This window comes from Vicugna pacos, chromosome 11 (genome assembly GCF_048564905.1).
Source record: "Vicugna pacos chromosome 11, VicPac4, whole genome shotgun sequence".
NCBI classification, from domain to species: Eukaryota; Metazoa; Chordata; class Mammalia; order Artiodactyla; family Camelidae; genus Vicugna; species Vicugna pacos.
The window spans coordinates 95,212,596-95,669,809 of NC_132997.1; the positions used below are offsets into that span (position 1 = coordinate 95,212,596).

The 457,214-nt window shown below is 49.5% G+C and overlaps 6 protein-coding genes and 6 long non-coding RNA genes across 16 annotated transcripts in view; 4 read left to right on the top strand and 8 right to left on the bottom strand.

The window, feature by feature from the left end:
* The window catches only part of LOC140699457 (uncharacterized), a 19,578-nt gene extending 2,411 nt beyond the window's left edge, over positions 1–17,167 (bottom strand). The window contains exons 1-4 of one of the 2 annotated variants that reach the window (XR_012077642.1): positions 16,182–17,167; positions 13,404–13,640; positions 878–1,047; positions 541–716 (exon numbers count right to left, since the gene is read on the bottom strand). This is a non-coding gene — a long non-coding RNA (uncharacterized lncRNA). Of the gene's footprint in view, positions 1–540; positions 717–877; positions 1,048–13,403; positions 13,641–16,181 lie in introns of those variants that run through there. The other variant, XR_012077641.1, reaches the window with a different exon arrangement.
* A 31,804-nt stretch (positions 17,168–48,971) lies between these two features.
* On the bottom strand, positions 48,972–63,233 carry LOC140699458 (uncharacterized). 2 transcript variants are annotated; one of them, XR_012077643.1, is made up of 5 exons: positions 63,140–63,229; positions 53,538–53,764; positions 52,596–52,688; positions 49,526–49,601; positions 48,972–49,207 (listed from the first exon to the last, which is right to left on the bottom strand). It is a non-coding gene; the product is annotated as an uncharacterized lncRNA (long non-coding RNA). The 2 variants fall into 2 exon arrangements; XR_012077644.1 differs by lacking the exons at positions 52,596–52,688; positions 53,538–53,764 and having other exon boundaries at positions 63,140–63,233.
* A 5,830-nt stretch (positions 63,234–69,063) lies between these two features.
* Positions 69,064–86,156, bottom strand: OAT (ornithine aminotransferase). The gene is made up of 12 exons (XM_072972077.1): positions 86,061–86,156; positions 84,915–84,976; positions 81,586–81,657; positions 79,791–80,018; positions 76,856–77,080; positions 76,656–76,751; positions 74,501–74,628; positions 73,713–73,835; positions 72,938–73,066; positions 71,924–72,037; positions 71,005–71,149; positions 69,064–69,887 (listed from the first exon to the last, which is right to left on the bottom strand). Exons 4-12 carry the CDS (start codon positions 79,987–79,989, stop codon positions 69,727–69,729), a joined length of 1,320 nt encoding a protein of 439 aa, XP_072828178.1. The 5' UTR covers positions 79,990–80,018; positions 81,586–81,657; positions 84,915–84,976; positions 86,061–86,156; the 3' UTR covers positions 69,064–69,726.
* Positions 86,157–86,245: 89 nt separating this feature from the next.
* LHPP (phospholysine phosphohistidine inorganic pyrophosphate phosphatase) lies at positions 86,246–245,245 on the top strand. Of its 2 annotated transcripts, XM_072972080.1 has the most exons (8): positions 86,246–86,703; positions 119,428–119,507; positions 137,166–137,353; positions 140,827–140,980; positions 147,697–147,760; positions 148,670–148,762; positions 161,642–161,733; positions 244,386–245,245. In XM_072972080.1, exons 1-8 carry the CDS (start codon positions 86,686–86,688, stop codon positions 244,480–244,482), a joined length of 786 nt encoding a protein of 261 aa, XP_072828181.1. In that variant the 5' UTR covers positions 86,246–86,685; the 3' UTR covers positions 244,483–245,245. The 2 variants fall into 2 exon arrangements, with proteins under 2 accessions (XP_072828181.1, XP_072828180.1); XM_072972079.1 differs by lacking the exons at positions 86,246–86,703; positions 119,428–119,507 and adding an exon at positions 119,749–119,936.
* Positions 99,976–103,036, top strand: LOC140699461 (uncharacterized). The gene is made up of 2 exons (XR_012077646.1): positions 99,976–100,131; positions 102,889–103,036. It is a non-coding gene; the product is annotated as an uncharacterized lncRNA (long non-coding RNA).
* LOC140699460 (uncharacterized) lies at positions 101,859–103,950 on the bottom strand. Its single transcript, XR_012077645.1, has 2 exons — positions 103,103–103,950; positions 101,859–102,345 (listed from the first exon to the last, which is right to left on the bottom strand). It is a non-coding gene; the product is annotated as an uncharacterized lncRNA (long non-coding RNA).
* Positions 103,958–106,703, bottom strand: NKX1-2 (NK1 homeobox 2). The gene is made up of 2 exons (XM_072972078.1): positions 106,490–106,703; positions 103,958–104,833 (listed from the first exon to the last, which is right to left on the bottom strand). The coding sequence occupies exons 1-2, from the start codon at positions 106,701–106,703 to the stop codon at positions 104,100–104,102; spliced, it is 948 nt and encodes a 315-aa protein (XP_072828179.1). The 3' UTR covers positions 103,958–104,099.
* A 4,336-nt stretch (positions 245,246–249,581) lies between the features above and the next one.
* Positions 249,582–325,244, bottom strand: FAM53B (family with sequence similarity 53 member B). The gene is made up of 4 exons (XM_072972081.1): positions 325,105–325,244; positions 316,181–316,235; positions 302,296–303,074; positions 249,582–253,290 (listed from the first exon to the last, which is right to left on the bottom strand). Exons 1-4 carry the CDS (start codon positions 325,180–325,182, stop codon positions 252,928–252,930), a joined length of 1,275 nt encoding a protein of 424 aa, XP_072828182.1. The 5' UTR covers positions 325,183–325,244; the 3' UTR covers positions 249,582–252,927.
* Positions 325,245–369,731: 44,487 nt separating this feature from the next.
* EEF1AKMT2 (EEF1A lysine methyltransferase 2) lies at positions 369,732–388,083 on the bottom strand. 2 transcript variants are annotated; one of them, XM_006207453.4, is made up of 6 exons: positions 387,935–388,083; positions 386,787–386,852; positions 386,176–386,290; positions 379,462–379,569; positions 377,048–377,264; positions 369,732–373,132 (listed from the first exon to the last, which is right to left on the bottom strand). In XM_006207453.4, exons 1-6 carry the CDS (start codon positions 388,042–388,044, stop codon positions 373,038–373,040), a joined length of 711 nt encoding a protein of 236 aa, XP_006207515.1. In that variant the 5' UTR covers positions 388,045–388,083; the 3' UTR covers positions 369,732–373,037. The 2 variants fall into 2 exon arrangements, with proteins under 2 accessions (XP_006207515.1, XP_031529896.1); XM_031674036.2 differs by having other exon boundaries at positions 372,997–373,132; positions 386,172–386,290; positions 387,935–388,005.
* LOC140699462 (uncharacterized) lies at positions 387,967–389,231 on the top strand. The gene is made up of 2 exons (XR_012077647.1): positions 387,967–388,363; positions 389,009–389,231. It is a non-coding gene; the product is annotated as an uncharacterized lncRNA (long non-coding RNA).
* Positions 389,232–391,737: 2,506 nt separating this feature from the next.
* On the top strand, positions 391,738–415,029 carry ABRAXAS2 (abraxas 2, BRISC complex subunit). The gene is made up of 9 exons (XM_006207427.4): positions 391,738–391,846; positions 395,559–395,649; positions 399,465–399,501; positions 401,869–401,935; positions 407,502–407,692; positions 408,517–408,636; positions 409,168–409,252; positions 410,853–410,967; positions 412,872–415,029. Exons 1-9 carry the CDS (start codon positions 391,748–391,750, stop codon positions 413,339–413,341), a joined length of 1,275 nt encoding a protein of 424 aa, XP_006207489.3. The 5' UTR covers positions 391,738–391,747; the 3' UTR covers positions 413,342–415,029.
* A 15,947-nt stretch (positions 415,030–430,976) lies between these two features.
* On the bottom strand, positions 430,977–435,095 carry LOC140699463 (uncharacterized). Its single transcript, XR_012077648.1, has 4 exons — positions 435,017–435,095; positions 433,927–433,994; positions 432,716–432,923; positions 430,977–431,579 (listed from the first exon to the last, which is right to left on the bottom strand). It is a non-coding gene; the product is annotated as an uncharacterized lncRNA (long non-coding RNA).
* Between the last annotated feature and the right edge of the window lie 22,119 nt (positions 435,096–457,214).

Consider the following 457,214-nt stretch of genomic DNA (forward strand, 5'->3'; position numbering starts at 1 on the left):
CAGTGATGTCAATCACCATCCTCCTCCTCCTCACCGCCATCACCGCCATCACCGCCATCATCGCCATCATCCCTACGGACCCGGCAACCAGATTCCATCAGAGACCAGCCTCTGCTCCTGGCTCAGCCCCGAAGCACTCTGGGATCATGATGGGCCTCCCGTGCTCTCAGTCCCTTCCCTTGTCCCAGGGCTGTCTTCATAATTGTGGGGCCCCTCGTTCAAACAGCAGGGGAACAGTGCCATTAATGTTACTAAAATTCGAAGTTTTCTCCTGTCTTCCTTGTGTGTCTTTCTCTCTGTGTCTCTCGACTTGTCATGGTGTCTTTTTATTCACTATTTAATGTTGTTCTAAGTACAGAATAATTAAAATTTGTAATTACAACATGAATTTTACCATTTACCATTCATCATTGTACCGTGCGATGCCAGTTCTAAATGCAAATATAAGAGCATTAGCTCGTATTTGGAATCACTGAAATTACACACTTTTGTGCTTTATGCACACAAATGTGGCTTTGTCCTTACAGGAACAGTAGCAACTCTGCACAAAACTCGGCGGCTTTTATTTCACTCCTTCACATTCTCCCCACACTCTGCGCCTCGGCCTTACTGCTGAATAAGGAGTAAAAGAAAAGGGCCTGTGGTTGTCCTGTCTCTCCGTTTCCCTCCATGTCATCATTTTCAGTGTCAGCAGCTGATTAACACATGGATGTAACCTGAGCAAGAAAGGATAAGACAGGGTTGCTTGGCCATTCGTGTTCCTACGTTCAAAGCAAGTTCTGGTTTGAACGGAAAGTGTGGCCTCGCGGGGATGTCAGTGCCCTTGCCCACCCAGTCGTGTTACCCCGTTGATGTAACACACGTGTCTTGTACTCACTTGAAGTCACAATGAACCCCCGTGCCTCAGGGTCCCCTGGAGTTCTGTGCTCTCAGGGCTTCAAGAACTCTCTCTGCAAGTGGGGATGGAGGAACCACGACATTATCCTGCATGGATCTGCTCCATTCATGTGCATGCTCCATGGTTCCATCAGATTTCACTTACAAAACCTAAATTCAAAGATAAAATTATTAAAATTTCAAAAGGGCAGCAGAAGAGCATCAACCTTCTGAGCCCGTTTCTGCTGTAAAATGGACAGACCGTGCTTGGGCTTGCCGGCCTCAAGGGGTGGGGAGGCCACGTGCAAGCCAGGTGGCAGAAATGTTCTGTAACAGGGACCCCCGAGTCCACGTGGGGCCGTCACACCCCCCAGAGAGAGGCAGGCGGGCGCCCTGAGCACGGCCAGCGTCGGCACGGAGCTGCAGGAGCAGCTGTCACCAGCTGGGAGTGGACAGCGGGGAGCTGAGTTTGATCCTGGATGAGCTTGAATGCCACAAGATCCATTTCCTGCCAGAGTCCGAACTGTGTTTAGTCACCCAGCAAGCTCAGCATCACGTGTTCCTCCCAGTGGCCGTTGGGCTATAAAACAAACATCTCTCCCTGCAGCCTGGCTGCATGTGCTCGGAGGTCAAAATCACTCTCACAGCCTCCTGTCGACAGAAGGTGGGTTTGGCTGGACGTGCTGGGACCACAGCCAACCTCATCTGCAGATCTTGGAACCAGCATCCAACAGTGGATGTCTTTGGTGACAGCTCTCCTGCACAGCTCTTCTGGCCTTGGTCACCCAGTTCTTCTGAAGGAGCCCCTCCCCCCCATCAGAGCCCAGCCGAGGAGTGAGAACACATCAGAGAGCCTTTGCCTGTGTCTGTTCCCACCTGGGAAGGCGATTTCACACTCTCCTCTCTTCTCTCCAGGAAGCAGACCGGCCCTGCGGGCACAGGAGCTGGGACTCAGAACAGCATAAGGAGGGAGTCTGGGCTGTGCCAGGACACATCCAGCTCAACTGGCAGGACAGAAGGGGCAACGCACCGAGATCCACCCACAGCCACGGAACCCAGATCCATCAGTGAGGCAGAGGCTGCATTTTCTCAACTGCAGACTGAACGCAACAACAACCACGTGGACACTGCACAAATCCTCACAGCTTCACAGCCCCCGGGGGAGGTGGGTGTCCTGATCCTATTTCACGTGGATGCACCTGAGGCTTAGAAAAGTGAAGTGATGAACATGTTATTGTCTCAGCTTTGCGCATGCGAAAATTGAAGCTTGGAGAGGTTAAGCAAGCGGAGGCCACACCCACATCTGGGTAACATCTAAGTCCTCGCTCCAACTTGGATGTAAGTGCCCGCAACATATGAGCTCACCCGTGTGACGGGGCATCGTAACCTTTACTGTGGGACAACAAGGTGGGCAGCTGCCACTCACTTTAGACAAAGAGGGCGTCTCATGGGCCATGGTTATGGAAAAAGAGGTAGCTTTGGGTGAGGAAGTCCAACCTGTCCACCTGCAGTGCCCCTCGGTGCCCAGCCAGACTGAGACAGCGGAGACATTAAGTCAGTGTGATGGATGAAGGAAGGAAGGAAGGAGCAGATGCTCCCCACCCCGTGCTCACCCTCTTTCTCTCGCAGCCCCAGAGTGGGCAGTGCTCAGACCCTTCTCCTCCCTCTACCCTCCCAGGAGGTTGGTTGTCCCCTCTGCCCCTGCCCTTACCCTCCCTGGCTGTGATGATGGTACCGAGGCCTGCACTCCTGCCCTCCAGCTAGAAAGTGCCCCACGGTCACATCTCACCTCACCCTCCCCACATCTGGGAGGCAGTCTCCACTCTGATCTGCCCAGCTCTCACCCTCCCCACCACACAGACACACACACACGTCTCTATTTCTATGTTGGCCCCTCTGCCAGTTTTATGCCTTCTTTTCCCGTCAGCCCACAGGTTTTGCCCATCCTTCCATCCCAGGCTCCCTCAAGCCTCATAACCTCCTCTCTCACAAAGTCAGAATTTACTAGGAATTCTAGGGGGGAAAATTAATAAAATGGATTAAATGTATAAATTCTGTGAGGAATACAGTAATATTCCCAAGTGCCAAAGGAATGTATAAATCTTCAGGTGGATGGAGCCCGTTGTCCGAGCAGAAATCCAAGCAGAATGACTCTGCCCCGGAGGCAAAGAAACCCTCACCACCTGCAGACATTCACACCCTGGTTCTCCTTTCATACACACGGACAGCCCAACAAGGCGTCGGAGAAGACCCACAGCACAGAAGGCGAGAAGCAGCAAACAGACAAAATCAGAGAATGGAAGGAACTTCTAAAAGACCTTAGAGGACTTCTGAAAGTCCTTAGAGAAATTCAATAAGATAATATATCTCTAAAAAGAGAACAAGTGGTACTTAAAATGATTGGAGATCAAGAAAGAGTTCTTAGAAATGACATTGCTAGAACAAGAAAAATCCATAGAAATAAAGTTCAGGAAATCTCTCAGAATGCATGTCAAGAAGACAGAGGAAAATATGACTGAAAATATGCAAGACATATAAGATCAATATAAGGAACCCTGTATCCATTCACTAAGAATTCTGGAAAATATAAAAGGTAGAAAATATCTAAATGATGTAAATGATAGAATAATAACCCCAAGCACCAAGGGAACAGATACATCTTCAGGTCAATAGAACCGACCAGGTACCAAGAAGAAGGAATGAAAAAAGACCCACTTCCAGACACATCTGAGAGGAAGGAGAAGATTCTAAAATCTTCCAGACAGATTCTATGCAAAGGAATTACAATCACATTGACTGACGTGTGACTTCTCAACAGCAACAATGGAAACCAGAAGACAATAGACCAATACCCCAGAGTTCTTATTAAAGAGATAAAATTCTAAATTTACAATTCTATTTTTCCTCTTAAAAACTACTTAATTAGTATACAGACAAAATGAATCTTTTGGGTATAAAAATACTTAGAAAATTTACATCCCAAATATTCTTTTTGGGAAACATCCTCTCAGGGTATTCACTAGCAAATAAAAAAGTAATCCATACAGGAATTTTTAAGACGGGAATTCTAAAAAAGGGAAGACTTAACCCAGGAATCCAAGGGGAAAAGCCTGGTGTCGCAGCTGAGTAGCAGAACTGGAAACAGCCTGTCCAAGTCGTAACCGGAGATCAGAGAACTCTGAGAAGAAAGTAAATATTCAAGAAGAAAACATTTTCTCTAACAAAGAGCACAGTTGAGTGACCAGGCCTCAATATATAGTGGAGGTATATAGTTCTTTGTTAAAAAAGTAAAAACAAGGCCATTGAAATGCCAGGAAAGAAAGAAGAAAAGAAAAAAAGAAAAAGTCCTGGTCTAATTATAAAGAAACTAAAATTTGGCAAAGTTTGAGCAATCGATGGAATATAACAAAAGAAAATCCTCAGAATTGGACAGTATTTAGAGTTAGGGCCTTTAAAGAGGAAATTAAGTTAAAATGAGATTATTACAGTGGGCCATAAGCCAATATAACTGATCTAATAAGAAGAGGAAATTCAGACACAGACACGTACAAAGGGCAGATCACGTGAAGACACAGGAAAGGAGGGAACCCTCAGAAGAAACCAGCCCTCCTAATACCTTGGTCTTCTAGCCTCCAGGACTGAGAGGTAGTAAATGTCTGCTGTTTCAGCCACTGTCTGTGGTACTCTTACAACAGCCCTAGCAGACTATTCCACAAAGGACGTCAGAAAGACTTTCTGGACGTCATAGATCAAGGGCCAACAATAGGGTGACCATATGTCCCGGTAACTAACATCTCCCTTTCAAAGATACTACGTAATGCCCTTGCTGATAAAACAAAGTCCACAGGAACATGAGCAGCTAGGGATAACCTGCTAATCTCAGGTCAGGGGTAGAAGTCTTTAAACCTGCTGCTCTTGCTGGCAACTTAGTATACCATCCAAGTGTGCTGTGACCTGTGCCACAGCCTGTGGGAGGCACAAAGCTGCCAGGCAGGCCACCACTCGGTGAGGTCAGTGGGTTATGTGAGAGATACTAAGTGCAGTATATATAAAATATGTACACCAAGTAACATAGCTTCTAAAAGTCTGTTCTTTTTCCTCTCTATTGACTATCCTTGAGTTCACTAATCCTTTATTCTGTTCAGTGTAGTAAATTAAGCTCAAACAATTAATTCTTTATTTCACATTCTGCATTTTTTCCCAATTCTAAAATTTCCATTTGGTTTTATTTTAGAGTTTCCACTTCTCTACTAAAATTCTCCATCTGTTCGATCACATTATCCATTTTTCCTCTAATTTTTGAAACATTTATATTAGATATTTCAGAGGTCATGTCTGTTAACTCCAACATCTGAATCATTTGTAGATCTGCTTCTATTTACTATTTCTTCTCTTAACTATGAGTCTCGTTTTCCTACTTCTTTACATATCCTATATTTTAAATTAAGTTGTAGACATTGCATATTAAAGAAAATTAGAGATAAGGGTGGATAACTCATATCCTTTCCTCTGTCAAGCATCTAAGCTAAAGAGTTGATTACTTTCACCCAATCAGGAACTGAGCGTGGTTGGAGCTGGGTTGCAATTTTAATTAGTTTTAATCTACCTGTGATTTCAAAATGTTTGTGGTTGAAATCAGGCCGTACCTCCCAGCACAGCTTTGGAACCAGGCATCATGAGACCATGAGATCTCTCTGCTTTCCAGCCACACACTCAACCTTAGCTTACTCAGTTTATTAGCAGGCAAAGAAGATCAGTTTTGCATTTGGGGCTTTTCAAAATTCCAATCCCTCATGCCAGCCTACATAGTACTTAAAAGTTAAGCTTATTTTATTCCTGCAAAATATCTTTATCAATGGCAAACTCACTCCTCTGCCCACCCATATGCTATCTAGTTAACGTCTCCCAGATTTAAAATCAGTCACCAATCTTTGCTCATCTAGAAAGGATTGGCTCTCTCCCTGGAATATAGACTTCTTTGCATCCACAGGTCTCCAATAGCTTTTTAAGAATATATAAATTTTCTATCCAATGATTTCTTAACATTTCCTCAGAAGAGACAGTCTTTTACCATTTTCTACTTCCTAATAAAAGTGAGACTCAAATTGCACTCATTTTCAATCCCAAACGGTCCCTTCATTTACAAAAAGTGAAACTATCAGTGTTTACACGTTGGCTTCATTAGGAGAGCTACATAAATAGTAAAATAATGCGAGTTTTCTTTAAGTGTAATTAGTTTCCTCAAATAGAAGAATCAGTTCGTCTCAATAATGTTCCTGTTTTTTTCATCCAAGTTATGGACTCAGAATAAAGCTTTTGGAAGCTTTCTTTATTAATTGTGCATCATCTGAGATTACTATGAATACTATTGTGCAATTGACATTGACACTAAATAGTGCTTGTTTTTGCAATGATACTACACATACAGTTTTTGGTGGAGCACAGTGTCATGGTAAAAACATTCTTACTAAATTAAGAAACATATGTATGTCAGACAAAAAGCTTCTATGCAACAAAAGAAACAATCAAGAAAATGAAAAGACAACCTGTGGAATGGTAGAAAATATTTGCAAAACAAATATTTGATAAGGGATTAATACCCAAAATACATAAAGAACCCCTGCAACTCAATAACAAAAACCAAAACCAAAAAAAAAAAAATCTAGTTAAAAAATGAGCAAAGGACCTGAATAATATTTTCCAACAGAGAATGGCCAACAGGTACATGAGAAGATGCTCGTCATCACTAACCACCAGGAAATGCAAATCAAAACCACACTCTATACCTTAAACTTAAACAATGTTATGTCAGTTACACATCAATAAAACTGGGGGAACGAAAAAGAAATAAACATATGAAGCAGAAATTTACTTGAAATTGGTGCACATATAATTCATATCAAGTAAGCTGATGTTCTACCAATTTAAGTAAAACTGTATATGCCAGTATTTTGTGACAACATGGATAAAAAATTTGAAAACAAAAATAAAAACATGTTTCTCATGGCTCAATGTGCTTTCTCGCTGCCACCTGCCATTTATCAGATTTTAGAAGAGTTGGAGCTTTTGAAGCCAATCTAAGTGCCCTACAATAATATGGAACATTTTTGTAAATGAGCCCTCTAAATTTTGGATGCATGTTGTTCAAAAAATTAGAGAACCAAGATTATTCAATACCTGGATTTTTAGCTTCTAAAGCTCTGAAAGAACTGCATTAATTGAAAACAGAACTTTCAAATAAAGAGCCAGTGGAATTTATCCCTAAAAAATAAAAGAGAGAGGGAACACATTAATTGAGAGCTCAACATTGAAATTCTATAAGGGTACTTCAGAATATTCATCTTGACTTATAAGAAGAGTCTTTTGATGGAGCTTCTATTTTAATTAGAAGAAATTACATTCTGTCCCAGAAGGGCAGGAGATGGAAAAAGCCTACAATTTTGCAGCATCTAAATTTAATGAAGCATTCAAAAGAATCATAAAGACAATTTGTTTGATGAGTTTTATCTTGTAAAAATATTTGTTGAAGAAAGGTATTCATTCCAAAAGGAGGCAAAAAGACAGTATCTGGTAAAGTATTTAGGCTGAAGGATTTTCACATTTGAATACCAAAAAGTAGCATTGGGAACATTCTTCATTTATCCTGAGCCAAACAGATGTGCCAACACCTGTAAAGAGAGTATTTCCCAACTGAAAACAATGTAATCTACAATGATGAGTAAATTGAAGGTGTCAAAAAATTCACATTTATTAACCACAAAATATTTCTTTAAAGAAGAATTATGGGAAATTTCATGGAAAAAAATAATTTAAATGATGAGCCCATATTGGGAAAAAAATGTAACACCACTGACATTGGTCAGAGATAGACATGGCTTAAGAAACTGGTTAAAGTACACTATTCTGCTTTTTTATTTTTTATATTCAGTTAATCACTATAGAGAAATGTTTTCTTAATTTTACTCTATTGTACATGAATCCAGACACGACTCAGCGGGATGTCTCTGGGTCAGGGTCTCCCGTGAGGCAGCAGTAAGGCTGTGGGCCAGGCCTGCAGTTAAATCTCAAGGCTTGACTGGGGCTGGGAAGTCCGCTTCCAAGCCCACTCGTGTGGCTGTCACAGGCCTCAAGGATGTGCCTTCAGGCTCGCTGATGTGATTATGGGCATGCATTAGTCAGCGCCAGCTGCCATATCAAGTACCACTGACTGGCGGCTTACACAAAGATTCCAGGGGCCTCATTTTAACCTAATTGCCTTGTGAAAGCCTCTTATGTCTGCGTACAGTCACATTCTGAGGTGCTGGGAGTTAGGACTCCAAGGCATGGATTTTGTGGGGACACAGTTCAGCCCCATAGCGGGGCCTCTCCACTGGGGTGTTCTCACAGCGTGGAAGCCTGTCATTCACGATCGGTAAGAGAGAAAGGAGAGATGCAAGGCACCAAGACAGAAGTACAGGCTTTCTCTCATTTAATCTCAGAAGTCATATCCCATCCTTCCTGCAGGATTCTACTGTTAGGAGGGAATCAGTAAGTCCAGAGGGGGAGGGGGTCACACACGAGCGCGAGGAGCAGAAGGCGGCCACGCTGGAGGCTGCCTTCCACACTCTGTAACCTTCTTGCTCCACACCCACTTGGGGGACCTGGCTTCGGAAGGGCAGTTTATCCTCCCTCTTCCCCAAGGAGACAGTGGTAAGGCTGGAGAACACGCCAGCCTCCCAGGCTGCCCAGCGTGACTGAAAGATCAAGGTCCCCCCCAACAACAGGCGTGTGCACATGGCTCTGGGGACGGATGGGCACGAGGGGACGGATGGGCGGCTCCTCACCAAGTTCTGAGGTGGACGCTGTCCCGTCCCCTGATTCAGCTCCAGGCGGCGAGCTTGAGGCTTTTCTCCCTCAATTGCTTGTAGTCTCACGTGTAAAGCCATAACCAGGAGCCTGACCGAGGTCCCCAGATCTGCAGACCACCCCCGAGCGGAGGCCAGCCTCTCCGTGGGGCGTTCCCACGCATCTTCCCGGTACTCGGGACCCCGACTCAGCCGAGAGCTCTCACATATTCTCCAGGTTAGTTCTCCCCCCACTACCTCAGCCTCTGATGTTTGCTTAACAATTTTGGGACACACACTTCTCTGTCGTCTCAGACACTGACCTACGACCCGCTTCCCCTTCATGATGGTCACACAACCCCCCACGCTCACAGCAACCGGCTGCCTCCCAGGTGGAATCATCCCAGAGTCGCTGCAAAATGACGGGGGTAGAAAACATGGGGCCTGCGAGGATTTCAGGGTTGTCCCCCCACAGACAGGGGGGCTGAGATGCAGGAACAGAGGGGAAGCTGTTCCAGGCAAAGGGCCCAGCAAAGCAAAGACTTCCTAGATGGGGAGTTGGGAACACCAAGCAATCCAGGGTGGCAGGAGTTCAGGGCAGTGGAGGAGGGGAGGGGAGGGAGGTCCAGGGGGCGCTGGATAACAAAGGAACAGGGTGCTCCGCACACGTCGCGCATTCTCTCCCGGCCAGGCCAAGCGGGCTCCTGGGGGCAGGACGCCTCTGCACGCCCTCCTCCCCCACCACACCACACACACAGACACCCCACATGCCCACACACCACACACACACATACACACATGCACCAAGCAGAGTCACACAGACACAATCCACATATAGTTATAATCTCATACACGTGCACTTGTATCCACACACACACATGAACACACGCCACACATACACATATCCACACACGTACACCATTGCCCACATGCAAGGACACACAATATACAAACCACATATACTTGCACACACAGTCATACACACACATTCACAGCACACACTCACACATCGCTGCACAGGCATGTGCTCACACACACACACACACCACGCAGCCCCACCGGCACCCTCCCAGTCCTGGCAATGACTGGTGCTTGGTCAGGGCTGACCACATTGATGAAACATTAAGTCAGTGGAAATTGCATTTGGGCACCCTTTTTTCCCATTAACCTTTCCAGTTGTTTAACATCAGCCCCTGGGGAATTCACCGCGTGTGTGCAGAGCCCTAAACTCATGCTTCTCAGAGTTAGAGAAAGATCATTTCTCTTTCCTGCAATTGCATCTGAACTGACCGTGCTTTGGAGGGGTTTTAATAAAATATGACTTTTTAGGTTGGGCCACATCTAAGTCTTATACTTTACTCAAGCACTCGGGTGAGGAGGAAGCATAAAAGATTTTCCAGGCAAACTACCTCTCCACATTTTGAGGGTCCCTTTAAGGAAAAGGGAAAGTGTTGGAAAAAGAGTCCACGGCTCAGCATCCACCAGCCTATGGGCTCCAGCTTCCAAACCCCCCTCCCAAAACGGAGCACTGGGAGTAGCGCACCCAGGGAAGAAGGCATGGCTGATCTGTTGAACTCTGTTTTCTAAAGAATAGCCCCAAAATGTGCCTTATTTTGTAACAAGTCAAAGGCTTTTTCTTAGAAGAGGAAGGAAACAATCCTGTCGACACAATGTAAGCAAAGAATTTAACAGCATGCCTGGCAAGAAGAAAGATCCCCACAAATGTTTTTTTGGTTGTTTAGTTGTAAAGAATGCACTGGGCAGGGCAGGAGCCGGGTTTCCAAGTCAGCATCCTTGGTAAATTTCTGACCCTCCCTGAATCCCCTCAGAATGCTGCTGTGAGACCAGTTTTGTAGGTGGAAGTCTCTAGTCTCAAGAGCAACCACGATCCCAGCTGAAGAGGGAGGCTTTCCACATTCCCTGCTCGTAAACCACAGCCTCGGGACACGAGGGCTTCCGATGCAAATGCAGCAGCGTCAGAAACACTCCTTAGTATCTGCCTCCCAACAACACCCCCAGGCGTGTTCCCTTTATGACAGGATCCCACCAAGCCTGTTGTTTCCTATTAGTGTTACTGTCTTTTGATTTCAGAATCAGTCTTCATGTGTCTCCTTGTACCTTGAGCCGCTTTCTACCCACTCCCTGAAATCCTGGCGCCCAAAGCAGCTCTCAGAACTAAATTAATTATAAAAGCACATCAATGTCATCTGTATAGCAATGAAATTAAGTTATTCAATAGACCCAAGAGGAAGTCATCAATTACGACCGATGGCTGTAGCACTTTGTGTGACAGCGTTTACAATTCTTACAAATTTTAATATTTCCTCCTGCAAGAATAGCCATAAATATCACGTGCTATGCAGCCTTGATTTATGAATTAGGTGCACCTTTCAGATGCCACTGGTGTTCAAATAGTAATCATTTTATTCTTACCAAGTGTGTGTTCTGGAGGGGTTTATCCTTCTAGGAAAAATAAGGATCTCCATTCTCTTAAGGGTGACCTCTTCCGTCCCAATGTGGAAATATGTAATAAAGTTAACCTGGGATATATACAAATTTCCTAAAGTGCTTTTAAACTTCCCAGGTTAAATTTTCCACGACTACATTATAAACTCAATACAATGGAAATTTATCTGCACTTTCATGCCAAGATCTGAACATATCCAAGGGCCCCAAGTGGCCCCGTCTCAGAAGGAGTAAGGCATTCACAGAAACACAGTGTGGTCTTCGCGTCTGCTTCTCGAAGGCCGTTTGGGGAGATCCAACTCACTGACCACAGGAATTCTCATCAAACTCCTCCTCCCTCCCAGTTCTTCTAAGTCCCCCGCAAGACCCATGGCTGACCTCTCTCGGCTGTTCCCTAAGATGCCCCGAGAGAAGATAGTCGACATATATCTGACAAATGACTTGGATCCCGGCTATGTAAGAAATGCCTACAGAGCAGTAAGGGAAAGGCAGGCGACGCAGCAAAACGCAGAGCAACACGGTGGAAGAGGCAATTCGCAAAGAAGGAGGCCCGAATGGCCACTGGGCACGTGAGAAGGTGCCCGGCTCCAGGAGTCCTCAGGGATGTGCAAATTAAAGCCACAAGGAAATTAAGCCCGAACACACCCACCAGAATGACTGCAATGAAAAAAGCAGAAAAGGCCCAGGACTGGCGAGGATACAGAGCAACTGGAAATTTCACACACTGCTGGTTGGAATGTAAATTGGTACCATTTGGAAGGCCTTTCAGCAGTGTGTACCAAGCTGAACATATGCATTCCCCATGTCCCAGAAATTCCCCTCCTGGGTAAACAACCAGAAGAAATGAGTCCATATGTTCACCAAAAGTCAGGTACCAGAATCCTCAGAGCAGCTCTCCTCATGAGAACCCCAGACGGAAAACTACGAAATGTCCATTAACAGGGGAATGGAACAAGGCTGCCAGATAAAATACAGGACACCAGTGAAATTTGAATTTCAGATAAATGAGATCTTAGCATAAGTATGTCCCATACAGTAATATTACCCAAAATGCACCGCTGCTTTATCTGTCTTTGTAGAAGAAGGGAGGGTAACGGTCAGTCAAGCATGTGACTTACGTCCCATCCCTCCCCCTTCCCCGTAATAACAGACCCCTGGCCTCTGGATGAGGATTAGGGAAACGGCAGGGGCCCCCAACAGGGTCGAGAGGGACACTGAGAAGTACAGCGGCTACTTAGATGGTCCCCTTTCAAGTGCGGACAAAACATGAAGCTGAGAGGGGAGGGAAAAGTCAACTGAGATGCTAGATCCAGCACCGAAAGGCAGCCCAGGACAGGCAGTGGAGGGCAATGGTTAGACTCAGCTCCAACATCCCTGACAGTGTGCCCTTGAGCACATCACCAACCATCTGAGCCTCGGTTTTCCCATCTGAAAAGAGGGGAGATGATAGTAGCTACCTCATTGGCTTGTTGTAGGAACTGGGTAAGACGATGGGTGGCAGATTATATTTTCCCAAAGTGACCACAGTGGATTTCCTGCTCCATGCACTTGTCTAGAACCTGCCTCTCCCCATCAAGGTGGAGTCTAATTCCCTTCCCGTGAATCTGGGGGAAACAGAGAGTTTGTGACTGGCCTGTGACCAACAGAAGGTAGCAGAAGTGATGCTGAGTAACTTCTGAGACAAGGAACTAAAGGCAGTTCCCCTCCCGCTTGTTAGCTGGCACACGCGCCTTTGGAGCCCTGGGCTTCCATGAAAGCCCAGTTACCTGGAAGCCACCATGCAGTGGGGAAGCTCAGGCCACACGGAGAGGCCACATGTAGCTGCCCCAGTGGACGGCCCCTGCTGGGATGCCAGCTAACAGACAGCATCTACTACCAGAAGTGAGTGAAGATACCTCCAGATGACCCCAGCCCCCAAGTTTTCAATATTCTGTGTCATCCCTTGAGCTCCCAACCGAGACTCCAGACATCACAGAGCAGAGACGTGTCATTCCTGCCACACCCTGTCCGAATCCCTGACTCACACCCATAAACGTGGTAAAGCAGTTGTTTTAGGCAATTAGATTTGAGGTGGTTTGTTATACAGCAAAAGTAACTAAAACACAATGTCTTCTGTGAGCTTTTGCTAAGTAACAAACCACCCCAAAATGTAGTGGTTTAAAACAACACACATTTATTTAGCTCACAATTCTGTGGGTCAGCTGGGCAGTTCTGGTGCTCTGGGCGGGCTCAACTGACCTCTCCTGGGCTCGCTCATGTGTCTGTTCTCAGCAGGTGGTTGGCTGGTGACTGATGATCTACGATGCCTCGCTCATCTGTCTAGCAGTTGGCAGACTGTCCACCAGGCAGCAGATTGAAATGGGCTGTGGGTCTCTCATCATCCAGGAGGATGGCACAAGCTTCTTCACAAGGAGGCAGTGTGTCAGGAGCAGCAAGAGAGGACCAGCCCAGTGTGCAGTCTTCTCACGTTTCTACCTGCAAGACATTTGTGAACGTTACACTGGCCAAAGCAAGTTCACGGCCAAGTCTAGAGTAAGAATGAAAGGGCTCTCAAAGTAACATGGCAAGGAGGTGTGACTCTGGGGAGGGGAAGACTTCATGGCCATTTCTGCAGCCTAGCACACTGTGGCCCAGAATGAGCCTCCAGCACATGTTGGTTGTCTGTATGACGTAAGGGACCCAGTTTGAGTTCTCTGCACTTCCTAGACGTAAGCTTGATGTATCTACAACACAGGGTGTCAGAGAGCAGAGGCTGGGGATGAGCGGGGAGAGACAGGCAGGGGACTGGGTACAAAAGGCATTCATCCCTGACTACTCAGGGTCCAACAAGGTAGCAGAAGGGGAGGAGTCTGGGAGTAAGATATGCCCAGATTTAATTCCAGCTCTGCCACCAGTCCCTGTGAGGCCTCTTGTGACCCTTAAGGTCCCCATCTTTCATAAGGGACAAGAGCATCTACATCTCAGTGCTGCAGGGAGGGTGAGATGAGGCCAGGTGCCTGGCAGGGAACAGTCCCAGCGGAAGGGCTGCAGCGTGGCTCTGAGCCGGCCCCAGGAAGCTGGCTGAGGTCTCTCCTGTGCCTGCTGAGTGACAGAGGCTGGCAAAGACAGAGCCAGCTGAAAAAGCTCCCAAGCCAAAGCCTTCACAGACGCTTGCTCGCGAACTCCTTGTTATTACACTACAAAAGGCTGGACAGCTGCTTACCAAGAAATAATTGGTGCCGTGCTTGTCTGAGGGTCGACCTGTGCAAACTGCAATCGCCCAGATTCCTGCACCTGCCAGCCCAGCAGGTCCAGAAAGCTGTGCTTATGAGTGCATTCCTCAAAAGCTCGTGCTGGGCGGTGCCGCTGGCGTGATCAGACGCCCTGAGGTGGGCCAGGGCACGGGCCCAGCGTGCAGGTTAGACGTCCAAGGAGGAACGGTGCACTTCCTAGGGGCTGCAGCCCAGAACAGGTGCAGGAGGAAGTTCTCCTGCCACAGGACACTCCCAGGCGCCTTCCACAGGCTCATGCAGGGATCCCGGCTCCATCCACCCTTAGAGTCCTCCCTATAGAGACAGCACATCTGGTTTGGGGGGTTTGTTTTTACTGTGGTAAGAAATATAATTTTTTTAGCAGCACAAATGTACCATCTTAAGCATTTCCAAGTGTCCAGGAGGGCAATCTTGTGTAACAGATCTCTAGAACTCCTTCACCGTGCAAACTAACACCATCCATTGAACAACTCCCTTGCCTGCTCCCAGCACACCCGTTGTTTAACCATGTTAGCTAATGACATGTGTTACTTCCACACACATTCTGTTCACAAGATCTCACTACGTGGCCACACCCTGGGGGGTTGGGTAATGCAGCCACTGGGTGGGGAACCTCTTCCCATAACAGGGCTGCCCTGCGGAGGGGACCCCAGCTGTGCGCACAGGTGAGGCCTTGACAGGTGTGTACTGTCTAAGTGTATCCAGAGGGTAGAGTAGGGAGGGAGGAGAAGGGTTCATGCTAGCATTCTGGATACCTACTGTGTGCAAAGTGCAGAGCCAAGGGCGGTCACACACAGGAGAGCCACACAGTGCTGCGGAAAAAGCCAGACGGTCTCAGCTCAGAAGCCTGGTCTCTGGGCTTGGGGAGTGAATAAACTTGACGAGCACGTGAGATGAGAGTGCAAAGGGCCTGGCGCACAGGAGGCACTGTTATTATTTCCCTTGTGTAATCCCGCAATAGGGAAACCCACTCCCAAGTTGCCTGGGCCACTTGCTCAGTTTGTAAGTGGCGGGGCCAGATCTGCACTTGCACCAAGATGCATACAACTCCCTGGGGCATCCCTGAGATGCCCCAGACCTCCCTGCTCCGGCCTGATGGAGGTGAGAGAGCCGGTGCCCCACTTGGACCTCATGACCTCCCTCCCTGACTGACCTCTTGCCTGCGGTATCTGCCAGATGCCTCCAGCTCCGCCTGGGCCGAGATCTGCTCTTTGTCTCTTCGCCCAGCCCTCTTTGTGCCCGACAAGTAAGTCTCCGCCTTTCGCTGCTGACCCTGTCCAAAATTTATCGCCAGTGGGCCCCTTCACATGTGCTATCTCCCAGTGCCTAACCTGCAGACACATCCCTGTCACCTCGCCTGTCAAATCCACCCTCTTTGGGCAGGTGCAGCAGAAGAGTCACAGACGAGCATTCACAAGCGTCATAGCAAAAGAAAGCAAATCTGAGCTCACGTCCCCAAAGCACAGCCGCCCGCCGGGCCACGGAGGGCCCTGGGGAGATGGGCGGGCTGCACGGCTGACAGGAGCAGGACCCTCAGAGCCAACCCAGCATCAAGCCCAGGATCAGCGAGCATCACCAGGTCCCAGTCCTTCCTGCCGGCAGCTCCCTAAATGCCGCGGATGATCAAATAGACATTTACGCCTCCTCTGCTCTGCCTGGCACGCAGTGGGTCTTAAGCTTCAGAGAGATGCAGAGGAGGGCAAAAATGGGAAAAACCACTCCTCCCTGCTTGGAAAAGGACCTGCGTTCATCAGAACATCCTTACCTCACTGGCATGAGGCAGCTTATCACAGAGAAGTATTGATTCGTGGCCAGTCTCTGGCACTCCCGGAGCTCGCTTTCATGTCTTGGGGGGGCCGTGTGCATGGGGCAGGCCCCTGCCCACCACTCTGCTTTCCAGGCTGCATCTGTGCTGTTTGATTCTCAGCCAGCAAGGCTGCAAGGCTGGCAGGAGTCGTGGGCAGGACGACGGCAGTCTGCGCACCCACTTCTAGGCCGTGCAGCTTGTTAACGGTTGATGCGTCAACGTCTTTCATCTACGCCGAGGTGCTCAAGCAGAGTGGAGGCAGGGCGAATCATCAGCGCCCCAGCCGAGCGTCAGGAGGAGAGTAAACCCCATCTCTCCTCCTCTGCATCGGAAGCCGCTGGCAGGAGGGGTGGGCCGTTAAGAGGCCCCCACCCCCACCGGAACCCACATGCATGCCCTGCTGGCATCTCCCTGTCTCCTTCCACTGTCCTGGAATTAGGCAGGACATCTGTCATCTCTGGGTTCTTAAATGGATATCCCAGAAATCTGTCGTGATTTCCAGCTGCCTTCATCCTTCTAGGCGTGCGGTGTATTTTCCAGGCTCAGCAAAACCAGACCCTGTCCGGAGGCCACAGATGCTCTAGACGAGGCGGCCTCCAGGACATACCAGGGATTTCAATCCCAGAGTCAGGGCCACCCTGGTTCCCTGCTTCTGATGCCCCAGGCCCGAGGCCGACGGCACCAGGAGAGAGAATGTCAGCAGTCATGAGGAGAGGAGGGTCCACCACCTGAGCGGGGGAGGGCCAGGACCCAAAGCACAGCATCACACGGGGCTCCTCACTGCTCTCTGAGATCCTCACCTACTCTCTCCTGCGTCCAGGTCTGGCATAAGCTGTTCCCTCTACCTCAGACACCCCTCCCCTCCCACTTCAGACTGCTCAGTCCCACTGGCTTTCAGATCTCAGCCTGGGTATCACTTCTTCCAGGCAGCCCTCTCTGACTACCACCAGACAGGGACAGAAGCCCCTCCTCTCTCTCTCACAGCCCCCTGCCCTCCCCACCCCCTAAGCTGCCCCTGTTACTCTGGGAGGGAAGAGTCTGTCGGTTTTTCTGTCCCCCTCTCCAGGATATGAACTCCACAGAGCCAGTCAGGGACCTGGTCAGCTCACCATGGTCCTGGACATGGCACCTACATAAATATCTGTTGCCTGGATGAAAAGATGAAAAAAACTTCCAGTGAATGAATGAGTGAATATGGGGCTTGTCAGTCCTTCCCAAGGTCCTGGGTCACCCAAACCCCAGCTCATATTGCCCTCAGCAGCCCTGTGGCATGAACAAGCTTCTCTCCTGCCCCAGTGGCCCTGGCAGTGGGTGGGGCACCACCTCAGCCAGACTCCAGGGCTTCCAGACCTTGCGGGCTGGTGCCCCACAGAACTGGAGCCTTCCACAGCCCTGGCCCCAGCCAAGGCTGGCCCTGGCTCGGGCTCGGCCTCTCCTCCAATGGGACTCGGCTGTGTGCCTGGGGCCCTGGCAGGCCGGCCCCGCTGCTCCCCAGGCCAGATTCTTTTATTCCTACATTCACTCATTCACATACCATTTAAGCCAGTTTGAGCTGGGTTTGTTGGTACTTGAAAAGTCTTAACTGATTCAGCCTGAATCAGCCTTCAGAGGAGTCAGCCGTCACTCTTTGTGCAGATTCCCAGCTCTAGGCTCACTCCCATGTTGGTTTGGATCGCAAACAGAAGCCCCAGCGGGCGCCCAGTTTCTGCTCCCAGATGAGGCTTAGATGATGCCAGAGTGACCACAGCATCACACGCTGGTGGGGGGCAGGTCTGCAGCCTTCAAGGCTTCAGTTAGACGGGGCCCCTGTCCTTCCCTTCTCGTCACTCACAGCTGGATTCACCTCTCAAAGAGCAGTGAGGCCCTCTCCCCTGCACATCACACGTCCTTTCACCGCTGACCCCTCCTGTCCGCCCACAGAAGGCACATTCCCACTTGCAGATAAAACACATCATTTTTATGCACTCTCCCACGCCCAAAGACAGCAGCCCAGACCTGCCGGCCAGACGGCCTCCACAGAGCCCAGCGCCCCTTGGTGGGCTCTCTGGCTCTGCCCAGATGGAATCCCCAGATTCTAAAACTACTAAGTCGAATCTGCTAACAGACTCCTGGAAAAGGTTCAGTGGGAGATGAAACAGTAGCCAGCCTTCCGCGGTTACCATGGGCACTGTTTTCTTCAATCCATATACACAGAGCCAGGCTGCGCAGCCAGGAGAGACACAGGCAGAGCCTTGCCAGGGAGGAAGCGGCCCCTCACTCACAGTCAGGCCCAGGAAGGCAGGGCGCCGCTTCCGCCCATGATTTAGACTGGAAACCCTCGAGCGGGACTGCGCTGCAGCGTCAGATGTCCGGGCCCCTGCTTGCAGGCGCTGGAGGGTCAGAGCAGAGATGTGCAAACCTTTCTGTGGAAGAGCACATGACAACCCCAGAAGGATGAGTTAAAGCAGCATTTTCTCCTGCAAACCAGTGAGCCCACATGAGGAACGGTGGGCAGGTGTGCCTCACCATTGGAAAACCCATGGGGACAGACAGACTCTACCCATTTGGGGCCATCGAGAGCAAGCTGTTAGAGTCATGTGGCCAAGAATTTGCCAGAACACGGCACTTCATGCTCTCAGTGTGGAATCAGCATCGGCAAACGTTGCCTTGGGTTAATTAGACTTATTAAAAAGATGTGATGGAAGGAGTGCCAGTTTCCCACCATGGTTTAGATATTCCCTAGGGAACGGAGAGAGAGGGGCGCTCTGCCAGCCCACAGCAACGTTCCATAAAACAGATCACTCTGGGAATTCACAAAGTAAGTATCTGACTCAAGGGTAGAATTTGAGCTCCCTGAGGACAAGGACCAAATCCCACTCATCTGATGTTCCCAGTGCCTTATAGCTCCAGGCTCACAGTCCATCCAGCACAAAGATCTCCCACCAGCACTCTTTGCAGATTGAGTGTAGGTTCCCTCTGCTGTGCCCTGGATGTTTGGAAGGAAGGATCATATCCACAAAAGGCGTCTTATTAGACCATTCAGTACGCACAGCAGCATAAATACAATCAAACAAGGATAGAATCTGTATGCTAGAAACTATAAAAGCTGATGTAAGAAACCAAAGAAGCCCTAAATAAATCAAGAGACACACCATGGTCGTGACTTGGAAGACTCACAAAGTTAAGACCTCAATTCTCCCTGCATAGTTCTGTAGATTTAACACAATTCTAGTCAAAATCCCAGTGATCCTTTTTATAGAGATAGACTAACTGACTCTAAAATTCTAATAGAAAGGCCAAGAAACTGACAAAGCCAAAATTTTGAAAAATAAAATAAAATCAGAGGAATCACACTACCTGATTTTAAGATTTTCTAAAAAGCTACTTTCATCAAGACAGCATGACACTGGTGAAAGGACAGACACATATATCAATGGAACAAAATGGAGCATCAAAAAATAGACTCTCACAAATATGGCCAATAGATTTTGACCGAGGTGCAAAGGCCATTCAATGGATAAAGTGTAGTCCATTCAGCAAGTGGTGTGGAACAACTAGACATCATGGGCAAAAAATAATTTTTTAAGCTGGTCTAAACATACACCTTACACAAAACAAACAAAATGGTCTATAAATGTAAATGTAAAACACAAAACTTTTTAAAGAAAATATGGAAGAAAATCTTCATCACCTGGATGAGGCAAAGAGTTCTTAGACAAAATGCAAGATACATAAAAGACAATAATGACAAACTCGGCTTCTTCAAAATTTGAAACTTCTGCTCTTCAACGTGGATTGGTAAGAGACTAAAAACACAAGCTCCAGATTAGGAGAAATATACAAATCTCATATCCAGAAAGAACTTCTACCCAGAATATAACAAAACCTTGAGCAGGTACTTCACCAAAGAAGATACACAGAAGGCAAATATTCAGATGAAAAGATACTCAACATCGTGAGCTATTAGTGAAACGCAAACTAAAACCATGATGAGATACTATGACACATCAGATGGCTAAAGTGAAAAATCTTGACCACACCAAGTGCTGGCGAGAGAGCAGCAGCCAGAAGTCTTGTGCATTTCTGGTAGGAATACAAAATGGTACAGACACTTTGAAAATAATTTTGGCAGTTTTGGTTAAAGTTAAACATCCACTACGCATATGAGCCAGCAATCTTACTCTTAGATATAAATCTTAAAGAAATGAAACCATATGTTCACACAAAAACCTGTACATGAATGTTCATAGCATCTTTATTTGTAATAGCCAAAAACTGGAAACAATCCAAATGTTCTTCAGCAGGTGAATGGATAAACTCTAGTGCATCCATATAATGGAATAGTACTTAACAGTACAAAAAAACAAACTACTGATAATATGCAATAATTTGGATGAATTATAAAGGTATTACACTGAGTGAAAGAAGTTAATATTAAAAGTTTACATTCTCTATGATTCTACTTATACGACATTTTCAAAAAGACAAAATTCTCAAAAAAGACTGTTACAAAATTAGTGACAGGGTACAGTTAAGTGGTCTCCAGGGGTTTGAGGCAGCAGTGGGGAATCACCACAAACAGGTGACATGAAGAAGCATTTTGGGGGTGATTGAACTGTTTTGTATTCGATTGTGGTGAGAGTTACACAAATCCACACATGTCTTAATGTCATAGAAATATATAACCCCCCAAAAGCTCATTTTACTATGCATTAATTATAAAATAAGATTTTAAAAAAACTATTATAAATATACTCTATATACTCAAGTATATAGAGGAAAGTAAGAACATGATAAAAAGAGAAATGGAAGATATAAAAAAGAAACAAACTTCCTGAGACAAAAAAATATAAGTGACAAATAAATTGAATGAGCGTGACATTCCTACAGATAAAACACTGCAAGAAAAAAAAAAAACAGACCAGGAACCTTAAAGACATAATGATAGACATTATCTAAAGTGAAGCACAGAGAAAGGACTGTGAAGTAACAGCAAGTGATCTAACATGTGTGTAATTGGGGTCCCAGCTAGAGGGAAGAAAAAACTATCTGAAGAAATAATGGCTGAATTTTTTCCAAATTTGATGAAAATTATAAACTCACAGACCCAAGAAGCTCAACTAACTCCAAACAGGATAAATATAAAGAAAACCACACCAAGGGAAAACATAATCAAATTCCTGAGAACCAGCAAGAAAAAAATCTTAAAAAGCAGTCAGAGAAAAAGACACATGGTGTACCAAGGAACACAAATTTAAATGGCAGCAGACAATGGAACTATATATTTATATATATAGTTCCATTATATATATATATATACATATATATATATATATATATATATTATTATATCTTTAAATGCTAGGGGCAGCAGGGGGTAGGGGGTCAACCTAGAATTCTATATCCAGTGAAATATTTTTCAAAATGAAGGCAAAATAAAGACATGCAAATTTCAGACATGCAAAGCCCCAGGTAGTTCATTATCAGCAGATCTGCGCTACAAGAAATGTTAAAGGAAATTCTTCATGCAGAAACAAAAATGAGAGGGTAACAGCAACGAAAATAAGAGAATAAGGGGGTCTGAAAACCTCTCCTCCATACAGGCAATGAGAACCCTGGCAGAAATTGTCAGAATCACACTGTTCGGAACTCTGGAAATTAACCAAAGGCTACCAGCAATCTGGGGTGCTTTTATTCAAAAAATGGGTGAATATTGGTAACAACAATGTGAATTGTTATATTTTAACTTATCCTATTCTCATATTCCCCTCGCCAGCTCTTTTGCATGTCTAACTATCTCATAGTAAAATAAAATTTTTAAAAACTAATTATTTGCCTGTTCTTTGTTATTTCTCCCAAGTCCCTGTTTGGCTGACAGGAAGGCAGCTTTCTCCCAGATTCACAGTTCCCACCATGTGTTCAGGGGTCTTTCCTGATTGGCCCCATCCATGTGCTCCCCCCACCACATCCATCCAGCACCTTGGGATTCCTGGATCCTTTGTCCCAGTTGTTCCAACCATCACAGCACTCCTCTGCCATGCCCCAGGGCACCCCTCACCAAGATCTCTGCCCAATCTGGCCTTGACTGAGGACTTCCTGCTTGTGGACGCAGTCACCAAGAACCCCTTTCAGGCTAGTCTGACACCTGGCCGGAGGCGCAGGCCAGCATCTGCTGAAGGGCACTGCCCTCTGGCCCTCCGAGAGGTGAGGAAGGATGACGTCTCAGACTCCACAGACAGAGCAACACTACCTGCCATCAGTGCCAGGGCAGAAGGCCATTGTCTCAGTCAGCTCAGGCTACTGTAACAAAATACCAGAGAGCAGCTGGTTTAAACAACAGAAGTTTATTCCTTATAGGACTGGAGGCTGGAAGTCCAGGGTCAAGGGTCTGGTGTGGTCAGTGTCTGGTGAGAGCCCTCTTCCTGGCTAGCAGATGGCCACCTTCACACTGTGACCTCACATGGTCGAGAGAGATCATCTCTCTTGTGTCACTAATCCTATTCATGACGGCTCCATCCTCATGCCCTAAAAGATATCCAAAGTTACCTCCAAATATGTTGGAGGTTAGGGGCTTAACATATGAATTTGGAGGGAACACAATGCAGTCCCCAGCAGTCACTGTGACAGTGCCACCCTTTGGCCAGGAGCCACTGTGCCTCCCCTTCCCATATCAAACAAGAGCCAGAAGCCCCAGCCTTTGGGCGTAGTTGAATTCTCCAGCTGGGCTGGCCTGGGCAGGCAACCTGCTTATTTTAATTCAGACACGTTCACACATCCCTTTCTTGTTAAAGAGGGTCAGCACTCCCTGAGTCTCACAGCCATGGGAGGCGAGCAGAAAGTGGGGAGCTGGCAAAACTGTGAGCCAATACCTTCTGTCCTGAGCTAAAAACAAGCCTGCTGGAGTCATGGGAGCAGGCTGAAGACAGAGAGGATTTGACATCCCAAGGCTTGATTTACACATGTGGGGTGGCTGGGCACTCATTACTGCATGTGTTCATTTCTCCAGCAAACAGTTCTTAAGCACTTATCCCGGTACTGGGCGGGCTGCTGCGGGCCAAAAGAGGAGAGTCAGAAGGACCCCTTCCTGCCTCCAGGACCTTCTGGACCTCCCTCAGATGCCATCCTGTGCATCAAGACTTGCCAGCACAAGGCTTAGGGTGGCCTCGCAGTGAAACGATGCACCCGAGGTCCCTCTGCCCCATGTATCACCTCTGGAAGCCACATGGCACTGATCTCATGACAGCTGTGAGCAATGACAGTGACAGCAACATTCAGGGGCCTTTGGGGCTGACACTATGTACACACTTCACATGCAACCTCACTTCTAGCCTTGGGCCACCCCTAGGAGGTACAATTAACAGCCCATTCTTCAGATTGGGAAACTGAGGCTCAGAGACGGGCTGTAACTTGTCCTGTGGGGGCTGGGTTGGGATCTGACCTCAGGTCCGAGTCCAGACTCTAAGGAGCTTCTTTTTTTCTGCTCCACCCTTGGCCTCTGAAGCTGTCCAATCCCAGGGCCTGGGGACTGCATGAAACGCATCCTCTGCCCACGTCACTTCCCATTTTTCCAGCATGAATCTTTGTTCCTCTGTGACCGCACACAGGATAATTTCATGGGAGCTCGGGGTCAAAGCCGGGTCTGTAGAGCCGCGTTTCCATCTCGCCCCGCCCTTGTGCAGTTGCCAAGCACGAACGATTTTGTGCTGTGACCTGCCACTTTCCCACGTCTTGACCAAGTGAGCTTTCTGCATCGAATTGTTTACTTTCCAAACATTTATGTTTCTCTAGGCACACTAGTGCAAATACCCTGCTGAGGCTGCCAGGCTTCCAGCAAGACGCACGCTACAGGCCACAGCTACTCTCCTGAGCATCCACGCCTCGGGGCACACCTGCTGGAAGCTGAGGTCACAGCAGCCAGCCCAGGGCAGTGACACCAGCAGCGCTGCCAGGCAGCTGGAAACACTCATGAGGGTATGTATCTATGCAGGTCCCACTGTGATCATGCTGGCTGTGGTCTGAGGCCAACCAAGAATGACCCCCCCTGACCCCTACCTCCGTCCCCAGTGTGGGTGGTCCAGCCCCCTCTGCTGAGGCCACAGTGGCCAAGTGGCCTTCAATGAATGGATCCAGAGCAGCAGGAAGGAGAGCGCCCCCATACGCCATGGGCTTTGAGACATAGCCAAGCCCAGGGGAGAGGCTGTCCCGCACTCCAGACACAAGCCCTCCCAAGGAGGCAGTGTGGACAGGCTGCAGGGAGCACGTGCTGAGAATCCTCAGCGAGTCACGCGGTCCCTAAAGCTCCATGTCCTCACCAGCAAACTTAGGACAGTACTCACCGGACGCCCCTCACAGCGCTGCCGTGAGGGTCAAAGCGGTAATGAGGACAGCACACTTTGCACGGTGCATGGCAAATGGTCGGTGCCCCTTAAAAGCTAGCTCTGGTCGCCACTAAGGTTAGGAACGTGTGGGCTGAGCAGGGCTCACCGACCCCTGCACCAACCGCTGAATTAATATACCTGAATATTACTTGACGTTTATTAAGCATCTCTGCATCCAGCTGGAATGGAGCAGGAATATCCCACGCTCTGTGTGAGAGCTGTACCCAGAGAAAGCGCTCACTAAGCCACAGGGGACACCCACACCCCTCCCCATCTGAGCTTCCGTGGCGTCAAACTGATCTCAGATTACAGGAACATGATTACAGTGCATTAGCCTGAACTTGGGGTGAGGACACCACGCTGGCCGCTGCCGGGATCAGCGCTTCCCCCACACTGAGTGCTCTTTGTCGCATTTCACCTGCAGGGGGCACTAAGGGTGGGCAAGCCCAATATGGGGATGGAGAAACTGAGGCAGCCTTTGGGCAGCCTTTGGGGGATATCAGAGACCCCCAGGGTATGGCCCAAGGGAGCTGAGGAAGTTTGCCCTGGACCAGAGATGATGTAGGAGACAAAATGCTCATCAGCGTCAAAGCCTGGACTCAGAAGTCGGGAGCTCGGAGCAGGGCCCCACCTATGAGCATGTGCTGGAGGTCCCTTGCCAGGGCGCTGGGGCCAAGGGGCTGCACGGCGTCCGCCCCCACACCTTCCTTCATCTACTGCACCCCACAACCAGCCTCCCCCCAAAGGGCAAGTCAGAGAACAAAAACACAGGGGGCTCATGAAAGCAACACATCCGTGTGATGCCATGAGAAGTGGCCATTTATCAGCAGGAGAACGGTCTGCTTTCTGCACAGTCACCCTGAGGAATCAGGAGAAAGAAGCCAAGACAGGACTTAGCACTGCCTCCCACCAGCACCTGGTGGTCCAAGGCATTAAGAAGGCTGCCTCAGATGACAAGGAATGCCAGGTGCCCACCGAGGTGAGCGTACCTGGCCAGGTTGGCAACTGATGGGGAACAAGACAAAAAGCAAGACTGACTTCCTTCTGGATGGAACCCACAGGACTGCCACACCTGGCAGGTCTCGTTTAGGGGAGTCACAACCTCAGGGGTCACAGTGTCACCACATCACAGCATCACCAAGTCACAACCCCTACCATTGGCGCCTCTTGAGAGTTTTCTGCATCCAGGTGACGGCAGCAGAGAAAATATTACCAGCAAAGCCGTACACACCCAGTGACCCACCAGAATCCCTGCCGCCCGCACAAGCATCTCCAGCCCCGGGAGGCGGGCGCGTACTTTGCCAGCTGCAGACCCCTGCAGGCTGTCCGCGTGAAAGGTTTATGTGACTCCCTTGGGACTTCAGCTTTAAATGGTGCCCAGAAATCTTTACAGATCTATTTTTAGAGTCAACTCTGAAAGTTCCTCACCAAGAGCCAAGTGGGCACTGCCAGGTCCAGGAGCACAACGACCTGGAGAGCCTCCCGCCCCGCCGCCTTCCTGGGACCGAACCGCTGGGCAGGACACGTGCTTCCCCGCTCACGACCCTGCTCCCAGGGATCATTTCCTCTCAAACAAGACAGCCCACGAGACCTGGCCTTTGCCCCCAACGAGGCCTTCAGAGCCAACTCCTTTGCATAAGCCCCAAATACTCCCACCCACCAGTAGGCTTCCGGCAGAAACGCCAACCTGAGAGTGAGCAGTGCGTACTTCAAAATGCCAACACCTCCTGCTCTACGGCTCCCAAGGCCGGAAGCAGTGTCTCTGTCTGGGCTTCCAGGTGCGCTGGGGGTCGGGAAGCGCAAGGATGGCTCTTCATGTTAGGCCTGTGTTGCAGTCTTGCCTCCGCATCTGGCTCTGTGCCCATGGGCAGGTTACTTACCCTCTCTGAGCCTCAGCTTCCTCAAAATGGGAGGGTAACACCAACCCTCCAGCAAGCTCAGCCCAGCCTCCAGAAGCTTAGAGACATGGTTTGGCCACACCGTGTCTTGGGCCAGGCTCAGCAGGCCTACCACAGAGGTAGGTTCCTCACCCCTCAGCACCTCAACTGAAGCCTTAAGGTCAGAGAACTGCTGGAGAACCGGCACCCATCTTAGCCTCGGGAACCCTCCTCACAGAAGCTCGGGCCCTGAAGGCCAGAATCTGACCGAATGGTGGCTGCACACAGAGGAAATCAAAGTGCCTGGGAAAGATCTGTCCCCGCAGGGCCCCCTCCCCAGACTGTGCCGAACACACAGAAGCCCCGTGTGTGCTCTTGGGTCTGCAGGAGGGGGGCCTCATAGGGCTACAGTCTTCTCGGAAAATCGGCAAAGCCCCCGAGCGCCTCCCTGCTCTGAGCTCAGAGAGCAGCGGCCCCCGGGATCCTCTGGGAAGATGCGTCCTGGGGCGAAAACGCTTGCTGCTGGGAGCAGAGGGAACGAGATGGGCTGTCCCGGAGACGAGGACAGTCCTAACGCAGCATTTCTGCGGGACCTCCAGGCAGTCGGCCACCTGAGGCCCAGGGCACGGCCTCCCCAGGCTCTTGCCAGACTCACTTACTCAACTAAGGTTCATTTTGTCCTGATGGACTCAACTGTGAAAGACAGCAAGACCCCTGCCCTCTGGAGCTTAGAGACAGACTGAAATCAAACCAACCACTAATTGAGCTACTTAGCAGCTGTGAAAAGTGCTCCGAAGGAAACAAAGAGGTGTGCTGAGAAAGAACATCACAGAGCATCCTCTGTCTGAGAAGACCTCCCTAAGAAGATGTTGGGCCAGGACGAAGGTGAGCGGCCAGCCTGGCTGGGGGCAGGGCCCCAGCTGTTCCAACCACAGGCTTCGGCACCAAGGCTCGAGGTGGGATCCCAGCTAAGACTGAGTGAGCTCTTACCTACACCGGTCCCAGGCTTCACAGGTGATATATTTCTCTCCGCAGCCCTATGAGGGAGCTACTGTATTTACACTTCACAGATGGGGAAACTGAGGCACACAGCAGTTAAGCGATTTGCCCAAGATCATGCAACTTTGAACCTGAGTGATGTGGCTCCCCTCCCCAGGCAGTGCCCGTGTCTAATCTCTGTGCCAGGCACTCTCAGCCCAGGAAGGGCTCTCCTGGTCCTTTTCCTCAGCTCTGAGGCCAACTCAGGCAGCTCAAAGCAGAGCCTGAGCTCTGGAATCTGAATACAAGAGTTCAACTACTCCTGAAGATTGCTCCTGAGATCAAGGCACCAAGTTGGGACAAAATCAGACCTGTACACTCGCTGGAGCACAGAGCGGCCATGTGGCTGGGGATGAGACCAAATCTCTCTTGGGCCGGCAGGACAGCTCCCAAACTCTCAAGTTCAATTCCTAGCCCAAACTCTCCCTGGCTGTGTGACCCAGGGTAAGTTACTTACCCTCTCTTTGCCTCAGTTCCCTCATCTGTAAAATGGGGATGTGGGTGATAAATGAAGATCAATTTAGCAATAACTATAGAATTGCCCTGTAAAGGGATGTTTTTCTCCAATATTGGTAATATGTGCTGACAAATTTTTGCTACATGCCCTTTGTCATTGGCAGGGAAAGGTAAACCCTGGCCTTTTCCAGGGACCCCAGGACATTTGTGCCACCTGGGTCCCCGTGCTACCTGTTACTGGCTGGGACAGATTTCACACATTTCTATCAGTGCACGCCAGAGGAATGGAGATGAGCCAGGCGCTGTCCAGGCACGGGGCTTTGTGGAGTGACCTTAGAAACTCACACGTCAGCTCTCTCAGTCCCCCTTCTGCAGGGGAGACACCTCCCCGTGACTCACAACCTGGCTGGGCCTACCTCCATCCCCCACACATGCACACACAGCCTCACGTTGGCTAAGGCAGCACCAGGGCCACCAGGCAGCCACAAGTAACCAGGCCTTGGTGGGCTGCCCCTCGACTTCAAAGCTCCTGAGAGCCAGGGTGGGGAGGAGGTCCCAGTCCCAGATAATGACAGGGATTACTCGCAAGGAAACTGCCAGCCTTGGCCAGGAAAGAGGCCAGACAGAGTGCACAGCTGGTTCCAGGTTCCTGGGCCTGTCAGCCTGTGGCCAGCACGGTGCTAAAACAGCTGTCAGCAGCGGTGGCCACACAGGCTGCATCCTGACAGCTCCCTCCCCACAGCTCCTCCTGCCCTGTCATTATCTGCCTCCAGGTGGGCGTGGTCCTCACCGCCACCCTGGTTCTGCCAGCCTCTGGGCCCTGAGATCAGCACCCCCCTCCCCTCCCCCTGACTTCAGTGTCCTCAGAAATGCCTAGAAAGCCTGGTGATCCAGGCTCCCAAGCCATGATGTATGTGCAGGACAAATGCATATTCATTGCCATGTCTGTCCTGATTCACCGGCAGGCAGCCTGCTCTGAGCCAGGTGGAACAGAAGACAAGGGAACACCTCTGCTGCTGCCACTTTAGGCCAAGAAAATCCCTCCTGAATCTCTCCAGGCCCGTCCTGCAGAGCCCAGGAGTGAGGACTGTGCTCACAGTCCCCAGCACTAGTGATCAGAGGAACTTCAACCCACTCACTGCCCAGGTTCTGGAAATGCCTCCTCCTGGGTTTGCAGGACTCCGCACCCTCCTACATCTCCCAGCCCTCCAGCTGCTCCCTCGCAAGGCACCAAGTGCCTGCCCCTTACATGTTGGGGTTTCTTCACAGTCCATCCCTCTTCAGAGCGTGCCCTCCCCCGGGCCTGCTTCACCCACTGTCTCTCCAGCCCTCTCTGGGCTGCAGATACAATTCGCCCCTCAGCTGCCAGCTCCACTCTGGACCTGGCTCTGGCAGTGGCTGTCCAGGCCTCCTCTGAAGGACTCAAGAACTGTGGACCTGCAGACCCTCACCAACACCCACAGAGATTTCTCCACCTGTGTCCTTGAACTCCATCCCCAAGGGCAGGCCAGAAATGGGGGCAGTGCCTTGCCGGACCCTCAGGCTTGGCAGCCAAGGAAGGCCTGAGAGCCCCACCCCCGAGGCCCTCACCCTCGCCGGGCCACCCACTGTCAGTGCCAGGGTGGCCTTGGAACCGTCCCCTAGTCCTCACCGGGAGCTGTCATTATGCAGAGGTAAATTCCCAGATCGACAGTCTTGTCCAAACACCCACCCACACACACCCAGGCCTGAGCCTCGGACTGTGTGAGCCCTGGGGGACTTCTGACCCCTGCTCCCCATCATGACAAGGCCTGGAGTTCTAGGTGGGGGACCAGTTCCCCACCCCTGTCCCCGGCTCCCAGGACAAACAGGGACAACCTCCTCTATCCTCACATCTCTCCCTCTCCACCATCCTCTTCACGGCTGCCAGACTCACCTTCTGAGGCCCCCACAATGTGAGCACCAGGTCCCGTCCCCTGCATACACCTCCCTCCAACCCTTTCTGGAATCAACTGATGCCTAAATAAATAAAATTTAAAATGTGACGACATTCGTCATGTAAATAAGATGACTCTTATTTACTCATCCACCGCCTCTGCCATTTACATGCAAAGATTCTATTTTTACACATCTATAGATCCACATACTTTATGTAGGAATGTTTGTAGCTATGTAGGCAGCTGGCTGGCTGGAGGGACAGATGGATCAATAGGTAGAAAGATCTAACTTAGCCCACGAGATGTGTTCTGCAAGTCATCAGTCGCATTTTTTTCTAAATCAAACCGCATTTTTAATTCTTCAGGAAAGCAAGACTCCTGGAAAGCGAGCACACGCACTCTAATTTAATGGCTGTTTACACCGTGGTTTCCCAATATCGGATGGGGTTGGGGCAGGACACACCCAGGAGCGGATTTCAGTTCCCCCATCTCCCCAGATGCCTTCATCTATCAGACTGACTGGCTTTCTTTTTTTTTTTTTTTTAACATTTTTTTTTATTGAGTTATAGTCATTTTACAATGTTGTGTCAAATTCCAGTGTAGAGTACAATTTTTCAGTTATACATGAACATACATACATTGTCACATTCTCTTTCGCTATGAGCCACCACAAGATCCTGTGTGTATTTCCCTGTGCTACACAGCACAATCTTGTTTATCTATTCCACATTTTGAAATCCCAGTTTGTCCCTTCCCACCCCTTCTAGACTGGCTTTCTTTAATTTTGCCACCCAAACTGAGGTTTAGACAAATTTCAAAGACTATCTCCTTGGGTGAAATTAGTTTTCCACAGGCTGTTTCTTCACACACACACCTCCGTCAGCTGCTTTGACCTTCACTCCACGCCCCCAACCTCCCCAGAATCTCAGACCATCCTCCACACCATGACTCAAGGCACTGGACCCGACAGCTCAGAACTTGTCTTCCCCCTCCGTGGGCAGGATCACCTCAAAGTTTATATTTTCAATGAGAAGTTCGTTAGGTCTAACTTTATAATGATGACAATACCTTCCTGCGTGTAGATTCCCAGAGCAAATGCTGTCATATTTGTTACTTCAGAGGATCCCAGCAACTTTCCTCCCAGAGACGTGCCTCTGTTTTGCAGATGAGAAAACAGACTCAGTAAGGGGAGGACACTTAGCCACGTTCAAGTGACAGGTAATCGTTGACCAGGGCTCTGGTCTGGATCTGGCCCTAAAGCCAAGACGTGGTCGGACACCCATACACCCACATTTCCCAGATAGCCCAAATCTCCTACCTTATGGCAAGGGACAAACCTTTAGCAGGGTCCAGCCCAGGCAAATCTCCTGGTCAGACAATGGGGACTTCAGTGTCCTTCGCTGGCAGTCACCTTCTCAGTAGCCCTCAACCAGGAAGTGTCCAGGGGACCCAGGACCCAGCTGGTAGGGGCTCCCTCTGGAACCTCAGAAGAGTCAGAGTGGACTGGCACAATGAGCTGCACTGGTCTCACACACACACACACACACACACACACACACACACACACACACACACTGTTCAAGGAGTGGCACCAACACACCAAGGAGGAAGCACCAGCTCTGCCATTTTCATGCCATGTGACCTTGAGCAATTTACTCAACCTTTCTGAGCCTCGGTGCCGGCATTTATAAAAACAGAGAAAAGAATACCAACTTCCTAAGGTTTTATGAGGATTAAGCAAGAATTCATGAGAAAGAATTCTGCAAATGACTGAAGTTCATGTAAATGAAGGGGAGTTACCATTAGCATTGTTATTACATGTTGATAATTTCAGAATTGTTAATATTACCATCATTATCATTAGGACACCAGAGAATCTTCCTCGGCCAAGTTAGGAAGACCAGGAGATTGTTAAGATACAGTTGAATGGCCAAGATGAATCATAGGTAAGTGTGACCAGGGGCAGGTCACCTGATCTAAGAGAAGACACAGCTGCCTTCCTGGTTTGACCCGAGGCTGGGGTTCCCCGTCCTGGACAAGGATCACTGACAGCAGGGATCTCCTCCCTCGGCCCAGCCATGCCAGAGATGCTCTTGGAAACAGCCAGCCCCTCGGTTCTCCCCCTCCTCTCACAAGGCTCCCTTGGAGGCTGGGAGCCCGTCTCCAGGGCAGCCTTAGTCCAGACAGGATGTCCTTAGGCGGCTCCCCTGCCAGATGCCCCCTCGAGGCCCTCTTTGCCCTCCATCAACCAGCTCCCCTTCCAGGTCAGGCACCTGCTGGGCCCTGGGGTCCGGAGAACCAGGAACTCAAGAGTCCCAGCACCACATCCAACACTGAGATGGCTGTGGACGGTCCTCTGAGTCCTGGGGTGTGCAGACAGCCCTGGCCAGCCAAGGCCACATGCAGTCTGGGTTGACCTCAGAGGTAGGTACAGCCCCAACCAAGGCCTGCAGCCTTCCCTGCACGGGCACCCTCTGACCACACACACGGGTTTAGAGGTACAGGAGGGAGGACTTCCCAACACCCCAACACCCCAGACCACAGGGTACAGTTCCTCTGGGCTCCAAACCATATGCCCGCCCCTAAAGCTCCCTGCGGCAGCCAGAGACCAGATGAGGCGGGGGGGGAGGAGGCAGAGGAGGCCTCGGGCTCACCCGGGACATCACAAGTGTCCCTGGAGCAGGAGTACCCATTTCCCCCAGCGCATCCACAGCATGTGGTCTGAGGTTCCCCTTAAGCTGGAGAAACCAGGTCAGCTGCAGGCCCACCCAGCTCTCCCCCACTGCTGCCAACACTCCAGCCCCAGGAAGAAAAACCCTTTTCCCTATGCTCCTGAGCTCTGCTGAGACAGACAAATTATCAAAGAATTGCTGAGGACAGTGGAAGGAAATCATCCCACAGCTTAGCAAGAAAGCAGGCCTCAGATTCCATGAGTCTCCTCCCACCTTGCTCCTGGGGTCCCCTGTTACTGTTCCAGATCTTTTTAAAAACTCTTTCTTAGCTTACTTTGCTAAGCCAAGCAAAGATGCAAAGATTGGAGCCAGCCCTGAGCCAGTAAAGGGGATGCCTAGATGCCCCCACGACACAGCAGCGAAGGCTGCTGAGATCTCCTGGGGTCGTGGGACCAGTTCTGGCCACAAGCACAACAAGCCCAGAGCACTCTGGGAACTGGGGGCCCCTGGGGGCAGAGCTCAGTGACCGACAGAGGTGGGCGTGGAAAGCCCTAGCAGCCTCACCCCTCAAGTGGGATCTCTCAGGCTGAGTCTCCCAGAGACTCTCCAGCAGCAACTTTCCTCCCAGCTCATGTCTCCACTCCTGTTGGTTTGGTCTGCGATGGCCTCCCTGATACACAAACTCCCTCCAGTCCTGGTCTCAGGCTCTGCTTTGTTTTGAAGGCAGGGCAAGAGGGGAGTGAAAGAGGTCTAACCAAGACAGAGGGCAAAGGCTCAGGTGTTGGAAGAGTATGGAGTCACTCAAAGAGAGAAAGAAGGGAGGCGGGAAAGAATTAGGGTCTCAGGGAATTTACATGTCATGCAATTCTCACTCTGGTCCTTTGGGGTAGCTGTTATTATGCCCATTTCTCAGATGCAGGAACTGAGTCTCAGACACGCCCCAGGTCCCCACACAGGGATAGGTGCAGCTGGGATTCAAACCTGGGTCCCTGGGACTAATATCACATTCACGTCCCTACCCCTGGACCACGGCGTTTCCAAGCAGAGGGGCAGAGCTACAGGAAACAGCGTGTTCCCCAGAAGTGCAGCATGAAGGTAACATGGTCCCATCGGATCCACAACATTGACGAGAAGGTGGTCAGCAGGCAGGAAGGTCGTGTTCTGTCCCCGCCAGCTCGTCCCCAGGACAGGCCCCCATGTGCCTCGTCAGCCCAGGAACACAGACAGCCCAGCCCGTTCCCCACTCTGAACAGCCTCTTTCCTCCCCTCATCTTAAACAGCCCAGCTCTCAGCTTTCTCTTTAAAAGCTCGGCTAATTAGAAGCATATTTTATTTTCTCAGGAGAGGCAGCTGTGGGATAAAAATCGGAAGTGTAAACTCTGGTGGAGGATGAATCATCGCATCACTTTTATTAATTTTTTTATGGTGAAGTTTTTATGGCTCTCCAAACACACACGGAAGAATAAGGCTCATCGCTCTCATTATTGGTGATGATGGGGGTAGAGTCCAAAAGGTTAAGGCACTGCTGAAACAATCTCTGGGGGTGGGGGTGTGGATTACCGAGCACCACATCCACTTCAGGGCCAAAGAAAGCATCCATCCAAAGTGAGAGGGGAAGGAGAGAGGTTGGCACCTTGGACCTTCAAGTTCTTCCATTTGCACGTGGTAAGTGTTCGATGAGTGTGTGCTGGATGAGTGAATGAATGAACTGACTCCACTAAAACCTTCTATTTGACCAAGGAAATTAAAACCACTGACCTAGCATGGCCCACTAATAAGGTGGAATACAACATAGCCATAAACTTAACGATTGGGAGCATAATTAACGGTAATGGGAAAGTATACCCTTCTATTATTAAGTGAAAAGCAAATGGTAAAACAGTGTTTAGAGTAGGATCCAAGCTTTATCTTCAAGATGTAGCACATACGTATATAAATATAAGGAAATACGTAAGGACAGGAACAAATGCTGATAGCAGTTATCTCTGACTAGTGGGTAATACAGTTTGTGATCTCTTTATCTTTCTCTGTATTTTCTAGTTTACAATCATGACCATGTGTTACTTCAGAAATCAGGGAGAAAAGAATTCTAGTAATAATAAGGCAAAATATCATAAAGTAATGGACAGCTGGACTTCTTTGCGTGAAACCCAGACATGACTTACTGGAGCCCTTCTGGGGATGGGGGGGAGGGATGGTCCTGAGATCCTCAAGGACCCCTGGGAGGAAAAGGGAGAGGAGATGTGGGCAGACAGGGCATCCCCCCCACATCCTGCTCTACCAGACAGCCCTGCTCTACCTGGGCTTAGCATGGATTTTACTCCACTGGCCAAGGTGCCAAAAATGGCACTTCATATTTTTCAAAAGTAAATTAAATCTGACACTATGCTCATGTCCCTCTGGGTTGATGGCAAATTCATTCTGCCATTATATTAGGGTCCTTTCTCAGACTAGATTGCTAGATTTAGGAAATGAAAATACAGGATGCCCAAAGAAATGACAAAGAAATTAGCATAAGTATATCCCACATGATACCTGAGATATACTCATCCTAAAATATTATTCATTCTGTAATCTGAAAGTCAGATTTATCTGGGTGTCCTATGCTTTTCCTGACAACCATATCTCTGTCTCCTAAAGGTTCTACAAAGGCCCCAGGGAGGGCATGTAGAGCAGAACAGGTGGGGAAGCCTCAGGTCTCCGAGCTCTGTGTTCAACTCGGCTCCCTCGGGGCAGAGAGCTCTCCCGTCCCCATACCAAATGGGCCGGGGGGTGGGGCATCTTTGTCAAGGCTAAGCACCAGGGATACTAGTTGGTCATGCCCCCCCACCCCCAAGTAAAGCCCTGCCACCTCTCAGGACACTGCCATCATGGGGCTTAGGTGCCCTCTGCTGTCAGGACCCCATGAGCCATCCCTGTATCAGTCAGGGACCACTGGCCCATCGAATTGAGTGATTTGGGTGAGGTTAAAAAAGAGACCATTTGCAAAGCCATGGACCAAGTATAGAAAAGCGAGCACGATACCCAGGGCTACTGAAGGAGTGAGGGGAGGGAGTACCTGCCAGCACCTGGGCACAGAGACTGAAGGGGGCTGCTGAACACATGCTGAGACCCCCAGAGACCCCAGAGGGAGACATCCCAGGAACAGCCACCCATCCCCCCTGTCCTCCCTCCCATATCTCCTTCCTACTGGCCAAACCAACTGGAAGCCACTGAGGCTGTTCCCCAGGGTCCCCTCCCAGGGGCCCAGAGCAGGAGGGAAGGATGGAGAGGGCAGATGGAGAGCACGCAGTACAGTGCCCCTCTGGAGAGGACTCTCCATCCCAGCCCCTCGTCTCGCATTCACCACTCCTCATCCTCAGCCTCCCTCTCAGAGAGGCCCCCACAGTCCCTTCAATGAGCTGAACAAAAGGCCAGGGACAGGCATGGTCTTCAGGCAACAAGTGGCTCCAAAGGAAGAGAACACAGCAGCCAGAGGCCCTCTCAGAACAGGGGAGGGGAAATATAAGAGCACAAAACACTGACATATCTCATCTGTCTTATCCCATCTACTTTGTTCTGGACTGCCACTTAAATCCTAGTTCAAAGTGGTTTTGCAGCTGAAAGGATAAAGAAGTGAAAACCAGGGCTATAAGCAAACCAAACACACAAATGCACCAACTCACCTACCCTGGAAACACACGTGTAACTAAAGCACTGATGACCATGTGTTTTTGGCATGAATGTTAATTTGCCAGGCAGAGACAGACCCCCTTCACAGAGGACACCCCTCTGGTCCTCTCCTGATCCAGGGGTGGGGCTTATTTTTGTAAACCAATCAGTAAAGTCTATTTTCCCTGGCCTCAATAATTGGTTCAGAAATGAGTACCCAAGCCAATCAAAATCAGTAAGACCTCTTCTTCCATAAGAAAGCAATTAGCAAAGACTCAATCTTTTCCTCTAGACACAGATAAAAAATGATGTAGCCCCAGGAGTTTGGGCACCCATTCTATGACTATGAGGAAAGAATCTGTCTGAAAATACAGTAACATCAATGAAGCAGAGCCAAGAAAGGAATAGAGAGAAACTACATCTTGGTTACATGATTGGAGCCCCGGATCAAATTATTTGTGACACAGTTGCATTATAGGCACCAATAAAATACTATGTTTTGCTGAAGCCAGTTCGGCTTAGGCTTTCTGACACAAGCTGGATTCCCAAACAGCACGCAGCATATTAAGAACCAGGAGCATCATTCCTGCTTCTTTCAAGGCCAGATAAGTAGAAAACAGTCAGTTTCCTCCATCCAGCTGAGAATCAAAGTGTTAGCCTCTGCTAAAGAGCAAGGAATAGATGTCCAGGAACCTGGACTCATCACAGAGGCAGCAGGGGAGCCTGCTGCTTTGCCAAAGGTGTCAGGTCCGCCCAGCCCCTTCTGGAGAGGAAGAGGTACAGCAGTTACGATCAGGGACCCAGGGCCAACCGCTCTGCCTCCCCAGCATGAATGCCAGATCGATTCCTGGCTGGCTGATCACCCTGGGCAACTTTCTTAACTGCTCTGGGCTTCAACCTCTGCACCTGAGGATAACAGCAGCGCCGACAATGTGGGCTGTGTGTAGACTAAACGGGGTAATATCTGTAAAGTCCTTCGGGCAGTGGTTGGCATAGAACTGGCCTCATTAAGAGATTTTTTTGCTGCTACCACTATTGTTATTATTATTAACACAAAAGCCTTCCTTGGATGAGTTTCACCATGGGGTCTGTCATCCTCCAGACTGCTGCTCCCATGCGGAAGAATCCTGTGGCCTGTCCTGCATTAGCGTCACTTCCCTTCCCCCTCCATGTATGCTCCACCCTGCCTGACCCTGACCCTGACCCAGGTGGGCTGCCCTGGGCTGTACCTGATGCTCCAGGCTCCAGCTCTCAGTATCTGCAGCCTCTCCCCAAGCCCAGACTGTGAAGTTTTTCGGTTGCAAGTGACAGAAAACCTTCCACAGACTGGGTAATGGGGGAGGTGACTCTGCTGTCAGGATCTGGGGCTCCTGAGATGCCGTCCGCACCCCTTCACGCCTCCTCTCCCAGCCTTGCTTACCTCTGGGTCATTCTGGTAGGTCATTTCCAAGTTAAAGATACCATTTTTTAAAGTCTCAAAGTTTTTTTTAATCACTTTAAAAATTAAGATTAACAAAGATCTGGGAAATAATAATCATTCAGAATACCGAATGGCTCGAGTTATCCACCCCCAAAAAAGGGATAACGGAATGATTCTTCCACAGCACATGGGAAAATCCATGGGTCATGGCTAATGTCATTCTTAGAGGAAAATTCAAACCCTTTAATATAGTAATTAAAAAACAAGAAAAAAATTTAAAAAGAGGACAGCTCAAAGGACTAGAAAAAAGAACACAAAAGTAATAAGAAAGACCTAAGTAAATAAATACGAGCAGAATTCAGTAAGATTGAGAACAAGACAGAAAAGAGCACAATCAAGATATAAATATATAAAATATAAAATGAAAATGGAGTAGCTCAGATATAACAAATAGTTTGATATTAAATATTTAAGGGATATTATTCACAACCACAAGCCAATGTTTTTAAATGGATTAAATGGATACATTTCTGAAAAAAACAAACATGAAGTGCTAAAACCAGCTCAGGAGAAAACAGAAAAGTTGACTAGATCAATAGCCACAGAAGAAAATAAAAACCCAAGAGAATCAACAGACAGACAATTAGAAGGAATAGGAGAGTTCAGTGTGGCTGCCAGATACATAATCAACACACAAAAAGCAACAGTGTTTCTCCGTTCCAGAAAAAACTAGCTGGAAAAATGTAGCCAAAAATATATTAGCATTTATCATAGCAAAAAGAAAAAAAAGAGAGAGCATCTAAGAATTAGCCTATTAGAGAATGCACAAGATCACTATGGGGAAAATTTGGAACCTAATAAAGGCACAAAAGAACATGTGAGAAAGTAGGATGCTGTGGCCCATTCATGGACGGCACAACTCCGCACTGCCAAGGTCAATTTGAGAGTCAAGCTCGTCTATAAATCAAAGACAATCCAAAGTCATGGCAACACATTTTCAGGAACTTTATGGATTGACTTGAAAATTCATTTGAAAAATAAAGATTCATGAAAGACAAAAAGATCAAAGAAGTGGTATTGGCAACAGAACAGGTAAGACAATCAAAGGAACGGAATAGAAATTCCAAGATCATACCAAAATGATGTCAGTGGCATGAAAACTCAGAGAGGAAAAGATGAATTATTTAGGAAACAATGCTGGAGATATTAACTTGCCATGTGAGGAAGGTCTGGGCTCCGACCACAGACAGACTAGACTCCACATGAAGCGAATTGGCCCAACATCCCTTCCACACCTTGACTCACGGGCAGCATTTACCACCTAAATATCATGTTGCGTATTTGACAATCATTAGTCTGGGTATCACAGTGTGCCTTAAAATTTCAACATACATTTGCTATATTTTTTTTTAATGTTTAATGCATCTTAAGCATTTGTGTAATCCAAAATCTCCTGCATGGAAGAGCGGCTGAAAGAAGCATTTCTAAAGGAAAAGCAGATTCTTGAAATCCTTACACTGAATTAAGCAAGCAAATAGTCAGGCTGCTTCAGAGAGAAGAATGCTACTGGAGCATCCGGCTTCTCACAGTGCAAGTGTAAATGGCCCAGGATGAACAGCTACCATCCAGTGTCAACACATTAGCCTCAGGGAAGTAAGAAAGGAAGGAAGTGTAAGAAAAGTGTTTGCCCTGGAGATTTACTTCCTTTAAAACTAGAGACATTTGAGATTCTCACTGCAGGTTACGAAGAAAGGAAATAAATGCTCAAGCTCTTCAGCTGCAACAATCAATAGTATTTGGAAAGTCTTCACATTGTGTATAAAGACAAGAATACAAAAATGAAGAATATTACATATATAATGTAGTGTCATATGATAATATAATACAATATAATATAATATGGACATACATACATATTCCAAATAGTTTAAGGACTAAAATATGAAAGTTAAATTACAAAGCTAATTTTTTAAAAAGAGAAAAAGCTTCATGGTCTCAAAGTTGGGAAGAGTTTCTTAAACAAGATGCCAAAAGAACAAACTATGAGAAGAAAAATGACAGATTCAACTTCATCAAAATTAAAGATTTATGTTCAATAAAAAAATACTACAAACTGAACAGATGAGTGACAGACTGGGAGAACTTTTGCTTCAAAGTCTGAAACTGATTTTTTTAATTATTATGCAAATTATACAAGTAACTCCTATAAATTAGCCAGTGAGAAAGAGTCAACCCCTCGGGAAAATGAGCTAAAGTATAATCAGACAGTTAACAAGGGGAGACAGCATCTGATGAGGAAATGAGGGGAACTCTACTTCTCTGCTCACCAGAGCCGCACGAACAAGACACCATCTCCGGCCACCTGAGTCACGGAAAATAGATTAAGTGGGAGCAAGGGCAGCTGTGAGCTTGCAGGAACGGGCTCCACCTGGGGGTGGGGAGGATTGCAGACTGCTAACTGCACCAACCCAGGACAGGCATGTGGCTCCTGCAGCTGTGTCCCAGAGACACGTCCACGGGGCCAGCAGCAGACACAGAGAAGGGCGCGCGGCACAGTGTTCTTCTCCCTACGGAGAGCGATCGGGAATGGGAAAGGGGTGGGTGTGTGTTTGTGTGTGTGTGTGTTGTCTCAGGCTGCTGAGGCTGCTGTAACAGAACACAGACTGGGCAGCTCATAAAAAGCAGACATTTCTCTCTCAGCCCTGGAGGCTGGGAGGTCCAAGACCAAGGTGCCAGCAGATTCAGTGTCTGGGGAGAGCCTGCTTCCCGCTGCCTTCTGGGTGTGATGTCACATGGCAGAAGGCACGAGGGAGCTCTCTGGGGTCCCTTTGACTAGGGCACTAATTCCATCCATGAGGGCTGCACCCTCATGACCTAGTTACCTCCCAAAGGCCCACATCCAAATACCATCACCTTGGGCACTGAAATTTCAATATGAGTTTTGGGGGCGGTGGGGAGCACAAACATGCAGCCTATAGCATAAATATATTCACAGAATGAAAATTCCAGCCAGCCATCCAATGTATTGAACCAGACTTACATATAGCAACAAGGACTGATCTCAAAAACTTAATATCTGGCAGAAAAAAAAACCAGTAAGAAAGACAATGAGATTTATGGGCCAATACTATTTATGCAGATTTTAAAACACATGCAAAATGGCACTCTATTTCAAGAAGTCATTTATATTTAAATAAATGTATGATGTATTGAAGGCATCCGGATTGTGAGGATGTAAATTAAATGCACTGAAGTGGGTACTATTGGGAGGAGGGAAATAGGAGTGAGAAGGGAGGATGAGGGGGAAGTAATAAATTAAATTAAACCAAGTGCAGCCTGGCCCAGGCCACCGGCGACGAGAGCAGAGACCCCAACTGGCTTCTGGGACGTGTCAGTACCACACACGTGCAGAAGGACAGTGCTAGGGACCGTTCTCCACAGGAACAGGGTCTGCAGAGGCACAGAGTAAGTCTGGATCTGACTCGCAGGACCTTCCCAGCCACCCCCAACCATGCTTCTCCCCTCCCCCAGCCCCAGGCCCGCACCCTCAGGCTTTCTTCCACAATTACAGCTCAGACTCCAGGGCTTTTGCTTCAGCCGAGAGCACCTGCATTCTCCGCCTGCCTCTGAGGCCTCTGCCGTCACTCCTCACCACTGCACTCCTCACCAGAGATGCCTTGAGGAGCCAGAGGCCGGAAGGTGAGCTAACTTCCCAGGGTTACGATGGCCATCCCTGGACTGGGGCTGGGTGTTCTATGCCCTGCTGTGCCACCTCTCAGGAAAGCCCCCAAGGACCCCAGCACATACGGAGAGTGGGCCCCGGGGGCCTCTGGGGCCATGGAGTCCAAGAAAGATGGCCCAGCTAACGCCCTGGCGACAGCCAGTCTCAGGGGCTGTCTGAATGCTGCTGAGTGTGATTGCTCGTTAATTAAATTTCAGCCCTGATAATGGTGGAGTTAGAGGATAGCGATGACCGTCCTCTACTTCAGGGACTCCCACAGGTGCCTGGATGGGGAGGGGTGGACCTCGACCCCCGGCAGCTGCAGCAGCAGCGAAATGCCAGAGCCTGTGGAAGGGGCACTGTCGGGGGCTGGTATTGGTTTACCTTCTTTGCAACTATTAACTTTGTGAGGGTGACAGTCGGAGCAGTGAGGGCCTTAGGACAGGGCTGGAGCCCCTCCCACAGCACTGGTGCTGAGGAAGTGCCCATGAGGCTGTGGAAGGATGATGGGGTGGACGGATGGAAGGATAATAAACGGACGGAGGAAAGACAGATGGATGGAAGGAAGGAAGGCAGGACGAGTGATCACACAGGTGCACAAACAAACCCAGTGTCGCAGGCACACCCACTGAGCAAGGCCCTCTGACAACACAGTATGTCTCATGCACACGTGTGGTTATGAAATAAACCTGTTTCATCAAAACATGTAGCCAGCTGAGCAATCTTAGAATCCTCCAGGCAAATGAAACTTATCCTTTAAACACCAGCCTTTTTAATGTTTTTAGGGGGGCCAGGGGAGGTAATTAGGTTTATTTATTTATTTTTAATGAAGGTACTGGGGATTGGACCCAGGTGCATGCTAAGCACACACTCCACCACTGAGCTATACCTTCCCCCCAAATACCAGTCATTTCATTCTAGCCATTTAGGATAAAAACTCATTACAAAACATATTAATGGTCCCCACTTTAAATCACCCACAGATACCAAACATAATAATGATGTTTTCACAAAGGGGGCAACACTGGGGGCATTCGCGTCCTGCCTGTTGTAACGCCACGAGGACCTTGGGGCGGATGAGGCCTCAGTGTCCAGCCTGCCTGCCTGCCCAGCCCACCAGCCTCATCTCTGCCCACCTCACCCCCGTTCTTCTCCTTTTCTTCAGTCATAAAACCAATTATTTAATTGAAGCTAATAAAAAGAGGCAATACAACTGATAAATAGGAAAGAATATTTAGCATGTTTCAAAAGATCAAAATAGTAGGACACTTTACAAAAAGTTGTGTGGGAAATAAGATTCTTAAACTCTAAGTAGAAATGTAACATTAGACTATCTTATAAAATACCATGACAGAAACACACCCTGGCCTGAGATGGGCTGGGACGAGTGAGGATGCTGATGAGGACCTCAACTCAGAGAAAGACAGGACTGGATGTGGCCCAGGACCATCGACACTCTCAGCTGAACGCGTCTGTGTTCACAGGAGACAGCAGCAAGGGGAGTCATGTTAGAAAGATGGTCTCCAGTAAAGAGAGTAGGAGGGAGGGCTGGGTGCCTGGAGCCGGTCACTTTGCATGGAGAGGCCAGCACGTGCGTGTCCAGTGGTCTCCCCATTGCTCCCCTTTGCTGGTCCCTCCCCATCTCCCTGACTACTTAAAGATCCAGGTGCCTGGGGGCTTAGTCCTTGGTCCTCTTCTCTTCCCACTCCACCCTCAATCTTCTTTATCTAATCCAGTTTCAAGACATTAATGTCATCTGCACGTTGAAAATTCCCAAGTTGACACTTCCAGCCTGGATCTCTTTCCTGAACTTCAGGCTCATGTATCCAGCTGCCTACTCAACACATCTCCTCTTGGCTGTCTAGGAGCTATCTATGTCAGTTATAGATGGCTGCATAACAAACAGCCCCAAACTCAGTGGCCCAAAAGAACAATTTCTTGTTTCTCGTGATTCTTTTGGTCGGGAACTTGGGCAGGGCTCATCAGGGCAGTCCTGCTCCGTGAGATGTCTGCTAGAGTCACTCCCACGGCTACATCCCTCTGGGAACTCAGCTGGGGCTGGAACGTGGAAGAGGTCTTTCGCACAGGTCTGGAGGTTGGTGCTGCTTGTCGGCCCGTGGGCTTCTCCTCCAGGATCTCTCCCAGCTCCTTACAGCACAGCAGCTGGGTTCCCAGAGAGCAAAAGCAGAAGCTGCCGGCTTCTTCAAGGGGAGGCCAGAAACTGGCACAGCATCATTTCCCCACACTCTGCTGATCAAAGCAAGTTACAAAATCGGCCCTAATTCAAGGACGGGAGAGGGAGAAGGAAATCATGGCCAAGGGGCAGGAGCTGCAGAAGGGAAGGAGTCGGTGGCGGCTCTCTTTGGAGACTTTCAACCTGGACATCTCACACATCAAACTCCTGATCTTCCCCTAGACGTGCCCCGCCCCCGCCCCGCCTCTCCCAGCCCCATGACGATGACGCCATCCTTCCAGCCCTCCAGCCGGAGCCCCTGGATGACGTCTGCTCCATCACAAGTCCCGTCAGCTCTGCCCTTAGAATATATCCCGGCTCTCACCGCTCCCCTCTACCACCACTGCTCCCAGCCCAGTCTGAGCCACCAGCATCTTTATCCCGTTTCCTTGCAGCCTCCTGAGTGGCCTCCCTGGCTGTACCCCTGCAGTCTCTTCTCAAAACAACAGCCAAGTTGGTCTTTCTATGCTTTAGGTCGGATAATGTCACTCTTCTGCTCAAACCTTCCTGTACCTTCCTATTTCTCTCAGAGGGGAGCCAAAGCTCTCACGATGGTCCCCAGAGCCCCACGCTGTCTGCGCCTCCCTGTGCACACTCAGCATCACTGCTCAGACTTGGTCCCCGAGTACCGCTCGCTCCCCTGCGGCCAGCCTGGAGAGCGCCCTGCGTCCACAAAGCATCCTCTTCGCCAGGAGCAGCTACATCACCTGCAGGGCAAAATGCAAGCACAGGCCCTTCTTCCGCATGACTAAGAATTTTAGGACAAATTATGGCAATAGGAGAGCATTAAACCAAGGACAAGGAAAGGGGGGAGAAGGTTTTAAACAATATAAATTAGATTCCCTGGTTCCCCAGCCCTAGGAGCCAGAAAGTCCTGCCAGGACTCAGGGCAGAGCCCAGCAGTGTTGGGCGAGGGGCAGCGGCACAGGGGCCCTAATTAGGGGCTTACACAAAACCTGTGAGCCGAGCCCCCGCAAGCCCCAACCCCGAGTCAAGACAGATTTAATGGCCTGGGCTGGAGTCACCACCAACATAAAGTATCTTGTTCCCAGCAATTTTTACAAGGCGTTTATGGCCCCGGGACAACCTCAGGCCAACATTCTACTTATGCGGCGGCTGCCCAGACAATGGGGGCAAAGAGGCGGGTCAGCACCGGGCCCTGTGATGACGGCTCAAGGGCCAGGGGAACTGAGGCCCATTCACCCTCCGTGCAGGATTGCCCCCCCCCCAGCCTCCCCGACTCAGCCCTGCAAGGGACCTTCACTTCCACAGACTGGGGGTGGGGCACACAGCATCATAATCAGATTCCTGGGGTCTGGGAAGCCCACCACTACCAGTGTTTAAACGTAGCCCCAGTAAACACAAAAACCATCAGTGGCAGGGCCTCTGAGTCACGGCCCCCAACAGCACCAAGGACCCTGGGAAGATCTTCAGTTCCCACGGGTCACCTCATCGTTTCAGTCAGCCCACGTGCTCCACGGCTATTGACTGGATGGTCCATTTTTGTTAATCAGAGATGGCATAATAAGGGTCCAATGAGCTAAGCCCTCAAACTGATGTGATTCCAGCCAAAAGCCGAGAGAACTGGTACCTGGGTTCCTCTGTCTCAAATAACTGAGATTTCCACGTTTTACTTGTGTGTAGCTACCATTTACTGAGAACTTCACTTGTGCAAGACTCAAGGGAAGGGCTTCATGAATGATCTCACTCAGGCCTCACGGCACCTTGGGAAGTGACTTGTCATCCTCAACCCCATGTCGCAGATAAGGAATCAGGTTCAGAACAGCCTGAGAACATACATACTGGTAAGTGATGGGCCTGGAATTCTAACCCGGATCTGCCGAGGGTAATTCTGGGCTTCTTCCGTCTCCCTGTCCGCATCCACTCCTCCTAAGAGGCAACCGTGGTGCCAACATAGGGGAGCAGCGGCCAACGCCACCTGGCACAACCAAAGAGGGCTTCCTGAAAGTGGCGATATCTAAGTTGGGCCTAGAATGAGGAACAGGGTTTGGCTGAGAGACAACAGCAAAGAGAAGAGGGAGCATGGCCCGAGCCAGGGGCATCCTAGCACTGCAGTGCACATCCTTGGCGGCTCTGAGATTTGAGGTTCTGCCCTATTGTTATTAGTAACGATACAGCTACTGCAGAGCCAAAACTTATTATGTGCTTTATAGAATTATATTTTATCCTCACAAATGTCCTATGAGATAAGAACTATTATTTTCCCCATAAGACAGAGATCCAAGGATGTTAAGAAACTCACGGACTGTGTGATCTCAGGTGAACGGTGGAGCCAGGTCTCCACTGTGGGTTTTGTTTGCAGTCAAACATCCACACACTCAGTCTCCACACAAGGAGCCTGTTGACAGGGGGCTCGTGGGAGCTGGCAGGAACACTGTTGGCACTGGAACAGGGAAACCCTGGTTTCACCCTCAGCGGTGACACTCACGTCTCAATCCCAGGTGCAAGTGACTTCACCTCTGGGCGTCTATATGAAATAGGGCCCCCAGGCCCCTTTCCTTCTAACACAGGGCAGCGGCAGAATTGTAGAGGCCAGGCTGCAAAAACACTTTTCTGGCTATAATAGGCTGAATAACAGCCCCAAGGATGTTCAGTCCTACTCCCCAGAACAGTGAATATTTCACTTTGAGGCGGGAAGCCCCATAAAAAGACCAGCAGGACCCCCAGGCAGGGCCACTAATCTCCTGCCAGCACCATCCAGTTTCCTGGCCCAGAGGCTCTATCTCACTTTTTGCCTCTGAAATGGCTTACTTACACCTAAAATTCTATTGGTTCCCTGAGCTCACTTCTGATTGGTTATTTCTTCACTCCTGATTGGTTATTTCTCTCACTCCTGATTGGTCCATTTCCCTAAATTCTGATCGATCCATTTGTAGTACTTCATTTGCATGGAGCTCATTCCTGATTGGTTATTTCTCTCATTCCTGATTGGTCCATTTCCCTCACTCCTGATTGATTATTTCTCTCTCTCCTGATTGGTCCACTTCTACAAAGCTTGTTCCTAATTAGTCAACTTTTGTTATACCTTATTTGCATATGATGTTGCAAAGTGTGAACTGGCAGCCTATAAAAGCCTGTGTAAAGCTACAGCTGTGGTCCAGAGCTTGGAGTGTTAACTCCTCTGGGCCTGCTGGCGTAATAAACCTGAGTTCTCCAACTTTCCAAGTGCTGCTTGGTCTATCGCCTGGATCCAGGTTGCTGTCACAACTGAGCTGTAACACTGACCTGTAACACGTTTTTTCTGCAACAACTTTACTTGGTAAAAGGGACTTTACAGATGCAATTAGTTAATAATCTGGAGATGGGAGATGATCCTGGATTATCCGATGAGTCCAATGAAATCACAAGGGTCCATATAAAAGGGACGCAGGAGGGTCGGAGTCAGAGTAGGAGTGATGGGAGCAGAGATCGGAGTGACAGGCTTTGAAAATGGAGGAAGGAGCCACAATCCAAGGAATGCACGCAGCCTGGAGAAACTGGACAGGGGAGGAATAGGATTCCCCGCTAGATCCTCCAGCAGGAAGCAGCTCAGCCCACAACTTGACTTTAGCCCTCCTTTGGAGTTTTGGCCTCCATGTGAATGAAAAATTGTTGCCTGCCATATCAGTAAGCAAAAGATGTTGCAGCCATCAAGCCACGATAACTGATAACCGTCCAGACAGTGACCCCTGAGAGAACTCAGGATGGAGACAAACAGGCTGCCCGCTGCCAAGCCCTCGGCCACTGCAGCCGCCCCCAGTGGTGCCCCCTGAGGGGACTCAGGATGGGAAAAAAACAGGACACTGGCCCTAGAGAGCTAAAGTGCAGATCAAAGAAATGATTTCAAAGAGCCCAGACTCTTGCATCTTCCCACACAGAGAAATGTGCTAAATTCCTGAACAGGAGATACCTGGTTTTCTTTAATTAACAAATCTTTTGATGTTCAGACTACCTGGTCTTTGTTGCCAAACTCCTATATATCCTGGCTCCTCCCTTACCTCTTCAGAGCAGTCCCTTAGAGCCATCTGAGAGGCTGTCTCTCAGGCTTGAAGTTTTCAGAAAGTCCACATAATAAAACATAATTCTCAACTTTTAGGTTGTGCACTTTCTTTCAGTTGACATCCAGCACTGCAAGATAACAAATTTGTATTGTGTTAAGCCACCAGGTTTGTGGTGATTGGTTACAGCAGCAAGAGGAAACTGATAGGCTGGCTCTCACACCCACTCAGGTGAGAGTGATTCCAGCTGGGACTCTGCGCCCTGGAAATTTTACACAAGTGTCTCCTTTGGCCAGAGCAAAATGATTCCAAACGTTCCTTGAGTTAGAAGACAATCTTCTGGTCGGGGGGAGGGTATAGCTCAAGTGATAGTGCACATACTTAGCATGCTTGAGGTCCTGGGTTCAATCCCCAGTACCTCTTCCAAAAAATAAATAAATAAATAAGTAAACCTAATTACCCCCCCAATAAACAAACAAAAACAAAAAGACGAGCTTCAGATAATTCCATTCTACTTTTTGTGAAGAGTTAAAAAAAATAAAAAGGAGTCCTGGGCACATATCCAGAAGGAACCCTAATTCAAAAAGACACCAGCAACCCAGTGTTCATAGCAGCACTATTTACAATAGCCAAGACATGGAAACAACCTAAATGTCCATCGACAGATGACTGGATAAAGAAGTTGTGGTATATTTACACAATGGAATACTATTCAGCCATAAAAATGACAACATAATGCCATTTGCAGCAACATGGATGTTCCTAGAGAGTGTCATTCTAAGTGAAGTAAGCCAAAAAGAGAAAGAAAAATACCATATGAGATTGCTCATATATGAACAGACTCACAGACATAGAATACAAACTTGTGGTTGCCAAGGAGAAGGGGGGTGGAGAGGGACAGACTGGGAGTTTGAGATTTGTAGATACTGACAGGTAGATATAGAATAGATAAACAAGTTTATACTGTATAGCATAGGGAAAAAGAACATGAAAATGAATATATGTATGTTCATGTATGACTGAAAAATTGTGCTGTACACCAGAAATTGACACAACATTGTAAACTGACTATAACTCAATAAAAAAAATGATTTAAAATTTTTTTTTAAATAAAAAGGAGCTGAAAATAGATAATTACACTAAACAGCATCAGTCTCTTCCTGCTGCCCTCCAGTGAAACATATTTTCTTCTCAAAGAGTGATTTTGAGGTGTTTTCTGACAAAACCAGATCTGTTTGGATGCTGGCCGCTGCCCGTAGGAGCCAGGCTGAAATAACAGTGCTGGGAAAAGGTGCGCTGCTGGCCAAGCAGGGGGCCTGGCAGGGCTGGGGATGGCGGCTTTGGGGAGGGAGATTTCAAGAGCTATGAATATAACAAATCGACTCTGTCGACAGGTGGGTGTGGCCATAATTTATTAATAAGCGTAATGAAAATGCATGGAATAGGGGGAGGCAGAGCCAAAGAGACACTGCCCAAATTGCCCATACAACAGAAAACGGTCAGCGGATGGTCCTGGACCAGGGTGGGCTTCGGTGCTTGGCCATGCAGTCTGCCCTCCTCTACCCTGGTGGGAGCAGAGACGGACTGGGTCAGCAGAGCCCAGACAGATCTGACCACCTCCTTCTGGCCACCACCTGGTCACAGCCTGCCAGGGAAGAGAGCCAAAACAGGATCAGAGATGGAACTTCCAGTCTCTGCTGGGAGCTAAGGCGAGTTGCTGTCCATCTCTGGGCCTCAGTTTCCCCAGCCAGAGCCAGAGCTGGCTGGACTAGAGGACACAGCCTGAAGGTCCCAGCACCCTAGTCCAGGTCCTCAAGCCCAAGTTCGGCTCCACCTTCAGCTCCTCTCTCTTCTCACCTTCCCAGATGTGGCCCAGCCCCAGACAGAGCATCTGCCAAGTTCTGACAAAGGAAGCTCCTTTCTGCTTGCTCCACCAACTCCCAGAAGTCTTCTTGAACCTTACCTCTTTTCTTGATCTGGGGGCCAATGGATGATTTATTCTTAACTCTCTCCTTCCTTGGGCCTTCTGTCCACCAGAACTGTAAGAGAATAAGGTCCTGTTGTCCCTCCCCTTTCTCTTTTCTTTTCGGATCCTTACTCTCCATCTTGACCCCAAAGACACCCCAGAGAGGACTTGAGTGCGGGTGGTTTATTTCTGAGGTGGTCCCCGGAAGCACAGGGAAGATATCGGGAAAACAGAACAGGGTGCTATGGGTTAAATTATGACTCTCCCAAAATGATGTGTTGTAGTCCTAACCCCTGGTATCTATAAATGTGACCTTATTTGGAAATGGGGCCTTTGCAATGAAGGGATAAGGTCTTTACGTGTCATTAAGTTGTAAGTTTAGGCTGTGAGAGTTGTAGGTTACTTTATTTGGGGCAAAATGAGGCCTATAGCCCAGGAGACAGCATCTCAGAGAGCTCTGAGGAACTGCTCCAAAAAGACAGGGGCGAACTCAGTATTAGATATATTTTAGTGAAGCAGGGACATGCAGTCAAGCACACACCTGGGCAGAGGCTGCTGCTAGTCTCGAGGAGCAAATGTCACCGTTAATTAAGCTTTTAGTGCCTCTCTAGATATAAAACCCAAGAATTTGGGCTTATAAAATCTTCTGAAAATCTTAATCTGAAAACCTGTTCTGCCAGTTTTCCCAGAGCACAGAGCGCCTCATTCCTGACCTCCATCCTGACTCCTTTCAGGCTGTGTTGGAGGTCAGCAGCTGTAGCGGCTCATGATTTAATCTTCATAGGGGCAGATGGAAAGTGCCGAGTTTTAGTTGGCAAGGTGAGGACATGTTGCAGTAAGGTGGGCCCTTAATCTGACATGACTGAAGTCCTTATAAGAAGAAGAGATGCAGAGACAGGCACACACAACAAGGACAATGTGAAGGCACAGACCACAGAGGGAAGGCAGCCAGGTGAAGACAGGCAGAGATTACAATGATGCAGTTGTAAGCCAAGAACGCCAAGCATTGCTGGCAGCCACCAGAAACCAGGAGAGAGAGCGTGGCTGACGCCTTGCCTTTGGTCTTCTGCCCACCAGAACTGTAAGAGAATAAGATTCTGTTGTCCTAAGCCACTCAGTTTGCAGTAGTTTGTTACAGCAGCCATAAGAGACCAAATATATGTTGATATGTCATCCAGCATTTTTTGGCCACCCAGCATCTCTGTGTGCCCCTTCCCTGCTTCATGTAGCTTGGAGGAAGGCAGGGACCCCATCTCATTACAGAGGCTGAAATGCCAGAGGCCTGCCTTCTCAGCCTCCCTTGCAGCCAGGGGACCAGGCATTTGAGAAGGATTCTGTTAGCTAGGTACACATGGGTGCCAGTGACAGAAAGACTCGGAGAATGTGTGGACAGCATGCTGGGGAGGTTGAGGGCACCAGAGACACCCACATGTTCTAGAGGCTTCTGGTTTGGGTTCAAGCAGCAATGGCCAGCTCATTCACTCTGGGGTCCCCAGCACACACGGAGGTGTCGGTTCCCACTGTAGCTCTCAGGTGTCTCCCCTCGGCAGCTCTGCCGAGTGATTTTGAACATTGTTCCCAGCAGCGCAGCCTCCAGACCTAGTTGTCTGACCCACACAGAGATCCTGTGAGTGCTCAGTCCCTTCTATACATTTCTGTTCTGCGTTAATGAGCAGAATTAGCTTCAGCTCCCTGCAGCCATGCTCCCTGATGGATGCAGTTTCATGAACACAGCTCTTTCGACCCCTCTGGCTCTGGGATTCTGGTGGGAGGCTTTGGGAATGGGCCAGAAATGATCTCTGTGGGCTAGGTGCTGTGGTAAGCATTCTATGCACTTGTCTTATTTATAACAACTCTATTGCATAGGTAAGATAATTGCTCGCTTTTAGAAATGAGGCTCAAAGAAGGTTTGCAACTTGCCAAAGGCAGCACAGCTTGAAAGGATGGAGGCAGGATGTGCTCTGGGTTTGTCTGACTCTAAACCCTCTGCTGTCCTTCAGCCATGAAACCCTCTGGGGAGGGAGGGGTCACTTCCTGCTGGGAGTACTACCTAAAAGTAATTTCCCTGGCTGGTGCCTGGACACTTCCTGTGTGACACCATGAGATATCCCACTAGAAGCACATTCTAAATTATTTTGGGCCCAGCGTCACACAGGTTACACCTTAAGAACATCAGGGTTGGCTGCTTTGAGGACACTTTCTAAGCAAAGCACAGTTGCATGTACCTATGAGGAAAGGTCCTATGTGGGACAAGAAGTCCCATGAATGGAGCATCTCCCTAGTCTAGGGTCTTGGAGATGCAAATTACCGCCTTGGTCAACACAGCAGCAGTGCTTGGGCACGGGGAGCTTCCAGTTCCCTCTGATGGCACTGCTGGGTCCCCTCCCAGGGCAAGGTCACAGTAAACAAGAAAAGACAGGTCAGGGTGACAAAGGGAAGACAAGTCAAGGTGACTAAGGGAAGGCAGGCGCTAAGCAGGCTGAGTTCATCAAGCTCCTGTCGGGACTGAGAGGGTGAAGAGCCTGCCTTTGGGGATTTCGGCAACTATGTCCAAAGAGGGTGGGGCTGGGGCTGGTGAGTACAGGAACTTCAGACCAGAGCAGTGGCTCCAAGGACCCAGGACAGTCCTAGAACTTTTGTTTTGGAGTTGGACTTGATCTTTCTGTTCCTGGAGCGCCCAGCATGAAATCCTTCAAAGAAGGCCTGTGGGAAATGGGGGCCTGTACCATGTGCTACAGCTGGCCTGGAGGAAGAGGGGCCCTGGAAGGGAGAAGGCCAGCACCTGAGATGCTAAAGGCATTGATGAAGAGGGAGAGCCCTGGGTGGGTGGAGGTACATGGAAGACTTGGGTCTGAAAAGTCGGGCGCCAAGGGGCAGAGTAGAACTTAGCAGCCTAAAGACCTGTGTATTCCCCAAGGGGGCAGCCCATTTCCTGGACCAGTTGAAGGCAGGCAGTTCTGAGGGGGAGAGCTCTGTGTAGAGCCGAGACAGCTGGCCTTTGCTCCTGCTCTGTCACTCACTAGCTGTGAGACCCGGAACATGTCTCAGGGCCCCACTGACTGGCTACCTTAGGATCTGATTACAGCTGACCGGGCACTCCCAATGCAGGGACTTCGGAGGGTCCAGCGGTGGCCTCACAGGCTTCGGTCCACAGCAGAGTCTGTAAGACACACCCCCCAACCCCGCCCCATCATCCTTAAGTCTTCTACCTGCCCAGACCTCCCAGCTGCATCCTTCGACCTGATCTCACAAACAGGCAACCCTGGACTTTGGCTTCATCTACCTACACCCAGCAATCTCTAGTGGGTCTCAGACCACACGTCACTTGCCCTCCTTTAGCTCTTCAACAATGCTGGGCCCTGTGCTCAATCACCAAACACCTGGACACGAGGACAGGCATGGTGGAGCCGGTGGTAGTGGATTCCATGGAGCCGAAATTGGTGTCTGGGATCTGGCAGAGATGGGAGCAAGGAGCTGAGTGCCACGCCCAGACCATCTTTAGCAAATGAGCAGCCACAGGTGCCCCCTCTGCCCCTACCTGGCCTCTAAGGCGCTTTCTCTTCCAGTCACCTGGGAGCCCCTCCACTCGAGTTTCTGTAGAGGTAAAGTGAATTCGTCCCAGTCCCCTTGGCTCACTTCCTGCCCTCTCCCAAAGGTGCTATAATAAAGATATCACACCCCTTTCAGGGAAGGCTGTGGCCCCACCGCTCTCTCTGGGAGGCTGTGGCCCTGCCCCTCTTTCTGGGTTGTTGCCTGGGCTCTACAGGGACAGGGAGAGGGGCTCCCTGCCAGGCTGTGTGCTTGTCTGAGAGGGCCTGGCACCTGGCACCAAGTAGCGCCCCCATGCTGTGCCCTCTTTGGGGGTGGAGACCACCCATGGAGTGGGTGCCTTTAGTCCTCAAGACCTCCCGTCCCAATGCCCTTTCCTTTCTGAGCTCTTTTCTCCCCATTCTTCCACCCCGGTGCCCACTCTCTTTCCTGAATCCGCTGAGTGTTCATGGCAACTGACCCCAGGCCCAGCTCTCACTCTGGGAACTTTCAGCTTAAGGAAATGGAGAAGAGGGAGTCGGTAAGAAGACAGTGGAGGGGAGCACACTCCCTCTCCTGCTTCTTCCCTGAAGAGGCTGGAGACTCCGGGCCAGAGGGGAAGAGCATCCTCGGTGGACTGTGGGCTCCTCGTGGCCAGTGCTGAGCAGGCATCTGGCAACGCATGACAGTGATCTGGTGGTTCTACATCTTTAAAACAGGAGCAAGAATTATATGATAAATACATATGTATGATTGATTATCATAAAATTACATTATTGTACAAATGTGTATGTATAAATAAATATATATATATGATTTATTATCAGGATTTGGTGTTGCCCAGCTTCTGATTAAACCGTCTCTGGGAAGCTGTCCCTTCTGTATCTGTTGCCACAGCCTGAGGCCGGCCATAGAGAAGGGAAGGTGGTTGTGAAGTGGGGGAGGTCAGGGACGAGCAGAGCCCCCAAGGATGGACTCGAACCAGCTTGGGTGATGGGGCCCTTCATCACGGGGCTAAACACACCCCCAGCCCAGGAGCTGCAGAGACTGAAGGAGGAGAGCTGCCAGGCTGCCTTGTGCCACACTCCAGTCTCCCAAGTGTAAAGGAACACGGCTGCCACTGTACTTCTGCCTTCAAAATCTAACGCAAAGCATCTCCTGTGACACACACTAACCTGGAACTATGTAGGGAAGGGAATTCTAGGAAACATCCACCCCACAGATGTCCACTACCCTGGGAGACCTCGGGACCTCTGGGACACTGCAGTCCTGCCCTGGTGGACAAGAGTGACCAGAGGTGGACCACAGGGACACTATGCCCCAGGGTGGAGCCCAGTTCTTCAGTCTAGGTGCCCCCTTTCCTCAAGATAGATTTTATTTAGAGACAATATGAGCCTACCCTAAGCCTAGAACCAGACCGAGGCCACATTGCACCTCTGCCCCCACTCCGGCAACACTTCTCCCTAACTTGCAATCCTGGGCATTTGGGATTGGGGACTTGGTGCCCAGCATCCTCTCAGAATTCCCTGGCTTCTCTCCAGGAGGCTCAAAATTCATGCCTTACCCCCAGCTGTGTGCCAGCCTGCTCTCCATCTGCATAACCAAGGGAGACCGCAGATGGGACCCTTCAGGTAAACACAGACGGCAGATTATTCTCTGCCCTTCCAGATGCTGTGTTACGCACAGTGTTGCAGCCTTGGAAGGAATAGTTATGCGAGGTGCTAACACATCGTCAGGAATTCTCTCTGAGAGAGGGGATTATGGATGATTCTTCTGCCCTCCTGGTTATTCTTTTTTCCTATATTGTGTGTTTTTAATGAACATATATTACTTTTACAATAAAAAAAAAAGAACAAATATAGTGGAGTCAGGTTTTCCCACCCTTCCTTGTCCACTCAGAGCAGATTCACTAACTTAACAGGTGACGCAGCAGGGGACAGCTCAGGGCAGAGCTGAGCCACACGCATGCTGCCTGCCTGGCATCGCAGAAACCTTCCGTAGCCGAGCAGGGCCACTTCTCAGCCTTTCAGACACCGAGGGCATATCTGAGGCACAGGATTACCAGGTTCAGTCATCAATCTCTGGTCTCCCTGACAGTTTGCAAATTGTCAGCGGAAATCACGAGGTAGGGAGCTGGCGGACAGGTGTCTCAGTGCAGGCGAGGTTTGCTAAAGGGAGAGGGGAGAGGGGCTTGCCCACTTTAAGTATCAAACCCACCAGGTGCTGTGTGTAATCACCTCCCTGGCCTATCCAACTTCTAGCCCAACACAAAGACTGTTTCAAAGGATGAAGGCTGACAAGAAAGTCTTGCAGAGGGTAACAGGCTTGCCCGAGGAGCCAGATACCAGCCAAGAATGTCACAGGTTTAATCCAGCTTCTCTTTCATTCCATTCCACTCCAAGTCATGACCTGGGAGAGCGGTGCTGGACCACCTCACTTCTCGGAGGCAGAGCGACATGTGGATGTGCACCCCTCGATTGGAAACCAAACTTGGTTTCCTATAGCTCAGGGCACGTGCCCAACTCTAAGGGCCAGAGAAGCAGCAAGTACCCAAGAAGGCTGATGATGTAGTATTTTCTAATTGATACTCTTGATACATGTGTTCACATTTACTTGCTGAGTTCAGGGAAGGAACCAATACTTCCTACACTGTGTACAAAATAGAGACGTCATTGTATGTGACTTTCCAACTCAAGCACCACCTCGGAGGCAGCTGAGAGGCTGCTCACCTCTCTCCAACTACCAAACCTAAGTTTACATTTTGCCAGTTAGGTTTATTCTCTGTGATGCTGTTGTGCCCTATAGACGGGTGGCCTGGACAATTGTCAGCTGGTGCATGCTTCAATCAGTTCTGTCTGCTCTGTGGCCAGGAGGAAGCACCCATATCCCACTACCAAGCCTCTGGACCTGAACTTTTCCTTTGCCAGTCACACTCCTGCCCAGGCTACAAAGCCCCATTTAAATGACACCTCCCCCAGGCACCTGCCCTGATGCCCCTGCTCTTCCATGCTTCTTCCCTGGCATCCCAGCTCCTCCCCTGATGCCTGAGCTCCTCCAGGCCCCTCCCCTGACACTCCAGCTCCTCGGCTCTCCTTCTCTGATGCCCCAGCCCCCTTCCGTCCTGACTTGCATGAGTTTTACTGTGTTGGTCTTTCCCCCACCTCACGACCCTGAGATGCCACCTGTCTTCTCTTAGCTCTTGCCCTCTGGCCCCTTGTACTATAAGCACCCTACAAACTCTGGTTGAAAGTGAAATTGCTGATCAATTTCCAAAATTAACCCAACTCAAGCTTTTCTTGGCAGTTGTCTATGAATTGATTCAAGACACCCAGCTCGGGTCGGGGCAGCTGTGCTGAGGAAAATAAAGGAACCCAGCCTCTCCCCTTCCTCTAGAAACCTCCCAGACTCTGAATCTTCTGTTTTCCCTTCACACGTGTACATACTCAGGGGAGCAGATTTCTGCGCCTGGATAAATATGCAGTTCCTTGTGAACATCAATGTTGTAAGCACAATACATCACCAGAAACAAGAGACACCCTCGTGGTGGAGGGCAGGAACTGCTTTCGAGAGCACTATCTGAAAGGTGACGCCAATAACGCCAACCACGCATCAGAGCCAACGGGGGAAATCAAAGCTTTTCCTATTGAGGATCCTGTTTAATCGATGCCCTGCATTCGTAGGAGTAGAGCTGTGATGAATGCAGACTGGAGAGACCTAGAGACACTGCGGGTCACATAGCCAGCGGTGTCAGAGCAGGACAGACACCCAAGGGTGATGAAGACAAGCCCCACCTGAGATCAGAACTGCAGGTGGTGGCATGTGTCCCACCCTCTCAGCAACCCCCACGCCTGTGGCTCTCTTCTTGTCCCCCAGAGCCGCAGCAGCCTAATCCACTTTCTACAGACCCCTGCTGGGCCCCTGTGAGCAGAACCAGAGATGATGCAAAGCTAAGGGGGGCATCCTGGTCTCTGCAGGTGCTCCCCGTGGTACCCGACTCGCTCTCAGTAGTTACTCAATAAAGATACTGAATTACGGATTCTAAACTCCCAACACTGGCAGCAATGAACATGTAATCACAACCACATGGTCTGATTCAGCCCCAGGAAAACAAATGTGTCAAGAGCTGTGTGGATGAAATCATTCATTACTCAGGGGGTGGACGATGTTCCTCCGCATCTCATCACTGACCAAGCCTTCTGGGTCTGATCATCGAAACTTTGTTCCAACGGCTCTTAATACAGCTGTACATCAGAGGCACCTGGAAGTCTATTACAAAGATGCAGGTGGACCCACCTAAACTGGGTGTGGGTGCTGTAAAGGCTCCTCCCACGTGTCTCGGGACGGGTCCAGAGACAGGACCACTGGGTTTGCAGGGGAGCAGGGGACACTGCCCCAGCTCTGCCGCTGAAATCCTCTAAAGCTGGTGCAGGGCACTTTATAGACTCTCTTTTCAGAATCTCAGCTTCCTCATCTATAAAACTGACGTAGTTAAAGCCCTGTACCCCTCTGACCACGCAGGTCCGCCAAGGCACAGGAACCCACTCTGCAGACCTTACAGAGCAGCTGCCTGCTAGAATATTATTTTACTTGTGTAACAAGCATGGCTTTGCTTCATGACACTCAGATTTGAGAAACAGCTCATTTGACAGTTTTTCTACATAAAATTAAATCTAGCTAAGGCCCCTGACAAACCCCACCGTGGCCACCTAGCCCACCCACCCCAGGGCAGACCTGGCTGACACAGGTGTGGTGGTGCCACAGCCCCAGCTCAGGCCTGTCCCAGGCACAGCTGAGTTAGCTGGACACCATAATGCCACCCGACTCCTTGCACACACAGCAAGTCATCTCCAGCCAGCCCGTTGTATTGCTGCCAGTAGTCTCTCTGAGACCCCAGGATCCTGATGAAGACGGACACAGCTCAAGGTCTTTGGGCTTTGGAAGACCTACCTTCTTTTTCTTCTCCTAAACCTTGCCCCCCAGCACCTGGCCTCTGGGCTAGACAGGACTCCCCCCTTGACAGTAAAACTTTGCCACTCAGCACTCAAACTTAGGGTGCTTAGGGTTTTCTTTCAACACCCCATCACCAGGGTTGACCAGACACCCAGAATTAGTAACTCTGGGCCCTCTCTCTGTTCCTCAAGGACTCAGCTATGCATGAACCCAGGGCCACAGCAGAGAGGCCCTGTCCTTGGTCAGCTGTGGACCGCTCACTCCCACTGCACCTGTGCTACGTCGACCATGAACTTGGCCACAGGGCCTCTAACTGCTGTTCCTGGTGTCACAGCCCCCGGTATCCAACCCTGTGGCCCCTCAACATCCATGCAGCCAGCCTCTCAGCGGGGGGACATCAGGGCACCAGTCTCTGCCAGTCTCAGAAACCAAACTCCAGCCCTTCCCTCAAAGCACAGAAGGCACCCTTCCCCAGTGCCACAGTTCCTCCCTTCCATAGACCCCAAGAACAGCTGTCATGGGAAGCGGGTGTTGCCTTTAGGGTAGCCCTGGAAATACAAGGAAACTGTTCATCTACCTCCTGGGCCAAGGAGGCCGACTTGGAACACAGAGCCTTGGCTGTTCTTCCAAGAAGAGGGGCCGACAGAGAAGAAATCATCTTTTTCATTATCTTCAGTCTCCCGTAGCAGCAAGTCCAGCTTCATATCTCAGCAAACCCACTGGCCGTATCAGCACCTGTGTTTCCCCAATAAGGCATGGTTGGCCTTAAGCACAGTCTAAGCTCAGGTGGGGGTGGGAGGTGGGGGTGAGGACACCCCGAGTCAAAGCACCTCATCACTCTCACCTGCCCTCATGCCTTTACTTTGTCCAGACTTCCACTGCCATGGTGGACAGGCCCCCCATGAGTCACACCTTTATCTAAACTCCCCCCGAGCACAGATAGAACCTGTAATTTGCTTCCAGCCAAGAGAATATGCCAAAGACATGGGCAAGTCACTCAGCTGATCCACTGGATTACATAACGTTATCTGAGACTCCGTTTTGGCAAAGGAGAGGGAGCCCCTTCACTGGCCCCGAGGAAGTAGCTGCCGGCTGTGTAAGAGAGCCTGCGAGGGGCCCACAGTCAGCAGCACAGCGAGGCTTCAGTCCATAACCAGAAGGAATAAATTCTGCCAACAATCCCGTAAGCCTGGAGAAGTCCCCAGCCCTTGAAAGGAACACAGCCTGGACGACACGTGACCTGCAGCCCGGGACACCCTGAGCAGAGGACCCAGCCAAGCCCACCAGACTCCTGCCCCCCAGAAACTGTGAGAGAATGAGTGCACGTGTTTTAACCTGCTGAATTTGTGGTCATCTGTTACATGGCAATAGAAAACGAATTCAATTTCTTTCATATTTCATCATGTTAAGTGGGATATGTCATGGAGCGCATGAGGGTCTGGGTGTAAAAGGGAACAGACCCAAACCAGGACCCTTTGCTCTGATTCCAACTCCAGAAAGAGCACAGGGTTAAAGGTCCAAAGACCTGGGCTCAAGTTCAGCTCCTGCTACTAACCTGTTGTGTGTCTTGAGCAGCTCTCAAGTGCCTGGTGCTCTGGAGAGTTCTCTAGATCTTAAATTCGGCGCATCTAGTTTCAAGAGTAAGATCTTAGGGTTAAGGAGGTCACATTTATTTCCAGATTCTCTCATCTTCAATTTTATCTGCCCACTGATCCTTCATTCAAAACCAGGGCAGAGAGTGGGGGGACAGACGCAGATGTCAGCTTCCCCAGAGTCCCGGACACCCTAGGGGCCTTCCTGGGCTCCATGCGACCTCCCAGCCCCCAGTCACGTTCCCTCTCCTGCCTCCAGCTGAAACGAAAAGCCTATTGGGCCTCAAGGGACAGCCTAAGAAAAGCAACCCACTTTTCAATCCAAAGTGAATTGCTTTGGGAACAATCTGCTAGCTAAGCAAATCTTTTCCATTTCTTTACCTGTCTGAGCACTTTCTTCAGAGCCTTGAGAGAGAACAGTGGGAATCACAGGTCTCCCTTTACTCCAGTCAAGGAATAATTCACACGGGAATTCACTGAGCCCTGGCTTCTGCGCAGGGGTCGGCCCAGGAGGGTGAGAAGCCTGTTGCAGGGCCATTCCCAAGCCTCCCTGGCTAACCGCGATCGGCAACAGGGAGGGGCCAAGCACCAAAGACAAGAGCTGCCCCGGGCTGCCCCGGCAACCCAAACCCCATCCATTGTCCATCCATCGCTACCCCGCACCTGGCCACTGAGACACCATGCCTCAGACCCGAGCGTACTGCAGGGAGTTGCCCAGGACCCCTGTTGCTCAGGACCGCTCAGCCCTGTTTGATCCACTCACATTCCACCTCTGGCGGGACCTCCAGGCCCTGCTTAGCCCCAGGCCTTATCTCCAGCAGCAGGCAGCTGGCCGCCCCACTCAGTCTGGCCCTTGGGATCCATTAACCACACTCCTAATAAGCCCTAAACGAGTTCCCTTGGCACAGAGGATGGTCACAAAGCAAAGTGACCTCAAATGACCCACCAGAGGCCCACCAAGAGTCATTCAGACCATTTTTAAGCAAAGCAGATGGTGCTGTCCTAGGAAGAGCAGCATCTGCACAAGTGTCTAGAAATGACTCTCAGCTGCCACCAGTGCCATGTGGGACCACAGAAGTGGGCATGAGTGTGTGGGTGGGCATCCCCACAGAGAAGTGGGTGCCTTTCCCAGGAAGCCCAGGGCCCTCCCTGGGCCTGTCTTCGCTGTCCATCAGCACTTTCAGGGAATTCTGCCTCACCTCCCTGACCCAGAGCACTGGCTGGCCCTGAAGTGTGTCCCACATGCAGTGAGGTCACATGGAGTGGCACCAAGAGGTTATCTGGACTGTGGCTCCCAACCAGGATGCACACTGAAATCAACATCATGTACCCAGGCTCCATCCATCCACAGAAGGCAGGATCGTGGGGAAAGGCCCAGCCCCAGCACCATGTGACCTTAGGCAAGTTGTTAACCTCGTGGAGCCTCAGTTTTCTCACCTGTAGGATGGGGATGATACAGCATATCCTGCTATGAGACGAAATGACAGAACCTGGTGCTTCCCAACCTCTCTCTGGACACAGCACACAGAGAACATGAAAATATTTGCACAGTCCACTGAGTAAAGAAACAAGGTTGCTTGTGGGATTCCTCCTGCCCCTGAACCTATCCAGCCGCCCACAAGCTGGAGGGGCCCCCATCTCACCGGCAGCAGGATGCTGAGGGGCAGTGTGCCAAAGGCCTAGTCCCCAACAAGCACCAGGCAGGGGTCTGTGCAACCCCCCAACCTCCAACAGTGCAGGGCCTTCTTGTCTCATCAGGGAGGTCTGGGACACGCCTGATGCATCTCCATTCTTTAAGCAGCTCCTTGCACAGCTCTGGAGCAGCAGGGCTGCAGGGCCAGGTTGGACTTTCAGTTCTAGCTGCTCAGGCCAGCAGGCTCTTCCCCGACAGGGTCACTAGCTCCCTCACCTACCCCCCCCTCCTGCAGCCCACCCACTACTAGGGTCCTCCTCACTTCATTAGCAGGCAAATCCCGTCCTGGGAGACTGAATGGGTCCCTTCTGCTCCCTGGGCATCCCTCACAGTGTCCCTTTGTAGCCGGCCAGCATCCTGACCAGGCCAAATGGGGTCCTCAGCTATTTACTCTCCGTGCAATTTGGACTTCACCTCCTGGCTCCCACCTTCAAAGGGGTGATGAGGCAGTGTGCGGGCTCCTGTGAGGCCGCGTTTTCCTCTGGAAAAGTGGCTGGCCACAGGCGGGGCCTGGTGCCGCAGACAGGCCGGGGGCTGGCTGTTGGCAGGGGTGTGTCGACCCAAACACGCTCTGGAGGTGAGAAGCGCAAACAGCCAAGGCCTGGCAAGAGGGGAGACCGAGATCTGCTGCCCTATGCCCCCCACACCCCATCTGCTCCCTAAAGAGGCAGAGCACCCCCCTCCTTGAGGTAGTACAGCTCAAAGAAAGCTCTACCGAGGCAGCATTCCTCCAGACAGGGGCACAGCCCCTCCCACCTCAGAAGGAAGCCCTATCTACACTAAAGGGCAAACTGGCAGGTCCTCTCCAGGGAGGGCCAGGACTGGTCTATGAACTACCAACTTTGCAGGGCTGCTCTGGGGATTAGTGAACTAAAGCATGAATCGGTCCATTGGGAAGGAAGGATACAATCATCATCACTACTCACTCATCAGATTAAGACCCATGGGGAGAGGCAAGCACCAGGCAAGTGAAGAATTCACACAAGTCAGAACGCAGGCCTTGAGCAAGTGAACGAGGATTAGGACCTGACCCCCAGGCTGTCCAAGCCCAGGGTGTCCTCACTGACTCAGAGCAATGAGACCTCCTAAGTGAAACATCAGCTCAGGGTCCTGTCCAACGTTCTCCACCAACCACTAAAATCCCTTACTCTGGACATAGCCTTGCAGGTTAACGAGTCTGGAGTGGGTACTGCCCCCACACCCACTACCCTGGCACCTCTTTGCTCAGTTCTAGGGTGGGGGTCCCAGGAGAGGTATTCCCACGGGGGGACACCCCACGCCATCCAGACTTACGCACCCACCTGACCGAGCAGAGCCCCAGGCATCTGCACATTTATCAAGTCCTTACAGGACCTCAGGCTGCAAATGCCTCCCACTGCAGCGGTCCAAGGAGCTTTCAGGAAGTCCCGAGCGGCCCTTCCCACAGGGTCAGCGCGCCCCCTGCCGCCTGCCGAGTGGACGCACAGGCGACCATCACTTGTCAGGCTGGCCCGCAAGGCTCTAAAAAAAATTCACCATCCCAGCGCCGTGGTTGAACAGAACGGGGCGCCAGAGGGGTGCAGCGGGCGGCGCCTGGGCTTTCAGAGGGTGCAAGCGATTCACAGAGACCCCAGAAAGCCGAGCGCTAGAGCCACGTGTAGGCGAGAGTGAACCCGGGCCCCCACGCAGCAGCGCCCGTCTCTGCGGTGAGCGGCCGTGGGAGATCTGTGTCTACATTTGCGATTTTCCTACCGGGAGCACATTTAATAATAATAATGTAAACAACATTTGCAAAAGTACGCTGCATTTTGCGCATGGTCGCGAGGCTTGGCTCCATGCCGCCCCTGGACCTCCTGCACTGCCCATTACCTGTCCTGCTCTGCAGCGCGGAGTCCCGGGAACGCCGGGCGCGGAAGGCACAGGCCACGCTCGCCCGGTCCCGCCCCACCTCGCCCAGGCCTCCGAGCCCCTGGCACATGCGCACGCGCGCCGCTCCGCTCTCAGGTCTGGCCCCCGGAGCAAAGCTTTGAGGACAGCGCCCCCTGCCGTCCGGAGGCGCGCTGCGCCTGTGGGCGGCTCTGGCCAAACCCGACTCCAGGCTATGCTGACTTGCTGGAGGGAAGGCGGTATGTGGTATGCAGAATCTTGGCGGCAAGCCCTGCTTTCCCTCTGCAGCCCGAAGCCACTTCTCCGCAGTCGAGGAACCAGCTTTGGGGGAAACTAAGTCACTAGAGGATCTTAAACCCGATAAGCAGAATGCACATAATGCAGTGGTTGTCTTTGGCCATCGTCGTTTGAAACCTTCCGCCTGGGATCCCAGACTGCAGTTCCACTATGGGTTCACAAGGCGTGCGGAGGGACTACCGGAACCGGGTGCTCACTGGCTGGGGGTTCAGGCCACCGGGGTCAGTCCCAGACCCCACCTCCAGAGATCATCTCAGCCGTGACCACTATTTAAGAAACATTGGCTTAATTCAACCCCCTCATTTCATAACGGACTGGCAGTGACTTGCCTAAGGTCACGCAGCTCCTCAGAGGGAAGTGCAAAACTGAAGTTCCAGCAACATAGCTACCACCCCCATCTCCATCCCACAGTTAGACAAACCAGGAGTTTTCAGTCCCAGCTCTGTCACCACTGCTGTGTGTCCCGTGGCAAGTCTCTTCCCCTCTCCAAGTCTCCCAGGTCTGTGTTCTGACATGAAATGATGGGCAGTGGACTCTCCATGCTTCTAGAATTCGTGGAGTAAATGCAGAGCCTCACCCAAGTTTGAGCTCCCAGGTCACTGTGTGAAGTCCTGCAGTTTTATGTGCTCTTTGCATATGTATTTAAAATATTCCCAGGAGTAATTACTTTCAGGTCATTAATATACATGGCTTGGCCCTCAGGAGCCACTAAATTAAAGTGCTTTGTGATTAAAAAAGAAAAGAAAAGAAAAGAAAGAGAAAAAGAAATTAGGTGTTGGTGGATCTTACGAGCATTGTTCACTTTCCATCTCACAGAGGAAGATGCACCCAGATGGCCTGAGGAGAAAGCCACTAAGATCAGAAGGCACCCAGGACCTACATAGGAGCCCATTTATTCAGGAGCCAGAGCCATCAACAGTCCTACTGAACAGGGTGCTTTGAGCCAGGTTCTGCTCCACTCCCATTTATCTTTAGCTACCATCTGCTCTGCACTTAAGTACTGTGATGCAAATTATAAAACCCTATTAGCTCAGATATTTCATTAATGATTTGAGGGACTGGACCAATGCATAAGGGGGGAAAAATCTCATTTCCAGGGTAATCAAGATAAAGGCTGGAGAGCTAATAAAACTCCTCTGAGCTATTATGCATGCACAGGATAGTAGAGTAAGTCCTGAAATATATTTGGAAGAGTTTTTCCTAAAAGGACTCAGCTGCTTTTGTGTATCTATTATTCATTTGAATGGCTCCTGCTAGTATTTTTAAGACTCCATCCCCCAAGTTAGAAACAAAATGAATTGCTTTTACCCGTACCTGGCGCCTCTCAGCCATGCTCCTGGGACAAGTGGGAGCACTGTCCACCATCTCCCTAGCTGTTAGGACTGCATCCTCCCTCCTTGCAGAAGCCTGGTCCAGCCCACGGTGGCCAGGGCTCCAGGGCTCCACCACTTACTGTTTCAATGACCCAAGGCAAGTTTGTCTCTCTAAGCCTTGGTTTCCCTGTCTGTAAAATAATGGAGATATTAGTGCTTGTGATGAAACCTGACATATTTGGAATAGCACCTGGCGCAGACTGTTGAATAAATCCTATTTCTTGGAACCACCGCCTTTCCTCTGGGGCTAGCCATATGGTACATGTTTTTCAAATAAACCCCTTGTAATAGGGAAGAATAAATCTGACTCCACACTGAATCTGTTTCTTTTACTTTAACCTTTGTATTCTATTGCTTTCGCTACAAGAATGTTGCCTATAACCTGAAATACACAGGCTAGCCCATTCTCAAGGCTCTGACCTTTGAAGGACAGCACTTTTCATTCACATAGAGATAAAAAGTCGCAGAGGCTGCAGAACAGAGAATAAGCATTTGTCTTGTTAGAGGTTTACAGGAACATCGTGACCTTCATCCACAGCTGAAAGAGCAAAGGATTCCAGCACCAAGAAGTTTGCCGTCGCCAACCACACCTCCTCCCCTTTTAGTGTAAAAGAAGCCTGAATTCAAATTCAGGTAAGATGGCTCTTTGGGATTCTAGTCCACTGTCTTCTCAGTCTGCTGGCTTTCCGAATAAAGTCACTATTCCTTGCTCCAACAATTCGTCTCTCAACTTACTGGCCTGTCGGGCAGCAAGCAGTACGAGGTTGCACTTGGCAACATACCAAGGAGCCCTATGAGCTCAAGGACCACATCCGTCTCTTTCACAATGGGTCCTCAGGGCAAGCCCAGGGCCTGGCCTCGTGGGCTGAGTGAATGACATCCTGCTTTACAGTCAATATCTGCTTGTGCATCCACATCCAATACCCACCCTGCAAAGGCTGCACACTAGGCTGCCCTAGGGGGCATTTAATACACAAATGCCTAGGCCTTCTCCCCAGAGATTCTGGTGGAATTGATTTGAGGTGGGGTCTGGACACTGATATTGACTTTTAAGTACTCCAGGTGACCCCGATAGGCAACCAGCATTGAGAAGCACGGCTCTAAATCTACAGATGGTCCCCACATTGTGCATCCCCTTCGTGATGGGAGGAAGCTGGGAACTTTAAATTCCTACTGCCTGAAACACAGCGTAATCTCGCCTCTGTAATTCTGCGTCATGTATTATCCTGGTATATCAGACATCTTGCCCCAACGCCAGGTCGCTTATGTGTGAAATGATTAACTTAGACGAGGTGTCCTAGACGGTCAGAATCCAAAGATCAGATCATTACTGGGGTTTGTTATGGGCTGAACTGTGTCTCTCTTCCACATTCATATGGTACTAACCCCTAAAACCTCAGAATGTGACTGCGTTTGGAGATCAGGTCTTTGAAGTGACAATTAAGCTAAAATGAGGTCATTAGGTGGGTCCTAAGCCAATAATCCAGTATGAGTGTTACCCTTTTAAGAGATTAAGACGCAGACACACAGATCCCTACGAAAGGCCACAGAAGAAACCAGCCTTCCAGACTCAGGATCTCAGACTTCTAGTCTCCCAAATCGTGAGGAAATAAACTTCCGTTGTTAAAGACATCCTGTGGTGCTTTATGGCAGCCCTAGCAGATTAACATGGGGCACAAAATAGCTCCTGGGTTATCTTTCTTTGGACGATTCTAACCAGGGCCAGTATCTGGGCATCCCATACCCTCTGTGGTTCTCTACTTTGGGCCACTCCTCCCCTTCGGAGCACACCCAGCCCCTTCTTTCCTCCTCTGGCTGTCACCCTCATCCAGAGGTCCCCCACCCACCCACCCAGTTGTGTGGGCCGGGGCCTCCTGACGGTGACCACATGCCACACGGGAGCATCTGCACCTAGGTGAGCATCTCATTCACTCATCTACAGGCTTTGCTACCATCTCCCCTCATCCTCAGACCTCTCCTGAAAGGGAGGTATTGTCCCAGTTCCTCAGATGAGAAAAGTGAGGCTCTAAGATGTGGCAATAGCTCTGACATTTCACACCAGTTCCATTCCAACGCCCGGCCTCCTTCCTGCCTCCCCACCACCCCGGCCCCCCCACTTCATCCCAGGGAGACTACAGAGAGCGAGGGCCTTCCTGCCTTGTTCTCCGCTGCCCACACACTCACAGCCCCAAACAGTAAGCATGTGCTGGGTGAACAGGTGCACAACATGCAACCTGGTGGGCTTTCCTAACCCATCTGGGCTCCTCCCATTTCTCCACTGCACTCCCTCCCCTCAGGGACCCCACTCTTACCAAATAGAGCCCCAGCTCCTTGTCCAGAATTCCAGACTCGCCAATACCATTGGCCATTACTGCATGCTAGGCTCTCCCTGCTCTCCACAGCCCCCTCTGCTTTCCTACAGGGACTTTTTCAAACCATTAGGACTTTCGAAGGATTTAGCAGGAAGCTTGTTGATTTGTTAAATTCACCTAGGCTTTAGAGCTTCTCTGATGGGTGAGAATTGCTGAATGCAAGTTAAACTGTCTTCTGATAATCTTACGCCTCAAGGCAGCATCAGACTCTGCATCTGCTGGGAGCTTATTGAAGATACAGAATCTCCCTCCGTGTCACCCACACACATGCTGAGTCAGAATCTGCATTTAGGTGAGACTCCTAGAACAGGTTCTCAGCTGACTGCACACCAGAGCCATCTGGGGAGCTTTCAGGTTCCTGATGCTTGGGTGCTACCCCAGGGATTCGGGTCTCGGGGAAGGCCTGGGAAACCCTGGGGAGTCCAATGTGCCGACACAGCGTGACCTGGGAGGATTCTGGGAGCAGCACCAGAAATAAGCCCTGTCCTGTATTCCCGATCAGGGGTGAGAATTGGCAGTTTCTGAACATTGTAGGAGGGACCTCACACTCCAGTTTGCCACGTGTCTTATATAGATTGAAGGTCTGCAGGGGCCGGGCAGGTCTAAAGTCAGAAGCCCCACCCAATCAATAAGCATTGCCTTTGGTATGAGCAGACCCTCCTGTAACCACTGGCTCACAGATCTGGTCATTAACTCCCCTGCTGCTGAGAGGTGACTCCCTAGAACCTGCGAGTGGGCAGGGAGCAATGTGGCACTACTGATTAAAAGTTCGTTTTCTTTGTCACAGCAACCCACTCCAGAAACACTCACACGGCTGTACAGATACAAACAGAAAGCAGCCACAAGGAGCTTTGTTTAAAGTGAAAAACTGTTCACAATATATGTAAATCAAACCATCACGCTGTATGCCTTAAACTTACACAGTGGTGTATGTCATTTCTCAGTAAAACTGGGGGGAAAGACAATGCTATTAGCATTAAGCTCCACTTCTAAAAGAAAGTGAAACTGGAAACAACTCAAATGTTCCCTGATGTGAAATTATATTCACTTACGATGAAATACTATACTCTAAATTAGAGTGTGAAATCAAATTCATATTTTATGGCAAGCCAAGAAAAATGTAAACATGAAAGTTTTCCTCTGCCTTTTGGTCTCCTCGCCCCTCTACTGTGTGTTGCTTATCTGCATTTTGCATCGACCAAACCTCCTCAAATTGGCAGAAATAACTGCTCAACCACAAACAGCAACATTTTCTAGCACCACCAAGACAACTTCTTACTCTTACAAGGGGCCCATGACCCACCACTTGCTAGAATGTGTAAACTGTCAATAATACGCCATCTAATGTACAGCCCTGTCTCAAAAAACTTGTATAACTGTGTTTTGACTTCTAACGTGTAGAATGGTTTTCAGAGCTTTCTGAGAGGCTGTCCCCGTGTTGTAATCCTCAATTTGGTTTGAATAAAATTTTCCATTTCTTTCTTAGATTGACTGATTAATTTTTCATCAATAAGAGAATGAGATAAACATATAATTACAGATATAGAAAAGCATCCAAACTATACTGTTTGGATGAAAAACACAAACAAACAAACAAAAAAACAAAACAGAAGGTTGCATAAAACCATGAATAAGGATACTTTAATAAAAATGGTAAATACCAGTATACACATGGGAAAAAAGCAGTTATTTTAATAGGGGAGAAAGCAGAGACTTTCTTTTTATAATTTCTGTTTTTCTAGAGATTACCAGATTCGCCCAAATGTTCTTAGGAAACACATGAAAAAAACCAAGAACATTCTCAAGAGAGCTTAAAAATATGAGGTAATTAACACTGAAGTAATCATGTACTGGTCCCAAGGTAGACTTTTTAAATATGAGCTTTATTTTAAATTTAAAGAAAGATTGGAAATAAGCACTCTTTACAAATGATACCAAACACTTAAAACATAATCTAGGAATGTTAAACATTAATTCTTAATTCAGAATAATGACATTCATAGAATTCACCCTGGTGTTGGTCAATATGGAGTCTCCTTAAATCCAATATTTCATATTAGCTTAACCACTAATACTTCCTAAAATTCAATGATTATGATCCAACTTTCTAAGGTTAGGTAATAAGTCTTCTATGCAATACCCTCATATAACTTTTTCAAATACAAACATTTATACCAGCAGGGAAATTATAAAAACATATATAAACTATGCTGAAAGGCTTGATTAGAAGGCCGTCTATATACAGAGAGATGCATCGCACCTCAGAAAGCACACGTGCACACAAAACCCTTAATCAGGCACAGATGCCAGGACACTCTCTGAGTTACATTACACAGCAAACGGCATGTTTATAAATGTCATTCTATTACATATGAACTGAATAATAATATATCTTTTTAAGAAGCCCTTGACCCGGGGAGTGGAGTATGTCTGTGCTAAGCATAGAAGCGCAGAGCTTTGCACAGGAGGTCAACGAACTGCCCGTCTCCAGCTGGCTCCCAGGCACCACTGAAAACTGTCCGCACCCTCAGAAAGACAGGATGGTCTTGTTAATGATTTCCACGGACTCCTGAATCTCATCCTCCCCGATCACGAGCGGAGGTGCAAGCCTGATGATGTCGCCGTGGGTTGGCTTGGCCAGAAGTCCATTATCTCGAAGTCGCAGACACACCTTCCAAGCATCATAATCTGAAGAAAAGACGTCAAACATAATATGCTGATCAAAGCCAGATGTTTAAACATTGTCTCGTAGCATGTGTGGGCAAGGGCAGCCTGGCAAGATAGAATTCCCAGTGCCTACTCAAGAAAGGTAGCGCCGAGCTGCAAGCTTGCTTCGTTCTTACTCTTCAAAATGAAGTTACTTTTCAGCAATGGTTCGAATGACACGATTTTTGTTATTTTTTCATAAGTGAAAAAGACCAAGTAAAAAAATTACATGCTAAGGCGGATGTCATTAATTACACGAGGAGTCAATACAAAAGAACTGGGGAATGATACAGATAAGTAACTGGCACAGAATAAGCCGTACCCAAAACCCAGTGAACCCTACACATTCCTAACCTGGATCTGCTTCCTGAGACTCTCTTCATTTCATTGTATGATTCTCAACCCCGGCTGCATCAGAATCACGAAAGGGCCATCGCCAGTGCCTGGGCCCCACTCCAGACCCATCAAATCAGCGTCTCTGCACCGAGGATAGGCTTGGATTAATTTGTTAAAAAGCTCCCCAGGTGATTCTAAATGCAGTCAAGGTTAAAAATCACTGCTTTAAAAGGAAGAGTTATGGCAAGAAAATCCAGCAAGGAACCCTTAAGGGCTACAAATGATGTGTTAAACACCAAACATTCAATGAAGTGGCAGCTGGGGTTATTTTTATTATCGACATCATCATCATCATCATCCCTCGTATTACTGCTGCTCCTACAGCCTCTGCCGATGTGCAAAGTATTCAGGTAAGGAGGGAAAAGGCTGGCAAAGAGCAAGCGGACTGGCAAGTGCTCTGCACAGACTCACGAACAGAAAATAAACTGAAATCTCCAAGCACTGCCTAACTAAACTGAGGCAGAGTAACAAATGACTTACGGGGATAAACAATAGGTGGATTAGTTAAATGTGCCTTAATGTATGAAAGAAATATAGTTTTAAACCCATTAATATAAATCAGGTAATACTCTGCCTGGAAGACTTGGTCAGTAGGAGGCCAGCCCAGAGTCACAAACAGAGGCCTCCAACGACCAGATAAAGTATCAAATGCGTTTTTAGCTCTTCCTATAAAAATAGTATCTGGTAAAACATCATCTCGTACCTTTGGTTTCTCTAATAACAACAGCATTTAATAATCCTTTTCCTCTTACAGTAGTTACAATGTCAGAAGGCAGCTTCATGAGTTCATTTCTCAAGATGGAACCCATTTTTTCTGCATTTTCAGCAAGGTTTTCTTCTTCCAAAACCTACGTTCAAAGAGAAATTACACAAACGTTAAGATTGCCTTTTTTTATGTTGTCCTTTGGAGAGGAATGTGAACTATGAGCAAAGGAAGAACATGATCAGATAAAGACCAGAGTAACTTAAATTTCATTTCTATTTTTCAAAGACTGTACCAGTTTGATTTCTAATCAAACATATACAAGCTCAGACAAAGAGCCTGGCTTTAGTCACAAGTCCATTGTCAATCTGATTCCGTGGCAAAAAGAGGATTAAAATTTGTTTAATGCAAATGATGTATTTTCTTATTAGCTGAATAAATGAATGGACTTAATATTAATTTTTGAACTGCAATAGAGTTTCCTTTGTTCTTTTTCCCTAAAAAGTTCATCCTCAGAGATTACACACTAATTTAATGCCTTTCAGAGGCACTTAAGGAATAAGTCTAAAAGCATTCAAGTCCCCACTTTAACAACAACGACAGAAAAAGCCACGTGTGCCAAGCCCGACAGGCCAGGCCTGGCCAGAGTGAGAGCTCTGTGAGGACCAGCCAGGGCCTTCGGGCCCGAAGCCCCTGGCTGGTCGCAAACTTGGGAAGCCCACAGAGGATTCCTGTCTCCTAGGCCAAGGTTAAATTACTTTTTGAGAATGTCTTGCCCCTAAAATCTTCCCTCTGTACTTTGAGTCCTGTAATACTTGGTGATCTTACTACATTTCTCATTTCACCAGTGGGCTCAAACTCAAGGCTCTTCAATGCCACCAAAAGGACTGGATACCCTACAGCTGCCAGCAGTTCTCACCTCCAGGGCTGCAATGGCCACTCGGCAGCCTAGGGGATTGCCACCATACGTTGAACCGTGCTCCCCTGGCTTAATGGTCAGCATTATTTCATCATCACACAACACCGCGGACACCTGAAAGACACAAAATTCAGTGCTGCCCGAGTTTTTTCTCAGATGAACTACCCTTTTTTATTCCTTTAAAAAAAAAATTTTTTTATTTATTTATTTTCAACTGAAGTCCCGTCAGTTACAACGTGTCAATCTCTGGTGCACAGCACAATCACATGAACTATTCTTATTCTCACCAGGAACACAAATATTTATGAAGCTGAAATTAACTGCGACAAAGTGTCAACCAACAAAAGCTACACATGTGCCACCTTAACTACCAGTGACAAACTGAGTTAACGCCCTGACACATTACAGCCATACCAGGCACACTTTGATGGCACAGAATAGCATTCTGTAACTAAAAGAAAGCTGTATCTGCAACGACATAATTAAGAATTCTTTCCACACTCAAAGTGCAATGCTCTGCCTAACTGCTTAGAAAACAATGTCCTGCACTGCACTTCAGGGCCCGCTGATCCGCACCAATTACTGGCTCTCAATAGCAAACCCAAAGAAAGAACTACAATTAAACATTAATGTTTTCCAACCTCTACATTAGTCCGTCGTGGTTTTGAACAATTAGTTTAAACAATGAGAAACACAATGCTATGTTCCTGAACAATGGGGGAAGAGCATAGGAGTCCACAGGAGTACTCTTGGGATAAAATGTTTCCATGCAAAACAAATGCCATGGAGCAAATCCCAAGGCACACTCAATTCTTCAGCTAAAATTAACTAAGTGGGTCACCCCACGGAACTCTGAAACGTTTTTATTATACATATTCCAGGTGACCTATATACATAGCACACTAAGTAAAACCAAACCATCAGAAAGACATTATCGTCACAATCAGCTAATATAAAAATATCTTAAGGATTCATGAGCAGGGAATAGAAAGAGAGGTTGAACATTCAACTTACAGGGTATAAACCACCAGAAAGTGCCTTTCCTAGAAGGACTAAATCAGGTCTGACATTTTCGTGATCAACAGCCAGCCATCTCCCAGTCCTGCCCAATCCTGTCTGTATTTCATCAGCAATAAACAGAACCTTTGGAAAATAACAAAACAGCATTAATTATTATTTTCATTTCCATAGGGAAGCAGTGATCTTTATTTCACTCTTCCCTGCACAAATCTGTCATTCTGACATTCCCCCAGATTTGTGAAAACATCTGAATCACCCACCCAACTTCAACAGCGTCCTATGAGAATCCTGTGGACACACTAATTACTGCCTGTGTCAGGCCACTGTCTCCCCAGAGGCCCATTCTGCACTGTCCTACACAGTGGAAAGGCATTTATGCAAAGTGACGGTTTTGTGGGGTTTGTTTTTTTTTTAATATAATTGCTCTCTAGGAATAAATTAATCCCCTTGCTTATTCCATTAATATTTATAAATATTTATTTCTTATTAAATACTTTTTAGGTTGGTGGGGAAAGGGGAAGAGAGCTTAAATTCTGGAGCAAAGGGTCACGACAAAGAGTTTGAGAAGGATCAGAGCACAGGCTGCTGGAGTGGAGGGGAGGCACCAGGGTCAGGGCCCAGTCGGTAAGCTGCTGATAGAGAGAGCGCCCTGGAAGGTTCTGAAGCTTTTCGATGGCATCTCCCTCTAGTGGAGAGAGGATGTAATCTCCGTGTTTTATCCCATCAGTGGAACCCTTAAGAGATGCTGGCAGGCGGGCAGGTGGGCGACCTGGTGCTGGGTGCAGAGCTCTCGCACGCCTATGAGGTAGCCTGGGTCCGGGACGACCACGCCTGCTTCACCCTGGATCGGTTCTACCATGAACGCAGCAACGTTGGGATCCTGAAGAGCACGCTACGAAAACAGCATGGATATGTTTTCAGTAACTTCCCTTCCAACCTACCTAGAAACCTGAAATCACATAATGCATGTATTTCCCCACAGAGGATCGGTGTACAATTTAGGTTTTTGCACTAACTTCTATTCTAACTTCAAAGTATAACTTTTCTGACTGACATTCGATTACCAAAAGCTCCAAACACTTCAGCTTTAAGCTACCGCATCTTATATTTTCTAATACATACTTACATGCACTATAAATAAAAACTAATGAAAATGGCCTTTTAAAGAGCCATTCAATAGACACATCAAAAGCGTTCTCTTTTGATTTTACAAGTCTTCCACTGCCTAATTTTTTGTTTGGTTTGTTTGTTTTCACTGCGTAATTTTAGAAAGCTAGCTGAAAACTAATTTTGTCAACTAAAGTAATTAACAGGTAATACCCAAATTAATACTTATGCAGGAGACAAATCTAGAAGCTGGTTGTCAGGAATAGACCACAGAACCTGGTTTCCCCATGTTGGAAACTGACCATTACAGAGAGCAAGTCTGAAGTCCTGGCCTAACTTAAATACAGCCGATTCTCAGTACAGCCACATCTCTGGTTTTTAATTCATACAGTCAACAAATTTAAGTCCTATTTACTATGGGCAAAAGGGCCATGGTGCTCGCTGAGGTACCTCAAGGGCAGGCAGGTCATTATATGGAATGATTTCAAAACCGGGCATAAATGGTCCAAAACCATCGTAACTGGTTGGGTCTGTGGAACTGGAGATAGCAGACAATGTTCTACCCCAAAAGTTTCCAGCTAGAAAGAAGAAATAAACACTGATTATTTCAAACAAACCAGCAAATTTAATAACCACTGTCCCCTAAAAATACCTTAGGAAGCTTGATTTTTAAAAAAGTAAAGGTTTGCTTTAGAGAGCCTCCAGGGAGCCCATTCGTTTAAACAAAATCTGACATTGAACACCCTGGTTCATATGATCACTACCGGCCGGCCTCGCAATGACTATTTTAGGCACTTCTCCATCAAGCCTCCCGACTTGATATATAGCCCCTGAGGGCCAACATTTGACTTTTCTTTCAGTAATCCCAAACCCTAACGACTGAGGCATTCAATGCATGTTTTTCTAGACACATTTACGACAGTGATATGAGAAAAAGACAACCCTTTGTAGAGAATTAGCAGTTTCCTTTTAGAAATCCAACACTACAGGCTAACGACAGTACAGAATGAGTTTTAAATTTCATTTGGATAAAACATCCTCAGGCAGTCCAAATACTTTCAATTTGCCTTCCTTGCTATTATAGCCTGTTATGTGCTAAAGGGCAGGCATCTGCCTTTGCTCAGGAACAATTTTTACCCATTAATTTATTTCACTCATCATTTGAGGACCTACCATATATTAGACACTGTTCTAGGCACTGGGGATAGATTGATGACTGGCAAGATAATTTCAATGTGGTTAAATTCAAGGAAGGAAAGAAAGCAGAATAAGAGAGGGCTGGAGGTTCACCCTTTTTTTTTTTAATATCTTCCCACCACCTCTGCCAGCAGCAACTCAACTAACCCAGTACCAAGTGATTCAAAGTTGGCTTCACAGCAGCTCTAAACATGACTCTTGCAAAGCTTCTCTTCAGCTGTGAGTAATCCCCATTTGACTTGTCCACAGCAAAAGCATACTGATTCTGCCCAGGCTTGTGTAACAGAAAATGCACCAACCAGACCATGAGCCTCTCTCCCCGCTCTCCTCCATGTGGCCTCAGGCGTCTCCTTTCTGCCACTTACCCTGCAGATTAAGGGACTTGCAGTGGGGACAGTCTCCACCCACTGACTCACCAGCTTCTTTCAACACCCAGCTGCAACACCTCTGCACCCTGTGCTAACGTGAGAGAGACTGGACCCGGTCCGTAAGGACGAAAATCACCAGGAAGGCCATTTTGTTTGCAAGAGACAGTGATGTTGTCCTACAACTAAGGCACAAGATTCCAAAGTGGCAGGTCACAGAGCTGCGCAGAGACTTTTTCTTCTTCAGAAACAGGAATCTGTCATCCCCTTAAATACCACCTATGGCTGGCTGTCAGTTGAACTCTGGATTCTATTATATTATGATGTTTACAATTTACCTGCATGTGTTCACAGGCAAAATATTTAATGATGTTGACAATCAGGTGAATGAATCTTGACCACATGCAGTGACAAATTTATCCATACTCTACATTTTTAAAAATGAAAATCAGTTTCTAAAAAGTCAGAACCTAGCCATTGAAAATTATTATAAGATCCCAAAAGTTAGACTGTATCATCTGAATTAACTGTTGGTCTCTCCACTCAGTATTCAAGCCACCCATCTCCACCACTCCCGGAAATATATCCAGGGCAACTCTGGCCCTCCTCTTCCAACAGCTTCTAACAACATGATACAATAATACATTAAACATTAAGATTCAAGCTTCATATCGTACCTAGGACATGGCCCTACCCCAAAATTACTCAACCCCAACAACGTCACGAAAATGCTCTACCAGTAAGACCACCTAATTAACCGGAAAACTGCTATGAAAAAAACCAGATAAGCAGATGAGAAACAAATCAAACAGTCACTCATTTTAAGGAGGGAGTAGCAGGGAGTTATTTAGGGGAAAAAAAAAATCCCATATATGAAGAAATGCTTGGGAATAAACCCAAGAAAGGAAATCCCTCAACTCTATGAAACATTCAGCAAATAACATATATGAGGCAAACATATTAGAAATATTTCATCAGTAAATTAAAATGATAAATGATATTCTATGTTTAAATCACAGCAGTTAATGCTGGCTTTCACCTACCTGCAAAAACAATCTTCGCTTTGTATTTCGGGATACCCTTAACGTCATATCCCCATCTACGAGCAAGTTTGCAAGCAGTCTCTCCAGCCTCCACTCCTACAGAAGAGAATATTTTTCACTTTTAAAAAATGTTTACAACTATCAGAAAATAATATTTTCTTGGCTACATAACCAAAATTAAAAAAAAGGAAGCATCTTACCTGTATTCATAGGAAGGACTTTGTGGTAGTTGAAGAGTTTAGTGACATGCTCTTCATATTCGCCAAGCACGTCATTGTAGAAAGCCCTAGATGTTAAGGTCAGTTTGTCTGCCTGACTTTTCAGAGCGTTCACAATCTTTGGATGGCAATGCCCTTGGTTGACAGCACTGTAAGCACTCAGGAAGTCAAAATATTTTCTGCCTTCTACATCCCATACATAAATACCTGAAATATGTAAGGAAAATAATTTTAGAAAAATCACTAAATTACACGAAGTTCAAAGATTAATAAGATGGCTAGCAAGCCCTCTGAATACCTACACATGAGCCCCTATTCAATGCAGAATTGTGGCTAAGGCCTATTTTAGCACAAGCATGATAAACTCTGGTTTATAAGGAATTCTCTTTACCCGTCCAGCTTCAAATTACACGTTTAGCAAAAATAGCAAAACATGAAAAGACTTTATAAATTCTAGAGTGAAATGTTTATTCCTGGAAAGAACAGAGTTTGGAATTTAAAGTTGGAATTTAAAGTAAGTTATGCATAACATAAAAGTCACAACTGGTTGATTGTAAAAACCAACAGAATGGGAAAAAAAAATTTCCAAATCATATATCTATCCAATAAGGATCTAATATCCAGAATTCTTAAAACTCAACAACAAAAAGACACACAACCCAATTAAAAAATGGGCAAAGAATCTGAATGGACATTTCTCCAAAAATATACAAATGACCAACAGGCACATGAAAAGATGCTCAGTATCATCAGTCATTAGAGAAAAGCACATCAAAACCACAAGAATAGCATTTTACACCCACTAGGATGGTGATCATTTTTTTAAAAAGGAAAACAAGTATTGGCAAGGATGTGGAGAAACTGGAACTCTCACATACCACTAGTGAGAATGCAAAATCGTGCAGCAGCTATTGAAAACAGTTTGGCAGTTCCTCAACAAGTTAAACAGAAAATTACCACATGACCCAGCAATCCTACTCCTAGGAAGAGGTGGAAGACAAAAGAAGTGGAAGACAACTGTTTAAACAAAAATCTGTACGCCGATGCTCACAGCAGCACTACACGAAATAGCCGAAAGGTGCAAACCACCCAAATGTCCATCAACTGATGAACGGACAGACATACGGTGTGTTCATAAAATGGAATGTAATTCAACCCTAGACAGCAGCAATGAAGTACTAACACGTGCTACAGCACAGATGGACCCTGAAAACACTGTTACGTGAAAGAAGCCAGACACAACAGGTCATGTATCATCTGATGCCACTTAGAGGAAATGTCCGGATAGGCAAATAAATTCCCAGAAACAGAAAGCAGATTAGTAGCTGCCAGGTTCTAGAAGGAAGAGAACGGGGAGGGACTGTTTCATAAGCATGGGGTTTCCTCTTGGGGTAACTTTTAAAAGTTCCAGAACTAGCTAGAGGTGACAGTTGTACAATGCTGCAAACGTTACTTAATGCCACTCAACTGCATGATTAAAGTGGTAAATATTATGTATATTTTACAACTTTTTTTTAGTTGACCGTAGATATTAAAATACATTGGGGGCTTAACATCTAATTTTTACCATGTACTTAACACACTGTGTTAGGCGCTTTTGGCGCTTATCCCATCAAAAACCCCCATGAGAGTGCCACCACCCCTACAGCAGAGAAAAGTAGTAACCAGCCCAAGCTGGCACACTTGGAACCACGACCTGCACCCAGGCAGTCAGATTCTAGAGTGCATGCTCCGCTACTATCAGAATATTTTTGCAAACCAAACTGCTTCCAAATTTGTAATGTACAAATCTAGATTTTCATTTGTTCAAAAGGGGATATATCTGTATTACAGTACTGGTTCCAAATAAAATACAGGCAAATGATACAAAATGTTGAATACTCTTATGCATCATCTTCTGACCCAAAGCTAAGTAATAAACTTTGGTTTTATTCAGTTATCGCTATTATTTCAAAAGGTGGATTAAATCACCACTTGGCAACAATCAGTCATCATTTATTCAGGCAAGAATCATTAACAGATGCTAAAAGTGGGAGTAAAAGTTTGATGAGTAACAGGATATTTGCAGCCTCAAACCATGTCTCTGTAAGATATTTAAAAGGGAAAAACAGCCACATTGCAGTGGAGAAACCTGGCAGACACCACCTTACCAGCCAACCTCAAACTGAGGTTCAGTCTAAAAATTATTGGCCCGTACTCTTCAAAAATTTCAAGGCCAAGACAAAGACTGACAAGTTGGTCTGGGTTAAAGCAGACTAAACAGACCTGAAAACTGACTACAACCCATCATCTGAGATTTTCTCTTGCTCCACTGGACACAAACAAAACTGGATCAGGCCTATAGGTTAGATAATGGTGCTGTGTCAATTTCCTGACCTTGATCATTACAATTTGTTATGTAAAAGAAAGTTCTTGTGTTTCAGGAAAGACACACCAAGTAGGGGTATAGAGGTATATAGGGGCAAAGAGGCATCATGTCTGCAACTTCCTCTCAAACGGTTCAAGAAAAAAATGTATTGTGTGTGTGTTTGCAGAGAAAAGATTAAGCAAATGTGGTAAAACGTTAGCACTTGAGAAATCGCAGTAAAAGAAAAATTTTTGTACTGTTGGAACTTTTAAGTCTAAAATTACACAAAATAAAAGTGAAAGGAAAAAAATAATAGCAATACAACAGAACTTTATTTGCACATCTTGCATTCCTTGCTGGCAAGGCCATCATGACAAAGACTGAAAAAGTTCACCTTTGTGTTTCCCACAGCACCTAACACAGCAAGCACTAGACACTCAATAAATGTTGAATTCATCACATTGGCAACATAGAAATTAAATGCATCTGGGAAAATGTATAGTGAGAAAATATAAAAGCAATTTTTACAAAAGCTTAAAGCAAATGAGGGGAGAAGCGTTTAGAACGTACCTTTCCCTCTCTCCAGGGCTACAGGTAAAGGATGGTAGTTGTGGGCACCATATTTAGATTCCCGTTCAAAAATGGAATCAGAAGATGGAGGGCCTTGGACCGTTTTTTTGGTTGCAACAGATGTAGCAGAAGCCACTGAAGAATGAACTCCACGACGAAGGACAGCAATGGTCTGCAAATGTGCTAGTTTGGAAAACATGATGTCCTTCAAGGAAGAATACCACTAACCTGTGAAAAGAAAAGGCAGTGAGGGTAAGGATCTTCCCAGAGCAGGTGTATGTCAACTTACTGTGTGCTGAGCATTTACCACAGTCTGACAACAAATCAGAAAAATAAGAGAACTAAAGACCTTCTGGGAAGCCTGAAGGCCAACAGGGGGAACAAGTATGTAAACATTCACAGTAAGCCTGACACGTGCTAGAGGAGGGTGTGAGCAAAGTGCTACATGCTAGGAGCCCGAGGGAATCTGCAAGGACGGCAAAGAGAGGCAGAACACCTTCTGTGCCACTTGACGGTTTTATAGTAAAGACACACACACGCTCTCGCTCTGGGGCAGTCAGGCAAGGCTGAACCGCGGAGGGACTGAAGAGGCGGTACCTAATCTTGGAGGCTGAGCAACCATTCTAAAGGTATTTATGCGGGGGTGTGAGACTCAGATGGATTACAGACTACAGCCCAGAGGCAGAGACCAAATCAGAAAAGCAGGCTGCCTACTCCAGCGATAGCAGCCACGGGGGAGGGGACAGAGGGACTGAGAACTACTCTGCACATGGACTTGGTCCTTACACCTGAAGAGTAAGGAAATTAAGGAAGAATTTGGTTCCTACAAAGATACCAGGGACCATCCTAAGGCAAAAGGACTAGGTGTGGCGAGGGAAAAGTGATTTACTGGGGGATGGGAGGAGCTTGGTTAAGTGTAACACCAAAGACAGAAACTACAGAAGGTACAATCTGCTATTTAGCCACAAATATCTAAAACTTTCACAGGTCAAAACTATCATAAACAAATGTGAAAGGTAAAAAGACAGGGAAAAAAAGGCTTTGTAATTTATAATAAATAGGCTTTGAAGACCTTTTACAATAAGTGGAACAGACCAAAACCAAAATAAAACAATATATATGAGATGAAAAGCTGCACCTCCCAAAAGAAACAGCCTACTCTGCTAGCATGATTGTTTCTATAACATTAATCCCCAAAAAAGTGCACCACAAAGGAGGGAAAAAGGCAATTAGAATTAGAGAACATCAAACTACAATAAGGTAAGAAGCTTAGTAATAAAACCTAAACATCACTGAGCACATCTATTTATATATTTCAGGGTCACGGCTTTTCTCACCCACTACCAGCAGTCCTAAAACCAGCCCCACCACCGTGCTTTGTATTCCAACTGTACCATTAATAGTCACCAGAAGCCAGGAAGTGTAGACTGAGCTATGGGAAAATCCAAGAATAAATAAGGAAATTGGGGAAAATACATAGGAATCACATCGGGAGCAAGGGGGTGTTTTTTTTTTAAGATGAATTCAAGATTAGTGGAAAGTTGCCAAACACTTAATATGTCTATACTTAATTTTTTAAAACTAGTTAACTAGCTAACTCATGTTTCAACAGAACTCTGTCGATGACAAGTCATGCCACGCATGATCTCCTGGCCCTCAATCTGAGCTGCCAAATAGCCGAACCTAATACTTGGAGCTTGGCTTGCTTCCCCCTTCAACTTGGCACTACCCAGTAAATCCAACGGAATGTGCCAACTGCTAAACAAACCCAGCACTCTGGTTTGCCAAGACTCACCAACTATCTTTTTTCTTCCCACAGTTCAGATAGAACAGACCCAGGGACAGTCTTCAGAGGGTCCACTAACTCCTGAAAGAAAAAGCAGAATTATATGCATAAGTGCAATTTTTCTAGGGAGAACGTCCCTAATTTCCACTAGATTTTATTTCAAAGAAGCATGTAGTAATAACAAAAACACTTACGTAAGAATCATTAAGACTGGAGACAGCCACTAGCAAAAGTGCAAAAATTCCGTTATACTAGACACAACTTCCCCAAAACACTACTGCTAAGTCAAAAACATCAATTTTAACCTTATTTCTTGAAGAATTAATGCCATTTGACCAACTACAAAATCAAAACAAATCAATTTTTGCCTCGGTCAAATTAGCAGTAAAACAGTGCTACTCAGATATTCTTTAAACACTTTCAGAAAAGAACTGTAACCACAATGAAAGCCTTAGATATGTTTGTGCTCTTAGACCATGAATTTCACTCTCAAGATTCTGTCCTAAAGAAATACTCAGGAATGTGAAGAAATAGTCATAAATATAAGGTATTCAGTAATATGAGAATGGTTCAACATAGTCACATACACAATATACTGTCATTTAAAATGATTATAGATTTTAACGACACGGAGAGATGTTTTAGGATATGTTTAGGTGAAGAAAATAAAATCCTATATATACAGAAAGGTCAACTCTACAAAAAAATACTATACACAAGAAAGCTCACTGTGGTTATCTTTCTACTGTTCTATACTTTCCATGTTTTCTAATGATTGAGAATTACATTTATAATCAGAAAAAGTTATTAAAAGTGAAACTGTCTGCCTAGGTTGTCACATTAGACAAAGAGAAAGCTTAGACAACAAAGAAAACCAAACTAAGACAAAAAGAGGATTTTGAGAAGCTCTGAGAACACAGATTGTGGTTAAAAGAAAAGCAGAAGTCACTACTTCTGGAAGCACAGCAATCAGGTCTTAAAAGTCATCTCTAAGGGATAGGGGCAAATTCTAAAATAAAAACGATTCTCTATGATGATTTTTCTATCAGAGTCTACAGCTCTGTGACTTCTCTAGAAGCTGGCAGAGAGGCTCTGAAAAAAATAAGGTATTAAGAAAAATACTATAAACTCTCTAAGTAGCATCTTTTAAGTTAATCAACAAGTTGATTCAATATTGTGAATGAAAGGAATCTTTGAAACTACCTAAATTCAACACTCTCCTTTCATACAAGACATTTGCTCAGCTCCTTCGCAACAGAAATGGGACAAAATATCCATTTACATGCAGAGTTCAGGCCGTTTTATTAAAAAATAATTACAACTTACTGACAAAACAGGAACATCCAAAACATTACTACTACTCATCTTGAAGGTTTTTAAAGATGAACTCCGAATATCTAAATTCAACTGGGGAAAGTCCTGTGGTTGGATGCATCAAATGTACTAGAATCCTGTAAGCACATTTCTATTAAAGAACCTTCTGTGTTCAAGTTACTGTGCTTGGCACTATATAAGAAATATTAGAACAGAAATGAGATAGGCTTAAAAATAGCCAACATCATCAATTTCCTCTTCCAAAAAGGCTTGGGAAACCCGGAGAGTAAAGCCCTCAGAGTTTGGAGACCAGGATTTCAATTTTAGCTCGGGCTCTTAAGAGTATCTTTGTTTGGATGATTTTGTCAATTTCTTTCAGCTTCAATGTCCCCATTTGTAAAATGAGGTTGAAGCCATCCAAGGCCATGGCTGAGGACTAAATGAGATGTTATGTTAGCACCAAACTTAGCACAAAATGGCCACTCAAATAGTTCTCTCTTCCCTTAAATTCATAAGGGAATTAGCCAATTTCTGCAACATAATAATCAACAGTGCTAGAGTTTTTTTCTCTAAAAAAATTTTTTCTATAGATAAAAAATTAGAAACACAAGAAAATTACTTGGAACTGCATAGTAATCATTAACTTTTTAATTTTTTCTACAAATATTATACATGTTAGTTTTATTTCACCCTTCCCTAAAGAATTTTACCACAATAAGACCTTTTGAAGATTCCCAGGAAACCTGCAGATTTTTGTCACAAGTCCTAACACTTCAGGACACTTCTTTTCATGCCTACTAGAATCCTTCTAGACTCCTTAAAAGGACAGTAACCATGTCTTAAAGTTCACTTTGCAACTCCAGAACCTAGCCCAGGTTTGGGCATTCCTTGTCTGCCAAAAGAACGAGGTCACTCCTAAAAAGACTTAGGACTTCTGAGGGAGTCAAGGGAGCAACAGACAGCAAGGCCGGCCCCAGATATGATTAAATCACCCACCACCCCCATGGAGCTGCATCTAAGAGGAGGCTAGCATGATATCACCAAGAATAATCTTTCCATCAAGAGTTCACCTCATTAGATTAGTTCACTCCAGGCTGTGCATTTAACACAGGCCCACGCTCAGGTCTTGGAGAAAAAGACAATTACTGACAGTAAAAACTTTAACACTGAATGTTTTCAGGAATCCACATAATTAACAAAGTCCTTCAAATTACTATTATTTCCTCCTGTTACATCCTATCTCCACTAGAACACACCTAAAACAGAATTCCATACAAGGTTGTATGGCAAAGAGTTAATTTAGCATACCTTATGAAATACTGTTTTTCTAAATCACTCTAAAAGAAAAAAACTGTAAATTCATCAAAAAGCCACTTAAAATATTCCACTTGAGGAATAAATTTGGTTTTACTACATCTGTCAAATATTTACTTCTCTTGAGGTAACCATTCACAAATACAGTCCTTTTTGAAAAGTTCTGCCAACAAAAGCTTTTTGGGTTTTTTTTTACGTAATCTGGCTAAAATTCAACTCAAGTGCGTCACTGGCAAACACCTTAAGCGTTACTACTGAAAAGGGACTGGCTCTATTAACTCACACCCTCCACACACCTCCAAAATCCATTCATCACTACTTTTAAATGTATGAGATTTCACCCATCCCCAAGAACTCAGTAAAGGGCATAAAATACGCACTCAAATCACTGTAATAAAAGCAGAGTATGGGTGGAAATACAAATAAGACAGCCTCTTCGAGGAAAAAAAAAACGCCTTTCCAAGAATTTTTACCATTATTCTTTTTGGGGAACAAATCCAAAACTAATCTTGAACACCATGAAAATCTGTAAATCCAAAACAATAAGCTTTATTATTTAAGTCCTGTTTTTATAAAAAGATTCTACTTTCCCACTTGGATCTTTTTTATACTCAGGAACCAGATTCTCTTAAAACAGAACCAGGATATTCCAATGAAAGAAGTCTATTGTTTCTTCCAAATGGGTACGACGAAGAATTTGGATTACATACCTAAAGAACAGCTCCAGGCTCAGGTCGAGAGAACTAGTTTATCTTCAGAAACTCTTACAAACCTGAAAAAGAGATTTAGAATTGAGAAACTGGAGTTTAGTAATTTCTTAAAGCCACTTCGTTCCAAAGTCACTCCTTTTCCCCCTTAATTTATCACCTTAACTTGTCAAAGAAGTAAAACTGAACACTAAGAAGGTGAGAGATACAGTGACAAAGGGAAGAGACTGTAGGTCACTGAGGACAAGTGTACCACCGAACTGAACCAGAATTTATTAACGCTCAGCACTGCTGCCAAAGAAACTCAAGGGATGAAGTCTTCGCGCTGAAGCCCTGTTGACCCCATCCCCTGACACCACGTAACTAACCTGCACTTTACTGTAAGGTAAGGCTCTACTTCCCTGATTTTTTATTTGGACAAACGCTGGAAGGGTCAAGGAGATAGGTTGGGGGAGGGGAGAGATGGGCAGGTTGGCGGCAGGTCCTGGGAGCTGACTGGGAGAACTCGGACCCCTTCTCAGTAGTCTCCATCGGGTCCCTGGCCCCATAACAAAAGCCACCGTTTACTGAGCAGTCCTGCCCGTATCCAGGATGCGCCCTCCTGGCCGACATCAGGAACCCGGGGTGCCTGCGGGGCCCGGAGCCCCCACCCCACGCGCCGGAGCCCTAAACACCTCCTCCCCGGAAATGCGGAGGCGCTCGAGAGGCTCGGTTCCGAGGTGCAGAGACCCCGGGGCTCCTGGGGCCGCGGCGCGGGCTCGGGGGCTGCAGGCCGGGAGGGCAGAGCGCCGGCTCCCCTGGGCCGCGCGCCAAAGGACCGGCCCGGCTCCGCCCGCTCTGGCAGGCGGAGGTGCCACATCCACAGCCTCTCTCTCCTGCCTCCCCCGTTCCCGGCCAGGATGCGCCGCGCCCCTGCCCGCCGGGACTCTGCGCGGACGGGCGGCTCTGCGGCCCCGCGGTGCCCACCGCCCGCCGCGTAAACCGGCTTCGGAGGCGGAGCCTGCAAGCCGGTCGGGGCCCAGCGTTCCCTCAGCCCTCTCCCCCTCGATTCCCGGACCGGAGCCGCCCGCGCCCGCCCGCCTCGCCCGCCGCAGTCCGGGGCGCCCAGGACTCTCCCGAGCCCCAGCACCACGGCACGGACGCGGATACCTGGGGGCGCCTCCGAAGCCGGCCGCGGACACGCGAAGTCAACTGAGCAGCAGAGACGACGGCAGCGCGTCACAGAGCTTAAGACGCTGCCTGTGCCCCGCCCAGGGACGCCCTCGCGGCCCATTGGCTGGCGGCGGAAGGCTAGGCCCCAGTCGCCGTGAGCCCGCCCTCCGCCCTGCCGCCGCGAGTCGCCGGCTCTGCCCGGGACCGCTGGTTCGAGCCCCGCTCTCGCGTCCGGGACCCGGCTGCTCTGGACTGCCGTCAGGTTCCTGCGCTCGGGCGCTCGCCCGGCCAGTGCCCTTTCCTCGGTCGCTCACTGCTTGTCCCTTGCTAGCAGGAAAACAAGGTCCGAAGGGTTGAAACGTCGATTGGGCCCCCGCCTCGCGGGGCTGGACGGCAGGCTGGACCTCCAGCCCTACGTCCCGTCCCCCGGCCTCGCTCGCAGGCCCTCGCCTCGCAGAGCCTTCCGAGCGGCGCCGGCCCAGCGCCGGCCCAGGCAAAGGGCGGCGCCCATGCCGCGGCCCTGGTGTGCGGCGGCGTTGTTGCGCCTCTGAACCCATCCCCAGAAGCATCACTGCCGCAGGAAACGGTGCCCACCGTCTCGTGGCTGCTGGTGGACACTGAAATGGCGCCAACACAATCTGTAAGTCTGTCCGCGCCACCCTCCACAACTCGTTAGAAAACGCAGAACTCAGAAAGTATAGGCCAGGAGAATCTCATGCTAGACTCAAGAGGGCCTAGGACAACGTTTAGCCTACACCATTTGGGGGAGACAGAGCTGGCAGGGAGGGAGCGACGTACCTGGGGTTACCCACAGGTGAGGGAGCCCTGTGAGCCGCCCCCTTCTCTGAGGGCAGTCGCGGACAGCTGAGGGGACAGAAGACTGCAAGTCAGCACCATGTTCCGTTAGAGCACCCTGATCCGTCAGGCTCCCAAACGCAAAGTGATGGCACACTCCAAAATGAAAATTGAGGTGTATTTGTTCACACTTATTATTAAGTGTGAACATGTAAACCACGAGGGGTAGAAAGTAACTTGGGGCTAATGCACCAGGGAGGGCCTTTGTCAACTATAGGCCTAAAGGGAGCTGTTTACGGAGCCCAAAGACAAAAAGAAAGGTGAGGCCACCTGCCTGGGCGGTAGTCATCAGTGACCTCCAAGGAAGGGAGCTGGGGTGATGAGCATCCTGACCTCTCAGCTCCAGCCAGGTTTCTCCATGGACTGAACCCTTTAGAAAGCCAGAGACCTAGGGAGCCCTACAAGGGCAGTCCCTGCAGGTCAGCCTCCTGGGCAGGGTGGGGAGGATGGGGTAGGAGGACAGATGGAACTCAGTTAACACACGTAACCAACTAAGACAAGCCTTAGCTGAGTATAAAGTCAAAGCTATACAGTAAAGGCTGGAAAATGGTGTGGGCACAGAGCAAGCTGTAAACAGCACAGTGCATGTCTGCAGATGTCCAGAGCAAGGCACCAAAAGGGATTCAGTCCTCCTTGGCTCCCACTGCCTTAGACCAAGTTCACGTACTCTGAGTGTTATGGCCATGCCCTCTACTAAGCACACTGAGAGTCGGACTTTGCCTTTTATTTTTTTCATGTCCCTCTGTAACCCTGAATAATACAGGGAGATTAATTTATTGGAAGTTAGATCGTTCTGCCCACAGGATCAGAGAGGAATTGTTTCTCCGTGGTCCTGCTTTGCAAACCTGGGCGGGTGTGGAAAGCCAAGCCCAACTCTTAGACTACTTACAGAGCCCAGAAACCCCTAGTTCTGCCTCGGCAAGTAGGAGCAGGTACTTCTGAGTTCATGAAAGGAACATGACACTCCAGATCTGAGTGTAACATCAGAAAGTGTTGCAATGCCTTAGAGATAAGCTGTTTTTTAATGAAAAAGTGTTCATATGCAAAAACCTGCTGAGAATGTCTGAGTTTTATCTCTTCTCTCTTATCACAAAAATGCAACAGGTACAGAGCATGAAATATTTTATGGCTTTTCTAGCTAGTTGAAAAATAACTAAGCAGTTGTTTTTCAGTTTAATGAGGCCTTGGAGACCTAGACTTGAAAGCAGCTTGTTTTCCTTTTTTTTAATTTGATAAATGTTTTTTTTTAATTGAAGTATAGTTAGTTTACAGTGTTGTATCAGTTTCTGGTGTACAGTACAATGTTTTAGTCATACATATATATACATTTAGTCCTTTTCGTATTTTTTCATTATGGGTTACTACAAAATATTGAATATAGTTCCCTATGCTATCCAGTAGAATTTTGTTGTTCATCTATTTTATATATAATAATTAGTATCAAAAGCAGCTTGTTTTCAACCAAGAAACAGAGCTGCTCTGTTTGTATGCATTTTATTTGTACAGTATGGAAACATGTGAGGACAGAGCATATATTATAAAGATGTTTAAGCCTCTAAAACTAGTCATAGATTCAAGTAATTAACTATATGGGAACTATGAAACTGGAAGATAAAAAGACTGACCCCGTCACAGTTATCCAGCACCTAAGTTAATTTCACTAGTTCATCCAACAAATGTCCCTTGAGTGCCTACGTGCCTGACCCTACAAGGGGTTTCACATCAGGCAAGAGCATGTGGGAGGAAGAAGTTCAGTAGGAGGAAGAAGTTCAGAAAGTGTCCCTTCAACGAGTGTGAACTGAACTCTTGCAGCTTTGACCAGCTGAAAAAGCCACAGCTTCACAAAAAAGGAAAGAATTATTCATTTTCTTATATAGGCAACTCTCAGTGACCAGAAAAATAGTTCCTGGATTATGCCAGCCTCTTGCTTTCCATTACTTCCTTTATGGGCCAGTTTGTTATTACTCATTATTAGTATAGCCTTCATATACATAGGTTTGAAATGATTAAAAAGGGAAATCCAAGCCGACAGCCAAGGAGAAAAGTCTCATGAGGAGTCTCAGAAAATGTTCGGTGAGTCTTTTATCCAGCAGGAGGAAAATTTTCCCCCAGGTTATATTCACCCTGAAAGATGTCTTTCAGCAGAAGACTGCAGACATACATAACTGATGCCGCCTTCTGCTACTGCACTGATCCGGGGCAGGCGTTTATATCTGGGGGAGAGTCAACCTCCTTACTTCCAGAATGGCAGGAATCTAGCGGGAGCTAGTCAGGCAAAACAGTGAGGAGATTTAGAGAAAGATATAGCTGATAAATGTTCCAAACTTAAATCTGAACTGGGGACCGGAAGTCGAGATTCAGAAATTGTGCAGTTAAAATATCGGTTCTAATTTGAGGCTATGCCTCCTCAGGGTCCTTGTTTTCTCTCCTCTGTAGCTGAACTCCACCTAAGAACTCCAGTCCTTCCCCGTGTGGTACCCTCCCTGACTCTGCAGGTCAAAAGGGTCCTCCCCTCCTTCAGCATTGCCTGTCCACTTGTCATAGCACTGCCTGTGGTCATTGGGTAACTGCTGCATATCTTTAGCTCTGTCTAACCTATGTCTTATCTTCCCAACCAGACTATAAGTGCTTGAAGGTAGAGCATGTCTTGCAGGATTTTTACAGCCTCCCAGAACCCATCTCTCCATGTTGCTTTTAATAGGAATTATTATTCTGCACTTGCTCCAACTCTTCTTTATCCCCGTAGGCAGGAATTAGAGGCAGAGTAAGTGGCCATTATTGGAGCACGATCCTGGGATTCTGAAAGCCTGGATGGCCCAAAGCCCTCCCCATTCCTAGAACAGTAACAGCCATTCAAAGCCCCAGAAACTTGGGTTGAAGGAAGGCTACTTCAAACCATTATTGTCCATTAACACCATGCTACTTGTCTGAGTGCTGAAGGAGTGTCACCTGGGCCTGATAAGTTTATAAAGTCATGTACTAGAGAAAAGGGGTTGGGCCAATTCTTAGCTTGGGGCATGAGATCTGGAACCAAGCTGGGTCCAGAAGGGGATGCTCTGAGAGAGCATCTTTGGGGTAGATTCCTGCAGGTGGAGGACACTGCATGCCTGCCAGCCTGAGTAGGGAAAGAGAACAGAAAATAGCAGAAGAGGGATGGAGGCGAACCAGGCCGACTGGGTGAAGATCATTCAGATCAGCTCAGCAGCAGATGTTTAAAAAGAGACTCAACTCACAGAGCTGAAAAATCAGCTATTTCTCAATATTGAAACGTACGTTATTTAAACATATGAATTAAGAGATATAAGTGAGTAATAGATTTTAGAGCTAAAGAGCCTTAAAGACCTAATCCAGCACTTTAAGGGCAGAGAAGTCCAATATTCCAAGGTAGAGGGCTCCAGCCAGCTTTACAAAATAGCCGAGAAGCCAGGTGCTCCATCGCATCGTGTTCCATGTTTGAGACACTTAATCAGAAGTAAGAATTTCAACTAAGAACTAAAAAAGTTAAAGTAAAAAAATTTTAATAAAATTTTTTGACAAAAATTTAGTGAATTAGTAGCAGCATTTATTTGGAAAGTATTTACATGGCTGATCAATTAAAAAATAAAATAACAGAAACCTCAAGTACTAAGTTAAATATTTACATTCTTATCTGTTCAGATACTAAGAAGTTCACTGTGTTTGCAATGATTTCTTTTTTATTGATTCCACAGAGGCCAACTGAGTGTGAAACTTGATAACTTTTATTACTTTTCTTCTGAGAATTTTAATTTTGACTTTTTAGTTGGACTACAGGAAAAAAAAAAAACCCTCCCTAAAAGAACTTGATTTATTAATTGAAAGTAATTCAAACTTTTCTCCTAACATTGTTGACCTAAATAAATGTCATTTTAAGATGTTTTAATCTCAAAGTTAAATGTTATTAAATATAGTATGATATATTATAAAATCATTTCATCTTTGTTGAAGACACTTAGTGTTTGTTTTGCTCTGAATTCTGCCAAGAGTTATTAACCATTTTGGAAAGTCACGTCACAGAGAGCAATGCAAGTCTGGTATTTGAGTCACCAGTATGTTCTGTGTTTGTGACTCTCACATCCTCAAAACTGGTTTATGGTCCTTCTCTTTTCTTTTGACTTGAATTCTCCTCTAAAAAGATTTTAATGGTAAAGATGAATTAAGTCTTTAAATTAAGGATGAGAAATTATATTCTGCTCTGACACTTCAGGTTTGACTTATTCAATGGATTGAACAAATTATGCTTGTTTTCTGATACCTATATTAAATTTAAATATAAATTAAAGCACCAGAAGATATCCACTACCATGGTGTCCTCATTTTCAAATCAGTTTTGAACTGTTTCTGCAGTGCCTCCTAATTCACAAAGCACTGTGCAGAGCTCTGAGAGAATCAAAGGATTGAAGAAATTGCAGCTCCTGCCCTCAGAGGTGTGAGTCTGACTGCGATTGTTGCTCTAATACACGTGTTAGCCGGGTGCTAGAGCATCTAGCATCCAGGCCAGGTAGTGGCAAAGATGCAGACTTTGGAATCAGACAATCCAGAACTCAGTCCGAACTCTACTGATCCTTACCTGGGTACTGTAAGATCCTATGGCTCACTTACCCATCTGTAATACGGGTTAGCTGGAGGATCAGTGATGGATGTGGTACTCTGAAACATCCAGCCACTCCTGAGCTAACCAGCATCTCAGTATCTGGTAGTGTTATTGTTCTTACTGGCAATGGTGAGTAAAGTTTCTTTTCCAAGTCTCATGATCATCATCTGCCTTGAATCTTCCCTCTTCTACAGATTCCTATTGAAATCTAAATAAATAATGTATATTACCCTTAGAAACACAGAAGTGTTGATTAAAAACACAAGAATATTTTATCACTGGGGTCTACAGAAGTACATTTTATGTAGAAAAGGCAATTTTTAAAATTAATATTACTTAACTTTAGTGTCACACAGATAGTTCAGGAACTGTTCCCACACTGGCCCTATGCCTCTCCTTGGAGCTGGGAAGCGCCATTGGGCCGGATTGTATGTTAGGAACTTCCCTCTGAACTGGCCTTCTTCTGGTCAGTGAACAAGCTTTGGTAACACCTTCCCACATGTGTTAATTTTCTAAAGGAAGCTTGAGATAAATCCAGGGAACTACTGGGCAGGTTGTTGAAAGATGATTTCCATTCTCCCCTTAATATCCAAAGGTTGATATTAGAAGGAACTTTGGAAACCTTCAGATTACATAAAGTATCTTTTCTTTTTTTCCTTTCTTTCTTTCCTTTTTTTTTTTTTAGATAACTCTCTGTAGAATTACTTTCCTCTCTATTTTCTCCCCCAAGCAACTTCTTTTTGTTTTGTAAGTAGTTAATGCATTTACTTTCCTTACAAATCAAAGCAAATTAAAAAGCACACACTGAGAAGTCTCCCTCCTGCCCCAGCCTCATCTAGCCCTTGTCCCCACCAAGGGCAGCCCTTTATATTAGCTTCTTGTTTATCCTTCCAATTGTTCTTCACGCAAATAGAAGTAAATACGAATACATATCATGATTTTCTCTACTTTATGACACCTGAGATAGCAGGTTATATGTGCTCTTTGTACCTTGCCTCTTAACATGCCCTGGAGCTCTCTCTGTGTCAACACAGAGAGCGCGCCCTCATTCATTCCTTGTTTGTAGCTGCATTAATAGCCCCATATTGCTGGACGCTTGGATTATTTCCAGTCTTTTGCTATTGCAAACAAAGTCACAATAGATAACCTCATCTCTGACAGCTCATGAGGGTATAAATGTAGGGTAAAGTCCTAGAAGTGGAATTGCTGGGTCAAAGGACTGGCCTGTATTTCCAGTTTCATGGTTAAGACGTCTAAATGCAGGGCTCGGAGGAGAGTGAAGCAGGCCACTCAGTCCATGCCCATGAACTGGTGCTGGTCTCTGCCATGAGATGTTGCAGAAGCTGAGAGTAGGGAGAAAACTTAGAGCAATTTTCCATTGCTGTTGATACAGGGAAATGGGGCATGAGAGGATGGCCATGTCCCAGGTCCCAGACGAGTCCCTGGGACGTGCCCCATCAAGTGAGGGTCCTTGGCTTCACGTAGGAAAGCATTCATGAGTGAGCCATAGTTGACTAGTAGAGTAAAAGTTTGTCCAGAAATGCACACGCCATAGACCAAGCTATGTAGGCCATCTCAGAAGGACAAGAGAGGCCATGACTCATGGCACATGGGAAGGTGGGGCATAAAGTAAAAGTAGATGCACACTCCATAGATAGAATTTTTTAATGGGCTTAGTTATTTCACATGCTAACAAATGGGAGGATTATGGATTATTCCAACTACTTTGGGGAAGGGGCAGGGATTCCCAGGAATTGAGCCACCACGCACTTTTTGACCTTTTATGGTCCGCCTTGGAATTGTCATGGAGCCTGTCGGAGTGTCATTTACCATGCTAATATATTACAATGAGCAAATAATGAAGCTGAAGGTCTACTGGAAGTCAAACCTCCCACCACCTTGGGCCTCAAGGTCTATTGGGAGTTGACTTGTCCAGGATCTTGGTGCTCATTGCTGTGTCATTCCTTTAATGGTTGTGCCCTGCCCCCTTCCTTCCTATCTCACTATGACATCCAAATGTATGATCATTTTTCTAAGTAGTTTATTTTTATCGATTTTATCTGTCTGTGATGACTGGAAAGAAAAAATGATTTCTATGGTTACGCAAAATCACAAACAACTTCTTTATTAAGGTGAGATTTCCTTTCAACTCATTTCAGGCGGGGGAGAGTATAGCTCAGTGGTAGAGTGCCTGCCTAGCATGCACAAGATCTTGGGTTCAATCTCCAGTACCTCGATTAAAAAAAAAAAATAAACCTAATTACGTCCCACCACGAAACAAAAAATAAAAATAAAATTTTAAAAAATTGAGTTGTCCTTTATAATCATTTCAAATGTAATGACGTTTGCTATCCAAACTTCTGAAGAGCTTGAAAAATAGAACTACTTCTAAACATTAAAGAGTAAAACAAAATTAGACTAACCAAAAAGGGAAAACATATTTCAGTCATTTAGCAGCAATGCTACCTCAAAACTGGATTCACCTCTTGATGGGTGTTGTTGAGCTAAAAGCCCTAAGCAAGCGAAAGATCAGGAGAAGAAAGGAATTATTACTTGAAGCAAGTAAGGAGAACACTGGGAATCTTTCACAAAGCAGCATATTCCTAAACGGCAAAATTGGGGAAGTTTTAAGCTAAGGGTACATGCATATTCACGAAGGGGACTGAGCAGAGGAGAATTCAGCATAGAATTGGGGCAAAGGTGGGTAGTGTCCAAACTTTAGTTGATTGAAGTCACACGGATCAGAAAAGGCCAAAGTCCTCATTATTTAACTTATGACCAGTCTGGGGTCTTGGCACGTAGTTAACCATCCTCCACCTGGGTGGGGGCCTTTGTTTCTACAGAACTCAAAGATATGTATCAGATTGTTATGTATATCCCTTGAAGAGGAACTAGAACTCTGTTGTATTGCTGAATTATTGTTTCTTGACTGCTTTTCCTCTGTTCCTATATTCCTTTGTTCTTTTAAGATCAATAATTACTCAGACCTGTTCAAGGACAAACATTGTGGCCAGGCTTAGATGACCAAATGGCTTCTCTTAAGTCAAAAAGCTATGTCTGGCTCTTTTCACTGGGGACCCCCTACCCCATCTGCCTACAGCAGTTGATTGAATACCAACACATTCTGGTGTAAGAAAATACAGAAGAATTGCCAGGGACAGGGCAGGGTAGGGGATCTCCCAGATGAAACAAGTAGACAATAACACAATAAAAAATGAGGTAGGTGCCAAGTGATGTGGTGAGGCCTCACCTTTTTACAGAAGGATCTGGCCACCCAAGCAAAAAAGCAATGTTTCAGCAATCATTGTGTCTGCCAGGACACCAATCTCCAAAAAGTGAGAAGGAGGTGTAAGATGAAATAAGGATATGCAGGAAGAAAATGTTAGAAATTTTATTTAATTTTATTATCTTAGCCTTTTAGACACACATTGTCTTATTCTTTTAAATCCTTTTATTTTGCAAAGTAAATAATCTGTTAGCACTGCAGGATGCATACTCAACTTAAACAGATAAGTATATTGGGCATGCAGGCTCACTGATTTTTATTATGAAAGGTGTGAGATCAAAAGAGCTGAAAGACTGCTGCACTAAATCTGTGCAAGGAGTGGAAGGAAGGGGTCTAGTGTGTCTTGGTCACAATTGCACCCCCAGGGACACTGCCTGACAGAGAGCAAGCAGAGAAGAATTATGTGAGCTCTGATACAGCCTTGGAGATCAGTACCTGCATCAAGGGCCCAGACGCTTCTGCAGGTGTGGTTGCTACATATTTAAACTTCCAAAGAGAGAGCGATAAAACAAAACATCCTGTATCTGTCCTACCGTGAAGTTGTTATTCAGACGTAGTATTGCCTTCTAGAGTTGAAAGAAAAATTAGGAATCAGCTGGCAGAAGGAGTTACATGGGTTTACACTCCATAAACAAATGGACTCTTGCTACCCGGTAGGCAGAGATTTCTCTAAACCACTGAAAGTCACGCTATGTCAACTTATTTTAGAAGAACATTGTGAGAGCTAACAACTTTATAAGGGGGAAAAGTTATGATTCATCTCAGGAAAACAAATAACTCTCGTCCTTTGAACTTATCTTGGTAATACCATCACCTTCTTTGTTAGTCATGTTTTGCCACACTTTGGGAGTTAAAAATCCCTGGAAAGACCTTCCTAAAACACAAAGCAGATCTATAACACAGCCGTGGCAAAGGTGAAATGTATTTGTTTCGAGCCTGAATTAATTCTAAACGACATCAGAGCTAAGAAGAGTGTTTCTTTGTACAGAAATAGCTGAAGAGAAGGCCATGGCATTTTTATACACTGTTGCACCAGCTGCACACCCACCTGTGACTTTCCCTCACCTGTGTCTCTCACCCATGTCCAAGTCAAGTTTTTCTGTTCCTTCCCAGAGTTTAGGGTACTGCCTGGCACACAGCTGGCTCCCAATATGTGTTTGTGCAAAGGAAGGGAGGAGGGTATCTTTGGACCATTTATTTACGGTAATGTACAAAAGAAATACGGGGGAAAGGATATAAGTGTTTTAATATAGAAAAAAATTCTTGAAATTCAACAACAAAAAAAGACAAATAACTCAATTTAAAAAGAGCAAAGGATTTGAATGGATATTTCTCCAAAGAAGATATACAAATGGGCAGCATGCACATAAGAAGATGCTCAACATCATCAATTACAAACCAACACCACAGTGAGATACCTACTAGGATGGTTTTAACTTGGAGAAGAAGAAGGAGAAGGAGAAGAGGAAGAGGAGGGAGAGGAGGAAGAGGAAGAAGAGGAAGAAGAAGAGGAAGAGGAAGAAGGAGAAGAAGAGCATTGATGAGGATGCAGAAAAATTGGAACCCTCCTACACTGTTGCAGGAAATGTAAAATGATACAGTTGAAAATAGTTTGGCAGCTCCTCAACAAATTAAATATGGAATTACCATATGACCCAGCAATTCCATTCCTAGTTATACATCCTAAAAAACTGAAGACAGGCGTTTAAACAAATACTAGTACATGAATGTCCATAGCAGTAGTATTCAAAATAGCTAAAAGGTAGAAACAACCCAAATGTCCATCAGCTGATGAACAGATAAACAAAATATTGTCTATCCATACAATTGGCTTATTACTCAGCCATTAAAAGCAATGACATACACAGGCTCAGATATGGATGAACCTTAGAAACATTATGCTCAGTGAAGACATGAAAAGCCATATGTTATATGCTCCCATTTGTATGAAATATACAGAAGAGGCAAATCCATAGAGAATGCAGATTAGTGGCTGTCAGGGGTTTGGGATGTGAGGAGGGCAGCAGCACAAATAGTAACTGCTCAGTGGGCACAGGGTTTCTGCTTGGAACTGGATAGAGGTGGTGCTTGCTGAACATTGTAAATCTGCTTAATGCCTCTAAATCAAACACTTATAAGTTAAACTGGTCAATGTTATGTATATTTTTTCCACAATTAAAAAAAAAACCTAGTATTTTGGGAGATTTAGAAGTGTGATTCAATATTAGGTTTTGTTTTTTGTTTTTGAGGAGCCAGTCCTTGCTTCTGTAGTTTGCTGGGTGCCAAAGGGCAGACCCCACGACGGCGGGGAGGGACTACCAAGATGAAGACCACACCGCCGCAGACCTCAGTGTAAGTTTTTGGGTTTTTTTTAATGTAGGTAAAATTTATTGTATGGTTGAAATGAATGGAATGTAAATTCCTTCTTCAAAATGCTATGATAATACCTTGTCAGAAATGGAACGATAACATCAAAATTGCATATAGAGGCCAAGCCTCACCCAGATCCAATTCACCCAAACGCCACACGAAGTTGAGAAGCACTTTGGAAAGACTGTGTGATGAGCTCATGTATTCTGTGCTGTGGATGGCCTGGGTGTGGTTAAAAGTGCCATTTTTTTAATTTTAATTTTTAATTTATTTATGTATTTATTTTACAATATCATATTTTTAAAATTAAAGTATAGTTGATGTACAATATTATATGTTACAAGCATACAGTATAGTAATTCACAAATTTTAAAGGTTATACTCCATTTATAGTTATTATAAAATACTGGCTACATTCCCCATGTTGTACAACACATCCTTGTAGCTTATTTTATACCTGATAGTTTGTACCTCTTAATCCTCCATCCCTATATTGCCCCTCCTGCTCCCCTGTCCCCACTGGTAACCACTAGTTCCTTCTCTACATCTGTGAGTCTGTTTCTTTTCTGTTATATGCACTAGTTTGTTGTATTTTTTTAGATGATTCCACATGTAAGTGATACCTTACAGTATTTGTGTTTCTCTGACTTATTTCACTTAGCATAATGCCCTCCAAGTCCATCCATGCTGTACACCAGAAACTAATACACCATTTTAAATCAGCTGTACTTCAATTAAAAACAACCAACCAACCAACCCATTTAAAATATGGGCAGAACTGAACAGACATTTTTCCAAAAGAGGAAGTGCAGGTGGCCAACAGGAACATGGAAAGTTGCTCAGCATCTCTAATATCAGGGAAATGCAAATCAAAATCACAATGAGATATCATCTCACACCTGTCAGAATGGCCATCATCAAAAAGGGAACCAATAATAAATGTTGGCAAGGATGTGGAGAAAAGGGAACCCTATAGCCAATTACAATTGCCAAGATTTGGAAGAATCCTGAGTGCACATCAATAGATGAGTGGAAGTGTAAGGTATTTTTAATAAGTCAGCTTATGAATTTATCACACAAGACATGTTGTCTTTTTGTTACTTCTAGAATAGTTGTTATTAGCTGCTCTTTACCAATTACTGAATTGGCTTATATGGAAGGAAGCTAACTTTAAATTGGAGATCAGCTTGAATTTTTTAATCTATCTATCTATTTATTTTTAATGTTGGTGCTGGGGATTGAACCCAGGACCTTGTGCATGCTAAATATGCAGCTCTACTGAGCTATTTCCCTCCCCCAACCTTTTTTTTTTTAACGTCTTTAAAAAACATTCCATCAAAATCTTGCTTGGATAACAAAGTCCTACTGTATAGCACAGGGAACTATATTCAATATCCTGTAGTAATCTTTAATGAAAAATAATATATATGTGTGTGTAACTGAATCCCCATGCTGTACACCAGAGACTAACACGATACGTGAATTGAATATATTTCAATTTGAAAAAAAAAATCCTTCTTGGAGATAATAGGAGCTTTTTACGATCGAAGTAGAGTTGGTTAGCTTTATTCTCCCTGTAGAGATGTGTAGGAGTTAAGTATCCTGAATTCCTGAGAACTTAAAGTGACTTAGTCAGCCACGATGATGTACCAAAAAAAGCCTCCTGTGCAAAACTAGACCCTCTTAGAAAAAAATACATCAGTGAGAGAATAGAACTTTCAAAAAGTGATGAAACTTTCCTTTTAACAATTATTTTAAAATTTCCTGCGTATTTGTGGCAATTTTAGACCTCATGAGTATGAACTTCTGAAAGTGGTGTCTAAGTTTCCCCCAGATCATCCAGCCCCTTCTACTTTCTATGATCTGCAGGTTATTTAGAAGCAAGGAGAACATTAGCCCCTTTTGTAAATGTATTACTACAGATAAAAGAAAATAGGTCCCAAGAAGGGAATTGATTTTTTAAAATAAGTAATTTTACAAGATAGCCCACTCAGCTTTTTTGTGCAGACTGACTCCTGCCCCTAGTATTCTTGGCCAGGGGAAGTCCTGCAGAGGAGGCCCCCTCCATGTGATCAGCTGCTTCCTGGGAGAGTAGTTTATTTAAAATGCAGTTTCCGCTTTGGGGCCCAGCTCCAAGCCCTGCAGTTACCTAAATACACTAGTTTATACATTGGCAGGAAGAACCTTAACATTTACTGAGCACATACTGTGTGCCTCTCCGAAGCTTAAAAAATTTAGGAAACCAACCCCAGACTGCAGAGTTAGTATGTGGTGGAGAGAGGAAATAAAGGGCCGTACTCTTTTCACTCCACAAACCACTGGAGTCGTAGGAGAGGAAAGGAATACTCAGACTGGAATTGTCCCTGTGCATGGGACATCATTTGCCTTAATAAATTCCCATCATCCAGAACAGCTGGTGGCACAAAATGGGTGCTCAGGACAGGGTGTGGCAGGAAGAAAGGAGGAGAGGGAGGAAGCAACAACAGATGCCCTTTCTTTCCAAGACTGACTCTTGACCTGTAATGACATAATGCCAAATAGCTCTCAGATCATTTAAAACAATTTTTTTTTACCAAACATTTTACATGATTGGCAGCCCCACGTACAATTTAAAACTCTGGGGTTATTAGGCTCAGGTTTCAGTCTCTGCTCTTTTCTTACCAGATGCGTGACCTTGGGCAAGTCTCCTCCTCTCTTAGACTCAGTTTATTTCACCAGTAAATGAAAGAGTTAACCAGTGGGCAGAAGGGCTGATTACATTTCACCAAAACAGATACCAAGTGGCCAATAATAGGCATATGAAGAGAGAGTAAACATCACTACCCATCAGGAAATGAACATTGGAATGCAAATGTGATACACTACGTGCTTTATAGAATCATTGGAATAAAAAAGGTGGTCAATCCCAGAAGGATGTGGAACACCAGGAACTCAATCCATTGCAGGTGAGAACATAAATTTCAACAACTGGAGAACTGATTGGCAGTATCTACTAAAGCTAGACTTATACATACCCAGTAACCCCACTCCGAGATGTATTCCCAAAGGAAACATGAAGATGTATTTGCCAGAAGATATGCATAAGACTGTTTAATCAAAATGGCAAAATGTATTTGATCACCCATCAACAGTAGAGTGGATAGATAAATTGTGGCAGGTGTTTACAGTAATATGCCAACAGTAATAGGAATAAATAGTCTACAACTATACACAACATGGACGAAACTCACAAATAATGCTGAACAAAGAAAGCCGGACACAAAAAAGAACAGACCGTAGGATTCAATTTTTATAATTAAAAGGAAAAAACAGGCATTAGCTACTATGCTGTTAGAAGTAGGATAGTGGTCACCCTTGGGGAGGGAGATATGGGAAGGTGGCACGGGGGCGGGGCTCGGGGTGCTCGCAATGTTCTATTCTTGATCTGGGTACTGTTTGTGGACACACACCAAGCTGTACACATCTGATATATTCAGTTCTGCATTTATTACACTGCCATAAAAGTTTTGTAAAGGAGGTGGTTGGGCTACGTTCAGCATCTTCAGTATCCTTTGCAGCTTCAGCTGGGATAATAACTACCTTATTGTGTCAGGCACTAAGCTAAGTGCCTCCCACACAAGCTCACGTTTAGTCCTCTCTTCAGTCCTCTGAGCCGTACACTATGGTAAGGAAACTGAGCCCGAGACACTGGGGAACTTGCCAAGTTCACATATCGACTGAGGGGTGGAGGTGGCTTTGAACCCAGCCACTCAGGGGACAGGGACCTTACCTGTAGTCCTTGAAAACCACAGCCCAGGGGAACCAGCAGGTGTTGGGTGCAGCAAATGCGACCCTTTTGGGTATCTCCCACTGAGTGTCTCCCCCTTTCTCTCCACAGCCTCGTTCCTTCTGCGTTTTCCCTCACGCTGGAGGGAAGAGGGGGCACTTTCTGTTTCTCTTTCCCTGTTTTTCTTTATCTGAATTTGTGTCTTCCCACTTCCTCGTAGACTCTTAGATGCTTCCTTTTAATTGACCTAAGATGGAATTACATTTTTAAATGTATTTATTATTTATTGAAGCACTTCTATGTTAGTCTACTCAAAACTTTAAAAGCTAGTTAAATAGGTTCCTAAGAGTTATTTCTAAAAAAACAAATACACTAAGTTGATATGTGCCCATAAAATGGATAGGGGTCTCTCAATGTAAGAAATACTTCTAGTCACTCCTTTAAATGAGGTTCCCTGGCTATATGGTTTCAAGTGGGAATCTAAAATGGTCATTTTTAACATCAAAAATTTATGACCAGTGGATGCCCCAAGTCTGAAAATTTATCTGCAAGAGCCTTTATGGGGTATTAAGAACGTGTAAAGTAAAGCTAGAAGTTAATGTCCTAGAAATCTGGTGTTGATTTAATTTGTAGCCCCTAATTAAAATTCTGTAAAGATGCTTTGCTTTTGCTATGAAAAATGGCCCTAAATGTGTTTGTGTATACTGCCTACAAATGGAACCACTGTGTGTGTTTCTAGCAAGGGTCTGAAAAGGATGACTTAAGAAAGTAGCGTTAGAGTAGAAATACCCTCAAGGCTAGCTGTGGGGGTCGGGGGGGGGGGTGAGGGGATACATGCATACAACCTCTGACTAGTATATAATTATTTAAAAGGTTCGCTAATGGAGGACAGGAAATAGCCAGAAATTATTACAAACAAAATTTATTAGACAAACACGTCAATAGACTGAGTGTCAGGATTTGGTTGGAAAGCCACTGAGCCTTTTAAAGCAGCAGAAGTCCAAAGTCACATACTTCGAGCATTACTCGTTAAAACGTGTAGAAACAAGAAAGGTCAGGAATTACAGAACTTCATGCTAGTCCACAGACAGATAAGCCTCCCACCTCCCTCCCTAGTTCCTCTCTTCAACTGGAGTCTTCTGGATTCTGGTATCTGAGAGGAATGGAATGTTTCCCATGTCTTACAGAAATTCGGCTTCTTTGTTACATATCTTGCCTCTGTGCACTTGAATTGCCTGTTCATGATAACGTGGAATGTTGCTTTTGAGAAACCAAGGAATAGTCACTGAGGGAGTGTTTATCAACATGCAAAGTGAATAATATTTTCTACTACATCTGGCATCCGTTGTCTTTTAGAAAATTATAATGCCTTGTTTGGGGACACTTTTCTTCTCTAGACTAGAGGGAAAAGAGTCTAATTAATAAATTATAATTAAATAATACATATTCTCAGATCTTATGAGAGTCACATGAATATGAAGTCTGCATTTAATTTGTAAGAAAGGGAGGGTATTTTCTCATCCTAATAATACAAGTAGCTATTTCAAGTTCATAATACCAAACAGTGTGCTTTTACTTTATAAGAAGCCATTGGTCATTAAATTTAACTATTAATGACATGGGATGCCAAGAAATAGCAAGGAATATGGTATCCATATAGATATTACCGGGCCTCAAGTCATCAAATAAAGGTGAGAGTGAAACATACGTCTGGGTTTCTGAGATATGGGCTGCAAATCATTTTACATAAAAAAACTAAAGGAATCGTATTCCAAACAAAGCTGGCAAGAGAATTTTATAGAACTAATTCTTCAGGGAGATAATACAATTAGCAGAATTCAAGTCCATATAGTAAGTTCTTGCAGTTGAATCAATTATGAAAATGCTTTTTACTTCCATGGTAGCTTGTTACATCCAATAATTATTTCTTTCACAGCCCCTTACAACCTTTTGCTTGTTCACCATACCATCATGGAGAGTCTGTGTGGAACAGAGTATCTTTCAAGTCAGAATCTTAGATGAAGCTCTAATAATGTTGAGTTTGTGCTTATATAAAAAAAAGAAATAAAAGTCCAATTCATGACTGCCATGTGTGCTGGAGAAGCTAACTCTCCCCCAGCTTTGATCACTGTTGAAAGCCTAGGACTTACCGGGACAGAGACATTAGCCAGGACTGAAGTTTTACAGGATCAAATACTGCAAATCAAGATGGGCAGTCTCATGCACAGACCTCAAGATTTTAGCTGAGCCATTGGTCCCTTTGTTAATCATTTTTATGCCTTTGGGGCCACTGCCGTGGTTTGTCAAAGCTGCTCTCAAAACTTGCAGTGGTGCTGAACTACTTCAGTAGCAGGCAAGTGTAGCTATATTGGTGTTGCATTTCCCAGCACGAATTTCTGGTCTTCTCAGAAAAATAAGGTACCCATTTTCTCAGGAATAGCCTGTGGAGACTGCTTGGAACAAGAATTGCGCTCAAGTCCGAATCTTAAATGAAGATCTAAAAATGTAGAGTTTTATGCATTTAAAAAATAGTCCATTTTACGGCGGCAGTGTGGTTCACAGACTCAGCTCTCTCCAACTTTGTTCAGTATTTGGGAGGAATCGCTGGGTTTGGGCCAATAATCAAATATGAAATGGGAAACAGTCAGCTTTGAGAAGGGAAAGCGCCTTACCCTCTGAGTGAGCCAAAATCTTTGAAAATTACATCCTAGGTTTGAGCAACTGGAGGGTAGGGCTTGGCTCCGGATGCCTCCATCCCCGCCGCTCTGTGAGCCCCGCGAGGAATACCCAGGCGCTCAAAAAGCCCTTGAACGGAATTAAGCCTGACCAAAAGTGAAGAACAAGGTCCATAAACGGGAAGATTTGAGTACAGCCTCAGTCTCTGGACACGTAAAGATGGCAGATCGTTGGCCCCCTTTCATGGACCGCGTGGATTCGGGGGTTCCGCGCGGCTGGGAGTCGGCGGGCGGCCTCTCCCGGCCCTCTGGCGGCGCCTCCTGGCAGTTTGGAATGGAAGGGCCGTGCAGACACCCGCGCACCGGGAGGGGGCGGTCCCTGCGCATCGGTGCCGCTCCGCGGGGTGGGGACCACAAGTCCACTCCAGTCACTCGTGAGTCCTGACGAAGTTGGGCCCGAGGGGCTCCGGGTTCACAGATGCGGGGCGTAGAAAGGGGTCAAGTAGGAGGGCCCGAGGAACGGCGCGAAGGAGCCCCCGGAGGCGGCGGCGGCCGTCAGTGGGAAGGAGGTGGCGGTGGGGAAGAGGACGCTTGCCGTGGAGAAGGAGGGGAAAGTCTGGAAAGGCAGCGCGCCCGGGCCGGGCGGACCCGGACTGCCCCCCGCGCCGCTGCCGCCCGCCCCAGCCGCAGCCCCGGGCGCTCCGGGTTGGGGCGCGCCACCTCCCACCTGCGCCGCGCCCTCGGCGCCGGGGTTTTGCTTCTTCCACTTGGTCCTGCGGTTCTGGAACCAAATTTTGACCTGCGTCTCAGTGAGGCTGAGCGACAGCGCGAGGTTCAGGCGCTCGCACACAGACAGGTAGCGCGTGGCCCGGAACTTGTTCTCCAAGGCCACAAGCTGCTCGTAGGTGAAGGCGGTGCGCGCGCGCCGCGGCTTGGCGCAGCTGGGCTCGGCCCGCCGGCGCCGGGGCCGTGGGGAGCCGGGCGAGCCTGGGGAGGCCGCGAGGCCGCACGTGCTGCGCTCCGCCGCCGCCAGTGCCTCGGCCCGCGCCTCGGGGGAGCGCGCGGGGCCCGCCTGCAGGCACGCGGCCCGCTGCGGCCGCCGCCTCCCGACGTCCTCCACGTCCTCCTCCTCCTCCTCCTCCTCCGCGTCCTCCGCCTCTGAGCCCTCCAGGGGGGACGCCGCGCCCGCGCCTCGGCCCGCAGCGTCTAGAGGAGAAGGGGACCGTGATCAGGAGCCCTGAACGACCCGGCCCGTCCGGGTCCACAGACCTTTCCTTATCCTCCTCAGAGCATGCAGCTCTCTCCCCAATCCAGACCTCAGCTTTGCCCTTCTCCCCGCTACCCGATACCACCCCCACCCCGATCCCCAGGACCGCATAGAGTTTCAAGTCCTTCCCAGGAGTTGGGGTTTAGGGGTGCAGTGTCCCTTTACTCATCTGCCACGTAGTAGACGTCTAAGAAGTGTATTTTGAATGAATGAATGAATGACACCCCGCATTAAGAAAAAATAACTACCATAAGGTTGGACAACCTTACAGTATCGTTGTACCTTAAGGCATCAAGATGTCAAGTGCGTTTAGGGCTGTATCTCCCAGCCCCTAGAAGCCTATTTTGGCCTGGAACTCCTAGCAATTAAAAATGAAGTTATTAAGCGCCCCCTCCTCTCTTTTAAAGTGAAATTCTCTCTTTCCCATCTTCTCTCTCCTGCCGTGTTAATAGAGTTTCAGATTTGTGCGGGGCCGGATCGATAGATGTCATCTATTAAAGGTAAGTTTTAATCGAACAATATTAGGATCAGACAGGGAAAGGGGGTTTGAAGTCGGCACCTGCAAGCTGCGGGCAGGAGATATGCAGGCGCCAGTAATAGAATATCGATCATGGGGGTGGGGGAAGGGGAGCTCAGCCCCTGCGAGGGGCGATCCGAACAATTACCAGGCGGACCATCCAGGCCCAAGCCCAGCCGCCAGAGGCGCCAAGAGCCCCAGACAATCAGCACAAAACTTGGGGAGGAGAAGTGAGCGGGGCGGGAGTCTGAGACATCAAGCCTCTCCCAGATCTGTGCCTCTGACCTTTGGCGTCCCTCCAGGGAACTTCGTGCCTTATCCAGCTTGAGTCCTGCTATCTTTTGTCCTTCCTTTCAGGCACAAACTTTCCTGGACCCCTCATCAGGTGTCCACCGAAGTTAGGAGTTAAGTCAAAAAGGGTTTCCAGGAGAAAGGACCAAAAGCATCCCATCACCCCACCCCACCTACCCCAACCCCAGCCTAGTCGAAGACAGGATCTGGGGCGAGTGAGCATGTAGGGCGGAGTCTCTACAACTGTATTTGGATGGTTGGAAGTGGTCACTGGGTTTCTAAAACGGACCTCACCGCCTACTAAGACCCTGGACACATGATTTAGCCTCAGCCCCCTGATCCGGAAAGTGGAGATGATGCTGTCTACCGCGCAGGTTCTGAAGTTTTTCATGACTTTCATCCCAGTCTCTAGCCCAGGTCCTGGAATGTGGCAGGCGCATTACATGCCCAATAAATGAATGAGCCTGGATAAGGTGGGCGCTGTGTAACTATTAGTTTCCACTCAGAGTAAATCAGAGCTGGACTGCTTACTCGCTTAGCAGGTGAGCAGGGACAGGCTTTGGTGGTAAATCCCTGACCCGTGATGCTAGGGGCCTTCTTTTTAACCTCAGCTTAATTACGAGACAGGGGCTGCACTTCACGACTCGTCCTATGCGCCTTCTCGCGTTGGGGAAGATGCCTCTAAGGGCTACTCACCGGTCCACAGCTGTCCCCCCAATCCCCCGCCTTACCATTGCATCATCTAGGCTGGGGCTTTTCAGGGCTGGGAGCCAATTCGCATCCTTACCAGGCATCTCTCGCTGCCCGGCCGGGTCCCCCTGGCTGGCGTCGTTCCCCGCTTCGGCCTCTGCCAAACTTTTCTTGGCTTCCAGGGGAGTAGGGCGCATGGCCGGGAGCGCAGCGCGGGTAAATTTCTGAGGATCCAGGATGTCCAGAACGGAGAAGGAGATCTTGTGGTGGGAAGGAGCCGCCTTGGCCCCGCCGTCCTGCCATGCCAGCATGCCCGCCGCCCGCAGGCCGGAGGCCGGCGGCGCGGGGTACGGGATGGCCGCGCTCAGGCTTGCCTTCGCCTGTGACTCGGCAGCAACTCTCAGCCGCTAGGAGGGTCGAGGCGGCTAAGTGAAGCTGGGGAGGGGGGCTTGGAGGCGGAGCGGGGAGAGAGCCACGGTGGTGCTGCGCGCGGATTGGCACTTGCACTACCCAGGTCCCCTCCACGTGCAAGGCGCTCCCACAGCAGCCCCAAGACTGCCCCGCGCCTTGCGGGGCCCTCTTGCCAAGGCGAGGGGGCGCCTTGCTGCGCCCGGTGCGCGCGCCCGTCCGGACAGCGCCGCCGGCTACGCGCGCCTCCTCCCAACCTGCCGGGAGTCAGGGTGCGCGAGGGAGGGACGTCCGAACGCCTTCATTGGGAGATTCCCCCAACACACGCACTCTGACTTGTGCTTGGATTTCTCGCCTCCCGCAGTGCACCCGCCTTTGACTGGGGATGCGACTGAGGCCAGCAGTGATTACTTCAAGGTAACGTTCAGAACTTATGCCCCGCCAGTGAATCACAGTAGTAGCCTCAGACCTGGTCACCTCGGATTTAAAAGCTCTCGTGTTCTCGCAGTTTACAAAGCTCATCGGTTTGCACGATCTCGTTTGACCCTCTAAGCATCCCTGTGAAGTGGGCGTGGCCTGACAGGACTATTGGCCCCGTTTTAAGAAGAGTAAACTAAGGTTCAAAGATAAGAAGTGAGATAAGTGCCATTGCCCAGGGTCACTGTTGGTTGGTGTCTTGTAAGAGTCAGGATTCGAACCCAGGTCTCCTTTCTCGGACCAATACTCTTTTTAGTACGTTCTGCTCCCTAGGAAATAGCGAAAGTCCTGCACTGCGTCAGAGGCTTTCCCTTCCATCCTGGAGCCTAGCTAGGTCAGGGAGCAGCAAGGGTTTTGGAGAGATGTCTGAGCCCCTGCCAAAATGCCTCACCGCTTTGGAAACCTTGGCAGGTTGGGGTCTCACAGCCAGGTGAGAAGCCCTGGTGAGGGCGGGTGAGCCAGCTGAGGGTGGCAGCCCCGGCCTGGGGAGACACCAAGCTCAATCCCAGGTGCCCTTCAGGCATTCTTCAGAGTCACAGATTTGATCATTTGCAACAAATATTGGGTCCCTGGGAATCTTGCATTTTGACACCCACCCTCCCACTTGACCTAAAAAGAAAAAAGGTTAAAAGGTGCTTATCTGGTTTGGATTTAAGGTCAGAGAACAGAGATGATTGAATCGGCTTCTACCTGCCCACCAAGTCTGGTGGGATAGTGCACATCAGTCCTTGGGGAAGCTTCCACCTGCCACGCCCTTCTTAACGTTTCTTTTTCCCTTTTGTCACTTGGGGAGCATTCTGTAAGCGCTAAGCATTTATCTCAGCGGCAAATTCTGAGGCTTCTCCCACCCCTCTGCCTAGAACCACCTCTAAGGCTGCTGTTCCTTTCTTCCCTGCCCCATGGGGTTTCCAAACAATGACTTGGCAATTAACATTGTCGAAGCAGGTAGGAGTAGGAAGGGGAGGAGAACCCTTCTCATTAAAGTGCAGGGGGCGGGGGGGGGGCGCGGCTAATCCCATCTGTTATAGATGAGAAGACCTCAAGGGCCAGCTCCTGGGAGCTTTTTTTATTCAAACCTTGGGACCTCTCCCAGAGGCAGCTACTGTATTCCCTGGGGACTTTAAAGCCCTGCCGAAATTCATGCCAGCTCCAGTCCTAAAGACGAGATGGATTGTGCTTTAAAAGGAAATCAAGAAAGGAAGTGCTCTGCCCAAGCCCCCGGACCACCTCCCACCAGAGGGAGTGCACAACTTGTCAAAACCAGAGAAAGTCGTGGTGGCTCTAAACAGTGATACCCACCCAGGAACCTGGATTGCAAATCACAGGACCTTCCAGATCACAGATAGGGTACTTTATTTTTTGTTTTGACAACTCTTTCTCACCCAGTTCTCACTTGACTTTTTTTTTTTTAATCTTTCTTTTCATTCTCTCTCCCTCCCTCCCCACTGATCCCAGCCCTCCTTTACTTTTCCCCACCACATTCATGTTTTCTCATTTAGATTCTTCAGGGTAGCTAGAAATAGACCTCTTTAAGGTAGCTCCAGGTGGACATTTCTGGCTTCCCATGGCCCCTCTCTTATCTGTTCTCCTGTAAGAAATATCAAGGCCACTTCCACGGGAAGGTGAGCTGGTATTCCCGGGGGCACCCCATACTCCCACCCAGGGGGACAGGGAAGGCACAGTCAAAGGGCAGCCCAAACCCGGGTCATTTTCATTTCACTTTATCAATTGTCTCCAAAAACTTTGTTTAATATGAATCATCTGTCCTTTGAGGTCCACAGGTATTAAATATAGGGGGAAAGGGAGCAGAAAGAGAAGCAAAAATTGGAAAGTCAAGACCACATAAGGCCCATGGCTTTAAGACTGTGAATCTTTAAGAGCTCCCTCTATTAATTATCTTTTTCCCCCATTGTCCTTTATTTTTCCTATATTTCTGATATGTGTGTTCAGTGCAGGACAAGCTCATGTGAACCCTTGCACTCAATACTTGGCTCCTGGAGACAGATGACACAGGAAACATCACAGTGTCTCCCATCAATACTGAAGGAATAGAAATGCATCCTCTTACTCACCCAACTTAAAGAGAAACACCCCACCCAAAGAACAGGCTAAATCCTTCAATTTGGTGAGAAGAGGGGCTGCCTTAGGGAATTGTTTTTCTGGCCACCTGCTTTGTAAATGACCAGAAGGCAGTGAGACTTCCTGTAGGAACAATTTGGTGGCGTGTTGACTCGATAATGTCCTCTCGGCTGTATTTATCCACAAGTGCTTCCTATATGATAAATATATCCATATCTACCATGTGTATTTATACACAAGGGGTTCCTATGTAGTAAGTGATCCACATCCATATCCAGCAAGCCACCTTCCCCCTGCATGGAGCTGATTTGTGTTTTCAGTGTGGGCATTAAAATTCCGCCTGAGTGCTGTCTTTAAATTGCTTTGATGCTAGGTGGGTTCCATCCCTGACCTGTCCTGATGGCAAGTGATGGCTGTAACAAGCTGGGGATCAATATTCATAGCGGGTGTCCTGGGCTGATAACACTATCCAAGACAATGTTCACTATCAGTGCAGACAGCTGAGATATTGCGCCATTAGGGATGTTGTGTTAAATAACCTGATCCATTTCTGGGGCTATTTAATGAATTTCACAGTTTAGATAGTATCTTAAAGGAGAAGGCAAAGGCTATTCCGGAGGCACTGATGCAAATCAATGGTGCCAAGCTTCCTGTGCTATTCCACAAACAAAGTGGCCTATAATTCCAGCACAGACTTGAGGAGATGCTGCCTGAGCCATGACCAGAGTTAACAATGGAAAGAATTTACAGTTTATGCAGAGGGAGAGCAGTATTATGAGCAGCGTTAAAGTACCCTAGATAAAATCTTATGTTCCTGAAATAAAATACAACTTAAATTCTCCAGGTAACACCCTGTAGTTTGGGCCAGCCCATGGGGTAGAACATAGATGCCAAAGAGACAGCTTCATAAGGCACAGCTTGGTGACAGAGGAGAGAAGTTAACCACGTGTAGCTGTGTGAGCATCTCCATTAGTCCTGACCTCAGCCAGCTCTCCCCAAGATGTACTTCTTCAACTCAAAAAATGGTCTGCAGAACGGGAGTGGGGAGGCACTGGCTTTTTAAAGGATACTACTTACTGATAGCAGCAGGATCAGTTGTTAAATGTTTGCTTGACTTTATACCCCTTGTTGCTGGAGAGTTCATTTACAATTAAAGGCTAGCATTTACCATTTCCCACCAGGGCTTTGAACTCTGGCTGCCAAGCAGAGCAAATATTCCTTTTAAAAACCTACTTCAGAGACTTTGATTTGTGAAAGCTCAAAGTGGAGACTTCCCACCCGTCCCCAGACTGCAACCAAAATTGAAATGCTTACGCAATACATTTTGCTTTAAGAAATCAGTACTCCTTTTTGGAAATCAACAGGTTAAAAAAATAATCAACTTCTTTATTTCAGAAATGTGGAGGAAGCATCAGAGAAGGTGATAAAGCAATGGGGGCAGTATTGATACGTAGAATACATGTCAGTTGATCCTGATAATGACAATTAGTAATAACAATCAGAGCTGTTCTTCCTTGGGCACTTGCTCTGGACCAGGCACTTGGCTAAGCCTTTTGCTTATTTGGTGTTACTTCATTTAACCCTCCTTATGACCCTACGAAGCAGGCACTATTATATCCCTAATTGACTGTCGTGAAAACCAAGCTCAGAGAGCTAAAGTAACTTGCCCACGATCCCAGAGCTAGGAAGTGATGAAGCTGAGACTTGAACCAGGAAGCGAGATCTCAGGGCCTGGTTCAGCAAGGTTCTTATCAAGGAAGTCACATTCCTGCCCCAAGGTGAAATCCAGTTGCAGATATTTATCAAATGGCTTTCCTTCAAAGTTACGTACATCCAGGATAAAGGAGAGGACGTCAGAGAAAATTACTGAGCCCAAGCACTGCCTGGGAGGATACTGTGGTGCTGGTTTTGGGATCCAGTTTTGGAAGCTCTTGTGTTCAGTGTTTCCTAACATTATAAGATACTCCCAGGAGGAGTCCAAGAGGAGGGAATTGCCAGGCAAGCCAAATTGCATCTGGAAAAGTAGAAACTTGCCACTGGGAGAAAGAGAATGGGGAAAAAAATGCCAAGTGACCAGCTGAGGCCATGTGAGGAGGGACTTGGTGAAGGACAAGGCCAAGAGGAGTCAGGACAGAATACAGGCTTTTTCTGGGCTCTTTCTGACCCTGAGCATTGCATGTCACATTCACGCTCTGTTCCAAAGAGAGGCACGTGCAGAATACAGACAAGAGAGCAAGGCAGGACTTGGCAAGTGTATGAACTACCTGCTTCCTGGTTGAATGAAGATCTATATGATCCATCATTCTTGGATGATCTCCTGCAAGGCAGGTGACAAAGTCCTCTGGTCCCCACATCTGTGCCCAGATTTCATGCCTTCAATCTTCTCTTCTCTGTTCTCCTTGCCTGGCTGCCTGCAGGCTTTTCACCTCACTTAGGTATGCAAACTCCAGCCCTTGGCCTCCATGAGCAGGCCAGCTGGCTGAGGGCCCTGGCAGGCTGAAGTGGCCTCATTCCACTCGAGGGGCTGCTTCTCTTCCACCCGGTGCACAGTGACCCTGCAGGAAGGCTGATCAGTCCTGCCAGATCTCTCTATTGCCCCAAAGAAATTGGAAATCTGAGTTCTTATGTGACATCGCCAAAGTTTTCAAGCTGGTAACTAATTCAAAATGTTGAAAAACAGGCTATCAGAAACAGGTCTGTGGGTCAGCAGTCTGCCATCCCCACTGTGCACCTGATTCACTGAGTGTTTCCATGGCTACTGTGGTTTGTGGGGTAAAGACTAAAGGTGTTAGCACTGAATGCAAGGCTCTTGACTATCTAACCAGCTGTCTATTCAGCCTTGGTCCCTGGACAGGCTGTGTTCTGGTTGAGATGTGTGTGGGTCCCCTGCCCATGCATGCTCCCTTCTCAGAGACCCTGGCCAACCCCTGGATGCTGGTGAGTGGGTAGTGGGCTGGGTGGAGGGTGTGGGAAGGATAGACACCTGACCCATGGGCTAGCCTATTCCTTGGGCTGCCTTATGCAGCCAGCTTAACCAGCTGAGCTGGACCAGTCAAATCCCTCTCCCAGGAGTTGGAATCAAGCCCTCGGAGCATATTTCCTGCCAGTGGTGGGTATTTGAGCTCAATGGACAAGGAAAATGGGTCAAAAGGATATAGAGATAGAGATGGAGATGGAACTGGAAATGGAGATGGATACAAAGGGATTATTTTTTAAAAAGGAATTGGCTCATGCAATTATGAAGACAGGCAAGTCCCAAGATCTGGGTGAGCTGGCAGGCTCAAAGCCCAGGAAGAGCCAGCCAATGTTCCAATTTGACTTGAAAAGCAGGGGGCAGGGGATGGGGGGGTCATTGTCCCAGTTTGAAGGCTGTCAGGCAAGAAGAACTCTCCTACTCAGAGGAAGGTTAGCCATTTTGGTCATTTCATGCCTTCAACTGATTGGATAAGGCCCACCCACATTAGGGAGGACAATCTGCTTTGCTCAGTCTGCCAGTTTAAATGTTAGTTACACCCAAAACACCCTCACAGATATATTCAGAATAACATTTGACCTATGGCCCAGCTGAGTTGATACATGAAACTAACCACCACACACCTCCGAGGGGCATTCTAATCCTGGCAGTTGGAAGAGCCCTGGGTAGAACTCACTCTCAGACCTGTGTACATGTCATTTCAGCAATGCTCTCTTTGTCCCATGCCCTTCTGGGAACCTCCTTTCATCTTCAAGACTCCTCTGTTCAAGTTCTGTTTCTTCTGTGAGGCCTTCCCTGACTGTCCAGGCTGAGCCGGGTGCTCCTTCCCACAGGCTTCCATCTGGCTTGGATGGACTTCTCTTGCTTTTGCTGGATCGGCATCCTCACCCCCTTTCCTGGGACTGGTAGTTTTACTTTGCTCAGATATCCCCCTTATGTGCAGTAGTGGTGGGACTGCCAGTCAAGGGCCTCGGGTGGGAGTGGCCTCCTGCAGGACCAATCAGGCCCCCCCCCTTAGCAAATCTGAAGCAGAGTGACTGACACTGGCCTGAGGCTGTTGGCTGCCTCATCTAGTAACAATGCCTGAAAGAAATCATCGGCCATTTCCCACTCCTGGAGCCCATGGTTCTGGTACTTTCTGAGGTCTGGTTGCTGAGCATTTCCTTTGATTCTGTAAATTGCCTTATGACCTTCCCAACTTTCCCCTTGCCTCCCTCCCCAGTTCTGAAATTCAGTTAGCTGGGGTCAAAGTTCCCTAACTGCCATAGCCTTTATCCCACTGTGTGGGATAGAAAATGCCTGGTCCTCAGACAGTCCTGAAGCCAGGGCTACACAGCATTTGTCTTTGAGCCTGTTAGCACCTGGTGCTTCGCATGTTGAAGAGTTGAAAGGAATAAACTGTGGCCCAACAGCATAAACCCAAGGCTCCCCAGTCTGATTAAGATAGACTGGAAACCCCCCACCTTAAGAGGTGGTGCAGGCTAAGTTGAAAATAAGAATAAGATCTAGAAATGTTTAGATGTAGGTATGGTTTTACAATGGCTCCAACTTCCTTAGGGAAAATCCCATGCATTTGTGGAACAACCTTATGCTCTTATACTGGGTGACCACGCTCTTTGCAAAAGAAAACTGCAGGGACAGAAGAGATGGGAGGAAAGTGGCTACTTACTTCCCTCCACCCAGCTACAGGTCAGCAGCCACGTTCCTATACCAGAAGCCACAGCTCTCATGCAGCTGTAGGTCTTACATGGTTGTAGTAAGAACTCAGGTAAAGGTTCTGCTGTTGCTAGCCTCCGAGTACAAGTTCTTTGCAGCTTTCCCTTACCCCTGCCCACATCTTTGTAAATAAAAAGTGTCTCATGGGAGTGTGCTGATGGTTTGAGGCCAGATCCTCCTAATTCAGCAAACCGATTGAAAGCTGCCAACTCCCCACTCTTTATATGAACAGGGAACAGCTGGCTCCATGGCCAAAGAAAGGCCGAAGGAAAATGGAAGTCCCAGGAAATCATCACTCGTATCCTTGCCCACAAACCTTTGCTCAGGTTACTCAGAAGCACTTGAGCAGAGATCCTGAGCCTCCCCGCATTGTCTGCTTGGAGACCGTGCTGCAGCCGCAGGAAGGAGGGAAGAAGCCAGCCGGGAGCAAAATTTAGAACCGGGACAATCAGCACCTCTATTAACAACATGCACATATGCCAGCAATATTGTGAACATGCTGTTCCCCTGCAAAGTGATCTCTTTTTAGGAAATAAAAAAATCACAGGGTCATAGACTATCAGAGCTGCCAGAGGCATGAGAGGTCATTCTGGAGTCTAGAATCTAGACTCTGGTTACTTAAAGGAAGGTCTGTGGACCAGCCCTAGCAGCCTACCTGAAGGCACGTTAGAAATGCAGAATCTCAGGTTTCACCCCAGACCTACTCAATCAGAATATGCATTTTAATAAAGTCTCCAGGTAATTCACATGCACCTTAAAATTCGAGAAACACTGGTCCTTATCCAGACAGCAACAGCATCAGTATTGCCTGGGAGCCTGTCAGAAACGCAGGTTCACCAGCCCATCCCAGGCCTCCTGAATCTAAACCTGTGTTTGTTTGTTGTTTCATGTTCTTTATTTTATTTTATTTTTTTTGAAGTGTAGTTGATCTATAATGTTAGTTTCAGGTGTAGCAAAGTAATTCAGTTCTATACACATATATATACATAAATACATGTATTTTTAGATTCTTTTCCATTGTAGCTTATGACAAGAAATTGAATACAGTTCCTGTGCTATACAGTAGGTCCTTGTTGTTTATCTATTTTATATATAGTAATGTGTATCTGTTAATCCCAAACTCCTAATATATCCCCTCCTTTCCCCTTTGGTAACCATGGTTTGTTTTCTATGTCTATGAGTCTATTTCTGGTTTGTAAATACAATTTGTATCTTTTTTTTTTACATTCCACCTATAAGCAACATCATATGATATTTACCTTTCTCTGACTTACTTTGCTTAATAAGCCCCGCAGGTGATTCTAATGCACACTAAAGCTGGAGAGGCACTTCTAGATCAAGGGATCTCTACTTTTTTTCACTATGACCCATCTCAGTAAAACAGAAGACCCCTTGGCCCACGTAGGCCTCACTTGGTCTTGTGTCACTTTCCAGGGAAGACAGACTTTGGTGAGAACAAAGAGTCCCTGTGGGTAGTAGGCACCAGCTAACTTTGCCTGCACAGTTTTACTTCCTTCTTTCTCTTTCTCTTTGTCTATTTGGGCTGCTGAAACAAAATACCATAGAATGAGTGGCTTATAAACAACAGAATTTATTGCTTATGGTTCTGGAGGCTGGAAGTCCCAGATCAGGGTGCCAGCATGTTCAGATTCTGAGGGGGGAGCCCTCTTCCAGATTGCAGACTGCTAACTTCTCACTGTGTTGTCACATGGTGGAAGGAACAAGCTAGCTCTCTGGGTTCTCTTATAAGGGCACTAATCCCATTTGTGAGGGCTCCACCCTCATGACCTAATCACCTCCCAAAGGCCCTACCTCCTACCACCATTGCCTTAAGGGTTACGATTTCAACACATGGATTCTATGGGAGCCCAAACTTTCAGACCATAATACTCTTGTTACGATGCCCTGCTTGTTGCTGGGGGCTTCTGCTCCCCCACTCCATGTGGTCATGGTGAGAATATACAAGTGTCCCTCTCTGGCACCTAAGCCAGGCTGGATCATCACAGACCACTTCCCTCTGAACACAGACATGAGGGCCAGTCAGAGTCCTTAATGGAACTATCAGATCAAGTTAAGGAAGAAGTTCTTTTCCATGTGGTTTACCTGGGACTCTGTGAGCCTGGAACTGCCACAGCTCTCTGTCCCAATTGCCTAGAGGGAGCTCAGCCACACTGAAAGAGAAGGAAGTCAACCCACAGAGTGGGGCAGAGCCAAGAAATGGTGAGTCAGAGAGCCCAGAATGCCACCATTGGAGCCTCAGAACCAGCCATGCCTGAAGCCATCAATTGCTGGACTGGTTACATGAGCCAATAAATTCCTTTTAAATTTAAGCCATTTATTTGAAATTGGGTTTCTGTCACTGGCAACCAGAGCCCCAGCTAATACAAGCAAATCTGGAAGGATTATACACACACCTACTATAGCAATAGAAGATTGGAAGGATTCATGTTTAAGCTGAAATTCAGACATGATTTGTAGACTTGTTATTGGAAATGCAAGAGGCCCAAGCTTTGTTGATGAAATATGCATCCCTGCACACCGGAGTGTTAATCTGCCACTTGACAAGCTCTGGCCCAAAAGATAAAACAAGAATCTATTGGGTCAGGATTCTGGGATAGCTTTTGTTTTTCCTGGTATAAAGGGCAAGACCCAGCTGTCACAGATCCTTTTCCATTTTCCTTCCCTTTTTCTTGCCTGAAATGCAGATGTAATGCCTGAGGGTGCAGCAGGCACCTTGAGAGCATGAGGGTGAAAGTCATATGCTAAGGATGGTGGAGCAGAAGATGGAAGTGGCCTATTTCTTGATGGTCCTTGGAGCTGTTGTGCCTGCCCAGGCTGTCTTCCTCTCGGCTTCTTGATATATGAGAAAAAGTTAACTCTGTCTGGGTGGGTGGGTTTCTGTTATGTGCAGCCAAATGCAACTCTAACTTACACAATGCTCCTCTCCTATTACAGCCAAAGAAAGGTCGTGGACTTTTGGGTCAGGTCTGAGCCCACACTTAGAGACTTGTTGTCTTGGACCAACATTGTCATTCTTCAGATGAGGGACCTGGGTCCCTGTATTCATTTCCTATTATTCTCTTACAGTTCTAGAGTCAAGGAGTCCGAAACTCAAGGTGTTAGCAGGGCTGCATTCCTTCTGGAGGCTACAAGGGGAGGATCTGTTTCTTTGCCTTTTCCATCTTCTAGAGGCCACCAGCATTTCTTGGCTTGTGACCCCTTCGTATTCAAGCCCAGCAGCATAGCATTTTCATATCTTTCTCTCACCTCTGCTTCTGTTGTCATGTCTCCTTCTCTAACTCTAACTTTCCTGCCTCCCTTTTCCCTTTATAAGGACTCGTGTGATTAGATTAAACCCATTTGGATCACCCAGGATAATCTCCCACTTCAAGATTTTTAGCTCAATCACACCTGCAAAGTCCCTTTTGCCATGTAAAATAACACATTCATAGGTTTTGGGGAGTAGGATGTGGACATCTTTGAGGGGCTATTATTCTGTCTACCATAATCTTAGATGTAGAAAGTGACTTGCCCAAGGTCATGCACAGCTAGTGGAGGAGGGAGAACTGTGCATGGAATCACCACCACAGGCAGAAATGCCCTTTCTCCTCCTTTTCCTTGGCATGAAGCTAAAGCCCAGTCATTCTTCAAGGTGCATTTCAGGCTGCCCCTCTGCTCAGAAACCATTGCTGCCCTCCACGGCCCACAGAGCCCATCCTCTTGGCTGTGTCTGTGACTCAATGGCACTCGGCCCACATATGGTCAGTCATCTTAAAAGTGTACCCACTTTTGGTCCAGTCTTGACTCAAAGGCAAAGATCGCACTTGAAACCTTTTTGGACCCCTAAGTCCTACTGGGCCTAGAAAGTAGAAGTTCAATGCATGGATGATGTATGGATCATGATGTTTGTGGTACATTATCCAGACTGACTCACTCAGCTCCTGTACCATAGAATCTGGAAGGCTAAAAATGGCATTTCCCAGACTCCCTTGCAGGTTGGATTAGGTTCCACCAAGCCAGACATCATAAAAGTGAGGTGGTGGCCACAGGTAGAGAGAATCTTCAGAAGGTACAGTGATAGATTTGGTTCTTTGGGGGCTGTACTATCACATCCCTGTTATCTTAGGAGCCAAGCGATGGGGCAGTTTATTTCCAATAGAGCAATACAATTGGGCATTTCTCACAGCTGCATGGCTCTTAGCTATGTGGTCCTTGAGCTTGGTTCTCCAGTCCTCCTGGAAGTCTGTGAGCTCCTTAATGCCCTGTGTAAACATACCCCTCTAGCTGGTGTGGTTTCTGTTGTCTGCAACTAAGAACCATGCTCAATTTAAGGTCTCATGTTTGTTTCTCCCCTAACCAGAATGTAAATCCCCCAAGGGCAGGAACTACATTTTATGTTTTTTATGATTATGTATAATCAACAGACTACACACAATTTCTCCAGTAAACTTACTAACATGACATGCACAATTTACTGAACTGGATTAAAGTTCTAATATGCTGATAAAGTCTTTGTCCTATCTGTGAGTCAAGAGCCTGAAACAAAGTGGCCATCTTAACATGGTCTTCTTTTGAAACCTTAAAGCTAAGTCAGGACAATAGAAGTCATTTTTTTTTCAAATTTCAACTTAAACACTTGAAAGGGTCAGAGGGGCAGCCAAGGATACTCTTCCCCTTTTCTACCCGTTTTTATAAAAGTGTTACAAAAATGTTGTAACTTTAAATAGAATGTAAAAATTCATCCAGAACCTCACTGAGCCAGCACACTGCAATATTCCCATTTTCTTCTCAGCCCTATTCCTGTGCATCTTTATTTTTGCAGACTGTGGTCTACATACAATTTTCTATTCTGCTTTTTCATACAATGTCATAACATGAGCATTTTCCATGTTGTAACCTGGTCTTCCTTTTTGGTGGCATAATATTTCTTTCAGTAGCCATCCTATAATTTCTTGAACAATTCCGGTCCTTGAACGCACTTTTTTTCCAGCTTGTTCTGGAATTATAGCTTACACTGCAGACATGTCTTTAGGTTCATTTTCTCTTTCTTTCTTTCTTTCTTTCTTTCTTTCTTTCTTTCTTTCTTTCTTTCTTTCTTTCTTCTTTCTTTCTTTCTTTCTTTCTTTCTTTCTTTCTTTCTTTCTTTCTTTCTTTCTTTCTTTCTTTCTTCTTCCTTCCTTCCTTCCTTTCTTCCTTCCTTCCTTCCTTCCTTCCTTCCTTCCTTCCTTCCTTCCTTCCTTCCTTCCTTTCCTTCCTTCCTTTCTTTCTTTCCTTTCTTTCTTTCCTTTCTTTCTTTCCTTTTTAGGTTCATTTTCTTATCATTGCTTCTCAGGCACGCAGGACTGTCCCGTCAATGGATCCAACTATCTCCTTGCTTTTAGGACTGTCACCGGACGGACCAGAGGCTGAGAACACCAGTGAAGGTCTTGACTCTTCTCTTCAATGTTTGCTACGTTAACAGGTAGGCGCCTCCTTGTCGTTCCATTTTGCCTCGCTCTGATTTTTTAGGGAGGTTGACTGTTTCCTAGTGGGTTGTTTTCTGTTTTCCCCGTTGTCTGTCCACTGATCTGCAGGGGAAAAGGGTCCCGTTTTGAGGCGCGTGACGCAGGAGTCGGGAGGCACAGCCCGCGGCTCCCCGCCGGCCCCGCCCCACCCGGTCGGGTCCCGCGGGACTACACTTCCCAGGTGCCCCTGCGCGGCGAGCGCGGCCGCGGTTTCCAGCTACGGGTTGGGACGCGGGGGCCCGAGGCGCACGGCGGGGCGCGATGGCGGCTTGGGGCGAGCGGCTGGCTGGCGTGCGCGGGGTGCTGCTCGACATCTCGGGCGTGCTGTACGACGGCGGTGAGGGCGGCGGCGAGCCGATCGCCGGCTCCGTGGAGGCGGTGGCCAGGTGAGTGGGCCGCGCTGCCACCTTGGGCGCCTGGTTCCGCGCTCAGCAGGTCGGTCCCCCGCCGGCCGCTGCCCGGCGAGCTGAGGCGTAGCCCCAGGGGAGGACCCCGCTGCAGCCCCCAGGTGCACCAGGGACCTGGCGCCCCTGGGCGAGCACAGGGCCTCTGCTGGTTAGAGTTGCGCCGCTGTCCAACAGGGCAGCCCCTTGCTGGTTGCTGCTGAGCTCTTGGAATGTGGCCAGGCTGAGTTAAGATGTGCTGTTAGTGTACAATCCACACCAGATTTTGAAGGTTTAAAGAGGAAAAGGTAAAGAGCGCATCGTATTGGTTTGTATTGGTTGCATATTGAAGTGATAATAATTTAAATATACTAGGTTAAATAAAACAAGTTAATTCCACCTGTTTCTTTTGACTTCTGTTAATGTGGTTACCAGAAAACTTTAAATTACACATGTACCTGGCATTATAATTCAGTTGGACTGAATTGATTGTTTTGATGGTAGGAGGGTATCTTGTCCACCAGGTCTTGTGCACAGACGACACTGTCAGAACCACCTTTGGATCCCCTGGACCCTGCGCTTTGTAATTGCTGTTGGCATCGCAGGCCAGTGCTGCCATGGTGTTGATGGGCTGTCAGGCAGGGTTAATTGCACAGGACTTGGCCTCCCAGGGTCACTAGCTGGGGGACCCTGGCTTGGTGGCCTGACTTTGCTGGGACTCAGTTTACCTACCTGTAGCTGGCAGTTAAGTGAGCCTCTTGGCCCTCTTCAGAGACCCCACACACCTGTCTGTATGGGAGCCAAACTGCCCTGCATAGCAGCACAGGGGATGTTCCACAGTTCCTGGGGGAGCCAGGAACTCAGGAAAGGGAGACAAGGCCTCGTCTCAAGTGTATAGAGGGCAGACCTAGGAGACTCCTGGCGGCCCTGGGGTCAAAGTCTGGGTTTAAATGCCTTCCTGGCCTCTGCCGTGGTCTTCATTTACCCCAGGGCTTAAGACCAGCTCTGTCACAGTCTAGAGCATTATGTGGGCAGTACCTGCGGGAATGGGGCAGAGGGCACTGGGCTGTGTTTTGGGGATGAAGTGGGCCCCGTGTAGGGGAGCAGGAGGCCAGAGTCTTAGGGCTGTGACTGGGGCAAACAAGGCCTCACAGAGCTCATGTCTGGAGGGGAGATGGACAGTAAACCTGGACACCAATGAGTAAACCAAGTCACCAGCTTGGCGTAAGTGATGTGAGGAAGGTGGGCACTGAGAGTGTGACAGGGGTGAGGCTGGCCTGTGCTGCAGAGGGTCCAGGGACAGCTGTGAGGAGGAGGTATGGGACTGAACCAGAGTAAGAAGGGCCATCCGAGTGATCTGATTTATGTTTTAAGGAAATTTAAATGTGAAAAGTGAAACCATGTAAGTAGCAAATGAAAACAGGAGAGATTCCCTTTGAAATCTGAAATTAGAAGACCTTTGCAGCTGTGCCTCAAAATCTAGAAATCGACCACAACAGAAGACTAACAGCCCAACAGAAAAATGCTCAAAGGATGTAAATAATTCATTCACAAGAAAAGAAAAATAAATAAAAGAACAAAGGAAAAGCATAGGAAGGGAACTCAGCCTTACTTAAATAAGAAAAGTGCAAATTCAAGCAATACTGAGATGCCTTTTCATCAATTTGAGAAAATTGGTGAGAATCCAAAACTTTGGGACCACTTCCTCCTGGTGAGAGTTTGCGGAAACAGACCCTGTCTTATATTGCTCATGGAAGGTACGTTGGCATTATCTGTTAGAAGTTCCACTTCTGGGAATTTGTCCTACCTCATCCATGAGAAATGACATGCGAGGTGAAATAGCAAGAGACTGGAGACAGCTCAGCTGTCCATCCATAGGGGAGTATTATGATCTCGCCATCTGTATTGTGGAGTACCATGCTGCGTGAAACAGGATGAGCACGCCTGCCGTGTAGACACACTGTCAGTGAAGACAGCAAGCACGGGGCAGGGTGTGCACTGGGCTGCCTCCTGAGTGGAAAAGGCAGACATGCAGGCATGTTTTCCTGTTGGTGTGTTTGCGTAAAGAACCTGGAGGGAAGAGCTTCACTCCCTTTATAAAGACTTGGGAGACAAGTGACTGGGGAGAACTGGGTGGCTGGGGGGAGGGGTGGGAACAAGACTCTTCACTGTGTAGCTTTGTATATAAACATTTTTAAAACTGTTTTGAACTATGTGAATGTATTTCCCATTCGAGATAATAAATTACAAATATTTTGTCAACTATATCTCAATAATGTTAGAAAAAATTCCACACCAAAAGTTTAAAAATATTTTTTAAACGAAGTATAGTCAGTTTACAATGCTGTGTTAATTTCTAGTGTACAGAATAGTGATTCATTTATACATACCCAAAAAATGTTTTAAGAAGATCTCTCTGGCTGCAGTGTGGGGAATGGCTGGCGGTGGGGCAGATGGCAGGGCTCCAGAGGAAACAGGGACAGGACAGCCAGTTCCCTGGGGATCATTGTGTGGTCCAGGGAGAAAAGATGGGGTTTGGACTAGGAGGGTGGCAATGGAGGTGAAGAGAAGGGGGTGAATTAAAGAAATGTTTTGGAACTAGAACCAATGGAACCTACCTATATGTTGGATGTTGTGGCGACCAGAGAGAAGATGAAATAAAGAATGACTCCGGTGAGGAGGGTATAGCTCAAAGTGGTGGAGCACGTGCTTAGTACGCACAAGGTCCTGGGTTCAATCCTCAGTACCTCCTCTTAAAAAAGTAAATAAATAAATAAACCTAATTGTCTCCCCCACCCCCCAAAAGAATAACTAAAAAAAAGAATTTAAAGCAAAAAAAACCCAAAAGACTCTCGTGTCAGACTGGAGCATCTGAGGGGATGGAGGGGGGCAGAGAGGGATGCAGGCAGGTGTCATGATGGATCATGACACGCGTCAGGTTCTTGGCCCAGTGCCTGGCACACAATAGACCGTATGAGTATGACATTTAAATCTCACGTCCTATGTTAATATAGAAATTCCTGCTATACATGCCTTGAATTCTTTTAAAATCAGGGCCACTTAAAAACAACTTTGTATTAAAATAATATACACATATATTCTACTATTGAGGGAGTGTGGTTTCCTGCTTCAGTTATTTTTGACTAGTGCTGCCATGAGGTTCTGGGACGTGTCTCTGTGAATGCATGGATGCGCTTCTGCTGGGCATAGACCTTGGGGTGGAATTGCTGGTCACAAGATCGGTGCACATTCAGCGCTAGAAGATGCTGCTGAATCGTTTTCCAAAGTGGTTTACGCGAGAGTCCCCGTTGCTCCATGTCTTCAACAATACGTGGGTTTGTCAGTCCTTTGCATTGAAGTAGGGTCACTTTTGTATATGAAACACCTGAAAAGTAAAGTAGGTCAAGGATGTGGACAGAGCCTCCGTCCCTCCGCATCCACTGTCTGCTGAGGAGCACAGAGTGGATTCAGCAGTGGCCTTGGAATAGGTAGGGCTGCTTGTAAGCCCTTGTTTTCCAGTCAGTCACATGGGTCTGATGTGCACCCCTCCTGGGCCGGTGAGGCTCCAGGTGTCTCCCAGCACCAGCAAAGCTGGGTGCTCTCCAAGAGCACGTCCTCTGTGCTGGGCATTCACGCCTATGTCATTTAGTCCCCTTAACAGCACAGGAGTGGGAGGGGCTGTTATCTCCCTTAATCAGCTGAGGCCAGTGCAGCTCAAGGCTTGCCAGGGTCTCAGCTGGGATGGCCCAGGGATCATGGGAACCTAGATCTGCCTGACTCCTACCCTCTGTGCAGGACCCGTATGTAGAGTCCTTTGAAAGAGAGGCAGGCATTTTAAAAAGTCAGGGGCTTCTCTCTAACAGCCTTTCCTGGGTAATGCTCCCCCTCCCTCACCCCAACACACTGTCCAGCCTGCACGTATTCCAGGGTGTGGCATGCATGAAGGAGAGTGGTCCCGGGTCCATTAACCTCTGTGGGTTCTGTGCTGGCATCTTCCAACGGATCCCTGCAAGTTTTAGTTTTGATTTGCTTTGACTCAGCTGGTTTATCTAGCTGGAGTGTCTCTGGTAGCAGCTACACTGAATAAATCTAACAGAGATGTAGTAACAGTCCTAAAATACATCCCAGCCAGTTTTGTAGCTGAGGGAGTGGAGAAGCATCTTCCCTGGAGTGTGTGGGGTTGTTTTCAGGGAGGGAACACAGTGCTCTTTATCTCAGGGGAGTTTATCATCGTGCTGCCCAGAAGCCTGGAGAATGATGGCCTGGTCCCTCTGAAACCCCCCTGGGCTGCATGCCACAGGACCCCGTCCCCATCCCTCCTCCCACTCCCCGGGGCCTTCTCAAGTGTGACCTTTGTGGCCCCTCCCCCTCCCCCCACCTCACCACCTTGCTCCCAGTTGCACAGACTCCTGGCTGGGATTTTCACTGACAGAGCCCTGAGCAGCCCCAGCACCCACAGAGCCTGGGCCCCTCACACTGCGGCGCCCTCTGGCTCTCACCCACTTTCCTTTTCTCTCTTTAGCTCTTGTGCCGGCTCTTGAAAGACTGGCCTCGCCTCCAGTGGCCAGCTGATCACACTCAGGCCTGAGGAAGCCCCACATGCCCTCCTCAAGCCTGGCGTCTAGACCCTCAATGAGCTTACGAACATCCCCCGGGAAAAGCCGCCAGCTTTTGGCGTTTCCGTGGTGATGTCAGACATGGGGATATGGCTCTTTCCCTGTCGTGGTGGCTAAGCCAAGAATAGACTCTCCCAGGAAGCTTGACGGAACAGGTCCCTGGGGCCAAGGTGAATAGCGCTGGGCAGTCACCCCCTGTTCTCTGTGCCTCCTTGATGTGCGAGCTGCCTTTGAAGTCTCGAGGGAGCTCAAAGGAAGCCCCTGGGGTGAGAGCAGCGCTTCAGAGGGACGGCCTGATAGGGGTCCCGGGATCGTGGGGAGCGTGTGCCTCCATGGTGGCTCCCAACACTGCGGGTTGCCACTCCTCTCCCTAGCCTTTCTGTGGTAGTAGGTGTCCTTGGGTTTTCTGAAAGGTTCCCACCTTCTTGGGGAGACAGAGCACTTGGGGAGTATCGACTCTGCTTTTTTTTTTTTTTCCCCCCGACTCTGCCTTTTAAAACAATAGTGGTCACCAGTGATGGAGAGAGGCCTTTAAGGTCCCAGTTAGGTGTTTGACCACAGAAGCTGCCTTTACAGCCAGCCCTTTTCTAAATGAGGACTGAGGCTCAGAGAGATTCGGAAACTGGCAGAAGTGGAGAAGGTGGCTGAGCCAGGGTCCCCCGCACCCCCAGCCCCCGGGTGCACCTGACTCCAAGCCCCAGTTTCCCCCACAGGACTGCCCTGCTTCTCATTAAAGATGCCCTCGTTCATCTGTTCATTCACTCACGCACCCTACAGATATTTACTGAGTGCTGCTTTTATACTGAAGACACTGCTGTAGGCCCCAGTGAGTGGGGCATATGGAAGTCCCTGCCCTCGTGAAGCTGATGGTTCAGTGTGGGAAGTCAGGGGAGATCAGCGTGGAGAGCTCGGGAAAGGTTAGTGTCAGGTGGGGAGATTTGGAGCCAGGGTTGGGGGGCTCGGCCTCGCAGACCCGGTGGTGTGTGAGCTGGGCTCTGACGCTGTCATCTGGGCCAGGAGCATCCCAGATGGGAGAACAGAAGGTCTGGGCCATGCTGATTCCTTCCTGGAGCTGCTGGGGCTGGTGCTGGCCAGGTGGGGCCCTCTTACTGCTCTGGAACTTGTGGGCGGGGGTGGTCATGGGACAGCTGTAACCGGCCTGGGTCCCCCCCAATAGGCCCTTTATTGGAGTCTATTCTTGAGCAGTTGGGCTCCCCCAGGGGAGCCATTCAGAGGCAGGGCTGGGCACAGCAGGGGCTGCAGGGGCCGGCCCAGGGGCTTGTCGGCACAAAGGGGAGCCCTGGAGGCATCTGCATGTGAAAGCGGGTGGGCATTTACTACATCCTGTCTCAGGACACTAAAGCACATCTGCTGGGCCCGCGCGGCCCAGCCTTTTAGCGGCCGGGCGGAAGGAAGCAGGCTCGGCCTCGGCCCGGGGCAGCCTCATAAAGCAATTCCCACCCAGGACTAACAGACCTGAGACCCATCCTTCCAAGTGTGCACCGGAAGCCCCCGACCTTGTTAAAGCTCAGGCCCCGCCCAGCAGGTCCTAGAACCTAGGAACAGGGCCAGGGAGCCTTGTCTGAAGTGCGGCTGTAGGACCGACCCCCTCCTTTAATGCTTGGCCACCCAGGCACTGATGGGCCCTGGGGATGCAGGTCCCAGGAATGGCAGCAGTAACAGTGGCTACCAGGACTACGGGAGAGCCAGGCACCTCACTGCGTTGCCTCATCCCATCCTCCACACGTGGCCCAGCACCTGGCAGACGGGGCCCTTAAGGATTTCAGAGGACTGGCTGCTTGTTTGAGTTTGTTTCGGCCAATGGGAGCTTTCCTAACTCAGCCTGGACCTTGGACAAGGGGTGTTTGTTGAGAATGCCCTGTCACTTGAGCTGCCATTTGCTCTCCGGGGGTGAGCAGGCCATCTTCAGAGCTGGGGAGGGGTCTGGGGTGGGTGGCAGGGCACAATGCTCTCCTCCCAGGCTGAGTTCTCGTTTCAGAACATCTGCAGTTCAAGCTTCGCAAGTCACAGGTGGCTTCCTTCTTGTAAGCAATCCAACTGTGCATGAATGTACTAAGTAGAAAGTCCAAATCCTTGTCACCTGCTCCATCCTGGTCATTCCCCCATTCCCCCAGGGTGGACCCTGTGCTTCCTTCCACTCCTTTCCCTCTGTTTTCCCAAAAGCACAGAGGATTTTAAAAAGCAGCCCCTCCCCTTCCTGGCTCTGGTCCAGCCTCATAGTCTTCCCATCACACCCCCACGGCCCCCACACTCCGGGGGCAGCCCTGATGCTCCAGGCCCCTGGAGGCTGGAGTTCCCCGCAGATCCCAAGCCAGGGGTTTCCAATTATGGAGCCTCAGAGCGTTTATCTCCTAAATGAAATCTGGGGCAGAACCCCCCAAATTTTAAAAAACAGATAAAAGAGCAGCATTTGAATAGTGTATATTTTTCTCTGTTCAAGTATGTAATGTTGATTACGAGGTCAGTGAACATGACAAAAGTGTCTTGATGAATAACAGTGCTGAAGTCTGGGGTAGTAGAGAGCTCAACAGTGTATATACGTGTGTATAATTTTGTATTTGTGGCTGAACAACCTGCCCATCTATCAGGAGGGGATGAGGGAACAAGTTATGGTTTATCCCGACTACAGAATATTCCACAGCTGTTACAAAGAACGCGGTAGCTCTGTTTGGAGTTGACATTAGTTGATGTGACATGAATGTTGTATATAGTCAATGAAAAGTTTATGGAATATTGTGTGTGAAATACCACTTTTGTTCAAAAAGATAAAGGTGACACACCCACCCTCGGGTACAGTAATGACAGAATTGTGATCCTGACTTGTGTGGAGGGAAACCGAGGGGCGTCGGGGGATGTGTGAGGCTGCATCATGGCCACACTGTCGTGACAAGAGCTGTTTCTGATCTCAGCCTCGGCGGGCAGGGGCCAGCCTATGGAAATCAAGGGCAGCCAGGCCTGGGATCTCGGAGCAGAGTTACTGGTTTATCCCGAGATGCTGCCTCTGGTAGGAAGGCCCTGGCCGCTTAGGGGGTGAGAATGGCGCGGATCACTCATAAAGTCCATGAATGGACTTGTGACCCCTGCCTAGCGCCCCAAGAATGTACAGAGAAGCCGTGTTGGTGCAGCCCTGCCCAGGCACTGCCTGTGTGGTTGTGCAGGGTGATTTTCTACCACTCTGGGGCTGGCAGGATGCTGCCCAGTTTGTAGAAAAGGAGCCTGAGGCTCTGAGAGGTGACAGGATTTGCCCAAAGCCACCTCATGAGGAAGGAGAGTGGGGGCCAGCGCCCTTCCCTAAAAAATGGTAGATGTCAGCTCTGGTGGGCGAGGGCCTGGGTTTCGAGTCTCAGCTCCGCCCTGTTGTTGTAATATGGTCTCAGGCAAGCGCCTCAGCCTTTTTGTGCCTCAGTTTCCCACCTGTAACACCTGTGTCATGGGGCATAAGAGTTGAGTCAGATATTTCCTTTTAAACCAACACTTTACTTGGTCCCCGTCTGGGAGCCAGAGGAGCATTTTGTTGCCTGAAGGGTCAGTTAATGGTGAAGAGATGGTTACTTTACGAATAAGAAGATAAGAAGAGTTTCAGTTGAAATTGGTGCAAATTCAAAACAAACTCACTCAGCTCTGCCCAGAGAATTGTATTTTTCTCATTTGTATATATTTTCACGAGGGCAGTATTAAAGGGTTCTTGTCCAAGATGTGCCCCGGGCAAGTCACTTGGCCCCTCCAAACCCCAGGTCCTCATCTGCAGATGGGAATATTGACCCGTTTCTCAGTCTGTCTCTAGGATTCATCATGAGCATGTGGGAGACATGGGGATCAGCGGGAGGCAGCCACTCACGGGGAGCTGCTGTAACTACTGTGGGGGGCTCCCTCTGTCCTGGGTGCCCCTGGGATGTCCGCCAGGACAGTTCAGCCCTGAGTTTTTACCCCAGGCTCCCTTTGCTGGATTGAACTTTGCCCTCTTCCTTAACAGTGCCCCTGGATGAGGCTCTCTGGCTTCATCTAGCAGATCTCCCTTACCTGCTGGCTCCTTCTGCTGTCCTGGGTTCCCTGGGCGTCTGGCTTCCTGTCCGACAACCTGCCTAGAGGGTCCCGATGTCCCCAGCACCCAGTACCTGGCTTACCAGAGGTGTGGTTGTCGTTGTCAGCACCATCGTCTTCACTGTCATTCCTTGAGTATTTGCAGTGTACCAGGTGCTTCACGATAGTCCTATCAAGTAGTGACTGCTAGTGCCCCATTTTACAGATGTGAAAACTAAGTTTGGAGAGGGTTAGGTAACAAGCCTTGGCCACACAGGAAGGAGGTGGCAGAGGTGCTGTGGGTGTGTCGTCTCCCACAGGGCAGGCTTCCAGCTTATCCTGAGAATGCCTGGCCTCTGTCCCCTGCAGCTCTTAACACTTGACCACCTGTGACTGCGCTCAGGGGAGGACTGGCTAGTGGCTGACCTCCCAAGGTTGAGGAGTGGTCCAAAGAACCCATAATGCCTGAAAACGTGTCCTTAGGCACTTTTTGTCGCTCTGGGCCTCAGTCTCCCCCTCTGTGAAATGAGTCACTGGGTTGGACAGTCTTGAAGTTCTCCTCTGGTTTCTAGATTCCCATGCACTTGATTCTTCCTTTTTTTCTTTTTTCTTTTTCTTGTTTAATTGAAGTAGAGTTGATTTACAATGTTGTGTCAGTTTCTGGTGTACAGCATAATGTTTCAGTTATACATATATGTACATATATTCCTTTTCACATTCTTTTTCATTATAGGTTACTATAAGATACTGAATATAGTTCCCTGTGCTATTCAGAAAAAATGTGTTGTTTATCTGTTTTATATATAGTAGTTAGTATCGGCAAATCTGGAACTCCCGGTTTATCCCTTCCTACTGTCTCCCCTGATAACCGTAAGTTTGTTCTCTTGTGAGTCTGTTTCTGTTTTGTAAATAAGTTCATTTGTGTCATGTTTTAAGATTCCACATATAAATGATATCATATGGTATTTTTCTTTCTCTTTATAACTTACTTCACTTAGAATGATTATCTCTAGGTCCATCCATATTGCTGCAAATGGCATTATTTTATTCTTTTTTACGGCTGAGTAGTATTCCATTATATATAATATGTGTATATATGTATATACACACATATACACACACGCACACCACAACTTCTTTATCCAGTCATCTGTCAATGGACATTTAGGTTGTTTCCATGTCTTGGCCATTGTAAATAGTGCTGCTATGAACACTGGGGAGCAGGTGTCTTTTTGATTTGCCTAGGAGTGGGATTGCTGGATCATATGGTTAGTCTATTTTTAGTTTTTTAAGGATTCTTCATACTGTTTTCCATAACTGCTGCACCAAACTACATTCCCACCAACAGTATAAGAGAGTTCCCTTTTCTCCACACTCTCTCTAGCATTTATCGTTTGTGGACTTTTTAATGATGGCCGTTCTGACCGGTGTGAGGTGATCCCTCATTGTAGTTTTGATTTGCATTTCTTTGATAATTAGCGATAGTATTTTTTCATGTGCTTATTGGCTATTTATATGTCTTCATTGGAGAATTGCTTGCTTAGTTCTGCCCATTTTTGGATTGGGTTCTTTGTTTTTTTGGTTATGAAGTTGTATGAGCTGTTTGTATATTCTAGGAATTAAGCCCTTGTCAGTCGCACCATTTGCAAATATATTCTCCCATTCCATAGGCTGTCCTTTTGTTTTGTTTATGGTTTTCCTTGCTGTCCATGTACTTGATTCTAAATTGTGTTTATTAATAAATAGTAAAGTGACGTTGTGGGCAATGCGTGTCCCTTTGATCTGAGCTCAGATCAGAGGCTCAGGCAAGTCAGAGAGAGAAGCTACTAGATAACAGCTCAGGCGGCCTGGGCATGGTGGGGTGTGCCGTGTGTTCCATAAGGGCCCTGGCTTTGGGGTCTGCCCCATGTGTATTTGACCTCATTGTTGTCCCCCAAGGTCACGGGCTGCCTGGCCTGGACTGAGAGGCTTAGCCAGGGCCAGACTACGTGCGTCATTGCCTCTCATGTTCTTTCTCTTCTCTCTGTCCTGACTTTGGACCCCGTTCCTTGTCTGGACTCTGACGACACACTGCCCAGCAGAGTATCAGATGGAGAGTGGGGCGGGACCTAAGGGACGTCACTGCTGGCCATCAGCCTAGCCAAAAGGTCTGCTCTGGTGGGGCCAGTGGAAAGAAGGGGGAGTCACAGTCAGAGCTCCTGGCAGAGGCCCTTCCCAGGCCCCTCAGTGTGCATGGTCTGGTGGGGATGCTAGCACGTGGCAGGGCTCATGGTGTGTCCTTTGTGCCCCACCCTGGAGAGCCAGAAGACTACATGGTACCGTTATCCCGTTTCATGAGCAGGACTCAAGACCCCCAGGAGTCTGGCCTGTGGATGTGCGGCCAAGGGCATGTGCCAGGTGCAAGTGCAGGACCCCAGCTGGGGAGCCAGACCTGTTCTCACAGGGGCAAAAGCCTTTCTATTGCTGCTCCAGCCACAGGCAGCTCCCTGACCCCAAGCTGATGCCCATCATCTGGGCACACAGGGAGCTGGACCAGGTCCCTCCCTGAATCAACATGGGAGCCCCTTGGTCTCTGTGAATGACTATTTTTCTACTGCAGAACCTTCCCTGCTCTGTTCATAGGCTCCTGTTTGATCTTCTAGTTTAAAAATTGGGTTCTTAGAACAAATATACAAGTTTCAGTTTTCCAAATATGTGTTTTCAGTCTCCATGGCTTTCTCAAAGGGAAGCAGCTGAAGATCTCAAAGGCAGGCAGCAGCTGGCGCTGCCTGGGAGCCCTGCTGCGTGACAAGATCTTGATACCGATGGACTGGGCAGCTGAGACGAATGTTCTCTGAGGATCTTGGTTGAGCGCTGCCGCCTGCGTTTCAGTTCATAACGACCCTCTGAAGTGTTGTGGATGTCCTTTCCCTCCTGGAGAAACCAAGGCATAAAGTTTCATTTATCTGCAGCTCTGGGCCTTTCAGTAGTAGCAGGGACCTTCCTCCCTACCAGGTAGCATCCTGAGTTGTGGCCACAGGGGCAGAACGGCTGTGGATCAGGGAGACAGGAATGAGGGGAAACACCCCTCCCCTCCCCCACACCCCCCTTCCTTTTTGGTGAGTTTCTCACCCAGGAGAGGGTTCCAGGTCACTGAAATAGAGGTGGCCCTGGCCTCGGTAGGAGACCAGAATTCCAGTCCAGAGCAGGGCCTGTGGGCCTCACACAGCTCTTTTGAAGACCAGCCCAGTGATGAGCAAATCAAAAAAGGTAAATCCAGCTTTCTCTGTGATGGCGAGAAAGTCACCCATCCCCTCTGGGCGCTAACCTCATTTGTCACTTCAAGTGTGACCTGCTAGTCCGTGGCCTTACCTTCCCACCCAGGAACCCACCCAACTTGAGGCCTTCTCCCCTCCACTGTCCTGTAGGGGTCTCCCGTTGAGGGGCGGGGGAGGCGTGGAATTTGGAGTCATGGTTAGTCTGGTCTCTCAGACCCTCCACACGTTCCCCCCTCAGGTGCTCCTTGGAAGCCCCGGTGGGTGCAAGGGAGGGGAGGTCCTGGCAACTGCAGGCCTCTCTGCTTTAGCTGCTTGGTAACAGGTGGCTGGGGTGAGGTGGGCGAGTGCCCCAACCTGCTCTGAGCAAATAGGGCAGGTAGAGTAGAGAAAGATGCCTAGCCACTGGCAAGTGTTCTCAGCTCACATTCAGTAGGCACCTCCCGTGGGCCAGGCCCGAGCAGGCATGTTGCAGGTCTCATGGGAGCCTCACGGGGTGAGATCGATGCTATTATCATCCCCATTTTCCAGATGAAGAAAGTGAGCCACCGAGAGAATAAATAGCTTGCTGGAGGTCCCACAGCCATTAAGTGGCAGAGCCGGGACCCAGCCCACAGTTGTCATACTCTGAAGCACCTGGTCACCACTTGGCCACCTGGCCCTCTGCTCAGTAGCGGAGTGCCTTTCTTACATATTTGTTCCTCAGCCTGCAGAAAGGAGTCCCTTGCTCTGGCATCGTGTGTATAGGCCCATCCTCTTGTCTGCCTGTCTGGGCTCATCCTGCTCCACTGTGCTTTCTCCTCTGGAATTCTCTAGAAACCTTGCACCAGAAAGGATTAGAGACAGACGCTAGAGCAGTGGTGAAGCAGTGTTGCCCATGGGCAGGACTGGCAGTGAGCATGGAGTTTCTTCCCGAGGTTCTCTGGGTACCAGAATAACTTGGTTCCATCACCAGGCAGGCCCATCACAGCTGGAATTTCGATCAGTTAGGTGCTTCTCACAGAAAAGCTTTGCTGTGCTTCAAGGGCTGTGACAGCCAAGCAGGAAGTGGATGGGTTCTGCCTGGGTAGGGAAAGGGGTCCGGGGGGCTTCCTGGAGGAGGGGACATATGAACCAGGCTTTGAAGGATGAGTAGGATTTGCCCATAGGGGAGGGTGAAGACAAAGACTCAAGGTGATCAGACGGCCCTCTAGGTCAGATGAAGGTGACAGATTCCCAAAGGCTGGAGTGGGGTGGGGAGACGGATGCAGCTAGGAGGGGCCTTATCTAGGGCATCCTCCTTGTCCCCTGCCCAGCTGCTGCTTGGCGAGCCTAGAGGGCAGCAGGCTGTGGAGCTGTGCCAAGGTCAGTCAGGATGTCCAGTAATCGTCCTAGCTCTCTACCTGCTACGGAACGATAATGAGAGGGTTTCCATTATTTTCGGGTGAGCGCCCCTGGCAGATGCCGACAACCAGCAGATGTGTGAGGTCTGAGGTGATTTGCAAGGGACCGGTTCATATGATGCACGGTAATTGCACCAGGCGACGTTGTCACTCAGAGCTTGTCCCAGCCTCCGGGATGAGGTAAAGGTCAGTTCAAAGATCTGGTGTGGCCAAGAGAAGTAGGGGCAAGTCCCCACCCTCTCGGGAGACCCAGGGAGGGTGCAGTGGACTGAGGCGGAGGCCGTAGTCTCAGAAGGGCCGTCTGACCCAAGCCTCACTGCCAGGGCCCTGCAGTGGGCCCCCTCTTCCGAGGGTTCTTGGGTGTTGGGGTTCAGGATGACATGGCCTGTCCCAGAGCTGGGCCCATCCCGATGCCAGAATCTCTGGACTTCGCTCCCCCTGGGGGGCCCTTTGCAGGCCGTGTCACAGCCCTGAAGCACACCTGGCTTGGGCTTTCCTGACATTGAATTTGTGTGTTCCAGGCCTCCCTAGGCTGAATCTGAAGTCTGGCAGCAGACGCCTCCAGGAGATGCCGAGGGCTTGGTTCCTGTTTCATCTGCTGCAACAGACTACTGCAGCCTGGGGGGCTTAACAACAAAAGTTCACCTCCCTGCAGCTCTGAAGCCCAGGCGTCCAGGATCGAGGTGCCGGCAGGGCTGCTTTTTGGCCAGAGTCCTCCTCCTGGCTTGAAGGGGGCCGCTGTCTTGCTCTGTCTTGACTTGGCCTCTTCTCTGTGCTGGCAGAGAGAGCTCTGGTGTCTCCTCCTGTAGGGACACTAATCCCATCATATCATGGCCCCACCCTTATGACCTCATCGAACATTCCTTACCTCCTTAGGGATTCAACATACGACTTTGTGGGAGGGCCACAATTCAGCTCATAGCACTGGCCATTCAGGGCCCCCGGTCAGTGCTGACCCATCTTTTCACACTTTCTGTCCTGCTGGCACACACAGCCTCCCCTCCTGTGGTGTCAGTTTCCCTTCCAGCGAGGAGGAGCTGGGCCTTACCTGGGCACGGTGCTTCCCGTACTGGGAAAGCACCAGCGCCTTGGCTCCCTGGCTCCCTCGCCCGCCGCCCGCCGCCCGCCGCCTCATCCTCAGTTGTGGCCTTGTGGGCTTCACTCCTGACAAGCTGCATGACCTTCTCAGGTCTCTGGTTCCCGGAGTCTCTGTTTCCTTGTCTCTGGAATGGGGATCATGGTTCTCACTCCCTCAGCACATGCTCAACACCCCCGGTGCTCCAGGCACCTGGCCCTGGGGGTGCTCGTAGGGTCACAGACCTTGAGGCTCTGCCCTCAGGGAGTGAGGATGAAATCAGATCACAGCATTGAGCCCAAGGCAAGGCTCAGGGTGATGTCGTATTCATGCTTTACTCCTTTAATAATCATAATGAACACTTGTTATTTTCGGTAATTAAGAAAAATGAAGAGAGGACCTGGAACTTGTCCCAAGTGGTCAGAAAATCAAAAGAGGCTGCGGCCAGGGGCACGAATGAACAGACCCACAGGGAGGGGCCTTCCCCAAGCTCTTCCCACCGGGTGTTCCAAGGATGGAGTCAATCCTAAAACTAGTTTGGTTTTAAAGCATGTGTTTTGGATGAACTCACGTTGGTGTTCCAGGGGAGAAGCAGTGGCTCAGGTGTCCTGAAGTGTGTTCCATTATTTACTTATTTTTTTATGGGCACGGAAGTTGTGTTTGGAATAGCAGATGTGAGGCACTGTCATCTCTCTGTCACACCGATTGCTCACTGTTCTGAGAAGGTCACATCGTAATCCATTAGCAATAATTAGTCCCCCGGCACCCCCTGCACTTCTTCTCTCAACTGCTCCATTAACTTGGATGCGAATCACACATCCCGGGTGCCAATCAGTGAAGATCTGTCCGTAATGTACAAGGTGGTGCTATTAGTTACAATATATTAACTGCCTAATTTAAAAATACAAAAGCTGTCTTTATGAAGGGCAATTAAGCACTAAACGTAATTGATAATTCATAACCCTCTGATTAGAAAAGACAAATACTAAGAAAGGACTGAATCACCTGGGCTATTGATTCCGACATTGTCAGCCTCTCTGTCTGTGTTCACCCCATTGTCAGTTGATCTATCAGTTTCTTCCCAAATCACACCTGCCGGCTCCAGTGCTCGGAGGGTCTGGAGGCTCGTGATAAGGTGGGAGTGCATGTTTTTACCACTGAATCCTGTCTGTTTCCATTGGGGCTTGTGAGGGGGCTGCAAGCCCGGAATACCCTCCAGGGGAGGCAGTAGATGTCCTAAGGAAGGAGCCATCTCACCAGCTGTCATCTGGATTTTCCATCACTCAGTTATTCAGCAAACGCTTTTTGGGGGCCTGTTGTGCACTAAGCCCTGTGTGAAGCACTGGGGATGCTGAGGAGCGTGGAATGGACCCCTTTCGTGACCTCATGGAGCACATGGGTCCAGGAGAGAGATGATGGACAAATGCATAAATGAGAAGATTGGAGATACTGGTTCTTCTTAGAAAGAAAAAGGTAGAGACAGAGCATGGGCAGCATCACACAGGATGGTCAGAGAAGGGGACATTGGACAGACCATCCACCTTTTCCCTAAGGTTTCCCCAGCCTCTGGACTTGCAGCCTGGTATCTTCCAAGAGCCCCCGCTGTGCTCTCTGCAGATGCAAGATATGACGGCTCCCTCACTGTGGCCGGGGTTTATCCAGGGAGAGCTGTGTGTTCTGGGCCAGGCCTGTGTGGCTGGCCCACCTCTTCCCACCTCTCCCGGCCTGCTGGTTGCCTTGCTTGGGGTCACGCCAGCCTCCTTTCCTGCGCAGCCAGGCGTGCAGCACTGACTGTTTCCGGGTCCCCTTTCCTTCTGCTGGTCGCTGTTCTTTTGCCTTCTTGCTTGCCTGGAGGTCTCAGCTCCTGGGCTGCCTCCCGGAGGAGGCCTCCCCGACCTTCCCACCCTCCCTGGCCACCCTGTCTCGTCTCCCATTTGATCCTTCCCAGCACCTCTCCTGTCTCCATCACCAATCCTCCTTCCTTTGTGCAGTTTCCCACTGAACCCACCTGCTGAGGGTCCCGGGGACAGAGAGCTTGCCCATGGGCACTGTTGCAATTCCGTGCACCCAGCCAGGCACTCAGTGAGTGCTCAATAGCTGCCTGTAGAAGATCCAGTGTTATTTCATGGAGGCCTCTTCAGATATCTGCTTTGTCAGCCTTGCGTTCAGAGAACCTGCCTGGGTGCAGCCAGGACGTGGAGCCTCCCGTGAGCCTGGATGGGAAGGATGTCGGTGCGGCCAGTGTTCTGCGACATCCCTGGCTCACGTCACGTTAACTCACCTGTGTGCCTGACAACTCTGTCTGCAAACTTTTCTTCAGTGACAGTGATGAGAAAACACACCTCAGCTTAGTCCCTTGGCCCTTGTACTTTTGGGAAATAGGGATACAGAGTTAAGGCGAGGCATACTGAGCTCAGATGCTAAGTGGAAATGCTCATTGTGGTGGGAGGTCCAGAGGGGCGGCCAGGACACTAGGAGGTGACCTCCAGCCAGGCTCAGCGGCATGGTGTGGCGCAGGAAGGTGTCGAGAGTGGGTCTTGGAAGGTGGGAGAATTGGCGGCGTGTCCCAGGTGGAGGGGTGGGGATGTGTCCCAGGTAGGCAGAGAGGCCTGGGCGGAGGTCAGGTGGGAACCTGGGGAGTCTCAGGTGTGCCAAGCTCAGTGAGGGTGAGAAGGCGGCTGTGGAGTCTGCTCCAGCTTAGAATCCCCAGCCTGAACATCCCGGGTCAGCCGAGGCCCAGCTCAGGGCCTGGTCTGCCCTGGACCGTGCCCATTACCCTTGGAAGAGTGCCCATCCAGCCCCCTCCCCAGGAGGCCACATACTCCGCGTACTGATAGCTCCCCCGCCTGTCTCGCCACTTCCAGACTGAAGCGGTCCCCGCTGAAGGTGAGATTCTGCACCAATGAGTCACAGAAGTCCCGGGGAGACCTGGTGGGGCTGCTTCGGCGGCTGGGCTTCGACATCTCCGAGGGCGAGGTGACGGCCCCGGCCCCAGCCACCTGCCTGATCCTGAAGGAGCGAGGCCTGCGGCCACACCTGCTTATCCATGACGGTAGGCTTGCGGTGCCCTGGTACCCCGTGGGGGTGAAGGCGCTTCCTTTCCAGGTGGGGGCTGGGCGGTGGGGGGGATCCTTGTCACCTGCGCCAAACCACTGGAGGGACATAGAGGTAACACCTGGCTCCTGGTGGCACCCATGGGTTTCGGGGTGGAAACCTGTGGGCTCCCTGCTGGGGACCTGGCCCCATTCATCCCCACCCCAACCTCATACCAGACGATGCTGAGAGGCAGGTTCCAGATGGAGCCTCGGAAGAAGGCCCTGAGTTTGCTGTCTGTGACCTGGAGTGAGATGAGTGCAGGGAATTGTCAAGGGGGCAAAATCTCAGCTTCTGGGTGGGTGTGTGTGTCAGAGAGAGAGAGACAGAGAGAGCGAGCAAGCGGATGAAGAGCTGGACTGAGGTCTGAAGGGTTCTGGGACCCATAGGCTGAACTGTATTTGTGAGGACCAGCCCCGCTCTCCGGCAGATGGCACATGTTTACTTCCTGATATTAGACTGAATGCAAGAAAAGAGCCCTTTGACCCTCAGAGGGGAGTTTTTCTGGAATGAAGAGGAAGGAACAATATTACCTGGTGCCTTCTGAATACTTAAAAAAGCAGAGCTGTAAGCAATGCTTCAGAATTCAGGGCACTTCCCTATCGTCTCACTGAGTCCCCCTCCTTCCTTCCCCTGCACTTGGTATTTTTACTTAGAAACCTCTGGCAGAGACAGGCATGCTTTTCTGCCTCCAGGCAGCGGGGTTGGGAGGGCAGTCCCAGAGATGGAGGGAGCCCCCTGGAGGTCCGGGCGTCAAGTGCACAGCTCTGGTGCCAGTCAAGGGCGACATGCCCAGCCTTTAGAAATCGTGTTTCTCAAAATGCTTCCTCTGGGATCTAGGATCCTTGCCAGTGTCTTTAGAACAGATCCTCAAAGAAAGAGAGAGACTTAAGATAGAAAATCCCCCCTCCCCAGGGCAGTGGGAGGGGCAAGGGTGGGACAACCAGAAATGAGAGGGAAACTCAGGGTTTGCCTTGAAGGTGACATTAATCAGTGAGTCCAATAGGCACATATTAGAGCTGGAGTCGCTCTAGGAGAAGCCGGATGCCCTTCACCTATAATTCTGTGTCTGTGTTTTCCATGGATGTACCTGTGTTTTCAGACTTTGAATCTTTTTTTTAAGTTTTATTGTTGATGAATTCCACCCCCTCACCATGTTTTATTATGAGAATTTCAAACATGTGGCAAAGCTGAAAGAATTTTACTTGGAATATTTGTATGCCCATCACCTTGATTTTACCAAAGGACATTTTGCTATTTTTCCTTCATGATGTGTCTACCCATCCCTCCCTCTGTCTGTCCATCTTTATCTTTTCGATGCATTTCAAAGTAAATTGCAGACATTGGTACCCTTCTCCTAAACACTTTGCATCATGATCTAGAGTTCCTCAGCTGTTTAGTTTTTTCTTTTGATGTAAAATTTACATTAATGAAATGCAAAAATCCCAAGCGTACTTTTGCTGAGTTTTGACCAATGCACACATCTGTGTAACTCAGACCCCTATCAAGACCCAGAGCATTATCATCGCCCCGAAAGTTCCCTCTTGCCTTTCCCTGTCAGTCTCCATCCCCAGCCCTTGTAGAAGCACCCGCTACTCGGATTTTTTCCATTATAAATAAATTTACCACGTCTTGAATTTCATATAATCATATCACATCTAGTTGTTGGGGTTCTCAAGACCACCTCAGGCTTGGTGATTTGCTTGAAGGACTCACAAGACTCAGAAAACTGGTCCTACTCATAGATATGGTTTATTTCAGTGAAAGACTACAGATAACATTCAGCAGAGGGAAGAGATGTGTGGGCAGAGACCAGGAGAATCCAGGCATGAGCATCCAGTGGCGTTGTGCTGGGATGCACTTGAGTCTCCCGGCAGCGATGTGTGACAGTACGTGTGCAGTGTTGTCACCCCGAGAAGCTCAGTGGAGCCTTGTGCCCAGGGCTTTATTAAGGGTCAGTCAGGACGGCATGCAGCCCCCGTGGGCCTGACCCTGGCTACTCAGTCTCCAGCCCCGCAGGTGACCAGCTGATACGGTGTGGCCCGGGGCCCCAGGCACACAGAAACACTCTTCCAGGCAAAATATTCCACGGGCTTGGAGGTGGTCTCCTGGGAGCTGACGGAGGGCCCACCCTGAAAACCGCCTTTCTCTGGCCGTGCAGGGCGTGAGCCGCCCAGGCCTGCCGAGTTGCCCCTTTCTTTGTGTGTAGGGCTTCCTTCCCCGGCATGCTGTTCATCTGCACGTACCGGCAGGTCTCTTCTGCCTGACGGCAGAGTGGTATTCCTTTGCGTGAACATCCCATGGTTTGTTTATCCGTTCCCCTGTTGCTAGACACCTGAGTTGTTTCTGGTTTAGGCCATTAGGAATCAATCTGCTGTGATCATTCCTGTGCAGTTCTTTTGGATAAACACTTAGGAGTGACCTTTCTGGGTCATAGGGTAAGTGTGTTCAGTTTTATGAGAAACTGCCAGCCCCTTTCCCGAAGGGCCCGTATCATTTTACATTCCTGCTGCTCCACACCCTCACCAGCACTTGGTGTTGTCAGCCTTTCTAACTCTCTCCATTCTGGTGGGTATGAAGTGGTATCTCATTGTGGTTACTTCAATTAAAAAAATTCTTTTTTTTTAATGGGGGAGGTAGTTAGATTTATTTCTTTATTTTTAGAGGAGGTACTGGGGATTGAACCCAGGACGTCATGCATGCTAAGCATGCTCTTTATCACTTGAGCTACACTCTCCCCCTACTTCAGTTTTTTTTTTTTTTTAATTCAGAAAGGTCAACATCTAATACCAGGATAGGTGAGAGCATGTTTCTTCCCAGGAACTAAGACATAAGGCCAGTGACTTGATTTATTCCTGCAGCTTTCCCTATTTTAATTCAAAATGGGGAGGATAGAGGAGGAGGAGACTCCTGAGGGGGCTGGTGCTGAGGCCGGCAGGGATGAGTTCATACATTTAGGACGCACATGTGTCCTGCTGTCCTGTCTCCAGTGGGGTTTGGCTGAAAGGTGTTAGTGGTTCTTACAGTTTGGAGCCAGCAGAACCAACTCTGGAAAGGTTGCAGGCAGCCTCATTTTGCCCTCCAGTTAGGAGTTTGTGCCTTCCAGGCAGATTTCCCCTCTTGGTTGCAAAGTAACAGATTTCCTGACTATAATACTGAATTAAGGGAGCTCCTGGGGTGATTCTGGTGTTGGGGTGGGGGCCCCAGGGGTAGGTCCGTCTTTCTCCTAACAAGCCCTCTAACTGTGGGGAGCCAAAATTCCTTCATCTGTAAAATGGGAGTAATGCCCCTTCCTTGCCCACCTCCCGTGGCAGCTGTGAGGATGGAAGAGAGCACCTGAGAAAGGGACAGGCCGACTGCGGGCACAGGTGTCGCTGGTGGGGGATGGGAGGGAGGCCACCCCTGGCTTCATCCTTCTTCCTCTCTTTCCAGGAGTCCGCTCAGAATTTGATCAAATAGACACGTCCAACCCAAACTGTGTCGTAATTGCAGATGCAGGAGAAAGCTTTTCTTATCAAAACATGAATAAAGCTTTCCAGGTGCTCATGGAGCTGGAAAATCCTGTGCTCCTCTCACTGGGAAAAGGGTAAGTCGGCTGCAGGGAGAGTCGTTTCTGGCTCTTTGGACGATGCTGCGTGCATCTCTGACTTAGAGAATCCTCAGAGAAGATGGGAGAAGTGGGCACGGAGTGACTTCCTTTCCCTTCCCTCCCTTTTTCTTGCTTTTCCCCCCCTTCATTTCTTCATTTCTCTCTTTTGATAATTTTTGAGACTATTAGAATGCCCCATCTTCAGGAGCTGGCCCATCAAGCTTCCACATGGCTCTGAGGCTGGGAGAGGCTCTGGGGCAGGGGAGGGTCGGGAGGGTCACTGCAGAGGGGACCCCTGGGTATCTCAGGGGGCACATGCTAACTGTCCCAAGTTTAGGTCCATTTCCACAGGATTCAGTACAAGGCATGGATGGATTGTGCCGAGGGGACACCTAATAGTGGAAAATAGGCTTAAGGGCTCATGGGATGCTCTCTTCCGGGCCCCACATCTGCACAGCACGGTCTCTGTAAGGTCGTGAGTTTGTGACCAACATTATTGTCTGAGTCTTTAGCCCAGACCTCACCATCTCTTTTAAAAAACCATGTTGACTATTTTCCTTAACCTCTTTTACCACCAAGACCGCACACGTTCATTGGAGAAAAATTAGAAAATACAGATGAACAAAAAGAAAAAAAACAAAAAGAATGTTCAGTCCCACCGCCCGAGAAAACAGCTGTCGTCGTTTTGGTGTATGTTCTCCGTGGCTCCCTGTGCAGGTGGATCATCACGGATGGGTGTGTTCGCAACAGCAGTGTCTTTGCCTGTTTTTAACTGTTCACCAAATAATATTTTGTAAATGTTTTTCTATACAATAAGTAGATATCTCTGCAGCAAGGTTATTCCTATAATTCTTTTTTAACAGTCTCTCCTGTAGCTTTTTAACTGATGCCTACTAATGGACACTTAGGTTGTTTCTGATTTTCTACCAAAGTGAGGCTGTGATCAGCATCTTCGTGCATTTCGGATAATGTGTATTATTGAGGTTCTGGACACATGTTGCCAAGTTGCTTTCCAGAAAGCTGAGCAGATTTATTCTGTTCTCAATGGAAGCAGTACTAGGATTTTAGAATCATAGGCTCTAAGGATGGTTGCAAGGATACTGGGGTCCCACCCCAGCTTCTGGTGCGGGGCAAGAATTCTGTGGTCATCTCTGAGGAAGCGTTTCCCGGCTTAGGTGCTCCTGGTGACTGGGAGCTTCCTACCTCTGTCTGCTGAACACGGTGGCTGTTCCACTAAACACGAGAGGGACTTTATCTGGCCACCAGCCATTGCTAAGCACTTTATGTAGTTCACGGTGTTTACTTCTGACCACAGCACCATGAGCTGTAGGCAGTATCACTGCCATTTTACAGATGGGGCATACTGAGGCATAGGGAGGTGAAGTAAACCGTGGTTCTGTCATCAGTAAATGCCAGCAGAGCCAGAGTGCCACCCAGAGCCTGTGCTGTGTCACCTCTAGGCAACATTCAAGAGCAGATATTTGGCCCACACAAGATCTTAAATTTTTTTTGAGCCTGTTTTAAAAATTGGGAGATTTTACATAAAGTAACAAAATTTCTGGATTCTTCTGAAAAATCAGAAGATCTGGCAGCACTGGCCCCACATTCCCGAGCACACCACAGCTTGGCTGGAGCCACAGCCTCCATTGGTCTTGGTTCACCACAGACCCCACCACCTCCTGTCACCCCTTCTCCAAGCTTCAGAGTCGATTGCCATTCGTCTTGTTTGTCTTTCTCACAGTAGAGGAATATTTTTTCATGGTTATGTCTGTTTCAAAATAGGCAAACGAGAGAGATTTCAAGAAAGGAAAGAGGAGAAATATTTCTTTTAGGAACTACAAACATTCTAGTGTGTTTGTCATGTAAATGAGAAGTGTCCTGTATTAGTCAGTGTTCTCCAGAGAAACAGAACCAGTAGGATGTGGAGGTACATATATGTACAGTCCCTGACTTAGTGATGGTTCAAGTTAGGATTTTTTGACTTTATGATAGTGTGAAAGCTATGCATGTGCAGTGAAAACCATACTTTGAATTTTGAATTTTGATCTTTTCCTGGATGCAGTAAATACCCTCTTGTGATACTGGGCAGTGGTGGAGAGCCCAGTCAGCCACGCGATCGTGAGGGTGAACAACTGATACACTTAAAATTGTTCTGTTCCCGTATTTAATAAATTACATGAGATCATGAATGTTTTATTCTAAAATAGATTTTGTGTTAGATGATTCTGCCTAATTGTAGGCGAATGTAAGTGATCACATTTAAGGTAGGCTGGGCTAAGCTGTGGTATTTGGTAGGTAAGGTTTATTAATTGCATTTTTTACTTATATTTTCAACTTACGATAGGTTTATCAGGATGTAACCCAATCATAAGTTGAGGAAGATCTGTATATAAAGAGAATTTGATTATGGAGGTTAAGTATATCCAAAATCTGCAGGGTAGGCTGGCACGCTGGAGACTTAGGGAAGAGTAGCAGTCTGAATCCCAAGGCTGTCTGCTGGCAGATTCCTTCTTGCTCGGAGAGGTTAGACTTTGTTCCAGTCTGGCCTTCAGCTGATTGGATGAGGCCCACCACATTATGGAGAGCAATCTGCTTTACTCAAAGTCCACTGATTTAAATGTTAATCTCATCTAAGAAACATCTTCACAGAAGCATCCAGAGTACTGTTAGACCAATATCTGGGTAGCTTGGCCCAGCCAAGTTGACATAAAATTAACTGTCACTGTCCCTTTCTAACCTAACAACCTTCTGCAGTTTATGTCCCTATCAACCAGAGAACCTGGCCTGCTTAACCCTTTTACGCTCCTGGCTATGCTCTATGTCCTGTTTGCATCCCTAAAGTTACCAGCCTGTCACTAGAGAACAACACATTTAAGAAGCTCTGCTATAATTCATTTCTGTTAAAACTTTTTTCTTAAAATTGTCTCTAATTATTAAAAGCTATAATTCCAGATTATGGATAGCAATCAAAATAGGTATGTTGAAAAAGAAAAAAATATGGAATCGGTTTCTTTTAGCTTTGTGATTCTGCAGTAAATTCAATAGTAAGGCAAGGGTTTGTTTTCCAAGTAAGCAACTAGTGGAGCGTCTAGCTGGTGGGGCTTCTGGCTTCGGCTATAGGTTGGGTGATCAAACAACAGAGAAAGGAACCAACAGCTTTCAGGCTTGGGTTATAGCTTCTTGGGACAGCCCAAGGATCCACGAAGAGTTGCTGTCACATCGGAGTGGGGGTTGCCAATGGTGAGGGGCTGTCCTCCACCACAGCAGGGCTGCGTGGTGCCCCCAAGGAGGCAGGATGGCGGAGGCGCTGGGGCAGAATGTCCTCCTCCTGGAAACGAAGTGATTTACATTTGGCATCTGTTTGGACCGAGAGTGGGAATTGCCTTTGTAATTTCTTCTGTCATGCCGCTGTCAGAAAATTAAGCTGTTTACGCGACAGACTATGGAAGGTTAATGGCTCTTGTGGGAAAGGTCAAGTGGTCATTTTTAAGGGAGGCTGTGCTGAATAATCGGAAGGGCAGAAGAATAACGCATAAAATCTATCTGACTGCTCCCCAGCTTTTCCCTGTCTTTCCAGAATCCACAGTTTCTTCTCTGTGGCTGGAACACTCCATTCTTGCCAGGCCTGCTGTTTCTTTTAGTACACCAGTAAAAAAAGATAAATATATCAAATCTCTTGTGTTCCAAGAGTAGCTTGGGTCTTTATATTTAAAAAAATTGATTAGGTACTTGTATTTACTGTATCTCTGAAAATGTTTACAGCTAACAGATGGCCTTCAAGATGACTTTTTGTTTTCCTGAATGAGTAAGAAATAAAGACAAATTCTGGGCACTATAAAAACAAGCCCAGATACAGTTAAAAAAGAAATATTGAGATTTCTAATTTTGATTTACGGAAGTCAATTTTTTCTTTAGGGTCAAAAAATTAGTGTAACAAAGACAAGGGTATTTTTGGGGGGGTGTATGTATATTTTTATTGAAGTATAGTCATTTTACAATGTTGTGTCCAAAGACAGGGTTTTGATTGGGTACTTTTAGCGGCCCGTTGAGTGTTTCCTTCCCATCAGGACTAAACTGAAACCTAAGAAAGTGCAGGTTTCTGACACTGTGGAAGGAAGACCTGGAGGAGGAGGAGATGGGCAGAAGCAGTGCCGTGGGGGTGTCCTCGGGAGGCCTTTCCTGGGGGAGGTGCACCAGCTCCTGCCTCCTCCAGCCGTCTCGGAGCTGAGGCCGCGCTGGGCCAGAGGCCCGTAGAATCCTCAGTTCCAAACAGAGCTGTGCGTGTTGCAACAGAGCGGCCTTGTTTTATAATTTTTTCTTTGGCGCCTGAGTAAGCCTCTGCTATGCCGGCCGCATTCTTTCCTCGCCTTGGTCCTCCGTGCCTGGCTCACATGCCCTGTCCTCAGAGAGGCCCTCCCCACACCCCCTCCCATTGCCCCCTTGTGAGGAGGGTGGCTCTCAGCACCTGGAGGAGCATCTGGTCCGAGGGTCCCCAGCAGGGTGCCGGTTCCGAGAGGCTCCCGGGCCTGGACTCTTCTATTCCTCCCCCTTTACCTTCCCTCTCAGCCTTGATGTTTCCTTCTCTAGGAGGCCTCCCTGCCTCCCCGTCCCCAGCATGTCCAGCCTCCTCAGTCAGAGTGCGCAGAGCACAGGGTCCCCCTTACCACTGCCCACATCCTGCCATTTTGTGTTTGTCTGTGGACTTGCCTGCTTCCCCACCAGACCAGGTGTCCCTGGGGAGCAGGCTGGGTCTGAGAGTGTCCCCTGCAAAGGGCTGTCGGACAGCTGTGTCCTGAATGTTTGAAGGACTGAGTTCACGGATGCTAGCTGCAGCACCGCGAGCACAGACCCCAGCACCCAGCATCTCCCTCTGCCTCTTGGCCAGATTTTGCTTTACTTGGCCTTTCCTTCTGACTCTGGACCTCGCTGAGGAAATATCATACCAAAGCAATTTATGGTAGAAATGAGAAAAATGAGAGGAAACACTTTTTTGAGGCTATATAAATGCAAAATAGATGTCTGAATTCCAGATTTAAGACAAATGCAGGTAGGGACCTCAAAGCCTGTGTTTTGGGATCACTTTTTAAAAAGGGGCACATTTGCAGGTCCTGGCTCAGTAAGCAGTGTTAGTTCTCGTGGCTTCCTGAAAGTGTGCGGTGTCCCAGCTGGGCCTCTGGGGTGCAGAGCCTCGGACCCTGCCCGAGAGGCCTGGGGTGCACTTGGAGACCGAGTCCTATCGTGATGGGAGATGCCCCCATGGCTTCAGCAAACGGGCTGTAATCCACCTGACACGGGTGAGTGGCAGGGGACCAGCCCTTGCCGAGGCCAGGGGTTTGGCTGAAGCCTTGCAGCCTAGCTGAAGCTACTGAGGCCGGCAGGGGAGAATGCAAGTCAGGAGAGCCCCTGTCCACCTGAGCGCCGGGTAAATGCCGCGGACGGTGAGGCTCCTGCATCCTGGAAGGCTTCAGCCGGGTGCAGAGAGGGACAGGCAGGGCTAGAGGAAGGGCACAGCCCTGGGGCAGCTTCCAGGAGCTCAGTTCTGCCATTTCCAGTAGGCACAGAACAGGTTTCAGCCCCCACAAATTGGAAAGACCCTGTTCGTTCTTTCTCCCCCGGCTCCTGTCTTACTGCTCGTCTCAGTCTGGGTGAACAGGTGTCTATAACAATTTTCCCTGACATTTTTGGAGCAGTTTCTGCATTCCAGGGATCACGTTAAGAACTTTGCCTGTATTAGTTTGCTCAAGCCTCACAACGTATGAGGTAGATACTGGAGTTTCTTTTTGCCCATTTTACAGAGTAGAAAACTGAGGCCCAGAGGGCTTAAGCAGCCCAGAGTCCCACAGTTAAAAAGAAGTGGAAAGTCAAAGTGCTTCACTTTGCTTCTCTTTGGTTCTCCACATACGTGTTGTTTAATGTCTCCCAAACTCGAAGGTCGTGCACCTGATGTGATGGGTCTCACAACATTTTAACAGTCCTGGGTTTCCCTTAACCCCTGTCTTCACAGCAGCACAGAGTAAACTACCTTCCCTCCACTTTGTAGTCAGATGGCTTTGCTCAGAGGGAACTGGGCTTGGTCCACCATGTGTCCTGAGAAGCCTGTGTGTGACCTGGGGTGGGCGAGGCAGTGGCAGCTGGACCTCAGCACAGCGCTCGCAAGAGTGAAGACGTGAAACCGTCTTCAGAAGGCAAGCTCCTGTGAGCCAAGCTCTCTTGGCCTCCAGTGAGGCAGGAAGAAATGGCTGTCTTCTCCTAGAAGCATCTGGGCCCTGACTCCTGGGTAACAGGAGATGCAGCAGGGGGCTGTGGAACTAATGGAGTTTTCTTCTCCAGGCAGCATGAGGGGTTAATTATTAGCAATTAGGGGTTCGCCACATGCTCTGTGGACCTGCTGTCCTTTCCCAGAACACAGATCACTTGTGTTTCTCTTTGTTAGCACCCAGCTGCCCCGTTAGTCAGTGCGGCGGGGTCCCCACGAAGCTGGCAGCAGGGGCCGTTCTGATTGCGAGCTGCTGGCCTCCGCCTCTCCCACCCGGGCACCGGGTGTGGTGATCACCGCTGGGCTCTGTCCTGCTGACCTCCGTCTGTCATTCTCAGCGTGGTGTTTCAACTGACCGTCACCCTCTCTTGAGCCGACAAAACCAGGACAGGGCAGTTTCTCTGGGCACTTCCTAGGCCTCTGGGCTCATTTCACCTTGTCCTCTTCTCTTTTCTAGACGCTACTACAAGGAGACCTCTGGCCTGTTGCTGGACGTTGGTCCCTACATGAAGGCGCTTGAGGTACCTGCCCTGGGTCTGTCCACACCCTCTTCAGATCTCAGGGCCGACTGGGATGTTTCTGGTCTTTCTGGAGAAGGGGGTGTGCTCAATGTTCAAACTGCCTTTTATGTTTTCAGAATAGACCCCCCTGTTTGAGGCTTCAAGCCTGGCACCCCCATCCTCTGGAGCTTGGCCCTCGGTCGCCCTGGTCATCACTCTGTTCCCCCTACTGCACCACCTGCTGCTGACCCCACTGGCCCTCCCCGCCCACTCTCTGCCACTCTCCTCTCGGATTCTTGGCTTTGTGTCTGTGCAAACCACCTGCCTCATTCCTGACCCTGCTTGTCTGCAGCACCTCGAGCTCAGTGTATCCCAACTGGACTCTTTCCCAACTCCCTTCTCCAGTTTCCAAGGCAAGGCTCAGATGGGGCTCCTGCTCTGACCTGTGCCCGGTCAGCTGCCCCAGCCCGGGCTCCTGCCCAGGTCAGCTCGTATCACCGCCCGTCCTCACTGCTACATTGGCTCCTGCCTATGTGCACTCAGGTGGGAGGGATGGACAGGCTGCAAATGGGGCCCTGGACTTTTTCCCTGGAGGACCTTTGACAGAGGTGGGAGTGGGCAGGGGGAGAAAGGAGGGGAGAAGCAGGAATGCAGGTGAGAGCATGGTCGGGGTGGCCCGCTGTGGACCGCCTCCTGGCGAGCTCAGGCACATGGCAGGGCGCCTGGTGGTGGGTGCTCTGAGCACCCTGGGCAGCCCGATGTAGAGTTGTGACACTTGCTTGCAAAGCGATCTCTCAGCCCCGTCTGTCTTGCCCTTTGGAGGCCTGTGGCCCATGGGTGCACACATGGGGCAGGATTTCCCTGCAGCTCAGGTGGTTCATTCACCTGTTAACTTGTTCCCAACCATCACGTCCTTTTCTCTTTTCGCAGTATGCCTGTGGTATCGAAGCGGAGGTGGTGGGGAAGCCTTCTCCCGAGTTTTTCAAGTCTGCCCTGCAAGAGATGGGAGTGGAGGCCCACCAGGTAGGATGACTCCCCACGAAGTGTGTGTGCAGAGGCAGCTGTCGGGGGAGACCCAGAGTGCTCACCCCGGGGCCGCTCCATGCCTGAGATGGGTTTGAGGTTGGCCGGGCAGCCCAGTTGGGACCTTCCCCCGCCACCCGCCATGAGATCTGATTAGACTGGAAAGGGGGAAAAAAGACAGCAAAGGAGGCCCACTGAATGGTTTCAACCTGTTAAATTAGCTTCAGGAGAAGAGTGAGAAACAGAAATACCCGTGGCTTTTCCTAAGTGACTTTTGCTGCTTCTCTGGAAGGATGATAGACAGGTTCCATCAGCACATTAAAAGTATTTCATTGGAAAGACAATATACAGCAAGATTTAAAGACTAGGCAAGAATAAAATCATGCATCTTGTCACCTTTGCATTAGAACTATTTTTTGAGACAGGTTGCTTTCCAAACATGTATCTTAAAAGGAAGGAAAAAGCAGTTACGATTTTAGTATCCACAGTGCCCACCCTCACACCTCCCCTTCCCAGGTAGTGTGAGTTGGTCCCTTCCAGCCGATGGGTTCTTGACAGTATTGTTGAAGAAACAATGGGCATATGTCTGCAGGCGGCCAGGGCTGCCCTGCTGTCTGGTTTGGACACATGCTGTGGCAAGGCTGGTACCCCCAGGATCACCGTGGTGCTCCTGTATTGTTGGACTCGAATTTCCCACATGTGTTCTGGTCTAGGGCATCGATTTCTCATGATGCTTAGAGAAAGACAGCCCACAGCCACAAAGTCTGGAACCTCTGGACCCAAACCTCCCCTGAGATTCACAGATGTCAGAAAATTTAGGTCTTGTGGCTCCCCAAGAAACCCCCGGGAAATGCCCTGTGAGGCTGGTAGAGAAGGAGAGGCTTATGTTTTGAATGAGTGAAGCCTGCAGGGATAGAAACCTGGTTTTCACGCCTGCATTTCATAGTGACAACATTTATAATTTGTTTTACTGTGACAAACTTCAAACATACACAAAAGCAGAGAGAAGGATACGGTGATTCTCCCCGTACATCTGTCACCCAGACTCAACAATGAAAAGACTTTGTCATATTCCCTTCTTCTGTCCCTTTTCTTTTTAAAAATTTACTTGTTTTTTTTTTTGCTGTTGTATTTTAAAGCAAACCTCGTACTTTAATGTTATCCTATCCTTTCAAATTATAGTATGCCTTTCAAAAAATGGTGGTTGTTTTTGACCTAATTACAATGCATTAAGACACCTGACAGTGGCCAACAAACACACAAAAAAGATGTTCAGCGTCATCAGTGCTTAGGGAAATACAAGTCAAAACCACAGTGAGGTCCCACCTCACACCCACTTGGATGGCCATAATTTTAAAAGGAAAATGAGAAACGTTGGCAAGGATGTGGAGAAATTGGAACCCTCGTATAGGAATACTGGCAGGAATGTACAGTGGAGCACCCACTATGAAAAACAGCCACTGTGGAAAACGGTTCCATGGTGGGTTAATAAATGAAACATAGAATTACCATCTGACCCAACAATTCCACTCTTAGGTGTCTATCCAAAAGGAGTGAAAGCAGGTGTTCAAACAAAAACTTATACATGAATATTCATAGCAGCACTGTTCACAATCACCAAAAGGTGGAAATAATGCAAATGTTCATCTGCAAATGAATGGATGAACAAAATGCGGTTTATTGTCACAAAAGAATATTTCAGCTATAAAAAGAATGCAATACTGATAAATGCTACAGTGTGGATGAACCTTGGAAACATTACGGTAAGTAAAAGGAACCAGTCACAAAAGGCCACATTTTAATATATTTAACATTTGTGCGAAATGTTCAGAAGAGGCCAATCCATAGAGACATAAAACGGATTGGTGGTTGCTGGGGGCTGGGAATGTGGGGGAGTGGGGAGTGCCTGCCGATGGGTGTGAGGTCTCCTTTTCAGGGGATGAAAATGGGAAGTAAACGGTGGTGACGGTTGCACAACATTGTGGACGTACTTCGTGCCACTGATTGTACACTTCAAAATGGTTATGTTGGTAAATTTTATCACATTGAAAAAACCCCACCTTACAAAATCAATGGTGATTCCTTAGTGTTATCTAATGTCAGTCCTTATTTAAATTTCCCTGGCTGTCTCAGAAATATTTTTTTACTCTGATTTTTCTTTTTTGAATCAGATCCAGAAAGGTTTATACCTTACATGCGGTGGTTTTGTCTCTTTAAACATTTCTTTTTAACTTTTTTTTTAAGGCAGTTCTGGGGATTGAACTCAGGATGTCGTGCCTGCTAATAAGCATGTGCTCTACCACTGAGCTACACCCTCCCTGCTTCTTTTTAACTTTTTATCGTGGAACGTTTCAAATACCTGAGCAAACTGAGAGAGTAACAGGTACCCACAACTGAGCTTCAGTAATCATCAGTCAGCCCTTTTAATAATCGTTTTTAACCGTTCACTCTAAAGCAATTTCATATGTACAAAGAGGTTGCAAAAACAGTACAGAGAATTCCCACGTGCCTTTACCCCCAGCCTCTTCAAATGCTAACATCTTATGTAACAATCGCAGAATAATTATAAAATCAGGACATTAGCCTTGAAACGGAGTTGACTAACCCAGGGACCCCCACGCTGGTTTAGTGTCCCGCCCCCTAGTGCCCTTTACTCTGAGCAGTTCCTCGGTCTGTCTTCGTCTTTTAGGACCATGGCATTTTTGAAGAGTCCCGGCTGGTTCTTTTGTAGAATGTCCCTCATGTTTCCTCATGATGTAATTTTAGGTTATGCATTTCTGGCACATTTAATCCTGCTTATGCATTTCCCAGACACAGTGCTGTGCCCTCCTGGTCCATCCCATCGGGAGGCACATGAGAGCGCTTTGCCCATGATGGGTGATGGTCACTTTGACCCTCTTCGGAGGTGCCTGTTCTCCACTGCAGAGTTACTGTTGTCCATTTGTGACTAACAAGCATTGTGTGTGTGTGTGGGGTGGGGGACGGGGGAGGTTGACACTATGTAAATATGCTCTTTCCTGCCATTCTTTCCCCTCCTACCTTGAGCATCTATTGACAGTTCTTACCTGAAACAGTTCGTTGCCATGTTTGCCAAAATGGCGATTCTGTTTCCTTCATTCCTTCTAATTTGTTGATTAGATTTACCATAAGGAAGAGCTTTCCTTTTTCTCTCATTTACTTTTTTATTCTTTCCAGCGTGGGCTCAAGGAAGTTTGTTTTATTCCATGAGTCACAGTCCTTTTCTATTGTTATTTTGTTGCTCAAATTGCCCCATATTTGGTCATCAGGACCTCTTTCTAGATGAATAACCACTTGTTTCATCTATACCTCCACCTACTCCTCTCCTCTAGATTATTTCGAATCATCTCCCAGAAATCATATCACTTCATCTGTAAATATTTCTAAAGTCTCTAAAAGATAGTTCTTTTTTAAAAATGTTGATAATGTCATGATCACATCTAAATAATACTAACAGTAATCCCTTAATTTCATCAAGTATCCAGTCATTAGTCACATTTCCCTAATGGTCTTATAATTGTTTATGTGCTTGCAGTTTGTTTGAATCAGGATCCAAGTGAGGTCCTTGCACTGTGCTTGGTGGGTGGGATTCTCCAGTGGTTTCTAATCTGTCCCTTCGCGCTACCCCCCCATCTCCTTTTTGTTTCCCTAGGTTTTGTGGATTGCACTCCAGTGCTGTCCTTCCTCGTGCTCCCGTCCTCCCTGCTTCCTGTGTGTGGGTGCTTAGATCTAGAGGCTCAGAGTCTGTGTCAGTTTTTTGACAACTGCTGTCTAGGTGGTGGTGTGACCCCCATCGGGAGGCACAGAGCGTCCAGTTGCCTGCTTCTGTGGTGTTAGCAGCTACTGATGGTCGGTGCATATCTCCATTCGTTCATTAAGGGCTGCAGAATGGGATGTCTGAATTCTCTCATCCCTTCTTCATTTTCTCTCTGGATTTCTTCCATATAGGAAATTCCTCACTATCTGTTCCCCTGAAGGACAGTTCATATCGGAAACTCCAGATAAACGCTTGTTTCTTTCCTATTATTTGTTTTCAAAATAATGAATTGATTCTCTAACACCTTCCAAGGTAACAAAGGAGATTTAAAACTACATATATCACTATAAATAAGTGGATAAAAGCACATTTGATGTGTTCCAATCCATTACCATTATAATTCATGCTCAAAGTATTGTATCTTTGATCAGTGGAAGCCTCTTCAAGCTGGTCAGAGTCCTGTTGACCTGACCCCAGAGGTCTCTGAGGTGTTATGAGCTGTTTGGACAGACTGAATCAAAGCCCCACATGCTTTGCACATCGCTGTGCTAGGCCTGGAATCTGCCATCCTTCCAAGGAGCCGTGCTTACCTTTAGTGGAAAACAGTATTTAGAAACCACAATCAGAACATTAATGGTTCTTACCGCTACCGAGTTGGGCATCATTTCCGAGCCTTATTAGTCCACAAGGGTCAAAAAAATACGTATCTTTAAACATGAAGTACATCACGAATTTATACTGAAACTTCTGATTCAGGCTTAGGCCTGTGGGTTTTCACTTGATCCCATCCATCAGATGTCTGTGTTTCCTTTCTTCATGTCAAAAATCCTGGCTCTCTAGAATACCAACATAATCATTTGTTTTAGCCCATAATACACGCAAGAGTCGTGAATCTCAAAAACACGATGCTGTGTGAAAGAAGCCAGACACAAAAGAGTGGGTGCCACCACCAGTCCTGGCAGTGCCACCAAAACTGGGATAGTGGTGTGACTGGCGTGGACTGGACTGCAAGACACGGCATCTCTGTGATGGCTGGTTAGTGAGTACAGTAAGGCTGATTACCGGTACTGTTTAAGATTTCTTTTTCTGACAGTTTTTGTTTTGTTTTGTTTTGTTTTTCTTGTTTGCTTAGAGCATATCCTTCTAGAGATTTTTTAGCCAAATACTGTTTTTTCAAGCTAAGGTTTTTCTTTTCCTTTCTGAGTGGCAGAGGGTGGTGTGTCACCAAAAGGACCCTCCTTAAATTCACTTTTCTTCCAATTTTTAAGGGACTGGTTTTTCAGTATTTGAACTTTTTTTTCATAGTTATGTAAAATTTCACGTGGGTCTGAAATCAAATCCACGAATCAAGATACATTCCAGGAAGCCTGGCTTCTGTCCTTTCCCTTCTGATGCCTCCCGGCACGTCTCTCCTTGTAGCCATTTTTATAAATACTATGGCTTATCTTTCCATTTCTTAAATATCAACAACTGTGTATATATTTGTATCCTACTCATAGGATGCATTTGAGAGAATGAATTCTGAAGATAATTTGTTATCGAGGGGAAGCAAGGTTAACTGTTGGAATCTGAATTTAAAAACCAATATTCAGGATTAGATAAGCACTGTGTTCACAACCATCTCAAACGACCCCCCAGTGCCCCGCCTCCCCCAACAAACAAAATAAAAACCTGTCACTGCCTAGAACATAAGACCAGAGGAACTGAAGAGTAAGACGTTATTTCTGGTTGTCTTTCTGTGGCTGACCTTGGTTAATCCCTCCGCCCCCAACTTTTGTTTGTTGGGTATTTTCCAGTTACTTTCACGGTTGGCATCTTTTACATTCTGAATGAGAAACTGCCCTCCCCATGCCCCAAAGAGGAGCCGAGGCCCTTTCGGGGGTCAAGTTGATCGGGCTTCTCATTTGGCGGGTGCCAGGGTGTCAGCGGTCAGGGCTGAGGGTTTTGGATTCCTGGCGGGTCTCTTGTCTGCTGGGTGGTCCCCGTGCTGTCCCGCATCACGAACATCTGTGGGAGCTGAGGAATTGTTTTCTCTGGTGGCTCTGAGCTCATGTGGCAAAGCTGAATCTTATTTAGCTCCCACACTATCATTCTCTCTTTTGCCCTCAGATGTCATCGCTGTCTCTCCTCTTGACAGACGGTTGAGTGGCAGTTGCGTGTTCTTAACACCCCAACCCCACCGTTTTTCTACAGTGTTCATTAATGGTATTTGAGCCTCAGGATGTATAGACATTTCAAAGCAGTATTTCAAAATAAGACCATTTTGAATGAACTGTGTCTTATGCACAACGTAATACTTCTCTGTTCCTGCTTCTCTATTTTTAATGAAAATGGCTGTGAGCAGCTGTCTTGCTGCTGAAGTGCCAGGCGGTGGCAAACCTTACATTTTTCAAGCTGCTTTAATCAATAAAGTTATCACCAGTCATTTCCCTTGGTAACTGCTTCTTCCCAGACCTAGGCTTGCTTCTTGCAGCCGAGGAGTTTCCAGCCTGCAGTCAGAATGGATATAACTCCCCAAATCCAATCTTCATTTTAACCTTTCCTCAATAGCCTAGAAATAATAGATTGCTGGTATTACTCTAATAGATTGGAAATTCAAACCTCCTAGAGGTGACCAGGCCCTTTATAGCTTCATACTAAAGCCCCAATGATGTGAAGGTTTTGGCAACTTTCCATAATCTAAGAAGTTCCGTCAGCTGCCAGTTGTGCAGGTTTAATGGAAATTGGGACTGTTTAGGCCAGAGTGCTTGGTCAGCACCAGAAGCCAACATGCAGCAGCTTGGAAGCTGGGCGCACCCATTTCACAGATGAGGAGCCCGAGGCTTGGAGAGGACAGGCCTTAAATACTTGGCACACCAAGTGTGCTGGGCACCCCGGGGATCTCCTACATATCCAGGTATTTCGTGAAATCCTTATTCCAATCCCCTGTCACAGGTACTTGCATTTCCATCTTAAGGTTAAGGCAGGATCTCTCAGCCCCGCACTATTGGCATTTTGGGGCCAGGTCATTATTTGTGGTGGGAGGTACCCATCTCCTCCCCAAGTTGTGAAACCACAGATGTCTCCAAGACATTACCAAATGTCCCAGGGGAACAAAAGGGCCCCCCTGTTGAGAACCAGGGCACTGGAGAAAAGTCACAGAAAAGCCAACTATTGAAGCCAGGGTTACTCTGCTGATGAGGCACGAGGACCCAGTCCCCTCCAGGTCTCTGCTGTGCCCAGTCCTCTAGGAGGGGCCAGCAACATACCAGAATGTTTAGGTTCAGTTGTACAATAGCATTTTCTCTTTTGAAAAATATTAAAATACATCTTTTTGGCCCAATATAGAAAATAAAGTTAGACAAGATTTTGGGTGGTGAGGGTGAGCACCTTCAGGACAGCCTGTCAAAAATGGAGGTGAAAAGAGGGCGAAGTTTGTAGGTTTATCCAGAGAGGGCGGGGCATAAAACAAGGACCTGCCCCATCATTTCGCTCGCAGGTTCTCAGGGTATTGATTCTAGCTACGGGGCCGTGGAGAGAGCCTGTGCCCTTGGTGGGGAGGCCTGTGGGTGAGGTGTGAATGTCCATGTGGGGCCACTTGGGGCCACTCATTTGTCTCATGGCCTCCTTCACCTCAGGTATGTGTCTGGAAAGCTTGTCTTCTCCTGTTTGTTGGCTGAATGCTGCCCTGGCCCATCCAACCCCCAAGCTGTGTGCATGGTCTTTGGTCTTTGGGCGTCTGTTCAGGGTTACTTGCTGTGAGCACTGGGAGAGAGAGGGCCAGGAGGAGTGACTTCTGCAGCCCCCTGCCTCCAGCCACGGGCAGAGTTCCAGGAACTGCCAGCTCTGAGGTTGCCTTTGTGCTCTGTCTTGGTCATAAGGCATCTTTAAAATCTCATGTCTTTATTTTCCTAAGACATTTCCTCCCCTAAAGCCTTTTTTTGAAAAGTTGATTTTACTTTCTCCTTAAAAATCTTTAAAAATTTGATTATGAAGTAACTCCTGTTTGTTGAAGGAGATGGATAAAACTCAGAAAGTACAAGGGAAAAAATTGTTCATCCTTCCACTAATCTGGAATAACAGAAATCATGCTCAAGCTTTCCAGTTTTTTTTGTGTCTGTATATACATTGTTAAGACAAAATTGGGATAATCCTGTACCTGCTATTTGAAACCTGATCCCCCCCTCCCCTTAATATTGTGTTGGGAACAGTTTCCTTCGTGGAAATGCAAGCACTTCCACAGAGTAATTTTTGCTGCATAGCATTCCGTCATATGGACGACCATAACCTTCTTAAGCACCAGGCTGTATTCCCATCCTTACTGCCGTAATGTACTTTACCCATCCCCTATTGTTGGACATTTAGATTACTTCCAGTTTCTGCCTTGTACATAACCCTTGTACATACATCCTTTTGTGCATTTCAAATTATTTTCTTAGAAATCCTAGTGGCGTAGTTGTCGGGCCATGGTGCACGTTGTTTATTTCTGTTTCAGAAACGTGGTGTCAGTTCAGCCTCCTTACCAGCTGTATATGCAATATATGCATGTACTCATTTCCCAGCATCTTCACCGGCACCATTGTTTCTTACTTTTTATAAAATAATTTCTTTGAGTTTTGCTGTGTTGATCTTACTTCTTATGAACATGTCAGACAGTGGGGGAAATTCTTTAGTGCTGAGCACCCCCAGGTGCCCGAGAAGGCCTGGTTGCTCTGAGCCTGCAGACGGAGGGTCTCGGGCTCTTCTCAGTGCTAGATGTCCTCTCGAGGCCTCTGCGACCGGGGGTGTGTCCCCGGGGCTGAAGTGCAGGCTGCACCCACTGCTCCTTCACCAGCCCTGCTGTGTGCTGCCCCGTGGGAGGGAGAAGTGCCCCTCCCGGCAGAGCCCCGGGATGGCTAGAAACTTCAGAAAGCATGGGCTTTCTTGGGAAAGCTCTTTGGCACTGGAAGTGTGTGTTCCAAACATCGCCCCCTGTGAGGACGGGTTCTTCCCCTGGCACCTGGGATGGTGAAGAGGAGACAAGGGCAGACAGACCAGTATTTAAGAAGGGCAAATAAATTTTTTTTAACCCAAACCCGAAAACCCGCCTAAAGGGGTCTGGTGGCGCCTCCGGCTCTCAGATCTCCGTCCCATCCGACCTCTTGGCGTGTGTCTCCGTCTTCCCTGAGCCATACTGCAGTCAGAAAGGAAGTGCAGCCCAGGCCTGACAGGTAGGGTTTCTTTATTTCCCCCGACAGCGCACCTCTTGACCTCTATCTTCTTGCCAATGATTTTTTAAATCCTAAATGATTTGGCAATAATTGCTCCTCCTTGTGTGATTATTGCCCTTCACCGACAGTAAATCTGTGAGATCCCCAGGGGCCCGAGGCGTTTAGGTATGCGGAGCCCACAAGCTGGCCAGACAGGCATCACCGCGCCGGGCGGCTGCACACCGTTGGCGCCCCCGGCCCCCGCCCCTCACACCGGGCTCTGGGTTCTGCCTCGGCCTGGGCAGCGGTTGTCATGCAGAACCGCTGCTGCCGCTGCTGCTCCTGCTCCGTATTCTTCCTCCAAGGGCCCAGATTGCTCTGGGTCCGTCTCCACTGGCCACATCGACAAATGTCCTCGCCCGGGTAGACCTGGGAGTCAATATTCTGTAGCGGGAGGGATTTCTGCTGCCTTGGGAATTTCTGCTACAAGCACATGTGTGCATGCACAAAATTTTATTTTACCCAGAGCTTGGAGGATGCCAGGCATGACATTTAATAAGTGGAAGACTCGTTTCATTTCCAAGGCACTCTCTAGCAATACAGCCCCCAGTAACAGACAGCTGGAACGCTGTGGATGTTCAGAGGCTGACCCAGCAGTGTCAAGACAACTCCTTGAGAAATGCAAAGTAGATCCCATCCTGGGGCTTGTGGCTGGCCTGGCTGCCTAAGCCAGGTGCTCCCCTGCCCCCGCCCTCTCTGGTGAGCAGTGTGGTCGCCCAGGTGACCCTGGCTTTGCAGGTACCCTTGGACTCACAGTGGTCTCTGTGGCTGCCCCCACTCCAGGGAAACGCGTTTCCACTGGCTGCTGCTGCTTGGGTGATTGGTAATTCCACACAGCTGTGTGAGGGCTCGTAGACACGAAACTAACCCCATTTGGGCTTGGCAGTGTTTTCCCCAGCATCGGTCATTATAGGGAAAAAGAAATTCCAAATTTACCATGTCTGGGTGCTCGTCCTTAGTGGCAGGATTTACTTAAAGTTGGTTTAAGTTGATTCACTTTATAAACTTCAATGTATTTTAAAAGGAACTTTTGATCACTGCTGTAAATGGAAAACCAGAACCACTCACCATAAATAGATTACTCTAAAAATAAATTCAAACAATTACATTAAAGATGCACGTCCTTATTCTACCTCAAACCAAATACTGTATGTATGCCCAGTACGCATAACATTCTTGGGGAAACGTGCATTAACGCAGAGGAAAGATCAGAGAAAATTAGTGAAAAGTATGAAGTTTAGAATATTCACTGGGAAGAAATGCAGTTTATTTCAGGTACATCTTACAGCGGGTGTGGCTCCTTGCCGCTGGCAGAATTCTCGGCACTGTGGGCATCAAGTGTTGCCCAAGATCTCCTGGGGGCCAGAGTCCCCCTGTAGCTTCTCTGATGGAGGCCCTGTGGCCTCTGCCTGTTTTTGTTTTTTGTTTTTTTTTTTTTGCTTTCTGTTTCTTTTGTTTTTTTTTTTTTTGGTTTCTTTAATGGAGGTACTGGGGACTGAACCCAGGACCTTGTGCACGTGGGCTCTACCACTGAACTATATCCCTCCCCTCTGGCCTCTGCTTGAGTGTCCTTAAGTGATGGGGGCCTGGTCCCTCTGAGGCATCCCCTGCTGACTGTTAGAAAAGCCTCCTATTTACCTGAAATTACCTCCCTGATGCGGCCCCAGCTCAGCCTTTGTCGTTTTCCACAAGCTCCTCATGATTCCTCTTTATTTGAAGGCCTGCTGGGGAGAAGTTTCCAAGGACATTCGCTTCAAGCTTATTGATCTGTGCTTTTGGGAATTTATTGTGTGGCCTGCCCTGGTGAACGGTGGCAGATGGGTCGTTGGTATAAATGTGATCTCCTGCCTGGGAGGCTCTGACCCCTTCCAGTAAACCCCCTAACCTGGTTGACTTCTCTTGCCCTTGAGATTGAAGCGCAAAATCTCACCTCCTCTAGGAAGCCTTCCCTGACCACCATCAACCCCATGAGGTCAAGCCTCACAGCCCCCTGCGCTTTTCCTCCCTGGCTATGTGTTTGTGCAGTTACCTGCCTTTGACTGTGAACTTCATGAGAGTGGGGACTATGTTTGTGACTCACCATGTTCCCACCACCACTGACTCACTCAACAAACTTGTGTCAATCATCAGCTGAGTGCCAGGATTAGCACAGAGCCTGCCCTCAAGGGGCTCACACCTCTTGGAGGAGTGAGATGAATGACCATTATAAAGCAGCAGGTGCACGCAATGCAAGGGGGTAATCACAGAGCACTTTGGGAGGGCCCCAGAACCCAGCCTCGGGGTTGAAAGGTGGTGGCCATCTGAGCTGAGGGATGAAAGGCTAGAAAGGTCACCATGTGCCCCTGGGCATCCTTTCCAGAGGTGTCCATTCTGTTATGTAGAGCCATATTTCTATTTAGTACCATTTTCCTTTTGCCTGAAGGACTTCCTTTTACATTTCTTGTGTGTGGATCTGTTGGTGACGAAGTCTTATAGCTTTAGATGTCTGGAAATGCCTTTATTTCACCTTTGCTTTTGAAAGATAATTTTGCTGCATATAGTGTATTAGGTAAGCACTCCCCCCACTTCCAGTACTTTTAAGACGGTGCTCCAGAAAGATGGTATTCCGCTGTTTTCTCATGTGCATTGTTTTCAATGAGAAGTCTCATGTCTTTGTTTCTCTGTACATGCCTTTTTTTTTCCTCTCCAGTTTTTAAGTTTTTTTTTTCTTGTCACTGATTTTGAGCAATTTGATTGTGTTGTGCCTTGATGTAGTTTTCTTTGTGTTTCTTGTTCTTGGTGTTGATTAGAATCTTGGAGCTGTGGATTTATCATTTTTGTTGAATTAGAAATTTTTTGAGCCATTATTTCTTCAAGTGTTGTGTCTGTCTCTTCCTCTCTCATTTTACTTTCAGGGCGTCCAGTTACACTAGGCCCTTTGAAGTGCTGTCATAGCTCACTGTTTCTCTGTTCATTTTTTAGAAATTAGTTTTTCTCCCTGTGTTTCATTTTGGATAGTTTCTGTTGCTGTGTCTTCAAGTTCACTAATGTTTTCTTCTGCATTGTCTAGTCTGGCTTTAATTCCATCAGTGTTTTTTGTTTGTTTGTTTGTTTTAAAGATTGTAGTTTTTATCTCTAGAACCTTGATTTGGATCTTTTCTTTTACCTTCTGTGTCTCTACTTTGGGAACATATGGATACAGTTACAATAACTGATTGAACGTCCTTGTCTGCTAATTCTCACAGCTGTGTCAGTTCCAGGTCAGTTTTGATTCATTTCCCTCTTCATTGTGTGTACTGTTTGTCTTTTTTTGCATGTCTGATCATTTTTCAACTGGGATGCCAGATGTTGTGAACTTTACCTTTCTATATGCCCATAAATATTTTTGTGCTTTTTTCTTTGTTAAAGCACTTGGAAACAGTTTGGTCCTTCCAGATCTTGCTTTTTATAGGTTGTATCTTCACTATTGAAAGCAAAACCGTCTAAACTTGGGCTACAAAGATTTGCCAGAAATTCACGTAGTTTTCACAGAACCAACAGTTGGGAGAATAACCTGGTTACACACTGTTTAGCTGAAGGTAAAATTCAGCCTGTGTTCAAGTAGCGGTGAGACAGTGTGAGCCTCCCCATGTGTCCCTGTGGCACCAGCTCACTTTGGTACCTACTGATTGATTTTAAATTGCCCAAATATGCACCGTTCAGAGCCTCGGCCCATGGCGGGCAGTGGGAGATATATTCAAGGTGGGTTGACTTTTAATCAATACAGTGACAGTGTTACCTTGTTTAATTTGTATGATGGTGGTTTCAAACATCAAATCAAGAGGTTTATGGTGTCAAAAAAATGAAGGAATAAAACTCTCCTGACATGACTTCTGAGTGCCTCTCCCTGCACGACAGGCCATCATGATCGGAGATGATATCGTGGGCGACGTCGGCGGTGCCCAGCGGTGCGGGATGAGGGCTCTGCAGGTGCGGACGGGGAAGTACAGGTGAGTGCCTCACCTGAGGCCGGCTTCATCTGCCTGCCTGCCTCCGTGGATTCCTGGGATGGCCAGGTTTTCATTTTCTTTTCTTCTCCAAAATAAAACGGGCTACACTTTCCAAATGGAAGAGCAGTATGTGGGCAGCCGATGATGTTTATGTAACTGTCCCCCAAGGATGGGCCTGGATGACTTTTTGTAGCAGAAAGTGGTAGATAAAGCAGCTTTTGATACAAGGTCTGAGTTTCTAAACTGAGATTTGAATCGAGCCTAGTGCGGAGATAACGGATTGAAGGCTCTGGCCGTGGAGCCCGCTGCCTGCAGAGAGCTGGGCTGAACTTAGCCGAGCTCCTTTCTGCAACGCAGCTGATGCTCCACTGTGCACAGAGGTTACAGCTCCTGGGCGCCCAGCCCCTCTGGTCACCGTCCCCCTCCTTTTCCTTCACCGTCTCCATTCAGTGAGAGACAGAGAACCTGGAGACAGCAGGTCCGTGGTCAGGGATGAGTCAGGGACACTTTGGAGCCAAACCTCCATCTCTGGAGGAGCTGTGTTTTCCTCACCTGATCAGAAATCAGGCTGGCGTCGGGCAGGTTGCACTGATGGGCGCCTGTTGGGGATGGGATGCTTGCAGCGCGTGGAAGTGCCCTGCGGTGTCCGGGTCTGGCCTGCTCACCCTTGAGAGTGTTTCAGACGTCAGGGTGTTGTCTTGCCTTATTCTAGATGGTTTTGATTGTGCCCACTCAGAAAAACTACAATTTTGTGGGTGCTGGAATGGCTTAGTTAAAACATGGTTACCCGGGGTTATTTGGATGTAGGGAGTGCGGATGGATTGTATCAGTCCCGAGAAACACAGGGTGCCTTTGGGTTTGGGGCGGGTAGATGGACACAGGTGAGTGAGGAAGTCTCAGTGCACCTGGAGTCAGGGGCTAGACAGTTCCCCCCAGCCCTCTTCTGGACCTCCTAGGGTGTCAGAGGCCACCTTGAAGCCACCTCAAATATGGACCTCCTTTCTTCCTCACACGAGAGTTTCCTGGGGTTCCTCTGCTACGTTTGGCCTGAGAGAGTGAGGGAGACCCCAGTCAAAATCTTGTAAACACTCTCTCCGAGAGGCCAGCCTGGAGCCCCAAGGTCCCCAACTCCCCTCCCCCGAAAGTTGCTGAGCAGTGGGACGGGGTGTCCTTTGGTTGATGCTCTGCCACATGGTGCTGCCCAGCCCCTGGTGCCATCTCATCAGGAGCCAGCGCAGCTCACTGAGCACCTTGGACTCACGAGCACCAGAGTGGTGCCTCCTTACTGGGAACACAGTGGAGTGGCTCAGAGCGAGGTGGAAGGCGAGAGCTATAAAGTGTTCTGCACTTGGCTGCTGCTTCTGGTGTCTTAGGGGGAAAAACAAGTCTGCTCCGATTCAGTGTAGCCTCAGTTGGGGTCTTTGGCCAGTCTCAGCCCTGCCCCTGTAAACTGAGAAGGCACTGACCTTGCCCCAGGCCCCCAATGTGTTCCTGGGCCACTGGGTCTCTGAGGAAGGGCCATCCACACACACAGGCGAGAAGCTCACGAATGGGCTGGGGGGCGTGCGCGTGGCTGTGTCCCACCTCACACCACTGGGGTTGGCGCTTTTCTGAGTCCCCCATCCCCCTGTCTCCCGGAGAGATAAATCCCATCAGTAGTTGGCAGAATCCTTCCGACTGCCTCTCTGTGAAGATAACATATGGCTAATGTGTTGAGGTTTTTTCTTTTTACAAAAACGGGATTATATTATGTTACAACCTGACATTTTCTTGAACAATATTTTGTGGCATCTTCCCATGGCCGTCCTTCCTAATTTTAAATTCCTAAGGTGATACTTCAGGTAAGTGCTGTTTCATGTGTGACCACCAGTTTGCCCTTGGCAAAAGAGAGGTGATGATGGTGCTGTTGGTGACGTCACCTTGCGACCAGGTACAGCCTCACCTGTATCTCAGCCACCTGAGTGGAGAGGCAGGGGCTTAGCAAGTCTTTTCTTGAAGGTACTTAAAAAGTCAGACCCTTTGATCTGTTTGTTATGAGGATGTACCTCTGCCTTTGTTAGCAAGCAGGGCGGAGAGAGAAGAGCCTCAGTACAGGTAAGGTGGCGAGTGAGCCGGGAGCAGGAGGCCGGGTTCTGTGCTCACCGAGGCAGGGGGAGGACCTTTGCTGCTGGCTGCTGTCCAGAGCCTTGCTGTCTGATGCGGAGGCCACGAGGTTCCGGGGGCTGAAGAGCACTTATGATGTGGCTGGTCCGACTCAAGATGTGTTAAAAGTGCAAACACACACCACATTTCAAAGAATGTGAAAAAGCTCACTCCTAATGTCTTGTACTGATTACTTGTTGCAATCCTGGTGTCTTTTGTTAACTTCACCTGCTCAGTTTTATTTTTGTTAATATGGCTACTAGAAAGTTCTAGCTTGCCTCTGTGCCTCTAATCAGGGCTTAGCGCATTTCTGTTGGACAGTGGGGGCCCCTGCACTGTCCCCTTCTCCCTGCAGATGGCACTCTCGGCGCACAGAGGCTGCCAAGGCACCTTGCATGGTGCTCTCTGCAGATGAGTGGCAGGCTTGGAGCCAATGAACAGCCTTGGCTCCTTGGCACCCTGTGGACTAGGCCTGCGTTCCTTCCCCCCAGCCTCCCGGGCAGCACTCGGCTCCTCCTTCTAGAGCTGCCCTGCCCGTGCCTGGAGCTCTCCACCCCTCTCGCTACCTCTGTGAACAGGCAATGCTAAGTTTGAAGGTCATCAGGGCCCATATCTGCGCCACACGTGAGCCAGGCAGTGGCAGGGTCTGTGTCCTTTCTGTGTGCTGGGCCTCTCCCCTGAGTGGCTGTGAGTGGCCTCTCAGGAGCCAAGGGCCAGTGGGTGGGTCAGCAGAGCATTGGAAGGCCTTGTGCACCTGGTCCTCTGTTGGTGGCCTTGGTCCAGCCTTGACTGAATTGGAGGAAGCAAGACAGGTGGAGGATGGCCTTGTCACTGGATACAGGTGGCAGAGAGCCAACAAGCGAGTAAGCTTGGCACTCACACCTGGCCACATGGCTTCTCCACTGGCTTGAGGCCAAAGGCAGGCTAGGGAGGCTGAACCAGGTGTGAATCCGGCAGGGCCTTGCCTGTCTGGCCATGGAAGGGGAGGGAGGCTGGAGGAGGCATCGTAGGGTCACTGGACAGCCCCGCTGCAGGATGCCCCCTCACGCCAATGCCTTCTAGTGTGCACATGTGTGTGCACACATGTGCTCTCTCTCTCACACACACACACACACACACACACGAGACTGTGTGTCAGAGGCGTTGCTAAGGGTGTGGGATTTGAACTTGCCCATGGCTGTGAGATCTCTCTATGACCGTCCATGTTTTCATTCCCCTGGCTTCTTTCTGCTTTTATCGCAAAATGAGAGAAGGGCGAAGTCTCAGAGATGGGAGAGATCACAGGGGAGGGGCCGGGCGCTGAGCTTAGGAAGAAGGGCTTCACAGGGCCTGCCCCACCGGGACTGCCAGGAAGGCTCAGGCTCACTGCAGGGAGGGGGCTGGGTCCCCTCCAGCAACCCCACCGTTTGGAGCCAGAGAGGCTCCCAGGGCAGACAGCTTGCAGATGCGCCCCCGCCCAGCAGGGCAGCCTGGGGCCCTAGGAGGAGCCACACAAAGCTTCCTTTTCATACCTGCTCTGCTTAGAAGTCCGGCCCAGCCAGGGTGCGGCCCTCACCTGGCTGGCAGGTGAAGGCCTTTTGGGCGTTCTCCCCACCTGCACCTTCCTGGCATGTCTGACGCACTGGGCCTGCTGGCAGAACCTGAGGCCAAGAGGCTGCTGCTCCTCCAGACTCCTGGAGATCCCCTCCCGACTCCGCGGGGGCCCTGTGCTCGTGGGGGGCAAGTCCTCATGGTCCCAAGGGAGTCCTGGAGACGAGGGCACTGGCTCCTTCACTGCCAGAGGCCTTTTCAGTTGAGATGGCTGAAGCCGTGCCCAAGGCCACCTGGTGAGGTCTGGCGGAGGCTGGGCTGGAGCCTGCTCCTACCCTCTTGGGCGCTTTGGCCACCATTGTCCTCCTGGGAATATCCAGCCCTTGGGGTCAGATTCTGGGGAGCCGGCAGTCAGAGTCCCAGCCTTGCTTTAGGGCACAGACAGGGCTCTGTGGCTGAATGATGGGGGCTCGGCTGGGAGGCCTGCTGCCCCCACCCCCAGGCCTTGTAGGCCCCCCTCTCTGCTAAGGACAGACCTCGTCTTCCATGAGGGCGGGGGCTAAGCCCTGTGTACCCCCATTCTGGCAAATTCAGGCAAGGGACGTTCTTCCCAGGAGCAAGACGCCCTGTCTGTCCCCATTGGAGGAGGAAGCTCTCAGCACATGTCACTGACCCTTCAGTCCTCTTTATATTGCCTCCCGACCCCTCCTCCTGGGGACACGTCAGAACTGGAGCAAGGACACCCTGAACGGTTCCCCCATCGCTGTCTTCCCCCTTCCCTGGTGTGCCAGCGCAGTGGCAGGTGTCACTGCCAGAAATCCACGCTGATCGTGCTGTGTAAATGAACCGGCCAGTGGAGCCTGCTTTGGGTGTTCCCTTATTTGTTATTTACTCATGGCTGGAAGGTGTTTTATGATCTCAGAATGTTCTTGACAAGCGGTTTGCCCTTTTGGACTCGAGAGGGAAAGTTCCCTGGGCCTGAGATTCAGGCTGTCCCTGGACTGCGGCTCCATCTGCACCAAAGTTCAGCTGGGGCTGGGGGGCCCTTGGGTGCTTTCCACCCAGCAGGGTGGCCGGAGGATCTGAGATTCCACCCACTCTGCATAAGGCTGGAGGATGTGGGATGCAGAGAATTTGATGGTGGAACCAGAGGCTGGAGTGGGACCACCCAGAGCCCGACTTGCCTGCCCTCTGAAACAGCCTCTGCTCAAGTGTGGTCCTTGACTGCCTCTCTCGTGACTTTGTAGCCACTGACTTCAAAGATTTTTCTTAAGAGGAGGCTCTTCTTTCTCTTTGGAGTGCAATAGATTTTTATTCTAGCGCCAGGTGGTACTTGAGGGAAGCGAGTGAACCTGGGTGTTAATTTTTCATCAGTCACAATTGTCACCTTGAGGCTGTTGGAGGCTGGCGTTGCAGGTTGTGGCCGGGTCAGCAGACCCAGGAGTCGGGTGCCCTCCGTCCCGGTGCCCCGTCATGAGGCATCACCACATGTGCACAGGCAGGACCTCCTGCCCGAGTGGATGAACACTCTCCGGGCCCCAGGAGGATGCTCCTGGCTGGGGAGGAGGCCCCAGGTAGCTTCAGATGGGGCTCAGGCCAGGCACAGACACTTGAGATGGCCAGCCTGCCTGGCTGCAGCCGGACCTGGCCCAACTGGGGAGAACAGGACCCTGGGGGCTCACCCCCGGGTCCCCCAGGCTCCAGTCCTGGCTGCTCCCTGCGGGAGGGCTCCGGGAACAAACCTTCAGGGAAATCAACTGTGGAACGTCAGTGAGCTGCCAGGCAGCCCGCCAGGCAGCCTCAGTCTTGCAGGTGGATGGAGGTTGTGGGTGGGCACTCCTGGGCTTTGAGAGCTCACTCAGCTCACCGGCGGTCACACAGTGAAGGGGGGCACACCTGGATTTGAACCTACATATCTTATTTTTTTGATAACTGCTTTATTGAGAAGTAATTCATATGCCATACGATTTAGTAGTGTTTCGAATATTCAGATTCATCACAGTCAGTTTTACAAAACTTCATCTTTCTGTACCATTTAGCCCTCGCTCCCGAACCCCCGTCATCCTTCCCAGCCCCGGGAAACCACTAATCTACCTTCTGTCGCACTTTTATTAAAAACATTTTCCAAAACTTTTTTATCACGGTAAAACATACGTAACGTAAAATTTGCCATTTGAAAACAAAATAAACTCTGAATATATACTTTGTACATGAATAATGAAGCAAACAGCCCAGCTCAAGACCTAGGACATGGTCAGCTCCCCGGAAGACCCCTGCCTTGCAGTGGGGACCACGGGCTGCCCTGGTCACAGCTACTTCCTGGTGTTCTTTGTGGTGCCCCAATGGGTCTGCTTCCCTCGACAGTGGAGCCCGGTCTTCCTGTGTTGCCCTTTATCTAACCGGATCAACGCACATGCTCTACCTGTGGCCTGTTCGTCCTGGGAGACTGAGGAGGGACCCCCAGGGGCCTTGGGTGGGAGGGCGTTGGGGCTGGGGAGAGATAGGCACATGGGGCAGGGGCAGGGGCAGGGCAGGGTGAGATTGGCAGGGCCAGACATTGCCGTCTCCCCATCCCTCCCACCTGCAGCCTTGCCTGGATTGAGTCAGCTTCCTCCACACCTGCCTGGTTTCCCTGCCCTCTGATTGGCTGCTGGCTGGGGGACAGAACTAGGAACAGTAGTGCTTGCTGGTACCTGACTCTCATTGTCCTCCTTGGCCCCTGACCACGGCTGCTTTGTGCCCAGGGCAAGAGGGAAAAGGTTTTCAAACTGTGTATAGCCCTGCTGGGCTCTGCGCCCACCTTGGAGAAACCCAGCCTGCCAAGGGCTGGTGGTCTCTGGGCTGAGAAAGGGCGTCCCAGGTGGAGGCTGGGAGGTGGCTGCAGAGTGAGGCCACGAGGCCCAGGGGTTGCCGCGATAGGACCCCCGTTGGCAGCCTCCTAGCCCAAGGAACTTGTCTCCTGGGAACCTGCAGGTAACTCGGAGAGTCCTGGGAGGCTCCAGAGCAGTGGCACGGCGCGGGGAGGAAGGGTCAGCAGGGCCCTCCTGTCTCACTGGGCCCGGCTGGTACATTCCAGGCGTCCCTCAACAGACGTCAGAAGGTGTGTGCTGTGGGGCTGCGCTCACATTCGCTCTTCTCACCCTCACGACAGCCCGTGAAGGGGGCCGGGGTCACGGCTCCCGCTCTGCTGAGCGATGTGGCAAGGAAGCTCAGGAACAGGGTGGCACCTCCCAGAGGGCGTGCCCCACACCGGAGCCTGTGCACTTGCTTACAGGCATCTTACTTCAGTTCATCTAAACCCCACAACCTCCGTGGAGGCTGCTCCTCTGGAGGCTGCTCCTCTTACCCCACTTTATAGATGTGGAAATGGAAGCTCAGAGAGGTAGAGTAGCTTGCCCAAGATCACATAGCCTGCTGGTGTGCCTATCAGTATTTGAACCCAGCTAGGCCTGACTCCAAGGCCTGTGCCCTGAGCACAATCATGCACTGCTGACCCCCATTAGCCAAGTCTCCCTGGAGCCCCAAGTCGGCACCGTGTCTCACCAAACAAGAGTGGGCACTCATGGGCCTCTCCTTGTCCCCCCCACAACACCCTGCACTCAGCCCCACGGGAGGAAAGGGGCCCCGTGAGGGTGAGCTGTGACTTGAGCAGGGCCTGGCTCTGAAGTTGGTCATCTTACCCCACCCCAGGGCCTGGCTGGGGGAGGTGACAGGTGGCAGCCCCAGAAGTCACATTTTTGCTGGCTTTGTGGTTAAAGCCAGCTCAAACTGAGCCTTCCCTTTGCCTCCTGTGGGGGGGTGGGGCAGAGGAGGGGGGTGCCAGTCTGGCCACCGCGGCAGGGTAAGGGGACACTGAGCTGAGGGTGCACCGGGACCTGTGGCCCGCCGCCTTGCACTGGGCTGGCCGCCTGCCCAGAGTGGCCTCTAACCCCGATACCAACCTTGGCCACTTGGGCTCCTCTGTCACAGCCTGCCTGCCGGGGGAGCACCTCTGAGGTCCAGGGACAGCCTCTCGCTGCGGTGTTTTGGCGAGGCCGCCTGGGACTTGGGGGCGTCCCAAGAGCTTTCACTATTCTGCTGTTTATCAACACACAAGGGAAGGGAAATTTTGACCCATTGACTGAGTCTCTGATTTCTGCATCTTCTCCTGAAAAATGAAGAGTGGCTAGTGGCCCCTGACACCAGCCCCCCCCCCCCCGGCAGACACATCTGGACGCAGTTCTCAGTTCTGACGACCATGGGGTACTTGGTTTTCTTTGTGTGGAGGTTCTTCTGAGTCATGGGCAGGCCCAGGCTGCGCCTGTGTGATCTCAGGCTGCTCCCCAGCCTTAGCGAGGTCTCCTGGTTGAGGGCAGCCAGGGGCAAAGCCCCACCCCTGCCTCCTCCCAAAGCCCCTGGCTGGATGCTGTGGCCTGTAAGTCGGACCCACCTGACCCGAGAGGCTCTCTCTGCCTTCACCACGCACGAGGCTGTGTGCTGAGGCCAGAGCAACAGGGAGTCCGGGAGGCTTGGCTCCTGCCTCCGAGACCGTCTGGTCCAGCTGACTAGAGTGGTCCAGAGGCAGTGAGAGCCGAGCCTCCAGGAGCTGGGTGTGAGTCCCAGTTGCTCCAACACTTGCCAACCGTGTGAACTTGGACGTGATGCTCACCCTCTTTGGGCCTCGATTTCCTCATGTGCCAAGTGTTGGGGAGGACATGCCAGCTGTGTGTGTGATGCACAGGAGAGGGTTAGGTGGACCCCCCTCCCCGGGGTGATGGCCTGAGGTCACCTTCCCTGGCCCTGCTTGGACCAGCTGGTGGGATGTACCCCACCCCCTGTTGTTCTGGACTTCCTGGGCCTCCCCACTGGGTTCACCACTACTGGGGTGTTCTCCACACCATAGGTACCCCAGCTAGGTGGTCATGGTGGTTTTCCAGAGCACATACCTAATCCTTCCCACTGCCTTTAAAACCTCCAGAGTCCCACTGCCGGTGGGAAGAGGCCCAAGTCTGTCCTGTGTGCTCCTCTCCTTCTCCCAGATGTTCACAGAGCACCTGCTCTGTGCTAGGCATGGGGTGGGGGACTGTGAAGGGGGCCCCCTGCCCTCCTGGGCTGTTCTTTCTAGTCGGGAGAGGGTAGCAGTAAACAAATGGATAAATCTATGAGCAAGATCCTTCCAGAGAGTGGAGGGCCCTTTCCTGGCACTGACTGGCCCGCCAGCCTCCTCTCCTGCCCACCTGCTCACCTGTCTCTGTGCAGCTGGTCCCTAAGCAGACAGCCTTTCAGATCTGCTCTCACTTACATCCTTCCTGGGGCCTGGACTGCCCCTGCCACCAAGTGTCTTCAGATTGTAGCTCCTCCTCAGGGCCTGACTCCCTTCTTAGGAAGCTCCTGTGAGAAACAGTCCCTCAAAAGGTCCCCGAGACTTGGGCTCAGACCATCTTCCCACCAGACTGGGACCCAGCCCTCCTCACTTCAGTGGCCCCTGCCTGGCAGTGGTCCCTGGGGCAGCTGAGCTGACCGCCTCACACACTGGTGGTGGTCGAGGGGACAGGTGGTGTGAGGCTGGGCCTAGTGGTCCCTTCTGTTCCTCGCCTGTGGACCTGGGTCTCCTCACCTCAGTGTCTGGCCCTCTCATTTAGCCCATTCATTCGCAGAGGGCTGATGTTGCCCCCAAAGGAGTCAGAATTCTTGGGGGTGACAGGCCCTAGCAGTTACATGGACAGGATGGGGCGGTGGCCCTTTTGCTTCACCTGCTCTCAGCATAGTCCCTGCCTTCCTTTGGGGTCCTCCTCCTCCACCCCAGCCTGCCACAAGGTCTCAGGACTGGGCACGAAACTCGGGCTTGGCCAGTCTGGAGCATACAGGGCTCCTGGCTGCCGTGATGGGCATGTGATCCGAGCTGGGTCAGTGACTTGGCCCAGGATTTTCCAGAACCCCTAGGAAAGCGTCCAGTGAAATACAAGCTGAGAAGTACCAGTGGCCATCTCTGTCCCCCCAGGGGAAAGCCTGCCTGAGGGTGAAGCAGGAAAACAGAGCCTAGAGATAGAAAAATTCCCAATTATGTCATTTGAGCACCTGGATCTAGCCCTGCTTGAAGCCAGTCCCATCTCTGGCCTTTTTAGTCAAGTGGGCCAGTAAATTAATGTTTTTGTTAGTGCCGCAGGAGCACTGTGGTGCCTCAGGGTTGGGGTAAACAGTCTCTGAGGTCTCCCCAGCTGGCTGGCCATGGGGGCTTCTTTCTGATGCGTGCCCACTGGGGAGCCTGCCCAGGGTTCTGCTTTCTTTACACCTGTGGGTGGTGTGGTGTGCCAGCCCCAGTCCCCATGCTGCCCTTTCTGAGGGGCAGATAGAGACCCCCACGGCCTTCAGTTCACACCACTGCTGACTGTCTCTGCCCTCTGGAAAGTGCTGGTAGGAACCTCATTTAACCTCAGAGGGAACTGCCCATGAAGGTATGTCGGAGCTGTCCCAAAATAGAACAGGCTGCCTGGAGAGGGGTGAGTCCTCATCCCTAGGGATGACCCGGGGAGGCTGGCGGACCTCCGGCTGGGAGGCTAAAGACGGGTCTGCAGGGGCCGGGGCTCAGTAAAGCCCCGCACCCACCCTGAGTCTGCTGGCATTTCACGGGCACCTGTGGGCACCGAGCTGTTCCTGCACCTCTGGTCCCTGGGAGGCCGGTCCTGTATCTCCACTGACAGACACTGAAATTTCAGTGTTGTCACCTCCTTTTTGCAGATGTGGAAACGGAGGCCCAGACAGGGCAGGGGCATGGCTACCTGGTTATTCTGGCTGGACCTGCCGTTCGAGCCTGATCCCACCAGTCTGGGACCTTCTTGTCCAGGTCATGGCCATTAGCATCCGAGCTGGAGCCCAGGAGTGAAAACCACAGATAGAGATACAGTGGAGATGCAGGCGTAGGGGTTTACAAGTAGCAGAGACAGGGAGGAAAGACATCTTCTTGTTTCAGATGATTTGGTTATATCTTTGCGTCCTTGGATGTCTTCTAAATATTTCATGATGCAAGTGTAACACTCTTTCCAGAACAAGGGTTATGTTTTAAAGTACCCTTGTGCCACCCACCCCCTCCCATAGGTTTGTGAATTTGGAAAATTCTTAAAAAGAAACATCACTCAAAAGTACAATTTCATTAGTTTAAAAACAGAAACCAACCCAAGTACCCTTTTGCCCCTGAGCCTCTGCACAGCTCTGACCTGACCCTCGAGGCTCTGTCAGGCTTCCTGCTCACACACAAGACTGTGAGTTGCTGGACACAGGCCGCCTTGTAATGGGAGCTCCATCCCTGCCCTGTGAGGGGGCACTCCAGCTCCTTCCGCCTCCCCTGCTGCGCAAAGACAGCCAGGGTAGCTGTGTGCACCCTCTGAGGTGTTTCATCCAGAAAGGATCGGGGTGGGGGCTCTGGTCCCTGAGACTGAAATCAGTGCCTTCTCTGGGCCACCACACGTACACAGCCTCTGTGATGTCCCCACAGCATCCCCACCGCCGGGTCCCACACCCTGACATGTGCGCGCGTGCACACACACACAAACTCTCTCTCTCTCTCAACCACACACACACACACACACACACACACACACACACACACACACACACACACACACACACACACACGGACCTGTGGAAGAGTAGCTGCCTGTGGGTGGGATCCCAGCTGCCACAGAACAGAATGGGTGCCTAGGGTCCGTGTCTCTGGACTTGGTAAGGGCCTGTCTGGGCAGAGGGGCCTGCGTCAGCCCTCACTGGAGAGGGGATCAGAAGATGGATTCAAGGCTTTCCTTGATGAAGGCCCAGGCCGGCCTGGATGTGCTCTGTGAGTACAGTCCAAGCCCACCTGCACCTGTCACCTGAAAGGACAGCTCTGATGCCAGAGGAAGGAGGGGCCTGGCGAAGACCCGAGAGGGTTGGGCAGAGGGTCAGCCACCAAGACTCGCCATGCCCTGAGGTGGACCCCAGGGGAGGACACACAGGGCCTTGTCCTCTCCTCCAGTTTCTCCCCTCTGTCTCCTTCCTCCTGTCCCCACTCCCCGTCCAGCATCCCTGCCCCGGCTCTGCTGCCTCTTTCCAGATCTTTTAGGGTCAGCTCTCATTTCCCTTCGTCTCATGCAGCTTTCAGCTGGGGCCGCTAGAGGGCACCTTGCTGCCAGGGACGGGGAGCACAGGGGCCAGGATGCTCACCGGTACCCATGCCTGGCCCACGCCTGCACAGGCAAGCACACTCACATGCAGGCCGCCTCATACACACGTGGGGCTGCTCACACATCCCCACACCCCCGCCCCCATGAGGCCCCCACGTACTGCAGGCCCGCCCCCTCTGCCCCGTGTTTCCTGACCCTGAGAGCCAGGCCTCCCCAGCCTGCCCTCCACCCTCCCTCAGCCCACACCCCGCCTCTGCCATCCCTCGAGGGAGCAGTCGATGAGGCGTGGAGAACATGGAGGTGCCAGGCCCAGGGGCTTCCTGCCAGCAAGACCCTCCTGGCAGCAGGATCCCAGGGCTCAAGATCCTGCTCAAGCAGGATCCCACTCCACCAAGGCTGGTGGAGTGGCCCCCATCAGCCTTGCCAGTGCCTTTTTCCTTTTCCAGCCACCACCCGCCCAGAGGAGGGTGGCCTGAGAGCTTCAAGCGTTCTTGACCAGGGGCCTCCCAGAATTTCCTGTGTGCGCTGGGGAGACCATGTCTCCATGGAGGAGGCAGCCCTCCCACGCCCACAGGCTCCGCTCCCGTCCTTGTCCCCACTCTCTCTTCTTAGTTTGTCTGAGTCTGCTGTCTTGAAGGCCTTCTCTGATGAAGGATTTCCCAGGGTCCTCCCACCTGGAAGAGCCGTAGGGGATCCCCAGCTCCATATGGGGAGCTGAGAGAGGCAGAGGGGCCATCTCAAGGTCAAGGGGACCCCGTGGCAAGCCGGGGCCTGCAGGGCTCCCACTCCAGGGCATTTCTGTTGTACCCCCAAACACACCTCGCTTCCAGGAGAATTATCCAGCACTCCCTTGAGTTCCCACAGCCTTCTTATTTCCAAACCATTTTTGAGATTTCCAGAAAAGACAAATTCTGTGTTCCCTCCTCCTAGAGCCAGGCCCCGTCCGGGTCTCGCCAGTCGGGGCCTCTCCAGTTAGTCCATGAACCCCTTTACAGAGAGGAAGATGCAGTCCGGGGCAGGCAGCACGAGGTCCTGTCTCTAGACTCCTTTGATCTGGGACACTCCCGAGGCCTTGCCTCTTAGACTAGCATGACATCGACTGTTTTGAAGATGACAAGGACAGGCATTTTGCCTGATGCTTCCAGGTGTGACCCAGGTTTCGCGTGTGGGGCCAGAATATCACAGAAGTGATGCGTCTCGGGGTGCAATGTCAGGAGGTGTGCAGTGTCAGTTTGCCCAAGTATTAGGGTGATGTTGACATGGTTTGATTTGGATGGTGGCTGCTGTAAAGTTATGTAAAGTTATGGGTAACTTTCTTCCCTTTGTGATTGATAACTTTGTGGGGAGATACTTTGAGACTGTGTAAAATCCCATTCCACACCCTGCATTCATCCATTAGTTTTAATGACTGTTGCTGCTTATTTTTTTTATGGAGGTACTGGGCAGTGAACCCAGGACCTCATGCAAGCTAAGCACGTGAGCTGTACCACTGAGTTATGCCCACTCCCCCCGCTGCTGCTTCTTGAGTTAATTATTTCTGCAACAGTTGCCAAGCAATTCCATCATTTGTTCTTACATTTGTTACTAGTGTTCTGGAAGAATGTTTTCTTCTCCCTACTTACTTATGCCAGTGTGAGCCCATGGATTCCTGTTTAATCCAATGGGTTGTAATCTGTTACTCTCATAATTTATTTTGATGCTCAAGTGGTCCCCGGTGTGGCCAGGGGCAGCCCCTTCCAGCTGGCTCTGTGTCCTTGGCATATCCCGCCTTCTTGAGCCCTTCCTTACTTCCTGACACAAAAGATGTCTCAGGCTCCTCATGTCCTGGAGCCAGCCGCTTCTCCAAGGAACCCCAGTTCCTTTGAGTGGGAAGGGATACTTAGAATTGAAGACCAGGGATTAGATGTTCTTGTATTGCCCCTGGGTGTCCCTGCTCTCAGATGCTCTCCATGGACAGAAGTAGCAAAACGGCGTATGCGTGCACACATGTAACTCACACATCCATCCGTTGTGTCTCTGCTCCTGTTCTTACCCACAGAAAACCATGAGTTCACACTGATACCTCTGATTCCAGCCCAGCACCACTGGCTTCACCGCATCCTGATGCCTTTGCACGTTTGTACCCTTGTCCTTCAACAGGGAGAAGCCTGCTTCCATTACTCTCTCTCTGTTACTTAACTGCGCAGCCCCCCCGTGTAGCCGATCTCTAACCTGGCTAGACCGTCATCCCACGCACAAGCCCAAAGCTCTGCTTATGTGGAGCCCTGTCCCCTCCCATGCCAGGACCCCGGGCTGCCTTCCCACAAGGAAGAAAGGGAGACCCCAGACCTTCCTGGCTCATCTGTCTCCCTGCTCTCTCCCTCCCGGCTCCTCGAGTGGAGGGGCTGGGGTTTTGCCACTTTCTTGTCCCCACAGTGCCCGCACGTGGTAGACACTCTGGTTTGTTAAACTGAGAGACAGCGGTCTTCCCCGTGGGGAGGGCCCTTTCAGCTCCCCAGACTGTTTTCACATTGTGGCTCTCATTCAAGGCTCATGGGCAGGCAGAGGAAGCCTTCTGTTTTCTGGGGAAGATGCTGATTCGCCCAGGGTCGCCTTGCTGGTGAGTGTGTTCCAGGGCAGCTGCCAGCATGTCTGTCCAGGTTGTCCCTTTGCCCCATGGAAGCCTCGCCACGTGGTGTAAGAGTGTCACCTGGGCTGGCGCTGCTGTGGAAGAACATGCTCTCATTATTTTTGGAGTCTCCTGTATGTGAAATTGTAAAGAGAGCCGATGGCAGGGAGGGGGCAGCACTGGCTCGTCCGAAGCTGCAGTGGCGTGGGCAGGAGGCCTGGGCGGGCAGCTCTCAGCCTGACCAGCCCTGGCCCATGGTGGGGGGGCTGGAGGATGGGCCTGGGTTTTGGGTCGAGGGCAGGGGATGACATCTCTGAGCCACCATCTAGCCAGCGTGTGACCTGCGTGGGCTACTGTACCTCCTTGTGCTCCGTTCCATCAGTAAAATATGGGTGCTGTGGCTGCGCTTGCAGGATGCTGTGAGGCACAGGTGAGCCAGGCAGGTGCAGGTGAGGCCACGTGGGGCATGCCCTCTCCCTCCCTAGTGCCTGTCTGAAGACCTTTTGTGGTTTCTCACACTCCTGGTAGCATGGCTCTGGCTTACACAGGGCTGGGCACTGCTCACTGAGCTGGCTGTATGAAGTGCACTTAGGACTTGCAAATAGCTCTATGTATAGACTTTAACAGGATCTGGATATTGTCTCACGTGCCCTGGTCCTTGGAGCTGCCCTGGTCCTTGGAGCCTAGTGGTTAAGCACACAGGCTCTGGGACCTGCTTTCTCCGTGTACTCAGCTCTGCGGCTGTGGGCCAGTTACTTAACCTCTCTGTGTCACTAATTGTGACAGTGACAGACACAGGACCTACTTCATCAGAGATTGTTCCAATAGCTCGTGTACCCTCAAAACAACCATATGGGACAATTAACTGATACTATTTCAGAGAGGTTGAGTAACTTTCCTAAGGTCACAGAGCTGGTGAGAGCCAGCCTTTGGACCCTGGGAGTCTGCTCCGTAGCTGGTGCTCTGAACTGCTCTGCTGTGTGCAGCGTTACTTGTGAGTACTGCCTCTCCGTTTGTTTCTGCACCGTTTCAGGTTAGTCCCGTGGATTTTTTAATCACATTAACCTCCAGGGATGTGTGCTGTGGAGTCCTGCTGGGTGGGGGGCCGGCGTTAAGAGGAGCTGCTCACAGCTGCCAGAGGAGCTCAGAGCCCAGGGGTAAGAAACAGCTGGCTCGGGGTCTGTCCTCAGGCTGAGGCCCAAGCCCCAGTTCTGCTCTGGTCCCCCAGGGAATTAGGGGGACCAAGGGAAGCTCCCTGACCCTGCCCTAATTCAGCAGCTCTCTAGTCTGTATCAGGGTTCCTTGCAAATTCCACTGGGCTGAGCTGGAAGTTCTACTTTGAAAGCATCTAAAAGCTTGAGGAGGGCTGCTGTCCAGACACCCCCACCCCTGCCCCTTTTTACAGGTGAGGCAGCTGAGGCCGGCTCTGACTTGGGGGCTGGCACTGGGTCTGGTTCCAGGGCCCTCGCCCCGGCCCATCTGCCCCAGCTCGTGCGAGCAGCCCCCCAAAGCCTGTCCCTTGGCTGCTTCCTGAGTGTTTCACCCTGAGGCCTTGTGGGTCTCACGGATGCCATGTGTGGGGCCTGGCAGGATTCAGATGACGTGTCCAAGTTATTCCTTGTTTTGTTCTGGCCAGAGTCAGCCAGGAGGAAGAAGAAGAGGTTAACTTTCTTTGGAACCCGCCAGTAAAGAGGAAGCATCAGTGTTTCCACGTGAAATGGTTTAAAATAAACTCCCAGGCTGCCCCAGACGGATCTTGTTGGGGCCGGATGGAGGCTCATGAGCGCCTCCTAGTGTCCCAGCTCCTCTCTGCAGGCCTGAGTGAGCCCTCCCGGCCTGTGGGTCCTGGGCAGGTCGCGGGCAGGACATGGGCAGGCCAACAGACAGACTGGGGCCTCCAAGGGACCGGCTGGTGTGTTCCAGAGCCTGCGTGGTAGAAGTCCCCCTGAGGTTCTGTGAGCCCAGGGCTGGTGAGGCCGAGGGAGAAGGGCAGGGAAAGCTCCTGTGCCAGTTTGGGAGTGACTCTCTGAAGGCAGGAAGCAGGCGAGGGCCCCATGTGGCTGAAGACCGTTGGGAACCTGAGTTATTTGAAAACAAGTCCTGGGCTGCAGCTCCGAGCCTGGGAGAATCCGATGGATCTGGAAAGGACTGGTTTGGACAGTGGCCCTTGTAGGGTCATGTTGGCTGTCAGCCCTCCTTTTGCTTTTGAGAGATGGGTGGACTGAGCTGTGAGGGTCTGAGTGCCTGGACTGGGGTCCTGGTTCTTCTTTGGGCCGCCAGGCGGTGGCTCAGGCCTCCTGACCTCTGCTAGGCTAATAGCCTCCTTTTTAGGATAACCCAGCTCTCGATGGAAGCAGGGCGAGTACTTTTCCTCTGCGCAGCAAGCCGGTAGGGTAAACGTAGTGTCTCTGGGTTTTGAGCATCAGAGACATTTAGTAACAAACAACCTGGTGGACCCGGTAGTCAAGCCAGGTGTGTCTGACCAGAGCCCTCCCAGCCCCCACTCAGCTTGCCCAGACTCAGTTTCCCCACCTGCCCTCTCCACCTCCCAGCTGCTGTGAGAGGTCCTGGAGACGGTGCTTGGGGATATCATGGGGCCTAGGGAGATGCTGGGGGTGTCAGAGCTCTACCTGTGTGGCAGGGCTCCTTGTTGTTGCCAGAAGTGGGCACCCAGGTGGGAGGCTCCAGGCGGCATGAATTGAGCTGCGGAGAGTGGGTGGCAGGCGTGCCCAGCCTGGAGCTGGTTGTGCAATCGGGCGAAGTGGGAAGGCCAGGACCTGTTGAAGGCTGTTGGCACTGGCAGAGCCTCTTCTGCCTCCCGGCCCAGCCCCAGGCCTGAAACAGACGCCAGGAGCCCAGAGGCTCCCCAGGCGCTTCCACAGGTGCATCAAAAGATTCATCCAAAGGCCGTGCCTATTAGAGATAATGGCAGGGCCTCATCTCACACATCACACGGCCCCCACTTCACAGATGAGGAAACCGAGGCCAGAGAACCAGGTGGCCAGCATGAGGGTCTGCCCCAAGAGCCAGGCTCTCCATTTCCTGCTCCTGTGGGCCCCGCTTCTGTGCCCACCACCCGGGGCACGTGATTACCCAAGACTTTGAGGGGTATCGGCCGGGTGTGAGTAATTCAGGCTGCATCGTAAACAAAGCTGCTGGGCTTATTCACCCTCCGATAAGTGTGTGTGGTTTGTGCCCCCACATTACCTAGGTTCTTCCCTCCCACCCCATCCTACAGAAAAGTGGCTGCTGACTTGCCAGATTACACAGCTATTTGGAAACTGACTCAAGCTTCCAAAGAAAGGGCGTGGGTCTGCACAGGCAGGCGTTGACTGCCTCTTAAGTCCTGCAGGGAGGCGCGGCAGAGGAAGGAAGCACTTCCTGAGAAATTTGTGCTACCTCCCGTGGTATTTCAAGGCACTTTATTTCTCAAAATATTGTAGGGATTGAATTATTTTTAGCCTGCCCATGGGATCAAGGGATACGCCTGCTGCAGCTTGGGGAGATGGACTTAAAGTGTAGGATGGTTACTGGGGTCCTCTTTCTAGGGGCAATTGGATGGTTGGAGGAAATGTGGGATGCCCCTGAGGTGTACTCGGGGCCCCGTGAGTATTCCCTGTGGTTCACTGGCCAGAATGCCCACCATTGGCCCCATTCGCTGAGTTCCTGAGGGTGCGGATGAGGGGCGCTTAAGGAAAGGCAGCAAAGCATCTCCAGCCAGAGCCACTTGCCTGAGTTCATGTCCTGCTCCAGTCATTTTAGGCCTCAGTTTCTTCATCTTCAAAATGGGAATAATGAGCGTACCGAACCCCCCACCTGCAGTGGAGGGCAAGCAGAATGGCATATTGTGCAGGAAGTACTCAGCACAGAGTGAGTGTTGGCAGAGACTAGCTATTGTTATTTGTACTGGTGTTTCCATCAGTGTGATTTTCTGGGGAAACAGGGCCCAGGATAACCATGGAGGAGGGGAAGGACTTTACATCCTAGGCCCTTGGGCCTGACTGTCCCTGCAGTGTCGCAGTAATTCTATGGCTGTGTGAGCCTCTGTGTCTGGAGAGGTGCTCCGGTGGGTGGGCAGTTGTGCCTGTGCTATCCCCAGAGGCCGGGGTCTCCCACCTGAGCAGGGAGTTGCATCCTGGGCATGTGGCCCCACCCCGGCCCCTCCACGCGGCCACCGGCCCGCACTGGGAAGGCCTTTCCCTGTGGCCTGGAGCGCTGCGCTCACTGACCTCTGGACTTGCTCGTGGAGTGTTCTGAGGGAAGTTGTCGACACAGAGCACAGTGCCTCGGAGACCTGGCTCTTTCCACCAGGCACCCCAGACCCCATCGACGTGGTCCCCCTTGTAGCCGGCTCTGTTTACTCCGTTCTGCCGTTGGCAGTTTGAGTGGATATTTCTCTAGGGGCCCAAGGGCAGGCATCTTCTCCAGCAGGCCCCGCTCCTGGCCTGAGGGTCCGCACAGGTACGGTACCAAGACCAGCGGGTCAGAGCGCTTGGTGGCTTATAGCAGACGCTCATCCCCTCTGCCAGCCCCTGGGCTAGGTTCTGGCTGCAGGCAGGGCTCCAGATCTTTCCAGGAATTGAAGCCAGGAGTTGGGAGTACCTGGGGCCCATGATACCTTACGAGACTTATGAGGGTGTTTTAATTTCTTTTAAAATAAGAAGGGAAAAATCCCCAAACTTTTGAGGTCAAAGAAAATGTTTTAATGTCTTTTCTTACATCAGAATATATGATATTTTTCAGGCTCATAGAAGTCTGTTGAATTTTTTAAAATTTTTAATGGAAACGGGAGCCCCTGAATTCATGGATCACCCAGGCAGGTCCGAGTGTGGAGCCTGATCTGCCCACCCCGCAAGGCTGAGTCCCGAGGGCCATGGGCTGGGAGCCACCCCAGGATGGAGATGTCCACTGTAAGATGCGAGCTTGGAACCCCCAGGGAGTGGGCAGCCCATGAGGCCCACGGGGCCTTAGGTCGTAGTTTAGGTCTGAGCTTAACTCCATCAAGTGACACAGATGACTTTTATCCAGAGTGGCTCTGCAGAGAGAGCCAGGGCGGGGCTCTCTGGCCTGCAGGAATGTTGCCTTTGATCCGAATGGCCACGTATGATGGAAATTCTGAACCCTGAGGTTCACAGAGGAGCCAGCCCCTGCTAGCCCTTGACCTGATGGGGAGGGGGGACCATGGCCACCCCGAAGAATTCCACCCAGCAGCTCCATCAATAGACCGATTCACCAGTCTCGTGTCTGTCAGCCTGATAGCAATGGAGATCTGGGACTGTGGTGGGGAGTCCCCCAAAGGCTGCTCTGACTCAGTTTGCCCTTCTGACCTTCTTGTGGTGCCTTGTGACTCTCAGTTAGATCTGATGGGCATCAGAGGCAGCTGGGGCCCTGAGCTGGTGTGGGGGCCAGCAGGGAGGTGTGGATGCCTTCTGTGGCCCAGGTGTGCCTGTGCCTTCCACAGCACAGACATGACCCTGCGTGAGGCTCAGCTGCAGGGTGACTTCCATTGATTTACTAGTGTGTTTACAAATATGGAACAACAGCCCGGAGTGAAAAGTACTAATATATCCCCATTTTACAGATGAGGAAATTGAGGCACAGAGGTTGGATTACCCCCTGAGGACACAGAGGAGCTAGTGGGATTTGAACCCTGGCATTCTGTTTCCTGTCTGTGTGCTCAGGCGGGTGGTGCCCAGGGGGACCTGGAATCTCCCAGGGGCCCCCACCCTCCTGGAAGTTCTCCTGCCTTTCCCTCTCTTGTGACCAGAGACTGGGGCAAGTCAGGTACCAGACTCAGGGAGCCTGTAGTTAGGGGAGCGGGTCTTCCCCTGGCCCCCACCCAGCCCCAGCCCCCTGGGGCTCAGCCATACTGGAGGCCTGTCTTTCCCAGAATCCTCCCTCCGTGCTGTTCCTCATGCTCTCTGCCCTACATGCTACTTTCCTGACGGCCTCCTTGCTTCTGCCCACACTCACGTTTGTGGGGTGCCTGCCTTCCACCACTGGGGTCCCCCTGTCTCCCTGGCTGACACAGGCCTCGGAAGGACCAGAATTCATGACCCACCTGAGGGAGACACTTGCTTGTCCTCCAGCCCGTGGGTGCCCCCTGCCCGCCCAGGTCAGCCGGAGGCCCCATCGCCCTGCCCCCATCTCGGAGTGTCATACCCCTGGGACAAGCAGGTGCCGGGTGACTGTCTGCAGAGATGCCCCAGCAAGGCGAGGTCTGGGGGCCCCACGAGGGCCGAGACTTGGGAGTCTGGGAACATGGAGTCTCTCTGGGCTCAGGGCTTTCTCTCGAGCTGGAGCGTCCTGGCTGCCAGGGCCTGTCACAGCGCAGACGTCAGCCGCAGGTCGCCAGCTTGCGCTGGGGCTGAGCCTGCGTTTCTCGGCAGCCCTGCGGTGGGCTTAGTTGGGCCTGTCTGGGCTCCAGCACAATAGCCCGTGGAAAAGCCATTGTTACCCTGAAGAACTTTGTTAATCCTCCTCATTTATGTTTTTTGACAATGCCTCCAATTTTCTTTTTCCTTTTGAAAAATTAGTGTAATTTTTCTAATTATGTAAGAAATGCATACCCTCTTTGGAAAATCCAGAAAAGCACAAAGAAGAAAATCTACAGCCCCACCTCCCAGAGGGGACCACTGTTAGCATTTTGTTCTGCTTGTTTTTGTTTTTGTTTTTGTTTTTGTTTTAAGTACTAAATGCAATTATTTATAAAGCATGGTTTGGGGTTTAAGATCAGACCCAAGAGTCACTTGCATCTGAGCGTGTTCCCATCTCGGGGACGTGGTTGTGCCCTCACAGAACTGCAGTTCCCGCGCCTCCCAGCCAAGCGCCCCAGGGCCCAGCCTAGCCCCCCAGGGTGGTGCTTGCTTTGGAGGCCACCAGCCCAGCAGAGCGGGAGGGCAGGCTGGAGGCACCCCTGCCCCGGCCCCGGCCCCAGGCTGACCTGAGAGACAGAGAAGGTCTGGGCCAGGCATGTCCCTCCCCTTCCTTCACCCCCCAGGAGGCCTCTCCTCCCCTGGGTGCCGAGTAAAGCTGGATGTCCCGTTGCGTCTCCTGGGAATGAGTGGAAACCCCTCCCCTTTCTGGAACCCTTGTGTAGGAGGAACTATGACCTCTTCCTGAATATTCCATGGCCCTGGGCAAGCCTGCCAGCCCTGGGTATCTGGGGGCCAGGACAGTGGAAACGGCATGTGACAGGTGGTGCCGGGCAGGGTGACCACGTACCTACATTGTTCAAGGAGGGTGTGTGTGTCGGGGGGTGGGTGTGGAGATCCTGGGGGAGGGTCTGCATGAGCTTTTCCTGGCTCCACCTGCCCCAGTGGACTTACTCCTGGGCTGGCCTGTGCCCGCACCCCCATGGGCACCAGTGGCAGAGGATGAAGAACTGGTCACCCCTGAGTTGTAGAGTCGGCTGGGCTAACGGGGTGGTGAGTGGCCTCCAGACACCCCTGGCTGCTCTGAGCGCCTGGGCTGGGGTTTCATTTACTGTGGTCAGGATTCTTTTTTTTTTTTTTAATTTATTATTGACACCTGACATATAGAAAAGTGTACAGATCTTAAGTATGTAGCTTAAGTTTTGATTACATGAACCCACCTGTATAAGCAGAATACCCCCAGCCTCCCAGAAGCCCCGCTAGGTTTTCTAGTCACTCTGTTCCCTGAGATAACCGCCACCCTGACCACTTCTAACAGCAGACGTTAGTTTGCCTCTTCTGGAACTTTCTAAAAATGGAATCATGCTGCAAATGCTCTTCTTTGAGGGGGTTCTGGGCAGTAGCTGGGTTGTGTGGCGTCATCCTGGCATCCGTGGTGGGCAGTGATGCCACTTCCAACTGCAAGGTTAGTAAGTCACTCTGCAAACACTCCATGAGTGTTGCTCCTACAGATGTTGGCTCGATGTGAGGGTTGCTGAGGCCTGGCTTTGCAGAAAACTCTTAGTCCATGAGGCAGGGACAGCTTCCCTTTCTGGGGATGGATGGCATGGGGGCTGAGCCCCCAGGATTCGGAGCTAGCCCAGAGGATGGTCGGGGTCTCCCTGAAAGAGGTGGTGCCTGAGTGAGGTTCTAAAGGATGAAGAAGAGTTTGCCAGAGGATGAGAGCTGGGAGAAAGGCAAGTGAGGAAGGCGGCAGAACATGAGCATTTGTTTTCTCAGTGGGGCCCTGGCTCATGCAGACCCAGCCACATCCCCTGCCCTCTCTGCTGAGACTGGGACCAGGAAACCACAGATCAAGTCAGGTCAGGGGCCGAAGTGGCATTCATTGCCCACCCAGCCCTTGGAGAGGAAGAAACTGCTGATCAAAAACATCTCCCCACCTCCTTTCTTCCACCTTGAGATTTAAGACAGATGCTTCTGGGAGGGGAGACAGCCTGGAGCAGGAAGGCAGGCAGGGGATGGGGTGCATGGTCCTGCTGTGACTGGAAGATGCAGGAATTGGCTAGAGAGGTCTCTGAGGTCCTTTCTGGCTCTGACCACTCCCTGATTAGATGTGTGGTGTGAACGACTGTCCATCACCCACAGCGAGCACTTGTGTCAGCGGGCAGTGTGCCTTATGAGGCCTTGGGTGCCTAAACGTGGGTGGCAGGGAGGGTGCACAGGCAGGAAAGCAGGAGGTGGGGCAGAGCTCTCACCCGGGACCATGGCTGGGCTTCAGGGACCTAGCGCAGAGTCAGTGTGAACGGGCCCTGCTCTGGGGTGAGGAGCTGTGGGAGGGGCTGTTGTGGGATTCGCTGTGTCTCTGGAATTACAGGCACTGCTCTGCGGGGCAGTGGGGCAGGAAGGGCCAGTGGCCCATCTGCACTTTCGACCTGGATGGGTGCTGACCTTGGCAGAGGCCAGGCACGTCCAAGAAGTGCCACCAAGTACGGTCAGGTTCGCACCCTGCAGGGGCCGCTGATCATGTCCTTGTCGGAGAGAGAAGCCCCCTCGTCATTCCACCTGCAGAGTCTCTGGGGAGCTGGGCGGGCCCAGCCTCCTCCCAGGACCACAGTTAGAACCATGCCTGGCCTGGGGGTGGGGTGGGGTCAAAGCTCCACAGGTGGTCACTGCTGCCTCCAAACAGCTTGTTATCTCAGCTCACCTGTTTGGGGCCAGCTTGCAGCCGCAGGTCAGCCTCCAGTTATTCTCCTCCCCGGGGGAGGGGGGTCAGGTGAGGAGCCTCTCAGCCTCCAGGTGGGGCCCTGTACCTCCTCTCTGTGGCTCACCACCGCTGACCCCGCAGCCCGCTGCCCACTCGGAAGCCGCTCACCTTTGCCCTTGGTGGCCCGGCCACGTGTTCAGTCCTGACGCTCTGATCTTTAGTTCACAGGCAGGGAGTCGCTGGGTCTTCGTGGACCCTGGAATCTCGTTAGTGTCAGGAATACTGGGGCTTTTTTTACTGAAATGTAAGCATCTGACAGCTGCTCCCAGGTAGCCAGGAGGAAGGGCTGGAATCTGCAGGCAGCGTGAAAGACCCAGCAGGGCATGTATATGCGAAGGAGTGTGTCTGTACGTGTGTGAGCATGTGTGTGCGCACATGAGTCTGTGTGTAAGTGCACTTGGAGAATAAAGAAAGATTTCTTTTATAAACATGTCTCCTGTGCTTTTCGATTTTCTTTTGTTTCCAAAAATCAATGTAAAATCTTCAGGTTTAATTCAGGCCTGTAAAAGCTGACGTCATCATTCTGCTGTGAGCGAGGCAGGAAGTTAAGTCAGGGAGAAATGCACCCGTCTTTGCTGACGTCAGGCGCTCATGAAGTCCAGCCATGGACAGTGATAGCCACAGCTCTGACTGAACTTCAGGAAGAGACAGGAGATGGGGGGCGGGCATCTCTGTTTCAGTTATGCTGCTGGAATCGGGGGACCGCCAGGCTGTCACAGGGGGCATCTCTGTAGGAGCAGCGGGAGGTGGGAGGGACACACTGCTGGACCGCCACCCTGTCCTGACCTTGGGTGGCTGCTAGCAGACAGGGTGGGAAGGGCCGCTTCATGCCAGCTGTGCCCAGAGCCACGCTGGGTGACGTACATGTCGTGCCCCAGGATGGCAGTCAGCCACTCACGTGTTACTATCAAAGGTCTGCTCTGTGTTAGGCCCCTGCCAAGCACTGGGATGTACTTGTCAAGTATTCGCTCATGTTATTGGCTGAATAATAAGGCAGTGAATGACTTTGTCGTACCTGTACCCAAAAAGTCACCGTGAGAAGTCCAGAGTCATCCTAAAGTCTTCCCTGTGTTCCTTGTGTCCTGCAGCTGATCCCTGTGGTCGCCTCCTGTACCGTCAGGACCACTTCGGCTGCAGCTGCCGGAACACTAGCTCACGATGGCTTCGACCATCGGGAGAGTTACTTACCTGGGAAAACAGTCAGCCATCCTGGCTCAGGGTTGGCACTGCGCTTCAGCAGGGGTTATCTTGTCTGTCTTTTTAATTCACCAGCCTTAATATCAAGGTAAATCCAAGACTTCCTGAGGCCTGAAGTTTAGGCAACTTGGAGGAGGGGGCCATTTTAAGAAAAAGAATACATTAGGTTTGATGAATATAAAATTAGGTTGGAAAGAACCAAAAACATATGTCCACACACAAACGTGTACACGAATGTTCAGAGCAGCATTATTCATAATATCCCCAAAGTGGAAACAACCCAGATGTCCATCGACTGATGAACGGATAGGCAGAATGTGGTACATCCAGGCAATGGAATGCTATTCAGCCATAAAAGGGAATGAGGTGCTGACACGTGCTAAGACATGGATGGACCTTGGAAACGTTACAGTGCTCGGTGAGAGAAGCCAGACACACAAAAGCCACATACTGTGTGGTCCCATTTATATGAAATTTCTAGAACAGGCAAATCTGTAGAGATAGAAGGTTAGGTAGTGGTTGCCAGAGGCTGCAGGGTAGCCAGGAATGATGAGGGACTGCTTAATGTGTATAGGGTTTTTCTTTGGGGTGATGCAATGTTCTGAAATTAAATAGCAGTGATGGTTGCATAACATTGTGAATGCCCTAAAAGCTACTGAAATGTACACTTTAAAATGGTAAATTTTGTGTTATGTGAATTTTACCTCAATTAAAAAATGACTATTTATGTGAATACACTTCTGGGGCCAGGGAAGGTGCCCATGTCATTGAGGAGCCTGAAGCTGAAGAGTCAGCAGCTTGTGGTAAATCCACCCCTGGGTGGCATGTTGTCACCTCATGGTCATAAGATGGCAGCCATGGCACCAGGCGTCATGGTCACCTCCAGGGCAGTGCCAGTAAGCTTTCCTCCTGTGAATGTCCCTTCTAAATGGATGCAAAAGCTCTCTCAGTGGTGCCCACCTTCCCTAACAGACTTCCAGTTGTATCTTTGGAGCTGGGTCACATGACCATGCCTGCCAAAGCAAAAGGCAGTGGAATTGTCACTGATGGCGTAGCCGGCCATAATTCTCTGCCTAAGAATGAGCCCACGGCTGCCACAAACAAAATTGGGGTTAGGGTAGCCAGAAAGCCAGCCTTTCTGCCTCCATGACACCCCCACTCCATCCTTCAAATAATAGCCAACTTTGCCTTCTAGTTGTTCAAATCTATGTGCCACTCCCCTGCCCAGGACTACTCCACGGCTCCTGCTGCCTTCCAAGCCAGGCCAAACTCATTTGCTCCACTGTCCACTAGACTTTTCTTAGCCAGAGTCTGCCAATCCAGTCTTAGCTCTCACCAGTCCCCTCTTGCACTTTGCACCCCAGAAACTCTGACCTTGGGATTCCCAGCAGCCTCCTCTTCTCCACCTGTGGGCCTTTGCAGGGATGCTGTTGACAAGGGTGATGGTGGCAGCAGCTGGTGTGCAAGGAGCACTTTCAGTGGGCAGGGCACTCTTCTGTATGTAGCTCATTTACAACTCATGATCAGGCGATGCTTTAAACCGTTTTATAGATGAGGTACCTGGGCACCGAGTGGTTGAGTAACTTGTCGGATCACGTGGCTGGCAGTGACAGAGGTGCCCGCTCCCGCGTGGGTGAAGATGATGACGATGATTGTCACAGCTCCAGTTTTGAGTGCTTGGCCGGGGCCAGGCACGGGGGCTGCGGGATCACCTACACTGTGTCACCCAGTCATGAAAACAACCCTGCGGGCTCCTTGCTTTTCTCTTTTGCAGGTTGAGGGGACTGCAGCTCTGACAGGCAGAGCGTGCTGCCCAGGGTCCCAGAGCCAAGCGGCAGTGGGGCGGGATTCAGAGCCACGCTCTCTGGCTGTGTTCTTCCCGAAAACCTGGTTGGAGGCTGGAGGCTGGAGTTTGCGGCAGGGAAGGGCCCTAGCCCATTTGGGGCTTGAAAGTGCCCACTCCCCATGACCCCAAGGCCTTCCGCAGACTCCTGCGCCCCATCCAGGATGGCACTTCCCTGACCTTCCACCCAGGGCCCCTCACACTAGCCGTGCCCGTCACTGAGCGGACGGTCCCTTCTGCCCGCCCCCTGGGCACTTTTGTTGGTGCCACTGCTCACCCGGACTGTGTCCTGCAGTGCCCTTCTTAGTCACCAAGTGCATCCCTCCTCTGCACTTCGACCCGTGCCCCGAGCTCAGTCACACCGACATTGGCAGTGGCTGCTGGCTGCTCCCCTGTCTCCATCCCGCCCCCACCCTTCAGTTCATCTTGCCTGGGAGCTGGAAGGAGCTAACGCTCGAACTGGATCAACCTTCTCCTGGTGTGAACACCCTGCAGGTTTCCCATGGCCCATGGAGAACACGGTCCTTATGAACCCCGCTTGGCCAACCTCGCCTCCACCATCGCCTTTTCCAAACATCCCTGCACCTGTCTCATTTCATTCCTGCTCTGTTTGCATATTTAGATCTCCTTTACATCAGCTTTTAGATACTTAGTTAGAATTTGGTGTCCAGCATTTTCACTTAACATTACACCGTGCATGTTGTTCCATTTTCCTGTGGTCTTTTAAGTTTTCCTCTGCCTACTCTCCCTCCTCTCTCTTACCCCCACCTCCATCCCAGAATCCTCTGTGTTAACAACCTGCTGTGCCTCGCTCTCTGCTCCATCGCGTACACACACACGCGCACACAGGAACACACAAGGGGCGGGGGGGCGTCTTATTTGTTTCTCAGTGGAATCACACTGCTCTCCTCACTTCACATCCTGGACACCTGTCGCGTCCACGGCGGGAGGGCTGACTCGTGCCCCTCACTTGCCACGCGCTGCGGTGGCTGCGCACGTGGGTGTGCCTGTTGACTCCTCCCACCCGTTGTTAATGGACATTTGGGCTATTTCCTTTTTTCCCCCACGATAAACAAAAAATATGCTTCCTTAAGCTTATTTTCATGGTTTAAAACTGTTTCCAGTTTCTCACTTAATGGTTTGGGCTTTAGATTCTATTAATTCTATTAATGTCAAGTCTGTGGAGGAAAGAAAATTTCCGGAAAAGTTCGAGGCTTGCCCACGCCGGCATCCGCCCTGGGGAGGTTTGAGTGCGCAGAGAGACCAGCCTCTGTCCCCAGTCAGAGGCGGGCTGGGGCTGAGGTGAGCCACACATCTTGTCCAGCAAAGCCTTGGCTGGAACCTGGGCCCTGGACAGCGAGGTCGCCTCTTGCCACTGTGGCCTTCTCAGAGGCCAAGATCAGAAAAGACTTGAAAAGAACAGAGAAGGGGGACATTTTGGAATAAACGAATGCCTCTTTGAATGCATGGCTTCTCTTAACTTTTAGGTAGCAGTGGTGATTATCGTGATTATAGGCCTGAACGGGAACTAATATTTCTAATATGAAAATCTAGCCTAATTAGATTTTTCCTACAAAATGACTTCCCAGCAAGGCCTCGTGGATCCAAAAGCCCCTTGATGAATGAGTATTATCTGCTAAACTCAGAAGTTTGAGGAGAAGGAAGGAACTCAGTTTCTAAGCCCTAGTTCTGCAAAAAGGCTTTCTTTTTTAGTCCTCGTCTTATTTGTAAAGCCTCAAAAACACATTGAAGAACCATTTGGTCCTCTTTTCCCTCAACTGGGGCACCGTGCACGGGTTCCTGCGGCGGCCAATATTGTGATTTGCAGGGATGGGCACTTCCATCCGTGGACCAGTGTGCTGCATCAGAGGGCGTGGTCTCTGGAATCAAGAGACTGGGGTTTGAATCCTGAGTCAGTCTCTGCCTGGTGGGCGCTTTGGGGCAAGTGACAAGTTGCTTTTCTTGTCTGTCGGTGGGGTGGTAAGGCCTACTTTGCCAGGTGTCAGGAGGATTCAGTCACCTCACGTTGTGTCTGGAAAGCGTCTGGGATGGTACCTGCTGGCCACGACGGCAGTGCTGTCCTCGCAGGGAGCGGGTGGCATGGATGTCCTGACCTTGGCCTGTCAGGCTGACGGCCCGGCTCCCAGCCCCTCAGAGCCCCAGGGGTTGGACGGCCTCCTCTCCTCTTCCTGCCCGCACCTGGGCGTGAACGCCCCCAGCGACGGGGGGTTCATTCCTGGCCAGGGGAGCCTGGCCTATTGTTAACACCGTCAGTTCTGTGCCCTCTCCCGACCTGTGCCTCGTGGCCTCTACTCGCAGGCAGCGGTGGGACAGGGGCTCGTGGGCGACCCCAGTCTTGGTCGTTGAGCCCTTGCTTGAGGATGATTGCCCCCTGCTCACACCTTCTTGTGCTGCGGAAGAGAGGACCCATCTCCACTGTCACTCTGGTGCTTGTGCTCAGATGGTGCAGCTGCTTTTGTGGGAGGAGGGGTGTGGTGGGTTTCACATGCAGAGGGTGGTTCGGCTGCCGTGGCTCAGACACAGCGTGTTTACGTGCCCAGGGCGCTTCCGTCCTGGTGTGGACACGTGTGCACGTGTCTGTGCCCAACCTTTCCCCACAAGGACTGGTCATGGAGAAGACCCACTTCCCCAGTCCAGGCCCCGAATCTGGGAAAGGGGCTCTGGGATGCCAGCTGGGGGTGAGGGAAGCCAGAGCAGCAGGGAGGGGCCCGCCAGCCCCCAGAGGCCTGAGACGGCAGAGTCCCCTGCCCCTGGCCCTGCCGGCCCGGGTGGGTGGGTCAGGAGGGGCAACAGGTTGCACTGATGAGCAGCTGGTCCTCTTCTCAGAGTTGTGGAGTCCCGCCCCCACGCTGCGTGTTTTGGATGGGGCTCCTCCCTCATCCTGACCACGGGGGCGTCAGGGCCAGGTGGTGGGACGCAACCTGGAGTGGGAGATTCAGAACCACAGGAGCCAAGGCAGGAAGGGGGCTGGAGCCCTGGGCCCGGAGCCACCTTGGCCAGGGTGGCAGTGTCACAGCTTCCTGGTTTCTGATGCTGGTGGTCCTTCCGAGCTGGGCTGGCAGCCACAGAAAGAAAGTCCTCAGCTTTGAGGGGCCCACAGCTGCTCCATCCCAGCATCGGGGCCCCTGCCAGCCTCCTTGGGGGCAGTGCAGCTTGGCCCAGACAGGGTTCCCTCCTCTGGCCCCCCCGGAGCCCGGGCTCACTGCTGGGGCACAAAAGTATGTCCAGAGAGCGTGCCGGGCCTCCTGGGCTGCGGTCTTGTGACAGCGGGGTTTGTGACAGACTCTGCGAGCAGGTCCATGTTCTGAGACCCTTGACACCCCTTCCACCAACCGCAGGCATTTCCTGTCCTCCCTCCTGCTCTGCTGGGCTGTCTTCCCAAGCCTTGCCTCGCAGTTCCCCTCGCCACCCTCTGTGTCCGCCAGGCAGGCAGTGTGGGTTCCCTGCACTCCATTGCCACTGTCAGAACAGGGGGCCCTGCCTTCTGCTCTCCACACCCCGCTGGCCCTGTGGCCTCCACTCCCCACCCTGGAAAGGGGGTTAATAATATTTGCCGCCCCTCTCCGGAGATAAGGAGAGAAAACTGTCTCCACCCGGAGGGGCTGAGAGTTGTAATTAATGGCTGATCAGTGTCCTGATCTCCTTGAGGGAAGAGGGGGCACCTGGGCTGTCCTCACGGAGGAGCAGCCAAGCCAGGCGCAGCTCTTAATCCTGTGGTCACTGCCTCGCAGGCTGGGGCCCTGCCATTCCCCAACCCGGCCACTGCGGTCATCTCTGCTTCAGGCCCAGACTGGACGTGGGGCCTTCAGCCTTCTAAGAGATAGGGAGACCATGTAGGCCACCCTCCCCTCTCCCTGCCTCCCAGCTCCCAAGTGCCCCTGAGCCTGTGAAGGGCCAGCCCCGTGTAAGGCCCTTAAAGTACCAGCATTTTAATAGCCTGACCCTGTGAATTAGGAGGACCCCCTCTGCTGATTTATATGCTCTACGCTTGGGATTTAATTGGAGCATAATTGTAATCCATATGCCTGTTAAGGTAATTACACTTATAAACCTAATATAATCCATAGATCAATGGGTTCAGAGCTAATTAAGACAGCCATAATTAACATTTACAAAAAACCTTGCAATTACTGGAATATCCTTTAAGCTGGCCTTCCCAGCTGATAATGAGGCCAGGCTCAGTGCTCTGCAGCCTCCTAGGGCTCTTTGATTCTGCACACCGGGCCTCGCGTACCAAGTGCCTGCGCCTTACCTCCCTGGGGTGTGGTCAGCATCCTCCGTTACCACCCCCGGGCTCTGTGACAGGCACCCGGCTGATGACGGTAGCAGCAGGGGAGCCAGATCCTTGTGACTCAGCCGTCCCCAGTGCTCAGCTTGTGTTCTGGCTTAATAGATTCAGCCCAACAAAGCAGAGTTTGGAGAAAGAGAATGAGAAATCCACGTGTCGAACTAGAGGCAAGGCCAGACTCGGGGGAACGTGGCTCCTCCTCCCCAGCCTCACAGGGTTCAGAGGTTCTGCTCCTGGGCTTCCTTCCTGCCGCATGTCCTGCACCTGCAGCTGGGCTGTGCCTGTGCTCCTCTCGCTGCCCTGGGGCTGGAGTGAGGTGGGGGCGAGACTGCCCTGAACGCTGGCCTGGCTGTGCCCGAATTCTGTCCCCACGGGCCCTCCCCAGGCATGTCCAACGAGGGAGAGTCGGGCCTGGTGGGCGTGGGGCTGCAGGTGGCAGGGGGAGAGCCCGTGCAAGGACCAGGGAGGCACAGTCGTGGTCTAGTGCTCAGGGGAGCCAGTCAGGAAACCCAGGTGCCCTTGGTCACCTGTGGCTTTTGCAGAGCCTCCAAATCTGTGTGTCCAGGAAAAAGGAACCCTCTCTAATACAGAATATTCCAGACCGCACCCCTCTCCTCTCGACACCCCTGTCTAACCCCAGGAAAAGTCCAACAGCTGCACACTAGGGCCCGATGGCTCCTGTTCCCGTATGTTGCCTGGTTCCTGGTCATACTGTGAGCTTGGTGAGCTGCACAGAGGCCCACCCGCCAGCCCCTCACCCCGTCCGGAGCAGGAGATAAGCAGCAGCCCAGCAGACAGTGTCCATGCGGGATTACCCCAGGCTAATCTATTTGGAATCTGTTCTTTTCCTGCGCAGGAAAGCCGTGGCGCTCCGGGAGGCACGGGATGTCCTGTTGTCCTTGCAGCCCTGTCCTCCAGGAACAGGGTGCTCCTTTAGACAGCACCATGTGCATCCTTTGGGAGGGATTCTGGCGTAGATAGAAGGGAGTGTGGCAGGGCCATTATTAGCCTAGGCTGCCTGGACTCAGATCTGCCTTTGCCACTTGGAGCTGATACGACCTTGGCCCGATAGGGGTTATATAACCTGGTTAAGTCTCATTTTATGTAACGGGAAGATGATGACTAAATTAAACAGTGTGTATAAAACACTTAGCATAGTGCCTGGTGCCCAGTGCTCAGCCCATGCTGCTGTTGTCAGTCATTCACAGGACGTGGAGGAGCAGGACACCAGGGCGGGTGGGGCCAGGTCGGCTGGGGCAGGGCTGGGGGGCTGTTGGGGGGCCGTGGCTCTGCCGTCCCCACCACGTGACCTGGGTCAGCTGTGCTGGTGGCCTCGGCACTGGCTCTTCTCCCTTCATTCCTCCACACCTTTCTGTCTTTGTCCAGAGACTCTGCAACTCTGGCAGACATTTCCAGATAGGACCAGGTTCTTTAATGGAGCAATGAGACAAATGGGTGGAGGGGAATCCTCCTTGGGAACCAGGTGGTTGTCAGGGGCGGCAACACATCGTTGGGGGGGGGGCAGGGGAACGAAACTTGTAATAACAGTCATCATTTAACAAGTACGCACTGTGTGCCAGACTGGGCTAAATGCCGCACAGGCCCCGTCACTGACTCCAGCAGCAGCTGGATGCAGCTGGCATTTTAGTCCTTTTCATGGACGAGGAAACTGAGGTTCAGAGAGGTTGAGTCATTGGCCTGAATACGTCCAGTAAGGGGGTGGTTGGGCCAGGGTTTGAACCCAGCCATGTTTACCACCACTGTGCTCTCTCCCTCCCACGGCGAGCTCTCCACCCACTCTCTCTCCTGAATGGGCAGTGGGGCTGGGAGATGGGGTGGGTTATGCAGAGAACAGGAAGGAGTGGGCAGGGCAGGGCGGCAGGGGGCCTGGGGCAAGGTGGGCGGCCTCTTGTTGGGCCAAGGGAGGAGCCTGCAGGATGCTGGGGGAGAGCCGCCCTCTCCAGAGGGATGAGAACTGCACCCTGGAGACCCTGCCTGCGGGGAAAGGAGGGGGGTCAACCAAACACCTCCTCCCTGGAGGACCCTGTGGGGATGGGGGCACTAGTGGAGAGGTGGGATCTCACCTGACCCTCCCGCAGCCTGGGCGGGCGGGGCCTTGGAGAGTGTGGGAGAGCCCCTTCCCCTGCACACACAGCTGGGGGACCGGCCGCGTTGCTTTCCCTCCTCTGGGACCACCACCCTGCACTGCCGGCACTGCCAGCTGTCCAGGGCCTGAATACTGCTGTTTCACATACTTTATCCCATTTTCTAGTTGCTTTAAGGGAGGAGAATCACTCTATCATGACCGTTAGCCTCTTTATTTTCCCAAAAATTCAATGTAATAATTCGTATTTTCTCTCGTTGATTGATAAAACCATGGGCATTCCTGAGCTCCTGTTCTGGGCCCAACTCTGCCCTGAGCTCCTCGCATGTGTTGCTTTACTGAACCCTCATGCTGAGCCCACAATGTGGGCGCTCTCATTATTCCCCTTGGAGATGAGGTCAGCCACTTGCTGGAGGTCACACAGCTGGGACGAACTGGGACCAGGCTGGATGCTGGCCGGCTGACCCCACCCCTTACATCCACTGGCTCCTTTTGTCCCAACCACCTCTGAAGGCCACAGCTACGAAGTGGCAGCAGCAGACTGCCAGCGCAGGCCATCCAGCTCTCTAACCCGTGCTCGTGTTCACTGCTGAAGATTTAAGAAAACCCGAAAAGTGAAAAAAGAAAGTAAACCTCGGACCAGCCCACTATCCAGAGGTGACTTTCGAGAACATCTTTGGGGTCCACCTTCCAGACCTTCTGTGCAGAGTACGTGGGCTGTGTGTTCCATCCAAAACTGAGGGCTGTGTGTTCCATCCAAAACAGAGTATGTGGGCTGTGTATTCCATCCAAGACTGAGGTTAGGGGCACGTGCTGTTTTTGAAAGTCTTCTCTTCAGCGATCAGCTTGAGAACGCCGGTCCACGTCAGTGGCATCCCCCCGTGTCACCGTTTTAATGGCTGCATCCTACTCCAGGCGGACACACTGTATTGCTAGATATTCCGTTGTTTCTAGCTCTTCCTTAGTGTAAACAGGGCTGCACTGAACGTTCTGGAAGCAGGGCCTTGCACTTACTTGTGGTTTTCTTGCATTAAGATAAATTCTTGAATATGGCGTTGCTGGGTCAAAGGATATGTAAAAATCGGTGGATTTTGTGACTTCTGCAGAATTCTGCGTCCCAATGTGAGTTGCCCTCCCATCTGCAGTATGGACAGTGCTCTGTCACCTCACAGTCTTTTCAACAAATAATACCAGTGAACGGTATCATCATTTTAAAAAATTGTCCCCATTGATAGAAAAAAAGTTAGCGTCTTTGATTGCTAAGGAGACTAAAGGTTTTTTTTCATCTTCCTTGGTCACTGATGTTTTTTACTTTCTGAAGTTGCATATTTATATCCTTTCTTATTCTTTATCATATATTTTTAAAACCAAGGCTTTTCTTTAATGAGAAGTCTGCACTGCATCAAAGATGGAACGCAGAGTCTGTGGCTCCTTTATTCTCTGGAGAAGATGCTGCTTTTTGTTCTAATCCAATCAGATACCAAGACTGAAAGATTTTGGCAAATTAATTTCCGGCATGTGAAACTGGCAGTCAGCGTGTATAAGGATCCTGGCCGTGAAGATGACATTTTAATCCCCGTTACTCAAACTTGTGAGGCCACTTAGGGTCATACTGACCAGGGTTCCGGTCCCCACTTGGCTCCTTACAGCACTGTGACCTGGGAATGCTTCTCAGGCATGCAGAACCTTTGCTCTCTGCGCTGTAGAATGCGGACCCCTGCGGCTGCCGTGCGTGATACAAGAAGTCTGGGTGGATGTGGATGGGCCTGGTACTGCGCCGGACACACGGGAAGGGAGAGGCTGTTTTTCAGCTGCTGGTGCCATGAGAGGTCAGGCAAAGGAGGGAAGGATGAAATGCTTAAATAACTTGTCTCAAACCAGCTGGGGCCCCAGCACTGCTGGGGCAGCAGTATGCTAATTAGATTGGGAGTGATTAAAAAAAAAGCCATTGGGAAGGCCCTGGATTCACCAAAGGTGTGGCAGGAAGAAAAACTAGAGAAATCCTGCCACTGAGTGATGGGCAGGATGGTTGTTCCAGTTTGCCACCAGTAGTGTCACCATGATCACTATTAGTTACGCACATTCAAGTAAATGCTGTCTTATCCCCGTTTTGCAGTTGAGGAAACTGAGGCACAGGGAGGAAATGACTTGCCCGAGAAAGTGCAGTTGGGGAGGAGTAGTCAGCCGAAGAGTACTGGGACTTCTGGGCCAGAGCGTCTTCCTTTTTCTGTCCTCTCGTCTGGACTGCACTCCAGACCCAGTTTTGAGCTGACGAATGAACGAATGAAGGCATGCTGGCGGATCTGGGCCTTGAGAGGGGCTGGTGCTCAGCAGTGCCTGGCAAACCCTTGCTGGGTGAGTGGTGCTGCCCAGGGGTCTGTGTTTGCCGCAGCCCCAGAAAGCGTGCATACCAGCCCCTGTGTTTGCTTTTGGAATTCGAGTCAACAGATGGCTTCATGTAGTTTACTTTGTACTCAGACCTTCATGTCCCTAGGAATTGGAGGGACAAGGTTGTGTAAATAAATGTTGTCTGTCTTGGAGTAAGTCACAGTCCATTTGTAAAATCCATTTCCTGGAGGAGGGTTAAGGGTACTGGCCTTGGGGTGGGGCTGGGGTCCGAAGCCTCGTGGGACTCTGTCATTACCCAGTTGGTGGGCTCACCCCTGGGTTGGCTGTCGTTGGGCCAGGCAGGCGACAGTAGGGAGGGGGCACAGAGCACACTGGGCTGGGGAAGCTACACAGGAGTGGACTGTGGGTGATCCAGGGGCAGGGGTCCCACGTAGCAGCCTGGGACTGAGTGGTGGAGCACGTTGATGGGACAAGTGAGACCTCGGGGAGTCTAGAAAGGGGACAGGGGTGGGCGAGAGGAAGCACAGAGGTAGCCGTGTGGTGTGGCCTCGGCCTCGTGCCATCGGCATGTCCTGAAACCTCAGATGCTCACGTGGAGCCTGTCCTCTTGCACCTGCTTCTCCCCTTGTCCTTCCTGTCCTGTTTCCCTGGCGCTTCGCGGACACAGGAGAGAGGGGCCCTGACAACTCTGGGTGATGGTCGAGGGCGCGTGAGCTGTGAGGGAGGAGCCACGTGGCCCTGTGTTCTCACGCTGCAACTGGACAGCTGCACCCACTGCCTCGGAGGCCGCCCTGCAGCTGCTGGGCCACCTGGCCCAGGGCATGGGCCCAGCAGCTTCCTGGGAGTGTTCTCAGAGCCTTTCTGGTGGGAGGGAGGCACGATGACCCTTCTGGAATCTGAGCCCCATGTTGGGGAGTGGCTGGAAGGCTTCCCATGTCCTCCCCGAGAGGACGTCCTCCCATGGCTGTTGGGCCTCCTCGTCCCCTGGGAGCTGCCACCGACCCCGCACTCACAGTGGCCTCCATGCAGCTAATGCCGTGTGCTGTCCATGTGTGTGCACCGTTACTCTGCGCGGCCCACTTTCCTGCTGAGGGAGAGAGGCGGGTGGGAGGTTTAAGCCGCTTGCTCAAGGTCCTACCAGCAGGAGGCAGCTGGGGTGCAGCCCTGGCAGGCTGACTCCAGAAGCTGTGTTCTGAGCCACTCGGTTTGCCTCCCTCTTGGTTGTGGGGACTCCCAGCCTCTCCTGTGGGTGGGTGCGCCTGGCCTGGGTTTGCCCAATTCAGACACAGAGCCTCCTGATTCTGTGGAAAACACTGGGGCAGTGCCTGAGCCGGGGTGGGGCCGGCGGGCAGCAGGCAGGGGGCGCTGACCTCACCGCCACGGCTCCCCACCACCCACCGAACACGTAACACAACAGTTCAGGACCCACTTTTATTTTGGTAGAGCTTCTAGTCCCCATTTACATGTTTTGTTTTTCCTTTGTAGTCCCAAGTGTCGAGCCTAGCAGAGCACAGATGTCTCACCAAACAAAAATAGATCCGCTCCAAGGAGGGCCCTGCGGCCACAGACAGTCTCATGCTCTCAGCAAAACCAAGTTCCCTTGCCAAGCGCTCTTTGGGAGGATGTTTGGAAAAAATGTCAAGGCGTTCATTTTTCTCTCGACCTTTTCGCTTGAAATTGTGGGGCCTTAACACTGGAAGTAAAAGAAGTTATAAATAAAGATGCAGCCAATGGCCAGGCCTGGCCCTGCTCTCCCAACCGGCCGTGATGGTTTCTCTGCAGATGTTACTGAGCGCAGGGTCCCACTGCGGCCCCGCCTCTGGGAGAGGAAGTTAACGATCGTTTCCAGAGAGCAGAGGGACAGAGGGAAAGGTTTCCACACCCTGTAATAGCAGAGAAAAGGGGAGGCCTAAAGAGACAGGGGCGGCTGAGAACACTGCCCGCGAGGCCCAAGGGCTGGACTTCCTGCAAGGCAGTGCCAACTGAAGATGTGTTTGAGCTCTTAGGATGTTTGCCGAGTCTGTCCTGGGGGTTGGAAGTGCTGGTTCTTTACTGCCCACTGGTTCTCTGGCAGCACTGACTATCTGCAGGAGGAATCTGGGTGGGTCCAAGGGCACCTGCCGGTGACGCACACCAGCTGGCCCTGACTGCACTCACTCTTCTGCACTTGCCTGGCTGTGGGTCCCAGGCTCCCAGCCAGGGTGCTGGCTGGCTTCCCCAGGGCCCACACCCTTCCAGGGAAGCCAGGACCCGAGTTGCCTGCTGAAATGAAGACCACCCACCAAGGCTACGGGGGTAGGGGGCTGGTGGCGGGCCAAGGATGTATCTGCTGGGGAAGATGGCACACATGGGCCCTGGTCTGCCTGGGCTGGAGGCCACCTTGCTGTGGAGTTATTTTATGCAGAATAACGAACGGTTCTTTTGTCTCCATCCTGGAGGACTTCCTCCAGCAAGTCTGGTGTAGACCATGTGCGGGGAGGTTGATTCTCGGCAGTGCTGTGTTTTACCACACTTTTGGTCCTTTGGTGGCATTGAGTGCCTGTTGCGGGGCCTGAGGGTGCCTGTGTGAGGTGCATACTGCTGGCTCTGGGTTCCTTAAGGTCCATCTTTGGTCAGAGCTGCAAAGCGACTCTTTGCAGTGGTGTTGCCACCTGAGGTGCCAGTCAAACCGGAAGCCTTGCGGCTGGCAAGACAGCAGCTTCAGGCACCCGGGGTAGAGGTGTAATTTCCACTTTCCAGGTCCTGGATCTGGTCTGCATCATCTGCAGCGGCACCAGAGTCCTGTCTTGCCCACAGTTAACAGTCTGAAGTTATAAGCCCAGGTCCAGAAGAGATAGTCAGCCTGTGATGGCTTCATATACTCACTAGCTAGATTTTTCGGGGGGAAGAGAATTTTTTTTGTTTGTTTAAAAATTTGTTTTTAATTTTATAAATGTAATATGTTCACATTGGAAGATTTGGAAGTTATAAACAATCTGAAAGAAGCAGCTAAAAAAAATCCTTTTGTAATCCACCAATAACATCAGTTAACATTATGGCATGTTTCCTTCCAGCTCCCTCCTTTTTTTTTTCCAGTATTTTTAAACATAATTGAGATTGTGTTTTATGTACAGTTTTACAGCATGTACTTGTCAGCTTTGAAATAGGCTCATCTGCCTTTTCAATATGGGCTGCAGAGAGAAGACCAGATTGCTGAGGTTCAGCTGAAGCTGTAGAAGAAGGAAGTCCAAAAATATCCTTCTCCTTGGCTTTGCACAAGGAACAGCCTGGCGTTACATTTTCCTTCTAGTAAAGTTAAGGTCGAATAGCGGCTAAGAGCGACCCTCCTGACAGGCGCTTGGTGGTTACGCATGCAGAGTGCATGCTGTGTTCTTGGTCAAGCCCGCAGACGAGGAAGGGGCTGTCACGGGAGGAGTGCAGGAGCCCAGCCCCCTCCTCAGGAGCCTCTTGAGAGCTCCCCAGGGTCTTCTGCAAAGCAAACACTTGACAGGGAGCTGAGGGATCTTCTGTCAGACACCCGCTGGTTCTTCACCCAAGACCTACCCTGGTTACAAGAGAAAAAAATCTGAACCGTGAAAAGCACTAGGAGAGACCTCTGCTTCTGACAAGATGGAGTAGAAGTGTCTCTCCCTCCTGCTAAGTGCAACTCACAACCCTGGACATCAGCTGTGAAACGAACATAAGACTCAAAAGTGGAGAGAAGAGGGCAGCCCGGCCAGGGACTACAGGACCTGGGGAGTGACACAGTGGTGAGTTCCCTGGGGTTTCTTTTTGCCTCATAGATCCCAGACTTGGAGCTGAAGAGGCCAGCAACCTGGAAACACCAATGGGCCCAGACGAAAAGCCCTCACAGAAGCCGGCTCCATCAGGCAGCCTAGCAAGACAAACTCGTAGACAATAACCGCTCTATACTAAGCCAAGTACCACAGTATAAACTGTGGTCTGTCCCAGTCCCTGCCAGCAAGGGCCTAGTGGGGAGACTAGACTTCCACCTTCTTGAGGCTATAATGAGCCCCTCACCACTGGGGTAGGCGGGTGCCAGAGAAGCAGGTAGGGAGCCAGGAGATGGGTGATAAAGAGGGCTTCTCAACTGGGTGTCAGTGGAGAGCACTGGAAAGCCTGTGCTTCTACCCACAGCGGGCAGCAGTAAGGCCCCCCACCCCCACCCCCGTGCACAGTCAGTGTGGGAAGCGATCGGGAGGTACTTCTGTTCCTCCCAGCCAGGTGGAACTCCCACCCTGGGCCAGCAGTAATAAGTGCCCTTCCCCCACCTCAGTGTCACCAGAGGCCAGGTGGGGAACCTGGACTTCTGCCCCATCTGGCAGTAACGAGGCAGCTCTACCTCCCGTTGGTCTGCTGGAGTTGTCCCGCAGAAATCCAGCTGAAAGAGAAAGTTGAAATAAGATCCAAAGTCTCATACCGTAATACCCCAAATGTCCACATTTCAATACAAAAATCACTCATCATACCAAGAACCAAGAAAATCTCAACTTGAATGAAAAAAGGCAATCAATAGACACCAGCACCAAGATGATACAGATGTTAGGACAAAGATTCTTAAAGCAACTCTTTCAAAAATTCTTCAACAAGCAATTGCAAATACGCTTGAAACAAATGACAAAGTAGAAAATCTTAACAAAGAAATAGAAAATCTCAGCAAAGAAATAGAAGATATAAAGAAGAACTAAATGAACATTTTCGAACTGAAAACTACAATACACAAAAAACTTAGAGGGGACAGAGGAAACAACCTGTGAACATGAAGATAGAAAAGTAGAGGCTACCCAGTGGGAAAAGAAAAAAATAGACTGAGAAAACGAACACACATTTCACTGAAGATAATACACAGATAGCAAATAAACACGGACAAAGATGTCCAACATTATTAGTCATTAGGGGAATGCAGAGGAACCACGATGAGCTATCACCGCGTGCCTGTTAGAAGGGATAAAATGAAAGACGACGACAACAGCAGGTGCTGAGGAGGATTCTGAGAATCTGGATCACTCACACGTCGCTGCTGAGAATGTCAAACAGTACGTACCACTTGGGAAATAGTTCGGCGTTTCTTAAAAATCTAAACGTGCAGCTATCATAGGACTTGGCAGTGGCACAGAGAAATGGAAACTTATATTCACACAAAAACCTGTACATGAATGTTCATAGCAGTTTTTCTCCAAGCCCCTGAACTGGAAACAACTCAGATGTTCATCAGTGAGTGGGTGAATAGTTTAAGTTTATATCCATTCCACAGAATACTACTCAGCAAGGAAAAGAAACTGTTGATACAGTGAACAAATCTCCGGTAAACAGAACCCTATTCCCAAAGATTATGTCCTGTCTGATCTCTTGTTATACCATTTTTAAAATGGTAAGTTTCAGTGATGGAAAACATTCTAGTGGTTGGCAGGGATTAAGAAGTGTGTTGGGGTAGGAGAGGACGGGGTGTGGCTGTAAGGAACTGCATGGGGGATCCTGGTAGTGATGAAAATCTCTATTTTGACTGTAAAAATGTCAGTATTTTGGTTTTGATATTGTTCTATAGTTTTGCAAGATGTTATCACTGGGGGAAACCACATGTGAATCAACAGTTATCTCGAAACAGTAAGTTTACTGAAAAAAACAATGAAATGGGGGGTGGGGCTCTTTGTATGTAGCAACCCAGAAAAATACCTGTGGTATAACCTGAAGTGACAGGAGCTGATGATAAACTTTCTTGTTTGAGTGATGATAATTCTGGAAGAAGCATGCTTATTGTGGGAGACTAGAAGACAACATACGCAGATGCTCAGGTTGAATCAGAGGGTTGAAATTGACCTGTTACTTATCTGTCTGTCTATCTGAACATCGGTCTCCTTTGGTCCTTCCTGGTTCCCCGGTGGGAGACAGGTGAGGAATGGAGCCGCTGGAGTGGAGGACGCTGAGTCTGGGATGGGGGTAGTGCGCTGTGCTGTGGCATTACGGATGATGTTTTCCTATGTCTAAGCTCCAAACATTTTATGGTTATAGTAATTTTTATGATGGAAGAAGTTATAATATTAAAAAGGGAGCAACATGAGCAAAGTAAAGTCCTTCTGTTAGCCACTCTCAAGGAGCTTGTAGCAGGGCTGTGTTACTAGACAGTCATCTGACAACAGCTCTGGGTTCTAGGGACTTGTAGGGGTGGGGTGGAATTTGCTCTGACCCCTTTGTGGCTGGGGCTTTCCCCTGCACTTACTGACACAAGGGCATCCCAGAATCAGATGGCTGGTGGTGGGCCTTGCAGGCCAGACACACCTGTTCTAGCATCCTGAGATGCTCCTTCTTTGGGCCAAATGCCCCTTCTGCAGCATCCCACAGCATCCCGCAGCATCCCGCAGCATCCCATAGCATCCCACAGCATCCCTCAGCATCCCACAGCATCCCACAGCATCCCACAGCATCCCGCAGTATCCCACAGCATTCCACAGCATCCTGCAGCAAGCAGAGAGGCAAGTGTGAGGAGGGCAAGGGCATTTTTCCTCCCTTGGAAGTGACTTTTGGTTGAGGGTAGAGGGTTTTCTGTCTGCGTGCTTGTTCTTGAACTGCATGCAGAAGTAAGGACTAGTCTTCCCCGCACCCTTAACTGGAAGGCGATAAAGAACACAGGTGTTGTGCAGATCTCGGTCCCCGAGAAGTCATGTACTGGCCTTTCTCCACTGATGTGCATTTATATTTAGGGTTACTGTTTCGTTTGGGGGGGTGGGACCATTGAGCTTGGGTTTCTGGGGTTTGCACCTATTTTTAGAAAGGGCACTATTTTTAAATCAATAGCTGCCAGCTGAGTCTCAGTCTGACCCCGTGTCCTTTGGAGCAGGCATTGGGAAGGGGCCGGCATTGGGAAGGGGCTCAGAAGCCTGACATGGAAGTGAGGCGGCCCCGTGCCCTGCTTTCCAGGTGGCCACCTTCATCCAAGAATTTCAAGGTCTTTCCCAGTATCCGTTCTTGGCACGTCCGGTTCTGTCAGGTGGGGAGGAAGCACAGCTCCCCCTGTCCCAGCGTGCGGCCGCAGACCTGGGGCATCTGGCCTTGCTCAAGGTCACCGGGCAGCAGCTGAAGAGGTTGGCAGGCAGAGCCTGGGATGTGGCTGCCAGCTCCCTGCTCCAGCCCAGGGATCGGGTTACAGCAGGTCCAGCTGGCTTGGAGGACCACTGCTGCCCCTCTGCGTTTGTGTGTGGTGGAGAAAATTGGACTTTACACCTTCAGAAACCTGATAAAAACAAAGGCACCAGGTGGAGAGTACCCTTCTGTCCTCAGAGGGCCCTTGGGGAGGTGGGCCCCTGGGTGGCTGCAGAGCCAGGCTTGGTCACTGTGCCCTATTTGTTGTGGGCAGTCACCATGCCACATTTGGCAGGCAAGGCCCAGGGACAGGTGCACTGAGCCCGGTGGTTCCTCAGTCCACCTGGTTGGAGGGTGGCACCTTCTCCAGTTTCTCTTAGGGGCCAGATTCTGGAGGCTGGACATGTCATCTTATCTTCTCTGCATGCCCGGGTGCCCTCCTGGTACCTGGAGCCTGGTTAGCATCATTGGCTCCCTAGGGGCACCCACTCTCAGAAGGGGTGTCCTTGCACACCCCCAGGGGTACACGGCTCACTTGTCCCCTGGGGGCACTAAGCTAGGAGACCTGAGGTGCCAGCTACCCCTTCAGGGCTTCTTCCCACTTTCTCCTGGTTTTCCCAACATGGACACTAAGCTGTTTGGCTCAGGTGATGTGTGAAACCGGTTTGACTGTAATCTAGGCCTTTGGAGTGTTGGAGACACCTGGGACCAGCTTGCAGGAGTCAGCAGTGCACATTCCTCCCAGCTCTGGTCAGCCGTATCACGTGGATAGCTTGAAGTCAGCCATGGTGGAGGTACTGGCATCCAGGGAGTTGGCACATGCTCGTGGGCAACCAGTGGCCCAGGTGGATTGAAATCCAGCTCAGCCACTTACTGCCCTCCATGTTCCTTTGGCTGCCCCCTCCCCGGCCTTGGTCTCCTTCACTCGTAACTGGGCACAAATCATAGAACAGAACACAAGTAAAGTTCTTTGCCTATTGCCTTGCACAGAGCAATACTTAATGTGTAGTAACTAGTATTGTTATTAATGAAAATGCCCTTTATGGTCTCCTTTGGGGTCTGTCTTGAGTCCTTTAATATCCCTAGATGACCACAAAGCAGCGCTCTGGCTTGATGAGGGACATTACTGTTGGTTGACATCCAGGGCAGCCTCAGGTGGCTACTTGTGTTAGCAGCCATGGCTTATGATCTCCTGTGGTTGAAGGAGCAGCATCTCCTGGGTTAGACGCCCATGTGCACACCCATGCACACACGTGCACACGTTCATGCATGACGTGGGTATATGCACCACACATGTGCACAAGTGAGTACTCATGCATGTGCGCACACTTGGGTACACATGTGCACATGCACGCAGCTGCTCTGACGCTTGGTTTCAGTAGCTGTATAATGTCCCATGTTCTCAACATTTCTTTAAATTAACTTTATTGAAAAAATGACTTAATAGAAGTGCACACATTGAAAGCACACAGCTTGATATATTTTCACAGAGTCAAGTGTATCCCTGTAACCAGCCCCAGGTCAAGAAACAGGATGTTCCCAGGCCCCCAGAAGCCCCCTCTGTCACCACCCCCATCCCCAGGGTGACCACGTTCCTGACTGACTCTGTGTCTTTATGAGATGGAACCGTGCAGTGAGCTCGCTCTCTTGTGTCCTGACTTCTGCTCAGCGCCGACTTTGTGCGATCCCCCCTGTGGCTGCATGTAGGCTACTCATTCCCGTGCAGTTTGTGCTGTTTCTCTGTTGCTGACGTGGGTGTTGGGGGCCATTAGGAACAGGGCCCTGGAACATTCCTACACATTCTGCGCACTCGTGGGACACATTTCTGCTGGACATGTGCTTGGCAGTGGGACCTCTGCGTCTGACGCCCTTCATCACAGGCTGGTGAGGGGGACACACCTGCTGGTGAGAGCCAGGTCTCCGAGGCAGGCAGGAATGTAGAGGGCAGGGCAGCCTGAGAACGCAGTTTATCTCCCGTGACTTGCTGGCTGACGAGTATCTGCTGGGTGGCCTGACGCGCTTGGTCTCCCTGCTGGGGGCATTGAGGTAGCCAAGACGGACGCAGACACTGCCCTCGTGGGCATCTCCCACCCAGAAGTCACAGATGCCACGAATGCAGTGAAGGGAAAGGCGGGGGCGGGGGCGGGGGAGGGGAGCAAGACCTTGCTGAATAAATGACTGTCGCCAGTAAGTTTTATCTATTCTTTTTTCCTTGATGTTTTTAGTATACAGCAAAGTGCATTCGTCTGAAGTGTGCACCTTGGTGAATTTTTACATACGTGTACGCCCGTGAACCACCCCTCAGATGAATACTTGGAACATTACAGTCCCAGAAGTTTCTCTCCTGCCCCTTCCAAGTCCCGGTGACTGCTGTTCTGACTTGCGGCACTTAGACTAGCTTTACCACTTCGATCTGCTACTCACAGCGGGCGAGGAGGGCCTTTTGCTTGGAAGAAACTTGGACTGTTAGGGTTAAGATTTTTTTCTAACAGGAGCATCTTGCCAAGTCGGGGGGGCTTGATCTTTGGTGGCTCCCAGGATTATTCTCAAGATTGTCTGAACTCCAGACCCAGCTCTGCCCTGAGCTAACCGGCCCTTGCCCTACAAATCTCAGGCTCAGCCGTCACTCACTCCCCAGTCTGCTCCCCAGGACAGGAAGAAGAGCCTGTCCAGTCCCCCCGGCACCACAGGGCAGCCCCAGCCCTCCTCCTGGCCCGTCACTGCTGCCCGCAGACTCACCGTCTCCCCACCACGTGGACGGCACCTGGTCGCCCGCCCGCCCGGCCCAGGGCACAGCGCGTTAGTTGCGGTGCTTCTGAGTGAGTTCCATGGGGCCAGCATTAGTTCCGAAATCAGAGATTTTACTCTATAGCAGCCAGGTTTAAACCATTGTTTTTTTTGGAGATATAATTCACAAACCATAAAATTCCCCTTCAAGTGTGCAATTCAGGGGTTTTAGGGTTTTTCAGAATATTCACAGAATTGCACAACTGCCTCCACTAGCTAATTCCAGAACGTTTCTGTCACCCTGCAGCAAAACCCTGTCCCCAGTAGTAGTTACTTCCCATCCCCGCGCCCCCCCCCCCCCCCGGCAACCTCCCATCTATGTCCAGCCTCTGGATTTGCCTGCTGGGTATGGGCGTTCCGTACACATGGAATCATACAGCATCTGTCCTTTTGTGACTGGGTTCTTTGATTTGTTTGGTGTCTTCAAGGTTCATCCATGTCGTAGCCTGTATGAGAACTTTATTCCTTTTTCTGGCTAAGTACTATTTCATCACATGAATAGACCACATTTTATTTATTCATTCATCAAATAATGGACACTCGGATTGTTTCCACTTTTTGGCTGTTGTGACAAAAGAAATTTCATGTACAGGTTTTTATAGACTTTTTTTTTTCGCTGAAGTAGAGTTGGTTTACAATGTTGTGTTAGTTTCTGGTGTACAACATAGTGATTCAGTTATACATATTTATATTTTTCATATTCTTTTTCATTATAGGTTATTACAAGCTACTGAATATAGTTCCCTGTGCTAAATAGTAGGACTTGGTTGTTTAACTACTTAACATATAGTAGTTTGTATCTGCTAATCCCACGCTCCTAATTTATTCCGTCTTGCCACTTTTCCCCTTTGGTAACCACAAGTGTGTTCTCTTTTTTTTTTTTTATTTTTTTAAGGCTAACTTTTTTTTTAAGTTGGTATTCTTTTTTCTTCTTCTTTTTTTTGGGGGGGTGGGTAATTAGATTTATTTATTAAAAAAATTTTTAATGGAGGTACTGAGGGTTGAACCCAGGACCTCAGGCATGCTAAGCACACAGTCTACCACTGAGCTATACCCTCTTTGCCCTAAATTAGTTTTCTACGAGTCAATCTGTTTCTGTTTTGTAAATAAGTTCATTTGTGTCCTTTTTTTAGATTCTACATATAAGTGATTTCATAGGATATTTGTTTTTCTCTCTCAGACTTACTTCACTTAGTATAATAATCTCTAGGTCCATCCATGTTGCTGCAAATGGCATTATTTAATTCTTTTTTATGGATGAGTAGTATTCTATTGTGCGTGTGTGTGTGTATGTGTGTGTACCACAACTTATTTATACAGTCATCTGTTTTTTTTAATTTAATAATGTTTTAATGATGAAAATAAATAACAACTGTAGATACATATGGAAAAATGTTAAAAACAATTCAAAACAATATTTTACATGCAATGAAAAATAATATGACTTTTATAAGACTAAACTCTAATAATTTATTTTTATTTCTTCAATATTTTCACTTTCTATCTACATATCAGTTAGATATTAGTTAAGATTAATATTATGAATATGGATAAAGTATATGTTTTTATTGAAATCCTTTGGTCATTAAAATTACTACTTTATTTGCAGATACTGACCACTCTATATAAAACAGATAACCAGCAGGGTCCTACTGTATAGCACAGGGAACTATATTCAACATATTGTAATAACCCGTAATGAAAAAGAACATGAAAAGAAATATATATGTGTATAACTGAATCACAGTGCTGTACACCAGTTAACACAACACTGTAAACCAACTATACTTCAATAAAAAAAGAAAAGCTAAAAAAAGATAAAATTACTATCTATTCATCTTTCTCTTATACAGTCATCTGTTGATGGACACTTGGGCTTCTTCCATGTCTTGGCCTTTGTAAATAGTGCTGCTGTGAACACTGGGGTGCATGTATTTTTTTGAATTAGAGTTTTCTCCAGGTGTATGTCCAGGAGCGGGATTGCTGGATCATATGGTAAGTCTATTTTTAGGTTTTTGAGGAATCTCCATACTGTTCTCCATAGTGGCTGCACCAAATTACATTCCAGCCAACAGTGTAGGAGGGTCTCCCTTCTCTCCACGTCCTCGCTAGCACCTGTTATCTCTTGTCTTTTGATAATAGCCATCCTAACACGTGTGAAGTGACATCTCATTGTGGTTTTGATTTGCATTTCTCTGATAATTAGCAATATTGAGCATCTTTTCATGTGCCTGTTGGCCATCTGCATGTCTTCATTGGAGAAATGTTTAAGTCTTCTGCTCATTTTTTGATTGGATTGTTTTGTTTTGATATTGAGTTTTATGAGCCGTTTGTATATTCTGGACATTAAGCTGTTGTTAGTCGCATCGTTTGCAAGTATTTTCTCCCAGTCCGTAGGTTGTCTTTTCATTTTGTTTATGGTGACATATATTTTCAGTTGTCTTGGTACATACCTAGTTGTGGAATTTCTGGGTCAATTGGTTTCTCCATGTTTAAATTTTGAGGAACAAGCAGCCGTTTTTAAAGACTGAATAAACATATGTCAGGAAAAGCCTAAATGTATTCACTTCCATTCAAGAAACTTCCTAGTTAACATGGTAAATGGGAACCTGTGGAGCCTCAGCCCAAACAGCCCTGAAGGTCTACGCGCATCACCTGGGAGCCATTTCCCTCCTCCCCCGACTTGCCTGGGAGGAAGACCTCAAGGTAGAGTTGCCCCATCTTTCAGGGTGGCCATCGTGGGAAGGTTAAGTAACGTGTGAGTGGTAACATGGTCCAGGTCATCAGTGCAATCAAAGAACTCATAGCTGGAAGAGTTTTTATGGCTTTTCTGTTGAGTCATTCACTCCTTTAACCAGTGCTCTAGGGGTGGCTGCTCTGTGTCCACACCGTACTGGGCATTCGGGAGCCATCAGCGTATTGGGGAGACCGAAGTCCCTGCCACGTGGACTCTCATGCTAGCGGAGAAAGGCAGATGACAGAGGGCAGATCACAGGTTATGCTCTATGTAAGAAGACAAGAGGGGCTGTAGACCATGCAGAGGGTGCAGAGGAGTTGGGTGCTGGGCGCTGTGGGTGCAGGTGCAGCTGTAGAGGAAGTGAGGGGGTCGGAGTTTCCACTTTTCTTCTGCCAGGGTGGCCCATTGTCAGGTTTGCATGGAGGACAGACGTGAGCTGATGTCAGGTTTCGAAGGGGTCCCTCTGGCTGCTGTGTTGAGAGATTACAGTGGGGGTGAGGGCAGGAGCCAAGAGACCAGTTACGAGGCTTCTGCAGTAATCCACCGAGAGGCGGTGGTCCTTATGCAAAGTAATAAAAGCACATTGTAAAGCAAATATTCTGTCCCAATAACATAGAAATACGTACACTAGAAAGTGGACCCACCTCATCATTGCACTCCTGGAGATAATCATCACTGTTCCAGTTTGACATAGGTGCCCCTGGACTCTTTTATGTGTATATAAACACATACTTTTTTACTTTAATGGGATTATCCCATAAGTACAGAGCTTAGCAACCTTGTCTTCCCCTTCATCTGCCCTAGGTGTCTGTGTCTTTGTACCTGGAGCTCCCGTCTTTTTTGCAGTTGGAAGGCATATATGACTCAGTTGTACTGTTATGAACTTAACAATTCCCAGACTCGTAGACATTGCTGTTTCTACTTTTTCACTATTTTAAACAGTATTGTAGTGAAAATTCCTGTATGGAATACTTTCATAGGCACAGAAAAGTCACCAAGGTAGCGCAGAGGGCTCCCCTCCACTCCTCTCCACGGTCCGCTTGTCAACTAAGAAACTGACATTGGTACCTAAATTGTTAACGAAGCTCCAGACTTGATCTGGATTTCACCACAAACCTGTATTTCTGTATACTTGTTTGATTATTTCTTTAAACTAAATTCCCAGAAGTGGAATTTCTGGGTCAGAGGGAGCATATAGTTTAAGTCCTGGTACCTGTTGCCTTATCGCCTCCAGGAAAGACGGTGCCATGTTAGCATCCTGTGGAGTAGAGGAGGGTCCTGTTGCCCCCAGCCTCACCAGCTGCTGAGAGTTGTCACCAGGGTGAGATCATGGAACTTTGGACTCTGGGTTACTTGTGCCAACTCAGTTATTTTGTAGATGAGGAAATCCGGGTCCAAAAAGGGAAGGTTCCTGTTCCCAGTTATGCAGAGAGTAATCTCAGAGTCCGGACAGAGCTGGGTACTACCCCCAGCCCGAAACACTGAATTTCTGCATTCCCAAATGGTGATTTCGTACCCCTGAGACTTTGACAGGTCCAGGTTTATGTCTGAGACCTGGGAAATGAAAAGCCACCCTCGCAGCCTGCAGGCACATGGGCCCAGGTACCTGCTGCAGCTGCACTGACCCTGGGGTCGTCACACTGAGCCCGTGAACACACCAGGCTCAGTCCACCACCCAGCCCTGGTGCCGTGGGAACTGTGTCTGTGGTCACGCCTCATTCGCCACAGGTGACTCAGAACCCCAGTGCTGAGTTCCATTTTCCATCAGACAATGTGTGTTGTCTGTGTGCACATGTGTGAAACCTGCAGAATGAGCAGATGAGACCCTCCTGCCAAAATATTTGTTGTTGAGCAGAAAAGAAAGTCGTTTTGACATATGGCTTTTCACACACAGCTACGCCAAACAAGCAGAGCGGTGCTGGTAGGTTTGCTGGAAACTGGGAGTCGGGAACGATCTCCCCGTGGGAAAGTGCCCTCGGGACTTGTCCCCCTGGAGCAGGGCCCTCCGGGGGGGACCTTGTCACAGTCGCCTTGGATCCCCAGAATGCCGCACACACACAGCCTGACCCAGAGGGCTACTGGGGGCTGATCTTTAACTTTAAACTTCATGAGGTATCCTGTGTGCAGAAGTGGCGGGTTTATCAGGACTGTGGAAAATCAGGCGTGGGGACCTGCTCCCGAGAATCCAGGTTCACAGGAAGTGATACCCAGCATCTGTGCTGTCCCAAGAACTCAACCAAAGTCCTGAGGAGTCTAGGCAAGGGAGAGGAGTGGTCACGTCCTGCTGGCACCTGGAGTGGTCCCGGAAGATGCAGCACCTGAGTTGGGCCCTGTAGGGTGAGAGGGAGGGTGTGTAGGGACCGGAGCAAGGAGGGGATGGAAGACTGGCAGGCCCAGCGGCGGGCCTGTCCTCTTTTTTTTTTCCTTTTTTTTAATGCTTTCTTCTTTGTTTTTAAATTGACATACAGTCAGTTTACAATGTTGTGTCAGTTTCTGGTGAACAGCATAATGTTTCAGTCATAAATATACATACATATATTCGTTTTTATATTTTTTCATTATAGATTACTATAAGATTGTGAATATAGTTCCCTGTGCTCTACAGTAGAAACTTGCTGTTTATCTATTTTTATATGTAGTAGTTAGTGTCTGTGAATCTCGAATTCCCAATTTATCCCATGTTACCCCCTTTCCCGACTGGTAACCATAAGTTTGTTTTCTATGTCTGTGAGTCTATTTCTGTTTTGTAAATAAGTTCATTTGTCTCTTTTTTTGTTTAGGTTCCACATATGAGTGATATATGGTATTTTTCTTTCTCTTTCTAGCTTACTTTACTTAGAATGATGATCTCCAGGTCCATCCATATTGCTGCAAATGGCATTATTTTATTCTTTTTATGGCTGAGTAGTATTCCGTGTGTGTGTGTGTGTGTACACACACATGTATATACCACAGCTGCTTTTTTTGTATATATATCTTTATTGAAGTACAGTCAGTTTACAATGTTGTGTCAATTTCTGGTGTACAGCATAATGTTTCAGTCATACATGAACATACATATATTCATTTTCATGTTCTTTTTCACCATAATATATACCACAGCTTCTTTATACAGTCATCTGTTGATGGACGTTTAGGTTGTTTCCATGTCTTGGCTGGGCCTGTCCTCTTGAAGAACTAAGGATGAATTCCAGTGTTCTGCCTGCCGAGGCCACGCATCTCCTCTTGGCGCTCCGTACAGGGTCGTTCCCAGGGCTCCTTCTCAGTCTCGTGGCTGGCCTCCTCCTTCCTGGTCTTCAGATGCCGTAGGCTTGGCCTAGACCCACCACTCCCCTCCATTCTCCCTCCAGGTAACCCACCCAGGCCATGGCCGTAAATGCAGCCAGGGGACGCTCCCCTGACCTCTGCCTGCAGCTGGCCCTCCTGAATTCTACATCAATAACCTTGTGACCTCTGTCCTTGCCAATCATGAGATGTCTCCAACCTGGCAGATTCAAAACAGAGGAAGTTTAAGCAGAAACAGAATATTTGCATAGCCTTAAACTATCCCCCCTCCAAATATTTACCAATTCTAAAAGGGAAAATGGGAAATTTACAGTGGAGGATCCTGGTAGACTCCACTTTAGCCAGGTGATCCAGGTGAATGTCACCTGCAGTAAGACCTCGCGTACTCTGGGTGCCGCACTGAAAGGGCACCTCGGCCCTGGGCGCCCTTCCCTGTAAACATGGGAAAACCTCAGACGCACCACGGTGGGGCAGGAGAAAGCAGGGAAATGAGCAGATCTTCGGGCACGAATGTTCCTAGCACCATTCTTCACAACAGCTGAAGGGCGGAAGCAACCCACATGTCCATCAGCCCATGAATGGATACATTAAATGTGGTCATTCCATGCGATGGACTATTGTTCAGCCATGAAAAGGAATGAATTTCTGACACATGATGCAACATGGACGAACCTTAAAGACATACTCAGCGAAATAAGCAGACACAAAAGGACAGATTGTATGATTCCACTTACATAAAATATCCAGAATAGGCAAATTCACAGAGAGAGAAAGTAGATCAGAGTTGTCAGGGGTTGGAGGGAGGGGGTAATGAGGAGTTATTGCTTAATGGGTACAGAGCTTCTGTTTGGGATGATAAAAGCCTTTTGGAAGATAGCAGTGATGACTGCACAACATTGTGAGTGTAATTAATGCCACTGGACTGTACAGTTAAAAGTAATTAAAATGGCAGGTTTTATGTTCTATATATTTTACCACAATTTAGGAAAATTAATAATTAATACCGAAAACCCCACTGATTTGGACACTTTGAATAGGCGGGCTGTATGCTTTGTGAGTTGTAGCTCATCTGTTAAAAACAAATTGAGGGACGTTCTGCAAGACGGTCACTGTGCTCCCAGGGAAGTGCCACATCTGCCCCCTCCCTTCACTCTGCTCAAATGCCGTGTGTTAGTCTGCCTGGGCCACCATAACAGAACATCACAGACAGGGCTTCAACAGCAGACATGTGTCTCCTAACAGTTCTGGAGGCTGGAAGTCCTAGATCAAGGTGTCGCATCTGTGGGAAGAATGATTAAGAAGGTGCTGGCTCCAGCAAAGGAAACCATAAACAAGACGAAAAGACAACCTGTGGACTGAGAGAAACTACTTGCAAATGGTGCAACTGACAAGTGCTTAATCTCCAGATTATACAAACAGCTCATACAACTCAATAACAAAACAAGAAACAACCCAGTACAAAAGTGGGCAGAAGACCTAAACAAGCAATTCTCCAATGAAGACAGACAGATGGCCAATAAGCGTGTGAAAAAATACTGTCACTAATCATCAGAGAAATGCAAATCAAAACTACAGTGAAGTATCAGCTCACACCAGTCAGAACGGCCATCATTCAAAAGTCCACAAGCGATAAATGCTGGAGAGGCTGTGGAGAAAAGGGAGCCTCCTACACTGCCAGTGGGAATGTCATTTGGTGCAGCTACTGTGGAGAACAGTATGGAGAGCCCATAAAAAACTAAAAATAGACTGACCGTATGATCCAGCAATCCCACTCCTGGGCGTATATCCAGAAAAGATGAAAACTCTCATTTGAAAAGATACATGGACCCCAGTGTTCATAGCAGCACTATTTACAATATGTAAGACACGGAAGCAAACTAAATGTCCATTAACAGATGATTGGATAAAGAAGCTGTGTTATATATAGACAATGGAATATTATTTAGCCATAAAAAGAATGAAATATTGTCATTTGCAGCAGCATGGATGGACCTAGAGATTACCGTACTAAGTAAGTCAAAGACAGATAGATGATGTCACTTGTGTGGAATCTAAAAAAAATGAAACAAATGAACTTATTTACAAAACAGAAATAGACTCACAGACATAGAAAACAAATTTATGGTTACCAAAGTGGGGAGGTTGGGAGGGATAAATTAGGAATATGGGAGTAGCAAATACACACCACTATACATAAGGATTTTCTATATAGCACAGGGAACCATATTCAACAGCTTGTAATAAACTATAGTGAAAAAAAGGATACAAAAAAGAGTATATGTATGTATGACTGAATCACTATGCTGTACATCTGAAACTAATGCAATATTGTAAATCAACTATAGTTCAATTTTTTTTAAAAGGTGCCAGGTCTTGTGTCCATCTTTCCGCTGTGTCACTGGCCCCCTCTGTCCACTCTTCCCCCAGCACCAAATTCCCCAGACCCACTGTCACCTGCGTCATCTGCTCCAGGGGGCCGGGGGCTGTGTCTTCTTCCTCCACACTCTGGCCTCCGCAGCCGACACGTGTGTAGATGAGTGAGTAAAATTCTCCCCAAAAGAGTAAGTGTTCCATCCCGTCGGTGCGGTGGGTGTGTGAGCAGGAGTGGTGACGTGCCTGGACATCAGGGCCAGGGGCCGGGCAAGGACTCTGGGCGGCCTGTGGGCTCACTGAGAGGCTCACACTTGGGCGTCTGTTGTGATGTTCAGCTGTCAGTGGTTTGTGAAACTGCGGCTGGAGCTGCAGGGCCATGTGGACCCCAGCTGCACATCGTCCGGAGCACTCGGGCCTGGTTTTCTTAATCACTTTGTTCTCTGAACACCCAGGGTTTGATTATTAGCTGCTGAGGGTGACTTCATGTGGAGATTTTACTGCCTAGTGGCGTGCACACACATTTAAAAGAAAAAAAATACTGGCAGGACAAGAGTAAAAATACAGCCTTCCCAGAAATATATTTAAAAAACCGCTAAGAACCCAGCAGAACATAAAGCGCTAGTGTGAAGTGTGAGGCAGCAAGGGGGTGTGGGGGGCCTGCTTGGGCCCGGGTGGTGGGCCAGACCCCCCTCCACAGCCTGTCCCAGGCCTGCCAGGATCCTGGGTGCAGGGGTCTCCTGGAGCCCCTGCACACACGCACACAAGCTTCCTTCCTCCCTGACCAAAGCCTGGCTGGAGGACCGGGGAGAGCTTCTCCAGGGTGGGGTGCCAGGGTGGGCAGGGCCTCTCCCAGACGGGCGCCCACGGTGAGTGTCTGTGCTGCCTGGGGAGAGCCCTGCCATCCCCCTCTCTCCTTCCGCAGCCTATGACCCCCTGAGCTCCGCCTCCACCCCACCCCATCTGGCCTGTGCCTGAGATGGGCAGCTGAATGCCAGACCAAGGTCAGGCCTCCATCTGTCAGTGTCAAGGTGACCAGGCCGTTTATCATCCTGAGCTCTCGGGTGCACGTCCGGCCCCCAGCAACCTCTACAGGAGGCAAAGCAGGTGCTATTGTTTGCATTCTAAGGATAGGGAAATTTAATAATAATAATAATAACAACAACAACAACAACAACGCCCATTGAGTGCTCGCTGTCGTTAGGCCTGGTGCCGGCTCTCTTAATCGCTCCTAGGAAGCAGGTGCCATTGTCGACAATCCCCACTTGAGAGCTGGGAGAGTGAGGCCCAGAGAGGTGCCAGCCCTCCTGGTTTGTGTTTGACCAGGAGGTGAACCAGCTGGCTGCTCCTGGGCCTCTGGGTGGGCACCTGAGGCCCAAGGCCAGGGTGCCTCGCCCAGGCTCCAGCCAGCCAGGGACGGGCTGGCCCTGGCCCCCCTACCCCAGCCTCCTGGGCACTGGGGGGCACTCCCAGCCACAGCCCAGCCACACAGCCTGTCCTCCGTCTAACCTTTCCTTTACAGAGAGACATCCCCTGGAATGAGCCCACCCTGAAATTTTATTGATCCACAGAAAAAACTTAATTAGGTTCATAAACTGTCACTCTTGACACTCACCAGAGGGCTGCCTCTGGTTTCCAGGGCCCTGGGGAGCCGAGGCCCTGAGGCAGGCTTGCCTGTGTCTGACTTTCGTCCCTCCCTTTTCAGATGACGCCAGGTGGCCTTCGAAACGTGGCCTGGCCCTGCCTTCCCCACCTCGAAACATGGCGCTGCGGTCGCCTCTCTCTCTCCGCCTGCCTCCCTCGTCATAACGCCGTGACGGGCTCCTCCCCACCTCACACATTTCATGTGCACATGCTGCCACACATGGACACACACACACACGGACACACACGCATGCACGCGCGCGCACACACACACCTCCACCCACACGCACAGGCCTTCACTCCTCATACTCTTCTCAGCAGCTGACACTTCCTCCCCCGTAGCCCCTTTCATGCTGTGATGAGCTGCTCTAGCTCCTGTGACATCCTTTCATGCATGTCTCCTCCCTGTCCCCAGATATGAGTCCCCAGGCCAGGCCAAGCTATTGGGGCCACCTTGGTCCCCAGCACCAGCCCAGCTGGGGCAGCTGGCTGAGGGAGTGACGGTGGACCAGGATTCGGCGAGTCAGGTGGCTAGTCTCTGCCCCAGAGCACTTTCTGGAGGCCGGACCAGGCCCTTTCTCGGTGCCTGCTTGGTGGCCAGCTGAGGGGCCTGGAGGCCTTACCACAGCGGCCCACCCGGCACCCAGCCCCCAGGCCTCGGGGCAGGAGCCGATGCACACGTCAGGCTGCTCTTCCCCTTCCGTGCCTCCCCCAACCCAGGAATCCCTCACAGACCCCTCCCCACCAGCCCTTCCCTGGTTCCTGGGACATAACTTCACTGGGGGCTGCCGGCTGTGTGCTGAGCAGGGGCAAGGGCCTCACCCACATCTGCCAGACCCTGCCCTGACAGGTGAGCTGCAGGGCACAGGCATGGCCCGGGGTCCCACGGGACTGAGGACTTGGCAGTGTGGTGTCAGACCCCACCTTGGCAGGGGTGAGGAGGGGAAGTGGTCAGGAAGGACATTCCTGTGTCCTACCTGTGAACTGTGCTCAGTGCCTAGGGGTTGCAGACCCCAGGGGACCCAGACGCAGCCACTGGCCACGAGGAGCTCATGCTTTGCTGTGTGTCTGAAGCTGGTGGGGTCTGAGCAAAGCCTGTGAGCGCCTGGAGGGCAGGGCCTCTGCCCTCTGTGCTGGTGCCCCCACCACCCGTGCAGCCTGGCTTCCGGACACTCACTCCTGGCTCACACAATTAGGTTTGGGCCTTTGGGAAAAGAGTTCTTTGCGTCACTTATTTGGGGCCCCACCCATGTCTGGCTGCTCAGAGTCCCCATCCAGGGCCAGAGGGGTTTCTAGGGAAATGGATCACGTGGAAAGGGTTCAGCAGGCAAGTAATCTGGGGAAAGCTGGGCCGCTTTAGGCTGACATGCCATTGGCCCCAGCCTGTCTCCCGAAGATGTCCAGACGCTGTCATTGGGTCTGAGTCTCTGTAAGGTGGGTCTCACCAGGGCCTGCAGGAGGCAGGCCTTGTAACTGGCTGAGACGGGCAGAGCAGCCCGCATCCCCAGACAGCTGTGACTGCAGAACCCTTCTTTCCAGGAGCATCTCACGCCCCAGGGTTTGTCGTGCCCTCCGCGAGAAGCCCTCTTGCTCTAGGCAGCCGCCGCCACCGTGGAACTTGCAAGTGTAAACCACTCCCGCCTCTTGATGGAAAGACTCAGCTACTGGAAAGGTAGAAGAGTCCCGGCTCTGAATGCCTTCCAGTTTCCCTCGACTATATTCATGCCGCGCGGCACCACCGGGGAAGAGCATACATAGCACCTATTTGTTTAGAGGCCTGGCCAGCCCCTGGAAGTGAGCATTTCGGTGTCGGCCAGGAAGCAGGCCAGAGTTACGTGGTAGCATTTCAGTGTATGGCTGCCCCACAATTTGTGTTCCAGTTTCCTGTTGATGGACGTGTAGCTGGTTTCCAGTTTTTTCACGATTATAAATCATGCTGCGGCGAACGGTGCTGGCATGCCTCCTGTGAAAATGTGCTAGATTTTCTTTAGGACAATTTTCCCCACACTTGCTGGGGAATAAGCATCACCGTGGAGAGCTTGTTAAATACACACATTACCAGCTCTGTCCCCGGCAGGTCCGAGACTTAGACTCAGGGATCTTTTCTTTCTTGCAACAGTGCTTCAGTGATTCCTGTTATCGGGAAGTTTAGCCAAACCCTGATTCGGAAGCAGGAGAGCTGGCTCAGAGCACGGCTCACAGTTTACTAATTAGATGTGCTGATCACTCCAGAGTGAATGCGCCCGATTCTATCCCCTCCAGCAGTGGAAAAGAATCCCATTTTCCCACATCCTTGCCAATTCTTGGTACTGTGAGGTTTAAAAAAAATTTTTTTTTTCCAAATCTGAAGAGTGTGTAATATCTTGTTTTAACATAATCTGCCTTCTTTACACTTCTGGTGTGGTTGAGCACGTTTTCAGTGTTTAATGACCATTCACGTTTCCTCTTTGTGAATTCTCTGTTCATATCCATCGTCCGCTTTACTATGGGATGCTTGTCTTTTTCAAAATATTTCTTTACAATTCTTTACACATTCTGCTCCTGCGCCTTGGCCAGTTGTCTGTGTTGCAAGCATTTATTCCCAGACTGTGGTTTGTCTTTTCTCTTTGTTTGTGGTGTCTCATTGAACAAAAGTTTTAAATTGAATATGATTAGATTTATTAACCTAACCAATTTTCATTTTCATTTTTGTTGTGATTTGTGAATTTTGTATCTTGTTTAAGGCCTTCTCCCCTCCCCATAGTTAGAAATTCTCCTCCAGAAGTTTTAAAGTTTTGCTCCTTTGCACGTTCAGATTCTTAAAGTATTTAAATTTGATGTGCGTGCATGGTGTGAGGCAGGGATTTAATTGTATTTTCTTTGTGGATAACCAGCTGTTTCAATACCATATTTTAATAGCCCCCCCTTTCCCCTACTGACTGGTAATGCCACCTCTGTCATATGTCAGCCTTCCATATTTTATCACTCCCCTTAAATGTGTGCCTTAAAACGTTTTGAAAACAGCTTTATTGAGATGTCATCCATAATTATACAGTTCCCCCAAAGTGTGGAATTTAGTGGTTTTTAGTACATTCACATACCATCGCCTCCAAAAAAGACCCTGCGCCACTCTCACCATTTAGTCACCTCCCCCATATCCCAGCCCTAAGCAGCCACTTCCGGCTTTCTCTCCGTGTAGCTCTCCCTATATTGGGCACATACGAGTGGACTATATAATATGTGCTGTGTTCCAGCACTGTTTGTTGAAAAGGCTGTTCTTTCCCCTTTGAACGGTCTTGGCACCCTTGTTGAAAATCAGTTCATCTTCACATGAAGTTTTACTCCTGGACTCTCAGTTCTGTTCCACTGAGCTTCAAGTTCATCCTCGTACCACACCAACTCGATTACTGTTGCACTGTGGTTAAGTTTGGAGAAAGGGAAGTGGGAATCCTACTTTGTTCTCTTTTTCAAAATTGTTTTGGCTATTGCAGGTCCTTTGCAATTTCCTATGAATTTTAGAATCAACTCAGCAGTTTTTACAAAGAAGTCAGCTAGGATCTGATAGGGATTGTGTTAAATCTGTAGCTCAGTTTGACAAGTTTGCCGTCTTAATAATGTTAAGTCTTTTAGTCCATGAACATGGGATGTTTTTCCATTTACTTAGATCTTTAATTTCTTTTAGGAACATTTTGTGGTTTTCAGAGCATAAGTTTTGCATTTCTGTTGTTATATTTATTCCTAAGTATTTTATTCTTTTTGATGCTATTATAATTGGAATTGCATTTTAATTAAAAAGCATTTTAGAATTAGGTTTTCTTAAGCTCAAGGCTAACATGCTGAAGGACCCGGGTAGTGAAGCAGATAAGTCCTGAAAGACCTTGCCCCTCCCCCTCCTAGCCCAGCAGCTGTTCCAGATGTTGTGGATGTGTCTCTGCCTCGTTTCCTTTCTGTCTAGATGAGAGGCAGGGAGGAGGAGGGAAGATCAATGAGGTTGATTAGTCCTCCCTCTAGAGGTGGGGCTGGTGGAAAGGCCTGAAATGTTCCCTTGATATTGCTCTCTCCTGGCAGCAGAGCAGAAGGCCAGGGGAAGTCACCCTCACCCCCAAAACCTAAATCAGTGTGGACTGTTGGTCTATTACCCATATGAGAGAGACACTAACTCAACACAGAATAGCAAGGCTAAGTCCGGGACCTCACTATGCCAAAGACTGAGTTTGCCTAGTGAAGAGCACAGCCAGCAACGTCTGTGAAAGTCCAGAAAGGCTCCATGGAAGAGGTGACATTTGACCTGATTCTTGAAGAACAGACAAGTTCTCTGTTAGGCAGAGAGAGTGTTTGTCCAGCGGAGGAAATGATCTACATGGAGGCCCACAGGTGAGAACGAGGCCACAGCTCTCCTATGGCCCTCTGCCCTGCTAATAGTAATTTTAGTGACTCAAAAAATTTTGTAAACTAAAGATTTTCTCATTTAAAAAGACCTTCCCTGGATTAATAGTAATTAAGGCTTATTGGCATTATCTTGGAAATTGCCCTACGAAGTATCTGTGAACCCCAGCCTATGTATATGTAAGTGTATGAATCATGTGTCATGGAATTGTTTTTCACTACGAGGAACTTGGAGGATTAACAAGATCAGGTGGTGTACTTTAAATGTAACAACAAGCTCTTTGGCCCGGGGGGAACCCTGATTGGTGGTAGTGCTTGCCACTTTCCATGGTATAAATACTCCCATCATGGCTGATTTTGAGCCACCAGCGTGATGTCACCCAATGAGCTGTTGGGAAGACAGGTGCCCGGTCAGAACAGACCAGGGCAGCACGCGGCTGTGTGCGACCCACTTAATGTATGTTCCCATGAAGAAAATGTGGTCCCACGACTCCTTCTGGGGTGAAACTGGTGTCAGCAATGTAGGAGTCAGCTGACTTCCTCCCCAGGGCGCGGTCATGGTTGTGTTGACGTCGCCCAGGGAGAGAGGAGGGATGGATGCGGGTTACACAGAGAGGAGACTGTGTCCTCTAATCTCTGCAGTGCACGGCGCAGCCAGCAGTGAAGGGGGCAGAGGAGTTCTGGGAGAGTTGCAGAGAAGGGAAGAGGAAGAGGTGGAAAGATCTAAGATTTCCCAATCCTGTAAGGATGCCGCCCAGCAGGAGCATTTGCTGGACTCTGCCCCGGCACCATCCACATCTGATACTCTGGTTACACCCAGGGAGAGAAGCCAGGTATCTGGAGAACAGCCACACACCTTCCCTCTTGACCCCTGGACCCTGGTCCCAGCCAGCAGTGCCCCTAGGACTTAGCTGCTTCCAGAGCCCACATTGTAGCCAGTGTGCAGAGTGCCCGTTCCTGCCGTCTCTCCTAGAACCTGGGAGTGGAGGGTCCTGGAGCTGCCCTTGTCAGTGCCTTGGCAGCTTTATGAGGGCTCCCAGGCAGCCCTTGTCCTTCCTGCGTGCTGGACACTCAAGACTCCATGTGCCATGGGAGCCCAGGCTGGGGCGTGGGCCTCTGGGAGGCAGGAGAGGGGCCCCCACAGAAGAGTGAGGCTCCCCTGACCCAGCATGACCTGGCAGGGGGAGATGTTCCTGTCATTTTGGCCAAAGCCATCTTTCTCTCACACTGGCCTCCGTAACTTTACCTTCTCCTCCTCAATTCTGTCTGAATGTCTGTTTCTCACCTTCAGCGCCTTCTTCTCCATCCTCTCCTTCAAACCTGATGCAGGTGACCCTGGCTGGCCCGGCTTCCTCTGCCCTCACCACCGTCCCCCGACTCTGCCTCCAAGGCCTGTGCTCTAGCTTTTTATTCTCAAGTGGCCAGAACCCACCCTGAGTGAAGAAAAGAAAAGCCCAGAAACATTTGCTGAGACGTTTCTGAGTCCGGCACTGACCTCGCACAGTCGAAGCCCTGGCTGAGTGTGGATACAGGCTGGGGACAGGGCTGCCAGGCTCTGAATGATGGGCGTCCCAGACCCACAGGCCTCGCACCAGCAATGCCGCCCCCTGCCTGCCAGCCTCGAGGGGGTGTCCTGCCGCCCTCCGCCCACAGCAAACCACACCCACAAGCGCTCTGTGTGTGGAGAACCAAAGGCTGGGAAAATACGGCCCCCTGGACGGCCCTGCGCTGGGCTTCGGGGGCTCCATGCATTCCCAGCCCAGAGGAGCCAGGGGCTTAGTAAGTGTTAGCCAGAGCCTGGCCTCCAAGGTGACCACGGGTCCAGCTGACCTGAAGTATTGCCCGCAGAGCAGCAAGCTATGCTTTTTAATTGGGAAAAAAAAAGAAGTTTTTACAAATGTCTGCACAGAAATATCCGTATCGGTGGGTCCTTGTGCCTGGGGACCTGTCGTGACAAATCTTAGAGGGGATAAGTCTGCCTTCCGAGGGGGACACATCGAGGCCAGCCGGGAGGGGGATCAGGGGGCACCCTCCACCCACGGGTCGGCCGCCATGTTGCATTGTGCTCTGGGAGCCGAGGATGGAGGAGAAAAGGTTGGGGAACCAGAGCCTCGCTTTCTGGACCAGCTGTGTTGCCAGCAAAGTGGTTATTTATGAGCGAGGTTGGGTGTAAATCAGGGCTCCCCCAGCAGCACAGCTAATGGGGACTCTGAAATGATCTCATGGTGTCCCCTCCGCTGAACCGTCCAAGGGAAAACAGGGCACCGCCTGCAAGGACCTAGGCTTCTCCTGAGCCTCATTCAGGCTCTGGCAAATCCTTGTTCCTGTGCTGCATGGTTTCCATCCAGCCTCCAGGACAGTGTGTGCAGGACTGTCTGTCTGGTGTGAACCTGGGCTGCTCCAAGCAGGCAGACGGATGATGGGCTGGTGGTAGGTTGTGTGAGCACGCATCGCAGGTCTTAATTTTTAATCTGTTCCAAAAGCTGCCAACTGCTGGATCAAGCTGGGCCCACTATTCTGGCTCCTAAGCCACCTCCGAAGACAAGGTCCCATCAGCAAAAATTAAAATTCAACTTCAAAATGGTGACGTGGCTCACCTACAGAGTCGCAATCCTGTGGGCCCAGGATTACATGCGAACAAGAGAAGGTGTGGGCAGTGGCTGCATCAGCTCAGCACTGACTCCTTTGCCCAGAGTCAGATGAGCAGGAGGAGCTGGGCCCCTAACGCACATGAGCGCCCCCTCCAGGGAAGGCCACGGGGCTGGAGGGCTCGCCCCTCAAACTTTAATTGCCTGTTAGGGATCAGCCCCTGTAATTTTCATCCACTGACGCTTCTTTCCTGTGTTAATACCACAGAACGATGCCTTTTCCTGCCCATCCCGACAGACCCATCAGCTCTCCTGCATCTGTGGGGACAGATCTATGGGGTTCCCCACTGGGCAGCTTTGGCAGAGCTGAGGTCAAACTCTTGGTTCAGACCCCAGGGGTCCCTGGTGCCACAGCCCCTCTGATCTGCAGGCCCCCTGCATGCACTGACTCTCCAACCCCTGGGCTCGGCTTTGAATGAGTTCATTATTCCAACCCTGCTGCGGCGTCCTGGACCGCCAGTTTCTCCAGGCTGGCGGTGTTCGGAAGCTGGCCACTGCCAAATCCAGTTGTTTGACTTAATGTTTCAAGGCCAAGTCCTTTCAGGAAAGTTCTCTCCATCCCCACCCCACCTCCTCTTAGAAAAATAGATGTGCAATTGACTAGCTTTGCAGGTTTTTAAGCCATCATTCTTTCCAAAGAATAGTGTGAACCGCTCACTTGTTGATACACATAATATTCTCTCTCTGTCTCTGTCTCTCTGTCTCTCTGTCTCTCCTTCCAAATGCACATGGAATGGAACTGGGAGAGTACAGAGCATGAGCATTTCGGGGATGGGGGTGCAGAACAAGCCCTGGCTGTGGTTCCTGCAAAGGAAAGAGCCCAGCTGCCAGGGAATGGAGGTGCCCATGGGTGGCCACAGAGAAGTGCTGGAACCTTCCACGAGGGGTGTGCTGCAGCTGGATGTCCCTGTTGGCATTCCTCTTTATGCCTGTGCTGTTTAAAAAGCTCTGGCCTAATTAATAATCCACCTATATATTTATATGCCTGCTTCTTCCCCATGGTGGGAGGGGCGGCGCCGTGCAGGCTCTGGACTTGGCCTTGCCTTTCCTGGTGGTGAGGTATGAAGGATGCACACAGCCAGGAGGACTTTCTCATGCTCTGAATGCACCATCAGAGCCAAGAGAACTTTTCCTGGCCCAGAATTCTGAGTCAAGGTGTGATGAGGGCCTTGGCGATGGTGAGCATCTCCAGGCCTTCCCTGAGACAGCCACTCTGTGACGGGTTAGGGGACCCCCCCCCACCTTGCCACTGTGCTGGTACTGGAACTTTGCCCCAGGCTAGGGCAGGGTAGCATCCATTTCATCTGCCCAGGTCTCCCCCACATCTGCATGCGGGGGCCTGTCCCAAGGGATGCACCCAGTGACTCAGCTGGAAAGGGGAACGCCCTGGACCAGGAGATAGAGTAGGTCCAAGGCCCAGTATTGTCATTTATCTGGTTGGGGACCAAGGGGTTCACAGCCCCTTTCTGAGCCTACTTCCTGGACCATAGAACAGAAGCCAGATCATAATCCTACACAAATTGAGGGGCAGAACGTTCTTGCGGCATTGGCTGTGCCCTGTAATGTCCAAGAAGGCACTGGAGTTCTTAGCAAACACCGTCCCCCACCTCTTTGCAGAAAACGGGATCCCTCCCCCAGATAGAAAAGGTCTCAACTGTCCTGAGACCCAAGATCACTGTTCTTTGTGAAGCTTGCACCTGACCTGAGCATGAACATTCCTGTCTCCGTGGCTCTGTGTGGGGAACTCACAGCCTCCCAAGGGAAAATACGGGCCAAAGGGAGGGCCAGGTGGGTGTTGTGTTCACTGCTGTTTCAGGTTCTGAGCTTTAATTAAAGGGGAGGTGGGGCAAGAGGGACAGCTCCCTGCACCTTCCTGTCAGTGAGCATCCTGTTGGCATCCTGGTGTGAAAGTGTGTCTTGAGTGTCCAGTTGGGGCCAGGGCTTACTGGGAGGAAAGACCATGCTGGAAAGGTCCATGCAGAATTGTGTAAAGAGGTGAATTTGGTTACCACAGGTGACATGGGCCATGTAGGCCACCATAGCACTGCATGGGGGCTCCTGGTGGTGGAGCAGAGTAGGGGGGATTCATTCATAGACCCAGGGCCTGGGGGACAGGGTGGAGTCCATCCCATCTGGAGGACTGGCAGCCTGACTTGCACTCCGGGAAGCCGGGGCTTCAAGGAGCACAGGTGGAGAATGCCAGGTCTAGGAAAAAGTCTGACATAGAAACTGAGGCTCAGAGAGGGAAAGAGACTTGCCCAATACCACACAGCCAGTGGCTGGCATTGTGCTGCCACCTTCATTTTACAGGGGTGGAAACTGAGTCACCAGGGCAGATTAGACCAGCCAGCCCCTAGGCCAGACCCAGACCAGCTAAGTGACATCTCTGGGGGTGGGGTTCAGGCATCAGCATTTCTAACTGATCTTTTCAAAGAACCAGCTCTTTGTTTCAATGCTTTTCTCTGTTGTTTTTCTGTTTACAATTTCATCAATTTCTGCTCTGATCTTTATTATTTCCTTCCTCTGCTTGCCTGAGATTTATTTTGCTCTTCTCTTTCTGGTTTCTCAAGGTGGGAGTTAAAATGATGGATTTGAGATCTTTTCTCCTATGTAAGCATTTTAGTGCTGTAAGTTTCCCTCTGGGTCCCGCTTTAGCCGCACCCTGCAGCTTTGATACCACACTGAGTCATTGTTCTAAGCCCCCCAGGTGATTCTGATAAGCAGCTGGATTTGAGAACCAGCATTCTCATCCCCTGTCTGATCTTGGGCCTCTGACAATGGAACTGACAGCACTTCCCAGTCTACTCCCTGGGGTTCTGAGGAGGAAATTAGGCTTTCCCCGCTGACGAACCTTGATTAGGGACAATTTTAAGATACTAGCAGGGCCATCTGCTCTGCTCTGCTCCCTCCTTCGCCCACCTTGTAACACACTCTGGACAAGTTAATTCTTCAGTTTGTATAGAAAAATAAGTAAATAGCTGGAAGACTTGGGGGAGGGGTGATGAGGGAGAGGGGCCCTATTGGATGTTAAGCATAGTACAAAGCCTCAGTCACTGGAACAGTATAGTTCTGGCACACGCCTGGGCAGAAGGATCAGTGAGGGATGGCAATCCTAGGGTGCCAGGCCCTTGCCCAGCATCTGGTGCCCAGGAAGAACTAGCATTGCAGGTAGCATCTGGGGCCCTACTTCCCATAAGATCTTCAACCCACTCAGTACCCAGAGGAGGCGGGTTACCCTCCTTCTGCAGCCCCATGTACCTGAGCCCTTAAAATACACTGAGCCTAGGGCTCAGGTCCCAGAGGTCACTGGAGAGAAACAGGCTGAGAGGGTTGGGGGAAGATGAGTCACGGGAGCGTCCCCAAGTTGGGGAATGTCCTGGCCCCAGAATTCTGAGCCTAAACCATGGCCCATGGTCGGTTACTCCTTCCGGTCCTGTCTCTCCATCTAAAGAAGACAGTGACCCCTCTGAGGATCACTGAGCAAACGCGCCTACGGGATGCCACCATCCCCCCCCCGCAGCCGTAGGGCCAGATGGGGGCTGCTTCCAGGGCTTTCTGGAGGCCAAAGGACCAGCTGGTTTGGGACCAGTCTGTGGCTTCTCAGTACATCACAGGGCAGGACCAGGGTCTGAGGAAAATCGGAGCAGTGTTGAGTTAATGTTTCGGAGGAGCAGCTTGTCTTCCTGGGCTGGAGATGAAACTGAAGGAAACAAGGTTCCGTCTAGGAATCGTCCAGGGAGCGGCGGCCCGCCAGGAGCCAGGGCAGCTTGGATGGGGTCCCTGCATGCACAATCGGCCCAGTGTGGGGCACGCCGCCCCGGCAGGCTGGCGTCCCCGAGGGCCGGAATGAATGGCCCCCTCATTGGGCAGCTTTGACCATTTACGAGGTGCCGTCTGGACTGTGATGAATGAGGTGGCGACTGTCAGCTTTTCGGGGAACCCGACCAGGTAGAAGGTGCTAAGTAAATACGGGGGAGAACTGCTGTTTCTCTTCAGGCCCTATGGACTGTGCCTCAGTTTCCCCATCTACACCCACTCCCCAGTGCCTGGCCCCCATGTTGTAAGTGCAAGTGAGGGAGAGTCCTGGCAAGAAGGGAGCCCGGGAGCCCCTTCTGCTCCGGACTCTGCCGGGGGATGGCCGGCTTAGCTCTCTAGAGGGACAGACTCGTCCCATCTCAGTGCAGCCTCACTGGGCTGCCTTGGGCCTGCGTCTGCCCCTCCCTGAGCCTCAGTTTCCCCACCTAAGAAATGAGGGGGTTGTACCCTGCAGTCCCTGCAGCTCCTGGGTTGGGGGCTTGTGTACCTTGTTTGGGTCTTGCTTTATTCAGTGGCTACAAGGAAGGTGCCAGCACTGGACTCAGAACAGAATCTTGAGTCCCAGCCCCACCACATGCTGACCATGTGGCCTGAAGCAAACCTCTCACTCCTGTCTGGAGGGTGAGATGTGACACTCTCCAGGTGGACCTTGATGAGGTGCTACCATGGATCCCCAGGGCTCTCTATCCCAAGGGCAGTGGGATCAGGCCTGACAGTATGATAGTTGGGCAGAGGGTCCGGGGCAAGGGCCAGCCCTGGGTGGTCTCCAGGTGGCACTTGTGTGGTGTTGCAGGAACCGCTGGCCCCAGGGTCAGCTTGGCTCACCTGGGGGTGTTCTGTAATGAATAGGTATGTGCTACAGAGCAGGTGGCATTGGCCATGCCTGGCTGGGTTTTTGGCCCCAAGGTCAGGGCTGGCCTGGACTGCCCCTCCCATGGCTGGCGAACTGCTGGATCTAGGAGGAGCCGCTGTGCCTCTAGTGTCTGGCCGGGCTGGAGCATGACCTTGACTTTCCAGCCCCCTTGGAAGTATCTTGGGTGAAGTGGTGCCAAGATAAGACCAGGAAGTTGGCTTTTATTATGATGTACATTAAGACAGCATCACTGCAGCCTCCAGGGGAACTTAGAGGTCGGTCCTACCCATTGTCCCACCACACTCAGACCGCTGTTTATCTCCTCTGGGTTCCTGCCAGCTCCCTTTGGTAGCCATGGTCATGTGTGTGTACAACTCTCGCCTTCCATGTCCCCCTTCCCCTGACCGTTGCTCATAGCCGCATCATATTTTATGGAGCAGATAAGCCATACTAGGCTTGCTCACTCCCCCGTGGTTGGACTGGCCTGGACTCATTCCTTTTCTGCTGTAAATAGTGCTGTCGTGAATATCTCTATTGGACCTATTAGCTTTTGTCCTTCAATTCAGCAAACTTTTACTGAAAACCTTCCACATGTCAGACTCTGAGGTCTCTTTAGAATTAAGTTTTTAGGAAAGATTTCCAGGAATGGGGTTGAAGAACTTGTTTTATTCTTTTTATGGATCTTAACATCTACAGCCAAATTACCCGCCAATGGAGTGTTGTCAGCTTGCATCCCCCGGGTGGAAGACAGCAAGGAGAGTGTGTCTGCGCCCAGGGCAGGGTGCACGGTGACAGACAGGCCTCAAAGCTGCTGCAGAGTCACGTGCAGGGGGACAGGGAGGCTGTCCCGGAGGCAAGGGTGCCACCAAAGAGCCTCACCCTGCGGGGGACAGTCCTCATGAACAGGTGCATCTGTTTCAGTGAGCAGCCCCTTGGAAGCACTTCTCGGTGCTCACTTGGGACGATCAGATCGTTTTTGTCCCCCCTGGCCTCTCGTCTGTGATGGCAGTTATCACCGCTGCCTCGTCACCCGAGCGCTCATTCTGACTACCACTGGTCAGCCCGACCGCGCTGACTGTGAACCCCCTGCTCAGCTGGGTGTTTAGTGCTCACTGTCCTGCTCGGTCAGCACATGGAGAACGGGAAGTCACCTGCTCCGGTTGGATGTGGACCCCGGCTGCATCAGCCCAGGGCCTGTGTGTGAAGTGCTCCCTCCAGGTCCTCCCCACTGTGCCACCCCACCCCCAGCCTCCGAGGGGCCAGGAGGGTCTCCCTACCTCCTTTTGTGTGTGAGGAGCCTATATTCCGAGCTCAGTGCAGATGGGACCGGGGATGCCGACTCTGGGAGGGCAATGACATCAGGAGCTGCTGTGAGGGAGCTGGATGCGGGTCCTTCTACCCCATTAGCACTGGAGGCCCCTAATTCTGGTTAGTAAGTAACAGGCTATTAACTTGGAACCCTCAGAATGCAGCACATTAGTGCCTGGTGCCCAAAAGCAAATGTTTCATTTGCTGTCTCATGTAATGGGGCTGGCTGCATCTTCATGACGGAATGAGCCCTCTCTGTGTGAGGGTGAGGGTCCCCCTTTGCTGTCGCATTGACCTCTGGGGGGACTTCTCCAGCACACAAGTCCCCCTGCCCTGCAGGTGGATTGGCTCAGCCCCTTTCCTCCATGCAGGCATCCTCTGAGACCTGTCACGTGCAGATTGGAACTGAACAATAAAATCCTGCGTGGGGCTCATTAAACACACGCTCCAAAACTCCCTTGGCTCTGGGACCTCCCCCAGCTTGCCTTCGCTGCACCAGCCCGCCTAGGCCTGCCTGCCCTGTACCGTCTGTCTCCTGTCAGCCCCTTCCATGCCCAGATGGGAGAAAGGAGTGGGAGAGCCAGGAAGGTCTGCTGAAGCCTCTGGTTTTGTGAGTGGAGACTCCGAAGTCCAAAGAGAAGGGACTTCTCTGAACAAGGGGTGGCCAGGTGGGAACTCGGCAGCAAGTTTGGGACTAGCTGGTTCTGAACTTTGGCAGAACAACCCGGAGACCCGCTATGTCACATGTTAGGAAGTCAGGTGAGTGGGCTGAGCCAGTCTTGGAGCCATATGAGAGCCACCTTGGAGTGAGGTGGCCAGAGATTTGCTTGTAAGGGAAGAGTGACTTCTGAGCCTCTGCAGACCCTCTGCTGGATCCTCGCCATGCGTAAGTCCACGCGTGCCCTCACACAGGCAGGTACCAGACCCTTACGGCCTGTGCTGCTGGGAAGATTGTCCCTCATGAGCAGTCATCTGCTTCTGTGTAATCTACAGAGTTTCCCTCTTTGCTTTGACTGCCAGGGAACTCAAAGGTAATTTTGTTGGCTCAAACTCCTAGGCCTCTGTCACTATCCTAGTATAAACATCATTGTGTGCCTTTCCAGGCTACCTGGGACTTTTGAAAAGGACCAACTCTATTTCATCCATGTAGTTCTCTGTAGCAGAAGCTTGTTCTTTTTCACTGGTGTGTGTTGTTTCGTTGTATGACTGGACAGTTTATTTGTTCACTCTGCTGTTGGTGGACGCTTGGGTTGTTTCCCATTTGGAGTCACCATGAACAGAGCTGATGGAATGTTCCTGTCCACGTCTCTCGGTAGACATGGCCTCATTTCTGTCAGGCGCACACCCAGGATGGAATCGCTGGGTCGCGTGAATGCATGTGTTTAGCATTAGGAGATACGTGCCAACTGTTTTTCCAGCGCGCTGTGCCCTTCCGCACTCTCCCGCTGCGGTGAGAGCTCCTTTTGCTCATGTCCTGCCGGCACTGGGGGCTGTCCCGGTGAGCGTGTGGGCTGTACTGCTCTGGGCTTGCTTGTCCCTGATTACTCGTGACGCCGAGCACCTTTCTGAGCTCCCTGTGGCTGCTGGACCTCCTGGTTTGTGAAGTGCCAGTATTGACCCTTTTAAGTGGAACACGCACAGCAAGTAGGTAAAGGCTGGTAGACCAGAAGTCGCACGTAGGCCCCCCGGGAGGCCATGGAGCTGACGAGACTGCACTTCTCAGCTCAGGCTGCATGGTCCACAGAAGGAGAGCTCCACACGTTGGTCCTCAAGCCCCGCCCGAGCTAACACACAGGATGGAGGTTCTGGGTGTGAGCCCTGCTCTATCACGAGCTCTGGGCAAGTTCCTCACCGGCCCCGAGCCTCGGTTTCTTCACCTCTCAAGGGGGGATGGGGTGCCACTTTCCAGGACAGCATGGTGCTCTGCCTGTAGGAACCCTCGTCACCCACAAGACCCCCTGGCCCAGCCACCCGGGTCTGCGCCTGGTGGAGACAACACCAGGACTCCAATGAGGGGGATGGTCCCACCCTCCGCCCTCAGGATCTGGAGGGGCACCACCTCCCCGTGCCCTCCCTCTCTCCCGGGCCGCCTTGTGAGAACCCGAGCTTGGGTGTGCAGGCCCGGGGCGGGCTGCACTAGCCACAGGGTCTCCCTGACCTGATCTAGCCTCCAAAGGAGGGGGATGGGTGGCATTTCTGGGGGGGCCGGGGAATGAGTGCCCCGCCCTGTGTCCCTGTGGGTGGGGGTGCAGGTGGACTTCTCGGGGGATTTGGCTGTTGGAGAGCGCACTGAAAGGGGCTGGGCCAGCTTGTTTTAATCCGAACACACACCAGGTGTTCAGCATGTTTCTATCAAAATATTCTGAACAGCTGTCAGGGGCTCCTCTGCCGCGAGGTCAGATGCCCAGTCCCCAGCAGGCCCTCCCTCTGCCTGAGCGAGCCTTTGAGGTGGACCCCTGCCTGCCGCCTGCTCGCCCCCGCCCCCTGGCTCCTGGTGGGGTTTGGACCATGCTGTAGGTGCTTCTGGCAGGTTGGGAAAACAAACGGGCTTCCCAGCACTGCTCTGTGACCCTGAGCCGGCCACTCGCCCTCTCTGAGCCTCCACTTTGTCAGCTGTGAGGTGGGGGCAGTAGCACCTACCAGCTGGGCTGCTGTGCAAACCGAAGCAGCTACAGCATGTACGTTCCCTCACCAGGTCCCCGACGGAGAGGGCGCTCAGTGACTGTCACCATTATGAATAATATTATGAATAAAGCATCCCGTCAGCTTGAAGAAGTGGGCCCCAGGGGCGGGCTTCGGGGCACAGGCTGGGTCAGTGTCCCCCAGGGGCTGCCCCTTCCCTCTCAGAGGAGTCCAGAGTCCCCGGCACAGCCACACAGCGTCTGTGCAGCTCAGGATACCAGGCTTGCCCTCCCCTGCCGAGCAGGAACGCAGCGCCTGAGCAAAGCCTCCCGGAGATACAGGGTCCTCAGGGTCCACCTTATCTGCCTGCCCTCTAGACACCGATCCCCAGGCGAGCTTCCCTGGAGAGAGAGGCCTTGCCCCTCTCCTCTGGCCAGAGCAGCCCCGAGGGCTCCTCACCCAGCCCGGTCCAGCGCCTGCCATCCATCCGCCCACCCAGACGGCACGTCTGCTGTGGGCACAATAGGGCATCGTCTCACTGCCCCTCGCTGCAGCCCGGGGAGGGGGCTTCGCTGCCCCACTGACAGATGAGAGAATCGAGGCTCCAAGTGTTGTCCGAGGTCACACCGGTCAGGGCCCGCACAGGCCAAACCCCAGGTCAGGCACCTTCTGGCAGGCCCAGTGGGCAGGAAAGGGCCCACCCCTGCTCCCCTTCCCATGCCCTGGCCCCGGTGTGATTGTAATTAGGGACCTCTAGGGTCTGGCCTGAAATGCTTCCTGGGAACAAGAAAGGGGGAAGACAAGAGAAACTGCCCTGGCTGTTCCACAACCTCTGGGAGTCACAGGGGTGCGTGGTGGCTGACAGCTCAGGCCTGGCTTGGGGTGCCCTGGGGGTTCCCTGCCTTGTAGGGAGCTGCATCTGCTCCGCAGACAGAGCCACCTGCTCTGGGGTGCTCTCTCCATGACACTGTTGGGCCCCCATTCCAGAAGGTCCCGACTGAGTTCCCGGGACCTGTGTCCCTGAGGTCTCACAGGTGTTCACTCATTCATTCCTTTATTCAGGGGGTAGGATGGGTCCTGGAGACCACTGGGAGGGGGGTGCTTTCTGAGTCAGGCCTCGCAGAGGGAGTAGGTGTGCGAGGCTGTTCTAGGCACTGGCACGGACAGTTTGGGGAACGTGACAAGATGAACCCCAGAGCGGGGGGCCTATGGGGAGGGGAGAAGTGGCAGTGGCTGGTGGGCTCTGGGTCAGCTGCCTGGGCCCTGTTAGGGAGACTGGATTGAATCTTGGTGGTGGGAACCACAGGTGATGGACCCCTCAGACCCCTCGCGGCTGTTTCTGTGCAGCCCCCAGCTCTCCCATGCTGCTGCTTCCGACACCAGCACCTGTGGTTCTGCAAGGATGCTCGCTCAGGCGCTGGGGACTGCCAAGCCCACAGGGGCCCAGTGCTGCAGAGCTGGGTGGCACCGGCTAGGGGACTCGCCTCTTAGGGTTCAGTTACACTGCTTACAGACAGGGCTGGCCCAACCTGGCTCTTGGCATTTTCGTGCCTCTAGTAGTCTAGGTTCTGGGGAGATGGCATTCATTCTGGGAAGTGGTTCTCCAGAAGGAAGATCTCTGTGGCCTGGGACCATCACCCAGACTGAGAGCTCCAGCGCTTGGGGACCCGGCGGCAGGGCCTCCCCAAGGAGGTGGAGACCCAGAGTGCATGTGCCCCACATGCTGGGGCCTGGGCTCTAGGGAGGAACGGGATGGTGAGGCCAGGCCAGGGCTCCCAGCCCCTGAGGCTCAGACACTTGCCTTTCTGCCCATCACCCCTTGACTGTGGGGATAGACTGGCCCCCACGCCTAGATTTCTAGGACAGCTCGGGCTCCCAGGAAGCCAGATGCCTAGTGATGACACAGCTCATGGATGGTCAGAGGGAAGGAGGCCCTTGCTCATTTGCTCAGGCAGCTGGCTGACTGTTCCTGTTTCTGCCAGGAGCCAAGGTCTTATGCTGGGAGCATGAGGCCACTGCAGGGATGCCCCTGACCTCAGGGAGCTCCCAGTCTGGAGGGAGCATTGCACCTATAACCAGACAACTGCAGTAGAGTGACAGGTGCTCTGATGGGGTCAACACAGGTGCCGTGGAGCACAGAACAGCCAGCTAACCGAGGTGCGGCCTTGGGGAAGGGCTTCAGGAAAGGCTTCCTAGAGGAGGTTACTTGTTCCTTGGGACGTGAGTCCCAGACAGCCAGTGCTTTGGGGCAGGACAGCAAATTCAGAGACCTGCAGGGGCAGGCAGGAAATGTAATGGAGTGAACCGGGACTGGTCTAAGAATAGGGAGACACTAAAGAACTGTGGGGAGTGGGGTAAACTAGAAGCCACTTGCCCCATTCAAGGGAGCAGCTGCCACACTGTATCAACTCATTTTTGCCTGTAGACTCCAGACCATTGTTACTGAATCTTCTAGACTTTTAAAAGAAGCCAAATTTCCAGCTTCTGTGCAACTCTGGCCTCACTGTGCCTGTGAACTGGGCAACAGCTGGGGCAGGGTTGGGGGTTTGTCAGTGTGAGGGAGCCTCTGGAGCCCGCCAACATGCCGTTGGGCAGCCGTGCGGCACCACCCACTTGTTTTAGCACCTCCAGGTGCCTGCAGGTGATGAGCAGTAAGAACCACACAGGAAACAGCTGATGCGTGGGGGTCGGTTCTGGGTGACAAGCTGCCACCAGGTTCCACCAGGCTGAAGCATGCTGTAAACAGGCCTGTTTCCTCCCAGAGGACAGAGTGGCCCAGGGTGGGTGCCAGGGTCCACGGTAAATCCCTCCCCACTGGGCTCTGGCCCCCACTGCCCTCTGCCTACAACAGGCCTGGCCCTGGGTGTTGATGACTGTGAGGCCTGGATAAAGGGTTCTGGCATCTCCATGGTTCTGCCCAGGGGAGGGCGGGCATCTAGACACAGGGAAGGCTGTGTAGCTCTCGGGACCCCCTGTGCAGCGCCAGCGTGAACTGTACCATTTCTTTCATGCTCCTTGTCAGTTTTTCATAAGTACCGTGCTGTCCCCATTGCGTAAGTTGACGCCTGCACACATTTCCCAGGGCCCCCCTCTGCCCTGGAGCTGATCCAAAGAGGAGGTGCACCTCTACCCACAGGGCTCTCAGCCTGGCTGGAGGTTGACCAGCAAATCATTGATTCCCAGATGCAGAATCTGTGCCATGTACCAAAGGAAGAATCACTAAAATGAGTCAGGATTTAAACCCAGACACACAGAATTTAAGTCACAGATCTGCCATGTACTGCCTGTGACTTCGGGCAAGTTTGTCCCCACCTGGCATCTGTGTCATCATCTCTGGAACAGGCCCCTCCTGGTGCCCACCATGGGACATCATGCACGGTACAGGGGAAATGCTCCTCCAGGCCTGCCCACTGCAGCTGTGGAGCCGATGCCCCGTTGTCTCCATGTCCCTGTGGTGCAGCGCCTGTGAGCCAGGTGAGCTTTGCCCACATGCCAGGACTTGCCTGCTGACTGGCTGGGAGCTCTCGTCTGTGGCAGGTCTTCCCCTGCCTGTTTCTGCACCAGGGCTCAGAGCCTCTGGGACTGGTCCCAGCACCTCCTTCTGCTGGGAGAGACTTCTGGTCCTTCCCCACTGGAGGATGGGTCAGCCAGGGTAGGGTTCTGGGCTCTGGGGCACCACCTGCCTGAAGGAAAGGGCCGTCTAGTTAGTCCAGCCCTGCCCCTTACCCCAGCTCATCATCGTCCAGATAAGGGTCAGACAGCAGGAGACAGTAGGGACCGCCGTGGCTGCAAAGTGGGAAACACAGATGTGACCCTCCCCTCTCTCTGGGTGGCACCTGGCTCACCCCTGCCCACACATGCACATGCAGGGAGGGCGTGTCTCCCAGATGATGGGCACAGGACCCTCCCCCAACTTTAGATCCTCCAACAAGCAGAGGCTGGAGACAGGGAGTGGGAGGCAGCCAACCTATGATGCCCTGCCCCCACCCCTAAGTCAGGTGCCCAGCTCCACTGTTAGTTCCCTGAGGGGCCTGGCCCACCAGGCCGCAAGTCACGCGGGGCCACCTCTGCCTTCTTACTTGCACAAAGACTCCATGGGGTGGGGTGCTCTGGGGGAAGCTGACCTCTTCCCTCTCCCCACGCCTGTCCGTTACAGATGAGCAGCCAGACTGATGGGGGAGACCCCGGTGCCTGCCAGGAAAGGGAGCTCTGGGGCAAGCCGCCTCCCCCCGCAGAGCTCTGACCTCAGGGGAGGTCTTGGCCACCCGAACTGTTTTGTGTCCCCACTCTCTTTCCTGGCCAAGGAGCCATAGTCCTCAGAGGTGCCTGAGGTGAGGACTATCTTAGGCCTGGGTTTTTATGTCAGGATTTGTCCCTCCATGTGATTTTAAAGCAGCCTGCGAAGCCCCGTCTGTGTGAGCTGGTTGGGCCAGGGGAGGCCAGGTCTCTGCCATCGGTGGCAGGACGTGCCCTGGGTTGCAGGGTCCCTGGGTGGGGCTCGGGGGCTCTAGGCTGGCCTGTACCAGGGGTCAGGCAGAGGCTGGGCCTAGGCTGGTGTGACCGAGGGTGGGTGGTGGGAGACACGGGGGCCTGAACAGGTTTCTGAGCGAGGACGGGGATCTGAGGCTGGAGCTGAGGACCTTTCCAGGCAGGATGGCACAGGGCCTGGGACTTTGTCTCCAGGGTGACCCCCTTGCCAGCAGGGATCGTGTCAGAGTCCCCTTGAGACGCAGGGCTCAGTGGACCTTGGCAGGATGAGGCATGAGTTCCACGGGGAAGCGGCTCCTGCGTAAGCTTCTCCGTTAGCAGCAGGACCAGTGGTTCCCGGAGGCGCCTGTGGTGTCTGCCCAAGTCTGGGCCTGCCCTACCCACCCTGCTCCGCCTCTGAGATCCATGGCCAACTGCGCCCTTCCAGCCACCCCAGTACGAGGTCCCCTGCTGACAGCCAGCGCAGACTGGGCAGCACTGGCAGCCCTTCTGGGTCCCAGCAAGCTGGTTTCTTGACGGCAAGGGTCCTGGGCTAGCAGGTGGACAGCAGGAAGCCCTGGGTCATAGGCCTCATGTTTGGGCCGTGGTTAGTGGCAGGAATCCCATAATCAGCCTTCAGAAAAGCGGGGACGAGGGCGGGTGGAGGCAGAGCCCTGGCAGCATCCTCCTGGCATTCGCCGGAGGCCAGGCTGTGGCCCATCTTAGAAACGACCACGCAGGCCCCTGGGTCTCGGACTCCCGGGGCTCGGATGGAAAGGCGTCCTTTGTCCAGCCTCGTCACCTCCCGCCCCATGAATCGGAGCCCTCTGTCCTTTTCCTCCGACTTCGTCAGCACAGCCTGGAGTTGGCTTCATTCTCAGTGGCGTCATCCTCCTAAAGCCCGTGCCCCGGTCCCTGAATTCACTTGGCCAGCCCGCCCCCCAGTGCCCAGCCCTCAGCCACCAGGGGTGCGGCCGGCCCCTCCGAAGCAGATGAGGATAAGGACGCATACCCCTCCCTGTGCGGGCAGTGCTGTGGCCTGCGGCCTCAGGAGCCTCTGTCCAGCCCTGTCCTGGAGCAGACCAGGGTGGAGAGGTGGCAGGTGGGTGGCACTGACTCCCGGAAAAGTTCTCAGGGAGAGGCTGCACCTGTGTTCCCCTGGACAGAGGAGCCAGAAGAGAGGAGGTGGGCATGGAGACAGTCCTTGCTGGGGTGTCTGGCCGCCACCTTCCTTGGACTGGTACAAAGACTGCCTCTGTGAAGCCATCCAGGCCAGCGCAGAGATTGGCCTTGTTCTCTGCCTCTGCCATTCCGTCCTTCCCTCGGCTCATGGGGTGTGAGGGGGCGGAATAACTAATGATAGGCAGTGCCCTGCGGGGTGGGGGCCTTTGTTCATTCACTCGATGGGGGACACTTCCTGGGTGCCTGCTCTGGGCCAGGCCTGTGTGGGCAGCCGCCAGGGGCAGGAAGCCTGGCCCCTCTCTCTAGGCAGCCAGGTCGGTAGGGCACCCTCAGTTGCCCAGCCAGATGGTTCAAGGGATAAGGGTCAATTTCTGGGTGCTCAGAAAAGAGAGCAACTTGCCATGTGAGGTGGAGCATAGAGTTGGTGTTGGGAACAAGTAGGTGAGGCCTTGGAGGATGAGTAGGAGTCTGCAGGTGGAGCAAAACCTAGTGATCATGCATTCCAGCACAGACAGGAGTGTGGGAGAGCATGGAATGTCTGAAGAATGGGGGGCCCTGGATGCAGGGTGGCTGGGAGGGTACCCAGTTAGGACAGACTCATCCACTCTGCTGGGGAGCTGGGCTGTGACGTGGGCAATAGGGAGCCACAGCAGAGTTAACACAGGAGAGGTGGAAGCTGCAGAGGAAAGAGGGAGAATCCACTCAGACTCAGCCCGAGATACCCGGACACCACCCACACACAGGAGCCCAGGAGAGCAGAGGAACCCGCTGCTCCTCAGTGGACAACCGCCCAGGGAATCTGCCTCTGCCTCCAACTTTAGGAAAAGACCTGAGGGCTGTGCTCAAATGGATGGGTGGGGGGTGTGGGGATCCCAGCCTAAAGCCCCGTTTTCTGGAAGCTTCCCTGACCCCCACATGTCCTCCCGTAAACTCCCTTAGATCCTGTGCCCTTTCCTTTCCTTCCCAGCCCCTGTCACATCTGTGTGGGTCTGGACGGTGAGGCCTGGAAGGGCAGAGGGCAGGAGGCTGATGCCCACATTGGCTGCAGGGCCCCCAGCTGCAGGCAGAGTGCCAAGTGCTTCATTCTGAGAGCCAGGCCACATGGCCACCTTACCGATAAGGAAACTGAGGCTCACAGAGGTGGAGACAGCTTGTGGGGGACAAAGCAAAAAGCCCACGCTGTGTGGGCCTGGACTGGGCCTGGGGCAGGGGATGGGCAGCCCCATGGGGGCCCTGTGGGTGCAGAGAAAGGGGGCCTCCCCTAAGTCAGTGGGGCGGAGGGGTAATCGGGCGCACATGGTCCTGCTCGGGGACACAGCCCACTCTCTGCCCAGGAGACTGCTGTCTCTCTCCCCCACCTCTGTGTGCTCCCTGTCTCCTCCTTTCTGTTTCTCTCTCACTTCGGTCCCTCCATCCCTCTCTCCTTTCCCCTCCCTCCGTGTCTCTCCACCCCACTTTCTCCTACCTTCTTTCCTGTTGCTGTTTTCTCCCCTCTGCCTGCGTCTCTCTCCCCTCCTCCCCTCTGTCTTTCTTCCTGTCTCTGCCTTTCCTCCCTCCTCCTCTCTCCTCCTCTGTCCGTATCCTTCTGTCTTCCCCTCTCCCAGCCCAGCTAAGCCCTCTGCTCCCCTTCCCCGCTCATCCTGCTCTGTCCAGGCAGGGCCTGCTCAAGGCCGGGAGGGAGTCTCTCGGCCCCTTTGTCCATCACCCTCCGCCAAAGGGCACGTCTTTGCTGGGTTTCTTCAGCCCTTGTACTGTGACATCTTTGAGGCCCCATGGGTCGTGAGCCACTGGCCAGCGTGGATGGGCGCTTAAAGCCCCCCAGCTGCCCAGGGTCTGTCCTGCCCGGTCAGGCCAAGCAGAGCTGTCTCAGGGGCCTCAGGGTGGGCAGGCCCGGAACGAGTTCCCTCCACCTAGCAGCTCCCTGAGAGCCACGGCCCACGGCAGCATCAGGTGATTAAGACGTAAAAGTCCATGGTTTCCTCCGTGTGTTGGCAAACAGCGGCCGGCTGCTCACGCAATCCTTTCTTTGAATAGGTTCTTGAATATAAATGATCTGTAATTAAACGTAATTAGTCCTGTACCCATTCAGCTCGGTACCGTACGCCGAGTGTGGCCGCCTGGAATCTTGCTACAAAGCATCTTCCTTTATGGGCAGATTTCTTGTTCCGTCTCAGGGTCAAGTTCATTTGACTGGACAGTAAACCTGTCCCGAGGGCCCAGTGAAGGTCCGAGGAGGACGGTCCTGGGACCAACTGCCCAGGAACTTGGATGACGAGTCGGGGTGGGGGTGTTTGCTGGTGGAAGTCTGATCTGCTTTGAGCTGCCACTGACCTCACTGTCCTGGAGAGAAAAGTCAGGAATCTGATGGGAACTGGTAGGAGGGGCACAGAGTGGGGACAAGGGGTGTCAGCACCAGGGCAGGCATGTCCTGAAGGCGTCCCACTCCCCCGACCATCCCCTCGTAAGTGGGGACTGGGGCACCCCCCCCCATGTTGGTGAGCAGGGCCTCGGGGCTGTCCTTTGGCCCCAGGAGCAGCTAAGGGAAGCCCGCAAGGGCGCATCACGGGCGATGCAGGACAGGCCAAGGGCACTCCAGCCATTGGGATGTCCTCTGGGGTCCTGGTCCCAGCCTCCCTGCCCCTCCTACTCCAAAGCCTATGGTTCCACATACCCACACCCCGACACACACGCCAGAATCACTCTGTCTTCCCTGTACCTCAAATGCTGATGTGTATCTGTTAGTCCCCCTGCCAGCCTATGGGCCCAGGGCAGGGTCCAAGGCCGGGTCACAGCCAGCCTCCAGCCCCAGCCTGGTTCACAGCGCCCTCTCGACAGCTTGCTGAGTCCTCTCTGGTCACGATCACGGTGCTGAACGCCCACCCCTGGCCTGCTCCCTTCAGCCTCGCGGGTCTCCTGCACTCCTCACGGGAGCCCGTGTGTGTGTCCTGTTACTGCCTCCATCCAGAGAGAGACGCCGCGGCTCAGAGCTGGGCGGTGCTCAGCCTGAGTCACCAGGTGGGTCACGGATGGAGCCATGCTTATGCTCAGGGCACAGATGAGTAAACTGAGGCAGAAGGACGGTTTGCCAGGGGAGGACTTCCTGCCAGTTTGGGTACTCTCTGTCTCAGAGGGCCCCTCCCACCCACCTGCCGGCCTCCCTTGCTGTGCCCCGGCCAGGCCAGCCCCATCTCAGATGGAGAGAAGAATCCCCTCCCCTACCTCCAGAAGGATCGGGGGTCGGGGCCAAGCAGCAGCCGCAGGGTGACCTGGTACCCCCTCCGAGCCTCTCGGTCTGTACCGGGGGGGCGTGTCAGCACACCAGGAGGGCCTGGGCGGAGGGTGCTGGGTTCCCAAGAAGGGAGACCCTCCCACTGGAAGGGCTGTCCACAGAGACCCTGGGCGGCTGGGGGCCGTGGGCGCCCACCTCTGGGAGGACGGAAAGGGAGTGCCCACGACGGGCAGACCGCCAGACCCAGGGGTCTGCAAGCAGAGGCCCCAGGGGCATCTAGTTGAGGCTTGTGGGCCACGTGTGGTCTCTGTTGCACATTCTCTTCTTTTTACAAAATTTTAAAAATATAAAAACCACTCTTAGCTCAAGGGCTGTACCAAAACAGGCTGCTGGCAGGATCTGACCCAAAGGCCATAGAAAATAGCCATAATGATGGGAAATAGACACCCTGTATTTGTGAGATTAAATGTGACTTTTTCATTAAATTTTCGAGGTATAATATACCTCAAGAGTATGTTATATATGCATATAGTGTGAACTAAAATGAACAGCATGATGCATTTTCCCCCATGTGCCACCCCTGGAACCACCACCCGGTCAAGTTCTAGAACACTGCCAGCACCCCCATCCCATCCCCCCAGGAAGGAACCATCTCCTGGCCTCGGCACTGGAGACTGGCTGTACCTGTTCCCGAACTTGATACAAACAGGCTGCCCAGTTTGGGTTCCTTGAGCCTGGCTTCTTCTGCCCGTCGTGGTGTCTATGGGTGACGGCGGACAGACATTGCAGAGTGGAGGGGAGTTCACTGTGGGTGGTGGTGTCCTGGGCTGTTCTGACGTGTGCACATCCCATCCTCTGTTTTTCCATTCTCCTGTTGATGGACATTTGTGCAGTTTCTGCCTTTTTGCTACTATGATGGAAGCTGCTTGGAACAGTCTAGTACTTGTGTTTTGGTGAACACGTCTATGCATTTTTGTTGTGCTGTATACTTGAAGTGGAGTTGGTGGGTCATAAGTAGGTACCAACACGGCTTTCCAGAGTGTGTGCCATGTGCAACCTTCTGATAGTAACAAGTGTGTCTTTCAGCACTAACATGGGAATAACAGAGATCTGAAATTCCTGTGTTCACTAAATTGTTTGGGTCTGGCAAGAGCGAAATAATAATCCCTTAAAACACCTCCGCTGGCACGAGAGAGTAGCTGATCCGGTGGTGGTGGTGAGGGTCCCTGTCCACTCGTCCCCTTGTCCCCAAGGCTCACATTTGGGGCCCCACCTTTGGGGGAGTCATGCACCCCCTGGGGTGCCTGTCTGTATGTTGATCCACGAGCCGCAGGGTGGCCACATGAGGGAGGCGGGAGGAGCAACGTCCGCCGGCCCTGGCGTCTGTCCGTGGCCTCTGCTTGGGGTGGGCGCTACCCACCTGGGACCTTCCTGGAGGGGTGGGAAGGTCCAGCAGCTGTGCGTGTTCCTGGAGGCTCTGACACCCAGAATAATGGCCCAGAGTCAGAAGAACCGGCTCAGATCCCAGCTCTGCTCTCCCTGCCACATGGCCTCAAGCAGTCCTAAACCTCTCTGGGCCCCCATTTTCTCACCTGTCGGAGAGGGGCACCTGCCTCCTCCCCGAGGATGGAAGGAGAAAATGATGAGACGTGTGAAGGCCCGGGGATGTGGGCAAGTGAGTGGGGTTCCCCAGGCTGGGGCGGGGGACAGGGCAGAGCCAAAGGTGGGCCCTCCTCAGTCACCAGGAGCATCCACTTCCCTCCCCACCCCTCCAGCCCCTGCCCAGGTCCTGCGCCTCAGCAGCCTCTGGGGAGGTGGCCTCCAGGCCACCGGGCTAAGAACTCTGAAAGAAAAGGTGACTGTGCCCATGACAGCCATTTTAGGGTCAAGTGCTCTACAGACGCCAAACCCTTCAAAAGGGACAACTTGACTTGTAGGACATTGTCAGAACCAGCTCTAGCCGCCTCCTCCAGACCAGGGCGGGGGCCTCCGTGGCGGTGGCCGGGCTGCTGCCTCCGGCTTTCCCCAGGCGCTCGGCCAGACCGTGGGGTGGTCCAAGCGGGTGGGCCCTCGGCGTGCGAGGTTGCACGGGGCGGTCCCCACCCCCACCAAGCTCCAGCCCGTGAGCAGGGGGGAGGGCCCTTCCTGTCACCAGAACCTCACGCTCTGGTTCACAGCCCCCTAGGCTGCCCACAGCCCTGGGGATGAGGTCCCAGCTCCTCCCACAACTGTCAGGACTCAGGGACGTCCCCTGGAGCCCACTCTGACCCCGTTATAGTTCTCCTTTCCCCACCCCCACAAGTCCACCTGGAGCCCTGCTCAACTTCAGGACGCAGCCCACAGCCCCTCCTCCAGGAAGCCCCCACACGGGGTTCCCCTGGTGCTGCATGCACCTCACAGGCACCTGCATGTATCATGTGGCCGCACTCTCTTTGTTCTCAGCATCCAGCCAGATCCCAGGAATTACCTGGAAGGGATGGATGAGGGATTTGAAAGGTTCTAGCCCCTCAAATCCCAGCCGGAGAGTAGCTTTGCAAGGAGCCTTCCTCTGCTGGGCAGGAAGCTCAGAGCAGGATTGAGCTCAGAGCCCTATCCAGAGTCAAGGGTGTGGTGGCACGGACGGGGCAGGGGCCAGCGGTCACTCTGCCACGGGACTCCGAGCAAGCTTCCAGCAGAAGGGGAGGTGTCCAGGTGGAGGGAACAGTCAGGGGGGAGGTGTGTGGGACTAAGTAGGGGTGGCTGGGACTGGGGTGTGGGGTGTGGCCACAAGCCAGGCTGCCTGACGGGGCACTGAGGGGCCTGGAAGTTTCCCAAGGGCAACGCCAGGCCTGTGCTAGATGCTGGGAGACAGCGGCTTCGGATGGGTCACCATGGGCTTACTGACTGACCTGTGGTCCTGCCCTCCAGGCCCAGTGATGAGCACCATCCAGAAGTAAAGGCTGATGGGTACGTGGACAACCTCGCGGAGGCCGTGGACCTGCTGCTGCAGCACACAGACAAGTGACGGGCCTTCTGGGAGGGCCTCTAGCCTCCTGCCACCCTTCCCTGTGCCCAGACCACGCAAGGCCCTGTCCCCTGCCCTGGACAGGCAGGTGGAAGGGGGCCAGCCAGGCAGTTCGGGGCTGCCCTGTTCCTGGGCCTGAGCCACCAGCCCCTCTTCTGCTTCCCTCTGCAGAACCCCCCCCCGCCCCCAGTCACACCTCCCAGCTGCCTGGGCAGAGTTTGATCCCCACCTGATGGCCTGTCCCCTGCCTGTGCGTCCTTGGTGGAGTCAGGAGGTGGGGCAGACCTGTTGAATCCCTGAGCCTGTTCACTCTCCATTCCCACCAGATCCTTTAAATGCTCCACCTAACTGGACTCAGGTGTTTGCCCACTGCCTCCTATCAGACAGTCCTGGCATTTTAGGGAGGTGCTTGGAGAAAGCAGGGGCCTCCTGTGCACCGTCCTCGCAGCCCAGAGCTGAACCCGCCTCCCCGGGACTGCCCAGCGGCCCTGGGCCCTAGCCGCTGTCAGAGTGGCCACCCAGCATTCCCCACGCACCCCTTACCGATGCAGCCACCCTTTTCTCATCCCAAGTCACCTCTGGAGCAAAATGGAGCAGCCCTCAGGGGCACTCTGAAGACCACCATCCTACAGAGCAAGAATTGTAACCTCTAGAATCCAGGTTGCAGGCAGAGAGTACTTTCTGGAGCCTTAACTCCAAATGTGTCACACCCAGGGTGCGCAGGAGGACACTAACGGATAATAAACTCTGCCCTGACCAGCGACGACTTGGGCTTCGACTGCACGGGGGTGGGAGGGGGCACCGTCCCTGATCCTGCCATGTGCTTGACCCTCTAAACATCAGGGGGCCAGGGTCCTGAGACATCTCGCCTGCCCCAAACTCTTGGTTTAACAGGCGGGGAAAGTGAGGACCCGTGGGGACCAGGTGGACCTTCCCTCATGGAGCAGCCCTGAGGCCGGGGCGGTGAGCCACGGCTTCCCCAATTCACTCACAGCCCAGGTTTCAGGTTTCAGAATCAGTCAGCAGAACAGATAACTTGATTGCTCTGTTCCTCCCCAAATTCAGTGCAGAAGCCATTGACAAATCTTGGAAGACTCCTTCTAAGAGAAGTCCTGAGTCCTCCGTACAAGATTTCCATTAAATGAAGGCAGATGAAGATTTAAAAGCTAAACCCGGAACCTGAGTTCCCTGGAACAGGAGCCCAGGGCCGGCGGGGGCTGTGCTGTCCCCAGGCTGTGCCCGCCATTCCGGCCACCATTAAATCAGAATTCGGAAGATATGGTGGTGGCCGAGTCTCTTCATCAAAATGAGGGGCCACCGACCAGGCTGGTGTCATTGGCTTGCAAGGGGAGGAGGGGCGTTTGGCCTATTAGCTGGAAAACATGCAAATCGCCTGCTCCTGGATGGAGTCCCTAATTGCAGCTCGTTAGGCGATCAGCCGGGCGGTCAGCAGACATGCAGTGGGCAGCTGCTCACCGGGGCCCGGAGGGCAGTGACTGTGCGGGGACTGGCCGCAGCCTTCTGTTCGGTTTATTTCCTTTTCCCTTTCTTTCCTTTTTCGTGGGCTGCCCCTTCCTGCTGTCCTTGGCAGGGGCTTGCAGCCAGGGCAGTGCAGCCCTGGAGGAAGGAGGCTGGTGGTCTCACTCTCTGTGGTCAAGTGGAGCCTCCCCTTGATGGCTGCTGCCCAGGAGTGGGGACAGAGACGGTGTCAGAGGGACAGCAGGCACAGAACCCCTATCTTGGGCAGAGAACATGCTACCCCCGCCAAGCTATGGGTTCAGTGACATGGACACTGTTGTTGCCCCATTTTACAGATGAGGAAACTGAGGTGCAGAGAAAGTGACTTGCCTTGGCCCAACAACTGGCAAGGGCAGAGCTGAAGCATGTATCAAGGTCTAACCCTGTATCCAATGCCCTTTCTAGTCCCTGCCACAATCCCCCCATGGGGATGTGGCCTGTGGTGGCCCCAGTGGCTGTGACTTTCCAGGTGAGCTGGCACACTGGTATCCTCTCTCTGGAGACAAAATTGAGGTCCATCCCTACTGCACCTCAGCCACCTCACCCTTTCCTCTACAGGCGTTTGCCAGGCGCTGTCAGGGACCAGGCCACACCAGGGTGCCCTGTCACGTGGCTGGGGATGATGACCCCTGTCCTGCTGCCACCCAGGGTGGCCGTGCTGCCCAGAAGTGAGGCTGACCTCCCTCACCCCTGGGTCCTTCCAGCTGCCCAGCTCCAGCCTGTGGCAGACCCTCCTTCCACACCCCTAAGCAGGGTGGGCACCGTTCTCAGGCCAGGGACAGACAGAGCCACTGACCACAGGTAGGGCTGGAGTTCGGGGTAGGCAGTGGCCTAAGGACCTGTCTGTGGTCAGGAGATGCACCCAGATCTGCCACACGGCCAGCAGAACGTTCCAGGCTCGGGGGGCACCCAGCAAACCCACTGCCAGAAGGGGTCAGGTGGGCGGGGTGGAGAGGAGGGCAGGCTGGGGACACAAGGGCCTCACCTACCTCCAGATCTTCCAACTTGAGGGTACACAATGTACCAGCCTGCGTGAAAACCCCATTCAAACTCAGTTAATCCAGCAAGAGTTTTTCATCCCATGTGACTTCCAAGTCCATCTGGGTCCCAAGAAATTCCCGACTGACCTCGGGACAGGGCAAAGGCAGCCCCACCCAAACTCCCACGAGAAGAGAGGGGATGGCACCTGGGGGATGGGAACGCAGGGGAGGTCCACGCTGTCAACCGTCTGACAGGCGCTGGGAGCTGGCTGAGGGGTCCGAGCCCTCCCAGCAGGTGCACACCCACCGCGGGGCCCAGGTAGCTTCAGCGCTTCTCTCCCCCTCAGATCAGGTTGAACAAGTTCCCTCCAAAGGCCCGGCCTACGCACTGGGCCATTCCTGCTCCTCGCAGGGAAGCTGGCAGGAGGGAAGGGGCACAGAGGTGAGGAGGGACCCATGTGTGTGCCTGCTCTGTGCCCCAGTGCCACCTCCCACCCCAGCGTGATTATCCCATAGCTGCAGCTTCCCCACTCAGAACTGCCCTGCCTTAGATGATAAACAGACGGGCCAATTTGTATCTCATTTTTTCCTTTAGTTTCAATTTTTTTTAAGATTATAAAAGCAATATGTATTACTGTAGGAAATTCAACAGAAAAGTATAAAAAAGAACCAAAAAGTCACTCAGAGCCTGACCACTGTTAATATTTGAGTGTTTCCTTTCATCCCTTTTTCCACACGAAGATAAATGTTTTTGACACACACTGGACAGAACTGTCTAGTGTGGTACTAGCGGTTTTAGGTGTTGATTCTCTTCATTTAAGCCTGAGCGTTACAAGTCCTGTCTACACATGAGGAGGCTTTGGCGGCCCACAGACAGTGCTCGTGTCAGATGCAGGTGGCCCTCAGTGGCACTAGGCCCAGAGGCTCAAGGTGCCAGCCTCCCTCTGCCACGGAGGAGACACCACGGGGCGAGCTGAGCCGGGGAGGGGCTGCTCTACCCAGGCTGCACCCTGACAACAGGGCCAGCACCAGACTGAGCCCAGCCAGGGACCTGGGTGGGGGCAGGTGAGGGACTCTGAGGGCTGCAGGTCCATCGGGGCCACTCTGTGTCCTCCCCACAGGTGGGCAGCATGTGGGAGCCTCCCCTGCAGTCATGGGGGACATGAGGCCTTGGACCCCTGGGCCTTGGAGCTGAAAGGCTGCTGGGGGAAGGGGTAGGGGCTCCTCTCACCACCCCCAGCTTCAGCCATAGCAGCCTGGCTTCACCTGCTATGTGCACTAGACATCCAGAGGCCATTTTGTTTGAAAAAGAAAACTGCTAAATAGAAAACAAACAGGAAGAGTCTGGACTGAGCGCTCTGGAGTCTCATTCCCAGAGGGGCGTCCTCAGGACCATTAAGATCTCTAGGCAAAAACTCTGTGGTCAGATTATGTGGGCCAACCTTGGGTTACAGAAATTAAGTAAGCCTCCCCAAGCCTGTCCTCGAGGCTGCAAAAGTCCTGGTCTCCTGAGCTTGGCTAGCGAGGGCTCCCTGACTTGGGGGCCAGGTGCAGGGTCCATGTGCCCCTGAGCCCAGTCTGGGCTGGGCTGTGAACACGGGCGTCCCCTCGGCCCGAGCAGCGCACACCTGAGCCATGCTGCCCTCCATAGGGCGTGGGGTCCCAGCCTGTGCCACCTGCTCAGCTACCCTGGGTGGGCAGGTGGCCCCGCGGGGCTCCAGGCCAGGCTCTCTGTAACAGCACGACCTGGGGCAAACCGCTGGGTGCCCTTGCCTCAGTGTTGCTGAGGGCTGAGCTGATGTCCTCACAAGGGCTTGGGAAAGGCAGGTTCCTCCACTGTTCCTGACTCAGAAGTCACACAGAGCGGGTGTCCCGGCTCTGCTGTCCTGGGGTCCCTGGCTCCTGGCTGGAGTGAGGAGCAGGGACCTCCACCCGAAACACATGCTGACTGCCCTGGTGCTGGGGACCCCGTGATCACGGTTCTCCCATCACAGTCGCTCACAGCCTCCTGCATCTGAGCCTCCCGATAGCCCGTGCTCCCCATTTTCCCGACCCGACCCGACCCTGAGGCTCGGAGGGGACAGAGGGCCCAGGCCCTGCCCAGGCCAGCCCAGAGCCAACGGTCCCACAGGCGTGGGGGGGCCACCAATCTGCCACACTCAACAGAAACCACACAGCCGGCTCCCATTGGTTGGGTACTGAACCAGGAAGCTTTATTTACACAGTAAAAGTAACAAGCAAATTCCTGAGAGACTAGAGCGGCTCTAGTGCAAGACAGTCACGGCCTGCGCGGAGGACAGGCTGCGGTGGGCGGAGCGGGAGCGGAGGTGGGCGGAGCCGGGTGGAGGGGGCGGGGCCAGGTGGAGCGGGGCGGGGCCAGGTGGAGCGGGGCGGGACTGCCCAGTGCGGCCAGTCCTGGCCCCCACCCTTCCTCAAGCTCCACGAAGCCAACCAGGTACAGCTGGGAAAGCACACAGGGCCCGGGGCAGCCGGCTCCCTGCCACCGCGCCCCCAGGACGTCGCCCCCAACACTGAAACACAATTTATCTGCCGAAGAGACTACGCTAGGAGGGCAGACTATCCTACCTAGGCTACAAGAGCTCCGCTGCGGTCTGAGTTTTGTGTTTTTTTTAAATCTTTTTCTTTTCTTTTCTCTTTAAAGAAGCATGTTTTCTCTGGCGCCAGTGGGAGGGATCTGACCAACTGTGTGGCTGTGGCAAGGTGTGGCACCGCTGTCTACACGGAGGCCCTGCCAGGCCGGGCTGCGCCCCAGCGCTAGGGGGACTCCTCGCGCCCCAGGCCGCAGAGCCCGAAGCGGTCATCGTTCAGGTGACCGGCCCCGAGGCTGGGGCGCACACGACTGGAGGCCAGCTGGCTGGGCCCAGGGCAGGGCACCCAGGGTGCGGCGTGCTGAGGGCTCAGGCAGCGCCCGCCGGAGGCGGAGACGCCCAAACCACCCCTGCACTGGAGACCCATCCAGACACTGGGCTTGTTTTTCTAACGGGGACTTCTTTAACTTTTCTTTCGGTGTACAAATTCACAAAACTTTCCTATTACAAAAATTTTGTTGAAAAGTAAGGCTTTCTGAGAATGAAGATCCGTACATATGATCAGAAAAGCTGTCCTGTGGCCTGGATGTTGTGTCTGCCTGTGGGCCACGCGCCGGGCCCAGCCCCCACCGCGAGTAAGGCAAGAGGGTTTGCGGTAATGTAAACGGCAAGGCTGCGGCCCTGATCCCGGTGCGGCCCCCACTGGCAGCAGCCTGTTAGGCCGGCGGCTTCAGCAGGTCCTCCCTCTGGAGTGAGCGGGGATGCTGCGTGACAGGGAGCTCCTCCCCACCCAGCTCTCCTGGAGCCACAACCCTGCTGTTGTCCTTCAGGGCCCCTGGGCAAGCAGACAGCCCGGCACAGCCCTCCCTCCTGGCTCTGAACTTCCTCAGTCTCCTCTCAGAGGCAGGAGTTCATGGGCATCAGCTGCGAGAGGCAGGGCTCCAGCTTAAGTGAGGCTCAGGGTCAGCCCACCAGCCTGCCTGCTGCCCCCTGGGACAGCCCCACAGGATCAGTGAGGGCCGCCCTCCAAGAGTTCCAAGACCAGAGGTCCTGGTGCCAGGGGAGCAGAGCCTAGCTGGGCCTCAGGCCGTGTGCAGCACTAGATGGGGTCTGCTCTCTTCAATCAAAAGACAGACATGAAGCCCCCTGAAGGGCACTCTTTCTGAGAAGGGACCGTGGGGCCAGGAATAGCCAAGAGAGGCCTGAGGAGGCTGGAAGGGGCCACACCCTGCCTTGGGCTGGGATCCTGTCTACCCTGGGGCTGGGTTTCTGGATCAATAGGACCAGCCTGGCTGGAGGTGCCTGGCAAGGCCCCAGGGCGTCACCTGGACCACAGCCCTGTGACACACACCCACCACCATGTGCTTCCCCTCCTGGCCCTGAGCAAAGGCTGCTGGGAGCCATGGCCCAGGCCCATCCTGGCTCAGCCCCTGTCCCTCTCCATGGGTGAGGGAGATGGGACCCTGCCTCTCCTTCCACAGGAAGGATGCTATCCAGGGCGTGGTCCCTCTGTGGGCACTCTTGGTGTGGGCCACACCACTTTCTGAAGCCGAGAGGTACCAGCACGTGCTCTCTGAATTCATACGCTGCTGGACGCCACCCAACAGCTGCCCCAGCCTCCTCCAGCTCAGCTCTAAGGAGACACAGTCTCCATGACCCATCAGTGGGGATTGGGTGAGATGTCTTTATCCACCCAGAGCCTCCAGCTCCCTGGTTTGGCTCTCCAGGGGACATGCCTTTCCTAGGACCTGCCCAGCACCCCATACCCATTACACTCTATAACCTGAGGCTGTCATCACAATCTCGGGGGGCCGTGGTGTTGGGGTTTTCTGCAAGCATCTAATGGCTGATTTTTAAGAAAAGCCAACTATAAATCAGAACTTGAGCCACCGCACTTCTGACGTAAAAAAGTGAAAGTTTAAGTGAAGTCTCCCAAATACGGGCTCTCTTCAGTGGAAAGTGGGACCCACGTGCACTCAACCTGCAGCAGTGAGGCATTTGCGGCCAGTGGGAGATGAGCAAGAGCAAAATGGCCCGGACCTTTGTCACGAGGCAGCCAACTCAAGAGAGTGCAGTTATATTTAGCCTCATGGGAGAAGGAGCCACTTGCTCATAAGCCGACCCAATTGCTATTGTCTGCGGAAGATGTCAAGTTGCTAAAAGCCGGATTCCAAGAGAGCAGAGCCCGTGTGGAGAGGAGCTGTCTGGGAGTGAAATCTCTGGGGCTGAGTCTGCTTGTTGATGCTGGGGGGTCTGCTGGGGTTCAAGGAGCCAGGTAGGGTGTGAGCCCTTAAAAGCCCCTGCTCCCCCAGCTGACCACTCCCCACCAATGAGAACATACCTGGAATCCTGCAGGGACCCCCAGAGCGGCCGGCAGACACCCTCCCAGAAACAAGTGCAGGGCCTGGGCTTGCGCACCTGCACAGACCTGCTTCCTGAGGATGTTTTCAAGAGATCACCCTTTAATGGGGACATCTCTCCACTCACCCGAATCCACCAAGCTCATCGCTCAGTGACAGGTTAGTCACGGAGAATGGCTGCCAGCTGCCAACCCTGCTAAAGAAGCCCCCAGAGAGGCAGAGCACCCCGGGGCCAGGCGTTCACACCACAGGAGGGGCTGGTGGGCCTGTCTTTTCAGCCAACAGATCACCAAATTTGTACCCAACTAGACAGCCTCTAACGAGCACCCCAAGTTGTTCCCTGAACCCTCGCCAGAGAGTCCAGATGTGGAGGCCACCCTGGTACCCCAGGGCCTCGGTCTTCCACACTCGGAATTAAGGCCAAATGGTTCTGATGTTACTATGGAAGGAAGCCTCTCCCGACCCTTCCCAAGCCTGAAGCAGGGAGACCTGGGAGAGAAGGCACGGAATACAACTGAGGGAAGAAGGAAGCTGCGGGGCCAACTCCCCAGCACTGAACCTGAGCAGGAGGCCAAGGAGGGCCATGACACCACTGGATGGACCTGAGCCCAGGAGGAAGCCCCGGCTGGGAGTGAGCACACGGAGCCGGCCAGCCCTGCTAGAAGCACACGGGACTCCCCAGCGGGGCCGGCTGGGATGCTTGTGCCCAGGTCCCACAAGAAAAGGGGGAAAGAGACTGAAACCAAGAAGCTTCTCTCGGCTACAGCAGTTCCGTGGACCGTGGCTGCCGTGCTGGTGAGAGGCTGAGGCGCCCCACTGCGTGGCCTGGCTGGGGGGCTGGCACTGGGCCAGGACGCCGCAGGCGGGACAGCGTTTTCGGGAGGCCATGGGCTCGCTCCCTGGCCCAGTGCCTTCCAGGAAGCTTTGATCGGGCCCAGGAGTGGGGCTCCCCTGCGAGGGCTCGCCATGTGCGCGGAGGGAGGCCTGCCGATTCTAACACACACCCCCAACCCGCCCCCGACCAGGGCCCGAGGCCCCTCAGTTGTTCTCTATCTGCTCAATGTCCAGCTCACCGTCCAGGGAGCAGGGGCTGTTCCGGGCGGCCCCGCGGTCCCGCCAGGCCGTGGCCGGCTCCCCCCGCCTGCCGCAGCCCTCGTCCAGGGCGCAGCCGCCTGACTCCTCACAGCACAGCTCCTCCCGGCAGGCGAGGTGGTCGTCCGAGGACGGGGGCAGAGGCTCGGGGACTGGGGTCCCGGCGGGGGTCCTGCCCCCTGTGCCGGAGGCCGAGAGCAAGGTGGTCCAGGACCTGGTGCTGCTGGCGTGGAGGGCGAAGGGGCTGTGGGGGCCGCAGTCCTCCATCCCCGCGCTCAGGCAGCTGAGGCTGCTGAAGGTCTGACAGTTCTGTGGGGGAGACAGGCACACAGGTCACCAACAGTCACGCTCCCCTCCTGAAACCCACGGACTGTGCACCCCACCTTCCAGGCCAAGGCCTCTGGAACTATCCGCCAGTGGGACCACCAGGCAGTGGAAGACTGGCCTCCTCCACCATCGAGGCAAGGAAAAGGGGCTAATGGAAACTCACTCACGAAGAAATACGCCTGGCCAACAAACACCATGTGAGTGCAGAAACGCAAGATGCAGTTACTCACTTATAAACTGGCAAACGGCACAAGGTGGGCAGCGCCCGGGTCTGGGGGCGCTGTGGGGGCGGGGTCAGGCTCAGGGCCCTTCACGCACAGCCTTGCTGAAAATGGGTCTGATTCCTTCATCAGGCAATTTCACTTCTAGGATTTTTATCAGAAGAAAACAATTTGGACACACGCAAAAATTCGGAGACATGAATGTTCCCTGCCACACCGTTAAATTGAAAGAACAGAGAGTGACCCAAATTCCCTGTGATAATGATCCCGTAAAGCATGTCTCTGCAGACGAGGGAAGACACTCTGGCCATTAAAGGAACACTGCAGGCGTGGGTTTGCTGACGCAAATGGAAACACTGCCAGGCTGCACGGCTGCACAAAGGGGCATGGTGCCCGTGCCACCCTCTCCCCACAACAGCAAGAGGGACATGGGCCAGGAGGGCTGAGCCGACGTCCAATCTGGTGCACGTCACAGCCACCAGTGGGCTGGCCTCCATGCAAGTCCTGGGCTCCTGTGCCCTCAACAGGCCCGCAGGCAGCGGGACATGCAGCTCTGCTGGAGGAGAGGTCAGGCCCACAGCTGGGACCGCAGGCAGACCCCTCAGCCTCCCTAGGCCTCCACTGCCTCATCTTTAGCAGGCGAGTAGTGATGGTCCTGCCTGTTCCCCTTGGAGGCCCCAGTGAAGGAACATGGCTGGAAAGAGCTCCCCGCCCGCCAAGCACTGCCTTTGCGTGGGGCTGGCCTGGAGGAGGCGGCAGCCTGGGGCCTGTCCAAGCAGCAGGCGCAGCTTGAACATGACCCAAGGGTGCTTGAGGCCACCCACTCATAGTAGGGAGCAAGCCCAGCACTGTGCACAAGTGGGTTCAGTTAAAGGCCTGCATTCCTAGTGGAGCACAAAATTGGGACAGAGAACTGTGACGACCAGGGCGCCCACGGCCCAGCCCCACTGACCCCCGACAGGACCGGTAGCAATGCAGTCCCTTCTCTAGGACAAGACAGAAGAGATGCGCGGCAAAGCAAGCAGGGAGGAATCTGAGCTTTGGCTGCTTCCCCGGACAGGACTGGGGAGGGTGCTGGGGGTACGGGGGAGCACCGCATGCCTGCCAATGCCAAGATCATAGGCCTGTCCCAAGGGCCCCGGGTCCTTTCACAGGCTGGAGTGTTTGTATGTCACTTTGAAATAAAGATGACCACCAGCTGTCATGGCAAACAAGCTGCTGAAACAGGCTCAGCAAATGGAAAATAAAAGGCGCTCTCTCTGGAGGAAGGTGGCCATCCTGCATGCACACACTCACTGTTCCTAACTGCACCAGGAGGAAACTGTTCTGATGGGTTTGCTTGTCTTGCAGTCTTTTGATTAGCAGAGAAAGGAAGGCTGGGGTACTGGGGGAGCTCTGGGAAAAAGCGCTGGGATTGAGGAGAGAAGGGCTGGGCTACCAATTAGACCTGAGATGCTGGCCCAGGCCATGGTGGGAGCCCAAGCCTCAGCCTCACCAGACCAGGGACCCCTGTGGTGCCTCCCCCTGGGCTACCATGGGGCTCACTGAGGCCCCAGGCTGCACAGTGCACATTCCCTCCGCTGCCACAGCAGAGGGCTGGAGACAGCTCCTCATGCAAACCAGCCCCCAAGATCCTGGGTGATCCCAGGTCAGAACACAGACCTGATGCTGGGCGGGCAGAGGCCCCAGACGCCTGTGATGGGAGGGTCTCTGAGGCCACTTTGCCTCCCAGCCACTCCCCTGACTGACCTAGACCAGAGCCAGGGCAAAAGGAAAACTAGGTAGGGGCACAAGAAGGAGGGAAGATGGCCCAGCCCAGGCAAGGCGCCGACCCCCAGCCTCAGCAGACGAGGCCCCCGGAGGCAGAGCCCAGCCCCTGGCAGCTGGGCAGAGTTTCTTGCCCTTAGAAGCAGTGTTTGTAAGGATTTCTGCGAGTGCAGTGTGATTCCTGCTACAAATACTAACATCCAGGATAAACCCGATGTGTGCAGGTGGCTCACAGGTGATGCCAAGATACTGACGTGCGCCGCCCTTGGGGGCTGGCCACAACGCTGAGCAGGTGTCCCCGTCTCCTGTGAGCTGTAACGTGAAAACGGGGGCAAGTGCTGGGGTCAACCCGAACAGAAAGTGCCCCCGAATCTGTGTTCACCTCCCGTCCTACCCAACCTCGTGCATTAACTAAGGCGCAGGGGGGTGGGGGCGCCTGACTTCATGGCAGATATGACAGGCGTGTGTGTCTGGGCACTGCTCATGTTAAACGTCGCTCACACCAGCAGCAGGGTGTGGGGAACCCAGTTTGCTGCAAACTTTCAGAGATGTCACTTTTGCCTCAAGTGTGCCCTGGAGAGGGCCGAGGCCAGACAGGCTGTTACAGGCCTGAGCTCTGCCACACCTGGGTGTGACAGCTTCAGACAAGACCCTCCAACCTGACGAATAAGAGGTGGGCCTAGGGCACCTGGGTCACCCCCACTCTGTCTGGAATAACTGAGTCCCTTCTGCTTTGCAGCAGGGCAAGAAGCTGCCAGGTCTGGTTGGTGAATGTTGTCACAAGCCAATCCCAGGATGCCACTGAGCCCGACCCTCTGACAGTCCTCAAAGGCACCTGCTCCTGGGCTGTAAAGCTAGTGTCACCTTGAAAACTTTGTTGACTCTAAACTCAGCTGTTTCAGCCACAGTGAAAACCAAGACCCACCTGCTGAATGTCCCAACCGGTGGCACGCCTCACCTGCCAGGGAGGAATGTGATGGCCACAGTGGGGCAGTGTGTGTCCTGCCCAGGCGCCATCCCCGGCGAGCCCATCCTGTGCCAACATCCAGGGCTGCCTTGTGCCCACCACGCCCTGGGGGCAGGGTCCCGCCCAGCCTCTCCTGGCAGCTCTCGCTCCCAGAAAGCCCAGCTCCCACAGAAGAATGCTGCACGGGCCTGTTGTAGGCCTGGAGGCCCGTGCGCCCTCAAAAATGTCTAGGGAAAGCGGCACAGCTGCTAACAAGTTCAAAGCACTATGTGAACACATCATTCCAGGGTGAAGTGTTTGCTCCGGGACACAGTCCCTCTACGCCAAATTCTTGTTCTCTTGAGGCCCAGCCCTGGCCTGGAGACGGGCCACCTACTTGGGCACAGGCCTGCCCAGGTAACAAAGCTCTGAGGAGACCATCCATGTGGGCTCAGGCTAGTGGCTGGAGATACACTCAGCACCCCAGTCCTACAGTCTGGGGTGACTTTGGAACGGAGCCCCTGAAAGTCAAGTTGCTTCCATGAGACCTGCCAGACCTCAGGTCTAGCCAGCTAAGTCTCAGCCCACCCACCCCATCTCTCCAGGGCTTCACAGCCAGGAGCAATGGCCCCTGCTTCTGTGTGGCCTTTATGAGCAGATATTTGCTATTATACCCTCCTTCTGGGTGGAAGGCCCCTGGCTGGATCCTGGGGACTGAGACAGAGGTCCCTGCTTTTGGCGGAACTCTGTGCAGCCCCCACTGCAGACAGAAGCCCATCAGACCTGGGTGTTGAGAGCACCCAGAGGGCCTGGCCCTGTGCGCACACACTGTGACGAGGCCGGAGAGGACACAGCCCCTCACCAGCTGACGGCACCTCTACCTTAGCTGCGAGCTGAAAACCAAATCGCCCCTCAGGAAACTCATGTTAACTCAACAGATTCAGCCCCACCTTTCTGCATAAGCTGACCACCACCCTCCCACAAACCCTCTGGCCACAAGTTCTGTCCCCTCCCCAAGTGCCCGGGCTCCCTGTGCCAGCCTGGGGCAGCTCAGGGCCAAGCGCAAGGCTGTGGGGGTGCCCTTTCTCCTGGCTGTCTTACCCTAAGGAGGACAGGCTGGTTTCCTCATTCCTGTCTCCCTGGGCCCCTCCGGCCCCCAAAGCTGGGAAGACCACGGGAGTGTGGTGCGTGTGGCCCCGGGGAGCAGCACAGGATGCAGGGTCTGGGGTCAGAGGGACTGGTCCAAAGTCTGGGCTCACTGACAGAGTCCCTTCACTTGGAAAACAGAACAGCTGTTGCTGGCCCGGCTGCCTCCCTCGGCTGATGCAAGGGTCCCACGAGAAAATGGATGAGAAGCAGGGGTCCTGGGGCCTCTCCACTGAAGCCCATTCCTGACCTGAGCTCTGGCTCTAACAAGTCCCCTGTCCCGTCCTCCTGGGGGCAGCCCGCCACCGGGAATGGCTGATATGGGTTCTGGAGCCGCCACAGGCCTCGGCAGGCATGGGGGTCAAATCCCAGGTGCTCCTCACACTGCGGGGCACCCCCTGGTTAGGCTGAGGGCTTCTTCCCTGTCCTGCTTCCCTCACTTCCTACAGGTTTCTCCCAAGAGCCTCCCCATCTCTGGGACCAGATCCCCGTCGGTGGTTCCGACCTAAGACGGGAGGCAAAAGCACTTTGTAACAACTGCCCATCACTACTGCTGCCCCTTGCAGAACGGGAACGCCAGGCCTAGTCAGAGGCTGACCATCAGGTCCCGCTGGTGTCCACCTGTCGGAACCAGACTGCCTTGTGTTTACTGGGAAGCAGTGGCTGCTGGGGACCTCTCCTTGGTCAGCCCATATCCTAAGCGTAGTGTTCAGATGACACTTCCTCTCAGCATCGTTCTGGGACAAAACACGTCTCCCCAAGGCACGTGTCTCAGACAAGAAGTATGACAGGGCCTCCCACTTCCCTCTTCCACGACTGTCTTTCAAGGCTGGCACATTTGCTTTTCCTTTTAAATCCAATTTTATGGCTCTATTTGTGTTCCAGATTTTTAGGGAACTACCCCAAATCCCTGTAGGAAGAGGGGCCTAAAGGAACCCACCCAGCCAGTCCAGATGATCAGACCAGGCCCCCGCCTGGCCCAGGCTTCTGGAGTCTTGCAGCCGCTCTGCTGGGAGCTGCTCGGCTTGGGGCTCTGGCTAAGCAGAGGCATTTCCTCCCCAAACACACGCTTTCACGAGAGCAGAATTCTCTAAGTATCAAGAAAACATCAGGCCATGAGAACGGCTAGCGGCCTGGAAATTTTCTAAGTCTCATTTATGCTGGAAGTTGGCACAGAGACAACCAAGATGGCAAGGCATGTGGTTTCCTTGGGGGTGGGTGGGGGTGTGTGTGTGCGTGTGCGTGTGTGTGTGTGTTTTGTTTTTTTTTTAAACTATCTCAGAAAAGAGAAAGAGGCACCAGCATATTTGGGGCCTCTCTTTAATCCATCTTTGGTAAATCTGAATTTTGTATGAAGGCTGGACTGTCTCTCAAAGGAGGCCCCAGGGCCCGAGGGGTCAGATGGTGGGTCGGCCTGGTGTCAGGCAGGTGCTGGAGGTGGTCGAGGGCAGTGGGCGAGGTCGCCCCGCACCGGGGCTGCTGCTCCAGCCCTGCTGAAGCTGGCCCCTCGCTCCAGGCATCTCATCACCACGCCTGGGCAGCAGCCCAGCTCCACCTCCTGCTCACGCGGGCCAGTGTCGAGGCCCAGCCCGTTTCTGTGACCTGGTGACCTCTGGACCCCACAAGATGCAGCCCTTTCAGGCCTAGACCGCTTCCCTCCCCTTCAGGCCATACAGCCCAGACAGGGAAGCCGGGTGCTCAAGGCCTGAAAACAAAACGAAGCTGCCTTGAGGGAGCCTCTGGGGCCCAGCGAGCACCCCCGATTCAGCCCCTGGACACTTGGGGCTCTTCCCAGATCACAGGTTCTAGAACCAAACAGCTCAGGGAGGGCGGGAAATATCTGTGAGGTGGAAGGATGGCCCTGGAAGTTACTAGGAAGTCCCTGCCTTCCTGTGCCGTTTCCTCAGCTCACTCTTGCAGAGGCCACAGATGTTCCCAGAGCACCCGTCCCCCTGGCAGGCTCCCCCTTGTCCACTGAAACCCAGCTTTGCGTCGTTCCCCACAGAAGCCAGCCTGAGCCCACCGTGTGGGACCCCGCGGCCCTAACCCTGCACCCGGGGCCGGCGCACAGAAGGTGCTGGTGCAGCCCAGCGGGGTGGGAAGGAAGGACCGCCTGGGTAGCCCTGGTGGCTCACCTTGTGTGTCTGTGCGGCCCTGCAGTCCTGGGTGCTGTGGGTAAGAGCAGGCCGTGGTGGCCCAGAGCCCCCCACCCACCAGCGCCCCACAGGCCACACTGTGGAGAACGCAGCTTCTGCACCAAAGCCCCCCCACCCCGTGGCAGGTGGCCTGTCTGAATGCAGAAGGTGTGGGAGCCGACACCAGGGGGCCTCTCGGCACTCTCACACTTGGAAAACAAACATTCTGTTTCTGCGGTGAGCATTCCGGCCAGCACACACTCAGGACAGGACTTGTGAAACCACCTCGCTCTCAGCTTGGCGTGAAGAGAATGCTTTGCCTGACAAAAGTCGAGGGACCTTTCCAAAGCACACAGGGCCTTGGCAGGGGGCCAAGGCCAGTGTGCTGCTGGGATGCACGAGGTGCCTGGGGGTGGCTTCGGCACCAGGACTGGGGGCACTGAAGGTGGGCCCGAGGTCCTGGAGGGGATGGTGGGCACTGGTTTTTGACTGCCTGGAGCTGGATGCCCTAAGGGCCCCATCAGGGCACAAGGAGACGGGGCTGCAGAGCACTGGGGCCCTCTCGGCCCCATGCCAGCAGCTCTATATCTCTGTTCCAGATACTGGCTTCCAGAGAAAGGGAATGGTTTTTAAGAAATGTGCAAATTACCAACCAGCCTAACAGCCTTACTTTGCAGATGGGCACACTGAGGCCAAGAGAGGGCATGAGACTTGCCCCAAATCACCCTGCTGGCCGATGTGCAACCAGACCTCTTGACTTCTGGGCCATGCTCAAGAGAACATTTGATCCTCAGGCAGGATAGTGGCTTAGAAAAGGCTGGACAAGCCTGGGCTGGAATCCCAGCTCAGGTGTGTCCTCTGGAGGCCCTTGGCAAATCACGAAACTTCTGAGCCTCAGTTTCTCAATTGTACAACAAGGTTAAATAGAGCCCCAGTCACAGAATTGTCTGAAGGGTTAACTGTGTTGAGAGCACCTAGAAGGCCCAAGGAGGTGCTTGGCAAACCTGAGCTCCCCCTCCGCCCCCACCCACCCCGCCATGCTCAGGATCACATTGTCTGCCCGCGGCTGTCTGTGCACAGCACTCGACAGCCACGGGGTCGGAGGGCTCGGCTTTGGGAACAGAATCTGTAGATGGTCATACCCAGCTGTCCTTTTTACCCAAAACTTGCTTTCAGGTGCAAAAGGACATACCAGCAACATGAAAGGTGAAATCTCTGGGAATAAAAACGTAAGAATTGGCAAAAGTGACAGGAAGAAAACCTTACAAAACACAATAGAACAGACAGAAAGACACCTTGTGTCGTGGACGGGAAGACTCGACCTCAAAAAGGTGTGAATTCTCCCCAAGCTAATTTGTAAGTCTAACACGATCCCAAACTGCAGTGTCAACAGCCACCCCCTCCATCTTAAGACAAGCTGATTCTCAAGTTTTTAATGGAAAAATAAACAGCTGGGATGACTCAGGAAGCCTCTGTGAAGAACAGTTCAGGGAGACCAGTCCTACCAGATGCTCAAACGTATTCTAGAACCTCGATCGTTACGAATGTGTTACAATATGAGGACACGCGGAGACGCATGAAATAGAAAGCGATGTTCTGAAATAGCCCTAGGTCAGCATGTGATAAAGGTGGAATCTCAAAGCAGACAGAAAAAGATGGAATTTTCATTAGCTGGTATCAAAACAAATGGGTAGCTATATTAAAAAAGAAAAAAAACCAAGTTGGCTCTGTATTCATATCATATTCAGGATAAACTCCACATACACCAAAATACTGCAACATAAAACCATAAAAACACTAGAAGGAAACACAGGAGAATTCCTCCGTAATCTTGGGACAGAAAGGCCTTTCTAAGAGGCAAAATTCAGAGCCAATAAAAGAAATAATAAATCTGATAAAAATATATACATGTCAAAAAATGCCAAAGGTGCTGGCAGGAATGTAAAATTGTGCAGTTGCTCTGGAAAACAGACTGGCAGTTTCTCAAAATGTTGAACACAGTTATCACAGGAGCCAGCAATACCACACCTCGATAGGTATATGCCCAAGAGAAAGGAAACTCACACACCCACACAAAAACGTGCACATCAGTGAACTGTTCACAGCATCTAAAAAGTGGGGACAACCCCAATGTCCATCAGTTAGCAAATGGATAAATACAATGTGGTTTATCTGCACAAGGGAATATTCTGGGGCCATAAAAAGGGATGTAGTATTTACACATGCTACAACACCGACAAACCTTGAACAACTCATGCTGCTCAGTGCAAGAAGCCAGTCAACAACAGACCCATGTACTGTTTGATTCCATTTGTACGAAATACCCACAACGGGCAGATCCAGAGGGACAGAAAGTAGATTAGTGGCTGCCTGAGGCTGAGGGTGGCTGAGGCTGGACGGTGACTGCCAGTGGATATGAGGTTCCTTTTGGGGGAGGATGAAAATATTCTAAAATTGACTGTGTTGATGATTACACAATTCTGCGAATATACCAAAAACCACTAAAATTCTTCACTTCAAATGGGTGAACTGTGTAGCATATAAATGACACCTCAGTAAAGCTGTTAAAGAATGCCCAAAGCAAAGGCAGAGAACAACTTGGAAATAAGCATCTGCGACTCACAGTACAGGCAAAAACTAATCTCTCTAACACACAATCAAGAGAGAGAGCAATAACTCGATTTTTTTAAAAGGGCAAATGAATACAGCAGAGGGCATATGAATGACCTTTAACTATAAAAAGAGAGGCTCAAATGATGAGAAAAATGCAAACTAAAATGACACAGAGAAACCATTTTTCATCTATCTGGTTGGCAAAAGCCACACGTGTGACCAGTGTCTGTTGAGGGGGTGGTGGGGAAACGGACCACCTCCAGCATCCGTCGGGGTGCGCAGCTCCTTCACGTCACCTGGGCAACGTCCTCTGAGATGACAAGTCTACACAACCTGCAGCCCAGCGACCCCAGGGGCAGGATGTGCCCACAGAGGATACACCTGCACGCCTGAAGGGCTCACCAGCAACAAAGTACACAGCCAAGAAGCCGGTCCCCAGCTCGGGGGTCCGCCGGCCGGGGCCCGGGAAAGGGGGCCACATGCACAACAGAGCCTCCCACAGTGGAAAAAAGGTGGCGGCTGCTTGGCTCTGACATGGAAACACCTCCAGGGTCTGTTATTTAAGAAAGCAAGGGGCAGAAAGCTAGATATTAGCATGCTATCTCCTGTATAAGACAGGGAAACGAAACAAGAATGACAGTTTTGTTTGCTTATGCTCACATAAAGGAATTCTAGAAAGATCACAAGAAACAAATAAGCAGTTAACCTGAGGGCATGGGGACGGGAGCGGTGGGGACGGGACCTATCCCTGTATACTGTTTTAATTTCTGAACATGTGGATGTCCTATCAAAAAAAAATGTGTGTGTTTATTTTAAGAGGAAGGGACACTAAGGAATGAAGAAAGGGATGACTCACAGGCCAAAAAATCTTATTCAAATGGTCACTCATATTTTCAAAAAAAAGAAGCCTCTGCATCCATCTCCGTATTAAATCATTTTAATGTTTCTCCACCAAAGTTTTTGACTTTCCTTCTTCTCTATTGGCAGGAACAAGGCTTATGCATTAAAAAAAAAAAAGGCACTTTGCAAAACTGTGCAGATCAAAAAAACAAAAACAAAAATCCTGCTGGGTTCCCGCACTTAATAATCAAATTGTGTCTGAGTTTCACACAAGCGCAAGACGTGAAAACACTGGGAAGGGCCAACCTTGACCGGCAAATGGGCCGCACGCGTGCGGGGCATCTGCACGGGGCGGTCGCCTCGTGGGCTTCTGCGGGGCTGGTAGGGGCTCTTGCAGACACAGGAAGGAGGGCACCCCTGGAAACCAGCTCCCTGGGCGGAGGCTGGCCTGGCGGGGGCTGGCCCGCGGTGGGCAAGAAGGGGGCAACCTGTTTGTCAGAAATGGTCCCGGGGAACGGCCCCCTGGTGTCTGCAAGACACGGTGCCGAGGGAGAGTAACGACACATGCTAAGGACAGACATTCGGGCCAGGTGTCTGCAATTCTGGTGCGTGTGAACATGGAGCCCCCGTTTCCACCTGTCATCGTATTTCTACACCTGGCGAATAGATGAGAAGCAGAGATTAAGTTCAAAGTGTCAGATTCAGCTGGATTTCCTTTCTATTTGGTGGGGGGGAGGGGGGTCGCTTCTCTCCTCCTCCACAATAAAATATAAATCATAAAGAAAGGCAGGCAAACATTGCGGAAACACAACTGACTGATTTATCTGCTCCAACAGGCCTCAGCGATGAAAACTCCAGAAGCAAAGTCTCCACGTCCCTTACACACTACTGCCCCTTTCCGTTGACAAAGTGCTCCCCTCCTGCTGGAAAGGACCGCCGGGTGCCCTGGCCTCACTCCCGCCCTCTCTGGTTTGATTCCACTCCTTCCAAGCTCTACTCCTCCGGGCCCCTGCCCCTGACTTCAGGGAGGACACTGCCCGAGCAGGGCCCAGAGGCCGCCTGCACAGCTGGGGTCCGTCCCACACCAGGCTCCTTCTGGTGTCCATACCGACGTCAGTGAGGAGTGGACTTCACAGCAGTGGCCACTTAGCACGGATTCCCAGCTAACCAGCCCCTCCAGAGGCTAGGAGAGGAAAAGAAACGCATGTTCCGTGTCTGCTGCTCAGAACCTCGGCCATCTCCCAAGACCAAATACTGGAAAATCCAAATAAAACTTGCCACAATCAGACTGAACTCCAGGCAAACCCAAGGCCAAGAGAGCCTATGCCAACCATCTTAGGACAATCCCAGCAGCCCTCAACTCCTGGAAGCCAGTTCCCTGGCCAGTCCCAGACAGCGCCCACTCACCTCACGCTCGGCGCCCGGGGATGTAGCCAGACTGGAAGGGCAGGCTAGAGGCCCCAAGGGAGGGGACCTCTCCCCACCGACTGGACCACGTACAAGCCACCCTGATCTGCCCAGGTCCCCGAGAGGGACACGGCAGGGCCACTGGGAAAAGGCCCCAATAGGGCCAGTACAAAATATCTGGCTGCACTCACTTCTGTGGCATCGGGGCTGGGAAGGCATTCTCCTGCCAAATCCAGAGAGGCTTCTCATTGGCTGCAAAGCCAGGCATGCCACAAACCACAAGCCCCACTCCCTTGCTCTGTGACTTGGTCCAAGTTCAGGGGTCCATGGGCAATGACTCCCTTAGGGAGGCACTGGGCTCACGTGGGAGAGACAGCCCTGCCTGGGGCATTAAAACCAAGTCTAGGTGCAGCTCCGGGGCTTAGGCAGATCCTGCTCCCTTTGAGGCCTCCCTCTGTCCTCTGTTCTGAGACAGGGTGGTCCCCAAGGACCTTGCAGTAGGTGGGAGACAACAGGCAAGCCCCAAGGACAGTATGGTGTCCAGGATGCCCAGACGGAGTGTGGGCCCCTGGCTCTGGGCTCCAGTCTGCCAAGCACCAGGCATGTCCTGGGAAAGTCCTGGACCCATGTAACAACGAGAGTTGTTGGTCCTGCATGAGGCTGCCCCGTCTTGTCTGCACACCCCACCCCACCCACTCAGGCTCCCCGGGTGCACGAAGTTCTCCTGGAGATGCTCTCCCTCGGCCAGGATCACCCCCTCAATAAACTCTCTCTCCCGTCACAGCCCTGCCCTGCCCCACACCCGTGCGCTAACAGGCAGCATTCTGGGGGTCTCGGCCAGGGAACAAGTCTGCCCGGGGCATTTCCCTGATGCCTGGAGGCATGGGGTCGGGTGGCTGAATGAAGAGTTGAACGTGATGACCCATTTGAGGTGGAATCCTGCCTCTGCCACTACGGCTGGTGTTCCCCTGGGCTCCCTATGCAACCTGTCTCTCCTTCCTCATCTGTAAAATGGAGAAATAAAACTACCCCTGCGGGGCTGTAACGGGACTGAAATGAGATCATGAAAAGGGCCTGGCTCAGCGGGATTTCCACACCACTTTGGTATCCAGCTGCACCAAGATGGAGAGAGAGAGCTGGCGTTGCCACACGCAGCTCCGGGCAGAAGCAGCAGTGGAGAGCCGTTTACCCCACTGCTGTCCCACCGGGAAGCTGTCCGTGAGAGCAGAAGTCCCAGGCGTGCGCTGGCCCGCACTGGACACTGAGTCCTTCAGGGGCGAGGAGAGGCAGCAGCCCAGCTGGGCTCGGCCAGCATGTCCCTGCGTGCCCGGGCAGGGCCGGTGGCCACGGACATGCCCGCTGGCGGCGGGTGCGGCAGGACATTCCTGGGCACATTCCGCCTCTGTGGGCTCCGTGGTCCCTCCCGCAGAGCCAGAGCTGAGTGCTAGGGACGCTGTGGGGGGCCCTGGTGCTCCTAAGCCCCGGAGGCTCCTGCAGAGACTGCCTCTCCTGAGGGCTTTATCCCACCTAGCTGGAGGGTGGGGTGGGGGGACGCACCCTGGACTCTTGCCCACCCGGCACCTTTCCTGGAGTGGCCTGCCCTCTTAGCCATGTCATTCATGTCTCTCCAACCTAATCCCCCAGTGGCAGAGCAGGGCCTGCGTCTCAGGGTGCCTGGGTAGCTGGGTGGGAGCCTAGCAGAGGGCCAGGAGCCCTGGTTTGGAGTCCCAGTTCTGCCCAGTGTCCCACGGGTGACCTGAGGTCTCACACCCTCTCAGAGCCTGGTTCTTCCAAGCTGCAGTAAGGGACCACAGGGGACACCTGTGGGAACCAGAGGGTGCAGAAATCTAGGCGTCTGTGTGGTGCTCACAGGACTTCTCTAGACGCTTATGGCCCAGCCCAACTCCTCAGTCTCTGCTGCCCAGGGCCACCCTGGCAGGGAACCCCCAGTGCAGGGGCTCCTGGGTCGCAGGGGTGAGGGGCCCAGCATTTCCCACCAGGACCAGGCCAAACCCACCCCAGCAGGAGGTCCAGATTCCAGGCCAAGAGCAGGCACCTAGGAGACATTTTTGTAAAGACACTGGAGAGAGAGGCCAAGGAGACTGCAAAGGCACGTCCTGAGCAGCACAGTGTGGTCTGGAACACGGTCTTTGCTACCAAACAGACACAGGAGCACAGTGTCTGCTGCTCTGAGCAATTCTGGACAAGTCATCTCTGCTCGGAGCCATGAGGGAACCGGGATGCTGACCTCATGAGGGAGCATGTGGAAGGCCCAGCTCGCGGCCTCAGTGCCGACAGCATGCGCTTGCCTCTTGGAGGCCTGACTGCAGGCTCCGGAAGGGTTGGCCGGGGTGGGTCCCTGTTTCTTTGACTTTTCCAGGGACACACCTCAGCATAACTGTGAATTTCCTGATAGGCTTATTTTTTCCTTTTCTATTTTCTCCCTTTTGTTCATTACCATAGAAATGCTTGGCAGGATTTGCAAACACAGCACCCACATCTCGAGGCACCAGAAGCCCCTGAAGCCCAAGTCAATACACTTGAGGTGGGTGCCCAGGACCAGCGCTCAGTGAGTCCCTCACCTGCGTTATCTCACCATCTAATCCCAAGAGGCAGGCCCTGCCAGCATCTCCACGGACACGCAGAGACTGAGGTCCCACGCACGGCGGCGGTGGTGGGCCAGGCTCCACCTAGGCTGTCTGCACCGGCACGCGTCAGTCATGCCGCACCTCACTGCTGCCAGGAACCCCCGAGCCCGGGGTGGAGATCCGACCTGGTTTCTACCCCTCAAGTGCCCCCAGCTACAATGGCCCAAGGCCCTTGTGACAACCAGGGCTCCAAGATGGCCCCGAGGAATGTGTAGGGGGTTGGGCGGCCCTAAATCACTCTCAAATCCAGACGTTTCTTCATGTAAAGAAAACCGACCCACAAGGCTGAGCTACTGTACATTCCACCCGTCTCACCCCCTGGAATCCTGCCTTGTTCCAGGAACAGAGTCAGGGCACTTCGAGGGGTACGTTCTCATGTCCCAGCAGCCGTGAGGCTCTGATAATACAAGAACTGATGTACACTAAGCATTTTCCCGGAGCTTCCCGGGCCGTCCCACTGGACCCTCACAACGCCCCCTAAGTGGGGCCGGGGGGCACTGTCGTCACTGGAGGCTCGGGAACTAGCCAAGGCCACACAAGGGGCAAGTGGGGAGGCTCTGGACCCTGGCAGTCTGACCCCGGGACCCAGTGCCCGAGTGCAGGAAGGAGAGAAAGCGGGAAAGGACGGAGGCCTCCCCAGTGCAGAACGCCAGCAGGGCAACAGCCCGGCAAGAAGCCAGAGGGAGGGTGTGCCTAGGCTGACCCCACGTGGGGCCAGGCCCCCAGCCAGATGGGAGAAAGGGGCAAAGGCCATGAGTATATTACTTTTCCCTGGAGTCACCCCTGGGTGATGAATGATGTGTCAGGAGAAATGCTGAAAGCTCTGAGGAGACAAACCAACGAGACAGAACGAGAAAAACCAGCCAGTACCCGGTGACAATGCCTTGGTGCACACAGAATTCCCAGCGTCTTCTCGAGGGTCTCAGCTTGGCCCTCGCTCCCTTCTTCCTCTTAGATGTAAATTCGTGCATGTGTGTGTGCATGCACACCACACACACAGATGCACACAGCTCCGCCACCCGGCAATCACTTCAAGATGCTGCAGTTCCTACAGTGACTGATGATCATGCAGTTTGACTCTGACCCCTCAGCGTTGTCGTGGTCCAGACGGGGGAGGTGAGCTGTGACGGAGCAGAGGTGGCAGAGGAGGTGTCCACCGCCAGGAAACCAGCTTCCGGGCCTGGGGCCCAAGCCTTTGGCTTCAGACCGTCACTGACTGACCCCAAGTTAGGAAATGAGCCTACTTCTCTCTTGCGAAAATGTCCGATGATTTGGAAAAAGCACAGAACACACGGGCAAGTCCCTCACTTTCCATCTCCAAGTGGCTACTGTAATAAGGAGCTGCCAGACACTGCTGTGGCTGAAGCCCTGGTTCACCCAGAGCCCCAGGAGCCTTGGGAGATAAGGTTCTAAAATCCCTAGGGGAGCCACCATCATGGCCTTAGGAGAGAAGCAGACCTGGGGCCAGTCCACCCCCAAGAGACTGGGTCCCTGCCCCCTGGGCCCCAGGAAGAGGGCCCCTTCTCCGCCCTCTGTCTGCCAAGCAGACAGGCGGGTCTTATTCAGACCAGAGCTGACACCACATTCCCCTGACCTGGCTGCCTACCATGTGCACGCACCTTGCTCACTCCTCCAGAACCCCGAGGAGGCAAGTGCCAGTGCTCGTACTTTACAGATAAGGAAACCGAGGCCTCGGGAGGCTGAGGCGCCTGCCAAGGTCCCCAAGTGAGAGCGGGAGCCTCAGGCCATTCTCCATCTGAACAAAATGGCTCAGGCATGCAAACGTGCGTGCAACGTGTCTGCCTGCGCGCGCGCGCACACACACACACACACACACACACACCCCACCCTGGAAACCTGGAGGGAAAATGAGCCATGGGGCCCTACTGGCAGGTCACTACAACTGCAGCCAGGGGTTGTGCTGGGTGGGCTCGGGACACAGAGCGTCATTCTTCTCTCCCTCCGAGGACACTGACCCTGCCTAGGCTCAGCAGCAATCTGCCGTGCAAGCAGGTCAGGGAATCTTTCTTTTTTTAGGTCAGGGGATCTTAACGAGGCTGGGACTCCAGACAAGAGGGGATGAAAGCTGGAGCCACGCATGTGGACAAATCGGCAGTGACAGGTACCCCTCTCATGCCAACGCCTCTCCTGGCTGTTGTGGCCAAAGCAGGTTAGCTTCAAGGGTGGGTGGAGGGGCAGGGTGATTCTGCTGCGACAGAAGGGCTGCCCGGCATAGCCCAGACGGTCCCAGATGCCACCCTCTCAAGGCTGGCACGTCCTCTCTGCAGGAGAACTGGCCTGGTGTGGGGCCCCACCCTGGCAGACCAACAGACGAGCGCTCAGGCAGGCTTGCAGGTGTCCCCCTCAGCATGACCCCAGCCCCCTGATGCACTGTGGTCGCAAAGTCCCTGAGGGAACAAGGACCCTGAAGTCCACTGGGTCAGTACTGCCACAAACACACACAATGTACACTCACAGAAACGTGGGACAAGGGTGGCCTTCTCTCTCTTTTGCACTTTAAATTAGTTCTCGCCGCACAACTAAATATGAGCCAAGAATTTCCCCCCAAATTACTCCAGCAGGGTGGGGAGATCCAGAATAAACCCCTTTAAATTACAGCATAAAGCTCTCGGCTGAACTGCCTTTCTACTCCGTTTTCCCTCACGTTGCCTCCCTCTTTAATCTCTGCCATTGTCCCCTCTAAGTGAGACCTCATAGTGTTTCCATGAAAGCAAGAAAAATTGACATTCCTGAAGGTATTGTGGGACCTGTCGAGGCGGAATCGCTCACATATGCCTTTTTTCTCACTATTAGCTTGAGATGATCTTAGAGAAAGAAAAAGAGAGAGAAAGACACACACAAAACACAAACAAAAAAGTCCCTTCCTCGATGGCCGAGGAGAAAGAAAGCCACTCTCTGTCTCTCGAGAGAAAACATCAATGGTCGGAGCGCTCAGGTTAACGGAGAAGCACAGAACCGAGCACCCCACTCACCCAGGAAAACAAGGGAGCAACTTCCAATTGATTGGGGGAAAAAAATTAATTGCAGCTTTAGAAACATCCTTTCTCTCCAGCAGGACCCTGGGGCCACGGGAGGCCTGGCGCTTTGCAGGGCTCCGGGCGGTTATCACCATTCACCGCTTGCAGGTGGCTGATCAATTTCCCAGGGTTTATCAGCGTGGCGATCGCGCCGCGCTCTTTCAGCGAGGGCTGCAGGAATCCATACAGGGCCACTTAAATCAGTCTGAAGCTGTGAAAGGCTCCATCACTCGAAGTCCGCGCCTGGCCGCCCAAACAGAGCCCCGGGAGGGCTGGCGGGCGGGCGCAGGGCCGGGAGGATGGTGCCAATTAAAAACCCAAGCTGATGGGCCTTTCTCTCCCTCGTTTTTTATTCCTACAGCTACATTGTGTCCACTGGCAGCAGATTCCAAAAGCAGGGCCGCTGCATTCACCTCCCAGGGCTTTAGAGCTGCCATTCCCAAACTAGGCTAATTAAAAAGCCTGGTCCCTCCCCGGCTGCTCTTGGGGAGGAGTGAAGACGGAAGGCTCAGAAGACGAGGCCGGACTGCGAATGTTGGACTCTTCAGGGATGGCTGGCAGTCTGGGAGGATGGGTCCCCTTCAGACCGTCACCCCATCCTCAGAGGCAGAGGGTCTCTGGAAGGAATAGGACCCACTCCAACATCAGCCCAGAAAAGCCTGGCCCCTCGGGTCTCTGGAACATTCTAGCATTCCTTACATGTATTCAAGGCCTCCAAACCTGCCCAGGAAGAGAGAGCAAACCTGGTGTGGGTGGGACTGGGCCAGTCTGCAGTTTCACAGACCTGCTCCAGGCTGATGTATTGCTGGGTAAATTTACCACCCATGCCTACACCCAGGATGCCCAGTGGACAGCAACCTGGAGACAGTCATAGTCAGGGGGAAGAAGGGCCCCAGGTCTGGCCACTCTCTAGCTGCCTGTCCAGGGCTCAGTCACTCTGCCTCTCTGGGCCTATTTCACCTGGGAAGCTGTGACAAGGAAAGTGACCTTGCAGAGCCGCAAGCGCGTGGCACACACTCAGCCTCAGCCAGAGATAGCCGACACTGCGACCACTAACCACAGCATGACCAAGTGGCCCCCACCCCCTCAGAAGCTCTGCCAGCAAACCAACGAGCTCCGGCTCCATGAGGGCAAATCAGAACCCCCAGAAATGGAACCCTCCCTGCACTCGCTCTTTCCTCTCCAGTGCCCTTTAGAATTCCAGGACAGCTCCTAGCCCAGCAGTGGACGAAGATGTGGGTGGCAACTCTGTTCTTTCAACGAAATGCACGTTACTTCCGGGTGACCTGCGCAGCATTCAGCAGCCCTTCTCCAAATTACCCGGGTATCCGCGCTGCTGCACGAGGTCCTCCCCCAGGAACGTCTCAGAAATGCACCACTCAAAGGTTTCTGCCACAGAGGGAGGCCAGAGGCCACCTCCCCAGGTTGCTCCAACAAGCTGGGGATGCCGGTTTCCCAGATGGCGGTGGGAAGGGGCATCTGGAGAGACTGGCAAAGCCCAGGAATTTGATCTAAGAGGGCAGGAAGCAGTGATGGAAATGGGGTGTGGGGGATGCAGAGGAGGGGCAGCCTGGGCCGGCTTTTCCACCCAGAGCCTGCTTGGTCAGGAAGCCAGGGAGACAGAGACAGAGGGGATGGCGTGCCCAGAGTGCCTGCCCCTGAGTGGGTGAGGGTGGCCCCCACCTGGGTACCCAGAACCCGCAGAGCCTACACTCACGTTCTCTGAGCAAGAGGGAAAGGAACCACATGGCTGTCTGTCTGTGGGGCAGAAGCCAGGCCTGCCAGGCAATGACCCCAGCAGAGGTCCCCTGCTTTGGGGGCACCAGCAGAACAGTGGCCAGGCTCGGTCTCCCCAGGGGAGCCCCAGGGTGCACCGGGGCCCCGCGAGGAGGTGGGCTGAGCCGTCTGTGCAGAAACAAGCAGCTGGGGCCAGCCAGCCCAGGGGCTCCCTGGAGGCGTCCGTGTACCTTGGGCTCTGTGGCTACCCCTCTCCTGTTCTCAGCGTCTTCCTCAAGGGGATGTCTGAGACCACTGGTCCAGCTTCTTTCTTCTCTTTCAAGTTTTCAAAAAATCGAAAACTGAGAGTTACAATAAAAATCACATTAATTCTAACCAGTGCTCCTCAGGTCCTGCTGAGAGATGCGGTCTTAGTCCCTGGGAGGGTTTCAGGGGTGGGGTGGCCCTGGTGTGGCAGTGTCCTGCCAGGCGGGCTCCCCGGAGGGGCAGTGGACAGGGCCAGCTCTGAGGGCAGACAGGTGACGGTAGATCGCGGAGGGCTTGTGCCAGGCAGTTGCTAAGATCTCCCCGAGCATCCTGAAATCCTGATTAATGGGCAAGATGGCTCTGGGCCTTGGCAGGGGGCTCAGGCGCCGTCTCTGATGAAAAGCAGCGACGTGCACTGCTGGCAGCTGTCTGGCAAAACGCCTGTTGGCCTGGCCTCCCTGGAGGGGCTCTGGGGACACCCTGGCATTGCCCGGGAGCCGGCAGGAGAAGTGGGCCGAGAAGCCATCAGACAGTGTCACCATCCTTCCCAGCCCCCGGGGACACAGATTCAGGGATGGGGAGAACAAAGCTATCAAAGCCGTCTCAGGGGCGGAAGCCCTGCACTGCCTGTATCTCTAGGTAACTGGACGCCGCGTGGCCCAGCCCCACCTGCCCTGCATGGCACTTGAGCTGAGTGGCGCTGAGAAGGCACCTCTCCCTTGCCACTGCCCAGCCCAGAAGAATCAGATGTCCTGTCTGAGGCCAGACACGTAACAGGGCCCCAGGGGCTACAGCCACCAGGGAGGCCAAGATCTTTCTTTCACTCTAGTCAGTAGCTCTCAACCCACAACATCACCTCCAGGTGACTGTCACGACTCAGGGGAGGTGGGAGCTATGGGCATCTGTGGGTAGAGGCAGGGATTCACAGTGTGGACAGCTCCCCTCCCTCCAACCAAGAATCATCGCATCCCAAATTTAATGGCGCTGAAGCTGAGAAACTGCTCTAGTCTCAACACCGTAGCATTTCTCCCTCTGACCTGGAGGCTTCGTTGTCCTCCTGGGCATTCGCTAGGCACCTGAGAGAGCATTCCCACCACAGCTTCAGTGCAGACTAGCTAAATCTGCTCTGGCCCCAGTGGGTTCCCCAGGTCTTTACTGCCTGACAAGAGAGGGAGGAAGATACGCAATTTACAGCCATGCACAGAAAGAATCCTAGAACAAACGGAACCTTTCTGAGCAGCTGCCCCAAGCTGGGGCTCTCCCACTGTCGTGCCACCAATTCCTTTTCCTCCCTCGCTCCTTTTGCTTCCAGCCCTGGGCCTTTGGGATCTTAGGCCGAGAGCTGAAGACACGAGACTGGGCTCACCAGAGACACAGGGGTTGCGGGTGACTCAGCATCCCTGCCCTCCAGCCCAGGTGGCGATGGTCACTCTCTGCGGCTCTCTCCCAAGGTCTCCTCCTGCTGCGGAGGGACCACCCCCTTCCCATGAACCCTGACCCCCCCTTCCTTCTGAGACGTCAGCCTGTGACACCAGGGTGATTCACACGGTTATCGGAGGCTGGAAGCAGGCACGACGGATGCCCAGGGATCCTAGGAGAACTGCTGACGTCTTTTCCCCACCGCAGACGTGCCTGTGACAAGCAGAGAGCCAAAGTCTGAAGGCACGGACGCCGTTCTCCCAAGGTCTAAAGTGAGGCCCCATCCACAGGATCCCAGGTGCCTAGGCACCCTTGGAATCAGCCCCTGGGACCACGACAGGGTGACATGGTCAACCTCCTGGCAGGCACCAAGCCCCACCTGGGAGCCCAGAGCAGGCGGAGACCAGCCCCGCCTCTGAGGAGTCCAGTCGGGAAGGGCTGGGCGTGATGAAGGGCGCTGGGGGCGAGGTCTCGGGCACTCTGCCAAGCACTTCTGAAATACCATCTCATTTAATTTGTACCACTTCCCTGAGATACTCAGCTTTATTATTATCAATGGGGAATTTGCGCCTCAGCAATGTGAGTGAATGGCTGGCAGAAAGCCACTGCAGGTCCCCCCTCCGAGCAGCTGCCTGGGCCGCTAGGCCGTGGCCGTTTCTCCTGCTCCTAACCCCACACCGCGACGATCAGGTGCCTCAGGACATCGAGCTGGATGCTGATGTGTCCATTCTGAGGCCCCAAATTAACTGGGGCGCTCTCTGAATGGGCAGGCCAGAGAAGGAAGGGAAGGGAATCTGCTGAGGGCCCACCAGGTGCTGGGTCCTTTACACGAACACGACTGAGTCACCAGCCAGCTGGGAGGAACGAATGCACGTCCCCACACACTGCCATGGGAGCCCAGTGCCCCAGCTGGGGCGCAGCAGAGCAGGGGAAAGGCACCCACGGCCACCCTGGCACCTGGCTGCAAGTGCCTAGGGAGACCCGGGATGCGCCCAGGAAGTGCCTCTGCACTCCTGAGAGACACACAGTAGGAGCTTTCAGACCCAGGGATGGTCATGGACTGGGGTCAGGGTTCCCTACTGCAGTGCCTGGACCACCAGGGAGGCAAACAAGGAGCATGCTGGTCGCTACTCAGCTACCAGCCAGCAGGGCGATCAGGGTGGGGCGAGGGTGGGAGAGGAAGTGGGTGGGGGTGAGACAGCAGCACCAGGAAGTGCACGGGAGCCCTGCCTGTGAAGCCGCCCCCAGACTCCTGCCTTCTCTCCTCATGTTGAGGATCCACTCGTCTCTGCAGGACACGATGGCACACGCTTCCTCCTCGAGAAAGCCCTCTTTCTGGGAGCACTGGGGCCATCGAAGCTTCTGGGAAGCAAAGATGCTGAAAACTCTGGAAATGCTTGCAGGAAACCCCCGAGTTTGAGAGCATGGGCCAAGGCACAGCAAAGGCCCCAGCCTGGGGCAGGAAACCTCCAAAACGGAGAGGGGCGGATGGGTATGGCTGCCCCCAGACCAGCGTGCCCAGCACCCACAAGCCCATGGTCTCCGTGGAGAGGAGAGCCTGGGGGAGGTGGGTCCAAGGGGAGGGTGGCTGAGCGTCAGCCTGCTGTGTCTTGGCCTGGCTCTACACCACCTGCTATGAAGTCATCACCCAGCTCCTCTCCCCTTGGAGCCTCCATCTCCCCATCTGTGAAATGGCAGTAATAGTCTCTGGCCAGCTCACCTGGTGGGATTGCCACAAGACCTCAAGGGTAATTGTCACGAGGCTTCGGTAGGGAGAGGCCACTAACACAGGGACAGTGGAGACCTCGACTGCACCCCCACCAGTGACAAGCCTGGAAACGTGCTCTTCTTATCCTCACTTTGCAGATGAGCAGGCAGGCTCAGAGAGGCTAAGTAAGTTGCCCGAGGTCCTAGAGCTGAAAGTCGCACTAGCAGAACTCGGGCGCAGCCACCTGCCCCGCCTGCTCAGGGCTCCTCTAGCCGCAAAGAGGCCTGGCAAGGATTAGCCGTCGTGGGAAGCTGCCCTGGGAAGAGAGAGCAGCATCCCAGCCCTTGAGGAATGTGCAGCGTCACTGCAGAGGCCAGTGGAAAGTGCTCGCCACAACAAGAGAGGAACTTGGAGGCTCAGGGCGCGGGCCTGGGAGACAGGATGAGACCAGCGGGCGATGAGAGCCCAGCCCTGCCAACTTGCAGGAACAGCTGCAGGCCCGCTGCGGAAGGTGCCAAGGCGGGGAGGGCAGACAACAGAGCGATGGAGGACCAGGGGCTAGTCACCGCCCTGTCACCAACTGACTCACTATGTGACCCCGGGCAAAGAGCTCTCCTCTCTGGGCCTCAGTTCCCCCAGATGCACAAGGACAGGATTAGATGAAGGTCCCTTCAAGTTCCGAGAATTATGGGTGCCAGCTAGAACCTTCTGCATCTCTTCATCCTCAAAACTGGGAGCAAAGAAAGCTGCCCTGATTATTGGAAGTTTTCATGCTGTCTTCCTAGAGGAAAAACCGTCGTCTCAGTAGACATCAGCACACTGCCCTCAGCAGAGGTCCCTGCATTGTTCCTGGACCGACCTGGCACCCTCTGACCACCCACCTGACCAACCACGACAGGGGGATGGGTGGAGAGGGTGCTGCCCGGCACGTTGGCCCCGGCATCAAAGGCAGCGGTGGGAAGCGGAAAACACGATCCCGGCCAGCCCCGCCTCCACGTGAGTCAGCAGCTGTTTCTCCCAACATGTTTTTCCTCCAGAGCATACCATGGGGTACTGCCAAAATCCCAACAACTGCACAGATTTGGACAATGCCAGCTCTAAACAAACCTCCAAATTAAGCCTGAGCCCATGTTCACACAACTGTGCGAAGGACGCCTGCTGTGAGCAGTGCCCAACTGGAAGACGGCAGGATTCCCGACCAGATAGCTGCCCCCTCGAGCTCGGTCTGACAGCGTGGCACTCTCCTGGCCCTTGGTCTGCGCAGGGAGTGTGCACTTTATTCCCCCTGTTCCTTCCAGCTCCGAAAGCAACCCACATTTACCGAATGCATATTTGCCCCATGAACGATGCTGTGCATCTCCAGTCCTCACGATGCCTCCACTAGTTTAGCCCCATTTTTCAAGAAAAACAAACAAAGCCAAAACCAAACCAAACCAAAAAAACCCAAAAAAAAAAAAAAAAAAACAGAAACCCCCGAAGCCCAGAGAAGTTACTTGCCCAGGACCATGCAGCCAGTGGACGACAGAGATGGGGATGACCCCTACGCTAGCTCTTTCTCCTCTGTGCGCTCAGGTCTCCAGTCACCTTCTGAGATATTTATAGCATTAAAAGCTAAAGTCATAACAAGACGATTTGGCGACGTGTGCAGATGACATAATTATCTACCAGATGACTTTTCTCCCTAACGGAGCCAGGATATTTTATTCTTAGTAATATAATTAGGTATAGGATAATTTTAAGATAGTGTAGGCTCTGCCTTGCTCCCAGAGTAAGTGCTAAGAAGACAGCCAGTAACACTGGGGCCTCTCCCTATAAGGAAGAACTTTCCACCAGTTGAAACAGGCCAAAGGTGAGTCTTCTTGAAGGGGCAGAAGCCCAGGTCATTGTAGTACACGAGAGGTGAGAGGTGTCCTCCACTACAATTCACAGAGCCAGGCATGAGGCTGTCCTCTAAGTGTCCTGACTGGACTCTGTATGCTAGATGATGATCAAGAAGGTGATGGTGGTGTTGCTAATGGTGATGAAGGTGATGGTGGTGATGATAAAGCTGATGAAGAAGGTGATGGTGGTGATAATGCTGATGAAGAAGGTGATGGTGGTGATGATAATGCTGATGATGAAGGTGATGGTGGTGATGATAATGGTGATGATGAAGGTGACGGTGGTGATGATAATGCTGATGACGAAGGTGATGGTGGTGGTGGTGCTAACGGGGATGATGAGGGTGACGGTGGTGGTGGTGGTGATGGCAGTGATGATGAAGGTGACCACAAGGGTGGTGATAACTGCCGGCAGCAGCTACCATCTGCTGAGCATCCACAGTGTGGCCAGATGTGCTAGATGCTTTTCACGCTTTGGCTTATGTGATCTTCACACCAGCCCGGCGAGGTAAGTTATCATCCCCATTTCCAAATGAGGAAACTCAGGCTCAGAGTGGTTACCTGGCCAGAGAGTGGTGAGCCTGAGATTCAAACGCTGGTCCACTGAATTCCAAAAGCACTGTTCCTCTTCTACCTCATGTCTCCCCAAGGGGCCTACTCTAGATGAGGAAACATTTCTTCTGCTGATGGCCAGTTTGCAGCCTCTATCTCCACAGTACAAACATCCCCAGTTCCCCTATCAAGTCAGCCTCCCTCAGCCATTGGTGTTTGTTTTAAGAGGTAGAGGCTCATCTGAAAGGAAAGAGCTCATCCTAAAGTGGACCTAGTGTGCTCCAGACCCCTCTCCTGCCCTCAGCCATGAGTGACAAGGAAGGAAGAACAGCGAGGAGTGCTGGGCTTCACGCATCTCCCTTCCCCAAGGGCTCCCCAACCTCCCTTCAGAGGCTGCTTCCCGCCCAAACCACCCCAAAGACAAAGCTGCAGCAGTTAAGGCGGCAATGAGGCAGAGCAGGCCAGCAGCACTCAGGCAGAGCACACCCTTTGTCCTTTTCGGCCAGTTTCTGTCTCTGTGCTACAGGGAGCAGAGCAAGGTCACTCCTTGGCCCACCCTTTCAGAGCCTCTGATGGTCCTGCTGTCAGCCTGCAACCAGGAGTCAAGGCCGACTGCCTAGCTCACATCCCCTGCTCCATTTCCCTCTGGCCCGAAGGGTAGGAGGCCAGGAGGGGCAGAGCAGCCTGAGGGCACCGCCTGGAGTCCTCCTGAGTATGCTGTGGCCTCCGAGCTGCACAAGACAGGCAGGGATGGAGCTGAGAAGGGCTGCCAGGTGAGCGGTACAAGGGCACAGCCGTGGCCCAGGCTTGCTCCTGACCCACAGGTCCCACGACTGGAAGCCCAGCGGCTGAACAAAAGCATAAGCCCGCAGACAGGCCCAGGGCCCAGACTGAGCACACCACTCTCCCGCCGACTCCTCCTCTGCCTGGCCTCCCGGCGGACATCCCAGCCCAGCAGCCTCTTCGTTTCCTCCTCAGGGCAATGCCCTGCAGTCAGCTGACCTCCTGCCCTGGGGCCTAACCGCTCTGGAGCTGCCTGGTGACCCTTGCTGAAGACACCTGCTGAAGATCAGCAGATCCCTGGCTTCTCCAACACTCACACATGGTGCCTCATGCGGCCCCTGCCCACTGAGCCTGCAATGTTCGTGCCAGGCCCAGCCATCAGGATGAGCTAAGCCTGGAGGCCATTTTTTAACCCCTGGGGCCTTCGCTCACTGGTTCCTTTATTCATCTGCATCGATGAAGCACCTACTGTGTGCCAGGTGCTGTCCTGAGCTCCATGGACTCAGGGACCATGGTCCTTGCCCTCTAGGATCCCCCTTCCAAAGGATGGAAGGCTGAAGAATTTCAAACCCAGCACAATTCGGACTTATCAAGTACAGGAAGAATGAGAATTCTTAGGCTGGAGCTATTTCTCCAGGTTCTTCATCTCTAGCCCTCTATTCCAGGTAGGGCCTGAGACTTTCCCAAGTCTGTCCCTGCAGAGGGGAAGATCAAGCATTTCCCAAGTGTTTCTGCTCCACTGGTCTGAACGGAAACAGCGCTTAGAGGACTTATCACTCACACAGATTGTCCACCGGCAGCCCTGGGGGCCTGGGCAGCTCGGGGACGTGTCCTGTGCACACTGCTGCCAAGTGGCAGTGGCTGTGGCTGTGGCCTCTCTGCGGTGGGCTTTGGGGAGTTTGGAACCTGGTACAAAGCCGCCCACAAATCTGGTCCCAGACTGTTCCCCCTGGCGACAAGCTGCCGGGTGACCATGGCACAGCCACTTCTCTTTTCTGGGCCTCAATGGCTTCACCTGCACAGTCAAGGAATCGAAGGAGGTCTGGTGTTTCTGGGCACCAGGGTTAATATCAGGAGTCCAGTGCGAGTGGGAAGGAATAGTTTGTGGTCACACAGCTGTGGACAAACACTGTGGCGTAGGGCCGAAACTGCAGTGTTCCCCTGCCCTCCCTGGTCCCCAGCTCGGGGCCCATTTCCTCAATGTGGAGAGCAGAGGAATCCCAGGGGAACACTCCGCCACTGAGAGGAGACGTGTTCTTTCCAGCTGAGGTTTGCAGGCGAGTCCCCTGGCCTCAGGCCCCTCCTGTCCCCCTCCAGCCCACGGCTGCACACAGGCACAGGATGCCTTGTGTGGGTGTGGCCTCCACCAACCAAATACTTCCAAGGGACTGCAGATGAACAGGCTTGTCTTCACAAGGGGCACCCAGTGCCTCAGCCAGAAGGAGACTCTGCTGGCAGCCCTAAGAGGAGCCACGAGCCCATGAAGCCAGGACAGTACTTTCCAACAGGGTCCCCGGGGCCCTGCAGAAAACTCAGCTGAAAGGAGCCTTGGGGGCTGCCTGTCTGCACCCCCAGTATCCCAAACACACTCTCCTGTTTTGCTCTTTGAAGTTACTTTGGCTGATAATTTTTATGCCCACTTTGGGGAGTGAAGCCCCCTTCCAGCTCACAGAGGCTTCGGTGAGTTTCTCTGATGAAGCCCCAAGCTCATGGCCAGGAAAGGACATTTCCAGATTTTGTAAAGAGCTGTGCCTGAGGCCGGGGCGGCTGGCTTCCTCTAGGCCAAGAAGGGTGGGCGTGGCAAGGGCTGGCAGAAGGGCCCTGCTTGGAGACTCTGATGCTGAACAGGGGCGTCTTTGGAACCAGAGACAGCTGGGCACCCCCGGGGCCCAGGCAGCCAGGCCTCTCTCTCCAGCCTCTACTTTCGAGTGGTTCTGCCAATATAGCCAAGGATGGATGGGCTGTGGGTCCATCACTAGGGTGACAGCATCAGGCCAGGAGCCAGACAGACCTGGGCTCCAGGCCCTCTGTGCAGCCACTTCCTCATGGTGTGGCCTTGGGCAGGCCCTACCCCCGAGCCTCACTCTTCTCATGTATAAGTTGGGTCAGCAGAGCCCATCTCAGAGGGATCCCAGGAGGAAGAAACGCGACAAGGTGCGTGAATGTACTTTGTGACTCTAATGTGTAGGACGGATGGGAGGGGTCCAGGCCATGCCAGGTAGGATACCTGCTGTCCAGTTCAGGACCAGAGCCAGCTGGATTCTCCGGCTTACGTTTTTACATTCACCAGCACTGGCCAGAGGCTCAGCTGGCAAACCGCAGGGGCCGGGTTCCACCTGGCAGGCTTCTGGCAGTTCCAGTCAGCACCCTTCCCAGGCCTCAGCCTGTCAGGTCACTCTGTGGACGCAGGAAGGATGAACGCTTAGAGCCGTTAAGGCACTCACGGGATGCCAGGCACTAGCTAGGCTGCCACATCTCCCTTATTTGGAAAGAATGGAAACTCCTGGGTGTAATCCTAAAGAAAAAGGCTCACGTCATATCATTATCAAAGGAAATAATTAGGAAGCATTAAATGATAAACATGCTGTGAGCTAAATGCTGTGCCTGGCATCCAGCACTAAGGTGGTCAGGAAAAGATCTTGGAACAAAGGACCTGAAGCCTTGGGCCTGCCTGGCCCTCCTAACCCCTGGGTCTGAGCAGTGATGCCTTCCACACTGGGACCGCAACGGGGCTGCAGTGGAACACGGTCTCCGGGAAAGGGGCATTTCTGACTGGCTGCCACAAAGGCAGGACGGGAAGGAAGGGCGCTCCCGCGGCCAGGGCTCTGGTCCCTGGCAGGTGTGAGGATGGTGGTGGGGGCAGCAGGGTGGTGAGAGCTCATTTTCCACTTAGAGTAGAACAAACAGAAGCGAGTTACTGGAAGGCAGACTCCGTCTCTGAGCAGCCTGGGGGGAGAAGCTCCAGTCCGGTCACGTGCAGGAGCAGCCTCCTTCCCAACCTGGCAAAGAAGGGATGGCAGGAACTCGCTCCCTTCCGTTACCAGTTACCAGAACGGTCAGCGCTGACGGGGCAGTGCGTTTTGGGTGGGGCTGCAGGTGGCTCAGCCTTCCTGCGGCTCTGACATGATGCTCTCCGCTCTGGACTTCCCGGGTCTGCGAGCCAGCCACGTCATAGGAGCCCTGGGTGCCCACTCCCCATTCACGGTTGGCCTGAGGAGCCACAAGGGCAGGTTCACAGCAGGTCATCTGGCTTCTTTTAAAAGGAAGACACACAGGAAGGGCACAGCGATCACTCTGCCAACAGTCAAGACTGACATGAGCCAAAGGCCCCAAACAGAGCCCAGGTTACCTGGGCCCAAGGCGCACAGAGGTCACAGGCTTCTGGGAAACCACGTGCTTGCTGATGGCAGCACGGAATATGAGCTGCAGGGCCTGGGACTACTCCGCCAGGCCCTCAGTCCAGCCACCCACTCCTAACTGCACTGCCACCCTGAGTGCTCCCAGACAGACAGGGTGGGCTGCCCACCATGACCTGTCGTGTTTACGTGACAGGGCTGCTGAGAAACTCAAGGACAGTCAGCCCCCATCTCGTGCCCACACCCCAGGACCATCCCATGGCGACACCCCCGCCCCCTGCCCCGACAGATAGCCCAGTCTGAGGCTGGGAGTCTCCATATGAGTCCAGGGTTTGTACCAAGACCCTCTGGGCTGGTGAGGGGCCCAAAAGTCACTAGGATGTCAATAGGAAAACGATGGGCTCCTTGAACTTGACACCTTCCCCCACCAAGATGTTCCCTCCCATAGACTTTGAGGACAGTATTGCAGGACACCAGCTGGTGAGGAGAGGGAGCAGGGACTCTGGGAGACGGCCCCTCCTTGGAGGCACCTGGCCACTCTAGGTGATGACCGCCACCCAGGGTACCGCTTAGCAGTGCAAGTGCCTGACCCCGTCTCCCCAGCCCCAGCCAACACGGCCAGCCTCTGGGGTCTCTCAAGCCCCCTCCCCATGGGAGGTCTTTTTGTCCTCTCTCCCCTGTTGCCCAAACTTCTGGTCTTCCGAGCATGACTCTGACGTGGTCTCCCTGCTCCTGCTGACTCTGTGTCTGCCCACACAAAGGGAAGCTTCCGGAGAGCAGGGCCTGTGGCCATCCTGCCCCACACATATCCTCAGTGCTGAGAGCAGTGCCTGCACACAGTAGGTACACACTGAACAGCAGTGGCCCCAGAATGAATAGGATCCATCTGGATGAAGGGAATGGGGTCTTGCATCTGTTTTTCCTACTCTACAGCACCAGCACTTAGTAGGTCCTCAAAGAAGGTTGCTGGATTGAACAGGAGGTGACAGAGAGCCCCCCGGACACGGGCCCTACACGGGAACAGAACAAATTAGGGAGGAAGCCAGCCTCTGCCTTGGCACAGGGCGAGGCCTGAGAACCGGGGACGCCGACACTGGAGGCGGCGCTTTCGGGTTTTCTGACATCAAATGCACACCCTGGCTGTGCAGGGCCGGCGCGGGAGCACAACAGGCCCCAGAAATCAGTGTGTCCTGCGTGAGCACGGGGGCCATGGTGGGTGTGCATGCGTTCCTGGGCCTTAAAATGGAATGGTTCATGTACAGAAAATGATGTAGCTGGACCAGCTCCCTGGACTCATGCGCAAACTATTCATAAAGAACAAAACCAAAACAAAGGCAGGGCCCTGCCCACCGGCAATCCTGCTCCAAGTCCGTGGTACAGGGCTGATATTGGAAATGACTCTCTTGCTTGGACTGGCTGCAAACATCTGGCCAAGTTGTGCTCGGTGCAGCCAGGCCAACTCAGCTCCTGCACCCAGGCCAACAAGCCCCTTGAACGGACGTGGGGCTGATTAAATCATGTGAGGCGTGGTGTCCAAGCTGATGGATTGTGTTCTGTGATGGTGAAGGGAGAACAGCATTATTACAAACTCATGATACAAGAGAATCAACCCATTCACCATAGAGTTTGGACCAAACAGCCTAAAAGAATTCAATTCTATTTTGCATAGGGCCAAGAATTTTGTGGTAACTTTTTTTTTTTAAACTATGTCTGCTTTTCTTATTGGATAGAGTGAAAAACCAGTGCTAAGGTCATTTTTTTTTTTCATTTTAATGAGTAGTAGTTCTTTCATTTCCCTCTTTTAAAGGCATGAATTCTTATTTCTTGTTCATTCCACACATAGGGTATCTGAACCTACAGAATCAATGGACTCCTGGCCTGGAACGGGTGTCAAGAGTCTCCATTCAGTGATATAGTTGTTTAGAAAAAGGACTGCAAGGATCTACACTAAACACTCAATGATGGTATCTCTGGTGGTGGATGTCAGAGGAACTTCACTTTCCGTGTTTTCACATTTCTGAACTGTAATTTTTTTACCTTCTGAACTTTAAATTTTTCACATGTATGCATTGATTTTGTAACCAGAAGAAACAATAAATAATGAATTTGGAAATTACTTACGTTGATATACAAGTGTTTGCCCAGTTTCAACAAAAACACTGCTATGTGCCATGAATTGAGAGCTAATATGCAATTATAACCTGATTGTGAGACACATGTCATCTCATTTAACTCTCTATTATCAACCCACTTTACAGATGAAGAAACTGAGGCTCAGGGTCTACAGCCAGGTCTGCACCAAGTTCTGTCTTCTTCCAAAGGCCTTGCTCTCAGCCAGCCTGCTCCTCAGCCTCCTGACAGACTTGAGGTCTCCTTTCCATCTGCTCCTTTTTAATCTGGCCACTGAAAGCAGGGGCCACACTAACCATAAATGATTCGGAGAACACAGGACTGGGTGGACAATCTGCACATGTCTGGGTCATGACTGGTGACTTAACCTCCCACAGGCAAAGAGGAAGGTCAGTCCCTGGCCTCACCCAGCAGACTGTCCAGTGCAGGGGAAAGGCGCAGGCTAGCAGGAGCCCGGGGACGGGGCTTTGCTAGACATCAAACTGCAGAAAACACTGGTGTGTGTGTTTGTAGATGGGTATCCTACCGGGCAAATGCGGAGGTCTGGCCGTCTTCCATGCTGCCCCACACTGTGCCACCCCGGGACGTATCAGCACCAGAAGCCCAGGGTCACCTCTGCAAGGGTCCCAGGCCATAGAGCCCAGAACAGATGTCAGCCGGTCCCCTCCTGCCCACTGCCGCAACCCCAGCCCTATAATATGCTAACTGTGCTTCTCAAAGGCTGCTTTACAGGGGGTCAGCCCCCGCGCAAGCCTGTGAAATGCTGCATTCTCCTCCACCCACTCTGGGAGACGCAAGTGTGTTCAGGCTCCAAGAAGCTCCCCTTAATGAGGCCTGTTCAACTGTCTTGGAGCTTTGGAAACCTTCTGTACAAGCCCAGCAGAATCAGAGTCTACACAGCCCACCTCAGGAGACAGGCATGAAGGAGTTCGTGGGAGTGGGCCAGAGGCAGGGCTGCGGGGCAGGGAGGTAAAGGGCACAGGCAGGACTCCAGGCTGCATTCTTCACCTCCACCCACGCTCTCCGTCTCTGCCTAGAAAACCTCCAGCCTTCAGCCCCTGCTCCCTGTACCTCCCGAGTCTTTGCGGTGCCCTGGCTCAGACCACACTCCTAGCCAAACTGCCTGGGTTCAAATCCCATACCTGCCGGGTCTGGCTCTGTGGCCTGGGGCAAGTTATTAATCAAGTCCCTGCATCTCTGCAGTAACATGGCGTGACGATAACTATCTGTCTCATGGGGGTGACATGAGCATTAAGTGAGCTCAGACACGGGAGGCATTTAGAGTGGCGCCCAGCGCACAGCAAGTGTTGGAGAAGCGCCTGCAATTTCATTATTGTCGCCCGGTCCCTCCCAGGGACCCCAGAATTCTCCTGGGACCTCAGTTTAGCATGTGCCTCACCCGGCTAACAACTTACACGTCTGTCTCTCCCAGGCCAGGACTGGGGCTGATGCACACCCCCTAACCCCCAGGATCGTGCATCCAATTGGAGCTCAGCTTAAGTTGCCAGGACTTAGACAATATGTACAGCCGGTGAAGCTAAAATTCTCCTTTGGAAAATTGTGACCCACCTTTCAACCCCCAAGCAGCAAAAAGTCTTCCTGCTCCTCGGCCGCAGATATCCTTCATGTCTGCGCAGGGGTGCCCGGGGTACGGCTGCCCCCGCGGACGAGGTGGGAAGGAGAGGACCCCCAGCGGGGCGGCTCGCTCTCCCCTCACCCCTCACTCCTGTCTCCCATCGCCAGCTTCTGAGCAGGGCCCACGCCGACAGCACTGGTGGAAGTGGCTCTTGGTTGTACTAAGAACTTTCCGACCACATTCCTGGGCCGCGGGCCGCGGCCTCCTGGCTCTGGTGCCTGCGGATTTCTCAGGCGTGGGGCGGCCTCAGGCCTGGGACAGGCCGGCCTCTGTTGACTGAGTGCGAGGTGGAGAGCAGGATAAAAACCACGGCCATCTGAGGCTTTTAAACGTCAGAGCCAACCATCCCACCCTTATTTTCACAATGCTGTTCCAAAACCACCTCGTCGGGCCAAGTTCTGTTACCACAAAGTTAATATCCTCTAGCAACTTCCGAGTTGGTTGTCCGCCTCGGGGGCTGGAACGCATCTGGCCAGCAGAGAGACCTCTGGATCCCCGGCCAGGGTGAACTCTCTAGGGGTTGGTCTTGAATGATGAGAACCCCCGGGGCCGCCCCTGCAGTTTGGGTCTGAGTTTTGTTCTACTGTCCTGGGTGGAACAGCCCTACCAAAATTCTTCGAGGCACAGGAGAAAATTAAGGGAGGAAGTGAAATCAGAAGGAAAGGAACACTCCTCGCTTTAGCCCACATTCTCCAAGGATGGCTACGCTGGGACTGGACACGCAATCCAGCAAACGCTTCCAGAGCAAGGCCACTGGGAGAACACGGTTTCATTTTAAAAAGGCATCGTGCCTTTGTGCCCTGAGATACGCGGAGCAACTCCTGGCACCAGGGCCCCGGTGAGCCAGAACTCAGGCTCCGGCAGCTCCCGCCAGCACCTCCTCCTCATTTGCCAATTGAGGAGCGCAGGAGAGCCGCAAAGCGGCCCAGGCTGGGCTCGGCAGAGCCTGAGACAATCAGGCAGGCCACGTGACATCACCCCCACATTCCTGACCGCCAGGATCACGGTGCCCAGCCCTTTCTAGGACTCGCTCTCTGAGAAATCGCCAAATTCAAGTTGCTTTCCAAATGCAGAAACTGAGGCACGGGGCCATCTATATTAGGGGCTGGTAAAATTCTCTTAAAAGGCCCGACAGTAAACATTCTCAGTTTTGAGAACCACGTGTCTCTCTGGTAGCACGAAAGCAGCCGCAGGGAACAGTACACAAACAGGCAAGGCTGTGTGCCATTCAAGCTTTATTTGCAAAAAAGGCTAACAGTGGTTTCCCGACTCTGATATACATGGTTTGAGGTGATGGCTGTCACCACTCCTGGAAGACACTGGACATAACTGCAGAGTTCCACTGAACCCCCAGGGGCCTCCTCAGCAGAGATCTAGTTAGAATATTGAATCTATCATTATAAAACGGTAAGTAACATCCTATATAGAATTCAACAGACGCTGGGCCTTGGATCCCCCAAGGTCCTGCTCTGTGACAAGGGTGGCCTCTCCTGCCCCTCCCAGCACAGGCACAGGGCTGAGGGTCAGGGGAGGCCCAGGCAGAGAGGGGCTTGTGGCTCCTCTCTGTCCCACCTAAAACCACAGAGGAAGGAGAGAGGGGACCAGCGGACTAGAACGAAGGCAAGTCCAGCTGCCCTGGACGTCCAGCCTCCAAAGAGGCCCAACAAGAATTCCGCAACCTGGGGTGAGGCCCACGCTGGGCCTGCGTTTTCCTTTTCCCTGCTGGCCAGCTCTGGGCCAAGCCTACACGGCAGGGTCTCTCTAGGGCCCGGGCAGTCGGGAAGGTCCGTGAAGGGAGGTGCCCTTCATTTCCTCCACTCCGGCCCCTCGTGCTGAGCCTCAGGCACTGCTTCAAAAGCCTGGGGCTCCTCATGCAGGTCCCTGGGCTTCATCAAGGCCACCATTAGTGCCCCCACTTAGGCACTTGCTCAGTGCCATGACTTCGATCTGAAGTTTCAGATTTCGGTAATAATCCAATTTTAGCCTACTTCATCCAGAATGGTGACAACTGTCACTTCAGACAGTCTAGACAGCTCCAACAGCTGGCAGAGCAGGGACCAGATCGGGCCTTCCTGGTGATGTTACATGAGATCCCAGCTGCCACCCCAAGACTGGGTACTGACCCCTGAGCCTAGCCACTTCTCTGTCCTCAGAGCCTTACGTGTCCAGGTCCGATCTATCCCACCAAGGACCCACCATAGCCAAGGAGGGAAGACTCGCTCCTAGCCAATCCTCAGCTCCATGACCCCTGCCTCCACTGCCCCTGACCCCTGTGTGGACGCCTGAGATGATGGCATGGGCCTGGCACCCCAAGGCCTGCCTTGGCCCCCTGACAAGGAGTAGAACAAGCCTGGACCTCAGAGCCCTGCCACACCCAGCCACATGAGCTTGGCTGCCACTCTGAACCTCAGTTTCTTCTTCTGCAAAATGGGAACAGCAATCCTCACTTTCCAGGATTGTAATAAAGACAACATGTAACTACACAAACACAAGCCTTATCCCTGGTCCAGAGTGCAAGGGAGCATGGGGACATGCAGGCCCAGTGTAAGTGCACTGCCACACGTGGCAAGAGTCATCAGTGTTATCATTTACATGTTGACCAAAGTTTCAAGGAGTGGGACCCAGGCCACATGAGGTGGAGGGCTCTGGCGAAGGGTTCTCAACATGAACCAAGCTGTCCTCATTCCTGAATAGAAGGGACAGTGTGGGCAGCAGGATGACCAGGCAGGTGACCCAAAACAGGCAGGTGACCCAAATCCCATGGTCTCACTGCTCAGGAGTGTGGCCTCTGGCTTTCTTGGCTCTTAAGAGGGAAAAAAGAAGCCATTTCTGACTCAGTTCACTTCCTTAAAGGCAAATTTGGTCATCCTCTTTTTTCCTGATTAACTTCGCTGTCTGCTGAGGGAGAGGGACCGCTCACCTGAGGGGCCTCACAGGGGTCAAGTCAGCCAGCAGGCACCCCCGCCCAGTCTGCACCAAGCCGTAGACTCACAGGTCTGTAGGAACCAGGCAAGGAATTCCCTGAAGTCTCTGGGCCCAAGCGGTTCAGCCTGCATGGCTCCCAGCCCCGCCTTCTCCACCAAGGGCCACCAGATATAGGAACACAGCCTTCTCTCCCTGCCCTGGGGTGCTCCCTGCACCCCTGCCCCTAGCCAGACTCAGGTTCCAAACCCCACCATCCTGTTCATCCTGTCCTTGGCTCCCCACTGCACAGAATAAGGCCCCAGCTCTCCAGCTGGCTCTCAGGCCTGTCACGCTCCATCCCAGCCACGATCCAGCCAAACAGGTTAGCTTCTTGTCCTGGGATCATCTTTCTGCCATGTCTCTCCTCTCCACTCCAGCTGAGGCGCAGCCTGAGCTGTGGCTGGCGCACCATGCCCAGGCCCACCAGAGAGCTTCTCTGCACCCCCGCAAAGGGGCCGAGCCCTGCACACGTCAGGGAGAACCCACCACGTGCCCACGGTTCCTACGGCCAGACTCCCGGAACGCTCGGGCGAGGGCACCAAGTGTCAGTGCGTGTCTGTCCCGCCTTCATCTTCTTACTGAACCCCAGCAACGGCCACCGTGGATCCTACCTAACAGGTAAGGAGAACGAGGCTCAGAGGGCAGAGCTGCGAGTGCTAGTCACACTGCCCAGGTTTCCGTGTGACGATGTGTCCATGTTGCGGCCTCCAGAAGGCCAGAGCTGATGGTCCTGTCTACTGCTGCAGCCTGGGAGCCCACAGGGGCTGACACACAGCCGGTGCTTGGTAAGCGGTGGCCGAATGGAGGGACGAGTCCAGATCCTCGGAGGACACGACCACTCCATCGGCTTGGAGCTGGCGGCATTGACGCGGTGCTCCCACCTGACCCCTCTGTCACCTGCAAGCTCCTTAAAGGTAAGCACAGGGTCTCACGCACGCTGGTCTCCCCCGCGGCCCCGGTTCAGGCAGCTGTACACAGCTGGTACTCAGTCAATACGTGCTGATTTGAACCAGCTCACAGCGTCGTTGCTGCCTGGAGTCTAAGGGCCTAGAAGTTTCCCGTGGTGGGCGGGGTTATGTTTGAAGTTCCCAGGCTGTTGCAGCTGTAGGCCCCACCTTCCTGTAAGCCTCTCCTGGCAGGGGGCACAAACTAGAACCACAAATAGAACTTTCCAGAAAAACTGTGGCTAGGAGGCTGCCATGCCCCAAGGACAGGACAGCTCTGGAACAACATTCTGCCTCGGCTGTTCCACACCTGCCCTGGCACTGCTCTGGGATCAAGCTCATTGCTCGAGTTCTGGGTGACGCGTGGCCCACCACCAAGGGCAGGGCCTAGAACGGGTCAGCTGTGCAGGGCCTGGCTCACGTGCTTGCTCGGGGGGCGTATGGGTACAAGTGCACCACCCAGTCATCGAGTGCAGAAGTGGCCCAGGGCTTGTGGCACCACAAAGCCTATCTCGGCACCCCCACCCAGACACCGCGAGAAGAGCCAGCCTTGCTTCCTCGTTACACCCCAGCTACTGCCACCCCTCTCCCCCAGCCCTGCCCTGGCCACACACCAGGAACAGCAAGCAAAGTGGGGCTGAAGATGTCCAGTAACTTTAGTAGGAAAAGAACACCCTAGAGAAGAAAGTGGGCTCTCAGAATAAGGGCGACCCCTTCCCCTCCCCGACCACAGGGGTCACAGCAGGTGACCAGGATGTCCAGGTTCCGTGAGAGAGCTTCCAAACAGTCCATCACTCAGGCCTCCCAGGCTTGCTCTTCCCTGACGCTGGTCCTCGGGTAGAGAGAGCAAGCCCTGCGGAACCCGCACGTCAGAGCAAGGCCTCTCGCCAGCTCCTCCTTTACTGGCCGGCACTAGGGCCTCGCGCAGGACAGGGTCTGAGTAAGTGGCAGAGCCGAGCCACTCAAACCACGGCTGAGTCCTGGTCCCAGCCCTCATATCCACACCCCAGAGCCTCCCTACCTGCCTGCCTGCCTGTGCTGTGAGCTCCAGGGGCTGACGGCTCAGCCACTTAATGCAATGTGACCTTGGGCAAACACACTGTCCACTACAGGAGCCACCAGCCACGTGAAGCCACTAAGCACTGGAAATGAGGCCAGTCTAAACTGAGATGTGCTACAAATGTAACACATGCCCCGACCTTGGAAACTTCGTATAAAAAAGCACGTATCTCATTAATGATTGATTTCTTTTGATTGCATGTTGAAATGACAGTGTTAAATAAAAGATATTATTAAATTAATTTCACCTGTTCCTTTTTTCTTTTTAATGTGGCTGCTAGAAAATTTAAATTTCTGTAGTTCACATCTGTTTCCACTGCATGACTCAGTCACCTCCTCTAAAATGGATACGATGCACGCACAGGGCTGTTTTGAGGAGAACGTTCAGTAGATGAGTTCCTTCTGCAAATGTGCTGCCACCTCACTTGCCAACAGTCAGCAGCCCCACAGCTGCTGCCTCTCATGCCACCTGTGTGGTCAGAGGCCACCCCCTGAGCCCCCTGGGTCCCCAGGGCTGGGCAGGGCCACCTGAGGGTGGAGTAGGGGAGCGCCCGGCACTCCCCACCCTCTGCTCCAGCCTCCCAGCCCTTCCTCAGGCCTCCAGGCAGAGTGCTGCTTCCTTCACTGGGCTCTCCATCACGCTAAGAACAATGACTTCAAGGTCACAAATAACAATAAATCAAAAAAATCATAATGACGATAATGGTGACAACATCCATCCCAGGGCCAGGGTTCCCCGAGGGCACACCGTGCGCCAGGCCTGACCCTGGTGTTCTCACAAGTTCAATACTCACATCATGCAGAAGAGGACACAGGGGCCCAGAGAGGGACAGTGACTTGCCCAGTGCCACCCAGCTGGTGAGTGGTACACCAACACTCCATGCCAGGCCCATCTGGCCCTGGAGCCCAGAGCCCTCCCAGGAGAGACCCAGGCCAGGCCCGCCTCTCCACTTCCTGCCGTCCTAGCTTTGGGGCAGACGCAGGCGCACGTATTTGCCCACAGCTTCCCCAGCTGCATCATGCTGAAGTTCTGGCGTCTCTGCTGAGTGACAACCTCACACCATTTCAGGTGCCATCTCCTTTCTCTTGCCAAATGAGGAAAGCTGCACAATCAGCCCACATCTGCTAAAACGCCTGCCCCAAACACACTGCGCTGGGCCGCTTCTGCCCAGGTGGCTTTGTCCCCACAGAAAAGGGTCTTTTCATCCACTGGCTCCCCGCCTGCATACTCGTTCCCATTTGTATTTGCCATCTATTCTCGGAAAATTCCACTGTGCAACACTGTTCCAGATTACAGTGAGACGGAACTTCTCTAGGTGGATTAGGCCTGCTTAAAGCTGGTCCCAGCTATCAAGGGGCTATGGGGAGGCTGTGCTTGCCCAGAGTTGGAAGCAGTTAGAAGCATCTGGATGACTGTACCACAGCACTGAGTCCCGGGCAAGATCCATCCTTCCACAGGGGACACATGATGCTCCAAGACAGAATGGGAGGACAAGAGAAGACGAGCCAGACGGCCCACGAGGGCCCTCCCCAGTCTCATTATCTCCCAGGGGTTCCCACATGAGAAAGAGGCAGACAAGAAGTCTGGGGTGACAGGGCGAGGAGAGCGCCTCATGTGAGCATGAGCACAGCCCTGGTCTGGCCGGGCCGCCTGCACAGCAGACCCTCAACGCCAACTTGCCCCTTATTTGTCAAGTCAGCCCAGTGAGGGCTTTGCTAGGGATCTTCCTGCCGGGACACACAGGCCCACTCCTCATGCCTCCTCCCCCAACACCCAGGCGTGCCCATCATTTTGGAGGGAGAGCAGGACTCCAGGAGGGGAAGGAGACGAGGGCCCAGGGGCTGCATCCAGAACAGTCTGGCTCGGGGTTAGGGGGGTGCGGCCAAGCCCTGGGCTTGGGCAAGTGCAGGACTGGCTGTGACCCCCCTCTCCCACCTGCCAAGACGAGCCACTCACGATGAGGTGGGGTGGCAGGGGCCAGGGGCTTAGAGATCTTCCAGTAAATCACAAAAATGGGCATCAAAGGCTCTGGGTTGGGCACTAAGAGGATTACTCCAGATTGTGGACATGTCCATCTGCAGAATGTGACTGATACTTCCCGGGCACAGCCCCACGGCACAGCAGAGCAAACTGCAGGGCTGCTCCGCCTTGTGCTCCAGCCGTGTATGATGGAAGGACCTGGGACAGGACAGCCGGCCGCACTGCTCGGGCAGAGCTGAAGCAATCTCCAGGGAGGCCCTGGTGCCAAACCACGGGGCTCCTGTAAGCCCCCGGTGCCCTGGTTTACGAACCAGAAAACTCACAGCTCAAGAAATGCGAAGTCTGTCCAAGGGCTAGAAGGATGAGCCTGTTCAGGCAGTCTGATGTTAGAACTTCAAGGCTACTTCATCAGGGTGTGGGCCCAGTGGGTACAATAAATAACATCTATGCTTCCTGAGGCCATTCTGGTCAAAGCAGCCCGTGGTGAGAAGGCCACCGTCCCCGCCTCACCTCCAGGGAGCCTGACGCCTAGAGCCTGTCCCAGACCCGCCTGGGCCCGTGGTTCGCCAGCGGTGGCGAACTCACCCCAAAGGGGCCCTTCGGAGAGGCGGTGGCCCACGGGCTGTGGGCGCTGAAGAGTGGCCAGGGCTCCTGGCACCGCTCTGCCCCTGGGCAACTGAGCAGGCAGCTAACACTCAATTTTCTTCCTTGAAGAGGAAGGAGAGGGTTCCCCCCAGGTGGCTGAGGGACCACACACCTGAGGGAGGGCCCCTGAACAAGCAACCCCCGCCCCTGCCACAAGCACAGGCCAGAACAGTTAGGGGTTAGGACCCCGATTCCCACTGCTGCCCTCAGCCAGGTGGAGGCAGCTTCCAGCAGCAGCTGCCTCCATGATACCTGGTGTTCACATCTCGGCTTCTTGGTTCTTCAGAAACCTGGTTAGCAACTGTCCACACTGAACTCTCTGGACCTATGGGGTGGTTTCTGTCCCCTGCAGGGCCCCAGCTGATCCAGGGGGCCTGCCCCACTCTCCACGCACAGAGCTCTGGCAAGGGAACAGCTGCAGCCCCCCATGACCACCACCCACTCCATAAAGATTAAACGCATTACAGGACCTGCACTGTGTCAGGGGAGGGGCAGGGCCTGGTGGCCTTTAGTGACATATTACTGCTGTGAGCTCACTGCTGTGCTCACAAATGAAGCTTCTGGCGGTTGCATTATATTTTGGAACCAACTACTTCTTTTCCAAGACAGAAAAGAAAAGGCTACCCCTCCCTGTCCCCAGAAGGAATTACCCAAGGGCCCTACTATGCCAGACTTTCAAAGGAGGCACTGTTAGCCTTCTCGCCGTAAACAGGCAACTAACACCCACCCGAGTCCAGTCGAACCAAGCTCCTGCTGGCCTGGGGAGGCAGCAAAGGGCTTGCCCTCCTGCGTGGCGTTTGCTTTCTCTAGTTCTCGACTGTGGCCTGAAGCTGCAAGAAAGGGCGGTAACTCAGGATGGCTGATTCCGCAAAAATGTTATAGATAAATGGCTCCTGTCAACAGCGGACTCTATGTGATGCCACACTTAGGACAACGGAGACTTTTTGTAAAAGGCAAAACGAGCTTAATTTCACCCTGTGTGGGTGCCCAGGAAAGCCAGCAGTCTGCACGGGATAAAGGCACAGGCAGGTGCCCGGCATGTCGGCTCAGGGCCTGGCTCGTAATTAATCACACGTCCATCTCAGTGACCCCACTCCGTGCTTCCCTGTCTCCAGTCCCCCTGAGGCTCTCTCAGACCCACAGGCTCACCAAGGGCCTGGAGCTCCTTCCCGGAGGCATCAGCCCGACATCCCCAATAAGGAAGCAGGAGTAAGATAGGGAACGCTGACATCCTCCCCGCCCCTTCCCCTGCAGCCTTCCAAGCTGGGCTGGGGTCACTGGGCTCTGTTAGGAGATTCACAGAGGCCACTGCAGGCCCCTCATTTTCTGGAGATGCTGCCTCAGCCATTGTAAACAGACCAGACGCAGGACAGCTGAGATCAGATCCAGCATGACAAGCCTTCAAAGCTGTCAGAAAATCCTCCTGCGGCCCCAGCCCGCCCCGGCCTTCTCCAGCCGAGTCCAGAATGGGGGCCCAGGGTCAAGTGCAGAAGGACAGAGAAGCTTCAGCAAAGGAGTCGGACACATGGAGACGGGGGTGACGAGGAAGGTAGGAATGGAGTTTCCACGGGGTGGGAAAGGGCAGCCGGGGCTGGCAAAGCACTCGTGTATAATAAGGGTTTGGAGGTGGGGCGGTTTCAAGGACACTTGTGAAAACAAGTCAGTCATGGTGACGAGCTACACTTCACTTCTACTGAGAAGGCGATCAGGAAGAAATACAGGTAAAGTGAGGGCTGCAGGCAAGAAAACAAGAGGGACTTACAATCAGCAAACTCTAAAAACAGGGTAGCTTAAAGAAAGTAACCTTTGGAAGTTAGGGTGATGGATTCTCAGCCCAGGGAGGTCTGTGGCTGGGGTGACTTGGAAGCTCATTGACAAGATCAACTCATTGGCTGGGCCTATTGGTCGCACCTCCAGAACGTCTGAGCCCCTAACAGGAAATCAATGTGTCCACTGCCCCGGCCCTGGTCTAGCTCACCGTCATGTCTGCCAACAGCCTCCCGCCTCCCCCAGACCCCTCAGTCCATGCTGCTCCCTGAAGCCTGAAGGAGCTCTGGGGGAAGGGGGTGCTGTCATTCCCCTGCTTAAAACTCTCTACTGCTGCCCCTCTGCACTGCGGATAAAAGATAAGCCTCTTCAGAGGACCTACCAAGAAGGCCCACTGTGCTCAGGCCCCCTGGCGCCCTCACCCACCCTGCTCCAGCCACGCTGGGGCTCTTCCCAGCCCCTTCCTGACTCTGACCTTTGCCGTCCCCCACACCCACCCCACCCACACTCTAATAATTAGCTCAAATGGCTTATTTCTCTGGTCACACGATTCCAATGTGCTGTGAGAACATTCTGGAAACCTGGCCTCTTTTAAATGGTATCAGGGACCAGAGACGCCCAGCACACACAGCATCTAGGCAGGGCACTGACAGCCACACCAGGTTCCTGGTCATTCACTCTGCCACCCAGTGCAAGACTTGGGCCAAGATGCTCTGAGCTGCTACAGGGAGCTGGAGGGGCTCCCATCTGAGCAACTGGCTTATGCACGAAGCAGAGGCCCCTGCTCCAGAAAACCTCGTGTATCCCCAGAGCTTCATGGCCTCACATCTTCTCAAACACCCTTCAGCTCAGAAAGGCTCTCAATTAAAGCATGGAAAATCACCAAGTGGCATTAAAAGCTGCCTCCCTGGCATGTCCCTAGTTGAACTCCTTCTATTTTTCTTTTCCCTGGGAGATCAAAGCTATTGTGTCAACACTCGGCCCTGATCCGAGCAACCTTAAGCAGATAGCTTATGCAACCTGGTGGCTGTGCCTGGCGACAGCAAGGAGTGATGCAGGTGTTCCTCAGATTATGAGAACCCCCATCAGGTGGTTCCACGGTGCTAGTGACACACCTCTTTCTGAGAGAAGGGAAAGACTGGAGACGGCTGAAACTAGTCTCCCAGCCCCGGCCCCACCTGTTCCACTGCTGCAGGATCCGTGCCTTGCAGTGACACCGCCTGTCCCGGGGGTGGCGAGCCCAGCTGACCGCTGGAGCCCAGGAGATGGGCCACAGGGTGCGGCTCTGTTGTAAAAGTATCCACCCTGGGAAGACCCACACTGCGCGACTCCTCCCCTCACCCGTGAGAAACTGGAACCGTCATTCCCATTTCACAGACAAGAAAATGGAGGCTTACAGAGGGTGACTGGCCCGAGGGCCCACAGCTCAAAAGTGGCAGAATGGGGACCTGAGCCCCTCCGACTCCAGAGCTCACACTTTCACCTCTACACCCTCTGTCAGCCGCCTGGAAAGGGCGCCTGGGGTGGATCACGGCAGCAGGAGGGGCAGTGAACCCGGAGTCAGGAGGCCCGGGTTCCGGCCTTCCCAGCCTCCTCGGCAGCCACGTGGCTTTGGGCAAGTCACCAACTCCCTGGACTCTCCCCTCAAGTGAGGGGGGAACAGGAGCAGAGATGGCAGGTCAACTCGCAGGCTCTAGTTGCCGAGGGGAGGGTTCTACGACTTCCTCTGGGTGCAACCAGAGAGAGCGCCACGACTGACCAGCAGTGTCCGTCACGAGCCTGGGAAGAGCCGCCCTGCTCGGCGCCCACAGGCTGAGGGGCCAGGTCTTAGAGGCGTCTTCCTTTCTCAAGCCCATCCTGCTTCCTCATCAGAAGCAACGATCCACATGAGCCCATCGTGGTTTTTGCCTTTACTTTTATTTAGCATTCACTTCACCCCGGTTGGAATTCCAGGGCTTTCCACGACTACCCGGCAGAGATCCTCACACCCGTCTGCGTTCTGTGCGGCAAACGGCGATGCACCTCTGAATTCCTCTGCTAGCTGTCAACATAGTTCCCTAGGCCAGCAGGAAGGGTGCTCAGGGTGCAGGGCGGCAGGAACCGGAGCAAGTGAGGTGGCCGGCTGCTGGCAGAGGGCACAGAAGGTCATAAAGGTTTGGGTACGCCGGGCCTGAGCCCAGGGACCCAGCCCAGAAAAAGCACAGCTGGCCTGCAGCGGCCAGGGCTGCCTGAGAAGGCAGTGCAGCCAGTGAGGGTCACCCCACGGCGGCTGGGGGGCCCACCCCTCATTAAAGCCAGTCCCCCACCCCCTACCCCTGGCACACAGAGCAGGAGGCTGACCAGAGGGAGCCTCACCCAGGGACGACCTTGCCAGCAGAGAGGCACGAGTTATTGACGAGCATCAGTGACAAGCCTTCTGATGACTTCCTGCATCGACCCCCCTCACCCACTGGAGCCCCCACCGCCCTGGCCAGCCCCCTCTCCTGGACACATCCGCTGGACCACAGCTCTCTGTGTAGTTTCTACCTCACGCTTCTTTCCTACCCCAAACTGCACCCGGCCAGCTTTCGTGGGCCCCTCCAACATCTGCTAACACAACAGTTGCTGCCTGTTCTGAGGCCTGCTCTGGGAGGTTCAGGGACTCAGTGTGTGGGCAGCTGCAATCAATCAAACCTCTGTTTCAGCATCCCGACCCCTCCTCACAAATGTCTCCCTTCTGTCTGAAGCACTGCTGAGAAATACAATTTGTTGCTCTTTCAAACTGACCGGCTTGGAGTTAAAAATACAGCAAGGACTGTGACACCCAGGGGCATGCCATTCATGGTAATCTTTAATTGTTGCTTCTTCTGAAATCTTGGCCCCCACGCATGTGATCCGTGTCTAAATGGCCACGCACAGCCCAGATCTCGCCGGGAGTCAACCGATGCTTGGTGGTTGAACCAGGTCTCGAAAAAGCAGTAACTAATAATGTCAGCGAAAGTCCCGCTCATAAACTACTCGTACCCTCAGGCTGGGCCCTGCCCTCGAGGACACATGCTGTCATTTTGCAAAAGGGAGGCGGCTGTGGCTTAACATAAAACACCAGGCCGGAGGAGCCTCGACAGACCATGCGAGGAAAGCTGCCGGGAGGTCAGCAGGGTCAGAACCGGCTGCATGGGGCAAGGCTGACCCCGGGCCGCCTTCAAGCATCTTGCTCTGCGGACCCAGAGCTCGCAGATGCAGCTACAGGGAGGGAGGGCCTTTCTGAGCCAGGTCCTTGCGTCATCCCTCCCCACAGGGCTCTCCTCCGTGCAATCACTCTCCCTCACTCAGGACCCAGCTCCCTAACCGTGAGCTAGGCACTCGGGTTTTAAGGAGACCAAAAAGCAATTTCTAACCCCTTCCCGGCACTGTGTGCTGGTGGCCTCACTGCTGCGAGAGACAAGAGCCACTTGGCCACCAGCTAGACACCGGTGCCCCGGAGACCAGGCTGGGGAGGTCAGGACATCTGGAGGGGCGTCTGGTGGGCTCCTGGGGCCAGTTCCACCCTGGTTCCACGGGTGACAGACATGAGACAAGAACGCTCACCCGGCCTCCTCTGGCAGGTGGCGATTCTGATTCTGTCACCATTTCACAATCCCCTGTTTCAAGCCCGAGTTCACCGCAGGCTGAGCAGAGCCAAAGGGCAGGCCTCCTTTCCATTTTCAAAAGAAAAGGATGAGGCAAGAAGAGGAACCAACAAGAAGAAGTAAATGGCAACGACAGAAAAGGGGGGCTAAATACAGAAGGAAAAGATGGACAAATAAAGAATAGGGGAGTCTTCAGAATGTCACCCTCAAGGCCCAGTTCTGCCTCTGGAGTCGCCCAGAATGAGCCCACGCCATCCCTCCCAATTCCTGTAGTTGTCACAACAGCCAGTAACTGTCAGCTCTCGCCGGGCCAGTCTGTGCACTAGGTGAAGTGTGCACATGTGAGTGTGTGTGTAGATTAAGATACATACACATATCAACAGATATTACGGACACACACATTTATACACGCACATCCACATATAGATATACACGTACACATACATGCACACACACGGACACGTGAACGCATTTGCACAACATATGCACACGCATGCACACATTTCCCCTATTCCTCCCAACAGCCCTACGTTGATGATGGTGGTGGCAGTGGTAGTATTATCTGCTGCACAGAGATGTTAAGCAGTTTGCACAGGGCTGTCAGCCTCCAGCACCATTTCTGAGGCCTTCTGATTGGTCAATATACCCCCAGATGCAGATCTAAAGGTGAAGACCATGTTCCAGAAGGGCCTATTTCCTCAGGAGGGGCCAGGATGGACACAGCCTGAGGTCACGTGTACCTCTCCCACCCTCTGCTTCTAGCTTTTTTTTTTTGTAAGTTTTAATGCTTTGCAATGAATATCAACTACTAATTTAATAAAAAAGTCTTCAAGTCAAAAGGTGGGGAATGGCTGCTTGAGGCGATAAAGACCCTTTTTACAGGCCTGGCCTGTACCCTCCGGGGGCTGCTTGCTCAAGAAGGTGGAGAGGCACCCAGAGGAGAGGGTCCAGGGAGGGGTGAGAGGCAGCCTCAGAGCAGGGCCCACCCCAGTACCCTTGCCCCCTGTGTGCAGGAGGCAGGGCCCGGGACCTCAGAGGGGCTGGCCTCCTCTGCCAGTCTGACTCAGGGGTCTTTCCCTGGTCTCTTTTCTGCTGGAAGTTTGGGGAGACTCTGACTACCAGCCACTCTCGGGGTGCTGCTGGGGCTCACACCAACCCCGGGGGGTCCCAGCCCCGGTCAGTGCCTCTGGAAGCCAGGGTTTATCAGAACCCCTGTCATCCCAAAGGGCTGACTGAGATGGCACTCACTCTGCACCTTCAGCCCAAGTCTTTCATGCACCTGAGTCCAGAGCCCACGCACACAGGGGCACCCTGCCGACGATGCTCATGTGGAAAGCCCTCCTCCCAGGTAGGAAACTATATAAACCAAGATCAAAAGACCCGTAAGACAGAGAGTCCACCACCCAGCTGGAGGACACACGGAGCAGTGCCAACTCTCGACACAAGCCAACCTTTCCACAGACTTGCAGACCCACTCGTTTCCCAGCAGCTGCAAATGCAGGTAAAGCCACGTGGAGGCTAGGGTCTGGGGACAGTTAGTCTCACACCAGCCGCCATCTGGCCGCGAGCAGGTCCCTACAAACCAGTGACACTGGCTCACGGGGTGCCCAGGCACAGGGCCCTGCATGTTCCAGGCTACATCCAGGGCTCCTTTCAAATGCATAGAGGTTGCCCTGGGCTTGGCTTTCAAGGCTCCTAGAGAAGCAAGGCCCATCTCCTGAGGCCATAAGTCATCTGAGGGGGGAGAGCCAAAGCAAGCAGAGCCCACGGGAAACGGCTGGCTGGGTCTGGAGGCTTGGCAGGGGGGGCGGCTCAGGGTCCACCCATCCCCAGGGCGCTGCCCGCAGCCCTTCGGCCCACAGGCTTCCCAGGGGCCCCTTCTCCGCTCTCCCTAGACTCTGCCCTCCCCAGGCCTCAGCCAGGGAAAGGCAGGCAGAACCAGGGCAGCCTCCTCAGGCTCTTGGAGGCCTGCCTGGAGCTGATGGAGCAATCCATACATCTGGGCACAGCCCCACCGAGCAATATATCTTTAAATGGTTTCTACCCAAGTGAGGACGGGAAATGTCTCCAGTGATGCCAGGGGTGTTATTCCAACTTGCGGCTAGTAAAATATAATAACACGTGTAAGTTGTTTTTATTACCTATCTAGCTTATTAGCTAATAAAATAAGCTCAGCATTAAAAATTTAACTGAAGCCCTTTCTCGTGCACCCAGAACTCAAGACTCTGGGTTTCCTTTCAGAAGTCAACAAATCTGTCACCTCTCCAGCATTCTTACCTATTTAAATTTCTCCAAGAAGGAAAATTCCACTCGCCTGTCCAATGTCCAGGAAATGTGTTCAATCGCCGCCTAGCTAGGAAAGCACTCAGGGGAAAGCAAGGGATACACCTGGGGCAGCCATGTGATAGAAGGAAGGGAAACTGGAGATGAGGGCAGAGGGTGGAGTCTGCCCAGTCCTCCCGCAGGCTCTTCCCCAGGCGAGCCCCACCGGACCGGGGAGGCGGGAGCACCACCAGCTGGTCCTCCGACTGCCCCAGACCAGGGCCTAGGCTCTTAAGCAAAGTGGCCAGAAAGCCTGGACTCAGGGGCCAGGTGTGCTCAAGACTGGAGATACCTGCACCTCTTCTTCTGGGGAGACCTCAAGGCTGGGAGGAAAACCAAGAGGAAAGAGAAGGAAACTCCATAGACAGAAGCCATATTTTCATTCTAAAAGGAGGCCTGACTGAAAAAAAGCACTGGCCACTGAAGGAAGGTGGTGGAGCCCGCCTGAAAAGGAGTGGACGTGACAAGCCTGTTTGCCCAGATGTGCGCACATGCTCGTGAGCAAGGCCAACCTCTCACCAAACCGGCCTCTGTGACCCTCCAGCCCAGCCGTGACTGATGCTCATGTAACAAGACTAGAAAGGACGATAATCAAACCGTGGCCCTGAGCACCTAAGGGCCTCCTGGACACAGAACCCGGAGCGCCACCTTCTGCCCACCATATCCACCTGTCCTCGGGTGGACAGCCACAAGGGCCAGCCCTGCTCCCTGGGCCTCACCATCACACGCTCTCATCCTTGGGATTCCCCAGTAAAGAAACAAACGCAGGCAACGCTCAGGCGTGGAGACTGTCCTGATCGTGGCGCATTAACTCCAAGTTCCTCATTCAAATCAGTACCTGAGATCAGAGTTAGCAGGAGGCAGGGATCCGAGACTGAGGATAAAGTGCATGTGACAGAGGCATGTGGCCAGAGGCCTCACCTATAGTGAACAGCAAGGACGATTACATAGGTGCCACTGACAAGTGATCACAACTTCTTGATGGTCTCACATTTTCAGCAGTTTAACCAAAAGAATAAGTGCTTCCCACCATTTCTCGCTTTCTAAAACCATCACCCAGGGCCCTGACCTCAGGATCAGCGTAATCCAAGTGACACTGCATCCCGGCCTGTGCGAGCACTTCTTGGGGCGGCTGCAGGGACGGGTTCCTGGGAGAGAGGCTTCAGAGAACTGCCAGGAAGGGGGTAACCAGTGTGTGGTGATGCTGGTCTGCCCAAGGCCCTGTCCGTCCCCATCTGTCCGCTCTTACACCACTAGCACTGGGTTCACAGGGAAAGAACAGTTCTGATTTTAAATGGAAAGAAAAAGACCCTTTACAAAGTGGGGCTTGATTTTCTCCTTCTCGGAATAGGATTTTAAAAAGCAGGAAATTAACCCATTCCTGGGGGTGTCTGAAACTGACCCCCTGCACTTGCCTGGGATGGGCCAGGAGCAGCAGAGGCTCCGAAAGGCACCTGCAGCACCTCTCAGCACCTTCTGGGGCTCTTACCTGTGCCATCTTGGCAAGGTCCAGGGAAGGCCTCGGCTCCTGCACCTCTTCGGGGCGCCGCCGCTTAACGCCGACCTTCTTGTCGTTAAGGACACACGGCTGGGAGCGGCTGCGGGAGAGCCCGCTAGAGCGTCTCCCCAGCTCTGGCGTTGAGGCAGGTGTGCTGTTGGCTGAGGGTGGACAGTACTCCGCGAACGAGAACTGCTCGTGCGAGCAGGAGAGGGACCGTTGCATGTCAAGCCGGCCCCCACCCACCAGGCTCGGGTTGGGGCCCCAGATGTCTCTCGCCTGTCCACAGATGGCGGAGCCGGGCACCCCTTGGCAGGGCTGACCACCGAATTGGTGGTGAAAGGCCGCCTGGTCACAGGGCGAGGAGAGCACGTTGGCCCGGGAAGGGAGGCTGAAGCTGGAGCTCCGCTGCATGGTGCTGAAGCCGTTGGAATAGCGCTGGACGCTGCCCCCGCTGTAACAGCGCCTCTTTTCCACAGGCGTCCAGACTTTGGACCCCAAGGGCCTCCATGATGTTCGGCAGCTGGACATCTCGTCGGAGAAGGACAGTGACCGGCACTGGCGCTTGCTGGGGGGCGCAGAGGGGTTCCCGTTGTGGTCACTGAGGCTGAGGTCTTTGATCAGGTTGGTGACCGCGCAGGCGGTGGCGGCCTCCCGGTGCCACAGAGCACTGTCCTGACACTTCTCAGGCAGGCACTCCCAGATGCTGGCGCTCGGCTGGTCAATCTGAAGAGGGCACTTCCTGTCCAGGTCTCGCCATCTGTCATTTTCTGGTTCATAAATGACAAAGAGAAACAGGAATTGAAAAGGCCTTCATGCCAGTCCTCTATCTCCTCACCAAGAACCCGTCTTAAGCAGGAATTTAGAGCTAGAAAGGCCCTTAAAAGCCATCCAGGGCGACCTCGATTTACAGATGAGAAACTGAGGCCCAGAGAGGGGATGTGAGTTCCCAGGTGCTGAGTTAGACGCAGAGCAAGGCCTAGGATCCAAGCACTGCCCAGGATGCCTGGCACGGCTTTCTCTCCAACGCACCGTCCTGCCTCCCAGGAAAGTCCACATCACTATTTTTCACCCAAAATGCTTCTCATTTTCTAGAAGGGAAACTGACTTGTCCCACCCCCCCCAACCCGGCCGGCAGCAGAGTCGGGTGACATGTCGGTGACATCCCATGTCAGGGCTCTGGGGCTGGGACTCAGTGCCCTGGCAGAAGGCCATGACCAAAGACGACTCAGCCATACTTTAGGGGCTGGAGGTGCTGCCAGGTTAGTTCATCTGAAGCCCATCTTGAAAACACTTGCTGACAACAGAAACTGAATATTTCCTTGATTTAAGTCCCCTCCACCAAAATGCTCCACAACATCAGCAACCAACAAGAGCTGCCAATCACTGAGGACGTTCCTTGCATTCATTTGCTTTCTTGCCAAAATAGAGAAAAAAGCAGCTAAAATCTATAGGGACAAGCCTTGGGCTGCAAAGACTTAAGGGAACAATTTAAACTTACGTTATCTGGGTCTCGACTTGAACACAGGAATAAATAAGCTCACCCTGCTATGAAAAGCTGACTTGGCACTTTGAACCTTTATTTTAGTGAAGTATTCAATAACTATTTATTGTTTTTCTCCTACGCGGAGCATTTTGGGCGAGCAAAGATAAATTTGACATGGTTCTTGTATTCAAGTTCACGATACGAAAGCGAAGTTAAGAAATACGCCATGCTCCCAGAGATCGACGTATTAGCATGTTTCGATTTTTTTCTATTCTATACATATTTATAAACGGTGCAAATGTGAATACAGAGAGAAATATGACTTGAGTCAGTCTCAGTAGAAGGAGAGCAGTGAAACCTGAAATGACGTTCAGAAGGTATGTCACGCACACTGATTCTCAGCACAATTACCACGCGTCCACCACGGGCGCCCTGGGTGGTTGCCATCACTGCCAGACGGGGAGAATGAGGCTCGGAGAGGTTGAGTAAGCGGCCCCGAGCCACACAGCTAACAAACGATGAGGGACTGGCCCAACCCGAAGTCCAAGCTGTTCTCACTTCACTGCAGCACTGAGGGAGCCACAGGGGAGCCTGACACTGGCCCTGTCCTCAGGGCAAGGACCAGTCGTGCAAGACAAGCCATGCCTCAGGAAACTGTGACGTCACCCACACAAGTGCTCCAGGCAGCTGGGACTGCAGAACCAGCTCCCCTACCGGTGGCCACTTTTCCAAGGGCACTGAGAGACACACCCAAGGGACCGACCCCAGGCTGAGTGTCACAAGCAGCAGCTACATGACAGGTTCAAAGGGAGTGACCGATGAGGCCCAAAAGGAGATTCACAAGCCCAAGGAATTGCCAAATCAGGGCTAAATGTGACCACCTTCCTCCAGGGCGCCCTGTGTCGTCTGCAGTCATGAGACGCGCAGAGCCTGAGGGGGCCGGGACCCTGGGCCGGGGACATGGGAAGAGTGGTCCAGAGGCTGTTCCCACGGGAGGGCCTTAGAAGCTGGAGATGCAGGAGAGAGATTTGCCTCAAGCCCAGCAGGCCAGCTGGGAACAAAGCAGGTCTGTCACTAAACGTCCAATTCATCTCATCCCTGAAATCTTCCCAGGCCCTGGCGCACGGCAAGTCTCCAGACGTGCTCCTTCAACTGAATTTGACAAATCATTACCAGAAGTTACCTTCTTGCAAATAGCATTTATGTTGTTCAAAACAGGCCTTCACTATCCACTACTCCTCGAATATTCGCCATTCTTTTCTAAAAGAGTATCTTGCCAGCAGTTGAAAGTTCAGCAAACTAACACAATACTAAATTAAAACACTGAAGTAATACTAAAGTAAAAATTTTAAAAATATAAACCCACATCGACTGAGTTGCGACCAACTCTGTTATCTGATTTAGAAGAAAAGTTATCCTCAGAAAAAAGTGGAGATTTATGTTTAATGATGTTCTTCAAAATGATATAAGCGATAGCAAAATGGTAAACACAACTAAAATGTCCCACAGTAGGGGGCTGGTTAGATGAAGTATCAAGGAATAACATGGAGCATGAAAAAAGCAGCTTCAAAGAATATTAATGATGTGAGGAAATGTTAATGATGTAATACTAAGCATAAAGAAACAGGATATAAAACTGTATAGACAGCATGATTCTTATTTAGTAGAACACATATGCTGTGTGGGAAGACAGAAAGGAATAAACCTAAATGTTCATGGCCAATCGGCAGAGAGCTGGTTGATTTTTCTTTTTGGTTCCCGAGAGTTTCTGTGTTTTCTATAAGGACAATTATGTGGAGAACCTGACCACCAAGCCCACAGGTGCTGTGCCAGGCTCAGGGCCAGGCTCACAACCATCCTTCTCTGGGCTTGTTCCTTTGGTCTTTCAGGAAGTTCCCATCAAACAACGCTGGCCACCAACTTCTCCTTCTGGACAAGGCACTGAGGCGCCAGATGGGCCACAAATGTGGCCGACTGAGGAAGGAACTAGGGGACCCAACCAAGGGCAGTGAGGGCCCCAACTTCCAACTAGAGTCCACTAGAGAAGGTCTCTCTCCAGGCCCTGGGAAACCCGGGGAATTAAGAGATTGATCCCACCTCAGCCGTTCTGTCTCCATCATTCGGCAGTGCCATCGCTCTCTAGCGGCCATCTTGTGATCCCGGTGCTTCTTGACTAGACCCCTTGGGCCTCCCTACTCCAGTCCCAACTCCTTTCTGCCGCCAGAGAACTTTCTGAGGTCATGGTCCATCCCCTCCCACAGCTTCTCATTGCCCCCTCAAAAAAATGCAGACATTTCATCCTGGCATCCAGATCCCCACCTACTCATGGTCCCCCTACAGGCCCTACACTCCAGGCACACCCAACCTGCCGTGACATCAAGAGTCAGCCCAGAATCAGACAGAGCCAAGATCATCCCTAAAAATGCCTGAGGCCATAAAGCCACTCCTCCTGGTTTTGTGTACACAGTCCTGAAGAGTGACTCTTCTGCACCAGCAATTCTTCGTGAAACTGAAGTTTAACAAATCGATTGGAGGAACGAGCACAGGTGCTGCCTGCGTGCAGAGGGCTGTGTATTCAACGTGCTTTTAGGTTAACTATCAAATCCCAGTGGGACTGGTGTCGGAGGGCTAATTCTATCGTGTTCCTACTTGCCTACAGGAACTACTCCACTCTGTTTTAAAGAGTAAGCCTCTATGACCTTAGTATGTAAGATGTCTCTGTCGTAGGGGGGACTAAAACAGTCAGTTCTCAACTCAGTCCACGGGTTAAACGTGAGCACGGCAGTGGCTCTGCAGCTTCCCCTCAAACATCAGTGCTTTCTCGCCTTCACCCCTTTGCAGGGGCCTGGAATATAATTCTCCTGCTTTATCCTTCTACCAGTCTCTCACTCACCATTTGAGACCCAACTCAAACATCACCTCCCCTGCAGACATGTCTTCACATACAGGCCCTTGGGCAGCCCCAGCCTTTGCCTAGACTTCCAATCATATGGTTCGTGTTAACTGAATCCTAATTATCTGTTTATTTGTCTCCTTCTTCTACTGAGCTACAAGTTCTAGTACACGGTCCCGACATGACTCTCCAGCACCCAGTACCGAGCCTGGCACACAGCCGACCTCAGGCGGGGATGGGGGGAGGAAGGAGGGGATGACGAGTGCGGAGAAGAACAACAGAGCAGATGGTGGGGGTTCACTTGGTCTTGCCTGTCTCTTGCCCCTGGCGCAGGTAATCGCTCCTTGGCCAGGCAGGTCCAACCTGGGCTGTGTTTTCAACTCCCCGCCCCACCGGAGCCATGGATGGCTGTGTGTGAACTAGCCAGGACACTGGCTGGCACAGCAACGTCTAAGACCCTTTGAAAACACAAAGCACTGCCCGACACTGAGCACTGCTGTTGTGTGTCAACACCAGCCAGGTGGCCACTTGGTCTGTCTGTGGGGCAGAGAATATTTTAATTGTTTCTATCTTTATCGCTTCAAGAAGTACAATATATGAAAAGTAAAAATAATCGAGGCTATGTTTAGCCCTTGTGTTTTCCCCCTTCACTCAGGGAACAGAAGGCGATTTGTTGGGTCAGGTCAGCAGACAAAAGAAACAGGAATAGAAGCTCATTTTCAGTGGCAAACAGCCCTGAGCGTTCGGCCCAACGTCACGCTGCACGAAAGGCCCCGGTAAGGCTCCAAGGAGAGGATACCGGACGCCCCCGCCCCTCCATTCAACATCACTTCTGTACAAACAACTATAACTCTTTCAGAAGTGACAATGGCCGTGGACCCAGGGAGTCCGCTGAGCAGGGCTCACTGGTGTGGGAAGGGTGCGGACCTGGGTTCGAGCCTCAGCTCTGAAAGTTACTGACTCTCTCAGAGCCTCAGTTTCTTCATCTATCAGCTTGCAGAGCTACTCTGAGGACGCAGCGGCTGCCTGGCATAGGGCCTGAGGGGACACACAACGAGCTCTCAGTGACAGTAGCCACGGTGTGACAACACTGGAGAAGGCCTGGGTAGGTGCGCCTCGGCCCTTCTACAAGCGGGTACCAATCTGGCTGTGTGTTCTGCACGAGGGCTTCTAAAAGTGCAGTTTGGGGACTAACTGCAGGAGTAGCCTCTGGGGAGCTAAATGCAGAGTCCCAGTCCCAGTCCCTGACCTAATGAATAGAATCTCTAGGGGGAAGAACCTGCATTTTAATAAACTCCCCGGGTTATCTTAACACAAAGTTGCTGAGAACCACTGCTCTGGACTGCAGGCCACACAGGGGCCTGGGCCCTCAGACAGCTCTGTGGCAGCCCCGTCAGACCGTCCAGCCACACCAGGAGGCTTCTGCAGCACTGACGATCCCAGTCTCTACAAATCCGGATTCAGAACACCACTGAAAGGTGGTGTTCTTTTTGCTTTGGGCCAGTAACACAAAGCAGAATTATGGAGAAGGACAACTGCCCTTCAGGTACCTCAAGGTCCATTTTCACAGGAGGTGGTGGGTTGCACAGTATGTTCTGGATGGAGAGCCAGTGGGAAAGGCCTGAGAAGAGCCAAGAGTCTACATGAAGGGGATAGTGTGAGACATGCTGTGGCCTACAGCTTCTCGGGGAGGTTCCCAGCACCAAGACTCTGGCAGACATGGTATGGCCCGGGGACACTGGGATCAGCCCCTGAAGTTCTAGGCAGTCCCCCTTACTTTAACCTTCAGGAACAACCAGAGTTTCTCCACTTCCCTGCTGAGCCTAGTTCACAAGTTTGAGATTATACATAGGAGAGAGAGAGTGAGTGAGTGTGTGTGTGTGTGTGTAGTATAAACACACCCGGGGCTTTTTCTACAAAGGAGAGAGAAAACCTGGCAAAAATACACAAAAATCACATGCACACCATCTAGTCTCTCACAGATGGACTGACAAGATGACCTCCAAGGGGTCTCTCAAAGCTGAGGCTCCATGTCTGAGCTTGAAGTTTCTGGAAAGACTTCTACTGGCCTGGGGCACACAGGAGAAGCCGACGACACCCACACAGGCGGGGACAGGAACTCAGATCCCCCGACTGCACTCACAGGCTTTGGTCCTGCGACTCCTTGGTTAAAGGGGAACAGAAGGCTGCTGGGTGCACAGATCTAGAGCTCAAAGAAAGAAAACGCCCAGAGGAGCACAAATAGCATTTGACCTCAAATGTTCTTATTTCCATTTTTGCCCTCAAACTTGAAGGGAAATTCCCAGGGGCCCAGATTCTGAGTGGACTACAAGCTTTCTTACGCTCAAAAGATGGAGGAGATTTACAGCCTCGGATCTCTCTATGCTGTGTTTCGAGGCTGCCTTATGGTGACATAACCACAGCAGAATGTGGTTTCTAGAAGAGGTTAAGCACCTAAAGCACAGACCCGAGACGCAAGGCTCCTGCAGCCGCCCAGGCCAGGGCAGCAGGCCTCCAGCCAGATCGAGGCTGGCTGACTCACTCCTGGATTTCACACCTGTCTCCTTGTGCTGACGTCAGTATGCCTCCCCTGCCCTGTGGGCTGGGTTCTGCTAGCTCGGCCTCAGGGCTGCAAGGACTCCATGCTTGATTTCGGGGTAGAAGCTCACCAGCCCTTTCAATGGGAAACTCAAGAGCGCTGAGGTGGCTGTTTGAAGGCAGCTTTATCACACTGGTCTTACGAAAAGAACACAGGTGGGAAAACGTACAGGGCAATGACGTGAGCTGCCCCACAATGGCATCATCTACTTTGAAACGAACTGTACAGCCCCTGGCCCACAGGGGTGTCTCTTTTCCTGGATCACCAGGGTGGGGACTCAGTTCACAGCTGTGTCAGGAAGACAAGGTTCCCGGGCCTTGCCTGCTGAAGGTTCAGCCTCTGGTTGTGCCCTCTCACCTGCAATAAATCATAAAATGTCAGCTGCATCTTGGGTTCAGGGACAGCAGCACAGGACACCAAGCACCTGAGGCAAGGCATGAGGACAAGGGTCTAGGATGGCTGGAGAGAACACTCCACTGGCCCCACTGAGGGAGGGCTGGCTCGAGGGGCTCTGGGAGAAGCCCGAGAGCCTGGTGAGTTCAGAGTACTTGCCAGGGTCCTGCTGTCACCAGCCGGGTGGGGGTGGCCCATGGCAGCTACCAATGCTTCTGCGAAGTCTTTGCTCTTATAAAAAGATGCCCACAGTGGGATCCCCAAACAGACAGCACAGGGGTATAAAAAAACAAACCCTCCAGACTGGGCACTGGCAGTGTAGACCTCAGTCTCCCAATCTGAGGAAGCACAGACGGAGGCCCTTTCAGCTCTGAACAGACTCCCTGCTCTACCCCTGACCTCCAGGGGCATTCAGAAACATACAGGAAAAAGCTAGTACTCACAATGGCAACAAAAACTCCGAGGAGACAGAAAGGTCAGTTTTACCCATCTCCTTCGGCTTCCTACCCGGGCCGCGGGCACGCACGGAGCATGGGAAATATGCAGCTGCCTGCCATCCACCTCTAAACCAACACGCGCAGCAAAGCTGGGCGCCATTATACACATCAGAAAATTGTCAGCTGGGAGAGCTATTCAGGAAACTGTCAATAAATTCTCATTAACCGTTAATTAACTTACACCCCACTGGGATCCTTGCTGAAGCTGGGAAAGAGCATGAGCAGATATCCCAAGCACAGTACTCAGCTCACGGGGCGTCACAGCACTCCCCGAGTGACTGGTGGGGAAGCCGAGCTTCAGAACAGTGCCATGTCTCGCCTGTGGACACACAGTGGGCAAACGCAGCCTGCAGTCCCAAGGCCGTGCCCTTGCAGTTGGGCCAGGCTGCCTCTTGACGACCATTTCTCCACATGGAAGGCAACCTGGCGATGCAGCATAGCGGGGGTGCCCAAGGCCAGTCTGGTAGCTGCCATTCCCTATCCTCTGGCACCACTAGGACCCCCTCCCCAGCCCATGGCAGGCGAGCCTGGGTGAGAAGGCTTCCTTTTCACTTGTCACCGTAAACAGCCATCATGTGCCAACGACACTTTGCACCTACCTCCATTCTGCACTTTATTTCAGAAACACTGTCTAAAACCAATCAACGGTGCAAGGAAAAATGGGAAGCACTCTGTATGGACAAATCTTGCCCTATTTTAGACATGGAAAAGTCACACCTATGACCACAATAAATCTAAATGAATAAGTAATTACAAGCAAGTTAAAAAAAATCACACCTATGCACATCTGTATATGGGTATACGTTAAAAAATGAAAGCAAGTCTTACTCTAGCCCATTTTGGTTAATAATCAGTTTCTCACAGGAGGCCCTGGCCCAATGATGATGTGCAGGACGGCCATCTCCGAGAGACGGGAGAAAGCGGCCGAGGCCAGAAATTCGGCCTGAGCAGCCTGGCTGCTATCACTGCCGTTCATTTTGTTTCAGTCACATGTTTGCTTGTTCTTGGAAACCTAAAATGCTCAGCCTCCGAATGTAGGCTTTTTCGTACGCGGTGCGATCACATCCCACTTTCAGCGACAAACGGTGGTGGAGTGAAAAGACTGAAATCTTTTCGTCCTGCCCGGCTCAACCCAGCCAACTGGTTTACCCTGTAGAAATTAATACAGATGATACCCCCCCAAGAAAAGCCCTTTAATGTGCAGAGCCGACTTTAACAGACAAGTAATTAAACACAGAAAGTAAAGGCTTATAATTAAAATGCTGACAAACCTGAACCAGAGAGGCACAAGGAGGGCTGCTATAATATTTTTACAATTCCTTTTTATACATAATGTATGATCCTTCTGCTCAAGTTTCCTCTATGTTCTTCGCCTGTGAAATAATTTACATTAATAAATAATTTATTACCATAACTCCTAAAGTAATTATGGGTTTCCACCCAATTTTTTTTTTGAGCATATGATTTGTTTTGTTCTCTGTCCACCGACTTGTATTTACACGACTTTTCCTAGTGGCCTTTTGGAAACAACCAGCGTTGCACGCACTTTCTCACATGTTGTCTGATTTCCAGGCCTTCTCTTAGCCTGAGCGGTGAGGAAAATGGAGTGTGTAGTGTCCAGTGTCCCTGCAACACAGAACCCAGTTAAGGGGTGAGACTAGCCCAGCTAAGAGTGGTGAATGGAGGCCACTCTCACCTCACTTGCCCTGTTTCACCAAAAATCATTCCCCTAGTACACGTGTGACCCTGGGTTAGCGTGAAGAAGCATCTCCCACAGCAAATGGTGGAGGACCTGGAGGGAGCCATGCGCTGGGGATTCTTGTATAGCCCCTGCCTCCCCCAGCACAGAATGGTTCTCGGGCACAGCTGGGATCGTCTGCACCCACTAAAAATCACTGCCAGGAATGGAAACTGGTTCGCCTGTTGGACCAGCTGACCAATGGGCGGGCCACACCCATGAAGCTGACACCTGACCAAGGTTTCCTGTGTAAAGAACACAATTACCGGTCATGTGGAAGGCTCTTCCCCAGAGAAGCTGCTTGCAGAGGAAATTCTGGTTCAGTACAGAAGGTGTGCTGAGGATGGTCTGGGAGGTGAGAAAGGAAGCCAAGAGGCACAGCATTGTCTCTGCTAGAAGGAGCGCTGTGGTGCCCAGGCTGGGTGGGCAGTCTAGCCGGGGCAGTCAGCCCTGGTGCAGAGCAGGCAGGCCAGCAGCCCGGCTTGGCTCTGGCCTGCTTCTCCCATTCACACTTCCCGCTGCCTTTGTTCTGCCCCCTACTTTGGAAAAGAACAAAACCATTTTTTGTATCAAGTTCCTAAACTTGGTGGGGTGGTGTGGGGACGAAAGTGGGGAGGGGCCTGGAATCCAGCTCACAACAACTGAGCATGAAGTACTTAAAAACAGAACATTGCTGTGAACCTTGTAAAGCATTTTATCTCAGTGGGTGCAGAAGAGGCTGAGCTACTTGCAAGGGTGGCCTTTGAAGAGGAAGCAAACAGGCCGCTGCACTCCCCACCCTAACCCACTTGCCCAGATTTTCTTAAGAATATTTACAATGGGTGAGTGGGTGCAGTTTTGAAAGACATTATCACCCAATGGCAATATGTAAGATTCTAATCAAATAAATTATAAAACAACAGCAACAACAGCAAAAGAATATTTACGAAACTTCAACTCAAGCCCAGCGTCCACTGAGGACCCTCACGTGGGAGCTGAGGAGGGAAATGCACCGAGTCAGGGCCAAGCTCTCTCGAGCTCTCACGGGAGAATTCCACAGATCAGGGCCAGAAAAGAGTCCTTTATCTTCAGGAGACAGGTAGGGGGTTTTGGTGACTATAAATACTTTGACTTTTTATCTTCACTGAGCATCGTGCAGCCCTGGAATGGCCCAAAAAGGCCTCTTGAAAAGTCTGCCTGGACCCACTGGGTGTCCTCTTCCCTGGTACTGACAGGTAGGCACGACTAAGACGAGATGTCGCTGCTGAGATGCCCTCCCAGGATGACGCAGGGAGAGGCTGCACCTCGATTCACGGGCTCACTGGGACGGAGCAGCCCCCGGAGCTTCCACCAGCACACAGGCTGCGGAGGCCTCGGGCCACTGACAGTCCTGCCTCAGCAAGTGCAGGAAAGGAATGGAGGGGAGAGGGACTGACCTGGCACCTCCCATGTGCCGCTGTCTCTTTAAATCGCACAAACACCTGCACTGTGCCAGATGAGGAAACTGAGGTTCAGGAGGACGGGCTGAAGTGCCGCAGCTCTGAGGGCCCCGCTGCAGGCGCGGAGCGTGGAAGTTGGCCTCATCCACCGCTCCCTGGTCTTTCTCCTCCACTAGACAGAAACCCTCTTGAGGGCAGGGGCTGATTCACTCCGTCCCTGCACCAAGTGCCTGACACATAGTAGGTACTCAGTAAATACCTACCGGAACAAGCCACTGAACGAACCGTGATGAACTTTTCTAAAAGCCTTGGTAGGGCATGCTGTCAGATGGGGCAGGGTCTCCCGAATCAAGCAGGGGTCGAGAACAGAAAGACAAGCACGTAGGAGAGAGAGAAGCCGAGGAGAAGGTGGGGGTAAGTGCACAGAGCGCCCCAACAGTGCAGCTGCCCCGCCGAGCCTCCTCCTGGCAGTGCCTTGGTGCCAGCCTGCAAAGCAGGAGGGAGACAGGACCCTGGAGAAGGGAAGAGCCTGCGGGCAAGGGAGGCTCCAGAGCCCTTCCTGAAGAGCCCCCTGCCAACAAGAGTCTGGAGGAGAACAGCACAGGTCATCCTGGAAACCTTGAGCCAGGGAGAGGCCCCCCCAGCAGAAAGCAGGCCGCTGGGCTATGTGGGTTCAGATCCACTCTGCTGGGAATCTAGGGAGAGACCTCTCCCCACGTACCTCCATCCAGGGCCTCTGCCTTAGTCCCTGGGCCTGAAGATCTGCCCCCCAAGAGGGACCCTCTCACCTACAGCCCCGCCCCAGGGAAACCAAGGTGGTCCCTTTGTTTGGGCGCGGAGGCCTCTTGCAGGGGCAGGATTCTCAGTTTAGGCCTCAGCCCTCTCCTCCACCTATTATGTATGGAGCTCAAGCTGTGCCAACCTCCGTACGAACGTCTCACTGAGTCCGCATGGCAAGCCTACAAGGCAGGTACTATCGAAGAGCCATTTTACAGATGAGGAAACTGAGGATTAGTAAAGGTATGTAGTTCAGAATGGCTGTGTGAGTGCCAGCACCGCCCATCACAAACCCACAGGAGCTCCAACTTATTATGATGCGCTTGGTGCAAAGGCCAAGAAAGCCCGATGCACGGACAGCCTTGAAATAAAGACCAGCAGCCCCACCATCCGGGTCGCTGGTCTGGCCCGATTCAGAGCTAAAGGCTGTCCCGGAGCCTCTCTCTCCTTCCTGCTCATGACAAAGGAAGGCAGCCCAGCCGGAGCTCAGCTGTGCTTCTGGCCCAGGAAGCAGACGACGAGGCTGGCTTCTGGGCCACGTAGGTGAGTCGCTGAGGGTTTTGTCGAAAGCCGTTAACCACCAGCGAGGTGTTCAGTCAAGCCTGGAGTGGGGACAGGCCTCAGAAGTGTGTCGCACGAATGAACCAAGGCTAGTGATCACCCTGTTTCCATTTCCTTTGGGAGGTGGCACCAAGAGGGCCGCCCAGGCTCTCCCACGGAGCTGTGGTTTATGAATGACAAGAAAACAACCGTCCTTCTAACCTGCCCTGGGCCCGACTCTGCCCACCAAGGGGACTTGGGGGTGTTCACCTCTTGGGGCCTCAGTTTCCCCACATGTGAGTAGAGCCCCTGCTGGCCCCCAAAGCAGCTGCAGAGTCAAGGAGATCCTTCAGGATGGGGCCCCCGCACAGCACCACGCCCCCTGCGACACCCCCGGCTCCACCCCCATCACCACATCCCCTGGAACTGGGTCTAAAGAAGAAAAAGAAAACACCTTGCCCAGAGGGAAAGGGCCAACCCAGCTGGCTACCGAGACTACACGGTCCTGCAGAGACAAATGTGAAATCTGAAAGCCCGCAGAGGTGACCCATCATGGAAGCCTGGCTTCTGCCTCAGTGAAGACATTCCAGAAACTCATCTGGTGAGGCGTCCCCGTAGGAGGCAAGAGTCGGGGAGAGACAGCACAAGGAGAAACTGCCCGACCCTCCGGCGCTCGGAGAAATCAATGCAATCAATACAGTCATCTTTTCGGCCCCTTATAAAAAATGGTAATTCACACTTGCGTGGGAGCAGGGGACCAAGACAATCTTTCTGGACAGCACGTCAGAAACATGAAGCAAGAGCCTTAAAAACGTTCCTGCCCTCCGGCCTCTCTATCCCACTCCTGGGAACTATCCTGAGGAATAATCCGAAAGGCAGAGCAAGATTCAGACACTTAGTCACTGTTAATCACAAGAGCAAACAAAACAGCCCTTCTACCCAACAACCAAGAAACAGTTACATCGTTATCTACATCCTCAATCAGCCACATAGTGTAGTGCCACAGACTCATTAAAATGCATGGAATAGGCAATTTAAAGGCTGTGGGGAAATGATGGTAATTATTACTAAGTGAAAAAAAAATTCAATATAAAATTTTGTATAATCATATGTTCACCATGAACTGGGCTATGTAAAAAAATACAAAGAACATAAAACACGCCAAGACATTAACAGTGGTTGTAACTGGGTACTGGGGCTGTGAGAGATTTCAATTTTATACTTTCCACTATGGTGCATTTTCTGAATTAAAAAAAGTGAACATGATTACTTTAATAATCAGACAGAAACTCTCAATGTCATTATTGGAAATTACATTTGTAAACTGCACACCAGTGCCCAGCCGCTCACTCAGCCCCAGCAGCCCCCTGCGCCAGTCCAGCACCACTGGGACCGAAGCAGTTGAACACACAGAAGCGTCCCCACAGCTGCTCTGTGCCTGCGTCCAGAGAGCGCTTTCAGCGTCTCCCCTGGAGGACTCAGGCCCTGCTGGAAGGACTAGGAAAGGACTGCTCACAGCCACCTCGGTTACTCACCCATAATTCCACAAGAGAAAAGTGTCGCTCCTTGACTCATCTTCTTTGGCGTGTGCTGAAAACAACCAGAAAAGCTATCACTCTTCAAGTCATAAGAAGCACGTCTGCACATGACCCTGCACTGATCCCTTGCTAAAGTCACAATTAAAGGGGTAACGTCAGATTAGGGAAAGGAGAACACAGTATTCAAAGAGACATCTGCCCATAATTGGGTCTGGACTCTCTGTCCGGAGTCTCCGGTGAGTTATGGAGTCCATCAAGTTAATGGACTTTAAAAACAGACAAGAAAGCCCCATGACTTCTGCCACCAGGGGATTTTTCCATGTGAGTGATGCGGAGGAGGGCGCAGGAGGAGATGTGGTGTAAACAGTTCACCTCCCCACCGCCCGGGCCAGGAGGAGAGGGGACCCCTCCCTGACCATGGAGACAGGAAGAGCCTCAAGTGAAGGGCAGCGGCCCACCTGCCACCCCGAGAGCCCTCCCTTCAAGACACAGAGAGAACAGCTCTTCCTTCTCGGTGCAGAAGCATCAGGTAAAGCTCAAGAAGGTGGCCCTCGCTCTGCAGGCTGCTGTGCAGCTATGAGGCCCCCCAGGCATCCTCTCAAACTGAAACAGAAACTCAAAGGTTATGTTTGGTCTCAACACACAGCTATGGCTGTTGAACTCCTTGGCACCGTATCTCCCCAGTGGTTTCCCTTTCCACTGTAAACACTGCACATCTCCCTCTGACCCCACACCTAACCTCAGCTGAACACTGTGGCCACTGGGTGAAAAGCCAGGGAGGCCAGAAGAAGCCCAAGTCCAGGCACTTGCTCCACGGCAACACAGTAACCTGAGCGTGGAACATTCCGAGGGTTCCCTGCGTGAGCTGAAGCCAGGTCAACAGGAGTGTTCTGAGCTCTGGTGAGGAGGAGACTCTGCCCATCGGAGCCCCAGGGAGAAGGGTCTCACTCACTCATTCACTCATCCATCCAACAAGTAGGTACCGGTGAGCAGTCATGTGCAGGCAGGGGTAGAGTTGAGCACAGGATGGTGACAGAAGCTCTTAGCTCCAAGGGGGTCAGCCGGTCACATAGGGCTCTAACTTCTGAGAGGAGCCCCAAGTGGCAGGGACATACAAGGCTTCTAGTCCAAGAACTGGGCAGGAACCCAAGCCCTGGCTCTTTCAGGCCTGGAAGGAGAAGGGTGGGGCTGACTAGGAGTACCTGGCCCACCCAGATAGGAGGGTAGCAAGCCGCTGGCGCCGGCTCCCCCACCCCATCCCCAGCTGCCCCAGCTGGGGATCTATGCCCTCAGTCAGCTATGTGTTCACTCAATCAGGTTATTAAGGGTCCTTACTAAGTGGCCTGGAGCACAGAAAGGAAAGACCCCAACCTTGGCCCTAAGGAAGCTCACATTTCATAGAGGCCACAGTACCCAGACCAACCACTGCACAACAGAGAGTGGGACCAGGGGGGTGATGAGCCGGGCCGTGGGTGCTGGAGGTCAGGGCTGGCTTCCTGGGGGAAACAGAGCTGGTTTTGAAGGAACTTACAGCAGAGGGCGAAGTGGGGAAGGGCAGTCCTCCTCCAGTTGCCACCCTCCTTGGGTTTAAAACAATCCTTATGTTTCTAGGACAGGTCTCCCACCTGGATTCCATCCAATCTACAGCCACCCCGGGAAATGTCAGGGAAGAGTTAAAGACGGCTGCCTCTGTCACCCTCCCAGCTCACACCACAGTCACTGAATGGAAAGCGGGTGACAATCAGAGCTCTGCCACCCGGCAGTGCCACCTGTTGAAGCCAGGCAGGGCCCGCTGCCTGGGGAAGGTTCAGAGAGAGAGAAGTTGGGCCTGGCCGGCTGAGGGCGATGGCCCCAGCACTGCAGGAGCACAGGGCACAGAGCAAACACCCACTGGGAGCCAAAGCCCTCACCGCCCACCCCGGAGGAGAGGAAAGCTACCCAGGCTGGAAGCCCACAGAAACCAAGCCAGGACCGGGCCAGGGAAAACAGGAGAGCTGGAGCAGGCAGGAGCCCCGTGCCGGCTGCACAGACACTCAGGGCCACCGAGGAAGGAGTGGGCCTCCAAACTGGCCAGCCAACAGTGCTGCTCACTGGCCTTCGCTTCCACAGAGCCAGTGGGTCCCAGATGGGCACCTCAGGGCCTCCCCAGGAATCCAGACCTGTGAGTGGGCATCAGGGATGCTGGGGTCTGTGCCCACGGAGGCGAGCCTCAGTCACTCATGTATTCACTCGTTCATTCACCCAGCAAGAACTTATCTGCATCTGCATAGACCCGCTCGCCGGGTTGGACAACACATGCTCGGAACGTGAGTGCTTCTCACTCCCCTCACTGCCCGGCTCAAGCTCCGTCACCCTCCACTGAGGGATCAAATGAGCCCCCCACCTGGTCTCCCGCCTGCACTCCAGCCCGTCCTCCATCCTCCACACAGACCCAGGGAGACCAGCCCACGTGGCTACTCTGCTTACAACCGTCCAGCTTCCCACAGCAACCAGGAAAGAATCGGGCTATGCCCCTTTCCCGCAGCCCACTGGACCCACGTGAGCCAAGTTTTCATCCATCCTGTCCTCACTCACACACAGTTCAGGGACCAGCCCAGGTCGCTGCTGCCTCAGGGCTTTTGTTCTGCAGCTCATTCCTGTCATGTGACCTCCTTGCAACCTTCCCTGACCGTCCTGGCTGAAAAGCACCCTCCCCATCCATGCTTTTCTCTATAGGGTCTTGCTCAACACTTGCCCCGTGTCTATCAGTTCATTCATTCTTAGGGTCATTCTCTGCAACCCTCAAAACCAAGCTTCTTGAGGGTGTGGTCCTGTCCACAGTAATCCCCACACAGAGCAGGTGCCCCGTGACTATCTGCTGACCGACTGCTATGACCACCTGACAGCCCAAGCCTGTCTTGCTCTTGCTGCCACACGTCCGGCAGGTGTAGGGCCAACGGAAACAGATTTTCACTGGACAGAACCTGTTGTCACTGGGCATATGCCAAGTCCAAGCTTGGTGCAGAAGGGAGAAGAGCACCAGCCAAAGTCCAGATGGAACCCCCGGCTGCCCGGGCTCCCCACACAGCCTCTGACTCTGCACCCAGGGCTGAGCACAGACCAGCGATCGCTCGCTCGCACGAAGATCTCATGACCTGAAGGAACACCTTCTCGTGCCCCTTGTCCTGGGTGAGCCCCACTCCCCTCGTTGAGCGTGTGAAACTGCAGTCTGGTGATGCACACCCTTCTTCTGCTAACTGCACCCCAGTTGTGCACTGGGACTCCTCCCCTCCATCACCAGATCATATCTTGGTGGGACTGTGCCTCCATCCCTGCCGGCACAAGGTAGGCACGGGCAAGGGTGTGGCCAACCAGGCACTCCTCGCTCTGGAGCTCTGACTCCTGAACCAAGGGGGTGCTGGGCAGGCTCACCCAGCAGGGAGGCCCCAAGCCTGCCATGAGCCCCTGCCTCCACGATCCTCCGAGCTGCCCTGTCCCTGCCCTCCCCTGGGCTTTATTCACCAACTCTCCCAGGCCTATAGCTCTCTCTGTCACTCCAGTGAATTCTCTTTCGGTGTAAATCAGCTGGAAATGGTCTCTGCTGCTTACAACTGAGGAACCCTGGCCAATTTCATGCCGGATGTCAAGAGGCTAATGGTGAAGGCCAGGACTCAGCTACTCCAAGGAACACCATACAACCACTCAAAGTGATGTTTCAGCAGAGGCTTCCAGTACCAAGAGGAAATATAATGTGTAAGTTAAACCTGCTTAAGAAAAAAAATACTAAAAAAAAAAAAAAAACTGCCAGGATATGTATAGTAGAGTGGAGTCAAAATGCAGCTTTCTCCTCTTTCTTTTCCTTTGTCCTCTTCCTGATGCTCAATTCAGTAAAAATGATTTGAGTGTGTAGAGAAATTCTATCAAAGTAATTATGGAGAAATGACTGATCAGACAGCAGCAGCTTTTTCAGGTCAAACATGAGGCCTAAAATAATCGCGGGCTAACTACTTCCCCTGGGCTTTCTGCCTCCTGCTGGGGTAGCTAAAGGGAAAAAAAAAACCAAAACGATGGGACAGAGCCTTTATCTTGCTTGCAGAGCCCCAACAGAGCCCCACCCAAGAGGCTGGGTGGATGGTGGGCAGGCCAGAATACCATGTAACCGACAGCACCCCAGGGTGTCAGGCCCCTGGCACACTCTGACCGCTGGCAGGTTTCCCTGGGTCCAACCCCGAGGTTCCCGCTCCAGGTTGTCCAGAGCTGTTTCACTCCCACTGGTTTGTGCCATTCTGCAGCCAGCTCTTTGACCCTTCGAGCCCTCTGCACCCACTGTGGGAAGGATGAGCCAATCACCATGTGGACGATGTGGTGAGGCCTGACAGGCCCCCAGGGAAACTCTCACCATCTGAGGTTTCACAAGACACGCAGTGTACGCACACAAGTGCACGCCCAGGCCCTGGTGGTGTCTGCAGCGCGACGAGACAATGAGCACAGCTCCCCTGGGCGTTTCTCCCCCTCTGAAGGCTCGCTTCCTGAGCCTCCCCCATGGCAGAGCCTGGTGTCCCAGGTTCCTTGGATCACCGGAGAAGGTTTTGGAATCATATCTTCCATAGGAAAGGCAAGAGCTAGAAATCGAATCGAGGTTTCAGGGACCATCTGTCTGACTAAGACAAGAAACCCTGACTTAAATAAAGACACAATTCAGGTTATTATTTAATGAGGAACTAGCTCAGACAGAAAATGGCCGAGCTCATCTCTGGCCATAATCACGCTTCTTCATAACGCTCTTCTGCAGACTACTGACTAAAGCAATTGTGTCACTCTTTCCTTCTCCTGCTGCATGTTATGGGGAACCAGAGCGCCATGCAGATGAAGCCACACTCACACTTGAGGGGAACACGTGGGGCTCCCCAGCCTCTGGAAGGGAACATGGAGAGACCTTGGCCATGGAAAGCAGAAGGGAGAGCCAGGCCCAAGAAGAGAAGCTGAGAAGGGAGGAGCACCTTTGGGTGGAGGCTCTCAAAGATGTTGATGGAGATAGGGTGGGGGCCCTGGCTCCCCGGGCTGCAGGGTTAGCCACGGCAGGGCGGGCCATGGTGTCCCTGCTAGCTGGAGGAAAGGCATCAGACTGCCTTGGACTCTGCGCATTTCTGGATTCCGGCCAGGGATCCTGGCTGGGGCTGCTGAGCCCAACGCCAACTCCGGGTGAACGGGAGGATGAAGACCCCGGGTGCCCAGCCTAATGCAGTCACTGACTCTTCTGTGGGGCAAGTCACTTATCCTTGGCATCCTCATCTGACAAGCGGGGAAGGAAGCACCTGCTCCAAAAACCGGTATCTGTTTTTGCCGGAAATACCTCAAGGCTGAGGAAAGTGAGGTAGCCTGCCCTCTGCCCTGGAGGAGAGCACCCCCAACTCCCGCTGGTCTCTGGACTGTAGAGAGGGCCGGGAGCCTCGGGGCAGAGGAGGTCGGCCTGGCCGGGGAAGGCGGTCGCTGTGGGGAGAGAGAACGGGCTCTTGGCCTGAGCGTGGGTGTGTGGGAAGGAGCCGGAGGAACGCTGCTCCCGAGGTCAAAAGTCTGGGCTGCCTTCCAGCGGCAGCAGCTAATGTTAGAACACTCGAAGGAAGAGCCGCTCGGCAAAGGAAAGGAAGGCGACCGGGCGGAGTGGGGGAAAGGGGAACCGAGAGTCATCGCTGCGCGCTGTGCAAGCCGAGCTGGGGCCGGGCACCCCACCCTGGGGGACGGCGAGACCGAGCTCTACGGCCCCTCTCCTGTCCTCCCACCTCTCTCTCGGGAGTAGGGGCAGTCACGTCGCCACTGGCACTTAGTTTTTAGAAAAAGGAGAACAAGAGAACCATCACAGTGACCCTCAGCAGGCGGGGGTGGGAGGGCTGGCCAGGGCCCGGGGGGCATCCATGTTTCTCCCCTCCCAGTGCGTCCGGGCCCCCAGGTGACCTTCACCTGCAGTTTGAGGCTCTGTCTGCACTGCGGGGCCGCCGGCTCCCATAATTTCAAAATGGCCTGTGGTGATTCAAGACTTCTTTTTTAATCTGAACCCCCCACTTCTGTTATCTTCTTAGTCTGATTAGAAAACAAAAGAGAAAAGCTTTTCCATCTTTCCTGTTATTATCTTGATGGTATTTACGTGAGGATGCCGTTACCAGTTTAGGAAGCTGAAGCAAAACCCCCATCTTCCTCTCAACCTTGTTGGCTGCTCGGAGCAAACTCTAATCAGTTCATCTTACATTCTGACTCGTGGATGTCATCGCTAGACTGATCTTATTTTGGGTCTTTCTTTGGTTGTTTACAGCCCATGCCTCTCCCCCAGGCCTAGCGGAGTCCAGGGATGACTGCAGCCTCAGGAGCCGGGCGGGGGCGTGCGTGAGGGCCACAGTGGAGTGGACAAGGGCCTGCACTGGAGGCCTGCAACCTGGCACCCTGCTCGCCAGCTGTGTGACCTGGGCCCTCCGTCCCCTGGGCTCTCTGTTTCCTGTCTATACAGCAGGTAGAGAAAGACGCATCCCTGCCCCTCAGCAGGTGGGGGAGGCTCCAGGAGAGGTGGGGAGGTGGGACCTCTACAGGCCCCACCCAGACAACGCCGGCCCACGCTCTGCTTCCACCTGCACCGTGAGCAGAACCAGGTCAGGCCTGTGATGTGCTGCCAACCTGAACGCGCCCACAGACTGACAAAGAAGGCTCCTCTCCAAAGGTGGCTGGTCCCACAGCTGGCCTGTCCATCTGGGAGTCTAGGCACAGGAAGACGAGGAGGAAGACAGAAAATGCCCTTCCAAGAAGGGAAGGGGTGGCGTGTGGGAAGAAAAGGCAGACCCTGGCCTGGGAAGCCCCAGAGCCCCCTTCAAGGGCAGTTTGCTTCCCCTGGCTTTCTCTCCTTTTCTTTTCTGAGCAGATGATTTTCCTTCCCCGTGAGGGCTGGGAGGCCACCCTCCTCCTGGCAGGAGCTCAGGCCCTGTCTCAGATGACCACGGGCCCATGAGCCCTGGAACCAGCTCCACGGCCAGCCCCGGCCAGGCCCGCCCCAAGATGGAACCAAGTTCAGTGGCGGCAACTAAGGCACCAGTACAGCTGGACCCAGACAGGGACCCTCCCTTGGGAGCTCCAGGAGGTCCGCCCCTGAGAGCCATTCTGCTCTGGTCAGAGCTGCTCTACAGGAACGCTCTAATTTCACCAGGGAAACACCAAGACAGCAGAAAACAGAGCAACTCATCCTGGCACCTCCCAGCCATGAATTTGAGCAGCAGAGAAGGGACTAAAACGAGGACAAGCCAACAAGCTGGGCTACAGGAACCCACCCTCATTCGCTGCACAAATGTCCCTGCGCCCACCACGTGCAAGGCCAAGGGTCAGGCACAAGGTGTTCAGCAAGAAGCAAACGAGACAAAGTCCTTGCCTTGTGAAGCTCACCTTCCAGTGCAGGAGTCACTCAAGGAACAAGATCAAAATGTCAGAAAAGTGGTTAAGTGCCTTGGAGGGAAAAGGAGATGGGAAAGCACAGAGTGCACAAGGAATGGAGGTGGGGGTGGTAGTGGGATTAGATTTTAGGCCGGGTGGCCAAGGAAAGGGAGGGAGGGAGAGACCCTGCTAAGGTGGAGTGTTCCAGGCCATGGAAGAAGTGCAAATGCCCTGAGGCACGTTTGAGCAAGGAGGCCGGCCTGGCTTGAGCCAAGTGAGTGGCAGAGCAGAGAGAAAACAGAGTGGTCTCAGGGGCAGAGCATACCGGGCCTTTACCTCCAAGTAAGGGCTCTGGTGTTTGCTCGGCCAGAGATGGGAAGCCAGTGGACAGGTTCTGAGCAGGGGAGGGACAGTCTGACTTGCATTCCCTCTGGCTGCTGGGTGGAGAACAGGCTAAAGGAGCAGAGGCAGGGGACCAGTTCCCATTAGTATCCAGGCAAGAGAGGATGCAGGTGGCACCAGAGTGGCAGCAGTGGGGATGGTGAGAGGGAATCTAATTACAGATATACAGTCAATGCAAATTGGAAAGGAAGCAGCGATGGGCAGAGACCTGGCTCATCTTTGGAGTTCCTCCAGCCCAGGGCCTGACACACCCAGGGCACTCCGTGAGGCCCGCAGGGTGGACACAGGTCTCGGTGGCTTTCACAAGCTCCTACAGGGACCTGAGACCCCACTCTTGGTGTGGAAGCTGGTGTGAGATCGGGGGAGGAAGCCCACGAGGTGTTTGTGTGGGTTCCCATAAGGGGCTGTGAGGGGAGCCAGGAGGGGCGCCAGGCAGTGTGACCCTCGACGATGAATCCCTGACACAGAAGCGGCAGAGTCCTGGGGACTAAGCCCACGTGCAAAATGCCCGAGTGGGACTTCTCCCTGTTCCCTCTTCAGAGGGCAGCCCACTAGCTCCTGAGGAATCAAGGCTGGAAGGAGGGCTAAGAGGCCGCTTTGTTCTCAGTCCCAGAAGTACAGACTGGCTGCCCCTGCACCCAGCTCACCCGTGGGGGCCATCACCACCCTGGCCACCGGGCTGCACCTTCTTCGCCATCATCTCCCACTCTTGACATTCCTGAGGTGGCAGCTCTAACTCTGACCGCCCTCTGGAGGCACGGCCTTATCTTAGCCCCAACTCGGTTACCACCCCGCTTCCAGAAATCACCTCCCTTACCGGGTGGAGACCAGGAGGAATGTCCGCCTCAGCCCGGCAGGGGCGGCTTGGTGTTATTTACCAGGGCGCTGGCCTTCCCTCCTCGCTCACCAGAGGACTCCACTCTCTGCCGGCTACTTCCTTCTTGTGAGGACACAGCCAGGCCCTGGGTGACTTGGCCCCGCCAGCCCCACCACCCCACCTGCCATGTCTCACAGAGCTCCGCTCGCGGGCCCTATGGACTCGGTCTGCTAATCTGCTTGCTCAGTCCACAGCCCCACCTGGACAATGGGCCTCAAAAGGGTCATCAGAGAAATGAGGCCCACTGGGTCCTTACCAGCTCAGGGTTGAAGGTCCTGCATGCTACGGGGTCAGCTCCCTGCTTGTCGAGGCTCTGACTCAGGATCATCACCATGGTAAGGACCTCAGGCGCTGGGCGCCAGCTCAGGGTGGGCACGAGCCATCTTCAGGTCGGCAGACTTGGGCAGACCTCCTGGGCGCCTTCCAGGTGACGTTGTCAGCAGAAGCAGCTCCTTCCCAGCCACTCACCCTCGGGGTGGGGCTCTTCCAGGAAACAGCCACGTGTCGTCAGCTCCCTGCAAAGACAAAAGAAAGGCAAAGAGATTCAGAACTGGGGAAGACCAGGGCCCAGAGAGAGCAGCCCACTCCCCTCCACGCTGGGACCCCGCTGGGAATGGAACTGCCTTCCCTCTGGAGGAGAAGCATCCTGGGAGGGCCACCAAGGCCAGAGTCACCTTTTCTGAGTCCCCATCCCCTACACCAACCTAAAGTCAACGTGCTGATGTGCACAACAGTGAATCTCAGTTCAGCCTCATGGAACTTTTATTTTTTTATTGAAGTATAGTGGGTTTACAATGTTACATTGATTTCTGGTGTAGAGCATGGTGATTCAGTTATATATGTATATAAATATTCCTTTTCATATTATTTCTCATTACAGGTTATTACAAGGCATTGAATCTATTTCCCTGCACTGTACAGTAGAAACCTGCTGCTTATCTTTTTTATATGTAGTACTTAGTAACTGCACGTGGAAGCTTTATGACAGATCTCCAGGTCTGGGCTCCTCAGTATGCTGTCCCCAAAGTGTCCTCAAGTTGTCTGACTTCTTACACTGAGCTGGTTCTACAGACAACCCAAGGTTGGCTGAAGCCAGATATGTGCTCACCCTGCAGTCAAAACCCAAGGGGTCAGAGCTCGGCAGTCAGCAAGGTGGCTCCTGTCCACCCAGGTCTGAACAGAAGCTTCTGGAAGAACCAGGAGGGTCCATTTAAAGGCACGTATTTCCCATCCTTGGAAGCACCACGTTTCCACCATGACACATTTGCAACACTGGGGGCCTCTGTAGCTCTGTCCCCTTCCTCAGAATGTGCCAAACCAAGCCACAGCCCTTGCAGGGTCTGCGCACACCCCTCTGAGCTCCCAGGAGTGGCTGGTACCATCATTCTACACAGCCCAGGGCATCTCCCTCATCTACCGTCATCTCCCACCAAGCAGACGCCCCAAGAGTGTGGCCGTTCAGTTCAGGGCGGGAAAATCACACCTTATAAATTAATCTCTGATCCTGTCTCCTTCCCACTCATCTGTGGTCACGCCTGCAGAGAAAGCCAGACAGGTCCAAGGAACCTAAAAAGTATTAGAAAGTAAAAAGTGATGATAATAAGAGTAAAAACTAAATAAAAAGGCCGTTCCCAACCTGTAATTAAAAACAAACCGGTCAGTGCAGGAAAATGTTCTAGAATCTGCTACTCTGTGTAAAAATTAATTGCGCCCTGGTATTTACTTGCTGTCCAGATTGTAAATCATATTTTCCTGTGTACTTCGATTAGACTTTACAGTGGGTGTTATTGAAATTGCTCAATTACGGGCCAGCTGGCAAGCCCAGGAAAATTACCTTCTACTGTTCTTCGAAAACAAGGTTCATCCAAAGTGCAAAAGCAGGGAAGGGGAGGAGGAAAATCAATACATTTTCAAAGGATTGACTGTTCAGGGGGGAGGCCCGGTGGAGACAACAGGCTCCCAGGTCACACTGGGAGACCTGCAGAGCTTCAAAGCCACATCAATATAGAAGTGACACGTTCTGACCAAGTATGATCTGCCCTAGCAAAGAATTTCAGATCACTCCTCCGAGTCTGGCCAGAAAGCTGAGCCAGGAATGCTCGCCAGCCCCCTGGATGTTTGGCTCGGGAGCGGGACAGTGCCCCGAGGGGCACTTGGGGACTCTCTCTTCAAAGGGACCCTTTGTGCCGCTCAGAGACAGAGGCGAGGCCTGATGGCAGCCTTCTTCCCTCTGGGTGCAACCTTGATTCAGTTTTGGGGCGGCCAGCCATTGCCCCAAGGCCCGGGGGTGACCTGCCCTCCCCCCACCCCCTTCTTCCCTAATAGGCAGGAGGGTTCGTGGTTACAAGCTCAGGTCCTGAGTCGAGCACACCTGAGCTGGAATCCCAGCTCTTGAAATGTCTTGTCCGAGTGACCTTTGCCAAGTTACGTGTTACTCTCTGAACCTCGGCTTCCCTCTCCACAGAACAGGGACCGCAGTGCCTGCCTCAGTTGACTGTACCCTATGGAAACCAAGCTCTGGCCCTTGGCTCAGGGAGAAACCCAGCTCATCTGAAGAAGTGCTCAGTCAACAGTAGCGACTGTCACTAGTGTCACAGGGGAGCCCATGGGCCCCCATCTTTTCTCAGCAATGGACACCCAGGCATCTGTCCTCTCAAATTTTTTAAAAGGAAAATTCCATCAAAACTTTTCAAAACTAAATTCCATCAAGAAGGGACTAGCTATATTACAGCCCAAGCCTCTGGTGAAACAGTAGGCAGCCAGTAAGAACCAGTAAGAATGGTGCCATGGAAGTCTATCACCATGGAAACACGTTAGCCCATCTGATGCAGCTGCTGCGTACCAAGCATGAAGCCAAACAGAGGAAGTGGTGCAGGCGACCCAGCTCTCACAGCTCTGCCCCTGCCCTACCGCTACAAAAGGCCAGGGCGCAGAGGCCGGTGAATACTGGGGCACCATGCGCTCCCGGGAACTGGGGGTCGGCAAACATGGCAGGCACTGGAAGGAGGAAGACGGTCCGCCACTAATTCCTGTCCTCGGGAGTCATGGAAAGAGCACTGTGAGTGCAGGCACCACAGCTGCCAAAGGCAGACAGGAGGAGGGCACTGGAGCTGAGTGGCAAACAGACCCCTTTTCACAGGGCCAACGACGCGCAGCGCTGCCTATAAGGGCCCAGGAGCGGCGGCAACCTGGATGGCCATCAAGAGGGTACTGGTTACAGAAACCCTGGCATAGCTATGCAAATACCACACCACCCGCACCACGGTTTTAATGAGGGGATTCTAATGGTACAGACACAAAACTCTCCAAGATACACTGTATATGAAAACAGCAAGAAGGCAGTACCGCATGGCCCCACAGCCACGTGCCCCTGCAGCGGGACGAGGCACCTTGACGGTACAGCTTTACGCCCGCACACGCTGTGCGAATATTTCAACCAGTGCCTACGACACCTTTTTATTAAAAAGAAACTAGGCAAGATTGCAGCAGGAAAGGAAGAGTCACCAGGCAGCGGGAAGAGTGAGCAAAGCATGGCGGCCCGGCCTGAACACGGCGTGGGGGGGCAGTTACCACACTGGTGGCGGACACCCAGGGCACGTGGAAAGGGGGCAGCAGCCGGACAAGGGGCTCAAAAGACAGATTCCCACCAGACCAAAGGCTCTGAATGCCAGACTGAATGGAGACTTGACCATGAGGCCACAGCAGGCTCCCCAAAGAGCTGGAGTTGGCTGTGTCGATCCGTTGAAAGACTGATTTTTTCCGAACCCTTTGCAACACCTAGCACAGGGCCTTGACTACAGCAAGAGCTGTACACGTTTCTGGAATTAGGCTAAATCATAGCAACATCTGAAATGATCTGGGCACATTCCCAGACCCTGTGAGGCAAATCCAGACCAGCAGAACCTGGCACTATCTGGAATTCCCTGGGATTCCTTTGATCCGTGGCATGGGCCTGGCCAGGCTCACTGGGGAATGCCAGTGCACGTCCAGAGACTCACAGCCCAGTCTGAGAACGGGGCCAGGGACTTCTCAGGGAGAAGACAGGAACTCGGCCTTTGAGGGACAGCTGGGTGCACAGCTCTGCCCAAGGGAAAAAGGAGGCCCCAGAGCCCACCAGCAGCAAGGTAACGGCCTCCTGAGGCCACCTCTGGGGCACAGACTCTGCCCTGGCCTGGTGGGTCTTCTCGTAACTCATATTAACAACTGTTTCCATCTACTGAGCACCTACTGTATACCTTTATATGCATGAGTTACATGACAGGTTCAATTATCCCCATTTCACAGGCAGGTGAAGCAGCCCACCCAGGATGTCAGGGAGGAGCCCCCAGGCCTGTACGTCCCACACAGGCCCTCTGCAGCAAGACCCCCAACCCTGCTTCTCCATCCCAAACACATCCCTCAAAGCCCCACAAGCAACTACCGTACAGCCCAGCAAGCGCACGCCTTGGCATTCATCCCAGAGCAGCGCAAACTTATGTTCACACAAAAACCTGCACATGAATGTTCATAACAGCTTTATCCATAACAGCCAAAACCAGGAAACAACCCAGATGTCCCTCAACGGATGACTGGCTAAACAAATTGCGGAACAAGCACACCATGGAACACTCCTCAGCAGTAGAAAGGGATGAACGGTTGGTACCTACTTGGATGCATCTCCAAGGAATTATGCTGAGCGAAAAATCCCAATCCCTAAAGGTTAATTATTGCATTGTTCCATTTACATGGCGTTTTTGAAGTGACAAAATTATAGAAAGGAAGACGAGACGAGTAGTGGCTGGGGGGTTGGGATGGGGGTACGGGAGTGGGAGGGAGGAGGGTGTGGTTAGGGAAAGGCAGCAGCAGGGAGCCGCGAGGAGATGGAAATGTTCTGTATCTGCATCAGTGTCAATTTCCTGCTTGTCATTCGCACTACGGTTTTGCAACATGTTACTGTTGAGGGACCCTGAGTAAACGGTACACAGGATTTCTATTATTTCTTACAACGACTATGTTTGTGTGAATTTATAACAACCTCAAATTTTCTTTTAATTTTTCTTCCAGTTTTACTGAGACATAAGTTCAAGTTTACTGTATCAGTTCAAGGTGTACAGCGTAACAATCTGACTTACATACATCATGAAATGATGACCACAGTAAGTTTAGTCTGTCATCTTATATAGATACAAAATTAAAGAAACAGAAAAAAATTTCTGTGTAAAAATTTTGAATTTAAGAAGCACACTCCATCTACGCATTTGTCAAAACTCAGCAGAACTAAACACCGAAGAGTGAACTGTACCGCACACACATATACAATTTATTTTTAAAAGCCCTCAAGCCACTGTCTGTACCCACAAGCCCATATGCAAGGTGGGGCGAGGACACGTCCGAAGGCATTGGGCAGCTTCAATGTCACTTTGAAAGTCGCCTGACTTTGGCTTCCTCATCTTTAAAATGACAGAGAGAACACCTTCGCTCTGGGGACTGCTGGGAGACGTCAGTAAGAAAATGTGTACAAAGAGCTTAGCACACAGGAGGCCCCAGACACCAGCGTCCACTCCCCTTTACACAAGTAGCCACTGTGCTCAGCATCTCTGCCTGCCAACATCATCCCTCCACAACGGCAGTCTCCCTGGCGTCTGTTTAAATCTTGTCACTTCCCGGTCCTCGAATTTACCTCCCACCTCTCCACTGAGACTCCCTGCTCAGCGCTCACGGCAGACAGAGGGTCCCCGCTAGGCCTCCACACACATCTGGGTGCCGGGTGTCTGCTGGACGAGGGCTCGGCAAGGGTCTCCCCTCAGCAGGTGTCCAGCCTATTCAGGGGACACACGCTCCCCGGCTGTGACCCAGGAGCCTCCACTCAGTGGCTCATCCTCGCTAGGACTTCCACTGGAAGAGCAAAAGGCAAAGTCAGACTTTCTACTGACCAGTGACCCTAGCCCCCTGACACCTTCACAGCCCCTGGGTGCAGGGTGCAGACGTGGTGGTAGAGGGCCCTGTCCACAGCCGCAGTCCTTACCCCAAGGGTATGTCTGCCCAATGACAGCATGAGCGTCTCAGCACTGTGCCCAGAGCCAGGCCTGCAGGGTGGGAGGGCCCAGACAGATGGTTGAGGGGTGCCAAGTGACACTGCCCGCAGTCAGCAAAAGGCCTCCATCCACCCCCTGGCACTCCGCCCCCTCGAGCCTCCACCCAGCTGCACTCCCAGCCTCCACCTCCCACCTCCCTGAGCACCAACTATGGGCTCTTCTCATTTCATCTCTCCAATTCCTGCGAGCACACATTGTCGTCAGTAGTATTCCCATTTTCCAGATGAGAAGACTGAGGCTCCAAGAAAATAAATCAAGCATTTGCCCAAGATCCTACAGCTAGCAGGGCTGAGGGCAAGATCTGAACCCAGGTCTGCTTCCTCAGACCACTGCAGGGACAGGGGACAACTTTCTCACACGAGTCCTTCCTATCTTGTTCTCGCTCTGCCATCTCCAATGTGCCTTCATTCATCTGCTACCCTTGAACCCAGCTGTCTGATATCACTGTGGTCGAGACTCTTAGTTTCTGGCAAATGGGAAACCTGCCTGGTGCACGCTAAATGACTATATATATGCAGAAAAGTGTTGTAAAGTCTAAAATTCTATATAACTCTTAAGAAGATTATAGGAATTTACCAAACGCTTCTGTATTGCATCTGGAAGAGCTACCCCTTAAAAAGAAACTGACCACACTGGAAATTGCCCCAGCAATTAAACGTTTCCTCCTTTTAATATCCTTATCCTGTGTTTACTACTTGTACAAGTTAGTAAGAAGAACATCTCATCACCCCAAACGCAGGACCCAGAGCAAAACCTAAACATAACCTTGGCCACTGACAGTGATTTTCCTGATGGCGCGAGCAAGCCATTCCTTTCAGAGCTTCCATTTCCCCCTCCCATTAAGCAAAGGAAATGGGAGGGAAACAGCAATCCTACAAGGTCTTCGGGAAGGCCGTATGCACTTTGAAACTTTCATAACTTCAGCTGTTGGTGTGACCGATGCAATCTGTGGGCAGGATCTAGAAGCAAACTGACTGAACATTTGGGGAAGTGCATCTCTCGGTGGGTCATGCTGCGTCCTGCCAGGTCCTGTGACAAACCCAGAGAAGGGAGGGGAGGAGAGAGGAACCCTGTGGTCGGGAGTCAAGGTTCCTATCTGCCAAGAAAAGGCAATTTAATCTGCCTGGGGACGCCTTTTGCTTGCTGTTTGTACAGCTAAGTCATCTGAGTTTAAAGGATAAAAGTTAAACGCTGCCTAGGAACTTTATCAAGAGCCCATACTTTCCCAGACCGAGTTGATATTGGAAAGACAGTCTGGAGTTTCAATAAGAGGACATGCCCAGAGAATGTGTTTCCCAGACTGCAGTGGAACATTTAAACTAACACCCTCAGCCCAGGTTCCCAAGTCTTCAGGTCCTACTAAAAGTTCACCAAAAAAAGACGGCTCTGCCTTCACCACCTTCAATACACCGACAGAGAAACAGACAAATGAAACCTCTTAGAAGTCAATAGTTGAACACCATGGACATGCTCAGTACCAAACCCTACTGATTTAGGGAAACTCCAGAAGAGAGGCAGTACCCAGAAAAAGAAATAATACATTTTTGTTCACCATTTTCCTAGTATCTTCTTCTAATTTGCAGAAGTAACAGGTGACACGGAGTCCACCTTATAACAAGCATGAATGAAAGACCAGTCACAGCAACAGTGCCAGGCCCTGTGCTGACCGTATCCTCAGAGCATCCCTGTGAATGTTTTTCCGCTTTACAGGGGGGCAGCGGAGGCCCAGGCCCAAGGTCACCCAGCTGTGAAGGGTAGAACGAGGGCTCAGGCCACATCTGCTGAGTCCCAAAGTCTCTGTCTTAACCACTAACGCTTCTACTCCAGGATCTGTAAACTTCGTCATAAGGATCTTACACACATCAGCTGTGTGGCTTTAGCGAGGCCATTCTCCCCTGCGAGCCTAGTTTCCTCACCTGTCACACACAAACGAGATCCCAAGTGAGCCTGAGACTCAGTAATGGACTTGACTGTCCAGCAGCCACACCCCAGTGAGGTGCTTGTAGGATTCACAAGCACGTTCCCTGCCCCCGCCCAGCAGCTCCTGCTGGAGCTGTGAAGACACGATCTGTTAGCCAGTTTGCAAGCGGCTAAGCTCTGCTGGGAACTGTGCTCACCTGAGGACTTCAGTACCTCCAGGCACTTCTTAAAGTGCCCCGTCTTACCAACCTTAACTTTCCACTCGAGGTGGGCAGAACAAGGATAACTGCTATCCTATCATGACGCGGAGCACAGTTAAACAGCTCATCCAGGGTGCCGCAGCTCGTCCGGGCCGAGCTGGGAATGGAAGCATGACTTCTGGACCTCGAGTCCAGTGCTCGTCCCCGTTTTTGTCATTGACTCAGGGAACAGACAGTGACCAGAGGACTGAGGCAGGTCCACACCCAGACTACATGTGTGGAGGGCTCCCCGTGAACGCCCTGGGAGTGGACTTGCAGAGAAGAGCAGGGTGGGCCACAGTGGAGGGGCAGCGGGAGGCCTAGGCCCAGGGAGACGGGGGCCGATGGACGCAGATTCTGGCTGATGTAGTAAGAAGCCAGTGCCTCTCCCCCGGGCCTGGGAGCACCCTGGCTTTCCTGGAAGGCACTTCTCACATGGTGCCCGGCTGCCCACCCTCACCCTTAGGGACGGAAAGCAGCAACGTTATGTTTCACTCCCACCGTCTCGCCTCCCCACTCCCTGCCTGTGGAACCCCAAGTGCAGTGTTATGTCCAGGAGGTTGAGGTGTGGCCCGAGGTGCCGCAGGGGCAGCTTGGAGAGAAGGGGTGCGTTGCAAATCTAGCACCTGTGCTTCAGCGTTTGGTCAGTTTAACTGAGCAATCAAATACTCACAGTTAAGTAGGGAAGTTAAGGGAGTCAAGACAGTAAGGTGGGGCACCTTAAGAGATGCCTAGAGGTACTGAAGTCCTCAGGTGAGCACAGTTTCCAGCAGACAGCAGGCCCTTGTTGAGTGCTTGCAAACTGGCTAAGAGATCATGTCTCCACAGCTCCAGCAAGAGCTGCTGGGAGTGGGCAGGGAATGAGCCTGTCATCCTCCAAGCACCAGGTGTGGCTGCTGGACAGTCAAATCCATTACTGAGCCTCAGGCTCGCTCGGGTTCCCGTTTGCGTGTGACAAGTGAGGAAACTAGGCTCAGAGAGGCACATGACCTGGTTAAAGTCACACAGCTGACGCGTGGCTGCATCGGACTCTGGAGGGTGCAATACCTTCTTGCTGTAAGAATAAAGCCCCTGCTGTGCTTAGAGGAGGTGCGCTCACCCCACCCGCTGGCCCCCACCCCGAGTAAGGTGCATCCTGGGCGGTGTTTTCTTCAGTAACTGGGACAAACAGACGTTCCCTGGACTAGACCTTCAGGTCAGGCCCACACTCAGGGAAGGACTGGCAGTCACATTACCTGGCTAGAAAGGGACCCACCCTGTGCCCTGGGCTGAACAAAGTGGCCCGGGCTCCCTTATAAGACGTTCTTAATGGAGGGAAACAAAACAAAACAGTAAAATGAGCTGCTGAACCCAACTGGGACTCTGTGCCCTGGGACTTCACACAGTCACTCTCACAGTGTCGGAGGGGTCTTCTGTTTCTTTAAGCAAATAACATTTCAAGAGGAGAGGGAGGAAGGACATTATTCAGGGACATGGAAGTGCTGAGACCCAGAGCCAAAACAAATCCGAACATGGGAACGAGACAGCCTGTGTTGCTTCTTGAAACTGAAGCCAACTGCACGCAAGACTTGTCAAGAGCTCATTTATCAACGAGAAGTAACTGACAGGCGAGGTTCCTATCAGCACTCCCGCAATTCTCGCTACCGTCCCCGTCGTTTTCACCCTCCAAAGACTCCGAAAGAAGAGCGCACCACGGACGAGAACTTGCTGAGCCAACGCAAAAGGAAGGAAACGAAGGACGGGGGTAGGGAGGGGAGGAGGACCGGTACTTACTGAGCACAGAATAGACGCCGCCTTCTCCAAACCAGGGCGAGGGAGAGGAGGGCAGAGAACAGAGGACGGGAGACACGGCAGGGCCCCAGAGATAATCTACTGAAAGGCTAAGCCACTTAGCCTAAGACGCCCATGACGTGTCCTTCAGTCAGACCTACTTACAGCACAGTGAGTTTAATCAAAACATGATTCAAACCCCAAAGAGAAGAGGGGTTAAAGAAAAAACAAAACTGAAAACGTAGCAGGCCAAACAAGAGGCAGGGTGGCCTGTGTGCAGAGAGGAGGACTCAGGAAACACGGGTTGTGGCCCTGGCTCTGCCCTGAGCAGTTCTGGCCCGTCTGACAAGTCACTTCCCATCTCTGGGCCCCGGTTCCCTCACCTGACAAGTGGAAGGCCAGGCCAGACGGGCTCTGCCTCATGAGCGTCCACGGGCAGCCACACACCGGCTGCAGGCTCAGGCCAGGTGGGGCTGCCTCTCCCAGCCTCAGTGTCCTCACCTGTGACATGCAAATGGGAACTCGACTGAGCCTGAGACTCGGTGACGGAGCTGAAGATGACCTGAAGGTGACGTGTGAGGTCAGAGAGGATGAGGAGAGCTGAGGACGCCCGTCCTGGAGCAACTGCTCTGGTGGCCGTGTGTCTGCCAGGCTTCCCGGTCCTGCTCAGCCAGACCTGCAGAGTTCAAGGTCCCAGGAAACGGATGCCGGCAAAGGCTAAATTGTCAGTCGCTGCACCGGGAGCCTTAGCTGTGACCTCTGTACAGCCGAGCGGGGAGCAGGAAGCCACCCTGCTGTTCTCTGGGGACAGGTAACACCTGGGTTCCGGGGTCGGGGAGGTGGGGCTGCCCCCCCTTACATATCTCTGGAGGCATATGGGGGTGTTTGTGCAAGTGCATCTTCCCAGCTCATTCCTCAAGCGCACAGGGGCACCTTGGTGTCTTTCGGCGACGTAAACAACATTCTGAATTCAGGAGTTTCTTGGAAGGCCGGCAAGTTAGTCACTCGCCAGGTCTCACACCTTCACCTCCTCCCTCCTGAAACAAGAATATCCTCTTCCTTTCCAAAATGTTTATGGACTTTTTGGGCCCACAGACAGTGACCTCCTCTTCCTCCTGCAAGACGATCCACCCCCAGCCCAGGCTACACGCCCACCACGCCAGCTGGATCCGGAAGCTCCTCGGGCAGGAGAAGCGTTGCTGTTCTAACCCCCCTCCCCGGACCCCAGACCAGGGCTGATCTCAGCGAACCCCCAGGCCGCCACACAGAGGGGACATAATCTCTCGGCAGCTGGCACCTGGGACACAGCTGGGAGGGCAGCCATCTCTTTATCTCAGGGGCCTGGAGGCTGGTGGCCCCAAACAGCATCACACTGGCACACTGGAGGTGACGCAGGAGGGGACAAGAGCTCTGCAGGAACGGTTAGGGACAGGAGAACCAGGTTTCCCATCTGCCACTCACTCAGAAGTCACACCCTGGCTGACCTCAGCTCACACACCAGGACGACTTCACCCTCCTGATCCGACTGAGTCGTTTCTCCCAACCTGTCTTACAGCGTCTGGTGTAGAGGTGCACCGGACAGGCTAACCAAGCTACATTAGGCTTCTCCCCCCACCCCACCCCCTTCCCACTGCGAGCTCTGCCACACGTTCAAGAACGCGGTCGTCTGCCAACACACAGCTCTTCAGAGGCACTCTGCCACCAGACAGGTCTGTCATAACAGCAGGCGCACCTGAACCCCACGGCACCCCTCAGTCAAGTTCGCAAAGCCACCTCTCTGGTACTTCTCAGGGGGCTTCCAATGGGCAGGACACTCTACAAAGAGGACTCTGGCCATCAGTGGCAGCGCCGTGGCGAGGCAGCCACTGTATGTGTAACAACAGCCATCTGTCTGCAGAAGGCCCACAACAGCCCCAGACTGCTGATTCTTTAGGAAGAGAAAGAGGCTCCTGTAAGCAGGGCTTCCCTGAGGTCCTAATTCAAAGTGAAGCCCAGGGATTCTGCTCTGAATTACTTAGAACTGGCCATGGGATGAACAGAAGGAGCTTGGGGGAGCAGCTGCTTATTGTGTCTTGGGCACCTGCTTTATTTTTTGGCAGGGCGTGGAGGCGGGAGAAGGGAGGGGCGCCTCATTTGCAAACCATCTCCACTTCCTTCTAAGCACTCTGGATATGACAACCCCGGGCCTCCTGCTGCTCAGAGCAAAGACCTCGAGGGGGCTAAAGAGGAAATGACACGGCCAGCCAGATTCACCCAGCTTAAAGGAAAGGTAAGAGCCCTGCTGAACTCTTCCAGAGCCGTCCCTGGGTATCCTGACAGCTCTAAGCAAGACTCAAAGAGCCTTGAGAGAGAGGGAGCCCAACTTTCACAAGTGAGAATGCATCTTCCTCATCAGAAATGGCCCAAGCCCCAGAAGAAACAGGTTCACTCCACTGTTTGTCCACAACACACCCAAGACCCTGAAATACCATTAAACATGCCCGCGGCGGCCGCTGCTGTCCTGTTATTATCATAGTCCCCCGTGGAGCCGTCAGAACCGGGTTTTGGTACAGGCTTGTCTTGCTCTCAGGAAGCTCATTTCACTAAGTCAGCAGCGCATCTCTACAGCCAGGCCTCAGAGCACCTCCCAAATCCACCCGCGGGCTGGCCTTCGCCTCCTGTCGAAGGGGACTCACCTGGTCAAGAGGCTCATCTGGAGAAGCTGTCAAACGTACAAGAGCAGAAAGGCTCACGAAAAACGAGCAGCACTTGACTCTCCAGCCAGGGGTGAGCCCAGGGGAGGGGACACCAATCATCAACCATCTCAGAGTTATAAGTAACAATAATAAAGTTTTATTAAAAAAGCAGAGTAAGGGGACAAGATCAGAATGGATGAAATGTAACAGGTACTGGTCAAAGGTCAGTATTTGGACACCAAAGCCAAGTTTGAGGTGCTCTGCGTGAAGGGTCAACAGCAGGCTGGCATCCCTGAAAAGCCTGATGGGACAAGAGTTGTGCTCATTCATTCAACAAGCCGGCATCCAGTGATTACTTCCTGCCTGCAGGGATGATGGCAGGCGCTGAAGACAAAAACATGTAAGCCACAGGCTCTCTGCCCAAGGAAGGAAGAATTATTAACTAATGCATCAGTAAAATAAAAAGTAAAATAAAGTGCACTACAAGACAGAGTACATTTTAAAAGACAAACAACATGATAACATAACTGGGCCTTTGACACTTCCACAACAGGCATCACAACCTGTGTGGGGTGGGTGCAAAGCTCTGCTAGGGTCTCCCCCTCTCACCTCTAGGAGGGTTCTCTTCCTAAGCAGATTCTTGTTCACACAAATCATTAATAAACCAACAAAACATTTACTAGAACCATGATGTTTATGAAGCACAAAGCCTTGCAAGTGTCCGGAAGTGGCACCCAGGTCCACCAGGCCCCAGAAGACGGGGCAGGCTGCTTCTCGGCCCCTGCGCTGGCCTCGCCCGGCCGCCGTGCGTGGGAGGAGGCCTGGCACAGGTGCCCAAGGGGCGTCCCTCTGAGCAATGCTGACCACGCCTCTGGGTGACTGGCATTTCTCGAGCCCACAGTGGGTCCCCTTTTGCAGAGGGGTCAGTGACGGGGGGCAGCAACAGAGCAAAACAGTTTCTCTCCAAAGCTCTCAGCAGAACCCAATTTAAAAGGTGCTTGCCTTTCACAAAGAGGAACAAGTCAACTTCTGCAGAGAGCAAGCCAAAAAAATAACTGGCGCAAACGTCTCTGTGCCATTCTACTGTCACCCTGGCAGCTCTCCCCTCGAACTGTGTGAACTTCAAATGCCCAATGAATCTGCCCCACAGACAGTCCTGCTCGTGTGCAAAAAAACGCGCACCTTCGGCACAGCCAAGACGGAAAGCAACTTTAGTGCCTAAGTGAGGACAGGACAACAGACGCCCAGACAGCCATACAAAGGACAAAATGCAGCTTTCCCAAAGACTATCCAGTGTATGTACCAAAACGATACCATCTTCCAGTCTACTGTTAAGTGGAAAAAGCAAAGACAGACAGTGGACACAGTAAGCTCCTATTGGGTAAAACTAAATAAATGTAGTAATACTATAGAAGTCTCTGGAAGGATATAAAAGAAACTTAACATCAATGGTCTTCAGGGAGATGAAGCAGGTGGCTAAAAACAGAGGTGAGAACAGGGTGTTCAGGGAATAGCACTGTGTACATTTTAAAATCCTTTGCAAAAAAATATAAATTTTTTAACCAAATTACATATATTTAGATGTGCTTGCAGATGAATGGACTATCTCTAGGAGAATAAACAAGCAATTGGCAACAGGCGTTCTTCCAGAGAGGGAAGGAGCGGTGTAGCTGGGGGACAGGGAAGGGGGAGTTAATTTTCACGGCTGAGTTTGCACCAAGCGCCTATACTGCCTGCTCTTAAAAGTTAAACACACACACACCGCCTGTACTTCACCGTGTGTCCAGACCTCTGCTCACGCTCGTCCCTCTGGCTAGAACTTGCTCTCTGCTTCCCCCTGCCCCCCTCTCAGCCTCCTGAGCCTCCAGCTGAGCTAACTACCTTCAGCTGGGAGGGGTCCTCCTCCTCCAGGAAGGCCTCATCCACACCACAGAGCGTGAATCAGAGGAGCATGAAATGAACTGGCAGTGTGTCTGTCTCCCCCACAGCCTGTGAGCTTCGGGAGGGCACGAACCCAACCACGGTCCCCTGAGTCCCGGGACCTGGCACAAAAAAACAGCTCAGGGAATGTTTGCTGAACCAAAAAGCACATTCGTTACATTCAGTCAGGTCTCGACTTTCCGGATGCCAAAAACTACTGAAACCTCTCTTGCTTGCGAGGTTTCCCACAGCTATCAAAATTGTGTTGTTAACACTATTTTGAAGCATCACACCTCCTGGTCCACAGAGGGGCTGGGCTCAGAGCTGTCTGGGTTCCACAGCAGCAGAGCACAAGAAGAAACTGGGGTCGGCACAAAATCAATGTATCTGATAGCGCTCACACCTCCTGGAAACTTGCAAATACTCAGCAGAGGCTCCTTGGGCAGCCGGGTAGCCAGCCTTTCACACACCCAATCCCAGGAAAACCTCGACCCAGGGTCCTTCCCTAAGGTTTTGTTTCCCAAGTTCTGATTTTAGGAGGAAGTGCCGGGCTGCACGCAGGGCTGGCTGGGAGGCAGCACCTGCAGCCAGCCTGGCCTCTGCAGCACCCCCGAGGGCCTGGCAGCCTGCACGGTGAGCAAGGAGGGAGGGTCCAGGGGCAGGATCATCCGAGAGAAGTCAAATGTGCACGTGAACAGAGGGTATCTTCTCACAGACTCTGATGCAGCAGGCGGACCCTGTGCACACCCTGTGCTGATTCCCTCGTCATTGTTTCCTCGTGGTGTCAGAGTTCCCCCCACCCCTCCAAGACCAGCACTCCCGGGCCTGGCTGTGTCAGGGACTGAGGGAGGAAGGCAGATGATCCCACCAAGTTCACACAAACCACCAAGTGTTCAAACAGGTACACACAAGGCACAGGAAGTGTGAGGAGAGGACATGTGCCAGAGGACAGGAGGGAGCTATAATCCCAAGTAGGGAGGTAAAGATCTGGGGAGGCATCCTAGAGGAGGTGGTATGAATGTCGGGCTTTCCGGAAAGATAGGAGTTCAACAATCAGAGACAGGATAAGGGACTCCCAAGAGGAAGTCAATCGGCGACATGTCCGACACCCCAGCAGGCTGGGGGCCAGCAGGTGAAGACGTCTTCCCAGCTTCAGGTAAAAGCAACCCCAGGCCACCCAGTTGGGCACCTGTCCAACTGCACCCCTCACAAGGCCCAGCGGGTGGGGGCTCAGGCCTAGTCCAGCCCAGCCGCACCTCACCCGGCTCCTCCCTAGCTCTCAGGGCTCTGCCCCACCACACATGTCCTGCTCTCCCCTCTGCCAGCAATAACACCAGGCCAGCAAGCTGAGCCATGAGGGAACAGGCTGGTGGTTTACTCAGCTGAACAAGCCAGGCGACCCAGGGGATCCTGACAGGGTGTCCCAAACCACGCCCTTCCTAAAACGGCAGCACAAAGGTACACAGCCGCAAACAGTTACTTCTATCTCCCAGTGGCCCAGGAGCCCCAGCTCTGACCCATGCTGCTAACCCAGAATGCCAACAGACAATACAGTAATTATGTTCCCTCTTGGGAAGGGGGAGTGACCACGTCCAGCCCCACACGAGAATGTCACGATCGTCTCGGACTCCCGAGCTACAAATATGTGATCAGGGCATGTGCCCAGCACGCGCTCACCACGTGCTGGTGTGGCTATGAAAGCACAATGTGCTTCAGCCGCCGGGGACTGGGCCTGGGGACGGCAGAGGACGGGGTCAACAAGAACGGAGTCAGAAAAACACCACAGAAATGCTGCATTCAAAACCATGACTGCTTTATTGTCCCCTAGTTTTCAAGGAGCGGGAGCGGAAGGGAGGACACTCCTTTACAAAACAAAACTGCAAGGAAAACTGCAAAGCTGGGCAAAACCGCTGACGGCCATCACCTCCCAGCTATTCCATCTTAAGCTCAAGACATGAGACAAGCAGTGGCTTCAGGTCCACTCTGGACAACTGAAAACCAAAAATGAGATGAAATCCATCTCTGCAGGCAGTCACCCACCACTGACAGCTCGGATGTGTGCAGCCTCTGGCTGACCCTGTGGACTCGGGCACCTCACTTGCGAGCGCTGGGCCCCAGCTGCCCAGCTGGGACAAGGGCTCACTCCCTCACTTTCCGAAGCCCAAGTTGGGCTCGTCTCTTGGCAGGTCAGAGAAAGAAGGAACAGGGCATTTGATTCTGGGCATTGTCAGCACCCCAGTTCCCGCCACTATGGGGACACTGATTTCAGGACGCCTGAGTCAAAGGGCACCTCAGCCTCAGACTGACACGTGGAAAGTCTCGGGAAGCACCCAGAGAGCACAGGCAAACACGAGGGGAACAAGCTGCCCGAGGGGAGGCAGGACACCCAGCGTCTCCCTGCCACATGTCAGCCCAGCCCACCTGGGGCCTTTCTTCGGTGAGAATGGGTAAAATAAATCTATCTGGGAAACCAAAGTTCAAGCTCACAAACATCAGTGTTGCCTCCTCTGATATCCAGGGTCCAGACTAAGGGGGGTGGAGGCAGACAGTGGGTTAGAAAAAGAATTACCTAACGGTAGGAAGTAAATGTTTCTCCAGCTACTGCAATCAGAGTCTGAAGATAAGACAGCTTCCATAAAAACAGCTGGTGTCCGCGTCTGCTGGGCTGCTTTAACAAACACCACCAACTGCCCTGCCCATAAACGACGCGTCTTTCTCGGAGTCCTGGAGACGGCGAAGTCCAAGATCACGGTCTTGGGCTTGATGGCCTCTTCCTCACTGACAGTCATCTTCTCCCTGTGTCCTCACATGGTGGAAGGGGCAAGGGCTCTTTCTGGGGTCCCTCTCATCAGGGCACTAATCCCATTCACGAGGGCTCCACCCTCATGACTTAGTCACCCCCAAAGGCCCCACCTCCTAATACCGTCACTTTGGGCATTAGGTTTCAACATACGAATCTGGGGAGGGGACACAGTCATTCGGTCCACAGCGAATGGAAAATGAAACATCTTTGGACAATAGGCAGTTTCCCAGAAGGTAAGATACTAAGCTTTGTAAGTGTGTGCCTATTCACAGTGGGGAAAATTAAAAGGGAGGTCAGGCTCACAGGCAGGGTAGGCATTCAAGTCCTTGGCGGGGACCCACACCCCTGCTGGGGTAAACACTGGAGCATCTGGCACCTGCTTCAACAATGTGGTTTTAGTGCAGTGGTTCGCGAAGTGTGGTCCCCTGACCAGCAGCAACAGTCTCACCTGGGAACTTGTTAGAAATGCAAGGTTCCACTCGCCACCCCACAATGACTGGATCAGAGGCTCTGTGAGTGGGGTCTAGCCCTCAGCGTTTTGGCAAGCCCTCCAGGTGATTCTGGTGCTCCTGAAAGTCTGAAAAACAATGCTTTAATGGATTTGGTACCTGGAACCCTGATACTTGGAAGTACAATTTTGCTCCCGGCTTTGATGGAAAAACGGGGGTCCATCAAGGTTGAGTCTCTTGCAAAAGGCCATAAAGTCAGAAAGGGGTGGAAGGCCTAGGCCCCACCCCCAGCATGTCATCCAGGCCAGCACCTGGGGAGCTAGGAGAAGATGACCTAGTGCTTGTCCTTAAGGAGTTCCCAGCAGTCCTGGAATGCACTCAAGAACACCAGCATGGTCAGGGCCTTAAGGCCCCTTCTCAGGAGCTCTGGCCCAGCAGAATCAGGGCTGGACAAAGCCCCCAGGGTCGGAATGGCCTGGCGGGCAGGGGAGGAGGAGGCAGACAAGGATGCCACATTTCTGCTGCAGATCAGGGTGGGGGGTGGGGGGGACCAGAAGGGCTTTCAGGCAATGGGACTTCTGGCCCACATTTCTCTAATTCAGCAAACAATCTGGAATGACAAAGCTGCCCAAAGGTTGACCAGGTAGTGAAATGTGTGAGAATCTGAAGACGATGCAAAAACGGGGTTGAGCAAAAAATAAAAATAAAAAAGAAGGAAAGGGGTGATTGGTATTAAACACTTGGAGGAATATGAGAAGAAAAACTCAATTCCTGAAAAAAAAATAAATTGCCATCTGGAGGCTCTTTTCTTTATTTCCACTTGCTTCACTGTGTCTCTGTCGACAAGAAGCAGCTAGGAGATCTGAAAAGCGTGTTCTCATTCACCCTAAGAAATTCTTCTCCTTCTACCGCCAGCAGAAGTTATGTACTTGATACATGGCAGCCAGCCTGCCTGTCAAGATAATGTAGATTTAAACCTTTGTTTAAAAAAAAATTCTGCAGCATCCGTTAAAATCATGGAAATGATTTTGGATTAAAAAGATTAAACTGGGTGAAGCACCTGAGTGACTTTATGGGGGTTGGGGAGACAAAGGGAGCCCCCGTCGCTCGGCATCGCAGGGCAACCAGAGTGAACCTGCGGGTGGCAGGGACCCTGGGCTGAGACTGGCCTCCGAGAGTCGAGGGCCGTGTTTGTGGAGCTGACTGCGAGCCTTGTGTCAGCGGTGACAGTGGGGGCAGCAAGGGGAACCCTCGGTGGAGATGAACAAAGCATGTCCCCTGCTCTGAGCCCGGCGTTTCTCTGTGGGTTTCCCTGTAGGTGGGACAGCAGGATCATGGAGGGAATGACTGTGAGCGCAGGGCACTCCACTGGCAGCTGCCCACCTTGCACCACGCAACCCGGAGGGCCAGAAAGCCTGACTCTGCCTTCCTAACGCCTCGTCCACTCCTGTGGCCTCAAACTCAAACGCCTTCCAGAGCCAAGCAGGGAACACAAATGGGTGAAGCACGCTGGGTGGGAACTGTGCTGCCAAGCAGAGGGCGTGCCCCGCGGGGTGGGCGGCTAACACGGGGCAGCGATGTGCGAAGGAGGGCCCAGGATGATAGTCAAGACCTTCTGATGTGTCAAGGAAAGCTGAAAATCTAGACTTCTTTGTACAATCCTGGTTTTTAAATGTTGTCAAGAGATGCAAAAATGCATAAAGTATCATGGGGGTCAAACCAATCCTGCCTGAAGACCACATCTGGCCCCCAGAGTGTGAGTGAACAACCTCGTGTCTAATGGATGCTGACTATTCGCTCTCTGAAATCGCCTGGACAACTGCATCTTCATCTTGGTTTGAAGAGCCGTGTGGATTTCCTTGTCCTGAGCACCCTACAGTCACCCATGTCCATCTGTCCATCTCCTGGCTCATTCTGAAGGCCTAAAAAGCACCAGAAAACACAGACAGTCTGAAACCCTGAGCACATCAAAGCAGTGCTGTGACACTCCCAATCCCAAACAGTGGAGGCCTGCCTTCCCACGCACACACTTGGAGAGATGGGTGACCTGCTTCATTTCTCTGCCTGGCATGCACTTACTCTACAGGGTGAGCTGCAGTATTCCTGGGAGCAGAGGAGGGCCTGGGGTCCGCCCTGCCCTCACCAGGGAAGCTCTCCTCGAGCCTCTCCCACAGTGTGATGTTCGGGAAGGAAGGAGTTTCTATGCCAAATACTTTAAACAAATGCAAGTAAACCCAGCAGATGGAACAGACGGTTCTGGATCCCTGACGCCTACAGATGGCTGGCTTTGGTCGGGTCATCGTGAACAGAACAGCTGCTTCCTCAATCACAACTCCTGCACAGAACACAGGATTCTGTTTTGATGACTTCTATGCAAGATATCGAAGTGAGAGGGGGGTTTCCTGCCTTTTATTTCAGAACCGCTCGGACAAACGAAGACTTCTTGTACCATAACAACAGATTCAAAGGGAAAGCTCCGTGAAGCAGGTTTCGTAAATGTCAACCCACAGAGAAACCTACTTCTCTGCCCACAGGCCATGATGAAAATGTGAGTGGGGAGCCCAACCAGGGAGTAAGAGATTCCTCTTTCAAATGGCAGCATGGTCCACAATGCGGGTAACACTGGGCGTTGAGGAGAGACGGGCTTTGGAACAGATGAACTGGAGTCCAAGCCAGGCTCTTGCCTGTTAGGACCCCCACTCTGCCGTGACCTCAGCCCTCCACTGGCTACCCGAGGCAGACACGGGAGCCCATTCTGGGAGTGGCTGGCTAGAGGCAGGCAGGGTGTCAGAGGGGGGCAGGCAATCAAGTCTGGGCTTCTAGGGCTTTCCTTTTCCTTTTTAAAGCAAGAGGGGAAAAAAAAACACCTCTCTGTGTGAGTCCTCTGAATTCCAGCTTCCTCCTTACCAAGCACTTCTTTCACGCAACTGTCCTATGGCTAAATCCACCAGGATTATCTGGTTTTCTCTTTGTTATACTCTTGCCCAAGATCCTGAAAGCTCCTCCTGATATCTTAGTCTTGCATTTTGGAAATGTTTTCATCCTGATTGTATAGGGAGTGGCACTGTCTAAGATGGGGAGATTTGTGCAGACTGTACCCATGTAAACCCAACATGGACAGGCCCAGCCGTTCCCAAGAGCAGGAGTGGACCAGACCCCTGACAAAACACAGCATCTCACTAAAGCGGCCAGCCCAGCCCAGGATGGCCCAGTGGTAAACAGCCAGATAGCTTCCCTCCACACTCGGAGTCCCTCAGCAGGCACTAACGGGGGGCAGGTGGTTCCGGCACTGATGCACTGACAGACCCAAGGAACAGAATTCAAATCCATGTTCTCCACATTCGCCTCACACCTCAAAATGACCTCACCCCCATTAGCTTCCAAAGAGATTCCTATTCAGATAATACTGGAACCAAGCAAGACAAGCACTACAGTCCAGCCCACTCCGAGCTGGGCAACTACCTCAGCGTCACAGCTGATGGCACTTTAAGGAGAAAGCCACGTGATGTCAGCGAGCTGAGGGGCCTGGAACTCGTCTTCCTTCCTCACGCCACACAGTAGCCACCATTCTGAATGAATAAACTAGTTCCTTATCTGCTGCCCGTGGAAAACACGGCCATTTTATCAAAACAAAAATGTTTCCACTCCAGCACGGTAGGAACAGTGGTACAACCCATTGGGTCCAGATGGTCCAGAACAGAGCATGATCTGAATACACGGAAGTTTGGATTTCACGTGGTGGGGAGGGGGAGTGCTGGGCCCAGCAGAGCTGATGCGGCCACCAGCTCAGGTGAGCCAGGTGAGAGGAGCTGGGGCCACAGGCTGGAGCTGGAGAGCAGCAGGGCTGAGGGTAGCAGCTGGTCCCCTGCATTTGGGGACTGTGGCCTGCGCAAGGCGGGTGGCTTACCCACGGGCACACAGAGGGTCTGGGGGCAGCTTCTTCACTCCAGACCCAGGCTCCCTGTCAAGTCACACATTTCTCCATCACCTCTGAGTCAATGAACTCATTTTCAATTCTGTGTTTTGGGGCCAGGAAAGTGATGTCCTTTCTTTCTCTGGAATGCCTCCTCTACACTTTTGGTTCCCCCAGATTTGGATCTTCCACACACTGAGAGACAGTCTAGCGCATTTCTGCCCCACAGAACGTCCAGTGATGCTGGCTAAGTTTTGTATCTGCACTGTCCAATGGGACAGCGAGGAGCCATGCACAGCTACTGTGCAAGTGACGAGTGGCCAGTGCAAGTGAAGAACTGAATTTTAAATTCCATTTTGCTTTAAATTTAAATAATCCGAATTGTGTCAGTTATCCCTCAATAAAGCTGGGAGAAAACATTTAGACATTAACATGTGGCTAATGGCTACCATGTCAGACAGCACAGGTCTGGAGTACAGAGCAGGCTTACAGAGGAGGGGTCAGCACATTCTTTCCATAAAGGACCAGGCAGTAAATCCTGCAGGCTTTGTAGACCGTATGGTCTCTGTCACCACTGCTCAGCTCTGCTGTTGTGGCACGAAGACAGCCACAGCCACTACACACACAATCAGGCGTGGCAGTGTGCCAATAAAACTTTATTTATAGGGACAGGCCATGGGCCAGATTTGTCCCGAGGCCTTAGTTTGCCAACCCTGATATAGAGTACAGAGCTGAAGTTCAAATCTCAGGACTACTGGCCACCAGCTGGATGACCTTGGGCATCTACATCTTATTAAACCTCAATTTCTTCATCTAGAAAAAGGGAACAGTCCTTGTACCCACTTCTCAAGGTGGTTATAAGGATTAAGTGGGAGGCTGCACTCAGCACAAGGCCAACACAGAGTGGGCGTTCAAGAAGTACGTGCGGGCGATGGAACGTGGACACACACTGGGAGCTCAGACTTAACGCTATCCTATTGCTTCCTCCCTCTCCTGTGAAGCGGGCACGATTATTCCTAGTCTATGGAGAAGTGGCTGCGTCAAAGTCAAATGCAATCAAGTGGCAGGACTAGAACCCAGGGTCCCCGCTTCCTGGTTCCTTGCCCTAGTCTCCCTGCCTCTCAGGCTTTTTCCAACTGTCTTCAGTCCTGTCCCAGATTCTGCCCTTCTACAGCACTCGAGGACGTGCCCAAACCTCACACAAGTTTAAAAAACTTGATTTTTTTTATAAAGCAAATCAGAACCCATTCACCTGTGGACAGACCATCCACCGCACGCCCTCGGGAGCCCAGGCATCTGACGGCCCGGGTCTGGGCCCCCGGCCCTGGGAACAGCTCTTCCACTCAGTCTGCAGCTCGCCTTCCGGCCTGTTTAGCCTCAGCCAGGCCCGATTTTTTACTTCTCCTTCCAGTAGGTGAGGGCGTTTGCTAACCTCCCTGGGAATCAGATGAACAGGAGGCTGACAGCCAGACTCATAGCCACGTGCAGCTTACTTACTTCCTAATTTCTCTCCTCGAGACTAAATGCTGCCGAGCCAAACCCCACAGGGCTCAGTAAAGACACCCCAAAAGCCGAGAGGGCTGCTGAACCGCCCAGCCTCGTAGGTTCATTATTTTCCTTCATTAGCTTCCTCTGAGCTGGAGTCACATGCCACACAGTCAACGGGGCCTGGAATCTGGGCTGGCATCTGAGGGTGTGCAGTCCGCAGGAACGCCAGGCGCCAGGAGTCAGGTGATCGAGGCAGAACATTCTCGCGTGTTTGTGTCAGCGGCTCCCCCACCCTTTGAGAACACCAGTGAGAACATGCTACAACTGAGCCCACAGGGCACCCAGACTCCTTTTTCAATCACACCAGCATGGTGACTTTCTTTTCCTTTAAGAGGGGTTAAAAAAAAAGGCAGTTTTACACCGAATTAGACTTTTCCAACTCATGCAATGCCAAAAGCTTTTCTTCGTTTTGATTTCTTTAGTTCTGGGGCCGGCACAGGCAAGAAACAGGAATCTCTTGGGAATCCAAAGTGCCCCCGCTGAAAGAAAGAGCTTCAACTAAGGTAAACAAAGAGCACATCCCTCTGGCCAAATAGATGGTATCTGATGAAAACTCCACGCGTAGGGAGCTAGTCTTTTGCTCTCCAAGGTCACTCCAAGGTCAAAAGGATGGGGCCCCTGAGAAGTCTCCCCGGAAGGTGGCCCCTAGTGAGGGCCGCTGGAGAAGACGGTTCCCTTCTCCTCCTCCTTCCTCAGCAGCGTCCACCTGGTGACCAAACAACCGTCCACTCCCCACTTTGGCCCTGGCCCTGCCCCAGCTCACCACCCCTCTCCTGGGTCACTCTGTGGTCTCCGAGGTCTCTGCTCCAATCCGCCCTCTGCACTGCCGCTCCCTAAGTGCTGGGCCTTCAAAAGTGCAAGCATCAGCGTGTAGCTCCCCAGCTCCCAGCCCTCGGGGATAAAGTCCGGACTCCTTTGTCCAGCACCCACTGCCGTCCTTACCTGGACCAGCCGAGCTGCCAGCCCATCGGCACTCTTAACCTCGAGCCTGCTTATCCTCCACCACCTGCGACTGTCTGGTGCTGTGGGGCCTGGTCTGGAACATCTCCTCCTCCCAGTTCTGTGTCTCTCTAAACTCCTGCTCATGCTTCAAGATTCGGGAAGCCTTCGCAGCCCTCCTCCTCTGGCTGGTTTAAGTGCCCCTCCTGTGACTCCCACGGGACTGTGAACTCACCAGCACCCTGGGTACCCACACCTCCGTTACACTTACTACACTGTGTCTGGCACATGACAGGAACAGAACAAAAACAGCTGCAGTCTGAGCGTCCACGATGCCAGCCTACGAGCTCCTCAAGGACAGGGATTCGGTTTCCTTGTCTCTGAATTCTTCAGGGCCTGGCACAGTTAGTAGGCGCTTACCAGACACAGACTGAACTGGATTGTGCCTGGGGGACTACCAGCATGGCTGAGTGCTCTGTGGTCACCACAGAAACAGTGACACATCTGAAGAGGCACGGAGGGCAAGGAAGATGAGTTCTGTCACATCCGCCAAGACCGGAGGCAGCCCAGATACCTCGGTTACCTCCCTCACACAGCCCCTCAGTCACCAAGCTCCGTGACATCCAAGAAGAGGGTCTGTGTTAAGCCTACTCAAACCCAGCCACCTCGGCGGGGCATCTGGAGAGAGCACTCTAAAGCCAGCCCTAACCACCTGGGCCAGCCTCGGAGGGGAGGGGGCTGCTGCAGCCTGGAGTCAGGGTACCCACCCAGGACCCAGTGAATAACACAGAGTCTTTGCACCCCTGGACGAAGGAGTGTCCCCCAGAGCTGCCCAAAGTATAGCAGGTAATCTCTCATGTCAAGACCGTCCACCCTATTCACCCCACAGGACGCCCAGCTGGGGCTGACGAGGGGTGATGCTCAGAAGACACAGGGAGTGGAGACTCAGGAATCACTGGCCTGGGCCAAGAGAAGCCAGCGACCACTGGGGAGGGGACAGGCCCTTTCCTCCATCATCCCAGGCACGAGCTCGTTTCAAAAGCTTTGATGAGCTTAGATGAGCTCTTGCTCCTGAAGAAACTGCTGCTATGTCCAGGTGGCAGAGGGGTTCAGAGGCAGCGGAATCACACCCCAGGAGCTGGTGAAAGGTGGCCAGGCTGGGCCACATAACCTGCACCAGGAGGATGCTGACCGCAGTTGTGAAAGGCCACTCGCCAACTCAAAAGGGGCAAAACGAAATAAAGACATCAGCTGCAGGATCGAAAAAGAATCTTAAAGGCAGTAACTAGATCTCCCACTCAGTCCAGATAGGTGCACGACCACTGAGTTTCTAAAGAATCTGCTCACAGAAGTTGTCGAGAGCAGAGCCAAGATTTTGAGGCCACATCATGACACCTAGATGCATTTAATTTTCTATGTTTAGGACCAAATTAAGTCAATTTTGGTAAACAGAGATTTTGTTTCCTAAAGAGAAAGCTTAAAAGATTTCACCAATCTTAACTCTTGTTAAAGATACACACTGCAAACTAAACTGTAACACATGCTTTCAACCCTCCCTGCCTCCAATCATAAGACATCTGAGAACAGAGAATGCTGGATGAAGGAAGGCTCCACCTGCCCCAGTCTAACTTGTCCAGCCAAGCCCCCTTCACATTTCAGGCCCCTCTGCTCTGTCCCGCCTTCTCCTGTCCACTGGGGCCATGAGGACAGTTGCCCTGGTCCTTCCCCTCGAACTCTCAGCCCTCCATCCTCCTCCCGAACAGCACGCGCCTGCCGCACGCTCCACACCAACATTCACTGGGCTCTAAGTGTCGCCACTTATGGTCTCGCTTGGTGCCCCAAACCCATGGCCTGGGTGCTGTCAGCATGACCAGAGTCCAGATGAGGGGGCCCAGGTGGGAGAGGCAGTCAACTGCCTAAGGGCAAATGGTCAGTGGAGGGCAGACTGGGGATTTGAACCCAGGTGCTAATGCCAGAGCTGAATGCTGCCCTTGCCCTCAATGACACAGACGTGGGTTTCACCTCCACTCTGCCCAAAGTTCCTCTGTGGTTCTTCTCTTACGGGCAGGCTGCCTGCCCTGGACTGCCTCGCAGAACTTCTGCCCGTCCAGTCCAGCTCATGCTCCCAGCTCACATCCCAGGGGCCCCGCACCCTGCACAAGGAGCTTCTCAGACAGGCTCTTACCTGATCCTCCTAAGACTATGGAGGAGGCAGGGCTGGCAAGACGAGAAGCCCAAGGCCCAGAGGGTCACACAGCAAATGAGGTCCAGCAAGTGAGTAGTAGCGTGCTCGCTGCCCGACACCTGGGGAGCCCCATCACTTGACGGCTTCGGGGCCTCGGCAGGAGGGGGGCTCCCGGGACCAGGCCACAGAGGGGCCCTGTCTTCCATACCCCACAGACACCCGGGTCCCCCCGGCCCTACTCCTCACCCAGAGCGCGGAGGCAGCCGGCTGCAGAGGACCTTGCCCTTCCACCTCCAAACATGCAGAGAGGCTGCTCTCAGCCAGCAGATGGAAGCTCCCTTCACTCCCAGGCCCCTGGCCAATGTGAATGCCAGAGCGAGGGGAATTCCAGGCGCAGCCGAGGCCTCTCCCAGCTGGTCCTTGTCCGTCAGGGTACTCCAGCCAGAGGGCAGCCAGGAAGGAGGGCGGCCTCCTTAGGGTTGAGGACGGACAGGCAGCAGCGCCGGAGCCCACATGAGCAACCTCCTCTACCCAGGGTGCTGCTCAAACTGCCGGGACCCAGGGAGACCCCAGACAGACCCTGCTCTCCAGGGCCCCGCAGGCTCTCCCACAGCGGGCTCTACCGCCTGGCCACCAAGCCCCTCTGGGAAGTAGCAGCGTGGTGCTCAGTCAGTAATTGCCAGGGCCCACCCCCGGACGACGCCCCCTGCTTACAGCAGGAACTGCGCCTCCACCGCACTGGGGCAGCCACTGGACCAAGAGGAAGCCTGGTGTGGTGGAAAGAACACAGGCCCGAGGCCGGCCAGAAAGAGCTGAAACCCCACTGTCCCTCCCACCAGAGGCGAGTAATTTCTCTGAGCAGCAGTGTTATCAGCAATAGATGGAGCTAGTCCCTCGGCCGCGGGCTGCGCTGAGGATTACAGGAACTAACGAAGCAGAGTGGCCGGCTCCACGAGGGACACCCAATAGGTGCCCAGTCAGTGTCTGCTCAGTGAATGCAGGAATCACAGCCCCCTCTCCCCCACCTCACTTGGCCCCAAACCAACTCCGAGCACAGGAGAAAGAGTCCTTATTTACCCACCACCACTAATGCGCGGGAGAGCAGATGGACTTCGCCAAAGCGACCAAAACCCTTTTCCATCCAGCTCAAGGTTTCAGCACTTTCCACCAGGACTCAGTTTCCCTGGCTGAGGGTTTAGGGAGCCTACACTTGCAGCAACCTAAGTGATTCCTGCTGTGAAGGCAGCGTGGGAGGAAGTATGGGATGGACTGTTAAAGTCGACCGAGAGCAAAGGTGTGTCTCACTAGGCTGAAGAACTCTGAGCAACGACCACACCGCCTACAGGTCTGGGCTACAGCGTGCTGTCCTGCAAGCAAGGACTGTCTTACAGGAGAGAAGGCAGCATTCCAGCAGGGGACCCAGGAGACGCAGGTTCTGGTCCCTCTGTGTGCTGAGCCTGTGACCTTGGGAACGTCACCGCATCTCTTGGGGTGGGATTTCTCTTCTGTAAGATCACAACAGCAGGCCACAGCAGCTCTTGCTCTCTGCGGCCCCTGGCCTTCCTAAACATAATTCTACGAAGCGTGGGCCCAAGTATGTAGGAGGACAAGTTCCCAGCCATTAGGTACAGCCAGGTGGCTGACAGCATGACACTGACTGCAAGCCGAGGTGAAGAGGGCCAACAGCCCACTGAGAATCACCAAGACACAACCCGGATCCAAACCGCATCCTCCCTCCCCAAGCCCCCAAGGGGTACCGTGCGCCAAACCTCCAGAAGGAACAAGAAGGCGAAAAGACCAGGAGGATGGTTCGGGTGCTGGGCCTGCCTGAGCACTACCCTGAGACAACAGACTGAGTTAAACCTGCCCTCTTCGTCCCAGAGAGAAGGTGGCTCAGAGGGGCTGTACCGAGTCCTGTGCGGGGAGGTGCACTCACGACCTGGCCCAGCAGAAACAGGAACTACCTGGATGATGTGGGCAGCAGGCACTTCGCCCAGGGGTGGGTACTTTTCAGATCCTCCTTCACTGAGACATGGCAGCAGTGGAAAATTCCAATAGGTTTATTACACTCCTGAACAGGAAGGTCCCTAATCCCCTGCTAAGGGAAGCGAGGTATACATGGGGTCTATTTCAGCCCTCATTCCTCAGTCTCAGATGCACCACAGAATCAACTGAGAAGCTTAAAAAAACACCAATGCTGAGTCCTCCCCCTTCTCTTCCAGATTCTGGTGTAACTGGTCCTGAATGCTGTCTGGGCATCCAGATTTTTTTTTTTTCCTAACTTCTTCAGGTGATTCTAATATGCAGCCAAGGCTGAGAACCACTGAGGTGGATTCTAAAAACTCGGTGCATGGGGTCCCAGCCCTCTCTCACAAAGTCTTTAGGAGCAGAAAGGGCAGCAGACTCAGCCGGGCAGGCCTTGCTGGAGACGGGTATCCTCACCCCACCCCCAGCTCCCACCCCCATACGCAAACAGGATCAACCTGCAAAGAGCCATCTGTCTGAGACAGAATGCAGGACCTCTGCCCGGCCCTGGCTGGGGTGGACCAAGGGCCCACACGGTGGAGGATGTGCAATTGTGTTTAGTTATTTGATTACTTTAGGCATGTAAACAAAATGTGATATTGTACAAACCTGGGGTGGCAAGCACCACAAAATGATTTACTTTAAGACATCTGAATTACAAATGCAAAAGAGAAAAAAATGCTGGAAACCCTTTTAACAGTCTCTTTGAATGGAAAATGGGATGTGAATAGATGGTGATGCTTCTAGTGAGCTGCCAGATTTATTTCCCATTTCCCCCAGAAGGTCACTGGGAATAATTATATTTTCTTGTGAATCTGTCTTCTGCAAGGATGAAGCAAAACATTTCAGTCTTCCCAAGTGAGGCACTGCCTTTGGTCCTATGGTACATACAGAATCCAATCACTCCTTTAAAGGGGGAAAAAAAAAGGCTGCAGGAAAAGGAGGGGCAAGGGAAAGAGGCAGTTAAAATTTCTAAGTTTCCCTGTGGTGTTAACAAGACTAAACAAAATTTATGCTTTGAGATAAAACAGAACCTAGTGCCGCTGTCTTAAGAACACACCAACCGATAGCATGGTGTATGGACAGCAAGCATGCTCTGAAGACAGACCTGAATAAGAGCTCCCAGCTGCTCTGGCTTCCAGCTGTGTGGCCTTGGGCCAGTTACTTGGCCTCTCTGAGCCTCAGTTTCTTCAGATTTAACTGCAGGACTACTTTGAGAATTAGACTGCATGCAAAGCCCACTGCCAAGGGTGAGCCTTCAGCAACCAACTCCTATTCTTCTTTGAATGGTCCACGCTCATTTCAGTGAAATCTTGCTGCACCCAACTTTTCTTGGTCCTAGATCTTGGGATCTTCACATTATACCAGCCCAGGAGGAGAAGCTGTTTCTTTGTTTCATGGGAGAGTGAACAGAGCAATAGCAGCCAGGAGTTGGCCTGCCCCTGCATTCTGGGGTCAAACGGGCTGTTTACTGACATGATTTGCGTTAACCTCCGGAGAGGCCCCATGGAAAGTCCGTCCAGGGACTGCAGACACCTAAGGGGTGCTGTTGTTTCTGTGATATTCCTGCCCCGCCTGGCCAAGCTACCCCCATCCCCCCTGCAAAAGGCAGCTTCCCGTGCAGCCCCCCCAGCAAGAGAGGAGAACCGTAAGGAAGCGGGGTGCCTGTCACACTTCTCCGTAACCCCTGACGTGATGTGAAATTCTACAAGGTAGACCCTTTGAAATGCAAAATCTTCCAGAGTCCTTCAAATGTGTTTTTATTTTCTCGGGTTCCTAAGGCTGCTTTCAGACCCACCCATCAGCATTTCCCCTCTCAATCAACCCACACTTAACAAAAAAAGAAGATGAGGAAAAAGAAGGAGGAGGAGGAGGCAGCTGCAGCAAAGACGTCTCTGTTTTTTGAAAAAGCTCAAGTATCTCCAGTCGCTGCAAGGGGAAAAAAAAAAAAAAAAAACTTGTCCTCCGCTCCAGCCTCCCCGCATCCTTCCTCCAAGACACCCTGAAGCCAAGTTTCCTCTGGAAGATTTCCTCCCATCCTGACCAGCATGACACTAACTCTGCTGCGGCTCAGAGTCTCCGAGAACTTTCTTAAGACGAGAATCTGGGTGCCCCCTGACCAGAGTTCAGGAGGGTTAAGACAGGCACCACCAAAACCACAACCCACAATTTTTGAAGTCCAAACCTTGATCCAAAACTGTGTGCACAGGAGGTTTGGATTAAACATCAAAGAAGAAGTTACCTTAAAACAAAGTTGTTTGGCAAAGAAAATTACTTCACCATAAGAAGAACCCTAGGGAACGGTAAATTGCTTTTGAATATAGACTTTTCAGTGGCGCAGTCATTAATCATGTTAATGTAAACTGCGCTAAAACAAAAAATTTCTAAGCAAGTCTCCGGGCACATCAGCATATCTAAGCCTCTGGGTTTGTTTCCAAAGTTCACATCCCGGCACGCAATGAAACTGCTGTTAATGGGGTCAGCTATTACAGTGCAGTCCCCGACCTTGGGCCATAATAAAGGTGACTCAGTCGTGTAGAAAGAACCCTCGTAAAGTTAGGCAGGAAACAAACACAGAAATTAATCAGAGAAGGAGAGTCAATGATTTTGGAAAGTTTATTCATTGGGCAAGTTTAAACAGCAACCCTCCCTGGATGATCAGACATTTCAGAAAGGAGTTGAGGGAAACCAGTCAGCATCTTCACAGCACCCAAGTCCCTTGGCCAGGCCCTGTTTTGTAGGGTGGAGGGCAGGACAGCAGCTGGTTGAGGCGAGGAGCATTGGAGCCCAGCAGAGTCAAGCTGAGCTGAGCCCTGCCAGACCCGGCCATGTGCTTCATGCTGGCAACAAACCGGTTCTTTCAAGAGAGGAAGAGTCTGACAAAAAGGACAGCTGCAGCAAAGGGAGAAGCTGAGAGGCAAAAACCCCGAAAAAGCCCTGGGTTTGAGATTCTCCCGTCAAGTCAAAAAAAAATAAATAAATCACCTTTGGAGTTTGCAAGGGCTAGTTAATCTACTAAAGTGTCCTCATTGCTGGATCAATTAGAGAGAGCCCCTCCACATCTGGTTTCCATCTAAAACCGAAACTTGTATTATCAGCATATTACATAACAAATTATGCCTGCAGGTTTCTTTTATTACACATCAGAGAGGTGTGTGTAGTGGTGGTAATGATGGGGGTTGTGCTGATCTGAGTATTTGCTTATTTCAGTCTTTTTTTTTATTTTTTTAAGGGCAAGAACAAAGTTTTCCACAGAGTATGCAATGCAAAAGTCACACTGCCTGGATGAAACATCAACTGAACAATCCAACAGTGGGTCCACGGCTCAGTCTCAAGGTCCCACTGTATCAAGCAGTGGGTAAGAAGGGTGTGCTTTTCTTTTAAAGAGCAACGCAAAGATAAACCAAATTGCTCCGAGGCGTCCTCTGCTGCCAGCTCCCAGATTTTACACAAGGCTCTCTCCACTCCAGCCTCCTGCAGGGGAGGAGAGCTGGCTGGCCTTTCCTGGGCTTCGATCATGGGTCATGTGCCTGCTCCCTGAACCCACTTAAAGGACACCCAGCCCACTAGGCTCTTACAGAACTGGAGAGACGGAGAGGCCAGGCAATCATGAAGGAATCAACAGGGGAAAAAAGACTAAGAGGAGTGGTGAGAAAGAGTCTAAGAAGTAACAACAGGGCCTCCCATAAAATGTCAATTAAGTGTAGACATCACGATTATAGTAAGGTATCTTGAAGCTCTCTTCCAAAGAATTTTGTAAACTTCCAAATGCTACTACGTGCAACATACCTAATATGTTGAAAACAGACGGGAGAAACTGACTAAAAACATCATCAATCAAAACAGTGGAATGCTCTACTTGCCAGCCTTTGGACATTCAAGTCCACTTCTGCAGCAACTGCATTGCTAGCTTTCATTTACAACTTGTCTTCAATGTTAAAATGGCTATACAGCAATATCACCTTCTCAGGGGAAAAGAAGTCCTTGGGTAAAATTTTTTGAACTGGTCTTAAAACCACTTTGTTCTCTGGAGGGGCGTTTGGGAGAAAGACACAGACCTACCTCATGCCTCTCCTTCATTTTCTGGACTGGAACAGCGCCCTGGGAGCTGGATTCCCAGGCTCCTACGTCTGCAGCATGGCTGTCAGCATCCAGACCCTCACCAAGGACAGACACAGGGTCAAGGGCTACCAATCCTGAACTTAAGACCCAAACCGTCTCCCACTAACATCGGCCTATCATCTGGGACAAGTAGCTGTTTTGTGGTTATCTAGTTGTCCTCAGCTAAGGAAAAGGGGGCGGGGGGGCGGGGATTACATATCTGCAATTCAGTATCAAAACTGTAACTGAGACAAGTTACTGTTAAGTGGATAAATTAAAATGAAACCAAAACCTGGCCAAGTCAGGAACAGTGAGTTTCATCCAGTCCACTAACTCCATTCCTTCCCAAGTCCTCAAACCTGGTGGCATCTTTTAACCCAGAGTCCAAGATTTGGAGCAAGGAGGGATCCCCCTTCCAGCCGGTGGGAAATGCTGGGAACACATATGCTAGTATGTCATTTGGAAGTCTGCTAATATGTTGTAAGCAGCACAAGACGCTTGCCTGGCTTCTCAGGCCAATAAACAATGCCATTCCAACTCCTGCAGCAGTCAATAGAAAACAGTCCCTTGTCTCCACCATCCAACAATTCAACAAACATTTGTTTCTGTTGAACAACCGTCAGCCTGGCTCCATCTGCAGCCGCTCTCGGCAAGGCGAGCGTGGAGGCGGCGGCACCGGCACAAATGCCCTGCCCAGGGTCCCGGCCCGGAATGCAGCCCACCGCGGGGGCCACTTGCCCAACACCACCGAGTCCGGAGACTAACGTATGGAAGACTCAGAGTGTGGCCTATAGGAGGCAGAATCCCATTCATCAAATGCTACAAAGAGCTGTTCTTTGTTCACCATCGTACGAAGTACAGTACGTGTTAATGAACCCGGGCGGTCAGATGGAGGGAGCTGACTTCAGGGGGCGTCCGGGGGCGAGGGACACGAGCAAGCCGGCTCTGGAGACTCACTGGTGCTCCGCCGCCCTATCCCGAGCCACAAGCATTGTTCCCCAAGTCTGAGGGCGGGGGTGGGGAACTGGGGGTTGCCCCAGAAGCCACTTGGGGCAATGCAAACCTAGGGCCTTCCTCGGACTCTGGACGTCCTTCCCCTTCTTCGTCCCCGCCCCACCAAAAGAAAGCCCAAGCGGGGAAGCCGAATCCCACGGGCTTGCGAATCAAGGATTGGCAAAAATGTGACTCCACCAGTGTGCCCGTGCCGGACAACCCTTCTCGCCATGTGCAAAAGCCACGCCGGCGCCCCCCCCGCTCCTTTCCGCAAGCCCCCACCTCGGCCACCCCGGGGGCTTCCCCCGCCCGGAATAGAGCGCCCTCTCAACCGCAACGCGACTGCCCCAGCCGGTCCAGCAGCCACGGAGCCCACCGCTGCGCGCCCGCATCTCGGGGGTGGCGAACGCAAACTTCCGCGAACAAAAGAGTTGTCTGCAAACGTTGTGGGAACTTTGGGGCGAGCGGGGACGCCCGGGTCCCGGGGCTCGGCGCCTTCGCCACTGCCGCGAGCCAGGACTCAAGTTGAGACGTGGAGAGAGGGACACCCCCCCGGGCGCAGCAGTCCCCGTGCCCGCCCCGGGAAGCGCAGAGTTTTCCGCAGGGGCCGGGCTGGTTCGTTCCCCTGGCTGCGCTCTGACAAGTCTCACGCCTGCACCAGTGGCGACACTCAGCGCCCGGAGAAAACACCCGACCCAACGCGAAGCAAGGCAGGAAAAAAAGGAAACCAGCAACATAAAAATAAAAAAGGGCAAGCCCAGCACACACGCGAGCCGGGATCCCTCCAGTGGGCGGCCAAGGCGCACACAGCAGGGACCTCCACTCGGGACCGGCCTCCCGGTCGCCACCGCCGCCGCCCAGCCCGGGGTCGCTTACTGTGCGCGGCTGGGCGCTCCGGGCGCGGACTCCGCGCCGTCGCTGCCGGCGCTCGCCAAGTCGTCCGGGCTGCCCGCCGCGCGTCCGCCGCGCGCACGCTCTCCTGCCGGCGCCGAGCGCTTTGTACCGAGCGGCTCCCAGGGAGGAGGAAATCGACTTGTCACTTCCTGAACTGTTTGCAACTCGTCCCTTTAACCGGCCGGGCCAGGCCCCCTGCGCCTGCCGCGCCCGCCGCCGCCGCGGGGCCGCCCGACCGCGGCTGCGTGTCGCTGGGTCCGGCGCTCTGCGGGCGGCGTCGCGGGCCCCGGCGCTCGGCGCGGCGGCGGCGGCGGCGGCGTGCAGGAGCCGGGCGGCGTGCGGCGGCGGCGGCAGCGGCGGGCGAGTGTGCAGTGCGCGCAGCCGCCGGTGGGCGGGGAGTGGGGGGGTCGCGGCGCGCCGCCGGCGGGGCTAGAGGGCGTCCTGCGAGCCGAGCCGCGCGCCGCTCGCCGAGCTCGCGCCTGCGAGGCCCCGGAACGCGGGAAGCGGCCCCGGGCCCGGGCCGCGCCCCCGCCGCCGCTGCCCAGGCCGGGAGCCAGGGACCCCGCGGCCGCCTCCCCCCGCCCCCTGCACGGGCCGGGATGAAAACCCCGGGCCGCGTGGACTTCAGACGTCCAGCTTCCGGGTTGTTAGGGTTTTGAGGTTTTAAAGAAACGATCATTTAAGTGGAGTGCTGGGCAGCAGGGGAGGGGGGACCGTGTTAGTGTTGTCACACTTTGGAAAAATAAAGCGCTGTTTTCCTACGCGGGGCGCTGAGCGAAATAAAGGAATGTGTACTTCGGAAGCCACATCCAAAATATATGCAACTAGTGAAGGAAGGATTTGTGGTTGCTAAGCAGAAGCAGAGCATGTTTAGTTCTGTAACTTAGGATGTTGACTTAAGTTCAGGAATGTAACCCTGATAGAATAAGCAGAGTATTTTCATTGTGCTGCTCACCTGGGGGAGGGGGATTGTTTTCCTTGTGAAGTGAAGCCCTAGATTTCCCATTACTCCTTCCTACTGGTATATGTTATTTTATTGACCTTGTATCCAAAAAGAGATTTTTAAAGAGGTTTTTGAAAAAGAACTCCCTATGCCTGTTTTGTGTTCTCCTTTGCCAAAAAAACAAAACACCTCATTACTTTACATGGATTGTGTCTGCGCCATTTGAATGGTTCTATTCATAAATCAGGAAACTTCTTCTATTGCTTCTAGGAACATTTAATTGGTTTTAATCCAATGTTTCAATCCCAGTATCAAACGTAAATGAACAATTAACTTCTTGAGCTTGTGTGCACTTGGAAAACTATTATATTTCATGGCTATTGCTAAAATATTTCAGTTTCACATCACACTGAACCCATTCTTTTTCAGAAAACCACAAGCTAACATCTCCTTTCGCACTAACTACAGCTCCTCCAGTGATTTCTGCTGCAAGATTAGGATGTACAACAACCAGAAGGATGTGAGTCGATGATGTTGGATATAATCAATTCGGCCTAAAAAGCCAAAATGAGCGAATGTGCAGAATACTAAAGTACTGATTTCCTTATCCATAAACACTGCTTTAAGAAAATTTATCAAAGGCCAATTTTGCAAAGAGCAAGAGCCAAGCCTTCCTAGACTGAATAAAGAAAGGCGTGAGGGATAACTTAAGAATGCTGCCACAATGCCCCGATGCCATCTTATCAGTGTCACCTCAGCCTTTGAGAGCTTTAAGGATATAGTTTAATCTACTTTTTATTACGAGGCCTAGAGTGACTCCTGCTGGCAAACATTCAGTTTATTCCTGCAATTACTAGTTCATCAGGTCAACTTAAAAAACAAAATGCAGGGGTCTCAAGCCTAGAAACAATTATTGCAACCATTATTCTTGTTGCTTTCAGGATGATTTTAGTCTCACAAAACTCCAAGGACTGTGGTTATGGCAACCTCCTTTGCTGTAACGCCTCCTTTTCAACCTAAAGCAGCCTGTTTTTCTGGTTCTGAGGCTTTCTTGAAATTGTACAAAACTAAAATACCTGCTTTAGGAGCTGTGCTACTAACCAACAAACAGCTATTTCTCATTTACTTGATTTGAATGTCCAAAGGCTAAAACTATATACACTGAGGTCTGTGTCACTTAACCTTCCATACTATGGGCCTTCCCACATTACGTAATAGTAAGTCCTATACATATAACAGACTTCCACTTTTTAGGGCTATCCTACATAGTTCTTTATTATTAAAAAGAAGTCCTACCCAAAAGGCTGTATATTAGAGTCGCTCAATTCAGAAAAGTAAATATAAACTCAGTCCAACTCTGGATTTAAAACAATGTAAGCTGCAACTGTGGGAAGGAGAAGCTAAGGTGTCTACCTTTGTTCAATCCTAAAAGGTCAAAACCAAATCAAAACCAGATTTAGAGCACAACCAGATACCTAAATGCAAATTCATAGGCTAATTTAGGAATAAATCCATAAATAATCCAAAAATGATCACTTGTAACTTTCCCATTATCATGGACCAACACTAACCCAGTTAAGCCACAGAACATCCTGGGAAATAGAAAATGTAGGGATTACATACAGTCTCACTCCAAGACCAATATATGAAACCCAGGGAGAAAACACAGCAATACTGGCTCTCCCGGCTCCCCTCAAAGCAGAACTACCAAATGAGCAAATGCCTGTGTGTATGGTAGGCGCCACACATCCACTCAACATTGCCTGGGAGATAGAAACTGAGTATCATTCTATACTAGAGAGTTCCCCCATTCCAAGTTTAAAGCTTTTAAGCAACAGGAGAGAGTAAGGGTGTATTTTATTAAGAAAGGGTGTAACCAACTATAACTTGTATCAACAAGCTAATATAAGTATTCACCTAAGCATACTTGTGCAGAGGAGGGTAAAGATTGGGTTTTGATATGCACTAAGCAATGTCCTTGGTAGTTAGTGGGTGTTTTATTTTCGTGCTTTTAGAACCAGATAAATATGATGTTCAAACAACAAGGAGCTAAGCTTTGAAGGTTGAGCAAGTACCAATCAACATTGTTCAGTTTTCCCCATCAAATCTATCTGTAACTATGACTGTAAAAAGAGCTCACCACTAAAAAATGGTAAACCGGTTTGTCTCTGGGAATAACATTCTTTTCAGACTAACAATGTGAGTGAAACAAACCTCAAACATGTTATACGTTGGACCCAACAGCAGCATGCAGATGCATGTGTATTAACCCCTTTATTCAGCTTCCAAAAGCCACTGCCTCTTTGTCACAACTCTTGTATTAAAAGCCAGTCATTCACATTTCACACTGTCCTTTCTACATATGAAAAGATCTTTTTTAAAAGCAGAACCTTTTAAAATGGCTTATAATAGATGATGGGAAGACAGACATCACCAAGTCCACCTGACGCATTTTCAAAGAGACTGGCTCCTGAAAACAAGTTAGCAAAATACACTTCTTTGAAAAATTTGGGGAGTTTTTGGTTATAGATAGAAGCCAAACACCCGAACCTATTATGGGGGCAATTTTCTTATGCGGATCTTATTCAGAAAAATAAGTTCTATAATTGTCCCCACACCTATGATCTAGCTATAACTAACGGCTCTAACTCATAAGCATGTTATGACACGCTAATCCTTCTGTTCTTTCTATTCTTGTTATCTTTTCTCTGAAACCCTTCCAATGATGAAAATGAGTTCTAGCTCTGGCTGAAATTTCATACAGATAAAGATACATAAACCTATCTCCCATATCTAGACACACACCTTTTTTAGGAGGCACTTTGGTTCTTGAAGACAGTTATTTTTTGATTCAAGAGCTAAATAAAATGTATTTATTTTCATTGAAAAATAAGCACAGTGGTGAATTTAATGATACCAATCTAACTCCTGTGATACAAAATGAGAGTTGAAAGCAGCTTGAAGGGGAATGCCTATTGAAATCAGTGCATGTGAATCTGCACAGCTTTGTAACCGAACGTCTAGCACCATTGAGGTACGAAGCATGCCAGCTGGGACGGCATTGTGCACCACAAAGTGTGGGTTGTAAGCCTAAGTCCTGAGCACAAACCCTGGTTTCCAAGTTGGCAGGTGCTGAAAACACAGCAAATGTCACGCTTGCAACTCACTGGATGGAAGAGCTCTGCGTAAAGTAAGCTAAAAAGAACAGAGCAACAGTTAAAACTTATTTTAATTTGGTATTACTTTTTCTTTGCAAAGTTAATAGTAGCCATTGGTGTCATGTGCTAAAAGAAAACTCAAGCATGAAAAAAGACATTGAAAAGTTTATACATGGTAAGTAAGCAAAAATAATGTAATGTAGTGAAGTCTATCTACGTTCAAAGTTACAGACGTGTAAAACTTCCCAGACCTATTTTTACTATTTTAATACTAAGATTCAAAAGCATAATCAATTCCTGGCCTTTCCCTGATCTACTGATGATCTTAGCTGAAGTAGACTCTAACTAGTATCACTATAACATAGTTAGTCACCTGTAACCTAGTTTGCCTCAGTTATTCCACCAAAAACATAGCTAAAAACAAGTTACAGTATTTTCATATTGCTGTACACTGATTTAATCTAGAAATATTTCAACAGTACACTCAGACCAAATGTTTATGTTATCATCTTCAAATGAAAACCATATCAATTTTTTTTCTTAAATATTCTTTTGTGGAATTCAGATTTAGTATTTGAGATACAAGCCCCAAACTTAATTTTTCTATTAACTATCTGCCATATAAGTCACTGCCTCAAGAAAAATCTATTTTTAACTCATCCCTCGTGATATGCTCAAAGCTACCACCATCCTGCTTATTTCCCATAAAAATTAAAATAAGTGAATTTCATTTTCATTAGGTATAGGGGAAGCTGAAACTAGCTAGAGTTTGGGATTTCACAAGGTTTAAATAGCCAATCTGAAGACTGAATTCTTTGGATTTAAAATATCAAGGAAAAAAAAAATGAGTCTCCAGCTCGAATGGTAGAACATCCCTGGGAGCAGTATGAAAAGAACATTTGCCCTACTTCCTACATTAGCCTGTGAATTTCTTCACTCTCCTCCACATTTTGCCAATCTCCTATATTAACCAAAAGCAAAGATATTTTGTTTTATGAAACCCATTACTGTTTGTAAGAGGGACCAGCATTGCCCGTTTTGTCCTAGCATCCCCATGCAGCTGACCTGAAACAGAAAAGAACTGATATGAATGAGATGCTGGCTTGCTATTTAAATATTACTTTACATCTCCTTTTAAGTTTCACATGGAAACAAAACAAAAATAAAAACCTTGATTAAAACAAAGTTATTCAACCACTGTACTGTTAAACTACCTAATAGAAAGTAGTGACGCTTTGACTATGTTCTGTCCTGATGATGTACATCATATTATACTGACCTCATCTCTGTAGAACTTTTTTTAAATGGTTCAAACACTTAAGCTCTTTGAGGATAGTTACCTAGAGAAAGTCACACTGCTCTGGCCAGCATTTCTACAGTTGTACTAAGCACTCCAAGCACTGAGATACTCACTTAACCATCAATAAAAAGGTTAAATAAATAAACAAATCTGAAAACCAAGTGTTTACTAAGCTAGCATAAACAACTGATTCACTGTACTTTACATACTATACTGTCAGTACTAGTATAAACCAAGGCCGACTCAGATAAACTACTTACAGTATTACCCAACATCAAATTTTAAAATGCCACTGTGAATGGTACTGTTAACTCAACTTACAGCAAGGAAAATGAACATGATTAAAGAAATCAAATCTAGATGATTCAAGGTGAAAATCGGTGATAAAATCTTTGCCCACAGCTTGCTAAATACAAGACCCAAATCCAACTCAACAACTCATTAAACCTGAGGCATGGTGATCTGGGGGATCTCTCTCAGTTCCTTTGTGAGTCATCACTGGAAACAATGCTTTGGCGTTCAGACCTAATGAAGGAAGGTGCGCCATATCCTTGACCATTTGTTTTCAATTCAAATGCATCCACATTAACATTTTCCCCATTATACCTACATTTATTACTAAATAATTACCTCTTAAACAGATAATGATCTTATACCTGAGGGGTATTCTTAGATTCTGCTGAAACATATCATAAAGGACATTTCATGAAAATCCAGCATTATATCATCTGGTCCTCATTTCTTAACTAAATTAAAAGGTGCTTTCAGCATCAGCCCTAGCTAGAGACTAAAGAAGAAGGAGCTACACAGTATGATTTTTTCAGAAGTTCCTAAAGGCCAACCAATTCCAAACTTTCCCTCTTACTCGTCCTCCTCTCTTCACTCATCTAATCACTCCTGGAATACAAATGCCTTACAATGGAACTGAATACATTTACTAGATGGCACTGAGTGTCAAAATCCTGAACAATTCAATTTACTAGCTCCAATGGGAAGGTTTCCTTGGAGAAAAGAATATTTATTTGGCACTGGTGTATGCTAGGAATCATGCTAAGGTGATCTACATTTATTTTTCTCATTTACTATTCGGAGTTACATATCCCTCTTATGTGGAGTCTACACAACTGCTTTTCTCTCCACTAGATCAAACTGCTTCAAAGAAATGTACTGGAGGGAAGCCAGCTTGCAATGAGTATCACTATACAGTAGGCACTTGGCTAGCACCTTTAAAGTACTTCAGTTTCAGTGAGGGGATAGGACAGACTGACAGTAGCCCAAAGAGGTACAAGACATAAGAAAGGCAGACCCACGTCCTACATGCAAGCCTGGGACTCAGTGTAACATGAGAAGGTAGAAATCTCAAAGCCCTGGGCCTTTCAAGTCGTAATTTGGGTCATCTGTGAGTGTGTAGTGTGTGTGTCCGGGGGTAGGGAAGAATCAAATTAGGGAGATCCTTCATAATTTTATATAAAATTAAAGTGGAACTAAACAATTAGATGTAAATTTCTGAGTTTCTTATATAAAACATTTCTATGGCCAAATGAATACAAATTGAATTATCAAATATGTATCAGAGACAATACTCAAATCTAAAGTTTATCAAATGCACAAATGTATAAAGATATTTTTTAGACTGAAAAACACTCACGATTGCTTCAAATGTTTTATTATACGTACATATTTTTTCATATACGTAGATACCTTGGTTTAAAAGAATCATAAAGTAACCTAATAATTGATATTTAGCTAATAGAGTATTTAAACTCCCCAAATATAGTGGAAATCTATTTTGTAGGCTCTTCTCTAAAACTCTGATCAATTTCAGCAGTTATTATGGACTTTGTCCCCCAGAAATTTACTACGTTGAAGCCCTAACACCCGAAGTAATAGTATTTGGAGATGGGGCCTTTGGGAGATAATAGATGAAGTCCTGAGGGTGGGGCCCTTATGATGGGATTAGTGCTCTTACAAAAAGAGACACTCAAGAGCTTTATAAGAGATACAAGGGAGTTTGCTTACACACCCACACTCTCTCCTGACAAGCACGCTCAAAGAGAACATATGAACGTACAGGGAGATGGCAGCTGCCTACAAGCCAAGAGAAGAGACCTCAGAATGAAACCTATCTTGCCAGCCCCTTGATCTTGGAATTCCCATTCTTCAGACTATGAAAAATAAACTTCTGTTGTTTGAGCCACCCAGTCTATGGCAGCCCAAGCTGACTAATACAGGGGTAGAGAAGAATTTTATCACCTACTGAGCACCCCAGTTTCACAGAGGAAAACTGAAGCCCAGGAAAGGAAAGTGACTTGCCTAGGTTCCAATAATTTTTTTCTCCAAAATTTAGTATTAAAAAAAGCATTTCTGATATTTATTCTATTACTTAATAGATTTTAAAGACAAATTATCAGCTACTATAAAATGAAAAAGCCCCAAATTAAATTTCAAGTTCAGAAAATAATCTGATACTGTATTTGTTGCCAATTAGCTCATTAATCAAATGGACTTAACAAAATGATCTCTCTTATTTATGGCTATGTAATATTTTTATCATACAAAGATTCCAAGAGAAAAACCTCACCTCACTAAGTGAACAAACTTTTGGAAAGAACAGGCTTATTTCACAGTGAGGTCTGGTGTATGAAATGCCCCTCATAGTTTAATCCAGTTAAATACTTTTTAATTAAATAACCACAACAATTGGCACTTCCAACTACAAAGCCATATGGAATTGTGTCCTCTCTCTTGAACAAAGTATATTTTCAATGATTTGACCCAGCTGGCTCCCTTCAGGAATCAGAGCTTCCCTCCTGGACCGTCTGGGGTCCTAGAGGGAATAAAGCAGTTATGGCTTGTGCGCTTTGCTAATGCCTGGGTCTCAAAAATCAACAATACTATTCTCAATCAAAAACCAGCAAAAAAGCAGTTTCACTGAATCACAAATGGACCTCAAAGGTTTTATTTATAAATAACACATGTCGTTTTCACTCACAATTTCAGGCCTTTCTTCCAAAACTTGCATACAGCTCTTTAATTCAGCCCAGTATGTTTTATTAAATACCATATTATGATTTTCCCCATTCAGACTCCAACTAGACTTCTTGTTAAGGACATGGAAGGAAAACCTAATTAGCACTGCTCCAGTGCATCTAAATTAATTTCATCATGAAAATCAACAGAACAGGGGCTAGATGCTGTCAGAGAAAGGCAGACGGATGTGGAATGTAAACTGCTCTTTCCTCCACTCCTCCCGTCTCCTACCCCGCCCCTCCAAGTTCCATGGTTGGAAATCATCCTAGCATTTTTTTAGCCAGGATGTACTAAAATTAGATGGGAACAAAGGACTGACATTTTCATATTAGAGGAGGGGTTAGGAGAAAAATGTGAACTGGCAGCACCCACTCTCTTCCACATTTAGCCTCCTCACCCTGGCTATTCCGTCTTTGAAGGGGCAAGGGTGGCACCAGCAGGGGAACCACAACTAGCCCAACGGCGCTTCCACTGTGCTATAATCACAGGACGATAAACCGCTTCTTCTCTAAGTATGCTAATGACGAGCGATAAATACATTTCATGGTCCTCTTATTCAACCAGAGTATTTTCATATTTCTTTCTAAGCCCCTCAGATAATCTCCAGGATATGCTAATTGACTGACTCATGTGTAAATTTTTTGGTATTTGAGAAAACAAATGCTGGATTCACTTTTCTTAAAAAGCTTCTAGATAGCACGCACAATAAAAATCACTCACTAACATACTTATCATTGCCTGATGCAGTAACAACAATAAGTATTTTAAAATATAATATAGAAGAATTTATCATTTCTTCAGGATGGGCCACTTAAAAATGAAAAAAGTAGTTTGGTTTCTTTTTTTAATATATCTTCCTCCAATAAACTAGGCAAATAATTTGCAAATCTCTTGGTTGTAAGTCTTACAATGGTATCAGCATGACAAAAGTACATTCTGCCAGCCTCTACATCCCAGTTTTTGAAGTTTTACTCCATAAAAGCAGGATATTGATAGTCATGTCTTGAGATTTATTCCTATCTTTTTAATTTGGTTTCCCTGAGCCTAAACCACAGGTCCATACAGTGACAGCTCAAAATGCAGTTAGAAAAGCCCTTTTAATGATTAGTCTAATGCACTGTGTTGTAAAGATTTTTAAAACTCAGTAAGTACCGACTCAAGCTCTCTTTTTTTTCTGGTTACTGGAGCCCATCTTGACATCTAAGCTGGAAATGAATGATCTTTCAACAACACTCCAGGGATTTTGCTAAGGTCATATTCAATCATTCATTAGGCTTCTTACCCCTCGCTTTTCAGGGTTCCATTGTAGAGCTGGTTTTATTCAGCATTTACGTAGCCTGTGGGCTTGGGGGTATTTGTCTGCTTAATGTTGAGTTTCATTTCTATGCCCCTAACATAGGAATCCATCAATTGACCAAAGAATTTCAAACTATTCTTTTACTTTTCTAACAAATTGCATGGTATGTATGAAGAATAAATTAGCATTAATTTTCTTCCATTAACTGTTAATAAAACAATCTCATGTGCTCCCCCTTCTTTTGAGGACATCTCTGTTTTCTGCCTAACCAACAGAAATGAAAGGTCTTCCTAATTTTGTTCCCACTATGCAACTGTCCTTCAACCTACCACGCTTCTCATCTCCCACAAAGTCTAGGTCACAGGCAGTATCCCTCCAGTGAGGTGTACTAGACAAGACTCCTTTCAGATTCCACTCAAACCCCAGCAACACCGACCCTACACATACACACACACACACACACACACACAATGAGCTAAAGAGGTTACTACAGTGGAACACAAGACACTTGGTCTCTTGCTCTCAAAGCAGAAGGCTGTCCCTTCTAGCTTACAGTGCTAAAAATAGGAAATCAAACACAGGTAGAATGTTGACATAGAGAGCAAATAATTTTTCACTTATATGTAGTTTCATTGTAGGCTACCAGATACACACACATTACAAATATATAAAACAAAATTATTTAAGAGAACATAAGTCAAAGTCAATTCACATGAGCAGGAATACTGTATTTCTTTGCATATCAATTTAAGAAAAATTATTTCTAAGTCATATAAAACTTAATTAGTCATATAGCTTCCTTCAAATTAAGGTTTCTATTCTACTCCAGATGAACATGAATTAAAGTTGACATATAGTACTGCATTACAGTATCACAGAAATTTAAAAATAAATAGTAAGTGAATTGAAATGCATTATTCATACAAAGACTAAAAATCCTTCATATATGTTTAAGCTCTCTTCTTTCTCCAAAACAAATAGAAAACTGCATGCATATCACAGATGACGAAAGGCAAAGTTGTTGCTACTACAATGGGAAAAAAATCATTCAAGGACAGTTTGTACTTGTTTTTGGTACTTATTTAAAAAATGGCTTTAGTCAAGCTGTCAAGAGTAGTGTCAGGTTTGATTCTCAAACGCAAAAATGCCAGTCCCAAAAAGCAACTTCAAAGTGTGCACCTGGCTTAAAACAAAATGCTCTGAAAACTTTCTATTTGTTAATTGGTGTAACTCACCCATTCAGGCCTCAGATCCCTTTGGACTTGCACACGCGCTTCCTACACACAGAAGTGGCCTGTTATGCAGCAACAACATCATAATGAAAAGCAACAATTCTATGCAGGCTCCACAGAAAAATCTCGTTTGCATTTCAAACAAGTTTCCTCAAAATAAGGGTGTCTTTTGATGAAATAAAATTGCAATTCCAGCTTCTTATTCCAGATAAAACAGCATTCACTACATAACTGGTCCTTTTATAACTGCATAATTTCACAGTTACCAACATATTTATATGACCTAACAAAACTAATTTTAATAATATGTATTTATGACTTGTTTCAGTAACTTGGGGATACTTATCAGCCTGATTTTTAAAGTACAGTATTATTTGAAAATACTAGTAATTTATTGTTAGCATTTTTCTGCCTTCCACTTGTTCTGATTTCAACCTCCGAGAGGCTGGCTTCCAGCAGGATTAAACTGATAGGAAGAAATGGCAACACTCTTTTCCTAACTTTATCATCAGCTCCATGATTCCCCATCGAAAGTCCTACATCTTTACGAATGGAACACACATACGCCCACAATAGTGACTCAAGGAGCTTCTCAACAGAGGCCCACTCCAAGCCATCAGTGAATCAAATCCAATGTCTCAGTCTGGGTGCACAGAAAGCCTATTCTGTCCCATTGATGCCTTAAAATAGCATATACTGAAAGAGAACATGAAAATGAATATATATGTGTATATGCATGACTGAGACACTGTGCTGTACATCAGAAACTGACACATTGTAACCGACTGTACTTCAATAAATAAATAAATAAACAGCATATACTTAACAACTCAGAATTCTAAAAATGTACTTAAACAGTATCACCATATTTAAAATCAACAAATATTGAGGGGGTTGGGTATATAGCTCAAGGGGTAGAGGGCATGCTTAGCATGCACGAGGTCCTGGGTTCAATCCCTAGTACCTTCTCCAAATATAAATAAATAAACCCAGTTACCTCCCCTTCATTAAAAAAAAACCAAACAAACCACAAGAGAAAAAAATCATTAAAATCAATAAATATTAATGCAAAAAAACAACAAAGACAAGATCTCCTCAATAAATCATAAAACTGTATGTTTCTACAGTTTAAGACCCCACGTCTAGTTTATAAAATCTACAATTTTACACATTTAAGTCACATATATTTTAAAATACTTTTTCACTTTTTACATGTTAAAAAAGCTTTTCCAAAAATGTAATTTGTGCTGAAAGTTTATGTAAACGCCTTCAGTTAACTTGTGCAAGGCAGAGAATAATCTTAATGGTTGATTAATTTTGATCTAAATCAAACCACCCTTCTCCCTCTGCCCAGCTCTGGGGCAAAAATGAAAAGAAAAAGGATGAATGCTAGATTTACTCAGTACGGGAGTAACATTTGCCAAACAAACAAAAATTCTGTTCGTTTTTAAACCCAACAGGCCCCCAAAGCTGAAAATCATAAAAATTGTATCACTTTTTAAAAAACCTGTATTGTGACTTCAATATTAAAATACTAGCCAAAATACAAAATGGCATTAAGTATTAATAAACCTTATCTTTTCAAAAACATTAATAAATAAACTATTTCTCTCTTGCTAATCAGGCCCTAACTAGAACATCTTTGTCCCCATATTCCTGAAGGTGTATATATATATATATATAAAACTTACATCACTATGCATGGAAGAATGGCACAATTCAGTTCTTGATTAGGCAAGTCTTCTAAGACAAGTAGGGAGATGGTGAAAAGTAATGAAGAATGTTACACTGCTCTCACAGTCCACAGATCAACAGTCACTAAGAAAGAGCTGCAGAGCTCCTAAAAATAACCACCCAACTTCTCTAACACAATTTTCTACGTACCAGCCCTAGTTCCCAATTAAACAGTTAAGTGCCATAAAGGCAGAGACTTACACCTGGAAGGCAAATATGCCAGGCGGAGAGAATAGGTTTTGGAGTCAGACCCAGAGAAGAATCCTGGCTCCATTCTGACTAGCCATCCAATGTACAGAAACAGGAACAAGGAATACATGCCTCAAGGAGATATTGAGGGGAATCAATGACTTTGTAAGACAATACAACTTAACAGAGTGCCAGCTTTTAACAGTAACTCTTAGCTGCTTTACATTCTTCTGCCTATTTATCCCTCACAGTTTGCAGAAGACCTTCAGCCACAAAATACAAGCTCAATAAATATTTCTTAATCAACTGATACATTTATCTGACTTTAATTATGTACATAAAGGCTAGGGGATTTCCTCAGGTATTAAACAACTTTTTTAAAAACTCACCATTCAACCCAAAATTTTATACTTATTATGTTTTCTAATAGTCTAATAAAACATTAAGAAAGTTGTTTGGCTTATTATTTCTGGCCCTGGAATAGCTTGGTCAAATCGTCACAAATAGCTATATTCAATTCAACTTTACCAAGGCACAAAAATCAAGAATACATGCTTTCTGTAAATTCATTTACTGCTTTAAAGTTTTTAACTGTTCAGAAGTTACAGAAATTTTTTTTAAATCAGAAAAAAAAATTTACATCTCAAATACAAAAGAAAATTTTAAAGTATTCTTGGTTGATCTCAAAAACCCAACCACTTACACACTCATGATTTTTTTTACCAACCCACTGTATCTACTCAACACGTGCATCCTGGGTACTTACTAAACATTTGTTTGCACTTGCATTTTCTGTGTCGGTTTACTTTGATGTGGAGCTTCTTTAAAAAGCTAACTGAATTTGTCCAATAGAAAGTCTCATGTTTTTTGGAAAACCAGTGCTGCCACACTGTTTCCAGATCTGCCCCCAAAGCTGAACCTGGGTGTTGGCAGCTCTTCGAAAAGTTCAAATCCTGTCAGACAAAATTAAAATACTTTTATTAGGGTCAGAATCCCACAGTTATGGGATATTTGTATTAACAACGTACAATGTACTTTTGGGGCAGGGGGAATGACAATGTACTTTCAAACCTTGTATAAAACAATGTAATTCCAAACTCTAAACTGTGACTAAATCTCACTTTACAATTTTTCAATTCTACTATATGTGTACACAGTATGTGTATACACCCAAAAACACTATGAAATGAACAAGGAACACACAAAATCAAATTGAAGAAAAGAGGTTTTCCATCCACCCCCCATTTCCTCCACTTCCTGCTTATCATCCCTTCAACTCTGTGTCTTCTCCACTGGCCTCCTTTACCTCTAGTTGTAGGAAGCAGCTATCATGTGTTAAGGTCTTACCATGGATCAGGCACTGTTTTGAGTGCTTTATATGCAGTAACTCAATTAATCTATATCACACATATAAAAGCGCTCAATACAGAAAAGTCAAATAACATGGAAATAAAAATGAAAAAGTCCTGGAGACGGCTGGAGATGATGGTTGCACAAGGAAGATGTGTTCAATGCCACATATCTATACACTTAAAAATGGCTAAGTGGTAAATTTTATGTTATGTATATTTTACCACAATAAAAAAGAGTTTGTAACCAAAGATCAAGACCCAAACTGAACCGAACTTGGGGACAAGGAAGTAGTAACTTTGAAAGCGGCATAGGGTGACTTTTTTTTTTTTTTAACTAAAATGGATTCAGAAATGCTGGGTTCAAGCCCCAGTTCTACCACTTACTAGGTGAAAGATACGCTGGTCAATTTACCTTAACCAGGATCCTCAGTGTCGGTGCAAGGAGGTTACAGGCATCAATGCCCCTATCTAACTCAGAGATTCTGTGAAGATCAAAATGCAGAAACGTGATGTTCTCTTAAACTATAAAACAGAGTGGACATTTAATATTTTATAATTTTGTTTTTAAAAAAATAAGACAAATGAGGGTAGAAGGTCACTCTTAGTTAACCATGGTTTTCCCTCAGTAATGGAACTATTTATTAGTTTGGGAGAGTTATTTTTCTTTTGGGGAAAAAGGTGTCTCCTTTTTCTAAGTTTCCATGCCTTGAGCTTGAGCTCAAATAACTCTTGTAAACAAAAATGCTTAAAAGGATAGACATTACTGTATCAATTGGTCTTTTATATTTTGTTTCATAATTCATATTCTTAATTTAACTTCATCAAATCTTTATAACTAAATATTATAATGCTCATTAAAAACTGATAACTTTCCCAAAGAAGGCCAAGCCTTTTAAATAACATGATATATGTTGGTGCTAAAAAATGGAGCCACTAATCTTAAAAAAAAAAAAAGGACACAAATGAACATATCTACAAAAAAGGAACAGACTCACAGACAAACTTATGGTTACCCAGAGCTGAAGTGGGTGGGAAGGGATAAATTGATAATTCGAAAGTTGCACCTCTTGGGGAATGATGGAAATGTTAGCTATCTTGATTGTGGTAGTGGTTTCATTGGTGTATACATCTATCAAAATTCATCAAATTGTACATTTGAAATATGTGTAGTTTACTGTACAGGAACCATACCACAATAAAGGTGTTAAAAAAAATGGAGCCACTGTGGCGGGTACATGGGTATACACCTATATTTTTTTCTGAAATTTTACATATGCTTAAAATATTTTATAATAAAAATTTTCAAGAGAAAATAGAGCTGTCTGAATTTTCTAGGACTAATCTTTTAAATCCCTGGACTAATCCTCAAGAATTTAAATTATTATATTTCAGTATATATACATCAAAATGTTAAAAGTGATTATTAAATTTTAATTATTTTAATCTATATGCTTATGTGTTGGGGTAACTGATATTTAAAATTTTTTTTCATAATGAATCTGGATTATTTTTGTAGTAAGATAGGTTTGGGGTTTTTGGTTTTTTTTTAATTCACTAGTTATAAGAAAGTCAAGTTCCTTGGACATCAAATTAGAATATCCTAGTACGTGGCAAATGATTCAAGTAATCCTCACCAAAACAAATGATGACACAAAATATTTATATAAATAGGGCTACAAAGGAAAAATGAAAGATTCATTTCAACAGATTTATGAACATTTACATTTCAATTAAGGAAAGAAGCAAAGAATCTTAAAAGATTAGTGAAGCAAGCTTTATTCTCTGCAAAAGGGAGAGAAGCCAATCTAAAAAGCTAATGACAAGCCCTCAGCAGTGATGTGTGGCAGTGTATTCTCTTACTGTCCTGTATCTAACTCCAAAAACCAGTTTCTAAGAGAAACATGCCTATAAATGTCTTCAATTTTATATAATTATTTCTTTAACAATTCCTCTTGTAACATTTCGCTTACCTAAATTCTACATTAAGCTCTAAAACTGAATATAAGTTAAGTAGTTCTCAGACACAGACACATTTTTAAGCACTTTTTACCAGGCTGAAGTCTGTTCCTCATTATCAAAGACAGACAAATATGTTTTTGTCTGGTGGTTCCAGGGGTAAAAGAGAACACCTGTATTTTAAAACCAGGAAAGGAACTTGCCCTACACAGTGGAACTCTGAGCATTTATTAAAACTGTCAAGCTTCAGGAAGAAAAACTATTGATATGGAGCCTCAATAGTTCTAAAGGAAGCAAATTTAACATAAAAGATAATAAAACTAATGGCATGAAATAAAAGACAATAAATCACATATAATTCTTGTTTTCCAGAGGCAACAGTAATGAAGCCACAAGCTCACATTTCAGGTCTCAAACACTTTAGGTTTTACATTATATCAGCTGCCAAAGCTATTGAATGCACACAAAAGGACATGTGTTAAGCGTTCTCCCTCCTATTGCCTATTCCCTTACTACCAAAAAGAAAACAAACTCTAAGATAAAGTGCATGCAATATAGTTATAAATTCATTTCACATTAGCTTGTGACAACTGAGGTTCAAAATTTAACCACAAATTTAGTACCATATCATTTGTTAACATACCACTCTGAAAATTCCTCCCATTCCTTTAACAAACTTAATACTAATCGGAAAAGGAGTCTCAGGAAAAATAAGCAAATATCTAGTTATAGATTCTCATGGTACTTTCTCAGAAATGCCTGTGTACTGCATGAGCATGAATAAAGTGATAGGTAAAAATGATCCTTAAAACGTACAAGGAACAGTCTGCCAAAGAACTGAAAATATTTGTGTTTAGGTTAGATTCTCAATTCTCACAAGACCCCCACTTAGGAGACACAGCACTAATTATACTTTGCTAATGGGGCAAAAAAAGGATCCTGTCTTGGCACCAAAATCTTGCAAAAAGCAGAGATTTCCTCAAAAATTAGTAGGCAGTATTTCTTCTATCAAGTTCCTACATTTCGTTTCTGTGCAATGTTAAAAAAGAATTGTTCTATATTCACTGAAAATAAGAAGACAAATCCTAAAATAAATCACCACTAGGCAAGACAAAGTAGCTATAAAATTAAAACTCTCATCCTACAAGACTGTAAAAAACATTACTACCATCTGCATTATTATGATTACTATTATTACTAATCACCAGTATAACAGTATATTGAAGTCAGAAGCACAATATATGTGCTTTTCTTTGCTTGATTCTCTAAATAATAGATTATATATCTTAAATAAAGAACTTGATTTTTACAGGCTCATAAATTTTAGTACTTAACTGCCAGGATTTCTTGGAAAATTTTAAAAAGGACTCTGGATCTCAACCAATATTATTTCTTTGTTCTTTGCATATACAGTTAAAAGTATTACCATGGTTATTAACAAAGAAAAGCTGACAAATCCCACAAATAGAAAAGTAAAACTCCATAACACCAAGAAAAAAAACTATTTAAGTGCATTAAATCTGAGGTAAACACACATTTAAACAACATACAGCCATTTACCTTCACTGAATTCATTTAGCAACTCTTCCTTGGTCCAATTACATGAGGTTATTAGAAAAAAGCCTTTTACTTTCAACACCCTGGAGAGAGATTTCACATACTGCTTCCTCTTCTCCACTGCATTGTCAGGATTAAGGCTTATGGCATCAAAAGTCCCTTTGTCAATACAAATATGAAATCCAGACAGCTCTGCGGAAGGATTCAAAAAGTCTTCTACCTATATGAAAAATCAATGTCTCTGTGAGAACAATTCACACACAATCTGTACTGAATTTAAGTGACAATCTGTAAAAAGTTATAGATAAAAGGACCAATTAACTATGATGGCATTTTATATAGAATAAACATAGTTTCAATTTTATAGCCTACTTTTATGTGCTTCATTCCAAGATCATTAAAGCTAAGATTAGTGAGACTGACAGTGTTTCCTGGACATTCTAAATCTCTACAAATTTGGAAACAAATCAAAGCCAGGTGTATTGCCTAATAATACCAGCACGTAATGGAGCACACAAGTCGGGCTTATGAAAAAGTTATTTCTGTTGAACAATAGAATATTTGACGTATTTTTCAAAATGAAAAAAAAAACTGGAACTCAAACAGGTCACTGGACATAAGATGATCTTTAGCTGGTATTACTAGTTGTGTGACCTAAAGTAAACACGGTAAATCAAAAGTTCTTCTGCCTTGACTCAGTAGGTTAGGAAGCAACTGATGGATACATGGCACAAAGCTTAAGAAATTAAAGGATTATTTACACTGCAATTACTTAACTTTATAACTATCATGCACTTCAGATTTTGAAAGTCATATGTCAGCATCTCATCCATTTTCAGTAACTTCCTGATACTTTATAAGCATTTGAAATAGTGATCTGCCTCAATTCCACAAAATATTCAAAATAATTTGCCAATGAACTTAATTCTGAAAAGCTACTTTGAGAAAGTAATTAAGCAGTTAGCTCGTGATTATTCATATAAACTTAAAAAAAATCATAAAAATCTCTACCTAAAAATCTCTTACTGTTTGACTTAAAAGTGTGGATTGTATGTTTACATACATTTGAACATAGGTTTCCTACCCCTGCCTCACATCCAAATATTCATTATACCTGAAACAAAATAATGACTACCACTCTTAAGAGTCGAGTTTGGAGAAGTTCTTATCCTAAATGCCTTTATACAAGTATTCATGTATTCAACAAATATTTCATAGACCCCTATTACATGCAGGAACTTTTCAGGCCCTAATATAACTGCAAACAAAACAGAAAAGGTCCCTGTATGAGAATATATGTTATATTCTCTAAAAGGAGAGCCAAACAATAAATAAGCTAATCAAATTATTTCAGACAAAGTGCCATGAAGAAAATAAAACCAGAGTAATGAAGACAGTGAGTGATTAGGCAGAGGTATGTTTCTGGAAAAGTTCGTCAGGAAAGACCTCTTCAAGAGGTGATATATGAGCAGAGATCTGAATGACGAGCCAAACAAGCTAAGATCTGGGACAAGAAAATTCTAGGCAGAGAGCAGCAGGTATAAAGACTGGAAAAAAACAGGTGACATGTATCAGGAGCAGAAAGCAAGCCAGGGTGACTGGAGCATTGGTGACACAGAAGGAAAGAGGTAAGAAATGAGGGGTTTTGTAAGACTGGGTGGGGCTTCAGATTCATTCTGAATGGAAGGGAAGCCCTTGGAGGCTGGTTAGCAAGGAAGTGACACAAGCTGATTTATATTTTAAAAAATCACTCTGGCTGCCCTGTGGTAATGGACAGCAGGGTGGCAAGAGTGGAAACAGGAAGGCCAAGTAAGTGCCTACTATAGTTATCTAGGCAAGAGATGATGGTGGCTTGGATCTGGGAGGTAGTAGTGGAAATATCAGTGAATGATCACATTCCTGATATACTCTGAAGATAAAACCAATAAAACTGGATGTAGGATTTAAGGAAAGAAAAGAATCAAGGATGACTCCTTGGGTTTGGGATTAGTTCAACACATGAATCAACAGTGGTGTCACTAACAGAGATGGGAAAGAAGCGTGACAGAAGCATCACAGATCAAGGGCACAAAAATACACTAAGTGCTTTGGTGGCATTATACCGGTTTATACATTTATAACTTTTTGCTCTAGTTAATATAAAGTTGGCTATTATTTGTGTGTTTGCAAATGAAAGAGAGCCAGAGAGAGACAGAACGAACACACTTGCACACAAGGAAGAAGAGAAAACTTCCCCCAAACTGACTAAACTGAAATTTTAATACAGTTATTTAAAAAATATATCATTTTGGTTTATTTATGATTGATCCTTAATTTATATGAGCTCAAAGATGTCAGCAAATTAATACATTTCAGAAACATTTAAACTTTGTAACTTTTATTATAAATAAAAGTAACAGTTACAGTAATATAGTTACCTTCAACTTAATGTTAGATAAACCTTCTTTCTCTATTATACTCCCAGAAAGCTGTATTGCAGAAGGAGAGTAATCAATTCCAGTAATATTAGAGAAACCAAATTTTGCCTAGAGACAGAGAAATAATTTTATACTTTAGTTTTTAAAAGTTTTAATTACTGTTTTAACTGTGAATTGTAATACTCCTTTGGAACTGCAGCTGCTTTATTTTTTAACATATCAAATGACATATACCATCCAATAATCTACAATGTTTAAGTTTTACTGTAGAATCTAAATAGAAACTGAAAGTTTAAATTGTATAATGTGACAATACATTTGCTTTTATAACATTTGATTTCTTTTTCAAAAAGAAATTCATTTTCTCAAAGACAGTGAGAACATATGTGTATTTCTGCTCTAAAGCAAAAAATGTAGTATTAAAATCTTCTGATGTTGATATGCTCTAATTCATATATAATCTGTCATACATTTTACTTAGAACAATTAAGTTAAATGAATAAATTAAATAAATGCACATGTAATAAGTTCTTGATTTTAAAATTTTTCCTTCAGTGTAATTTAAATCATGCAATTCTCCACTAGACTAACCACTACACACTTTTTGCTTTTGAAATATTTCATACATTCCAACAGATCTCTACAAAAAACCTGCCGAGGCAGAATGGGAGAAAATATTTGCAATTGATTCGACCAACAAGGGAACTAACTTACAAAATATACAAACAGCTCATACACCTTAATGTCAAAAAAAGAAGCAACCCAATCAAAAAATGGGCAGAAGATCTAAACAGACATCTCTCCAAAGACAGACAGATAGCCAACAAGCACATGAAAAGATGCTCAATATCACTAACTGTTAGAGAAATGCAAATCAAAAACTACAGTGAGGTATCACACCTCACACCAACCAGAATGCCCATCACTAAAAAGTCTACAAATGATAAATGCTGGAGAGGATGTGGAGAAAAAGGAACCCTCCTACACTAATGGTGAGAGTGTAGATTGGTGCAGCCACTATGGAGGACACTATAGTTTCTGTAAAAAACTAAAAATAGTCTTACCATATGATCCAGCAATCCCACTCCATTCCTGGGCATATACCCAGAGAAACATATAATTCAAAAAGATACATGCACCCCAATGTTCATAGCAGCACTATTTATGCTAGCCAAGACAGAGAAACAACCCAAATGTCCATCAACAGATGACTGGATAAAGAAGATGTGGTACATATATACAATGGAACACTACTCAGCCATAAAAAAAGAATAAATAATGCCATTTGCCTCAATATGGATGGACCTGAAAATTGTCATTCTAAGCAAAGTGGGCCAGAAAGAGAAAGAAAAATACCATAAGGCATCATTTATATGAAGAATCTAAATAACAGTAACAACATTAATGACACAAATGAACTATTATTTTGATTTCTTGAATGTGTAAGCACATTTGACTGTCCTTTATGAGATTACTGCATTCTGTTGATTCTTATTTTGAAGTTGGCTTTATTCCTTTGATAATTATGTAAGTTTAAAAAGTCAAAGATCTAATCTATTCTTAGAAACAATAATTAGTACATATATGTAAACTAAAAAAAAGTGCAGTATACTGTATATATGTATATACATGCAATGTAATGTGTATGTGCAGTTGAACTGTAATAATTCTACATAATGAAAGATAACTAAAAGTAAAAAAGAAGTCAATTAAAAAACTGAGCCCCCCCTCCCCCCAAAATCAATCAACTCTAAAAGAATCAAGAAGAAAAATCATCTGATCATCTCGGTGGATATCCAAGAAAGCAATTGATTAAATTCAACACCCATTATGATTAAAAACTTCTTAACAAACTAGAAAGGAACATCCTCAATCTGATAAAGACTATTTATAAAAACCTAGGGTTAACATCACATTTAACTGTGAAATATCAGAAGCTTTCCTCTTATAACAGGCAGTGTTACACGGCTACCTGCCTTCATGATTTCTATTCAACATTGACTTAGAGAGTACAAAGCATTTTAATAAACAGAATATTAAGAATGGAATAGAAGAAATACAACTACTATTTACATATGTATGATATTACAGTCTATATAGAAAACACAAAAGAATAGAAATAAACTATTAGAATTAATATGTGAATTACTGGAAACAAGATCAATATAAAAATCTGTTAAAATATATATATATAAAAATCTGTTGTACTTCTATATACCAGCAATAAACTATTAGAAAATGAAATTTTAAAAGCATAAAAATAAGAACTACAACAATAAAAAATCTAGGAATCAATCAAGAAAAGATATATAAGATCTCTACAGAGAAAACTATAAAATACTACTGAGAGAAAATTAAGAACTAAATAAATGGAAGAATACATTATGCTCATGGAGTCAGAGACTCAATGTTGTAAGATGTAAATACTCCTTGAATTGATCTATAAATTCAGTGCAATCTTAATCAAAATCAGAGGGGTTTTTTTCCTGAAAAGTGATAGGATGATTCTAAAATTTAAATAAATATACAAAGAGCTAACTAACAACATCCAAGACAGCAGTAGAAAAGAGAGCACAGTTGGAGAACGTACATTAACCAAACATGAAGATTTATAAAACTGCACTAATTGAGACAACATGTCATTGGCATAACGATAAACAGACCCAAAGGAATAAAACAGAGGATCCAGAAAGAGACCCAAATATACACCGTTACTTGACTTATGACAGAGGTACCACTACAGTGCAGTGGGCAAAAGGATGGATATTTCAATAAACGGTGCTGGTTCATAGGGAAAAAAATAAACCTCGACTTCAACCTCACAACATACACAGTAATTAATTGAGACCTAAATGTGAAAAGGAAAACAATAAAGCTTCTAAAAGAACACATAAGAAAATAGCTCCATGACTCTGGATAGGCAGATTTACTTTACACTATTCAAAAGCACTAATCATTTTTAAATGATACATTAAACTTTAGTAAAATTACAGAACTTCTGTTCATCAAAAGATACTATTATGAAAGTGAAAAGACAAGCCACACACTAGATGAAGGTATTTGTGATACAAAGGTTATATACACAGAATATATAAAGAACTCCTACAAATCAGTAAGAAAAAGAAAGGCAACCCAATTTATAAACAAGCAAAAACTTGAACAGCATATCACAAAAAAGACTAGCCAAAAAAGCATATGGAAACATGCTCAACATCCTTAGTCAGCACGGAAATGAGAATAAAGTCTTAAGATACCACTACACATCTACCAGAATCACTGAAATTGGATCAGCTGAAAAGAGCAGGGGTTGGCAAGGACATGGAGCAACCAGAATTCTCACACACTGCCAGTAGGAGTGCAAACCAGTACAACTAATTTGGAAAATTCTTTGGCAGCATTCATAATAACCCAATACTGCAAATGAGCTAATGTCCATCAACAGGAGAATGAATGAATAAATGAATGAATGACTAAATCAATAAATAAACTGTGGTATTTTCATATAGTATGGTACTAACCACAATGAAATGAAGCAATCTAGTGCTACACACGACGTGAAAGAACGTGGATAAGCCTCACAAATCCATGTTCAGTAAAAGAAGCCATATTAAAAACATAAGTGCATACCCAGTGATACATACCATTTACACCAAGTCAAAAAGAGGCAAAGCTCAGTGAAATGGAGAAAGGATAACCTTTTTAACAAATGACAGGTGGAACAATTCACCATTCACGTGCCAAAAAAAAAAAAAAGAAATTAACCCCAACCAGTATCTCAAACCTTCTACAAAACCTACTTCAAAACAAATAATAACTCTAAATGTAAAATGCAAAACTTCACCATTTTCAGAAGAAAATATAGGGTATAGACCTATGTGATCTTGGGTTAAGCAATGAGTTCTTTAATGTGACAACAAAAGCACAATCCATATAAGAAAAAAGTAATACTTCTGCTCTTCAGAACACATTGTTAAAGAGAATGAAAAAAACAAGCCAAAGAATGAGAGAAAACTTCTGCAAATCACATAACTAACATATCGACAGTACATAAAGAATCCTCAAATCTTAATAAGTAAACATGCAACCCAATTTAAAAATAGGCCAAAGATTTGAACACACATTTCACCAAAGATATTCAGATGGCTAATAAGTACATGAAAAGGTTCTCAGCATCATTAGTCATTAGGGAAATGCTAATTAAAACCACAATTAGAAACCAGTACAACTAATACCAAAAACAGCCTAACTTATGATGATAGAAGTCAATATAGTAGTTACCTTCAGAAGGCAATGAGTGGGAGAGGTCACAAAGGGGCTTCCTCTATGGTGTTAATCACATTTTACTTCCTGATCAGGTCAGGAAGCTTGTAAAAACTGTACACTTATGACTAGTTTACTTTTCTATATGTATATTATACTTTATTTAATAAGTTCACATCACAAAAGAAAAAAATTCCCCAAGTGACTTCACCAGGGAATTCTACCGAACATTTGAGGAAGAAAAAACAACAACTGTTAACAAACTCTTTCAAAATCTTTCTCATTTAATGATGCCAGCATAACCTGGTATCAAAACCTGACAAGAAAGCAAAATTACAGGACAATCTCCCTCATGGACAAAGCTGCAAAAATCCTGAACAAAATATTAACAAACTGAACCCAGTAAACATATATAAGTTGGGTTTATTCCAAAAATGCACTTAACATTTGAAAATGATCACTGTAATTCACCTACACAAATAGACTAAAGGAGAAAATTCATATGATTATCTTAATAGATACAGGAAAAACATTTGATAAGCAACAATAACAACACACACACACACACACACACACATACCCTTAGCAAAGGAGGAACAGGAGGAAACTTCCTTAGTCTGGTAACAGAGTTATCTACCAAAAAACTAATTTACAAGGTAACATCAAACCTAACAGTGTAACACTGAATGCATTCTCTGAAAAGGAGAAAAGAAAGAATGCCTTCTGTCATCACTTCTTTTAAACCTTCTCCCAAAGGTCCCGAACAGTGCAATAAGGGGAGGAACGTTACAAAGGATTAGAAAGAAATAAAACTACCATTATTCAGTTTGCATAATTACATATGCAGAAAATGTAAAACAATCTACAGTTAAATTCTTAGTCTCAAAAGATACATCATTAGCCTCTACAAGTAAGCTATTAAAATCCAAAAGAATCTACAGGTAAGCAGAAGATTGAATAAATAAAACTGGTGTAATCATGTAAAAGAATCATATACTGCAAAAAAATGAACTGCTATGTGCAACAAGGTGAGTGAATCTCACAGAATGTTGTGTGAAAGAACTAGAAAGAATACGTACTGAAGACTTCGATTCATTATTACTGAGTTATTGATTTGCTTTATTATTACTGAAGACTTCAAACAGGCAGATTAATCTATGATGCTAAAGCTTCTCGAAGCTGGTGGACACCAGTCACCTTGAGAGGAAGGAGGCGGGGATTCTGGGAGGATCAGCAAGGAGTTCAGGGGGGTTTCTAGGCTCTGTAATATTCTACTTCGTGATTAGGGTGATAGGTGTGTTCACTTCCTGGTAACTCAGCGAACCATACTCTTGATTTGCACACTTTAATGTACATATGCTACACCTCAATGTTTCAAAAAAAAGTTTGTTGGAATTTTTTCTAATCATATTCCACTGCTTCACACTACTCAGTGGCTCCCCAGAGCCTAAAAGTAAAATCTAAGCTCTTAGCCATAGTCTGTGATACAGCTCCTATCTTTAATTTAATCCTCATTTTATCCCCTACACACACTTTATACTCTAATTTACCAAATTATACGGCCAGTGCATGTTATGCTGTTTCATGCCTTTAGATATTTGATTCCATTTCTTGAAATTCTCTCTTTTTATACTCTACCCACACTCAACACAATTTCCACCCAACTTGGATATTAGCTTCTCCAAAACCCTTCCTATTCCTCTCTCCCAAAGTTAATCACTCCCCTTCCAACACTCAGTATATCTATTATCACACGCACCAAAATATGCATTGGCTATTAATGTCTATGTCAGTCTATTCTCTACTGTACTGTCAACAAATCAAGCACAAGATCTAAATTTTCATATTGTCAATGCCTAGCACAAGGCTTGGCACATGACAGTCACTTAATATATTTCACCATTATGTATATATCCTTACAAATTAAAACAGTAAAACCATCTAGGATGAAGCCTAAGGCTTACACTTCCTCCACAGCTCTTGGCACAGCAGTGAATAGACTACAGGCAAAATGTTCTTCCCAAACCATATGCAAAACACTCTCCAAACCATATGCTCACCTAAGGAAAGGGATATATGTCCTAGTGGAAGTGCAAAAACCATCTTCCTTTTATACATACAGATTTCCGGAGTTTTGAGCTAGAAGAAACCAATAGAGATCACCTAGTCAAAATCTTTAGGAAAGAACTGAAGCCCAGGAAACAGAGAGAGGCTTGCTCAAGGTCGAGGATATAGCAAGAAGGTCCAAGACTAGGACTCAGAGCCCCTGGCTTCTCACTTAGTGCTTTCCCACAATCCATGCAGCCTCCCCTTTGTACCATGTGACTTCTCAATGTACGTGATATGACTGCTTTACTACTTTAGATTTAGATGCCTAGTAGCCTCAATTGCAAGATTTTTCTTAAACATCATTTTTAAATTTGGCTCTAACACATGAATACTAAAAGTACCAACAAGTTCAACCAGGAAAACACCATTTCCAGTTCCAATGTCAAGCACTGAAGCATCCAATGGAATCTTGTGTTTTTGCATCCACCTTATGAGTCGAGCCATACTCTCTTCTCCAAACCTATTAGAAACAGAGAATCAGTTAGTCAAACAACAGAGAGATATAGAACAAAGGTTACAACTATATTCCACTTAAGGAGCTTATTCAGTATGCTCAATTAAGTCTTTTCTGACAGTAAGAAGTAATATATGTAACTGGTTAATCTGCATCCCCACTATTATTTAAGAGAAAACACCCCCAAGAATAGAACAGATAAGGCTAGTATGTTACTTATCAATGTTTAGCTACAACAGCATTGACACTTGTACATGCTGGTGGCTCAAAACTGCACTACTTATTGAAAAAGGACAATTATAGGGTAAGGGTAATTTCCTAATACTGTCAACAAATTTAAATCTGGGCCATTAAAAGAGAAAGATTCTTTAAATCTACCACTAAAGCCAGAATCAGCCCAAGGTTCCCAAGATTGTCAGGCTTTCTCTAGGGTAAGCACTTAAAAGACACACACACTTACACAATCTGCTGGATCATAATCTTACTACTTTTTCTAACTCACCAGATTTCTCCTGTATCCCCACATTCTTGGAAGGTTTGCAGTTCTCTCTCATAGACAGCATCCCAACTATATAAATAATCAAATGCAAAGGAAATTAGTGAATTAAACCATATTATGAATTAAGTGAAATTTAAAACATTAGTGTTGATAAGTTGAGCACATAGCTCAATCTCTTTAACATCCCTGTGTTAAAACAATGAAAGACAATAAATTTATGCATGTAAAGCACTTATAACAATGCCTGACATTTAAAATGCTGTATGTTTTAGCTTAAAAAATACAAAGAAGTATCTGTCCAAGGATGCCTAAGTCCCAAACACAAGTCCAAAACTTGACTATACAGTCGTAGTATCATTACAGCACATTTCAGTCTAAAATATGCAAACATAAGGACTTTCTACCAATTAGGTGGTTACTCATGGAATTCACCAAAGATAAGCTCTCGTTAAAGGGTTAAGTTTTACGTTTAAGACTTACTCCTTTTAGGGACAGTTCTCCCTCACCCATCAATTGCCTTCTCTTCCTATTTCAGCTCTCTAGAAGCTCTGCTCCTCCTCACCCTTTCAAGTTATCTCTCATCCTTACCTTTCCCTAGTCATTCATTCACCCATCTTTTAATCCATTAAATAATTACTGAGCGTCTGCCTTAGGTCAAATCACTTTCTCCTACCCCAAGATGCCCACTATCTCCTTGCTTCCTCCTGAGGCCATCTTCCCACTCCTACCCCTTCCAGCTTCCACGTCTCGGTCCTCATCCCCTTAACCTTTTTTAGCTCCCTGGCCGGACAGGTCTCCTCCGGCCTCCTACCCTTGCCCACCAGCCCTATTGGTCAGCCCTTCCTCTCCCTTTCCCCAAAGGTTCAAGCCCCCTAAAAAGCGTTCCCAAGAGCTTTAGAGCCCGTCCCGCAACCCACGAGCCCCTTAGACGTCAACCCCTTGAAATGCCTCTTTACCGCCCCCGGCGTGGTCCTTCGGGATTCCATCCCTACGATCGCCGGGACCCTTTCCCAAGGCGTCCCTTTAGGCTTCCTCTCGTCACGCCCCCTGGGCTTCCTCCATCTTTCGCGACCCCCGGGGCCCCATCCCACCGTCCCCTCCCGGGGCCCAGTCCGGGCAGCGCCGCTCACCCTTCCCTGCCCTACACTCACTGCTCGCGGGTCCCCAGCGCCGACGGGGCGAAGCCATCCCCTCCGGGACTGCCCCGTCGGGACCGCGCCGCGGCCCGAGCTCCGCCGCCGTGGTCCGCGCCTTCGCTCATCGCGCTCAGCGCCCCGGACGGCCGTTGGGACCGCCATAGAGATGAAGCGCGGGCAGAGCGGACGGACGGGCTGGCGCCTCTAGGAGGCCGGAGGCCGCCCTCTCTACTGCTCCCGGCCCCTGCTGGGGTCCACAGTCCTTCCGCGCTTCTCCCGGCGCCGCTTTGGTCCCGGGTCGCGGGTCCCAGGTCCTAAACCCAGGCGTGGGTGGGGCCAGGCCTCGCCTTGGTCCCCAGTCTCCCTCCAGCCAGCGTCAGATGCACTCCCTTCCTCGAACTGCCGCTGTATTTGGGAACTATCGTTTTTAAGGGACTCTTCAAGGTATTGTATTTTGGAAAAAGGCTAGCGGTGGGGGAGCCATACGAAGTACCTAAGCCTATACTGCTGAACCCAAGTGTACAGATCACCTCATCTCTCCACGTCGTGAGCAGATCTGAGAAATGGGTGGGACAGTTCATCGCATTACTTGGCTTCCCTGCTGAAGGGTAATTCCATTTGTGGCTGGCATTCTGCCTTGAAAATAGCACTCTAGCCTCTTCTGATTTGATGTCACAAGTGGACAAGAAAATTTATGCCCGGTGAAATGAATGCCCTACACACCCTGTGCCCTCCCCAGTAGGCCAATCACAGGTATCTGAGTGCTAAGTGGGAAGAAAGAGCCGGTCTCAGCTCTGCCCCTAAGCAGGCACCTGGCCCTGTCCGAGACTCCTAAGCTCTGTGTGCTTCAGTTTCCTCACCTGCACCTCACAGGAAATAGATTGCTTCCAACCAGTGAGCCTGAAATGCATACGCTGCCTGGTGGGACTGATATTGGATGTTCTGCAGCATAATGCCAGCGATCTTATCCATCAAAGGTCTAGGGGGACTTCTATAGTGGCAATGAAATACTGGTAGTCCAATGCCCTAGGCAAGCATCTCAAAGGCCCCTAGCAAGGCTGCCTTCCAATGAAAATGTCTGTTTCCTAGGCCACGTTTCCGTTGACATGGCAGACAAGCCCAGTAACAAGTCCCTGGAGGTAACCAGCATCAACAGTTGCCTTTCCAGAGCACAGAAACCCCGATTAGGACCGCATGTGCATCTCCTCTGATGCAAGATATTCCAAGATCTTCAGGCAACTGCTGGTGATAGAATACGGTAAAAGACAGATGGGAATCTATGTGTATGATGATTAAAGAACTCAAGAAAGTGCGTAAGTAACCTTATTACAGAGTAATAAAACCAGCGGATGCCACAGCCAATTAGTGCTGCCCTGAGCAAATGGTTGTTTTGATCTTTTCTAGACTCGATGCTTGAGAGAGTAGCTTGAATATGACTGAATGGGTCTTAAAAAGTTTTAGCTTCTAATTAAGAAGCACCCATGAAAGATAAAGCCATCTTCAATCTGATGTCTTGCCAACACTTAAGCTGATTTTGCTGTGTGTGATGAATGCTATAAACAGTTGTTGGTATGGAGCCCTGGAAAAAAACCACGGTTTATACAGAGTTCCTTCTCTGGCTCCAGGATTGCTCTGGCTGTTTAGTCCTGAAGGCGGTGTGGGGCACCACCTCTGATTACCCAGGGTAACAGATTCTTGGGGCAGGGAGGGGTGTGAAGAAGCTTGATCCCAACAGAACTGCCCATCACCAGGGAGAAACTGGAATGTGCCAAGTAACACAGTCCCTCCCACCAGGTGCCTGTTACATGAGGCAGAGGGAGGCTCCGAGAGTACTCTGCATTGCCTGTATCCCTCTCACTCTGTGCATCCCTGCAGCCTGGAACCCTGCTCACCTACAACTTCTCTGAAACCATGCTTTCAAGAGTTCTCAAATGCTTCCCAATTGGTAAAACAACAATCAAGTTCCAGGCAATCCTGGTTTGGGTTATAAGAGGAGGTTTCTCTGAGAGAGTGAGTGAAAACCTAAAAGAGTTTGTCACAAGTTATGTCCCCAGGGAAGCAGAGTGTAAGACTGAGATGAACATGAAAGAAATTTATTAGGGAGTGCTCTCAAGATCACCAACTGTTGTGAAAAAGAAGCAGAATTAGAGGAAGTTGTGAGGCTAGGGGACCATCACAGCAGAGCCTTAGCTAACACCCACTCCCCTGACAGTGCACTGTGAAGCTGGAATGATCCTTTGGAATTTTCCCAATTTGGATTGCAGGATCTGGGCCTTTGTTCACCTACACTGACCCGACATTGAATGCTTGTTTGCTCAGAAAAGGAGGATTGACCTTGGGCAATGAGACTCTCTTCCACTAAGAATAATTCCAGGAGAGGACAACCTCCCCAGCAGTAGGGATAATAATTCAGTCAGTCCTGCAAGGGGAGGTCTGGGTTGCACATCACCACATCTAGAGCAGAGATAATGGAGTAAACCTTGCAGCTTTCCGGGAGAAGAGCGTTCCAGGCATAAGGAACTGTGAGTCCAAAATGCCTGTGGTAGAACGAGATAGGGATATCCAGGAAGCCAAAAGAAGACTAGTGTAGCTGTAGCAGAATGAACAAAGGGGACAGCAGCAGGAAACAAAGGAGTTAGGTCATTGTAAGTTTTGGGATTTGACCAAAAAGCAACATGATTTAAATTTAAGCTTTGGCATGACCATTTTGGCTAGTATGTTGAGGATAGATTTGGCAGGGAAAGGGTTAAAGGCAGAAGTGGGGACATAGGGCTTCTCAATCTCATTTAATTGACATTTTGGGTGGGATTATTCTTTGTGGTAAGGGGCTGTCCTGTACATTGTAGGATGTTTAGCAGCATCCTTGGCCCGTAACCAGTAAAAAACCAGTAGGACCCTCCCCCAGTCATGTCATCGAAAAATGTCTCAATTTTGCGAAATGTCCCAAGCTGCAAAATTGCCTCCAGTTCAAACCTCTTGAGTTAGGGGCTGTGATGATGGCTTGCACCACTATGATATGTGTGCTGGTGGTGGTGAGTTGTAGGATTCTGGATATATTTTGAAGACTGTGCAGACTGATCAAAGGAAAACATCAAGAATATTCGAAGATTGTTGGCCTGTGCTGCTGTCAGAATACAGTTGTTTGCTGAGCTTGGGAAAAGTGTGACAGAAAGAGCTTTGTGAGAGATTAAAAGCCCAGTTTTGAACCTGAAAGACTGAACAAATTGAAGAATAATGATTAGAAAGATTACTTTTTTCCCCTGAAGCTAGTTGTAGTTCATCTTCCCTGTTATTTATTATTTATTATTATTTATGTTGTTTTTATCTTCTTTCCATGATTTTTCATTAAATTTGTCTTCTTTTGTACCCAGAAACCAATTGCTTCTTAACACCTCCATTGCTACCACCATCTCACTGCTAATCACCTCTAAACCACTGTCATCCAACTTCTAGATTATTTGGGATAGCCTCCCTTTCCCGCTCTCCATTCCAGGCACTGTTTTCTCTACACTAAAGCCAGAGTGGTCACGTAAAAATTTAAATCACATCCTTTTATCCTTGAACATGGCAAATGCTGGCTTTTAATACTAAAAGTCTCGGTTGTCGAGAGAAAAACCTGTTTGGGGAACTACAAAGAGCTGTAGAGAAGAGGCAGTGTCTGGGATGTGCTGGGCGCGAGACCCAAGCGGAGGGTACAGTGCTGGGATCGGTTCTGATCTCTGGTCACTCCCAGGCGCTCAGGCCCCTTGACCTCACCCTCCGAAGACTTCATTTCCCAGGATGCCAAGGGGCAGGGCCGGCCGGAAGGCTATGTACCCTCCGCGGGGCATGATGGGGGAGTTGGAGATTTCCATCATGGCGGCTTCCATTTCGGGCTACACCTTCAGCGCTGTGTGTTTCCACAGCGCCAACAGCAACGCCGACCACGTAGGTGCTGGGCCCCCCGCCGCGGCTGCTGGGGGGCCTACAGCCTCGGTCTCAGGCCCGCGCCTGCGGCCAAGCCGGGATCACTCGCGGCTCGCCCTTCGGGCTGGCCTGAGGAACTGGTGACCCAGGAGGCTCCCGCCCCCGGCGAACCCCTGCTTCCCGGGGCTTCTTCGCCCCCGAGATGGGCCCCCTTGGTCGGTGCCTTCCGCCGCCTGTCCGTCCCGAGACAGCAGCCTCCTATGTAGCAAAGCTTTGCCGGCCGGCCGCCGGTAGTGTCAGGAGTCGCTTAGTGGAAACCGAGCGCCTGCCCCTCCCTGAGAGTCGGGCTTTTAGAGTTGTGAGGGGCGTCCAGGGTCGGGAAGGAGTCGAGTGACCCGGCTTTAGCCTACGAGCCGAGGCACCCAGCCGCGCCCGCTGGTCTGACAGGTTGTTGTGGGGTGCGACAAGGGAAACCATGGCTGTCACTATTCATACTTTTAGATTCGATCCTGTGTTTTCTTCGCCTCGTGGAAAATGGAGAATGTAACCCGGAGTGTTAGGTGTGGGGTCTACTTGCCTTGAAGTTGCATGTTTAATTCTTTGGCGAATGTTCTAACACCACGGAACTAGTCGCAGTGAAATAGGGAAGTGACAGGCCTGCGTATGAGTGATAGGAAATGCATTTTTAATGTTATTGGCCTCTGGATGGAAATTGTTTGTGAAACTAGATAATTTTTATTTTTCAGTATTTGCCCACTAAATTGAGGGATTGTTTTCAATGATTTTAGTAGTGATTATTCAAAGTCATTAAATAAACGTGGGGAGGGTGTTGTGGTTGTCATTACAAAGCAAAATGATACACTGCAGAAGAAGGAACTGGATGTGGTTTGATGTCTGCAATCTTAGCTTCCATTAATAAAAACTGGTTTCATAGGTGATTCCATTAGTAAGTTGGATGGCACCTTTCATCTCTTCAGTTTGATGGTAGAGATTAATGATAGGAATATGCACAGCATGGGTTTTTCCAGTGGCAGCTCCTGTCTCTGGATACTAAGGCCTTTGATACTGCAGCCAGCTATTTAATAATGTAATGCAGTTCATGTATAGGTGGTTTGTGATACTCCTGGTGCCCCGAGGAAGTATTAAATATGGTTTCAATAATGCTTTTTAACCTCTCTAGTTCTTGGAGTGCCTACTAATATCACAGTTTGTGAAAAAGGTAAAATTACTGTAAGAATAAGCAACCTGTTGAAATGGATCTTTTTTTTTACAGATGGAATTGAGATGGCCATGTTACTTAGATTGCTATTAATTTAATTCAAGAGATGGCTCTTTACTATCTATGCTGTTCCAGACATGGTGCTAGACTTCATAGAAATTTTCACCAATGGTAGTAGTTTGCAACTTATATCTTACATGAAAATACCTGTTTATAGTAACCCTGCCACAGTTATAAAAGTGGAATACTTTAATTTTAATTTCATATATTTTGAAGCTGAAGAACCAAACTTGGTTTTTGTAGTACATTCTTGTTTTGTCTTGGCAAGAATTCGTTTAAAACCACTCATTTTTCAGTAGAGCTGGAGTTAGCAAACTTTTAATGTAAAGGGTCATTCAGTAAATGTTTTAGGCTTTGTGAGCCATGTGGTCTCATTAGCAACTACTCAGCTCTGCTGTTGTAGGGAGAAAGCAGCCATAGACAATAAATTAGGATGACTGTTTGCAACAAAATTTTATTGATGGACACGGAAAATTTTAATTTCATATAATTTTCACATGTCATGAAATATCCTATTTTTTATTTTTTCTTCAACAATTTAAAAGTGTAGAAACGAGTCTTAGCTTGTAAGCCATACAATAACAGGCATTAGACTGGATTTAGCCTACACACTATAGCTTGCCTGCAGTTATACAGTAACAGTAGCCCAGATAATCCAGACCAGTAGATAAATAAACATTTATGTTTTCCTTGGCTTTGAAATGTCTTGATGTCACTGTTGACTTTTTCAAACTGAGGCTTGTGGTAGGGTTGCCAGATAAAATATAGGGCACCCAGAAAAATTGGAATTTCAGAAGTAGTAAATTATTTTTTAGTATAAGTATATCCCATTTATTACATAAAAATTACCCATTGTTTGTCTGAAATTCAAATTTTTCTGGGTGTCCTGCATTTTTGTTTGCTAAATCTGACAACCTTGAACTATACAACACTAGGAATCTGTAGATATGTTCTTTTTTTTTTTTTCCTTCTGTTTTTTGGTAGGAGGGAGGGAGGTAGTTAGGTGTAGATATGTTCTTGAAGTCTAAAGTTCTGTAGGAATCTTAAATTGTATTTTTTACTTTGATTAAAAAAATTTTTTAACCTGTTACAAAGACAAAGCTTGGCATTTGTAGTGAGAACTCATAATTGAAAGACTTCCATAGAATAAAGCAAGCCTCTTTAGTCAATGTTTTTCAAGACTAGTAGTCGTGGACACTCTGAGTCTGAGAGAATTTTTTTTTTAAGGGGATCTATATATTACTCACATTTGAGAGATGCCCTGTACATGGTATTTAGGATGTTAGGATAATCTACACCCCTAATCCAATACAAAGCTATGCTGTAAAGCATCTGTCTCTCCCTCCTCACTCCCACCGATTCTAAATGGGAATGTTTTTAAACAAGGAAACTTCTTTCATTGATTCGAATGGTCAACCTAGAATAGAAAGGACATTGTTTCAACAAATGTATTTGACCAGCATTTATTTGACACCTCATGTGCTCGGTGCTGTGCTGGGTGCTGAGATACACAATGAACAAGCACAGGGTCCCTGCTTTCATGGAGCGTATATCTTATTGGGAGTAGGCATTTGTCAATACATATGAATATGTAACATGGCAGATAGTGAGAAGACTAAGAAGAAAAAGGATGCAGGGTGAAGGGAACAGCGTGTCTGGCATACTCTGTTTCTGTTACACTGGCCAGGGAAGGGGTCTCTGATAAGTGCCAGAAGAGTGAAGAGCTGGATGGAGGGAAGGGGAGTCCAGGACAGCCTGTTAGTTCACCACCTGCAGGGAAGTTATTTTGACACTTAGAGTGTATGTTCTCCAACTGTGCTTGTGGTGAACACTGCAGCAAGCACGCAAACAGTAGGTTGTATGCTGCTGAGTAATCCAGACTTGATGGTGGTGGTGTGTGTCCTCCAGGGGTATAAATCAGTTAACCACAGCATTTATGAGAGAAAACTTGCATGTGAGTGATAAGAAATTTATTTGACGAGATCCTAAGCTCCCATACCAGCCTATACAAGAGCAATTAATTGTGCATTGTATTAACTTCTTTATCCTTTTGTCATTAGCAGTGTTTTTATAACAAGGAGAAATAAATTACATGCTGCTTTAAGAAAACAGCCTTGGAATATTTCTGCTTTCTAAACTTTTTTAACATTGGTTGTTACATTTAGTAGGATTTAGGTGATGAATTTACTCTTCTTATTTTCACTTCAAAAAAAAAACAGAGTTTTTGGGGAAGGGATTAAAATAATATTTCATCCTGTCGTATAATCCTTTTTTGGAATAATCCAGTTAATAGCTATATCTCAAATTGCTTTAGTCTTACTTGTTGGCTTATGGAATAGTACATGGCAAGCTTATTTGGATTATTGTTAAAATTATTATGTCCTCAATTCCTCTTAATTCCAGTAAAAGTCATTTTTACTTTTAGTCGCAACTATTTTCATTTATTCCTTTTAGGAAGGATTTTTGCTGGGAGAGGTAAGACAAGAGGAAACCTTCAGCATCAGTGACTCCCAGATCAGCAACACAGAATTTCTGCAAGTAATTGGTGAGTTTATCACTGGCCTTAGAAATACTCTTCTCATGTATATGCTGCTTGTTTTGTTCTTTGGCCCTTAATTTTTAATTATTTTCATTAATTTTTAATTAATTTTGGCCTTTGATTTTTAATCTAATAATAGATTAAAAGAGTACATAGAAAGCCACTCAAATCGTAGTGCCGATGACTTGCATTACTAAATGACAGGATGTGTTTTTGTAAGTCCGTGTAAACTCAGTGCGTGGCTGGAAGTTGAGGTGTTCGGTGAAGCTGCCCCTCCCCCACTAGGGGGCCAGGCCGGCTGGTTGCCATGCGGTGCTGTGCTGATTGTCTCCACAACCACCGTGGACCTCACGTCTGCACCCTGGGCTCTGCCCATTGTCAGCATCACCTCGTACTGTAATGAAAGACTGTGCTGTGCTGGTCCTTCCTGGAGGGCTCTGGCAGAGATGTTTATGCTTGTTTATGTGAGACGTTTGTTAACCCTCCCCAGCCTTCCAAGAAATAAGCCGAACAGTTGGTTTTGGGGGAGGTTGCTGGGGAAAATGAAGGAATATTTGTAGATGCATCCACTCTCTTTGGATCAGTCTCCTCTTAATAAATAGGGGTCGTAGTCCTTTCAGCTGCACCTTGAGCATATCATCAAACAGCATATCCTGACACTCAAAGCAAAGCAAGGGACATTTCAATCATTCATGCAGCCAACAATTATGGAAGGACGTCCGTGGTGCGAGGCATTTGCTAGCGGTGAGGAGGGTGTCTGGATCCATCCTGCCTTCCAGGACTAGGGCGAGGATGAGAGGAGCAGAGAAAACGCCAGAGTGCACAATGAGAGCTGTAAGGAGGAAACAGAGAATCTCATGAGTTTGAGAAAAAAAAACTACTAGTGGGTTAAATCAGTAGAGATGCCACGAAGGAGGTGAACTTAGGGCAAGTGGGCGGTACGTTCAGGAGATCACAGAGCAAAGAGCGCGTAAAACATGCAGGGAGTCTGGTGTGTTCCTGTGTGACTGAAACAGAATGTGTGAAGGTGAGTGGTTTGTGGCAGGTTCGGTTGTGCTGAGGCCGGATCATCAGTCTCAGCCTGTCCCCACAGCCCTCTAGTGCCGGGGTCAGGGACCAGGGGAAGGGACTGAGGTGCTCAGGATTGGGGCAAAATGAGGGACAGCTGTTTCCCACAGGCCCAGAACTCTAAAAACCACTCCCCACAATATTGGCTTGTTACATAAATACTTGGCACTTGACATACTGTGTATAGCTATTCTTCCATTGAGGTTTTGTTTTTGTGTCTTATTTTGCTGAACTCTTTAATGTCCTAAAATAGAAAATTAGATTTCTTTGGCCATTTGCGCAGTTATTTATTGTTTGCCCTTGGGTTTTCAAAAGCAGTTTGGGATATGAAGGCTAAAATGCCAGATACACCGGACAGCAAACCATGCAAGAAAGAGCTCTCTTGCCTGGCATGATCACAGAAGTAGCACTTCTGATGAGTGTTTTGGCCATTTATCTTTAAAGAAATAGTAATGGTAAAGTAATGCAAATTCTCCAGCATAGTATACTGTATCTTTGATTCATAAACCTTTGAGTTCTTGCAGTAAATGCCAGTTTCCATGGGACGGTAGATACGGGGAAGCACCAATCAGTAGAGGTCCCAGCTAGCACAGTGCCATGACAACCATCTTTTGCTGTTCAGTGTTTAATTTATTAGCTACATTTAGTTCATTGTTTGAAACCATCATGGATCTCATGAACAAAGTATTTGCTAGTATTATCATAAATGTATTGTTATCGCTGTAATATTCTTCTTTTAAAAATAAATGCATATTAGAAAATGTAAACCAGGGCCTCTGGAAAACCTGGATTGAAAGGCCAAACATTAGGTAACGTGCCGTGATTAGTATTCCATACCACCAGTGTGAAGAAATTTTCTGGCATAGCTTAACCTCCAGAATAAAGTGTTCTCAATAAAATAAATTGGCCAAATTTCTTATTTGTTGAAAATGTCTGAATCCATGCACAGACACCCTACCTGACTATATAGCAAGGAGGGCTTTGCATAGAATATCACATTTTGAGCACGAAGTATCTGCCTCTTGTTTTGAATACGTATTAATTTTTAAAGCTGTGCTCACTCACCTTAAGCGGCGCTGTCCGCCCTTAGTGCTGGCAGTGGCAGGGCGGAGGCAGCAGCAGAAGCGCTCCCTTGGTTAACGGGGCCATGCGCGGAAGGGAGCGGCACGGGAGCTGTGCAGCTCACCCACCGGCAGGATGCGCAAGCCCAGCAGTGTGTCCCAGTGGGATTTCTAGAGAAATGAGTGCAGAGACGGCACATGTACAGGAAGAGGCGTCTACCGTGTGGACGAGCTCTGCAGGAAGAGAACACTCTAGAATCCCCTACAAGGCTGCCCCGCCTCCGCCTGCCTCCAGAAACCTACCTGGAAGCTGCCGTGCCCGCCAGCTGCCTTCCAGTCTGCAGCTTTTCGTGTTTGAGACCGTCACCCTGTTTTGTCCACGGAGTGCTTTGTTAGGTATTGCAAAAATCTTGTACAGGAAAGCTTTAACTTCCTTTAGAAAATACCACATGGTATCTAGAGCGTATCTGCAGTGTGCCTCTAATCCAGGGTGTAAATCATGGAAGAAGCCCTCTGCGGCGGATTGATGACAGGAGTGTGTATGCAGAGTTCAGAATTTACTCTAGGGATTTTCTTAAGCAAAATATTCTTTCCTTTAAAGTTGAAGATGGGGGATTTTTTTTTTTTTTTGCCTTTTCTCTGAACTCTCTCGTTTTTACCACAAACGTTCCGCATTTTAATTACTTTACTAACAGTATCTCTGAAATAACTTATGATGGTATACTGTACCATCTTTGGTGATAAAAGAAAGAACTATTTCTAGATGAGATTTTATTTGCATCCCTATGTCCACAGTTATACTAGGCACATGAACTTTTCTTTCCTGTGAAAGAATTGGCATTTCTGCGTGCGTTTTGGCAGCACTGACATCAGGACAGAAGCTAATGGGCCCGGCCTCATGACCTTCAGGGTGGTGGTTTCATTTTAATTGAGCTACAGTTGCAGCTAGAACTCTGTGGCTGTGGCTTTATAAACAGCAGGTGATAATAGTCGCTGTCTAGAAGAATGTTAATAATAGATTTGCGTGGTTAATTAGTTTCATAGTCTTATAAAGCCACCCAGACCCTAAGCCCCCGATGACTTGAAGGCATTGTTCAGTACGGTTAATCACAGCAGTCTTTTCAGAGCCATTAGAATCTGCCTTATAAATGACTGTTTCCCTTGGTGCTGAAAATCTTTGAAAAGGTTAATAAACTTGCAGAGTTTCCTCCCTTCCCCTTCAAAACACCTTGCCCAGTTGTCCTGTGTCGTTGGTAGGTTACTGATGGCAGCAGGGTGGTTAAGGCCCTCCTCTCCCGGAGCTGTGCTCACAGCTTTTACCCACCTTGATTAATAGCTTCCAGTCAGTGGTTACTTTTTTTCTCTTACGCTTTGTTTAAATAGGTAAGATTGAATAAGGGCACAGAGTAGCGCATGTTCCTGAATAAAAGCTTTCAGATGTGTGCTCATCACACATGGACAAATGGAAACAGAATGCTCATTCTCCAGTTTACTTTGTTCTGAGAATGCGTCCCTGAGTTTAAGTGTCAAAAAGACACACTGCCTCCACTAGTGCACGTACTGTTTGGGAGAGGAAAACTGTCTTTTTATTGTCTGAGATTTTGGTTAAAGTTTTTTTTTTAATCCTGAGCTATTTTATAGTTGTGTGTATCTTACATGACTAACAGATGTATTTCTTCTTTCTAATTACAGAAATTCATAATCATCAGCCTTGTTCAAAACTTTTTAGGTAAGCCACATTGTTTTTTGTAGCTTTTTGTCCTTATTAAAAGATTAATTGATTAAAAACTAGTGAATTTGGACTAGTATATGATTATAGCTATAAAGTTAGAAGTATAACTGAGGGCATCCAAATTCACTCATTTATTGTGTATGTGGCACTGTGTTAAGTTAGGAAGAGGGTGAGGGGACAATGTAAATCTTGGCCTCAGTAGTTTAGAATGGAAGTCTCTGCCAGCTTCCCTAACAAGGGCTCTTCAACCATAGAGAAGGAAGTTAATCACGGATACATACAGATAAAAATAGTTAATGTTTTTAAAAGGAATAAAAAGTGTTCAGTGTTGTGGGGGGGAGGGTATAGCTGAGTGGTAGAGTGCATGCCTAGCATGCATGAAATCCTGGGTTCAATCCCCAGTACCTCCATTAAAAAAATGAAAAATAAACCTAATTATGTCCTCCCCACCAAAAAAAACCCCAAACAAACAAACAAAAAAACAAAACAAAAATGTTCAGTGTTCAACTTTAAAACTTCAGGAAAGGGAACATGAAACTTACTTTTTTGTGGTTAATACACACCAGTTGCATATTATGACCAACTGAAGGACAGAAAGAGAAAGAAGGGGAAGGAGACACATTCAGAGGGAGAGAGCAAATGACAGAGAACATACGGAGGGCAAACAGCGAGGAAGAAAAAAGCCAGTGTCTCCCACATGCTGGACTTCTGCTCTCCAAACCTCAAGTCCAGCCTCTGTCTTCACTCTCAGCCCCAAGCCCTTCCACCTGATGGCTGGTGTGATGATTTCAACTCTGTGTTTCCGAAAACTCCGATGTCCTATTCTTCTGCTTCCCCAAAATCCAGGCCGGTGCTTCCCTTGCAGTGCTGCCCGTGCTAGTTCAACTCAGCGTTCCTGGTCAGCACTTCCTTCTTTAACACCTGCCAACCCCTTGTGCCTGGCTGTTCCTGCTGTGTGTTCCCTGCAGCTTTTACCTTGACCCCTCTCTCACTCTCAGCTGCCCCGAACACCCAGCCCCCTTGCACCCAAGAACCCCTGGGGACTTATGTCATGTTCGCCATCCACCTAACCCCCACCCCTCCCGCACACACTTACCCATTATTTCAGACGATTGTCACCATGCAAGACCGCTGTCTGTGAACAAAGCCTCAGGGTAGCTTAGAACCTCCTCCCTCTTAGATTTACACACAACTAAAAAGAGGAGCAGGAAATGAAACAAGGAACCAGCAGTTCATTTGAAGAGAATCTCAGAGCAAATGAAATGAGTCAGGCCCTGGTCCCACACACAGCCTTTGGTTCACGAGAGGGTCCTGTTTGGCCCTGACTATTCAAAGCTTTGCTAGGCATACCCCGCCTTGTCCTTCTAAGGGGTTCCTTAAAATACTGTCAGCAAAGTAGTACCAGAACATAGACTCATAAACTTGTAATTCAAATCATAGACTGGTAATTCTGAGAGCTGGAAGAAATTTTAGAAATCTTCTGTCTACTCCAAATTTTATTTTGCAAAACAGGAAATGGAGGCCAGATAGGTTAAAGTGACTTGCCTAAAATCACACAGTGAGGAGCAGAACTGAGCTGGAGCTGGTATCTCCTAGCTCCTAATTCAGTGTTTTTGCTATATCTTGAACTCCTGCCTGTCTTAGAAGACCTGGACTTCTGGTGTTAGGGGGAGGGGAGAAAGGGTGGCATTCCTAAAACCATGACCGGTGGTAGAGAAGCCCACACATCGTTATGCCCAGACTGCTCACCACAGCATCCTGGGCAGACTGGTCTCTTTTAGGGGTGAAGTGCATTCAGTTTGAAACTAGCCAGACCTGGCTTCACATCCCAGCTCTTCCATCTTCCAGCTCTATGATTTGGGGCAAGTCACTTAACCTCAGTATCTTTATCTGGGAATAAAACGTCTTGATTTGTTGGGCTGAGCTGGTACTTACCTCCCAGCATTAGGCAAGAATGAAATGAATTGACATGAGGAAGCGTGCAGCTGAGTGTCTTATTAAAGATTCAACAAATACTCATTTCCCTTCTTCATTTCTCAGAAAATGAGCTTCTGTGTTTTTTTTCCATAGGTAATTGATACTTAGAAACAAAGAAAAGATGTCACATCCATTTGAAACCACACGTTTCATAATTGCTTGCTTTGAATGTAGCAGTCTCTTGAGTATTCTTTGACACAAAAGATGCCTCATATCACTAAGGCATTTAAATTGATTTCTCTTTATATATCTATCAAAGAGAAACAATTATATCTTTAGTACCAACTTTTAGGGTTAGATGATCCATAGACACATGTTGCTAACCATATTCGTGTCAAAGTACTATGTAATTTTAATAAAGTATTTTTTTCTCTTTAAAAAAAACAGTTTTTATGACTATGCAAGCAAAGTTAATGAAGAGAGTTTGGACAGGATTCTTAAAGATCGGAGAAAGGTACGTTCTGTTTGTCGCCCAGTCTGATTTGGAAATCACTCCTTATCTTATTACCCTAACTTAAAATCAGAAAGGAATATAAGATGAAACAATGTGATTTGATGTTAATATAAGAGTTCTGTTAACTTAAGTAGATTTTAAAGGTAAATTGTGGATATGACACAATGTGTACAGTATAGCAATAGAACAAAATTTAGACTTATGATTCCATTATGTAAAAATCAGAAGGAAAAAAAACTGAACTATAATCCAGAAAGATACCAATAGTTGAGTTGATTCTGGGTGGTTCTATCTTACTATTTTGTAATTAAAAAAATAATTTTGCCAATATTTAATATACATGCATTAATTTTATAATCAGGAAAATACTTCTAAAAAATGTAAATTGCAGTTAAACATCTTTGGATATGTTACTCTTTCAAGTTCAATTAATGTTGAATATAGATGCTTTTCCAAAAGGTCGTGTGTTTATTATTTCTGTCAACACATGCATATGATGTTCTGATTGTGGATGGGAAGCAAGGCTGAACAGAACTGACGGTGAAGCAAAGTTTTATTGCTGCACCATCGTCTGATGGTCTCATTTATAATTTACTCTGTTGTGCTATGTGAGGGTTTTACTTTTTCACCTTGGTGTAGTAATCCCAGAAAAATAGATTGGTTACTAAAACATCACTTGAGGGGAAAAAAGTACCAGTGAAAGTTTTCGACTTGTCAAACGAAAACAAAATGCCTTTGTTAGAAGCATGTATTATAAAAAAGCTTTTCAGAGATTACCTGTGCATAAAAATAATCCTGGCAGCGTGGGACTGCTAAGGTTTCAGAAGTTGAGTGCACTTAGAGCAGGTCAGCAGCCTTTCCAGTGTACTCCCCCAGCACCGCTGTCGGGCGGAAAGGCAGAAAGAGACGCGGGTAAGATAAGAGGAAAACTGGGAAGTGTGAGGGGTAGGTTTGAGGAAAGGACAAATGGCTTTTCAGATGATAACAAGCTCAGGACATGCTTGGTATTGGCAGAGTCTAACCTAGTCACCTGCCCAACTGCGAAAGTGGGTTAGAGGAGCCGCAGGCAACAGTCGAGCCCTCTCATTTTCAGTGACTTGCCTGCAGCATGTATTCTGGCGTCTTAGTCCGTCTTCCTCCCCAACCACCACCTCACCTCCTCATTCCATTTAGTTTCGTATTTTAGATAATGAACCTTTATTATACTTCGTAAAACTAAAACTTATTCCATGAGAATTCTTACTGAAACACAGTTGTCTAGAACACTCGCTACATAGTAAAAGTACCAGGAAATATTTTTATAAAGGATGAAAAAAATTTAAAGTGAGAAAAATGAATAAAGACTATGAAAAGAGAAAAGAAATCCAAGAAGAAAGAAGAAATGGCCAAGAAGTAAATGGAAAGGTGTTCATCTTCAATCAGGAAATGTAAATCAAAACATAATACTGTTTTTTTGCCCATTAGATTGGCAAAAGTATAAAAGGATTTCTATATCCAGTGTCGGCAAGGTCACAGGAAATGGGGAAGCTATAGTTGGTGGAATGTATGTTGACATAGACATTTAAGGGGAGAGTTTTGCAATAACAGAATTTTAAATATGCAGTTTCACCTCTAGGAATCTGGTCCAAGTAAATAATTGCATCTAGGCACAAAGATGAAAAGCTGGCATTATTGAACACTTTAACTCTGTGCCAGGCCGTGTTCTAAGCACCTTCCAGGTATTGACACATTTAATCCTTGTAACAGCCTGTGAGGTAAATGGCTGTTACCGTCATCCCCATTTTACAGCTGAGGCAACTAGGATAAGTAACTTGCTTAAGGTTGCCAGCAGGTAATGTTCATGCCACGGTTTAAACCCAGCAGTCTGGCCTCTTAATTCAGCATACAAAGATGTTGTTGCATCTTTGCTTAATAGTGAGAATTTTGAGAGCAATCTAAATGTCCACCAGTGGAGGGTGGTTGCATAAATTAAATTGGTACCTCCATACTATGGGATATGAAACAGCCGTTAAAAAGAGAGGGTGATTCGCATGTAATGTGACATAAAAAGATCTTGAAGTTAAATGAAAAGAATAGTATTGTAATTTGAACCTAGTTTTGTAAAAACAAACGTCTGAATGAGTGTTTACATGTACAGAAAAAGATCTGGAAGGAAACCAACCAACCTAACAGCGGTTACTCTGGGAAGTGGAGCAGAGATGCTGCTGCTGAGGGGAGACTGCACATGATGAGGGTTTTAAACTTGTATTTGACGTTGAAAGTAAACTGAGAAAGAAAAGGACTCTACTATGTAGTGTTTTCAGTAGGTGATAGGGACACATTTCCAAATCAATTTGGGGATTTTAAAATTGAGATTTCTGTTTTGAGACACAGAAGACCAGTGGTAGGTTGTTAACTGGAGTGAACTTTGCTTTTCCTGGGGCCAGGATTCTCAAAACAGTTGAAAGTTGATCTACAGTCTTAATTTTGTAGAACTTTGTGCTTAAACGAATGTTTGTATTTTCCTTTGCAGTTAAAGGTAGGAATTTGTTACCTCAGTTGACTTGGAAATTATTTTATTTTCCATGGTATTTGGTAGAGGCAGGGACCGTATTTTATATTCATTGTGTTTCCTGTGGCACTTTATACATACTATAAACTTGTTAAGGGTTTTTTTTCAAAAATCCAAATTCTTGGCCCCAAAGCAACGATGATATATAGCATTTAGACTGAAAAGCTTTATAGTTGTTTCTAGTTTGGGGTTTTTCCCCCAGGAATGGTACAAAATTGTATCTTCACCTCTGAAGGGTTATGGTACTACCTACAAAGTTGCATTTAAAATGTTAGGCTTAAAAATACATGTGTACTTTAAACAGTATCTGATATATAAAAATATTTTTAGTTATTCTTAACTCTCCAAGAAAGTACTGATGGAAGTGGGAGGGTATAGTTCAGTGGTAGAGGCATGCTTAGCATGCACAGGGCCCTGGGTTCAGTCCCCAGTACCTCCACTTAACAACAACAACAAAAAAAGACTATTAAGAAAGTACTGATGGAAACTTCAAAAATTGACTCTTTGCTAGTCAGGCTTCAAATCTAATATTTAATTCAAAATCCTAAAAATTGAACAAAAGTTTAGTAAGTTGAACTCATATAAAATAAGTACATAATAATTTTAAAAGTTCCTTAAGTCTTAGAATTATCCATTAGAAAATGCAAGCTAATAAAGATTTTTGTCACAATGGTAATTAATATATAAAATACATAGAAATATGTTTACTAAAAAATGTGTGGCTCCTAAATATAGAAACTGTACAACATTGCTGAAAGAATTTTTTTTTTAAGGCTTAAAATAGAGGCTAATGTTTTTGCTATGAAAATCCCATAGTAGGTGCAGCGTGGTTGTGTGCTCAGTTACTGCTCTGGCAGAATCCTTATTGAGTTTATGAAGTTTTGATGAGCCTCGGATTTTGAGCTAAGGCCAAAAAAGCAAGTGAGAGGAGAATTTCTGCCTTCTTGGAAGCATCTGCTCTGAAATGATAATGATAAACATACTGCCATCTTCATATCATCATGAGGCCAAAAAGAACACAACCTAAACATGACAAATGTGCCCAGTATTGGGGATAATTGCTTTGGCTCCAGAAAATGTAAGTGAATGTCTAGCGCAGAGAGTAGAGTGGAAAGTCTTTGTGAAATATTGTCTGGAACTTCAGCAGAAATAAGGTTTTAAGGAAAGATATTCATAATTTTTCATCATGGCCCAAACATAGCTATCAAAAGTGTGGTCTTCCACATCAGTGACCTAGTTTCTCAGTGGTCTTGCAACCAGCTTGCTAGCTCTAAAAGGTAAAATCATGGATGTCACCAATATGAGTTATTTTGGCATCTCATCTTTAATTGATCAGAATGAAGGGGTTTATCTTTTTAGCCAATAGCAAATGAGTAAGTTGATTACTATCAGTTGATATCCAAAATAAATTTATAGCCCCCCACCACTTCTCACAAAATACAAATGGAATGAAACAATTAGAATCAGCATAAGTGAAAAGCATTAGTACTCATCCAGCAGCCACTTGCAGGATTCTGTTAATCAGTAAGTATTTCATGAGAACAGCCCATGTGCTGAGTGCTGCTCAGGCCTCTGCAGGGATGCCGTGGGTCTGAGATGCGCCCCAGTCCCGCAGAGGAGCTAATCCAACATAAAATAGAGAGTGCCGAGACCCCGCGTGAAATAAGCCATGTTCTTTGACATTAGCAACTCTAGCCACTTGATCATTTTTCTTACTCACTTTTTTTTTTTTTTAAGTAAAACTGCTTTTCACTCTTTCATGACCACCATTGTGTGAATAATGTGGAATGTTAAAGTTACTGAGTACCGTGGAAAAAGACAGGCAGACAGGTTCCAGATTTTGGCTGTCACTCATTAGCTCTGTGACTTTGGACAAAACATCTCTTTTGAAAGAGTTACACTGTCAGAAATGTTTGGGTTTTCTTTATATTTAAAGAATATCAGAATTAATTGCTTTAATATAATTGCTTTATTCTCAGTAGCACTCCCTAAGGGCAGGAACTGTTTCTTTGCTCCCTGTAGTTCCTTGCATTAGATATGAACTCAGTGGAGAAAACATTACCCATCTCCCAGGGTTGTTGTGATAATTAGTAAAAATATTTGTAATAGCCAGCTGGGGGCAAGAAAGAAGCTATATGAGGATTATTCTTCTTATAAAGGATGAAATTAATTATCTCTACAATGGAGATTTTCAAACTTTAATGTGCATAGGGAAGAAACTTGAGAACTTATTTTAAATTCAGATTCCTGGCTCTACCCTTAGAGATTCTGATTCTGCAGGTGTGGGTGGGGCCCAGGAGCACTGTAGCGAACTCCCAGATGTCTCTTACATCATCTGTCTTCCAGATGTCCACAGATCACACTGTGAAAGGTACTCTTCCAAAGAGCACGTCAGTTTAATTTGCTGACCAATTAAGTATGCTTCAGTCAGAGCTGACAAAGCAAAACTTTACACTGTTGTATTGAGGTGTAACTGACATGTGATAAACTGCGTATATTTAGACCTTTGATACATTTTGATACATATCTACATGCATGAAGCCGTCATCAAAATAAGATAATGAACACACCTATCACTGCAGAAGTCTCCTCATGCCCTTTTCTTAGCCCCTCCTTCTCTCCCCTCCCTGGGCGGCCACTGCTTTATGTCACTATAGATTTCCTTTCATTTTCTAGAATTTTATGTGAAATAGAATCCTATAGCACATGCCCTTATTATTATTTTTGATCTGGCTTCTTTCACTCAGCATAATTATTCTGGAATCCATCTGTGTCGTATATGTCAGTAATTTGTTCTTTTTTATTACTGAGCAGGATTCCACTGTGTGGATACCCCATGGTTTATTTATCCATTCGCCCATTGATGGACAATTGGGTCGTTTTTAGTTTTGAGCTATCGCACATAAATCTACTACGAACATTTGTGTACAGGTGTTTGTGTGGCTGCGTTCAGAATTAAATTTGTAAGATTTCACGCAACCTTTAATACTTTTTTTTCTTCTGTTTTTGTTGTAGAAAGTTATCGGGTGGTACAGATTCCGGCGAAACACGCAGCAGCAGATGTCTTACAGAGAGCAGGTTATCCATAAGCAGCTGACGCGCATCCTCGGGGTGCCTGACCTTGTCTTCCTTCTCTTCAGCTTCATATCCACCGCCAACAATTCTACTCATGCTTTAGAATATGTTCTCTTTAGACCAAATCGAAGGTAAGGAAAGCATTCCCACCAGCCTCACGTAAACGAAAGATGCAGATACAAGTAACTGAGATTTATGACTTGGAAAACGTACATTTTATAGCATCTTTAAAGAAAAGTGTTTTTCTCCTTTAGCTAGTTTTCTTTATGGTTAGAGTAGGCATTTTTCTGTCAGTTACATAATTTAAATTGTTTTTGAATCAAGAGGTATTAGCAAGATGTTAATTATGCATCAGTTCTTATAGAAGTAAACAGCTGGAAATTTATCATTTGCTTCTCCATAATACATTATGTAGAAATACAGTTTTATTACTCTCAAAGTCTGATTGTAATTTTAAAACATAGATTTCAAAGACAAAATTGTAAAATTGATCCACCTACTGGTTAATGAGGGTTTTGCATTGTGAACTTGTTAAAGAAAAAAAAAATCATGGTGTCTATAAACAACAGAAAGGGTTACCCCCAGAAATTTACTCATAGTAGAATAAATTAAATCACCATCAGTGAAAATAATTATTAATTGTTAAATAGCCATTTGTGAGATTTCACTAATCAGTAGGTCCTTGAGCATTTAAAACTTCCTCAGCACTCTGTCAGTTGCTGTGGAGATTAAAAAAATGCATCGGACATTACCTCTGCCCTCAAGGAGTTTACAGTTGAGTTTCTACTTTAAGGCAGGGGAGAAAATTGCTAATTCATGTATCCCTGGGTGGGTGTGGAAGTAGGTGCTCCATGAGACCTGTTCACCAGTGTGGGGGCTCAGACTCTTATTGCCAAGACCTGTCCTTCGAGCAGAGCAGTGCTTTTAACATGATCTCTCTCAATCCTCCCCACAGGTATAATCAAAGGATATCCCTTGCTATTCCCAATCTAGGCAACACTAGCCAACAAGAGTATAAAGTGTCTTCAGTGCCAAATACTTCTCAGAGTTATGCCAAAGTTATTAAAGAACATGGGTAAGTTGAAAGGTAAAATAAATGTTTTTTTTCCTTTCTTTTGTTAACAGTATTTTAAAGGTCTGTAGAGAAGTGCGAAGTCGTTTGATACGATTAACACTGAAAAATGCAGCAAGGTGATTCTCTAGCCCACCACCACTGTGCATCAAAATCTTACGCCTACTGAGAGGAAGTTTACTTTTACCCATACTTATTTTTTTAATCATTTACCACAGTTTTTTTCTTTTTGCAATAGATACAAAAGTTTCGATAGGGTATGTGTATTTCTGAAGATCTAAAAGCTTACTGTGGTCACTGAAAAGTGTTCAGAGCAAACTAGGAAAAAATAAAAATTTAAATTATTTTTCAGTTGTCTTGGTAACGTGGGTTCTCTTATGTTTCTCCTGTAATTCTAGGGGTCTGGGCATTATTGCTGAAACACTGTCACCTTGGAGTTACAGCATTAAGATTAAGGTAGAGATGATGAGAAAGTGTCTTCCGGTTCATGGCAGTTCTAATCACTTTGTGAATCTTTTTTTGTCTGTCTTCTAGTACTGACTTTTTTGACAAGGATGGAGTAATGAAAGACATCAGGGCGATTTATCAGGTTTATAATGCACTTCAGGAGAAAGTGCAGGTAACTGATTTGTTTATTAATTTTCCTCTTATTTATATTGCCCAAATGCTTTTAATTGTACTTTAATTTTTAGTCATCTCCCAACTGACAAATGAATTGTGGTCCAAAAAGCAGAATGTGCTTTCCCAAAATAGTATCAGATGTGTGGCGTAGTTACTCATGCCAGCCTACAAAAGCCTGTCTCCCTCATTGCGTGCCTGAAGTTGAGACTCTGAGGTCCAGTATTAATATCACTATTTTAAATACTCAGATACTCGTGACCTCTTTAATGACAGTGTCTTTTCTAAGGAAGTGTATTTCTGAGTTTAAAGAAGGACTGCTGAGAACACAGCCGTGCTCTTAAGTTGTGCTCTAAGTGGAGACCGCACCCAGAGGCACCCGTAACGCTCTGCTTCCTAATTCCAGTTCACTCACCCTGCCCCCAGCTGCCTCCCCCAAGTGGGAGGATGCAGCGGAGCCTGTTCATTCCTAGCCATTCATGCAACAAATATTTATGGAAACATCTCCTGCAAGCCAGGTCCTGAACTAGGTGCTAGCAGGACTTTCCCACGTTCTTTTCATCACCCCCGAAGTTACTCTTAGGAGTCATTTGCTGTAAAGCCCTAAGAACAAAAGAGCCTTTGAGGACGAGAAGGAAAGCAGTGGAGCTGAAGAAGCTGTCCCAGGCCTGGAGAAAGCCTCGCGTGAGGAGCACAGCCCCAAGGAGTAGAGAGGGATGAAGGCAGCTACTGAGGAAGAGGAGAGCAGCCGGAGGTCAGCCTGGGGCGAAGAAGAAAGCGCGCAGAGGGCAGTTTCCAGTGTTAGTGTTCCCAGTTAGGGTCACGGTACACGTAGCAGCAGAGGGGACTCCATACAGCCTCACTCGCTGTGACCGGCCTCCTTGCCGGCGGTGTCTGGTATTTCTGCTATGGGAGGAACGTGCGGTGAAAAACAGCTTTTTGTCCTGAATTCATGACCATGCTATTTTCAGACTGTCGGCACTGTCTGGCAGGCTTCAAAGTGGCTCTTACACATTCATTGCCTGTCGAATAAGGCCTGTCCTGCAAACACCAATATCATATCAGTGCCCTGATAGGAATGGTTAAATTGCATTGATATGGTCTCAAATAGTTACCTTTTATTAAATCTTGACTTTGAAACTTATTTTCTTTTTCAACTGTCCCTAATTAGAAATAGTTTCTGTTAAAAAAAAACTTTATGTCATCTGATTTTTGATTGTTGATTATAAATAAAAGTTGAAAGATTCTCATTCCTGTATTTTGCTCGTCCCCCCACACTAGACTGGTGTCAGATATTCCCTTTTCATGTCAGTAAAGATGAGTCAGCAAGGGGAGAGATGCAGTCTTTCCCATCTTACCCTCCTCTTTGAAGAATGTGTTCCCTAAATAGCATAATCATCTTAACAAAATTAAGAAAGCAGTTCATGGATAACAGTAGTACTGGTCTCTTGGACCCTCGTGGTTTTGATCTGCCTTAGGTGTCTGCTTTCTTACCTGATAAAGTCTCCGGGCTCTTCCTAGGGTTGTGACTGATGCTGTCTCATGAGATGCCTCGTGCTTGGATTTGAAACTAATTGTTCTTGTTGTCATTTTTCCCTCAGGCAGTGTGTGCAGACGTAGAAAAGAGCGAGCGAGTTGTTGAATCCTGTCAGGCAGAAGTGAACAAATTAAGAAGACAAATTACCCAGAGAAAGAATGAAAAGGAACAAGAAAGAAGTAAGTTTCCTATTAATTTTACCATTCAGTATCAGGGAAATGTCTGGTTTTAAACCTCAAATTATACGATAAATTATGTGACTTCTTCTACACTCATCAAGCCCCGGGTGAGGCTCTTTGGGAGAGAGCATTCACTTGTCTGTAGGCTTTTCCAGAAGAGAAGTACTGTTCTTCATGGTATCTCTCTCAAGTCTCTGCAACTGGAAGAAAAAGAAGACCAAAGGGTAGAAAGGCTGAAGCAAGTTAGAATAAATCCCAGGAAGTGGTAAGATCTATTTACAGTGGACGTGACATTTCTCACTAGGTTAACCCTGGCACGCCCAGCAGGTAGGAACTGTGTCCTGTGTTCATTAGAGCCAAACAAAAGAGCTACTGAAGATTCTATTTTAATTTTATGTTTGATTCGTAAGCAGGGTCCCAGTGAAGGCTTTAACTGTCTGATTTTGAGTGGATGACTGGATACCGTTAAATTAAGGAACCAGCTGGTTGAGTAAGAATTAGGCCCGAGAGTCTGTTATATGAATTCCAGCATGGTAACAGACACATTTGCTGTAATGCCACCAGATTTAACATTTGTAAGTAAAGTCTATAAAATGTATGGCAAATAATATCAAGTGTAAAAGAGGTAAGGGTATAACCGACCTTTTCTAATTTAATAAGAATATTTGCAAACCAATTAAGATGTAGTTTATATTTCCAGGTAAATGATGTCTGATTCATTTCTACTGTTACATTTTTCTAGAAATAATCAGAAATGCAGGTAGGGATCTGTGCATAAGAAAGTTAGTTAATCACAACTTTATAATTCCAAAATCCTGGAAACAACCTGTTAGAGCAGTTGAATAAACAACAACAGAATAACTGAGTACATTTTGGTGTATCTATATTATGGAATACTGTGCAGCCACTGAAGTGAATTTTTAATGACACGAGATAATATATAGCCTTATACAAAAACACTAGGATATAAAATGGTATAAACATGATCTCTGCTCTGTTTAAAATACTTGTACACACAAACACACACTCAAGGGTGGATAATAAAACTGGAATTCGGAAAAATTGGGGAGCTTGATACCTAAAGTTACGTCTTTAAATCCCGGATCTTGTGCTATTTTCACCAAAATTTTAACAGTGTTATGTGGATGATAGAATTGTGGACAACTTTTGTTTACCTTTTTGTTCTTTTCTAAATTTTGTACGTGAGTATCATTTTTATGATATTTTAAAAATGTAGTTAAAAACAATTTAAAGGCTATTGACTCATAGATACGGGGCTATTTCAAGTTTACTACCAAAAAAATGCAGTAAAATTATGGTCTAAAAACTGGAAAACTGGCTATTTAACATAGGGCTTTGAACTTTTAAGGAGAAAGTGATGTTTAAGAATATTGTGACAGGCAGTTGTCAAGAAGTATGTCTTTTGATGTGAGGCCTGTTGAGGAAAAACTCACGTTCAGATGACCATCAAGGGTGGTAAGGACTGTTTTATCCTTCTGTCCCCGCAGTCTTTGAGCACAGTGCGCAGCAGGTGAGGGAACTAGCGCCAGGTTTGGAGCTAACAGACCTGTGTTATGAGTGTCAGGGCCCCCACTCCTCACTGTCCTCTTAGTGAAGGCACGTACCCTTCCTGAACTCTGGTTCTGTGTCTGTATAATGGAAGCAACAATATTAATAAGGATGACAATAATACTTCAGAGGGCTGCTTTGAGGCTTAAATGAATTAATGTATCGAAAAATCTTTTGTCAATTATGAAGTACTATGCAAAAGTAAATAATTAATAATAATAAATTTCACTGCGTTGTTGCTGTTTTCCAGAAGTCAGGTTGACCATTTAATGTAGTGAAATGCAAAGCTGTGAAAATACAGAGAGTGTGACAGTTTTCTTCATATTCTCACCCAGGATTGCAGCAGGCAATGATAAGCAGACAGATGCCATCTGAGAGTTTGGAACCGGCCTTCAGCCCTCGGATGCCCTATCCTGGGTTCACAGCTGGAGGGAGAAGTACACTCGGAGATGCAGAAGCCTCTGATCCTCCTCCGCCTTATTCTGATCTTCACCCAAATAATCAAGAAAGTACTTTGAGCCATTCTCGCATGGAAACTAGTGTCTTTATGCCTCGACCTCAAGCCGTGGGCTCCTCCAGTTACGCTTCCACCAGTGCCGGACTGAAGTATCCTGGAAGTGGGGCAGACCCTCCTCCTTCCCAAGCAGCAGCTGGAGACAGCGCGGAGGAATCAGACGACAGTGATTATGAAAATTTGATTGACCCTACAGAGCCCTCTAATAGCGAGTACTCACATTCGAGGGATTCTCGACCCATGGCACATCCGGACGGGGGCTCCAGGAACACTCAGACCTCCCAGATTTAACTAAACAAAGAAACTCTCCACTTAGCACTGTTTTTCTTAATCGCTTATTGGGAGTTTTTTGAGGACTTGATCTGGGGGGAGAATGGCTTTCTCCGACCCCTGGACTCCCAAGACGAGAGTCCTTGGGCACAGAACTTGTGGGAGCCTCACACCCGCGGGCCCTCGCCTGTGGACGCAGTGTGTAGGTTTCAAGACAGAATCATTAAGATAATCAAATTGTCCTAATTCTGGTGCGATTCGTGGATGTACTGGTAAATTTAGGCAAAGATAAACTTATCAACGTAGTTTCTGTTCTTTAAAATAAATTGGAATTTAGAGACTAAGCACAATTAGTCTATAAATGTTCTATAAATCAGAACCTTACCTCTTGCACTATCATGCCTTGAAATTTACTTTTTCAAAGGGAAACTAGTTTAGCAGCAGCCTTCAAAGAACCTTCTTTCTATGATGAGCCAAATTCGTCTTTGCCAGAAAAGAAATTTTGATAATTCCAAGAAGCCTGATTGGAGCAAATCAGAGGTACCTTCTTTTGTCTGCATGGCTTTGTGAGATCAAAAGAGAGGGCTTTGTTTCAACTTTTTTCTACTAGCCTGATATGTATTGTCACTTAAAATGGTTGCCTTTAAAAAAAATGTAGAAATACTAATTACCAGTAAGTAATCATCCAAATAAGTATGTCATGAAATAAATTACTTATTTTTCTTTTGGGGAACTGCAGTGACTGCAGTGTTGCACTGGCCACATTTATGGTCTCTGTTCTGGAGTCTTAAATGAAGGACACACAGCAGTGGGTGACAGAAAGGAGTTATGCTCCAGACCTGAGTTTTATGATGAACAGATTCCAGACACAGTGGATTTAGCCAAGTTCATACATAAGGAATATAACTCATTTAGATCTTCTGACAAATCCTAGTGTTAGTTTTATTTGCAGAAGAAAGACATTTAATGAACTGGGAATCTCATGGTGAGTAAAGATTCGTTTTAAATCTGAATCACCATACTTCTTTTTTTTTTTAAGTTGCCATTTGGAAGATAGCTGCAGAATTTGTAAAGACTGTTGGGGTGCACTTACATTTTTATTTAATTACTGCTTGTTTTCTAGTTTTGCCCAAAATGTGTGAAACCACTGAAGACATTCTTGAGCGTGATATGTTCCTGGTTTGGAAATGACAAGCCCCCCTTCCCTTCCCCGCATTTATGAGGAGGTCAGCCCATGAAGTTAATACTTTGGAATATGACTGCCTTTCCTTTGGACTAGTTAAAACCTGTAGGAAGAAGGAAGTTGTTCAAGAGGCTTAAAATCCAGGTTTTGAAACAGTGGTTTCATTTTGTAGGAGAGAAGTTTAGTCTGACTGGAAACGGAGCGCTCAAACTGCCATTCTCAGACGTCTGCTCTGTGGGGTCTGGACCTTCCTGCTCTCCAGTTCTGTTGGCCTTAGACCACTGCCATTTGATTTGAAATGTTGCAGACCACTTTATCTGCTAATGTGTTCCCGTTTTTATCAGCTACCTTCTAGCGGCTTCAGCACCAGTGTGAATTTAATTTTTTTTTAAGTGCCATTGCCATCTCTTCTGTTCAGATTTTGACATTCAGGAAAATATTTTTATTTTTATGCCATACCGAAACCTACAATGTATATCTGACAAAGCAGTTAAATGTGACAATAAAAACTTATTTAATCATGGTACCATTGTTTTAATGTCTGTCTCAACACCCAACAAAGTCTTGCCTCAGTTTACTCATTCTGGCAGTTCTTAGTCAAAAGGTTTGAAAACTCATCTCCATACAGGTTTTGTTTTTTTTGGTCATGCTGGTTTCAGGGAAAATCCAAGAAAACAATTTACTAAAATGTTTCTGTTTTCAAGAATGTGTTGAATATCAAGTTACCAAGAGAACTGAGTGTCAGTTGAGTGTAAAATGGAATCTTAGTCCCCAAAAGGTACCTTTCACATAAGCACTGATCTTGTTTGAAGAGGCTCCTTAGCCTGAATCACCTAAGGATTGAGATACTGTAAAATTGGGTGCCCTTAGAGTGCCTTTGGAATTACGGAATTGCCTCAGAATGAGCGTCTGCTGGCTAACAAGTATGTCCTGAATTCTGCGAGGGCCATTCTAGTTGAGTGCTGTATCTCTTCCAGAATCCAAGGTGATAGTCTGTTTACCAGGATTTTAAAATGTGGGTTGTAGCCTTTTAGGATCCTGCTTTGTATCTCCAACTAATTTAGAGAAAAGAAGACTGGATTCTTTTAACTTACTTAGAAGTCTGGAAGTGCTTAATAACATGCTGTACTTGGTCTTTCTGGAGAAGTATAAAAACGTAAAAACAGAAATCTCATCCCCAAACATTCAAACCCTAAGGATATATATTTTAAAATTCTAGACACTGTAGGGCAGTGACCATAACTGCTTTAATTAAAAGATTTAACTTGACCGTCTTCTGAATCTGTATTTTAAGGAGGTTAAAAAAAGAGAGAATAAAATTAAATAGTAAAATAAAATTTAATAATGAAATTAAAATACAATAGAAAGAAGTAATGGTTATTAACTGTGTTCTGGGTCTGATTTGCCTTGACTGTAGATTTCATTTCAGTTACTAAAATCTTCACTCTGTTACAAGATTCTGCCTCATCCATTCCCACAGCAAACCTTAATTCTGCTAGACAGAGCGCCTGAAGGCAACCGGTTCTGCAAATGTGGTGCTAATAAATAATGGAAAATGTTTACTTTTCAACTTTATGACAAACAGATTTGGGAAAAGCTCTGGGACTTAACTGCCTTCTTTCTTACAGTGATTTTTGTGATACTGTAAGTAAGACAGGAGAGTCAGGACACAGTCCATCCAGATTGGGTTTACTCTGCGGCTGCTCTGATCCCTAGAGGTTGGGGGAGGGGCGCCCTCTAGCAGTGAGGCTTTGGAACATCCACAGGGAGATGTCCTGATATGCTGCCCAGGGGTCCAGAGTGTAGCACTTGGAAGTGGCCTTCTGTTGGTGTAGATTTAGCAAAAAGCAGTTCATTACAGCATTTTTTAATAGCGAAAAACTGGAAATGAATGCTAATGATATTGGGATGGTTAAGTTTTGGTACTCACACAGAAGAAATAGTCTGCAGCTACTAAAAATATTGAGGCAGAAGTCAAAAAGATTTCTTGACATGGAAAGACGATTTCTAGATACCACATGAAGAAAGCCACGTTTCCAGATAGTATGTAAAGTATGATCTGATTTTTGTGGTGGGAAAAAATGTGTATTATAATATTCCTGTTGATAGAAAACAATCTAGAAGGATTCACCGAAGTGGTATCATCATTGACCCTAGATCATGGCAATTCTTCCATCCTTCACTTTTTTGCATTTTCTAATACTTCTGCAATAAGTGTGTAACAAAAGACTTCAGAGATGTTGGGTCATCGGCTACATGAATTATTTCACACACACCACCCTCGAGGTGACTCTGGAAACGCTCGGTTCTCTGGGTCTCGTCACCACAACACATCAGTTTTTTCAGACTTGTGGCCAATGTAAGATCAGCCTTGTTGATGCTGCTAACTTCCCTGCATCCAACTTTTATTTTATTTCCAGTTGAAGTCATGTACTTACACTTTGTTTCACATTGACACTGATTTTTTCCCCTAATAAGTCTAGAGCCAATTCCACCTTTCTTAGTTCAGAATCCATTTCCTAAATTTCCAAGAAGCATTTAAGAAATGCTTTCTGAGATTGAAAGTGGTTCCAAACTGAAGCCATTACTAATGCTATTTCTCTAAGGCATCAGTGCTCACTACAAAATGGATTTTTGGAGTCTCAAAATGTAAGAATGATTTCCTTGGTCTTGAAGATGACTCTGACATTCGTGTGTCCTGCTTGCTGTTAATAGGGTGCCCTCCCTACTCCGGGAGCCTTAGATTGTGTTAGGTGTTAGGAGGGGTAGACCCTTGATAGTCCAGTCCACATACAAACAAGTCCACGAGGTGTTTGACTCCAAAACAAATATATGCTTGCTTGGGACTTTTGCTGTGGCCAACCAATTGTGGGCACTGCTTTATAGAGCTTGGGGCTGTTAGTCATTCATCTTGACTGATTACAAACAGATGTGGCTTAGCTGTACTAAAATGTGGATCATCCAAAACACCTTTCAGACAGTTTGAGTATGGGTATGTTGGAGAAATTTGGGGATGTAAGTACCACTCTCTAGAGATACCGTTGGCCCTCCATATCTGCGAATTCTGTATCTGTGGATTCAATCAATCTCAGATTGAAAATATTCAGAAAAAAATTTCTAGAAAGTTCTAAAAAAAATCTGGAAATAAAAAAGCCACACTTGAATTTGCCATGCACTGGCAACTATTTACATAGTATTTATATTGGATTAGGTATTATAAGTAACCTAGAGATGATTTAAAGTATAGGGGAGAGGGGACGGTATAGCTCCATGGCAGAGTGCATGTTTAGCATGCATGAGGTCCTGGGTTCAATCCTCAGTACCTCCATCAAATAAATCAATCCGATTACCTCCTCCCTTCAAAAAAAATAATTAAATAAATAAAGTATAGAGGAGGATGTGCACAGGTTATATGCAAACACTACCATTTTATTAGGGACTTGAGCATCCTTGGGTTTTGGTGTAAGTGGGGAGAGGTTGGGATACTGAGGGATGACTGTAGTGAGTCCACGGTAGATCCCTGGCACAGTGAGATGGACAGTTGAGGCTGATGTTATGCAGCTTGAATCCTTAAAAAGTTCTGCATCTTCTCAATCTATGTATTATTTAAGGCCCAGCTCAAATGTCACGTCCTTTAGGAAACCTTTCTGACTCACCTGGAAGGACTACACAACCTGAGTACCTTCTCCAAACCTCTGTCTGGCATCTTGCACATACATTGGCATAGCACTAAGCACATTATAGGGAGTTACAGGTCGTGTGTCTGACTTGACAGTAGGATGTGAGGCCCTTGAGGGCAGGAGAAGGACTTAGGCATCTCAGAATTCCCGGCACCAGCACAGGCCTGGTGAAGAGTGGGTGTCAATTAATAATTGTTGCTTGAATGTTGAATGAAGGAGGGGGATCCAATAAAACTGACCAGAGATACACTAATTCTTGAAGAATTAGGCAAGAAGACAGAGATTATCATCTGAGAGGTTACTAGTAAAAATTTTGACTTCTTTAAACTGTCCTTGTTATGAAACGCTTCCTGACAACTTCCTGCCTAGGCCTGTTGGGACCATCATCCAGTGCCCAAGGGTAGGTCCAAGCTCAGCTGAGCCTAGAGCAAGATAGATGACTGAGAGTCAGATTTCCCTTCAGGGCCTCCATTATCTTATCTGTAAAATGGACTCATGGGTGATGCTGCTTGCCCTGCGGGGTGGTTAAGAGAATAGCTGAGAAACATTTTAAAAAGCCTTTGTAAACTGTAAAGCCTCACGGAAGCAATTCCATGGTAGCTGGCCAGATCTCATTTTAACATCTTCCCAGGCAAAGTGCCCTGAGAGGCCAAGGCCATCTTGAAGAGAGTCGCGCTAAGTCCTCTGGAGAAACCTACAAGGCCGGGAAAGCAGTCCCATGAGTTTTTAACCACTGATGGTGTTTTCCTCCAAGGCCAGGATGGAGTTCTCCCACCACATGTGAAGGCAAAGCTTCCAAAGTGGCTCCCGCAACTGTCTCCAGCAGCAGGACAGAAAGGTGCTACCGTTTAGAAACAGCTGCTGTTTTAAAGTTCGTCCTTCAGCCGTTTCGGAAAATAATTTATAAACTTCCACTTGGGCAAACGAGTGTGAGTGAACTTAGAAAGTTAAGATAGGAGAAAGGTATTTCACCCTTTAAATGAGTTGTGAAAATAGTGTGATCTGTTTTACAGTTGGCTGCACTGGCACGTGCTTGGCGTGCTGTGAAGTCGCCATCAGTAATTATGGGATTTGGGTTTGGACTAGTTGCCCGCACATATTCAGGGTTTAGCTGTGTTTGACTTCACCATCTCCAAATCATTCACTCATTCTTTTTAATTTTTTTCTCTCTTTTTTTTTTAACATGAACGTTTTAAAGATACACAAAGTAGAGAGAATAACATGAAGCACTGTTTTCCTCCCTCACCTTCAAGGATTATCAATTTGACACCCTTGCTTAACCTACCGCTTTTTTAAAAGTAATTATTGCCATGTTCTTTTGAAATATACCTCCAACATCTCATCCTTCTGCCAATTCGTAAATACTTCTGTGTGTATATCTAAAAAATAAGGGCATTTTCTTACATAATCACATCGTTATTATCCCTAATGAAATTCATAATTCCTTAATATTATCAAGTACTTTGCACATGTTCCAATGTCCTTGGTTGTCTCCAAAATCTTTGTTTACAGTGACAAGATCTCACTATCACCTGTTAATCAAGTGACTAATCTTAACACCACTAACAGGGACCCACAATGTCATCTTGGGCCTCCTGGTTATGAGTGCATGTCACCTATGAAGTATTCTTACTCATTTTCTAACTGAATTGAATCAAGTCTTTAAGCCTAACTTCCAGTTTACAAGAAATACATGAGATCAAGTCAAACAATATCACGAGGAAGCAATCAGACAGATCCAGAGCGTGGGACATTCTACAAGGTGATTGGCCTCCTTTCTTCAAAACAGTCAGTGCCATGGTGGGGAAAAAAAAAGGGTGGAAGGACCATTCTGACTAAAAGAGATTATAAAAACACAGCAACCTTGATTGGCTTTGACTTTGAAAAACACTATACATTAGGGGAAATTTGAATAGGGATGGGGCTAGATGATACTAGAGAATTATTGTGAGTTTTCTTAGGCACAATTATGATGTTATGGCTATGTGAGAGAATCGCCTGGATTTTAGGAAATACAGGCTGTATGTTTAGGGGTGAAAAGTCATGATGTCTACAACTCGCGTTCAAATGGCTCAAAAACCACATATACAGAGAAAGACGATATGGCAAAGGGTAGCAGCTACTGAACCTAGGGGATGGGTATCTGAGTGTCTGTTGTAGTATTCCTTCTACTTTTCTGTCTGTTTGAAAACTTACATAATAAAAAGCTGGGGGAAAATAAAAATAAAACAGGGCTGGTGATAATGCCTACTTCACTGTTTCACAGGCAGGATGATATTAAAAATATTCAATGACTGACATGGAATATGAATTAATATAAAATCAACAATTAATGTATTTTCTTTTATTCTTAAAATAACCTAAGATATATAAAGATATTTCACATATATGAAACAAAGGGGTACATATCGTCATATAAATTATTCACCCCATTATTCCAACAATTTCCAAATTATTTTTTGATGTTTAGAAATCGTCAGCGTGATCTTTTGTTTGGCACATCTGTCACTAGCTAAATGGCGCCCCTGTCTGGGCCATGATTTGACCCATCATCTGACTTAGAAATTGCATCAAACTTTTCCAATGGTTTTCTCGCCAAACTAATAGTGGTTGGGTGACACACCGTCTAAGTAGAGAATCACTTTTATCATTAACAACTCGCTCTGGACACTGGAATCTCTCTCAGCTAAACCCAAATCGCCTACCTTTGGAATTTTTCTTGCTTTTATATAGTCAATTTCTCTACTATCAACTGTCTTGAAAATATTTTGTCAGAATGTCACATAAGGTGGCTAAATTTTAATTTTTGTGCAGTCACACATTCATGTGTGTGAATCTACAACCACTTGAGCATCTGCTGTGTCAGGCAGTGTTAGGTGCACAAGACAGAGTCCCCCTGTTAGTGGACATGTTGTTTCCTGCCCCCTCCCCTTCCCTGTGGTCCTAGAAGGGCTCTCAGAGGACACCCCAATCACAGCGATGGGCACATGACCGAAACTAGGCCAACCTAGAAATTTGTCTTGAGTAGAGATGTACAGAGTTGGAAGGTGGCTGGGGCTGAGTCACCTGGTGGCCATAGCTAGAGAGAGGCCTCGAGGTTTTCCTTCTCTTGAGATTCCTGGAGATGTCCTAGCTCCTGCCCAGCCCAGCCCTGAATCTTCCCGGTACATCCTGTTTTTTTGCCAAAGTTAGAAAAGGTTAGTTTTTATTCCTTGCAATTATAAAATCCTTGCTGATATACAACCTTCAAGGAATTTCCAGTCTAGAATTCCAAAAAGCACCAGAAAGCACCCAACAGAGGTCCCCCAAGACCCCTAGAGGGTACCAGAGTTTATTAATCCAGGTGACCAGTAGTTTTTGAACTGAGTATGCAAGGGAGGAAATTGTGGCAGGTGAGGCCCACTGTGGCTAGAACATGGATGCTTTCCTCATAGCGCATGGGAGCTGGTCTAGAGGTCACAAGATGCCCACAGAGGGATGTCCAGCTTGAGGGAGATATGTGAGGATGGGGTCTTGGTTTTAGGAGGCCAGAAACCACACATGGAGCAAGTTACTGGTGTACTGGGTCCCATCACTTAGCTAAGCAACCTTCTGAGCCTCAGTTTACTCACCTTTAGAATGAGCTGATACAGATACCCAACCCAACAGGGCTGTCATGAGAATTACCTGAGAGGATTCAAGACAGGTCTTTGTGAACTGTTACGCACTGCCCCCAGAAAATCCGCATTATTACCCCAGTAAGCCCCCCCCCTCCTCACACCCGCCCCTGCCTCCGTTATTTAGAGGAATGCTATTCTAACTTAGGTTTCTTCTGGTCAAAACCCAGAGCAGATTCCCTTCCAGAGGTGAGAAAGATGAAACATCTTCCACTCAACCAGGGACACAGTCTACCTGAGGGCTTTCTCCTCTTCCCTTTTCCACCCGAGGTCAAAGAGTATTTCCGGATCCTCTCAAAACAGAAGCACAGGGCCTCCTATTCCCAAGCCAGCCTCTCTTACTCAGTGGCTGGCGATCCCATCCTTCTGCTCCTGTTTCAGCCACTGCACGTTGTTGAGTGAGAGGTTCCGAGCTCCCAGGTGGGCATTTTCAGCTACACTGGCGGCAGTACAGCCTGCGTGCCAAGCCCAGGGGCCCGTCACTGACAGTTCTCCAAGTGCCGTCAGGTGCTGAAGTCCCCCGGGACCAGCAGCATTCAGAAGGAGAAGGTGAGTTTCCTGGAGGGTTGCCACTAATTCGGTTGGCTAATTCACCTTGGTTTGCCAAGGACTTCCCGGTTTTAGCGCTGAAATTCCCACATTTGGAAACTTCTCAAGATGTTTGCTCACCCTACCACTGGTCTCTAAACTGAACTCAAGGATCTAAATGGTATTTATGGGCTGGTGATTTTGTAGGATCAAAATCCCTGGTGATTTTCCCAGCCTACTTTAACAGCCTGTTCCTCCCGGGGGAAAATTGCAAAGCCTGGTAACATCCCGGGCCAATCAGGGCTAGTAAAACTCTACGTTGAATGTATTCACTGGTAGGCTGTATAGGTAAGAAGAAATGAGCATGCCTGGATGAACAGTGACATCAAGTTAGAGAAAAACCAAAGGTGAGAAATCCACTGGGCGTAGGGTGGGATGGGAAAGTGAACAGACCCGTCCTGCCTCCGTGGGATGTTTTTTGCCAGTCGGGGTCCGCCAGGTAATCAGGACCAACTCGCCTGTCACATGGTGTTCTTCAAGAGTGACCCTTGCATTCTTGTTCCTTTCGGAACAGAGGCACCCTCTCTGCCTTCGCCTCGGCTTCCCCCACCATCTGTTCAGGCCATCAGCTCTGGTCCAGCTGGAAGGATTCCCGTCCATGCAGTCCGGGCGTCTCTCCTGAGCCCCCTTCCCCCAGCACACCAGCTGGCCCGGGGAAGCACTCAGGCTTGCTGCACAAACTCGCTCCCTGTGTGGTGGTGACGGAGACCCCTCCTGTGGAGCAGTGACCTCAGGGGCTTTCTGGTCACCTCTCCTAGGCCTGGAAAGTACCTTAAAACAGCACCATGAGGTGGTCTTTGGAATCAGAATCACCTGGTATTTGAATTCCTTAACTATGTGCCCTGATCAAGTTACTCAACCTCTCTGAGCCTCATCTGTAGGTAGAGATAAAAGGTGACAGCTTTTTCACAAGGTTTTTAGGAGGATTAAGTCAGAGTATATGAGATCCTGAAAACAAAGCCCCAAAGGCAACAGATACTGATAACCTGTGACTAAAGTTGTCTCAAACTACGTCTTCATCCCAGACATGCAGGTTTGCAGATAATAGATCAGCATGTACTGGTGCTGGGAGCATTTCCACAGATGGGGGCCCCCATGGAAGAGTCTGGGAGACACGATGAGATACGAAGACCCTCAGGGGGCTCTGGTCGCCTCTTTCTCAGTTTATCTGTTGACTACATTGGTCTTTGGGTAATAAAAAAAAAGGTCATGAAACCACAGACTGGTCTAGCCCAGCACTGCCCAGTAGAACTTTGTGTGATAATGAAAATGTTCTGCATCTGCACTGTCCAATATAGTGGCCACTAGCCACATTGTGGGCTAGCACGATGGAAGAGCTGAGTTTTGGGGGTTTTGGAGGGGGAGGGCATAGCTCAATGGTAGAATGCATGCTTAGCGTGCACAAGGTCCTGGGTTCAATCCCCAGTACCTCCATTAAAAATTAATCATGAGTAAATAAACCTAATTACCTGCCCCCCTCCAAAAAAACTGGGTTTTTCTATTTATTTAGTTTTAACTAATTTGAATTTAGAGTTAAACAGCACATGCCAATATATGGCTACCATGTTGGGCAGCACAAAACACTAACCCCTTGTGTCCTAAAGAGGGGACTGAGGCAAGGGCAGCCCTGTGATGGGCCCGAGGCCACAAAGCCAGTGAAAGCAGCAGAGTAACCAGGCCTCCTGCCTCCTCTTTCAGCTGCGTCTGCTCCAGACCATCGCAGGCTCAGAATGTCAGCTCGGTAAGAGATCAGCTTGGGCAACATTTGTCCCAGATTGAAGGAAACAAAGAACAGGCTGGAGCATTCACTCGGGAGCCCCCGTGGGGTTTGGAACCCTGCACAGGAAGCTTGGCTGTCCTCGGCTGGGCCTGCAATGCCCTTTGTGGTGTCCTGGCACCACAGATGTGGGCGGGCCAGAGCCGGGCAGGGGTCAGGGCACCTCCCCTGGGCAGCGGCGATCTCGGTGACCCCTTTCTGGACCCGCACCTGCCTTCCCTGCCCCAGCCTGGACAGGAAGGGTAGGATCGAGGTGGAGGTCAGCCACATCTCTGCAGCTCACGCACACACCCCACCTGCCCGTTCCCTAGGCCTGCCCACTCAGAGGTACGCAGGTGGAGGATCAAATTAATCCCCGCTCTTTATCCGGAGTTTGGCATTCACATCTCCACCCACCCAGGGAGAGTGGGCACGGAGTGACGAGTGAGGCTGAGTGACATCCAAGCCCTCAGGAGAAGGGGGATGGCGCGAGATCGCTGGCATCTTTCTCCAGCCATCTGTTCCCGACCAAATCCAGCCTGAGTGTGCTTTGCCGATGCTGGGAAATTGTGCTCCAGGCTCCTGGAGACCTGGTGGGACCAATTGTCGCCCCATTTCCTTGGTGGTTGGGGGAAGTGGCATCTTCTCTCCTCCCTCCCTCTCTCTTTTTTTATTCTCCACCCTCTCCCTCTTCCCCCTTCCCTTCTCTATTGTTTGAGTAAATTTTTTATCAAAGTGTAACATACATACAGAAAAGGACACCATTATAAATGTATGGATTGCTGAATTTTCAAAAGCAAATGTTCCTATGAAATCAGCACAAAGAACTACTCAGATTGTGGTGATCATTTTCCAGTAGGTACAGATAGTGAATCATGATGCACACCTGAAACTAATAGAATGTCATATGTCAGTTATACCCCAATTTTTTTTTAAAAATGCACCTTAGAATGCCCTTCTTAGCCACTACGCCTACTCTTCTGACCCCTCACCGTTATGGACTGGATGTTTGTGTCCTCTCAAAATGTATATGTTGAAACTCTAATCCTTAGTGGCACAGTAGTTGGAGGTGGGGCCTTTGGGAGATGATTAGGGTTAGATTAGGTCATGAGGGTGGAACCCTTGTGATGGAATTAGGGTCCTTATATAAAAGGAGACATGAGAGCGCTTGCAAACCAGGAAGAGGATCCTCAGCAGAACCTGACCATGCTGGCACCCTGATCTCAGACTTCCAGGCTCCAGAACTGTGAGCAGTACATTTCCATTGTTTATAAACCATCGGGTCTGTGGTGTTCTGTTAGAGCCGCCAAAGCTGACACCATAAGCTAATTTACCATACATTAACTTTGTGTGTTTATAAGCCTGTCTATTCAACGTTATATTTGTAAGATTCATCCACGTTGTTGAGGGCAGCAACTGTCTGTGGATGGGTGCTGGAGAGTTTTCTCAGGGGTGGTGTGCAAATAATGCAGATTGGAACACCCTCATCATGTGTTTTGGTAGACCTACATCCACATTTCTTTTGGGTACATATCTGAGAGAATTGCTAGTTACAAAGTCTGTAATTGTTCAGCTCTGGTAGATACAGCCAACAATTTTTGAGTGTTGTCATCCCAATTCATAGTCCCAGCAGCCCAGTATGAGAGTTCTAGGAGCCCCACCCTCACCCAGACTTGCTATTGTCAGTTAAAAACATTTTAGCCCTTGTGGTTAGTGTGAGTGGCAATCACTGTGGTTTGAAATTCGCTGCCTCCAAACTAGTGAGTTTGAGCATGATTCTCTGTGTCTGTGGGCCATTCGAATAACGTCTTTTCTGAAGTTATTGTTTGAGCCCATTTTTCTGTTCTGTTGTTCACCTTTTTCTTTTTGATTTGTAAGAGTTCATATATATCCCAGACATGCAGTCAAAATATATGTATGTGTATATGTATGTGTGTGGTATGCATGCATATACACACATATATGCAACCATCTATCTTCTTTTTCCAGCTTAATGGCTTATTCTTTTTCTCTCTTAAAGGTGTTTTTGCTGAACAGAAATTTAAAATTTTAATTTAATCCAATTTACCAATTGTTTTCCTCTTTGGTTAAGTGCTTTTTGCATCTGGTTTAAGAAAACTTTACCTATCACAATGCCATGAAAATTTTTTGCTGAGTTTTTTTCTAGAAGCTTTATTGTTTTACTTTTCATATTTTGGTTTTTGCCTATGGTGTGAAGTAAGGGTCAAAGCTTTTATATGTTATATGGCCTAAGGGTCAAAATTTATCTTTTCCCTATGAATATCCCGTGCATTCAGTACCAGTAATTAAAAATAATCTTTCCCCACAACATCCCATTGTCACATTCGTTTGTCATAAGTCAAATGCACATAGTGTGTCTGAATTTTCTTTTGTTTTCGCAGTTGATATCTGGTAGTGTAAATCCTTAAGCTTTGTTCTTCTTGGCCATTCTTGGCTCTTTGCACTTCCATTTAAACTTTAAAATTCACATCCCCCCAAAAATCTTGCTGGGATTTTGATCACCTTGATCCTATAGATCAGTTGGAAAGAGCTGACATCTTTACAATATTGAGTCTCCTACTCCACAAGCCAGATGCACCCATCCATTTATTTAGGCCTTTATTCAATTTTTGCAACACTGACAACGTTCTGTGTAGACATCTTGCCTATCTTTCATTAGTTTTATTCCAAGGCATTTGATGTGGGGGTGTGTGTGTGGGAGGTGAGCTTGCACACATAATATTATAAATGGTAGTATTTATGAATTTTATTTCTACTGGTTTGTCACTGGTGTGCTGAAATACAACTGATTTTTGTTGATACTGACTTTGTATTCGGCAATCTTGCTAAATCACTTATTAATTCTAAGAGTTTATCTACAGGTTTTTTGATTTTCTATGCACACAATCATGCTTCCTGTGAATAATGACTGTGTTATTTCTTCCCTTCCATCCTGCATACCTGTTACTCCTCCTACCTTTCGCTCTTGCCTGTACCTCCAGGTAATGCTAAGTAGAAGCGTTGGTAGGATACATCCTGAGTTCGTTCCTGAACTCAGGGAGAGAGCTTTCAACATTTCACATTTACTAAGGTGCTTTTTTGCAGATATTCCATCAAATTGAAGAGGTTTTCTTACCTTCCTATAACCTTCTAATCCTAGTTTTCTGAGAGTTTTTATTACTGTGAATAAAGATTGAATCTTATTAAATGCGTATGATTTTACCCCTTATTTAGTTTAATGGAGTACAATGCATTGATCTTTTTTAATGTTGAAACGATCTTTCCTTTGTAGCATAAACTTTCTTGTCTGCCATTATCCTTTTCATGTATCACTGGATTTAGCTTGCTAATATTTTGCTAAGGGATTTTGAGTCAGTGTTCATGAAAGATCCCTTCGTAATTTTCCTTTCTTGTAATGTCCTTATCAGGTTTGGAATCAAGGTTATGTTGGCTTTACAGGATGAGTTGGGCAGTGTTTCATTTATTTCTATTTTCTGGAAGAGTTTGGTGAAGCCAGATGGACCTGGAGTGTGTGTGTGTGTGTGTGTGTGTGTGTCTGTGAGTGTTGGTTTTGCCCAGTTTTTCCAGTTGTTTCCAGTGGGAAAAACGCTACTGCCTTTGAGCTGGAAGCAGAGTTCTCTGACCATCTCTTAGACTGAGCTTTGCTGCAAGTGGCTGAAAAAATGAAACATGAAGAACTTGAATCCCAGATTCACTTGTCCTGACAAGATGCAAGTCTGGGCAGTGGGCTCGCTACCCAGCAGTCTCGGGCCCACACTGGGGGCAAGGGGCAGGGTGGTTTGGCAGAAGGATCAGGAGCAACTGGGCCCATCAGACTAGGGAATGAATTCTGTCTTAGCAGTCTTACTCTCGGGAAGACCTTGAGCCAGCTACCAAGCTTATTTCTTTATCTGTGAAATAGGGACCATACCCCCTACCTCACTGGGATGCTGTGGGAACTAGAATTTGCCCAATGCATGTGAGGTAGGTAGGACTGGTTAGACGCTAAGGCAGCCTTCAAGAAACGGATGATAACGAAGTTGTTAAAATCACTGCACCTCAGTCCTCAGCATTTTCCAGACCACCAAAGACCTGTAAGGGGTGAGGCCTGGCTGGCCCAGCTGCCAGAATGAGGCTGGTCCCATCCTGCAATGGGCTGCCCTTCCCAGGCCACGGGCAAGTGTGCTGTTGAACCAGGACCCTTTTAGGGACGGCCTCTGGGCACGTGTAAGGCAGCCCTACCAGGATCACAGCCCAGGTAAGGCTTGACCTCTGACCCAAAACAGAATCCTGGGCAAGTGCCCAACCTCTTCCAGACTAAGGGAGCGCAGGGCCTGCTGGCTGAGCTTTGAAGTCCTGCCTTTGTGAAACAGTCTATAACTTGGCCCCGTGGCGAGGATGGAGCTAGTTGGCTCAGCGGCACCAAATTCACACCTGAAAGCATTTGGCCTCGGATTTGTGAATCCAAACTATCAATTCCATGAAAGGACGTTTATCAATGGTTCCCCACCCTGGCTGCACTCTGTATTAATCCTCAGGGAGTGCTAGCTGTACCAACACCCAGGCCCCAGCGCCAGGGCGTGCATCTCCCTGGTCTGGAGTGGGGCTGGGGCCACTGGTATAGTTAGGAGCTCACCTGGTGCTGTAACGAGCAGTCTGCAAGGCCATTCACATATGCAGCCGCTGAGGCAGGCGGGGCCCTGGGCACCTCGGTCCAGGCTTCAGGGGAAGACCTGGGCCAGTAATGACAGGGTGGCAAACAGGCTCTATTTCCGGCCCTGGCCACTCTGCGGCTGTGGCCTGACACTCCATTCCCTTTTTTAGAGCACAGCGTGGCAGTGAGCCAGCATCCCGGCCCTAAACCAGGGCACTCCAGTGGGTGGAGTACAGGCCTGAGTGACCGCAGCTGCTGTCACTCCCGGCATGTCCCCTGTTCTGCCTGGCCCTGGGCACCTGACAGGCGTCACATCGGTGGCATCACCCACACCCCGTGGTGATGACAACGAGGCCCACTTGGCCGAGGCCACGTGGGAGGAATTATTCCAACACGGAAGCCTGTGTGTGTCCTCTTAACCCTCCCTCCCAGGGAGGCCCACGAGCACAGAAGTCAGACAACAGAGCCCCTCCCTGGTGCTGCCCCTGGAGGATGAGGAGAGAGGAGTAGAGACTGCTCCTCTGACCCTCAGTCTCTGGAAGTCCAAATGCCATCTGGTCCTCGTGCAAAAAATACTACAAAATCCTGCCCAGTGACGGCCAAGCTTTCCCAGCCTCACCTCTGGATATTTACATATTCATTAACACGTGTCTGTTGTTAAAAGAAAATGATGGTCATTTGATGCCCATATGTTCCCTTTCAAAACGACAGGCTGATATTTATCCTCTGAAAATAAGCGAATTCTTAAACAGACGGCTGAGCACACATCCTCCTGATTTGAAGAGAAATAATCCTCTAAATTCAACAGGTCTCTGCGCAGCCCAGCCACCAGTGGGTCCTCTGTGCAAGGCTCACCTCCCACTCAGATTCAGGTGCATCTGAACATCATGAGGCTTGCTTTCTTTTACAGGAAAGTGTTTAAGTATACTGGCGGGAAATACTCTCTTCTACCTTTTGGGTTAAAAAAATGCTTTGAAGGACACAAGGCATCCTTGTTGGTCTTCCCACGTGGCCTCATGGCTGCAGGGCGCCCCTGGGGAAGGAGAGACCTGGGGGCTCTGAGGATCAGACTGTAGCCCCAGCCTGAGCATCAGCTGGCTGTGGGCCCTCGGACCGGCCCCTTCCTGCCCTGCACCTCCACCCACCAGCTGTGCAGGGAGGGGACTGGACTAGCGTTGTCGTCTACTAGCCTGGCCACCCATCAGGAGCCCCGGAGGGCTCTTTGGTCTGTTAACCTTTGAAACTCTTCGATCTCTTCTGAACTCCTGGCCAGCTGACCACCAAGGCCCTCTGGTTCTGACTTCCTGCATCTGCAGGAACAGCACATCTAAACTTGAGGTTTCTTGCGCACTTCGATCCCTGGCATGTGGTAATGACCAGTCTGGTCAGTCCCTGGTGGCATGCTCAGGGTAAGAACCGTGGCAAACATCTGTCAACCCCTTATGGACAGTCGGCCTTGTAGGGCATGCAGTTTTCTCATTTAACCTTCAGACCAGCCTAGGAGGAAGCTACTATTGTCAGCTCTCTGTACAGTGAAGGAAACCGAGAGATTAATTAACTGGCATGAACTTAGGCTACAGGACTTCTAAGTGGTGGGTGGAGCCAGGACTAGAACTCGGGTAGCTTAGCTCTAAACCTGTAGCCTGAGTCACTCTGCCATTTCTTTAAAGTCATGGGGCCATCCTGAGAAATATCAGCTGATCCAAGCTGGGAAACAGCCTTCCCCAAAACAGCGTGAACTCCCTCTCCAAGCCCAGATGTCCCCTGACTTCTATTTCACTGCCTTCAGAAAAGGTGGGCAGGGAACCTGGTTCCTGGTTCAACCTGTGATGAATAACAATGACTAATTCCCTGAATATCCAGTTCCTCCTGAAAAGGGCTGGTTACCCGTGCACTGTCCTCCCTGTGACTCTGGAAGAGCTTGCTCTGGAAAATGCCCCTTGCGTGGACGGGAAGTGTGAGCGGTGAGAGCGTGGGCACATCACACATCACCAGTGTCAGCAGACGTGGACGTGTGGTTGCCACCTCCTGTCTCTCCGCCAGGCACTTACTCAGCTCCAACCCTGCCCTTGGTCCTGCACTTGGACCCGAGGGCACCTCTCCTGTGCCTGCCACCCAGAAGACCTTGTCTGGTATCCAAGGCCCCTTCAGCTCTTCTATCAGCTCCAGAAAGTTCAAGGAACCTTTGATGTGCACATTATCATCATTTTTTTTAAAATTTGATCTTTCCAAACCACAATCAATCCAGTCCAGACCCTCAAATACAAATGTGTGTGGATACATGTGCCCTTGAGGATGAGAGGAAGAAATATTTAGCCAAGGAAACAGACTCAAGATTGCTGCTTCCATGGGGGAGGGGGGGTGCTGAAGAAAGGTCAAAGCCACAACATCTCAACATCACGTGCCAGTGACTACTCTTCTGAACAAGGGGAGCCAACAGTCCAAAAAAGATTGTTACTAATGTGCTAGGTGCCTGAACAATTTCAAGCACACCCAGGCCCAACTGGATTTTTTTTCCCCAGTTTGTCTCGGACTTGCAAAATACAGGTGTACATCTTACCATCTGTGAGACCAGTGAGAGGTGCGGCTCATTGGATTTCCCTCATAAGGGCCTTAACCTCATGGGGAGGCAAGACGTTGAGAGAGAGAAGAACTCTTTGATGTGTGTAGATGATGAAGTTTTCCTTCTTGCCAAGTTATTACTCAAACATCGTGCAAAACTGGAAAGCAGATATCAAGGTCCTACAAAAGATAGTGTTTCATTGAAATGCACGAGGCTGGGCTCGATGAAGCCAAGGAGGGCTGGACATGGACAGGGTGAGGGTCTCATTCAGGCCAGTTTCAAAGCAAAGGCCTTGATGGTGTACTTCAGAAAGCTCCTCATGTGGTGTGTGCTTTCAGAGTGAAAGTAGTGAAATTATTTCAGCAAAACGTCTTTTAGCCAGGATGCGTTCAATAAATTATAGTACCTCCATACCATGGAATATGGTCCCGCCTTCCAAAGAACCAGGTGTATCTACATATTTACCAAAATGCAACAAAATCCATTGGTAAGGAAGATGCACTTTTCAGTTTTTGCACATATGTATGTCCATTTGCATATTTTGAAATTTGATTTTGAACCTTATGAATGTGTAACTAGTTCAAGAAATAATTCACTAAAAATGTAATAAAATCAATTGAAAAATGACTGGGTTTGTGCAAACCAAAGATATTCACCAAAATGATCACTGAGATTATCTCTGGGTATAGGAATTTGGATAATTTCCCCATTCTTCCTGGAATGTTTCTTTATTATTTTTTTTATAATAGACGTGTGTCATTTTGATAAATGAAGCTTTTAAAAATGACTAAATGAAAGCCAAGGACTTTAAGAACATTTCCTTAAGAATACTAGCAAATGAAATAAATGTGGTATGACTAGTGGGTTAATAACCCTATCAACCAAACACTGGTGGGATATAGAGATAAAAGAACAGTTGGAAAATTGTGTTTCTAACGTCATACAGGTAAGAGTATTGCTTTGAACTTTTCATAATAAAAGTAATACATATGCACTAAATTATGAAAATTCAAAAAGGTAGAAGAAAATCACTTCTAGATTCTTCCCAAACTCTGACTGTTAAAATGCTCACACATTTCCTTACAGCCTTTTATTCTAGACATAGGGCTCCTTGGTGTCAAGAGTCATAATGTAACCACATGACCCCTATTAGCCCGGTTAGTCAACTACTGAAGTAGCAATGGAATTAACTTCTTCGTTAGTTGGGGGGCCCCAGTTTACGTGGTTGATGTCAGTGGTTAATGGTCGCCTTGATGCTCACACGTGGATACCGTCCCCAACAATTGTGAAAATATTGATTGAGTGAAGACCTTACCTTCAAAATGGAGCGTTTTTACTCTGTGACCACAGAACAAGCATGAGAGGAAATTCCAGCTGGAGATGTGTGGCTGCCTTGTCCCTCTGTCCTTCCTGAGCAGGCTGGCATCCTGCTTTGTGCCTGAGCATCCTGGGCAGATGGATGATGCCACACGGTCAAACTCAGCTTCCAACATGATGGGCATGTGGGGCTCAGGCACCTGGAGCTGGAGAAAATCGGACTTAAGGGTCCCTCAGAAATGATGTCACCACCACCACCCCCATTCACATCAGAGGCTGAGGGACCAAACACTGGGGAGATAGTGCATAAGGAGCTACTGATACTACACATCAAAAATGAAAAGATAAAGGTGGGGAGGGTCTAGCTCAGTGGTAGAGACCGTGCTTAGCATGCATTAGGTCCTGGATTCAATCTCCAGTACCTCCACTAAAAAATGAATGAATTAATTAAAACTGAATTACCTCCCCCCCAAAATGAAAAGATAATGTGAAAAGGAAATTCACATTTATTTACAGGTATAACGATTCCTGCACTGATAATGAAAAGCAGTAATATGGATGCTCTGTGGCCGCCTAGTGTAATCAATGTGATTGTGTCACAGTAGCCTGGCCCGTACGCTAATGAACGAATTGTTATAAAATTTTTATGGCATCCTCTTCTCCTTTGAATGCCTACCTGCTCTAGCTAGGACTTCCAATGCAATGTTGAATTAATGTCAAGAGTAAGCCTCCTTGTCTTGTTCCTGATCTGAGAGGGAGAGCTTCCAGCTTTCCACCATGGAGCGCGATGCTAGCTGTGAGCTTGTCTTACATGGCCTTTATTATTTTGAGGCATGTTCCTTCTATACCCACTTTGTTGAGATTTTTTTTTTTATCATAAATGGAGTTTGAATTTTGTCAAATGTTTTTTCTGCATCTGTTGAGACGATCATGATTTTTATCCTTCATTTTGTTAACGTGGTGTATCCCATTGTTTGATCTATAGATATTGAACCATCTTTATATCCGTGGAATAAACACCACTTACTCATGGTGTGTGATCCTTTTAGTGTATTCGTGAATTTTGTTTGCTAATATTTTGATGAGAATATTTTCATCTATGTTTAAAAAAAGAAACAAACAAATTTTCATGGCATCCAGTATTACAGTGCTATTCATAATACAGTATTGGAAATATTGTTTTTTAAACCTTTTTTTTAAACCACTTACCTGAGACAATAGGCTGGTAAACAGTTTCTTCAACTACAAGAAAGGCAGATTGCATGATAAGGACATTCCTGGAAAGCCAAGTTATAAAACAGTAAGAAGTACATTATTAATTCTATGTTAAATATCATAGTAGGGAAGGGGCAGCTCAGAGGTAGAGTGTGTGCCTAGCAAGCATGAAGTTTGGGGTTTAATCCCCAGTATCTCCACTTAGAAAATAAACAAAAAAACCTAATTACCTACCCCACCTCAAAAAGTATACAGTTCTGTATGCCAATTATATCTCAATAAAACTGGGATGAAAACAAATTTTTTAATAAAGAAAAAAAAATCTCACTTACCTTATGCCAAGGTAAGGCTAGACCAGATCTACATGTATTTTATGCATTTACCACATAGCTAACTTTTTCTTAATTTTTTTGATATTTGTCTGTGAATTTTTCAAATGGTCACAAATCTCTAGAGAATTTTCCGATGTATTTATCGAATAAAATCTGCACATAAGTGGGCCCGTGCAACTCAAATCCGTGTTGTTCAAGTATCAGCTGTACAGTCTGGAGAGGATGGCCCAGTGGGAGGGGGCTCTGCGTTAGCCCTGGGCCTGGGCTGTGGGCCCAGCTCCTTCATTCTGTCCAGCTGATCTTGGTCACCACAGGTTCCTAGGGTCTAGCAAAATGCCTGGTGCCTAGTGGGGTCTCAAGAGGAATGACTGAACAAATGGCCTGGCGTGAGATGCGGGGCCACAGCCCTGGAAACACGGTCACCCTGGGATGGGGGCTGGAGGGTGCTAGGAGCAAACTCTCTCAGAAGTGTCAGAACTTCCTTGATGCCTTTGGTGTTTCGGGCTCCTCTGTAAAGCTGGGGTCAGCCCAGAACATGAGCATTTTAAAGCAAGGCCAGTAAACATGGACAGTGGGGACTAGAGGCTCCCAACCAGCCCATGGCGGTGAGAAGAGCCCGCTGTGGGTGGGGGCGCTGGTGTGTATGACAGAGGCCTGGTTAGAAGCTGGACAGGCTGGAGGCTGGAGCCTGAGGACCTGAGATGACCCCTACAGGCTGCCAAACCTTTCCCCCCAGATCCCCAGTTTCTTACCTGCTAATGAGGGGTGATTGTCTGTCTTCTTCACAGGGTGGTTGTGAGATCAGAAAGCTAATGTGTGGGGAAGCGTTTCATAACCCGTAAAGAGCAAGATGATTTGTCAGTGTTTAAGTTCCTCCCTCTCTTCCTCCCTCCTCCTCCCTTCCTTCCTCTCTCTCTCTCCCATTAAAGCCCCTCAGACCTCGCCCCTCCTGCCTGCCCTGGGCTCCTCACTCTTGACAGCAATGCCTCTGACCCCGGCTTCCCTCTGGGGGAAGCCTCTGCTTCTCCACCTTTCTCTGCCAATGGCAGCTCGGAGGATCCCTGAGCCAGCCCTGCAGCATCTGCTGAGCATCGCCCACCCACGACATCACCTTCCTGCTTGGGGACTGGCTCCCCTGAGCCTTAAAGGACATGGCTGGTGGGGGTGAGGCCCAGCTCAGGCAGCGTGGTGGTGGGCATGGAGCTGAACGCAGCCTCCAGAGCTCACATACCTGCAGGGCCACCTCACACTCAGGTGAGCAGTGCCACTGGGGGTGTTATTTCTGCCCCGTGTCGGCCAAGGCTGGGCCCGTTGAGGAACACGTGAAGGCCTGTGTGCCCGATGACCTCCATCACAGAGCCCTGACCCTGGCCTCAGTTTCTCCATGTTCCAGAGACTCCTCTGAGGCCCTTGCCTGCTCTGCAATTGCTGCTCTCGCCTGCTGCTGGGGCAAGTCCCAGGCTGAGGGGAGGAGACCCTGACGGCTGCCCCCAAATCAGGGAGTTCCTGCTCCTTCCAGGGCAGCATTGCATCAGCAAGAGAGGAAGGGTCTGGCCTCACCTCCAGGCTGCAAAGGAGCCTCGTGGACCACCTCCCTGATCTGCTAGACCAGAATCCCAGCTGACCCTGCCAGGTAGAGGACCCACTCTGTGCCAGTCATGGCCTCATTCCTTGACCTTCCCAAAATGTGGGTACTGCATAACCCAGGTTGTGCCAGACACCAGATAGCAGACCTGGGGCAGGGTCAGACACGCAGAGAGTGATGGGAGAAAATGCGTGGGCAGGATGCGGGGGAGGGAGCTGGAGGGCGGGGAGCCCAGGGAAGGGCCGGGAGGAAGGTTGGGTAGTGTCTTGGTCTGCTTGGGCTGCCAGGACAAAATGCCACAGACTGTGGGCTGAACAACAGAAATCTGTTTGCTCACAGTCCTGGAGGCTACAAGTCCCCGATTAACACATTGGCAGTTTGGTTTTCTTTTGAGGCCTCTCTCGAGCTTGGCTTGCACGGGCCACCTTCTCTCTGTGTCCTCACCTGGTCCTTCCTCTTTGTGCATGCATCTCTGGGCCGTAATCTCCTCTTCTTAGAAGGACATCAGTCAGATTGGATTAGGGCCCATGCTAACTACCTTATTTTAATTTAAACCTTTTTAACAGCCCTATCTTCAAATACAGTTGCATTCTGAGGTCCTGGGGGTTAGGACTTCAACACATGGATTTGGGGGGACACAGTGCATCCCAGAAGAGCTCAGAAGAGCCTCAGCTCTTGGCACAGCTTTAGAAGAGTCTGTGCCGAGCTGATGGGGAGACCCTGAGCCCCAGCTCCCAGGGGGACATCCTGCATCCTGCAGGAATGGGCAGATGCAAATTGCCTCCCTCTTCTGTGTTCAGTCACTGGCTGGGAACAGCTAGGAGAGGTGGGTCCCGAGGGACGGTGCTGGGGTGTTGGCCACCTGGACCTCCAGCAGCACGCTTTCTCAGAGGAGACACAAGCAGAGTGTTTCTGTGGCACAAAAGTATTAACTTGCAAGAAAAGGATATATACATCCACCAAAACTTAAACAAAAATGCTCTTAGCACCTTTATCATAATCATACCAACTAGGAACAACCCAACCATCCATAGATGGGTGGATCGTGAATGTGAGTGGTTTGTCCAGACAACAGCAGGTATGACTCAGAAGGAATGAAGGGCTGATGCAGGCTTGCAACACTGTGGATGAATCTCAAAAATACTCTGTAGAAAGAAGCCAGACGCGGAAAAGTGTGTATTCTAGGCTTCCATTAATAGGAAGCCCAAGAAGGCAAAATTAGTCTCTGGTGACAATGAGTGCTTAAGGGGTTGAACGTCAGGGATTTTACTGAGAGAATTCACTGGACTTAATGGAAATGTTCTATGTCTTGATTTGGGTTTTGCTTATACTTTGGCAAAACTCATTGAATTGTGCTAAAGTCTGTGCATTTCACAGTTTGTAAATTTTAGCTCAATAAAGGAAAACATCCCCGCTGTATAGACAAGGCTCAGGGAGGTTCAGGGTTTACTGGAGACTCACAGAAGCTGGGCTTGGGTTAGAACCACACCTGCCCGGCCCCTGGTCCATGCCCATCTGAGACCTGGTATCTTGTGGCTTCCAGGACTGACTCATGAGGCTCTGGTGCAGCCACAGAAATTCCTGGGTGCCCCCTGGGGCATGGCAGCTGGTCCCCTTGACAGCTGGGACTCAGACTCCTGGGCCAGGGTCCAGCCCCTGTCAGCAGAGCTGGGACTTGGCCCAAGTCAGACTCTGTAGCAGGGTGGGCAGCCAGTCTGGAGGTGCAGACCCAGCCCCAGACAGGCACTGGCTCTGTTAGGCCTGGACCAGGCTAGAGGAACTGGCCCCCTTGGGCAAGCGGCAGGTGATAGCTCTCCAAGGCTCTGGGAGCTCAGGGAGCCATCTGTCCAGGCCAGATCTTAGCTCCACCTTATCATCAGCTGAGTATCCTGGCCTGACTATAGTGAGCCTGTTTGCTCAGGAGTAGACTCAGGGTGAAAAATGGAGATAAAAGGAGAACACAAATGTAAAGCACCTGAGACACAGTAGGCTGTCAACAACATTGTTTCTTTCATCTCTCCTAACCTCTTCATTCATTTAGTCAGTCAGTTAGTTATTCAACAAACATCAATTCCCTGCTCTCACCAGGGCTGTGCTAGGCACAGAGATGAATCAGTCCTGCAGTTAATGAGCTCACAGCCTAGTAAACAAATTTTCAGAATTACTAGTAGCTTTATAACACACTTTAATACCCGGTTGGGCTAGTTCTACCTCCATAATACTTCCTTCTCTGAATGTTTCTGGCTATTCTTGGATATTTACTCACCGAAACCTCAGAAGCAGTTTGTCTAATTTTTTAAAAATCAGCATCGAGAATGATTATGTACATAATATAGGTAGTATTTCAAATCAGTGAGAAAAAAAGGTATATAATTTAGTAAAAGTATTGAAAAAATTAGATAGTCAAAAAAAAAAAATCCCAAAGTAAATTCCAGAAGGATAAAAGGTTTAAATGTCAAAAAAAAAAAACCCCATAAAAATCTTAGAAGAAAATTTTCCAAGTGGGAAAGAACTTTCTAGACATGACACAGAAACCACAAAGGAAAGAAAGGCTAATCAATTTGTCCATGTAAAAAAGAAATAATTTTTTTTGCCTTAAAACTTACCAGAAACAAAATCAGAGATAAATGACAGGAAAAAAGCAGCACATACGACAAAAGCCCATTTTCCCTAATGTACGAAAGAATTCCTAGAAGTTTTTATGTAAAGGGAAAAAACCCCAAACTCAAAAAGTGAGTAGAAAAGAGAATACAAATGCCTTTTTTAAAAAGCCTTATTTTGAGAGAACTGAAGTCTTACAGAAGAGTTACAGAGATAATCCAATTTCCATGTTCCTGTCACCCAGACTCTTCTCATATTAACCTCTTACATAACCATAGTACCATTATCAAAACTAAGAGTTAAGCGTGGTACATACTGTTAACTAAAGTACTGAAGTTAATTCGTGTTCCACCAGTTTTCTCACTAACGTCCTTTTTCTGGTCCAAGATCCAGATCAGGACTCCTCTTTATAGTTGACTTGTCTCCTTGGTCTCTCTTCCCATCTGTGATCGTTCGTCAGTCTTTCCTTGTTTTTCATGCCCTTGACACTTTTAACGAGTGCTGATCAGATATTTTGTAGAATGTCCCTCAGCTTGGATTTGTCTGGTGTTTTCTCCTGATTAGACTGAGGAGTGAGGTACCTTCTGGTGCATCGCGAAGCCCACGATGTTATGTTAACCTTGATCACTTGGCTGAAGTGGTATCTGCTGGGTTTCTTCACCGTAAAGTTACTGATTTCCCCTTTGCAGTCATTAAGTATTTTGTGTGGACATAAGTTTTCAACTCCTTGGGGTAAATTACAAGGATTGTGGTTGCTGGACTGTACGGTAAGAGCATATTTAGGTTTGCAAGAAACTACCAAACTGTCTCCCAAAGTGGCTGGACTATTTTGCTTTCTCTCCAGCAACAAGAGTTCCAGCAGCTCCACACTCTCACCAGCATTTGGTGGTGTCAGTGTTCTGGGTTTCAGTCATTCTAATAGATGTGTAGTGGCATTTCATCATTTAAATCTGCAATTCCCTAATAAGGCATAATGTTGAGCAACTCTTCATTTGCTTATTTGCCACCTGTGCATCATCCTTGGTAAGGTGTCTATTGAGATCTTTTGCCCTTTTTTGTGTGTATTATTTAAAAATTTTTAAATTTATTTGTTGCTAGTGTATGGAAATGCAATTATTTTTTGTATCTTGTCCTTGCATTCTTGTTTAAATTAATTTATTATAATATTTTTATAGATTGCTTATGAATTTCTATGTAAACAATCATGTTTTCTACAAATACATTTTTTTTCCTTTTTATCTCTATGGCTTTTACCTCTTTTTCTAGCCTTACTGCATTGCTAGAACACTGTTGTGTTTTTTATTGCTATACCCATGTTTTCAAGAGGTTTTGTTCTCAGGATATAACTTTTTCATAACATCCAATTCTTGTTTCCTAAGGCAATGTCTTCTCTTATCTCTCATTGATAGCTTTTTCCTTTAGTTTAATTTTCTTTTCTCTACATAGTCTTTGTTTCTACCAAATTCTTTTTCTCTGTTTCTTTTGGTGTCCTCAGATAATCTGTTTTCTTGGATGTTAAATAATCCTTGGTTGTCTGTCATAATTATGAAATGGGAACTAAAAACTTTATTGGACACTCTGCACATGAATGGGACTTATTGACTTCATGCCCCTCTGTAGGATAATCAGATGGAGCACGTATGGGGGAATTCTTGTTGTCCATAACTAGAGACACTTCCTCATGGCTAGCCAGAATCCCCAGGACATAGTCTTTCCATCTCCTGCTAGAGAAAAACAGCCTGGCTGTCAGCCTCCTTGGAGCACAGCAGGAGGCAAGGGCTGTTGGGATCACATCTGAGACTCACATGCATTTGGTATGGTGCCCACACCCTCAACCATGCCTGGCATCCCCCAGTTTAGATACACTGTTTTTACCAAGATGGGGCTGGAGGTGGGGCTGTCACACAGAGAGGGCATCTAGGAATCCAAGTGATTATCAAATAGCTTCCACCCAGCCCTCCTCATTTTAGCACACCTTCCACCTCCAGGTCCAGAAGCCCTGGGTAGTCAGCTCCTGTGCCTCTTCAAGGTTCTGTGTGTAAACTGAGGGCTCCCGGCTTTCCTTACTGCTGGTCTAGGAACTGGCTTCCTTGGGTCTTCTAAATCAGTTACCACCACCTCATCTGATTTCCAGTTGAAATGTTGGTGCTGTTTTTCTCTCCTGTCCTCTTCGTCCTTGTTGGTTCCTATTTTTGTTTTTGTTTGTTGGTTTAATCTTTTCATGGTAGATTTCAGGAGGCAGGGAAGTTAGATGCGTATGTTCAATCCACCATTTCAACCCAGAAGTCTTCTTTCTATCTTTCACTTGCTTAACAAAGAACAAACTTACATGATGTCCTGATTGTTCTTCTATTTGTATATGGCAAATCTAGCAGGATTTTAAAATGCAAGGCTTGCCCCCTGAGTTGTAAAATATTATCCCAACATTACTGAATCTTTTATGTCCCAGCTTCAAAATTCATTTTCAGAGTGTTGGGGGAAAAAAGTCTTGCTTTGTCCTGAAAAGACTGTATGAAATTTCTTGGAAGTAGCATATGGCATGGAAATTTCTCTTGTCTGAATAGTAATGTTAATGTGGACCTCAAAAAATTCTTGAGCACCTGCTGTGTACCAGGCCTGAACCAGGACTGTTTAGTGGGGCTTCGGTAGAGATGGAGCACTTCCACCTCCTGCCTCAATCCTGGGACGGGCACAGCAGGACCTCACCGCAGCTCCCTGCCTCCAGGAAGTCCTGGCACAAAGCTTCCTGGTCACTTCCAGCCAGCCGTCCCATCCAGTGGGACCTGTAGGACAGGTTTCCCGCTCAGCACTGCCCGCTTGACTCTTTCCACTCCCTTACTGCTGAGAACAGAATTCTAGGGCTGGTGATCATTTAGTCACAGAAACTTATGTGGAATCTCCACCTTGGGCTGCTTTCCTCTGTGTTTTATTTACACAGCTATTAAAGCAACCTCATTTATCTGAAAAAGAAAACCCACTAATTTAAAAAGACAGATGCACCCCAATATTCATAGCAGCATTATTTACAATAGCCAAGATATGGAAGCAACCTGTGTGCATCAACAGATAAATGGATAAAGAAGATGTGGTATAGTTACATACAATGGAATATTACTTGGTCATAAAAGAATGAAATTTTGCTATTTGCAGCAACATGGGATAGACCTAGAGGGTATTATACTAAGTGAAGTAAGTCAGATAGAGAAAGACAAATAGTGAAGATGTCACTTATATGTGGAACCTAAAAAAGAAAATGAATGAGTATAACAAAACAGAAATAGACTCACAGATACAGAGAACAAACTGGGGGGAAAAAGTGGGGAAAGGGAAGAGGGTAGAGGCAAGATGGGGGTAGGAGATTAAGAGGAACAAACTACTGTGCATAAAATAAACAAGCTTCAAGGATATATTGTACAGCACAGTGAATATAGCCAATATTTTATAACTTTAAATGGAGTATAATCTATAAAAATATTGAATCACTATGTCATACACCTGAAACTAATATAATATTGTAAATCAACAATACTTCAATAAAAAGAAAGAAAGTGCCAGAAGTCCCTCCAGCCTCCTATTACTTACCCTTCAAAACTCAGCTCAATTGTCCTTCCTCTGTGGAGCCTCGCTGGACAAGGACTTCACAGCCCACGGGCCGCCCTCCTTCATGCACCCGCTTACCCTGCAACGTGGGCGCTTATCCGGACCCCAAGGGCCTCGAGGGCTGGGTGTGGATGGCTCAGCAATGTTTGTTGTTAATGAATGAAAAGAAATGAGCGTGGCAGGCCCGGGTACAGGATCATCTAAATACAAGTTCCACTGAAATGGCAATGACCGTCGTCTCTGCGTTTTGTCTGGAGAAGACATTTACAACTGACTTTTCAAAAAGAATTCTTTGTTGAATAAGACCTGAGACTGCAAGGCTGCTCCTCTTGTACTTTTTTGGCAAAACCATCAAAATAGACTTGATGGAAGAAGAAAGAACCCCACCCATCCCAGACCATCAGCCAGGAGACTAAGAGTGTTCCTCTGACTCGTTTTTCATATGTGAAATACAGGGGTGTAGCCTTTTTTTTTTTTTTTAACTTTTTTGATTGAAGTCTAGTCAGTTTACAATGTTGTGTCCGTTTCTGGTGCACAGCACAACGCTTCAGTCATACATGAACGTACACATATTTGTTTTCATATTCTTTTTCACCGTAAGCTGCTACAAGATACTGAACATGGTTCCCTGTGCTGTGCTAAGTAGCTGGTTATTCGTGGTAAATCAAAGTCAGGGCGCATGTGGCAAAATGATTTATCAGGAAATGGCGACTTAATAATCAAGAATGGCCAAGAACAGGTTAGCGATTGTGAAGATTAGGAAAACACAGGGCTTTTCAATTCTATTTAGTAAGTGTCCTCATATGTAACTATGTAGTTCCCATTGTCCTATGAATTAAAGGGGAACAATTCTTCATCTTGGCTTTTGGATTTCTTTCCCTTTGTGTTGAGTCATTTTACACTTTTCCAAGAGACCAAAGTTTGGAGCTAAAATAGAGAAAAACATATGAAATGCTTTCTTTTGACGCAGAGCAACGCTTGCCCTGTGGCTCACCCATACAGAATTTCTCACGTATGGGATCTCGTTTGCTTCTCATTACAACCCCATGATGTGTAGGAGGCCTGGCAGATGTCATCATGACCTTCATTTATATTTTACAGGTGAGGAAACTGAAGTGCAGAGGCATTACATGGCTTGTGTAAGTCACAAGGAGTAGGCGGTGTTGCTGCCAACCATCTCGGGAACCTGATTCCAGATTCTGTGTTCCTTTCTGTGACATCCTGCTGCCCGTCGGGCTATCCAGAGGGCAAGGGGTGGGCGCACTGACCGAGCAGAGTCATAAACACAGTGTTTGTGTGCCGATAAAGTACATTTAAAATTGAGCTCTGGAGGGAGATCTCAGCACAAAGATGTTCACTGTTGTTTCTGGGCGGTAAGGACCTGGAGAGGGGGGTGTATTTGTGTACATATGCTGCTTTTCCTCACTCACATTTATCATTTCCATACATAATTTTATATATATGTGTGTGTGTGTGTTAAATTTTTTGAAAACATTTTGTTCATTGACTCCTCTAGGCAATCAGCCTATAACCCCGAAGCAGAGCTTTCTGCTAACATCTTGTCCAGGCCTGTGGTGAAGGAGGCCTCTTCCCTCTCCTGTCAAATCCAGATATGGGACTAGATAAGGTAGGACCGACTTGATGTCCCTTCTCCTGGCAACTACCCCGATGACAATGACAGTGGCAGGTGCCTTTCCATCAGGAACGGGGTGGAGCAGCACAGACAAGATGCCCCTCCAGGTTGGAACCAGGCTGTGAAAGAGGAATTGCCTGCTGGGAGGCTCGGTCACCCCAACTGCTGGTAAAACCTTGATCCAGATTAGGGTCAAACTCTGGCAGTGAGATTAGCCACTCCTTCTCTGTGTGGCGGTGCTGGGGGTGGAGAGAGAGCTCTGTGTAGCCTCCCTGCTGTGAATGTCCAGACAAGAACATGGGAGAGGATGTAGATAATCCTTCTTCCAAACAATAGTGAAGTTCCGAAACCACCTAAAGGTCCAGCAATAGGGGAATGGCTAGCCTACGGTATGTTCATAAAACAGAGTCTTATATACTTTTTTAAAAAGATGCCTTCAAGGAATTTGTATGTTCTGTGCACACACACTTACATACATATATAATTATATAGGGAAATGATAAATGTGAGTAAAATACATACATAAATACATACACGGACATAAACACCAACTTCAATAATGATATATTCAAATAATATATTTCTGGAAATTCCTTAAAATGTTATCTGTGATCATCTCTCTTGGTTTAGGGTAGATGGGGAATTTGAATTTTCTTTATTCCTTCCTGTATTTTCCAGATCTTCTAAAAGAAATAAATATTAGCTTTGTTAGATTTTCTCCTCCCAGAGAAGCAGGGGGTGGTCCCTGAGAAGCTAGGGTTGGGCGGGCTGCCCACCTGGACCCTAGATGGCAGTCTGAAAGCAGGGTAGTGGGGAAATGGCACAGAGGGAAGTCAGATAATCTTCCTGACACGTCATCAGCTGGAAGAGGCTAGCAGGAGAGACAATCTGGGGCGAATTCAGAGAACCAGATGAAGTCCAAAGGTCCGAGGTGGAGTGTGTAATCGTGTCCTGGGCAGACAAGAGGGGAGCAGCAGGGGGCTTTGAGGGAGCCTGAGCCTCGTGTATGGACAGGATCGGAGTTATTAGTGTGCCAGCCCGATGGAGACAACCTTTACAATCATCAACACATTGGAAAACACAACCACAGTAATACTAACACTGCCTTGGGTCTCCTTCTCCGTAACCTCTGGGACTCACAATAGTGACAGCAGCAGGTGCCAGAGCCTCAAAGAGCCACAGCCTGGAGGGATGTAGGAAGCATGGGTTCCAGGTCACCCAGTGATGACAGAGAATGGGAAGGCGTGGCAGTAGCTGCGGGGTGAAAGGCCGGAGGCACCCAGGCCCAGGGAAGAGAGACGATGTGAGGAGTGGAGCATCTTCCAGCTGGCAGCTCGGGGCAGACTGCTGCAGTTCCCCTCTGCCCCGCGGTGGCCCCAAGACTGACGAGGCCTAGGCACACAGCCTCACTGTAACCCTCTGCCCTCCTCCACCCCTTCCTCCTGGCAGCGGCTCTCAGCCTCCAGACCTGGTGTGGCCTTGTTGCGTTTGGACTCCATCACTCTTCTTCGTGGGAAGGATGTAGGAGCAGAAGTCAGAATTTTCCAGACCCTGGAGACACATGCACCTTTTCTCTCTACCTTTTAAAAGTTGCCTTTTTAAGGACCCAGGATAAACATCTGGGGCCTGACCTTGTGTCTTTGGCCACCCTGCAGTGGCTCTCTCTCTCTCTCTTTCTCTTTTAAGAGGGTGGTGATGCTGTTTCTTTTCTGCCATGTGTCAGTCCCTCCCATTGGTCAAAATGAAGACGAGAGGCAGAGTTAGTTCCCTTTTGTCTCCTCTTTCAAAATCTATGAGAACTGTCAAGTCAATAATTCATCAAGCCTTTGTATCTTACATTCTTAAATTTAATTCCTTCAGTGAATGAGCTTGTCATCGAAGTGCTGCAGCCACTTCTTTTTCTTCTGGCCTCAGGCTCGGGGTTTAGCATCTCCAGATGCTGTCGTGTGTTGTGCAGTCTGGGTTGCCATGGAGCTGAAAATGGCCTGGAAATGCTGAAATCCTGCGATTTCTCTGGAGCCTGAGAGAGAGGATGATGTGTTGTGTGTAGATTTTAGTCACGTGTAGATCAGGCTGCTCAGTGACGTCTGAGCTGTGATTTGGTGGTTTGTATCAGCTTCAGATTCTAATATGATTACACTCTTGACTCTTGTCAACTGACTGAGTTATAATCAATTGTTAAAACAGCTAAATAACCCATTTGGTAAAAGGATGCTAAATTCCAAGCTGCCAGATGTTGCCCTTTTTCTGGCGTTGGTCTTTCATTGCATTTACAAACTACTGCTGCTGGGAGTCAGCTGAGAAGTCCCTCTGGATTTGGGGCTGGTGACTGTGAATCTCCAAGGATGCATTGCCACCTGTTAATGACAGCCATTTGTCACAGACAAACTTGTTATGAACTCATTGGGGGCACCCTCATAGCCAGAAGGCCCTGGTCAAGGAGGTGGAGCTAGGTAGCTGTATATGTATATTGCCAACCTGTTTTGCACAACACCTGGGGATTTTAAACCCTGAGCCTGAAGCCTAAAGAAAACGAAGTGGCCCCGTATTTACATGGCAAGCTCATTGTTTGCTTCAATGATCTCACCCCTAGCCGAGGGTGACTGAGATGCTTCATGCCTGCTGAGCAGATCCAACCCCTTAGAATTCCATCCAGAGCCTAAGTTAGATGGCCCCAGGGCCGTGTCCGGGGTTAGTGCTCTTGTGAGCCTCTCCAGCCAGGTCCTCTCCTGGCTCCCCTATCCCCAGCCCAGGACACCCTTGCTCGTGCTGCTGGGGCTTGCAGAGTGTCAGGTCCTCCTAGCATCTCCTTTGGGCAGGTCCCAGAGTATGTTTACTTGGACTTACCCCATCCACTTACTCCACTTTGGCCCTCCCTGGTATCATACCCCCTACACCCCTCCAGGATGCTCCTCCTAGCTCTGGCCAGCCCCTCATTGGCCAACTCCTGGCCCAAATCTTTCTTAAGACCCAGGGCCAGTAACCAGGGCCTTGGAGTGACTTGTACAAAGACTCAGAGGGAAGAGAAGGACTAAGAGAAACAATGCATCTTCTGGGGCGTGGTGTCTGCCCTCTGTGTCCCCAGGGGTGGGCTCTTGTAGCTCTTCCTGCCCCTGACCAAAGAAAGGGGTGCCTCCCGTAGAGATGCCATCGGAGCCCTTGTGATTTAGAATGGCGCTGTCCCCCTCATGTTCTGCATGTGCCGAAAATGGAGGCCTGGACAAGCAGAGCCTCCCCCACCACTGGAGGGCCCAGGGCAGGAGTGGGCACGGAGGCCCACGTGCCATGCGTCCACGTGGCATTTGAAAAATCATTACTCAAATCTCCCGACTGATATACAAAAATATGTTCTGTCCTCCTACCCCGGCAAATACATCTTTGTAATGAGAAAGCAGTAAGATACATCTATTTGTGAGCTTTTGTTTTCAGCAAAATGTCGAAGGCAACTGACTTAAATTATTGTCGTGAATGTCGAGGTGCCTTGTGAATGGGCTGGTGATGTTTGTGTGAGTAGTGAAGACACACACAACTCATACATCATCCTATATTTGTGCCACGATATTTATGTTTCTTTCCTGCATTTCAGCAAAGTCACGATTTATGTTGTTACAGGCAACATGTTCGGCTAGTTTGTGTTCTATTGATAGCAATGCTGAAATAGACAACTTTCATTGAGTCACTGTAGGTCTTAGATAGTTTTTTTCTTATTAATTTCAGTTGGGAGAAACTTGAATTGGTTGAAGCAACAGCAACCAGAATTGTCAGTAACATTATTAAAGCCATATTTAGACTCAGAAATGAGCCATGGATTTATAGGCAACCCCATTATAGTGCTTGACTCTGATATGTGACAAACTGTCTCTAGTGCAGGAAATATAACAGCATGTTGAATTTTACCATATAAATTGTTATCACTTGGATTGCAGTTTTCCCCATCTCTTAAAGCAATATCTTGATCCAGAGAGTAACAGAGTGAATAACTGGCATGATGCTTCACACCTATTACAACGAGATCTACTTAGACACATTTGAGAATAATATGAATTGTGTAACATTGTAGTGTTCCTTGGCTCCCATGTGAAACTGTTGTGAAAACTGTACTCCTTTGTGAATACCCTCCAGTCTCGAATTAGAACATGAAGGGAAGGGAAAAAAAATGGCACATAGAACTACTGGGAAGAGATGCTTCTCTGTGTAAGAATCTATTACAATTATGCTATTTCAGGATTTGGCAAATTGGTCTATCTGTCCTTCTCTTACCTAAGATCTCCCCCTGGCCGAATCCTGTGAAGCAGTCTGTCTCCAATGTTGATAGCAGCCCAGCCACAAGTCTCCAGGGTGATTAGACACAGACACCTTGGGCCCAAGGACAGAGGCCAGGAATTGTGGAGAAACCTTTCCTTAAGCCCTGACAAGTGTTAGTCCTGGGTGTGGACATTTGCAGGTACCACATGTGCAGCGCTGGCGCTGAACACTCATGGGACTCTGTAATCCACGGCCTTTGCGTGTGTGTTTGTCATGTATCAGGCACGTGGAAGGGGCCTCTCCTGCCTGGGTGTTAACATGTACTGTCTGGGAAAGTAGAAGACTCTCTTCCCTGCAGAGGGTGGAGTGACAGGTACAAGGGAGCACCTGCTGGGTCCCAGGTCCTGTGCTAAGTCCTTCCTTCTTCCCTCCTTCCCTTCCTCCCTCCCTTGCTGCCTTCTTTCTTTCCTTGAAAAGAAACCACATGCAACTAGTAACAGACAGCAACCACTGCACCCTAAGGCCTCTAGGACAGCACTGGAGAGCAGGACCCTGGCTGAGCAGAAGGGACAGCTTCAGGAGAACTGGGCTCCTAGGATCTTGTTGGGAAGAGAGGCCTGTGGGCATTCGGCCTCCTGAGATTCTCCAGGAATCTCAGATGAAGCGCAGCTCTGAGGATGGTTTATTTCCATGGCTTCTGCTGCCTACATACAACCTGTCCCTGTCCCTCAGACCGCTGGGGTAGAGAAGGGCAAGCTTTATCCTTTGAAGACAAGTTCAGAGCAGTCAACAAACTGAATTTAAGAAAACTTTCGCGACACTAACCATTTCTCTTGTAGGAGAAAACCGATGCCGTGATTGCCTAGAACGCTCCTCTCATTTCAGAATACAGGGCTTTCTCCCTGCCGGCTTTGCCTGAAGGTCAGGCCGAGCAGAGCCTCCCAGTGCTCAGATTCCGCATCCGCGGACGGTGCTGGCGGCGGGGGTGCGGGGGCTCCACTCACACAGCGCGGCGCGCCGGGCAGCTCGGAGTCTGTGCGCTCCTTTCCTCCTTCCCCTGTGGTAGGTCAGTCATTTCACAAGGAGTTGATAGAATTTTATGCCTGAAAGGGAATTTATCTATGATCTTGTCTAACCCACTTACTTTATAAAAGAGGCTTAGAGAGGAGTGGCTGGTTGGCCCTCTGGCAGAGGCATTTGGGGAGGAGTCTGGGCTTGAGGAAGAAAAGAAGGAGCTTCTCTGAGGCACTGTCCCTCCAGTGCTTAGCTTCTCCGTCACGCTGCTGAGGTAGAGTGACATGCATCTTCCCACGGGGTCTTCACCACAGCCCTACAAGGTGGGTGCATTGGTATTCCATTTATAGCTGAGTAAACAGAGGCTGCTGGACACAACATCTGGCTCAATATCATAAGATGGTGTTGGGCAATCAGAGTCCAGGCTCCTGACCGTCGCTGCCCAGGCAGAAACCGGGAAGGGAGAGCCATCCTACCAGGAGCAGTCCCATTCCCCACCCCCAAGAGAGGCGCCAGGATTTCTATAAAGCGTCAATTTCTATAAAATATAAGATTTTCTCCTGGCTTTAAATGCAACGATAACATTTTGAAATAAAACAACTGTCTTTATAAGTAAACTAAATGCATCAGTAAAGAGAAGTTCCTGGGGCTTATAAAAGTGGGGCCAGAGTCACAGATTACCGCGAGAGGAAAGTCACGAGGTTGCTGACCGGCTAGAGGCGTGGCTGGGAGAGGTGGCTGAGGACCCTGCCTCTCGCTCTGTCGATGTGGATGCCACAGCTCTGCCCGTCTTGCTCCCAGCTGACGTTCATCCTCTAAGGATGTTCCATCCCAGTTTTTCATTTCATGTTTCAGCCTTGCCATGGCTCTTGATGGAGGTTCAATCTGGGACTAGCACAGGCCTCAGGGCGAGGTGCTGACCCACCACCACTGAAAAACTAGCCAGATCCTTGCGCTTTCAGAACGTCTTATCAGAATTCAGGGGGAAAACAATTCCAATCAATCAGTTTTATTTTGCACTTTCTTTTTTCTGCCCTCCCCACCGGCTGCTTCCTGCTTAAAATCTCATGAGTCAGTAATGATTCTTACTGAATGAAAGTGAGGGAACAATTTGGGGGAATTAGGGTAAGTGTGTAAGAATTACGAAACCACGTTCCATGGGTTGATAACGCTCTCTGTTGTACTCTGGATGTTTTCTAGCACTTAAGTAAAACTAAATATGGAGCAGTTTACTAAGATTTTGATACAGCATCCCTTAAAATGTAAAAGTGCCTCATATGTTTCCTTTTCTACTTTACAATCTCTGGCCGATTTATTTTCAGATTAAAACAAAATTCTAAAGATCCTTCCACAAAGCACAGACAAAAGCAGCAACTTGGAAAGGGGGATTATATTGATTAGTGTTGGTAAACCACCTGGAAAAAATCATTGCTATTAGCACAACTTAAACAGTATGAAATATGACATTGAGACAAAATACTAGACCTGGGAATGAATTTAGCAATCAAAGGCTACTGACATTTTAAAGATGTCTTGTGGTTATTTGCACATTTGGTATTTTTATTTACTGGGTATAACTGATCAGGCACATATTTTCAAATAATGATGATGAAGTGAATATTCAAGGGAAACATGGTAACATGAGCCAACCCAGGCATTGGACGTTTGTTAAGTATGGTGCAAATGTCAGTTCTTAGTTTATTATCCACTAAGCTGATCAGCTAGTGCAGATTCCATTTGACCTCAAAATCTGCCAAGCACCAGAAGGCTGTCCCTTCAGCCTGCTGTATCTGGTAGGGAACAGGGACAATTTCCTCAGGGAATGCACTTGAAACATTACTTTTAAAGTAACCAGACTCCAGAGGGCTCATAAAAATAACTTTGCCTTTTTATCCACCCTTCCCTGGTTACTCTGCTGGGATTTCTTTCCTCATATCCAATAAAAGCCTACTCCAGGCCTTTTCTTTTTTTTTTTTTAAACTTTTAGAGATACAGAAATATTTATGGATAAAATGATATGATGTCTGGGATTAACTTTAAAATAGTCTGGAAAACAGAGAAGCAGATGGGGATAAAGCTGAAATGAAGCAAGACTGGCCATGAGTTGATAACTGTTGAAGCTGGATGCTGGGTCGGGGCTCATGATTATAATCCTGTAGTGAACGCCCCTGAACACACGTGGGAACTGCCCTCAGCTAAGCCAGGAGAGGAACCGCTGGGCTTACATACAAGCACGTTTTACTGGGTATTCTCAAATTGCTCTCCAAAGTGTCTGAACAAAATGACATTTCCCTCAAGTCGTGTATCTTACTGAAACTTGAGATTGAACAGTTTTATCAATCCGATTTTTTTAAAGTGGCCTATTTCCTCTTTGTTTTCATTCGCATGATCCTAATCACTTAGAGCATATTTTTCGAATTTGCCTGTCCTTCAGGGCTTTTCCTGTGAATTATGTGTTCATATTGTTCCAGGTTATAGATGAAATCACAGTGAGTTCTCTTTCCTCTTCCCTCCAAGCAGTAATGTGCAGCAGCCCGCTTGTGTTAGCTTATGAGAGCCAATTGTTAAATTTTCAAGAAAATTGCCAACCGGTTATCATATACTGATGGCTCAGAATTGGCCCTGGTGGGAATATTTATACCACAGCAATCAGCAAACATTACAAACCAAGGCTCCCATCCCCAGAGAGCTGGTTGTTACACATTTACCTGCACACCACTGCCTCCAGGCATTTACATCTAGACCCAGCCTGGTTCAAAAGAGCATCAAGGTGAGCTTGAGGCATGGATGGTAGACGGGCCTCTTGACTTGATACAGGGACCAGAAAGGGCTTAGTGGCTGTTTCCTGTGCTCAGCATCCCCTGGTAAACACCTGTGGGGGTGGGGTGGGCAGTGCCTCAAGGGCATCTAGGAGAACCTGGCATTCCTGCAGCAAGGCTGGACAAGCTTGGACACAGGTCCAGAATAGAGTCTCTTCCTTGGCTCATTTCACCTCTGTGCCAGGTGCAGTCAGCTACATAATTTGTAGGGCACAGGATAGCATGAAAATGTGGGCTCCTTGTTGGAAACCTAGAGACAAGCCTTTCCTTTCTTTGCCTGAGATTTCTCCACCCGGTGTTCTTTATTTGCTACCTAATGTCATGTTCTCTCGAGCATGGGAATTTTTGTGGGGTGAACGCAATATCCTAGTGTCACCTGGGGTCTTGCCTGATGACTTGGCACACAGGGTGTGTGTGGCTCACCTGGATACCCAACCCCAGGACCCTGCCCAGAGAGAGGGCGGCAGCTGTCACTGGGGAACACAAGGGAGTGGGTGGCTGAGCCCCAATCCTGGGGAGTCAGGGAGGCAGTCAGAACTGAGACCCTGGGTGAACCCAGGCTCTGAGTCCCTGGTGCACACTCCCTCGACTCATCAAACTTCACTTACAAAACACAACTTCAAAGATAAAATAAATTAAATTCAAGACAGCAAGCAACCGTGGAGCATCTGACCCCAAGTGTGGGGTCTCCTGAGTGCATGACCCTGAGCGATTGCCTGGCTGCACACCTGGCAGCTGGCCCCGGGGTCAGGCAGCTCCCGGGCCATCAGGCCTCCTCGAGGCTGAACCTTCCCTGGGCTGGAGCTGTAGATGTTCTGCCCACCATGGGGGCTACAGTCTGCTTACAGTCCAGACAGAGAGCAGGTTTGTTTCACAGTCCTGCTCTTTCTGGCACACTGTGTATTTATTGAGCAAATCTTATGGGCCAGGCAGTCTACTAGGTATAAAGGTTATAAATACCAAAAAAGATCCCTGCCCTCAAGAAGCGAATCTTCTGGCACAGGAGAGAGGCAATGAATAAGATACAAAAATTTAAAAAAATATATATATGTACTTTGGAATGTTACTGGCAGGTGCCAAGAAGAAAAGTTAAAGAGGGAGAGAGTGTCAGTGGGGGTGGCACTGACAGGGGATGAGGGAGAATTTTTGATGTTGGGGTTTGGGGAAGTGACATTTAAGCAGGTCACCTCACCAGGTAGCACATTCGTCCTTTGCTCCGAATTCTCTTCCTTGTAAATGTTACCTAAGGGCTGATCAGAGCCCTGAGGATTTCTGAGTTATTGTACAACACCATCTTTTCAGTCAAAATTTGCCTGCATAACATCCAATTTTAGTAAAAGTTGTTTTAAACATTGGAAATGTCATATTAAAAATATGCTGGTTAGAAATCTTTTTTTTTTCTGAAGTGTTTATGAATTTAATTTCCTTCGAAGCAGATACTTCATTGATTGTCATATTTTTAGAGACTTGGGAAAGTTATCTTTGGCATCTTCTGAAGATTAAACACTTCCTGCAGTGATTGTTTTCCCACTCATTCTTTTAGTTGTTCTACAGGGTTTCTTCTCACAAAAGTATTAAGTAATAAAAATGTAAAACTACAGGAAGAGGAGAAAGGAAGAGCGAATCCTCCACATCAGGAAAAGGAGTATTACGTTATCAGGGTATTCGAAAAAGAAAATCCCCAAATAACAGTAGCTTAAATAAGACAGATGTAGCTTTCCTGCATGCAAGAAGTCTGGGGGGAACGCAGTCCATACATGACCTGTGCAGTGGCTCCGGGGTATCATCAGGGCTGCAGGTTCCCAACCTTCTGCTCTACCATCCTCAAAATTACGTCCTGGTCCGGGATGGCTACGGGAGCTCCAGCCATCACATTCAGACTCTAGGAAGGAAGATGGGGTGAGCAGAATGGCCCATTCCCTGCCTTTTAAGGAAAACTGTCATAAATCGCTCACAACACTTCCACTTTTTTTTGTTGTTGTTGTTCCATATGTATATGAAACGTTATGGGCCAGAACTTAGTCACACGGCCACACCTACCTGTAACAGAGACTTGGAATATCAGTAAATGTATTGAGCTGGGTGATAGTTTTGGTAGAAACTGATGTTTTGTTGCTTGGGAGGGAGAGGAGAATGGATGTTGGGGAGAGTTTCTAGCAAGTTCTGCCGCACTAACCAGCTTCACTTTCTTTTTAAGTTAATGAAGGCTATGAATCTTGGGGGAAAAAATCAATACATAATTCCTAGGACCTTGAGAAACTACATTTTAAAATGTTCTCATTCTAACTTGTTAAAGTTCAGATGAAAAACTCCAATGGGGAATTGGATTCTGTCATCTTTATTTTGGTATACATTACTTCAATAGTCTACCATTTCATCTGCTTTGGTATATATACATACACACATACATTTTTATTGAAGTATAGTCAGTTTACAATGTTGTATCAATTTCTGGTGTACAGCATAATGCTTAGTCATACATGAACATACATATGTTTGTTTTCATATTCTTTTGCACCATAAGTTACTACAAGACACTGAATATAGTTCCCTGTGCTATGCAGTATAAACTTTTTGTTTATCTCTTTTATATATATTAGTATCTGCAAATATTGAGTTCCCAATTTATTGCTTCTCACCCTCTTCCCCTCTCTGGTAACCATAAGTTTGTTTTCTATGTCTGTGAGTCCGTTTCTGTTTTGTAAATAAGTTCATTTGTCTTTTTTAAATTAGATTCCACATATAAGTGGTATCATATGGTATTTTTCTTTCTCTTTCTGGCTTACTTCACTTAGAATGACAATCGCCAGGTCCATCCACGTTGCTGCAAATGGCATTATTTTATTATTTTTGTGGCTGAGTAGTATTCCATTGTATAAATATACCCCAGTTTCTTTATTCAGTCATCTGTTGATAGACATTTAGGTTGTTTCATGTCTTAGCTATTGTAAATAGTGCTGCTATAAACACTGGGGTGCAGGTGTCTTTTTGAATTAAGTTTCCCTCTGGGTATATGCCCAGGAGTGGGATTGCTGGATCATATGCCATTTCACCTGAAATTGCACAGATAAGCAGTCAACTGAAAGAAGATTTCACTGTTGTGCTTTTTAGGACAAAATGATTTTTTTCTTTTTTCTCCTTTTTTTGACAAAATAATTTTTCAAACATGCATTTGAAAAAGGAAATAATAGTAACAGGTTCATTGTCATGGTAAGAGTTTAAGTTCTGCACTCCTAAAGAAAGCATTTCCAAATGGACATCTCACATTTTTCTTTTCTGTTGAAAATAATTGCCAACAAAGAAGCATCTTCCCCTTGTTGACCCAGGCCACAATGCACTATCTGCTCAGGCAGTTTTTGTACAGTATGAGTGGCTTTCTGATGGAAAGGTAATGTATTTTTGCTTAAAAAAGAAAAAAGAGGTCTATTTTCTTGGCTCTTGAGCAAGAGTACGCCTTCCTCTTAAAGATTCATTTTCCATCTTTCGAATGATGACAGACATTGTCTGCCAGCATAGCAACACAAGAAAAGTGTCATGCTTCAGTTCCAAAGGCTCTGGGCCACGATGATGTCAGTTTTCCTTTGTGCATGGTGACCCGGGGATTAAACTGCTAATATTTTATTTGTGGGGGGGGTTTCCTTTATAATTAGAGAAGCTTTTGAGAATATTATGTTAACACCAAACTACACAACATTTGTGACTCTCTCTGCTTTATTAAAATAGATTTATCTCTGAGTTCGAGCTGGCTTTTTTACATAATTCTTTCCTACTTAATAATATAAGAGTCCTTGTCTCTAATCCTGATTTCAGTGATGGAAATCCTGCAGACTCAGAGCTATACTGTAAGACAAAATCATGAAAGAAAAGTCTGTTATATCCCCCAGCTGTGGAAATACAGTTTAATGTTTAACGTATGAAGATGACTGGCATTAAATTCTATCTAGGCTCCAATAAATCTTCCCTTTTGTAATAAATCATTTCATTCCAAGGAGACAGTGCTGAAGAGATAACCTATGTTTATGGACTTAAACTTTTTTTTCCTATTGCTTTAGGAAGGTTTTTCTTGATGACTCTTCATTATTTTACTGGAATGCTTCTGTGCCGCCTCTGACATCCATCTTTTCTGAGTTTTAGCTGTAGAATAGACTAGTATAATTATTTTTTATGGCATAAAAACATGCTGTAGTAGAAAAAGGAAAATTCATATGTTCTCAAAATACATTATCTTTGGGTGGAATAATCTTTGCTTAGACAAAGGGATACAAAGTGGCAAGCGTGGTTTCCTCCAAGTAAAGCTCTGGAAATATCCATTTTTTGAGTTTGCTCGGCTGGAGTTGCTGTTGGCTGGAGAGCCTTCGTTTGTCTCTCCAGACCTGCTCTCCCCTTGCTCTGTGCCCCCGGGGCTGACTGACCTGCAAGGACTACATCAGTGGCTCTCTAGCCTGATGGTCAGTTTGATTTGGCCAATGGGAGGCCCTGGCAGAGACTGGAGGGAGGAGAGGGGTTAGGATATTTACTCTGGCTTGTTCTCTCGCAAAGCCACAGCTCCTGCCAGGTGGCCCTCCCTGCAACAACTGCTCTCTCTCCAGGATTTGGTAACGGCTCGCAGTTACTGCCAACTCAGGGCTGTTTCACCATCCTTGTTGGTTTTCTTCCACACTGCCTACACCTGTGTAAAGAATTTTGATTTTCCCATTGGTGTGTGCTATGTATTTCTGCCTGGGATACTGATATGCAGGTCTTCTAATGACAACCTCTAAGAATGGAGATAGTGGTTATATTGCCTCTGACTTGTTTTTGGAAATGTTTTCATCACAAGTAGAATGTAAAGCAAGGCCCTGGACCATTTAAGCTTTCCCTGCTGTTTGTTTTTCTCTGCTGGAGTTGTAAACTGTTTACATTCTCACACAATATAAAAGAGGAAGGAGGTAGTTCTGCAAGGTATCGGTACACTTTACCCAGTTCTCAAGATAGGCTGTTGACATCTTGCTAGAACTCCCAGAGGTGTGTCAAGTGGTGGTCTTACCACTGTGGCCCAGGGTCAAATGAATGTGGTACTGAGTGGGCCCGAATCCTGCAGCATCTTCCTTCCCAGACCCACCTGCTAATTCCCTTACCTGCTAGCTTCCTGACCCCGTTACCGCCCTGAGTGCCGACTCTAACAGTTCAAGGGAACTCGGGCAAAGCTCCTGAAACAAAGTGCTCTAAAGCTGATGCTAATCACCTGGCCTAAAATGTTGGGTGAGAAATTCATTTTGAACCCACTCCTTTTTCAGGTTCATCACTAATTGAGTTTGGCCTCTAGTTGGCTACTTACGTTATTTCTCTTTTTTCCCATAATTGGAATGGTTGCCTCTTATTTCACAAGTTTGGTGAGGCCAGTAATTTGTGATTGTCTGATAAATTCTGTTAGCAAGGACTGCTTCTTGAAAAACAAATCTTAAAATTAGAGA

Coding starts and splice junctions, on each gene's coding strand:
- LHPP (XM_072972079.1), top strand. CDS start 119,812: ATGGCGGCTTGGGGCGAGCGGCTGGCTGGCGTGCGCGGGGTGCTGCTC. Junction 140,981..147,696: donor CTCCTCTCACTGGGAAAAGG/GTAAGTCGGCTG, acceptor TCTCTTTTCTAG/ACGCTACTACAAGGAGACCT. Junction 148,763..161,641: donor TGGGAGTGGAGGCCCACCAG/GTAGGATGACTC, acceptor CCTGCACGACAG/GCCATCATGATCGGAGATGA.
- FAM53B (XM_072972081.1), bottom strand. CDS start 325,182: ATGGTGATGATCCTGAGTCAGAGCCTCGACAAGCAGGGAGCTGACCCC. Junction 303,075..316,180: donor TTTCTCTTGTGGAATTATGG/GTGAGTAACCGA, acceptor TTTATGAACCAG/AAAATGACAGATGGCGAGAC. Junction 253,291..302,295: donor ACCTTGCCAAGATGGCACAG/GTAAGAGCCCCA, acceptor TCTCCCCCACAG/AACTGTCAGACCTTCAGCAG.
- ABRAXAS2 (XM_006207427.4), top strand. CDS start 391,748: ATGATGGGGGAGTTGGAGATTTCCATCATGGCGGCTTCCATTTCGGGC. Junction 391,847..395,558: donor CCAACAGCAACGCCGACCAC/GTAGGTGCTGGG, acceptor TATTCCTTTTAG/GAAGGATTTTTGCTGGGAGA. Junction 408,637..409,167: donor AAAGTTATTAAAGAACATGG/GTAAGTTGAAAG, acceptor TCTGTCTTCTAG/TACTGACTTTTTTGACAAGG.
- NKX1-2 (XM_072972078.1), bottom strand. CDS start 106,703: ATGCTGGCATGGCAGGACGGCGGGGCCAAGGCGGCTCCTTCCCACCAC. Junction 104,834..106,489: donor CGGGCAGCGAGAGATGCCTG/GTAAGGATGCGA, acceptor CTTCTCCTCTAG/ACGCTGCGGGCCGAGGCGCG.
- OAT (XM_072972077.1), bottom strand. CDS start 79,989: ATGTTTTCCAAACTAGCACATTTGCAGACCATTGCTGTCCTTCGTCGT. Junction 77,081..79,790: donor AGCCCTGGAGAGAGGGAAAG/GTACGTTCTAAA, acceptor TACATATTTCAG/GTATTTATGTATGGGATGTA. Junction 69,888..71,004: donor TGTTATTAGAGAAACCAAAG/GTACGAGATGAT, acceptor TCTTTTCTTCAG/ATTATGATGCTTGGAAGGTG.
- EEF1AKMT2 (XM_006207453.4), bottom strand. CDS start 388,044: ATGAGCGAAGGCGCGGACCACGGCGGCGGAGCTCGGGCCGCGGCGCGG. Junction 386,291..386,786: donor GGGGATACAGGAGAAATCTG/GTGAGTTAGAAA, acceptor TGTTTCTAATAG/GTTTGGAGAAGAGAGTATGG. Junction 373,133..377,047: donor GCTAAATGAATTCAGTGAAG/GTAAATGGCTGT, acceptor TTTGTCTGACAG/GATTTGAACTTTTCGAAGAG.